The 505,531-nt window shown below is 43.2% G+C and overlaps 9 protein-coding genes and 2 long non-coding RNA genes across 90 annotated transcripts; 5 read left to right on the top strand and 6 right to left on the bottom strand.

Moving 5' to 3' along the window:
* The first annotated feature begins 22,925 nt into the window (after positions 1 to 22,925).
* AFG3L2 (AFG3 like matrix AAA peptidase subunit 2) lies at positions 22,926 to 59,923 on the top strand. Of its 2 annotated transcripts, XM_070513471.1 has the most exons (18): positions 23,019 to 23,176; positions 23,222 to 23,277; positions 27,659 to 27,758; positions 28,415 to 28,492; positions 31,020 to 31,132; positions 31,287 to 31,439; positions 33,802 to 33,876; positions 36,001 to 36,125; positions 38,221 to 38,494; positions 39,726 to 39,863; positions 42,444 to 42,597; positions 43,966 to 44,073; positions 44,169 to 44,294; positions 46,982 to 47,092; positions 49,949 to 50,064; positions 52,789 to 52,989; positions 54,568 to 54,762; positions 59,097 to 59,923. In XM_070513471.1, the coding sequence occupies exons 1-18, from the start codon at positions 23,161 to 23,163 to the stop codon at positions 59,337 to 59,339; spliced, it is 2,382 nt and encodes a 793-aa protein (XP_070369572.1). In that variant the 5' UTR covers positions 23,019 to 23,160; the 3' UTR covers positions 59,340 to 59,923. The 2 variants fall into 2 exon arrangements, with proteins under 2 accessions (XP_014684574.3, XP_070369572.1); XM_014829088.3 differs by having other exon boundaries at positions 22,926 to 23,277.
* Positions 59,924 to 62,533: 2,610 nt separating this feature from the next.
* Positions 62,534 to 78,794, bottom strand: TUBB6 (tubulin beta 6 class V). Its single transcript, XM_044773500.2, has 4 exons — positions 78,632 to 78,794; positions 78,153 to 78,261; positions 76,405 to 76,515; positions 62,534 to 64,022 (listed from the first exon to the last, which is right to left on the bottom strand). The coding sequence occupies exons 1-4, from the start codon at positions 78,686 to 78,688 to the stop codon at positions 62,959 to 62,961; spliced, it is 1,341 nt and encodes a 446-aa protein (XP_044629435.1). The 5' UTR covers positions 78,689 to 78,794; the 3' UTR covers positions 62,534 to 62,958.
* On the top strand, positions 78,169 to 82,705 carry LOC139045678 (uncharacterized). Its single transcript, XR_011504543.1, has 3 exons — positions 78,169 to 78,290; positions 80,887 to 80,924; positions 82,583 to 82,705. It is a non-coding gene; the product is annotated as an uncharacterized lncRNA (long non-coding RNA).
* A 14-nt stretch (positions 82,706 to 82,719) lies between these two features.
* On the top strand, positions 82,720 to 87,347 carry LOC139045677 (uncharacterized). Of its 3 annotated transcripts, none has more exons than XR_011504541.1 (5): positions 82,720 to 82,858; positions 83,841 to 83,915; positions 85,786 to 85,893; positions 86,849 to 86,951; positions 87,211 to 87,347. It is a non-coding gene; the product is annotated as an uncharacterized lncRNA (long non-coding RNA). The 3 variants fall into 3 exon arrangements; XR_011504540.1 differs by lacking the exon at positions 82,720 to 82,858 and adding an exon at positions 83,248 to 83,373; XR_011504542.1 differs by lacking the exons at positions 82,720 to 82,858; positions 86,849 to 86,951; positions 87,211 to 87,347 and adding exons at positions 83,248 to 83,373; positions 86,415 to 86,551.
* A 20,494-nt stretch (positions 87,348 to 107,841) lies between these two features.
* On the bottom strand, positions 107,842 to 129,925 carry CIDEA (cell death inducing DFFA like effector a). Of its 9 annotated transcripts, none has more exons than XM_014829100.3 (6): positions 129,433 to 129,925; positions 121,454 to 121,598; positions 120,495 to 120,641; positions 111,118 to 111,299; positions 108,361 to 108,486; positions 107,842 to 108,246 (listed from the first exon to the last, which is right to left on the bottom strand). In XM_014829100.3, exons 1-6 carry the CDS (start codon positions 129,468 to 129,470, stop codon positions 108,237 to 108,239), a joined length of 648 nt encoding a protein of 215 aa, XP_014684586.3. In that variant the 5' UTR covers positions 129,471 to 129,925; the 3' UTR covers positions 107,842 to 108,236. The 9 variants fall into 9 exon arrangements, with proteins under 9 accessions (XP_014684586.3, XP_044629437.2, XP_044629438.2 ...); XM_044773502.2 differs by having other exon boundaries at positions 107,842 to 108,283; positions 129,433 to 129,742; XM_044773503.2 differs by having other exon boundaries at positions 107,842 to 108,283; positions 129,045 to 129,493.
* A 28,186-nt stretch (positions 129,926 to 158,111) lies between these two features.
* Positions 158,112 to 210,306, bottom strand: IMPA2 (inositol monophosphatase 2). Its single transcript, XM_014829085.3, has 8 exons — positions 210,021 to 210,306; positions 194,228 to 194,361; positions 185,256 to 185,360; positions 182,875 to 182,920; positions 180,711 to 180,819; positions 160,903 to 161,011; positions 159,984 to 160,135; positions 158,112 to 158,632 (listed from the first exon to the last, which is right to left on the bottom strand). The coding sequence occupies exons 1-8, from the start codon at positions 210,114 to 210,116 to the stop codon at positions 158,517 to 158,519; spliced, it is 867 nt and encodes a 288-aa protein (XP_014684571.1). The 5' UTR covers positions 210,117 to 210,306; the 3' UTR covers positions 158,112 to 158,516.
* Positions 210,307 to 229,780: 19,474 nt separating this feature from the next.
* Positions 229,781 to 299,589, top strand: MPPE1 (metallophosphoesterase 1). 50 transcript variants are annotated; one of them, XM_070513447.1, is made up of 16 exons: positions 229,781 to 229,925; positions 247,571 to 247,807; positions 248,814 to 248,863; positions 251,764 to 252,229; positions 269,876 to 269,957; positions 277,702 to 277,845; positions 282,300 to 282,456; positions 288,865 to 289,258; positions 292,338 to 292,446; positions 294,130 to 294,233; positions 294,882 to 294,956; positions 296,602 to 296,710; positions 296,873 to 296,938; positions 297,029 to 297,151; positions 297,752 to 297,892; positions 298,941 to 299,589. In XM_070513447.1, the coding sequence occupies exons 8-16, from the start codon at positions 288,978 to 288,980 to the stop codon at positions 299,121 to 299,123; spliced, it is 1,191 nt and encodes a 396-aa protein (XP_070369548.1). In that variant the 5' UTR covers positions 229,781 to 229,925; positions 247,571 to 247,807; positions 248,814 to 248,863; positions 251,764 to 252,229; positions 269,876 to 269,957; positions 277,702 to 277,845; positions 282,300 to 282,456; positions 288,865 to 288,977; the 3' UTR covers positions 299,124 to 299,589. The 50 variants fall into 50 exon arrangements, with proteins under 50 accessions (XP_070369548.1, XP_070369557.1, XP_070369554.1 ...); XM_070513456.1 differs by lacking the exons at positions 277,702 to 277,845; positions 282,300 to 282,456 and adding an exon at positions 285,567 to 285,636; XM_070513453.1 differs by lacking the exon at positions 277,702 to 277,845.
* Positions 297,884 to 445,542, bottom strand: GNAL (G protein subunit alpha L). Of its 6 annotated transcripts, none has more exons than XM_070513464.1 (13): positions 445,037 to 445,164; positions 400,493 to 400,736; positions 400,189 to 400,261; positions 399,433 to 399,487; positions 399,154 to 399,273; positions 347,732 to 347,829; positions 320,416 to 320,470; positions 318,863 to 318,936; positions 318,270 to 318,328; positions 317,796 to 317,916; positions 315,392 to 315,522; positions 313,038 to 313,105; positions 297,884 to 301,983 (listed from the first exon to the last, which is right to left on the bottom strand). In XM_070513464.1, exons 2-13 carry the CDS (start codon positions 400,632 to 400,634, stop codon positions 301,837 to 301,839), a joined length of 1,143 nt encoding a protein of 380 aa, XP_070369565.1. In that variant the 5' UTR covers positions 400,635 to 400,736; positions 445,037 to 445,164; the 3' UTR covers positions 297,884 to 301,836. The 6 variants fall into 6 exon arrangements, with proteins under 6 accessions (XP_070369565.1, XP_044629439.1, XP_014684567.1 ...); XM_044773504.2 differs by lacking the exon at positions 445,037 to 445,164 and adding an exon at positions 401,395 to 401,535; XM_014829081.3 differs by lacking the exon at positions 445,037 to 445,164 and adding an exon at positions 401,395 to 401,532 and having other exon boundaries at positions 400,493 to 400,739.
* Positions 326,271 to 328,996, bottom strand: CHMP1B (charged multivesicular body protein 1B). The gene has a single exon (XM_014829084.2). The coding sequence runs from the start codon at positions 328,846 to 328,848 to the stop codon at positions 328,249 to 328,251; it is 600 nt and encodes a 199-aa protein (XP_014684570.1). The 5' UTR covers positions 328,849 to 328,996; the 3' UTR covers positions 326,271 to 328,248.
* A 15,773-nt stretch (positions 445,543 to 461,315) lies between the features above and the next one.
* Positions 461,316 to 480,619, bottom strand: LOC106823413 (proteasome assembly chaperone 2). 2 transcript variants are annotated; one of them, XM_014829097.3, is made up of 7 exons: positions 480,486 to 480,619; positions 477,598 to 477,769; positions 474,336 to 474,394; positions 471,089 to 471,207; positions 470,018 to 470,191; positions 462,459 to 462,579; positions 461,316 to 461,614 (listed from the first exon to the last, which is right to left on the bottom strand). In XM_014829097.3, the coding sequence occupies exons 1-7, from the start codon at positions 480,540 to 480,542 to the stop codon at positions 461,522 to 461,524; spliced, it is 795 nt and encodes a 264-aa protein (XP_014684583.1). In that variant the 5' UTR covers positions 480,543 to 480,619; the 3' UTR covers positions 461,316 to 461,521. The 2 variants fall into 2 exon arrangements, with proteins under 2 accessions (XP_014684583.1, XP_070369516.1); XM_070513415.1 differs by lacking the exon at positions 480,486 to 480,619 and adding an exon at positions 480,209 to 480,349.
* A 258-nt stretch (positions 480,620 to 480,877) lies between these two features.
* On the top strand, positions 480,878 to 505,220 carry LOC106828639 (centrosomal protein of 76 kDa-like). 14 transcript variants are annotated; one of them, XM_070513422.1, is made up of 8 exons: positions 480,950 to 481,231; positions 482,245 to 482,400; positions 486,891 to 487,076; positions 488,023 to 488,100; positions 488,483 to 488,578; positions 495,535 to 495,588; positions 495,686 to 495,812; positions 504,948 to 505,220. In XM_070513422.1, the coding sequence occupies exons 1-3, from the start codon at positions 481,169 to 481,171 to the stop codon at positions 486,933 to 486,935; spliced, it is 264 nt and encodes an 87-aa protein (XP_070369523.1). In that variant the 5' UTR covers positions 480,950 to 481,168; the 3' UTR covers positions 486,936 to 487,076; positions 488,023 to 488,100; positions 488,483 to 488,578; positions 495,535 to 495,588; positions 495,686 to 495,812; positions 504,948 to 505,220. The 14 variants fall into 14 exon arrangements, 13 of the variants coding, with proteins under 13 accessions (XP_070369525.1, XP_070369528.1, XP_070369527.1 ...); XM_070513421.1 differs by lacking the exon at positions 495,686 to 495,812 and adding an exon at positions 498,506 to 498,669 and having other exon boundaries at positions 480,970 to 481,231; XM_070513424.1 differs by lacking the exon at positions 495,686 to 495,812 and having other exon boundaries at positions 480,878 to 481,231; positions 486,891 to 487,072.
* The last annotated feature ends 311 nt before the right edge of the window (positions 505,221 to 505,531 follow it).

The raw sequence follows: 505,531 nt of genomic DNA, 5'->3' as shown, positions 1-505,531 counted from the left end.
TTTACGCACAGCTGTTGGCTCTCAGTCGACCTAGCTCAGGTGTCATCACTCCAAGCAGCTCCCCATTTGTGATTGCATCACAACCTATGCACACCTCTGTCCGAAACTCACCACCACGTGCTGTGATCACCTGCTCTTTTCTCTGCCTCTCCCATCAGGCTAAAAACCTTTTGTGTATGTGTGTGTGTGAGGAAGATTGTTGCTGAGCTAACATCCGTTGTCAATCTTCCTCTTTTGGCTTAAGGAAAACCGTTGCAGAGCTAACGTCTGTGCCAATCTTCCTCTATTTTACGTGGGATTCTGCCACAGCGGTGCTTGACGAGCAGTGCTAGGTCCACACCAGGGTCGGGGAGGGGGGATCCCGGCCTGTGAACCTGGGCTGCCCAAGCGGAATGTGAGAACTTAATGACTATAGCACTGGGCTGGGCCCAGGCTAAAAACCTTTTGCGATCAGGACCTGTGTTATCATTATTCTTGGTATTTCAGAGTCAGAATCATAGTAGGTACACAATATCGCAATAGTTATTGAGTAAATAAATGAAAGCTACATCCCTGGTTGAAGTCCTACACTGATGTCTCCATTTTCGGTCAAAAATCCACCCTCTGGCAGCCTCACTTCCAGCGGTTCCTCCCTCTGTTACACCACCTCTGGTCTAGGAGCAGCAGCAGCTGCATCACCTGGGAGCTTGTTAGAAATGGAGACCTTTGGCCACCTCAGCCACACCTGCAGCATCTCTGGGGTTGGAGGGCATGCATTATGGTTTAACAAGGTCTCCCAGGGACTGCTGCTAACAGAGACCCACTGTGCTAGATTCACCAACCACCAGCCTGACTGGGCAAGGTGCTTCCTGTACATGCCACTTTGTCATCACCAGACAGTTGCTCGCATGATTTCTTCCAACCGGAATGTGCTCCTCCGTTATTGTCCTGGAAGCATCTTCCAGATAAAGAGAGCAGAATATGCAAAAGCCCAGAAGTATGAGGGGGTACAGTGCTCTTAGGGGGCTGTAAGTTACGTGTGAGGCTGGACTGTGTGGTCCCAGGAGGAAGTGGCAGCTAGAAAGGCAGGCAGGAGCCATACCATGAAAGGCCTTCTCTGTATTTCATCCTGAAAATTTAGATTTTATCTCAATCTTAAGACAATGAAGTTTTTGACGGACTTTGGTGTTTGAGATTTCTGAGGCAAAACAGTCCAAACTACAAGCAAGATCCAGGATGTAGACTTGGCTGGCCACGGGGGTGAAGTGGAATGGAGATGAAGATGCTTCAGTTAGGAGCGGCCTGGCCTTCCCCAAGCCTGGATGTGTGCTGCCTACTTGCATGGTAGCACCTCTTGGTCTGTATCATCACAGTGTGTGTGCAAATCGGAGGGACCTGCTCCAGCTGCCTCTTGTGAAGAAAGCGGGTGATGGTGTGGGCAGGTAGAGCGGTGGTCCCAACCTTGACTGCATATTGGAATCATCTGAGGAGCTTTGAAAACTACTGAACCCACCCAGGGATTTTTATTTAATTGGACTACCGTGTGGCCTGGGTGTCAAGAGCTTTTAAAGCTCCCCAGGTGATTCTAATGTGCGGCTAAGGTTGAAAACAGTGGAAGTTGAGGAGTGAAGTTGAGGCAGAGAGACCAGCTCTGCCCTAGCACAGGGGAGAAGTGAGCACCTGGACCAGTGGTGTGGACATAAGACTTGCAAAAAAGCAAGTCCTTTATGATCAATTGGCTTTATGGGAGAAGGAAAAGAAGGGCTGCCCACCCTCCTTCCATTTTGTCCTGTCACCTACCAACTTCTCCATCATCCCCGCTGTTTACTGAGGACCTGGCAGCTTGGCTCACAGGGTCCCTCCTCCCACCCCTACTGTCCCACCCTTGCCATCTCTTGCCTTAATTCACGGCGATTTCAACATCCATCTGGACAATCCACGTAAAAACCGAAGCATCTGATTCCTGGACCTTCCTTACTTCAGTTACCTTTATCCCCACTCAACTTCAGCTACCCACGCCCTGCCAAGCCTACTGCCTGGATCTTGCTTATGTTTTGAAGCTCAAACATCTCAAGCTCCAGTGTCTCACTACAGGGGACTCTCAGCCTCCCTAGCAGAATGATGACTTTGGGTGCCACTCTCTCCCATCAGTAAGTACCTCAGGGAAGGACCACCCCACTTGCTTCAGGGCTAAGCTGAGGTCTCAAGGTCTGAGGGCTGGCTCAGAGGCCAGCCTGTGACTCAAGGCTGGCCAGTGAGCATGAGGGAGCCTGCTGCAAGGTTTCCAGGAGAAAGTTCCTTGCTCCAAAGAGCAAGCCATCAAAACCCATCCCTTCCATTGTTTAGCTCCTGGAACTGATGCAGCCACCTTGCCACCAGCACGAGGATGAAATCAGTACCAAGAATGGAAGTGTAAAGAAGTGGTCCTTACAAATGGATAAAGAAGATGTGGTATATATACACAATGGAATACTAGTCAGCCCTAAAAAAAGATGAAATCCTGCCATTTGTGACAACTTGGATGGACCTTGAGGGTGTTATGCTAAGCGAAATAAGTCAGAAGGAGAAAGTCAAATACTGTATGATCTCACTCATAAGTAGAAGATAAAAACAAGAACAATCGCATAGAGACAGAGATTTGTTTGGTGGTTACTGGAGGGGAAGGGGCGAGGGAGGTGGGCGAAAGGGGTGATTAGGCACACATGTGTGGTGATGGACGGTAATTAGTCTTTGGGTGGTGACCATGACGTAATCAACTAGAAGTTGAAATATAATGATGTACACCTGAAATTTATATAATGTTATAAACCAGTTACCTCAATTAGAAAGAATATTCATACATCTGTTTTAAGAATAAATAAAAGTGGTAATTAAGAGCTGAAGAAAACAAGAAATGGTCCTTAAAGACATTATTGAACTTCTTCTCTGCCAGCCTGAAACCTTCCTTAGCTGGGACTTGCAGCTATGTCATAATAAATGCCCTTATTGTTTCATGCCATTTGAATTTACATTTTAGCCCCTAACTGATACACCCACCCTCTGAGCCCAGTCCTGGGTTTACCACTGCCCTCAGATGACACTGCTCTTCAACCTCATAGCCATCTGCGGCACCGGGAACACCGTTCCTTCCCATTCCACCAGCCCCTCCTGACCTTTCAGCCTTCTCCACTCATCCTAGACAACAGAGCACAGAGAACTGACCCTCAGTTCTCTCCCCTCCGTGCTGGACGATTGCTGCCATCTGCCTCTCTGGTCAGAGCCTGAAGGACTCTGTGCTACTAGAGAGAAGTCACAGTCTTACGGACTATCACAGAGGGAATGACAGGTGTCCCGTCTCTTCCAGGCCTTTGATGGACACTTTGTTTGTTCCTGCTTAGCATCTCCCCCAAGCTCCTCACTGAGTCCCAACGTTTACCGCTGCCTCCATGCCTCCCCTTCATTCCTGCTCCTCTCATTCTGGGCAGATGACCTTGCTTCTTGCTATATGGAGACAACCAAGCCGAGAGATGTGATCCCTTTGCTTTATAATCGGTAGAGCCAAAGAGTGCAATGAAGAGAACAAGCCCCAGAGGGAGGATGCGCATGTTGTAACACTAGAAAACAACTTACTAATCGTATGATCCTGAGCGAGTTGCTTCAGGCTTCTCTAAGTCCCAGTCTCTTTGTCTGTAGAACGGCTGAATGAACCACAAATGGCCATACTATAATCAAGGTGGGATGTGGGCGGAAATGAGCAGTGGGTGGAAGAAGTGAAAACTATAGAGGACTAGTGGAGCAGGCGCCTAGAGGAGAGGGGACCAGGGAGAAGAGTGGGACCGGAGGGCGGGGGGAGCTTGGCCTGGGTCTAGATCATGAAAGTAGCTACCATCTATGGGACCCTTGCTATGTGTCTGACGCTATGCTAGGTGCTGACAGCAAAGTCTTTTCAACTTAAAAAACAAAAACAAACAAACGAAATCTCCCGTTGACTCTGCACCTGTCTGTGGGTCCTTAGAGGAGCCCAGCACTTGAGCTGCTTCACTCACCTGTACCCCTGCTCATCCAGATAAACCAGGTGGGTTGATTTTTCCTTGCTTGGGGTTTGTGGAAAACAAAGGAGAAATCCCCAATCACCTACCACTTAAATAGGCAAAGACTTATTAATTTTAATTAAATGGTAGATGAAACAATATTCTTGTTTCATAGGAATACTCAAGCAGAGATGGAGGCCAGCTTAGGCTGTGCTGGGCAGACTCACCACGTGCCCCAGGACAGTTGCTGGACACTTAGTGGCGATGGAGCACGTACTCTGAGGAGCAGCCAAGACACACGCTCACAAGTGGGTGTACTCTCGGCCAGGTGACATATGGGTCTGATTCAGTGACTCCCAGAGGTTTATTGTTGTTGTTTCAGGGGTTTTTTAAATTTTTTTTTCTTGAGGAAGATTAGCCCTGAGCTAACATCTGCTGCCAATCCTCCTCTTTTTTTTTTTTGCTGAGGAAGACTGGCCCTGAGCTTGATAAGCGGTGTGTAGGTCTGCACGTGGGATCCGAACTGATGAAGCCTGGGCAGCTGAAGCGGAACATGTGAACTAAACCACTGTGCCACCGGGCCGGCCCCGTAGTTTCAGTTTTATGGTTTCTGAAGCACTAGAAAGATGCCAGTCAAAGGGTGACTGGCCATGTATTCGTGGGTTAAACCCAGCACAGAATACAGTTGTTTCTCCAATAGTTATCAGGCAAAGACGGGGTGATGGATTGAGCCGTTGACTGAGCCTCTCACAGCAGGGCCACTCTGGATTGGTTCTTGTTACAGCGAGTGTGGGAACTGAGTGAAGGGTCCCAAGGAATGGAAGATTTAGGAGCAAAAGTCATCCCTAACCTTTATCTTTAGCTGAAATGCCTCTTCTACATTTCTTTGGCTGGAGAACCAGGGTCACTTGCCTCGTCCCAGAAGCCATGATGGAAAGGATGGCTTAGGCAAGCCTTCCTAAAAGTTTATGGTGGTAAATGCCAAATCTATGTGTGAAGCATTTGATACATATCTTCTGGCTACCACATCCCCTATAAATACCATGCAATTATTTTCCCCACTTCTCATCTAAACCTTTCAAAGGAAGAGTCCCCGCTTGCTCTTCCCACTCTTTCACTGCTTGTTTATTCTACCACACGCTGAAATGGGCTTCTGAAACTCCTCTCATTAGGATCATCAGTAACCATCCCCTTTTCCAGTCTGACGGGTGTTGTTCAGCCCCTCTCCTCCTGGACCTCTCTACCGCGCTTGGACTACCGAGCACTCTCTCCTTGAAGCTCTGCTCCCTTGGCTCCAGTGACGCTTCACTGCTCTCTAACATTCCTGCTCTGTCTCGTTTGCAGACTCTCTTCCCCGTCTGTAGTTCTTCTGTTCTCACGCTACACCCTCTCCCTGGGTGAACTCACTGTTTCCTGGTTTCCACTAAATCCCAAACTGTATCTCCATCTCATTTCTACCCCAAGCTTCAGACCCATTTACCCAGTTACCGACAGCATGTTCCCTTGGTCCCTACATCAAACTTATCATGGCCCAAGCATCTTCCTCCTTAAGGAAATTCCTCTTCCGGGATTCACTGTCCAGGTTCGTGGCATCACCCAGGTGCCCAAGCTAGAGTAATCTCTTACCCCCGACACCCAGTCAGTCATCAAGTCCTTTGGAAATTACCTCTTACAGATTGTTCTAATCTGTTTCTTCTTCTACATCCTTTAAGAGGCGATATGATTCCATAGTTCTAGTTGAAGGCATGAGTTTGAAGACAAACAAGACCGGGTTCCAGTGCTGGCTCTCCTGCACGTTGCTTGTCAGTCTCATCATCTGTGAGGTAGGAACAGTAGTAGTACCTACCCTATAGGACTTGCGAGAATTGAATAGCACGTGTAAAGTCCTTGTACACTGACTAGTGAGCAGTCTCAAGAAGTATCAGCCGTTATTATTGTTCACATCGTTATTACCGTCCCACTGACCGCTGACCTAGTTCAGTCCCTCATCACCTCTTTTCTGGATTACTTTAACAGCCTCCTAACCGGTCTCATTGCCTCCCATCTAGCCCCTCAGAATGGCGCCACTCCCACATGCAGACAGTTAAGATTGTCCTCTCCCCCAGTCTGTCTCGCACCCACTCCAGAGCTTTGTCTGCTCGCCCCCTAGGGTGCGCCTCACGCCTCCTCGGTCCTCCTGGAATTGCTCCCACATACCGCCATCGTGACTCTCAGCACATTGTTTCATAATTGCTGTGCTTGTTTGTGTTTCTGTCTCTCCCACTAGACTAATGCTTATTAAAGAGGCTGATTTCTAGGCTTCGCCTGTTACCTTTTGAATTGGCATTTCTGAGGTCAGACTCAAAAATAGGCATTTTTAATGAGCAGCCTGGACAATTAGAATGCTCCCTAAAGTTTGGAAAAGAGTCCTGCTCTAGACTGTCTGAGCTCTTCAAGGACGGGGACTGAGCCTTGCTTGTCTTGGTGTCCCCAGGATCCATCCCAGTACCTGGCAAACAGTAAGCACTGGATAATTGTTTGTTCTGTGAGTCAAGGATGATTCTGAGGGAGTCATGAACCTGGGAGCGGCTTGGCCACGGGGTGGGTGGGGCTCCACCTGGTGTGACTCCAGGCAGTGGCATCTAGCCGAGAGTTCCGGGAAGCCTTGTTGCCTTTGGGGGTCACCTGTGGGGTAAATTGAGAGGCTTTTCAACGGATGGTCCTACTTTTTTTTAATCCATTCAGATTCTATATGTTGAGATTATGTGTCAAAATTTCATTTTTACAGGAGCCTGCTGCTAAAAATAAAGTTTGAAAACTATTGGACCAAAATTGTTTTTTAATTTAAGGAGAAAATCAATCTTCCAGCAGGTAAGAAGTTTGGAAGGACTCTTGGAGCTGTTTCTTTCCCCTTTGCCAAGGATATTGCTTCATTACCCCGGGACTATAACAAAAATTAGGCTCTGATGTTTAATTGACCCTCAAATACAGTGATAATAAAGACCTGACTTGCAGAGACTCTTCAACCCACCACACTGTCAGAACAAGACGGCACAAGGTCGGATTCCAAGCCCGGGCCGCCAGCGTCTAAATTTTCTAAGATCCTTATGTGCAGAATATTATTGGAACACAAGGACGTGTTCTCTAACTAAATTCAGAACTAGCCTGAGCTTCAAAACAGCTGAGAAATACTAGCATGTTATTGAAACAGAGCATCTCTGGGACCTTTTGCTTTCTGTAGGATATGTTCTATATAATTAATTCCTCTTAAACCCCTACATACGATTCCTGAAGTAAGTCTCTCCAACACATATCTTAAATTTTGCACCTTATTTCTGCTTCTGGGTGCTTTAATATTCTCCAGTATATCTTATGTAGTTTTTCGTTAGAAATCCAAGGCACCATTTCCTTCCCAGCTCGCACATCCCTTTCCCCTGATGCCTTCCAGCATTGCAGTATCACACCCAAAAAATGGCTTATGACCAAGGGGTCTGGAGTCCAAAACAATCATCACTTTTCTTGCAAGAAGACACGATTGGGAAAAATCTAGGACCTTTGTGATTTGTGTACACTCTTGTGGCTAACACTTTCAGAAGAATATTTGATCACTATCAAGTGAAGTGGTGATTTGGAATATTCTGAATGTTCTGCTATTGTCATTCATGAAACTTGCATTGTTACACTTCGGTGTTGATGTTATAATGCATTCTTTTATTCACTATCATCTAGACAATATTAATTGGACTTTGTGTCTTTTCAGATTCCTTTACCTGAGGCACATTCCGGGAACAGCAGCACAAGCCATGACCACCACTGGTACATACCGTGTCAGCTTCACCCTATAGAGAACACGTCATTAGGATTGTTAGAATGAACTATGGACACAGTAACATCATTAAAAAAAAGAAAATCCAGACCAGCCTTTGAACAAGTTTTGAGGGTTTTTGAAACGTACAATGTGCGAGTGTCTCAGAGATTTATAGACCTCTGCTGACACCTCGTGGGGAAATATATGCAGCACAGCTCTGCATGAGCTGTGTCAAGATCCTAGCCTCTGAACGCTTGCAAATTATTTTTTTTAAATAATATTTACCAAGCAATCTCTCTGGTAGCAAACCATCCTCAGAATGGATCCTGGCACATGTGTGTATATATATATACGCATCAATAAGAATATTCATTGTAACATCTGAAATAGAAATAACTTGGAAGCAGTCTAAATGATCCTTGGTTAGAAAGTGTTATGCCTTTATCACAGAGAACAATGGAGCTGATTAAAGAATGGGGTGGAACTATGTTATTAACATACAAAAATATATATTAATCAAAAAAGCAAGGTGCGTAAAGTACGATTTCATTCAAGTAAAATTTCAAAATGCATGGACTGATAGACACACACAGAAACAATTGCTTAGAGCGCTCCCTTCACGCTGTGAGAACGACAGCTTCAGAGACTTTACTCTCCAGTTTGTAGCTTTCTATTCTTCTACACCAATGAAAAAATTTTTATCCTGAACTTTTTGTATTTAAAAGTTATATTTTTTCTTGATTATAAAACTAGTATGTATTTATTATAGAATGTTTGGAAAATATAAATAAGCGTAAAATTATTTTTTAAAATTACTTATAATGTCAGCCTGAAGAGAAATCACCTCTTTTGATATTCTTATATTTTATTTGAAGAGGTGATACATTCACATGGTTCAAAAAAGGTAAACAATATGAAAAAGTGCGCACTGAGAAGCCTCAGATGGTCCGCACCATCCTGCCTTCTGTAAGTAACCACCTTTGTTGGCTCCTTGTGTAGCCCATCAACCATCCCCCAGCCCCTGGCAATCGCTACTCCCCTTTCTGACTTTACGCATTTGCCAGCATGTGTGGTCTTTGTGACTGGCTTCTTTCATTTAACATAATGTTTTCAAAATTCATCCATGTTGTAGCCTGTATCCGTATTTTATTGCTATATATGGTTGAATAATAATCCATTGTAAAGATACACCATATTCCATTTACCCATTCATTAGTTAGTGAACATTTATGTTGTTTCCACATTCAGCTCTTACGAATAACGCTACTATGAATATTTGCATACATGTTTCTGTGTGGACATATGTTTTCACTTCTCTTGGGTAGATGCCTAAGAGTGGACCTGCTGGGTCATATGGCAATTGTGTTCAGCCTTCTGAGGAACTGCCTGCACCCTTTTACAATCCCACCAGTGTGAGGGTTCCAATTTCTCCACACCCTCTCCGACACTTATTGTGTGTCTTTTTACTCTAGCCGTCTTAGAATGTGAAGTAGAATCTCACTGTGGTTTTGATTTGTCTTTCCCTGATGGCTAATGATGTTGAGCATCTTTTACTGTGCTTGTTGACCATATTCTTTGGAGAAGTATTTATTCAAATCCTTTGCCCATTTAAAAAATTACTTCAGTGAGATATAATTCACATACCATACAATTCATCCTTTTAAAGTGTATAAATTGGTGGTTTTAGTTCATTTGCAGAGTAGCAATGTAACCATCACCACAATCAATCTTAGGACATTTTCATCACCCCAAAAAGAAACCCATACCCTTTACTATCACCCCCTAAACCCTTTCTCCCCCTGTCAGCCTTAGGCAACCACAAATCTACTTCTGTTTTTATGGATTTGCCTATTCTGAACATTTCATATAAATGGATGCATACGCTATGTGGTCTTTTGTGCCTGGCTTATTTCACCTAGCAACTGTTCTCAAGGTTCATCCTTGTTTTGTTTTGTTTTTTTAATTAAGGCATTTTTTTTTCTTTTTTGGTGAGGAAGATTGACCTTGAGCTAACATCTGTTCCCATCTTCCTCTAAATCATATGTGGGATGCCACCACAGCATTGCTTGATGATCAGTGTGTAGGTCCGTGACTGGGATCTGAAACTGCAAACCCTGGGCCGCCAAAGCGGAGCACACCAACTTACCCACCACACCACCATGCCCACCCCAATTTTGTTCTTTTTTATTGTGGTAAAAATTTATAACATAAAATTTGTCATTTTAATTATTTTAAGTGTACAATTTGATGGCATTAATTACATTTATAATTCTGTACAACCATCTCCACTATCTATTTCTAGAACTTTTTCATCGTCCCAAACAGAAACTCTGTACTCATTAAGCAATACTCCGCAATCCCCCTCTCCTCAGACCTCTGGTAACCACTAATCTGCTTTCTGTCTCTATGAAGTTGCCTATGCCAGATATTTCATCTAAGTGAAATCGTACAATATTTGTCCATTTGTGTCTGGTTTATTTCTCTTAGCATAATGTTTTCAAAGTTCCTCCGTGTTGTGGCATGTATTAGAACTTCATTACTTTTGGTGGCTGAATAGTGTTCCACGGTCTGTATATTACCACATTTTGTTTATCCCTACATCTGTTGATGGACATGGGTTATTTACACTTTTTGGCTATTGTGAGTAATGCTGCAATGAACACTGGTGAACAGGTGTGTTTGAGTCCCTGTTTCCATTCCTTTGGGTGTATACCTAGGAGGGAAATTGCTGAGTTGTGTGGTAATTCTATGTTTCACTTTTTGAGGAAACATCCAAACCGCTTTCCACGATAGCTGCACCATTTTACACTCCCGTCAGCAATAATAGAGGATTCTTGTTTCTCCACATCCTCCCTTCCTTATTGTCACTATTATTACAGCTATTCTAGTAGATGTCAAATGGCATTTCATTGTAGTTTTCATTTCCATTTTCCTAAGGACTCACGATGTTGAGCGTCTTCTCCTGCTTACTGGCCATTTGTATATCTTCTCTGGAAGAGCGTCTCCTCAAGTCCTTTGCCCATTTTTAACTTGGGTTGTTTGTCTTTTTGTTACTGAGTTGTAGGAGTTAGTTATATATTCTAGATATTAAGCACTTATCAGATATATGATTTACAAGTATTTTCTCCCATTGTGTAAGTTGTGTTCTCACTTTCTTGATAATGACCTTTGATGTGCAAACGTTTTTAATTTTAATAAAGTTCAACTTATTTATTTTGTTGTTGCTTGTGCTTTTGGTGTCTATCCAAATCCAAGGTCATGAAGATTTACCTGTGTTTCCTTCTCAAGATTTTATGGTTCTACCTCTTATATTTAGGTCGTTGATCCATTTGAGTTAATTTTTGTATATGATATGAAGTAGGGTTCCACCTCATTCTTTTGCATGTGGATATTCAGTTTTCCCAGCACCATTTGTTGAAAAGACTATTCTTTCCTGGTTGAATGAACTTTCACTCTTGTCAAAAATCAGTTGGCCGTAGATGTATAGGTTTATTTCTGGATTCTCATTCTATTCCATTGGTCTATGTGTCTATCTTTATGCCAGTACCATACAGTTTTGATTGTAGTAAGTTGTGAAGTTGTGAAATATGAGTCCTCCAATTTTGTTCTTTTTCAAGGTTGTTTGGGCTACTTAGCGGTCCTTGCAATTCCATATGAATTTGAGGATCAGCCTTTCCATCTCTGGAAAAAAAACCTGTTAGAATTGTGATAGAGATTGCACTGAATCTGTAGATGGCTTTGGCCAGTATTGCCACTTCAACGATCCTAGATCTTCCAATCCTTCAACATGGCACAGCCTTCCATGTTTTCAGGTCTTCTGTGATTTCTTTCAGTAATGTTTTTAGTTTACAGTGTACAAGTCTCTCACCTCCTTAGTTAAATCTATTCCTATTTGATGGTTTTGGAAGCTATTGTAAATGGAATTGCTTTCTTAATTTCTCTTTTGGATTATTACAGGCATATAGAAACACAACTGATTTTTGTGTTTTAATCTTGTACCCTGTAACTTTGCTGAATTTATGTATTATTTCTAGTAACTTTTTATGGATTATGTTTTTCTATAAATAGGATCATGTCATCTGTGAAAACAGATGGTTTTACTTCTTCCTGTCCAATATGGATGGCTAATATTTCTTTATCTTGTCTAATTGTTCCGGCTAGAACGTCCAGTACAATGTTGAATAGTAGTGGTGAAAGTGGGCATCCTTGTCTTGTTCTTGATTTTAGAGAGAAAGATTTCAGTCTTTTACCATTGAGTATGAAGTTAGCTGTGGGTTTTTCACAAGTGCCCTTTATTATGTTGAGAAAGTTACCTTTTAGTCTTAGTTTTCTATCATGAAATGGTGTTGGATTTTGTCAAATACCTTCCCTGTATCAGCTGAGATAATCATGTGATTTTTTAAATCATCCTATTAATGTGATGTATTACATTGATTTTTTTTTATGTTGAACCAACCTTACATTCTGGGATAAATCCCACTTGGTCATGATGTATAATCCTTCAAATACATTGTTGGCTTTGATTTGCTAGTATTTCACTGAGAATTTTTACATGCATATTCATAAGGGATGTTGGTCTGTGATTTTCTTTTCTTCTGATGTCTGTCTAGCTTTGGTATCAGGGTAGTGCTGGCTTCAGAGAATCAGTTAGGAAGTGTTCCCTCTTCTTATATATTTGGAAGATTTTGGAAGATTTATGTATTTGGAAGATATTTTTGGAAGGATTGAGGTTAATCTTTAAATATTTTGTGTAATTCATCAGTGAAGTCATCTGGTCCTGGCCTTTTGTTTGTTTCAAGGTTTTTGATTCCTGATTTAATCTCTTAACCTGTATAGGTCTGTTGAAATTTTCTATTTTTTCTTGAATCAGCTTTGATAATTTGCCTAGGTTATCTACTTTATTGGCATACACTTGTTCATACTATTCTTTTATATTCTTTTTATCTGTAAGTTTGATAGTCATGACCCAGTTTCATTTCTGATTTTAGATATCTGTGCCTCCTCTCCTTTTTGTCAGTCTAGCTAGAGGTTAGTCAATTCTATTGATCTTTTCAAAGAACCAACTCTTGGTTTCATTGATTTTCTCTATTGTTTTTCTATTGTCCATTCTATTTATCTCTGTTCTAGTCTTTATTATTATTCTAGCTTTGGGTTTAGTTTAATTTTCTTTTTCTCATTCCTCAAGGTATTAAGTTATGTTATTGATTTGATGTCTGTCTTCTTTTTTAAATATAGCCATTTACAGCTACAAATTTCTGTCTAAGCAATGCCTTTACTACATTTCATAAGTTTTGATATGTTGTATTTTCATTTTCATTTATCTGAAAGTATTTTCAAATTTCCTCATGATTTTTTCTTTCATCCATTGTTTATTTAGGAGTATATTGTTTGATTTTCACATATATGTGAATTTTCCAGTTTTCCTTTTGTTACTGATCTCTAGCTTCACTCCATTGTGGTCAAAGAAGATACCTAGTATCAGTTCACTCTTTTTAAATTTATTGAGACTTGTTTTCTGGCCTAACATATGCGCTATCCTGGAAAATGCTCCATGTGCACCTGAGAAGAATGTGTATTCCGTTATTGGTGGTGGTGGTGGGGGGGTGTTCTATATGTCTGTTAGGTCTACTTGGTTTATAGTATTGTTCAAGTCCTCTATTTCCTCCTGTCTAGAATGTTATATCTTCTGTCTAGATGTTCTATCCATTAGGGACAGTGGATTATTGAAGTCTCCAACTATTATTGTAAAACTATCTGCGTCTACATTCAATGCTGTCAATGTTTGCCTCATATATTTTGGGGCTCTGCTGTTTGGTGTGCATATCTTTATCTGTTATATAATCTTGATGAATTGATCCTTTTATCAGTATATAATGTCCTTCCTTGACTCTTGTTAACAGTTTTTGTCTTACAGTCTTTTTATCTGATAATAGTATAGCTATCTCAGTTCTCTTTTGGATACTATTTGCATGGAATATCTTTTTCCATTCTTTCGTTTTCAATCTATTTGTGTCTTTGGATCTAAAGTGAGTCTCTTGCAGACAGCATATAGTTGAATGATGGATTTTTTTTTAAACCATTCTACAAATCCCTACCTTTTGATTGGATAGTTTGATCTATTCACATTTAAAATGATTGGTGATAAGGAAGGGCTTCCTTCTGCTATTTTGCTATGTCTTTGTATTAGTCAGAGTTCTCCAAAGAACAGAATTACTAGGATGTATATACATATGTTTTCTTTTTTTCTTTCTCTCTTTTCTTTAGGGAATTGCCTCATACAATTGTGGGAATTGTAAATCCAAAATCTGAAGGGCAGGCCAGTGGCTTCAAGACCCAGGGAAGAGTGCATGTGGCAGTCTCAAATCTGAAGACAGTCTGGAGGCAGAATTCCTTCTTCTTCAGGGGACCTCGTCTTTTCTCTTAAGTCCTTCAACTGACTGGAGGAGGCCCACCCACATTATGGAGGGTAATCTGCTTTTCTCAAAGCCTACTGATTTAAATGTTAATCACGTTAAAAAAAAAAAAATCTTCACAGCAACAACTAGACTGGCATTTTACCAAAAACCAGGTACCATGATCTAGCCAAGTTGATACATAAAATTCACCATCTCAGTCTAATACCTTTTTTGTTCCTTATTTTGTCTATTACTGCCTTCTCTTGTGCTTAGCTGATTTTTTGTTATGAACTATTTTGATTGCCTTCTCATTTCCTTTAGTGTATATTTTTAAAGATATATTCTTTGTTGTTACCATGGGAATTACACTGAACATGCTAAATTTATAACAATCTAATTAGAATCGATAGCAGCTTATCTTCAATAGTAAACAAAAACTCTGCTACTCCACAGTTATCATCACAGATTGCATCTTTATTTAACGTGTGCCCAATAACATAGATTTATATTTTTATGTATTTGTTTTTTAAATCATGTAGGAAATTTAAAATGTAGTTACAAACCAAAAATACAATAATATTGGCTTTTATATCTGTCTATGTATTTACCTGTATTAGGGATCTCTATTGCTTCACACAGTTTGAGTTACTGTTCAGTGTCCTTTCATTGTAACCTGGAAGATTTCCTTTAGCATTCCTTATAAGACTGGTCTAGTGGAAACAAAGTCCCTCAGCTTTTCTTATCTGGGATTGTATTAATTTCTCCCATATTTTTTAAACATCTTTTTGTGTTCACCTTAAGCTAACATCTGTTGCCAATCTTCCTCTTTTTGCTTTGCTTGAGAAAGATTCACCCTGAGCTAACACCTGCTTTTGCTGCATCCCATGTAAGTTGGTATTCATTTTCATTTGTTTCCATATTTTTTTTATTTCTCCTTTAATTTCTTCAATGATCCATTGGCTGTTCAATAGCATGTTGTTTAGTCTCCACATCTTTGTCCCTTTCTCAGTTTTTTCTTGTAATTAATTTCTAGCTTCATAGCATTGTGATCGGAAAAGATGCTTGTTATTATTTCAATCTTCTTAAATTTATTGAGGCTTGCCTTGTTTCCCAACATATGGTCTATCCTTGAGAATGTTCCATGTGCACTTGAGAAGAATGTGTATTCTACTGTTTTTGGATAGAGTGTTCTATATATGTCTATTAAGTCCAATTGGTCTAGATTTTCATTTAATTCCACTGTTTTATTGTTGATTTTCTGTCTAGATGATCTGTCCATTGATGTGAGTGGAGTGTTGAGGTCCCCTACTATTATTGTGTTGTTATTATTGTCTTCTTTTAGGTTTGTTAATAGTTGCTTTATGTACTTTGGTGCGCCTGTGTTGGATGCATAGATATTTATAAGTGTTATTTCTTCTTGATGGAGTGTCCCTTTGATCATTATGTACTGCCCCTCTTTGTCTCTCTTGACCTGTCTTATCTTGAAGTCTACTTTGTCTGATATAAGTATTGTAACACCTGCTTTCTTTTGTTTGCCATTAGCTTGGAGTATCGTCTTCCATCCCTTCACTCTGAGCCTGTATTTATCATTGGAGCTGAGATATGTTTCCTGGAGGCAGCATATTGTTGGGTCTTGTTCTTTAATTCATCTTGCCACTGTGTCTTTTTATTGGAGAATTCAATCCATTTACATTTAGGGTGATTACTGATATATGAGGGCTTAATGCTGCCACTTTATCACTCATTTTCTAGTTCTCTTGCATTTCCTTTGTTTCTTGTCCTATGTATTTTGGTCTAACAATTGAGTTATGTAATTTTTAATGTTGTGTTTCTATGTTTTCTCCTTATTTATTATTTGTGTCTCTGTTCTGCTTTTTTGTTTAGTGGTTACCATGAAGTTTGTATTCAAAATCTCATAGATAAGATATTCCGTTTTCTGATGGCCTCTAATTTCCTGAGACTAAACTGATTCAGTCCCTTTCCTCTTCTCCTAAGTTGTTTTTCTCACATCTTATTCCATCTTGTGTTGTGAGTTTGTGATTAAAATGACAAGATTATCTTTGTTTTTGGTGTTTTCCTTTCCATCTCCTTCCCTAGGTTTGGGAAGTTCTCTCCTATTACTTCTTTGAACATGCTTTCTGCTCCATTCTCCTTCTCTTCTCCCTCTTGAATACCTATAATTTTTATTTTGCATTTCCTAATTGAGTCAGCTATTTCTTTGAGACTTTCTTCATTTCTTTTTAGCCTTAGTTCTCTTTCCTCCTCTACGTGGAACATTTCAACATGTCTATCCTCGATTGTGCTGATTCACTCCTCTATGATGTCCGCTTGAGCATTCAAGGAATCCATATTTTGTTTTATCTCTCTTCCATTGTGTCTTCCATCTCTAATATTTCTGATTGATTCTTCTTTATAGTTTCAATCTCTGTTGTGAAGTAGCTCCTGAACTTGTTGAATTCTTTCTCTACATTCTCTTTTACCTTGTTGAGTTTTTTTATGATAGCTATTTTGAGTTCTCTGTCATTTAGATTACATATTTCTGTGTCCTCAGGGCTGATTTCTGTGTACTTGTCATTTTCTCTCTGGCCTGGACATTTAATATAATTTTTGATACTGCTATAAGGTGTAGCTCTGTTTTTGCACATTGTGGTATTATTTGGTCGCAGTTCCCACCTATCACCACTGGATGGGGGTCAAGAGTGGCATATTCTGAGCCCTTTGCGATCTGCCAAGATCCCAGGCACTGGAGCTGGCATTGGGGGGTAGAGGGGTGCTTTCTTCTGTGTGCTCTCACTTTGGGTTTTCTCACTCTGCCCCCGCTATCTGCTCTCCTGGGCTGTTGGCTTGATGAGGTCACCCTCACACTAGCTTTCACCTCGGTAGGGGCTTTCCCCTAGGCTGTGAGGGCCCTCGGGGATCTTTGATGTTCCCACAAATGATGTTCCCCTCCCCACCGTTCCTTCCCTCTTGGAGGTCGCCCACAGTCCTGGATCCTAGTCTTTTGGGGAGGGAGCAAAGTTTTCTCTTCCCTGTTCCACCTCCTCTGAGGGGGGCTCCAGCCTCTCTGCCCTCCATCATATCGCTTTGTGGGTTTCTCACACATCTTTTGTGTTGTGTTTGGCTGTCCCCTATTGGAGTATGAATGTCTTTTTCATTGTATCTCTATATGGTTCCTTTTTATAATTTCTTTCTCTTTATTGATATCCCCTATTTGTTCATACATTGTTCTCCTGATTTCCTTTAGTTCTTTGTGTGTGTTTTCCTTTAGCTCTTTGAGCATATTTAAGACAGTTGGTTTAAAGATTTTGCCTAGTAAGTCCAATGTCTGGGCTTCTTCAGGAAAAGTTTCTGTCAACTTCATTTGTTCCTTTGAGTGGGTCATACTTTCCTATTTCTTTATATGCCTTGTGATTTTTTGTTGTTGTTGTTTAATCTAGACATTTGACTAGTACAATGTGGTAACTCTGGAAAACAGATTCTCTGTCTTCCCCAGGGTTTGATGTATTATTATTTTTATTGTTGAAGGTTGCAGTCATCCATTTGTTTAGTGACTTTTCCAAACTATTTTTGCAAAGACTATATTCCTTAATATATATGGTCACTGAAGTGTCTGTCCCTTAGCTTGTAATCAGCTAGTGTTATGACAGAGATTTCCTTGAGTCCAGAAGCTAAAAACAAACCTCTCTCAGTCCTTGCAATTTGGCTCTGTGCTAAGCACTCCTTGAATGTTTGGTCAGGCTTGTACTGAACCTAGGGATCACCTTGAGGTAAAAGCTTAGGCTCTTCTCAGATCTTTCTGAGCATGCATCTTGCCCTGGGAACTTACATGGCTTTCGAAATTCCCCTGTGTATATAGGTGCTTCTCCATGTCCTAATTTCCCAAACAAACTCTCCTCTAGCATTTCCTTCAGGCTTTAGGTAGTCAGGCTCTTGGTAGTCTTTAGGTAGTCTTAGGTCGTTTATTATGTCTTGAGTGTAATCTTCTGCCATAGCTTCTGTGGATTCTTAGTTTGCCTTGCAGTGTTTCCTAGCAATGTCCACAGCTTTTCTGGCCTGAGTTCTGAGTTCCTATCTCCAAACACAGTCACACTGGAAGTTATGGCTTCAAATATGAACATTGGGGGAACACAATTCAGTCCACAGTAAGGTCTTTCACATATCTTGTCAGATTTATCCCCATTTCATATTTTTTTATGATACTGTGAATGTAATTGTTTTTAAATTTCAATTGTTTGTTGATAGCATTAAAAAGTACAACTGATTTTTGCATATTGATATTGTATCCTGCAACCTTGCTAAACTCAATTTTTCTAGTAGCTTTTGTGGAGATTCCATCAGATTTTCTACGTAGATGATTATGTGGGCCATGTATAAAGACAATTTTATGCCTTCTGTTCCAATCTGCTTTAATGGAAAGGAATCTGCCTTATTTTCTTTTCTTGCCTCAGTGCAGTGGCTAGAACCTCCAGTACAATGTTGAATAGAAGCAGTAGGAGTGGACATCCTTTCTTTGTTCCTAATCTTAGGGGGAAAACATTCAGTCTTTCACTATTAATTATGATGATAGCTATAAGTTTTTCATAGATTTTTTTTTTAAGATTTTATTTTGTTTTTCCTTTTTCTCCCCAAAGCCCCCCGGTACATAGTTGTATATTCTTCGTTGTGGGTCCTTCTAGTTATGGCATGTGGGACGCTGCCTCAGCATGGTTTGATGAGCAGTACCATGTCTGCACCCAGGATTCGAACCAACGAAACACTGGGCCACCTGCAGGGGAGCCCACGAACTTAACCACTCGGCCATGGGGCCAGCCCCCACAGATTTTTTTTTTTAATCAGTTTGAGAAAGTTTCCTTCTATTCTGAGTATGCCAAGAGGCTATTTTCGTTTTGTTTTTTTAATCAGGAATGGATGTTGGATCTTGTCAAATGTTTTTGTTCTGCATCTATTCAGATGATCACATGGTTTTTATATTTTAGTCTATTACTATGGTGAATTACACTGATGACTTTTGAATATTAAAACAACCTTTCATTCCTAGGATAAACCCTACTTGGTCATAATGTATTATGCTCTTTCTATATTGTTGGACTTAATTTGTTAACATTTGTTCAGGAATTTTTGCACCTATGTTCATTAGGGATATTAGTCTGTAGTTTTCTTTTCCTTTTAGTAATATCTTCAGTTTTGATATCAGGATAATGTTGGCTTCATAGAAAGAATTGAGAAGTATTTCCTCACTTGAATTTTCTGTAAAATTGGTATTATTTCTTCCTTAAATGTTTGGTAGAGTTCCCCAGTCAAGTCATCTAAGCCTAGAGTGTTCTTTCTGGCAAGGGTTTTAACCACAAATTCAGTTTTCAAAGTAATCGCATGACTTTTTAGGTTATCTGAAAAGTAATCTTTGGTAACTTGTGTCTTTCAAGGAATTTGTCCAGTTCATCTAAGTTGTCAAATTTATTGGTCTAAAGTTGTCCATAATATTCCGTTATTATCATTTTAACATGTGTAGAGTCTGAAGTGATGTCAGCTTTGTCATTCTTGATATTGGCAATTTGTGTCTTTCTTTTTCTCCTGATCAGTCTGGCTATTGATCCACTCAAAGAAATAGCTTTCAGTTTCTTTCATTTTATTTCTCTCTTTTCAGTTTTCAATTCACTAATTTTCACTCTGATCTTGTCCTTTCTTTCTTATTCTTGGGTCTCATTTCCTGTTGTTTGTCTAGTTTCTTAAGCTAGAAGCTGAGGTCATTGATGTGAGAATTTTTTTCTTTTCTAAAACAAGCATTTAGTGCAATGAAAACCAACCTAACTACTGCTCTAACTTTACCCCACAGGTTTTGATGCACTTTAATTTTCATTCAGTTTAAAATACTTTATAACTTCCCTTTTGTTTTCTTCTTTGACCCACGGGTTATTTAAAAATTTGTTATTAAGCTTCCAAGTATTTTTTCTGATATTGATTTCCAACTTAATTCCATTGTGGTCAGAAAACATACTTTGTATGACTTGATTGATTTCAGCTCTTTTTTATTACCCAGAATATGAATTACTTGATAAATGCACCATGTGCTCTTAAAAATAATATGTATTCTGCTGTTGTTGGGGTTGTTTTCTATAAATTTCAAATAGGCTATGTTGGTTGATCATGTTGTTCAAAGTTTCCATATACTTACTGATTTTCTGTCTAATTGTTCTGTCAATTATTGAAAGAAGGATTTGAAACCTCCAAATATAATTGGAAGTTGCAGTTCTGTCAATCTTTGCCCCATGCATTCTAAGGTTCTCTTAACAGGTGCAAAGATGTTTAGGATTGTTATATTCTCTTGATGAATGCACCGCTTTATCATACAACACTATACGCCCATTTTTCACTTCCTTGCCTTTCTGCTTTTGTTGTCATACATTTTACTTCGTGTATGTTATACAACCCAGAATACATTGTTATTATTTTTGCTTTAACAGTAGAATATCTTTGTAAAAGACTGAAATAATAAGAAAAGAAAACCTTTTGACCGACCTACGGAGTTACCCTTCCCAGCGCTCTCCACTCCTTGTGTAGTTCTAGATTTCCCTCTGCGATCACCTTTCCTTCTCCTCAAAGGACTTCTTATATTGTTTTTTTTTTTTTTGTAGTTGGTCTTCTTGTGATGAATTCCTTCAGTTATGGCATGTCTGCAAAAGTCCTTATTTTGCCTTTGTTTCCTAAAGATATTTTTCCTGGATAAAGAACTCTCAGTTGACAAGTTTAAAAAATACTTCAAAGATGTTGTTCTACTGTCTTCTGGCTTTTATTGTTTCCCACAAGCTATCATCCCTAGCCTTGTTCTTCTGTACCTGTGTTTTCCTTCTCTGGCTGCTTTTAAGATTTTTAAAATCACTGGTATTAAGCAACTTGGTTATGCTGTGCCTTGCTGTAGCTTTCTCCATGTCTCTTGAGCTTGTGGTTCATTGAAATTCTTAGATCTGTAGGTTTATAGTTTTCATCAAATTTGGAAAATTTCAATCCATTATTTCTTCAGATACTTTTTCTGTGCCTCCTTCTCTATCTTTTTCTTTGGGAATTCCAATCACACATATATTAGGTCAGAAATTCCACAACTCACTAATTCTCTGTTAATTTTTGTTGTTGAATCTTTTTTCCCCTCTGTTTTATATTGGGTAGTTTCTACTGTTGTGTCTTTAAGTTCACTAATCTTTTCTTCTGCAATGTAATCTGCCATTAATCCTATTGAGTGTCTTTTTCATCTCTGGATGTTCAATTTACTTTTTATATTTTTGTATTCCAAGTGTTTACTTAATATGTTCAATCTTTTACTCGTTTCTTGCTCATACAGAAAATAGTTATAGTAACTCTTTTAAGTGTCCTTGTCTACTACTTCTATCACTTGTGTCATTTCTGGGTCACTTTGGATCACTGGATTTTTTTTTCTCATTATGGGTCTAACTCAGATTCCTGGATCCATCTCTTCCACTCAAGGAGACCATAGGGCTCATCTTGTCTCCTGTCTCTCAGGGATTACTGTCTTTCATTGCCCCGTGTTCAATGTCTTAAGAATCATATGTCACATATTTTGTCTTTTTCTTCCCAGTTGTTTCAGGCCGTTACTTCCTCTTGTCTGGGAGCAGAAGTTTCTATTATTTAAAAAAAAAAATGCTGCATAGGATTACATAGTGTGTATTTACCAGTTTTAATTAGTCCCCTATAGATGGAGATTTGGGTTATTTCTAATGATTATTACTACAAACAATGCTGTAATTATGAACCTTGTACTCACAGCATTTTACATATATGCAGGTATGTCATTAGGGTCCATTTCTATAAACGGGATATCTGGCTTAAAGAGTGCATGCATTGGACGTTTAGGCAGGCATCACCAAATTTCCTTCCATGAGCATGCACCATTCTGTGTGCCCACTAGTTACTTCTGAGAATGCCTGGCAGGCAAAGTGAGTTGTCAAAATTTTGGATTTTTGCCATTCTGACAGGTGAGAAATTTCATTAACATTTCAATAACTGTTCTTCCAGTTTTTTCCAATGTGTATATGTACATATACGCATAAATTTCTGATGCCACCGTTTTACCCATCCTCAGCCTCATCTCCTGCCTGTCCTTTTCCTCCCCATCCACACATTTATGTCATGCATACTAGTGGAAGACCTAACAGAAGACAGAGCCGAGATCTAAACTTGGCTACAAAGTCCAACCTCTACTCCACAGTCACAGCGCACGAAACAATGCGCAGTTTCCGCCGCCTGGAGAGCTCGCCTTATTCTCTGAGAATCATTTCTCTTTGAAACTGTTCCTGATGGGCTCAAGCTAGATGTCACAGTCCCAACACTTTTACTGTTGCATTTAGCTCACCCACTGGTTTGTGATTCTTTGCATTCTCTCCTAGGGTTAGGGATGTGTGTTTCGGCATTCCACAGCCTAGAACGATGCCGGACACTGATTAGACGCTCAGCAAACTATTTGACCAGTGACTCACTGAGAGAGTAACACCAAAAATGAAGATGGCTTCGCGACGGGACGGGGAAGGGTCCATTTGCCTGCGGGCCCAGCAGCCCGGGCCACTCCCTCCCAGCAGCTCCGGGCTGCTCCTGCCCTCCTGCCCGCGCCCCTGCCCCCCGCCCTGCCTCCGACCCGCCCCTGACCCTGCCGCCCGCCCTCCACGCTCCTCCCTTCGGCCCCGCCTCCAGCCCAGGCTGAACCCAGATGCTGCTCGGCCGGAGCGCCGCCCGTGGGCCTGGAGGCCCACTCTACGGCTGACGTCAGCACGCCGGGGAGGGGCGGGGTCGCCGAAGGCGCGAGCGTCGAGAGCGTGGGCTCGCCCCTGAGCCGCGGCCTCGGAGAGCTCTCTCCCGGCCTCTCTGCTCCGAGCCGCCTCCGCTGCCGGAGGCCGCCCATCGCCGGCCGCGCTCCAGTCCGCCCGCCGGCCGCCGAGCCGCGCCTGCGCAGCGTCCCCGGCCCGAGTGGGCCGCGCCGGCGGCCATGGCGCACCGCTGCCTGCTGCTGTGGGGCCGGGGCGGCTGCCGGCCCCGCGGCCTGCCCCGGCTGCTCGTGCCTGGCGGTGGCGTGGGCCCCGCCGAGCGGTCCTGTCTCCAGACGGTGAGTCCGGGGCCCTGCGCCCTCCGCCCCCGGCCCGGCCCTCGGGCCCGCTTCCGGCCCGGGAGAGTAGGCGTCAAGGTCACCGGCCCCTGGGCTGGTTCCTCGCGTGATGAGGCCGCGTGCGCTGCCATCAGTGCCAGGAGGCCTGCGTTTCTGGTCGTGCACCCCGTGCTCCCGTAAGCACGCTGTGCGTGGCAGCCCTGGGCGTCGAATTGGAACTTTGAGAACATGTCTCTCCAGCAGAGTCAGGTCTTTGCGCGTCAGGGAACCCTAAGTGAGCCTCTGGGAGGGTCGTCTCACTTCATTCAGGGCGAGCCCGTGTTACAGATAAGGCAGCTGAGAGCCCAGAAGGTTAGGGAACTGTCGTATTTCTGGCCTTGGTTGCCTTCGTTTCCCCCGCTTTCGTGACGTTGGGAAGTAGAGTGCGTGTGTTGTGTAGGTGCTTTAAGGGTCGGCAGCAGGAGCGTGGTGTTGTGAAAGCGCAGGTTTTGGAGTTAAGTTCCTTAACCTCTCTGAGGCTCCATTTTTCCATAGGGCTATCCGAATGGGGCCGTTGCCGGCGTTCTGGCTCTGGCATGTAGTAGATACCAAGAAATGTTAGCTGTGATTATTAATAATGTCATAGTAGAGACTGTGCTTGTTGTTGTTGGTAACCAGCGCATCCAGTGCTCCCACGGGTGGCGATGCTAATACGTTTTTCTGAAGTGGTGACACTGTGCTGACAGAGCCATGGCAGTAATGTGTCTCAAGGAAAGGTTCGTGTGGTGAGTAGTCGATGTCAGCTATTTCTGGGGCACAGTTTCTTGCTGGCTGTCAGTTCTTTAAAGTCCAGGCTTGCACTGGTGTACCTGGAGGTGCACAGGTAGAGGCCAAAGAGGGAGGTGGTTCGGGCCCTGGAGTCTCACGGGAACCTGCCCCTTACTGACCAAATGCCCTTGAGGAAACTCTCTCAGCCTCTCCACTTGGAAGGGTGTGTTACTAGTACCTGCTTTTATGGTTTTTACTCTTTGAAGCTCCCTTGCCAGTCTTGGATTATCTTCATCTCTTTCCCACTCCATACTGCCCTGCACTAGGCCTTTTTTCAGTTGCTTGCGTTGCGTCCATTTTCCTGTTGCCCCTTGCTCTCATACCTCTCTTTTTGCCCTTCGTGAATGTTGGGCTCAGACATATAATGAGCAAGTGGAGATCTGCCTTGTGAGTTTGCAGTTTTTATGTCAGGAATCCCATGTAAAAGGCCTGTCTTTCAAGTGGCACTGTTGTCCCTGTGATTCATTGCTGCTGACGTATAAGGAAGTCCCCTGCACTGACTGCAACAGCTGGTTGATTGGGGGGTCCATGACATATTCCCTGGCAGTGCTCTGAAGCTCTGGATGGGGACACTGGGGCATTACTGTGCTACGTGCAAGGGAGTCTGATGAGGGGATTTTCCTTTAGGTTCTGCTGCTGTTAAAGGTGAGAGACGGAAGTACTAGTCTCACAGTGAGATTTCTGGGGAAAAGATTTTGACATGTGAGATGTCAGTTCTTGGGTATTATGCTCAGAGGAATAAGTCTGACGATAAAGCAACTAAAAACTGCTCATATTGTCAAGCATAAAAGCTAATCCTCTAAAACGAGGTGCTCTAAACTTAAATTTTGTGAATTGCTATCTTTTATATTCTTTAGTGGGCTTGGATTGGATATGCAGAGGAGAAGAGTTTCATTGATGATCCTTTTATAGAAACAACCTCAGTGTTAGATGTGGTCACAGATTATTGCCAGAGGTATTCCAGGTCAACACAATTTCAAATAGAGCCTACAGGGGGCTTATTAGTAAACAGACTTCTATGGAGTACATACCGTGTGCCCATTTCTCTACTAAGCTTTCTGGTGACAAAGACTTGCTTTATATGGTGATATAAAGAACTCTTGCCCTCAAATAGCTTTCAGAAATATTTGGAAATGATCATTTAAATCTAGGTATTGCCATACAATTTTAAAAGTGCTTTTACAAAAAGTGTTTTTTAATATGTTGTCACATTTGATCCTCACAGTAGTGTCCTTGGGAACTAGACAGGCAGAGTTGTTTTCTCCCATTACAGATGTGTAACTGAGGCTCCTAATATCATGAGACTTGGTTGAAGATCGTCATGCGAAAAATTCAGATTTCCAGCTTTAACTAAATTAAAAGTTATGACACTGACTGAACTATAAGTCCTTCAAATCCCAGGCTAGATGTCATTTTTCTTGTGACATCCCTGGGTCCCTTAAACGTGTAATCACTTCCTCTTCTCTGCTACCCCTCTTCCTTATACTTACAGGTTTTGTATTGTTGCACATATTGTACTATCCTGTAATGGATCTGTCCCCGAGACTCTCTTCCTTTCACTGCTGAGTTTCTTGGGGGTAGGGACTGGTTCTGACCCCGCTGTGAACTCTCCACTGCTGGGCAGCATCTGGCCTGAAGTAGGCGGCTCAATAAATCAGTGTGACCAGCTTGAATAATAGGTCGTTTTAATCTACACCCTTAATGGATCTGGCATTGGAAAAACTTTATTTATTCACTTATGTTACATTTTTATCCATTATCGGTGGTTATTTCGTAGGTCATGTGTTCCCAGGGATCAGGGAAGGCATAAAAACAGAAGCCCCAGCTTTCTCAGATCAGCATTGCTGTCAATCAAGAACAGTGTCAATGTTTCTGTCCTATTTTGCTGTATAGAATCATTTATTAATTTGAAGTTAAATCAACTCTTTTATTTGTTTTTTTAGTTGACACTTTTTATTCACATACCATAAAATTCATCATTTTAAAGCGTACAATTCAGTGGTTTGTAGTATATTCACAGAGTTGTGCAGCCATCTCCACTGTCTAATTCCAGAGCGTTTCATCACCCCAAAAAGAAGCCGTGTAACTGTTACAATCACTCCCCATTTCTCCCCAATCATTCCTCCAGCCCTAGGCAACCTCTAATCTAGTCTCTGTGGATTTGCCTATTCTGGACATTTCATATAAATGGAATTATATAATATGTGACTTTTTGTGTTTGGTTTCTTTAACTTAGCATAGTGTTTGCAAGATTTATCCATGTAGTAGCGTTTATCAGAACTTCATTCCTTTTTATGGCTGAATAATATTCCATTGTGTGAGTATACCACGTTTTATCTGTTTGTTAGTTGAACGACATTTGGGTTGTTTCCACTTTTTGGCTATTGTGAATAATGCTACCGTGAACATTAATGTACAAGGTTCTGTGAGGACGTATGTTTTCAGTTTTCTTGAGTAGGAGTGGAATCCTGGATCATATAGTAATTCTATATATATCATTTTGAGAATGCCAAAGTTTTCCAGAGTGGCCGCACCATTTCCTGTTCCTACCAGCAGTGTATGAGGGCTTCAAAATCTCCACATTCTCACCAACATTGTTATTGTCTGTCCTTTTGATTATAGCCACGCTAGTGGATGTGAAATTGTTTTATATGGTTTTGCGATATTCTGTTTTTCTCATCAGACATAAAGGCAAATTATGATGGCTGCCAATACAGATGAACTTCACTTTGAACTTTCTCATCTGTATTTAAAAGCTTCTCCTCCCAAAAAGTGGTGGTGAATTTTCACTTTGCAAAAAGATAAGATTACTTGAACTTTTTCACTGCCAAATTTGGATATATCCCTTCAATGCACCTTGCTGTTGGTTGCTTCTAATTGTGCAGCTAAAAATTTAATAGGGAGCTTCTTCAGTTTGTTTACATTATACCTCAATTTATCTAGACTGTATTTACAAACAACTTTTTAGCAACATAAGTTATTTAAAGCAGAGATATATCCTAATGGGACTTGTATAACCAGGGTTCTCACTGGGGTGACAGTATAGCAAATGTCTTTAGCAAATGTTACTAGTATAAGGATTATTGTGATGTTGGACCATAACTTTATCTTTGAACTAAAATAAACTTAGTATTATATTTACGAGCAGCATTGTTGTGTAATTTCAGGTAAATATTCTTGCAATATTGTAGATCCTGCAAATGAGTCAGCAAGAAGCAGCAGATTTTCTGTGTCAGAGTTTGTCTTTTGAAAACTGCAAATTAAGTAAACAATGCCAAAGTGACTGTGTCGGCAGAGAATTGTAACTGGGCTGCAATTCTAATTTATGTATGATTTTGAAGTACTCTTTTCTGGCTGGTAATTTGTGTCTCCTGGTTCTGTTGCTGGGGTGGAGTGGCACAGTGCCAGACAATCCTAGTCCTCCCTTGTAGGGGTCATTCCGTGCTAGTCTGTAACCACTTGTTGAAAGGAGAAACGTTTCATCCCCTTTATGATATTAGCAAATGAAGCTCTTCCTTTTAAATTCTTTATCTTGATATAACCTTGATGCTTTTATTTATATGTCATGTTGCAGCTTTACCGATATGCTACAACTCAAGCAACAAGTGGCAGAAATTCTCTTTTGACAGATGTAATTGCTGCTTATCAAAGATTCTGTTCTCGACCTCCAAAAGGTAAATGCTTAGATGTGACCACGGTGTTCTACATTCTTGTTAAAGAGCAGTGCTGTCAGCAGTGTTCACTAGGCAGGTTCAAAGTGTTGTTTCAAGTTGGCTCTTAATTTGTGTCTCCTCCTGTCCACTCCCTACCTTCTGTCTGATTGGGATGATGAAAGTGTGTCCTCTTCACATGTAACACTTTTATGGGTAATGAAATTGGCGTGAAAATGGAACTTTTTTCTTTTACATCTCTGGGTTGTGAACTATATTATTTAGACTTTGATTTACTCCTACACTAGAAATGTTACACTTTTAGCTTATGTGTTTTAATGATGTATCAATTGCTTTAAAAACAAACACACACCGGCCAGCCCCCTGGCATAGTAGTTAAGTTCGCACATTCTGCTTCGGCGGCCTGGGGTTCGCTGGTTCGGATCCCACGTTTGGACCTACGCACCGCTTGTCAAGCCATGCCGTGACAGGCATCCCATGTATAAAGTAGAGGAAGATGGGCACGGAGGTTAGCTCAGGGCCAGTCTTCCTCAACAAAAAGAGGAGGATTGGCAGCAGATGTTAGCTCAGGGCTAATCTTTCTCAAAAAAAAAAGATTACACATAAAACCTGATGGATTTTGGTTTGAGGATATGTTTTTTTTTTTCCTTTTCTAACAGGATTTGAAAAATACTTTCCTAATGGAAAAAATGGAAAAAAAACTAGTGAACCTAAAGAAGTTATGGGAGAAAAAAAAGGTACCTTTTAAAAAAGATTGTTTGAACTTGCTGTTTTCCCATAATATATGATGTTGGTGATAGGTTTCACTGAAGAAAGACAGTGTTATCTTAAGGTAGTTCTGAAACCATAGGTTACAAGTGTATATAAAATTCCACACACCCTGTGTTTCATTTCACCTTAATTTTCTGTTCATATTTTCTCGACATTTTTCAAATTGAATTAATTTAAGGTCACCTTAGAGACGCTGACTGATCAATATCAGTCATATTTAACTGCATATTTGGTAAATATATTTGACACATAATTTAAACCACGGAGAAAAATCTTAGAAACCTAATACATGCAGTTTATTTGACACATATTGTGGTACAGTGCAGTGTTTTTCAAATTGTTCCTCAGACCCTTATTTTACCTCAGGGATTCAGAGAGGGTTTCTTAGGGCTGGGTGGCTGAGGGCACCATGTGGGCCCTGAGCCACCTGTCCCCCATGTCACATGTGTGAGAGCATTTAGCACAATGCCTGGCGTATGTTGACATTCAGTTGGCATCCTGTCTTCTTAGGGAAATGTAAGGAGAAATATACAGTCCTTGTTTTTAACTGAACTTGGATGTAGTTGGAGAGACATATGCTCAGAGAGCACAAGGAATGAGAGCAAGGCTCAGGGAGAATGGCTCGTGTGGGCTGATTGGAGCATTGGTGGCAGAGGCGGCATCTGCAATGTTGCCTGCGGGCATGGTGGGTGGCCTTTTAATCTTGATTTGGGGTCAGATTAATGATAATGTGCCTGCTTTTTCAATACAACCTGTTGGAGCCAGCCCTGATGGCCTAGTGGTTAAAGTTCAGCGCTCTCACAACTTCAGCACCCAGGTTCACTTCGCGGTCACGGAACCACATCACCTGTCTGTCAGTTGCCATACTTGGCTGTGGCTCACGTAGAAGAACTAGAAGGACTTACAACTAGGGTATACAACCATGCCCTGGGGCTTTAGGGAGGAAAAAAAGGTGGAAGATGGGAACATGTGTTAGCTCAGGACAAATCCTTCCCTGCAAAAAAAAAAAAAAAAAACACAACCTGTTGGATACCTTTTGTGCATATTCCATGAGAGGCATGGAATATTGTCAGACAACTTTAGAAATGTGCATACTCTGTTTCCCAGCCCTGTGCCTCCTTCCAGGTAGGACTTGCCTCTCTCAGACCCTCCCTCACTTGAGACAGGGGTGCAGAAGAAGCTCCTTGTGTGCATCATGGTGGAGTGAGCATGTCAGGAAGCCAGAGTGCCATGCAGTTACTCTGGGTGGCTGGGTGCTGCAGCCTCCCATCCTGCACAGTAGAGCAGTGACTTCACAGCAGTTGAAGATGTTAGAAGGGTATTTATGGGTCTTTGAAAGGATAGAGAAGTAGGGGAGAAAAGGAAGGTGTTAGTGACTGCATTAGTTTCCTAGGGCTGTCATGACAAAGTACCACGGCTGGGTGTCGTAAGCAACAGAAATGTATGTCTTTCAGTTCTGGAGGCTGCAAGTCCGGAATCCATGTGTTGGCAGGGTTAGTTCCTCCTGAAGGTCATGAAGGAAGAATCTGTGCCAGGCTTTTCTCCTTGGCTCGTAGATGCCCATCTTCTCCCTGTGTCTCTTCACATTGCCTTCTCTCTGTGCATGTCTGTGTCCAAAGTTCCCCTTTTGATAGAACACCAATCATATTGGATTAGGACCTACCCGTATGGCCTCATTAACTTGATTATTTCTATATCTCTCCAAAGAAGATCACTGGGTGTTAGGACTCCAACATATGACACAGTTCAACCCATAACAGTGACTAATCTCAGATTCTTGCAAACTAATTCTATGTGGGTGAGGGGGTTTTTTTTGCCAGTTATCAAAATGTCTTTCCCACAGAAGAAACTATCAGCAGCGTTCACTTTGTGAGAGTGGGAAAGAGGAACCCTCACTTTTTACCTTCAAGTGGGAACTCAGGAGTTCACTTACCTACCTGCATTCAAATCCCAACTGTCACTCACTCACTGTCACTTAAGACTTCAACAGATTATTCAATAAGTACCTAAGCTACAGTTTCTTCGTCTGTAAAATGAGTATACCGTCATGTGTCACTTAACAGTGGGGATATGTTCTGAGAGATGCCTCATTAGGCGATTTTGTCATTGTAGGAACATCAGAGTGTACTTACACAAACTGTCTACGGTATAGGCTACTACACACCTAGGCTATACGGTACTAATCTTATAGGACCACCATCGTATATACAGTCTGTCGTTGACCAGAACCTCGTTGTGTGACACGTGACTGTAGTAGGATGCTTATTGGGTTATTGGGTTACTGTGCAGACTTCATGAGATAACATATATGCAGCCCTGGTGAGTGTCCATGAATTTTAACTCTTTGTATTAGTCTCATCCTTGCTCATAGTGCTTTATTTAGTAACTGTTAGTTACCATAATGTATTTTGCAGTGTCTTTTATTAAACTGTATTAATGAAAGCCTTGTTGAGAGATATAAAACCCTGCTATGCTGCTGTATACACTGTTTAGGAACAGAATCGAAGCCAGCTGCTGCCCCGCGCCCTTCTGGAGGAGGAGTTGGTGGTGGTGGAAAACGAGGTGGCAAGAAGGATGATTCTCACTGGTGGTCCAGGTTTCAGAAGGTTTGATTTCAAACCGTGTGTTAATTTTTAAGGTCTGAGGTGTCCCCGGAAAAGGTTGGGAGGCATTAATGGCATTGGGAGAGATTTGCGTCCAACATGGTATAGATCATATTGTGACATTTCAGTCTTCACAGAAACTCTCTCCTTTGCCCAGGGTGACTTTCCGTGGGATGACAAGGAATTCAGGATGTACTTTCTCTGGACTGCTCTGTTTTGGGGTGGAGTCATGTTTTACTTCCTGTTCAAGAGCTCTGGGAGAGAAATCACCTGGAAGGACTTTGTCAATAACTATCTTTCCAAAGGAGTAGTAAGTATTTTATGGGATTGGTGTCTGTGGTGGTTGAAAAGGTGAATTTCAGTAGATTAGACTAATAAAGTAATGAATAGTCAACTAGTTGGCCAAATTTGTCCGATATAAGGTTGCTATTTTCATATTGGACTTTTTAATGCTAGAAAGTACTGCAACCAAAAAAACCTGTTTGTTTTGACCCAACAGTCCCCAAATTTACCACAGAATCCTTTATTTCACTTCATACCAGAACCTAGTTTAGGAACCACCGCTCCCAACTGTTGCTCTGGAGTCCTCCCTCGGCTCCATCATTTCCTCGTGTGCCCTCAGTTGCCTCTTTTCCCTACTGTAGTGTGCCGGCCTCTCCCAGCTTCTTTACGTCTTTACTGCTTTTACTCTCTCGTGGGCCATAAATAAGCGACTCGGTGTTTAAATGCAGACAGGCTCTAAGTGAGGGCTCGGGAGCCTCTGTCACCACTGGTTGGGTCTTTACCCAGTAAGACCCTATTTCAGCATACTTAAGACGCTATTGATTGTAAGACACCTTATTTTATATATTACTAAGAAAAATTTGGTAAGCTGCCAATGAAACTATGAAATGCCATCAGTTGTCACATGTGTCCCAATTTCTGAGATGTTAAAATATGAAAAATGTCCATCTTAGAATTGATGAAATAAAGTGATAGAACCAGGACCAGGCCTGCTCTGTAACCTTGGGGAAATTAGGTAACCTCTCAAGACTGGATTTTCATCAATGAAATGGATAAAATAAAGATAAGGTATTAATACTTACTGAGGTAGTATAAAGAATCTAAAATTATTTTTAAAGGTTATACAGTGAAGGGCTGACTCAGTGGCGCAGTGGTTAAGTTCGCGTGCTCTGCTTCAGCAGCCCGGGGTTCACAGGCTTGGGTCCTGGGCGCGGACCTACGCAGTGCTTGTCAAGCCATTTATAGTGGCATCCCACATAAAATAGAGGGAGACTGGCACAGGTGTTAGCTCAGCAACAATCTTCCTCAAGCAAAAAGAGGAAGATTGGCAACAAATGTTAGCTCAACAACAATCTTCCTCATCAAAAAAAAAGAAAGGTTATACAGTAAGCTGAGGATTGGAAGAATGGGAATGATTACCTACTCAGGGTTTTGAAGCAAGTGTTTCTCTCGTGAAAGCAAGGATACGCTATGTCTAATTCCAGGTGTTTGTGGGAGCCTGCTTTCTAGGGAGTAACTCCTGTCCACGTGTGGAGGGGGCTGCAGCCGTCCTTCCAAGTTGGGGGACAGGTCTTTGGGGAGGATTCTCCATAGCTGCATCTCCTTCTGACCCACTGGTTCATGGAATCTGTCTGCTGTTGCCCCAACAGTTGTATCAGGGGTAGAGTACTTGAGTCATTCCTCTCCAGACTGCCTACCTTTAGGAACAGCCAGTCCCCTGTTCCAGCTCCTCCTGGAATTATCTGGGGCTCCCTCACTTTCCATTTTTGACTCACACCCTCTAGGCTTCCTGCCACAGCAGACTTAATGGCAGCAGGAAACAAGCCTCTCCCCAAGGGCTCGTACTGCAAATCAGTCAGAAACCTTGGGATGAGGTTTTTAAGAGTGTTCTTAAGAATCCTGTATGGTTAGGAGGTTACAGAAAAAAACAAATTTAAACCGTTTTAGCCCTGTAGAGTGACAAAAATTAAAAAGTCTCATAATAGCAAGTAAGGATTAGAACAACAGGACTGTTTTAGCAGGGAGTGTGAATTGGAGAGCCACTCTGGAGAGCTATCTGGCAGTGTCTGGTAAAGCCTTACCGATCTATCTATAGGTACACATTGCAGGGAAATTGTTGAAGATGTGCCCAAGAAGGTGTATGCAGGAATGTTTGTAACAGCTGTTTGTGGTAGTGAACATTTTGAAACAACCTAAATGTCTGTTTACAGAAGAATGGATATGTAACTTGGGGTTTGCTCATAAAATGGAATAGTCTGCAAAAGTGACATGTCAGCATGGGTAAACCACACAAATATAACAATAGGAAGAAAAAGGAAATTGTGGAAGAATATATACTAAACAAGGCCATTTTTAAAGTTTAAAAACAGGTAAAAGTGAGTGTACGTGTAGGGTTATATCTGCATGTGGCACAAGTCCCAGGACGTGCTTTGGGACGGTCAGCCCCTAATGTGGAGAGTGGCCGCCTCTGGGGAGAGGGTGTGACTGGCAGCTTCAGCAGTGTCTGTGATGTTTTCTTTCTCTAGGCAGAGTGGGGGAACAGGGAGCATCTGTATGTCACTCATTATTCTTTATATGTGTGAAATATCATCTGCGTTTTAAATGAGCTGAAGAATATGTCAAGTGTTTTCTGTAAATTTCTTTAAATATTTAACTTTTTAAAATTCCAGGTAGACAGACTGGAAGTCGTCAACAAGCGTTTTGTTCGAGTGACTTTTACACCAGGAAAAACTCCCGTTGATGGGGTAAATGATTTTATTAATTGATGTGAATTCGCTGTAAGTTAACTTTTCATATTTAAAGCTGAAAAGCACACATTCGCTCGCATTGCAGTGGTCTGTTCGCAGGATCTGCTGGAATTGGACAGTGCAGCAGTTGTAATCTTCACTAACGTAGATGAGACTGTGAATGTTGTGTGTACGTACCTGTGATACAAGGACTGGGTTCGTCGTTTGTGTTTGGGTTTCGTTTTGGTAATCATTTTGGCTGTACCTTTAGGAAACAGTGAGTGAAATCCCAGTTTTCACTACTCCAGTATCACCTGTGATTTTTCAAGACTGAGAAAACAATTGTTTGGTTAGAAAAAACATGTTAAAATCTGAATTGTTTATGTCTTGAGACAGCTTTTTTCAAATCAGTTTAAGAAGCATTCTGATCATATCTCTCCCAGCAGTTTCGTGATACTATATTAATTTCCATTTCTTCTCTTATTTTTAAAATACTTGGTATTTCCTGTACGGCAGTTTGAACTCTGTTCCAGAGATCCTAGACCAGGTTGAGGGGGTTATTGCGGGGAGGTGGGGGCAGGCAGATAACGTTCCCAGGTGACTCCTAGTTCTGCTTTGGGCCTTACCCGCCAGGCCTAGCCCTGCACCCTTATCATCTGCCGTCTTAAGACCTTCTCCTCAGGGCCAGACCGCTCTACCACGTTACAGCTCTTCTCTTGGACGATTTTGTTTAACCATTTCCTGAGTCATCCTGCCTAGATGGGGCAACATTTAAGGACAACTAGGACTTATGGTTGCCATCTCTCTCTGATCGCATATCAGTAAATGTAAGAATATCTGTAAAGTTATATGGCTCTGGTGTTTCAGTCACTTTTTGGAAAGTTATTTTAATTGTCCTAATTTTTCCCCCATTCTCTTGACCTCATGATGTTATATCATATTATAAAACTTACTCTCCATCTTTTGTTTTTAGATACGTGGAGAGAAATACCAGAGTGATGTTCCCCACTCAGTAACACTGGTTGGTGGGAGGAGTATGGGGTGACATATTACTCTCTTCTGTGTACACTTCTGAATCGTTTTGAGTTTTATAACACAGACTTACTGTTTGGATTAAAAAAATTTTTTTTTTAGGGATTGCAGGTTAAAGGAGGAACTAAGTCTTTTTGTGCTGTAAAGTGTGGCTAATACTTGCACAGTACTTGGAACAGGGTCTAGTATATAGTAAAACTCTATAATTGTGAGTTGTGTTTTTGTGGTTGTGTAAGAGAGGCGGTATGATGTGGTAATGAGGGTCCCTGGGCATAGAGCCAGACTACCTGCATTCAGATCCAGCCTCTTAGTAGATGTGTAACTGTGGGCAAGTGAAGTCACCTGTATAGTTTTCTCATCTATAAAATGGGTCTGGTAAGAGTCAGGACTGATATTCAGCCAGTAAACACCAGCACAGGGTGGAATACGTCTATGCTGTTGGCTAACATAGCCATTGTCTCAGGCCCTTCAGGGTCTCTCCCTGAGCCCGCAGAAACCTACTAGATCGAGTGAATAGAGGGTAGCGCTTAGCACACTGAGGCGCACTTCTGTTCTCATTCGGTGGTGGGGATGCCTTCCAGAGGTTCAATGATAGGACCTACTTCTTAGGGTGGTTCTGAAAATTGAATGAATTAATATATGTAAAGGGCTTAGAACAATGCCAGACACTTAGTAAGTGTTCAGAAAACTTTAGCTGTTATTACTGTGTCACGTTAGCGTTAGTTTGGGAACAGGTAACTGAGAAATACCTGGGAAATGGAGAAGAGAAAAAGGATGCATATTTCTTTACGAAAAGGACTGTCTTTTCAAATGGATTTTTCATTCTTTTGAGTTTATTATTTTAGAACCACTGAGGAATATTGCTAAAGAAATACTTATTTGCCAAGGATTGCCAGGTTTTCTCACTGAGTGAAACTTAATCACCGCATCATTAAAACTAGTCTTTTATTATTGCTATTTTAAAAAATTAATTAGTTAATTAAAAAATTTGTAAATTTTCAGTATTTCTGAAAAATTCTTGAAAAGTTGAATGCTTTAGTGACTTGAACCCTTTGTTTCCCCTTCCTTTCCCTAACAAAATTAGAATATTTCATTTTTTTGTTTTTATAGCAATACGTCTGGTTTAATATTGGCAGTGTGGACACCTTTGAGCGGAATCTGGAAACTTTACAGCAGGAATTGGGCATAGAAGGGGAGAATCGGGTACCTGTTGTCTACATTGCTGAAAGTGATGGGTAAGAAGCAATGAAAACACAGAAACATGTGGAAGACTGTTCACGGTGCTCTGTGTGGTTCACTCTATATTATAATGTTATGCATTATATTCTTAAGCAGGCCTCTCTCAGTTTGGCCAGAGTTCTTTTTCTAAACCATTAGTAACCTACTGGTTTTTGCTAGTGACTGATTGATTTTCTACAATTTATATTTATATTGATTAGGGAGTAGTTTGGGGTATTAATGTCCAATGCACTCTCTTTTTCTAGGATTTTAGCATAAAGAGCCCCTTTGTGTTGAAGAGTGGCATTCCCACTTTTTACTATCATTTACATTTATATTTCACAGAGTTTTCCAGGATTTTTAAGTAACTCTTCTTGCTCTCTCATCAGAGCTGCTTCTTCCCTTAGAGGTTATTTGTCTTTAGTGAGGCCACTTACAAGTCTGGGTCTTTCAAGAAGGGTCCATTGATTGCAAGAGTTGCTTGTCTTTGAACTTACTTGGGAATTGTATTGCCTTTGAGTGTTCATCCACATACACCCAGCTAGATCTCCTGGGAGTCACTCTATTTGCATTAAATGCAGAAGGTATACCTTGCTGTAGAGGTACCAGTTCAAGAGTGAAAGTAGAAATAAATTTTAATTTTTCTGTATATTTAAAAGAGCAGAAAAACAGAAAGCTAGTGTGTTAATCAACCTGATGGTGTTACTCAGTTTTAGGAACTTTCTTGAATCTTGGTTTGTGTAGACCTATGAGCTACCTGCAGTATTTAGATGCAGATGGCTATTGAGGTTATTTCACATATGATATATCCCTCTGCCCCAGACTGTCATATAATTATTTAACTCTATAGGCTGGTGCTGAAACATTACAAAAAGTTTTGTTGCATCATTCTTTAAACCTTTATCATCAGTGCATTTTTTTTCCTCCGGAAATAAATTTTTCGTGATTCTTGCTGCCTGCTGTGGCAGCATTTAGAATTTTGTAATAGGTGAAAAATTAGAAAGCAAATCCTGGCATGGGTTTTGTTTTGTTTTGTTTTGTTTTGTTTTTGACCTAAACTTGTACAAGATTTTGTTCCAAATTTCTTAGGGTAAGTTAAACTAAAGTTCATTATATTACCTTTTAAGTATATATCTGTGGTCATAGTTGTGTTAAAGTTAACTTTGTTAAGACAGACAAACAAAAGGCAAAAGGCATCCCCAGACTATAAGTCCTTTCCAAGCAGTTCTCTCTAGAGCAGCGTGAGGTTGCAGGGCGCACCGCTTCCACTGGGAGTCTCTGTTGCCCTGCACAAGCCGCACACAGTGGCCTGTATGATGCTAGTCAAGAACACCACACTAGCTCTCACCTTTGTATACAGGGCTTTCGAAACTGGTATCTGTTAACTTAGCAAGGGTTCGATACTTGGAAGGCATCTCTTCAGAGTAGTTGATGCATTTCTGTAAGAGAACTGGAATTTCTACCTATGCTAATACCAGCAGTTTTTTAAGTGAGTAATTCAAAAGAAATTTCCTAGAAACTCAGATATAATGATGGTAAATCACAATTAAGTCTGTACTGTGCATAAGTGGTGGTTATTGGGATAGGAATAAAATGTCAGTGAACAGCATACATCATAAGAACAGATGGGTTTTTTTTGGTCTTCTGTGGTTCTGCTTCAGTGATATTGACACACTAAGATTATCCTTGAGCTTCAGATAAAATATTAGAATATTCAGGTTGTAGAAAAATAGAAAATGGGGGCCTGCCCAGTGGCATAGTGGTTGGGTTTGTGCACTCTACTTGGGTGGTCTGGGGTTTGCGGGTTCAGATCCTAGACATGGACCTGCACACTGATCATCAAACCATGCTGTGGAGGCCTCCCACATACAAAGTGGAGGATTGGCACGGACATTGGCTTAGGGACAGTCTTCCTCAAGCAAAGAGGGGAGGATTGGCAATAGATGGTAGCTCAAGGCCAGTCTTCCTCACCAAAAAGAAAGAAAGAAAGAAAGAAAATGTATGCAATTATTATCCCAAGCAGTTAGCAAAAAGTGTATCTTGCAAAACATTTAAAAAGCCAAAGATTAACAGTCTTAAAAACATGTCACTGTTCTGTGTGCTTCCCTTTAGTTCGTTTCTCCTGAGCATGCTGCCCACGGTGCTCATCATCGCTTTCTTGCTATATACCATACGAAGAGGGCCTGCTGGTATTGGTCGATCAGGCCGGGGGATGGGTGGACTCTTCAGTGTTGGAGAAACCACTGCCAAAGTCTTAAAGGATGAGATCGACGTGAAGTTCAAAGATGTGGCTGGTTGCGAGGAGGCCAAACTAGAGATAATGGAGTTTGTGAATTTCTTGAAAAACCCGAAGCAGTATCAAGACCTAGGAGCAAAAATACCAAAGGTAAAATGAACTCGCAGAAGGTTGTTTTCCACTCATTAGCCCCAAATCTTTTGAATTATGTCTTGATCTCTGAAGTTATAATTTTGTAAAGTTTGGTTACTTACTATAATGTGGCTGTTTTTCTCCTTCCTCTCTCTTAACTTATTAGTCTCTGCTTAACTCCAGAGTATTTTTGGGTCAGTTGTTCTGTGAATTTGTCTTTTTGCATGTGGTGCGTATAGTCCTGAGAAGATTTGTGTTCTCTCTGCTTGGAAGCCTTCCTTGATTTGCCTTCCTTCCTCCCCAGTCTGATTTAGTTGCCCGAGCTTTCGGCAGCTGTAGTACCTTGAGCATGTGCTCCCTGCCGTCACCTGGTTGTCCCTCCCTCAGCAGATGTGGATGAACCCTCTGCCTGGGCTTGGCACTGAGGTTCATGGTGCAGGATTCGGTGGAGAAGACAGGAGCACCAATTTTCACCTCCCTCCTCCCAGCAGACGTCCCTGTGCCCGCTGTGGGCCATAGGCGGCCTCACTGATGTTTGTACTCCCAGGACCAGGCTAGGTCATTAAGTAAATGAATCAAAAAAATTGAACTAGTTCTTTTAAAAATCCATTAATAAAGTTTACTTTAAAGGAATCTTTTCTAACAGGAATCATCATTTTCTTGATTTCATGTCTTGCCCACATGGATAAAAAGTCATATTGTATAACTTTATAATTTGCTATTATTTAAGTACTTGTTCACATCATACTTAGGATCTCCACAACTTAAGTAATTATAGTGTTTGAGCAAACACTTCATTTTTTTCTTTTTAAGTTCATCATTGGTCATTATATTTTTACTTCATTTGTGAAATCTTAAAGGGAAGAAAATGTAAATTGGGAGTGTGATGTTTGTGTCTCCTTGAATTATTTAAGTAGACCGCAATTGGTTTGTTAGTTTCCTAGCTTAAGTCACCCTTTATATACTGTTAGAAAGGCCTAAAAAGAAACTACTAAAAATCTTATAAAATAAGGGAAATATTTAAAATTTCATATTCTTACCAGTTTTTTTTAAAACAAAACAGTCTATAATAATCTTTTTCTTACACTTCTTACTAACATAAAAATGTTCTACCATAGTTCAAATGTTTAAGAAATGCTTAGTGTATATTACTGAAATTTGTAGACAGATTTATACCTTAGGAGTTATTTATGGATATGCAGTTTTTCTGAATTATAGTTAAATATGTTTTCTCTTTTTTTATCTGAAGGGTGCCATTCTCACTGGTCCTCCAGGTACCGGGAAGACGCTGCTAGCTAAGGCCACAGCTGGGGAAGCGAACGTTCCTTTCATCACCGTTAGTGGATCCGAGTTCTTGGAGATGTTTGTGGGTGTGGGTCCAGCTAGAGTAAGTCTTCTCTTCTGTTCTGATGGTGTAGCTTCTTCCCCCTTCCCTCTAGTTCCCTCCAGATGGGGACTTGGTGAAGATGGCCCTGTGCCCTGGTGTCCTCTGGAGTGACCTCTCACCATAACTGCCCCGGACACTCTTCCAGGGCAGACTCTGCTGCACGGCCTATGGCTTCCGCCCAGTCATCCCCACCCCAGCCAGGACTGCAGGCTGTTAAACGGATTGTCTGTCTGTTGTTGAGTTGTAAGAGTTCTTTATATATTCCGGATACTAACTCCTAATCAGATCTATGATTTGCAAATATTTTCTTCCGTTGTGCATTGTCTTTTCACTTTCTTGATAATGACGCACAAAAGTTTTAAATTTTGATGAAGTTCGGTGTATCTGCTTTTTTCTTTTGTTGCTTGCGCTTTTAGCGTCATATCTGAGAATCTGTGGCCATATCCAAGGTGATACATATTTACTCGTATGTTTTCTTCTAAGAGTTTTATAGTTTTGGCACTTATGTTTAGCTCTGTGGTCCATTTTGAGTCAGCGGTGTGAGTAAGGGTGCAGCTCCTCTCCCTTCCGTGTACATATCCAGTTTTCCCAGCATCGTTTGTTGAAAAGACTGTTATTTCCCCATTGAATGGTGTTGGCACCCTTGACCATAGATAGACATGAAAGTTTATTTCTGGACTCTGAGTTCTGTCCTATTGACCTATATGTCTGTGTTTATGCCAGTGCCATTCTGTCTTGATTACTGTTGCTTTGTAGTAACTTTAGAAATCAGGAAGTGTGAATGTGGATTAATTTTTAAAGAAACACTTAAATTTTTGCTGTTATGTATTTTACCAGTATGTAAAGTGTTGAGTCTTTTTTGAAGTGCTTTAGAAATGCCAAGTGCTATCACAATTACTTTTCCAAACATTAGGATACAACTTGCAGTCAATAACAAACTGTTGTGTTATCACTTGGCAGCATTTTTTCTTTCTCAGTGGCAAGTATAGTAATACCATTGTTGGCATCTTCGATGAAATGAACTATCATAGGTGGAGTAAGTGGATTTATGTGGGTTTTGTAAGGCAGATACGTCTTAGAAAAATAGAGGAGCGTGGGGGAGTTGAGTGTTTATAATGATGGCCCGTGGAATCTAATATGGGCAAGAGATGAACTGAAGACAGGAGAGGAGCTGTAGATGGTGGGAAAGCAGTGGGCCTAATGGGATGTAGACCTACGAAATAGGTAAAGAATTGGTTGTGGGAGATGCTTGAGTACATAGGCCGGTCGAACTGGTAGGAGAGTGGTCAGAGAGTAGACTGCCTGAGGCTGGCTGTTTAGAGGGGGCCCTGGCAGTGCTGGCCATGTCAGTGGAGCAAAAGGTGATTGAAGGGTGAGTCAGGGAACCGAGAGACCAAGACCTGTTCAGATGTGGAAATCACTAAGAAAATAGCACCTTTGAAGGGTGTGGGTCGGGGAGTGGGACATCAGGCCTGTAGAGGATGAGAGTGGCCAGAGGGTAGAGTGCCTGCCACTGGGCAGGACCCTTAGCGAGCAGGGCATTTTCCAGCAGAATTATTTTGGCAGTAGTAACAGGGTGTGAGGTGGACCCCAACTGCAGCTGGCCTGGAGGGAAAGATACAAACACCTTCCAGTTGAGAGCTTTAGCTTTGCAGGAACGGCCAAATTTTAGGTCGGTCATGGAGGTGAAGGAAATGTTCAGGGAAGAGCTTGAGAGGGTAGGGGGTTGTTGATGACAGATCTGGAGTTCAGTGGGGGAGGCCGTAGAGGGATGTGAGTTATGTTAGGGCATGTGTTTAGAGCAGTATAGGACTGAAAACCTAGAATTCCAGGCAGGAGAGGATGATGGAGAGACTTCTGGTGAGTGAAATAAAAAGAGGTGTGAGCATAGGGAGTTTGTCTCTGAATGTCTTAGGGGCAAGACGATGGGCGAGACCCTGAACTCTTAGCTGATGGTGAGGCCTGGAGATGGCTGTTTCTTCTTCAGCCCGCTTAAACTATTGACCTGGGATGTGCTTGTGGGACAGAATGTGTGTGCAGGGCCTGCTCCTCTTGCAGTGGGGCTGAAGCAGGTCACCGTCGGTCATTCTGGGGTGATCACTGTCTGGGCCTGGGTAGGTCATTGCCTTTGCTTTCTGTGTCCGTGTTGCCTGGGTCTGTTGTTAGTCAGTCTCTGCTTGTTAATAACTGCCTCAGGCGTGACATGTGTACCTCGGAGCAGTTTGAGCTTTAAACTGAATGTAAAGATTTATGGCTGAACTTTTACCTTTTTGTAGGCTAAAAATGTGTAGTATGAGTTTGTTGATGTTTTAAAAATAGCAGATATCAGTAGTGCTTATTACATATACATTAATGTATGAGATTAGAGAAATAATATTTGCTCACCTTAAATCAGTTACCCACCAAGCTACTCATATGACATTTGTCACTTCACTTCTTTGCCGCTGGTAACTTTTAAATATGTACCGCAGAGTGTATAACACAAAAGGTTGTCTTCCTATGGGATAGGAAACTTGATGTTTATTTTTAATTAGAAGGATAAATTATACTGACTTGTCTGTTATTTGTATTTTTGTCCAGGTCCGAGACTTATTTGCCCTTGCTCGGAAGAACGCCCCTTGCATTCTCTTCATTGATGAAATAGATGCTGTGGGAAGGAAGAGAGGAAGAGGCAACTTCGGGGGGCAGAGTGAGCAGGAGAATACACTCAATCAGCTGCTTGTGGAAATGGATGGTGAATATTCAAGTCTTTTGTATTGCAAATTGCACTTTCTAATTGTTCCGCATATATCTAAAAGGAGAATCCTTATGCTGTTATCCAGTACAGGAAAAAAAGCATTCTCTAAGACAGCCCTTTTTAGAGGCTCTTTTATACCAGGAGTTAATAGCAAAATATTCTTGCCTGGCAGCCTGCCATAACTTAATATTGATGTTAAGATGGTATTTGTACCACATGTTGAATAAGAGAAAAATTGGTGAAATGATTCACAGAAAAATTATAGTGTCATTCTCAAAACCATTTATGATTTGGAAGCATCTGGAAAACCCATGTGTAACCAAGTGTGGATTTGGCAGATTTCAAATACTCTTCCAGTAAGAGAGTAGCAGTCTTTCCACGTCAGTCAGCTTTCTCTTTTATTGAGGAAAGCCAACTCTTAGGATGTGCCACCTCCTTCCCGCTGTCAGATACGTCGATGCTGTTGTGTGCTTTGAAAGGGGAAGCGTGCTGCCGAGTATTGAACTGGTTTACATTGCTGAGCTGGGCATAGTGTTGAGAATAAAAAGGTTGAGCCCCCTCCTCCAGTCTGGCGGTTGGTCCATGTGTAGGCCCGCGTGAATCAGAGTGCCACATTTAGGGGAAATCAGCACCTGAGCCCTCTCAGTGCCAGGGTTCTGAGACTATGGCATTGACATTTGATAAAACCGAGCAAGTTGAGCCTGGAGAAGAGGTCAGGAGTAGAGGTTGACACCTTTGCTCACATATATGGTAGGTTGTCCTGTGGCCCAGGGACTTTAGACACATTGTATGCAAATTTAATCTTAGTGATTTGAAAACATTTTAAAAATTGACAGCATAATCTAAATTTCTAGTTAAATAAATTAAAATCTTTAGGGGTCCGGCCCAGTGGCACAGTGGTTGAGTGTGCATGTACCGCTTCAGTGGCCTGGGGTTCGCCAGTTCAGATCCCAGGTGCAGACCTACACACTGCTTGTCAAGCCATGCTGTGGCAGATGTCCCACATATAAAGTGGAGGAAGATGGGCACGGATGTTAGCTCAGGGCCAGTCTTCCTCAGCAAAAAAAACGAGGATTGGTGGCAGATGTTAGCACAGGGCTGATCTTCCTCAAAAAAAAATCTTTGGTAATTTGTCTTTAGAAAATTGATTCTTAAAGCTTTAAGTCATATATGACTATTATCATTAAGGACAAGATGACTAGTAAGGAAAATAATTTAAGTTTGTGAGTTAAAAAGCACTAGATAATAAACTGAAGAAAGATTTTAACATAACAATGTATCTGTAGTGCTCATACATTTTGACAGGCACATTGTTGCTTTCAGCCTCATGACATTTAATAATGATTGCATCTTTGTTATTTTCAGGTTTCAACACCACAACAAATGTAGTCATTTTGGCAGGCACCAATCGGCCGGATATCCTAGACCCCGCACTCTTGAGGCCAGGGCGCTTCGATAGGCAGATCTTTATTGGTGAGATGATTTTCACTGGGTTCTATCCAGTCCTCGTGAAGAGAGAGATAACCATTTCACTATGGTTTTTTTCCCCTTAAAAATAATTTCTCAAGGACCACCGGACATAAAAGGAAGAGCCTCTATTTTCAAAGTTCACCTCAGACCACTAAAACTGGACAGTGCACTGGAAAAGGAGAAATTGGCAAGAAAACTTGCATCCTTAACTCCAGGGTTTTCAGGTGAGTGGAACATAATCTGTCCTGTTTATAAGTCCTTTAAATCAGTGACAGTTACCAGGTACCAGTTCACTTTGTTACCTCTCACCTTGGGGCCTCACAAGTATATATTTTTACCTTTTTATTATGGGAAATTTCAAACATAATAGGAGTTGAGAAAATAGTGTAATGAACCCCTCTGCACCCATCACCTATCAGGAACAATTATTGATTCATCTCCAACCTTATTATTTTTTCATTTTTGAGGAAGATTAGCCCTGAGCTAACCTCCACGGCCAATCCTCCTCTTTTTGCTGAGGAAGACTGGCTCTGAGCCAACATCCATGCCCATCTTCCTCTACTTTATATGTGGGACGCCTACCACAGCATGGCTTGACAAGTGGTGTGTAGGTCTGCACCCTGGATCCGAACTGGCAAACCCCCAGCTGCCAAAGCAGAACGTGCGAACTTAACCACTGTGCCATTTGGCCAGCCCCATTGTCCAACCATATTTCATCTATACTCTGCCCTCTTCCCTCTACCTTTGGATTATTTTGTGACAAATTCCTTGACAACATATCATTTCATCCATAAATATCACAGAAGTTATTCCTAAGAGTTTTTTTAAAAACAATTCTATTGAGATAAAATTAGCATACCATAGAATTCTCCTCTGTGAAGTGTACAATTCAATATATTTTAATATATTTACTAAATATAAATGGAGTTGTATAAGCATCACTGTAATTTTAAAACATTTTTCATCACCCCAAAAGAATCCATTAGCAGCCACTCCCTCCACCCCCAGCCCTAGGCAACCCCTAATCTACTTTTTGCCTCGATAGATTTTCCTTTTCTGGATATTTCATGTAAATAGAATTATCCAACATGTGGTCTTTTCTTTCTGACTTCTTTTATTTACCATAATGTTTTTAGAGTTCATCCGTGTTGTAGCATGTGTCAGAACTTCATTCCTTTTATGGCCAAATAACATTCCGTTGTCTGGACATACCACATCTTACTTATCCATTCATTCATCAGTTGCTGTACACTGGAGTTATTTCCGTCTTTTGGCTTTTGTTATGAATAATGCTGTATTCACATTCACATACAGTTTGTGTGTAGACATATGTTTTCATTTCTCTTGGTTCTATCCCTAGGAGTGGAATTGCTAGATCACTTTGTGAGGAACTACCAACCTGTTCTCCAAAGTGGCGGCACCATTTTACATTCCTGTTAGCAGAGTTCAGGGTTCCAATTTCTCCACAGCCTCACATCCTCATCTCAGTCTGTCTTTTTTATTGTAACCATCCTAGCAGGTGTGAAGTGCCATCTCATGGATAGTGTATGGTCAAAAGAAGATAGACAACTTAAATGGCCTAGAGGTCCTAAGTTTTTACTTGTTTCTTGTCTTTGGAATTTGTAGCATTTTATTTACTTTTGTTTATTTATTTATTTGAAGTATAGTTGGTATATAATATTGTATTAGTTTCAGGTGTACAGCATAGTGATTTGACATTTATTTATGTTACAAAGTGATCACTCTAAGACTAGTAACCATCTGTCATACAAAGTTATTACAGTATTGTTGACTCTGTTCCCAATGCTGTACCTTACATCCCCATGATTTATTTATTTTATGATTGGAAGTTTGTTCCTCTTAACTCCTTTTGCCTGTTTCTGCCTTCCCCCTGCGCCCCCTTCCCCCGACAAGCAGCAGTTTTCTCTCTGTATATGAGTGTTTCTGTTGTGTTTCCTTTGTTCATTTGTTTTTTGTTTTTATTTTTAGATTCCACATATAAGTGAAATGACAGGGTATTTTTCTTTCTCTGTCTGGCTTATTTCACTTAGCATAATACCTTCTAGATCCATCCATGTTGCAAGTGGGAGGACTTCATTCTTTTTTATGGCTTAGTAATATTCCATTGTGTATATATACCACATTTTCTTTACCCATTCATCTACTGATGGACACTTAGGTTGCTTCTGTATTTTGGCTATTGCAAATAATGCTGCAGTGAATATAGGGGTGCATCTATCTTTTTGAATAAGTGTTTTTTTTTTACTTCAGATGATTACCCAGAAGTGGTGTTGCTGGATCATATGGTAGTTCTATTTTTAATTTTTTGAGGACTGTCCATACTGTTTAATATTTGTTTATTGAGCACATACATTGTGTTAGAGCTTTTGTGTTACCATATACTTTATCTGAAAAGTCAATTTAAGGAGACTTAGAGATCTAGTAAAGCATTTGGCAAGCCTCACATGTTTAACTTCTGTTTAGCTGAATATACTAGGCTACTTTAATGCTTATGTTTTCCATTATATTTCAGCATATCGCCTAATATTCACATAAGTCACTTTCCCAACAGAGATGGTGGAACTAATTTAATTAATGGGCATTTTTAAATACTGTCTTAGTTTGCCCTTATATGAGCCATATTATCTATGAGGGTAAATAGCTGCTTGTAATTATCTATTTACTATAAATACTTGCATCTCAGTTCAAAGGCTTAGAATTATACCAGGCTATTACTGAATGCTAGAACAGCTCAGGGTGGTCGTGCATCAAACTGAATTATATTTATGTAAAACCCTTACCCAGTCTGCTGCTGGGTGAGAAATTGGCTGGGTTTGGTCATTCATAATGTGTGACTAATCAAGTTTGAGTGTATTTGGTGGGTAAGCTTTTCTCTGTGTTCATTTTGTAGGAGCTGATGTTGCTAATGTCTGTAATGAAGCTGCATTGATTGCTGCGAGACACCTTTCAGATTCTATAAATCAGAAACATTTTGAACAAGCAATTGAACGAGTGATTGGTGGTAAGGCAACTGAATGTAATTCTCGTCAAAAGGCTGATAAAATGAATTTGAGGCCAGGGATTTTTCTGTTTTGTCTAGACCTAGAAACGAAGAACATTATATACACCTGGCCCTGGGGCTCTCCATGCACTTGCTGTGTTCCTTTGGTGCTGCGAGCCTCCTGCCCTCCCCTGTGGTCTATGTGGAGATCAGTGGTGTGGGTGTTGAGTGAGTCTGAGATGGCAGCCCGCACACTGCCTCATTCACATGGGCAGCAAGCAGCAAGGTGTCTGCCCCGGAATTATACCAATCTAGTTTTTTGAAAATGCTCACAGCCTTCCTATTTCCAAAAATGTCATTGCATGAGTTAAATGTGCTCTATGCTAGATAGATACTGCTGTGATGGATAAACAGCTGTGTCAACTGTTTGACCAGGAAATGCCCACCCAGCCGGCACAGTGGGCAATGTACATTACGTGTTTTCCTTGCTTTCTAGAGAGCGTATGATTTAATACCCATAAAAAAGATAACATGCAATTCAAGAACTCGAGCATTCAAAGGAGGGGAAAGACTGCAATTGGGAGGGCTCCACAGAAGAGGTGGGATTTAAACTGTTCAGTAGAAAATGGGACATGCTGTGTAGGCCTGAACAGAAGGTGGTTTGCAGCTAGCAGTGTTACACCCTGTGTTTGTGGAGGGAAAGTAAACTGGTCAGACTCAAGTTCCTGTGGGAAGTAAGGCAACATTGAAAAAGTTATTTATGTCTAGCTTTAGAAAGCCTTGAATGTTAAGCTCAAGGGCATTTTTGTCCTGTGGCCAGTATTGAACTAATGTGGGAGTTTTCCTGAGCCACTGAGTAACATGGTAATCTGATATTTTAGGAAAATGAATCTGGCTTTGAAGAAGAGGGAAGCATGTGGAGGCAGAGAACCTTGTAGCCGTTCGTGTGAGATAGCAGGCCTTAGCATAGGGAGTCCCAATGGTAAGAGGCAAAAAAACGACAGCCTGAAAGACCCCAGGAAGAATAAGGTGCTCCAAGAGGCAGCTGGTTTGGCAGAAAATGAGATGTGCAGAGTGTGAGACAGGGCAGGACGTGCACCTGGACCTCTGTGCAGCACTGCAGTGGGCTGGGCTGTGCTTCCCGTGGTGTGAAGGTGGGTGAGAGTGCTCAGGGAGGGGCCCACACAGTAAACATTGCCAAATGCCCATATTTGGTAGCAGAGGGGAGAAAAGTGAGTCAACAAAGTGACCAAAGCTTGTGTGCCACAGGCCTGGAAGGTACATCAGCAAATGAGACTAGGAAGAGATGCCATTAAAGGAAACCGAGGAGGCTGGAAGAGAAGGGAGACAAGGGCAAAGACATGTTATAAAGGAGTTGTCAGCAGGATCAAGTGATGCGGGGATGTTAAGGAAAATGACCTTTGGATTTGGCGGCGTGACTGTTCTTGGTGACATTTGACATGAAGAGTTTCAATTGAGTGGAGATTCCAGTGAGAAACTAGAATTGGTATAGTGATGTGCTTAACCTGGGTTAGACACTAAGTAAACAACTATTGAATGAATAAATAGACCACTTATTCTAGAAATTTGTTATTGAAAAGAAAAAATCTAAGATGATAAGAGTTGTGGATGGAATTAAACTAATTCACTGGAGACAGGTGAAAACTGTATTTGAGCCTCTTTAGGTCAAGGGGAAGCCATCAGTGCTTAGTAAAAAACTGAGTGAAAGACCAGGGGACAGCACGTAGTGCCGGAGCCCCTGCTCAGAGGGGACGATGCTGACTCACCCACACCTCAGCCGCTGGAAGCCAGCCATGAGCAGTCGTTCTGTAGTAAGATGGCATACTGAGAAAAGGAGATGTCCTGTGATAAACTATGGGGAGAAACCTGGTTTTTCAGCAAGAACTGCTTATCCCTGGAAAACGGGTGGTTAACTCGCCCTCTGTAACTTTCTACCCTTGCCGCTATGTGGTGTGTACTTGTCTTGAGCTGCATCACTCAGAACATAGCGCTCTCTGTTTAAAATCTTCCAGACTCCTTCATGTGTAATCACTTGGGGGGTTCTCCCAGATGAGTTACCTTGAACACAACAAAACCGTTGTCACAGTGTGACGATTTGTCTTAGTACAAAATACACAGTCAGCTTCCGCAGTGCAGAGGTACAAACGAGCTTCAGCGCCCGCCTCTCTCCGTGCAGAGAGGAGTCCTGCTTGGATCAGGGGTCCTTCAGCTCGGCAGTCGACATGTGGGCCGGGCACAGCGTCTCCTGGGCTTATCTTCTCAGGTCTGCTGCTGCTCTTTGGAGCCCTGGGCTGGTTTGGTGAGCGTGCTGGGAGCTGCAGCACCCCTGGCCAGCTGTCTCAGTAGATCTTCCCGGATCTGCACTAGTGCACTTCTCCCTCTCACTGTGGTCTGTCTTCCGTCGGGAGCAGACAGCAGGCAGTCTCTCATGGCAGGCATCTTTGTTTACCTAGTGCTTGATAATTCCAGATACCTAGACTCAGCAGTGAGTTCTTTCCAGGCTTCTTTGTTTTCTGTGAATTTTATATGGTTTATATTAACCGAAGTGCTGAGTTTTATTTTGCATTTTTGTTTGTTTACCAAAAACAAGATAATGTGGCTCAAAAAAATAGGAGCGTTAAGAGAAAAGTGGACCTGGGGGTAGGGCAGTGCATGCATTTTTGCTGTAGTTGGCTGTATTTTGAAATTGATCCTTCAGTTTTATTCTGACCTTGATTGGGAATCTGTGGATTGTTATAGGCAGCTGTGTCTCTAAGTCACATTTTAGATAAGGCAGTATGTGGTAGTGTATAACTGTCTTTTTGTGTTGATGTCAGTAAAGCAGTGGTTTTGGGTTTTTTGTTATTATTTTGTCAGGCTTAGAGAAAAAGACCCAAGTTCTGCAGCCAGAGGAGAAGAAGACCGTGGCGTACCATGAGGCAGGCCATGCGGTTGCTGGCTGGTACCTGGAACATGCAGACCCACTCTTAAAGGTGAAGCAGTTTGTGTTGAACAGTAAGCAAGCCAAATGATTGAGTGAGCAATTACTTGAGAAAGATGGCACTCCCACACAGGATAAATATATAAAGAAATTTGGCAAGAATGTCTGGTAAGGATGGTGGGATGAAGATGTTATGCAAACCCTCTGACAGATATGTTATAAAATTTGGAAATAAAACTATTATTTAAAGGGACCAAAAAGTGTCCAAAAGCAGACCAAAGCTGAAGGAGAGTTTATTCTTGAAAAGCAACAGCTGCAGTGGCTTAGAATTGGGAGTTTGTGGCTTTCTTGCTTGAGAGTTTTCCCTAACCTCCACGGCCACAGTGGTGGAAAATGCTGGCCTTATCATATTGAAGTGGCAAAAGAAAGAGTTCAGGATTTGAAGAATATTGAAAACTTAACAGGAAAATCCTGGAAGCAAGAAAGCCACAGAGGGCTCAAACCCAAATCTGAGTAGAAACTGCCCAAATCCCTGGCTGATCACTAAACTGTGCATGCCCTGGGGGCCCCAGAGAGCCTGGCCCAAAAGTGAGCAGAAACCTGAGACAGGAGACAGGAGCGCACCAAGCGAGGCTCTGAAGTTTTTGCGTTTTCAAGTGAGTGCGTTCTCGAGGCTGGTGCAGCAGGGAGGCAGCAGCCTCGCTGACTTGCCGTGTCAGGGCACAGCTGCAAAGTGTAAGGGTGAGTAGAAGGGATTACACTGCCCAATTTCAAGGCTTTGTATACAGCTACAGTAGTGAAGACTAGTATTGGTGAACGGGCTAACACATAGATCAGTGGGACGGAATAGAGTCCAGAAATAGACCCTCACAAATAATTGGTTGATTGATTTTCAACAGAGATACCAAGTAATTCAAGGTGGGGAGGATTATCTTAGTAACAAATGGTTCTGGCACTCAGTATTCATATGGAAAAAAGTGAACATTGACTTTACAACATATATAAAAAATTAACTTGTAATAGACCATAAAAACTAAAACTATAGAACTTCTGGAAGAAAACATAGGTGAAAGTCTTTGTAAGTTTGAGTAGGCAAAAATTTCTTGGGACACAAATAGATAAATCCCAAAAATTTGATAAATGGGATCTCATCAAAATTAAAACTTTGTGTCTTTGAAAGACACCATTAAGAAAATGAAAGGCAAGTCACACACTCTGAAAATATTTGCAATACACTTACGTGACAAAGGACTTGTATCTAGACTATGTAAATAACTTTTAAAACTCAAGAATATAAGCAACCCAGTAAAGTGGGCAAAAGATTTGGGTGTGTACTTCACAATGAATAGACATTATGCACATGAAGATACTCAATATCATTAGTCATCAGAGAAGTGCAAATTAAACTGTAAGGAAATACTGAATGGTTAAAATTAAAAAGTCAGTCCTAAGTATTGTTAAGAATGTGGAGGGGCCAGCCCAGTGGCGCAGTGGTTAAGTTCGCAGGTTCCACTTCGGCAGCCCGGGATTCGCCAGTTCAGATCCCGGGTGCGGACATGGCACCGCTTGGCACGCCATGCTGTGGTAGGTGTCCCACGTATAAAATAGAGGAAGACGTGCATGGATGTTAGCTCAGGGCCAGTCTTCCTCAGCAAAAAGAGGAGGATTGGCAGCAGATTTTAGCTCAGGGCTAATCTTCCTCAAAAAGAAAATGTGGAGCACCCAGAACTCTGATACATTGCTGATGGAAATGTGAAATGATACAACCATTTCAGAAAACAGTGTTGCAGTTTCTTATAAAAATAAACAAATGCTTCCATACGACCAACCAGTCCCACTCCTAGATATTCACCCAAGAGAAATGAAAACGTAACGTCCACACAAAGATGTTTACTTCTTTATTTGTAATAGCACTAAACTGGAAACCACCCTGATGTCCCTCGAGAATGAAATGGCTGTTTGGTGTGTTTATACAATGGAATGCTACATAGCAGTAAAAGTGAATGAACTATTAATACACAGCAGTGTGGGTGAATCTCAGAAACAGGGAAAGAAACCAGACGTCATAAAGTACATACTGTATGATTCCATTTATATGCAATTCTAGAAATTGTAACTAACCCACAGGGACGGAAAGCATGTCTGCAGTTGCCTAGGGCTGGTGGTAGGGAGAAAGATTGACTAAAAGGAGTAGAAGGGGACTTCTTGGGGATAAAGAGAATATTTTGTATTTTCATTATGGTAGGAGGTTATGTTTGTCAAGGCCCATTGAACTGTACATTTAAAATGGGTACATTGTCTATAAATCATCCCCCAATAAAGTGGGTTTTTTAAAAATTAAAGGAATTTACTCAATTGCGAAAAGAGGACTAGAAAAGAAAATGAAGGCTGCTGAGCGTCTTGGTCTGTCTTCCACTTTGTCCTGTAAAGGAGAGATGGCTGCGGCTGACCATCGGGTTTAATGAAGCCTGCGCTGTTTTTGAGCTGCCATGAGGGGTCATCACTCACCAGTGGTCCTTTTGTCAAGACTGAATAATATCAATTGAGTTGTATAAAAAGACAGGAAATACATTCTAGAACTCTAAGGTGAAGTTACCTTAAGAGAAGATACACGTGATAGTCACTCCTGCTCACTCTCCTGTTGCCAGGGCCGGCGCACTGCCCAGCTATTGTGCTTGTTTTCCATCCGTGAGTTTATCTGTCCACAGATAAACGTTGTGATGAAATCTACATTTGGAGATGGAATCCTCAACATTTTATGTTTTCTGCTTGCCAGGTCTCCATCATCCCTCGGGGCAAAGGACTGGGTTATGCTCAGTATTTACCCAAAGAACAATACCTGTACACCAGAGAGCAGCTCTTGGACAGGATGTGCATGACTCTGGGGGGCCGGGTAGCCGAAGAAATCTTCTTTGGAAGAATTACAACTGGTGCTCAAGATGACTTGAGGAAAGTAACTCAGAGTGCATATGCCCAAGTAAGTGGATGAAATGGAGTGTGTGTTCCTTGTTGTCTCACATTTGCACGAGAAATGGACATTCGTGAATGGCTCTGAAACAATACTGTTGTGTTTGTGGTTTAGGCTTTTCAGGCAAGGATTATTTCTTAAACGAAATCTGAAACAGTCAACTTATGAAAAGAAACCTTTTTTTTCATAGTATAGTATTTAAAGTTTCTTACTAAGAGTATATAAAGCATAGAGAGAGAGTTTAAAGTTCAGTTACAAACCTCCATGGCCCCACGGTGGAGTGCAGCCCACACCTGGACTCTCCCAGGTCCTGTCCCTTCTCAGTCCCCTCCCCTGACTTTGCTTATGATCATTCCCCTGTTTTCTTTAAGTTTGTCCCTGGTGCACACATCCCCAAACAATATAGTTTTGCTGTCTTGGAACTTGATATCAGTGACTTTCTTTGGGAACTCCTGTTATTCATATGTCAGCATCCTTCTGGGTCTGTTACTTTCTCAAATCCTTTTTAATGACTCATTTAAAAGAATTTTTTTTTTTAATTTACTTGTCCTCTTTACCTTTCTTTTTCCTAGGGCATTATTTGTTGTGGTTGTTTTCTCTTGTTCTTTCTAGTTTAATCTTCATTTTTAAAATACTTTTTTTCCTTTATCTAACTTTTTCCTGTGTTCTTCCACCTCGTCTAACTTTTTCTGATTCTGATTTATGTTATTCTTTCATACTTGCCTTTCACTTTCCTGAGTTCTCTTAGCCTTTTTTGAAGTTGTGGTTTACAGTTTTCATCTGTTTTATGGACTATCTTCCCATCCCACTTTTCTTATCTGTGGAGACACTATTCTGCTCCTTACTTTTTTCACATAATAACTTTATAAAGGGTTTTCTGCCCATTTTTACATGAAATTTGTTATCCTGATCTCTTAGGAGGGAGGTGGATTAGGATAGTTGTTTTGTTTTTATGGTTTTAGAGTTCTCTTTTCTGTTAATTTTGTGAACTTTTTAAAAACATAGCTTCCTACTTTCTGAGCTCTCCTGCTCTGTTCTTCCTCTCTGCTTTTATCTGCTCCTTCTCTTTTCTAACCAGTTTGGATTTTACTTCCAGAAGCTTCTTCATAATGTGGGGCTTGGACTCAGGGAACGGGAAAATGCAAATGCCCCTTCTGTGTTCAGTTGTTCCCAGGTTGGCACACCACTCTTTCTAGCAAGAGCCTCTTGGCAGTTCGGGGTTCTTATTCTCTTGGGTCTATTAGATGCTTCTTGCTTCTCCTCTACTTCCATTCATGCAGAGAGTCTTGTAGCTATTGGGCTTTGCCCCCACCTGTTTGTGACCTAATTTTGTTGTAGATGTCTGTGGCTTTCTGTTCTTGTGTTCCTCGTTGAGGAGTTTAAAACACTATCCATTGTTTACACAGAACACCCTTGTCTACTTAACCAACTCAAGGCCACCATGTAGATTTTGCAGGTTAAAGAGTAGTGTTACAGTGAAGTGTGTGGATTTAATGTCATTGTAAAGACTTGTTCCCATTTTATAAAAATATGGTAGCCTTGTAAGCAAAAATGGATGCCTACCACTGATTATGTATTCTTTTTCAGATTGTTCAGTTTGGCATGAATGAAAAGGTTGGGCAAATCTCCTTTGACCTCCCGCGTCAGGGGGACATGGTATTGGAGAAACCTTACAGTGAAGCCACTGCAAGACTGATAGATGACGAAGTGCGAATACTTATTAATGATGCTTATAAAAGAACAGTAGCTCTTCTCACAGAAAAGAAAGCTGATGTGGAGAAGGTAGGTGCAAGTTGTAGGAATAGTTCTCTACACAGTTTTGAAAAAAAGATTAAAGTCATGGATTGACTGTTTTGCCTGGTTTATAGACGTCGGTATTCCCCGTATCTGGCTAACTCCTGGGTTCTTTCATTCATTCTGGTTTGTGTCTGCTCTCTTTGAGGCGGTACAAATATAGTGCTGAGCGAAAGCGGGCATGATCCCAGCTCTTATAGCATGATCCCAGCTCTTACAGCTCTTAGGAATATGAGTGGGGGATTAATGAAGACTATTAATAATTACCAAATAAACAATTGAATTTGCACTCCCCCCACTGAATATTTTACCTGTACTCCTAAATATGGAGTACGATGGACAGATTGGGATTTACCATTGTTCTTCACCTCCAAAATAAACAGGTAGTGAAAGGGCACATTGACACATGAAAGTAGGAATTGACACATGAAAACTACCTTTGGCTTAATTATGAGTTTCCATGAACAAACATGTTTTGTGTTTCCCATTGTTGTACCTCATTTGATAGCATCTACAAAAGGGAGGGATCTTTTCTGAGTTCAGTCGATTTCTTGCATCTAGTACACTCTTTTCTTTTTCTTTAAAGATTTTATTTTTCCTTTTTCTCCCCAAAGGCCCCCAGTACATAGTTGTATATATTTTCAGTTGTGGGTCCTTCTAGTTGTGGCATGTGGGATGCTGCCTCAGCATGGCTTGATGAGCAGTGCCATGTCCGTGCCCAGGATCTGAACCAGCGAAACCCTGGACCGCTGAAACGGAACGTGCGAACTTAACCACTCAGCCACCAGGCCGGCCCCAACATCCAGTACACTCTTAATTATTCAGAATCCATGCAACCAAAATTAAAATTTTTTGTTTTTAAATATTCCACACTCTAATGAAAAAAACATAAATGAAAAGCCTTTTATAAGGTATTGACACAGATGAAAGCACATTCTAAGATGTACCATTCAACCAGCAAATCTTCAGGGAGCCCCACTGTGAGCTTGTCCTGTGCTAGGCAATTCCAAAAGAATCCATGACGTCTTTTCACAAAAGCGCGCAGGACAAGTGGAGAGAGAGAGCTAGTGTCCGTGAAACGCTGGAAAGCTTACAGCAGGAGCTCCGAGAACGGAAAGATCAGAGTGGTCAGAGAAGGCTTTACATAGAGCTTAAATTTTACCTTAAAGGATAGTCAGGTTACAGTGAACAAGGAAAGGAGAGGAGAGGAGGAGCACAGCTTGGAGGCCTAGTGAGCAGAGTAATGTGTGGGGAGGGGGCAGGATTGAGCCTGCCTGCTGTGGAGCACATAGTGGAAGGAAGGGGACTAGAGTACCCAGAGCCTCCAAAGCTAGGTGGAGAATCTGGAAAACACAATTTTACAAATAGAAGTGGACTTCAAAATGATCTGGTCCAGTCCCCTTGTTTTATAGTGGGGAATCCTTAAAGAATCGGGAGTGGAGATGATTAAAAGTTCATCATTTAAAAGGAGAGTGTGGCAGCAGTGTGCCAGCTTGATTGGGATGGGAGAGACTAGAATAGAGACCAGCTCAGAGGCTGTTTTAATATTCCTGAGATGGTGCCGTAGTGGCAGCAGAAGTAGAAAGGCAAAGGCAGATCTAAAAAAAAAAGAAGATTTATTGATTAAATGTAAAGAATAAAGGAGAAGGCCCTTGGGATGACTCCAAGACTCCTCCTAGTGGCAGGCACAGGCTGGGGACGGGAGGAGAGGTTCAGTCTTGACACCCAAGAGCACTGAGCAGTAGGTATTTAAATGGAGTATGGATAGGAGGTCTAGACCAGAGATGGGATCTGGTGGTGATCCCCCCATAGCCAATTGCTGAAAAGAAGGAAGTGAACTTGTAAAGACAGTGGAGGGCGTAAGAGCTCCTTGGAGATTACTACTCTGAGAGGACAGCATGTGTGTACACAGGTTCAAGAGGAAGGATGCCAAATGTGTCCAGGAATTTCACCCAGTTATCTACCCTTCCAAATGTACAGTGCATGTACTGACAATGGTAACAAAAGAATGTTTGTGAAAGGACAACTGGTTCAACAGTGAGGATCTTGAACCACTGCAGAGTTCTGAAGTACTTTCTGGTCTATTAGAGAAAAATCAGTTAATAATGTTATGGGTCCGGCCTGGTGGCGTAGTGGTTAAGTTCTCACACTCCGCTTCCGTGTCGGATCCCGGGCATGGGCTTACACACTGCTCATCAAGCCATGCTGTGGTGGCATCCCACATATAAAATAGAGGAAGACTGGCACAGGTGTTAGCTCAGCAACAGTCTTCCTCACCAAAAAAAGTAATAATGTTGAGCCAGCCAGGAGAAGGGAGTCATCAAGAGGAGAGGTGGCTGAGCCTTTGCTACTGAGACTAGTGCCTTCCAAACTCTAGGCCTCAGTTTAATTCATCTATGGGACAAGGAGTCGGACAAGTTGATCTCTGAGGGCCATGCTTTAGGAGAATAAGAGTAACCAGCTAGCATTCATCCTACATCTTATGTTTACCAGGAACTACCTAGGATGTATTAATTTCTCTAAAAGCCCTGCAACTTCATGAGGTCGCTACATTATTGCCCTCATTTTACAGATGAAAAAACTAATGCATAAAGAGGTTAAGTAACTTCGCTTAAGGTCATTCAGTGGGTAAGTGGCAGGACCAGGACTGGACCCAGAGGTCCTGTCTGCAAAGCCCTTGCCATTAACCTCAAACCAGGCCTGAGCTGTGGAATGTGGCCAGTACCAGCGGAGATATGCTGTGAGCACACAGGGTTTTGAAGATTTCGTGTGAAAAAAAAAATGTAGAATATCTCAATAATTGTATCATTACATGTTGACATGATAATTTTGATATATTTGGTTAAATAAAATATCCCAACTTAAGTGGTTACCCACAACTGTGTAAATAGGCAAGTTGAGAATTACAGGTGGCCTAAGAAGAAATCCTAACCTTTGATTTCTCTAGATCTTATGCCCACAAGCAATATAGTAAATAATCATAGCATTTTAGTCTTCTGGTTATGGTTTTAAAGAGTTTTTATATCTTAGAGATATAGACAAAAATATATATGGACAAAATGATATGACATCTGGGATTTTCTTTAAAATAATCCAAGGAGTAGATGAAACAGAAATGGCTCTAAGTTGATAATTACTGATAGTGGCTACATGGGTGTTAGTTATCCATTCTTTCTACATTTTTTTGGTACATATTTGAAATATTGCATAAAGTTTTTAAAAATTGAAAAGACAAGAAAATTGTCTTATTACTTGGTATCTTCAAAAACATAGCATTTAATGTGAAGTACAGATATGTTAAATTTCTAAGTAGGGAGTTACCTCAGGAACTAATCTCTTTTATGAGGTCAGTTTACAGTATAACCCGCTTTGTTTTCTTTGTAATGGTCAGACACTCTAGCGTAACCGCTCTTCCCTGCCTCCTGACCCCATCGCTCACCACCACACACATGGTTGGTCTGGCGTCCCTTTTCTGGCAGCCTGTTGAAATGTGTAGTGTCAAATTTGTGGTTCAACCATAGAAATGACTGGAGCTTCAAGATACATATTTTTATATTAACCTTCCTGGCTTCATTTTGTATCTCTGCCTTATTTGTCTTTATTTTTTTTGACTAACTTTTTAAATTTCCTGTTCACCCTATTTCCATCTTTTCCCCAGTTCCACCCCACCACCACTTTTATTACTTTCTTGTGTATCCTTCCTGAATTTCTTTATGTATTTATAAGCACATAAAAAGATACACTTCTCCCCCTTTTAAAAAGCAAAGGCAGGGGCTGGCCCTGTGGCCTAGTGGTTAAGTTCACACACTCTGCTTCGGCGGCCCAGGGTTTCGCCGCTTTGAATCCTGGGCGCGGACATGGCACCGCTCATTGGGCCATGCTGAGGCGGCATCCCACATGCCACAACTAGAAGGACCCACAACTAAGAATATACAACTGTACAAGGGGGCTTTGGGGAGAAAAAGGAAATAAATAAAATCTTTAAAAAAAAAATAACAGCATACTATATATATTGTGCATCTCGCTTTTCTTGTTGACACTCTCTCTCCGAGATGTATAGAGAACAGAGAGATTCTAACAGATACACAGTCGTTCATTGAGTGGATGTACCAAAATGTTTTTAGCTACTCCGTCACTGGTGGACATTTGTTTTTCCAATATTTTGCACATCTTACTCTAAAATTATGTGACCTTATGCATACTTTTTTCCAGTGGCCTCCAGTCTTTTTTTTGGAATGGGATTGCCTATAAATACAAACATTACTAGCTTTGAATAGACTTTGCTGAGTAACTGTATTTAACGGCACTTGTTCATATTTCAGGTTGCTCTTCTATTATTAGAAAAAGAAGTATTAGATAAGAATGACATGGTTGAACTTTTGGGCCCCAGACCATTTGCGGAAAAATCCACCTATGAGGAATTTGTGGAAGGCACTGGCAGCTTGGATGAGGACACCTCGCTCCCAGAGGGCCTTAAGGACTGGAACAAAGAGCGGGAAAAGGAGAAGGAGGAGACCCCAGAAGAGAAAATGGCCAACCAGATCCGCGGAGGAAGGCCGTTTTAGCTTGTCATGTTGTGATTTCAGTTTGCACATTATCTCAACTCTAGCTTTCTCAGAAGAATGAGAACACTGCTGAGTTGATCTTAACCAGCTGCTGACCCAGTGGAAATGGTGGAAAGAGGAGTACTTAATCCTCAGCCTCAGAAGTCGGGGTAGGGGTGGCAGGGTGACTGGCCCCGGGGAGAACATGTGCCCCCGCCTGGTCGGGCTCTCCGACAGTGACTGGGAGAGTGCGGACTGGCACCCCGTGCCGCTCCCCCTCCAGCATCAGTGGAGCCAGCTGACGTGTGTCAGGGATGATCTGTGAACACTTGCCAGTGTGCGAGAGATGTATTGTTCTCTTTCCGTCACCCGCTCTTCATGCCTCTTTCCCTTCAGAGTTTCCCTCTGTGGATGAGCTGTGAAATTAAACTGGAGTCCTGATAAGAGTATTTTCATTTGACTTAATATTTTGAAGATTAAATCCAGATCACATGTTGCTGTTTTAATGGAATGGTTTTCTACAGAGAGCTGTAACATATTTAAAAATATGAATGTATTATGTAAATATGGCTTCTTTAAATCAAAAATAAAGTATAAACACTATACTTTTTTTCTTCTGAACACACAAAAGGTCACTGTTTATGCTTGAGATACTTTCTTTTAGAAAACATAATGGAAAGGAATTAAACGTTCTTACTTTTTAGAGAGAAATTTTTCAAAATCTCAGTCTTGTTGGTTCTCACAAGAGGCTTGGTAACTTCTAGATTTCTATGTCCTGGAATGATGAACTCCGGATATGAAGTGTATTGGTAGCAAGTCAGTCAGTGCGAGAGTCTGTGATCATGGCATCAGTTTGCACCCTCACTAGGCCGGTCATGACCAGATGTTGGTCATACCGTCTGCGTCTGGAAGTTGATATGTAACCTTGGTGGGCCTGGCAGGCTGTCCTAAGCCATCCCCTGGATTTCCAAGAAGGGAACTGACGCTAAGCTAGGGAGGTCCCTGCAGCCTAGATTTCCCAGGACGTGTCTGAATCGTAAACTGTTACTGTTACTATTAGAAAAGTTATGCAGTGCGTGTGGTTCCAGAAATGCCGAAGTCTGCAGTGTAGCAAACTTAGGCCAACAGTTTTAACCAAAGATGGCACGAGGAAGATGTACTACGTCTTCGAATGCCGCTGTCTGGACTTGCAAGCACCAAACATTTTTGTATTTTTAATATTTTTTGGCAGCCTCCTTTTATGTTATTCCGGCTTCCCTTGTCCATTCCTGATGTATTTAAGTATGTTGTGGAAACAGTGATTTCTCACTTAAAGCAGAATCAGGTGGCATCTGTGGGGCAGCACTGGTCCTGTGGAGTGGGAGATGGCCTAGGCAGGCCATTCCATCCCAGGACCACTCTTTCTGGCAGGCCAGAGATGCCAAACTCCAGCTCTCCGGGCCACAGAAGCAGCTGTTTGGACTCCACTAACTCAGCGTTACAGGAGCATGAGAGCCCTCTCAGCGCCTCTGCCCAGGGCCCTGCAGAAGGAACACGTTTACCGCCTCCTTTCCTCGCAGGATGTGTGTGGGAGGCGGCTGACTGAAGAATTAAGGCTGTAGGACCTACTTGGCCATCGGGGTGATGAGTGCTACTCTCAACACAAGCAGCAGACCCTGAGGAGACACTCTATGCTCCACACCACTGCAGGGGGAGGTGCCAGCATGTGCTATTCCAGTGAGGCCTCCTGGGGGGAATAAAGTGGGTAGTGCCAAACGTGAGTCACATTTGAGTCAGTGAGAAAAGGGACAAAGCTGTGCGTGAGACTGTCGGTCAGATGGTAAGCCACATCTCCCCCTGCATTCTAATGAGGTAAGTACACTCAAGCCCTGGAGTCTTAGACAGCCGGCCAGGATGGCCCGGAATGGCTCCCGCCGCCCTCAGCACGCCGCCTCGTCTGTGCAGGGACAGTAAGATCCACACTCCGGAGTACTGGTGAGCCCTGTGGGGCCTTAACAGAGCCTGGCCCACAGCAGGTGCTTACGGCACTTGTCCTGTCTCTTCCAAGGGCCATTAAACCTAGCAACTTACTAGCTTAGATGTAGATGGTAAGAGTCATTTTTACCATAGTCTCACACAACAGCTCAGGTTTCTGCAAAAATGAGGTTGCTTCTTAGCTCAGTGCAAGTCATGCTGCCGTGTTTAGTGACTCACTTTCTGTATGTCCAAGGCTGAGACAGCACAGAATGCAGTCACTGGATGTGAGCCATGCCATCAGAGCACAGGTGCCGTCAGGTGGGCTGGGTTACACTGTGCAGGAACCCTAGATCTCAGTGGCTCCAAACCAGAGGTTGGATTTTCTCTCACTCCTTATCTGACAGAGGTCAGGGGTGGGGGGTCGGGGGGCTCTACTCAGCAGTTACTCAAGGACCTAGACTGATGGAGATGCTGGGTCACCTTGACAGGCATCAGGGTCCCCACGAGAGGGAGGCAGAACAGAGTCTAGCACTAGCATTTAAACACTTCCACCTGGAAGTGACACACCACTCACATTCTTTTGGCTAAAGCTAAGTGACACGTTCACAGCTAACTTCAAGAGGGCAGGGAGGAGAAAGAAGCCTGCAACACTGGTGAACAGCAGTGTCTGCCAATTACTAGTGAAAGGAGCCTGGTCACGTCCTGTGGGGCTTGACTTTACAAGAACTCTTACAGAAGTTGTGACTAGCTATGGAACCATACAGAGGACATAGAAAAGGGCCCTCTTCCTTCGTGCTGGGCCTGGCCACTGGCCCCGGGCTCCCAGTCCCAGTGCTCATGAAGGAAGCACGGTAGCTCAGAGCCGACGCTGTTGGGTCTCCCTCACCCGCCAAGAGCTTCATGGAAGCCTGAAGGTCGTTTTCTGTGGCTCCTCTGGCAAATGTCAGGACAGTTGTTAGGGAAGGCTGGGACCAAGCAGCCCAGGACACGACATGGGGATGAAAGATTCTACGGGGTGTCTGAGTGCTGGTTGCAAATGGGGACCACGGGCTTTTCCTTACGTGTGCACTGCTTTCACGCTCAGAATTCTGGCTATGGGACCACCCTAAAGCCTCCAACTGAAGACAAGCCCCAGCCTCTGAGTTCTTTTAGTGAGCTGCTGGGGCAGTCCACTCAGGAAGAGAAGAGACCCAAATAACCACTGTAAAAATGCAAAGTCACAAATCTATCACGTAACAGAGGCTGTAAGAGACAAAGGAGCAGTTTCAGTGTTTTATTATGAATAGACTGTTTCAAAGTTCAGTAATTGCATACTCAGTATAAGGCAGCACCGCACAGCTTCAGGCTTCCTCACAAAGGATGAAAAAACACTATGTGTGAACTTCCCTGCTAATTCTCAGACATAGTTGAACACAATAGAAGGTGAGGTTTATTTCTTTAGCTCTTTATTTCTGGCCCATTAGTTCTTTCAAGTCCTCCAGCAGAAAATCCCTGTAGGCTGATGTTCAGATCGGGCAGCACTGCCGCTTCTCTGCTATCTTACTGTACTTTGTTCCATATGACTGACAGTACAATGTTGCTGCATTTCCCAGGGGCCTACACCCACATATTTGGACCAGGGCATCATTGGTGGCACCAGAGTTAAAGATGGTCTGCATTGCGGTATCTGAGACAGGGGGCTCCTCTATTCATTGATCTCCTCTTCATCGTCCTCAAAAGCTTCTTCACCATCATTGGCCGTAGCTTCTTGATACTGCTGGTATTCTGACACCAGGTCGTTCATGTTGCTCTCTGCTTCTGTGAACTCCATCTCATCCATGCCCTCCCCTGTAAACCAGTGCAGGAAGGCCTTCCGGCGGAACATGGCAGAAAACTGCTCCGAGATGCGCTTGAACAGCTCCTGGATGGCCGTGCTGTTGCCAATGAAGGTGGAGGCCATCTTGAGGCCCCGAGGAGGGATGTCACACACGGCCACTTTGACGTTGTTGGGGATCCACTCCACAAAGTAGCTGCTGTTCTTGTTCTGGATGGCCAGCATCTGCTCGTCCACCTCCTTCATAGACATGGGGCCCCGGAAGACAGTGGCCACGGTCAGGTAGCGCCCGTGTCTCGGATCACAGGCCGCCATCATGTTCTTGGCATCGAACATTTGCTGAGTCAGTTCTGGCACCGTGAGGGCCCGGTACTGCTGACTGCCTCGGGCTGTCAGGGGAGCAAAGCCAGGCATGAAGAAGTGGAGGCGGGGGAAAGGGACCATGTTCACTGCGAGCTTGCGGAGGTCAGCGTTGAGCTGGCCTGGGAAGCGCAGAGAGGTGGTGACCCCACTCATGGTGGCGGACACCAGGTGGTTTAGGTCCCCATAGGTTGGCGTGGTGAGCTTCAGGGTGCGGAAGCAGATGTCGTACAGGGCCTCGTTGTCGATGCAGTAGGTTTCATCTGTGTTCTCCACCAGCTGGTGGACTGACAGGGTGGCGTTGTAGGGCTCCACCACAGTGTCGGAGACCTTGGGGGAGGGCATGACACTGAAGGTGTTCATGATCCTGTCGGGATACTCCTCTCGGATTTTGCTGATGAGCAGAGTGCCCATGCCCGACCCCGTTCCTCCCCCGAGGGAGTGGGTGAGCTGGAAGCCCTGCAGGCAGTCACAGTGCTCACACTCCTTCCTCACCACATCCAGCACCGAGTCCACCAGCTCGGCTCCTTCTGTGTAGTGCCCCTTCGCCCAGTTGTTCCCTGCACCAGTTTGTCCTGGAATAAAGCCAAAGAGAGAAGCATGCAATTTAAATAGGGCGGGATGGGAGGGGACTGCTCATTATTATCAATACTTTTTAAATAGGATGGAACAGATGTGTTATGAAGTGATTAGACAATAGTGTTGGCCAATGTTAGGGGCGGGAAACAGGCACCCACCAGCATTGCTGCTGGGGTCATGAATTAGTGCAACCTCCTCAGACAAGTTAGACACCCATGAAATTTTAATATGTACATGTTTTGACCTGGTCATTCCATTCTTATTTTTAGATAGGTAATTCTTGCACATGGTAAAATTTAAAGGGAACAAAATTTTGTACACATTAAAAAACAAGTTACTTTCCCATCTCCTTTGAGCTTTCCCAATTTTGTACTAGGTACAAATATTTGCTTTTCAAAACAGTAATCCTTTTTCACGGTAATGGAGCCCCTCGTTCATCATGGAGAATTACTGTTGCAAAGTTTTCTGAGCACCAACTATTTGTTTTGCACCTATAATGAAATGCTCGGCACAGCAAGTCATCCCTGCCCTCAAACTGCTTCCAGACCGGGGATGTAAGGAGCTAACATACCTGAAAGATTTTTGTATTTTTATCCCAGGAGGTCAAGTAACTAGAAAGAGACCTTCTAGTTGGTCTACTTTCTGCACAATGGTACATTTTCCCCAACATGCTTATTTATATTTTACTTTATGGAAGAAACATAGAATCTGAAAGGCTGGCTCTTAAAACAAAATTAAAACCCTATTTTTCAGTTCATTTCATTATAAAATTGAAGATCTATCAGTAGAGAAGTCATATTTTTCAAGATGTAAAAATAATACCTGTGTGTGTATGAATGGACGCCCTCAACGAGAACTGGTAAAGAGGCCCGGGGGGAGCTTATAGTGGTTTTTACTTTCCTGGACACGCACATCTCTTGTACTCCACACACTGTTGCTTTGAAGCCCTGAAAATATTTTAAAACTCCACACCCCACATACATTTTTAAGTTGACATCTAATTTGTTTTCATAAATGAAAATAGTTGCAAATGATATTTTAATTTATGGGATACTAGAAATACTCTTTTAAAAACAAAACTGTTACATCATTCTGTTAAATGTAGCCAACAGAGTCTATAAAAGTCAGAAATAAACCCTAAGTTGAAACTGACTGTTTTAAAATTCCTGTGATCACAAGGTGTTTAAAATGTCAATATAACCATAGTTCTTTAAAATGTGTTCATTTATCCAAGGGTGAATATTAAATATTGCCAGAATGAGACAGGGTTTGGCATCAACTTTGTTCCTCTTCTTTATTTTTACTTATATAAATAGTGAGAAATCTTGTCCACATAAATATGTAAATAGGAATGAGTCGTTTTCTAATAATCTCATTCAATTATTTGATCTTCTTCAGTTACATGCCAAAAATCAAAGCGATCTATCATCAAAAAGTATTTTTAATTATCTTTCAGCCAAAAACTCAATTTTGTGGAAAGGAGAATTGGAAGCAAGCAGACTTGCATCAATCATTCTTTTCTTCTGTTTCTGGAAGACACCAAAAAAGGCTTTACCAAGCCTTACCTAAGGCTAACTCACTTCAAGGCACTTTGTTGAATTCAATATACTTAGAAAGAACTGGGAAAACTGAAATTTTAATTCCAATACAACTTTTTAATGAAATGTTTTAAATATATTTTTGTCAAAATTTTTAGGTTGCAAGGGCCGCCCCATGGCCTAGTGGTTAAGTCCACGTGCTCCGCTTTAGCGGCCCAGGGTTTCACTGGTTCGGATCCTGGGCACGGACATGGCACCACTCATCAGGCCATGCTGAGGTGGCGTCCCACACAGCAGAGCCAGAAGGACCTAGGACTAGAATATGGAACTATGTACTGGGGGACTTTGGGGAGAAGAAGAAGAAAAATAAAAAAAAAAAAGATTGGCAACAGATGTTAGCTCTGGGCCAGTTTGAAAAAAAAAAAATGGGCTGCAGATTTAGCTTATTCAGGTTATAAAAACTATTGGTCACATAATCTACCTGGCAAAGGCAGTTCTCATTATCAGAGCAATCCTCGAAATTGGACTTACTTTCTGTCAGAGAAACATGACTTTATTTTTCAATTCAAATCAATGTTAATATGCATTTCAAGGAATATCAGAAAAACCCCTGAGAACTAAATTCTGGAGCACACTGTAAGGTAAATTACAAAAGCAGTAAAATCAGAGGAAATGATGCAGAGACCTATTTAATAAATTATAAAAATGAGGCATTGCTATTTCTCATTATTCTAGTAATAAGGCAATGTAGTAAATAGTTAAAATGGTAAGTTATTTAGGAAGCAAAGAAGGTTATTAAAAGGTATTATAATCTTTAATACGTGGGTATATCAAATCTGGTTTTGAAACAAAGAACCATGTGTAAAAAATTTAAAAATAAATCCACTAGTACCCTTACCAAACTCTCCCTACGTAGTAAATGAGAGACCAGGTTGCGCTGCTGGAGAGGAGAGCGGGCAGGTGACCTGACGTGTCACGTGGACGCAGAAAACAAGAGGCGGCAGAGATGCCAAGGCCGCCGGTCCTCCCGTCGGGGCTAAGCACTGCTCTGCTGGCCTTGCACTGTACGGACCTCTCCCCGTTTATTCCAAAGAGGTTAACTTGACTTTTGGCTACACCTGGCTGGTGGCAACAACTCCCAACCACCAGGCAGAGCTCAGAGTCTCTGCTGCGGGTGGGCAGGCCCACGCCTGAAGCTGCGCACACCCATGGGGAAACTGAGCTGGGCACCAGGGTCACCACTGAGGCCGCCTCCTGAGCCCAGCCTCCTGCAACATCAGGTACGACGAGTAGATGGCAGACTCTCACACACTTTGGGGCAGGGGCCCACTCACTGGAGGTTGGCTGACAGGCACCCCTGGATTCTGCTGTGTACTAGGCCCTAGTCTTGGGGGGAATGAGCGTTCTCTCAAATTCCTTTGAATCCTCCATAGCATTTATCAGGGCTAAGTACTGCGGGTGTTGAAAGAAAAATAACCGAAATTCTGTGATGCTTCAGGAAGTTTAAAACGGATTGACTATAAGTGACTTGTGTGACATACAAAGGGATGCTCTCTCCTCAAATATCTAAAGGAGTCCTACAAATCAGCAGGGAAAACAACAGCCTTTAGGAAAACAAGCAAAGGACACAAACAGTTCACAGAGAAGAAAATGCAAATAACTTAAATATTCTGGGGCCTGCCCAGTGGCGCAGCAGTTAAGTTTGTGCCCTCTGCTTCAGTGGCCAGGATTTTGCCAGTTCACTGCTTGGCAAGCCATGCTGAGGCAGGTGTCCCACATATAAAGTAGACGAAGATGGGCATGGATGTTAGCTCAGGGCCAGTCTTCCTCGGCAAAAAAGAAAATGATTGGCAGCAGATGTTAGCTCAGGGCTAATCTTTCTCAGGAAAAGTAATAATAATAACTTAAATATTTGACCTATTTCTCATAGATGAAATGCAAATTAAACAAGTAGATTCGATTTCTCCCCTAAGAAACTGACAGAGCTCAAAAGGTTTGAGCACACGGTGTTGACGAGAGTTTAGGGCAAGGCCCCTTCAAACATGAGCTGCTGGAGGCATGATGAGGACTGGCCTCTGTGGACAACAACTTAGCAAGATCTATCAAAATTAGTCCCTCAGACTCAGCAATTCTATGAATTCTCCTGCATATGTGCAAATGACAGACAGACAAATACTCACTGAGGAGCAGTTTGTAATAGTAAAGAAAAAAAGGACAATGTAAATATCTATCAACAGAGGACTGGTTAAATCAATAATCAATAATGGTATCTATGCAAAGGAAAACGATCGCCATCAACCCCAGTACTGAGATGGAAAGATTTTCAAAATATACTGCTACAGGGAAAAAACCCTAAAGAACTAAACGGTCTGTGTGGTTGGCTATCCTCACAGGTGTGTAATCGACGTGCACGTATCAGCTGGTACGTGCACAGAATGTATCTGAAAGGATGCACCAGAACCCTTAAGAGCGGCGCCTCTGGGAAGGAGTCTGGGAGGGGGTGGCACCAGCTCAGGGTAGGAAGGAGATCCAATTTTCACCGTACACCCTTTGTTCCTTTTGAATCCTGGACCAAGTAAATGTTTCACCTGGCTAGCTAGCAAAATGAACATTGTTAACTGTATCAAAACATTTAAAAATGCATTTAGGGGGGCTGGCCCCGTGGCCGAGCGGTTAAGTTTGCGCGCTCCGCTGCAGGCGGCCCAGTGTTTCATTGGTTCGAATCCTGGGCGCGGACATGACACTGCTCATCAAACCACGCTGAGGCAGCGTCCCACATGCCACAACTAGAAGGACCCACATCGAAGAATATACAGCTATGTACCGGGGGGCTTTGGGGAGAAAAAGGAAAAAATAAAATCTAAATAAAAATGCATTTAGGAAATAAATTAGAGAAACATGCACTGAACTAATGACTATGGTTCTCTGAAGGACAGGACTGTGGGGTGTTCCGTTTCAACAATAGTGCACACTGCTTATAAAATTTAAACAAACATGCACCTTATGACAATCAAGAGAAAATTAAAAGATGAAAACATACCTTTAAGGAAACATTTTTAAATGTCATCAATAAGTGGGGAATTACTAACAGACAACGCACATACAGTGGAAAGGCGCTGCGACAGTCAAGGGGGATGTCCAAGTTATGTTACTCAACTCTCCCAAAAGCTGCAAAAAGGTATGCATGGCATGATCCTATTTTGCAAAACCAAAATCAACTGTGTGTGTATGCACGTGTGGACACGCGCATGTGTGCATGCGGACGAGTGCATGTGTACACAGAAAAAGTCCAGGCAGGACACAGCCCCATCGTCTACAGCACTTAGTTATCCCCAGGGAATGTAATCTCAGGGCCATCAGTAGAAGGGATGAGGGGCTTCCATTTTTACACCATATACTTGTGTATCATTTGAGAAAACGTGCAAACAGTTTTAACTTTTTCTTTTTTTTGAGAAGATTAGCCCTGAGCTAACTGTTGCCAATCCTCCTCTTTTTGCTGAGGAAGGCTGGCCCTGAGCTAACATCCATGCCCACCTTCCTCCACTTTATATGTGGGACACCTGCCACAGCATGGCTTGCCAAGCAGTGCCATGTCCCCACCCGGAATCCGAACTGGCGAAGCCTGGGCCACTAAACTGGAACGTGTGAACTTAACCGCTGAGCCACCGGGCCAGCCCCAAGTTTTAACTTTCTAATGAAAACATTAAACACATTTAAATATTAAATATTGACGTTTCCTGTAGGGCAGAACTGCCCATCCGAAGCAGACCCCAGCTGGCCCCCGCACTGGTCTGTCTTAGCCCCACCTGACAAGTGAGCTCAGCCTCTCCCTCCTCCTGTCTTTGCCCCACTGAGCCTGTCAAAGGCACCAAAGCTATTGGCACAGCAGGACCAAGGCTCTGTAGAGCGGGCCTGGGCTTGGCAGACAGCCCCTTCATGCTGGCAGCACACCAGAGGGCACTGGCCACTCTAGCACTCTCAGGTGGCCGTTTCCTTGTCTAGGAGATGACTGTGTCTTCTCTTACGAACAGAGAGATTCACTTTCTTCCCACCCAGTGGGGTCACACAGTAAAACCTGGCTGGCCACCATCTCTTATCAGGCTCGAAATGGTCACTGTCCTTCCTATGTCCCCACTAACTCCTGTCCATCCCCTCCCCACTCAACCCTGCAGGCAGCAGCCTGGCCAGACTACACGGGAGGCCTTGGGAAGAACAAACTCCGGGCTAGCCTCATAGCTGGAGCTCAACGTAAAACTACGACACCTTTACAAAGGAAGGACTGTGAGTGCAATGGTCAAAAAGAGCCTAGCAATTATTTCATTAAAATGGAGTAGAAACCAACAGCGGAAAATAAGTAGGTGGCTTTAGGCAGATCCAAGCCTCAGCAAATCAAGTTCACTCTAGAGCTAAGTCTACAGCTACTCAACTTGACTCAACTTGACTCTCCTCCAGCTCACACCACTCACTTGGCTTCCTCAATATTTACAGCATGATTAGCCATGAAGTTGTCTCTGCTCTTGACAAAAGGAGGAAGCCTGTGACTTCTGAAAATATTTTGCTCCTGTCTCATAGCAACAGTTAAATATTTGGGGGTCATGAGTTGAACATCTTCTGTAAGGAGATGTTGTGACATTAATCAGAGGCTCCAGATTCTGGAACACAAGGCTGCAGTCTCTAAGCCTTGGCAGGCAGGCTGCAGCGCATCCCCCGGGTTTCCTCAGAGTCCACCCTCTGCTTTGCCTGCAGCTCACACTGGGTCATGGATTAAGCCTTAAGGCTGCGTATGTGCTTCCTGACCCCTCTTCTAGCCCTGAACGTCAAAGAAAAAGTTACAGGTGCAGAAGGAGGCTTAAAGGAAAGTTATCTTTCTGCTGTTTCATTTTCTCCCACAAAACTCTCTCCCACTATGCAATAGGCATGACTGCTATGCCACCAGCAATTTGTTAAGAAAAAAATTTTTTTTAACTATATCCATGTTCAAAACTCAAATGCAGAAAACTTTCTCTGGTTTATTTTAATTTACTAACTCTGAAACGATGAGCTATAAAGCCAACGGAGGGTGAACCATCTCCCACCCGTGGACAGTCCTGCCTCTTCTATTAACCGAACTTAAACCAGATGACTTAGAAACGAACAACATAGAATGTTTATGCATTCTGGACACTCCTCCATTCCACATAACAGACGTGTTATCCGAACAAAATAAGCACGTTCATTTAAACAATTCACAATTCTTAATTAAAAAGTGTCAATTTTTAAAAATTACTATTAAATACAGCTATCTCCCATCAGTATAATCTGTTAAAAATTTTAAATACTTTGAATCAAAACAGGGATGCATGTTGTAAGAAAAAAGCAAAGATGTAATAAGCAATCCTGGAGACAGTTTAAATGCCTAGTGTCATTTCTGACATTTTGGAGGTTTACAAGGACGACAAATTAGATAAACAGGCACTAGAGGTCTGTCTTAATTTGTTTTTAATATTTTTTATCCCATTTATCAATAGCTAGAAAGACAAGGCCAGACCTTTCTCACACTTTCTTAGTTTTCAGTTCCAATAAATTAAACCAAAGAAAACGTCCACAATTGCTGAAGCCGCTGCTCAGAGACTCTAGCCTACCATGACTTCAATTGCTTGTGACGCTCCAATCTCATGAAAATCAGTTCATGGAGTCAACTCTCTTTCAAACCTCAACAGGGCCTATCTGCACAGGAGTGATGGCCAAGGGTGAAGCCTGAGTCCTGAGCAGACAGCTGGGCTGAGTGAGCAAGTGAGGCAGAGAAGGCGTCTGGCCTCCAGCGTCCTATTTGAAACCTCCAGAAAGTGGATAAACAAGTGCCATTGCCTCATCCAAGACATGTTTCTTATGACAGATTTAAAGCACATAAAAGGATATGAAGAATAATTTTTGTTTTTTAAGGAAGACTAGCCCTGAGCTGACATCTGCCACCAATACTCCTCTTTTTGCTGAGGAAGACTGGCCCTGAGCTAACATCTGTGCCCTTCTTCCTCTATTTTATATGTGGGACGCCTGCCACAGCAATGGCTTGCCAAGCAGTGCATAGGTCCGCACCCGGGATCCGAACCAGCCAACCCCGGGCCGCCAAAGCAGAATGTGCGAACTCAACCCATGCCACTGGGCCAGCCCCATGAGGAATAATTTAATGAATAGCTACATCCCTACTACCCACTATAAGAAACAAAACATACCAATGTTACATGAAGCCCAATATAACAAATATAAGTTTGAACATCTTAAATTGAAACAATGTAGAACTGGATAATTTTTTCTATGTCCTCTCAAAAAGCAGCAAAAGTCACGCGCGCGCGCGCGTGTGTGTGTGTGTGTGTGTGTGTGTGTTTCAGGTAACCAACCTTCCTCATGGGATCAAGGGTCACCGACTCAAATTTTAATATCGTGTCTGCAGGTTTCTCTATGTACGAGTCCTGTTTATAGGTGTGTGCAAGTTTTTTTCTTATACAAGACCCAAATTCAGAATTGTTCTGACATTTTCTATGAAGCAGTTCTTAAAGCACTGTCAATTATACTGCTCCAAGTACCTCACAGAACAAGCATTTGGTTGATACATTTCTTTCAAAGTTTGCATTGAGGCAAAAGCATAGCAGAAATTACGCTCTCAAACATTGCTGGTGGCACTAACCCGACCGGAAAGAGTATGGCAAATGTATGGAGGCCAAAAAGAAAGAAACAAAGGGTGAAATATATGAAAGTATACTATGATGAGCATAGGAAATAATTTTCTTTTACTCTAGTTTTTAATTTTTAATAATGTGGTTATATATTAGTTTTTGTTGAAGTGAAAACTAAAAATAAATACAAATAATTTAGAACGGAGGGGACCTCCCTTTTTAAAAGGGTGGTATATTCTCTTTTATGAGATGATGACAACCATGTCCCTTACCTTGCTTCCTTTTCTGAATTTAGTTGCCAGAAACCCAGAGCCACAACTGAATTCATGCTCCCTGTTAACTTTGTTTTAAACTGCCACGTTTTACGGCTATCTTTACTGTACGTTGTCTCATATCCTTTTAGAAGCAGGAAAGATATGTATTTTACATAAATAAAACGACGATATTTTTATATATATAAACACATATTCACTTCTAATGTGCACCTGCCTCAGGAAGGACATCCACAAAGTCAGCAACAGGACCTGGCCTCCAGGGGGAGCTGGGCGGACAGTTAAGGCAGGGACTAGTTTTCCGCTGTATAACATTCACTATTTTTTGAATTTCATATCATGTACATATACATATTGTCTATCAAAAAAGAGTACATTTTTCTTAATAATGAAATATATTAATTTTGTTTGGTAAAATTTACTTAGACCTAGGTAATTCAGGTTCAAGCAACCTTAGCTATCCTCTCAGATTCTTACCAGAAATTCATCGAACCTTCAAGGGAAGAAACTGTGAGCAGAACTCTACATGGAGGTGCATTTTTATGGAGGTGGGAGAGACAGGGCCGTTGCTTCCCTCAGATTCTTACAGAAGCCTGGACCCCAAGACGCTCGGGAGCCTTTCGGGCTACAGACTGAAAAGCTGAAGGAGCCCGGAGAAGGGAACTGATACAGCAGAGGTGGCAGAGCTGAAACGAGCTGCCTGGTTTCCCTTCTCCTGAGTCTCCGGATCTCCTTCACCGGCTTCACAGCGCTCTCTCTTCTTGGCTACACTGACTCAGGAACCCAGCAAGGCGGTGCAGAAACAGTCTACAGCTGCTAAGAGCCTATACTCACTCAGTAAGAGAAAGCGAAAGAGAGTGTTGATCTGTATAAAGAAAGCGGAGAAAGTCATCCTTTTGCTCTCCTCAGCACAGAGAATTTTAATGTTATCCAGAGTGCTGAGAGAGCAGTCGACGGCAATGACAAGGACTGACACCAGCTGCTGGGAAGGGCAAGGGGACCCAGAGTTCTCAGACACCACCGGAAGGCGTGCAAAGGGGCTGAGCTCTTTTAGAGATGAATGTGCAGGATCCGTGGTGAATGTGCAAGCATCTTTGTGGGACAGACTCCTAGCACTGAAACTGTCGGATCAAATTTCTTGATTTCCTGAATCTCTTAGGTTGTTCTCTGAACAAAGTTAAAAAGTATTATTTCCCCAAACACCTTCACCAACACTAGCTGTTAGCAGTTTTTAAAATACTGGCCAATCTGATGGGAGAAAAAAATTATCTTGTTTTAATTAACTCCCCCTCATTCCCAATTACTAGTAAATTTTGTCCCTAGGTATCTACAATTTTATCACTATTGTGAATAGAATATTTTCCCATTATATTTTATAATTGACTATTGCCTTTAAGGTGATCCAGTTTGCCTAGGACTTTACCCGTTTCAACACTGAAAGTGCAGTGTCCTGGGAAACCCCCCGGGTCCCAGGCAAATCTGGACAGTCGGTGACCCTAGAGCAGTAATGTCTGAGTATTTTGATCTGTGTCCGGCTGCCTTACTGAGGTCTTATAAGTGCTCATCATTGTCCAGCTGACAGCCTATCTGGAAAATCCAAGAGAATTATTATATCTGCAAATAAAAATATTGTGTTTTTCTTTAAATGATTTCTATTTCTTTTCTTTCTCTGGTCTTTGTGCACTGGCTAGAGCTTTCAGAACATGGAATAATAAAAGAGACAACAGACATCTTTTTCTTCCCAACTTTGCTGGGAATATTTCTAATGTTTCACCAGTGACATTGCTATGGATTTGGTAGATAATTCTTAGATAGTTCTTTATTCTTAAATAAAGGAAGTTGCTAGCTTAAACAGAAGTTTTTTTGTCTTCTACAAATCAGGAACACATACTAAATTCTATCAAATATTTTGTGGCATCTATTAAGATGTCTCTTAATCTATTAGGTGACTTAATGTCCAACCACCCTTGCATTCCTAGGATGTTGTTGCTAACATTCATCAAGCACTGACCATGTATAACGTATTCTAAATATTTAAATAACCGAGAATCTTCTGTTACCCTCAAGGAAACCATCTTTACCTGGTGCCTTTTGGGGAAGAGGTTGGAATGTAAAATTTTGATATATTCCATTTCTAAATCACAGTGCCTTTAAGCCAGGAATCAGCCTTAAGATTCTTTTATTTCCTTGTTGAATGATTGCGGTATCCCTATTGATAAATACTTTTTTCCCTCTAGGAACATTTCTTTCTTTCTCTCTCTTTGGTGAGGAAGATTCGCCCTGAGCCAACATCCGTTGCCAATCTTCCTCTTGAGGAAGATTAGCCCTGAAAGCTAACATCTGTGACAATCTTCCTCTATTGTTTGTATGTGGGATGCCTCCACAGATGGCTAATGAGTGGAGTAGGTCTGTACCCAGGATCTGAACCTGCGAAGCTAAAGCGGAATGTGCAGAACTTTAACCACTCGGCCACAGGGCTGGCCCCTAGGCACATTTCTTAATAGTTACACTGGTCATTTTTGAGAAATAACATAAATGAACATGTGGTATCTCACATTAAGATACAATTGTCGATGGAAAACTTTTAAATCTGCCACACATCCTGTAAACTCTACTTTGGCTCTTAAGATACAAATGGCTGTGAATGGACATGTGTTTGCCTAGTGGCTTTTCACTTTCTCTCTTCATTCCCCTAATTTGGCAGACTATATTAAGGCCTTGAGCACTGCTGTCCAACAGAACTTTCTGCAATGATAGAGCTGTTGTTATTTACACTGTCTAATATGGTAGCCACTAGCCACATTTAGCTATTGAGCACTTGAAATGTGGCTAGTACAACTGAGGAAGGGAATTAGTTTTATTTAATTTTAATTAACTTAAATTTAAAGAGCCACATGTGGCTAGTGGCTACCACATTGGGCAGCAGGGTCTAGAGCTGTCTTTGCTCGGGGCCCATTATGGTCTCCAGCAACACAGGTCTAGTTCAGAAAGGTAAAGAATGCAAATGTCCCCATTTGTGGACTATAAAACTATTGGTAATTTAGGTTTTCTGATGTAAGAAAAAGGGCACCACAGAGCCTAGTCCTGGTCTATCTGAAATATCAAAGGTGACAAAACCCTTGAACAAGTCATTATCAGAAGCTTTGCCCATCCCATTGGTTGTGTGGGTTGTCAGAGCGATGGGGAAGGGTTGATACCTAGCGGTCTCAAACTCTTTGTGAATGTTCATCTTGCTGGGTCACCTTTATAACAGGTCATTGCCTGATTCCACTACAAGGTAATAAATTCATGTACCAATAAAATCTTCCAAGATTCTGTCTCCTCTGGTATACTTTGAAGTAAGCTTGACTCTAAAAACCTTAGCGACAGGGTGATGAAAGCTGGTAACACTAATGGTGCCACTTTATTTAATTCTACATAATTTTCTTCGAGAGTTTGCAAAGGGACAGGTGCTATTATCATTTTTTTAGGTGGAAGAAAGGAGGGGAGGATTTGCCCAATTCTGATGAAACAAAACTTACAAGGTGCCAGCCTTTAGAAAGAAAAAACTATCTATAGATAGTGAAAAAGAAATATGGGTATAAACACACTGAAGTTAAAAGATGAGCAATATAGCAACAAAAAAACAAATGATTATCATATTATGATTATTTATGAGAGAGAGAAAAGTTAATACCTAAATAATTCTTTTAAATCAAGAACTATCAGTATCAGTATTTCATTTAGAGATACAGAGATTACCTGCCTAGAGAAAAAGTCAAGACTTAAAAGAGGTGCCCTGTGATGAGGCTGGGGACTGTTGATTTCCATTTAAGCTTTTCAATGCCATGTGATGCTTTTAATCTTGCACATAAATTAGTTAGATGTTTAAAAAAAAAAAAATTGGAAGAAGAAAGTAGGAAAGATGGAACCTACCAAAGATGAAGTTGTCAGGCCGGAAGAGCTGCCCGAAAGGCCCAGACCGCACACTGTCCATGGTGCCAGGCTCCAAGTCCACCAGGGCGGCCCTCGGCACATATTTCTGAGCTGGAAGAGAATAAAGCCACCCACAAGGGTCACTTTCTGGTTTCTAGAGTAATGGACTTCCCCATAGCAAGCCCAGCAGCACAGCTGCCTGGAATGTATGAAGCAGGGCTTCTTCAGAGAGAGCACCTGGCTTTCTCAGAACCACCGAATCTTAGCACTAGGCGGGGCCTCGGAGAACACAATCCCACCCTTGAATTGTTCAGGCGAGGAAACCAGCCCAGGCATGAATGGGTGGAGGAAGTTCCAGGATTAAACAGGATGAGAAATCAGGTCTCCTGACTTCCTGCCCACTGTATTTTCCAGTTCACCCTGATACCTCTTTCCTGTTGGCAAGTTTTACTTTTTTAGCTCCATGGAAATAAACTGTATTTGTTGCAGCAAATTGCAGTGTTGCTGTGACAGTCTTTCTGCTTTTCAGCACCTCTTTCCTGCACACACATACATAAACCCAAGCTACAGTTTGAGCACCTCGTCACTGGTACCACTCCATGGACAGTCTCCCGGGAGAAACTCACATTTATGAATGAATGTTGCTGTATAGCATTTTCATTTGCAAGCACACTTTGCCATTTGGGCAAGAAATTGTTCCCAGTGAGGATGGGGTTAATAAGACTGCACACAGGAACTGTTCCACAACTCCTGACCTACTGTGCACACACCCAGATTGAAGAAAGGATATAACCAAGCTGGACCTAAGGGTTAACAGGAAGTGCAATGTACACTAAAATTTTTCTTAACGCTATCTAGAAATTTCACCTTCTGTGCCCTGCTATTCCAGACCTTTTGTCATTGCTGCTTAATGAATAAAACCCAGTGATTTATGTAACCCGCTCTTCCCAGCTTCTGTGTGGACAAGCAGCAAATGACTCCAAAAACTGAGAGTGATCATCTCTGGGGATATATGTCATGTGTGTGGAAGGGCAGCTAATTTTCTGGGTGTTCTTTCAATATCTTCGTTATTTCTTGTTTTCTGAAGGGCATGTATCACTTTTATAACAAAAAATAGTTGCAGAAATAATGCATACATGTAGCCACAATACGTATGTAGACATTCAGGTCAGGACTGATACTGTTTCCAAACTTGGATAAACCACAGCCTGGAATTTTTACTAAACTCCACCAGTTACCCTGAATTGTCTGCAGTTTCAGCTTCCAGGGAGCATAAAGTTTTTTAGAAGGTCTGCAAAGGGCCAGAAAAGTCATTTAAGGGAGTGTTTTTCAAATTTTTTTGCCAAGAATCTCCATTAATACATTTTAAACGGGGGCGGGGAGGGGGGAGGCCGGACACGACCGACTAAGTTGATTTCACAGCACTAACGGGTTGTCTGGTTCAAGAGCTCAAACCCGCGGGATAGGCCGAATGCCGTGATTTGAAATAAACTGACGGCAGATTTCCCGCCCCAGGGAGAACAAGGCAGGAGCCCGGCGTGCTGCTACATCCGGAGAACTCTCCCCACCGCAAGCTGTCCTCACGTGAGGGCGGCACCCCAGCGCCAACGCCGGGTCTGGGCGGGGAAGACCGGGAGAAGGCTGCGGTCCCGAAAGGGGATGACCAGGGTCCGGGCGGGGATGGTCGGAGTCCGGGAGGCGGATGGCCGGGGTCCGGCGGAAGGGCGGGAGCGGGCCGAGCTACTCACACGATGACTCATTGTAGTAGACGTTGATTCTCTCGAGCTGCAGCGCCGAGTCACCCACGTAGCCTCCGGCCGGGTCGATCCCGTGTTCATCGCTGATCACTTCCCAGAACTTCGGAAGGGCGAGGCGGGGAACAGACGGTCAGAGCCCGGGGCCCAGGGCGCCCCCGCCCGCACCTCCCCCAGGGCCGCCCGGGCGGGGCGGGGGCGCGGGGCCGCAGCGGCCGAATTCCAGACGCGCCTGAGCCGCCGGCCGCCGCTCCCAGGGGGTGGGGAGGGGGCGAGGGCCAGGGGTCCGGGCTGAGACGCCCCCTCCTCGGCCGCCACTCCTCGGGCACTTCCCGGGTGCGGCGCGGGGCAGACGTGCTCCGAGGACCGAGGGGCACTGGGCGGTGCGCCCGAGCCGTCCGCCCGCACCGAGGGCCAGCTCCGACCCCCGGCCTGCAAGCCGCCCCCCGCAGGGGAGTCCCGCGCCCGCCCACCTTGGTGCCGATCTGGTTCCCGCACTGGCCCGCCTGGATGTGCACGATCTCCCTCATGGCGGGCGCCGGCTCTGCGCTCGCAGCTCTCGTTCTGCGGACGGCGACTAAGACTGCTGGCCGGCGGGCGGCGCGCTTGGGGACCGACCCCACGCCCGCCCTCCCCCGGGCACTCGACCAATGGCGGCGGGCCTCCCCTGCCCGGCCGCGCCCTGCGCCGCCGCCGCGCGCCTCCCTCCGCGCCCCCTCCTCCCCAGCCGCCCCGCCCCCCTCGCCCACCCCTGGCTGTCCCGCGCCGGGTCCCGGGAGGGAGGACAGGTGCTGCCGGGCGGGAAAGCGAGACTGGGGACCCCTCGGGCTCTGGCATCGAGGGGCTGTGCTGTAGTCCGTCCCCTGCTGAGCCCACAGGGGCAGCCGCCGTCCCACACGGGGCCACCTGGGTGGGTTCCGGGACCGCCCGGCGGACTCAAATTCAGCGGGTAGAAGGGCTTTGGGACTCAAAAGTCGAGTTTTTCGGGGTGACCCCTTCGCCCTCCCGCCCACTTAACCCCGGGTTTACGTTCTTGTGTCCTCGCCCTCCCGCATCTCCGGTCCCGCAGCGCGGGTGCCGTTCCGTTCTGACGACCCCGGACCGTTTGTAAAGGGGTTTAGTGAAAGTGAACACAGGCATGGCTGGATCTGAAAATGGGCACTCCCTGCACGGTGGTCTACGCAGCTTCTCCACCGGGAGCCAGCGATGAAAAGCGCCTTGGCCCCGGGAGGGCGCAGAGGGCTGGGCTCCTAGGTCGGGGACTCCCTTTGCTGGTCGAGGGGAGGTGTGGATGTAGGTGTTCTTTGCTGGGGTAGGTGCGATGCTGCAGGGGACTAGAAGGAAGGTTTAATCATACAGAGCTCATCTTCTCTCCTCAGGGGCAGGGGCCACCTGCCACGAAACACAGACGGAGGCCCTGCAGAAGGAACTAAGTCCACCCTGGGGACCTGGAAACAATTCTGTTATGCAAAGCATGGCTCCATACTTATTTTGTAAAATGGTTCCCAAATGTCTCTCTGCAGCTCTGACCTCTTTTTGAACCCCAACCTCCCATTTCCCAGCTCCTCCTGGGAACCTGGTCCCCTCAGCCCCTCCAGGTGGTAAACAAAGTCCTCACTTGTTAGCTGATGGGCATTCGGGCCCCCTACCCTCTCTGCTCAGCTGCCCTCACTCCTGGCCAGAGACTGCTTTCCTCACACAGCCTGGGCCCTGCTGCGGCCAGCCTTCCCACAGGCGTGCCCCGCCCCCCATTCCACTCCTAGGGCAACTGCGCTGGCTAGGCTCACTCGCACCTGTACTCTTGCAGCAAATGCCTAATGCAGGCCAGGTGTAAATCAAGGGTGCTTCTGGGCGTGAATTAGGTCCTCAGGGAACAATAGCCCCTCTCCCAGGCTGGTCTTGTTGGGGGAAGGAATGACCACTGCATGGTGAGTCAGGGTGACTGGGATCTCAATTCCAGGCCTGTTTCCAATTAGCTCTGTGTGAACTCCCTTGGATTCTCAGGCCTTCAGTTTACTCATCTGTAAAATAAAAGGCTTGCCCTCGGGGCCCTGGTTCTGCGGGCCCCTTCGGTCTGAATGTGCATCCACCAAAGACTTTTGCAAGAGTTTCCTCAAGTGAACACTTTAGGTAGGGAGCTTCTGGAAACCCCGGGCTGCTTCCCCTCCCAGGCCAATGGAAATGCTGCACAATGAGGAAGCAACTATGTTCTGTAATTTGCACCAGCAGTTTCTTTTTAGAGATGTTAAAGCTTTGGGAAAATCCTAATGTGTATGTGTGTGGTTAGAAAGAGGTAGAGAACTTTTTCAGAAAATTTCTTTTGGAGTTTTTCAAATGTTTCTAATTTTAGGGATTAATTTCTTGAAACTTTGGATCCCTGCCCCTATCCCCTTGCACTCCCCTGCAATGCTGCTTCTCTGCCTTCTTGTAGGTCCCCACATCTCTCTTTACACACGGGACACTACCAGGGAGGCAGGTGAGGGGACCACAGCCTCACCTCTGCTCCCCATCAGACTCTGAGCCTGAGATGACCCAGCCAAGCTCTTCTGAGTGTTCAGCACTCTAATGTTGCCATTGCTCAATTTAGTTATTCACTCCAAGGAAATGTTCCCTTTTTTTTTTTTAGGAAGATTAGCCCTGAGCTAAGATCTGCTGCCAATCCTCCTCTTTTTGCTGAGGAAGACTGGCCCTGAGCTGACATCCATACCCATCTTCCTCTACTTTACAGGTGGGACGCCTGCCACAGGATGGCTTGCCAAGCAGTTCGTAAGTCTGCACCCGGGATCCGAACCGGCCAACTCAGGGCTGCCAAAGCAGAGCATGGGAACTTAACCACTGCACCACTGGGCCGGCCCTGGAAACGCTCCCTTTAAGCATCTGCTGATGCTGAGTCTAGTGCAGGGGCCAGGCAAATGGAGGGCGTATGGTTCCTAAAAGAGCCTTTCTTCAGCTCAAGTCACTCAGTCCCTGTGGAATCAAGTTGCTAAGTAGTTTAAAGAAAAGTGTCTCCTTTAGAAGCTTCAGTAGTTTGCTGAAATAGCCACCTTTTCAATGCCAGTTCTTGGGTGGAAATTTGAGTCCCAGGTATTTGATGGAAACAGAAAGGAGGTGTCAGTGTGGCTTCAGGGACACCACTGTTATCTGGATTTGATGGGGGGAAAGTTGATTTATTGGCGTTTCTAATGGACACTCCCTTTGACACGCACCCCAGCCTAGCATCCTCACCATGAGGGGAGGAGGTAACTAATGATTAAGGCTCATGGCTGGATGCTTTTGTACAGAACTTAGGAAATCATCACATCAACCCTCCAGGGCAGGTGCTATTGCCAATGAGGAAATGGAGGCTCAGAGCAGCCATCACCTTGCTGGCAAGTGGGGGTGAAAGGATTCCACCATGAGTCTGAGGTGGGTCCCTAATATTGACGGGGCCGGAGCAAGAGTACACATATGTCTAAAGTTATAGAAATTACAAATGAAGCTTACACAAGTCATGGAGAGGGCATTCTGTCCTCCCACCTTAAAGACAGAAAGTCATCCCTCGATATTGGGATTGTTTCCAGGACCCCCTTCAGATACCAAAATCCGTGGATGCTAAAGTCCCTTATATAAAACGGTGTGGTATTTGCGTGTAACCTAGGCACATCCTCCCATATGCTTGAAATCATCTCTAGATTACTTATAATACATAATACAATGTAAATGCTGTGCAAATATATTTGTTTAGGGAATAATGACGAGAAAAAAGTTCTACATGTTCAGTACAGACACAACCATGGGAGGCCTTTCCATCCAGGATTGGTTGAATCCGCGGGTGCAGAACCTGTGGATGTGGAGGGCTGACCACACCTTTGTACCTGGAAAGCCAGGGTTCAACGTAGGATTCCCAGACTCCTTGGGGATTTGCATCAGGAGTGGCGGTGAGAGGAGGGCTGGCCACCAGCCTCCAGCCCCAGCATCAGCTCGTCTCCCTTTCTTCTCGCCTCCAACTTCGTCTCACCTGGGAAGGATCTCCCAGGCATGCCTGTGGACACCCCAGTGCTCAGCCCAATCTTGTCCTCCCTCGCCCTTACAGAGCCGTCCCTGGGCCACCCCTTGGTGCACATCAGTGTCGCAGTCACCTGTGAGAGGAGGGGGCCCTGGAAGCAGGTTCCAGGATGTTTGGGCAGGGAGTCCTGAGGTCCTGGGGAAGCAGGGGAGTGGACCCCTAGTGGGGACATCCCAGCAGCCCTTTGGGAGGGATGCAGCCCACAAGCAGGGCCCTCTTGGCTGAGTCTGAGGGGATAATGGAGTTCTCAGTCCATGGCCTTGATACTCTCATGCCCTCCCATCTGCTTGCTGTCTGGCCCCCAAGCCCCCCCGTCTTCTCCTGCGCCTTTGATCACATTTCCCTTCTCCTCCACTGCCCTCTTCTGTTTCCTCCACAGTCAGTCATCTGCAGCAAGGACTCCGGGGTCACTGCCCAGGTCTGGACACTGGTGTTGAAAACCCCTCAGGACACAGGAGACAGGGATCACGTGCTTGCTCCTCCCGCCCCTTTTCTGTGTTGCTGTGACCAAAGAGTCAGGATCCCATCCTCTCCTCTCCAAATGCCAAGAAGCCCCTGGGGAAGGACCACAAGGGGCCATGTCAGGCTCTGAAACTGGGCTAGTGATGGCCACCCATGGTCTTATTTTCAAGTAAAACTCCAGATTTTGACAAAGGTAATGACATCGGACCATTGTGCTTTCATGTGATGTGACTCTTGGCAGATAGAGGATGGGTTCTTCAGAAGGGAATGACTATCCCACTGTCGGCGTGCCAGGAGGGCCAGTGCTGCCATGGGAATGGAGACTGGTGCTGTGGGAGGTGGGAGGGGTGTTCCTCTCTCTGGGCATTGCCACCTGGCCTTCAAGGACTGTGACAAACTGCGGCTCTCCTGTCACCAGGGTGAGCAGGCTCTGGCTGCACAGCCACAACCAAGGATGGAGGAGTCGCCACCAGCCGAAGCTCCAGGTTAACTCTCGGGTTAAGCTCCTTTGCCCTCCAGCACCTCCAGCACAGCATTGTCGAAGCTTTCTCTCTGGCAGGGCTCCGGCAAAGGGGAGCTAAGGTCCTGCTCCTCTGGCAAATGGGCACCCGGGGCCAACGTCAGCGGTGCCTGGATGTAGCTGTGACCCCATTATACTCTCAGTCCGGTCCAGCTGAGGGATCCTGGTCACACCTAGAAGAATCAAAGGTATACAGGTGGCCTGTAGACTGTTAGACGCTAGCCTGGGTTGAGCGCAGTCTAGGTAAGGATATTTTCTTGGGTTCTAATTCTTTTGAAAAGTGATATTTCATATATAGTATTAAAGAAATATATTTGACCAGCCAGAACAACATGCTCACAGGCCAGATGGACATGAGAGGAACACTTATCCAGGGGGCCCGGGAGCATCTGCACTGTGGTGGTGGGCCGCGCACAGTGTGCAGCGCACTGGGAAACAGGGAAATGCAGGGCCAAGCGCCACCTGGTCGGACTACCATGGTCAGGGCCTGCCTCTGTCCCTCATGTGCTCTGTGACAGACCCATGCCTCACCTGTCTGCACTCGCGCCCCCGATCTGTGACACAGGCTCATACAGCAGCTAATGTCTAGGGTGGTTGTAAGAATTAGACGAGATAACCCACACGCAGGCATGTCGTGAACTTGCTGTTTCTTCAGCCAGGCGGCCGTGCAGTGATCATGCAGACAGAAGGTGACCTTTCAGGACTGCCCCTGACACCTGCAGGGCCCAGGGTAAGTGTACAGATGGAGGCCCATGTATCATAGGACTGTATTTAAAAGTTATCATGCAATATTTGCAATATGCTCTAATTTCCCACTTTGACACATATGTACCTTTATGATGCTCTGAAGGCCAGGTTTGAACTTAGAATTTTCCAACATGATGCTCATAATTCTCTGCTGGAATGTGACAGAATTGGAGAGCAGGCCCCAGCCCTCGACCTGACCCTCTTATCTTTGTCCTCGCAGCTCCACTGTGCACATGGGGCCCTGTGTGTTCAGGGTGGACATCTCACCTGCACCTCCAAGTGGTCCACCCTGCCCAGGATGGGGGTGGGGGTGGGGTTGGCGAGCACTGGGGGTGAGACCACCGCAGGGAAGCAGGCCTGTTTGGGCCGCTAAGGGCGGGGCACCTAGACAAGACCTGGAACGCAGAGGCAAGTCCCCTTGGCCTTGCAGACGGCTCACTGTGTTGGGGAGATGCTAGAGGAGCCCAGCAGAGAGGCTCCTCTGGCCTGAATCCAGGGGCGACAGAGCTTCCAGGTGAGGGCTGGGCGGAAATGTGAGGAGCGCTGGCTCTGCCGTGGGGCCCCTGGGAGCTGGTGCCTCCCTACGTTTTCCTGGACTCCTCGCTTACCTCGCTGCTGGAGGTGGTGTCACCAAGTCAAAACTGTCAGTTAGGGGCTGGCTCCATGGCCGAGTGGTTAAGTTAGCGCGCTCTGCTGCGGCGGCCCAGGGTTCAGATCCTGGGCGTGGACATGGCACCCCTCGTCAGGCCACGTTGAGGCGGTGTCCCACATCCCACAACTAGAAGGACCTGCAACTAAGATATACAACTATGTACAGGGGTGGTTTGGGGAGATAAAGCAGAAAAAAATTAAAAAAAACAAAAACCTGTCAATTAATTTTCCAATTCTGGGGCTGAGAATCATGAGCATTTTTCATTTCAGATGTGACAAGAACTGTGAATATAATATGCTTTGAACTGTGACAGGCAGGTGGGCCACGGCAGCCACTTGGGACCCTGCACTCTAGTTATTGCTCTTGGAGGCATCATTTAATTTGTCTCCATGTTGATCATTTATTCTAGGGGGGTCTTAAAATTAAGATCACCTGGGAATTAAAATCTCCAACCACACCAGGGGGAGCTTCCAATTCTGTGGTGGGACATCTCAGATGTGTGGACTTTGAGTAAGCTCGTAGGGAATTTCAAATGTGCACTCTTATTTAAGACCCATGGATTTATTTATTGTCTTTCATGAAGCACACATTTATTAAGTGTTGGCTCAATGCCCCGAATTGTCCTTGGCTCTGACAATACAAAGATGACTGAGCCAGACTCTGCCAGAATAAGTGTCCCAGACAGGATGATAGCAGCAGGCACAGGACCTGGTGGGCATAAAGTTCTCGACTGAATTCCAAAGAGGGACAAGGCCTTCCCAGCAGAGAGAATATACGAACTGTTCTACTTTGACCAAGTATGGGGGGAGAGGTGGCTCCATACAAGTGGTAAGAATCAGGGCCGGCCTGGTGGCGCAGCCGTTAAGTTCGCATGTTCTACTTCGGTTGGCCAGGGGTTTGCCGGTTTGGATCCCGGGTGCAGACATGGCACTGCTTGGCAAGCCATGCTGTGGCAGGCATCCCACACATAAAGTGGAGGAAGATGGGCATGGATGTTAACTCAGGGTCAGCAAAAAGAGGAGGATTGGCAGATGTTAGCTCAGGGCTAATCTTCCTCAAAAAAACAAAATAAAATAAAAGTGGTAAGAATCAAGCAGCTAAAAATGTTAGCAAGTTCTGCAAACAACTTTCGTCAGCTAATGTGACAGTTGAGAGTAAGTGGAAGCCCCAGACACAAGGCGATCCCACACTCCCCCTGCAGCTCATTTCCAGGGCCTCCATCAGGTGTCACCCGCTTGCCCAGATTCTTCTCTCAAATGAAGCAAAGACCTTAGGCCGAGGAGGGAATTGATTTAAGACCCACTAACAGGTGAGTAGCAGTTTGAAAAACACTGAGAAGGGTGATCTGACTCTCTGGTTGGATTTGGAGGGAGAGGAAAAGGGAGTGTGTTCAGGCTGGAGGCCCCCACTCCGGTTCGCTGCATTCCACACCCTGCGAAATCCACGATCTCTGGCTGCCCGTGGCTCTCCCAACCACGGGCAAGAAGCACCCGGCTGGCCAGAAGGTCCCCTCTGCCTTATGGGGTGTCCTGGAGGATGCCCCTACCGGCCATTAGGTTATTAATTATTCCCATTTAAAAAATGAGTCTAGCCCTTCCAGGCTCAGAATTTCACAGGGCAGCAATCACTGCCGGTTTTACTGTAAGTTGCAAGAGGCTCCCTTCCGCAGAGGACAGCCCGGCCAGGGCGCCCGAGGGAGCGGCCGCCGCGGGTTGCCGTGGGGGGTCTGTCCTGGGACGGGGAATCCCCAGGCCCCCGGGCGGGCAGGGTGCTTCCCCGCGTCTCACCGCTACCGTTTATTTCGGTCTTTCTGCATAAATCTAATTACAGAAGATCTGGAAAACTCCAAGAATGTTAAGAATAAAGCTGCAAAGATTGTTCAGGATTAAAAAAAAAAAAAAAGACGTCTGAGGAGAGGTGAAAAGCACCTTGGAGATGCAGCAGCCCAGTGCCAGCGTGAACCCTGAATGCATCCCAATTGTTGTTGTTGGGTTAATCTCTAACACGCATTTTGAGGACAGTTGGGGAAATTAAATGATATCTAGTTGATGCTATTTTTTAAAGTGTGATACTGATACTGGTTACACAGGAGAGCCATGCTGAACTGTCATGTGCACGCAGCTTGCTTTCAAATGCTTCATGAAAAAGGATGGGGGGGGGGGCTTGTGTAGAAAGAGAGAGGAAATGTATCAATGTTAACAGTAGATAAATGTCAACTGTTGGGAGTTCATTTTATTGTCATATTATTCTTTCAACTTTCCTAGAGGTTTGAAAACTTCTCAAATAAGATGATGAGGGGGAGAGTGCACAATTTAGCCCAGCGAGTGGAGCACACAGCAGCCTGGCAACAGCCTCCCGGTTCTGTAGGTAAAGAGCCGCCCCGAGGAGCGTGGTCATGGGCTTTCTCCCTTCACGTGGACAGAAAAGGAACAGATGAGTGCAGAGTGCCATGCGGCTGAGGGACAGTGGCTGGAAGGGAACAGGAGGACTTCCCAAGGCTGGAGGTCTTGAAAAACAGGCTCAGTCTCTTTGATCCATGATGAGTCAAGTGTGGAGAGGGAGGAAAGGGGAGAATCCCTATTCCTTCTGGAACTCTGAGGGGCCTCCATGATGTTCACCTGGGCAGTAGGGAGCACAGCTCCTTGGGATCCAATTCAACCCCAACGTTAACTGGACATCTATGATGTGCGAGGCACCAGGCTGGTCTGGGAGATAGTCGACTGCTGAGCTGCTGACCTACTGTGGGCAGATGAAGGACTGAAGAGCCAGAGCACTGAGGAGACTGGGCCCAATTGTCTTGAGCAGCCCACCCCTCCCCAGCCCTGTGTCTGTGTTTGGGTTCATTTGGACAGTCGTGATGGTCGGGTGATGGGCATGCCCATCCACACTCCCCCTCAGGGCACTTTTGTGTAGCCTTAGGAACAAAAATAAAGATCTTGTTTTATATACCTTTCCTAGACAAGGTCTGGGATGTGTGGTTAGAAAATATTTTTGTTTTTATGGAATTGCTAAACCCCTGGAGTGCCAGAGGAGGCCACATGGAGTGTGGCTCCTGCGGCCTGTTTTCTTCTGCGTGGGAAGTGAGTCTGGACATAAACGGTGACGCTTAACCCTGCATCCTGGAAGTTCTAGGTTTAGATAAAATGTTTCCGAATTACCCAGTGAGTGAGGAAGACCACACGATCTTTAAATTCCCTCCCAGCTCTCACATCCTGTGACTAATCAGCAGCTGTCCTAACTTAAATCAGACAAAAACTAGTGGGTCTAAAAGGCAACCTGATTGTCCCATTTCATCTATTTCTAAGAAAGCAGTGAGCATATATCCACGAAGTACACAATGAAGAATAAACATTCATGTGTCGAGCTGAGTGTAGGAAATCAGGTTGATAACACAAATGACCGGACACCTCTCTGATGAACATGGAGCTGTTGCCGTGCTGTGCAGCAAAGAGGCAAAAACGGGCAGCGTCTCGCACTTAACTGCAATCAAACGGCTTTACCCAGCGCAGCCCAACTCTCTCCGTTTGTTAAATTTCCAGTCATAGAATCAACTCCAACACTGACCACTTTCTCTGATACCACACACAATATAATAGTCTTCAGCAGGTTCTAAAAGGAGGAGCTCTGAATAAGGCGACAGAACCTGCGATCTAGTCCCCGATGAGCCCCTAACAAGTGTTTTGACTTCTGAGCCCCCGTGTCTTCCTCTGTAACACGATGGCGTTGCATAGACCACATGTGAGGACCCTCGAGCCCGAACATCCAGAGCTTCCCCACCGCCCCCGACCACACTCTGACAGCAGGTGGGAACTTCCACCCCCACTCCCCTCACTCTGGCCCCTTATCTGGGAGACGCACAGCAGGGTGTGTGGGGCTGGGGGCTGAGACAGCAGCAGTCAGCCCTGGAGCTGTGGAGGAGGGGAGAGAAATGCTGGGATGGGGGTGGGGCAGAGGCCCAGAGGGGCGAGCCCTCAGCAGGGAGGCTGGACATCCCTTGAGGTGACCTGGGTGGAGGGAAGGGGAAGGAGAGGAGCCTTCTCCTCGGGATTTCAAAAACCGGCAGAAGCAGGGCGACGTTCAGGACCAGCCTGGGCAGTTTAGATTTTTTAAAATAGTCTTTATTTTATTTTTCTATTAAAAACTAAGAGGAATTTTTCAAGGTGAAAAGTTCTGGAGATCTGTCGCACAACAATGTGAATATACTGAACACTACTAAATTGTATACTTAAAAATGGTTAAGATGGTATATATTATGTTGTGTATTTTCTTCACCACAATTTAAAAAAAGGGGTGGTGGCATAATAGGCAAGTTTCACAAAAGTTGGAAAAGCCTGAAAATCCAAAATCAAAATCCAACCCCCCAAATACCATTACTTAATTAATTAACATTTTGACACATTTCCTGCCAGTCTTTTCTTCTACACTACTTTTCTTAAACTTAATTTGATTCGTGTTGCATGCGTGCTATAAAACAATGAACTTTGTAAACATAACTCCTTCATGTTAGTAGGGTGCTTCATAAAAACCATTTTAATGGCTGCACAGCATTTCATAGCGTATTCTAATTATTCCCTTATGTTTGGCCGTTTTGGTTGTTTCCTATCTTCCACTATTATCAATAATGCTTCAACAAACATCTCTGTGCATGAAATGTTAATTGAATTTAGAATTGAAGATTGGTTCCTATAAGTGGAATTAGAACCAGGTCAAATCTGATGACTAAAAGGATTTCGATGCATCTGTCAGTCCCCTCCTCCAGGCAGAGAATCAGTGCAGGAGAGAGCTTCGCACAACCTGAGGCTGAGAGCCACTCAGCGAGGAGGGAGATCCTCACCCACATCCTCCCTGATCTCTGGATGCCTGGCATTCTTTGAGGGGAGACAAAGCCTTTGTCCCACCCTTAGCGAAGAAAGCCAGGACAAGCGCAGTTGGCAGGGGGCGTGACTTCTGGTTTGTGTGAATGAAGGTTTGAGACCCAGCCCTGATTAGGGGAAAAGGGATTAGAGAGGTGGAGGTGGCCTCTGGGTGACCCAGGAAGTCACTGAGGAAGAGAAGGACACTCCCACCAGTTCTGCCCGGCGTCTGACCTGGAGCACTGCTCTGGTGTGATAGAAATGCCCTAATACAGCTCTATGCCCCACGGGGCCACTTAATCCACACCCCTCTTATAGGGACTGTCCTCGATGGTTCCATTTGCAGAGTGTTCGCTGTCCCTTTCTATGTGCCTTCCACAGTGTCCTCTCCATGGAAATGTTAGAGCACATCGCTCTCCTGCTAACAGGGGTGGCTGGGACTAGTGGGGCTCTGAAGTCAGACAGAGCCAGTTCATTTCAGCTCTGCCATGTGGGAAATGGGACTGTACCTCCACCCTCACAGGATTGTTGGGCAGGTTGTGTATTGGGTGTGTAAAGAGTCTTTTCTTTTGGTGTCTGGCACAAAGTGGGCACTCGACATGCTTGGCTCAGTGTATGAACCACATAAACGCATTGCTCAGTCCCAGAGTTGTAGAAGTTAGCTTTGTTTTGTTGAGGCCATTGGGCTGTAAAAAATTAAGTTTACATTAAGTAAAATAGAAATTGACCTAAGTGATTATGTGATTTGGAAGCTAGTTGCTTTGTGTGTGCGTGATAGAGAAATATATACTCAATCACCTTTATTTAAAGTGAAGAAATTACCTAGTTGATATGACAATGTGTTCAGTTCTATCTTTTAGTCAGAAAAGAGAAGAGAGAGGACAGGAAGAGGAGAAAAGGGAAGAGACATACACAGAGAAGGGCAGACATGCTCACAGGAGGAATGAGAAATGTAGACAACACGGCCGCACATTTCCAGCCACGCATTTCCACAGAGGTATCTTCCCATGGGGGTGGCACCTCTGCCTGTCTCTCCGGGGACTCTCCCTCTGTGCTGTTGGACCTACTCACTGGCAGTCCCCGGGGGGTCAAAGCTCCAGGCTCAAGGCCACATCAGTCTGCTCTGTCTGGTTCTGTCATAGGATTCTATTTTGAGTCTTTAATGACAATTCATTGATTTACTCACTCTTTTTTTTTTTTTTTTTTGAGGAAGATTAGCCCTGAGCTAACATCCGCTGCCAATCCTCCTCTTTTTTGCTGAGGAAGACTGACCCTGAGCTAACATCCATGCCCATCTTCCTCTACTTTATATGCGGGACGCCTACCACAGCAAGGTTTGCCAAGCAGCGCCATGTCCATACCCGGGATCCGAACCGGCGAACCCCGGGCCGCCAAATCGGAACGTGCAAACTTAACCGCTGTGCCACCGGGCCAGCCCCTATTCACTCTTCTTGAACAAATATCAAGTACTTACTATGTCCCAGACACTGTGTTACATACTGATTGTAATCCTCATGAAGTTCTGGTAACATTTGTGGCCTATAAAAAATAACATTATAATATATAATGGTTTGCTGGGAACAAATTATTCTTACTATTAAATGACTTGGAAAAAGTTTTTCATGTCAATATTAAGGAAGAAAGTGATGGAAATGAATGAAGAAGGCTGCCCATAAGTCTGTGAGTGGGTAGGTACGGATGAAACACTGCTGAAGGAGGATTTCAACAGGACTGACTTGTCCAGGCAGAGCAGACTCCCTAGGAAAACGACCGGCCAGCTCCTTCTGCTAAGATGTGGGATCTGCCGTCAAGGCTGGGAGGATCCAACCGGGGAGGCAACCACACAACTTCTAAGCTGGAGAGCAGAGAAGCCACTGATGCAAGCCAGCCTTGGGGCAAGGAGTGGACCTTGTGCAACACAGCTGAGCTGAGCCGTGCACAAAGTCCTGGGGAAGTGGGATTTCCTGGGACATGCTGAGACCTCGGCCTCCGCAGCCTGAGGCTGAGCAGCAGTTTCCAGCACCTTGTTCCTGATGAATCCAATGAGCATTTGTACGCATGCCAGGGTACGTTTTTCGTGTGTGTGATAAAAACCTTACAGACCAGAACTTGTGTCCATTGATCAGTTATCTTTGTCTTTGCTTTCTGATGTCATCCATGGAAAAGATTTAATTTACTTTGTCTCTGCTCTGAAACTTGATCTTTGGTTCCCGTCATGGAACTTTGTTTGCCCATGATTTGGACTCTGCCATGGGTCCTCTGGCCTGAGTCTCTTAGGTCTCTCCATACCAGAGCCTTCCTGGGAGCTGGAGCCTCTCCCTGTGCAGCCCCCACTTCCTGTTTCCTGCACTCCTCGGTCACCATCTCTGCCCATTGGTCCAACTTCCGCTTTGTATCTTCTGCTTGGACCCGTGACAACATGCTCCATCTGCCTTTGGGACACTCGACTTCTGTAAGAGATCCTCAGGCCACTTCCTCGCCGCTGCCTGGCACTTGCAGCTTGCCTGTCCCTGCCCCTGGACATCTCTGGGCCTTTTGGGACTTGTTCATCTTTTTTTCCAGCCCTTCCTATTTCCACTTGGGCTGTTATGTAATGAAAGGTGCCAGGAAAGATATTTAAAGCTGTACTGCACTTTCACAACTAAAAGCACAAATGTGAATGTTCGTTTTTTTTTGCTACTTGTCCCTGTGGATTGGATTAAATTAAATCAATCTGCATCATACCCACCGCCAGGCTGGAATGGTCTGATAAGCTCTTTTTCTGTTCCCAAGTTCCAGTGGGACATGACATCCTCATGCAGGTATGTTGGAAGTGAACGTACCGTTTGTCCCTGTATGTCTGCACCAACATTATCATGCCCACGATCAGATTGTCCAGGTGCTCCAAATTTAGAAATCTTACCTCCTGGATTAGATTATAAAAGGTTAAGGTTAGAGACTAGACTTCCTGTATGTTGTCCATAATATTCAGCATATTACTTACCATGCAAATACACTTAGTCACCAATTGTGAATGAAGAAAATAGAATGGCAGAAAATTTACAGCACAAAAGGACTTTCTTTTTCTGAAAGGAGCGTCCAGAATATTATAATGGGAAAAAAAGAAAAATTTAATAATGCCTCCCTAAACAAAGAGGTTTTTACCAGGGTTTTCTCAGAGTTAAATATAAACTTGGAAGGCGTTTTTAAAATAGAGTCAGAATGGTCCACAACTAATTATGATCACCAGTTATTTGCCTGATTTCGTTTCCCAGTCATTCTCTGCTGCTCACGTTAGGACCTGAATTTTGTATCTAGTCGTAGTCTTGGCCCCAAATGCTCCGTAGCAGGGGGGGCGTGGTAGGAAGGCCGGGCAGGGGGGCCGGCCCTGCCTTCCCGCCTTCCCGTTGACAAGCCCTGCAGCTTCAGTTCTCTGAGCGGCTGGGGTGGGGCGGGGGCTCCCTGCATAACAGGCTAGCTGGGAGAGCAGCGAGATGAGATAACGCGTGTAAAGATGCCCGTAAGCCGTAAACTGCCAAACCAAAGTAATGTGAAATTCTTATTATTTCTTCTCTACAGTAAAACAAAGGCTATTTGGAGAGTTTAACTCAGTTCAGGATGAGCGCCCACTCCCCTCCCAGCTGTCTCAGCTGTTCTCAGGAATTCTGTGGTAGCCGCTCCCTCAGTTCTCAGCTGGCCCAGTGATTCAGAAAACATCCCTCCCCACCCGCCCTAACAGCTCATCCTCCAATTCTTTAGCCCTTCCCTAACTAAAGTGTCTCTGTGACTAACTTCCAGATATGTGCTGTATGGCTCACTCGTTTAGTAGGAGAAATAGAGCCAACTGTGCTGAGTGTGCACAGCGCCTAGGAAGGGAGCCTGATGCTCCCAGTGAGGTCTGATGACCGTCCTCTCCACGAAAGGCATTGTTCACACTTTCACAGATGAGGAAACCAGATCTGAGAGAGGCCAAGTAACTGGTCCTGGCCACACGTTTACACTCTAGCTGCTTGTTTTTTATGTTTTTATTTTATTGTGTTGTGGCGAGAACACGTAACATGAGAGCTCCCCTCCTAACAAAGCGTACTCTATATTATTGTTGATGACAGGTACGGTGTTGCACAGCAGATCTCTAGAACCTACTCATCTCGCTCAGTTGAAACTCTGTGCCTGCTGCTTACTAACTCTGTATTGCCTAGACCCTTGCTTCTTAAACAAGAAGCAGGACCCTGGAGCTCTGCGGCTCTATCTCCGCCGGCACAGTGCACCAGAACTGTTTCAGCTGCAACAGAATTGATCGGAAACGGGAAACAGGAACAAGCATTTTGTCCAACACTCATTCCAGGGAGGGCCGGTGTGGGGGCAGGGGGTGTCACAAGGCTTTCCTCATCAGGTGAGATGTTCACCCTGGCCCTGCCCTTCCTATGCATCCATGCTGGACAAGAGCCTGCGCTCACCAGCTCTGAGGACACACTCAGCAGCTGGCCTCTGCTCCGACCATGCCTTCTCCACCTTCTCATCTGGCTTCTGCTCAACAGAACAGCTGGAGAAGTGCTACCTCAAGGGCTGCCCGACTATTTTTAAGTGGCCATCTGCCTTTTAGACCAGGGCTGGCAGGCAGCAACAGGCCTGAGGAATGCCACAGCAGGTGGGTGGCGCCCGGACAGCTGAGGATGCCTAGCCCTACCACTGACTGTTGTTCCAGGGACGCTGAAAATGTGGTGCGAGGATACCAAGGAGAGAAAGAATGCCTTTTACACATCAGAGCTGGGACAATGTGGGTGCCCTTGATTCCTTTTCCATTTCTGGGATGAGCTGAGGCCAGCTCTGCCCTGCCATTGTCAGGGTCTGGGTGGCAGACTGGGCCGGGAGCACAGTGTACAGGTCAGACGCTTTGGCCAGATGCCGACCTCAGTGCCATCAGAGGGAAGAGAGCAAATGCTCTGTAGAGGGCATGGGCCCAAAGGAAGCCTGGAGTTTCAGCTTGTAGTAAGACCCCGAGGTGTCCCTGCGGCCACCTTGATTGAAAGCTAAGCCTGGAGCAGACAGTCAGGCCCACGGGTCTCCTTCCAGAAACCGTGCGAGCCTGCCTTGCCCAAGGGGCAGGGCTGTCATCAGAGTTGTGGTTATTGGAAGGGCTTGCTTCATTCACAGTGCCCTGGGAGGGAGGAAGCATGGAAAAAATCAATCAATAAAAACCCCTTCTCATCACAGAAAATTTTAAACATACACAAATTAGAGACTAGGATGATGAAACCCCAGGTATCCATCATCCATGTAGAAGCATTGTCTTAGACAAATCTTAAGAGTATACCTGTTTCCCAAAAAAAAGAAGAAAAGTGTGTGTTTGTGTCAGATTTACAGCAAATGTTTTAATTCGCCCTTTCCAGGAGGAAATGGGGAAATAAATGGATCAGATACTTTGAAGGTAACATTGAATTTCTTACACCTTTCTTTCTCCTTTGTGGAAAGTGTACTTACTTCCCAAACATTTATAGATGCCTGCTACATGCCAAGCTCCCTTCCAGGCTCTGGGTTATCAATCTATTGGACAGTATCTGCTGGCTCTTGGGGTCCAAGGGAGGTGGGTCAAGGCGTCTGGAGCCCTGGGCTGGCACTGGCGAGACTTTGAGAAAGGCACTTAAATTCTAGATTCCAGGCTTCCTCGTGTGTAGAGTAATCATGATAATGTTGATCTTAACTGTATTGTTGTGAAAATCAAATACAACTGTCTTTAAACCATGAAAGTATTTCGTAATGTTAAAAATATTCAAAAATTTAAAGGAGTTATTTGGAACATGCTTGAGACAACAGGGGTCAGAGACTGTCTTGTGGGCCCCTAAAACCGCCCTCCTTCGAGATGGAGGGGTTGGAAAATTGAACTGGGTCTCCCAAACGTCCCTGCCGCAAGGGTTCTGGATGCAAATGGCCCTTGGCCAGTTAGACGCCCCTGGCTGGTTTGGAAGCGGAAATCTCCTTCTTGCTCTTCCTGCCTCCAGCAGGACGGGGTTGCTCAGGCCACTGCCCCCACTGCCTCAGAGCCGGTGGGCGTGTTGGGGAGCAGTCGTGGCAGGAGCAGCAGCCCAGGCAGCCTTGACTCCATCCCTTCGGATGACTGACGACTGTGAGCACGTAATTGCCTCTGCGAAACCCTCTTCTACTTGAACTGTCTAGAGTAACTGTCCTTCCTGCATGGACCCCTGCCTGAAGCAGGCGATGGAAGAAGGGCCGAGGTCATGGGGCGCCGCGGGAGCAGAGGGCCCTAACCCAGCCGGACCTCTGCTCTTCCCCCGTTTCTATTTGGTTTTGGTCTGTGCATTGGGCTCCTCTTAGGCTTTTCATGCAGCAGGGGCATGTGTGCTGCGTGGACCTGCCTGGGCCGTGTGGCACACAGGTAGTTTTACACTTGGCAGCTCCGCTCAAACGTTGTAGGGTAGGGTGCCAGCTGTTCCTCCAAGGAGGATGTGTTTGTCTCGCCTGAAGAATGGGAAGGGGTGCTTTGCAGAAAGAAGTGACACACGCCACAGAAGACAACTAAGGCAGCGTTGGACTCTGGCACCTGGGGGCTGTGTTTGTTGATGCTGAGCGATCCTGCACACTCACCCCCAAAAGCACAGCGGCGTGAACGAAAGGCATTTCTTTTCTTTCTTCTCTGGCTGCTGCCTGGCTGCTTACAACTGCAGGTCCTCTGTGTGTGGCTCCAGGCTGCAGGGCAGGATCAGACCTGCTCCACATGTCTCACTCTGGGTCCCTGCTGAAGGGGCAGTGGCCACCTGAGCATGTCCTTGTCATGACGGTCACAAGAGTGCCTGAGGCAGGCCAGGCATGCACACAGAAGGGTGGGCTCAGGCCCTATCTGCTAATATTCCAAGCCTGCCATCCTGGGGCTCCAGCACCATATGCACCAGGAGGGAGGGAAATAACCCAGTCTCCCAGGAGCTTAAGAGACGAGTCTATTCTAAGAGGAACAGGGAAGAAACTATTTCTTATGTTTGATGAATTGAGTTAACCTGATTTTTTTTTTTGAGAAAGATTAGCCCTGAGCTAACATCCACTGCCAATCCTCCTCTTTTTGCTGAGGAAGACTGGCCCTGAGCTACCATCTGTGCCCATCTTCCCCTGCCACAGCATGGCTTGCCAAGTGGTGCATAAGTCTGCGCCTAGGATCCGAACCAGTGAACTCCAGGCCACCAATCGGAGTGCGCAAACTTAACCACTACACCACCGGGCTGGCCCCTGATATTTGTTTTTATAAACTATTTTTCTCATGTTTGTGACCTGCGTTAGATATTTTTGTTATTGTTTTTGTTATTTTTCAAAGCTATCAGGAACTACATCTATTCTTGCCATTATTTAATAAAACCTTATTGTTTGTGTTTGTATTAATATTTTCAGTCTGTTTTAACATTTATTATCTTATCCCATCTTTATAACATTGTTGGTGGGAAGAAAAAATAAATTACACCCGTTTTACAGATGAGGAAATTAAGTCTCATAGATGTTAATAACTCCCACAAGGTTACACAACTAGCAAAATAGCTGAACTGGAACTAGCAACCAGATGTTGTCTGAGCCTTCAAGAAAACTCTATGCCCAGCAAACACAGGATGATGTTAAAAAAATGTCAAGAACTAATAGAGTGATGCATTAATTAATCAATCAAAATACAAAATAATTTCTTTTTATTTCTAGCTAAACAAAACTATATACTATAGAGCTGCTAATTGAGTGATATAGTTTGTAGCATAATTTATCAAATCACTTTAGTAATTTCTAATCACTTTTTTTTTTGGAGGAAGATTAGCACTGAGCTAACATCTGCTGCCAATCCTCCTCATTTTGCTGAGGAAGACTGGCCCTGAGCTAACATCCGTGCCCATCTTCCTCTGTGTTATATGTGGGACGCCTGCCACGGCATGGCCTGACAAGCAGTGCGTAGGTCCACACCCGGCATCTATCCGATGAACCCCAGGTCACCGAAGCAGAACGTGCCAACTTAACCGCTGCGCCACTGGGCTGGCCCCATCTAATCACTTTTTGATTTTTAGCAAATGTTGACGGAATCTCCCTGTATAACTTGGTGGCTGCTAGCTAAATGATGCTGTTGTCTGAGCTATGATTTGACCCAGGAAATGCTCCAAATTCTCCCAGTGACATCAGTAGACATTGCGTGACTTATGTGGAGAACTGCTCTTTCCGTCAATGATACCGCTCCTGGTATTCATTGTTCTATGAAACTAACAGCAATTCCATTCGAAAGACGTCTAGACTTTCTAATACTGCCTAAGATTTTATTCAATATCTCTGTTTTAACCAAGCCATGAAAACACTTTATTGGAATGCCATATTTAGTTAGTTGGCTTCATCTTATTTTTATCTGTTTTCAAGCTATGGAGCCCCATGCACACCATCTGGCAACGTTTTGGGATTCAATAACTTGAAATAATGTAAAACATTATACATTTTTCACTTTTGTCATCAAACCACCAATGTACTTTAATGTAATTGATTAGACATAATCAACAGGAAAAAAAAAGTTTTCTCCTGGAATTGAAATTTCAGTGTGTTTCTCTCCAAATGATGTTTCTTTTCTATAGTATCTTCTGCTTCTACTTCATAATTTATTTTGTTTTATATATTTGACCATTTCTATAATTTATAGAATTAATCTATCATCTTTCATAACCAAAAATTTTCTTTCTTATAAAACTAAAGGAAGTATTGGCACCTTTATTAGATCATAATCTACAATTTCCAAATCTCTAAAAAATTTTTTTTTCTTTTCCAAAATTTTAAGGACTTCCATTTCACAGTTTTTTATTAGAGTGAATATATGAAGCCTGATACAATTTTTCTGCCACTTTTTCAGCTCTAGCCCCACAAACCGTCCATTGAGGTCCAACAGGTCTTCCTACTTCAGTTCCCAGCTTGTCAGGCATATTAGTTAACTCTCGAGAATACTTGTGTGATGGCTGGCAGTAAATAAAAACTTTATTGAGGAAAGATTTAAGACGATTCCTGATTTACATAGTCTGTTGCATTATCCAGAAGTAATTTAAGTGAGGTGATTTAGAACTCTGGAAATTTTCCAAAACCTTGGCTGATAGACATTTTGTAAACATTACACTGGCCCATCTATACAAAACTCAGTGGAATTTTCAAGTAAATATTTCATATTGAAATCGTTTTCCTTGAATACCACAAATAAAGTTGCTATGTTATGTCAGATACTTTTCCAGCTTCATGGAATCAATAAAAGCTATAAAACTGTCTTCAACCAAGGACATGAATCTTGCATTTTAAGTAAATGATTAGAACGCTTTTATGTGAAACAGTTGAAGCTTCCTTGATAAGCTTTTATGGCCTTGATTTATGTTTTCCAAAAAATGTTCTCATTTTTTTGATTTGTTTATTTGGTGAGGAAGATTCGCTCTTTTTTTTTGCCTGAGGAAGGCAAATCCTCCTCTGTTTTTCGCCTGAGGAAGATCAGTCCTGAGCTAACATCTGTGCCAATCTTCATCCACTTTATACGTGAGTTGCCACCGCAGCATGGCTTGAAGAGCAGTATAAGTTCCTGCCTGGGATCTGAACCGGTGAACCCGGGTCACCGAAGCAGAGCACACTGGACTTAACCACTATGCCACAGTGCCGGGCCAAATTTTCTCATTTTAATAGATAGATATTTTAGAACAAGTAGGACCATTAGTTGAAATTGTCACATCTCCAACTCATGAAAACCAAGTCAATAAAACACTTCATTGGAATATCATATTCTATATGAATGTTTTCTTGAAGTTCTGTGAAATATGTTTTGTCTGAAAATGCTTGATTTTTAAACACTTTTATTATGGAAAATATTAAAAATTTGCAAAAATAGAGAAAATAGCACAACAAACCCCCATGTCCCCATCACCCAGCTTCAGTAATGATCAATTCATGAGTAATCTCGTTTCATCTATATTCTCATCTACTTTTCCCACACTCCAAAGTGTCTCAATGCATATTCCAGATATTTATTTCAGCTGTAAATATTTCAGTTTGTAGCTCTGAAAGGGAGTCCCTTTGGAAATATAACCATTATTGTACCTCAAAAATAATTTTCAAATATTATGTTTGTTTATTTTTACCACATGATAGACAATTCTAAGAACTGTGTTGTATTCTAAATGCTTTTCGGGACCTGGCTGAGGAGTAGGCGCCATCATGGTGAGCGCACTTTGCTGCGGTAGGGGCTCCGCCATCCGCCGCCCTCGGCCGCGGTGTGGCGCTGGGGATGTACCCCAGGGAGGCAGGGGTTCCAGGGGTGTCCGAAGGAGGCAACTCCCGCGGTGGGGAGCTATTTTGGGGGGCCCGAAGGCCGAGGATGGGTCAGTCATATCAGCCTTCGGCCCGTCTTATCCTCTTTTATCATAGCTCCCGTTGAACAGGTGATCAAATTGAGGTTCCAGGAGGTTAAGTGATGTGACCGGGGTCACAATGCCAGGAAGTGGCGTAGACGGGATTCAGACCCAGGCGCTGGTCCCGCAGCCACTCTGCCCGGATCTGTCACTCCCCGGCTTGCAAAGTTGCGTTCTAGGGGGTGTGGAGCGTCCAGTGTCCGGGTTTGGGAGCCAGGCAGGCCTCCGTTTGCGTCTCAGCTCCCTGCCCACCTGAGATCTCGCTTTCCCGGCCTGCGCCCCAGTTTCTTCATCTCTTCATTGGGCGACACAGTCCTTCTGTCTCAGATTTGAGTTGGGGAGAAATAAGCCACGGGAAATGTTCTCCACGGGTCCTCGCATTCGTTAAGGATAAATAGGAGCTCCTAATTAAGTAGTTTCTGTTTTTTTTTTTTTGTTTGTTTTTTTTTTTTACAATGCATCAGATAGTCTAGAAACATCTCAGGAAAGCTGGTGGCGGGGGGGGGGGGGGGTGTAGTGGAAATCATGGGCTTCCCACAATTTTCTTGGCGCTAAAGCGGGAAACTGGCTCGTGAGGTTGTTGGATTCAAGGAGATAGCGCGTGAAAGGTCGTTCTGGTATTGGTTCTGTGCAGAGTAAGTTCCAGATAATAGGGTCGTTGCCATTATCATTACTTAGAGCCTGCCCTTCGTTGAAATGTTGTGGTCACTCTCCATGCGTGGGAGCAAGTTTGGGAAACTTTAATAATTACTTATGTCATTGCAAAATAACAACTTTTGAAGAATTAAAGTTTTTTATTGAATAAAAATAAATACTTTTCATTTGCTTTATCAGCTTTCTTTGATTAAATTTTTGAAAATTTCACCTTTTATAAATGGCTTGTGGTATGAATTTTTTTCCTTATCAACAATTATACCTTTTCATTTGCTTATGAGCTTGAATATAACATGATCGCCATTCTGATGAAGTACGTTTTTAGTATTTTCTACTTGAATGAATCAAAGTTTATGTCTCTACAAATAATAAGCCACTCTTTTTTGTTGTTAAAATAATTAGGTTAAAGTTAATTTCATCCCAAAAATAAAATTGAAGGAAATCGAAAACGTGCACTCAATATAGATTTTTATCTTTCTTTTAAAATTATTATCTCTATCAGGTAATAGGAGGGGTGAAATTTACAAATCTGAGTCATTTGCAATTGAATAGCTCTCATAACGCTAAAAAATGTTTTCACAGTCTTTGTGATGTTTCACCCTCACAACCGGCCTGGAGATCGGATTTGGAGTGACTGGATATTTTACTTTTATTGTATAGATTCAAAATGGTGTACAGAGAGGCTGTGCCCTGCCTGTGGCAGAACTGGTGGTGGGCCGCCAGGTGGAGGGGAGAATGAGAGCTTTGTGGACAGAGGCCCTCACGCTGCGGTTTCCACTAAACCAAGTTTCTCTGAGTGGGCATCTAATTCTCACTCCAAGAAGTTTTATATTATGTACATATTTTTTTTTTCAAAGATTGGCACCTGAGCTAACAACCGTTGCCAATCTTTTTTTTCTCCTGCTTTTTCTCCTCAAATCCCCCAGTATACAGTTGTATATTTTAAAGATTTTATTTTTCCTCTTTCTCCCCAAAGCCCCGAGTACATAGTTGTGTATTTTTAGTTGTGGGTCCTTCTGGTTGTGGCATGTGGGATACCGCCTCAGCGTGGTTTGATGAGCAGTGCCATGTCTGTGCCCAGGATCCGAACCGGCGAAACCCTGGGCCACCGAAGTGGAGCGCTCGAACTTAACCACTCAGCCATGGGGCCAGCCCCTATATTATATTTTAATTTAGATGATAACTTTCCATATCGTGTGCGTGTATTTCAGGACCCTGTGTATTTTTGTGCTTATTATTGCAGAGTGCCAAATAATCCTACTAAGAAAAGAGCAGAGGTGGACTTCCTTCGTTTCCTTATTCCATTAATCAACAATCATTTACTGAGCACTGTGTATGTCTCACTAGGAGACGCTGCTCTAGGTCCTGGCAGATGGTGGGAGCGTGTCGAGGGAAGGTGGCTGCATGGAGGTTTTGCAGTGGCCTGAAGACACAATGTGATGGGAGAATTGAGCTCTCCTACAGTCGGCCGCAGTCTCATGGCAAGATGCCCTTTAATTTCAGCAAGCCTCGTCTACACCATTAAATTAATGTTAATTTGAATTCAGTGTTTTTTAGTTTTGTTTATATTTGTGCAAATGTTTTAAGTGGTTGAATAGAAGCCATCAGCATAAAGGGTTCATATCTGATTTTATGTTTGTATATTTAAATAACATTATAATGAAAGTAACAGAGCTTCTTGGGGGTTTTCCTGCCCTCCTGCCTCGCACAAGAACCGTGCAGCAGCTGACCTCTGCCCTCCGACAGCACTGGCACACGCGCAAGCGCACCCCCGAGGCCAGGACGCTCGGTGCGAGGCCGGGGCAGACTGGCAGGGGTCTTCCCCTCGCCCCGCCAGGGGTCCGGAGGCCGCTGTAGGACGGGCCCTGGAGAGCCCCTCCACCCCAGCGCGCTGCCCCTGGCCCCAACAGCCGCTTCCGAGGCGGGACCCCCACGCTCAGCGGCACCGGCCCGCTTTGTCCTGCTCCTCCGGAGAGTTATTTAACTCGTCCCGTCCACACAGGCCGAGACGGCGGGGGAAGCAAAAGAAGTGAGTCGGGCGTCACGGAGCGCGGCCTCTGGGTTGGGGGTCGGCCCGAGAAGGCCCGCGCCACGGGGGAGGCCTGGGCGCGGCGGCGCGGGGCGGGCCGAGCGTGGCGGCGCTGCCGGGGCAGGGGAGACGCTTTATTTTTTATAATTCAAGAGCGCTGAAGTAGATGGAAGTTTCAGGGACCCAGAATTGTGGCTAAAAACCCCAAAACTGTCCACAAGTAGAGTGAGCTTGTGAGGGACGTCATCCCCGAAAGCGTTCAAACCTAGGGTGACAGAGAGCCCGAGGGGCCGCTGTGGGGCGGCGGGTCCGGCACGCACCCACGACCCCTGCGACTCGCGCGGCGGCTACAGCGCGGCCCTCAGAGCCAGGCCCCTCGCCGGGCGTCCCCGCCTTCGCGCAGAGCCTTCGGGGGTGAACCCTGGTTTATTAGGTACGGGGACCAGCCGAGGCCACATCATTTCGGGTTTCTACTCTGTATGTTTGAGGTCTGCCTCTCCTCCAGCGAGGCCAGTGTCGGTGTGTGGCTTGAAAGTAATCCTACCCTCGCTGTTTCCTCCGGTCGCCTTCCCGCGAATCGCGGCCCAGACGGCGAGGGCAGCCCGGTGCCCGCCGAGAGCGCCGCGCGCAGCGCCCGCGACCCGGGAAGGGGTTTCGACGCACGCGCAGTTTCGGCGCCCCTGCCCCAGCCTTGCCGGGGTGGCCGGGTGTCCAGCCCCGCCTCCGTGATGCTGAGGCGGGAACAGAAGGCGAGAACTGGCGGGATGAGGGAGAGACTAGGTTCACTTAGAAAAGATGGAGCGCTTTTGGAAGAGTCGGATCCTGGATCCTGGATCCTGGAGTCAGGGACGGAGGGTAGGAGGGTGGGTCACAGTCCCCCCAAAAGACTGGGGAGCTGAGTCGCGCGGACCTGTGCTCTCTCACCAGGTGGAGCCTGGAAGCCCTCACCCCTCGGAGCTGTCCACACCCGCACAGACCAGGAGCCCCAACACCGCAGTGGCGGGGGTGCGGGGGATTGCGCCTTGGTCTGGCTGTGGAGCGGCAGAACGTTCGCCTCTGTGGCCAGGCCAAGGAGGACCTGGTTCCGAGCAGTGCAGGGCACAGTGGCATGAGGACGCAGAGCAGGGGGTGCCGCGAAGAGGCGGTGTGACCTTCACAGCCGGCCCTCCAAAGGTCACAGCCAGTGGGCATGGTGGGTGAGGCCTGGATGGGACCAGACCCCTGAAGGCCGAGGCGTGTGCTGCGCATCAGCCCCCAGAAGGCCTGGAGTGACCTCCTGGGGCGTGAGGGGAGGGGAGACCACGCAGCGGAAGGGACGCTTGAAATAAAAAGTAGTGCGCTGACAAACAGATTTAAAAAGCCACAGTTCTTTCAATGTTATGTATGTTCACCACACACACGAATGTTGGGGGGAAGCTCCCCTCCTTGCGCACCTAAATCTGTGGCCTGAGGCTTAAGCCTGCTTAGAGTTTGGGGACGGTCGTGCAGTGGAGGCCTGTGACCGCAGGTTTCCACCTTGGTCCTCTCTGAGGCTTCAGACGCAGGAGTCCCCCGGGGCTGCTCTTTTCTTAGGTGCCCCCAAGACACACCAGGCGTTTGCAATTGTTCATCTGAGCATGGTTCCAACTCCTTTGAGGAAACTAAGATAATTGTAGCAAGGAACAAGGGTCAAAAACGGGAAAGGTGAGGGCCCACCCGGTGGCGTAGTGGTTAAGTTCCCGTGCTCGGCTTCAGTAGCCCGGGGTTCGCTGGTTTGAATCCCGCTCATCAGGCCATGTTGTGGCAGGCGTCCCACGTATAAAGTAGGGGAAGATGGGCACGGATGTTAGCTCAGGGCCAGTCTTCCTGAGCAAAAAGAGGAGGATTGGCGGCAGATGCTAGCTCAGGGCTAATCCTCCTCAAAAAAAAAAAAAAAAAAAAAAAGAGAGAGAGAAAGGTGGCGGACAGGAGAGGGGATACTGCCCACAGTTTCCTTTGCATACAGTTTATCACAGAGGAGCAGGAGACAGGCGACCCCCTGAGTGGGAAGGGCACCCTCAGATGTGGGGGCAGACCGCTCTCTGGGGCTCATTCTGGGGGGTGAGCATGCTGGGCCCAGCTTCCTGGAGAAAGTCCACATTCTCACAGGTCTGGGGCACTGAAGGAAAGCAACCCAGTAGCCCCAGGTGGGCCAGAGACATGGTCAGGCCGTGGGTGATGTGCCCACCTTCCTTCACTGCGCAGGAAGCAAAGCATATGGTTGCTGCACAGTGTGAGGAGAAAGAGGACTTTCCTTGAGGAAATAGATCCAAGATTTAGGATCCTATTCTGAAAAAACCTACAGCAGTGCCATTGACTTGAGACCCAGAGGCCAGCCAGATAACAGACGCCTTCCCCAGGGATGGAAGGAGAGTAGAACCGTGTGAACTAAGAAGTGCCAGGCCGGCGCTGCGTCTGGCCTGCCTGTGTCTGGCAAAAGGAGAACATAGACGCGCCAAGAAAATCCGTCTGGGAATGGAATTCCTGGACCACCTCATTTTGATCCTAATTTTTCAGATGAAGAAAGAGACTTGGGACAGCAAAGTCTGTTCCCAGCAGGGTGATTTTAACCAGAGTCTGCCTTTCGCCATGAGGTAATGGCTTTTAGAATCTTTCATTCTGATGCTCTCAGTTCATGCCAGGCCTGTACTCCGTCCCCTGCTCATGGCAGGGAGTACACCTGGTTATGAGGTGGAGACACAGCAGGACATGTGGGGGCGTGGAGCCAGCTGTGTAAGTACACTCACAAAGGGGGGCACACTAAGAAACAGAAATGGAAGGATCATGAACCCTGAGCTCATAGGAACGATTTACTGTTTTCTAAATTGTGATTCTGGAAGTCAGTAAGTTGAGGGCACATAGAAAGACCCTGAGACCTTGAAAGGAACACATGCCCCCCCCCCCCAAGCAGATTCAGCTAGTGACTTAGTTATGAGTGACATCCCAAACCCTGCAGCACTTTCTCTGCAGAGTCCATGCTTGGTGGAGCTGTGCTGAGCAGCCTGGGCCAGGAGCTGTGGGTGACGCCAGCCCGGCCCACTCCTGCTAACCATGGGGGCCGCGCCTGTCTCTGGGCTGGTGGGCTAAACGTGGGTTGTAGAGAAACTAAGATTAGAACAAGAAAGTGTCGTGTTTGCAATGCATGTTGCCTAATCCGAACTGGAGATGAGAGGGAGCTGCACCTGTTGGGACCCTCCCCATAAATGGAGCAGGTTTTAATTCTGTCAGTTTTCTCTATGAAAAGTCTCACGAAGGGCCCTCTGAAGCCTGTGATGCTAGCAAAGTCGGCCTCCGTCGTTAGAGCCTGGGGGCCCTTCGAGCCTTCCCTGAGGGTCCTGCAGGGGCAGCTCTGTGCCGGGCCATCCCAGGAAGTCGTGGGCACACAGGGCCGGGGAAGGCTGCAGCGTGCTCAGAAACTCCCAAACTCTAAGTAGTCCTTCTTTTGAATTAATCTGCCTTCTGATGATGAGATGGCACTTCTATATTCTCCTTTTGCTTAATTTCCACCTTAAAACAGGCCAGGGTGCCCTCTGGATACTGTGAGGAAAAGGACACACCAAGTGGGGGCAGCAGCTGAGTCAGCGGGATCAGGCTGTTCAGTGAAAATTCCTTTTTTGGAAGCCAGGCAGGCACTTTCCAGGACTGCGAATCCTTGGGAAGTGACGCAAGCCCACAGTCAGCGAGAGGCAGGGGCCAGTGCTCCTCGCAAGGTGCCGGAAAGCCAGGCTGGCTGGCCCCGGATCCCACGACCAATGCTAGCAGTTCTGGGGCCTCTCCCTCCATCTCCTTTGCCGGCAGCCTGGCCTGGCCCAGCCCGCGATGGGGAGGGCTCTCAGCAGAGCTCCTTATATAGGGAACATTCCACAAAAGAGGCTCCTGCAGGGCAGCACAGGGACTACGTCTGAGCAATCTCTGTGATAACGCCCTCCACCAGCGGCAGTGGCTTATTGTAGAAGGACAGCAGAAACAGAAGGAGGTGGGGGTGATGCTGAAAGGACCTACTTTTTCACTGTGTTAAAAGGAGAGGCTCTGTTTTGAGGGATGCTGCTGTGGTCCCTTTACTCTGCCTCCAGCCTGCAGGGCATTGGTTGCTGGCTGGTTTCTCCAAGTAGGCAGCTCAGAAACAGTGAGCCAGCACTGGCATGGACCCTGGTCACACGGACCACAGAAGTGGGCTCTGGACTGTGTCTGTGAAGGGAGGAGAAGTCTAGGCCCCCAGGGAAGGTTGGACAGTGGGCAGGAAGGAGCTTCAGGAACAGTGTGGGGCATTCTTTGCTTCTAGGGTCTCAGGACAACCCATGGCATCTTTTCTCTGTGCCTGAGCTGTCAGCGGGAAAGGAGAAAGGCCTCTGAGGCAACATTTCTTAACAGGAACATCACAAATCTGAATGGGGGTAGATTTGTCTCCTAGCATCTGTTCCCCCTTATTCTAGTAGCATCACCCCATTTCCTTGGGGAGCCATGTTGTCCCCACCCAACTTGTGTGGTTGGGGCTTATCCTTCCCTGTCTGCAGGACCAGGGGTGTGGCCCTGTGTCACGCCAGCTGCTGTGACTGCAGTGGCCAGAGGCCTTGTCCAGGGCGTCTCTCTGGGATGCAGCGCCAGGATTTCCTGCTGTAGGGGCTGACATGGCGCTTCCCTGTGAGGAGGGCCAGCCTGAAGGCGACACCAACTCAGAGGAGAGCAGGCCTCACAGGGAAGCACCAAGCAGGATGGAGATGACAAATGCAGAGACAGATTCCTGGCCACCTCCTTTGAGTGCCACCTGCAGCTAGAGCCACTGCTGCTCTCCTTGGCTGCCTCTTGGCTTATGCTGGCCTGAGTCAGAGTTTTTTGTGTTTTTTCTTTTTTGAGGAAGATTAGCCCTGAGCTAACATCTGCTGCCAATCCTCCTCTTTTTGCTGAGGAAGACTGTTGCTGAGCTAACATCCGTGCCCATCTTCCTCTACTTCATATGTGGTACGCCTGCCACAGCATGGCTTTACTAGCAGTGTGTAGGTCCACACCGGGGATCCGAACCAGTGAACCCCGGGCTGCCAAAGCAGAATGTGTGAACTTAACCACTGCGCCACTGGCTGGTCCCCTGAGTCAGAGTTCTGTCTTTTGCGCCCACGGGTCCTGACTGACAACACAGGTGACCTTAGGAAGTGAAGATGCGGTCCACTGGTGCCATGCATCAGGTCTGGGTTTCAAGAAGTTTTTCTGTTCGTTTTTTTTTTAAGAAAAGGCTGAAAGTGCTGCTTGAAGACCTCCAAAAATTCAGGTCCTTAAGCTTTTGGGTCCCTTTGGGCCCATTCAGGACCCACATTAAAAAAAAAACCCCACAGTGACATTTGACAGCTCTTTATTTCTGTGACACCAAGAACTAATAAAGACTTAAAAGCAATTATATCTGTTAGCAGAACATTTTTGGTTGAGTTTTGCTTCTATATGAAAGTTTTGTTCTTTTGGGAGATGAAAGAGACCCAAGAAGTATTATGCATATTAAAAGTAACTCTTGTGATTGGTTTATTGCAGGAGGCAAGGAGCCACCAAGGCCTAATGCATGTGCGCTGCTCCGGAGCCACCGAGACATTCCTGCTCTTTGGTCCCTTCCTCTCCCGGCGGAGGCCGGCACAGCTCCTCCCCTTCAGGGCATCCGCTGCATGGCCCCCATTTCATGTGCCATCAAGCGCCTTTTCTTTCACCTGGGTACCACTCCTGAGCAGAAATGCCCAGCAGCCTACAAGTGCCTGCGGTTGAGAACATAAGCATATTCCAAATTCATCACTTGAGAGGGAAGGTTTGGGTCAAGAGCTGGCTGAACCCCCTGCAGCGGGCAGCCCTATCCACACATGAACGCTCACCTGGAGCGTGACCTGGGAGAAGCCTGCTCTTCCGTGTCACCCAGCACTCGGAGCATGTATATGCCCGTGTAGATGAGAAACTGTCCGGTCACCTGGGCAGCATGGGACAGGAACCGCAGCAGGCCCCTGCAACAGAGGGGACAAGGGCACGGGTCAGGCTTGGAGTCTGGGCCAGGCGAGGAGCAGACCTTGTGAGAACTCTTCACAGCCCCCCCGTTCCCACTAAACATGTGCTCAGGGCAGGCAGTCCGCACCTTCGAAGGCTGGGCAGAGCCCCCTTCCCCTAGCCGCTTCCCCAAGTGGCCTGTTGTCCAGCAGCTGGAGCGCGGAGTCTGCAGACTGCGCACCTAAGAACAGTCTCCACGGCCTGCCCTTCCGCCGCTGGCGTGTTCTGTTGGCCTTGGGGGTGTGGGGCTTGTCGCTGAAGTCAGTCGAGTCAGCCGTGAAAGGGGTCAGGCTGCAGACAAGGCTCACAAAAACTGCAATCGTGATCCTATGACCTGGTTTGCTTAGGGCGGCTGGGATGTCCCAACGTGACCATCTTGTGGCATCTCAGTCCTAAGGCTGAGTCTGGCATTCATGCTATTTCAGACTAAAAAGTAGCTCTAACTCAAATTCTTATTCTCTACCAAATCCAAACCTACGGGGTTTTATTCCAGTTTTAAAGGCCCGTCACCTCATGAGGGCAGCCGAGCCTGGGGTCAGCTGTGCTAGTGGGGAGAGCCCCCGCTCTGGCGTCCCACGATGGGGCCCTGGCTGGTGGCGCCTTCGATTTGGGGGCCTTTGTGACTTCTGTGGCTGCTTGTGGTGCCATCAGTTCTATCAGATGGTAAGAATTAGCGACCAGAAGGCTAAATTTGCCTTTCAAGAAAGATTGCTGAGGTGGGATTTTGGGTGAGGTTTTCTTTCTTCATTATGTTTTTCTACGTTGTTGTAACTCTCCTGTCTCACTTTAAAAATCAAGCAATAAAGCTATTTTCTCCCATCTCCGCCAAAAGAGGAAGCTCTCCTGGGGGTCAAGATTTCCACACTAGCACCTGTTGTCTAGGAGTCAGCCCTTGACGGTTCCCAGTGGGACATGGAGGCCACCCAGAAGCCACTGCCCAAGCCAGCCTTGTGCCGGGCCTGGAGACCCGTCAGAGGAGAGCATTTCCAAAGCGTTCCCCACCTGGTCTACGCTCAGGGGAGGTCAGAGCCATCCACACGGGGCCAGGGGAGAGCGCCAGCGCCCTCGGAGAAACAGGAGCCCTGCCCCGAGGGGCTGTGTGGAGAGCATTGGAAGGGCAGCAGTTGCAAGCTTTTGAGACTAGCTTCGAAGCCCCTCTGCCACTGTCAGTCTCTATCCTTGCCCCCATCCCTCCACAGACAGTCAGCTCTGGAGAGGGTCAGTGACGACTTGACTGAAGGGCTCAAAGTAGGTGTATTCAGAGCCTGTGCAACCAGAAAGGACTAGGAGGCAACCTTCTCATTTTAGAGATGAGGAAACTGAGGCTCAGAGAAGTTAAGTAATCTGTTAAGGGTCACACAGCTGGTTGCTCAGAGGCAAGGCTGGGAGGGACTACAGGTGCCCCTCTCAAACCAGAGCTCGGTGGCAGGATGTCCGTTCCGGTTACACCCAGGGAATGTGTCTGGTGAACACACAGAATTTGTTCAAAGAGGTCTGGGGATCTGTCTTCTACAGGCTCCCCTGTGAGGCTGTGTTGCCAGCCTGGCCCCAAGCTGTGGGATGATGGTGCCCTGGCAGTTTGTGGAGAAGGGAAATGCCAGTGCCACCTTACCGCTAGCTTCCAGGAGGCAGTAATGTGGAAAATACATGCAAAAGAGCACTTCTCTAGGTCTGCGCGGCTGCTCTGTACAAAGCAGGCGAGGATCTCCATGGCTCTGGTTTTACCTGTCATTGCTTAGAATTAAGGTTTTAAGATGCACAGCTCTAGCTTTTGAAAGAAATTTGGTTCTTCTTTATATTTATTTATTTATTTTATTATTATTTTTGAGGAAGATTAGCCCTGAGCTAACATCTGCTGCCAATCCTCCTCTTTTTGCTGAGGAAGACTGGCCCTGAGCTAACATCTGTCAGCATCTTATTTATTTATTTAATTTTTTTTTTTTGAGGAAGATTAGCCCTGAGCTAACTGCTGCCAATCCTCCTCTTTTTTTTCTGAGGAAGACTGGCCCTGAGCGCACATCCGTGCCCATCTTCCTCTACATTATATTTGGGAGGCCTACCACAGCATGGCGTGCCAAGCAGTGCCATGTCCACACCCAGGATCCGAACCAGCGAACCCTGGGCCAACGAAGCGGAACTTAACTGCTGTGCCACCGGGCTGGCCCCTGTGCCCATCTTCCTCTACTTTATATGTGGGATGTCTGCCACAGCATGGCTTGACAAGCAGTCTGCGCCCAGGATCTGAACCAGCGAACCCTGGGCTGCTGAAGTGGATTGTGGGAACTTAACTGCTGCACCACCGGGCTGGCCCCTATATTTATTACTTAGTTTTTGTCTCATTATTATTTAACCGTCTTTGGAGAGAAAAATCTATTTTGGCTCAGGACTTTGTTTTCTGAAATAAGTCTGTGACACAAGAGTTAAACTACCATATGACCACATGAATTAGAGTGAACTGCAACACAACCAGTCAGGTCAGGACCTCCATGAGGCTGGGCTCTGGGAACGCGGAGGAGCAAGCTGGGGACGGGCCACCTGGACCGTGCCTTGTGCAGTTTCCAGACCCCGAAATCGACCTCAAAGTCTGTTACCTCAGCAGGGCCTTGACCCCTGTACACCGGAAGTCGTAGGACACTGAGTACATCTCATACATGGTGGCCTTCACGTTGAGGCAGCCGATGACATCCTTGGGATTCAGCTTGTACAAGTCGAAGGTGATCCTCGCTATTCCCGATCTCTTTGGCTGCTGGCGAGCTGGGACGTAGTTACTACCCTATAACAGTGAAGGGAGCAAGAGACGGTAGGAGCACCCCCAACTATGACATGCAAATTCTATAATTCTGGATTTATGCTAGTTTTGACTCTGTCAGTTTAAAATCTGTTAGTGACTAAGCTGCTGGTTATTTGAGGACTGTTTTTAGTGGGTGATATGCTTATACTGCTACCCTGTCCAAACCCATGAGAAAGGGTCCTTCCTTAATCTCCTTTCAGTTTAGTGACTCAAGATGAGTGTCATTGAGTTTGGGGGCCTGGATTTCAGGATCCAGGGTTCAATGAATGGTTGTGCTATTGACACGTGGTATTGAGGCACACTCACCTTAGTCACTTAGGGCGACCTCTGGTTACTTGAATGACATGGACAGTCGCATGACTATCCCACAGTCTACTGAAAGAGAGGCAGGCAGTACTATTTCCATTTTACAAGAGGCTCCTGGGCGGAAAGTTTCAGAATCACATGGCTAAAGTGAGGGTGTAAGAACCTTTTCAGGGCTTCCCTTATTTTCTTATAACTGCTCTGGATGAAAGCTGACTCCCCGGGGACACTGAAGTCTATATGGCTACAGTGTCCACTCTCAGTCTACCTGAAACAGCAGACCTTCAGGTTGGGAGAGAAAGTCAGAGACCTCTGTATGTCCCTAGGGTTATAAATAGCACTGTAATATAATCTTCCCCCCGAAGCTTTGAAGAAACAAGATGAGAACAAAGCTGTCCCAGGGTGCACGTGCCAGGCCAGGGGCTGCTCTGCCTCAGGCTTGCTCCCCTTGCAGTATTCAACCATTCAAAGAGACGCAATCAACAGCATTATGACCTCTCTTGAACCTCTTGGGTTGGGAGTATTTGAGGCCATGAATGTTAAATTCGCTAACGACAATAATCTACTATATTTAAAGTTAAAACATGAATTCTCCTGAAAGTCCCCAAACCCTTCTTGCTGGAGCCACTCTTCTTTCCTCCTCCACAGAACACATGTTTGATGCAGAAGAGGTCCCGCTGCCTCTTTGGGGGGTGCTAACTATGCATCATTTAGGAAACTATATATATATATTTTTTAAAGATTTTATTTTTCCTTTTTCTCCCCAAAGCCTCCCGGTACATAGTTGTGTATTTCTAGTTGTGGGTCCTTCTAGTTGTGGCATGTGGGATGCCACCTCAGCATGGCCTGATGAGTGGTGCCATGTCTGCGCCCAGGATTTGAACCAGTGAAACCCTGGGCCACCGAAGCAGAGCGTGTGAACCCAAACACTCGGCCACGGGGCTGGCCCCTGGAAACAATATTTTTAAAAATTAAAATTACAGAATCAAAAGGGGCTTTCACCTATATCCTTTCACAACTCCTTCTCATTGCCTCACATTCCTTTCTGACAGATGAAAGTTTTTATCTTACTCTCCCTAAACGTCTTCCTCAAGTCTTGGTCTTCAATCAAAATCAAGATACCCTCACAAAGCTAATCTGCTCATCACCTAACATCCAGTGTGTGGATTTCTATAATACGAGGACTAAGGAAGGAGGAAATGATTCCCACCCCATCCTCTTTCTTGAGGAGCTGCTTTCTCACAGGCTTTTAAGGCACTTAGATTGAAGAAGGGAGACCCCTGGTGGCTATTTCTTGGCTGGCAGTTCTTGTCCAAGTCAAACGAAATTGTCCTCGCTGATAAAAACACCTACAAGTGAGATAGGACCTATATTCAGCTGTGAAGTGCCCATTTCTACCCTGAAGGAAGAGGGTATAAGCCGAGAACCCAGACTCACACCCCAGACTCACAAGTCGACCAGGCTGTTACTAGGCTGAGAAGGCCTTGCGCCCCTCCTTGAACGCATCACGTGGCAGTACTATTCGCATCCATTGTCAGCTCAGCATCCCAGGGCCCACTCACTCTGGGGGCTTAAACATATTACATATTAACCATCTTCCCTAGTAACCCAGTGTCTTGTATATAAAAACAAAGAGAAAATACCCTTTCCTTCTGAATTAGTTTCCTACGGCTGCTGTAACAAATTACTACAAGCTTTGCAGCTTAAAACAACACAGATTTAGACTCTTATGGTTCCTGAGGTCAGCAAGCCAAAATGAGCCGGCAGGGCTGGTTCCTTCTGGAGGCTGCAGGGGGGACATGGTTCCTGGCCTTTTCCAGCTTCTAGAGGTGCCTGCACTCCTTGGCTTGTGGCCCTTTCTCACGTCACTCCTCTGTCTTCGCTCCTGGCCCTCACTCTGACCCTCCTGCCGCCCTACTATAAGGAATCTGTGATGACACTGGTCCTCCGGGTAGTCCAGGATCATCTCCCATCTCAAGATCCTTAATCACATCTACCAAGACCCTTTCGCTACGTAAAGTCACATATTCCCAGGTTCTGGGGAATAGGACGCGGCCATGTTGGGGGGGCCATTATTCTCCCTACAACATCCTCCTCAAACAAAAAGCAGTACAGCCCAAGACTGTCTTTTAAAAGATTTATCTGATTCATCCCATGATTTCCCAATTTACTGGCATGATCTGCTCAGCTGCTTTGAAGGTATTTTAAATTTTATGCTTTTTATAATTGGTCTGTAGTCTTTTTCTTCCAGTTAGAAAAATTATGAAGTATTTGATACGTATAGGAGGATACATACAATATGTGTAAAAACAAGGAATCATAAGATGATGGGTGTAGCCACCACTCTACATAAAACAAAGTTTGCTTATTTTCGAATTATATATAAACGATTAAATGCAGAGGTTCTCAAAGTGCAGTCTGGAGACACCTGGGGGATCCTGAGACTCTTTCAGGGAACTGAGAGGTTGAAACTATTTTCATAATAAACACTAAGATGCATTTGCCTTTTTTGCTCTCATTCTTTCACAAGTAGGGGAGTTTTCCATTCTACACTTGGGAAACCTGCATAACTCAGTGAATCATGTTTCCCAAATGACCATTGGATGATGTTACAAATTGTCCCTGGGAAAAAGACCCATCCAAAGTGCAAGATGGACCAATGGATTCCATCCCAGCGGGGAGGCAGCCTTCACTGGAATGCCTTCAGATTCCACACTGCAGCCAGCCTTTATGAAACCACCACTTGTTAAGTTTTGGAGTAGTATCAAAGAAGGATATCCTCAATTTCCTGAGAAGATCATTAAAATACTGCTCCCTTTTCCAACTATTTATCTGTGCGAGGTCACATTTTCTTCACATACTTTCATCAAAACAATATATTACAAGAGATTGAATACAAAAGCAGATATGAGAATATAGCTATCTTCTATTTGGCTAGGCATTAAAGAAATTTGCAAAAATGTAAAACAATGTCACTCTTCACTAAATATTTTTGTTTTGGAAAATAGTTATTTTTCATAAAATTGTGTGATTTATGTTACCCTATATTGTTATTATTTTAAATGAAGTAATATATATATTTAAATTTCTCCATTTAAATTTCGAATATGGGAAATACCTGTATCTATAGCTTATAGTTTCTCAACCTTGGCACTATGACATTTGGGGCCATAGAATTCTTTATTGTGGGAGCCGTCTATGATATTCATTATAGACTATTTAGCAGCATCTCTGGTCTCTATCCACTAGATGCCAGTAGTACCCTCTGCCCCAGTTGTAACAACCACAAATGTCTTCAGACATTGCCAGATGTCCCCCAAGAGGCAAAATGGCCCCAGTTGAGAACCTCTGATCAATGGATATCTATAGATTCTATTGATATAATCCACATAGACAAAAGCTGTTAGGGGGTCCTCATTAATTTGGAAGAATGTAAAGGGGTGCTGAGATAAAAAGTTTGAGGCCCACTTTCTTAATGTATTATTCTTCAATGATTCCACTCAACACAGTTGATGAGATTTACCCATGTGGAGGCCTGCAGTTGCACTTCACACATTTTCACAGCTGAAGAGTATGCCATTCAGTGAATAGACAGCAGTGTATTTATTCATGTGTACATACATAGAAGTACATGGCTGGGTGCCTGTGCTGAGTGTATGTCTAGGAATGGAGTTGCTGGGTTGTAGCTGGTACTTCAATTCTATGGGATAAAGGCAAGTTGTTTTAAACAGCTGTTGGTGGGAGTGTAAGGGAGTTCATTGCTCCATATCTTAAAAATGGAAAAAATTAAAAAGCCTAACAATACCAAATCTAATGGCTTAAAAGCGTATCATATTGTGGGTTTCACCTACATTTTCCTAGTTACCAGTGAAGTTGAGCATCTTTTCCTATGTTTTATTGTCCATTCTGCAGATGCCTGTTCCTATTTTTTGCCTATTTTTCTATTCAATTGTCTGTTGTTCCCATAATTGATTTGTGTGGTTCTTTAAATTTGCTGAATACTAATCCTTTGTTGGGTTATGCTGAAAACACCTTCTCCACAGTTGTGGCTTATTATTTTACTTCCTTTATAGTATTTTTTGATGAATGAATTTCTTAATGGAGTTGAATTTATCATTTGAAATAAATGGTTTGTGTGTTGTGTCTCGTTTTAAAACAGAACACTCTGATGATGCCAAATAGACGTATATTAGATCTTCTCAGTCTCGTCTCCGCCTTCCTTCCCGTTTTGCATCTCTATCTCTTTGTGTTACATCCCAGGCACCGTCTTTACACGTATCTTCCAGGTCTTTCATTGCTATCTTCAGTCCTAGCTGAGTCTGCATTGACTTTAATTGCTATATTTTTCATTTCCAGAAATTCTGTTTGATTCTTTCACCTAGTCCTTCTTGATTACCTCTTGGTCCTTCTTGCTTCGGATTACTTTTTATATTTCTTTGAATTTTTTAAATATATTTATTTTATACTCAGTATATGAGTCCAACATCTGATGTTGTTGCAGGCCTGACTTTGCTTACGCTCAAATATAGTGCCTTGATTCACAAACCGTGACACAAATGGAACCATGTAGTACGCAGCCTTCCGCATCTGGCTTCTGTTACTTAGCATAATGCTTTTGAGATTCATCCAAATTGTCGAGTGTATCAATAGTTCATTCCATTTTTATTGCTGAGTAGAATTCAACTGCATGGCTGTACCACAAATTGCTTAGCCACTCACTAGTTTAGGTTGTTTCCAATTTTGGGAGATTATGAGTAAAGCTGCTGTAAATATTCATGTAGAAGTCTTCAAGTGGGCATACGTTTTTCTTTCTCATGGATAGATACCTAGTAATGGAATTGCTGGGTGTGGTAAGTGTTATGTTTAATATTATCAGAAACTGTAAATCTGTTTTTCCAAAGTGGATGTACCATGTTGCATCCCCAGCAGCGATGTATGCGGATTTCAGTTTCTCATCCTCACCAGCACTTGTTATTTTTAGTTTTTAAAAACTATTCTAATAATTGTATAGTATTACCACACTAAGGTTTTCATTTGATTTTCCTAATGACTAATGATGTTGAGCTTTCATGTCCTTATTTGCCATCTGTACATCTTTTGATATAATATCTGTTAAAATATTTCGTCCATACTGTTGTTTGTTTTCTTATTATTGATTGTGATAACTTCTTAAGTATTCTGGATACAAGTTCTTTGTCAGATACGTGTTTTGAAAATGTTTTCTCCCAGTCTGTGTTTTTAAATTTTCCTAACAGTGTCTTTCAAAGAGTAGACACTTTAAATTTTGATGAAGTCCAATTTATCATTTTTTTCTTTTTTGGTTTGTGCTTTTTAAGTCCTACAAAATTTTTGCCTAACTCAAGGTCACAAAGGCTTTCTATGTTTTCTTTTCTTTTCTTTTTAAAGATTGTGGCACCTGAGCTAACAACTGTTGCCAATCTTCCTTTTTTTTTTCCTCTGCTTTTTTCTCCCCAAATCCCCCCAGTACCTAGTTGTATATTTTAGCTGTGGGTCCTTCCAGTTGTGGCATGCAGATGCCGCCTCAGCATGGCCTGATGAGCAGTGCCATGTCCGTGCCCAGGATCCGAACCAGCAAAACCCTGGGACGCCAAAGTGGAGCATGCAAACTTAACCACTAGGCCATGGGGCTGGCCCCTCTATCTTTTTTTTTTTTGAGGAAGATTAGCCCTGAGCCAACATCTGCTGCCAATCCTCCTCTTTTTGCTGAGGAAGACTGGCCCTGAGCTAACATCCATGCCCATCTTGCTCTACTTTTTTTTTTATGTGGGATGCCTACCACAGCATGGCTTGCCAAGCAGTGCCATGTCTGCACCCAGGATCCAAACTGGCAAACCCCGGGCGGCAGAAGTGGAATGTGCGAACTTAACCACTGCGCCATCTGGCCAGCTCTATCTTTTTTTTTTTTAAGTTTTATATTTTAGGTTTTACATTTAAGTCTATGATTAATTTCAAATAAATATTCATACATAGTGTAAGGTATGAGTTGTTCTTTTAAAAAGTTGTTTTATCTATTCTAGGTCCTTGGCATTTCTGTGAATTTCAGAAGCAGCTTGTCAATTTCCACACCAAAAAAGACTGCTGAAATTTTGATTGGGATTGGATTAAATCTATAGATCAATTTTGGAAGATCTGACATCTTAGCATTGAAAAGCCCAATCCATGAACATGGTATATCTCTGCATTTATTTAAGTTTTCTTTGATTTTTCTCATCAATGCTTTATAATTTTCAGCATACAAATCTTGCACATATTTTGTTAGATTTACCCCTAAGTATTTTCTGCTTTGATGCTATTATAAATGATGCTGGCTCTTTATTTCAATTTCTAATTGTTCATTGTTATAGAAATACATTGAGTTTGCATACTGACCTTGTATCCTACAGCCTTGCTAATCTCATTTATTAATTCTAGTAGCTTTTTTTTTTTGTAGATTCTTTGGGTTTTCTACATAGACAATCATGTTTTCTGTGAATAGAGATAGTTTTATTATTTCCTTTCCAATTCTTTATGTGTTTTATTTATTTTTGCCTTATTGCACTGACTAAATCCCTTAGTATGTTGTTGAATAGAAGTGGTAAGAAAGGACATCCTTGCCTTGTTACCAATTTTAGGGATAAAAATTCTTTCTTTCATTGTTAATTATTATATTAGTTATATGTCTTTTTGTAGATACACTTTATGAGGTTGTGGAAGTTCCCTTCTATTCCTATTTTACTGTTCTGACCATATGTAGTGTTGAATTTTGTCAAATGCTTTGTCTACATCTATTAAGATGATCAAATTTTTTTTTGTTAGTTTGTTGCTATGGTGAATTACATTGATTGATTTTTTTTTTTTAAAGATTTTATTTTTTTTTCCTTTTTCTCCCCAAAGCCCCCTGGTACCTAGTTGTATATTTTTCGTTGTGGGTCCTTCTAGTTGTGGCATGTGGGACGCTGCCTCAGCGTGGTTTGATGAGCAGTGCCATGTCCGTGCCCAGGATTCGAACCAACGAAACACTGGGCCGCCTGCAGCGGAGCGCACGAACTTAACCACTCAGCCACGGGGCCAGCCCCTACATTGATTGATTTTTGAATGTTAAACCAGTCTTGCATTTCTGGGATAATTCCCACTTGGTTATGATTTATTATCATTTTTATATTTTCTTGGACTCAACTTGTGAATATTTCATTACATATTTTTATTCATAAAGAAAAAAATATATAGCGCCTTGAGTCCTTATGTTTTGTGGGGGTTTTTTCTGATATATTTTATTTTGTTTTAAAAAAATGTTCATGGTGACTCACAGAATTCATGAGCTACCAATGGGTCACACACATAATTTGAAAAACATTGATATAGAGACATTTTCCTCTGTTGTTTTGGTAGCTTGAGTATGTCCGCTGGATGATCAAAGAAACTAGCTGACCTGCTAGAACGTTAGCTGGCATAGGAACTTTATTGAAGTAGTAGATATATATCTTAGATTTTCATTCCTGATACTTTTTGATGAGGAGAGTTTTTAAAAGTGCCAGTTATGGTCTGATCTACTGAGGATCCAATGAGTTTTCCATGGCTAGGTCAACTATCAGGTAGAAGCTGGTGATATATTTTTAGAACTTTCTTGGAATGCATCCTTGATCTCTAGTCCAGCATCATGAACCTCACGTCTTACCCATGGAGCGGTGGTTCAGGTTGCCCTCCATTCCCTAATATGTTTTGTGTCTTGATTGTGAACTCACATTTGTTAGAACTTTAAGAATGAAAACTCTCTGACCATTCAAAGCCTATTTGCTCCTTCTAGTTAAGTAGGGGCTAACAACCCTGGGTCACCAGGGCTGGAGCAAGGGACTAGTTGAATAAAGAGAATACAATGAGTAGATTCCTTCCACTGACGCTTCCTCCCAAGATCTCCATAAACTAAATTCTCAGCTTGGGTGTTTTTGGAATCAGCAGTCCCTGAAATCTCATGAGAGCAGCTTGTGGCCACAGATTCTCTTCTCTGCTTTATGTGGGCATCTCTTACCACTTTGTGTCAGCCTAAGACTTTGTCTCCTGTCCTCCCAGTATCCATCAAAACTGAAGCTTGTAGTCACTGAGGTCAGTAGATGCCCACAGGTGACATGCCCACAGGTGAGACACCCACAGGTGACATGCCCGTGGGTGAGACACCCACAGGTGACATGCCCGTGGGTGAGACGCCCACGGGTGAGATGCCCACAGATGAGATGCCCACGGGTGACATGCCCACAGGTGACATGCCCACAGGTGAGTTGCCAGCTTCTGTGTTTGCTTTCCTCTCTGAGTTCTAGCCCTCTTAAAAATGTTGGCCTCTGAGGATTTCTCTTTCTTGAAGGTGAGTTAGGCATGTAAAAGGATGTTTTAATATTTTGCTGTACATTTTGAGGTGTTTTATAGAGGGAGGGTTTCCTAAGATATAAAATCTATGATTTTCCCAGAAACAGAAACCTTTATTTTATCTCTTTACTTTTCTAAATCACTGTATTTACACACACTCACACATACACTCCCCTACTTAATGTCACTGGCTATGTTAGCTTGCCGGCCTCTAAGGACAGAGACAGTGATAGCTACCAGGTCATATCTGTACACTTTAACAGGATCTGTAGCTACTCACTGGTCAAAGCCTGTCCCCCAGAATTATTTGCTTTAAATGACACAGCCCAAGTGCACAGAGATGCTAAATTTCCTAGCAATACTTATAATAAACCCTTTGAGGGCAGTAAATCCAGTTATTAGGTGAATGCAAAGTATATATTTAGAAATTGGGCAAGTCAATACCAAAGTGGGGAATGCACTTTTATAGGTAAAAAGTCTACCCATAGCTGTTTGGATAACAGCGCTTTTGCTTACCGGTGTCCACTTCTGCCCTTTTTCCAAGATCATGAAATGTGTGTTGTCTCCTAAGGTTTGAAAGAACTCTTCCGTGTCCACCACGGTGCCGTCTTCCTCCAGCACCAAAGTGACCAGGCCGCTGGTGATCACGAGGGCGTCCAAGGTCTGGAGTGGCAGTGCATCAGAGACACGAAGAAAGTAAGAGAGTCCATTGGACCAATCAATGACATTGATTAAGACATGGTTTCAGAAGTGTTGGCTGATTTTGATCAATTTTTAATGGTAAAGGTATACCTTAATTGGTGTCCATGGCTCATTCTTTGCTTGGAAAAGACAAGTTAAAATTTTTAAGGGACCTATCTTCTTCAGCGATTTCAGTGACATAAGGTAAATGATTACACTGAATAATATTTACAGTTTCTGAAATCACCTACTTATTTTGACAAATAGAAAAGAATGATCTTGCACATATGATATCTATAGAGGCTGTGTCTCGAGTGGCATATTTGAACGTCCCTCTTGCTTTGGAGACACTGCGTGTTGGAGACCAGTTCTTATTTCCATGGTGTCTTTGTCTGGGTTATGCCTCCACGAGAGTCTATGACTCTTTCTTATTTGGTGATCTACAACACTGTTTAGATTAGGGACTATTCTTCCCTGGCCTTTATAACGAAAAACAGATTTCCAAAGTCTCCTGCTTCCTTCCATTCTCCCCTGTCAAAGAAACAAAGCTACACTATCAATTGATGACTATTTTTAAGGTTTTGTCTCTGTACCTAAATATTTTATGGCACAGAGATGCAGTTTCCTTTCATTCTTTTGTTCTCCCTTTAGCCACTTAGAAGTGGCTCCCTTCAGACTCTCCAAGGCCAGGACACTGACATTTCCGTCTTGCATTGGCTCAGTTCCCAAGACCACGGCCCTGGGTGAGTGCAGGGGACCTTCTGTGAGCTGTTGGAGGAGGCCGCTCATGGTACCTTACTGAGGAGCTCCTTCAGGTTGCTCGCCATCACCCCTCGCCGGCTGCTTCTGTCATGGTTGGAGACCCGGAAAGGGCGAGCTGAATGCATCAGGGGAGTTAGTAGGACTTTCCTAGTCTGTGATCCCATAAATGTCAGGGGCCTGGAAATGGATGAGAAAAGTAGAAAATATCTTTGACATTACTTTTTAAAAAGTCTTTAAAAAGAGGTTGAAGTACATAAAAATAAAACGATTTTAATATTTGCACCTAAAAGAAAGAAATTCAATGGTTGAAGATTGTTAAAAGTTATATGTATATAGGCCCCAATATGCAAAGAACAACCAAATAATGCATCAAATTAAAAAACACAACCATAGAGGCCGGCCCTGTGGCCAAGCGGTTAGGTTCGTGTTTTCTGCTTTGGTGGCCCAGGGTTTCGCTGGTTCGAATCCTGGGCACGGACATGGCACCACTCATCAGGCCATGCTGAGGTGGCATCCTACATGCCACAACTAGAAGGACCACAACTAAAAATACACAACTATGTACCAGGGGGCTTTGGGGAGAAAAAGAAAAAATAAAATCTTAAAAAACAAACAAAAAACACAACCATCATTACACCTATTTTACCAGAACTTTCCAAGTCCTTGCAGTAATTATTTGAGAAAGAATAGTAAGGGCAACAAATTCAAAAAAGAAATAAGAACTATATTCTGCAAACAGGGGTTTTAGAGCTGAAAAACCTAAGAAAATGATTTTTAGAGACCAGGGCATAGCTAAACAGAGTTAAAGAACTAGGCACACACACAAATACTTACATATTTGTATAGTAAAACTAAGCCAGAAATTTAAAAGCCAAATATTGGTCACTATAGCAATAAAGCAAGTTTTTAAATTAACAGGAGAAACAAGGAACAACAGAACCCTCTAGTAACTGTGGCTAGAATAGCAAGAAGGAAAACAACTTTAGGCCTCATGTCACATGACACTGTGGAGTAAGTTCCACATGTACCAAAGAATTAAATCAAAAATTCACTAAAAATAGAACTAACATAGGAAAAGAAAAAAACTAGCAAAATCAGGGGCCGGTCCAGTGGCGCAGCAGTAGAGTGCGCAGGTTCCACTTTGGCGGCCCGGGGTTCACCAGTTCAGATCCCGGGTGCGGACATGGCACCGCTTGGCACGCCATGCTGTGGCAGGTGTCCCACGTGTAAAGTAGAGGAAGATGGGCATGGATGTTGGCTCAGGGCCAGTCTTCCTCAAAAGAGGAGGATTGGTGGCAGATGTTAGTTCAGGACTAATCTTCCTCAAAACAAACAAATAAACAAAAAAACCTGTAGCAAAATCAAATAAAGACAATTTTCTCAGGAAAAAAAATCCCCAATCCTTGATTATTAAGCTTTAGTTACCTACCATCTACAAAAAAGTGACAAAGCGGGGGATAAATGAGAAACAGCTGCTAAGAAGCTTACTACTTTAGTAATTTAACAAGTGCATAATTTACTTTAAATACTAACTCAGTCCTCAGAAAACCTTGTGATATAGCCCTCACTTCTCAACTGACGATGAGGAAACTCAGCCCTGCTCTTCGCCTCCCAAGGGTGATCAAGGCGCCTCTAGATCTAGTTACATTAAGTAACTAAAGAGAAATAAAAGTTTGCATGTTAGTAAACACAAGGAGGTTCTGATAGAGATTAAAGAAGCTTGAAACCACCTTTGACACACGACCACGTGCCTTTAAACCAACACGCAAGACGTTATTTAAAAATAACCCCATGAGGGGAAACAGACGTGCCTTGCTGGTGACACTAGAAGGTGGCTCAGTCTCTGTGGAGACAAGTCTAGCAACGTGCAAAGAGCTCTCCCCCAGGACTGTGGGCTTTTTAATATTTAGGAATGTATCCATAAAGAGACTATTCAAAAGAATATGAATAGAAATTTGCAATGTTTCAGGCAGATCTTGCTTCAGGCGGGTGCTGTGATAAGTGACATGGGACCTTATTTAATCCCCACAGCCCCAGGGACCTGCACCTGGAGCTACACTGTCCCCATGCCCAGAAGAGCGCCCATCTATTTCAGGTGCTCAGATAGCTATTGACTATTTGGGTAAATGCTTACATAGCAACATTCAGGAGCATGAAACAAAGGGATTTTTAGGACAACCTTGTAGAAAATAAAAAGGGAGGCCAGCACTGCTGTCTGACACTATAACAGTTTATCGAGATTAGCCCTGTGAAGGCTGCAATTCTAGCGAATACCTGTACTGTTGTGAATGCCTATCCCCTATGATTTGGCACTTTATTTTATAGATATACATATATATTACATATGTATACAATACATACAATATATAATTACATATGTATATAATATATACATATGCAAAAATATATACTTGTACATACAATACATGCATATATACATACACATATTGTCATTTATTTATCTATGCTTTATTTTCCCAATGAGATTGGAATTTCCCTATTGACAAAGGCTTCTTGGTTGTATCTCTCATAATGCTTAACTTGGTGCCAGGCATATAAGTTTTAAATAGTATGTTATCTAACTTGAAGCTCTAAAATGGACATAAGTGAAAATTCAATGACTTACCAAGTAATTTGCTATATGAAACACTGATATAGCTCAATAAAAAAAGAAAAACTGATAGCACATTAATGAACTGGCTCTCAAAAATTGTCAGGCTAAGTCCATGCTGTCAGCATGATCAGCCAGGCTCAGGAGGGTCTCCATAACAGTGACTGTCTCTGTCTTATTCCTACGGCTCGCCAGCAAATTGGCATTCTGGAACGAGACCTCGATTGTTAGCAAGCATTCGCTCTGACTCGTAGCCAGCCAGCATCACATTAGTGCCTGTCACTGCTTGCATTCAAGCACTTGCTATGACCAGTAACATGCTGGCTCTTTAAATATATTAAATAAGTATCGTGACAACCTTACAAGGAAAGTGTTACCTCATTTCTCAGAAGACTGAGGCTCAGAGTGGTTTCTCAAGGTCATCCAGTTAATAAGGAAAGAAGGTGGGACATAATCTTTCTGAACTTCAAGTCCCAAGCAAGAAACCTCAGCCCCGAGCACTGTGAGGAGGAGCTGCTCCATGGCCGAAAGGACAGCAGTGCGCTCAGTTCCCACTCTCAGCAACTTTCCCTCTCCGGCTGCCAGATCCACTGCACAATCTGGGGCATCTGCAAGGGGACTTGCCTGGTCAGTGGTCCCTCACGCAGGCTCCCCTTCAGACTGAGGAGAGACCCACTGAGTAAATCCTAGCCTTGAACCAACACGGCAGTGGGACTGGCATCCTGCCTCTGGACCTTCGCCCTGATTCCAGCGAGTTACACCAGGTTCCAGGTTGCACAACACGATGAGCAAGATGCCCACATTCTGCTGAGCTGATGCTGCAGGGAACTCACTCACAGTCTCATCCCTGGTGACCTGGGGGACAGGCAATGAGGATTACCCATATTATGCTGTACATTTAGAACCTAGCTTTGTCCTCAACCTAATCTAGCATCTGAAACAAACTCGCTGGTGAAGTCTCTATGCTCCGAGTTCCACTCTATGCCAAACACTGTGCACATTAGCACGTTACCTAATAACTCTACAGAACAAAGATTACAGATAAGTAAAGCTGAGGCTCCAGGGACATTAAGAAATTAAGAAGTCCAAAATTAGCAAGTGGGTTTGAATCCAGCTCCTACTTTCGCAGCGCAACGCCTGCCCTACCAGATGAAAACCCTGGTATGGTACAGGGGGGCCCTGGACCCTCACCAGCAAGAGCCTTTCTTCTCCTACAAAGCAGGAAGTCATTGCTGTTGCACAGGAGGCCTTCTAGAGTCTACGCTCACCGAGGCCAGGGTCTGTGCGTACATTTTTTACTTCCGCACTGCACCTAGCCCACTGTCGGCACGTGATCTATTTACTGAGCAAGAGAGAGGCTACGACAACATCAAGAAACGGGAGAACAAAGTTCCTGTCTTGGAATCTGAGGTCTAGGCCCTAGTGGCCAATGGCACACCCTGAGGGCATGAAGAGCTTTGACCCAGTTGCTTATGATCCTGTCTCCTCATTGGACGCCAACGCTCACGCCTTAGTAAGCACCAGCGCTCCAGTGACCCAGCACAGTTGACTATACAAAGTTCACATTGTCTTCACTTCTGACAGGATGAGACCTGGCAGTCATTTCTGGTCTTCCCCTTCACACTGCCCTCCAGATAGCCATCCTTGATAAAAAAGGACGTATAGCCTATCGTTTTTCCTACCAGTTAAGTTTCCTCACTAAGGACTCTGTGAGGAGAAAAGGCTTATGGAGCACACATAAAAAAATCCTTGAAGACATGAAAATTAAATTCTGCCATTCTTTCCAAGGAACAGGATGAGTGATTTGATGTGCCAAATTATATAAAATCAAGACTATCTTATAGATAATATAAAAAAGGATTAAACACAATTTTATGTACATTAAACCTATTCAACAAATGCTACATGAGTACTTACTCTGCTTCAGCTAAACGGACAGTAGGGTTAACTAGCCAGAGAAATGAACAAAGCAACATCTTAATCCACTCACTTCTGGTCCTCTAAGTAGGATAATTTATGTCACTGGCCTCTAGCATGAAGCCTAAAATGTGTTGCTATTCTCCCCTCGATATTTTAATACAGCAAAGCTGAAACTGGAGCCCTGAGAAGGCTCGGAACTCTGCTTTTAGATCCACCACTTGTTAACGGCCCTCTAATCCTGGGAAACTGCAGACAGTCATATGAAGCAGGAAGGGAAATAGCTCACTAAAAGGAAAAAAAACAAGGAAACAGGTCGTTTAAGGAAATAGACTGTTTCTGGGAAATCAAGACGATAAGAGAAGTCAGACTTCATAGAATATTCTTGAAAATTGTGAAGGAGCATATCTCCCAGAAGTGAGGGAAACAGAGAAGTCTTTGTATTTTTCCCTGAGGGAACCAAGGAGTCCTCAGCTTATGAAAGTGTGTGAAATAAAGCAAGAAGACACAGACTGACAGCACATGTGAGCTTGACTCCAGTAAAACCAAGCTAACCACCACAGATCACGCACGAGCATCTTCACATGCCACCCCATGGACTGATGTTTATTCTGAAAGGGCTAGAGGAGAAAAGCAGGCCCAGGAAGAGGCCTTGGCCAGAGAGAAGCATTTTGGTGTCAGTGTTGAGGAGGTAGCTCTCTAAGGCTGTGTAAGAGAACTGCCCCGGGAATATTCGGAGTGAAATGATGACAGAGGGAGCCCCACATTTCATCATTAGGTGGAAAAGGAGGAACCCACATGAAGTAATAAAGCACAGACAGGAGTAGGATACAAGTCAACCAGCACTAGGCCAAAGCCAAGAGTGACAATGAAAATGCTGCGAAGGGAAGTGGTGATGGCAAACATGGGAACACAGAGAAATAAGACGGCTTATAGTATCCGTCAGCCCCAGCTGGGTCTCTGTGAGCTGCAAGGACATGTCAGAGTTGGTGCGGTCTCACCCAGCGGCAGGAAGTGGAGGAGTGTCTGTAGCCTGGAGAGGCTCCCTGCTCCCTAGCAGCGCTGGGCGCCCAGTTATAGGCAACACACCTAGGTCAGGACACGTCTGCCCCATGGAGGAGCCGGCCTGACAGGGACTACGGCCTGTGGTCTGGGCATTGATCAACCTGTCAAAATGCTTGGCCTCATCAGTGTATTAAATATATGACCATGAAGTCTTTGAACACTTTGCGATGTTATTATTATTTTTTTTAGAAAGATTAGCCCTGAGTCCTCCTCTTTTTGCTGAGGAAGCCTGGCCCTGAGCTAACATCGTGCCCATCTTCCTCTACTTTATATGTGGGATGCCTACCACAGCATGGTGTGCCAAGCGGTGCCATGTCTGCACCCGGGATCCGGGCTGGCGAACCCTGGGCCGGCGAGAAGCGGAGCATGCGAACTTACCTGCTGAGCCACCGGGCCGGCCCCTGCAATGTTATTAAAATAAGAGTTTAGACGCACGAAGGAGTAAGTACCAGTAACCTGGGAGATTTACTTGTAGAAAACTCAGTTTCTTGCTTATGTCACTAAAAAGACTGGTAAAATCTGTACTGAAACGGCAGCTATTCAAAACCAAGAGTTCCCTGTTCGAGGAAAGAAAAGATGTACTCAGCAGCTACAACAGCAGCTATTTTGCACAAAGTATAATATATATCAGCTTCATAGCAACTTCAAGGTTGGCAGGAATGTTATCACCGACAGGACACAAAGACAGAGCAGGTTTTGTCTCTAACAACACACATTCCTGTGGACACCCTTGGTGTCCACAGCTGTGCTAAGAGACCTCAAGCTGCTTTCATTGATGACTAAGGCCCAGAGTGGTGACAGACGATTAACGAACTAATGACTGGATTAAGATTTTATAGTTGCTTACAATTTCTATGCCATCATATGGTGCCACACTTGACGCAGTGGGAACCTCACACAGATACATTTTGAATGTTGGTGTACTGTAGTAGGAGTCAGGTGCAAGGCAGGGTCAGCCTTAATTCTGCGGGCATTGCCACTTCCTCCTGCTCCAGGCAATACCAGTGAGGAATTAGCGCCCTCTTTCTTACCCGTCCTTAAAACTCGGCTCACCAACCGCTCAGTGCTCCAGAGGAAGTTGGAGAATGGGCGTCTGTATATTAATGGGAGAAAAGTTTGGAGGATGTGCTCCAAAGAGTTGTTACCCTCTGGGAGTGGAATTGCGGAGTGAGTGGAACTGGAAGGAGAGGAAGAAAAACAGGAAAGAAACCAAGGGGCTTACTTTTAGGCTTAAGCCACCTTAGTGAAGACGCGCGAAACAAATCTGTTTGTCGTCTTCCCTGGCTCCCACAGCCCGACTTCCATTTCTTGTTTTTGTTTGTTTTTAAAGAAAAAGCCAGTGCTGTCCAGACAAATCATCTTTACATTTGGCTGCTATTTTTCTAACCTTGAGTACCGCACACCCAGGTTCAGCCCTTATAGATCACACTAGTTTCCCCTTCCTACCCCACGCCTAGACCCCCTGGGTACAAATGGGATCTGTGGCCCCTGAAAACCTGCGTAGTCAAGTACTGAAAGCCTTCTCCATTCTTTTCGAAGTACTTTGAAGATCTTCAGAAAAATATGACCCCTCCCTTAAATCTATTAAGTTACTGCCACACAATATCTTTAGGATTTTATCGATAAGGATTGGTTTCGGTATGTCAGGATGTGAAGATGAACCCAAGAGCGGGAAAAGGTGATGCGGTGTTTTCAATCACGCAGCAGGCGGAACGGGGCAAAGAGGTGTCTGGTCCCTTCCTGGGCAGCGTCACCGCCTTTGGATGCGGCGAGAGCGGGGAGCGCTGCCCCCCCCCCCCTCACTTCCCCTTACAAATCTGGGTGGGCTCAGCGAGCAGGGGTCAGGTGCTCAAGGCCCGAGGCGCGCCCCAGGTCAACCCACCCTTCCCTTGGAGCCCAGAGCCCGCGCTCGCCCTGAGGAGTAAGCTTGGGGCATTCCAAGGCCTCTGAGCGTCCCCACGGGCGCCCTTCTCCTCGCCCCAGCTACCATCGCGAATCCGAGGTCCCGGAGAAGGCCTGTCCCTGCGTACCGTGGAGGCGTTGCCCAGGGTTCCCAGGACGCAGCCCTTATCTGCACCGGCGGCTGCGGCAGCGGCAAGAGATTCGACCACTCCCGCACTCACCACTGTCACCTGTTCCTTGGACGCCCACGCACCTCCCGAGCGCCACCCCTGACCCTTGCGGCCAGCTGGAGGAGAGGGAGGAGACGCGCGGCGGGTTCGGGCTCTGTCCGCCGGCGCTGGTCCGCTGGGTGGGCACCAGACTGGCGGCTGCGTGCGTGCGCTGGAACCCGGGCGCGGGGCGCAGGGGGATGCGGAGCTCAGGGAGATGCGGGGCGCCGGGGGAGGCGGAGCGCGGGGGACCTGGGGCGCGCGGAGGCGCAGGCATGGCCCGGAGCCCGGCTAGCGTGCTACTCGCCTGATGAGGGCTCCGGCGCAGTCCCGGGCGGTCTCCATCGCGCGGTGTAGCTCTCAGGCGCGGCCTCTCCCCGGCCGCGCCGCCTCTTAAAGCGCTGCCGCCCGCCCCGCCCTGCCCCGCCGGGTGCAGCCAACCCGGTCGCGGCCTGACCGCGCGGTGCCAGGACCTTGGCAATGCGCTCGCCGCTGCCAAAGGTCGCGGCTTCGCGTTGTGGGTGCGTGACCCGGTCCACGCCCTTCGGGCCCCGCAAGCGGAGCGGCTCTCCGAGACCGCTGCAGAGAACGGTGCCCACGACCCTCGAACCCCAGCTGCTCCGCAGGTCCCGTGATGGTCGCCTGTCAGCCTGTTTGCCTCGCACGTCCTGGAGGTTGAGGCAGTTGGCGACATCACCAAGCCCGGCGGCATGGCCTTGGTTGTGGAAAGGCGGATGTGTTGTTTTTAAACGCAGGCCACAGATGGGAGAGTGAGGCGCAGGATGTGCGCATCAGTGACCCCCAGAGCCGCGCGCAGCCCGCCCCGGGGCTGGAGCCCGTGACGCCCTGCTCCAAGCTCGGCGAGCTGGCTGGCTCCTGTAGAGGAGACGAATGGCCGCAGACACCCGCACACGCGGTCCTTCAGGCTCTCCGAGGCCCCTCGACTTCCTTCACGTTAGGCTGCTTCACAGCGGCATCGCGGGCATTTGGGGCAGTAAGAGGGACATTCAGAATGGAGGGCTAAAGGAACCGTTGGACTTTACTGCCAATCTTTTAGCTCTAGGTCAGGAACTTTCTCAGAGTAAGGAAGGCAAGAGAAAAACCGAGCCAGGACTGCGGAGGGTTCCATCCACATCCTCCTTGCATAGATGTCCACGATGCAGGATGCAGCCGGGCCTTGTTTAGACCTCGGAAGGGGGCGGCAGGGGGGAGCTTGCCAGGGATTTGACAGAGCTCTTAATTACAAAATCGAAGCGGAAGTCTCTTGAGCAGGTCACAGTGGAACAGTCTCTTAATTCCAGCCCTTTTGAAGGTGTAAACTTTCTGGGATAGAGATTTGCTAGTGCATACGCCGCGGCACGCGGTCAAATGATTGCTCCTGTAAATTGTCAGTAACTGCTGACTGCGCTCTCCGGGCTGCGTTTCCAAAGAGCTGTAGCTTGACCTGTGCATTCCTTCTCCTGACTCAGCTTGGTTTTAGCGCACTGACAATCACATAAAACGCGACCCCTGCTGCCCGCACTCCTCCTCCGTTTAGCTCAGAGAAACACACACATACTTCTTCCCTGTCAGGGTCACTGGTGTCAACAAGCCTCGTCTGACTTTCAAGAGTGTTGAAGCCAAAAGCAATTTCCTCCCAGAGTCCTGGGCTCCACAGGGCCTGTTGGGACTCGCCGGCCCCAGGGCACAGAGCTGGTGTTTCCTGCCCACAGCCACTGGGGCTGGACAGGGCCTTAAGAGATCATTAGCTGTCCCTCCCACTGACACCCTGCTATGGCCTGAATCTTTGTGTCTCCCCCAAATTCATATACTGAAATCCTAATGCCCAATGTGATAATATTAGAAAGTGGGGCCTTTGTGAGGTGCTTAAGTTATGAGGGTGGAGCTCTCATAAATGGGACTAGTGCCTTATAAAAGAGGCTCTCGATAGTTCCCTAGCCCCTTTCGCCATGTGAGGACACAGTGAGAAGGTGCTGGCTGTGAACCAGGAAGAGAGCTCTCGCCCGAACCCAGCCGTGCTAGCGTCCTGATCTAGGACTTCTTGCCTCCAGAACTGTGAGCAACCAATTTTTGTAGTTTACAGCTACCCATTCTGTGGGATTTTGTTGTCGCAGCCTGAAAGGACTAAGACATGCCCCCTTTACTCACTCTATGGTCAAGCCCCGCCCCCGCCATTCCGATTTCCCGACACCTTGTATATCGGGCAGTACACCCATTCCTGAGGAAACAGTGTGTTAGACCCGTTCTGGAGTAGTGAAGGGCAGGATCGCAGGGGATTCTCACAGACCAATAGCCAATCAGGGCAATAGGTGTAATTAATTCACTTATTCCTAGGGCTTAGAGAGGCATCTGACTCAGAATTAATTTAGTTTAGGCTTGTTAATGGCTGAATGAGTGAATGAGGTGCTATGTTAGCAGTAACATATGAAGGCAAACTGCAAAGGGAACTCAGTAATGAATTCTGCCTAGAGGGTGTCCAGGAAGGGACATTGGAGCTGAGGCTTGAAGGACGAGTGAGGTAAGTAGTGCATGGGGTGGTTGTGACTATTCTGCATGGCTTTTAGAAAGAGCGAGGGCACAGAGGGACGGTAATGGCGTGTGTGGCAGTCCCAGGAGAATGGTAGGAACCAGTTGGGGCACCCGTGTTGGAGCGAATCTGCACAGCCCTGAGCACACAGCAGGCGTTGCTCTCAGTGGAGAACCAATGGAGGTGGCAGGGTGACCTGCTCAGACATAGATTTGAGAAGACCACTCTGAGGATGGCGCAGAGGCTGGACCGGGTCAGGGGGAGCCTGTAGGTGATTCAAGTAAAAGACGTCAAAGGGTAAGACCTGGGCACTGACAGTGATCATGGAAAGGAGGGAGGAGCCAGGGAAGATTTCACAGGATGTGGCGGTGCACAAGAAGGGGAGCAGCTGAGATGACTCCAATATTTTTAGATTAGATGACTAGAGGGGAAATGATGCCTTTAACTGAGATGAGAAACACCAGGAGGGGAAACAAGTTTGTAGTTGAGGTTGAGATTATGTTGAAATCCATGGGCCTGAAGACCACACCAGACGAAGATGTGCAGAAGAACCCAGGAGCCTATGGACCACACCGGACAGAGACATGAAGAACCCACGGGCCTGTGGACCACACTCAGATGTCTGGGCTGGTGCTCAAGGAGAGGTCCAGGCTGGAAGTCTAGGCTGGCCAGCTCCCTGCCTGCTCCTAAGTGGGGATCTGTGCCATATGAGTGAATGGGTCGCCCCGGGAGAGTGTGTGGAGAGAGAGAAGAGGGCAGGGGGTATGTTCTGCTCCAGAAGGAGTGGCTGCAAAGCCCAAGACAGCCAAGAAGAAAATGGGTAAGAGGTGGCCCATGCAGGCCTGTGTGGGGAGAGTGCCTTTCTAGCACATCTCCATCTCTGACTCTCACACAAATAAACTCCTTTCTCATTCAATATCATTTAATACATCTGTATTCAGCAACTGCCATGTTCCAGTGCAACCGAGGTTAGAAATCCAGCATTTTATGCTTAATGCAACCATTGTTTGTTGAAGCAGTCCCTATAGAGCCTTCCTGCGGTATCTCCACCTAACGTCGCGCCTAAGGGAGGACTTCCAGAGCGCTGACCTCCCAGCTGGCTCCCACAGCTGTCTATTGGGTTGATGCCGCTGTAGGCTTGACTCCTTCTCTGCAGCAGGGACACAGGATCTTTCTCTCATAGGGTTGGGGGCGAATCAAATCCTGTAAGGGGGGCTGGCCTGGCCCAGTGCTGGGCCCAGAGTGCTCCATCAGTGTAGGCGATGAAGACCACAGTGTTGCAGATGATGGCCAGCTGCACTTGAGCTCTTAGCCAAGAGGGAGTATCTGATATGAAAACGGCTTCTCATTTATGGAGGCTAGATTATGGAGAACACAGATGCTTAGAGCTCAAAGAAACTTTAGCAACCATCTAATCTGATTTTTATATGCTTTTTAACAAAGCGGATAAAATGATGAACTCTGAGTCCAAACCCTTGCCTCACTACTTTCAGATTCTGTGACTGTGGGCAAGTTTTCTTTGCATTTCTTTTCTTTTTATGAACTTCACATTCATTTCTAATAACCCCTGATGATCTATATTCCTTACCAGCTCTCAGTGGGTTGCAATGAGGGTTAAATAAGATAATGCTTTTGAAATACATTGTAAGCTGTCAAGGGCTAACAAGTGTTAAGTCTTATTATCATATTGGTAAGGAAATCGAGCCCTGGAAAGAGGCTTACTCAAGTACTGTTGACCACATAACCAGGGCATCTTCCTCAGAATTGGAAAAATTGTGAGTAAGGCAAAGAATTTCTTTCAGCTGTTTGGAGAATTCTTAACAGAAAAGAAACACTGAGGGACCAAGTCAATCCAATGGGGGCAAAGAGAGTCTCTTTTTTTTTTTTTTTTTTTTAAAGATTTTATTTTTTTCCTTTTTCTCCCCAAAGCCCCCCGGTACATAGTTGTATATTCTTCGTTGTGGGTCCTTCTAGTTGTGGCATGTGGGACGCTGCCTCAGCGTGGTTTGTTGAGCAGTGCCATGTCCGCGCCCAGGATTCGAACCAACGAAACATTGGGCCACCTGCAGCGGAGCGCGCGAACTTAACCACTCGGCCACGGGGCCAGCCCCAAGAGAGTCTTTTTTAACAAATAGACTGGAACAGCTAGATATTCACAAAGAAAAAATAATGAACCTGGGCCCCTAATTCACTCCATCTACAAAAATTAATTTAAGATGGATCATAGATCTCAATATAAGAGCCAGAACCATAAAGCTTCTAGAAGAAAACAGTAGAAAACGATCTTTGCAATGTTACGGGAGACAAGACACAAAAAGCACTAACTACAAAACAAAAATTTGAAAAATTGGATTTCGTTAAACTTTAAAATGTTCTGCTTATCAAACAATAACATTGAGAGTCAAGCTACAAACTGGGGGAAATATTTGGAGAAATATATCTGACAAAGAATTCCTAGCCAGAACGTTTAGAGAACTCCTACAAGTTAACAATAAAAAGATGAACAACCCAAATAAAAAATGGACAAGAGACTTGAACAGTCGCTTCACAAAGGAAGATATACAAATGGCCAGTAAACACGCGAAAGGTGCTCAACATTACTGGCCATTATGGGTCAAGGAAATGTCAACGTTTGAAAATCGATCAAGATAATTTTCCATATCAACAGATTATAGAAGAAAAACCACAGGACCATCTCAGCAGATGCAGAGAAAGCATTTGATGAAATTTAACACCCATTTGTGATAAAAACTCTCAGCAAACTAGAAATAGAAAGGAACTTCCTAAACCTGATTAAGAACATCTAAAAACACTACACCGTATTTCATCAAAATTAAAAATTTTCATGCATGAAAGTACGCTAACAAGGAAAGTGAAAAGACTACCCACAAAATACGGGAAAATATTTGTAAATCATATAACTGATAAGGGTCTAGTATCCAGAGTATATAAAGAACTCCTACAACTCAACAATAAAAATAACCTGATCAAAAAATGGGTAAAGGATATAAATAGACATTTTCCCAAAGTGGCTACACAAATGACCAATAAGCACGGGAAGAGATGCTCAACATAATTTTTCATTAGGGAAATGCAAATCAAAACCACAATGAGGTATTACCTCACGCCCACTAGGATGGTTATAATATGAAAAACAACAGAAAATAAAAAGTGTTGACGGGTATGTGGAGAAATTGGAACCCTCAGACATTGCTGGTGACAATGTAAAAAGCTGCAGCTGCTGTGGAGAACAGTTTGGCAGTTCCTCAAAAAGCTAAACATAGTTACCATGTGCCCCAGCCATCCATTCCTAGGGGCCGGCTCCGTGGCCGAGTGGTGAAGTTCGCGGGCTCTGCTGCGGTGGCCCAGGGTTCGGCGCAGACATGGCACTGCTCGTCAGGCCACGTTGAGGCGGCGTCCCACATCCCACAGCTAGAAGGACGTGCAACTAAGATATACAACTGTGTACAGGGGGGGTTTGGGGAGATACAAGCAGAAAAAAAAAAAAAGATTGGCAACAGTTGTTAGCCCAGGTGCCAATCTTAAAAAAAAAAAAAAAAAAAAATTGAAAACATATGTTCTCACAGAAATATGCCCATGAATACTCATTGTAGCATTATTCATAACCGCAAAAAGTGGAAATAACCCAAATATCCATCAACTGATGAATGGATAAACAGAACGTGATATTTCATACAATGGAATATTATTCAGCCATAAAATCAAGCATTGATACATGTTATAAGATGAATCAACCGTGAACACATTATGCTAAGCGAAAGAAGCCAGAAGTGTCCAGAACAGGCAAATCCATAGAGACAGAAAATAGATCAATGGTTGCTAGGGGCTGGAGGAGGGGAGACAGGGAGTGACCGAAATGGTTAAGGGGTTTCTTTTTGGAGTGATGAAAGCGTCTGCATTAGATGGTGGTGACGGTTGCGCAACCTTGTGAATATACGAAAAACCACTGAATTGTAAATGTTTCAATTGTGACTTTTAGGGCCAGCCCCGTGGCCCAGTGGGTAAGTCTGTGCACTCTGCTTTGGTGACCTGGGGTTCGCCACTTTGGATCCTGGGCATGGACCTCATCAAGCGATGCTGAGGCGGCATCCCACACGGAGGAACTAGAAGGACCTGCAACTAGGATATGCAGTTGTGTAGTGGGGGCTGTGGGGAGAAGAAAAGGAGGAAGATTGGCAGCAGGCGTTCGCTCAAGGCCACTCTCCCTCATGCACAAAAAATTGTGACTTTTATGGTATGTGAATTATATCTCAACTATAAAAAACCCTACAGCTAACATTAAACTTATAGTGAAAGATCGAATGCCTTCCCCCTAAGACTGAGAAGAAGACTAGGAGGCCCACTCTCGCCACTCCTATTTTACGCCATGCTGGAGGTTCGAGCCAGAGCATCAGGCAAGGAAAAGACGTAAGAAGCACACGGATTGGAAGAGAAGAATAAAAGTTTCTCTATTTGTGACAATGTGATCGTCTACACAGAAAACTCAAAGAATCTACAAAAAGAACTGCTAGAACTAATAAGTGAGTTCTGCAAGGTCACAAAGTGTAGGTCAACATACAGATGCCAGTGACATTCCCATATGCTAGTAATGAGTAACTAGAAATTGAAATTTTAAAAAACATCATTTACAATAGCACTAAAAAACAGAATACTCACTATCAAGAGTGAAAAAGCAACTCACAGATTGGGAGAAAATATTGGCAAATCATATATCTGCTCAGGGATTAATATCCAGAATATATAAGAACTCCCGTTACTCAACAACAACAAAAAATCCAATTCAAAAGTGGACAAAGGAGTTGAATGGATATTTCTCTAAAGAAGATACCCAAATGGCCAATAAAGCACATGAAAAGGTGCTCAACATCACTAGTCATTAAGAAAATGCAAATCAAAACCATGAGATACCACTTTACACCCATTAGGATGGAAATTTTCAAGGAAACAGAAGATAATAAGCGTTAGTGAGTATGTGGAGAAATCGGAATCCTCCTGCACTGTGGATGGGAATGTAAAATGGAACCGCTGCTGTGGAAAACAGTTTCATGTTTCTTCAAAAAGTTAAACAGAATTACTATATGACCCAACAATTTCACTTTTAGGTATAACACTCAAGAGAGTTGAAAGCAGGGACTCAAACCGATACCTGTACAACCATGTTCATAGAGCATTACTCATAACAGGGAAAAGGGAGAACCAAACCAACGTCCATCAACGGATGAATGCATAAACCAAATGTGGCATGTACACAAAATGGAATTATTCAGCCTTAAAAAGGAAGGAAATTTTGCAATATACTGCAACATGGATGAACGAACCTTGAAGACCTGCTAAGAGAAATAAGCTAGTCACAAAAGGACAAATACCGTGTGATTCCACTCACATGAGGGACCTGGAGTAGTCAAATTCATTGAGACAAAGTAGAATAGAGGTTCCTGGGGGCTGAAGGAATGGAGGGATGCGGGGCTGTTGTTTAACGGGTATAGAGTTTCTGTGGGGATAATGAAAAAGTTCTGGAAACGGATAGTAGTGATGATTACATAACATGTGAAGGTAATCAATGCCACTGCACTGTACACTTAAAAATGGTTAAAATGGGAAAATCTTATGTATATTTTATCACAATAAAAAAGTAGAAAGCAGCAACAACAAAAAATAAAATACTTGGGTAGAAAGCTAACAAAATATGTACAAGATCTGTATTCTGAAAACCACAAAGCACTGAAGAAAGAAATCAAGGAAGGTATAAATAAATGGAGACAGACACCTCATTTGTGGATTCAATATTATTAAGTTGCCAATTCTCCCCAAACTGATCTATAGTTTCAGCGTAATCCCAAACAAAATCCTAGCAGGATGTTTTTCTTTTAGAAATTAACAAGATGATTCAAATTTTACATGGAAAGACAAAGGAGCTAAAAGGATTTTGAAAAAGAAGAACAAAGTTGAAGGACTCACTCTACTGGACTTCAAGACTTACTACAAAGCTACAGTTGGGGCTGGCCCGGTGGCGCAGCAGTTAAGTTCCCACATTCCACTTTGGTGGCCCGGGGTCTACCGGTTCAGATCCCGGGTGCGGACATGGCACTGCTTGGCAAGCCATGCTGTGGCAGGCGTCCCACATATAAAGTAGAGGAAGATGGGCATGGATGTTAGCTCAGGGCCAATCTTCCTCAGTAAAAAGAGGAAGATTGGCAACAGATGTTAGCTCAGGGCTAATCTTCCTCCAAAAAAAAAAGCTACAGTAATCGAGAGAGTGTGGTACTGGTGAAAGGACAGACACAGTGATCAAAACGGAACAAATAGAGAATTCAGAAACAGATCCATAAATATATGGTCAATTTATTTTCAACAAAGTGTAAAGATAAATCAATGAAAAAAGATAGCCTTTCAACAAATGGCGCATGTGAAAAAACCAACTTTGATCCATATTTGTACCATATACAAAATTTACTCAAAATGAATCATAGACCTAATGTACAACAGAAAACTGTAAAACTTCTAAAAGATAAAATAGGAGAAAAATGTTTTGACCTTGGGTTAAGCAGAGATTTCTTAGCTATAATACCAAAGCTATGATCTATAAAAGAAAAAAATTGATAAATTGAACTTCATCAAAATTATAAACATTTACTCTTCAAAAGGCATTGTTAGGAGAATGAAAAGACAAGCCATAGATTTGGAGAAAATATTTGCAAATCATATATCTAATAAAGAATTTGTATTTAGAGTAAAAGAAGAACTCTCAAACTCAATGAAAACAACCCAGTATAAAATGGGCAAAAGATTTGAACAGATACTTCACTAAAAAAGATAACTTATATGCAAATAAGCACATTTAAATGTGGTTAAAAACCCTATATAACCATGATGAACAAAATTAAAAGAGACACATAAATAGAAAAAATAAAAGTCAACATTATTAGTTATTAAAGAAATACAAATTAAAACTATAATGACATAAAACCTGTCAGGATGTGTAAAATTTAAAAAGCAAAAAAACCCTGACAATACCAAGTGCTGACAAGGATGCAGAGCAACTGGAATTCTCATGCATTGCTGGTAGGAATGCAAACTGGACAACAGCTTGGCAGTTTCTCATAAAGTTAAACATTTAACCATATAACTGAGCAATCCCACTTCTAGGTAGTCACCCAAATGAAACAGAAACTTATCTTCAAACAAAAACCTGTATGTGAATGTTTATAAGGGCTGTATTCATAATGGCCCCCAACTGGAAACTACACAAATGTGCCTCTGCTGGGAATGGATAAAGAAACTGGTATATCCATACCATGGACCACTACTCAGCAGTAAAAAGGAGCCAACCACTGATATGTGCAAAACAGGGATGAACCCAAAATGCACCACACTAAGAGAAAGAGGCCAGAGTCAAAAGACTATAAACTGTGTAATTCCATTTATATGACATTTTGGAAAAGGCAAAAATATAGAGATAGATCAGTGGTAACCAAGGGCTGGGGTTGGGAGCAGGCTGACTACAAGAGGGGCACAGGAGAACGTGGGGTGATGAACTTGTTGAAACTCTTGGATGTGGGGGTCATTACACAATTGCATGCATTTGTCAAAATGTGCACAAATGTACACTAAAAAGAGTGAACTTTACCATGTGTCAATCATGCTTCAGTTTTACAAAATGACTGGTAGGACTGCAAAATGGCATCACTTTGGACTTCTCTTTGGCAGTTTTTTAAAAAATAAAGTTAAACATACATGTATCCCATTAGCCAGCTATTCTTAGGCATTTTACACAAGAGAAATGAAATACTTGTCCACAAAATACAGGACTGTTCACAGCATCCTTATTCATAATAGCCAAAAGCTGGAAATAGCCCTAATGTCCGTTAACAGAATGGATAAACAAATGTTGGGTACATTTATATGATAGACTACTCCTCTTCAATAAAAAGAACAAAGTATTGATCCACAAAGCAGCCTGAAGAAGCTTAAAATCACTATGCTGAGTGAAAGAAGCATATATTGCAGGATTCCAATTATGTGAAGTTCAAGAAAGATAAAATTACTTGCAGAGAGAGAAATGAGAACAGCGTCTGCCTCGGGTAGAGAAGGTCACAAACTGGAAAGGGACATAGGGAACTTTTCCAGAGTTACGGAAAAGATCTAGATTTGATCAGGGTGTTGGTTACGTGGTTTGGACAGTTGTCAAAACTCACAAACGGTACACCTACGAACTGTGCATGTTATAGTATGTAAATATAACACCAATGAGAAAAATAATACATAGTAACGGAAGTCAGATGTGATTGCCTGGAGGGGGTGCTGACAGAAAGGGGGCGTAAGGGAATTTCTGGGGTGATGGAAATGTTTATATTTTGTTTGAAGTGGTCAAACTCATGAAAGTGAGCACATAAGAATAATGCAACTTATTGTATGTAAACTATACCTCAACACAAAATAACGTAAAAATATAAAATAAATAATACTGCAAAAAAGAGAGAACAGGAAGACAAAGTCATCATATTTTTTTAATAATTTAAAAATATTTTTAATTGTAGTAAAAAACATATAACATAAAATTTACTATCTTGGCCATTTTAAGTGTATAATTTAATAGTGTCAAGTACATTCACACTGTTGGGCAACAGAGCTTTTTCATCTCGCCAAACTAAATCTCCATACCCTTTAAGCAATAATCACTCATAACCTCCTCCCGCTAGTCCCTGTCTCTGTGAGGCACTACCATTCTACTTTCTGTCTCTGTGCATTTGACTACTCCAAGCCCCTCATATAAGTGGAATCATCTAATATCTGTCCTTTTGTGACTGGCTTATTTCACTTAGCAGAATGTCTTCAAGATTCATCCATGTTGTAGCACGTGTCAGAACTTCCTTCCTTTTTAAGGCTGAATAATATTCCATTGTCTGTATATACCACATTTTGTGTATCCATTGATCCCTCAATGGACACTCAGGTTGCTCCCACCTCTTGGCTATTGTGAATAGTGCTGTGAACATGGGTGTACAAGTATACCATTATGTTTTTTAAAAATATAAAACCAGGGTAGCACAAACTGTCTTATTGTCACCTTTCCCTTCCTTTTCTGCATTGACCTTGCTGCTAACCAGAAATTCATCAGAGGCCAGCGGCCAGTGCAGTAACACAATAGGACAGCCTGCCAGGCAGTGAATCACGACAGTGACCCAGGGTGAGCAAAACCTCATGCTTTTCTCAAAGGCTGAAAATGCGTCTTTGGAGGCAATGTAGAAATGCAGTTGGAAGTTATTCCAAGCCAAAAGACAGCAAAGGTTGTCTTATGTTTGTGCCCGGGAACAAGACCCTCTGGACCGTCAGTGTGGCGGCTCTAACTTTCTTACACAACACACTGACTCCTGGCTGCATTTGGCTCCCCGCCTGGGCCTCCTCCCCCATCAGGAGGTGCACCGGAGGCCTGCAGGGAGGGAGGTGGTGTGTATCAACCTGCAGCCACCAGGTGGCAGTAAATAGGACACTCCTCCGGGCACTGACAGATCTAGAGAGGGTGTCCAGCTGAGAGAGGAGTCGCCTCCATGACTGGGGGGTTTTTCTCTGTCCTGCTGTTCTCTCTCTTCCCCTAACCAGTCCCTCTTCTCACATGCTATGCTTTGCATAAAGATTCTCTAGCCATACCCGTCAGTAGCCGAATTGGTGATACTGCTAAGGCTTATGCACATGTCTGTCGGTTTGCAAATGTGTATATTATATAAAGCTCTGGAGAAGACGAAATTGTGGCCGATGTAGTGTGCTTGCTTAGGTCTTTCAGAGCCTGTCGTAGCAGTTATATCACTTTTGCACACCCTGCACACGTGCCCAATGCGTACAGCTTTGGGTCTCCCTTACCAATACCACATGAGCCTGGGGGAGAGCACAAAACCCCTGCCAAGGGCACTCACTGGTGGTTAGGCTACGAAGCTAGGAATTCCACTTCTACCACAAACCTGAGATTTCCCCCATATCCTTACCAGAGGGGTGGAAATGCGCGCCTCCCCTGCCATGGCCCCAGGATGTCTCCTTCTGGTCACAGCCAGGGACTAATCTCCTCCCACTACTTGGGAATAAGAGTCTACATTTAGATGCTCTATACTTATGTTCAAGCTTCGCAGAGCAGTGGACCTTGATAGACAGAAGCTGCTTCCATACTTGGCCTTAGAGTCTTATTGATTCTAAAACAAGCCATGCATCTTGAATGTTGTACCTACTCATTCCTCCTAGCTATCAACCACATTTGGATGCGGCATCACTAGGATAGCTATTTTATATCCTTTTATACCTGTCTGGGATTTGCCACCGGATTGGCTCTCTTTACCGCCATCAAGTTCAATTTAATTCGACAGGTGGTTTACCAAGAGCCTGCTTTGTGCTCCATCCTCCTGCAAATAGGGAGCTGGTCAGACAGCTTTGACGGTGCCTCATTGTCTGTGAGACAAATCAGTCTTCAGCATGGCTGGCTCATAAGGCCCAGTAATCTTCCTCCAGTCTGTTGTGCCTGGCATCGGGTAAGCCTTCCCCAAATGCTAGCTACCGATCATGACCATTGCTGGGGCCTGGCTGCCCGCTGACCCTCCTCGCCCCCCATCCCCCACCCTCCAGTCATACTGGCCACTGGCTGATGCTGAATTTACTGCACACTTTCACCATGACTCAGTGTCGTTTCATGTGATTTCTTCTGCCGAGAATGCTTCTCTTCCTCCATCTAAAGCCTAATTCATCCTTAAGCATCTAGCTCAGGTGTACCCTCTCCTGTAAAACCTCCTGGTGTCCTCGCACTCTGACATAATCCATTTCTTCTCTCTGTCCCCCCAGCATTGTTATTATGGTTTTTATGCCATTGATCATTTATAACCTTATATACCTGTTTTTGTACATGTTAGTCTCCCTTTGCTTCAAACTTTAAACTTCTTGAGGAGAGAAATCATATCTTATTACAAGTCACTCCAGCACTTAGCTCCAAACAGAACTGTAGTAAATATAAAAATAATAACAAACCTTCCACATGAGCTCTTGGTATGGCCAGGAATGGTGCTAGGAACCTTACAGACTCATCTCACTAACTCCTGACCCTATGAGTAGGTACTATCACCTATTTTACAGATGATGAAACTGAGGCATAGAGAGCACAAGAATCCCACCCAAGGAGGTGACATCAGCGACATGGCAGAGTGACCTCACCCAGGACTCTCTCCCCTCCAAACTACAACCAGAACGGAACAAGTGAATTTCAACTAATAACTCTAATAATACAGAGATCGTCAGAGACCCACAGCAGCCAAACAATGATGGAGGGTGAAGGCTGGAGCCCCCTATGAGGAACTGGAATGGAGTAGGAGAGAACTTCGCTCCCTCCCCTAGAGACTGGGATCGCTGCTGCGGGTGAGGGAAGGAGCAGGGGAGGGGCCGTGCATCCGGGGATCATCCAGGACTCCCACCGCCATGCAGTGGAAACCCTCTAATGGGGGAAAGCTTTTGCGTGCAGGGACCCCATCAAGCCAGGGCCCGAGGAAACCAGAGAGCGAGAGCTGATGGGAATCCAGGTCTGTGCGCGAGAGAAAGTGCCCCTCCTCCCCTGACCCGCTGTGTCCTGCCATCGCAGCTGAAGGCAGAGGGCTCAGAACATGCAGCTCTCCACCCCCATCTCATGGCGACAGGCTGTAAGTGCAACCAAATAATACCATCATGTGCAAAAACCCCTCCTCTACCATCCAGCAATTTATAAAAGCTCCAGACCAGAAGGAAAACAATAAAAACACAGAATTAAGTCCTGAGGACTTGGAAATAGGTAAACTAAGTGACAATGAATTCAGAATAGCTATCATCAAAAAACTCAATGAGGTAAAGGGAAATATGGAGAAACAAGTCAACGAGTTCTGGAGTTACTTCACAAGAGAGATTGAAACTATAAAGAAGAATCAATCAGAAATACTAGAGATGAAAAATACAATGGATCAGATAAAACAGAATATGGATTCCCTGAATGCACGTGTAGACACCATAGAGGAGCAAATTAGCATAATCGAAGATAGACAGGTGGAATGGCTCCAGACAGAGGAAGAAAGAGAACTAAGAATTAAAAAGAATGAAGAAAATCTCAGAGAAATAGTGGATTCAATGAGGAAATCGAAATTAAGAATTATCGGAATCCCTGAGGGCATGGAAAAGAAAAATGGAGCAGAAAGTGTGCTTAATGAAAATTATAGATGAGAACTTCCCAAATCTAGGGATTGAGGGAGAAATGTGTGTGGAGGAAGCTTTCAGATCTCCTAGATTTTTCAATGTAAAAAGACCTACTCCAAGGCATATAGTAGTAAAAATGGCAAAAATGAATGACAAAGAAAGAATACTCAGGGCAGCAAGGCAGAAGAAAATAACCTACAAAGGAGCTCCTATCAGACTTTCAGCAGATTTCTCTATAGAAACCTTACAAGCTAGGAGAGATTGGAATGACATATTCAAAACTTTAAAAGATAAAAATCTTTAGCCACAAATACTCTATCCAGCAAAAATATCCTTCAGATATGAGGGAGAAATTAAATCTTTTTCAGACAAACAAAAGTTAAGGGAATTTGTAACCAAAAGACCTCCACTACAAGAAATTCTCAAGAAGGCTCTCATACTTGAAAAAAGGAAAAAAGGGAGAAAGGGGTCACAAACCACAGAGTAAGGAAACAAATAGAATCAGAATAGGATAGCAAATATTCAACTATAGCATTAGGATAAAGGGAAGGAAATCACCAGAGCAAAGATGATCTTATCACTCTAACCACAAACTCATAACTCGAGTTGGAATAAGAGATGAAAATAATAATTTAGAAGGGGAAGAGGAAAGGGACTAAAACAGTCTAGGCCAAGTAAGTAAGAGACCACCAGAAAATGGACTATATTATACATGAGATTCTAAATACAACCTTCAGGGTAGCCACTAAACTAAAAAACAGAACAGAGACACAAAACATAAATAAGGAAAAATCTAAGAAACCCAGCATAAGAAATTGCAGAAGTCAATAGGTAGGCTAAAACACACAGGACGAGAAACAAAGGTAACGCAGGAAAACCAGATAATGAGCAACAGAATGACAGCATTAAGCCCTCATGCATCAATAATCACCCTCAATGTAAACAGATTGAACTCTCCAATAAAAAGACACAGAGTGGCAAAATGGATTAAAGAACAAGATCCAACAATTTGTTGCCTCCAGGAAACACACCTCAGCCCCAAGGAGAAACACAGGCTCAGAGTGAAGGGGTGGAAGACAATACTCCAAGCTAATAGCAAACAAAAGAAAGCAGGTGTCACAATACTTATATCAGACAAAACAGATTTCAAGTTAAGGCAGGGAAAGAGAGACACAGAGGGACAATATATAATGATCAAAGGGACACTTTGTCAAGAAGAAATAATGCTTATAAATATCTATGCACCCAACACAGGAGCACCAAAGTTCATAAAGCAACTATTAACAGACCTAAAGGAAGATGTTAAAAATAACACAATAATAGTAGGGGACCTCAACACCCCACTCACATCAATGGAAAGATCATCCAGACAGAAAATCAGCAAGGAGATAGTGGAGCTAAATGAAAAGCTAAAACAATTGGACTTAACAGACATATACAGAACACTTCATCCAAAAACAGCAGAATATACATTCTTCTCAAGTGCACATGGAACATTCTCAAGGATAGACCATATGTTGGGAAACAAGGCAAGCCTCTACAAATTTAAAAAATTGAAATAATAACAAGCATCTTCTCCAATCATAATGCTATAAAGCTAGAAATTAATTACAAGAAAAAAGCTGAGAAAGGCACAAGGATGCAGAGACTATACAATATGCTATTGAACAAGCAATGGATCATTGAAGAAATTAAAGAAGAAATCAAAAAATACCTGGAGACAAATGAAAATGATAACATGCCATACCAACTCATATGGGATACAGCAAAAGCTGTATTAAGAGGAAAATTCATCACAATACAGGCACATCCTAACAAATAAGAAAAATCCCAAATCAGCAATCTTAAACTACACCCAACTGAGTTAGAGAAAGAACAACAAACAAAGCCCAAAGTCAGCAGAAGGAGAGAAATAATAAAAATCAGAGCAGAAATAAATGCTATTGAAACAAAAAAGGCAGTAGAAAGGATCAATGAAACAAAGAACTGGTTCTTTGAGAAGATAAGTAAAATTGACAAACCCCTAGCCAGACTTACAAAGAAAAAAAGGGAGAAAGTTCAAATAAACAAAATCAGAAATGAAAGAGGAGAAATAACAACAGACTTGGCAGAAATACAGCGGATTATAAGAGAATACTATGAAAAACTATATGCCAACAAAGTGGATAACCTAGAGGAAATGGATAAATTCTTGGACTCCTAAAATCTCCCAAAGCTCACTCAAGAAGAAGCAGACACTTTGAACAGACCAATCACAAGGAAAGAGATTGAAACAGCAATAAAAAACATCCCAAAGAATAAAACCCCAGGACCAGATGGCTTTCCTGGGGAATTCTACCAAACATTCAGAGAGGATTTAATACCTATCCTTTTCAAGCTATTCCAAAAAATTAAGGAGGATGGAACACTTCCTAAAACATTCTACGAGACCAACATCACGCTGATACCAAAGCCTGACAAGGACAGCACGAAAAAAGAGAACTACAGGCCAATATCGCTGATGAACATAGATGCAAAACTTCTAAACAAAATTTTGACAACCTGAATTCAGCAATTCATCAAAAGGATCATATATCATGATCAAGTGGGATTCATACCAGGGACACAGGGATGGTTCAACATCCGCAAATCAGTCAATGTGATACACCACACCAACAAACTGAGGAATAAAAACCACATGATCATCTCAATAGATGCAGAGAAAGCATTTGACAAGATCCAACAGCCATTTATGATAAAAACTCTGAACAAAATGGGGATAGAAGGGAACTACCTCAACATAATAAAGGCCATATATGACAAACCCAGAGCCAACATCATACTCAATGGGCAAAAACTGAGTGCCATCCCCCCGAGAACAGGAACGAGACAAGGATGCCCTCTATCACCACTCTTATTTAACATAGTACTGGAGGTCCTGGCCAGAGCAATCAGGCAAGAAAAAGGAATAAAAGGAATCCAAATAGGGATGGAAGAAGTGAAACTCTCGCTGTTTGCAGACGACATGATCTTATACATAGAAAACCCCAAAGAATCCATTGGAAAACTTTTAGAAGTAACCAACAACTACAGCAAAGTTGCAGGGTACAAAGTCAATTTGCATAAATCAGTAGCATTTCTATACTCTAATAACAAACTAACAGAAAAAGAACTCAAGAACACAATACCATTCACAATCACAACAAAAAGAATAAAATACCTTGGGGTGAATTTAACTAAGGAAGTGAAAGACCTATACAATGAAAATTGCAAGGCCTTTCTGAAAGAAATGCATGAGGACATAAAAAGATGGAAAGACATTCCATGTACATGGATTGGAAGAATAAACATAGTTAAAATGTCCTTTCTACCTAAAGCAATCTGCAGATTCAACACTATCCCAATCAGAATCCCAAGGACATTCTTTACAGAATTAGAACAAAGAATCCTAAAATTCATACAGGGCAACAAAAGACCCCGAATTGCTAAAGCAATCCTGAGAAAAAAGAAAAAAACTGGAGGCATCACAATCCCTGACTTCAAAACACACTACAAAGCTACAGTAATCAAAACAGCATGGTACTGGTACAAAAACAGGTGCACAGATCAATGGAACAGAATTGAAAGCCCAGAAATAAAACCACACATCTATGGACACCTAATCTTCAACAAAGGAGCTGACGGCATACAATGGAGAAAAGAAAGTCTCTTCAACAAATGGTGCTGGGAAAACTGGAAAGCCACATGTAAAAGAATGAAAATTGACCATTTTTTCTCACCATTCACCAAAATAAACTCAAAATGGATCAAAGACCTAAAGGTGAGACCTGAAACCATAAGGCTTCTAAAAGAAAATGTAGGCAGTACACTCTTTGACATCAGTATTAAAAGGATCTTTTCGGACACCATGTCTTCTCAGAGAAGGGAAACAATAGAAAGAATAAACAAATGGGACTTCATCAGACTAAAGAGCTTCTTCAAGGCAACAGAAAACAGGATTGAAACAAAAAAACAACCCACTAAGTGGGAAAAAATATTTGCAAGTCATACATCTGACAAAGGCTTAATATCCATAACATATAAAGAACTCACACAACTCAACAACAAAAAATCAAACAACCCGATCAAAAAATGGCCAGGAGACAGGAACAGACATTTCTCCAAAGAAGATATACGGATGGCCAATAGGCACATGAAAAGATGCTCATCATCGCTGATCATCAGGGAAATGCAAATCAAAACTACACTAGGATATCACCTTACACCCATTAGAATGACAACAATATGTAAAACTAATAGTAACAAATGTTGGAGAGGTTGTGGAGAAAAAGGAACCCTCATACACTGCTGGTGGGAATGCAAACTGGTGCAGCCACTATGGAAAACAGTACGGAGATCCTCAAAAAATTAAAAATAGAACTACCATATGACCCAGCTATCCCACTACTGGGTATCTATCCAAAGGGCTTGAAGTCAGCAATCCCAAAAGTCCTATGCACCCCAATGTTCACTGCAGCACTGTTTACAATAGCCAAGACGTGGCAGTAACCTAAGTGCCCATCAACTGATGATTGGATAAAGAAGATGTAGTATATATATACACAATGGAATACTACTCAGTCGTAAAAAAAAAAAAAAAAAAAAGAACAAAATCGTCCCATTTGCAACAACATGGATGGACCTTGAGGGAATTATGTTAAGTGAAATAAGCCAGATAGAGAAGGACAATCTCTATATGACTCCACTCATATGAGGAATTTAAACATGTGGACAAAGAGAACAGATTAGTGGCTACCAGGGGAAAGGGGGGTGGGGGGTGGGCACAAAGGGTGAAGTGGTGCACCTACAACACGACTGACAGACAATAGTGCACAACTGAAATTTCACAAGATTGCAAACTATCATAAACTCAATAAAAATTAAAAAAAAAAAGAATCCCACCCAAGGTCTCACACAGCTAATAAGTAGTGTTGTTGGGATATGTCAAATAAATATTGAATTGAGTTGAATTAAGATTTTTCCTAGTATTCTGGGAAGATGTCAAAAAAAAAAAAAAAAAAAAAAGAGCCATGTTCCCTGTCCTTGAGGTACTTAGTTACCAAAATTACCATTACAAAATTGTACATGCCAGTATCCAGAAGTATAACTCCAATTCCATCTCTTTTTCTTGCTGGAAAGATTTGCCCTGAGCTAACATCTGTTGCCAATCTTTCTCTCCCCCCGCCCAAAGCCCCAGTACATAGTTGTCTATTCCAGTTGTAAGATCTTCTAGTTCTTATCTGTGAGCCACTGCCACAGCACGGCTACTGACAGACCAGTGGTGTGGTTCTGCCCCGGCGAACCGAACTGGGGCTGCTGAGGCAGAGTGTGCCAAACATTAACCACTAGGCCATCAGGGCTGGCTCTCCAATTCCATCTTAAATTTAACTAAAAACCTTTAAATGGCTTTTCCAAAGTCATTATTGTAGCTTAAAAAAAACACAAAAACCAAAAAAACCAACGTTGTGTGAAAAACTTTATTAAACTCTAATGAGCTGGTTTTATTACATTTTTTTCTTAGCAGACTTAAATTTTACTTCCTTCTTTACTTTGGCCATTGCCTACGTTCACATTTTTGGGTTATACACAGACAGTATGTCACATTACATAGAACAACGATATTGTCATATTTCCTAAATCCTGTGTCCACACAATCATGGATACAGAGGAACAGCGCAGCTAAATTCTCCTGGTCCTCCAGGGACAAACAATCCCCTGTCACACCCGATGGCTCAGGATGCGCTCTGAGCCTGAGGGTTTTCGCCGGGCGCCAACCTCTGAGAGCGCTGGTGGCCTCAGGCGCCGCGCAGTTGGCCAGCGCGAACAGCAGGGGGCGCGCTGTTCGCCTTTGGGAAAGAAGCACCTCTGCCCCGCGCCGCTCGGCGCCGGCGCGACCCGGCAGGGCATCAGCCCTAGGCGGCTGGGCCAGTTTTGCCAGAAGCTCAGCTCCTCTGGGGAGAAGTTGGTCAGAATGCTCAGTCTGCAGCGTCATTGCCCAGTGGCTTGGTGAGGCGAGGCTGCGCCTGCCAGGACCCAGCGATGGCGTTGCCATGTCGCCTCGCAGCCCAGGCTCCGAGAAGATGAGGGTACAGCTGCCACCTGCCAGGACTGAGCTCCTGGAGCGCAGGTGGGGAGCGGCGCCGGCGTGGTGCCGGGAAATAGGTGTAACCAGCTGTCGGGAAGCTGTGGTGGGCCAAGGATTGCCGTGTGACCACAATGTGGGGACGCCTCTTGGGTATTGGAGGCTGCTTGCAACATTCTTCCCAGCCGCACGGGGCTAATGGCATCGGGTCCTTAAGACAGGCCACATGCTATCCAGATATCCTTTTTTCCTGGCTCTGGGGAGAAACAGTGATTCACGGGCAGGCTGGCCCTGAGGTAGGGGCACCTTTAGGGGTTTAGGTGATGTGACCCGAGGGCCTTGGGGAAACTCTCCTGCCTCCCTCACCCGGGTGCCTTAGTGCTGGCATGATTTCAGTAAGAGAAAGAGAGAATCAGAATCCTAGAAGATCCAAAGGCCAAGCTGATGAGATGGAATGCCACAGGCACAAAATAAAAAGCCCTATGTATGGGTCTAAAAGCTAACTCTACAGGAACCTCACGATCTAGACATACCTTAGAAACATGCGTTAAGGGCTTTACCTTTAATTTTTGTTGAAAACTGAAAAAGAAAACTGCATATCTTCTGTGTGTGATTTAAAGTCATTGATCTCTTAATAAGACTTGGCTTTTTCCAAGCCAAGGCAGTGTGGACCTGGCCCTCTGTGCCAGGTGGATCCTGCACCATGGGAAGGATGGGGAGCTGCTTCGCTGTCAAGGGCAGAGGTGTTGGGACCACCCTGTGACATTCTGGCTGAGACACAGGGAATCAAAGACATCATGACACAGAAACACTTCCAGTCAGCAGCAGTCAGAAGCCAGAACCCAAAACAAGGACGAAAGGGCTCTTCATCATCCTGACCCTTCCTGAGATGGTTTTTGGTGAATTTAGTCCAGGCACTGGATGTGCATGGTGCTTGGCCAATGCAGGGGTGAGAGGTGAGGCCATTTCAGGGGATGGGGAGGGAATGGAGGACATGCTCTAGCTGAGTCAGGCTGTGTTCCTAACCCACTGGTTGTCTGGACCCACAGAGTGGATATGAGATCTCACACCATTTGCCCTGAGCCATTCATGGCCTTGCCTCCTCCCCTAAGGTTGATGGGAGAATTAATTGATCAATACTGTTGCTTTTCTACTGGTGAATATCAGGCACACTGGCAGTGTACATAAGGCTAGTGACTGGTGGGACCTGGAGAATAGAGGTCAGCCCATTTACCTGTGGTCGTTGGACCAGGTGATTCCTAAGCCTCCCCCTCCTCCACCTTAGAGATTCCATTATTCAGTTCCAGAAGCCTCCAGGAGACACTGTCAAAGTCCCCAGTTGCTTTATGAGCAGATATATGATTCTGCTGAAAGAGCACAACCCTATTGCAGGACTGATAAACTATGAAGTTGCCCCGTGGAATCACATTGCACCCACCACCTGTCTGAGTGTCTTTCCTCTCCCTTAAAAATTGTTCCAACCAGCTCTCCAGTAGGCATGTGAACACGTACCAGTGACAAAGCACTCTCCAATGTTTTCAGCGTGAAGTGCTGACTGTTTCACTTAGTGCTGAGGCCCTCTGAGTCGGCCCCTGTGTCTTTATCACTTCCCTGTCCTTGTCCCGCGTCACACCACGCCCTCTAATGGACCTCCTCTGTGCCAGGCACTGGGCGGGGTGCTGTGGGCCTCCAGGGGCTCGACAGTTACAGATGTGTATGCCAAGATAGGATATATGAACTGCCCAGACCGAACCTGACCTCCAAGAGGCCTGAGCAGAACACTCCAGGAAGCCATGTTGCCTCTTGCGTATGAATTTGTGTATTCTGAGTCACACCTAAAACCTCCCCATTCCCAGGGGCCAGAATCATGTCCCACCAGGCACCAAGACTTGGCCTTCCTCCCAACTTCAAGTTCGGACTCTTTTGGCCTCTCTAGCCCAGCATAGGGGTGGTGGCCCTGCCCCTCACCTGCTTGCACAGGCTCTGTGGATGCGCAGAACCTGCACGCCTGGTTTTGAAACTCTGCCATTTTGGGTCTCTTGCAACAATCCTCCCCCCTTTATATGCTAAGGACTCCTCTTTCATTTTCTGTCATACTTCTTTTCCAGCATTTGGTTTGGATCAATCACAGGTTGCTGCGGATGTGTGTGGTGACTTAGTGGTGCCTGAGGGGACAGGTCCAGGCCAACACCAGGAAGCCATGCGGCTCACCCGTGTTTTTGGTGAACGTGGCCCCAGCACCCAGCTGACACAGTACATGACTAAACAGACATCTAGACTTTTGTCTCCCCGTGTCCTTTACAGGGGGCCTTTACAAGGTGATTGAGCTGCACTCCACCCTGAGGGCTTCACCAGCAGGAAGAGAAGCCCACCTGAGGCCGGGCAGAGAAGGGTCCGAAGCAGCGAGCAGAAGCCCTCGCCTGCGGGTCCTCTGTTCTGGCTCCAGTCTGCTCTTCTGGTACATCTGTTTGATGCAACCATCTATGCACACACTGCCTGCCCTGGAAGGAGCAGTTTAACTCATTTTACAGAGGGGCCCAGAGAGATTCCACCTGTAACTCAGGTTCACCCAGCTGGTAAGTGGCGCCCACATGCACAGCCCTGCACTTCGCACCATCTACTAGGAACCCAAAGCGTTGGTTCAGAGGGCTTCGTGCTTCTGGAAATCATCCATGTGTTTAGGCCAGTGATCTGGCTCTGTTTATGCTCTAAAATATCTGTTCTCTTTATATCTTGCCTCCACGGAAAAAAGCATGATAAAGTATGTTCATACTTTAATGTGGTTCCTACTGAGGAAAGCTAAGGGAGGTATTTTCTGAGATTGCCTGAAGTCTTGGGCACAGAATAATTACAGAATTGTAATTGTAAATGGTTTAATAAATCAGGCCAAGCCTGTCTAAGCTGTGGTGTCATCTGAGTAAATATGTCTGGTTTTCTCCAATAGCTGAACCATGCCATTTGGCTGTGAAAGATACCATGATCTTCTCACTCTTGAATAATATTTAATTGTATGAACAGTATCACCCGACATTTCACAGCTCTTGCAACTTTCACATGTTATCCTATGACATCTTCACAATAGCCCTGGAGGGGGTTGGACAGTCCCACATTACACATCTCACCCAAGACTGACAGAGGGGAGGCGAATTCCTCAAGGTCACACAGTTACTTTAATGTGACCAGAATCATGCTTCCTGACTCCTGGTCTGTTTGGATGGTGACATTTAGCGATGTACTAGGACAAATGTTTTACTTTTATTTGAAGTTAGATTATAAAGGCACCAAAACAGTTGACAACTCTGGTCCACAAGATGCTTTGAGTAAAGCTGTTGAAATAAAGAGAAAAAATTAGAGCAAAACCAAAGCATTTGGAAGCCTACAAGAGGAATTCTGAGCAAATGTAATCATCAAAGAGTAGGTGAACATTATTTTTCAAGGAAGTCAAAATGAGATGGTGAGTGTGTCAACTTCAAAGATATGAAAGTGAGCAGAGCATTTGGTTTCCAGGAGGCATCCAGGCTGGGGCACTTGGGCCTCAAGGTTCCACGGTGGCCTGTGCTCTGTGCCCTGGCCTGGCCTCCAACCTCGGGGTCTTGGACACCCCCCTGGTCCCCAGAGGGTCTCTGCTTCTCCCGAAGGGGCAGTGATAATGCTCAGGCCAAAAGCTTACCAGTGTCAGCTTCAGACCATCAAAGACTGAGCGAACTCGAGAGACGCAAACACACATGGACGCGTGAGAAGGGCTGTGGCACCTGCAGCCATTATTTAAGCTGTGTCCTCAGGGTCTCCTGCTGCCCTCTGGGCCCTCTGAGAGGCTTTTCCTGCAGGGAGTTATTTCTTTGAAGAAAACCTCCATAACCATTTCAGAACTAAAAGACACTACATGATTAGTGAGCATTACACCTCAAAATGCATGTTGAAGAATGTAAGGAATTTCTTGTGCAATTGTATATATCCTCAGAAGAGCTGTTTGAGTGTATTCTGAGAAAATAAAAACTTGCAAACCTAAACCTAAAAGGATAATCAGCAATTTGGCAAAACTTGAGCATATATTTTAAAATCTCATTTAAAAAAGCCATATTATTATGAAAAAGTCCCATTAAACAAAATTAATGCAGACAAAGCAATAAAATGACAAATCAAGCTATTTCCAGAGATGAAAGGAAACACAGTTTCCTCCAAGATGACTGTCGCTGTGCTTCTGGAACCATCAGTAGCTGGGAAAGGCCGGGGTACTTGGCCCGTGAGGACAGAGCTCCGAGCGGCCTGGGGTTTTCTGCAGGCTGGTCAGACGCTGGGTAGCTTCTATTTCTTCAAGGACAAAATTATTACAAAATGTGATAAGACACAGCGCTCACTCTAAAGTGAACCTATGGGAATGTGCAAAAAATCCAGTTAATTTGAAAACAAAATGTATTTACTATCACAGCTGGAAAATACACACTTCCTCTCTCTTCCTACCAGGACTCTGGCAAGGCAGGTATCTACCAGGTTCACAGGCTCAGGGAACAGAATCTGGAGAGAGCCCTGGAGAGCTGTAATGTGCAAATGTTATAGGTACTGATTGGGTCCTCAGTTTCCTTAAATGATGGCCCAAGGTCACATGGCGAATTAGTATAGAGCTGGGACTTGAGCACAGAACCAGGATTCTGACACTTGTTCGGGGAGCTGCCCACACTTCTGTACCTGTTCCGTGGAATCTTTAAGTATTGGAAATTTATGCTCAATAATCCACAACAATGTTTTCAAAGTTGCAAATGTAGGCCTAAAAGATATTAATTTGTGTTCAAAATGATATAACTTTTACCATAATATTTTGGTTATGCTTTTCTTTAACTTTCTTTTTTCCTTCCAGTACATGTGGGTTTCAAGGCTTGCTTAAGCTTCATTTCACGGTATCTTCACTCTCACAAGTAGGTTCCCTCAAAGCTCTCCAGATGCAGGACTGCTGACGCTGGTGTACCTTTCTATGTGACAGATAAAGAGTGCCAGTCCACTGGCATTATGGGGAAACAAAATATTAATGTTGTCATAATATTTTCACATAAACAGAATTCAGAAAAAAAATGTATCTGCTAATCTCTGGCTGATCAAATTGGTTCTCTTCATTTAGCATTTGTTGATCACCCATTTCAAAGTGTCCTGAATGTGCACCAAACTAGGAGCCAGGATTTGCAGCTGTGCACATGAGAGATCCTGGCTCTCAGTCACCCAGGGGAAGCTCTGACGTGGAAGGTTCTGGATGCTGGTGACGAGCTGGTATGCACTGAGTGTCAGTGGCAGCTGGGCCCTTTGTACACGCCAGGCAGTCCCCTTAACAACCCTGGGAGGGAGGCATCACTTGCAGTTTTCAGGGTGGCATCTGAGGCCCGGGTGAAGGAAGCCTGAGTTGGAATGAGGTTTGTTGACTGCAAAGTCAGTGCTCTCCGGACTGCAGCAGTGGGCCGGCCTCCAGCTGGTGCTCAGGGAACCATGCAGCGAAGCCACCCAGGGGGAAGAGGCAGATCTTCCAGCCAGTTCTAAACAAGACCTGGGGCTAGTATTCCAGCATCCAACTCACCCGCCCTTCCCATCCCCAAGGCACAGTTGTCCCCACCTCCTTCCCTGTTTGTGAGGCTTTCCCTTTAAGGTTGCCCTTATCATAGATTCATAGAATTAATTATCTGCAATTCTAGGATTCTAATCTGGTTCCACTTTTGTAATAACATAGCTGGTAACTTACCTTGCTCTGGCTCTGCTCTGGCCTTGGGTTAGCCTCTCCATCCTGCGCACACACCCCAAGCGCATCACACAGTGGTGACCTGGGAGCCACCCTGCAGGCAAGACTGTCCAGGGAGTCTGGGGAGACTGGAGACTGACCAGGATTGTTCTGGTTTCCAAACACCAGGGAAGAATGCAGATTCCATAAAATAGAAGTTGGAGTGTTATGTATAAACTAAATCCAGATCTTAGAATAGATTACTGAAGGGTGTGTATGTGATCCAGTAGAACTTTGAGATGCTGGGGATATCTGCACTTTATCTGCACTGTCCAGTATGGTAGCCACTAGCCGGATGTGGGTACTGAGTACTTGAAAGGTGGCTAGTGTGACTGAGGAACTGGGTTTTAAATGGAATTTAATCAATTTAACTTGAAATAGCCCCATGTAGCTGGTGGCTAATGTATTAGACAACAAAGCTCTATGAATCTAGAATTCAGCAAGAAGTGTGGCAAGATCTTACGCAGCCCTGTGGAGAGAACCGTCCGCCAGCTGATACTACAGTTAGATGTACTCAAAACTGTGTGAACGGCCCCTCTGAGCGGTGATTAACAGAATCACGAGAACCTGGAAGAGGTGAGTGAGGTGCTCAAGGATTCTGGGCTTATTTTGATCCAAGCCAACATTTTTTCCCCATGATTTGAATAAAAGCTCTTGATGGCAGGCTAAGCCAATATGTAGCTAAAAAGCTTCCAGAGGCTGACACCATACTGGAAGAAAGAATCAGAATTCCCAAATCCAGACAGGCTGCGGCTGTGAGCTAAAGCTGATGCGGTGAAATGCAGCACTGACAAACTAACAGGCCCACGGAGGGTCTGACAACTCAGCTGGGCTGGGGCACTTGCTGGAGGGTGGGTTAACAGCTGTGCACAACAGGGCTCTCATGACTCACGCATCTCCACAGGGTGGTGTGCACAACCAGACAACAAACGGGAGCTCGGAGTGGCTGATCAGAGGAAGGGCAGTGACGGATGATCAGACCAAACCTGAGTCTAGAAGACACATCTGGGTGAAGGGACCAACCCTGGGGGCTCAGGGACGGAACCAGAGCTACTTCACCTGGAGAAATGGAAAAGGACGAGACACATGTTTATGCTCAAACACCATTAGATGGAAGAAGCCTTGCTTAGTTATTCACAGACCTACAGGTGAAAATTAGAGTGGAGATGGAAGCTGTAAGGGACACACTTTGGCTCAACATAGGTAGAACATTCTAATGATCTGAGGGGTCTTGGTGTGGGTGGGTGGTCTCTGGAGGACCGGTGCGGTCCTTCTAGGGATCAACAAGAGGCTGGACACTGAGGCGGGATATAGAGGAGACTTGAGGTGCCAAGGGGTGGCAGGAGCATCGTGCGGCCGCTCAGGCCCCCTGAGCCTGAAGTTCTGTGGCTCCACAGGCGGTCTGCCATCTGCCTGTAGGTATCAAAAGTGGAGGCCCATGTGCACTGCACTGTGGGAGACCCAAGGGAGACCTCAGTCCTCACTCGTCTGGACCCTAGAACTGTGCACCCACTGGGGGAAGTTCACCTGGCCACCCCATTCAGATCAGAAAAGGAACTTCCTTTAGAGAGCAAATTATCAACTAATAACCCAAAGGGAAGTGGAGGTAAGGTATCCAGGTAATTTACTCCCAAAGGGAATAATCCTCTGTGGCATCGCTCTCTGGGGTCCACTGTCTGCATGAGCTGGGCCCCACGTGCGGCTCGCCCTGCGAGAGGTGGGTGGTGTGGGAGAGTTCACGGTGAAAGGATTTGGAGGCCCCTCGTGTCCAGAGAGGGCAGGCCTTGCGGGTTAGCCAGGGGCTTGCCAATGACTCTTGCGGGGCACAGTCTGATGAAAGTGTCTGGGGTTATCGTACAGGCAACCTCTGAGGTTAGGAGCCAGAGACAGCAGAGGAGAGGCTCCCAAATACTCCATATTTGTTGTTGTTGATGGCAAATTAGGAACATGAGAGAAAAAGTTAAGAGTGGGTTGGAATTTTCTGTCTTAAGACTTTCCTGATTCTTAAGCTTCAGAAAAAATACCTGTGGCCAGTCAGTGAATATCCTCACTGGAATTATTCTTATATATAATTCTGCCTGCTACAGAGCAAAAAATTAAGGCCCAGAAAATACTTTAAAATTTCTCTTCATTAAACTGATCACAAAACAATAGCATTTCATGTTTGTTTTTCTTCATTCTGACCACGTCTTGGATTTTAAATACTAACATGCTACTTACTGAGTCATTTTCACAGTGCTTATCAAAGGCAGCAGACAGAGGCAAGACTGTCAACTTTGGGCTGTAATATGCAAACCTTCCCAAGGAGCCTAGATCTATGGCTCTGGATTTTACGGTTATTTGAGGTGGGGGGAAAGGCGACACAATTACGGAGGGAAACGGATAAGCAGATTGCCATTATTTTGATTTATTGCATTGTGAAGTACCAGGGCGAGGGCCTGAGAACAAGTCTGCTTTATGAGCAGTTCTAAAGCCTTATTACCTGAGATTTGCATTCTGGAAAAGGAAAAATTGAGACTGAACTATCAATACATACGTCATATGAGATTCGGGTTTTGGCCCTGATAGAGCTTGTACTAACCTGAAAAAGGCCATGTGAGAGTAAAGAGAGAAACCAGCTAAACACCCAGTCCCGGTGAGAGCGTGGATTTAACCAGAGAGCCACACACTTCAGCACAGCATTCCCTGGGGGTTAGGAACGTGCGAGACACCTGAGGACAGGCTGCTCAAGGCCGCCAGCTTCGCGTTCCGGGAGGGCCCGGGCCTGGGTCGGCATTCTCTGTCGTCTGCTCCCTTTCACTTCTCATCGTCCCGCCCATAGTTAATTGTTTGTAAGGCCCGAGCTATGAGCGTTGCCATTTCTCGGGTGCCCGCAGCAACCACTCTGCAAGACATGAGGTCGAGAGGTCCACCTGAAGACAAAGAGGGGGAGAGGGTACCTGGGTTACTGGAGAGGGCGGAACAATCCCAAAAAGAACTCAGCACACGCACATTCCAAGGAGAACAAAGCTCAGGCCATGCTTGAGCCTGGAACAAAGAGAGTGGTCTAGCTGTGAGCCTGGTCAGAGAGCGGTGGGCCCGTTCAGTGTCTGCTCTGCCCCAGGATGAGTACAGCTGAGGCTCCACAGAACCAGTGCCATCTTGAGGCTGTGCCAGGAGAATGTAGTTTAAGGTCCAATGTTCAGGACTGAGACTCGAATGATCAGTTAGACCAGGATAGGGGAGGGCAGTTCTCAAACTCTACACTACATGGGTGGCACCAGGGATCCCGTGAGATGGAGGTCCTGACGCAACAGGTCTGTCTGGGTGGGGCTGGGAGTCGGCCTTTCTGATCAGCTCCTAGCAACCTAATGCGGCTGCTCTCGGGACCTGGTAGCTGACTGTTGGGGGAGGATGAAGCCCCACGTCCTCCCGGGGGTATAAACAGGACTAATTGCCTTGCTGGAGCCCTCTGTGCACGCACGCATGCCCAAGTGGTCAGAGCCAGTGTTGAACATGTTTTTAAAGTGAAACTGGTCTGCCTGGCCTTGCCACTCCAGGCTGCCTCTTCATTTTTATACCTTTCTAGCAGCTCAGTTAAGGCTACTAGAGGAGAAAGAGGAAAAAAGTAGAAATCAAATGATAGAAGACCCACTGTATATCCCCAGTAGTTAAAAGGCAGCCACGGTGTTTCCACTAACAAGCTTGGGACTAAAAGCTGGGAGAGAACGGGACCTAAAAGGACTCCCCCAGTCCCTGACTCTTATCCTCAACGTCAGATGAGTGGTCAGCCTGAAGCTAAGTGGACACACCCGGGGACAGAGATGCCACGGGATTCGCCCTCGTGGGGTCAGCCACTGGTGGGCAATGACCTTGAAGCAGAACAGGTCACCTTTCAGATCCATCTCCTACAGCTTCATTGTGGATTGGGGAGCACCCCGCCTGCTCTACCTGTCTCATCAGAGTTTGTGGGGACAAAATGTGTGTGCACTTAGAAAACTGTCAGATGTTATATAAAGGAAAGCGGTGGTGCTCTTCCCATCCGGTCACATATCCTGATCTTAGGGTCTGTTTTCACGTGTTGAAGCCTAGAGCAGGAAGGCAGGAAGGGTGGGAAGGAGACGTCTGGCAGTGGCCTGCTGCTTTCTGATGCCCTTGCACGGTTTCTTATCAGTAGAGACCCCAAGGAAGTGGGAGACACTCAGTCTGGTGGCATCCCTAAGTCTTGTCTCTGCTGTTGCATCCCTGGGGACGGAGAGTGGGCCAAAGGTCAGAGGGGCTCACCTGAAGTGTCCATCACGATGCCACCCGCTTCTCTGATGATGACTGTGGCAGCAGCCAGGTCCCAGCAGTGCAGGCCAAACTGGTAATAGGCGTCTGCGGCCCCTGAGGCCAGGTGGCAGAGCGCAAGGGTGGAGCTCCCAATCACTCGGACCCTATGGGAGAGGGAAGAGAGCAAATGCGTGTGTGAGTGGCAACGCGCAAGTCGGATTTCTCTTAAAAGGCGTGTGCACTGACTTCATCCAAAGTCACCCCCTCTGCTGGCCATTCTCAATAATTAAAAATGAGCCACAGGGCTTCTACCGACAAGCTCTAGATTCTGAACTTACTGTCTAGAGCAGCACTGTCCAACAGAACTTTCTGAAATGATGGAAACGTTCCGCACTGTGGTAGCTACTAGCAACCTATGGCCATCGGGCCCTTGAAATGCGGCTAGTGCAACTGAACAACTCAATTTTAACTCTGGTGAACTTTAACTACCTTAAATTGAAATCACCTTTTGTGGCTAGGAGTTTCGGCACAGACCTAGAGGGAGGATGGCGATGAAGCAGATTCACTTGGACCTGGGTTGATATTTCCTTTCCAAGTGCTTCTGCAGTAACGTCATTCATGCAGGGCTCTAAGCACACAGGATTTGCTGGCTGGGTGGTTTGAGATCAGTTCCTTGGCTTCTCAAAGTGCTGCTCGGAAAGGAACAAAGGTCCCCTGTCCATTTCCTAACAGCTGGCCTGTACGAGCTATCATACTGGATGACAAAGCATCACGTGCTCTCCTGGGCCTCAGCATGGAGGGCAATGTGCTCCTTCTGCTCCTATCACATGGGAGATCTCTTCCTCTTTCAGTCCCTGGGGAGCTGTCAGCAAGATCTGAGTATCTGGCACACTCCCTCGGCCCCGGGTTTTCCAGGAACTGAAGTTCGTACCCATGAGCTTTGGCGTGGAGTAACCTCTCCATGTTGCCCAGGAACAATTTCAGAGTAGCAGGGTCACGTTTGGGACCGATTTCTGTTAGAACCAAGGCCTTTGAGAGATCTGCAATAGAAAGAATTTCCCCAAATCAGAAAAATCAAGTCTTGGTTCTAACTGAATAGTCGGAGTTTCCCCTGAAGCAAACTTCAAATATCAGCCTCTCATTCCTTCTCGGAATAAGTATCATCTTTTGAGTGGTTTGGGCTACAAAGTTTTTCTGATGGCTATGTTGAACAAGGAAGGACGTAGTGAACAGAGGGAAACAAAATCGACACTCTGACTCCATTTCACCATTGTTTCTTTCGAGCCATCTTCTGTTTCAGATTGCAGACGGAGCCGATTTTTCAGTTTTCTCTCTTTTCAGGGACGCTTAGCCGAAGAACTTGGAAGAGTATGGTAGCTTATGAAAATCACCATCATTCAATCATAAATAAAAACAAAATGACTTCAAGCTATGAAAGGCTACTATTTGGAGGAAAATTTAAAAAGCCTTTCTCTAACTGCTCTGATCACAGAGATGGAATGTCATCCCTGTGGAGAAAGTAACTTTCAAATGATGTTGTCTTTGGAAAGGAGTCTGCAGGAGTAAGCCCTGCCAGCACAGAGAAGGCCACAGCAGCATGGAGCACAGGGGCCTGGGATGGGTGTGGCGGGCTGCCCGCCAGGAGGCCAGCCGAGGGCATGGGTGTGGGGGAGACGTGACTAGGCTCCCTTCCTGTGCCTGACTCACTGGCGGGGGATCACAAGCGGCCTATCCTTGCTTTGCCACACACCCAGACACAACCAAATTTAGTGTGTCATGTCTCATCAGGCCTTGCTGCTCAGGCACGATCAGGCACACCAGGTATGTTCAAACAACAGAACAAAGCCACTCCATGAAGCAAGTGGCGGGAACAACACTCCACGAGGTATTTTGCCAAATGGGCCCAAGCCCATGTCGACATCTGCAAAGTCATCTTTCAGCAGGGACCAGATGACCGTGAGAAGGCCTTCTCCTCTCAGACAGAATCTATACCCATTTCCCCTTTTCTTGAATCGGAGGCTCTCATTTTACACCTTAAACACTTGGTGAAAACACCTGGCTCCACAGCAAGGCTACCAGTAGCCTGCGGGAGGTTTGCATCACCCCTCGCCAGGCACAGCCAGCACCAAAGCCGGGCTGTTGACGTGCCTGCTGCGTGTCTGAGGCGGGTGCACAGGGCGCTGCCCACAGCAAGGGACGCCGGGCCGGTCGGCTGCAGGATCTCTGTGGACAGGACCCAGCTGACCCCACCAGAGCTTACCTCCTGAAGCCCCCTGAGCCCCCCACTGGGCGGCAAACTGAGTCGGTATCTCCCAGGGGGAAAAAAGCACATCTTTTGAAGAAAAAGGCATCAACAGGGCCAGGAACAGCTGGCACTCAATAAACAGTTATTGAGGAATGAATGCTTTCCCTCAAATCCCGGCATTAAGGAAACATGGATAAGAGTCTTCTTGTTTGGGTTGATTTTTAAATTACTAGCATTTTTAAATTTATGGGAGGGATGTTTGGGTTAAGTAGGATTTTGTTGGCTGGCCTAAGAATCTAATCACTGTGCACAACACTTTTTTGTGGGGAAATGAACTTTGAAGGATAAATATTCTAGTTAAAAATGCTCTTTTGAAAGATATGTTCCAATTTGGGGAGTGCCTGTTAAATTAAAATTTACAAACAAATTGGATGGCATGCATGCTATTTTACCCAGGAAGATCAGGAAGGACAAGCTGTTCCAAGAAGAGGCCATGGAGGAAAGCGGAAGTGAAGCAGCCTGGCATCTCGCCTACTCTTACCTCTAATTCCCTTACCTAACTTCACATCCTACATACCCCCACATGTGTACGCAAACATGGCATTTTCAAAACAGTTTTACAGGTGATTCTGTAACTCGCTCTTTTGACATAAGATATCAAGCACACCTTTCACCATTGCTCTGTACTCACAAAGATGATTCCACTCGATGGAAGACCTACACTTGGTTTAACCACCCCCAAAGATGAACATTTCAATTCTTGTTACTAGAAACAATGCTATCTCTTTTTCTATGTAGGTTTGTGCAGCCATGTTGATATTGTTCTCAGGAGAGATTAATAGAGGTGGGATTTCTGAATCAAAGAGTATACATGTTTTAGATTTTGATACTTTTTTCCAAATTGCCCTCCAAAAGAGCTGTATCAGCTTTAGCACCCTCCCGCTCCCCACTGCAGTATGATCCTGTACTCTTTTCAAGTCCCTAACAGGTATCCCTTACTCCAGAATATATACTTTAAGAGTGATTTTCTCTGAGAGCTAAGATCACGAGAATAATCCTTACATACAGAGCATTTCCTGGCTCCAGAATCTTAATCATCCCGGGAGGATACTAAGGAAGACTCTGAAGATTCCCCACTTGGAACTAGAGAGCCAGACAGTCAATTCCACAGGGAGATGAGCACCTACTTCTAATCAGGTTCATCAGATGTGACTACTCAGATGTTAGCCAGCTTATTGTGGTGGTCATTTCACAATATATACAAATGTCAAATCATTATGTTGTACACCTGTAACTAATATAATGTTCTATGTCAATTATACCTCAATAATAATAATAATAAAAGATGGGACTACTCCTGCAGGCCAAAGCCTAGCCCAACCTGTCCTGGTGAGGAAGAGCAGGGATTCTCAAACTAGGTGCCATAGGGCTATTTCACAAAAGGAAATTAAGCAGAGTGTGGAAACAGCACTCACTCACATTCACCAAGCCTTACTCTCTCCAGACAGGCCTGTGCTAAGCGATTCCCATTTATGGTTCCATATCTCTCTTACATTTATGATCCACTCCTCGATTACATTTGTGATCCATGTATGATTCCATTCCTCTGTTATATTTATGACACATTTATGATTCCATTCCTCTATTAATTCACTCTCTCACTGCTCTTGTTTCACAGATGGGGAAAGCAAGCCTAGAGAAGTGACCTGCAAGAGGTCGTATAACCTTTAAGTGGAGAGGCCCAGACTTAAACTCAAGGTTGTCTGGTGATCATGTGAAAGAAAAGGTTTCTTCCCATAGTTTTCAAGTTTGTGAAAAGACACCTCGGGGGAGTGACATCAGCATCATGGTAAGTGAGCTTTGCCAGTAATCTTTCCCTTCCAATATACAACGAGAAGGACATTCATACTCCAACAGAGGACATCCAAACACAACACAAAAAACATTGGAGAGATCCATGCAGCCACACGATGGGAGGGTGGAGAGGCGGGAGCCCCCCGCAGAGGAGGTGGAATGGGGTAAGAGAAAGCTTCCCTCCCTGCCCTAATAGACTGCAATCCAGGACCGCAGGAGGCCTCCGAGAGGGAAGGAATGGGGGAAGGGACATTCGTTTGTGGGATCATAAAGGACACCCGAGAGCCCTTGCAGCCTAGAGGGAAGCCCTCTACCAGGGCGAAAGCTTTCACAGGGGGTGACCTTATCAAGCCAACACCACAGGAGAGCAGATAGCAAGAGCAGAGGGAGAAAATCCTGAGAGCACACAGGAGAAAGCATCCCTCCCCCGACCTGCTCAGCCCAGCTCCAGCCCCTGGGATCTTGGCTGAAGGCACAGGGCTCAGAACACATGGCTCCTGACCCCCAACCAGTGAAGATAGGTGGGAACTGCGACCAAATAACGCCAGGATGCGAAAAAACAGGGCCACTCCCTCTAGAAATATCAAACATTGTATTGAATCTCCAGACCAGAGAGAAAATGACAAGTAAACAGAAATCAATCCTGAGGACAAAGAAATACGTATTCTAAATGACAAAGAATTCAAAACATCTATCATCAAAAAACTCAACGAAGTAAAAGAGAATGTAGAGAAACAATTCAATGAGTTCAGGAGCTACTTCACAAAAGAGATTGAAACTATAAAGAAGAATCAATCAGAAATATTAGAGATGAAAGACACAATGGAAGAGATAAAACAAAATACAGATTCCTGAACGCTCGAGCGGACACCAGAGAGGAGTGTATCAGCATGATCGAAGATAGACATGTTGAAATACTCCAGATAGAGGAGGAGACAGAATTAAGACTAATAAGAAATGAAGAAAGTCTCCGAGAAATATCCAACTCAGTTAGGAAATGAAACATAAGAATTATAGGTATTCAAGAAGGAGGAGAGAAGGAGAATGGAGTAGAAAGCTTGTTCAAAGCAATAGTAGCAGAGAACTTCCCAAACCTAGAGAAGGAAATACATGTGGAAGAGGCTGCCAGATCTCCTAAATATGTCAATGTAAAAAGACCTACTTCAAGGGATATAGTAGCAAAACTGGCAAAACGGAATGACAAAGACAGAATACTAAGGGCAGCAGGGCAGAAGAAAATAACCTAAAAAGGAACCCCCATCATGCTTTCAGTGGATTTCTCTGCAGAAACATTACAAGCTAGGAGAGACTGGAATGACATATGCAAACCTTTGAAGGACAAAAACTTTCAGCCAAGAATACTCTATCCTGCGAAAATATCCTTCAGATATGATGGAGAAATAGAAACTTTCCCAGACAAACATAAGCTAAGGGAGTTTGTAGCCATGAGACCCCCTCTACAAGGAATCTTCAAGAAGGTCCTCATACCTGGAAAAAAAAAGGGGAGAAAGGGGTTACAAAGCACAGAGTAAGGAGATGAATAGGTAGACAGAATCAGAGCAGGATAGCAAATACTCAAGTATAGCATTAAAGACAAAGGGAAGGAAAACACCAAAAACAAAGATAACCTTGTCATTTTAACCACAAACTCATAACACAAGATGGAATAAGATGTGAGAAAAACAACTTAGGAGGGGAGGACGAAAGGGACTGAATCAGTTTAGACTAAGGAAATTAGAGGCCATCAGGAAAGGGACTATCTTATCCATGAAGATTTTGAATACAAACCTCAAGGTAACCACTAAACACAAAAGCAGAACAGAGACACAAATAATAAATAAAGAGAAAACAAAGAAACACAACATAAAAACTACATAACTTGACTGGTAAACCAAAATACACAGGACGAGAAACAAAGGAAATGCAGGAGAACTGGATAGCGAGGGATAAAATGGCAGCACTAAGCCCTCATATATCGATAATCACCCTAAACATAAACGGATTGAATTCTCCAATAAAAAGACACAGAGTGGAGGGATGGATTAAAGAATGAGACCTAACAATAAGCTGCCTCCAGGAAACACATCTCACCTCCAATGACAAACACAGGCTCAGAGTGAAGGGATGGAAGATGATACTGCAAGCTAATGGCAAACAAAAGAAAGCAGGTGTTGCCATACTTATATCAGACAAAATAGACTTCAAGATAAGACAGGTAAAGATAGACAAAGAGGGGCAGTATATAATGATCAAAGGGACACTCCATCAAGAACAAATAACACATAAATATCTATGCACCCAATATAGGAGCACCAAACTACATAAAGCAACTATTAACAAACCTAAAAGGCGATATTAATAATAACACAATAATAGTAGGGGACCTCAACACTCCACTCACGTCAATGGACAGATCATCCAGACAGAAAATCAACCAGGAAACAGTGGAAGTAAATGAAATGCTAAACCAGTTGGACTTAATAGACATATATAGAACACTCCATCCAAAAACAGCAGAATACACATTCTTCTCAAGTGCACACAGAAAATTCTCAAGAATAGACCATATGTTGTGAAACAAGGCAAGCCTCAATAAATTTAAGAAGATTGAAATAATAACAAGCATCTTTTCTGATCACAATGCTATAAAGCTAGAAATTAATTACAAGAAAAAGGCTGAGAGAGGCACAAGGATGTGGAGACTAAACAACATGCTATTGAACGAGCAATGGATCATTGAAGAAATTATAAAGGAGAAATCAAAAAATATCTGGAGACAAATGAAAATGAAAACATACCGTACTAGCTCATATGGGATGCAGCAAAAGCTGCATTAAGAGGGAAATTCCTCGCAATACAGGCTCACCTTAACAAACAAGAAAAAGCCCAAATAAGCAATCTCAAACTACACCTAACTGAATTAGAAAAAGAACAAACAAAGCCCAAAGGCGGCAGAAGGAGAGAAATAATAAAAATCAGAGCAGAAATAAATGCTATTGAAACCAAAAAGGCAGTAGAAAGGATCAATGAAACAAAGAACTGGTTCTTTGAGAAGATAAATAAAATTGACAAACCCCTAGCCAGACTTACAAAGAAAAAAAGAGAGAAAGCTCAGATAAATAAAATTAGAAATGAAAGAGGAGAAATAACAATGGATACCACAGCAATACAATGGATTATAAGAGAATATTATGAAAAACTATATGGCAACAAACTGGACAATCTAGAAGAAATGGATAAATTCTTAGACACTTACAACCTCCCAAAGCTGAATCAAGAAGAAATAGAGAATCTGAATAGACCAATCACAAGTAAAGAGATTGAAACAGTAATTAAAAGCATCTCAAAGAACAAAAGCCCAGGACCAGATGGCTTCCCTGGGGAATTCTACCAAACTTTCAGAGAGGATTTAATACCTGTCCTTCTCAAGCTATTCCAAAAACTTAGGGAAGACGGCATGCTTCCTAAAACATTCTACAAGGCCAAAATCACTCTGATACCAAAGCCTGATGAGGACAACACAAAAAAGGAAAACTACAGGCCAATATCGCTGATGAACATAGATGCAAAAATCTTCAACAAAATATTGGCAACCTGAATACAGCAATACATTAAAAAAATCATACATCATGATCAGGTGGGATTTATACCAGGGACACAGGGATGGTTGAACATCTGCAAATGAACGTGATATACCACATTAACAAAATGAGGAATAAAAACCACATGATCATCTCAATAGATGCAGAGAAAGCATTTGACAAGATCCAACAGCCATTTATGATGAAAACTCACAACAAAATGAGTATAGAAGGAAATTACCTCAACATAATAAAGGCCATATATGACAAACCCACAGCCAACATCATACTCAATGGGGAAAAACTGAACACCATCCCTCTGAGAACAGGAACAACACAAGGATGCCCACTCTCACCACTCTTATTCAATATAGTACTGGATGTGTTGGCCAGAGCAATTAAGCAAGAGAAAGGAATAAAAGGAATCCAAATTGGGAGTGAAGAAATGAAACTCTCACTGGTTGCAGATGACATGATCTTATATATAGAAAACCCTAAAGAATCCATCAGAAAACTGTTAGAAATAATTAACAACTACAGTAAAATTGCAGGGTACAAAATCAACTTACAAAAATCAGTTGCATTTCTGTACTCTGATAACGAACTTACAGAAAGACAACTCAAGAATACAATCCTATTTATAATCGCAATCAAAAGAATAAAGTACCGAGGAATAAATTTAACTAAGGAGATAAAGGACTTATACAATGAAAACTATAAGACATTATTGAAAGGAATAGATAAAAATAAAGAGATGGAAAGAGATGTCATGCACATGGATTGGAAGAATAAACATAGTTAAATGTCCATACTACTTAAAGCAATCTACAGATTCAATGCAATCCCAATCAGAATCCCAATGACACTCTTCACAGAAATAGAGCAAAGAATCCTAAAATTCATATGGGGCAACCAAAGACCCCAAATTGCTAAAGCAATACTGAGAAAAAAGAATGAAGCTCGTGGCATCAGAATCCCTGACTTCAAAATGTACTACAAAGTCATAGTGATCAAAACAGCATGGTACTGGTACAGAAACAGACACACAGATCAATGGAACAGAACTGAAAAGTCCAGAAATAAAACTGCACATCTATGGACAGCTAATCTTCAACAAAGGTGCCAAGAACATACAATGGAGAAAAGACAGTCTCTTTAATAAATGGTGTTGGACAGGATTGAAACAAAAAAACAGCCCACTAATTGGGAAAAAATATTCACAAGTTATTTATCCGACAAAGGGTTAATCTCCATAATATACAAAGAACTCACACAACTCAACAATAAAAAATCAAACAACCCAATTACAAAATGGGCAGAGGACATGAACAGACATTTCTCCAAAGAAGATATATGGATGGCCAATAGACACATGAAAAGATGCTCATCATCACTAATCATCAGGGAAATGCAAATCAAAACTACACTAAGATATCACATTAGACCTGTTAGAATGGCAAAACTATCCAAAACCAAGAGTGACAAATGTTGGAGAGGCTGTGGAGAAAAGGGAACCCTCATACACTGTTGGTGGGAATGCAAACTGGTGCAGCCACTATGGAAAACAGTATGGAGATTCCTCAAAAAGTTAAGAATAGAAATACCTTATGACCCAGCCATCCCACTACTGGGTATCTATCCTAAGAACCTGAAATCAGCAATTCCAAAAGTTCCATGCACCCCTATGTTTATCGCAGCATTATTCACAACAGCCAAGACATGGAACCAACCTAAGTGCCCAGCAACTGATGATTGGATAAAGAAGATGTGGTATATATATACAATGGAATACTACTCAGCCATAAAAAAGGACAAAGTCGTCCTATTCACAACAACACGGATAGACCTTGAGGGTATTATGTTGAGTGAAATAAGCCCGCGAGAGAAAGACGAACTCTGTATGACTCCACTCATAGGTGGCAGTTAACATATGGACAAAGAGAACTGATCGGTGGTTGCCAGGGGAAAGGGGGGTGGGGGGAGGGCACTAGGGGTGAAGTGGTGTACCTACAACATGACTAATAATGATGTACAACTGTAATTTCACAAGGATGTTAACTTTCCTAACCTTAATAAAAAAAATTAAAAATAAATAAAAATTAAAAAAAAATGGTGTTGGGAAAACTGGACAGTAACATGCAAAAGAATTAAAACAGACCATTATCTCACACCATACACAAAAATAAACTCAAAATGGATCAAAGACTTTAAGATACATCCTGAAACCATAAAACTCCTTCTGGAAGATAATATAGGCAACACACTCTTGGACAGTGAACTTAAAAAGATCTTTTCGAATACCATGTCTTCTCAGACACAGGAAACAAAGGAAAAAATAAACAAGTGGCACTTCATCAGACTAAAGAGCTTCTGCAACGCAAAAGAAACTAGAATCAAAACAAAAAGACAACCCACCAATTGGGAGAAAAGTTTTGCAAATCATATATCCGAGATAAGGGGTTAATCTCCATTACATATAAGGAACTCACACAACTGAACAACAAAAAAACAAACAGCCTGATCAAAAAATGGGCAGAGGATATGAACATTTTTCCAAAGAAGACATACACATGGCCAATAAACACAAAAAAAGATGTTTAACATCACTAATCATCAGGGAAATGCAAATCAAAACTACACTAAGATACCATCTTACACCTGTTAAAATGGCTATAATCACTAAGACTAAAAATAACAAATGTTGGAGAGGGTGTGGAGGGAAGGGAACCCTCATACACTGCTGGTGGGAATGCAAACTGGTGTAAACAGTATGGAAAACAGTATGGAGAGTCATCAAAAAACTAAAAATAGAAATACCATATGACCCAGGTATCCCACTACTGGGTGCCTACCCAAACAACTTGAAATCAACAATCCAAAGTAACATATGCACCACTATGTTCATTGCAACACTATTCACAATAGCCAAGACATGGAAACAATCCAAGTGCCCATCGACTGAGGATTGGATAAAGATGTGGTATATACATACAATGGAATACCACTCAGCCAGAAAAAAAAGACAAAAATCATCCCATTTGCAATAACATGGATGCACCTGGAAGGAATTATGCTAAGCGAAATAAGCCAGACTGAGAAAGACAAACACCAGATGATTTCACTCATATGTGGAATATAAACAAACACATGGACAAAGAAAACAGTTCAGTGGTTACCAGAGGAAGGGGGTGAGGGGTGAGCACAGGGGGTGAAGGGGACCACCTATGTGGGGACAGACAAGAAATAATATACAACTGAAATTTCACAATGATGCCAACTATTTTGAACGCAAACGAAAAAATAAAAAGATACCTCCGCATCCAGTACCTTCCTCTTCTTCTAGCTGCGACTATCCATTCTTTCTTACCCTTGCTAATCTATTTTTTTTGCAAATGAAATCAAGAACAGAGTAAAAAGGAAGTCTGAGTCCTGACACCTACAGGCAAATACTTTGTTTTCTTTTGCCCCACATAAGGGAAAAAAAGGTAAAAATTACAATTCCCACTACTTAATATTCTCTTATGATTATTTCTGACTAGGTATCCACAATTACTATGATTTTTACATTTGATTATTCTTTATCCTATATTAATCATAATATTTTAGCTCAATAAAACACTAATATATTTTTTAATTTAAAATATTCTATGATTCATGGGAGTGTGGTGGGGGGAACAGGGAGTTATTGCTTAATGGGTACAAAGTTTCTATTTGGAGTGATAATTTTGGAAATAGTGGTGATGGTTACACAGCATTGTGAATGTAATTAATGCCACTGAATTGTACACTTAAAAATGGTTAAAATGGCAATTTTTATGTTATATTTTACAACAATAAAAAAACCTAATAGATTTTGACGTGTACACTCTTTCAATAAACAGATTTTAGGGTGGAAAAACAATAGTCTGCTAATACACTGCCAACAGTTTGAAAACCCTCTTTCTGATTGAGCAAAGTTAAATACCCAGGGTATCAAAGGGACGTGTTATCTTCAGAGAAATTTTACAACTTAAAGGTAAGAGAAGCAAGTCATTTGTATACACTGAAATATACGTTCATGGAGAAAGAGGTGACTGTGCTTTAAAGACTGGAAAATACCCGCTATGAGCATAGGCTGGTTGTGCTGAATGCAGAGCCCCCGTGACAACACTGATTCCAGGCGGTATAATTTAACTTTAACTTAAAAATGTAAGTACTGGACAGAACAAAGGTTGGTGGCTGCCGGGGGCTGGGGAGGGGCGTGGGGGAGGGAGTGCTTACGGCACGGGGTGCCAGCTGGCAGTGATGCGAAGGGCAGCATTTGGGATGTTCTCACTGCCACTGAATTGTTCACTTTAAAATGGTTAATTTATGTCATTTGACTTTCACCTCAATATATTATTTTAAAAACAAAGAAGTAATTTGAGGGGGAAAAAAAGTATTGTTTAGAATTGTGGGAAGGACAGAATTGGAAACCTGTATAACAGCCACATAATTTTTAACCCCTCCAAATTCCCTCTGATAAAAACAGGCAGAACAGCTAGGAGAGCAAAAAACTATAGACATCAGGTACCAAAAAAACTATATCCACAAGCTATATGCAAACCCCAAAGCACGAGCATGTGGGGCAGACCTCCCAAAGCTACAAAACCATGTGGTATCAGGAGGAAGAGAGAAGCATTGGGCATCTATTGGACCCAAGAACAGGAGAACCTCAGAAACACCAACAGACACCCACTGGAAACTGCACAGGCCAGTGTGAGAGGAGCTCAGACTACGAGGGGGCCTGCACACAGTGTAGGGTACATTGTGAGGTCTGAAGGGAGGGAGCTGACCAGCCCTATGACCTGTCATAGCCCACTTCGCAGGGCCTCTCAGGTCAGGACCCAGGACTGTGTAGAAATTTATGGGAGTGAATTCCAAATTTAATAGATAGGATTAATAGGGGTAAAGAGAAGATCCAGATAACAGTGAAGGAGGGGAACACAGACAAAACAATCTAATAAAGACAAGGCCAATTTTTTGAACACTTCACAATAACAACAGAAGAGGGAGCTCTAGAGTCATGAAACTGCAAAAAATGTCCTGAACTCGTCCCCGCCCCTAATGCCTCCGAAGTTCAGGAACACAGATTTCTAGTCGAAATAAATAATTTAAAAGAATCATGGTTGAAACCCACACACAATTATCATAAGAAAAAAGGAGAATCAGGAGCAGAATAACATCTCTCCAGTCCATCAAGGAATGCCAGAAAGATTTGTCCACAAAACTGAAGCAGCTTTATGTAAAAGAAACAAAGAGTACATGGAATGAAATCTTGCTGATTGCAACAACATGGATGGAGCTTGAGGGCATTATGCTAAGTGAAATAAGTCAAGGCAGAGAAGACAAATGCCGTAAGATCTTACTGATATGTGGAATCCAATACAAACAAACAACAAAAACCAAGCTCAGATTCAGAGAATGGATAGGTAGAGCCAGAGGTGGGGATGGGAGATGGGCAAATGAGTGAAGGGGGTCAAAAGGTACAAACTTCCAGTTATAAAATAAATAAGTCCTGGGGATGTAGTGTACAGCACGGCGACCACAGCTAATAATAATACGGTATTGCACATTTGAAAGTTGCTGAGAGAGTAGATCTTGAAAGTCCTAATCACAAGAAAAAAAACTGTAACTAGGCATGCTGACAGATGTTAACTAGACTTACTGTGGTGATCGTTTTGCAAAATATACAAATATCAAATCTTTATGTTTTACACCTGAAATAATATGATGTTATATGTAAATTATACCTCAATTAAAAAAAGAAGTAAGGAATATATGAAAAACCAGTGTGACTCAAAAGCAGAGGTGACAGAACTTAGGAAAGAATTAGAAAAGAAAACATTTCAAGAAGTTTAACAAACAAAACAAGAAGATTGAGGGAACACAGAATGAATAAACACAACAGATTGCACTTTACAAGAAAGAGAGGATGAAAAGGAGGAAATTTTTAAAAATAAAAAACTGGTGGAAAAGGCAAAAAGAATTCAAGAGAAAGTGACATATAAACAAGGTAAATAGAAAAGACTGAACATACGCATAAGAGGAGACCCTGAAGACAAAGAACTAAGCAACAGAATTTGGAAATGAACAAATACTAAACACTACAGGAAAACTCTTCTGAAAGTAAAAAAAAAGGCTTGAAATTACATACTGAAAGGGTGTACCATGCACCTAGGAAAACTGACTCAGAAGAAACAGTCTTTTATTAAAATTACTGTACTCTAAAGAAAAAAAACCCTTTAGGCATTCAGGCAAAAAACCAAAGGCCCTTAGAAGAGAAACAAAATCAAATTGTCTTTAGACTTTTCAACAACATACTTATGCTAGACGACGGAGAAATTTAAGACATTCACCACAAGAAAATGTAAGCCATGAGTTTTACTCTCAGAAAAATGGATTTTTCAAGTATAAAGGCCACTGATAAACTGTTAGGAATGCATAAGACCTCAGGGAATATTGCTCCCATGAGCCCTTCCTGAGAAATCAAATGGAGTAGAAGTTCTCAAAATGTGGTCCCTGAACCTCTTTCAGGAATCTGTGAAGCTAAAACAATTTTCATCATAATAATAAGACATTTGCCTTTTTCATTGTGTTAATATTTGCATAACGGGTAGACAAAGCAAGGCAGAGCAATGCCCATTCTAGGAGTCATTGCAATCTTCTCTGTGACACTCAAATAGTGAGTCAGTTTTACTTAAGAATGATGAAGCTGTAAAAATTACTAACTGTATTAAATCTTGAACCCTAAGTACATGTCTTGTGAATATTCTGTGTGATGAGCTGGGAAGTGCACATAGAAAACTTAGATATACTATAATTATTCAGAGTTAGGTATTTGGAAGGCATTTTCTTGAAAATGAAAGAAGTGAGCCCATCACTTCAATTGCCAAGGTTGTCAATGATAAAATTCAAGCTCTTAAGTGGAAATTAGAATTTGGGAAGACTTGTGTCCACCACCAAAAGCTTGACACCTTCCCAAAACTTAAAGATTTCTCATAAGAAGAGTGGTGATATTAATGAACATGACTTTTTAAAGTATTTTAAGATGAAATATGTCAACATTTGAAAGAGCTTGAAAATCTTAGTGAACTCATATTTTCCAAATGACTGATATACGATGTTGTAAAATCATCCATGAGCAAAAGATCCATCCTAATAGGAGACAGCCCAATGGATTTCAATGTAACTAAGTACAAACAAATTCATTGATATGTCATTAGATTTCACATTGCAACTAACCGTTAAGAAACCACCACCTCTTGGGGCTGGCCCCATGGCCGTGTGGTTAAGTTCACACACTCTGCTTTGGTGTCCCAGGGTTCGCAGGTTTAGATCCTGGGCGTGGACCTACCCACCACTCATCAAGCCATGCTGTGGTGACATCCCACTTAGAAGAACCAGAATGACCTACAACTAGGATATACAACTATGTACTAGGGCTTTGGAGAGAAAAAAAAAAAGGAAACCACCACTTCTTGAGTTTTGGTGTGCCATCAAAGAAGAATATCCTCAATTATCTGAAAAGTCCATTAAAATATTCTTCATTCCTCCCCCTTCTAACCACTTATCTGTGTAAGGCCAGATTTTCTTCACACATCAAAATAATATATTACAACAGATTGAATACAGAGGCAGAAATGAGAATCTAGTTGTCTTCTGTTATGCCAGACATTAAGGAAATTTGGAAAAAATGTAAAACAATGCCACTATTCTCATGAAAAATTGTTTTGTTTTGGAAAATATGGTTGTTTGCCACAGAAATATATTACTCATGTTAATACATAATGAGTTTTTTATTTTAAAAATAAATTCGTATTTTAAAAGTTTGTTTAAATTTCTAATACATAAATATCAATAGATATAACTTACATAAACAAAAGCTCTTTGGGGTCTTCAATAATTTTTTCAGAGTATAAATGGGTTGGTCCTAAGATCAAAATTGAGAAATGCTGAACCAGTGAAAAGCTCCCCACAACCAAAACGAATATAGAAATATCAATGTAAAGGACTGGTGGTGGGTATTAAACCTACATTTGGGATGGGCCTGGTGGGGCAGTGATTAAGTTCATGTACTCCACTTTGGCACCAGGGGTTCACAGTTCAGATCCCGGGCACAGAGCTACACACCACTCATCAAGCCATGCTGTGGTGGCATCCCACATAAAATAAAGGAAGACTGGGATAGATGTTAGCTCAGCGACAATCTTCCTCAAGCAAAAAGAGGAAGATTGGCAATGGATGTTAGCTTAGGGCCAGTCTTCCTCACCAAAAGTAAAAATAAAAATAGAAATCTACATTTACCTTGGAACCAAGGCTAAATACTAAATGATAGTTTTAGGGTGAGAGCATGGCACACAATGGCTGGTTGGTCTGCAAATGCACATACCACACAACCATCCAAAATTGGAAAGATAATGAGAGATGATGTGACAACTAGAATAAGCTTGCCAACTGCGCTGTAGTTACCAAGAGTAAAAGGGTATCATTTTTTAATCATATACCAGAGTATATGAGGAGGGGGAAAAAAGGTTACAAGCTAAGTATAGTATTACTGATAATACGGAACCAGTAGACAATAACCCAAAAAAGAGAGGACTAGGGATATGATATAAAAATTTTAGGAAAAACTACTAGGAAAAAAATAGAGACCTTTCTATACCAAAATGGAGAATAAAAGCAAACAAAACAGCTGCTTACTTTAAAAAACACACCTAAGATAAACAATGGAAGGACAGTCTTTTTTAAATGGTTCTCTCAGCGGGGGTTATGAGGGTGGGAGAGAGCAGGTAAACGACAGGAGGGAAGGTGAACTTCTGTGAATATACTTTGTTTTATAGATTTGACTTTGGAACAATGTACTTTTTTTTTTTTTTACATAATTACAAAATAAAACCATTTTTTTAAAAAATCCTTCTAAATTAAAAACAAAGTGAAAAAAAGTATCTAAGTGATTATCCTCAGTTAACGGTGTAAGAAGGGGAACCAGGAAGCACTTCAGAGACTCACTGCAATGTGACTCGAGATCCCAGCGAATATTCGCTAAGGACAAAAAGAACTCCCAAAAGAAAAATCAAAACAACGCAGAAAACTCCTTCAAACTACACTTGGCAATCATTTGCTGATAGCAGGGCTAGTGTGGTTACTCTGAAAGTGATGTGTGTGTGTTGTGGGATAATGGGAACAAGCGACTGTGTGACCTTACTAGATTCATCATTCCTGGGTTTTCAGCAGGGGCAGAGGAGACAGAGGTGGAGGAGTCAGCAGAGAACCTCGCGGCCGTGAAACAGAATCGAGAACACCAGCATAAACTCATGATGAATTTTATATTTAAAAACAACTTATTTCCATCTCTGTCCACTGAAAAAGCCTGGCAACAAAGACTGACCCAGGAGCCACATGGGCCCCTAGAACCCCGAGTGTGGTCTGGAAAGGCCATTTTCCATAAGATGAGACGAGTGGAAATCTGAACACGACTGGATGTCCAGTGATTTTAGGAATGACTGCTAGTTTTTGGAGGGCTCTGATATTGGTATTGTGATTGTTTTTCAAAGAATGATCTGTATGTTTTGAGATACATACTGAAATATTGACTCGAAAGTGACATTATGTCTGGGACTTGTATCCGGGAGTTGGTTGGGGTGGTGGGAGTCGGCTGGGGGTAGGGATGAAGCAGGACTGGCCATGAGCTGACGATATCGGACACACGACGGGTCATGTGGGTTTACCGTACTTTTTCTATCTACTTTGTACATGTTTGAAGTTTGTGTAGGGGAGCAGAATTTGCCACCTCAAGATGTGTCTCTTTGGCATGAGGATTATTTTGGGCTAGTTACTTTTAAGAAACTGCATGGGGCTGGCCTGGTGGCACAATGGTTAAGTGTGTACATTCCACATAGGTGGCCTGGGGTTTGCTAGTTCGGATCCTGGGTGCAAACATGGCACCGCTTGGCAAAAGCCATTCTGTGGTAGGCGTCCCACATATAAAGTAGAGGAAGAGGGGCACAGATGTTAGCTCAGGGCCAGTCTTCCTCAGCAAAAAGAGGAGGATTGGCAGCAGATGTTAGCTCACGGCTAATCTTCCTCAAAAAAAAAAAAAGAAAGAAAGAAACTGCACACAGGGGAAAAGCTCTAAAAACCAAGTAGAAGTTACCCTTTGTAAGAGACATCTTCATTTGTAAGGGAAATCTCCATTTGTAAAAATATCTCCCTCTCTGTACCAGGAAGATGGGGATGACCTTATCTCTAGAAACTCATAAATGCAGAAGGCAAGGACTTAAATCTGAAAAATAACCGTACTCTTGTTTACTATGCTTTTTCTGGTAATCTCCCACAATTGACTCCCCCCCACCCCCAATATCCTCCTTTGTCTTTAGCTGAAGATGGTATTTAAGGCAGCAACCTCAGCCATTCTGGTGAGTTACTCAGTTTTCCTGGGTTTCTCCCATGTATACATGTTAAAAAGCTTTGTTTGATTTTCTCCTGTTATTCTGTCTCATGTCAATTTAATTCATAGACCAGCCAGAAGGACCTAGAATGGGTAGAGGAATTGTCTTCCTCCCCTGTATTTGTACAGTGGAATTTGAAGAAAAAGCTAATGAAATTCTGGCCTCCATTGAATCCTTTATCCCTATCCAGTGTAGTTTTGTTTTGTTTTTTAATTTGTGAGTTGAAGACATTCCAGAAAGCTGTAATAGGAAAAGAGAAGGCAAAGAAAGCAAGGAGAGAAAAATTAGTGGTGGTTGTTTAAATGCCTGTTTCCTCCAGAAACGCATCCTGATTTCAACAATGGGTTATAATTGATTGATCCTGTGGAAGACTCAACTTTCTTCTTTGATAACAACTCTCATTTGTGGGTATTGTGTAATAGAGACTTTCCTGGGTGCTGTCTCTATATAAGTTTATTTAATCCTCACAGCTATCATCATCCCACTTTATAGAGGAGGACTGAGGCTTCGAGAGGTTAACTGACAAGCCACAGCACTAGAAGGTGGCACAATCAGGTTTTGAAACCAGGTCTGTACGACACCTAAGGACTGTGCTGCTGAAGAGTGTGCTCCATCACCTCCCAGAGAAGTCTAGTCACCCACCAAATAGACAACGGCCAGGCTGAAAACACACTGGACTTTATGAGCCAGAGTTTTTACAGAATCACAAATGAGCTTTGAAACATGAGCAATTTTGAGAGAAATGCAAACCACAGCCACGTTGTAGGGAGGGGTTATGACAGTGTGAGCAATGAACTGGGGGGACGGAAGGGCCTACAATGGGCCAGACATAGTGGTGACCCAGAGTCCCTGCCCACAGGGCTGAGACAAGCCAGTGCTGGGCAAGTGGTGTGAGAGCCCCACTGAGGATGTGAAGTTGTCATGTACAACTGAGCCACGCAGGCAGCCGACCAGGAAGCCAAGTGTGTATGAATAGAGTTGAGTGTTATAACCAAATGAAATATAGAGCAAAGTTCACTTAAGCGTGTTTAATAACATGCTTCCTCACTACTGGGTTACACAATTCAGTTTGAGTGGTTACCTCTTGGCATGTGTGGCTATAATTAATGCCACTTTTTACACAGCCAAACACAACATTTCTGGGAGAGGGAGAAACGGGGCAGGGCTGGAAGCTGTTCTGGAATCTCTCTGTGATTCAGAAGCAGTAACTGCTTCCTGTGTCCTGCTGGTCCCACCTCTGTCTGAAGCCTCCTGTGACCTTCCCCCGTTACCCTTGCCCAGGGCACGCTCTTCATCTCACAGGCCTCCGAGGGAGCCGCCTCAGTCTCCTCATGGTCCTGCCCCTAGCAGACCGGCTGATCACTGGGTCAGGGTGCTGCCCGCTCCAGGCACACAGAGCTCCCTCCTGCGCCCCCCCCCCATCCCCAACACACACACAGTCATGCCCCCCTGGGCTCCTGCAAGGCACTACTCTCTCTGGGATTGCAGCTGGAGCAGCTGGAGGGCAGGGACTCACCTTATTCCTCTCACTGCCTCTAAGGCCATCCAGGCACAAAGGTGTCATCCAGGGAGGAAGAAAGGGCAGAATAAATAGAGACAATGAGGAAAGGGCGCTAGGAAAGGAATTTTAAACAGAGAGGCTGGAAACAGGTGTAGAGGGGAGGTAGTAAGGAAGGCAGAGGAAGCTCAGAGGGGAAGTGTTGACACCCACAGACTGAAGCCATGATCGGGGAGGACACCTCCTATCATCCCACTTCAGGGGCTCAACGGCTAGCAGGAACTGTGCTTCCTGACCTTTTCAGACTCAAACATGAAGATTAGGGAGCTTTTGAAGTCTTCTCCTAATCCAGCTGCTTCTTGTCTGGGCTCTTCTTTTATTTCTGTCTTGTATTTTTCTGTCCCCTACAGCACCCGTCCAACAATGAGATAAAATATCACTATTCTAGTCAGTGTGAGAGAAAGGCCAGAGTCAGTGAAAAACCGGAACTGGCATATTGTTAACAGTACATAGTTGTACGCGGTGTAAGTATAACAGTAGCTCCTCTATAAGAGCTGCTGGATGTCCTTGAGGTTCTGCTTCAGGAATAACGACAGTGGAACATCTGTGGTGCGTGAAAACATCGCTTATTTACACGACTGTTTCCTGTGGCCATCTGTCTTCCTACGGAAACTGAAGCCAACTGAGTTCGTCCACATCCAGGGAGCCACAGCCTGCACCTGGTGACTGACGTTAACCTACACGCTCTGAGGGCCAGAGCAGGCCCCTGCCTCTGCCCTCGGCCTTGGCCTCAGTCCTGCTAGAGACCAAATCCTAACCGGTGAATGGATTTCGTTTAGCATTAAAGATGAAAGATGTGAGTGCAAAACAGAATGAGACTATTTAAAGCTCCTGGCCACATTTACAAAAACATTAAGATACAGAACTGGCTCAACCTTCAGGTCATCAGGGACACAATGTCCCTAAAGACATTGAACCCTCAGCAGGAGATTTCCACCACCGTCTCAGGGAATGATCACTTTTGGCATTTTCCATTCACATGTTTCAATTTGAAACGAACTTTCAATTTGAGACGAGCCACGTGAAGCCCACCTGTCTCCCTGGAGACCTGGAGTCGCTGGCCATTGCAGAAGGCCCCCTGGCCCCTCCGGCCCGTGTACAGCCGCTCCTCCGTGCAGTGGTAAATCACGCCAAATTCAAGCTGCGGATGCAGGGCAGGATGGAAAACAAATGCGGGTCACTTACTTGACCCAGAAAATGACACATAATTCAGAGGGGAAGGTGTCCTAGGTGTGACAATTACTGCAGTGATGACGTGCTAGAAATGACCTTTCAAAAGGGAATTGGAAAAAACCAGCATCTAGATTCATAACTAGACCTGCACATAAAAGCAAACTTTCTTTTGAAATCATTATATTTAAAAATATATTAAAACTACATTAAAAATTAACATCATAATCAAACATTAACAACTAAAAGTTATTGAAAAAGCTTAATTCTTTAGAAAGACCTCTTTTTTTTCTTTTTCTGGGGAGGCGGGGGAGCGCTCCTTGTGACTCTAATCAAATCCCACAAGAAACTCTCAAAACTGCTGATGTGTGAAGAATTGAGAATGCATCTGTAAAGCCAACGGAATCACAGAACCCAAAGACAGCCCCTGGAAGAGAGAAGCGGTCAGCAAAGAGGGCTCCTCCGTAAGCAGGCGGCGCGCCCAGCAGCCACACTGCACACAGCAGGTGACACGGGCCCCCGCAGCAGCCTCCCAATAAGGGATGGGAGAAACAAGAGGGGAGTGTGGAGAAAACGCTGCCTCACACCCACAGGTTTCTGCTGCCCTTCCTCTACCGACTGCTCACGCTCAGGGTTAACAATGGCTAGTGTGCTCGGTCTGGGGCTTAGCCAAGTGTTCGGCTCTCTGGAAAAAGAAGAGAGATCCAGGCCAAATGCCTTAGAAACGTCTCGGCCAGGCTAGGGGAGCACAGCCACGGTGGAACGGACTCCCCGACCTGCAGGATGGGGTTTATTTCTGGGAAGGCTCGCTCGGTCAGCCCTACACTTTCCAGCAACACTTATCTGTTCTCCCCACCCGCTTCCCACTGCCCTGGCTCTCAAAGGGTTCCCAGATCTGGGTCAGGCCTAGAACCCCGCTGGCCTGAGACCCTATGGTGCGGGTCCTGTGCCCCCAGGGCGAGCGGGTGGCTTGGAGGCCTTTGCTGGCAGGAAGGTGGCAAAGGGTGAGATGGAGAGGAAGGGTGGGATGCTCCCCTTGACAAGGGGCCCGCCACTGCAAGCTTGGGCCACCGTGCACAGTCACACACACCAGACCCATTGTAGGTTACGGGCCTCACCACTGCAACCTTGCCGGCCGCAGCATTTTTGTGTCGCACGTCCCCACTACCACCACTGACATGGGGTCATGAGCATCACCCTCTGAGCTTACTGCTCAACCTCCTACTCAGTCTCAATGACGACATTTAACAGAGAAACAAGTGAGTAATTAACTCCTGAGCCAAATTTCAACATTAAAATTCAACTTATCTTCTACTTAAGTACTTTTACACAAGTATAAACGTCTCTGTGTCCATGCTAGGGAACCTATGCTAAGACTGAGGATTACGATGAGAAAACAGTGTTCTAAAGGAGGACTGCTTTTCAAAAACACTGAGCCCCCAGTCCTATTTAAATAAAACTGTAGTAACTACAAAGAAGTTAAGGCTTTTCCTAAGTGTTACTGCCTTTTACGCAGGTCTCATGATATTGCTTAGTTCTGAGGATCTTTGGGAACCCTGAAATAGCCACGTTCTCATACTAATAGCTAGAGGAGATAAAGAAGAATTAATAGAATATTGGGATTAAAAGTGTCCTCCAAAAATAGGAGTTCCTTTTGAGTGTGACTGGATCACACGCCCCAGGGGTCAGATGGAGACTAACTTGGACCATTTGCTCAAACTTCCCCTTCCACAGCAGCAACACAAAAAGACCACAGTGGAAACAAGGGCCAGCCACCGTGGGGGGAGGGCCGGCCACGGGGGCCCAAACCTCCACACCCCTAAACCGGTTTGCATTTGTTTACTTTCTCAGATTTGAAAAACACACACTTAGATTTACTAGTCATGTTTAAGGCATATGACAAAGAGAGAAAAGCAGGAATGTAGAGGTTGAAACCAAACAGGAAGATGACTAAACAAAACCTGGAGCCCTGGGGACCTGAAGGGGTTTGGAGACCACTGACCCTGGGGCCCCACCTACTACGTACCTCTTGGTTCACAGCAAATCCAATGCTTACTGCCACAGTTGGAAATCTGCAAAGGAAAACAGAATGGTTTGCATTCTAAAACATAACTGCTCTTTACCAACACGGAAACTCTTAGGAGCCTCTATGTGGCTGTGGAGCATCGTCATTCAAGGCAAAGAAGGGCCTTTCTACAGTGTGAGCGTATTTGCTTTTTTTAAAAACTACTTCCCACAATTTGACTAACGGCTTCCAAGACAAACAGGCTTAGCTGGCCATGTTGTAAGACAGCTGCCCTTGAAAGAAGGCAACATTCTGAAAACCACGTGAGACCGATGTAATTCAACAATGACCGCTGAGTACCCAAGTGAGAGAGATTTTAATAAGCAGCTTTTGATTCTCAGAGACCTCCACAAAGGGCAGACCCATGTCCCAGGTTGGGTGACAGGGGCCCCCAGAGGTGCCATTGCAGGCCCCAGGCCACAGCCTCCCTCTAGAGGCCAGGTCTGGGCAACAACATCCCTCCTCGCCGTCTCCTACGTGAGGTCCCAAGCACCCAAGAGCAGGCGCGGGCCATGCAGGCTGAAGGCCAGCTGTGATGTCGCAGTTTGCCTGTGGTTTTATTTTACGATTTTGTGGTTGCTGCTCATCTTCAAAATAATCTCTTTTATGTGAGGATCATCAGAGCTTAACAACAAGCAGGAAAAAGGAAAGACTGGGTACTGCTAACTTACAGGGGAACTATGAAACAGCTCATACACGGATCTGAGCCCTGACGGAGGCAGCAGCAGCATGCACCGCCGCCACTGTTGGTTGGCTCACTACCAAGTACACCATGTGCCAGGCACGGCTTTAGTCCCAACTCTCAGAAGAGCTCTGTCCCACCTGCTTTAGTCCTGTCTGCCGGACAGAAGAATGGACAGGTCCTACCTGAGCTGCAGTGGCCAAAGCTTCTGGATGTCTTTAGGCCACGAGAACTGCCACTGCTTTGGCCCTTGGTGGTGTTCTGGAACTGTAAGGGTCAGCACCACAGTTTGTTTTCCAAATGACGCCCTTCTCCAAGTTGTCTCTCTGGCCCCACATTCCCCTTGGCCCTGGGGCCACTGGAGCCCACCAAAGACCCTCGGTGGATGTGTGGCCTTCACCACTTGCCGAGGCTCAGCAGCCCTGTCCTCACAAGCACACTGGAATGAAGAGCAAGACAGAGTAACAGGCGCTTCACTCAGCAAAACACACCTCAGAGGGAGACCTGTGATTCCACATGACTCTCCAGAGGGGTGTCACACTTGAGGTAAAATTACAGTCTGGAGATCGTGCTGCTGTCACCAGATGGCACTATTTCTTTGCCTCAAGAGGGCCACCTGCGTGGGCACGACTGACTGAATTCTCAAGACACCCTTTAAGAAAAGGGTGGTGATTAATAAGATACATTGGAATTACTTTACATACTTACAAATAAACATAACACTTGAGACAAAACAGAGGACAGCACCAAGAGCGACCCCCAGCATCGGGCTGTGCTCACACTTTCTCACTCGAAGTGAGGAACCAGACTGTTTCGTAGTCATTTACAGCAGGGGTTTTCAGTGTGGTCCAGTAGTGCTGGCATCACCTGTGAGCTTGTGAGGAATGCAGATCCAAGGGCCGCCTCAACCTACTGAATGGGGGACCTGGGGCTGGGCCAGGAACCTGTGCCAACCAGCTTTCCAGGGGGCTCTAAACATGTTCAAGTCAGAAAACCACCTTCTGTGGAAACCACATCACCTTCTGTGCCCTTGCACCCCCAGATTAGCCAGTTCAGCTCTAATGCCCGCCCCACTACTCAGAGCTTCTGGGGCCAGGGCCACGTCCCTGTCACCTCCCTGAGCTCTGCGGCTCACTTCCCCTCCCCCCAAGGTCCCTGCTGACCTTCCTAAAATCTACTGCTTTTTAGCTGTCATTTGCCTAGTCACATTAGGCCCAGTCAGCTGCTAATGGGTTCCTCATCCCGTCTCATGGTGACATGTGGTTTGTTCCCATCTCCAAAGGCAGCTCCAGAACGTCACGTGTTGCTGTCTATACCTTGTGCTCCTGCAGCTGCTGGACCACACGTGCTTGTTTTAACCCTGCTTGTTTCTCCGGGGCCTCCTTAAGGGGTCCTTCTTAATTCAACCACACATTTTAAAGATAACAAACACAATGGTTTTTAAACAAGTAAAGATTTCCCACAAGCTCTGAGAGTATCTCATAAATGGAAGACCTTATTTTAAAAATATCAAGATTTGATCACCTTTTTGATGAGACTATAAACCTACTAGAGATTTTCTTATATACTTCTGCCTTAAGAAATGCTGCTTTGGAAAAGACAGTCTTAGAGAAGACAGCAGTTAAGGGTCTAGAATGAGGTGACCCATGCTCATGCTCACCTGTGCACAAAGTTGCAGGTGCCGTCAATGGGGTCGACGATCCAGGTGGGGCTGGGGGTGAGCACGCATTTGGCCCCAGCAGCTGCAGCCTCTTCTGCAATGAACCTGTGGTGGGCAGGAACGCAGCCTGAGAAAACGCAGCAAGAACTCAAGACAAAGCACTTCAAACTGCTGCCGGCCGCATCAAAGACAAAGCAGCCACAGTAAAGAGATTTCATGATGGCTTCTGCAGAGCAAACTGATGAAGAGTCTGTAAGACCATCTGATTTTTGATCTGTCTGTAGTCTACTTACTCAGCAGGATTCAGAAAACACAAAGTGACACCTCAATTTAGGATCTCTGGAAAAGCAGCAGGGAGAAACACAAGAATGAAGAACACTGGGAAACACATTGGATGAAGCAAAGCTAAATTCTGCTTTAACTTTAGTCTGGAGGAGGGAAGGCCGAGGACAGACAAGAGAGAGAAGAGCATCAGGAATGCTGCCCAGGGAGCAGGACCCAGGACTCTGGTTTAGCATTCCTACTAGTAGTGCTGTGGCCTGGGGCAGAGTGCTTCACCGACCAGAAGCAAGGCGTTAAATGTCACCTACAGCTGACCTTTCCCAGGTCTGTACCCAGCTGGCCTCACCTGAACTGCAGACAAGGAGACAACTGCATCCACGTGTACTGACCCCCACCATTCGGGCTCAACAGGAGCTGACATTTCCCTGCAGAGGCCCTCTCCACCCTGGTCTCTGGCCTAGGAGCCCCCCGGGGAGGGCACACCTCCCGGGAAACCCTGTCCTCTGGGGAACCCAACACAGAGGAGAAATGGAAGGAGAGTGAAGTTACAATACCTGCTGGCTCCTTCCCTTTGAGCGCCCCCTACTCACCAGGGCAAGCCTCCACTCCTCCCTTCTCCTTCAGGCTCTGATGCCCACCCATCCCCCAATCCTGCAGGAGCACAGCCAACCTGCTCCAACCCCCAAGCCCGGGCACCCCCTGCAGCAGTGGTAGTGGGCCCTGTTCCTGGCCTTTGTAATTAGTCCTCTGTAGACAAGCCCTCCTGGAACTATCCTCATGTGAGGGGGCCGTCTATCTCCTATCAGGGATCTGAACAAGACACCCAACATCTCAAAATCAACCTGCGCAAAAGGGAGCTCCTGGATGTCTCTCTTCACGTCCGTCTCAGCAAAAGGGACTGCCAGGTACCCCAGTGATCAGGCTGAAAGCTAGGGAAGGCATCCTTCACTCTTCCCTGTTGTCTTCCTCCCTCCCACCACCACCCACCCGCTCAGTGGGGGCCATTCAGGCAGCGGTTTGTGTCCCTGCAGAGCTGGCCTCTGCTTCCACCTCCTGAAGGCGAACTCAGGATAAAGAACATATTCCATCTAAAGCATACAGGACAGGGCTTGGCAAACACAGTGCCCAGTGCACGTTGCTGACTGTCATGAACAGACTCCGGGTCACCAAGGGTAGGGCCTCTGCCCTGTCACCAGGACCTGTCCACGGCAGGCACTGAGCAAACATTTGTTTGATGTGTGGATACAAGGCCTTGCAGAGGGGTTTTCTACTAGGTTCTCATGCATGTCCACAACTGTACTAGAGAAAGAGGAGAACTGAAGACAAGAGATTTTTGCCAAGAAGGAAGAATGAATGAAAAACAAGAAATGCCTCATGTCTTATTGATGGCATTTGGTGTGTTGTCAGTCGTGGTCATCAGGCAGCTGCCTAGCCTGTGAAGAGGTCAGAGCACAGGGCAGGCCACTCCCCCTCAGCCTCAAGGCGTCCCTGGAAACCACTTTCCCCAGAGGAACCACATGTCCCATGATTTGGCATCAATGAACTGCAGATGAGATTGACATTATATTATAAATGAAAAGACTGAAAATGGAAACCTCTGTAACTGCTCTGCCCAATACAGTATCACTAGACACATGTGGCTGTTTACATTTAAATAAAATTTAAAAAATTAAAAAGTCAGTTTCTTAGTCTCACTAGCCACATTTCAAGTACTCACTAGTCACATGGGCTAGTGGCTATCACAGTGGACAGTGCAGACAGAACATTTCTGTCACCACAGGAGGTTCTATGGGCCAGTGTTGTCCTAGTCTGTAACACTGAAATAACAAGTGCCTTGCATTCTGATGTCACTTTTCAGTCAACACAGTGCTGTCATATGCACTGTAATTCATCTTGTCCCCCAACAATTCGGGGACCATCATTTCCATTTCACAGATTATGAAATTCATGCTCTACAGCACAGTCATCTAGCCCCTCTATCTTATAAATTATCTGAAAAACATCAGCATATATGAGTGTACATGTGTCATTTTCAGGGTGGTGTTTCTACCTCCTCCCCCCTACCCACCGTGGTCCCTGGAGACAGCCACGCATGAGCAGGCAAAGCACTGGAGATGGAAAGCACTGAGTGGGACACTGAGAAATCCACACCCTGAAAAATGGCAGCTGTGCGGAGAAAGCCAGAGTGAGCACAATCTGCCCCCAGAAGCTTACAATCCAGTGGGCAGACCAGATGCAGCGGACGCTGGTTCCTTGCTTTTGTCTGCTCTGCATCCCCTCCTCCTGCTGGGAAATGCCTCCCCACCATCACTTCCCTCCCTGGGCTTTTGGATCATTTGGACCACGTGATCCAGGCAGGCGAGTCTAGATGGAACAAATGGTGTGGTGAAAGACACACAGCCAGGGGAGCCAGGGCAGGCAGGGTGTGGCCAGGCGGTGAGGCCTGAACTCCTGACCAAAGCAGAAATGCAGGTGATGTGCACACAGAATCACTCCACTCAGTGATGATCGTACGTGGCATTAGCTCTGCCAGTTTTCTTAGCCAAAGCTTACGGAATTAAATGTTTTCAATGTCATCTTCGTAGCTGCATGATTCTCCTCCCATGAAATGACTTGTGATTATGTTTTTAAAACAAAGAGTCCACACCCTGAAAGCACACATATGTAAGGACCAAGTGCCAAAGCTTAAATGGGGCACAAGGTCGATAAAGCAGTGAAAAGACATTACCAAGGTCAAGACAGGAATGGAAATGCCTCACCTACAAAGATCAGTTCCCAGGAAACTGAGGAGGAGTGTGGAATTTTTTTCCTTTTCAAACCCGATTTTAAGTGGGAAGCTGGTACCTACTCGAGTTAGAGGGGAAATTGCTGGGGTCCCCTGGAAGGAAGAGGGAGAGCTTCTTTCGGGACTGCCATCTAACACGTGTGCCAGAGTTCAGCGCAAGGCCAGCACGTGGCCCAGCGGCGGGGGCCTCTCAGGACACGCAGGGCCACATCAGCAGGTGTGGGGGACAGTCTGCGGGCTTCAGCGGGCAGCTTGCTCTGCAGCAGCACCCATCATGCTCCCGTTGACACAGCCTTTGTTCTGCAAGGCGCTTCTGAGGGGAATACTCAAGCGGCCCACATTAAGTCCCTGGACCGCTCAGCAGTGGATTGTTCACGCCTGAGAGTTCTCCTCTTTACCCAGCTGCCTGAGTGAGGGGCACTGAAGAAGCTCCATCGCCTCCCGGCTCACGTCGCGCCTGCGGGTGGCACTGTGGGAGGCCCCAGAAGCTAACAGGGCAGCGACTGTGTCTGTTCTTCAGGACCAAAAACACCTCCCTGGCATGTGGGGAGGGATATAGAGTTTTTATTCACTTAAACCTGATTTTCCTTGTGTGGGAGGCTAATATCTACAGAACGGAAGAGAACATTCTTCAGTTCTCTTCTGAGGGAGTGGGGACATCAACGTGGACAAATGGAAGTGTGAAATAATAGAGACCTTAATAAAAGCACTGGAACATCTATATAAAATCCATAACAAATAAGAAAAAACAATGCATGTGACTAAATCTAGGGAGCTCAAGGGACATTTCATAAGCCTGTCTAATGTAAAGAGGAAAAGAGCATCTGGCGCAAGGTTGGAAGTATGCTAACAATTAGAATGATACATTCTGCTGCCTAATTTAACTACTTCCCATTTTTTCCTAATAGTTGTAACAAAACCTCCTTATAATTTTGATGGCCAAGTGCATCTAGGCCTTTTTTTTCCTGATTAGTGTGTTTATCCTGTGACAAGGTCAGGCTCACCTTTCAGTCCACCAGGGAGCCAATTAACATTCCTCGGCCTCATCTTCTCAAGCCACGGCCCGGCCCCCACCAGCACTGCGGCGGCCTCTGCTGCCTGACGACACGAGCACCCAGCACAAAGCAGGGGGAAAACGATGGAGAGCAAGCGTCCAGCTGGCAGGGGCTGGGCCATCCTGTTTCCAAGTCCAGGGCACACTGGACACACTGCAGGGCACGGGGTCACCATGATGGACGAGGCCATGTCCCACCAATGGGGACCCAGACCTGGGCAGAGGAGGTGGCTGTGTATACAGAGCAGCTTAAGCAGCTGTCCTCCCGCCTTTGCCCGTGCCAACCCTGACAAAAGGGACAAGGACGGGCTGTGTATGAATACAGTTCAGTGAGGCTACTGGGTATTTTCAAAGTCACTAAACTTGGCTCTAATGCAAAATCATCACTGAAAACAGGTTGAGGTACCAACGAAGGCAGGCCTGGCTGGAGCCAGAGCTAACGTGGTCAACGCCCACACTGCCTTCAAAGACCCAAGCTGTGCCTCTCCACCTGACCCACTGCTTTGCTTTCTGTCATCACCGCCGTACATCAGCATTAGTGCTGGAACCGCAGAGATGGCCCTGCCTGGGTCCGCCATTCCCAGGTGAGGAGACAGGGCCCCTGAGAAGTGGAGGGATTTGCCATAGCTGAGGGCAAGTCTAAACCTTACTATTCTTTGATTCAGTCTATGCCTCTTTTCCAGATCAGGAACCCAGACTTTGGATTTCACAAAGGAATTAATAAAATAAATTAATAAAACCAGGGAGCCTATATCAGCTTGTTCTTACTTTATTAAAAACAAAATAGGGGGGCAGCCCAGTAGCGCAGCGGGTAAGTTCACATGTTCCGCTTCTCAGTGGCCCGGGGTTTGCCGGTTCGGATCCCGGGTTTGGACATGGCACTGCTTGTCACACCATGCTGTGGTAGGCATCCCACATAGATGTGCATGTATGTTAGCTCAGGGCCAGGTTTCCTCAGCAAAAAAACAGGAGGACTGGCAGTAGTTAGCTCAGGGCTAATCTTCCTCAAAAAAAAAAGTTACAATGTATCTTTAATATTGTTTCATGAAAGATTAAAAATGAGGAAGAGCATAAGCTCAGAATGAAAGAAAGTCTTTCCTAAAAAGGATGATGGTTAACCTTATGCTAGCTTATTGTTTAAGGGAGATATTTAAATACTCTGAATGCAGAAAAATTACAACATACTATTTTATTTTATAATCATATGCAATTTTTTCTCATTTATTAATTTGTCTATGATCTAAAATACAATTAAATGGTCCCAAATTCTGGTACTTTCTTTTAAATTTGACATAGATTTGTTGAAAAATGATTTCATTCTTTTAAATTTTCCAGGCGAACTGAGCAGAGAGTAGGAGCAGTGACGTCCAGCCTTCAGCCACATCAGGACCACAAAGGAAGTGGTGGCAAAGAGCCAGTGACTGACTGCAGGGCAACCAAGTCTTGACCTTCAGGGCCTGGCTGGCACTAGCTTGTAGACCGCAGTTTGGGAACCACTTCTCTAAATCGCTGATTCCTAGCCAGGTGTGGCATCTGCATCTCCCAGGGCTTTCAGAGATGGAGCCCTGGCATTAGGGGCTGGAGAAGCTCCCAGGTGGGCCTGACACACACCCTGGGTAGGGTCCACTGCGCTGGGTGGATACACTGACTTTTGTCCTGTGACACAGAGCAATGAATATTTATTTTTTTCTTTTTTTTATTGAGGTAACATTGGTTTATAACATCATATAAATTTCAGGTGTATACTATTATATTTCCATTTCTGTGTAGATTATATCATGTTCACCACCCAAAGACTAATTACCATCCATCACCACACACATGTCCCCGTCACCCCTTTTGTCCTCCTCCTTCCACCTTCTCCCTGGTAACCACCAATCTAATCTCTGTATCTATACATTTGTTTGTTGTTGTTGGTTTTTTTTATCTTCTATTTATGAGTGAGATCATATGGTATTTGACTTTCTCTGACTTATTTCACTTAGCATAATACCCTCAAGGTCCATCCAGGTTGTCACAAATGGCAAGATTTCATCTTTTTTTTTTTTTAATAGCTGCGTAGTAGTCCATTCTGTATCTATACCACATCTTCTTTATCCATTTTTTCCTTGATGGGCAGTTAGGTTGTTTCCAAGTCTTGGCTATTGTGAATAATGCTGTGTGAACATAGGGGTGTGTGTATCTTTACACATTCGTGTTTTCATGTTTTTCAGATAAATACCCAGCAGCAGAATAACTGGATCATATGGTATTTCTATTCTTAATTTTTTGAGAAATCTCCATACTGTTTTCCACAGTGGCTGCACCAGTTTGCACTCCCACCAGCAGTGTATGAGTGTTTCATTTCTCCACTTCCTCTCCAACACTTATTTCTTGTCTTAATTACAGCCATTCTGATGGGAGTGAGGTGCTAATAATTAGTGATGCTGAACATCTTTTCATATACCTGTTGGCCATCTGTATATCTTCTTTGGAAAAATGTCTCTTCAGATCTTTTGTCCACTTTTTAATTGGATTTTTTGTTGTTGTGATGTATGAGTTCTTTATATATTTTGGATATTAACCCCTTATCTGAAATACGGTTTGCAAACATCTTCTCCCAATTTTTAGGTTGTCTTTTCATTTGGTTGATGGTTTCCTTTGCTGTACAGAAGCTTTTTAGTTTGATGTAGTCCCATTTGTTTATTTTTTCTTTTGTTTCCCTTGCCCCGTCAGATATGGTATTTGAAAATATGCTGCTAACACCTATGTCAAAGAGCCTACTGCCTATGTTTTCTTCTAGAAGTTTCACAGTTTCAGGTTTTACATTCAAGTCTTTAATCCATTTTGAGTTAATTTTTGTGTATGGTGTTAAGATAATGGTCTACTTTCATTCTTTTGCATACAGCTATCCAGTTTTCCCAACATCATTTATAGAAGGAACTTTCCTTTCTCCATTGCATGTTCTTGGCTCCCTTGTCTAAAATTAGCTGTCCATAGATGTGTGGGTTTATTTCTGGGCTCTCAATTCTGTTCCACTGATCTGTGTGTCTTTGTGTCAGTACCATGCCATTTTGGTTGCTACAGCTTTGTAGTATATTTTGAAATCAGGGAGTGTGATACCTCCAGCTTTGTTCTTTTTCTCAGGATTCCTTTGGCTATTTGGGGTCTTTTGTTCCATAAAAATTTTAGGATTCTTTGTTCTATTTCTGTGAAAAGTGTCATTGGAACTTTGATAGGGATTATAGCAAAGAATATTTAAATATACCTTGTACAGAAGGAATCCACCATTCTGACGTCATAGTGGATCCAAGACATGAGCAACTGCTGTCCATACATACAACGGGGCAGACAATTTCAGAATTTCCTCTGTCAGAGCAATCTAACTGAAAAATACAGAAGGCCTGATAATGCCATTATGCCTGGTCTTACAGTGCCCTTAAGGCCCTTACGAGGACCCCATATGGCTGAGCCAGCCCTCACTTCTATCATAGCCACTTGGACCAATTCCACCAAAACCTCGGGCACCAAAATAGTTCCTCAGTCAGAAAAAGCTGGTGGGTTACTGTAGCTTTTTTCCTCTCAAAGAATAAAAGCAGTCTATATAATTCTTTTGATACCACCATTTAATTTAGATTTTTAAAAGTTAAAATATCATAAACATTTTAGAGCTTATAAATATTATAACAGATGTCAAGGATCCTGACTTCACACTGAGTAAGGAAATAGGAAATAATAGACACTCAAACACAAAGGTTGTCAACAAAACAAGCACAACTTATTGGCAGAGAGAATTCTGAAGGAGAGTTGGTGACCTTGAGATAACCTAACCAGTTAAAGCAAACAACAGGAAAAAAGGGGGTAAATTTGAACACCGGCTTGTCCTTTCCCTTGCTTAATTATTCACAGGGAAAAAAATCTGTGGCGCCTACCCTGTGTTAGACATATGCTGAGGGAGCCTGCCTTATGTGTTTCTGCTGTGTAAGTACAAACAAACACGGAATCTGACTCTTATAATGATCTATATCCAGAAATGCAACAACTGGTATTCCAGTTTTAGCAATTCTCCATAAGGAAAGAAAGAGACCCCTTGCATCCAAGGCAGTGGTTTTCAAACTCGGTTCTGCAGAACACTGGGGGGGAAGGAAGGGCCTGAGGAGCCCCTAGAGCTCAAGGAAAGCCTTCCTCTGGGGTCTAAGGCTCCCTTGGAATAAGGTGCAAAATGCTGTGTAAATATTTGAATTTTTCTCAGGAAAAGATTAATAGCTTGCATCAGCTTCTCCACATACTGATCTCAAAAGGTCAAGAACTTCCACTCTAGAGCAGAGCAAGTTGGGATCCCATAAAGGCCTCCCCAGGGAGGAGAGCAACCTTCCCTGTTGCAGGCTTTGGCCTGGCGAGGGGAGAACGGGTCACTGAATACCAGCAGGGGTGCACCACCAGATGGTGGATCTGGGCCCACACAGCTGATGGCGCCATTCAGGGTCACATCCTTCTTGGAAAGTGTGCATGGGGCCACCAAGCAGACACATGCTGCCATGGAACACTAATGCTCCAAGTCCTTTCAGAAATATGCTAACTGGCTTAGTAGAAGGGAGCAGGGCACTTCCCCTGAGCATGCATTGTGAAAGTGGAAGCTTTTCAGTATTTGTAAGGTACCATATTGACAGGAGGGTTGTCGAGATGACAGTAAAAAGAATGAAACTAGGGTCAGTTTACCATGCAATCAAAGTATCAGGGGACAGACCATGAGGCTTCCTGTTTTATGTCTGCCCCCAGGACCAACGGTGCAGCCTCCGGGCTTAGACCCTGGCCTTCTGCATGAACGTGGCAACCTGTCACTGGGATGTTTTCCCTGAGGAATACACCTACCTGTGCGAAGGAAACCTCTTCTGCAGCTCAGAAATAATTAAATCTTCCACAAGGTGATCCGTTTCTGTCACAAGATCTGCAGCTGATGTTTTTGTTGAAACACGTTTTTCCTCAGAAAGGGCTTTTCTGATGATCTGAAATAAAAGTGTGAGAAGCTGACAATCATCCTCCACCCCCGACAAATGAGCTCTCCCCTCCCGTGGGGCCAACTCTGAACTGGGCGTGCTTTGAGGAGGGGCGATGAGCGTGGGTCTGTGGACCTCTGACTGCTTCCATCACTGACAGGCCTTCAGGAAACACTACACCCCAGCCTTTCTGTTTGGGTTTCTAGTGAGCCGTAATTACCTAGTCTTCTTTTTACAAGACAGACAGACTCATTGTTGAAGTTATTTTGTCCGACGTGTGGAACAATTTTTCTTTGAGGGAAAAGAAACACTTAATGGTCTTGAAGAGCACAAAATTTCATACAACATAAGATGAGGTAACACACCTTTGCCCCATAGAGTCCTATGAATTTGAATTTATGAGATTTCAGTGTAAAAACTTCTCCCTAATTCACTTTATGAATCACATGAAATGGAATATGCTCTTGAGCCCAGATTACAAATGTTCAAACTGAGAACCCGGGAGAGCTAAAATGTACTTTAAGAACACAAAGTCATGCTCTCCTTGCTGCCCTGGGTCAGGGCATTACCAACGGTGCACAGGGCACACACACGTGAACTGGCTTTGGTGCCAAGCGCCCTCCCGGAGCCCGCAGGGCTGAGCTCTCAGGCGGCTTTGCAGTGTGTGGGCTGCCAGCACATCCGGGGTAAACTACTGCAGCTAAATATAGGGGCAAGGAATGGAGGGCACCAGATCTCCAGTACCTCCCGCCCGGCCTAATCCGGTTCCAGGAACCCCTGGGAGAATCAAACAGGAAGGCGTGTGGTGTGGTTAATCAGTCACAGGACACTTCGGGAAGGATCAGTTCTATCCTGTGAAATAAAAAGCACCCCTACCCCAGAGTGGGCCTTTCTTCTTCATTTCTGTCCACTGTTAACAACTTGATGTCTCCCTTCCCATGATGACATTTCAGGACACCTAAAAACGACTTCAGACCTTTCCTCCAAAACTGGCTACCACTCCAAGATCCTGCATTTCTTTCCAAAGCACCACCAATCGCTCAGCTACCCAGACTTGACACCCTTGGCCCATACTTATTCTTCAACCTTAGAGAAGCATTTTTCTGAGTGCCCTTCACGTCCAGCCTGTGCTGTGCGCTAACAATGCTGAGGAGGAGGAGGGCAGGAGACACTCACCCAGAAGTCCGCAGAGAGGAGAGATGCTTACACAGAATTGTAAAGAATAAGCAGGAGGACCCCCAGACATGGAGCAGGCACCCTTTTCATGTTTCTCACATAGTGCCCCATCCTAGTGCTGGCCCAAACAATACTGAGCCTAGACAGGTTTGTTTCTTTCAACTTGGTTGCAAAGATAACAGATACATATTCCAGAAAATTTAGAGTGTAAAGTATTTTGTAAATAATATAAAAGCATGCTCCATTAACTAAAGACAGTCTCCTTCATATTTCTGCGCAGCCTCCAGACTATCTGCCACCCAGGGCCTTCCTGTCCCTTCTTTTTCCCACATCCTGCTCATCACTGTCAGGTTAATCTCCTTCAAACACCAATTTACACAGCAAGCTCCCACCAAATGAATCGCCACAGGTTCCCCATTTATAAATTTCAGACTCCTCAAATCTAGTTCATGAGGCACCGCCCTGCCCTCCAGGAACCCCGAAACTGTGAGCTAGTCCAGACCTCCTGTCCGGAGGGCATTTGCAATGAGCTCGTATCTTGCATGGCAATTCGGTGGTGGGTGTGGGGGGATGGAGTGTATGTGGCCTGTATGGATGGTTTATATGTGTGTGCTGTGTGTAATATGTGGTAGGGTGTGTGTGGGGTTTATGTCGTGCGTGTGGGGTGTGTGCGTGGTATGTGTGTATGGTTTATATGTGTTTGTGGGTATATGTATGGGCAGGGTATGTAGGCACATAGTTAGAGAGGAGGAGAGAGAGACACCCTAACAAGAGGGCATGCCACCAGAGCTTCTCAAACTTTCATGTGCCTGAGTCACCTGGGGACTTGTCGAAGTGAAGACTGTAGTTGATTAGGTGTGGGTTTTGGGGTCTTTGCACATTTCTGACAAGTTCTGTCGTGCCCCCGATGCTGGGGGCACACTCGAGGGAGGCGGGGGCTGAGCAGGTTCTCCAACCCCAGAGTGAGGAAGGGTCTTCAGGAGGCTGGGGAGTTCTGGCTTGGCACCGCATGTGAGTCCTGGGGCCTCCTCCCTGAGAGGACACAGGGTGCATTTCACCCTGGCTCCTATCCTCACGTGTGGTAAGCATTCCCCTAACTAAAGGCCTTGATTCCAACCATCTAGCTTGTAGTCTCACGCAGAAGCTGGACTGATGATTCTCAAACATAGATCAGCCGGTCTCACTTTAATGGTTAGAACTACCCAATGGCTCTCCATGGCTCTTAGAACACAGCCCCACATCCCACATGACCAGGCCCTCGCCATCACCAATCCCACCTCCCACAGGCCACCCCAATGCTCACTCTCCTTCCACCACCCTGGTTTTCTGGCTGATGCTAACCAAATGTGTTTCTGCCCCAGGGACTTTATGGTTTCTTCTGTCTAGAAACTTCTCACCATCTGAAATCATCTTTGTTTTGTTGTTGATGGTATGCCTCTCCCCACTGGCACACAAGCTCTAGGAGAGCAGAGTTCACTCTCTTTTGTTCCCTGCCACACTCCTAGCATCTACTCTGTACCTGGCAGAGTAGGTGCACAAAATTCTTTGAATCATGAATCAAATACACTTCAGGCTGCCTGAACAGATTCTGTAACATTTTCTCCAACCAGACCACTAGTGTTTGTCTGAATACTGACCACTTTGGTCTTTTTGTTTTGCTTCATTGGTTTTTTGCCCTGTTAAATAGTTCTGATATGCTTCAAGTCTGTCATGCTTGAGCCTCTATCCACTAGTCCTACCTCCTGGAGCCAGCCTGAATCTGCCTCATGGCATACAAATCCATTCTCCACACCACAGACAGATGAGCTTACTAAAACCCTGATCTTAATCATGCATCTCCCCAGCATAAAGCACTTCATGGCTCCCTACTACTCCGAGGATAAAGTCAAAACCCATGAAGGTGGCATACCTTGTAGCAGAGATAATTTGACCCCAAATTTCCAGTCTCCTCTTTTTCCTTTAGGAACAGAAGCCCCAAGTTTAGCAAGGCACAGAGCCACCTCACCAGTCTACACCTCTCTGTCTCTAGTGCAGGTAGGTGTGGCCTTGTGACCAAGTTCTATCCAAAAGGATGTAAATGTAAGTGATATATGCAACTTCTGAGTAAGGTCCTTAAAAGGCCACTGTTTGCACTCCACTTCCTCTTTTCCTTTTCCCCTGTGCCACCAGCTGTGACACGGGTGTGTTAGTGAGAGGTCAGCTTTGCTCATGTGGGAAGAGACCACCACTTTAGAGGAAGAAGCGAGAAGGCACCTGGGTCTCTGAGTGACTTGGGGAAGCAGAGCCTACTCCCCAGACTTCTAACTGGACTTCTACAGGAAAGAGAAAGAAACCTACCTTGCTTCTGTCACTGGTCTCCGAAGGAAGCCAACCCATGACCCTAACAAATGAAGGCCTACCCTAAACTTTCATTCTCCTCTCCCTTCCCCGCTCCATGACTGTCATGCTCCAGCTAAACTGAATCATTTGCCCCAGAGTCTCCTTCCAACGGAAGTGCCAGCCTTCCTCTGGCCCATTTGTCCTCTTCCTTAGTGACTCAGTTCACGTGTCACCTCCTCTATGAGGAGTCTCTCACTTCTGCGGACAGAGAGGGGCATTCACCCTTTAAGTGTGCTCCTAGGGCACTTATGCAAACCATACAACTGCCCCTTGAGATTCCACGTCAGTCCACTCCTGGTTAAGGCCCCTCCTCCGTCCTGTTTCTGTATCCCACAGGCAGATTTTGCAGCCTGTACAGAGGCTGTACACAGTACACAGTGGTCTCAGCGAACATCTGCTGAATGAATGAAAGAAGATTTCTTGGCTGCAGCACACTGAGCTCATAGGTAACTAAAATCTGGAAGACTGTTTAACAAGTGCTCTTGCGAAGCCCTATCTAACCTCGCTGGCATTTACGCACTTGGTCTTCCACATCCAAAACACACACAACTCCAGCCTGCTGAGGAGATGCCTGCTCAGGCACCCGTGCGCTCAGTCTGGCGAATGTCTGATGTCGTCTGGGCACTTTCCAGAGGAACCAGCCCCTAGCTACAAATTATACAGAGGAGGGGGAGCTTCATGGATGCAGAAGGAGGATGTTGTATCTCGTTGTTTTTTTTTTCATTTTTCTTTTTTGCATTTATCATTGCTGTGCTATGATTGTTTCATTGTGGGCATGCGTCACCAGGAAAGGCACGGGCTTCAATGTGCCTGCGTCCTTTAGCGGCAGGGCAGGTTGCCAGCCCCTCTCGCCTGCTGCTGCTCTTTTGGGCCCCCTACTCCCCGTGCACTCAGCTGGCCACCTGAGGAAACTGAGGGTTGTTCTTGACTCCTCCTCCTCCGGTTACACACCCACTTACGTTGCATTTCTGAGTGATTTTCCCAAACCACACTGCCCTCCTCACATTGCCTCCCATCACTTGCCTGCCATGCTGGACCAGCCTCCAAGTCTCCCTGGTTGTTCCTCTGAAGGGCCGTCCACTAGGAGCAGGGCGGCCTCTCGGGAAAGCAGATCTATCTCCTGGCACCCCCTGTGGCTTGCTGGCCTCGCCAGGAGGATGGCAGGCCCATGTCCTGTGTGTGAGGTCCTCCGCGACCAGCCTGGGCGGGACTCGGTCCCCTCCGTGCCCTTGCCCTGTCTCCTTTGCCATGCTCGATCACTCTTGGGTGTTCTCCTTCCTATATAGCTTTGGACTCCTTGTTCCTTCTGCTTGCAATGGTCATCCCTGGGTACCGCCAGCCCATTTGTCCCTGAGGACTCCACTCAAGCCCATCTCCTCCAGGAAGCTGTCTGTGTGGCCCCCCGCCTTCCCCCCACCCAGGATGAAGCCCTTTCTCCTGGGTCCATGCTTCCCGAAGCACCGAATGCACATCTCAGTTATGCACACACTGCCGTCCTTTTTCACTGTCAGGCCCTGTCCTGTCTCTTCTGCTAGACTGTAAGCTTCTCGAAAGCAGAGTTCTGCCTTTCATGTGATAGCTCCAGGCCCCACCCTGCCCTCCAGGCCCCAGGCCGATCATGGCAGTCTGCACGTAATGGGACTTTATAAACTGACTGGTGGACTCCCATATGTGGGAGAGCTAGACAAATTAGCTTCCGTTCAGTCACCAATGATTAGAAACTCTAGTTCTTCACCAAGGAAATGCACGTGAACATCTCCCCTGCCTAGAATGTAATTCTTACTTCACCGATTTCATAACATCAGTAGGGAGTACAGAAGATAAGCCTGCAGTTTAGAATCAGACAGATCTGAGTTCAGACCCCACTGGGGAGACCTCGGGGAATCAGGAGACCTCTCAGAACTTCAGTTTCCTCATCTCTTTTAACGGTAGTATCTAAGACAGCGGGTAGTTGTAAGAATTAAATGAGGAACTGTACCTAACGGTCGTGGGACACAAAATGACATACATATGCACAGACTTCACCACTCTACATAGTTATCTGTGAGAACACAGATCTGACAAAACTTAACGACTTACAACAAAAACCAAAACCTCCATATACACAATGTACAAATCTCAGACGGGATGCTGAAATGCTAGGCAAAGAAAAGTTTAATTCATAAACTTTCCCACACTGAGGAAAGGCAGTGATAGAGTATTGTATTTTTAAAGTAAGTCAGTATTAGACTCAAACAGCCCTGCCCTTTAGCCGTGGTCGCATCCATGGGGGTGGCATGGGGGGGCTGCCAGCTCAGTTACCCACTAACGCCCTTTACCACAGCTGTTTTCTCTCAGTCATGGCGAGTTCAAACCTTCGCGTTCTGCTAGCAATAAGTTAGGGTATGCTGTTTTTAATTAGTGTTTTTCAGCTACTCACTAACTAAGCATGCACTCCACAGACCTCCTGGCCCAGGTCTCTCCCTCCACATAACATTCTGTTAACGTTTAACACGTAAAATATGGGCCTTCAGCCCCTGATGCCTGAAGTCCAAGTCTGAGAAAAGACACCATCAACGCCAGCATCAGAGGCATCATTCAGAGACATGTCCAAACACCTCTCTCTTGTCTGTACGCCATGTTGGTTCCGTGTTACTGTCCCCGAGTCTGCCGCCCAAGTCTCACCCATCACCACAGAGTAATGTGGGTGTGCTCTGCAACCCATGAAACAGCAAGCTCAAAAAATCCTACAGAAGTAAGGCTTCCAAGAGGTAGCCTGCCTTTCCTTTATCAGATGGGAAAAGCATGGCTACGGGAGGTGTGGTCTTAAGGACACTGCCACATTTCAGCCTCTACACTTATTTGAACACAAATGAATGTGACGTGATGGTTAATTTATGTGTCAACTTGACTAGGCTATGGGGTACCCAGATACTTCATCGAACATTATTCTAGGTGTTTCTGTAAGCGTGTTTTTGAATAAGATTAACATTTTAATCAGTAGAGTAAAGCAGACTACCCTTTGTAATGTGGGTGGGCCTTATCCAACCAGTTGAAGGCCCAAATAGAATAAAAAAGATTGACCCTTCCCTGAGCAAGAGAATTCTCCAGTAGACTGCCGTTTGATTTCATCTGCAACACTGACTCTTGCTGCCTTCAGCCTTCAAACTGGGACACTGGCTCTCCCTGGGTCTCCAGCCTGCCAGTCACCCCACAGATTGGATGTGCTGGCCTCCAACTGGTTCTGTTTCTCTGGAAAACTCTGGCTAATACTCGTGACAGTCAATAAAACCTACAAAGTAAACTAGCTATCCGGTAACAACGTGGTTATCACATGGCCCAAGTGCTCAGCAGTTCAATCTGTTAATACACTTTGCATGACTACAGAACCTTCACTCCGGGGAAGAGGAGCTGCTGGTTACTGGAGAGGTGGGCCAAGGATGCAAATGCTCCAGCATTCTCATGCCAGCGAGTCTCAAGGCTCTCCAAAGTAACTGCCTCCCTCTTTATCTTCGTAGGCAACTCTCCCCAAACTTGCCACCTCTGCTTCCTAATTTCCCGTCACCCCTCAGCCCACTGTCTTCCTTTGTGCCCCTAGCACTCCTCTGAACCAGCTCTGCCAGGCTCCCAGCCCCTCCTGTGCCAAATCCAGGGGACAGTCTTCACCCACATCTCAGCTGCCAGCTCTGTGTCATCTGACCCTCTCTACCAGGGCCTCTGAGACCTCCACCTCCTCCAGTGCTTCTCCCTCAGACCGTTCCTCAGGAGAGGTGTCTAAGGACTCAGGCGGGGCCCTGGACATCCCATCTCCTCCGTCACTGCGGCCAGCATCGTCAGCCACCTTGGCACCTGCACCTGCTGGGGGCATACTCTGGCCCAGGCACCGTTCTAAGCAGTTCAAGCATACCGACTTATTTAATGCTCATGATCATGCTGAGGTAGTAATTATTACTATGCTCGTGTTAAAGATGAGGAAACTGAGGCACAAAGAAATGAGGAAAGTTGCCCAAGCTCATACAGCTCTAAAGCACAGGAAAAGGGATTCTAACACAGGCACCCCAAATCTTCCATCCCTGAAAGGAGCCGACTCCCCCGGGGCTGCGGTTATCTGGATTAACGATTTCCCAATCCCTACCCGGTCCAGAGTTCTCTCTAAAGCAATGAAATCCACCAGCTGCCCACGCCAGAAACCCAGAAGTTCCTTACTCCTAGGGCTCCTTCAACTTATCCGTCACCAAGTCCACCTGACACACAGCTAATCAAGCAGCCTGACTCACCTTGGTCGGTCTTGGGTGTGACCCCCACCTGCAACTCTACTCATGTTCCCCAGACTCCTCCCACCCAGTGGCCTGACTCTCCTCTCCCATCTTAAGCTTCAGCCAGGGGGCATCTCTTGTGGTTCCTGGGTGCTGCCTTTCACTTTCATCCCTCGCAGTGTCCATCTTCTCTCTGCCTTGACCCCTTCTCTCCCCGTCGTCCCACCCTGAGCCTTCTCTAGGTGACTCCTGCTTTTCCTTTTAAAGATACAATTCAGATACTACTTCTTCCAGGAAGCTGTCTCCAGTCTTCCCGGGCCTGGGAAGACCGCCACCACAGCCGTCCTGCATGCTACTGTGATCATCAGCTTACGCTTCCATCCTGGGCAGCCTGTGGGGGGCCCCCTGCAATGCCCGCTGTGTGCTGAATCCACCATCCACGTGGCCGAGGCACTGCCCTAGCCCCTGGGGTTGGGGGCTGAGACAGCGGACACAGGGATCATGAAACTGGCTTAGCGACATAGACTCGACACCGCCCCTCAGCTGAATTCTTCCCTCATTTCCCAGGGGAGAAAGATGTGAGCCAGGCCAGCCTTAGGTTCCGGCCTGATGAGGCCGGGAGACAGGGAGGAGCCTGGACTCAAAATTCCCCTTTTCCTCTCCAAACCTCGGGCTCCTGGGGCCTGAGCTCCCCCACCCAGCCCCCAAGTCCTAGGGCTCGGGGGGAGGGTGGGGCCTGGAACTCACTAGCAAAGTCTCCATCCTCTGGCTTAGTGGTAAGATTTCAGCCTACTCTCTGCGCCAGCCCCACAGACAGTCATCTCCACTAATGAGTGTTTCATATGGGTTAGCAAGTAAATATCTCAGGGCAACAGAGGCCAATTCACTTTCAGGTGGGGGTGACACCAGCCTTCCCTTCTATCCCTTAGGGAGACACCGGTGGGATTTCACTGACTCACTCCCACACCAGGGCTGCGGATACAAATGCCTCCGAAAAAAAGAGCTCCCTCTCATTTTTCTCAAACAGCTTTTGTTAGCAAAATGGGCATAAGAAACATGCCACTTTCCGTACAACGATATGTAAGGAAAATGACAGTTGGCTTCGCAAACAGTCAGGGAGGAGTGGGCCCTGGAGAGTGGCCTGCACGTACCCCGAAAAGGGGCAGCCGCTACTCTGTGCCTGCCAGTTGTTGTCTCACAGGAGAGCCGTCTTGGCTGAGGTTTTAAATGTTGGCATAAGTTTTACAATTGTTAGCGCAGGCTGGCTCCCACCCTGTGGAGCTAAGCAGAAACTGGAGGCCTGGCCTTGCAGCCTGGGGCCAAGGTGAGGCGAGGCACTGAAGGCGAGATGAGGCACTGAAGGCGAGACATGAGGGACTCGCCACCCCCACATCCCTTCCTGCGGCGGCCAGCTCATGCAGCCAGGCAGGAGAGGGGGCAGTCTTTCTGAAGTGAGCAGCCCAGGGCCTCCACATACTGACCTTCGGGAATCTCCCACAGAATAAAACCAGGAACTTGACTTGGGATCATCCTGAGGCAGCGCCCAAGGGTAGACAGGCCTGCTCTCTCCCTGTCCAGGGGCCTGGCCTTAAATACCATCCTGGGCCAATGGCTCCCAAATTGGCACCTCCACCCTCAACACTTCCCCTGAACTCTAGATCCAAACTCAACACCTCCACTTAGAAATCCACTGGCAATTTAAGCTTAACATGCTCAAAACACACCACTTGACTTCCACCTCCAAACCTGTTCCTCCTGCAGTTTCGCCATCTCGGAAAACGGCAAATCCATTCAACCAGTTTTTCAGGCCCAAACCCTTGAAGGCATCCCTGGCTCCTCTCTTTCTCTCACACCTGCCTCCAATCCAACAGCAAACCTGGCCGTTCAGCCTTCAGAATACATCTGTTTTACCACCTTCTTCACTACACGCCAGTCAAGTCCACCCTCATTTCTCACTTGCGCTATTTTAGTAGCTTCCTATCAGATATCCAATTCTGGTCTCCCCACGGCATTGTAGGGCCCCAGGAAGCAGCCAGGGTGGTGTCCCAACTGCTCTGTAGGACTCTACACAGGACTCTGCTCCACACCTCACATCACACTCAGAGCAAAGACTAAAGTCCCTTTCTAGAGTTACTCAATAAATATTTGTTCATTAGTCACACGAGACACGCAAATTAAAACCACAGCAAAACACCATCTCAAAACTCATCAGTGGGGCCAGCGCAGTGGCGCAGCGGTTAAGTGCACAGGTTCTGCTTCAGCGGCCCAGGGTTCGCCTGTTCGGATCCCTGGTGCGGACACAGCACGGCTTGGCAAGCCATGCTGTGGTAGGCATCCCACATATAAAGTAGAGGAAGATGGGCACAGATGTTAGCTCAGGGCCAGTCTTCCTCAGTGAAAAGAGGAGGATTTGCAGCAGTTAGCTCAGGAATAATCTTCCTCAAAAACAAACCCAAAAAAACCCACAACAACAAAAAGTTAAAAAAAAAAAAAAAACTCATCAGAGTGGCTAAAACGGAAAAGACAGATAATACTAAGTGTGGTCCAAGATGTGGAGCAACAGGAACGCTCACCTACTGCTGGCAGGACTGTAAACTGGTACATCCTCTTCAGAAAACTACCTGGCAGAATTTCACACCTGATGACACAGCAATTTCTCTCCTATTATCAGATTATCCCCAGCAGAAATGAATACATACATAACCAAAGGACACAGGCAAGAATGTTCATAGCAACATTATTCACAGTTTGGAGATTCTCCAGTTTCCTCAAGAGCTGCATGAATAAATTGTCATATATTCACAAAACAAAATACTACACAGCAGTGGCTCTCAAGGTGCTGTCTCCAGACCAGCAGCACCAGTATCAGCTGCAAATTTGGTAGAAACGCCAATTCTCAGCCCCACTCCAGACCTACAGAATCAGAAACTCTGGGGGTGGGACTTAGCATGCCTTAATAAGCCTTCTAGGAGCTTCTGATGTATGCCAAAGTGTGAGGACCAGTTCTCTACAGCAATGAACCTGATGAGTTTGATCACACTGAGATCATTAAAAATTCCATTGGGAAGTTGGAAGATGGCTATCAGTAGGTACCTAGAAAACTAACTGAACAAAACATTTTCTTAACTTTAAGGAAAATACACCTTGTATAAGAAAGAAAAGAATACTTAATACAACTAGACTGCCCAGCTCAACCATGCTTTACAATTACATGGTCATCAGAATGAGAACATGGATACGAATAAACCAAACAGGTAACGTGGCCACACAACACAAGTACAATGCCTAAAATGGACGACTCAGGAAAGAGTGGTAGAAGCCCGTTATTTGAAAATGAGTGTAAGTATCAGAAAATTGAAAACAGTGACCTCTGGGGAAAAGGATGAGGATGACATGGGATAGGGAACTGATGTTTTTCATGACATTCCTTTTAGCAATATTTCACTTTCTAAATTTCCTGTGTGAATAACTGAAAAAAACTAAAATCACAAATCAAAAACAACACTGTGTTGGCAAAGCAAGCCAGACACGCAGGTGATACTGGGTCAGAGCCCACCAACATGTGCTCTCTGCTCCAGGGAGGGAGGTGGAAGAGCATCCACATTCAGAGCCCACTCTGGGGAAAGCACCCCCCCACACCCGGACCAGGGACAATACGAAGCTGGGAGGACGCACAGGAAAGATGAGGAAGGTCACAGGGGAAGGTCCTGGAAGGAAGGGGCCCTGGAGGGAGACTATGGTTTTCAACAAGCATAGGCCAGAGGAAAGGCAGGAAAATGCAATATATATTTTGAAAACGCCAAGTAGAGTAGTTAAATCTGGCTGGACAAAGGGCTGGTCCACACAGGAGCTGCTGGGACAACAAGCCCCACTTCTCAAGACTGGGCCTTGGGAAGCATAACCCGCAAGGGTGTGTAAGGGCGACTAGAGAGGCAGAGGTCTGGAGGACTGAGGGTGGAGTTCTGAGATTTTGTTTTTCTGCTTTGTCCTGAGATTTTATTACCAGTAAATAGAGACTAATCTAAACTGAGCCTTCAAGGCGCCTCCCTCGAGTGAGGCTCTGCTAAGGACCCTAGCAAAGTGTTCTCATGGTCATACATGAACACCTTTTCTAAATTTATGAAAGTCAGCTATTCTAACTGTAGCTACAACCGCCGTCTCTTTCCACTATGACCTCCCCTCCACCATATTTTGTGTCAGGTGGCATTGGAGCGGGTACTGGCATTTTTGGCTAAAGTTAAACTGAGTGGAGATGAATTTACTTTGGGTTTGATGGGATATACCTGTGGGGTTTGCAGTTGCATCTCTCTGTGAGAAATTATTAGCCATCCTGTGTAGGAGTGGCTTCCAGAAACGCTTCTACTGCCCACCACACCGACTGACTTGGCAGTGAAGTAAACAGCAGGACCAGACGAGTATGTGCAGTGGCAGCCGGCACACGGGCTCAAGGAATAACCGAGGCCTCAACATACCGAGCCAGGAGCTAGTCTGTGGAAAATTCTTTCCCATCTTACAACTAATATATAAAAGAAAACTGACAAGAGTCTAAAATTTGACAGCAATCCTAAAAATTTATATGACCCTGCCAATAACAAGTTTGAAGCCAAAATAAACTTTTCTAAACCAACAGTAATCAATTTCAGTTAGCTGTGCTACAGGAAAGACTGAATTTATCTTCCTCTGCTCTCCATAGAAAATACTACAAAATCGTTGTCATTCGAAGATGTGAAGAATATGAAGCCAAAAAATGTGAAAAATTGTTACAGAAGATTGAGAAGCAGTTAAAGAATTATTTTTATGCATTTTGTTACATTTGTTAGCATCTTAACATTCATACTGTTGTGATTTTTCTTATTCTAAATAAACAATTTTTTTTTTAAAGATTGGCACCTGAGCTAACAACTGTTGCCAATCTTTTTTTTTTTCCTGCTTTTTCTCCCCAAATCCCCCCTAGAACATAGTTGTATATTTTAGTTGTGGGTCCTCCTAGTTGTGGCATGTGGGACGCCGCCTCAGCATGGCCTAATGAGTGGTGCCATGTCTGCGCCCAGGATCCGAACCCTGGGCCGCCAAAGCGGAGCACGCGAACTTAATCACTTGGCCACGGGGCCGGCCCCTAAATAAACAATTTTATACCGAATTTTAAATTTGTAATTTTGTATTTTTCTTAAAGAGGGCCCTTAAGTTATCTAAGCTTCAGGCCCAACAAAACCTGGATCTATCCCTGCAGAACAATTGAAAAAAGCACAGTTTTCTATGATAGTTTTGTTCACGTCACATAAAAGTCAGGGACAATGACACTGATCTCTTGGGAGCTCCCTCACGGACTCAGCACACGGACTGTCTCAAAAGCAGCTGAGAATAGCAAACTTAATAAAATAGCAGAACCCTGGGGGCTGCAGAGGGGGTGGGCGTGTTGGGCCGCAAGACCACAGTAACTGCACCAAACGCTCCCCCAGCCAAGAGGACTCAGAAAAGGATCACCACTAAGTTCCTTTCAGACCCCTCTGGGCTATCCAGCTGAAGGCCAGATTTTCTCCAACCAGTACCCCATCAGTGAGAACATTAAGACAATTTGCTCCTCTTTACACAGGTTACAATGACCTTGTGTGGCTTCTGCTTGTCCCAGCCACAGACCATTCTAGCCACTCTCTCCCCCACTGCCTGGGAGGCAGGAGGCATCAGCATAACGCCCAGAGGGAGCCCAGAGTCCTGGGTCCCTGACTGGACTCCTAAGGCAGAATCTTTATTTCACCCTTACCCAACCTTTTAAAAAAAGCTTTTTTTGTTGTTGGCAAATTGCAAAACATAAGATAACTCTTGAATAATTTAAAATTCGTAAGACCCTCAGAATTGTGCCTGCCATATTGCAAGCTCTATATATGTATTTGTTTAAAAAAAATATAATTTAAAAAACTCCCTGTGTCTTCAAGGATCTAAATTTGAAAAACCACAGAAACCCATAACAACTCATCAGGATTTACACAGTAGTGTCTGAATCCTAAACTGACTTCTCAAAGCCTGAAGGAGGCAAAATTTCACAGTGGAACGTGAAAGTTCCTAAATATCCCGATGATGCTCACCCTGGGCAGGAGGTGAGCGGCTTGGAGGGAGGGAGGGCAGGACAGACAGTGCTCCAGCAAGAATGTTTGCCCTGCAGCTACAAGTTTCATCACTCTAGCATTAAGGTTTTCCTACGTGAGGGAAGGTGACAGAGCCAAAGAATAAAGTTTCACAACACTCCTTTTAAGTCATGTATTCCTTATGGGCTGAGTCTTGGGTCCTTAAAACCACAGAGGGAGGGCCCTCCAAAACGTGTCCACTCAAAGTTGAAGATTAACTTTTTTTTTTAACATTAACAGTAGTTATCTTTTTTCTTTCTTTCTTTCTTTTCTTTTTTTTTTTTGGCAGGGGAAGATTCACCCTAAGCTAACATCTGTTGCCAATCTTCCTCCTGTTTTCTTCTTTTTCCTTTCCCTCCAAAGCCCCAGGGCATAGACGTGTATAGTTGTAAGTTCTTCTGGCTCTTCTACGTGAGCTGCTGCCACAGCACGGCTACTGACAGACAAGCAGTGTGGTTCCACACCCGGGAACCCGGCCTTGGCCCATGAGGCAGAGCGTAAGGGACTTTAAACCACTAGGCCATCAGGGCTGGCTCCGAAGATTAACTTTTAAAGTGGATTAGAGGACTCACACCAAGGTAAAGCAGTATCCACTGTGCCTATGATGATTTACTTCAAATTTAAGATTGGTTAACAGAAAATTTTAACATGAAGAGAAAACTTGTAAGAGAAAAACATTTTCAGACTGCTAGACCTGAAAAAAAAAATGCTGTTTGGATACAAGTCAGTCTGCCCACATGGCTCCTTCTCCTGTCCATCTTCATCCTCCAAATCACCAGAACGCAATCGTGGACCTTAACAAGCAGAGCATGAGCAAGCCATCTACCCTGCCCTGAAAGTCCTGAGACCCAACCCCCCTCACTCGCCTGCCAACAGGACTGTGGACCTACTATGTGTCAGGGCTGCTGAAGGTACTGAGGAAATGTGGGGAACAAAACACACGGAGATGAAAGTGAGCAAAGACAGGAGGTGCACTCCATTCTCAGACTCTAGTCTCAGGTCTTCAGCTCTGCGGCTTGATGTTCATCCTTCCACCCAGTGTGAACGAATCCCTCCCACCACGGAGCGGAACCTCTTTCAGGCTGTGGGTCAGAGTAAGTTTGGATTCACGACGCTTGAGGAAAGACAAACAGCGAGCCTGCCAGATCTCCAGGCGGCTGGGGTTTAGACCTAGGGGCAACCACACCCCTGTCCCGGCCACGGGATTAAATCAGAGGTTCCTAAAAACGAACAGCTGCGGCATTCAAGCCTGGAAGGGATTTTTAAAGCCCCGAATTGATTCGCATAGTCAATATATTTTAGCCTGCTCTCTCCAACGCAAAAGTCAAGTCACCTACAGCTAGCCACGCCGCTGCCAAAGGAGAGGGGCTGTCCCGCACGCTTCACCGGCGCCTGCCGCCGCCACCGGAGAGGGCGAGACGATACGGGAGAGAGGTGCTCACCGCCCCCGCCCCTGGGGTGGAGAAGAGAAGGTCTGTGCCGCAAACCAACACAAAGACTTATTTCACCCTATCACGCCCCGGTCTGCGGACGCCGGGCGCCCAGAGCACGCGGCCGAGGACCCCCCGCCCCGCGGCCGCACGCGGTCCCGGGCCCGGCTCCCCACGAGACCCGCAGGAGCTCCGTTCTTCCGACGTGACTTCTGCTCGGACTTTCAGAGGTTCTGACTGGGCGTGATGCGGCGCAGCGCCGCCCGGCCCGCGGGTCTGCGTTCCCCGGGACCCTGCCGGGGCGGGGGAGGAGGCCGTGCGCTCACCTGTCCCGCCCGCAGCGCCAGCTGCACGGCCGCCTCGAAGCACTCCTGCCAGGGGCCGCCGGCGGTCTCCTCCTCGTCCTCGCGGCTCGGCTTCATCGCGGCCTCGCCGGGCCCCGCCACCTCCAGCCCTCCTCGCCGGGCTCCCACCGGCTCCCGCCGTCCCGAAACCAGGCTCCGTACTCCCTCCCCTTCCTCCCGCCACTCCGCGCCTCAACCGCCGCCCGCCCAGCACCAGTGACCGCGGGAAGCGCAGGACGCCGGCCCCGGCCAGGGGAACCGCCCGCGCGCCCCGCCCCGCGCCCGGCCACGCCCACTCCTGGCCCCGAGCCCCGCCCCCGAAGAGCCCCGCCCTTCCCCGCAATAAGTCCGTCCCCGCCGCGCGTCCCCCTCCCCGCCCCGGCTCCGCCCCTCCCTGTTTTTCCTTGGAGCCCCGCCCCGAACCCCGCCCCCTAGCCCCGCCCCGCCCATGGCTGAGAGCGGCTCCACGCTTCACCCAAGCCCCACCCCTCCTCCCCCGGCGTCACGCTTTCCTCCCCTCGCAGTCCCGGGGCTCCCCCCAAGCCCCGCCCTCCCCACCGCCCTCTCGGCCTTGCCACGCCCCTCCAGCCCGCGGCCCCTCCCCGAGCCACGCCCCGTGCCCTGGCCCGGGCGCCGAGCGCGGTCCTGGGAAGGCGTTGAGGGAGAAGGAAGGGTGCCGGTGGTGGTAGGCCTGGACGGAGGGCTTCGTCCCGGCGGGAGCAGGGTCCTGGGTCAGGCTGCGGCTCGGGTGGGCGTGCGTGGCTGAGGCTGAGACTCCCGCCGAGCACCGGATATGCAGTGGGCGCCAGCGCGTTGGCTCCAGCTGGGGGCGCCTCTGACCCCCTACCCCTCGCCTGGCGGCCTGCGCGCCCGTGGCCCGAGGGGCGGCGAGGCAGGAGCTTTCTTCAACTCCTAACGGGTCTGCCCTTTCTCAGCGGAAGGCTGCTGGACGCCCGGTGTTGTCAGCCTCCTCGGTGGGCCGCGGGCGCTCGTCCTCGCTGCAGCGAGCACAAAGCGCCTGTGTTCCCGAGTGTTCGGTTGCAAACCAGAAGCTTTCACCTCAGCTAAAACACCAAACACTACGATGACAGTCACTGGATTTTATAATTGTCTGAATTCAAACTCCTATGTGGAGTCTGAACTGTGACTCACCCCCTCTCTGTAATGAATGACCTTTTCGACCTTGGATTCTTTAACACTACCCAACCCTGGCATCACCTACACATAAATACATTTTGTATTTGTATTTGCGTTTCCCGAGAGAGTGACTGTGTGGTTTCCAGGAGTTGAATTTCATAAGCTGTTCTACCTACCCCTTTATGAAAGATGCTGACCACACAAAATTAGTCTAGAGTACCACCTTCTCAGAGCCCAGGAGAAGAGTGAGAGTTTATACAAAAACTTTGATGGGAGTTCTTCCTCCTCCAAACCCCAGCGCATAGTTGTATATCCTAGCTGTTGGTAACTCTGGTTCTATGTAGGATGCCGGAGCAGCATGGCCTGATGAGCCATGCGTAGGTCCGCCCCCAGGATCCTAGCCCCGTGAACCCCAGGCCGTGGAACCAGACCGCGGGAACTTAACCACCTTCCAGCCCCTATCGATGGGACATTTTTTACACAATTAACCTAATGATGAGATTAAATGTTTTAGCTTTGGTCTGTGAGCACTTTATATAGAAACACCCTGTAGAGAAACTTTAGGTGTGCTATATAGGAGACAAATAAAAATTACAAACAGCAAGGAGCAATTAGGAAGCCATAGCTGGGTAAGACTCTAGTCTTGTCAACCCTAAAAATAAGTCAGTTATTTTACCTGCAAAATAAGTTTATTCGGGAATGGCGAAAAGAATTGCAGTTCCGGTGTTACATGCTATGGCAGACCATAGGCAAATCCAGCAAACAAGAGAGAGGAACATCACATCATAGAGAAAGAGGAGGAAGTTGGGAGGGGTTGTTTAGAACCAAAGTCCATTGGAGGAAAGTGAGAGTTCAGTGTGATGATAGGTTCTCGTTGGCTTAGTTGCTGGGGTAGTCAATTTCCTCTAGTAGATGCAATGTTCATCTTTCCTATCACGGATGATTCTTTCCTATTGAGGATTCTTCTTGTTGGGGGTCTGTAGTTGATAATCCTCCCTGTAATAGATCTCAAGTGGTACTGCTTGAGTGGGAGTTCACCCTTCTGACTCCATTTTAAATTGTTTCCCTTTATTAATTTCATAGTCTCTATTTTAGCATTGCCCAGTCTCCTCATTCCCACTTCTCAGAAAACCAGACCAAGAACTGCCCCAGCTGCCAATACTGCCCGGTTTGGGGCAGGCATGAGCATGCTCTACTCCATCATTTTTGTTCATATTTTTCGTAATTTTCAAGATGGAAAATATCTAAGATTGTGCTCTGAATGCTTGTTTTTAAAGTTGAATGCACAGTTGTTGATCTTCATAGCAGATTTCCATCAGGGATCCCTTCCAACACCAAGGAAAATTACAACCTAAAAAGCAAATTTGCCTATTTTTACCCTCAAAATGAGTTTATTTGGGAATAGCCAAAAGAATTGCAATTCAGGATGTGCATGCTATAGCAAACCGTAGGCAAATACCAAAAACAAATGAAGGGAGCTGCTTTAATAGAGAAAAATGGGGAGTAGGCAGGGGCTGTTCTAAACAAAAGTCCGTTGAAGGAAAGTAACGGTTCAGGGTCACAACGGCTTCTCATTGGCTGAGCTGCTGTGTTTCTCATTGGCTGGGCTGTTGCCAAGTGGGAGGAGAAATCTTCCTTTAGTAGTAAAGTAGTTTTACTTCCCATCAGAAGAGGCAAGGGTAGCTCTTTTCCTCTTTCCTGTAGTTGGCAACGTAGGACAGGGAGTGAGAGCTCCCCCTACAGGCCTCCCTGACTCCAAGTTAGTTACGTTTTCTTTTATTAATTTCCACAAAAGTGATGAAATTTCTCTTCGGGCTCTTCTCAGCTGCTCTTTCTGAACACCTCTCCCCCCTACTCCCTGTCTATACCAATCTGGGAGCTCAGCTATATCTTTAGATAAACTTATTATGGACCTCATCATATCTAAACGTCTAGAGAAAAAGACTTGTTTACTTCCTTGCCTAACTTCCAAATATCTCAAGGCAAAATCATGTGGTTTTTACCAGTATGAAGTTTGGAGCCAGGCATATTTTCCTAACTTAAAACATTGGCCTTGTTTCTTCCTTGCTGTGTGGATTTGAGCAAATTACAAATAACCTCTTTTGCCTCTGTTTCCTCAACTGTAAAATGGGGTGGGGTTTTTTGTAAGTATCTTAGAAGTTAACACACATGTTCTTGGCATTTGTGTTTTGCTAATATTATTAAAGACTTGCTCACCAATGTAGTCTCAAGTGATCACCTACTGCTTGGTACATAATAGGTGCTTAATAAGTATATGTTAATCATTGAATACTGAAATCAGCTTTTCCTAATGGATTACCGAGGTTCCTTATGCTTTAATGGTGATTCTCCATGGAAATGTAAAATAGTTCTGCACCACCATGTTCTGCATGCAGTCTACATGTCACCTCTTTCACAGGCCCTGAGAAAGCACATTAACTTTGGTGAGCCCCTAGGGTACCGTGCTCTGCCTTGAGAAACTTTCCTAACAGCCCCTTCCCACACCCGCCCCAAGGGTGCAGCCCCAGTGGGCACTGGTCACCAGGAGGCACATGCAAGGTGACTGCACAGGGGCCAGAGGCCAGGGGGCGGCAGTAAGACAAGTGAAAGGGCACTCAGGAGAGACTGTCTCCTTTACACCTTGCCCGTTGTGTCTGTATTAATCTGGGAGTCCCCTCCCCTTATGTCCTTTCTGCAACAAAGCAAAGTCTAAATAAACGAAATGTCAAACAAAGTTTTTCTTTCTTTCTAACCACTTCTCCAGCTTCCCAGGTTACTTTGAAATCTGATCTAATTCTTCAGGGCCAAGACGTGCTGATTTGGACATTTGATAAGCACTTCTGTTTATTTTATCTAAATCCCTAGAAGTGGGTCCGGGATACTAATCTATTTTTAACCTCAGGTGTGGAAAGTTGATATCGTGAGCTGAAGTGTGTTTCCCCCAAAATTCATGTGTTGAAATCCTAACCCCCAGTACCTCGGAATGTGATTGTATTTGGAGCTTGGGCCTTTAAAGAGGTGATTAAGTCAAAGTGAGGTCATATAGGCAGGCCCTAATCCTATAGGACTGGTGTCCTTATGGAGGAGGGAATCTGGACAAGGACACGTAAAGAGGGAGAAGGTTATCTGCAAGACAAGGACAGAGGCCTCAGGGGAAACCAAACCTGTGGACATCTTGATCTGGGACTTCCAGCCTCCAGAACTGTAAGAAAATACATTTCTGTTGTTTAAGCCCCCCTGTCAATAGTACTTTGTCATAGCAGCTCTAGCAAACTGGTATAGTTGGGAGCCAAGGAGAGTGCCTTGTGCATCACACACTTAGGGTCACAAGGAGCTCTCCTCAGCCAAGAGGCCTCCTGGAGGGCAGTGGGGAGCATAGCTCTCCAGGACAGAATGGCAGAGCCAATCCTGCTGCCCAACACCCTGCCAGGCTGCTCAGGACCACCAATGCAACAGAGTCGGCCAGTGCCGAAACTTCTCACTAAATTAAGTCAGACAGGTGATTAGAAACAAATGCTCTGTTTCAGTACCACCCAACACTCTGGCCACGGCCCCGAAACAAAGAACAATCCTAGGAATTCTTACAAAGCTCTTTTCCGGCAGAATTGTCTGTAAAAAAACTTCTCAGCAGGGTTCTCCCTCTCATTTATTTCCACTGCAAAACTGGAGATGCTTTTTCCTACTCTAGAGAAACCTCCAAAGCCCATATTTCCCATTGAGGAAGGGGTTAATGTGGTGGTCATTACCTCTCCTGTCGAGTGTGACCTGGTACCAGATAATCCCTGAGAACACATGGTGCACTGGCTTTCAGAATTTGCAAAGCTTTTCTGTGACTTCTATTTGTTCTTTGCTATGACCTCCACTCACTCCTTACTGCTGTTCTGTGCCTGCAGATCCTACAGTCATAGATCCTGGAGGTGATGAAACCATACTTCAATAATTGGTCCCACCTTCATTCTGTTAAACTGCAAGCCCTCAGTTGTGTAAAATAAATTTTCAATATTTCCAGTTCTTGTGCATCTGAAATTCTTCATGGTGATGTTCATGAAATTAACAAGACTCACAGAGCAGATATTTCACAATCCGTAGACTCAGAGGTACAATATGTAACTCTCTTTATTTCCCCATAACGGAATTCTCTTTTTGTCTTCCCCTCCTGCCTGATGGTAGAAAACTGAATTTACTTCCAGGACAGCTCAGACATGTCAGCGGTTTTTCAGACATTTCAAGCCTAAAATTCAATCAGTTCAGGGGCCAGCCCTGTGGCATAGTGGTTAACTTCGGTATGCTCTGCTTTGGCAGACCAGGTTCCAGACCTGGATCCTGGGTACGGACCCACACCCCTCACCAACCATGCTGTGGCTGCAACCCACATATAAAGTAGAGGAAGATTGGCAACAGATGTTAGCTCAGGGCAGTCTTCTTCAGCAAAAAAGAAAAAGAAAAAAAAGAAGGAAATTCAATCAATTCATCTTTGAGCTGTCCCCTTTTTCCCTAGATGGGTCCGTGCGAAGAGGATTCAGCCTTGGGAAAGGACATTTGCTCCTTGGATCTTTCTCTGTCCTCCACTAGCAGATGCTGAGATGAGACCTGCCCCATCCAGGCCGCTATAGTCATTCCTTTCTTCCTCAGCCCTGCTGGCCTCTCCTGAGTAGCCCTCATCTGCGGTATTGATGGAGCATGCTAGTTTCTTCCTCAACCCCCAGCCCACATCAGGTCTCAGGCACCCCCTTCTCTGGGGCACTGCAGCTTTGGGAGGCTCCAGGGGAGGCTCCCAGCCTGGTCCTCTCAGCTTGGACAGTTTCTGTTCGGCTGGCACCCACTCCCCCTTGGTGAAGTGCGGAAGAAAACCAGGACGGCGCATGCTTCCCACTACCCGCTGGAAAGGGCCTCAAGCTTCCTAAAGTTTTCCGGGAAAGGTCGGCCTCTCCTGCTGCACTCAGCGCTGCCCTTCTGCAGGAGGAGCAGGGGCCTGGCTTTATGCTTCAACTCTTCCTTCACAGCGCCCCTTCGCTCTTGCCCCATCTCCAATCTACTGAGTGTGGGACAGATTTTCCAAATTTTTATTTTCAAAATTTTAAAAATTTTATAATTTCAAAATTTTAATTTTCTTTGTCAGCACTGACCGAATGGGCAATGCTTTGTTCTGAGTTCCTCTTGCGATAGATATCCACTCTTTCCCTTAGGGTAATTCACCCGCAGATCTCACCGCTTGAATGGGGAAGGTTCTTGGGGTTGAAAATGAATGGAGGTGTGAACACACTAACAAACTCTTCATCTGCCTGTATTTTAAAACCAGATTGCCCTCAGGGACATGTTTCTCTGCCTTTTTACTGAAAGCTTATGCTCCATTTGCAAAGTTTTGGGTGTTTTTTTTTTTTTAAAGTTTTATTTTTCCTTTTTCTCCCCAAAGCCCGCAGTACATAGTTGTGTATTTTTAGTTGTGAGTCCTTCTAGTCGTGGCATGTGGGATGCCGCCTCAGCATGGCTTGATGAATGGTGTCATGTCTGCGCCCAGTATTCGAACCGGCAAAACTCTGGGCTGCTGAAGCAGAGCGCACAAACTTAACCAGTCGGCCACGGGGCTGGCCCCAAGTTTTGGGGGTTTTTTTTAACCTAAAAAGGCAGTGTTTACATTACCTTGGAGAAAATTTGTTTTTGGTACACACTAAAATGCTACACAGTTATTAGTAACATTTGAGAGGAGACACAATGAGACTCTGCTGCATTTGATCCTTTATCAAAGCCCTTGACCTTTTCAAGTGGACCATTCCATGACCAACACTGAGTCAAGGAAACTCATCTCAGAGCTTTGTGTCTTCATTTCACCAACACTGGTTTTTGAAAGTGTCGACACCTGCACTTTCTTTTTCAGGTCATTTGGTAACTGCAGAAAAGGGGAAATGCCTGAATGTGCAAATCCTTCTGGGCCTCTTCCTTCACCTGATACATCTGCCTTTTTCATGTGTCCTTTTTGGTCTAAAACACTCCCTCTTTAGTCGTAGTCTGCATCTCACTCCAATGCCTAGAGTTAAAGAATCAAATAACAAGCAAGCTTCCTGAGCCAGCTACATCGTATGAAACATATGAAATGCTCCAAAACATTCACGTGCCTTTTGAAGGCAGATTTTGAAGTTTCTTAAAATGGAATTCCTGACAACTATCAAAATCAGTCACATTTTCATTAATTCAGTGTTTTATATTATACTTTTAAAAATTTGATTTGAACTTAGGAACAGAAAATACTTTTTAGTATAGACATGTGTGCATGTGTGCATGTTCACATGTGTGTATACACACATGAAGAGGGAGCAAGAGTGAGCACATACACCATATACCTTTAGGAATATATAGCCAACAGAAGAAAGCTAGCTAATATAGGATCTCAGGAAGAACTTCCATTTCTAAGGCAGCCACCAGTATTAGGCTAGCACATTTTTCACCTTGATAGATGAATAGGATTTAAATGAGATGTGTGCATTCTACTTGTCTGTGTGATGAGAAGGAAATATGATCAACGCTAACATTTGAGTCTCTTCTGCTGAGAGAGGAACCCAAGTTAAGGGGAAAAGGAAAACAAAGATAAATTTCATAGTTTTGTGTGGATTTATCCTTATGTAAATCATTTGTCTATTCATTCATTTATTTGCTTACTCAACAGGGATTTCTTTATCACCTATTGGCCTTTGTCAGTTAGGGAACAAGAAAAGAGAATGAGGTATAGGGTTAGATGTTATGAGTTATTTCAGTTGGTGGCCCCGCACATTGAAGCTAGGCACCACCGAGGGTCCCGAATTGAGTTAGAAATGTGACAAGACCAGAGAAAATATTATGTTGGGTACAAGAAAAACCAGATGGCAAAACTGGTGGATGGGTGTAGCAACAGATTGTCATTAGAATGTCCTTGGAAATCAATTTGCAGAGTTAGACAGAAACCAGAGGACAGATGCAGAATTCAGTCAGCTGTCGTCATCACATCAGCAAGAGCTGTGGTCCCAGCAATACGAAGAATATGAAAATGATGCAGAATTCCACTGAGTTCAAAGACCTAGAGCAGAAAACTTACCTTCCTTGAATGGGGTTGAGCATTGTTCCCTTGGCGAGGAGCATCTTTTAGCCATAGCAAGATGCAGAATTAAGTAAAGAAATGCTAAAGGCAACCAAACTCATATCACCAGTATCTCCATGTTAAGGAATTACCTGTGAGTATTTATATATTAAATATATAAATGTAATCTAACATGATTAAATACACTCAATTAACAAAATTTGCAAATAATCATAATAAAAAATCACTTTTAATAGTGATTGTTAAAATTTGCTAAATAGGATATGAATTAAGTTGAACTAAAAACTTAATAATCAAATATTAGTTTTTAATACCAAAGTCACCTCTGAATCTTTCCTCTGCACAAAAAACATCCTTGAGGGGCCAGCCTGGTGGCGCAGTGGTTAAGGGTGCATGTTCCGCTTCAGCAAGCCAGGGTTTGCTGGTTCGGATCCCAGGTGCGACATGGCACTGCTCGGCAAAAGCCATGCTGTGGTAGGCATCCCACATATAAAGTAGTTGGAAGATGGGCATGGATGTTAGCTCAGGGCCAGTCTTCCTCAGTGAAAAGAGGAGGATTGGCAGTAGTTAGCTCAGGGCTAATCTTCCTCAAAAAAAAAAAAAAAAAAACCCTTGAGGACACTAAACAATACAGACTCATTCAACTCTCCTTCCAAGCATTTTCTCTCGGGGGTGATAGCGGTAGTCAGGGAGCCATCACTGAGACCCAAGGCAGAAAACAAACTCTATAGAGACACAGAGACCTTGCTTTTATTCCCAAATAGAAGAGCTCTGCTGAAGTGATTAATAAAGTTAACTTCTACAAAGTCAATCCTACTTTTTCCTTATTTAGAAAAAAATCTTCTGTTTATATCGTGAGCATTGTTCTCAGGTCATCTCATTCCAGAACTTAATTTGCTTTTTGTTTGGCTATTTGAAATGCATTCTAACATTTCTGACAAATGACACACTTCAACCCTCAAATTGCTCAAGTTCTAGGTTTCTTATTTCAGTGTATAGTTTTATTAACTTTCATCCTATAAGACTTTTACTTAAGATGAGAGCAGGTTTCCCCAGGATTCCAAATAGTTTTGTGATTCAAAGCGAAGACTTCTGGAAACAGTGCAAAAGGAGAAAGAGGGTAGAGTCCACTGCTCCCTAAATCTCAGGAGAAAAAACAAGGAGTTGCATTCTGACGAAATATTGTTAAGGGTAAGGCAGAGTATGAATATCTAGGTGTCGCATGCTCTGACCCACAGCAAGGGCGTTATTTGAGCAAGCCTGGGGCCTCTGGTCTCAGGGCCACTGCAGAGCACCCACTCCCATTAATCCCACAGGCTGACAGTTTGGCCACTCTCAAGCTACCTTAGGGAAGGGTGTAAATGTTTGTGGTAGGCTCAAATCTAAGCAGGGCCGAAGACAACTCATTCCTTGTTCTGCAATGTGAGGACGTAGAAAGTCAGCTACCTGGAAGTATTCTGCAATTCCCCCAGCAGGATGATAAGAAATCATAGGCATAAAGTCCAGCTGGGTCAAGGAGTTTATATCTCCTTATGCTTGGCTCTGCTGGACCAACGACTCAAGTCATCACCACTTGTCCTTTTGCCACGATTGCCTTAAACGTATCTAAAAATAGTACACTCCCCTCCCTACTGTGCAAAAAAATTATGCAAACATGAATAGATGATTGCTGAGACATTCATTTTCAATTGATTTGCAAAATTAAAAGATTGTGAAGACACAGACAAAAATGTAGAGTGAGCCTAATTTGCTTAAAATGAATACGAAAGAATTCAAGTGAGAAATTTAAAAAGTGAGAAATTTAAAAAATAATGCAGCATTATTCACAATACCAAAGGTATGGATACTACCTAAGTGTCTGTTGATGGGTGAGTGGATAAAAAAAAATGTGATCTATATATATAATGGAATATTATTCAGCCTCTACAAAGAAGGAAATCCTGTCAGTTCTGGCAACAAAGATGGATCCGAGGGCACTGTGCTAAGTGAAATAAGCCAGACAGAGAAGGACAAGTCCTGCATGGTATCACTTATACGTGGACTCTAAAAAAAACGTCAAACTCATAGAAACAGAAGAGTAGAAAAGTGGTTGCCAGGGGCTTGGGTAGGGGCAAGGGGTTGGTAAAGGGTACAAACTTTCAGCTATAAGATGAATAAGGTCTGAGGATCTAATGTACAACATGCTGACTGCAGTTGAAAATTTGCTAAGAGAGTAGAACCTAAATGTTCTCACACAAAAAAACCCAAAAAGTAAATATGTGACGTAATGGATGTGTTAATTAACTCGGTAGGGGGAATCCTCTCACTATGTACACTATGCATTTACCAAGTCATCACATTGTACACTTTATTTTTTATTTTTTTTTTAAGATTGGTACCTGAGCTAACATCTGTGCCAATATTCTTTTTTTTCCCCTCTTCTTCTTCTCCTCCCCAAAGCCTCCAAGTAATAGTTGCATATTCCAGTTGCAGGTCCTTCTGGTTGTGCTATGTGGGACACCACCTCAACATAGCTTGATGAGCAGTGCCATGTCTGTGCCCAGGATCTCAACTGGTGAAACCCCGGGCTGCTGAAGCAGAGTGCAGGAACTTAACCACTCAGCCATGGAGCCGGCCCCTACTTGTACACTTTTAGTATCTTACAATTTTATTTGTCAAGTGTACCTCAATAAAGCTGAAAAAAAATAGATGATGCATTTGTTCAGCAATGGTTTGTCATTGAAACTGAGTTATCATTTTGGATGAACTAGTTCTTAACCAAATTATTTTGGATCAAACGGTCTGCCACATAAAATGCAGATGCAGGAGGCACATAAGGTATAGGACGGGATCAGATTTTCCAAAAGTGTAGTCTAAACCTGGTCCTAAAGCCAGTGGGACTTTTGGAGGGTGTGCTTAATGTTGGGAGGGGAGGGGAGGAAAAAGGAGGTGGAGGAAGGAGTCAGCCAAGACTCGCTAATCTTTCCAGGTCCTCTAAGTGGGATCCGCAGGCTCTTTAGGACCCATGAGAACCCCTTCAGGTGATTATGCTGTGGCTCCGAAAGCCCTCTGGCCTCACTGCTCCCACAGTTTAGGGCTCTGCTCTTCCTTGTCAGTTGCCCTGTGTTCTCTATGGAAAAGGCTGAGGCAGGGAGAGAAAGATTTGCTCAGTCTTCAAAACGCAGCAGCAACAGAAGCGGTTCACAGCTTCCCTGCCTTCTAAGAACACTCAAAGTCAAATGTCTTTAAGAATAAATACTCTGTGACTGCTGGGAAGGGGGAAAGAGATTAGAGACTCTTTTTAGACATATGATTTATCAGGCAGACAGCACTGTCCTCTGTTGACGCGGTTCTGGACGTTGAAGGAGATTGGATGTGAATATGATAAATCATCCTGAAATTTCAATGTATTTGGTGGACTTGGGTTACTTCTTTTTAGTAAGCTTATTCTTCTTGGGTAGTGCAATCAATGATATAAATAATGTGTATTGATGTGAAATGAGGACAACAGGTGTGGACTAGAGAAGTTCGTATCTGAACACTTCACTGTCAGTACTATCCAAAGCTTCGATCAACTCTAAAGGAAACACACTAGAAGACCATTCTCTTCCTGGGCTCTGAGCCCGTCCTCCATCCCCACCCAGCCTCCTCCCATTGCTGATACCATGCCAGGCTTTGTCACTGAGCCCTCTGGTACCCGTTTCCCTGTTAGACGCACCTCCCACCCCCACCCTACAACACACACATTCAACCTCTTCACAGAAAGGTCTTCCTCTCTCTTCTGGCCCTAAATGAAATCTGGTTGTCCCCTAGCAATAAAGCTCCTCTTCCAGAAACTCTTCCACATCCCCAAGGCCAGGGGTACATGAAGATGGAAACATGGGGATGGGGAGAAGAAGGTCTTGTTAGCATTTCTTCATCCCTTCACAACTCACTCCTGGCTCTTCTGTCTTCGGGCCAGGACTCCAACTCCTGGGAGGCCCCTGCCATGCATTAACTTCATTGTCCTTGGTGGTGCTAACTTCAGGGTCGTCATTCACATTCCTCTAAGAGTCTGTCTCCTGGCTTACAATTTTTTCACTCAACCTTTCCAATTTTCTAGATTTTGCTGACTTTTAAAAGAACGGCAGAGTGCACACCTTAGACTCTGAGGGTCCTGACCTCCTACCTCCAATGTGTTTTACTATCTGCCTCTTCCAACCCTTCAGTCCTTCCGTGCCACTGTCATCACATGGCTCTTGGTCGCCTGTGCAATCCATCTGCAGTACTCCACTCCCTGTCTGAACTGCCCATACTTCTCTCTCTGCTGCACCTAGCCCCACTACCTGAACTCTCCCGGAAACCTCCAGCAGTGGAGTGTTGGGAAGAACACGGCTTTTAGAGTCAGACCAGCCCGGGTTCAGATTCCAGGTATGCTGCTGGCTAGGACCTCAGACAAGTGACATTACCTCTTTCAGTCCTCACTTGCTTGTCTATAAAGTGGGTATAATACTAACTTCATAGGGCAGTGTTGAGAAGTAAATTAAATAATGCATAGAAGACCTGGCACAAGGTAGGTGCTTGTTAACTGTTGGCTACTTCTTCCCATCTCCCTGACGTCAGTGCTGCTCAGCAACGCTTTTTCTCTCCCCTCACTGGCATTTCCAAACCTCTCTACTCATTGTTCAAATTCCCTATTTCCTCCTATTTCATTAGACGGTAATTTACCCCACTTCACCCTGGGAACATACAATACCCTTCCCTTGTACCTATTTTTCTCCTGTTTCAAGGGAAGAGGTGCTCCTCCTCCACTCCATTTCCTCCCCTTTGCGCTCTGGCCCCGTCCATCTATGTTCTTTCTTGGGATCTCACTTCATCAATTACCTCCTCTCTCTAGTATGTTTACTCCACATGTCCATCCCCACTGACTGTTTCTTCCTTCTTGTCCAACCCATAAACATGCTGACATCTCCCTCTTCTTAAATGCCCCTTGTTGATCTTGCACCTCTTCTAGTCACTGCTTTTCCATTCCATCTGAATCTTCTTGAAAGAGTCCTGCATGTCCTCACCGCCCACCCAGTAGCTCCTCAGCCCGCTGCAACGTGGCTTCCTTCCATCACGTGCTTAAACTGCTCTCACAAATGTCACCAGTACCCCTCTGCATGCTGCACACAAGGGACACTTTGAAATCTTTTTTCTACTTGAATTCTCAGTAGCATTTCACTCTGAGGGCTACTTCTCCTTGGAATTCTCTCCTGTTTGTTTCCAGGACCTCAATCTCTGCTGGGTCCTGGGATGATTTTGCACTTCTCTGACTCTGGTTCTTTGCCTGACCTCTTGTCTAAGCGTACACTCTTCAGCATTTACTATGTGCCTGTTACATGTCAGACCTGTGTAGGTGGATGTGTCACAGAGAGACTAAGACTATACTGATGAAAGCAAATGCTTGGTACAGAAGCAGTGCAAAAAGACAGGATGGACCACCAGGAGAAGGCTCTGGGTGTGGTTAGGGAAGGCTTCATAGAGGAGGTGAGGGGAAGAGTAGGCATCCACAGATGGAAAAGAAGAGAAAGGTTATTTTGGGAGGAAACATTCCCAGGGCAATGCCAAGAAGGTAGGCAGGAGTAGATTCACACAAATAGAACTCTAAGCAACTCCAGTTGCAGAGGTATCATGTTCCTCTATTCCAATGTTCTCAACCAGGCTGAGTTAGCCCCCAGGAGACTTTTGGCAACATCTGGAGACATTTTTGTTTGTCATAACATGAGGAATACTACTAGCATCTAGTGGGTAGAGGGTAAGGATACTGTTAAATATCCCACAATGCTTGGGATGGCTCCCCCATAACAAGAATTATCCAGCCCAACAATGTTTGATTGAGAAATCATGTTCTATTTTAACTCTAGTCTGAGGAGTCTGGTTCCAGCCCAAAATTTTCCATGTGCTTTTTCAGACCTGACCTTAGGCAATTACAAAGTTTTACCTGGCAGTTCTCCTGAGGGGTGGGGTCTGCCCTCTCTATGCTAGACTTGGTGCATAGCCACTGCACTGGAGTTTTTTGGAGGGAGGTGCAGTCAAAGACTCAGAAACCACCCCCACCCGACTCCCACACCCCCAGCCACGCTCTTAGATATATCTGCATACCTGGCCTAGGCACCTCCATTCCCAGGCCTCCTTTTTATGGGGAAGGTGCCTTAGGTGAAGCCTTGATCTGGGCCTCCTCCAAGACCACCTTGTCTGTGGGCCTGAAGACACTTTTCTCCACTCTGACTCAATATTCAGTACTTTTCCACTCCTAGCCCTCCTCTCCCCCTCCCCAGGCCCCCAGGTCCTTGCAGCTCAGCTCCCTCCAACTGGGCTCTAGACCTAGTCACATTATATATTTGTTTTCCTTTGTCTTTGAATCTAGTAGGCACTTGATTTTAGAATTGAATGAATGAAAGCACGAGCCAGCTTTCCAGATGACAAACCTAAGAGAGGTAATTCACAGCAGATGATAGATTAAGGCTTCAAGAAATTTTGTGGACAGCTTGGCAAAGGAAAATTTAACTGGGGAAACGTCTCAGAGTAACTGTACAAGTGTGGAGCAGGGGCTTACGGTTGACTAGCCGTCGTGGGGTCAGCACACTGAAGTGTTATGAGCCCCTGATATTTAGAGCCAATGCAACTGGACTCTGGTTGGGCAGGTCATCCTGGAGTCTCTTGCCCATCAGCATGCTCTAAAAAGTTATTTAAATACATGAATAAAGGCATTTCACTGCACAATCATGAATGCATGTGACACAAAAACTTCATGAGGGCATGTGCTGACAACTCTCCTTTTATCTCAGGCACCTGTCTCCCACTTGCTGTTTACACAGCATTCTTTAGAAAGGTCACTGACAAACCGGAATACGTCCAAGGAAACAATTGGGTGAATTGTGGATGCTTATCTTGGAGAAGGAAAAACTTCTTGGTGTGGTGGAGATTGCGGTGGTGTGAAGAATTCTCAGGAAGAGGGGCCAGAACAGAGGCGGGTTTGTTATGGCTCTTATGAAACGGAAGCTTCCAGGCCCCTCACTTGCACGGGCCTCTTCCAAACCTTCAATTTTAATTTCATGCTCATGATTACTATTCTTTTTTCCAAAAGAGGGCCTCACAAATTGAATAATTTAGCTCTGCTAATTCTGGACCTACCCCGAGCTAGGCTGAGTCTGCATAATTCCTTGGGACAAAACGAAAACTAATAGTAGAAAATTACAGTGAGGCGAACATTGCTCAAGATCTGGAAATTCTCCCAGGCTGAGCTACTGAAAATTGGGCTGGGCTGCAGAAAACCAGTGAGCACATCATTGGACACCTTGAGCAGAGGCGAGTGATTGCCTGCAGGGCTTTTGTAAGAGGAACTGATGATCTCGTCCAGTTTTAGGAATCCAAGTCTCTGAGATAATCTCGAGAGCACTGAGAAATCATTTTTCAGCTCTACATTATCCCGCGTCCAGACACGTACTCGTTTGTTAGCTTTAAGTTGCTGTATTACAATAAAGTAAGAAATATACATATTCGAAAGCACTCAATACTTCAGAATGGGCTTTCTCAAATATATCCTAACCAGTAGGAAATTATTGAATTTAATTTGCAATAGACTCCTAGTCTCTTACTCCTGGTCTCCCACTCCTCTAGCCATGTCTTAGACAGTGAATTCCTTGCTCAAAAGCAGCTGGAGACATTATTGTCATATTCTCTCTGTAACTCTCCAGTGCACTGAGAAGTTTTAACCCCACTCCACCATCTCAGCGATGGTCATTGCTGCTGTAACACTCAAGTGCAGCAGCCACTTGGTTCTTCAAGGCATGTTAGTAGATGCTTCATCACAATGATCACTGATGATCTCCGGACTAATAGCAATGTTACTATGTGCTGTGGATTACTAGGGTTCCATTTCCCATCAGCAAGTTGCGTGGCACTGTATTCGGGGCCAAAAACACATCCATGTCAACCCCATAATCTGACTTTTGAGAGTCTGTTTTCTTGGACCACTCATACCCAGTGTGACATCAGTCATGGTCCAGTTAGCACAACAGAAACAACCCAAGGTATTTCAACAGAGAGAATTGAATATAAAAATTGGTTAAGCAAGTAAAAAGGCAAAACAGAAAACAGAGGCAGCAAAGATAGTAAGGGCAGGAAGCAGATCCCGACCTTCAGGCTGGGGAAACAAGGCAGAAGCTGGGGTTGCCAGAATCTGCCAGCTGGGAGGGGTGCCATGGGCCCAGAGCCAGGCCTCCTCGAGGCGTGCGCTGCATGGCAGGGGCTCGGAAGAGGGGACTTGAGGCAGGGCTGCTGCCTCGTGGTGCTGCCACCTTTGCAAGGCACAGGCAGGCTGGTTCAGGGGTGTGGAAAAGAGCCAGAAGTTTGCCAGAGTGATGTTGACAAGAACAGCAGGCAAGCAGGTCCTCTCTCCTTCCTCCAGCCTCCCAGTCTCCCAGCGCTCCCGCTGGTAGATCCTGAGAGGAAGCCAGCTGGCAAAGGGAAATGTATTTGCAGAGTCTTAGCCTTGGCATCAAACTGCAGAGCCGAGAAGGGCGGTGCTGAACAGGGAGACAATAACTTTATAACCAGCACAGCCTTCCCTGCCTGTGGGAGAACGCCCAGACTCCTTAGGGTGGCTTCTGCAGCCTCTCATGATCTGACATGCTGACCAGGCTTGCCCTCTCTTTCTCCATGCCGGCCTTCCCACAGAGGGGGAGTGTTGCTTCCCACTGTGAAGCCTCCTCCCCATCTCTCAGGTAGAACTGACGATGCTCGCTCTGCCCGCACCGGGAACTGGGAAAGCACTGGGAGTACTTCTCATTTATTGATCGACGTGTCTGTCTGCCCCACTAAAGTCCTAAGCCCCTTGATGGAAAAGGATGAATTTTCATTATTGTATCTCCAAAGCCAGTACTATGGTTGGCACATCATATTGCTTAATAAACATCTGTTAAATGAATGAAAATGTCTCAAGTGTTTGCCCAGTTATGGCACTGATATTCTAATTGTAAGAGGTCATAGAAAACATTAATATACAAATTGAAAGTCTTTAAAGGAAGGTGAAGCATACTGGACTAAAAATTTTTTCTTAATTTGTCCTAGTCTATAGAAGACTCCCGCACCCCCAGCCATGCTCTTAGACATATCTGCATACCTGGTCTAATATAACTTCCATGTAGCAATCGAATGTATCGGGCAGCTTTTCAGTAAGCTTCATTCTCTGGGAGTCTATAAACCTCCGTCTCCGCATGAAATGGAGAACACACGGATAAATACTTGTGGTCTGAGAACAGGAGGTGTTTTCATAAATGGAAGTTTTCTTCACTTTTTCTTTGGGAAAGATGGTTTTTCTTTTATGGAAGATGCTAGAAACAGCAAAATAATACTAAATGTCCTCTCAGGAAAACACAGCGGTCCAAAAGCAGGCTGCTTCTCTCTTCTGAAGAAGAGCGTTCCCTCTCACAGCTGTTCTCTGGGGAAGGGAAGAGCTCAAATGAGGTCTTTGGGCTCAAGTTTGGTCCAGTGACAATGCTGGAGGCTAAAATAATGCTGACTTAACTATCATTTGAAAGGCGCATTAATCAAGGGGCACAGATGCTTCAAAGAGAAAGAGGCTGATACTCCTGCCCACAAAGGGGCGAGGAAGGCTGGGCAGCTCAGGGTTTGAATGGAGGAGGCAGGTGAAGGAGCAGGGTGGGCCCCTGCACCTGACGGAGCAGTGTGGTGATGGAGTTGGTCTGTTCTGAGTGTAGTAGCATTGGCCTCACAGCCCAAGGCATGTATGACTGGGGACAGGACTGACCACACACATCCTATTCTCTGGGGCCATAGTTCTCATCTGGGCCCTGGTCTGTCCGCAATGACATTTACACCAACAGGGGAGCAATATGGACAACTCCATGAGACTTTCATTCAGCTACGTGTATTTCATGTTAAAAATTGCCCTTAACTGAAGTAATGTCCTTCCTGCATGTTGGTGTTAAAATGTCATTTCTGTAATAAAACGATTTTGATGAAAGATGGCAGAGTTTTGCTTTTGCTTTTCCCTCTCACTTGGCCACATAAATGGTTGACAAATATGTCTGATGTACCTATAGCCTCTGGCCAACTTTACTGTGCCATACTATATGTTATTTTTCCCAATCATTTGATTAAACCACACCACCTAACCTTTCTGTTACACAAATGTGCACTGACTTAGATCTTGGAACCCTCACCTGGGCTACAATTATATTCTTCTGCTCTTTTATAATCCCTATATGTTGCATCAGCCATTGTTCTGGACTCATCTGACAACCACCATACTCTGTTAGGAGCCAGAGCTTATGGGGTTAGAGATGCAAAACCGACAGTGCAAATATGCTTTCATATCTCTCATAACATCAAAATCAATAAGACGCTTCATGACTATCAGGCAGAAAGGTTAAAGTGTTTACAAAGGACAGTAATTAATATTACTTTACATACCAAACTACACTTGGATTTTTGTCTTTGCATTTTTGGTACTTCAGTGTCTGCTCAGGGGTGGCAGGAAAAGAGAGGGGACAGTTAGTTTGTGCAGGCCCTTTCAGTCTTTTGGCTCAGTTCATTTGAAAACATGAATTCAATAAGCATGTGAGTTCCTACTGTGTGCCAGGCTCTGTTCTAGGCCATGGGACGCCTGCCCTCACGGGGATCGCATTCTAGGGCCAGCACATCCTCTACATCCAGTAAATCATGTTTGCTTTCAGGACCTGACTTAGGCAATCTGTCATTCCTGAGGAGGTTGGTAGAGCAGAAAAAGGCCCCCTTACTCTCTACACAGAAGCTCCTTAACTGAACTGCTATAGCCTGGCATGCTTTGAATGCAGAACAATGCCTTCCGACCAAAAGGCAGGAATGTGGGACACAGTGAGTATTGAGTCACTGAATTGCTATGAACGATTTTCCATGGAAATATAAATGTGAACATTCCAGCCTTTGCTGGCTTCATAGAGGGATTAGAAAGGAGGAATGTATTGAGAATGTGCACATGGGAGGACTCCAAGCTTGAGAGGAGGGCAGTGGAAAGGAGGGGCAGAAGATGCCTGGTCTGGCTTGTCCAAGCACATCTGGATGGCTTCCTAGGCACCAGCATGCCTGCAGGACAGTGGGAGTCTGTGCTCAGCTCTTTACCCACAGGTTTTATTTTATTTTTAAGAACTTTTTATTTAGGTACATAAACATTCAGAAAAGTACATATAGTCTAACTATAGAACTCACTGAATTTTCACAAACTGAACATACCTATGCAAACAGCCCCAGATGAAAAAGCAAGGCTTTATTTTAACAATATGAATAATTTTGCATAAAACATGAAATTCAAAAGGTCAAAAGGGTATGTAGGAGGTAAGCCTCCCTCCCACCTCATTTTCCATCACTCAGTTCTCCTTCCTAGAGAAAAAACATTGTTAGTAGTTTCTTAACCAACGGGTTTTCAATCAAACAGACTTTCTGACTTCTGTAAAATCTTGGCTTGGGGGTGGGGGTGAGCGGCACCTGGAAGGTTCTTTGTGTGAGCCAAAGACAGCCCTGAGCCTGTCCGGACGGGTGCTGGCTGGCCTGGGCTGCCCAGGGACAGCGGCCGGCTGAGAAGGGCCCAGGGCCGCAGTCCAAGCCGGCAGCTGACACCAGGGGCCCTGGTGAGGTGACAAGTTGGGGGAGGGACGACACATACGTGGGGAATCTGAGAGGTAAGGCTTATGGGCTCATGGCCTCTAACGCGGATCCCAGCCCAAAGAAGGGACGAGGCCATTGTCAGTCCTAGGAAAGGGGACTGCGAGGAGCTCGACAGGCGCGCAGCCTTTCCCTGGGAGCGCGTGGAAGGAAGGCAGCGCGAGCCAGGCCTGGGAGGAAGAGAGCTGGGGCAGGTGGTGCGGCCCCTCCCGGGAGTCTAGAGGAGGATCCCCGGGGTGTCTGGGGGAGGATCCCTGGGGTCTGGGGGCGGATCCCCCGGGTCTGGGGGCGGATCCCCGGGGTGTCTTGGGGCGGTCTCCCCTCCCTGGTTTGGAGGCGGTCCTCTCCCCGGGACCTGGCGGAGGTCCTCCCCTCGGGGCCTGAGGGCGATCCTCCCCCGGGGTCTGGAAGCGGTCCTTACCCCGGAGTCTGGGGCGGTCCTCCCCCGGGGCCCGGAGGCGGTTCCCCTGGGGTGCCGAGGGCGGTCTTGTCCCTGGCCAGGCTGCGGCTCGGCGGCGGGGGGCAGGAGCCGGGCTGCGGTGGGCGGGCCCGCGATACTTTTAACTTGGGGATCTCCAGGAGGAGAGATCTTAAAAATAGCCTGGCGACGCGTGAAGAGCGATATAAAGTATCGCTTTTTATGGCAAGTGACGAGTGCCTGCTCGGGTTCAAGCCTGAGGACCGAGTGCAGAGGGTGGAGCGGCTCGCGGGCCCCTGCGGCGCTGAGCCGTCCCCGCGGCCGCCAGAGGGGCACAGGTTGCCGGGGAGACGCCGCCGCGGGCCGGACGCTGGGGTTTGCGCCGGCGCCTGAAGCTCGGCGGAGGCATTTTCATTTTAGAGACAGTAGAGAAAACAGACTTTTTAATAAAAGAGTTATTTTTTTTCCTGGAAAAAAGCTGTACAAAACGGGAGGCTTTTATATGCAGGGGGAGAAAAAGTGGATGGTTTCAGGCAAGGTCAGCTTCCTTTAGGGGATGAGAGGGGGCATCAGGTGGATGACCTCACTAGTGATGACCAGGAAATTCCAGACTGACTGGTTCAGATTACATCCCTGGAAGAGGCTGAAACTACAGCTCGGTTAGGTATTAAGTTTTGGTTTGCTGATGTGGGGCTTAGCACAACTCACTCCATTTTGGGCCTGTTGTCTCTCTTGAACATGCTGTTGGTAGATTTTCAGGTTTGAGCTATTACATATAATACTTCTGTGAATATTCTTGCGTATGGGTTTTGATGCACATGTGTATGCATTTCTGTGGATGTGTCCTAGAAGTGGAGTTCTTATGTCATAGGGTCTGTATATATTCAACTTTAGTAGCTCGTGTCACACAATCTTCCAGAATGGTTGTACCAATTACACACTCACCAGCAGTGTAATGAGAGTTCCCATTCTCCGCATTGTAATCAGTTCTTAATACGTCAAACTTTTAAATTTTAGCTATTCTGGTGTATGTGTGGTAGTATTGTATAAGTCATCTATCTCTGCAAAACAAATTATCCCCAAATTTGGTGGCTTAAAAACGTCATCATCTCACAGTTTCTGTGGGTCTCATTTCTTTGGGAGTGACTTAGCATGGCGGTTCCACTCAGGGTCCTTCATTCACTCAGCTCTCAGCAGGAGGCCCCAGTTCCTCACCTTGTGGCCCTCCTTAGGGCTGCTTGAGCGGCCACATGACACGGCAGGCGGCTTCACCCAGTCTGAGTGATGCAAGAGAGGGAGCGAGGCTTACAACATTGAGTAAACTTCAGGTGTACATCACTATATTTCAGTTTCTGTATAGACTGCATCATGTTAGGCCCCTTGTCTTGAAAGGATAAGTATCAAAGAATTTGTGGACTTCTTTTAAAATCATCACATACGTCATGGCTTTCATTTATAGCTGGTTACTAACAAAACTGAGATTGTCCATTTGAGTACCCTCTTTGGTAAAGTGTCTGTTCAAATCTCTTGCCCATTTTTCTCGTTACTGATTTTTTAAATTGATTTGTAGGAGTTCCTTGTATATTCCAGACATAAGCTCCTTGTTAGAAGTATCTGTTACCAATATCTACTCAATCATGGGTAATTTCTCTTTGATACCTTTCAGTGTTTTCAAATGTCTTGTAGTTAACATGTATTACTTTTACATTTTAAAATAACTTCACAAAGTCAAGTTTTAGTGGCAGACAGTAAAAGCAGACTGCAGACAGTTGAAATATCAATGGATGTGAAGGGAGGGAGGCAGTAGGTGCTGGCAGGATAGCTCTTCACCGGAAATTAGTCACTGACCCGAATATTCCAAACTCTTGTTTCTTTGGCAACTTATGAGAGCAGACGTTTAAGAAGCCTTAATTAATAAAGTTCTCTTTTCCGTCCCAGATTTTGAAGATGATTCCAAGGATAACATGTTATGTTCCCCACTTTCCCAAAGAGGGTTACCGCTTGTCCAGAGATGTAAATGCTTTCTGTTTTACTGTCTGCTTCTTCATAAACACGCACAGCTCTAGAGCTCAAAATGTGAGCCAGAACACTATATTTATTTGTAGTAACTAGAAAAGTAGCAGAAACATTGGCTGATCTCGATAATCTCTAATCAAGTTCCCCTTTCCCTTGATTTTCATCAGAATTGGTTTATCTTTAATTTGTTATGAGAAAGCTTTCTCCACTGTGAGCCCTTCACCAATTATCCTTCCAGATAATAAAAATGTTTATAGATATCTTCATTCTTGATACTTTGTTGTCCTTTGGGACTTAATTAAAACTCTGTCTTGGAAGAATTCTTAACTTTTTCAGAGCCCCAAAGGATGTGAATGGAACAATGTTATGTTTTCAAACAGTTTAACATGATAAATTAAAAAGCCTCCAGATTTTGTCTTCCCTACTTTGCTCCTCCTCGAATCCTACCGAACGATTTCTTTCCTAACCCAATCCCTTACCTGGTTAGGATCTACTTGTTTCAATCATCATATGAAGAGGAAACCTGTGTGGATACTAAATGGGTCACGCCGTGAGAAGTCTCCCGGGAGCGGAGGGCAGCTTGCGCCATCTGCTGGGGACATTAATAGTCCTTCTAGCCTTTCACGAAGTAATCCACCTGAGTCTAGTTAGTTCACAACCTGATCATCTTTAGTATTTCTGACTGACAATTATTTGCCTTGAGACCCTCTGTCTTTTACATTATGCTTCAGAGAAAAGCAAAGTATAATTTACCCTAAAGGTAAAAATAATTTTAAATCAACATATGCAGAGTTGTCCCAGCCATTCTCTATTTTTACCCCAAAGGATGTCCCAAGGAAAGGCTAATAGGTATAGGTGGAAAATAGCTAATTTCTTTAGGTCGATCACGGTGGAGGTGGGTGTGTGTGTGAGTATGTGTGTGTGTGCGTGTGTTCCCACCAAACTGATGTGTCTTCCATCCTTCTGCCCTTTCTTTCTTTCATCTTTCTGTCTTTCTCTTTTCTTTCCCACTTTCCTTCCTTTCATACTTCCACTCTTATTCTTCCTCCTCCTTGTTCTTTTTCTGCTTTCTCTCTCTCTCTCTCTTCTAACTAAAAAAAACCAATTTCTTGAGAATCTGGTATGCATCCAGAACAAAGACCGTGACTGAAATAGCTCTACACATATCCTTCTGTAGGCAAACATCCCAAGCTTCAAAATCATAGCAGAAGACTGTGATGTGCGCTGAGGAAAGACAGCTGGCCAAGTAACTCAGTGTTCTTATAGTTCTTGGGTGCTGGGCTCAGAACACCCCATTACTAACCAGTCTCTTGGGGCTCTGCTCCCTAAAGAGACAGAAAGGGTCAGTCAAGGACCTGGGCTTAGAGGTTCAAAACTTGGCCTTCATGACTTGTTGTCAATGTCAGTTGTTTCTTTGACCACTGTCTAGACTGCAGAAATGCTGAGCCCCTGGACCATCTGCTACCAGCTGGATTCCTGGTTCCCAGCCCCAGCACTTTACCCCACTCCTGCACTCCTCTCTGTCCCCCACCCCTGCCCTGGGAGCACCCCCACTGTGTGGTGGTCTGGACTGTTGGCCTGCTCAGCCTGGCATTCCCTGCTCCCACTCTTGGACCCAGCCTGACCCTCCCCATGGATGGACTCCATTGGCTCTGTTTCTCTTCATGGAAGGATTGAACAATGAGTTGACTCCCTGTGAGTACCTGGTCCACTGCTTTCTTTGCTTGGTTACAACTGGTTACTATCCCAAGCTCAGTCCAGCTGTTCCAATTGTGAGTACTTTAAAGCTTTGTTTTCCTCTGGATGTGACGGCAGCGTTTCCACACTGATGGCTCCAGCAAGTTTTACCTGCAGGGATTTAACAAAATTCCTTTGTCTAATATGAACTGGAAACCTAGTGAACTAATTCCATGAGCTCCGAGTCTGCGTCCTTGTAGGAAGGGGTCAGCGTGATTCACTGGAGATGATGAGCTTTGGGGCCACAAGTAGTAAGGACTTATTACACCGTGTGCTCACAGAGCATTCTAAAAGTGATATTACTTGTCCTTCCTATTGTTACTAAATATACGGGGAGTGTGCTTGTGGCTACTCTTGACAGGTATTTGAGACAGTATTTGAACGTCTCTTTTAGAATAAAAAGCAGTCTCTTTTGTCTTACATTTCTTTTGTAAAGTTATGAAAATAATTTTAAATACTATCTTCTGAGACCATTGTGTCTTCAGAGGAAATTGTTCAGATTTTCTTGAAGGTCTTCACTTTATTCTTTTGTCCTGTCTTTCAAAATGATACCTACTGTTGTGTAAGCCAAGTGTTTCGGCAGGCAGTTGTGCTCATTTCTTTTGTGAAGGTGTAGATAGCACCAGAGCTGAAGTCCATCACAATAGATTTTTAAAATTATATTGGGGCCAGCCCAGTAGTGTAGTGGTTAAATTCACATGCTTCACTTCAGCAGCCTAGGGTTTACAGGTTCGGATCCCAGGTGCAGACCTACACACTGCTCATCAAGCCAGGCTGTGGCAGCATCCCACATTAAAATAGAGAAAGATTGGCACAGATGTTAGCTCAGCAACAGTCTTCCTCAAGGAAAAAGAGGAAGATTTGCCATAGATGTTAGCTCAGGGCCAATCTTCCTGACCAAAAGAAAAAAAAAATATATATATATATGTATATATACACATATATATAAATAATTGCCACAACAAATTAAATAAACTAAAGCTTTAAACATGTCACAACACAATAAAGTACTTTCTTACAAGTCGTGATGGTGATAGTAAGAAAAACATAAAGAATCTTGGAGGTTCTCAAATTTATCTAATGGGATTTCATTGCCTGACATACTTAATAGTATACATTGAAGCAAATGGTGGGTAGCATTTTAGTGAAAAATCAGAAGTACCAGCCCTCATCCTTACTAGGTATGTGACCTTGGGTAGGTTACTGAACTTTCCTAAGCTCTAGTTTCATCAATTGTAAAAAAGGGATTGTTTAATAGGGTTCCTCTTGTAAGATTATTGCTCTCGTTTAATCCTCTGAGATGAATTGTCAGTGTTTAGCGTGAGGCGTGGATATATAGTAAGTGCTCAATAGATGTTATACAAAGAAGCAAACTAGTTTCAGGTTCCTTTCTGTAACGTGTACTGTGGTAACCAGCCTCTCTGTAACTGTAACCAGTGGTCCCTGCTTCCTGATACTCATGTCTGTGCAGTCCCCTCCCACATTGTACGAGAGTTAGTCTGTGTGCAGTAGAAGATGGCAGAAGTCATGGGTGTCACTCATGGGATTAGGCGTAAAAGGCTGTGGCTTCCACCGTCTTGGGCTCTCCTCACTCTGTGGGACACAATCAGCCTGCTGACAGTTAGGTCCACTTGGCAAGGTATACAGCCAACAGTCAGGGAGGAACTGGAACCTACCAGCAACCATGTGAATGAGTCTAGAAGTGGATTCTCCAGCCCCAGATGCCTGCAGGCCTGGTTGACAACTTACCTGCAACCTCACGGGAGACCCTGCCTGAATCCCCCAGTGCCTGAAATAGGGGTGCATCTTACTGTTGGTGGTGTTGTAGATTTGAAGAAATATTCTCGTTTCCATAGATCACACCATAGTTACATGATTAGTCTTTTTTTTCTTCTGAACTCTACTTCTTAAACTGCCATGATCTTTAACTTTGGAATAAACGACTGAATATCTGAAACAAAGACGCATGGGGACATTTGCCATCCAGAGAGATTTTAGCAATTATTGACCAACGGTGAAACTAACTTATCATTGTGCAATTTTTTCACATCAAAAGTGCTCCTAGAGATGTTGATAGTAGTTAAGAGTGGCTGATGATTTAGAAAGCTATAAAAGTGTTCTTGGCAGGCACAGAGGAAAAGGTTGTTTATTGTGAATTACCTGGGTGTACAAGGACTTTATTCCCGTGGCTTATACATCTCACCCACAAATCACTGATAGGTTGGTCCCTTAAATCATGGGATAGGATGCAGCTTGGGGGAGGGTGTCTCTCTCTCTGTGCCCTCTCGCCACATCCCACATTTCCCATATCAGTCAGTGTTAGAAGTAATGCCAGGTGAGAGGGAGGGAGGAAGAAAGGGAATGCAAATGAGGTGCCTCAGAATTTCTCCATGGTAAGGTGGTTTGTTAGCAGAGGAAATTCGAGTCTCTAGAATTAGATTCTTTCTTTTTTGTTTAAAGCTAATGCAGGTCACTCACATTCTCATAATGCATTTACCAGGTCATCAGAGAGTGAATGTATTAACTGCAGGGCGTGATCTAACAGAACCATCATGAGCTCCATATTTATTACATAATTATTATTTCTGCTTTGTAAACACCCTGCAGACCCCTCTCTTTCTGTTTTCTCTTCATCCTAATGTAGTGCTTTGTGGCAGTCTTTTGACTAACCCTCCAAACCATGCACCATAATGCTGCCGCATCAGACTTCCTAAACCTTCCCTGCTCATAAGTTGCAGTAGCCACTGTAGTCAGCAGAATAATGCCCCCCCCCCAAAAGGGCTCCACATTCTGGTCCCCAGAACCTGTGAATATGTCACCTTATATGGCAAAGGGCAATTAGGGTTATAAATGGAATTAAAATTGCTGTGGTATGAGAAGGAAGACATTTGTTCTTTGTCCCCGGTTCCTGGCTCCTAAAACTCTTGGAATTTCTGGAGTGATAAGGGTGATAGGAGCATCTTTTGTTCTAATGAGGTGACTTGATGGTTTCCTAGATAGCAACAGGATAGGAGCTGGTGGCCAGAAAAGCCAAGCCCTGATTAGAAGCTTGGAATTTTCAGCTCCATCCCCCCAAAATCTGGAGAGGAGAGAGGAGCTGGAGATTGAATTCATTACCAATGGTCACAGTCATGCCTACATAATGAAACTTCTCTAAAAAACCCTAAATGATAGGATTCAGGGAGCTTCTGAGTTGGCAAACACATCCCTGTGCTGGGAGGATGGCACACCCCAACTCCACGAGGACAGAGGCCCCTGCACTTGGGACACTTCCAGACCTCACCCAATGTGCCTCTGCCTCTGGCTGTATTTGTATCCTCTGTAATAAACTCTAATAGTAAGCATAGCACTTTCCTGAGTTATGTGAGTCATCCTAGCAAATTATTGAACCTTGTGGGGTTGGGAGGAGGGTTGTGGGAGCCTCTGACTTTGTAGCCAAGTTGGACAGAAGTGAGGCTAACCTGAGGACCAGATACCTGTAACTGAAGTGAGGGTAGTCTTGTGGGAAGAACCTTTAAACGTGTGGAGTCTGATGCTGACTATGGGTAGTTATTGTAGAATTGAATTGAATTGTAGGACGCCCAGTTGATGTTGGAGAATTGCAGAAGTAGTGCTCGGAAAGACACTATGTATGTGGTGTCAGGAGGGAAAAAACTCCTCTCTTACTAGTCGGCTGACCTCAAGAAAGGGAGATTATCCTGGATTACCCAGTTTGGCCCAGCATAATCACATAAAATCCTTAAAAACAGAAGAGGGAGGTGGAAGAGGAGGTCAAAGTATTGTAGTGGGAAAAGGATGTGACTCGCGATTGCTGGCTTTGAAGGTGGAGGAAGTGACCACGAGCCAAGGAATGTGGGTGGCCTCTAAATGCTGAAAAAGGCAAGGAAATGCATTTTCCCCTGGAACCTCCAGAAGGGATGCAGTCTTCCTGACACCTTGATTTTCGCCCAGTGAGGCTCATGAGGACTCACAGCCTACAGAACTGCAAGATAATAAGTTTATGCTTTTCAAGCCATCATATTTGTTGATAATTTGTTACAGTGGTAACTGGAAACCAGTACAGATACTGTTTTAATCTTGGTCTTATGTCACACTAGACAGCACCCTGCTTCCTCTCTACCTTATCCAAAGCCTACCTACCTTCACACTTACATTGTTTTCTTGCTCGCTTGTTTGCTTTTCAGCTGGAGTTATATTTCTTGAACATGTATTTAGAATTGATCCTCATTATCCACTGAGTCTGTATTTGTGCATTCACTGACTTGCTAAGGTTTGTCTGTAACCCTAGAAGTCGTTCACAGGTACATGCAAGTGACAGAAGAGTTGAGTTTCATGACACGCGTGTTTCTGGTTGAGGTCAAACAAGGCTGTGCTCTGCCTTTCTGTATCCTTTTTGCAGTCTATTTAGTGCCAGGTTTTCTGTATTTTCATGCTTTTTGTTGGTGATTTTGCTGTTTAAAACGGCCCCCAAGCATAGTCCTGAAGTGCTGTCTAGTGTTCCTAAGCACAAGGCTGTGATGTGCCCTACAGAAAAAATGTGTTAGACAAGCTTTGTTCAAGCATGAGTTATAGTGCTGTAGGCTGTGAGTTCAATGATAATGAATCAACAATAAATATTAAATAAGGTGTCTTTAAACAGAAACTCACATAAAACAGATTATGTATTGATTTGTTAATGAAAATTTTGTGACCAGTAACTCACAGGAACCTAACCCTGTATTTCCCCTAGGAGCAATGGTTTGGTATTCACCGATTCAGTGAATACCTCCAATAAAGAGAAATGATTGTATTTTGTATTCACTAATACAAGCTAACACAATGTTGGCACATGGAAGTTACTTAGTAACTGCCTGTTGATTGATTGGAGGGAAAAAAAAAAAGCCCAGAGCAGGTAATTTTTCTTGTAGTGAAGTTACATGACACGTGTTTTGTAGTTGCATAGTATATAGTGGTTTTTATTTGCTCTATGTAACCATCCTCCCACGTCTGGCTCAATTAAGGTTGAGAATAAAGTGCTCCCAAACCTACTGTTGTTCTGTAATAGCTATGTGGTTCATATAAGCTATGTTTGTGTGAATAAAACTAGGACACGCCTGTATTGAAAGATCAAGGGCTCAACCTTCTCACTTTGGGTGGGGAGAATATCCCCTCTCATCTAGCTCAGTAATCTTCACTTTCGCTTATACAGCCTTAAAAGAATTTTGAAAAACTCTATACCCTCTCACCCATTTTAAGTTGTCCTCTGATATTTTCTTCATAAGTTTGAATAATTGCAAAGGACTTAGTTGCTAGTCAAATGTAAATATCAACACGTTTAAATTAAACCATTACATCTGTCGTTTAAATGTATCCAAGGAAATATAAATGCCATAGTGATTTGATACTTACTTCTATACGAGAAAAAAAAAGAATAAGCTCTTTTTTAATAATAAGAAATCTTACATTTTCTTCTCATCTTGAAATCATATTTCCATTACATATACTTATACTTGAAAGTCTTTTATTGATCTCTGCATGAAGATATGTACATAAATGTTAATTAAAACTTTAGAAAGTTCCCTATAACCACAAAGCTTTAGATATTTAATCATTTCCTTCTGGATTAATCCAGAGCGAGGTTGATGAGAAATAGTTTCGGTCCTTAAGGAGAATACATTCTTCTTGGGAAGGCAAGACGCATGTGCAGGAAACGTTAAGGTGACGGTTGAGCTGTGTTTGCAGACTTGATGCACAGGATTTTAGAAAGAGGGCAGACCCTAGGAGCTGGAGTGCCCCAACCACCAAACTGGAGTTGCATGGATTGAGAAAGGAGATCCTCAAATCCACATCAGGATAAATTGCTAACTTTTTTTTTTTTCATGAAATATCCAAATCCAGTTACGTGTGGCCCAATTAAGTTCTGTTTAAGGCATTGTGCTAAGTGCTGGGGATACAATGGTGAATTCAAGAGAAGAAAAGAATCAGTGCTCAAGTATTGAGTTTCAGAATAGACTTTGAAACCCATGACAGAATAAACTGAAGAAAAGTTTGTGAGCTTCAAAAGTCTGCTTTTCAAGTATCAAAAGCTTAAGATCCTTGAATGCTTCAGAACCTAATCCACGATATACTGCTTACCATGCTCCTATGGACCATTTATTTTCCTAGTGGTGGTGAAGGAGACAGGTATATGCCTGGAAAGAGATCATCATTGAAAGGAAAAAGGAGGAGAAAAATTGATCGCAATGTCGAACAGAACAAGAAGCTAATATTACAAAATAAAAGAATATGGGGCCGGCCCCGTGGCCAAGTGGTTAAGTTCGAGCGCTCTGCTTCAGCGGCCCAGGGTTTCGCCAGTTTGAATCCTGGGTGCGGACATGGCACCGTTCGTCAAGCCATGCTGAGGCGGCATCCCACATGCCACGACTAGAAGGACCCTCAACTAAAGATACACAGCTATGTACTTGGGGGCTTTGGGAGAAAAAGGAAAACTAAAATCTTTAAAAAAAAAAAAGGAAGAATTAATTATAATTCTAGAACTAGTAATAATTTTTTCTTCCGACTCATTTACTGTAGTTGAATGCATTTTTTTCTTCTGAAACTCTGGTTGAGTGTACATATGAAAAATACCTGGACTATGACAAGGCCTATAAATTAATCTAAATCATTTTAATTACTGGGGATTGCCTCAGGGATTGTTAACGATTAACACAGTCCAAAAGACCAAGTTGTATGTCATAATGCAGTTTGGGGCCTCTTGCTTATAAAACCCTAGATTTAAATGGAAAACCCTAGTGGAGAAATTGTTCCTATCAGAGGCAGCTAAGAGCGGATGCTTGAAAAGGGATTATTAAAGAGCTATAAGGGGCCTCAGTGGTCACATGACACATCCCTCTTACTTATTTGATTTTCCTCCCTCATTTTAAAGAAGCAGAAATGGAGCTCTCAGTAAGGTTAACGAATTGTTCAAAGTTACATTGCTAATTGGGACTTCAACTCAGGGTTTCCAACTCCTTAGTCCATTCCATACATCTCACAATAGTAGAGATGTAGTATAGATTAGTTTTGTTTTGTTTTTTCTCATGAGTTTAGTTTTGATGAGGAAATAATTTTGTAGACTGTGTACCAACAAGTTTAGACCCACTCACCAGGAGTAATATTTGTGGGACCTTCATTTTAGAGTGGACTTCAAAGACAAGAGGAAGAAGGTGAATTCCAAGAGGAAAAGTAGAACATCTTCACGCAATAACTGTCAGGCTGATGGGTCCCAGAGGACAGTGATGTACTTACTAGCAAAAGGCCATTGTGTTTCTTCTAAGCCTTTGAAATCTTCCCCATGGGATGGATATATGGAATTCTTAAAATGACAGTGATTCTTTGACCCAGGATACTGAGGAATATAATTTGGACTTTCATAATATGATAGACTTTTTCCTAGCACCGTGGGAGAAGTCCTGACAATGCGTCTATGGCTGGGATATTGATGCGGAGTGGTAGAAAACACTCGCAAAAAATGGAAACAAGGGGCCAGCCCGTGGCCGAGTGGTTAAGTTTGCACGCTCCCACTTCGGCGGCCCAGGGTTTCGCTGGTTCGGATCTTGGGCACAGACATGGCACCACTTGTCAGGCCATGCTGCGGCAGCATCCCACATGCCACAATTAGAAGGATCCACAACTGAAAATATACAATTATGTACCCAGGGGGTTTTGGGGAGAAAAAGGAAAAATAAAATCTTTAAAAAAAAAAAAACAAGTCATGTAACAGCTCCTGGCAGAAAAAAAAAGTATATATTTGTACTATCTTAAAATTCACAGGACTACTAAGATAGCAGTCAAAAATACTTATACAATTTTCAAATTTAAGTAAAAACAAAGTAGGGATCATGTTTCTACATTGTGGGTTGGGTAAAATATGTGGGAATTTTATTGTTTTTCATAACAGGTTTTGCACTTGTAACTCTAATACATGTATTGTGCTCTATTTTTGCTTAAATTCTCAACTTCAGAACAGAATATTGGGATGTGTTAGAGTGTAGAGGAAGGGCTGATGACCACCTTAAAAGGATGTGCCCATTGGTGTGTGTATGTGTGTGCACGTGTCTTTGTGGAAATGGGTGTTGGGGAGACACTTGTGCTTAGCATTTGCTGGAAGCTGAATGGGGCTGATGGGGGTGGGGAGGCCAGGCCATAGCGGTGACAAGTAGTGGTCATCTCAGGAAACCGTGACAGCTTCCCTGCTCCCTGTTCCCCACTGCTGCAGGAGTCTGCTCTCCAGCTCTGGATAGTAGAGGCACAAGCAGACAAAGTAGGCCGCCATGCCATTGTGCATGGTGTGGGACACCCAGCCCTGTTTATGGTCATCTCTCCTGCCGGCCAACATAATAATAATGATAATAGCTGATCCTTACGGAGTACTTACTATGTGCCAGGCCCTACTCTAACATTTTATATCTAGTAAGGTGTTTAATCCTCACACCAATATTGTGAAGTAGGTACTGCTAGTATTCTCACTTTACAGACGCAGAACAAAGAGATTAAGTAACCTATCCAAGGGCACACAGTTAACAAGTGACGGAGTTGGGACTTAAATCCAGGAAGTTAGTCCCACGGTTGAAGGGCCAAACCACTACACTGAACAGAAGGGTGCCTGATTCCTAGACACTCGTCCAGTTATATCTGGCTCCAAGTCACGAGAAGGCACCTGTCTGAGGCCATTTCAAGAACTTTGTAAGCTCCAGGCTTGTTTCAAATTAAAGGTCTCATTGCACATTATATTAAACACTAAAATACACCCACATCCACATTAAAGACTATATATGTGTTTGTATTTTTGCTGTAATACATTCAGAAGGATTTCAAAAAGAGTAATTTTGTTCTTGAAATGATTTAGTTTTGAATAATGTTTATTTTATATTTTACTCTGATTTCTTGGCAATCATTGAGCATACGCAGGAGTTAGATCAAAGTAAGAAAAATATTTTCAAATGCAAAAGTATTTTTATGAATACTCAATTTTACAATGAAGAAATTTGCTACATTTTACAGAGTGTTATTGAAACATATTAACTTCAATTTTGCAGTTTTCCTTTTTGCATTTTGGAATTAAAAATTTTTGTTGTAAAATAAACACAGGCACAGAAAACCACACAGACCAAATGTATGTATTTATAAATTATTATAAGGCAAACCCACTTGTAACCCCACCCAGGTCGAGAAATGCAACTTTGCAAGCTGCTCCAGACGACCCCACCCATGTGACCATCCCAATCACAACGTCACCCTGCCCCCAAAAGGAACCACTATCCTCACATTCTTGTGTGTGAGGAAGATTGTTGCTGAGCTGACATCTGTGTGAATCTTCCTCTATTTTATGTGGGATGCTGCCACAGCATTTCTACTATGTTTCTTTGTAGTTTTATTACCCAAGTAGACAACATAGTTTGGTCTTTCCCATTTTTTATATGCCTTTTGAATTTGTTTCAATTTAAGAGCCCCCTTTTCCATCCTTCTCTTTCCCTACATTTATCTGGTGAAGACCTGTAGAGTTTGCCCTATGAAATTCCCACGGTCTGGATTTGGCTGACAGCACACTCATGGCACAGTTTAACACGTTCCATTCTGCTCAGTATGTCATGCAAATTGTCAACTTGATCAGAGGCTTGATCAGACTCTTCCCTTTGGCAAGGCTGTAGGTGGTGTGTTCTTTCCTCAGTCAGAACGTGCCTAATGCCTGGTGTGTGATGCTAGAAGTTATCACTGCTCAGTGCCTACACCGCTTAATTCAACGGGAGTTACAGAGTAGATACATTCTCATTATATCCAGTCTTTTTCACCTATTCAGTTGGAATACTTCCACAAAGCATTCCATGATCAACTCTTAAGTAACCCAGTGTACAGTCCATATAAGAAAGGCAGGATAAAGTTTTATTTTTTCCCTTTATTTTTTGGTTTGCTGATTGTATACTAACAGTGCAGTTCAACAATTAGGGGTTTTTTGGTATTAATATGAACTCCTTGGATTTAAACATATGGATTAATTCATTAAAATTATCTTTATTGACATTCAAATATCCCAATCTTTGACCTGTGGGAGGCTTTTCAAGTTGGCTTTGTCTTTTTTTAATTTTTGAGGAAGATTAGCCCTGAGCTAACATCTGCTGCCAATGCTCCTCTTTTTGCTGAGGAAGACTGGCCCTGAGCTAACATCCGTGCCCATCTTCCTCTACTTTATATGTGGGACACCTGACACAGCATGATTTGACAAGCAGTGCATATGTCCACAACCGGGATCTGAACCAGTGAATCCTGGGCTGCCGAAGCAGAACATGCGAACTTAACCACTGCACCACCAGGCTGGCCCCTAGTAATAGATACCACCCTAGCAATCTTGGATAGGCCTTTTCAGTGACAGAGCTGTTACCAAACCAGGTTCTTTTTGCCTGTCGCATGAAATGCCAATCACTGAGATGATGAGTTTGCAGCAGAGAAAGGGTTTATTCACAAGACAGCCAAGTGAGGAGATGGGAGAACAAATCTCAGATCTACCTCCCCAAAAATGAAGATTAGGGATGTTTATGGGGTAGTGTGGCAAGGTGGTCTGAAGTGTGGGGCTAGGTGTTGGAAGCAAGGGGGAGAGAGGTAATTGATGATCTGTGCAAGCATAGTCAGGCTTCATGGCTCTTCATAGGATGCATGTCCTCAAAATGGTGGCCTTAGCCTGATCTCAAGGTGGAGTTTTTAGACCCCTGACATGAGGAGTTTACCTAAGACACCTGCCCTATTAGTGGAATCCCAGTTAGTGGATTGGTGGTCTCGAATGGCCTGAACCAGATAGTGGTTGACTCTTAGTTCCTGAAAAACAACTCAAGCATCTGTTACCATGGCGACCCAAGCATCAGGGATGTTATCTATGAGGAACCTACTGGGAGTCAGATAATATATTGCCTAAGAAGCACATTTAACAATGGGCAGGCGAACGACTAAAAGCTACAATTAATAACTGCCTAAAAAACTTTAGTTACTAGCTACCTAATCATTAATGGCTAACTGTCCACTGGTTTCAGAGTCGGGAAACAAGCAAATACACACACACACACACACACACCCCAAAATACCTCATGAGTTAACAGAGAGACTTCCAAATGAATATTCCGGGGTTTTTGTCTAACCTCTTAATATTACATGTATGTTCAGTGGTGTGTTGGTAAATCCTTAACAATCTAATATCTGAAGGCCTGATTTGTAGTACTTGCAAATATAGTGCAGGAAAAAAACTTTTCCTCTACTCTCTTAAGTTCAGTACTTGGGGCCTACAAATTAAAGCCACAAAAGTCAGATTACAAGAGAAAAGGTTTATTTTGCATGCATACAGAGGCTTCCCAGAAAAGAAATAAAAACTCAGAGAAGCAGTTAGGCCTGGGGGTTTAGATACCATTTGAACAAAGCGTGATAAATTGTGGAGAAGAGATTAGATGAAGAAAAGGGGGATTTGGTAAACTGTGGGAAGGTGACTAGGAAATGTATGGTAAAAAAGGGTTGTTTAGTAATGTTTGTCAGGCAGTCTCAAGTCACCTCAGCTGATAAGAGCTGTCTCGTGGTCCTCTTCCTGCTATGAAAGAAGGGGGCACCTTTATCAACGGAAGGGAAGCTTATGCCTGCTTTCAGGCAGACGGGGGAAGGTAGAGAGCTCCTGCTGTGTTTGGCACTTCCTAGTTGCCTTCAGATCAAAATAATCCTTATGCCAAAGTGACAAATTTTGGGGTGACACATCCTGATCTCCTTTGTTTCCCCTGCCTGAATCTTTACAGGAACTTTCACATATCAAAGGCCAAGTTGGTAGCTGTGGAGAGAGATTTACGCTAGAAGTTGCAGGGCAAGAGATCTGCAAAGGGGGAAGAACATCAACCGAAACAAGAATAAATCAGCAGGAAAGAACAAATCTTAGCAGATGCCCCCTCTCCCGTGAAATCAGCCCCAGTCTCTGGGTCCTGGGAGTAAGTCAGTCCATTAAACAGCTGTGTCTCATTCCAGGAGGCAGCGGTGCAGGAGGGAAGAAGGTACCCACCTAAGCTAGGCTTCTATATGGTGTGAGCAATCAGGCATTTAATGAGGGTCACTTCTATGAAAACAAACAAAAACCAAGAATTAATGATTAGAGCAGACCATGAACTTACTTTTTGAGTTCAGAGGCCAGTCAGTTGAGAAGACTTCTAGAGGTTGGGCTTGAAGCATCTTTAGATGGTGGAGTGAGGACAGCAGTGGCAAGCTGATGAATTTCCTGGTTTGCAGTTTAAATGTCTTTGGTGGTGGCATAGACATCAGTGTCACAGTCACGATTATTTCTTAAAGTAGAGCATTGAAGCATTCAGCCTCAGCTTGCAGGGAGGGCTTCTTTAGATGGTCCCAATAAGGATCTGGGCAGTCAGCTTTTAGTTTTTAGGGACACCAAGTCAGGAGGGTGAAAGAGAAATTGGAAATGTTAATTACAGAGAAAATGGATAAAATGACAGGATCCAGTTTATAAAGGAATGAAAATAGCTGAAAGACAATGAATACCTACAAGGGTGGGTTATAATTTTCTATTGAAACACAACATTTCTGTCCATAATAACCCCCATTTCTATCAAAGATAATCAAAGTAAAACTATTTTGGTTGCAAAATAAGTCTAGTCTCATTAAACTTAGCTTGATTATTTACATAAGCACAGCAAAAATAGTAATTGGCCCTATAGACCTTTTAAAGTTTGCTTTGCTAGAGCTTTTATAAGGAACCTCAGACTAGACTTTCAAAAGTTTCTGGAGGCTAGAAAGACAACCCAAGAACTCACCATTAGACTTTGCCTACAGTACCTATAGATTTGGGTAAGTCCTCTCTTCTTGAGGTCCCCAAAATATCCGAAGGTTTCTCATCTGCCAGGAAGTGACCTTCCTTACTCACCTGTAAGACTAGGAACCATACAAACCAGGTTCCAGGCTGGTTTTTCCAAAGGGCTCTGTAAACGTTGGCTCCATAAAGTCAACCTTAGTTCCTTAAAGCTGTCTGGTCATATCTGATGCACGTCATTCTCAAATACAACGTTCCAGTCAAAGCCTTTGTAATATAACCACTGTTTCCAACTGCGTCCTGTTATAAGGAGAATAGACTTACCAAACTTATGCAAATAACTATATTGCATAAAATAAGAATATACCGTAAGAGTTTCCAAATTCTGGAGGTGTGAGCTAGGGAGAAAAATAAATGTTTTGTTTCTCTTTATAAAAGTATAATCTACAAATTCCTATAAGTTATAGACAGCTTAAGAGAAAAAGTTTTCTTGAATCTGGAAAATAAAACATTAAAGAACCAGTAATATCCTGAGAAAAATAGTGAAAGAAATAATCAATTTCTGATGATTTTTCATCAGTTCATTCAGTTCCGTATAAACAATTCTTGTTCTGCTTGATCTTGGGTTAGCAGTCTCATGAGCCCATCAACTTCTCAGCTAAAGTTCTGGAAATTCTTTTTTGTTTTTTAAGGTGAAGTACTTTGGCCTGTAGCTGATTGCAAGAGCCTTCAGGAAAGCATAAGAATAAAATGATAACTGTCTGTGAATGACAAAAGACTTAAAGTGGCCATGGTTGAAGATCTGATGAGAGTTCATTTTAACTCAACTGACAAGGAAATTTTGTTGCTTCTGTGACATCCAACATTTTAAGATAATAAGTAGAATTATGACTGATAACATTATACCAGGACACGTCATGAACGGCAAGGTAATTTACAAACTTCTAGGAGCTTCATGCAACTTCTGCAATATTTGTATTAATAATGTATACCTATACAAACATAATCTAAAGAAGGTTTAGTGTCACTTCTTATCTGACAGTGTTTCCCATGCAATTAGGCATATCAAATAGACCTAATTACTTTAACATTTCTCTTTTTACAAGTTGAGAGAACAAATCCTTTAAGATTTTCCAGGGGCCCTCTGGGAAGTTGTCAAAGATGTCAAAATGTTTGAACATTCATTTAAATAAGATCACAGGCCACTGTGAAACACTGCTTAGCTATCCATTTAACCAAAGTGACAATAAAATATTTCAAAGGTAACTATAGGTGGTGACATGGTTGTGAAAAATAAAACAAACAACTTAGCTTTTTCAATGTTGAGAAGACTTGATTTTCCTTTTTTTAGTACTCAAAGACATGATAAAGACAACAGGATGCACAGCAAATTAATCTGGTAAAACACAGTCTTTGTCTCCTAGTCAGATTAGTCAAAAGTAAAGAAAAACCTTTTACAATCTTTTATTAAGGACAGACCAATAATCCAAGAAATCTTTGTCCTTTTAACTAAACTCTAGTTTTAAAATTACTTTAGGACCAAAAAAAGGTAGTAGGTAATTATGACCTGTCCGTCATACATCAGTCTTCTGTAGCAGATTAGCAAATCTATGAACACAACATGTAGTGTAAGTGTCCAACATTAAGCTTTTGATTGCCAAGGTATCCACTTCAAAAACATCCATCTCCAATAAACACACTGCCCGCTACCCAACTAGGTAGAGCCACACTGCCCTACCCCATTTAGAAAGCTCTCGTCGACCTAGATAACTGACCATTTGACTGACCGCTTGTTTTTCCCTTCCTGCACCTTAATTATCACTCTTATGTTTAAAATTCACCAATAAAGACTGAACCTGCAAAACCTTAGGCACTCCACCCTCAACTTGAATAAATCAGAACCTCAGTTCTGCATGTGCTCTCTTTCTCTTTCAGCTGCGACTTCACCGTGTGGCCCCAGGTGTGCTGTGTATCCTCCGTGATCTGTGAGTAATAAGCCTTGTTTTTTCAAAGTTCCCTGATGGTTGTTGCTGAGGTGCATCATGCAATCATAACAAGAACCTCAAGGGCTGGTGTAGCCACAACATTGGCTCTGGTCAGGGAGATGTATGTGGGGGCTGCCACAAGTGGCTGGGCCCAGGCGAGGGCCTCTGCGTTCCTAGCCCACAGCATCACTATCAATAGGCTGAGACCTACCCCAAACACACCATTTCATGTTTTTTAGAGGCATATATTTCCTTATAGTGCAAATTTATCTTTAGTTTCTCTGTAAAAATAAGAAGCCAAAAGTAGACAAAATTAACCCTTAGTATTTAACATTTCAGTATTTGATCTTATTTAGAAATGATCTAGATGTTCAACGAATATCTATCATTTAACTTAACCTGGTATAACTTTAAGGTTTAAAGTTACCCAAAGATTTTGGAAGCTATTTTTAAGCAGACATATTATAAAACATAATTATCATCTAAAAGTTCATTGCATAAACTTTTACTCCACTTAAATTTATTCAATTCACACGTTCCTAACAATTATGTTTGGATTGCTCATGAAAATTTTGAGACATTAGAAAGCTAGCTATTAAGTTATTTGTTGTTGTTGTTGACAAATTTTATAACGTATGCATGTTAGGCAAGTATCAAAAATCACAGAAGAATTTAAAAGTCAAACACATGACTTTTCCTTTTTTTTTAACTGCTGTGCTTGACATACATCAAGCAATTAATTTTATTGTACATTTTGTTTTTAGGATAAATAGTAATTTTAGAATCTTGTTAAAAGATAAACTGGGGCATATAAAAAATTTTAAGAGTTTATTTGAGCAAAAATCGATTTGAATTGGGCAGGGCCAAACCAGAAGTGGTTAGAAGAGCTCCATGGCCAGGACCTGCAGAAAGACTGTTAGAGAGAAGATGCAGACGCCAAGCAAGGAAATCACTGATTGGTTTAACGCCTGGCTGGCTGCTTGTGATGGGTTGTCCTTAGGTTTCCATTTTGCCACCTTGAGGCATTTACAGGCTTAGGTTTTGGTTTGCTTATGTAGGCTGCCGAGAGCCTTAGCGCCACCTCAGTCTAACGGCCTCCTTGTTTAATTAACTTAACAATCTTAAACATCTAGAAAACATAGCATAAGCTTGTTGGACTAACAAACCCAGGTAGAATAAAAATTGTATGTCTGCACTGTATTAAATGTTGACAATTCTGAAGACATACCTGTTTTTATTAAACCAGCAATATTGAATGAGCCTTATTTACCCAAGATTATCCCAGATCATGTGAACTTGAAAACTACTTGGAGGGCCCGCCCGGTGGCACAGGGTTAAGTTTGCACGTTCCACTTTGGTGGCCCGGGGTTTGCAGGTTCGGATCCCGGGTGCGGACATGGCACCACTCATCAAGCCCTGCTGTGGTAGGCGTCCCACATATAAAGTGGAGGAAGATGGGCATGGATGTTAGCTCAGGGCCAGTCTTCCTCAGCAAAAAGAGGTGGATTGGCAGTAGTTAGCTCAGGGCTAATCTTCCTCAAAAAAAAAAAAAGAAAAAGAAAGAAAAAAGAAAAGTACTTGGATTAGTTCCTATTTTTCTAAGAGTTTTAGGAATATCTAATTTACATGTGTTTATTTTTTTCTAAGCCAATTAAAATAGATCTATTTTATGGGATTTTATGAGTTAATTTTGACAATGCCATCTGGAGGTAAAAAATACCACATGTACATAATGTACAGGCACAGACATATACAAACACACAGACAGATACAAACAGAAATAGCTTTCATCCTAAAATTTTAGCCTGAGTCAGGCAAACATAGTAATTCAAAACTCACTAGTTTATATAACATAAGTTGGATCCAAACTGTTTTTGGCAGATGAAACAGGCTGAGGTTATCTGCTGATTGAAGGCTAAAGCTTTTTACCAATATTTGTGGAGAAGGTTTTTAAGATTTTCATTTGCCATGATAATGTAATGTTATGCAGGTCGTGTACTATATTTTGGGCGAGAGACCTTTTGGAAATACCAACTGGCTGTCTATTTTTAGAGCTCAGATGAATGGATAAAATATCCAGTTTGTTCCCTTCAGTCTGGGAGTCAAGAGCCTTGGAAGTTTGCATTTCAAAGAGTTGGTTTTCAGGTCCTTGGGAAGAACGTTCCTATTAGTAGAGGTTCAGGGCAATTATTATTTAAGTTTTTCCCCTTTTTTATTTTCCTTAAGTGCAGAACAGTTCCGTTTCTAATGCTGTGAACTTTTACAGTTCCCACAAGTCTCTTGAGATGAATAGGGGAGATTTGAGAGTTGGTAAGAAGGATGGGTGGGCTTTGAATTACTTTCTGAGCCACATTTTCTGCTTTTGTAAAGACTCAATTAGTAAGACAGGGACATTTGTTTTTAATTCCTCAAAGAATTGGGTCACCTCAGTGATAACATCAAGGGGCTGACCCACTCATCCATTTACATTATCTTGAATTTGCTTCTTTATATCAGGGAGGTTTTCAACTAAGGTGGCTATCTAAAGAGTCCTAGATTCTAGATTAGAGCTGTATGCTTTTGGAATGTTTCTTTATGAGTCTTTCCACAAAGGTTTGAGCATGTTCTTTTCCCTCTGAGTACATAATTCCATTTTAGGCCAGTTATTCATAGGAGGGAAGGCCTTAAAAATTGGATAGGACGCCAAGCATAAATCAGGCCCTGAATATTGGCCTCCATTTGGGCTAATTTCTGACCGTAGAGCTCTTTTTTAAAAATCCTGTCAAATATCTTATTATCAGGTTTAGGCTGGGACAAACAGTTAGTGTTCCTGACCCTTTCCCTTTTTTTCTTATTCTCTTTCCAAAAGTCTGCCTATTATAAATGTGACTCAAAACCAATATCAATAAACCTTTTTCTAGCTTAACCATGGATGCAAGAGGCATCTCCAAAGAGAGTGCAAAAGATGCAGCCACACGATCCAGAGTCACTCCCACAGACAGCCGCAGAAGACAGATGTCAATGAACACCCTGAGAGCTGGCAACAATCAATGAGATGGCAGCCACAATATTTCTGTTCAGCTAACTACAAATTTTGGGGTCCCCCAACCTGATAGTTGGCTGCCTATAGATGCAGCCCTGACAACCCGGTGCCCCCGGCAGGCAGAAAGTCAAATCAAGCTTTCAGACATAAAATGAGGCAAACAGGAAAGCAATGGCTGTCCCTGGGAAAGAAAGAATCAATGACCCATGAGTACTCAAGACCAAGAGTCACCCAAGAGTAATACCCAAAGAAGTAGATCCTTCCAGTGTTTTCTCCTGGACGAGGAGCGCTCTTACTGCCCTCATCTGATCAGACTCCAAGCAAAATTCCGAGAGGCTGACTTGGTAAGATTTTTCACTTTTGGCAAGCTTTGTCCAGCATCCTGAGTTCTCAGCTACGAAATGATTGGGGTGTCCCAGCTGTCCTTTTGTGGTCACCAGAACTCCAGAGGGGGAAGAATCCCACCTTTTCCTCTACTCTCTGAGGTTCAGTGGCTGAGGCCTGTGAAGCCACAAAAGACAGATTCACAGGAGACAAGGTTTATTTTGCCTGCATACAGAGGCTTCCCAGAAAGCAAGTGAAAACCTAGAGAAGCGGGTAGGCCCCAGGGGCTTATAGACCATTTTTATAAAGGGTGATAAGTTGTGGAGAAGAGACCAGACAAAGGAAAAGAGGGCTTTGGTAGCTGTGGGAAGGTGACTAGGAAATGTGTGGTAAACAAGGGTTGTTTAGTAAGGTTTGTCAGGCAGTCTCAAGACATCTCAGGCAGTTAAGAGTTGCCTCTAGTTCTCCTCCTGGTACAGGAGAGGGGGCCACCTTTTCAAATGGAAATTTCCTTTACAAATGGAAGGGAAATTTATGCTCTGCTCTTAGGCAGATGGGGGAGGGCAGAGAGCTCCTGCTGTGTCTGCTGTTTCTCAGTTGCTTTCAGATCAAAATAATCCTCAAGCCAAAGTGGCATATTTTGGAATGGCATATTCTGATCCCCTTCACAAATTTCCATGGTGTATATACCCCCACATGGCTGATTTCAAGTGACGTTCCCAGTGTGACATCACTGCGTGTGGAGTTGGGAAGAGGTGTACACAGTGGCTTTCCTGAGCTGGCCTGAGCCGGCTCCAGCACACCGCTGTCTGTATTTCCTTTCTTCCACACCAAGAGTCCTGGTGTCAGTACACAGGGACTGACAAAATTAGAATGTGCCCTAGCTGTTAATTTGCTTTATCCCCTGTTATACATGCAACAGTGTTAGAATAACACTACTACAACAATATTGCTGCCAGGTTGCTTACTGAAAACAGGAATTTGTTTTTGCTTTGTGCTCTCCATTCTTCTCCCATTAAAAAAAAAAAAGTTGCACTACATCTATTTTGTCAGAGTGTATGGCTATTCCATACCATACTCTTAATCCTATCTTGGTCTTAGTTCAAAAGAAACTGTATCTCTGATGTTCACCACTGGTTTTTATATCACCGTCTCTCCCTAGTCATTTTGATTGAAGCTTGTTTTCTAGAAGAAATCATGGGAGCTAACTTTTCTCAATTCCTGCATGTTGATAACAGTTGTCATTGACTTCTAAACTTGAAATTCACTTTTGCTGCTTGTAAAATCCTTGGGTCACATTTCCTTTCCTTATGAAATCTTAAGTATGTGTACTGTTTTCTTCTGCCATAAAAATCATGCTGTCAAAGTCTGGCAATAATCAAATTCTATTCCCTTAGAAGTCACTTGCTCTTTTTGCCTAGATGCCCAAAGATATTTTCTTTTCACTTTTTAAAAAAATCCAATAATTTTCCTAGAATATGCCTTGGGGCTGAGCATTCTGAAGTGATATTCTCAGGTACATAGGGGTGTTCTTTCAATATGTTTCAAATATGAACATTTTTTATTTCAGGAAAGCTTTCTTGAATTATAGGTTTGATAAATAAATAAAAAGCAATAGGATATATTGGAGTATATGAGGAAGGCATTTGGTCTAAAACTAATTTGGTCTGACCTTGTTTTTCCCAAAGGGGCTGATGTGGCCTGTTGAGCATGCATTGTACTTCTGCTTTAAGCGTTTACTATGTCCCAAAGCCAAGAATGGTGCCTTTAAAGATAGGGATGCAACTCCCCTCATATCGGCATTTCTTTAAGGATAAGCATCTCTTCCTGGAAACTAAGGATTAATTACTGACCTGCTATGCTCACCTTGTGACCACTCACCTGCTGACCACTGACCTGCTGTGCCAGCTAAGCACCTCGTGACAGTGGCAAAAGAGATATTTCTGTCATATGTGATGCACGCTCTTTGTTCCAAGACAGTATGTAACCACTCTGTACATCCCACTTCTTTGGTTCCTTTCTTGAGGAAGGAAGGCCCTGGGCTATAGTCCTCAAACTTGGCTCATAATGAACTCACCCCAATTCTGATTTATAAATTGATTATGGATTATTTGCTTTGACGAGTTTTAGAATTGTTCCTCCATATTGCTTTCCATCTTCAGGGACTCCTGTTATCCATTGGATATTTTTGCCTATCCTTGATATTTGCCATATCCTCTTAAACTCATTTTATCATTCATTTCTTTCTGATTTTTAAAAATCTCTCCCTCTTCTTAAAGTGTTGTTGGTTACATTTATTTCCTCTTTTGTTCCGTTTGTCTTCATTTCTTAATTTTTTTTCATTTACTTCTAATTCTTTTCCAAGTTGTCACTTCGTTTCTGAGTTTTCCTAATTGAGATTTATGTTGTTCACACATATCTTCCATCATTCTCTTAATGTCTTTAGCTTGTTTTGAAATAATAGGTTGTAGTTTTGGTCTGTCTTGTGGGCATGTCTTTGTGGCCTACTTTTATTGTCTGTGGGACTGTCATTCCACTTCTTGTCCTGTTTTTTTCTGATAGCTTTGTATGGCATTTGACCTTACTTCTTTTCTAACGCTTATTCCTATGTGGATTTACTTTTCCTGAACATCACAAAGGAGCAGAGTTCAGGATAGCCTTTGCCACTTCACGTAGTAACATCTTCTGTTTTCATTAGTGGGCTAAAATATGGAAGCTTGCCTTCTGAACCTTCCCCTTTCCCACTTTTATATGCACTTTATCTTCCTACATTTCTCTTGTCCATATCAACAAAATTCTTATTCTGTCTTGGGAGTTTCCCTTCATGTGGGGTATCGTCCCAGAAGGAAGGACTGCTCTAGCCCTTCAGGTCCATCCGGGGCCCCTTGCACTAACTCGCTATTGGATGGGGAAAAATTCTGCCTGTTTTCAGCTGCTGTTCTCTCCAGGCTTTCCTGGGGAAACTTGCTGCTATTTTGAGGTTCCCTGCCTTCAGGTGCATCAGAAGCTTTATTGTTCCCTTGTTTCTGCCTGCACCCAGGCTGATAGCAGCAGGTCTTGCAGCTGTCTGTGGGTCATCCTCACTCCCTGTGCATTTTGGGTTTTGTGGGGATACCTTGTCAATCAGTATTGTCCCAAGCACGGCCCATGGGTTTTGGTTTTGCTATCTAGTTACTCAGTCCACAATGGATAAATGTCCCCTGGTCAATCTTTAAAAAAAAAAAAGAAAATTTTAATGAGTTAATCACAATAATTTGTGCTACAGACTCTGACTTGAAATAAACACATTAGTGCAGAAAAAATCAAAGTAACCCTCTCAAGAAAGCCCTAGCAACCAAGCTGATTAAAAGTAATTACCCTTAGAGTGACATCAGCAACATGGCAGAGTGAGCTCGCCGGAGACTCTTATCTGCTCCAAATTACAAACAAAAGGAACAACTGCATTCCAACCAAAAAAATCCTAATAACACAGAAATCGTCAGAGACCCACAGCAGCCAAATGAGGGAGGGCGCAGAGATTGGAGCTGCCCTCAGAGGAGCTGGCATGGGGTGAGAGAGAACTTTGCTCCCTCCCCTAGAGACTGGGATCGCTGCAGCGGGTGAGGGAAGGAGTGGGAGAGGGGCCGTGCATCAGGGGGATCGTCCAGGACTCCCACCACCCATGCACGCAAACCCTCTAACAGGGGAAGGCTTTCCCGTTGGGGGACCCCATCAAGCCAAGGTCCCAGGAAACCAGAGAGCGAGAGCTGACAGGAATCGAGGTCTATGTGAGAGAAAGCACCCCTCCTTCTCCAACCCCACTGTGAGCTGCCATCACGGCTGAAGGCAGGGGACTCAGAACATGCAGCTCTCGACTCCCATCTAGTGGTGACAGGCTGTAACTGCAACTGAATAATAGCATCATGAGCAAAAACTGCTCCTGTACCATCCAGCAATTTATAAAAGCTCCAGTCCAAAAGGAAAACAATAAAAACACAGAAGTATGTCCTGAGGACTTGGAAATAGGTAAACTAAGTGACAAGGAGTTCAGAATAGCTATCATCAAAAAACTCAATGAGGTAAAGGGAAATATAGAGAAACAAGTCAACGAGTGCTGGAGTTACTTCACAAAAGAGATTGAAACTATAAAGAAGAACCAACCAGAAATACTACAGATGAAAAATACAATGGATCAGATAAAACAGAATACAGACTCCCTGAATGCCCGTGTAGACACCATAGAGGAGGAAATTAGCATGACCGAAGATAGACAGGTGGAATGGCTCCAGACAGAGGAAGAAAGAGAACTAAGAATTAAAAACACTGAAGAAAATCTCTGAGAAATAGCTGACTCAATGAGAAAATGCAACTTAAGAATCATCGGATTCTTTAAGTTGAGGGCATGGAAAATGAAAATGGAGCAGAAAGTGTGGTCAATGACATAATAGCAGAGAACTTCCCAAATCTAGGGATTGAGAGAGAAATGTGTGTGGAGGAAGTTTTCAGATCTCCTAGATTTGTCAATGTAAAAAGACCTCCTCCAAGGCATATAGTAGTAAAAATGGCAAAAATGAATGACAAAGAAAGAATACTCAGGGCAGCAAGACAGAAGAAAATAACCTACAAAGGAACCCCTATCAGACTTTCAGCAGATTTCTCTATAGAAACCTTACACGCTAGGAGAGATTGGAATGACATATTCAAAACTTTAAAGGATGAAAATCTTCAGCCAAGAAGACTCTATCCAGCAAAAATATCCTTCAGATATGAGGGAGAAATTAAATCTTTTCCAGACAAATAAAAGCTAAGGGACTTCATAGTCACAAGACAACCCCTACAAGAAATCCTCAAGAAGGCTCTCATACCTGAAAAAAGAAAAAAAAGGAGAAAGGAGTCACAAAATACAGAGTAGGGAGAAAAATAGATAGAACCAGAACAGGATAGCAAGTATTCAACTATAGCACTAGGATAAAAGGAAGGAAAATCACCAAAGCAAAGTCAATCTTATCACTCGAACCACAAACTCACAACACAAGTTGGAATAAGAGATGAAAATAATAATTTAGGAGGGGAGGAAGTAAGAGGTCACCGGAAAATGGACTATGGTATGCACGGGATTCTGAATACAAACTGCAGGGTAGCTATTAAACTAAAAAACAGAACAGACACACAAAACATAAATAAGGGAAAAGCTAAAAAATCCAGCATAAGAAAATGCAGAAGTCAATGGGTAGGCTAAAACACACAGGATGAGAAACAAAGGAAACACAGGGAAACTGGAAAATGAGTGACAGAATGACAGTATTAAGCCCTCATGCATCAATAATCACCCTCAATGTGAACGGATTGAACTCTCCAATATAAAGACACAGAGTGGCAAAATGGATTACAAAACAAGATTCAACAATTTGTTGCCTCCAGGAAACGCACCTCAGCTCCAAGGACAAACACAGGCTCAGAGTGAAGGGGTGGAAGACAATAGTCCAAGCTAATACCAAACAAAAGAAAGCAGGTGTCACAATACTTATATCAGACAAAACAGATTTCAAGTTAAGGCAGGTAAAGAGAGACATAGAGGGCCAATACATAATGATCAAAGGAACACTTCATCACGAAGAAATAACACTTATAAATATCTATGCACCCAACACAGGAGCACCAAAGTGCATAAAGCAACTATTAACATAGCTAAAAGAAGATACCAAAAATAACACAATAATAGTAGGGGACCTCAACACCCAATTCACATCAATGGACAGATCATCCAGGCAAAAATCCACAAGGAAACAGTGGAGCTAAACGAAAATCTAAAACAGTTGGACTTAATAGACATATATAGAACACTTCACCCCCAAACAGCAGAATACACATTCTTCTCAAGCACACATGGAACATTCTCAAGGATAGACCATATGTTGGGAAACAAGGCAAGCCTCTACAAATTTAAAAAATTGAAATAATAATACACATCTTCTCCAATCATAATGCTATAAAGCTAGAAATTAATTACAAGAAAAAAGTTGAGAAAGGCACAAGGATGTGGAGACTATACAATATGCTATTGAAGAAGCAATGGATCATTGAAGAAATTAAAGAAGAAATCAAAAAATACCTGGAGACAAATGAAAATGATAACATGCCATACCAACTCACATGGGATACAGCAAAAGCTGTATTAAGAGGGAAATTCATCGCAATACAGGCACATCCTAACAAACAAGAAAAATGCCAAATAAGCAATCTTAAACTACGTCTAACTGAATTAGAGAAAGAACAAACAAAGCCCAAAGTCAGCGGAAGGAGAGAAATGATAAAAATCAGAGCAGAAATAAATGCTATTGAAACAAAAAAGGCAGTAGAAAGGATCAATGAAACAAAGAGCTGATTCTTTGAGAAGATAAATAAAATTGACAAACCCCTAGCCAGACTTACAAAGAAAAAAAGAGAGAAAGCTCAAATAAACAAAATCAGAAATGAAAGAGGAGAAATTACAACAGGCTTCACAGAAATACAACAGATTATAAGAGAATACTATGAAAAACTATATGCCAACAGCGTGGATAACCTAGAGGAAATGGATAAATTCTTGGATTCCTACAATCTCCCAAAGCTTAGTCAAGAAGAAGCAGACAATTTGAACAGACCAATCACAAGGAAAGAGATTGAAACCGCAATTAAAACCATCCCAAAGAATAAAACCCCAGGACCAGATGGCTTCCCTGGGGAATTCTACCAAACTTTCAGAGAGGATTTAATACCTATCCTTTTCAAGGTATTCCAAAAAATTAGGGAGGATGGAACACTTCCTAACACATTCTACGAGGTCAACATCACACTGATACCAAAGCCTGACAAGGACAGCATGTAAAAGGAGAACTACAGGCCAATATCTCTGATGAACATAGATGCAAAAATTCTCAACAAAATTTTGGCAACCAGAATTCAGCAATTCATCAAAAGGATCATACATCATGATCAAATGGGATTCATGCCAGGGACACAGGGATGGTTCAACATTTGCAAATCAATCAACATGATACACCACATCAACAAACTGAGAAATAAAAACCACATGATCATCTCAATAGATGCAGAGAAAGCATTTGACAAGATCCAACAGCCATTTATGACAAAAAAATCTGAACAAAATGGGGATAGAAGGGAACCACCTCAACATAATAAAGGCCATATATGACAAACCCATGGCCAACATCATACTCAATGGGCAAAAACTGAGCGCCATCCCCCTGAAAACAGGAATGAGCCAAGGATGCCCTCTATCACCACTCTTATTTAACCTAGTACTGGAGGTTATGGCCAGAGCAGTTAGGCAAGAGAAAGGAATAAAAGGAATCCAAATAGGGAGCGAAGAAGTGAAACTCTTGCTGTTTGCAGATGACATGATCTTATATATAGAAAACCCCAAAGAATCCATTGGAAAACTTTTAGAAATAATCAACAACTACGGCAAAGTTGCAGGGTATAAGATCAATGTACATAAATCAGTAGCATTTCTATACTCTAATAATGAACTAACAGAAAAAGAGCTCAAGAGCACGATACCATTCACAATCGCAACAAAAAGAATAAAATACCTTGGGGTGAATTTAACTAAGGAAGTGAAAGACCTATAGGATGAAAACTACAAGGCTTTTCTGAAAGAAATGGATGACGACATAAAGAGATGGAAAGGCATTCCATGTACATGGATTGGAAGACTAAACATAGTTAAAATGTCCATTCTACCTAAAGCAATCTACACATTCAATGCCATCCCAATCAGAATCCCAATGACATTCTTTACAGAAATAGAACAAAGAATCCCAAAATTCATGTGGGGTAACAAAAGACCCAAAATTGCTAGAGCAATCCTGAGAAAAAAGAACAAAGCTGGAGGCATCACAATTCCTGACTTCAAAACATACTACAAAGCCACAGTAATCAAAACAGCACGGTACTGGTACAAAAACAGGCGCACAGATCAATGGAACAGAATTGAAAGCCCAGAAATAAAACCACACATCTATGGACACCTAATCTTCAACAAAGGATCTGAGGGCCTACAATGGAGAAAAGAATGTCTCTTCAACAAATGGTGCTGGGAAAATTGGACAGCTGCATGTAAAAGAATGAAAATTGGCCATTCTTTTTCACCATTCACAAAAATAAACTCAAAATGGATCAAAGACATAAAGGTAAGACCTGAAACTATAAGGCTTCTAGAAGAAAATGTAGGCAGTACACTCATTGACATCAGTATTAAAAGGATCTTTCGGACACCATGTCTTCTCAGACAAGGGAAACAATAGAAAGAATAAACAAATGGGACTTCATCAGATTAAAGAGCTTCTTCAAGGCAAAGGAAAACAGCATTGAGACAAAAACAACCCACTAACTGGGAAAAAATATTTGCAAGTCATACATCCGACAAAGGCTTAATATCCATAATATATAAAGAACTCTCACAACTCAACAACAAAAAATCACACAACCCGATCAAAAAATGGGCAGGAGACATGAACAGACATTTCTCCAAAGAAGATATACGGATGGCCAATAGGCACATGAAAAGATGCTCATCATCGCTGATCATCAGGGAAATGCAAATCAAAACTACACTAAGATATCACCTCACACCCATTAGAATGACAAAAATAACCAAAACAAATAGTAACAAATGCTGAAGAGGCTGTGGAGAAAAAGGAACCCTCATACACTGTTTGTGGGAATGCAGACTGGTGGAGTCACTATGGAAAACAGTATGGAGATCCTCAAAAAATTAAAAATAGAACTACCATACGATCCAGCTATCCCAGTACTGGGTATCTATCCAAAGAGCTTGATATCAGGAATTCCAAAAGTCCCATGCACCCCTATGTTCACTGCAGCATTATTTACAATAGCCAAGACGTGGCAGCAACCTAAGCGCCCATCAACTGATGATTGGATAAAGAAGATGTAGTATATATATACAATGGAATACTACTCAGTCGTAAAAAAAAAAAAAAAGAACAAAATCGTCCCATTTGCAACAACATGAATGGACCTTGAGGGAATTATGTTAAGTGAAATAAGCCAGATAGAGAAGGACAATCTCTGTATGACTCCACTCATAGGAGGAATTTTAAAATGCAGACAAAGAGAACAGATTATTGGCTACTGGGGGAAATGCAGGGTAGAGGGTGAGTACAAAGGGTGAAGGGGTGCACCTACAACAGGACTAACAAACAATAACGTACAACTGAAATTTCACAAGATTGTAACCTATCATTAACTCAATAAAAAATTTTTTAAAAAGTAATTATCCTTAGAAGTAATTAAGGTTCCCTGAACCAGAATCTCTGACAACTACTTAACATGTCTTAATGTTTTCAACTCATCCAATACATTTTTATTGAAAATCAGTTATGTGTTTTGTATTCTACTAATTGCTATTCTTTCTCAGCTTTTTTCTTGTAATTAATTTCTAGCCTTACAGCACTATGATCGGAGAAGATGCTTGTTATTATTTCAATTTTTTTAAATTTGTAGTGGCTTGCCTTGTTTCCCAACATATGGTCTATCCTAGAGAATGTTCCATGTGCACTTGAGAAGAATGTGTATTCAGCTCTTTCAGGGTGGAGTGATCTATATATGTCTATTAAGTCCAATTGCTTTAGTTTTTCATTCAGCTCCACTATTTCCTTGTTGATTTTCTGTCTGGATGATCTGTCCACTGATGTGAGTGGGGTGTTGAGGTCCCCTACTATTATTGTGTTGTTTTTAACATCTCTCTTTAGGTCTGTTAATAGTTGCTTTATGAATCTTGGTGCTCCTGTGTTGGGTGCATAGATATTTATAAGCGTTATTTCTTCTTGATGAAGTGTCCCTTTGATCATTATATATTGTCCCTCTGTGTCTCTCTTTACCTGTCTTATTTTGAAATCCACTTGGTCTGATATGAGAATTGCAACACCGGCCTCTTTTTCCTTGCTATTTGCTTGAAGTATTGTCCTCCACCCCTTCACCCTGAGTCTGTGTTTGTCCTTGGGGCTGAGGTGTGTTTCCTGGAGGCAACAAATTGTTGGATCGTGTTCTTTAATCCATTTTGCCACTCTGTGTCTTTTTATTGGAGAGTTCAATCTGTTCACATTGAGAGTGATTATTGATGCATGTGGACTTAATGCTGTCAATCTGTCACTCATTATCTTGTTTTCCTGTGTTTCTTTTCCTGTGTGCTTTAGACTACCCATTTAATACTGCAATTTCTTATGCTGGGTTTCTTAGATTTTTCCTTATCTATGATTTGTGACTCTGTTCTGTACTTTATTTTAGTGTCTACCTTGAAGTGTGTATTTAGAATCTCGTGTATAATATAATCTATTCTCTGGTGGTCTCTTACCTACTTGACCAATACTGATTTAGACCCTTTGCTCTTCCCCTCCTAAATAATTATTTTCATTTTTTATTCCAACTCGTCTTAGTAATTTGTAGTTAGAGTGCTAAGATCGTCCTTGTTTTGGTAGTTTCTTTACTTTTACCCTAATGCTATAGTTGAATATTTGCTATCCTGTTCTGGTTCTATCCATCGGTCTCCCTAGTCTGTGGATTGTGTCCCCTTTCTCCCTTTTTTCTTTTTTCAAGTATGAGAGCCTTCTTGAGGATTTCTTGCAATGGAGGGCTTTTAGTTACAAATTCCCTTAACTTTTGTTTGTCTGGAAAAGATTTAATTTCTCCCTCATATCTGAAGGAAATTCTTGCTGGATAGAGTATTCTTGGCTGAAGGTTTTTATCCTTTAAAGCTTTGAATATATCACTCCATTCTCTCCTAGCTTGTAGGGTTTCTGTAGAGAAATCCACTGACAGTCTGACAGGGGCTCCTTTATAGGTTATTCTCTTTTTTTTCCTTACTTCCCTGAGTATTCTCTCCTTACCATTCCTATTTGCCAACTTTACTATTATGTGCCTTGTGGTAGGTCTTTTTACATTGACAAATCTAGGAGATCTAAAACCCTCCTCTACACACATTTCTCTGTTGATCCCTAGATGTGGGAAGTTCTCTTCAATAATTTTGTTAAGCACACTTTCTGCTCCATTTTCTTTTTCCATATTCTCGGGAATTCCTATGATCCTTATGTTCTTACTCCTCATTGAATCCATTATCTCTCAGAGATTTTCCTCATTTTTTTTAATTCTTAGTTCTCTTTCTTCCTCTGTCTGGCGCCATTCAGCTTGTCTGTCCTCGATTATGCTAATTTTCTCCTCTATGTTGTCTACACGGGCATTCAGGGAATCCGTATTCTGTTTTATCTGGTCCATTGTGTTTTTCATCTCAAGTAATTCTGTTTGATTCTTCTTTATGATTTCAATCTCTTTTGTGAAGTAACTCCAGAACTCGGCTTGTTTCTCTATCTTTTGCTCTAGCTAGTTGAGTTTTTTGATTATAGCTGCTCTGAATTCATTATCACTTAGTTTACCTAATTCCAAGTCCTCAGGACTTAATTCTATGTTTTTATTGTTTTCCTTCTGGTCTGGTGCTTTTATAAATTGCTGGATGGTAGAGGAGCGGTTTTTTCTCATGGTGGTAGAATTCAGTTGCAGTTACAGCCTGTCACCACTACATGGAGGTCGAGAGCCGCGTGTTAGCTCTCCGCCTTGGGGCAAGATGGCTGCGCCCACTGGCTTTGCTGGGGGTGAGGGGCTGTTACTCACACGCGCCAGTCTGGGTTCAGATGAGTTCTGTTCTCTGGTCTCCCAAGGCCCTTGATTTATAGGGTCCCCGTGGACGGAAGCTTTCCCCCCGTCAGCGGGTCTCCACTGAATCAGCGGCAGGAGTCCTGAATGATCCCCCGGTCGCGTGGCCCCTCCCCTGCTCCTTCCTGACCCGCGCCGCAGCAATCGCAGACTCTAGGGGAGGGAGCGATGTTCTCTCCTACCGTTCCGGCGCCTCCGAAGGTGTAAGCAAGGTTACGATCTCCGCCTTCTTGGTATTGTAGGTCTCTAACGAGCTGGCATTATGTTTATTCTCTGAAATTCAGTTCTTCCAATCTTTTGTTGTATTTTGGAGGGGAGAGAATCCTGGGTCAGCTCACCCCGCCATTTTTTTCTGCCTAGCCTAATTGCTATTCTTGATATTAATAATTTTGAATCATAGACTACTCCCCTCAAGAAGTTTCCAGTCTAGCTGACTTTGTGTTGGATACATGACGCAGGAAGGTAGTTTGTAAACTGCAGTGATATAGAATGTATCAATCATTTAACCTCTGTTGCAGATTGACTGTAATGTATCTGAGACAACTCCCCTTGCCCTAGTTCTCTGCAATTTATTAACAGCACATTGCACACACTACTTGGAGAGAAGGAAAATGGATGGAGCAGGTATATTTTTGACCTTTGACATCATAATCTAAAACAGGATACAGAGGATGTTTACCTTAAGAAAAAACTGGAAAGGTCTAAGAACCAAAACTAAATTCCAAACGCCTAACTGAGAGAGGAAAAATAGTTCCTTTAAGGTCTTTCGCCACCTTAGGCAAGAACACAACGTGTCAAATCAAGATTTATAAAACAGATAAATTGGGAATAGTAATTTACATTAAAAAGAATTCTTTGTAAATTTGTTATTAGGCGTTCCCTTTGGATAATGAGCTTTTGTATTTGACTTGCTTTTTTCTTTTCTGTTTGCGCAAAAGTACATCCCCTCTGCCCCATCACAACGTGGTTTTGGTGTCTTATTTGATTTCCTGGTGATTTTCTATGAAAAGTTCAGTACGGTGTTAGCCAAAATGAGCAGCTTTATGAGGCAAAGTCAAGTTTTAAAGAAAAGCAAGGCTTTATTAAAAGGTTTGCAAACCAGGGAAGTACACCCCAATCCTCAGGTTGATAGGTGAGCCTCTCCTCGGTCTGTGAGTGGTTGGGTTTTAAAGGCAAAAAGTGCAGAGTGTGCCAAGCTAAAACTGAGCCCAGTTCTGAGTGGCCGTCCTTCCCAGCTACAGTGTATTGTGCCGGGGGCTTTCTAAATGTCCTAACTTCGAGGAAAGACTACTGCATTGTTTTCCAGCCATCTGATGACAGTCAAGGTTAAAGTGTAATATTTTATTTCCACCCGTAGTTCGGCCTGGAGGTGGTCATGGTAATCCTCATGTCGACTGTGGCCTCGTTCTTATCTTTTTCTTTTTAGCAACAGCATACAACCAGGTCATAAGTCGGCTCTGTCAGAGACCTTGGGACTTGGACTTTGGCTTTCTCTTGAAATGAGGGTGGAATACCATGTGTGTAGATAGAATTCCACATTGTCCCTCAAGATGTCTCCCTAGGTATGCACCCTGTTGAATCCTCTCTTTGAATGAAGGTGGGACCTATCGATAGGATGGGGCATCCCTCCTGTGATTAGGTTATGCTTTACGGCAAAAGTGAAGGGATATTGCAAAGGTGATCAAGTTTCCTAAGGAGTTGACATTAAGTTAATCAAAAGAGATTCTTTTAAGTGGGCCTGATTTATCACATGAGTCCTTTAAGAGGGTCCGGAGAAGAAACAGAAGAAATCAGAGAAATTCAAAGCAGCAGGAGCAGACACATTCCTGTCGGCCTTGAAGAAGCAACTGCCATGTTGTGGGGAGGGCTACAAAGCAGGGCACAGCAGGCGGCCCCCGGGAGGTGAGGGCCTCTGTCCTACAGCTGCAAGGAGCTGAATTCTGTCAACAACCACTGAGCTGGAAGAGGACTTGGAGCTTCCAGGTAAGAACTCAGCCTGGGTGCCACCTAGAGTACAGCCTAGACCCTGAGCAGAGGACCCTGCTAAGCCCAGCCCGGACTCCTGACCCATGGCAGCCATGAGATTAATAAATGTGGGCTGTTGTAAATTGCTACATTTGTGGTAATTTGTTACACAGCAATACAAAGCTAATATACCAAGTCTTCACAAAAGTCCTCCCCGTGAATTTCAGGATTCCTACTCTCCCTTTCCCTGGCTTTGTCTCTATCTCACAGCACAGTTCCTAGAATGATCTTTGAAAACACCAAGTAGATAAGACCGCTTAGTACCTAGGGTAGAGAAAGGCTCAATGCATGTCTGCTGCGTGAAGGAATGAGGTCAAGAAGGCAAACACCTGGAAACTCTGGAGCACTCTGCTTCATGTGCTTTGCTTTTCCTGGTGTGTGTACTGACAGGACTCGGGTAAATATTTCACTATTGGGCAAACGTGGTTGAAACGTAAGAACAGTCACTCAACTCTGTCTTCTGAGGCCCTCACACACCAGTTTATACTGGAAACCGGGGAGAATCAGGGCTTCCTTAGCATGAGTGGGCACCTTCTACCAAGACAAGGAGACTTAAACAGCCACCACGATGTTATAGAGTGTAGCTGCTCCCACAGGGAAAACGAAAAAAAGACAGCGAAGTAAAATATAAAACCTAAGGTGTTTGGAGAGGAAACCAATTACTTAAAGGTGCTCCATAGCATTAAAATTAGTTAACGGCATTAAAAATCAACTAATACAATTAGTTCAAAATACAGACTTTCTTTAATAGAGCTTATGTGTTTTAACAAATTTGACTAAATGTGGGTAACATTCATGTGATAGAAAATGCTTTATATACTTTATTTTCAAATTAAAAATTATATTAAAAATATTGGGTACTATTTAAAACTAGCCTGCGTTTGCATATTTTGGGAGATTTTTGTCATCTTTTAAATTCTATTTTATAAATTTTACTCATTTTTAAATCTTTCTTGAAATATATTTTAATAGGAAAATTACTGTAATAAATGTTAGCATTCTTGAAGCCATGTCAATATGAAGATTTTGATAGAAATCAGCCAATTCTCAAGTTGGGAATAGGTTGCACCATGCTCTTTTATATCTGTGATTTTGAGAATCAATGTTATTTTATTAACTATACTCTTAATAGTGCTTTCAAAAAGGGAATTATCACATATTATTTTGCTAGTTAAAATGCATTGAATAATTGTTAGGTCAGATTCTGTCACGATTCAGGTGTAAATTAAGTATTTAAAAATGTGTCTCTGGGGCCAGCGGCTGGCGCAGCGGGTAAGTTTACGCGTCCGCTTCAGCAGCCCGGGGTTCGCCGGTTTGGATCCCGGGTGCAGACCTGGCACCGCTTGGCCCACCATGCTGTGGTAGGTGTCCCACATATAAAGTAGAGGAAGATGGGCACGGATGTTAGCTCAAGGCCAGTCTTCCTCAGCAAAAAGCAGAGGATTGGCAACAGATGTTAGCTCACAGCTAGTCTTCCTCAAAAAAAAAAAAGAAAGAAAAGAAAAAATGTGTTTCTTAGGTCTATGTTTTATAGACTTAACAAACATTACAAAATAATTTAAACTTACACAAAAGTAGAGAGAAATATAATGAAGCTTGCATTGGTTTTCTATTGCTGCTATAACAAATTACCATCAATTTAGTGACAACGCAAATTTATCATCTTCCTGTTCTGTAGGGCAGCAGTGCAAGTCGGCCTCACTGGGGCCGCTTTCTCACTGAATTTATCAAGGTGGCTCTGGAGAGAAGCCATTTCCCTACCTTTTCCAGATTACGATAGTCTTAGTAATAATATTTACCAGTCACTGCTTACTTACCATATACCAGGCATTCTGCTTGTTGCTTTCTGTATGACTTCTCATATTACATCTCAGTACATTAACTATACTCACAGATTGGCAAAAAACAGACCAGAATTGGTCGGGTGGAAGCCTCTGTGTGAGTTATTGCTCTGAGCCTCAGTTTACTCTTATAACACGGGCTAATGATTCCCGCTCTTAATGTAGGCTTATCTTTAGGATTATTTGAAGTGATGGATGTGAAAGCACTTTGTGAAGTAGAACATGCTATGCTGTACTAACACTAGTAATGCTAGTTAAAAGAAAAGAAAACGCGTAATCGATAGTCACACTGACCGTCTCATTTATTCATCACACATTTCTTGAAGGCACTCTGCCAGGCCCTGCAGAAGACAAGACGAAGCAGGCACAGCGGGTCCCGCAGGCGCGCGGTCTAGAGGGGACAGGCAGAGGGGAGCAGCCGCCCCGGCGCCGTCCGAGAAGGCAACCCCAAGGCGGGGCATCCCCGAGGCGGGGCAACCCGGTCACCTGGGCGGCCAGCTCCGCGCGGCCCTGCTCAGCCCCGCCGGCCTGCGCCCTCGGTTCCGGCCGGGGCTCGGGCCGGGCGCCCCAGCTCGGCGTCGGCCCCTGCAGCGCGGCGCGGGCCCGGGGGCGGCTCGGCGGGGGCGCGGGGGGCAGCCCGCCTCTCCGGGGCCGATCGCGGCCGTGCGGGGAAGAAGCCGCCGCTCCGCGCCAGCACGGCGGGGGCCCTGCCAACCAGCGGGGCGCGGGCGCCGGGGGCCTGAGCGCGCGGGGCCCGAGCCCGCCGTTAGCTGGCGGCAGCCGCCTTCCCTAACGGGCCCTTCCATGCCCCAACGACTTCCCTTCCGTGCGCTCCCCTCGCCTTTCTCGGATGTTGTTCTCGTCTCCCGCCCTCCACCGTCTGCAACGACTTCCCGGGGGTTCCAATGAGCGACAGTGCTAGACTCAAGCAGAGAGGATGGCGCACAGGCCCGAGTCGTTGAAGCCGATACAGCCGAGTGTACGTGTTTGCCTTTCCTCGGACCTATTGCTTGGAGCTGCCTGGCGAGCCCCCTGTGGCTATCTTCCTGGCCGCAGGCCGCGTTCCAGAACGCCGGCGCCGGGCAGGGCCGGGGCGGGCCTCTCCGGGGCGACTCCGGCTGTCCCCGCCCGACGGAGGCCTCCAGGGCGGGGTTGCAGGAGCCACTGTGACTCGCCGGGCCGCCGCTGCGGAAACAGGAAGCTGCGAGGATGCCGGGCCCGGGCGCGGAGGGCAGGTGAAGCGACGGCGGCCCCGCTCGCTCCGGGTTGCTGTGTTTTCCATCCGCCTTGCGCGGTGCTGAGCGCCTGGGGCAGGCGGGATTTCACGTGGATCCTTGTGGCCGTGTTATAGGATTTATGCTTCTGTGTTAATTGTTATTTCTTGTCGCTGAAAACTGGAACCTCCTTGCCATTTTAGGATTGCAGGTTAACCTATTGAAAAAAACGGTATTCTGGAAATTATTTATTTGCTAGAAAATCACCATTACTTCAGGCCCACATATTAAATCGTAGGGGCCTCTCATTTCCTAGTTTCCTGATGTAGACTGAAAAAAGAAACCGTCTTATTTTAAAATTCCATTTAAGATGAAAAATTTAACATGCAAATAGCCATTGACGGTAATATATTTAAGATAATAAACAAGTAAGGGGAAAAAACCTCCAGGTCACTGCATATTAAACTTTTTTTAGTGCTGTTTTTTGGGGGAAGGAATTTAGATATTTAATAATAGTTTTGAAGTTAAACATCAGTCAATGGATAAAATGTTTTGCTCCCAATTGTGGATTGCAGCTACTGTTCTTATGTGTTGGGCAAGATAGAACAATGCTGGATACATGTTTTATATATAAATATTTTATGAGATAATTTAAAAGACTTATTCTTGAACAATAACATAGTATCAGTCCTTTCCTTCGGCTGTGTGGTTCTCAGCTTCTTTTTCTACCTTCAGCTTTGGTTAGGTTCCTTCTCTGTGTGCCACCCGGCAGCAGCCACTGTGCGCTCTAGGAAGTGATGTGTTTCCACTGTAGTTAACAGTTAACTGGTGAAGGATTATTCAACAACAAAACACATTTTCTGTTTCATTTCAGGTAAAGCCGCTCTGATTTTGGGGAGCACAAGCCGCGTTCGAGGCTTCTCGGCCAGCTGTCTACCAGTCGCGTTCTCTGAAAGGTGAGGAGGTGACTCACGGGTGTCCCCCTAAACCCAGGCTCCCAAGACTCCTTCTTTTCTTTAAATATAAAAGTAGTGGGTTTAGATCTAAACGGAGGCCCTTGTTACAGGATATCGTTAGCTTGTAGGGTCCTGTGTGTGCGTGTGTTTGTTCCTTTTTTTAAAAATTGTGCTAAACCTGTGTAACATAAAATTTACCATTTTAACCATTTTTAAATGTACAGTTCAGTAGCTTTAAATACATTCACAATGTTCTGCAACCATCACCATTGTCTATTTCCAGAACTTTTTCCTATTCCCGAACTGAAACTCGATATCCATTAAATAATAAGTCCCCAGCCCCCGGCATCCACCCTTCTACTTTCTCTCTCTATGAATTTGACTACAGGTCCCTTATATAGGTGGAATCTCATGGTATTTGTCGTTCTGTGTCTGGCATAATATCCTCAGGGTTCATCCATGCTGTATCGTGTATCAGAATTTCATTGCTTTAAATTAAAAAAAAATTTAATTGTGGTAAAATACACATAAAATTGACCATCTCGCCAATTTTTAAAAATTTTTATTTTTATTGTGGTCATAATAGCTTATAACATTGTGAAATTTCAGTTGTACATTAATATTTGTCATGCACCATATAAGTGTGCCCCTTCACCCCTTGTGCCCACCCTCCACCCTGCTTCCCCCTGGTAATGACTAAATTATTCTCCTTGTTCATAAGTTTGTTTATATTCCACATATGAGTGAAATCATATGGTGTTTGTCTTTCTCTGTCTGGCTCATTTCACTTAATGTAATACCCTCAAGGTCCATCCACGTGGTTGCAAAGGAGAATTTCGTCATTTTTTATGGCTGAGTAGTATTCCATTGTATATATACACCACATCTTCTTTATCCAGTCATCAGTCGATGGGCACTTGGGTTGCTTCCACATCTTGGCTATTGTGAATAATGCTGCAGTGAACACAGGGGTGCATAAGGCTCTTTGTATTGTTGATTTCAAGTTCTTTGGATAAATACTCAGTAGTGAGATGGCTGGCTCATATGGTAATTCTATTTTTAATTTTTTGAGAAGTCTCCATACTGTTTTCCAAAGTGTCTGCACCAGTTTGCATTCCTACCAGCAGGGGATGAGGGTTCCCTTTTTTCTGCAACCTCTCCAACATTTGTTGTTTTTTGTCTTGGTGATTATAGCCATTCTAACAGGCCTAAGATGATATCTAAGAGTAGTTTTGATTTGCATTTCCCTGATGATTAGTGATGTTGAGCATCTTTTCATGGGCCTATTGGCCATGTATACATCTTCTTTGGAAAAATGTCTGTTCATATCCTCTGCCCGCTTTTTGATTGAGTTGTTTGTTTTTTTTGTAGTTCATTTGTGTGAGTTCTTTATATATTATGGAGACTAACCCCTTATTTGCTATATGATTTGCAAATATTTTCTCCCATTTGGTGGGTTGTTTTTTCATTTTGATCTTGGTTTCCTTTGCCTTCCAGAAGTTGTTTAGTTTGACAAAGTCCCACTTGTTTATTTTGTCTTTTGTTTCCTTTGTCTGAGTAGACATGGTATTTGAAAAGATCCTTTTAAGTCTGATGTCAAAGAGTGTACTGCTTATGTTTTCTTCCAGAAGTTTTATGGTTTCAGGTTTTACCTTCAAGTCTTTGGTCCATTTTGAGTCTATTTTAGTGTATGGAGAAAGATAATGGTCTACTTTCATTCTTTTGCATGTGGCTGTCCAGTTTTCCCAGCACCATTTATTGAAGAGGCTTTTCCTTCTCCATTGTGTGTTCTTGGCTCCTTTATCAAAAATTAGCTGCCCATAGATGTGTGGTTTTATTTATGGGCTTTCACTTCTGTTCCATTGATCTGTGTGCCTGTTCTTGTATCAATACCATGATGTTGTGATAACTATAGCTTTGTAGTATATTTTGAAGTCAGGGAATGCAATGCCACCAGCTTTGTTCTTGTTTCTCAGGATTGCTTTGGCTATTGGGGGTCTTTTGTTGCCCCATATGAATTTTAAGATTCTTTGTTCTATTTCTGTGAAGAATGTCATTGGGATTCTGATTGAGATTGCACTGAATCTGTAGATTGCTTTAGGTAGTATGGACATTTTAACTATGTTTATTCTTCCAATCCTTGTGCATGGAATATCTTTCCAGTTCATATGTCGTTATAGATTTCTTTCAGTAATGTCTCATAGTTTTCCTTGTATAGGTCTTTCACCTCCTTGGTTAAATTTATTCCTAGATATTTTATTCTTTTTGTTGTAATTGTAAATAGGATTGTATTCTTCAGTTCTTGTTCTGTTAGTTTGTTATTAGAGTATAGAAATGCTACTGATTTTTGTAAGTTGAATTTGTACCCTGCAACTTTGCTGTATTTGTTGATTATTTCTAATAGTTTTCCGATGGATTCTTTAGGGTTTTCTGTGTAAAAAATCATGTCATCTGCAAATAGTGAGAGTTTCACTTCTTCATTGCCTGTTTGGATTCCTTTTATTTCTTTTTCTTGCCTAATTGCTCTGGCCAAAACCTCTAGTACTATGTTGAATAAGAGTGACAAGAGTGAGCACCCTTGTCTTGTTCCTGTTCTCAGGGGGATGGCTTTCAGTCTTCCTCAGAGTATGATGTTAGCTGTGGGTTTGTCATATATGGCCTTACCATGCTGAGGTACTTTCCTTCTGTACCCATTTTATTTCGAGTTTTTATCATGAATGGATGTTGGATCTTGTCAAATGCTTTCTCTGCATCTATGGAGATCATCATGTGATTTTTGTTCCTTATTTTGTTAATGTGTATCACGTTGATTGATTTGCAGATGTTGAACCATCCCTGTGTCCCTGGTATGAATCCCACTTGATCATGGTGTATGATCTTGTTAATGTGTTGCTGTATTCGATTTGCCAATATTTTGTTGAAGAATTTTGCATCTATGTTCATCAGAGTTATTGGCCTTTAATTTTCCTTCTTTGTGTTGTCCTTGTCTGGCTTTGGTATCAGGGTGATGTTGGCCTCATAGAATGTGTTAGGAATATTTTCATCTTCCTCAATTTTTTGAAATAGTTTGAGAAGAATAGGTAATAAATCTTTGAATGTTTGGTAGAATTCTCCAGAGAAGCCATCTGGTCCTGGACTTTATTTTGGGGGAATTTTTTGATTACTCTTTCAATCTATTTACTTGTGATTGACCTATTCAGATTCTCTATTTCTTCTTGATTCAGTTTTTAGAGGTTGTAAGAGTCTAGAATTTACCCATTTCTTCTAGGTTGTCCAGTTTGTTGGCATGTAGTTTTTCATAATATTCTCTTATAATCTTTTGTATTTCCATGGTATCCATTGTAATGTCTCCTCTTTCATTTCTAATTTTATTTATTTGAGCCTTCTCTTTTTTTCTTAGTGAGTCTAGCTAAGGGTTTGTCAATTTTTTTTTTCTCAAAGAACCAGTTCCTTGTTTCATTGATCCTTTCTACAGTCTTTTTTTGTTTCAATTTCATTTATTTCTTCTCTAATTTTTATTATTTCCCTCCTTCTGCTGACTTTGGACTTTGTTTGTTCTTCTTTTCTTATTCTGTTAGGTATAGTTTAAGATTGTTTATTTGAGGTTTTTCTTGTTTGTTAACATGGGCCAATATTGCTGTAAATTGCCCTCTTGGGACCACTTTTACTGCATCCCATATGAGTTGGTATGGTGTTTTCATTCTCATTTGTCTCCAGATATTTTTTGATCTCTCCCTTTATTTCTTTGACAACCCATTGGTTGTTCAGTAGCATGTTGTTTAGTCTGCACAGTTTTGTTCCTTTCGCAGCTTTTTTCTTGTAGTTGATTTCTAGTTTCATAGCATTATGGTCTGAAAAGACAGTAGATATGATTTCAAACTTCTTCAACTTATTGAGCTTTGCCTTGTTTCCCAATATATGGTCTGTCCTGGAGAACGTTCCATGTGTGCTTGAGAAGAATATGTATGCTGCTGGTTTTGGATGGAGTGCTCTCTCTATATCTATTAAGTTCATCTGGTCTGGTTTTTCATTTAATTCCACTATCTCCTTGTTGACTTTTTGTCTGGATGATCTATCCATTGTGTAAGTGGGATATTGAGGTTCCCTACTATTATTGTGTTATTGGTAATATCTCCTTTTAGGTTTGTTAATAGTTGCTTTATGTACTTTGGTGCTCCTGTGTTGGGTGCATATATGTTTATAAGTGTCATGTCTTCTTGGTAGAGAGTCTCTTTTATCATTATATACTGCCTATGTCTCTCTGTACCTGTTTTATCTTGAACTCTACTTTGTCTAATATAAATATGGCAATGCCTGCTTTCTTTTGTTGGCCATTAGCTTGGAGCATTGTCTTCCATCTCTTTCCTCTGAGCCCATGTTTATCTTTAGAGCTGAGATGTGTTTCCTGGAGGCAGCATGTTGCTGGATCTTGTTCTTTAGTCCATCCTGCCACTCTGTGTCTTTTGATTGGAGAATTCAATCCATTTACATTTAGAGTGATTATTGATATATGAGGGCTTAATACTGCCATCTTATCCCACATTTTCCTCTTCTTCTGCATTTCCTTTATTTCTCGTCCCATGTTATTTCAGACTACTGACTTGATTAGATAGTTTTCTATGTTGGTTTTCTTCATTTTCTCCTTGTTTATCGTATATGTCTCTGTTCTAATTATTTGTTTAGTGCTTACCATTAGGTTCATATAAAAAGTCTTGAAGATGTGACAGTCCATTTTCTGATTGCCTCTTATTTCCTTAGGCTATACTGATTCTATCCCTTTCCTCTTCCCTTTCTAAGGTATTTTTGTCATATCTTATTCCATCTTGTGTTGTGAGTTTGTGGTTAAAATGATGAGATAATTTTTATTTTGGTGTTTTCTTTTTCTTTATCCTTGATGTAAAAGTTAAGTGTTTACCAACCTGATTGATAGAGAGCTACCATTTTCTGATTATTACCTACCTATTCATCTCCTTGCTCAGGGCTTTGGAGCCACTTTCCTGTTTGGTTTTTTTTTCTTTCAGGTATAATGGCCTTCTTGAGGATTTCTTGTAGAGGAGGGTCTTGTGGTGATGAACTCCCTTACCTTTTGCTTATCTGGGAAAGTTTTTATTTCTCCGTCATATCTGAAGGAGATTTTCGCTGGATAGAGTATTCTTGGCTGAAAGTTTTTGTCTTTCAGGATTTTGAATACATCATTCCACTCTCCCCTAGCCTATAAGGTTTCTGTTGAGAAATCCACAGAAAGCCTGCTAGGGATTCCTTTGTAAGTTATTCTTTTCTTCCTTACTGCCCTTAATATTTTTTCTTTGTCATTGTGTTTTACCAGCTACTACTATATGTATATATAGTTTTGCAGGAAGTCTTTTTGCATTAACATAGTTGGGAGTTCTGGTAGCCTCTTTCACGTGGATTTCCATCTCCCTTCTCCAGGTTTGGGAAATTCTCTGCCATTATTTCTTTGAACAAGCTTTCTGCTCCATTCTCCTTCTCGTCCCCCTCTGGAATATCTATGATCCTTATGTTGCTTTTCCTTAATTGAGTCAGATATTTCTCCGAGAGCTTCTTCATTTCTTTTTAGTCTTAGTTCTCTCTTCTCCTTCCTCTGAAGCATTTCTATATTATTATCCTCTAAAGTGCTAATTCGGTCCTCTGTATTGTCAGTTCTGTTGTTTAGCGAGTACATGTTTTTCTTTATCTCATCCATTGTGTTTTTCATCTCCAACAATTCTGATTGGTTCTTCTTTATAGTTTCAATCTCTTTTGTGAAGAAGCTCCTGAATTCATTAATTTGTCTTTCTGTGTTTTCTTGTAACTAGTTGAGTTTTTTTATGATACCTGTTTTGAATTCTTTGTCATTTAGATTATGGATTTCTGTGTCTTCAGGGTTGGTTTCTGGGTACTTGTCATTTTCCCTCTGGTCTGAACATTTAATATACTTTGTCATTCTGCTTGATGATGTGGATTTTTGCCTCCACATGGTGTTATTATCTGGTTGCTCCTGCCATGTGCCTCCACTGCTTGGGGATCAGGCACTGTGTACTCTGGACCCAGCACGATCAGGGCCTCCCCAGCTCCAGCCACTGACTGCTTCCTCACTGTGTGATGCTCTGTCTGATGGCAGATCTGGAGCACTGGGCAGGGGTAGGGGTGCTTTCTTGCACCTGAGCTTCCCCAAACCTCCACTTCTCTTTCTGTGTGATCACAGGATTGGAGTGCCAGGTGAGGGAAGGGGTGCTTTCTTACACCTGCTTGCCTCCCCCAACCGCTGCCTCTCTCTCTGCATGGTGCTCTGGGCACTCACAGGGCTCCACCAGCCACTGCTTCTCTCTCTGCATCGTGCTGTAGGTGATCATGGGCCTGGGCCACCAGGCGAGGGCAGGGCACCTCTCCTTAGCTGCACACCTCCCCCAGCCAGCCCTTGTCTCTCTGCACCATGCTCCAGCAGTCATGGGACTGGAGCGCCAGGTGAGGTCAGGGCCCCTCTCCCCAGCTGCACACCTCCCCCAGCTGTGGCCCCTCTCCCTCCGAGGAGCTCCTGCTGGTCAGCTTCCATTTCCTCCAGAGGATCCAGCCCCGTCACCACCTTCAGACATATGGCTGCGTGGGTCTCACAAACGTCTTTTGTGTTGTATATGTGTCCTCTGTTGGTGTATGAATGTCCTTTTGGTTGTGTTTTAGAGGAGAGAGTCCAAGGGAAGAGCTCACTCCGTCACCTCCTTGCCAATTTTTGAATAGACTATTTTTTAAGAGCAGTTTTAACAGAACGTACAGAGAGTTCTCATATAATCCCCATCCCCATGTAGCATGACCTCCTCTGTTATCAACATCCTTCAGCAGAGTGATATATTTGTTACAATTGATGAGTCTACAGTGACACATCGTGATCACCCAAAGTCCTTGGTTTACATGAAGTCCACTGTTGATGCTGTACATTCTATGGGTTTTAACAACGTATAATGACATGTATCCACCATTTCAATATCATTCAGAGTATTTTCACTGCCATAAATATCCCCTGTGCTCCATCTGTTTGTTCCTACCTTCCTCCCCAGCAACCCCTGGCAACCTCTGCTCTTTTTTTACCGTCTGCATAGTTTTACCTTTTCCAGAATGTCATATAGAAGGAATCTTATTATGTAGCCTTCTCAGATTGGCTTCTTTCACTTAGTATTATGCATTTAAGGTTCTTCCATGTCTTTTCATGGCTTGATAGCTCATTTCTTTTTAGCACTGAATTATATTCCACTGTCAGGATGTGCCACAGTTTATTCATCCTTTCACCTACTGAAGTACACCTTGATTGCTTCCAAGTTTGGGCAATTATGAGTAAAGCTGCTATAAACATCTGTGGGCAGGTTTTTGTGTAGACATATGTTTTAAATTCGTTTGGGTAAATACCAAGCAACACAATTGCTGGATTATAGGGTAAAAGTATGTTTCAATTGTAAGAAGCTGTCAAACTGTCTTCCAAAGTACCTATACCATTTTGCCTTCCCACCAGCAATGAATGAGAGTTCCTGTTGTTCCACATTTTTGCAAACATTTGATGTTGTCAGTGTTCTGGATTTTGGCCATTCTAATAGGTGTGTAGTGGTATCTCATTGTTTTAATTTGCATTTCCCCGGTGTCATATGATGTGGAGCATCTTTTCATATGCTTATTTGCCAATATACTTCTTTTTTGTGTTTGTGAGGAAGACTGTTGCTGAGCTAACATCTGTGCCAATCCTCCTCTATTTCATTAGGACGCCACCACAGCATGGCTTGACAAGTGATGCTAGGTCCACACCCAGGATCTGAACCTGCAAACCCTGGGCTGCTGAAGCGGAGTGCACAAACTTAACCACTACACCACCAGGCCAGCCCTGCCAATATACTTCTTTAGCAAGGTCTCTATTAAGATATTTGGCACATTTTTAATTCCTAATTTTTTCCCATAGCTATGTTGAGGTATAATTGACAAATAAAAGTATATATTTTTAGAGTGTACAACATGATGATTTGATATAAGGGTACATTATGAAATGATTCTCATAATCAAGTTGATACATCCATCGCCTCACATAGTTATCTTTATTTATTTATTTTTTTGTGATGAGAATGCTTACATTTACTCTCTAACTTTTGCCCATTTTTGAATGGGATTGTATGTTTTCTTACTGCATTTTAAGAGTTCTTTGTATAAGTTGGATAACAGCTGCTTATTAGATGTGTCTTTTGCAAATATTTTCTCCCAGTCTGGGGCTTGTCTTCTCATTCTCTGGAGCCATCTTACTATTTTTATTTACTTATTTATTTATTTTATTTTTATTGAGTTGATGATGGGTTACAATCTTGTGAAATTTCAGTTGTACATTATCGTTTGTCAGTCGTGTTGTAGGTTCACTCCTTCACCTTTGTGCCCACCCCCACCCCACCTTTCCCCCAGTAGCCACTAATCTGTTCTCTTTGTCTGCATTTTTAAATTCCTCATATGAGTGGAGTCATACAGAGATTGTCCTTCTCTATCTGGCTTATTTCACTAACATAATTCCCTCAAGATCCATCCATGTTGTTGCAAATGGGATGATTTTGTTCTTTTTTATGGCTGAGTAGTATTCCATTGTATATATATATATACCACATCTTCTTTATCCAATCATCTGTTGATGAGCGCTTAGGTTGCTTCCATGTCTTGGCTATTGTAAATAATGCTGCAATGAACATAGGGGTGCATGGGACTTTTGGAATTCCTGATTTCAAGCTCTTTGGATAGATACCCAGTAGTGGGATAGCTGGATTGTATGGTAGTTCTATTTTTAATTTTTTGAGGATCTCCATACTGTTTTCCATAGTGGCTCCACCAGTTTGCAATCCCACCAACAGTGAGGGTTCCTTTTTCTCCACAACTTCTTCAATATTTGTTACTATTTGTTTTGGTTATTTTTGTCATTTTAATGGGTGTAAGGTGATATCTTAGTGTAGTTTTGATTTGCATTTCCCTGATGATCAGCAATGATGAACATCTTTTCATGTGCCTATTGGCCATCCGTATATCTTCTTTGGAGAGATGTCTGTTCATGTCTCCCATCCATTTTTTTTTTTTTTTTTTTTTTAAGATTTTATTTTTTCCTTTTTCTCCCCAAAGCCCCCCGGTACATAGTTGTGTATTCTCCGCTGTGGGTTCCTCCAGCTGTGGCATGTGGGACGCTGCCCCAGCGTGGTCCGACGAGCAGCGCCATGTCCGCGCCCAGGATTCGAACCGACGAAACACTGGGCCGCCTGCAGCGGAGCGCGCGAACTTAACCACTCGGCCACGGGGCCAGCCCCTCTCCCATCCATTTTTGATTGGTTGTTTGATTTTTTTGTTGTTGAGTTGTCAGAGTTCTTTATATATTATGGATATTAAGCCTTTGTTGGATGTATGACTTGCAAATATTTTTTCCCAGTTAGTGGGTTGTTTTTTTGTTTCAATCCTGTTTTCTGTTGCCTTGAAGAAGCTCTTTAATCTGATGACGTCCAATTTGTTTATTCTTTCTATTGTTTCCCTTGTCTGAGAAGACATGGTGTCTGAAAAGATACTTTTGATGCTGATGTCAAAGAGTGTACTGCCTACATTTTCTTCTAGAAGCCTTATGGTTTCAGGTCTTACCTGTAGGTCTTTGATCCATTTTGAGTTTATTTTGGTGAATGGTGAAAAACAATGGTCAATTTTCATTCTTTTACATGTGGCTTTCCAGTTTTCCCAGCACCATTTCTTGAAAAGACTTTCTTTTCTCCATTGTATGCCCTCATCTCCTTTCTTTGAAGATTAGGTGTCCATAGATGTGTGGTTTTATTTCTGGGCTTTCAATTCTGTTCCATTGATCTGTGCACGTGTTTTTGTACCAGTACCGTGCTGTTTTGATTACTGTAGCTTTGTAGTATGTTTTGAAGTCAGGGATTGTAATGCCTCCAGCTTTGTTCTTTTTTCTCAGGATTGCTCTAGCAATTCGGGGTCTTTTGTTACCCCATATGAATTTTAGGATTCTTTGTTCTATTTCTGTAAAGAATGTCATTGGGATTCTGATTGGGATGGCATTGAATGTGTAGATTGCTTTAGGTAGAATGGACGTTTTAACTATCTTTATTCTTCCAATCAATGTACAGGGAATGTCTTTCCATCTCTTTATGTCGTCATCCATTTCTTTCAGAAAAGCCTTGTAGTTTTCATCCTATAGGTCTTTCACTTCCTTAGTTAAATTCACCCCGAGGTATTTTATTCTTTTTGTTGCGATTGTGAATGGTATTGTGCTCTTGAGCTCTTTTTCTGTTAGTTCATTATTAGAGTATAGAAATGCTACTGATTTATGTACATTGATCTTATACCCTGCAACTTTGCCGTAGTTGTTGATTATTTCTAAAAGTTTTCCAATGGATTCTTTGGGGTTTTCTATATATAAGATCATGTCATCTGCAAACAGCAAGAGTTTCACTTCTTCGCTCCCTATTTGGATTCCTTTTATTCCTTTCTCTTGCCTAACTGCTCTGGCCATAACCTCCAGTACTAGGTTAAATAAGAGTGGTGATAGAGGGCATCCTTGGCTCATTCCTGTTTTCAGGGGGATGGCGCTCAGTTTTTGCCCATTGAGTATGATGTTGGCCATGGGTTTGTCATATATGGCCTTTATTATGTTGAGGTGGTTCCCTTCTATCCCCATTTTGTTCAGATTTTTTTGTCATAAATGGCTGTTGGATCTTGTCAAATGCTTTCTCTGCATCTATTGAGATGATCATGTGGTTTTTATTTCTCAGTTTGTTGATGTGGTGTATCATGTTGATTGATTTGCAAATGTTGAACCATCCCTGTGTCCCTGGCATGAATCCCATTTGATCATGATGTATGATCCTTTTGATGAATTGCTGAATTCTGGTTGCCAAAATTTTGTTGAGAATTTTTGCATCTATGTTCATCAGCGATATTGGCCTGTAGTTCTCCTTTCTCGTGCTGTCCTTGTCAAGCTTTGGTATCAGCGTGATGTTGGCCTCATAGAATGTGTTAGGAAGTGTTCCATCCTCCCTAAGTGTTGGAATAGCTTGAAAAGGATAGGTATTAAATCCTCTCTGAAAGTTTTGTAGAATTCCCCAGGGAAGCCATCTGGTCCTGGGGTTTTATTCTTTGGGATGCTTTTGATTGCTATTTCAATCTCTTTCCTTTTGATTGGTCTGTTCAAATTGTCTGCTTCTTCTTCACTAAGCTTTGGGAGATTGTAGGAATCCAAGAATTAATCCATTTCCTCTAGGTTATCCACTCTGTTGGCATATAGTTTTGTGTAGTATTCTCTTATAATCCGTTGTATTTCTGCAGAGTCTTTTGTTATTTCTCCTCTTTCATTTCTGATTTTGTTTATTTGAGCTTTCTCTCTTTTTTTCTTTGTAAGTCTGGCTAGGGGTTTGTCAACTTTATTTATCTTCTCAAAGAATCAGCTCTTTGTTTCATTGATCCTTTCTACTGCCTTTTTTGTTTCAATAGCATTTATTTCTGCTCTGATTTTTATTATTTCTCTCCTTCTGCTGACTTTGGGCTTTGTTTGTTCTTCTTTCTCTAATTCAATTAGATGTAGTTTAAGATCGCTGATTTGGGATTTTTTTTGTTTGTTAAGATTTGCCTGTGTTGCGATGAATTTCCCTCTTAATACAGCTTTTGCTGTATCCCATGTGAGTTGATATGGCATGTATCATTTTCATTTGTCTCCAGGTATTTTTTGATTTCTTCTTTAATTTCTTCAATGACCCATTGCTTGTTCAATAGCATATTGTATAGTCTCTGCATGTTTGCGCCTTTCTCAACTTTTTTCTTGTAATTAATTTCTAGCTTTATAGCATTATGATTGGAGAAGATGCTTGTTATTATTTCAATTTTTCTTAAATTTGTAGAGGCTTGCCTTGTTTCCCAACATATGGTCTGTCCTTGAGAATGTTTCATGCACACTTGAGAAGAATGTGTATTCTGCTGGTTTGGGGTGAAGTGTTCTATATATGTCTATTAAGTCCAACTGTTTTAGATTTTCATTTAGGTCCACTGTTTCCCTGTTGATTTTCTGTCTGGATGATCTGTCCATTGATGTGAGTGGGGCGTTGAGGTCCCCTACTATTATTGTGTTACTTTTGATATCTTCTTTTAGGTTTGTTAATAGTTGCTTTATGAACTATGGTGCTCCTGTGTTGGGTGCATAGATATTTATAAGCGTTATTTTTTCTTGATGAAGTGTCCCTTTGATCATTATGTATTGGTCCTCTATGTCTCTCTTTACCTGCCTTAACTTGAAATCTGTTTTGTCTGATATAAGTATTGTGACACCTGCTGTCTTTTGTTTGCTATTAGCTTGGAGTGTTGTCTTCAACCCCTTCACTTGAGCCTGTGTTTGTCCTTGGAGCTGAGGTGTGTTTCCTGGAGGCAACAAATTGTTGGATCTTGTTTTGTAATCCATTTTGCCAATATGTGTCTTTATTTGGGAGAGTTCAATCCTTTTACATTGAGGGTGAGTATTGATGTATGAGGGCTTAATACTGTCATTCTGTCGCTCATTTTCTGGTTTCCCTGCGTTTCCTTTGTTTCTCATCCTGTGTGTTTTAGCCTACCCAATGACTTCTGCAATTTCTTTGGCTGGGATTTATAGCTTTTTCCTTATTTATGTTTTGTGTCTCTGTTGTGTGTTTTAGTTTAGTAGCTACCCTGCAGTTGGTATTCAGAATCTCGTGTATAATATAGTCTGGTTTCTGGTGGTCTCTTACTTCCTTTGCCTAAACTGATTCAGTCCCTTTCATCTTCTCCTCCTAAAGTATTATTTTCGTCTCTTATTCCAACTTGTGTTGTGAGTTTGTGGTTCGAGTGATAAGATTGTCTTTACTTTGGTGATTTTCCTTCCTTTTATCCTAGTGCTATAGTTCAATACTTGCTATCCTGTTCTGGTTCTATCTACTTGTCTCCCTACTCTGTATTTTGTGACCCCTTTCTCCCTTCTTTTCTTTTTCTGGTATGAGGGCCGTCTTGACGATTTCTTGTAGGTGTGGTCTTGTGACTATGAAGTCCCTTAGCTTTTGTTTGTCTGGAAAAGATTTAAGTTCTCCCTCATATCTGAAGGATATTTTTGCTGGATAGAGTCTTCTTGGCTGAAGATTTTTATCCTTTAAAGTTTTGAATATGACTTTCCAATCTCTCCTAGCGTGTGAGGTTTCTGTAGAGAAATCCGCTGAAAGTCTGATAGGGGTTCCTTTGTAGGTTATTTTCTTCTGTCTTGCTGCCCTGAGTATTTTTTCTTTGTCATTCATTTTTGCCATTTTTACTACTATATGCCTTGGAGGAGGTCTTTTTACATTTACAAATGTAGGAGATCTGAAAGCTACCTCCACACATATTTCTCTCTCAATATCTAGATTTGGGAAGTTCTCTGCTATTATGTCGTTGACCACACTTTCTGCTCCATTTTCCTTTTCTACGCCCTCAACTTAAAGAATCCGATGATTCTTAAGTTGCATTTTCTCATTGAGTCAGCTATTTCTCAGAGATTTTCTTCAGTTTTTTAAATTCTTAGTTCTCTTTCTTCCTCTGTCTGGAGCCATTCCACCTGTCTATCTTCGATCATGCTAATTTCCTCTTCTATGGTGTCTACATGGGCATTCAGGGAGTCCGTATTCTGTTTTGTCTGATCCATTGTATTTTTCATCTGTAGTATTTCTGATTGGTTCTTCTTTATAGTTTCAATCTCTTTTATGAAGTAACTCCAGCACTCGTTGACTTGTTTCTCTATATTTCCCTTTACCTCATTGAGTTTTTTGATGATAGCTATTCTAAAGTCATTTTTACTTAGTTTACCTATTTCCAAGTCCTCAGTACATACTTCTGTGCTTTTATTGTTTTCCTTGTGGTCTGGAGCTTTTATAAATTGCTGGATGTTAGAGGAGTGATTTTTGCACATAATGCTATTATTTGGTTGCTGTTACAGCCTGTGCCACTAGGCAGGGGTGGAGAGCCACGTGTTCTGAGCCCTCTGCCTTCAGCCACAATGGCAGTGCACAGCATGGGTTAGGGGAGGAGGGGCCTTTTCTCTCCTGTGCAGACCTGGACTCCGATCAGTTCTCACTCCCTGGTTTCCTGAGTCGTGGCTTGTTGGGCTTCCCCCATGGGAAAGCTTTCCCTCATTAGAGGGTTTCTACCACACACTCTGTGGGAGTCCTGGACGATCCCCCTAATGTGCGGGCCCCTCTCTCGCTCCTTCCCTCACCCAAGGCAGGGATCCCCTTCTCTAGGGGAGGGAGCGAAGTTCTCTCTTACCCTGTTCCATCTCCTCCGAGGGCAGGTCCAGCCTCTCCACCCTTGTAGTTTGACCGCTGTGGGTCTCTGATGATTTCTGTGTTATTAGGATTATTTTGGTTGGAATGCAGTTGCTCCTTTTGGTGGTAACTTGGAGTGGATAGAGTCCCTGGTGACCTCACTTCACCATGTCACTCAGGATTTACTTTTTTAAAAAAAGATTATTTCTGTCAATCTCCATGACATCAGTGGAGGTAGTACTGTGATCCCCAATATGAGGCTCAGAAAGGATAGGTGGCCTGCCCAAGGTCACAGAGCAGAGCTGCAGATTGGGTTCTTTTTATTTCAACCCTGCTGCTCTGCCTGGGTGGGTATTCATAACAGGATAAAATAGTGGAAGAGGAACAAGAACTGCTAATTACCCATAGAGCTCTTAGGTTTTCCCCTTTCCTGCCAAGAAGGGCAGGCTCAGTTTGTGCATGTCTGTCCCGGTGGTAGGACTGTCTCCATGGCTCCCAATTGCTTGTGGTTAGCAAGTTTCCTTCAGCTGTGTCCAAAAATGAGGAAGCACTCTGTCCCTGAGGTTGGCTTCAGACTTAGTGCAAGAAGTGAGCACAAGGAGAAGGTCCCTTTATACCCCTCTAGAAGCAGCCGTCAGGTAGGAGTGACATCTCATTACCTAATGTTTGGTTTCAGATGGTGCCTGGCATGGTGGCCTTGCTGTGCCATTTCTAGGGAGAGAATGGATCCCTTCCTCCACCCCCATCAGCCCTAAAAATTACTCTGTTCATTTCAGAAGGTAAAAGGGATGTACTTTGGCCATAACATTGAAGACAATATTGGAAATACCTAATTTGATGAGTAATACAAAGAGTTTTGAATAGAGGAAAAATGGTAGTTTTCCAAGATTTGAGCAAAAAGAAGTCAGTGTGAGGATTTGGTGTCAGAAGTTGTCAAATAGGGTTTTCACTCTGATGAGGAGTTCTGTTTTTTAAAAATGATCACATTATACCAGAGAGCTGATTCACATGGTCTTAGGGTTTTCTCAAGAAAATCTGTGACAGCACCAGTTAGCTTCCTTGCTCTCCCTCTATTTTTTTCCCTTCTTCCCCTCCTTTCCTCCTTCCCACTTTCCCTCCTTCTCCTCCCTTCCTTCTTCCCTCCTTCCTTCTTTCTTAGCAACTCCTCTATCTGAATGGCTCTGTGGAGAATATTTTTTATTTCTTTGTAGAAAAAAGAACATAGACATTTGAGGGAAGGGCAGGGCTCCCTAACCTTTGGTTTGTTTGCTCCGCCCTCCTTATCTGAACTGACTAATTAGTCCTGTTTACACAGCAGTCAGCCTGGAGGTGAGGCCATCCTGAGTGGGCTCAGCAGAATCAAATGGACACAGGAATCAGGGAATCAGGTCAGAGAGAGCTCCTGTTGCCTGTGAGTGCAAACCCATGGCTTGTCTCTCCATGTCATCCACCCTGCTCTCTTTTGGTCCAGAGAAGCTGGAGGACCATAGCTTTGTGTCCTGTCCAACCACTGAACCCTACCCTGGGCTGCGCTTACCAGGGCATGTCCACTTTCCTTGTTTCCAGGCCACTCCTCTCTCCTTGCTTGTTCCAAGATCTTAGTCATCACTAATGAAACAAGGTTCTCTCTGATTCACAGAAGTGGGTGTAGAAAAGCAATTATCAAGTTGTCATTCTGGTTTTCATCCTGGGAAACTTGGAACCTATAAGGAGCAAGGGTTTGCATACTAGAAGAACCCTACATCCAACCCTAGAAGGTTGTGGTTCCATTGTTCTCAGCTAGTCCTCTGTGGTCTGAGGAAATATTAAGGTTTTAGGAGGTTTCAACTGCTTTTTTGGCCTTAGCTTTTAGGGTTTGGGAGATTCTAGGCCTCTTGAAAGAAAATGAGATAGTAAGATCAAATGGTTGCTTTTGATATATTAGATTGCGTCAAAACAAAGGAAATGAGATGGTTTTAAGGAATATATTTATTATCCCTTAGAGTGTCTCTCTTTTTTCTCTTTTATGAATATTAGCCAAGGAGAGAGTCCATACTCTTAGCCACACTGGTGAATGGTTACTAACAGCATTTGTACAATTATTCTAAAGTTTGATTGCAGACTGATGGATAGCAGCAAAAAAGCATTGTTATGTTTTCCTCATTTTCATCTGATTAAGTGCTAGCCTTATGGGGTAGAGTTATGCAGAGGGTGACTACACATCCTGAGTTGCCTAAAATAGTCCTGGTTTCCATCATTGCCTTGTTTTTATTATCATTAGAGCCACTTTTGACTCTCAAGGTTGTCCCTGGTTGGAATATAAAGTATATGGTGATTCTAGTTATGTGGCACATGTGGTTCAACCTTAGAGAAAACAGAGGTGGCAAGGAAGTTCTAAGTAAAGAGAATTTTGTATGGTATTCAATCACTGATGATCCAGACCCAGTTGATAAAGATATTGTGGATTTTCTGAGTACAATTCCAGTAAGAGCAGTTGATCCCAGATTACATGTGAGGCTGCTTTTGACCTCTTTATCTGAAAGGACATACAGTCATCCCTCAGTATCTGTGGGGGATTGGCTCCAGGACCCCCTGCGGATATAAAAATCCATGGATGCTGAAATCCCTTATATAAAATGGTGTAGAATTTGCATTTAACCTATACACATCCTCTCGTATACTTTAAATAATCTCTATACTACTCATAATACCTATTACAATGTAAATGCCATGTAAATAGTTATACTGTATTGTTTAGAGAATAATGACAAGAAAAAAATGTCTATACATGTTCAGTACAGACACAACCATCGTGGGCTTTTCCATTCAGGATTGGTTGAATCCGGGGATGTGAAAACCGTGAATATGGAGGGCCAGCTGTATTTAAAATCTAGCACTGTTCTGTATACTGTTCCCTCTTTAATCAAGAACTTAATATAAATAATGCCATTCCAGTGCAGACAGAGGAAGGATGAAGACTTGAGGCATAGTGCCATTTATTTCACTCCTATGCTATCATTTCACCTTCTTCCTAAAAACCACAAATGGAAGTAAGTACTTAAGACTACAGCATAACAATTGCCAGCACCACATTTGAATAGTCACGAAGAGGTTTCCTCATTTATCACTTTCTGAAGGTATTTCCACTTCTGGGGTTATGTTTTAGACTTTTGATAATGGCTCAAAATACATGTTCACTCCTATTTCTTTTTCTTTAGGTAAGGTTTTAGAAATTGTCTATATCTGAATGGTTGCTTATGACAGAACACCACTGTGAAGTAAGCTAGGGTCTTTATAGGGACTTGGATGTGCAGATGTGAATAGTTCTGGAAACTAAATTTCACAGGGATTATTTTAACTCCTATAGAAATGAGAGTGTTCTTGACTCCTTGCCTATCAACCATATGAAGTTTCCTAGATTCATCTTAGAAAGTCATCTCCTTAGAAAAGGATTTTCTTTCTTTATTGGCTCAATTAGGATGTGTGGCCAGGGTCTCTCACAGCCCCCACCCCCTGCAAGACTTCTGGAGCTTCTCCCCTGTCTGAGTTCGGTAGCCTCCAGGTCACCACCTATTTTAAGATTCTTGTCTTGAGCGTCAGTTGAGGAACCTTAAGCAGAATGCTACATCTTATGGCCTATCTCAGGCCATCCTTTTACCAACCTTTCTCTTCAGATGTGTCAAAAATAGATGCTTTCTTTATAGGATGCAAAGTTCATCTTCGATTCAGATGAATCCACAAACATTTTAAAGGTTCCTATAGAGAAAGCCCTGCAGGTAAATGTCTTATAAAAGACGGCTGGCCAGAGTTTTAAGGCTAATTTGCGGGTGAAAACCCACTTTTGTGAAAACATATATAATCTGCCGGCAGTGGTCACAGATGGTGGCTCCGTCAGCCCCGGCCTCTGACCCGGAGTGGAATGCAGTGCTCAGATCTCTGAAGCCCATTGTCCGTGAATATTCACTTCTTTTGTGGAAAAGAGTATGGAAAAGTGATGAATTCACACCAAAGGCAACACATTACAGGGGGCTTATGACTTGTTGATGTTTAACATCCAGGAGGGGTGGTAGGGAATCCTTTGGGAGTCAAATTACACCAACATCCTATTTGTGGACTTTTCCTCTTATGTCTCCTACCTTAACATCCTTCTGATGGATATAGATTCCCATCTAATGATTTCCAAAGTGGTAATAAAGCTTTATCATCTTAGTAGGGACATAATTCTAATAGCATTATTCTGGCATATAGAGACCTCCGAGGAAACCAATTGTTTTCCTTATCAGTAATCTGACATATTATCATCGTAAAAGTGCAGGACAATTTATTTGGGACTATAGATAGGATTCTTAACTCATGAGTTCTTAATAGAGGGAGCTGGTGATAGTGGCATTATTATTTTTTGGTGAGGAAGATTGGCCCTGAGCTAACATGCTTGCCAGTCTTCCTCTACTTTGTATGTGGGACGCTACTACAGCATGGCTTGATGAGTGGTGTGTAGGTCCAACACCTGGGATCTGAACCCGCAAATCCTAGGCCGCCAAAGTAGGGTGCATGAACTTAACCACTATGCCACCGGGCTGGCCCCGACAGTGGCATTATTAAGGAACATAACCCAATCTTTTCCCTTCTCCCTGTAGGTACATGGCTAAGACCTGGACACCATCTGCACCTCACCCAGGATTCTACAGTTTTCTCATGGTGAATTATTGATGGATTTGAGTTGGTTGCTGGCAACTTCTGGGCAGGAGAAATGGCTACAATCAGACTGTGGTTTGGAAGGCAGAATTTCTGTCTGTTAAAGAAGAGGAGTTTCTTGCTGTTGAAGCTCACAGCTGTTGTCTTTGCTGTGCTTCTATTTTGTGAATTTTTAATCTATTATGTAGTGATCTTTCGGTGTAATTGGCCTGAGGTGAAAACTCCAGCCTATGATGGCAAACAAGAGACTCTTGACCCTGTGCTGAAAGCCATGTTTTTGGCTGATACCCACTTGCTGGGGGAAGTAAGAGGCCACTGGCTAGACAAATTACGAAGGTAGGAGCCCAAATCAGGAATCTTTCTGAAATTCTGTAAGCAAAAAAGTATAACCCTCTCTCCATAGGTCAGGCTTAATGGCTTCATTAGTTGTTGAGTTAATGAGTAGTCATTAGTTATTTTCCTCTCAAAGAAGGACATATGGGGCATTTGACTTTCCCTTGAACTTACTGTTTACTGAGCATCTATTATATACAAGGACCTGGAATTCAGGAGGCAGGTTTGGGTTTGAGACTTGTGACTTTGGGCAAGTTACTAGGCCCCTCGGAGCCTCTCTCTGCTCCTTGTTTGTAACTGGGTTAATATGAGGATTTCACAGGCTGTGTGAAGAGAATGCTCACAGCAGTGCCCGGCACATGGGCGTGGTCAGCAGAGGTAGGTTTCCCTTTCCCCTGGGCAGAGGAGGAAACAGAGCTGGGTTGGTGGCCCCCTCCCACAGTCACTGGCGTGTCATTTTGAGCCCACTTGGGTTTTGCCTGCTCTGGGTGCCAGGAGGAGCAGAGCAGACTTGTGGCTGACTCCTGGGGAGAGGATCAGGTCTGGTCTCTCCAGCCTAGAGCTGCCCAGCATAGACTGTCTGTTTCCCACCAGAAAGCTTTTTAAAAAATTATTTTTAATTGTGGTAAAATACACATAACATAAAAGTTACCATCTCAAGCATTTAAAAGTATACAGCTCAGAGGGGCCGGCCCGGTGGCACAGCGGTTAAGTGCGCACATTCTGCTTCGGTGGTCCTGGGTTTGCTGGTTCAGATCCTGGGAGCAGAAATGGCACCCCTTGGCAAGCCATGCTGTGGCAGATGTCCCACATATAAAGTAGAGGGAGACGGTCATGATGTGAGCTCAAGGCCAGTCTTCCTCAGCAAAAAGAGGAGGATTGGCAGCAGATGTTAGCTCAGGGCTAATCTTCCTCAAAAAAAAAAAAATGTACAGCTCAGTGGCGTTAAGTACAGTCACATTGTTGTGCAACCATCACCACCATCCATCTCCAGAACTTTTTCATCATCCCAAACTGAAACTCTGTCCCCATGAAACACTAACTCCCCAATCCCCCTCCCCACAGCTCCTGGCCGACACCCTTCTACTTTCTGTCTCTATGAATTTGACTACTCTAGGTCCTTCATATAAGTGAAATCATTACTGTATTTGTCCTTTTGTGTCTTGCCTATTTTTTCTTTTTTTGAGGAAGATTAGCCCTGAGCTAACTGCTGCCAATCCTCCTCTTTTTGCTGAGGAAGACTGGCCCTGAGCTAACCTCCATGCCCATCTTCCTCTACTTTATATGTGGGACGCCTACCACAACATGGCGTGCCAAGCGGTGCCATGTCTGCACCCGGGATCTGAACTGGTGAACCCCTGGCTGCTGAAGCGGAACATGCAAACATAACCGCTGTGCCACCGGGCCGGCCCCAGTGTCTGGCCTATTTCAATTGGCATAATGTCCTCCAGGTTCACCCATGTTGTGGTATGTGTTAGAATTTCCTTCCTTTTCAGTGCTGAATAATATTCCATTGTGTGTATAGACCACATTTTGTTTATCCATTCACCAGTCGATGGGCATTTGGGTTGCTTCCACCTTTTGGCCATTGTGAATAATGTCCAAGAGGTGACTGATGGGGGCTTTCAACCACCGGTCAGCAGAGCCCCCTTCTTGCCCCTGCTGACTGGGCACCCTGACCCCTATTCCTCACCATGGCTTCACTTGTGCCTCTCTGAACAGGTCTGTATTCTTGCAAGTCAGAACCTCTTCAGAATGCTGTGGATATGGATGAACTTTATGTCAGGTGGGAGGGTGAAATTTGTAATGTCCCAGGGGTGGGTGAAAAGGGCAAGATGAAAGAAGGGAAGATGGAGGGGCTGCTTTATGTTTTCACTCAGAGTTTTAAACCAGAAGATGTGTGAGCTAGAGAAGCGCCAGGGTGAGACTTGGGTTCTTTTGGCTTTGTTTGAGCCTTACAAACTGAGCTTTATTTATGACCAGTCCCAAGCGGTCCTCTCTGACCTCTTGCTGCTGGTGTTTTCAGGTGTTGTCTTCTGCAGGGTGAATAACATTAAAAAAGAAAAACTGAGAAACGTGTTTTGAGAGGTATCCTGAGTGAAGATGTGTACATGCAGCGCTTTACGTGGGGGCTGAAAAAGTCTCCTCTAACCAGAAATTCCCTTCCCCTTCTTATATGCCCCAGGACGTAACGTTGCTCTTTCGTAGGGGAGAAGCAGCCAGGAGCATCCCTTAAAAAGGAGGAAGAATTGGGATCCTTAGGAAAATGACATAGGTCGTAGTTGGTTAGAGAGAAGAGGAAGGGTTGAGAAAGCATTGATATTTTTGAACACCTACTGTGTGCTGGTGCTGTGCTGGGCACTTTACAAATACTGTCTCTTTGAATCCCATAACTATCTTGTGAAAGTAGCTTTTATTATCTCCATTTGTCAATGAAGAAACTAAGATTCGGAGAGACTAGGCCATATTCTCGAGGCCACACAACTGGTTAGAGAGTGGAGCTGGGGTGTTAAGCCATTGCCTCTCAGGTTCCAGATCCCAGGCTCTTTCCATTTGCTTGTCTTACCTACAGGATGACTACTTGTATGTCTGAAGCCTAAAGGATGTATAGTTTTGATATTGGCTAGTCTGTTTCTGTCACTGATTCCCCCCAACTCTGAAGGCAGGAAGGAAGTTGAGGTCCCTTCAAGAAGTGAAACTTAAGCCAGATGCTATCATCTCCTCAATGTGGTGCACAATTAGTCCACAATGGGCATCTTTGGAAGCTGCATTAAGCTCTCTCAGACCTCTGGGGCTCTCATGACTCAGTGATGGCTTTGGTGTGCAATGTGGGGCCTGATGTGCGGGTACTACATAGGGGTGATGTGTGGGAGGGACAGCCCTATTCTCCTTTGGTGCCTTTGTTCCCCACATTTTATTGGATATGGACTCTGGCCCTTCCAAGCAGAGGATGGGAATGCATGGGTGGGGCCATGAAAGGAAAATGGGATCATTTAGTTAACTTTTTAAATGGCCCATAAGACAATAGTAAGCACCACCCAAGAAACAGACTGATGCCGTACGTTTTCCTGTTGTCCTCAAGGGAATGGCAAATGGAGAGAGCCTTCCAGACGGCTCTGTGGTTGCTGCAGCCAGAAGTCATCTTCATTCTGGGGGACATCTTTGATGAAGGAAAGTGGAGCTCCTCCCAGGTGAGTGTGATCCAGGCACCCTAATCCTGCTTTGAGGCTCCGGCACAGGCAGCCCAGAGAATCCATGAATCAATATCAGCTAGGGTTGGAAGTTTTACTTAGTACCAGTATTAAAAATGTATAGTCTGTCTTGAAGATCACTAGGGTCTGTGTCTAACACCAATCTTGAGTTAGATTGGCTCTTGATTTGTCTATGTAGGCAGTGTGTGGATTAGCCAGACATCACTTTGTTGGAATGCATGTTCCCATGAACCGCTCTAGAAAAGGAAAAATTAGGCAAGATGGATGCTATTTCATTTGTCACCAGAATTACAGAATACATATTGAAATGTAACTTGACTTTATGCTTTCATCCAGCCACTGAATTATGAGAATTGTGCTACAAAAGGTGTTTGCTCATCTCCTCTTAGTTTCTTTCTTCTGAGGGAGAGGTGTCGAAGGAGCCAAGTAGCCTTGGCATGAGGTTCCTCTGCCTTCAGCAGGCGCTTCACCTCTGCCTGGGTGATGAGGTGATGTAAGCCTTTCCACAAAAAGAAGAGAAAGGCTGTTTTCACCTTTGCTTTCAGAATGCTTTGCTTATTACATTCCCGAAATTAATGAAAAAAAAAAAAAGAGCTATTCTTGCTACTTAGTTAAAAATGTTCAGTTACTAATAGTTTTTGGAAGACAATAAAAAAATTAATTGGCATTTCCCAGGACAATCCAAAAGCTGTACGAAGAAAGTCTTAGTCCAAATATGATAGAAACCGACAGTTTATAGGATTGCATGTTTGTTATAATCTAGTCCATAATTAAATAGGAGATCATGGACATGCTATATGTAAAAAGCAACTTGTTATAAAATGAGGTTGTATATATATGTTGCTTTTGCAAATTAAGGGCAACAGTTTGTTTTTATGTTTTTCTAAGCTTATATTCTGATTTTATGTTATTCTGACTTTAAATATTATTTGTTAAAGTGAAGTCTGTGTAAATGTATTGAAGGATTCTCTATCCAGTGTGTTTCCCAGGTTAGGCCAGATTTAAAAGTTTTAGGTTGATTATTATTTAACTAGGTATTATCTACCCTAGAGTGTTTGTCCAGTTGATGTTTTTGGCTTAATAAAAATAAGAACTATATGAACACAATTCTCAAGCTTTAATTGTTAAAGCAAATGTCAGAATAATCTTGAAATATTTGTTGGATTTTGTCTGTCTTTCTCCCATGTGTCATCAGTTCTCATTCCCACAGTCATAGTCACAGGGAAATGCCAATGCTGAGGGACGTGCTCATACTTATCTTGGTTGAGACATGAGAATTTGCTTGACATTTCCTCAGAACCTGTTCTTATAACATGTCCAGATCTGAAGTGATTCTCAACCTGGGCTCCATGCACGGTCTTAAGGGGATTTTGAAATAATAGGTGTATGAACCAAATATTTTGAGGATACCAGTGAATGTTTTAAGATGGGAGGATACCGTTTAATCAAAGTTTATCATGAAATTAAATAATTAAAATATTGTTAGTCTTGGAAAAAAGTATGACATAGAATTAGAAATTCTAAGTAAGTTCTGCATTAGCTTTATGAACATCTGATTTGGACGGGGGAATTAACTTCTCACCTTCAAAATAGGGAGCATTTTTTTAGCCACAGAGAAGAGAAGGTTCTTTGGGTCTCAGCAGTGACCCTTTTCTGTCACAGGCCTGGGCAGACGATGTCAAGCGGTTTCAGAAAATGTTCAGACACCCACAGCATGTGCAGCTGAAGGTAGTTGCTGGCAACCATGACATTGGCTTCCACTACCAGTAAGTAGTTCACTAAAGCATTGCACCACGAAAGCTTTGGTAACTATGACTTTAAGCCTGGTATAACTCAGGCGAAAGCCTTATTTGTGCTGTATGGAGGAAATTTGTATTCCTTGAAAGACATGAGCTCTGGGATGTAAGCTCCATGAAGGCAAGGATTTCTCTCTTGGTGCATTGTACATTCTCAACAAATCTCTGTTTAATGAATGATTTGTATGTGCCCTTGAGTGATTCTAACTTGAAACTTTCATTTAATGGCAATTATTTTCTTTGGGAATCAGGAAACAAGACAATTTAGACTTTAATAGCTAGTATTTATATAGTGCTTATGATGTGCTAACCTGTTTTAAGCACTTTACTTCCATATATTATCTCATGCAATCTTTACCACGACCTGATTATTTTATCCATCGTACCAATGGGAAAACTGAGGCCCCGGGGACTAAGTCAATTGCCCCAGGCCTCGTGGTTAGTCAGTAGTGGAGCTGAGAGTTGCACCTTGATAGCCTGGGGCCAGCTGGAGCTCTGAATTAACAATGCAAGGCTGGCACTCAAATCCTGAAAGTCATTTTCCATGTTCTCGATAATTCTTAAGAGGTTCTAAAATGGATTGTTCTGAAAAATGTTTCTTTCTACAATTGAATGTAGGATGAATACATATAAAATAAAACGATTTGAGAAGGTTTTCAACCCTGAAAGGCTGTTTTCTTGGAAAGGAATTAAGTGAGTATTATTTGTGAATTCTTATGAAGACCTTTAGTCCTTGGAAACTCAATTCTTCAAGGGTGACTGCCATACCGGGTCAAACTCATGCTCTGTCTGGCTTGGTTTACGGTCTCTGAATAAAGTACCTCAGGCTGTCCTCGCTGATGGTCACCATTGGAGTTGTCACTGTGGTTTTCCCTAACAACCCACAGTGAATTGGTTAGTCTATGACTTTGTCTAGCCACGGAGGGAATTTTGTTCTCTCTGTCTGTGCTGTCTCTGGGTGATGGAAATTTCATCATCTCATTTTGTAAAGGAGTATTTTTTATTTATTCAAAATGTACTGATTTTCCTTTATAAAGGATGTTTCTGTGGTTATGGTGTCCTAGGATTTGGTGGCAAGTGTGTTCATCATGCTCTGTAGCTATGCACCCACCCCAACTTCCATCAGCCCTGGTTTTTAGATCAAAGCATCCTAACCCTGCAGTCTCGCCATCGGCACCAGTTCCCCCTCTGTGTGGCCATTTCCATATCCTTCTCTGGATTCTTTCTGGTCCGTGTGTGTGTTGGCAGCACAGTGAACAAGACCATACACACTATTCTAGTTGCAGACCTAGTGGAGGAGGAAAAGGGGGGAGAGGAGGTTTTTTTCTATTTTGATCATATCCTTCCTGCGGGTGCCTGGTACCCCGCTGACTTGTGCCGTAGCAGCTCACTAGGCCCGTCAACTGAGACAACCTGTTTGAAGCTCCCAGAGACCAAAATGCAGTGGGTTCTCCAAAGAGGCTCATGCCGTCCCTCCCTTTGTCTGTAGGGCGAGTCCCTAGTAGCCTCCTTCCTAAGTCAGGCGGAGACTTGACACAGTTTGAGTTATGTCTCTCCCAAGGTAGAGAGTTTAAGAAACTGGAAACACACTTATATTTCAGATCATTTGATTGGTGAGCTCCTCATCTCTAAAATTCTTTAAATTTCAACCAATATTTACCAATAGGTACCTTCTTCATGCCCAGTTTATAGATGTGTAGGAAATAAAAGCATATTTAATGGGAGTCTATAAAAATACAATTAAGGTAAAGTGATTGCAAAGGATACCTGACTTTGTTATTATCTAGTTTGGGATTATCCAAACCAGTTAGCTCTAATGCCCACCCACCCCCGCCCTGTTATGTTTGCTGAGTGTGTGGATGTCACTGAACCGTGCCCGCGCCCGCAGTTCACTTTACTTGGTGATAACAGGATCTAACACTTACTGAGTCCTTTCCAGTGGCAGGCTCTCTTGTGTTGTAGTATTGCCTTTATCCTCACAATGAGCTGATGGCGTGGGTGTACTGTTACATCCCTATTTTACAGATGAGGCACAGACATGTAGTTAGATGCTGAGTAGTGGTAGTCTGACCTCAGAGCTTCTGTAATCTGGGATTTTTCACAAGTTCAGGGTTAAAAATCCTTTTACCGTATCCTGGACTCCACTCCCAGGAATGCTATTTTGTTGTCTTAGTATCAACTCATGCCTAAAAACACAGATTAGTTGAGATTTAAAGCTGTTCTGGGCCGTATTTCTTCCTACTGTGGATGCTTAGCTTTTGTTCCACGGGAACAATGTTGCGAGCAGACGATCCACGGGAAGCCCAGTGGCCCTGACTCTTGCTCCCATCTGCCTCAGCTTTGTGATGGTCAACAGTGTCGCACTGGAAGGGGACAGCTGCAACATCTGCTCTGAAGCGGAAGCTGAACTCATCGAAATTTCTCACAAACTGAATTGCTCCCGAGAGGTAGGAGATCCTCCGAACAGCACAGGTGCCCTCTGTTCCTGCGTCTTCTGAGCACAGCCAGTAGGCACCCTTGGTGCTTCTGTGCACCTCTCAGCTCCCTCTGCCCTTCCTACCACTCAGTGCAGGCTGGGTTTCCCAGGTTAACTGATGTTTGACCAGCAGGAGCATCGCTCCAGCCGGTGTGGAGATGGACCGCCACTGCCAGCGTCAGCCCCAGTCCTTGTGCAGGTGAGCGGGGGAGAAAGTGGCCCCAGTATTTGGCAGCACCACCCAGGGCCTCATGAAGTCACACCTGACTCCTCTCTAAACCCTGGGCAGCATTTTCCACTTTACCGGAGAAGCGATGCTAACTGTTCCGGGGAGGATGCGGCCCCTGCAGATGAAAGGGACATCCCCTTTAAGGAGAGATACGACGTGCTTTCTCGGGAGGCCTCACAAAAGGTTTGCTCCTGTCCCGGCTGCTGACCAGCAAACAGATGACCTTCACAGTTACTGACCTGAGGACGGAGGGGAGGGTGTTGGCAGTATCTCAGATTTTCACGTCATCGTTTTCTTCCTCCCCCCCCATAGTAAATCCACTTCTATTTCCTAATATTGAGTTAATAATCTCAGTTATTCTTTATTCAAAGTTTTCCCACTAACTTAAATGTATTTGGAAATGTGAATGGAACTTACAGTTAAATTTCTAGGGACTTAATTAAAATGTGCTTCCTTAAATAAATATTTATATAATATATAATGTAACATATTTATGTAAAATATAAATATGTTTATGAGATAAGTTTATAAAAATATTTAAAAAGATAAAATAGATTTAAAAAATATAAAATCGGGGGTAAGAAGAATAGATTCTCCCTGAGAGCCTGAACTTAGTTTTGACAGAGTCTAAACAAAGCGGAGGATTTCAAGGAAAACATAAAGCATCCTACCCGGTAGGGATTTCACGTTTAACTTAAGGACATCAGCGACGGCCTGGCTTTGGGCCCTGTCAGGGCTCCCTCCAAGCACTAACTGTCTGCTGCTGTCCCCTGGGCGCGACAGCTGCTGTGGTGGCTCCGGCCGCGCCTGGTCCTGAGTGGCCACACGCACAGCGCCTGCGAGGTGCTCCACGGGGCCGGGACCCCCGAGCTCAGCGTGCCGTCTTTCAGTTGGAGGAACAGAAACAACCCCAGCTTCATCATGGTAATGTGAACATTTATTTTCATCAGAAAGCTTTCATAAGTATTTAAGTCAACACAGTAATCAACTATTTAATTGCTGCAATCTGTAAAAATATGCCAAAGCCATAAATAAACTCCCCCCACTCCACACGCACACTGAGCTTGACACACTGCCCTCTGTCTCAACACCGCTCTGGGGACAAGTAAACATGTCTTTATTACTGGAGGCCCGAGGGGAGGGGCGTCTTACAGCGTTTGCTCCCTCAGGGACAGCAGCGTCCTTTGATCTTAGGCTCCGTGCGTGTGATCCTCTAGGGAGCCAGGATCGCTTCTTCATTAGCTGCACTCAGTCACCTTGTTTTCCCAGCATGTGCATCTGCCCTGGCAGAACAATGCTACCACTCCTGCAAGGTGATCAGAGGTGTTGTTTCACTTAGCGGCCGCCTGATGTTTCAGCTGCTTTCTTTTACCCATGGTCCCAGCATCCAGTTCACAATGCTTTTCTGTCAGGTACTTTTACTTTTAAAAAGATGGGGAAAAACTCATGTTTTCAAATGCAAAGTGAATGAAAACATTCGCCACTGTCATCCCACATAGCAAAAATGTCTGCCAAAGAAGAAAAAAGCCCACCGAGATGCCCCTGGCACATGTATTTCTAGGTCACAGAGTGCTTATTTTAGCCTCAACTGCATGAAAATAGCCTAGTACTCCTTGTCCCTCGATGACCATGGATCTACATGTCCAGGCCTCTCTGCGTCTCTCGCATGTGCTCACTCTCTTTTAGAGGCGTGACTGTGCCAGGGGCTGGTTTCACCGGAGAGGTCAGCCCCAGACCGTCGCCACTCAGCACACTCGGACTTCCTTCTCTCGCTAGTGCTTGTGGTTGGTGGGTGGTGGCTTGTGCAGGCTGAGGGCCGTGCCCCCACAGTGTCCCGTGAGGAGAGCCGCTTCCCTGCCTCACCGAGTAAGGCAAGGAGGCTGCCCTTCCTCTGCTGTCTCTAAGTCAGACTGTGAGCTGGAGCTGTGCACGGAGCTCTGAGCGCAGCCTAACCTTCTCCTCTCCCTTCCAGGGCAGCATGACGCCCACAGAGTACGCGCTCGCCAAGTGCTACCTCCCGTTCGAGCACACCGTTCTGACCGTGTACTGCGGAGCGGCCGGCTTCCTTGTGGTCCTCATCTTAGTTCACCTTGGGCTTCTAGGCTCACCTTTTGTTCTTGGCTGGAAGCTGCTCAGGAAATTTAAGACAACATGAAGAGCAGGAGACTTTTTGCATTCAGTAATAAATATCAAAACCAAAGAAACTGAACTTTGGGCAGTGCTTAGGTGAGAGGAGACCAAAGTAGGCTGTCTTTATGCGCATCATAGAAATTCTAAATCACTGATGCAAACTACTGCAGAACGAATAGTTGATTGTACTGTTCTCATGCCAAAAAAATGGACCACGTCCTCTACAACAAGTCTGTTTTCTCATTTTATCAAATATATGTATAATCAAAGATGGTCTCTGTACAAGATGTAAAAGCTACCGATGGCATCACTCGCATGCACTAGACAGTCCTTCCTCCGCGAGACGGAGCCGCAGCCCGGAACACGCTTGCGATTAGGCGGACGCAGACCATGGGATTGCTTCTATCTTCCTGTGACGTGATTCTCAAATTCCTATATACTATAAGCTGTACACTCAAAATAAAAGTTCAGATGCTACAAGCAGGAATAAATTGTTTTCAGAGTCTTTTGTACTTCTGTGCTAAATTAATGGAATCAGATTTTTAGATATGTGTAATTGTCTCTCTAGCAGACCAGGTTGTTAAATCTGAATTTAATGCCTGTCAATGATTAAAAGAAACCTGAAAAATGGACTAGAAGTGGCTTTTGGTATTTAAAAGTAAATATGTCTTGATAATTTTTAGCCAGATCAAATGTATTCTTTTTGTGTTTTTTCTAAGAGTCTGGCTCGCTCTTTAATTAAGCTTTTAAATAGGTATAGTTACAGGGGAGTTGTTGAGTAACAATGCACGTAACAATACACAGTTTCATTTTTTGTGTATGTGTGGGGGTGTATCTCCAGTTTTTCTTCATGTTTTACTTTGAAAGTGCAATGGAAACTGAAAATATTTTCCACTTTGTCTCAGTTCAACTGAGAGTTCTATGAAACAGTTAAGGATGGGAGGAACAGGAATTTGGTGAAAATGAGATAAAATATGTGTTTCTTGCATTGTCTATAAACTTATCCTTTCTTTCATGGAGAAGTAAATGTGGATAAGTTTATAAAGGATTATACAATGCTGATTTATAGAGTAAACTTTAAACTATTAAATAAAAGAGTAAAAGGAAATTCATGAAGCAATGTAGGCTAGGTTGTCACTTCTCGGGAGTTGTATTGTTGAAATATAATTTTGGACATCTTTCCAGATTATTTTCGACCTAAGAGAACTACCTTGGAAGCGGAGGCTGTGGCTCGAACATGAACCATCACTGCTCCGGTGCTTCTTGCTCTCCAGAGAGTGGACTGTACCAGCACTTTTGAGGCTGCATTTGCAAATCTTTCAAGTTTGAGAAATAGCCATATATTTTTACTTCGCTTTTCAAGTAAAGGTTTTATAATGTATATTTTGACTTTATATTTCAAATAAAGGTTTTGTAATGTTTCTTCTTCAAAAGGCAGATGAAGATGCCATCCTTTGGTTCTCCTGGGCCAGACGCAAACACTGACATCCTTTTGTATTTTTCTTGCTATTTGTTTACAGTCGAATCTGTGGTCAAGTAAGTGGTTCAAAGCTTTGAGCAAGGGAATGGTTGACCTAGTCCTACTCAGGGAACTTGGAAAAGGCTTTAAATAGCAAAGGAATCAAGAAACCTATTGTCTGGAGGGAGAAAATATCCTTGGTTCCCTGAAAGAAACTTATGATGTTGGTACAGCATTGTTTGTAAGATGTAATTAATGTGTATAATTTATATATACATATATATTTTATCAAGGAGCATTTTTAAAAGTACCAACCTGATAAAATATCCTAAATTCTACAGATACCATTCATTCCCCTTTTCTGAGCAAGCAGCAGGTAATGGTGACATTTAGCTGTTTAGCACAATAAAAACACATGTCTTTTACAGGTACAGCCATAATCAAGGCACAAAGATCTACAAGGGTTTTTCTTTAGTAGTTATACAAAGTAATATTACATTTTGTGGTCTGTACAGTATAATAAACCATGAATAAAACAACAAAAAGAACATATGAAAGGAGACTATTGCTCAAGCATTGTGAATGTCTAGAGAATCATTTTTAGCCAGGACACATTTCCCAGGAGTGAATGTGGCAGGTTTTCTGCCTAAATGTAAAAGGCTCAAAGTAGCTCTAATTCAGGTGCCTGAGGCTGGCAGTGACTCTAAATATGACTGAGAAAGGGTTTCCCTCCACTCTGAGGCTTGGGGTCTACTCAAGTCTTGGGCCAACACAGATCAGAAGGGGCAGCCACCTGCAGCTTAAAGCCAAAACTGGAAAGCGTGTGGCCCACCACATCATACATAAGCCTCCACAATCACGCTTGGTCACTCAGAAAAATGCGTTTCTCTCCCATCTATCAAGTTCTTGATGAATCAATAAATCACTGAATGGATGAATAAAAGGGGCCCCCACCCAGAGAAATTTCACCCAAGGGAGAATGGACGGTTTGCAGTGACACAAGTTGGTGGAGCTGGGGAGGCCGTGGAAGGCCGTGTTCAATGAAAACAAAAGCTACAAACCAAACCTGAGGGGGACAGAGGTAGCCAGAGGCTTGGTGGACATACACGGAGCCAACACAGAGCAGGACACATGGCAGCTGGAGGAAACTGGGAACTCACTACTTTCTACCATGGCTTGGGTCTGACAGGCAGTTCTGGAATAAATGCTCCACCTGGTCCGGTGGCCGAGAGAGGAGAGGCGGCTGGGGAGGCCTGAGAAGGCCAGCCCCGGGGCCGCCTCACAAGAGTTCGTACTGCTTGAGGTGCATCCTCTGGATGATGTCGCGGCAGTCATTGAACACCCGGCGGATGTTCTCCGTGTCCACAGCGCAGGTGAAGTGTGGGTAGCAGTAATGTTTCCCATCCCCTGTCGCCGTGCTGATCCTCTGCAAGAAAAGAGCCGGCTGTGCTGTGGGGCTCTCGCCACCACACCCAGGGATACAGGGGAACACTGCCCCTACCCCGTTAATTTTTGGAGAAGAATTTAGGCAACACTTGGATCAAAGACTGGAGGGTTTGGGGTGGCTGTCCTGTTCGTGTGACACAGGAACACAGCCGTAGGGACTGACGAAACCCTGAACACGCTGCTGGAGAACCTGATGCTCATCTCCTGCCCACAGAAGCTCAGAGTTCAGTTGAAACAGGACGTACCTTTAAATGACAGCCACTGGAAGCAGAATTCAGGGTACAATTTTCCACAAATGAAGGTCTAAACCAGTGCCTTCCAGTGGAACTTTCTGCAATAACAGAAATGTTCTACATCTGCCCTGCCCATACTGGTAGCCACGATTACGAGCTGATGAGACAAGGAGACTGAATTTTTCGTTTTCTTTTAAATAATTTAAACTTAAATATCCAGGTATGGTTAGTGGCTCTGCATGGATAGTGCATTGGTCATGTTGCCTCCTCCTCCACACAGAACTTCAGGTTCCTAGGGGTGTCCCTTGGCTACCAGTGGAAGGTTCATGGGTGTTCTGGGAGAGAGATGCTCTGTGGCCAGATAACTGGGAAACACAGAGTTAAACGTCATCAGTCATGATTTGTGAGGACATCTTAGTGTGACATGCTCATGTGCATTGTGAAGCTAAGTGGGGCACTGTGGAGAGAGGCTGTCATAAGCTGAATTGTGTCCCTCCACCCCCATTCATCTGCTGAAGTCCTAACCCCCAGCACCTCAGAGTGTGACTGTATTTGGAGACAGGGTCTTTAAAGAGGCAATTAAGTTAAAATGAGGTCATGAGGGTGGGCTCTAACCCAGTAAGAAAAGTGTCCTCATAAGAAGAGATTAGGACATGGAGACACACAGAGCAGAGTCCATGTGAAGACACAGAGAGAAGATGGCCATCTACAAGCCGAGAAAGGCCTCAGGAGAAACCACCCCTGCTGACACCTGGTCTCACACTTCCAGCCTCCAGGACTGTGAGAAATAAATGTCTGTTATTTAAGTCCCCTGGTCTGCAGGACTTTGTTATGGCAGCCTGACCAGACTAATGCAGAGGTCATATGCAACTTTCCTCACAGGTGCTCACAGGACTCCCCGGACGTCCTCTAGTCACCCCCACCTTCTTTTTCTGCAAAGCATCTTGGGAAACAGCCCCTGGAGAAATGCCAGGGCCCTTGCAGGGGTGTTGTGAAAATGTTCATCACGTTGTGAAACTCCTCCTAGGAGGAGAGACTTGTTTTTAGCAATAGTTGGGCTTCTCTTGAACAATTTTTAAACATTTTTTTAAACTTATGGACCCTTAAATGTGTAGATTGAATATCTTTTTAGTCCTAAAGCACCAGGTGAGGGACACGGCACTCATGGAGTAAGTGCGTAGTGAATGAATGAAAAAATAGGCTTTGCTCTGTAATAATCTGATGAGTTTGTCCCTGCCTGGAGCAACAAACATTTAAGGAATGGACTCATTACAAAGACTGTTGCAGTTTGCAAACTTCAAACAGTTTAAATCTCTAAACACAGTAATTTTCATTAACAATGACAGAAATAAGCTTATCAAGAAAAACTGGGCAGTTCCAGACTCTGCCTGGGTGGGTCACCTGGCTGCTGCCCGACTCTCTGAGGCCTCTCTGTAGGAGATAATGTTAAAGGTAAAAGAAATCTGAGGGGAGCTCATAAAATACTAGGAAGATAGCCCAGAAAAAATACGGGCTTCTTCTAACAGGTGCTAAGAGCATCAAGACACAGGGAGCTGACCTCACACTCAGCACCTTCTGCTTTAAAAGGCTGGGTGTCAGGTATTGCTGGGAAGATGGTGGTGTAGGACGACTCTGAACTCACCTCCTCCCACAGACACAACAAATCTACAACTACCTGTGGAACAATCACCTCTGAGAGAGAACTGGAAACTGGATAAAGAGAATCCCCACAACAAGGGACAACACTGACAGGGGTGGAAGAGGCAGAAATACTCCTCTGCTGAGGAAAAAACCATGTTCCAGCCACGGTGCTTCACAGGTAGGAGCAATCTTAAGGTGCAAACCTTTTCCTGGAGGAGTGGGACATCTATGCCACAACAAGCAGCCTTTGAATTCAGCAAAACTGAGATGACTGCCATAACACTTGGCTTTATTGGCTATTAAAACTAACGGAGAATACACACAGAAAAACTACTGAACATAAAAGAAAGAAAAGCCTGCTCTTAAAGGGCCACATGCAGAATTACCCATTCTGGAAACCAACACAAAATCACCAGAAAGAAAGGTGCACAGTCCTTTGGTAAAAGAGACTCACTTGATCAGCTCTGAGTGCATTTCAGGGCGGCAGGAGGTGGCTGGGCCCACTTCCCCAGGGACTGAGACACTGGTGGCAGCCATTACTGTGACCTAGTACAGGTGTGCTGAGACAGATGCTGGCAGGCACCATTGGATTTCTTCCCCTGGTCTGTTAGCACAGGGGTTGGCCCCATCCACTAGAGCACAGATTTAATCCAGCTCAGCTAGGACAGGCAGCTCACCCTAGGGACTGGCTGCACCCACCAGGAAGTGTGCAGGGAACTTGCAGACCCACTTAGGTGGGTATGTAGGACCTCTACAGTGGGGTGAGTGGGTCTGCCTTGGTCAGGTAGGGTGTGTGTGAGGGGTGGGCCTGCACTGGCGGGTTGTGTGGGACCCCTGCAGAAGGGTGAGTGGGTCTGCTTTGGCAGGGTGGGGCATGCATGCAGAACAGGACTGCATTGATGGGGTGTGTGGGCCTGTGGGTGGTGGGGCTTGTTGGCTGCAGCTGACTTGTGCCACTGGCCTTCTCAAATGACACGCAGGATCTGCCCCACATTCCAATGCCTGAAATAACTGTGTGCTGCCACGCCTGGGGCTGGCCCCACTCAGCTGCACTCCTGAGAGAGCTGATAACAGCCTCATAGGCCAGAGGCCTACAGCAATTGTGAGCCCCTGAGCCTAGCAACCAGCCACACTGGGGGCCTACTCACTCAACAGCAAAACAGCAGCATGTGAGTGCTATTAGATCTTGCAGCCAGCTGTGCTTGGGCTCCCCACACCCAATAAAGTGACTAAAGTGACTGTAGAAGCTGCACACAGCTGAGACTTAGAACCAGCTGGCCAGGGGGACAGGCTAGCCCCCAACCCCAGGGCACCTGCAGCAAGAGCAATCCTGTCACAACAGAAGGGCACATATAACCCACACAGGGGACACTCCTGGAACATTTGGAACTGGTGACAAGAGGGAAGCACACTGCTGGGCCCCATAAGGCATCTCTTAGATGAGGCCACCTCTCCAAGACAGGGAGATGTAGCTGACCTACCTACTACATAGATACAAGCACAGAGAAAGAGGCAAAATGAGGAGACAAAGGAATATGTTTCAAACAAAGGAAAAGGACAAATCCTCAGAAAAAGAACTAAATGAAACAGAGATAAACAATCTACCTGATACAGAGTACAAACTAATAGTCATAAGGATGCTCACTGATACTGGGAGAAGAATAGATGAACATAGAACTTCAAAAAAGAATTGGAAAATATAAAAAGGAACCAATCAGAACTGAAGAATACAATAATGGAAATGAAAAATTCACTAGAGAGAATCAACAGCAGAGAAGATGACACAGAAGGAAGGATCACTGAGCTGGATGAAAGACTGGAGGAAATCACCCAAACTGCACAGATAAAAGAACAAAGAATTGAAAAGAATGAGGAGAGTCTAAGGACCTCTGGGACAATCTCAAGCATACTAACTCAAGATTATAGGTGCCCCAGAATGAGAAGAGAGAGACAAAGGAGCAGAGAATCTATTTGAAGAAATAATAGCTAAAAACTTTCTTAACCTAAGGAAGAAAACAGAAATCCAGGTACAGGAAGCAGAGAGAGCACCAAACAAGATGAACCCAAAGAGGCCCACACAAAGACACATTATAATTAAAATGTCAAGAATTAAAGATAAAGAGAGAATCCTAAAAGCCACAAAAGAAAGGCAACAAGTTACACACAAAGGAAACCCCATAAGGCTATCAGCTGACTTCTCAGCAAAACCCTTATAGACTAGGAGGGAGTGGCACAATATATTCAAAGTGCTGAAAGGAAAAAACTTACAGCCAAGAATACTACCTGGCAAGGTTAATATTCACAATGGAAGGAGAAATAAAGAGTTTTCCAGACAAGCAAAACCTAAAGGAGTTTATCATTAATAAACCAACCTTATAAGAAATGTTAAAGGAACTTATTTAAGTGCAAAAGAAAAGGCCACAAATAGGAATAAGAAAATTATCAAAGAAAAAAAAATCACTGATAAAGGCAAATATAACAGTAAAAGTGGTGGATCAATCACCTATAAAGCTAATAGGAAGGTCAAAAGACAAAAGTACTAACATTACCCATTTCCATGATAAGAGATTAAGGGATATATACACACACAGAAAAAAGGTTAAATACGGTATCAAAAACATAAAATGGAGGAGGGGAGTAAAAGAGTAGGGCTTTTAGTAAGAGGTCAAACTTAACAGACCATCAACTTTATATAGATTACTATTTACATAAGTTATTATATATGAACCTCATGGTAATCAGAAACCAGAAACCTATAATAAATACACAAAACATTAAGAGAAAGGAACACAAACATAATACTAAAGAAGAGCATCAAATCACAAGGGAAGAGAGCAAGAGAGGAAGAAAGGAACAGAGAACTACCAAAACACCCAGAAAAAAAGTAACAAAATGGCAATAAGTACATACTTACCCATAGCTACTTTGAATGTCAATGGACTAAATGCTCCAATCAAAAGACATAGGGTGGCTGAATTGATTAAAAAAAAAAAAAAACAAGACCCATATATATGCTGCATACAAGAGACACACTTCAGGCCTGAAGACACTCACAAACTGAAAGTGAAGGGATGGAAAAAGATACTCCATGCAAATGGCAATGAAAAGAAAGCTGGGGTAGCAATACTTATATCAGACAAAATAGACTTTAAAACAAAATCTGTAACAAGAGACAAACAATGGCACTACATAATGATAAAGGAAACAATCCAACAAGAGGATATAAAACTTGTAAATGTCCATGCACCCAACATAGGAGTACCTAAATATATAAAGCAATTAGTAACAGACATAAAAGGAGAAATAGACAGTAACACAATAATAGTGGCGACTTTAACACTCCACTAACATCAATGGATAGACCATCCAAACAGAAGATCAATAAGGAAACACAGGCCTTAAATGACACCATAGACCAGGAGGACTTAGTAGATATATACAGAGTACTCCATCCAAAAACTGCAGAAGATACATTCTTTTTGAATGCACGTGGAACATTCTTCAGGATAGATTACATATTAGGCCACAAAACAAGTCTCAATAAATTTAAGAAGACTGCAATAATACCAAGCATCTTTTATGACCACAATGGTATGAAACTAGAAATCAACTACAAGAAGGAAACTGGAAAAGCCACAAATACATGGAAGTTAAACAAAATGCTGCTGCAAAACTATTGGATCACTGAAGAAATCAAAGGAGAAGTAAAAACATACCTGGAGACAAATGAAAATGAAAATATGACATTCCAAAATTTATGGGATACAGCAAAAGCAGTTCTAAGAGGGACGTTTACAGCAGTTCAGGCCTACCTCAACTAACAAGAAAAATCTCAAATAAACAATCTAACTGTGCACCTAAAGGAACTAGAAAAAGAAGAACAAACAAAGCCCAAAATCAGTAGAAGGAAGGGAATAATGAACATTAGAGTAGAAATAAATGAAATAGAGACTAAAAAAACAACAGAAAAAATCAATGAAACCAAGAGCTGGTTCTCCGAAAAGAAAATAAAATTGACAAACCTTTAGCTAGACTCACCGAGAAAAAAAGAGAGAAGGCTCAAATAAATAAAACCAGAAACAAAAGAGGAGAAATTACAATGGATGACTCAGAGATTCAAAGGATTATAAGAGAATACTACAAAAATACTATATGCCAACAAATTGGATAATCTAGAAGAAACAGATAAATTCTTAGAATCATACAACCTACCAAAACTGAATCAAGAAGAAATAGAGAATCTGAATAGACCAGTCACCAGTAAGGAGATCGAAACAGTAATCAAAAGCCTCCCAAAACACAAAAGTCCAGAACCAGACAGCTTCCCTGGTGAATTCTACAAAACATTCAAAGAAGATGTAATACCTATCCTTCTCAAACTCTTCCAAAAAATTGAAGAGGCGGGGAAGCTTCCTCACTCATTCCATGAGGCCAGCATTACCCTGATATCAAAACAGACAGGGACAACGGAAAAAAAGAAAATTACAGGCCAGTATCACTAATGAACATCAATGTAAAAATCCTAGCAAAATACTAGCAAATCGAATACAACAATTCATTAAAAAGATCATACACCATGATCAAGTGGGTTTCATTCCAGGGATGCAGGGATAGTTCAACATCTGCAAATCAATCAATGTGATACACCACATTAACAAAATGAAGAATAAAAATCACACGATCATCTCAATAGATGCATAGAAAGCATTTGACAAGATACAGCATCCATTTATGATAAAAACTCTGAATAAAATGGGTATAGAAGGAAAGTACCTCAACATAATAAAGGCCATATATGACAAAGCCACAGCTATTATCATTCTCAATGGAGAAAAACTGAAAGCTACCCCTCTAAGAACAGGAACCAGACAAGGATGCTCACTCTCACCACTCTTATTTAACATAGTATTGGAAGTCCTAGCCAGAGCAATAGAGCAAGAAAAATAAATAAAAGGGACCCAACTTGGAAAGGAAGAAGTAAAACTGTCACTATTTGCAGATGATATGATTTTATATGTAGAAAACTCTAAAGAATCCACCAAAAAACTATTAGAAATAATGAAAGCAGAAAAGTTACAGAATACAAAATCAACATACAAAAATCATTTGTGTTTCTATATACTAACAACAAAGTAACAGAAAGAGAAATTAAGAATACAATCCTAGGGCTGGCCCAGTGGTGTAGTGGTTAAGTTTACATGGTCCACTTCGGCGGGTCAGGGTTAGTGGGTTTGGATCCTGGATGTGGAACTACACACTGCTCATCAAGCCATGCTGTGGTGGTGTCCTACATACAAAATAGAGGAAGACTGGCACAGATGTTAGCTCAGGGCCAATCTTCTTCACCAAAAAAAGAAAAAAAATACAACCCCATTTACAACTGCAACAAAAAGAATAAAAAACTAGGAATAAATTTAACCAAAGAGATGAAAGACCTGTACATTGAAAACTATAAAACGTTGTTGAAATAAATTGAAGAAGACACAAAGAAACAGAAAGATATTCTACACTCATGGATTGGAAGAATTAACAGTTAAAATGTCCATACTTCCTAAAGCAATCTACAGATTCAATGCAATTCCTATCAAAGTCCCAATGACATTTTTCACAGAAATAGAACAAAGAATCTGAAAATTTATATGGAACGATGAAAGACCCCAAATAGCCAAAGCAATACTGAGAAAAAAGAATAAAGTTGGAGGTATCACATTCCCTGATTTCAAAATATACTACAAAACTATAGTAATCAAAACAGCATGGTACTGGCACAAAAACAGACACACAGATCAATGGAACAGAACTGAGAGCCCAGAAATAAAACGACACATCTATGGTCAGTTAATTTTTGACAAGGGAGCTAAGAACATACAATGGAGAAAGGAAAGTCTCTTCAATAAATGGAGTTGGGAAAACAGGACAGCCACATGTAAAAGAATGAAGGTAGACCATTATCTTACACTATACAGAAAAATTAACTCAAAATGGACTAAAGATTTGAATGTAAGACCTGAAGCCATAAAACTTCTGGAAGAAAACATAGGCAGTATGCTCTTCAATGTTGGTCTTTGCAGCATCTTTTTGAATACCACGTTTCACCAGGCAAGGGAAACAAAAGAAAAATAAACAAATGGGATTAAATGACACTAAAAAGCTTCCGCAGAGCAAAGGAAACCACCAACAGAAAGAAAGTACAACCTAACAATTGGGTAAAGATATTTGCAAACCATATCTCTGACAAGGGGTTAATATACCAAAATATATAATGAACTCATACATCTCAACAACAAAGAAACAAACAACCCAATTAAAAAATTGGCAAAAGAACTTAACAGACATTTTTCCAAAGAAGATATACAGATGGCCAACTGGCACACAAAAAGATGTTAAACGTCACTAATTATTAGGGAAATGCAAATCAAAACTACAATGAGATATCACCTCACTCCCGTCAGATTGGCTATAATTACTAAGACAAGAAATAACAAGCGTTGGGGAGGTTGTGGAGAAAAGGGAACCCTCATACACTGCTGGTGGGAGTGCAAACTGGTGCAGCCACTGTGGAAAACAGTATGGCAATTTCTCAAAAAATTAAGAATAGAACTGCCATACGATCCAGCTATTCTGCTGCTGGATATTTATCCAAAGAACTTGAAAACACAAATGTGTAAAGATACACACACCCCTATGTTCACACAGCACTATTCACAACAGCCAAGACTTGGAAGCAACCTAAGTGCCCACCAATGGATGAATGGATAAAGAAGACATGATATATATATATATACACAATGGAATACTACTCAGATATAAAAAAAGGATGAAATCTTGCCATTTGCAACAACATGGATGGACCTTGAGGGTATTATGCTAAGCGAAATAAGTCAGAGGGAGAAAGTCAAATACCGTATGATCTCACTCATAAGTAGACGATAAAAACAACAACAGACAAACACACAGACACAGAGATTAGATTGGTGGTTATCAGAGGGGAAGGGCGAAGGAGCAGGGCTCAAGGGGTGACTGGGCACGTGTGTGATGGTTGATAGTTAGTCTTTGGGTGGTGAACGTGATGCAGTCCACACAGAAATTGAATACAGTGATATACATCTGACATTTGTATAATGTTATAAACCAATGTTACCTCAACAAAAATAAACAGATAAATAAATAAACAAATAAATAAATGGAAAAAGAAACCAAAGAATTTACTTGAAGGTCACAATGCAAAAAACAAAACAAACGGTTGGGTGTCACTGGTCCTGGGGGGGACTCGGGCTCAGGTCTGGGCTGGGGCCTGCAGCTGGTTTCCAGTTTGAGGGACAGGACTGGGTGACGGTAACTGGCGGGACACTGGGGCTGACCACCTGGCCCTCCCTCCTCCTAGCTTCTCTGTTTTAAGGTCCTCCTGCTCTGGAGACAGTCCATGCCTCCCCAACATGGGAAGAAGTGAGCTTGTCTGGGATGAACCTCTGGTGGTCAGCACCCTCCATGGCGACATTTAAGGAGAAGGCCTTTCTCAGAGAGAGGGTCTCACTATGCCCTCTCCCTTCTTGGCCCAAACCCACCTTCACCCTCCTCAAGGCCAGGGCTTACCACCACCTCCTCCTCTCCATCTGTATCGTTCATTCCTCACTCTGCTCTTGGGGCCCTGTATTACCAAAGTTATTGTTTCACCCAAGATTTGCTCCTATCTAGACTAAATACTGATAAATAACCAATTGTGCAACCTGCCCTGGCTGCCTTCTAAATCTGGGGTTACGCATGCCCACCCAAAACTTCTCAGACTGGCCCAGGCAAATTGCACAATAAAGCATGTCCATCAATAACCCCATGGCTTTATTTCCCCGATTTGCAAACTGCGTACCAGCCAGGCTTTGTGCACTGTTGGAGGATAACCGGTTTCTGCCCAAGGTCTGAACGGCGGAGGCACGCCCTTCATTTGGCGGGATGGCGCAGCTCTCTTTCTATTCTTTATCGAAATGCCCGATTTGCACACTTAGTTAACTTCTGGTTCTCACTAGAACAGCATTTTGTGGAACACTTTTTACGATTTTGTATTTTATGGTCTTGCAAGATGCTCCTCGTAAAAGGGAGCCCTTGATTTACCACAAGCTCATCTCCCTCACCGAAGAGGTTCGCAGTGCGCAGCCGCAGAGAGAGGTCCCGAGGGGTCTGGAGACAGGGACCCTCTCACTTTCTCTGCACAGCATTTCCCAGGGTTATTCACTGCAGAGCCCTTCCCCGGTGCCACCTGCCAACTTCCTGGGAACTCTTGTTCCTCAGAACTCACTTTGGGGATGTGATTTCTTATCCTTGTTACTTTCTACCTCAATGTAGGATTCAAGAGGCAATCCAAGGGGGTGTGGCGGGAAGAGGGTGGAGAAAGGGGTTCCTGAGGATGGGATCCCACCGAAGCGCCTGGCCCTCCCTCTGCAGACTGGGCTAAGATCCCCACTTCTCCAGAAGCAGAGTCTACACACGCCAAGAGGTGTCTGGGTACAACCCGGAACACGCCGTAGGGTATGTCTTGGCATCTACTAGTTTCAAGCTAGGAAAACTTGAACACATGGTCGTTATTCAAAAGAAAAAAATACAGACAGACAGATAGATAAAGCAAATGTGGCAAAATTATACCAATTGGCCCATTTTGGTGAAGAGTACATTGTATGATTCTTTCACTTTTTACGTAAGTTTAAAATTATCTCAAAATAAGGAAAAAAACATAAAAAAGGAACTGTCTGGATTTGAGCTGGTCCACCTTAACGTGAACCGTTAGCCTCTGATGTTGAATGGAGGAAGAGTTACCCCTGGGGAGGGTGCTGGTGTTTCAGACTCTGCGGAAGGACTCTTTCCTTCTTAAAAAGTACAAGTAAACAGGGTCCCGTTCCCCTGAGCCTTGGTCCTGGGGGCCTGTGCACACGGGCAAGAGCACAGCGCTGCCTGTCTCTGCTTGGAAACCGTGTGGCCCGAGGTGAGAAGTCCAACCTCGCGGAACCTCAGGGTGCTCAGCTTGGGAGAGGAAGCAACGATGCCTTCTCTTGTCTCTTATCATTTTAAGGGAGATGAAATGAGATTCTGAAAGGGTACGTCATTTGCAAATTGCAAAGAACAACGCTAACTCTAAGTTGGTAGGAGAACAAAAGTTAATAAAATCGCTTACCAAGAACAGATCCCGGATAAAGAACTTCGCTCTTGTCACTTTGGGATCTTCTCCCGCATCTGGTGTTGCTGTAGAAATTACAAGTGGAATTTCATTTAAGTGACGTGAAACAAAGATATAACTCTATGGAAAATATAGAGGGAATCCCAAAGTTGGACTGCTGTACACTCAGCATTGAAACACACAGATGGCAAGGCAAAAAGCTAAAATGGAACTTTCATTCCCCCCTTCTCCCAAGTCATTTTAATTTTAACTGTTATAGCTCTGATGAAACTGTTTTTTGGTGGTGTAGGGGGATAACTTCCACTCAAATAAAATGAAAGCATCTCAGTGAACACTGCCCATCAGCATACTGGCTTCACCTTCAGAGCCCTCCCAAGGAGAGAGGACTCGGCAGCCCCCAGGAGCTGGGTGCCAGGCCCATGGCGGTGGTTTCAGGAGTAGCTGTGCTCATCTGGGCTGTGTTCTCATTCCATCAGCCTTGTTCCTGGGGAGAACCCCTCCTCCCTGCCCCTCCCACAGACTCAGGCATTTGCAGCCCCTAACTGAAATCAACCATAGTGACTATTCTGACCCTAGCCCTTTCTGAGTCTTCCTCCCACATAGATTCTAAGTTCACGGGATCATTCAATATTTTCTGTGATTCCAAGAAATCTATTTTCCTAAAATCTAGGCTCCAACTCTTCCTTCTCTGTTGCCACTACTGTGACTACATCATCATGCATGTGCAGCAGGAGATGGGGAGCCAGCGCTGAGTCAGGCCTGACCTGGAGACCCACCATGCTCAGCCTAGGGCAGGAGCCTGGTGTGCAGAGGGGAGAGAGGAGAAGCAGGGGGAGGAGTGGGGCCGGGGAGCAGCACAGCAGCCACTGAGCGTCTGGGGGAGGGGCAGAATCCACTGAGGGTGGGGAGAACACAGGATCCACTAAGTGTGGGAGGGGGAGCACAGGACCCACCAATGAGGGCAGCACAATATCCACTGAGAGGAGCGGGGAGGACAGCTTTTAGTATTTCCTGGCCAGGCTAGGTTTGGCCTCAACTTGTGGTGAGATGAAGCCAACACTGGTAGGGATCATAAGCAGAGTTATGGTTGTGTTTCAGAAAGATGACTTTGGCAGAAGTTCAGAGAATGTTCCGGAAAGCTGAGTGACCAGAATCAGGGAGCCTGGGCAGGAAGATACATTGACCAGAACTACAGCTGAGATGAGGGAAAGGAGGGCCAAGACCAAGGCCGTGAGGAGGGAAAGAAAGAGGAGCACGTCATAGTGGGCATTTTGGAGGTAAGCTCCGCTGAGCTTGAGTATTGACGGGTGTGAGGGGATGGCGGGGACTGGCTACTGGGAAAGTTAAAGACGACCCGGCTTGCTGAGAGACTGGTAATCCAGCAACAGAGAGGGCAACACAAGCGGTGCGCTGACGATTTCCCTTAGGCGGGCGGCACACTATCTACAGCCTTGGAAAGGATACCACCAGGCTGGCTGAGGTTAGTGCGAGATGATGAAGAATTTTCTCAACTTCCTAACCCAAGTTTCTAGGGAAGTCCCTTTCACTCTGCTTTATCTAGTTTGGGATTTGGATTTTGAGAAGCGGTGTTACTTTGCTGTAAACAAATCCCTCCCACAAGACTCCTGTGGCCCAGCGCATGCTCAGAACGGAAGAGCGGCAGTGGGAAACGGGATTACCAACTCTTCGGGTTTGCCCGGGACAGGAATTCTGGCTCTAGCACTGCAAGTCCCACATCCTGGCAACCCCCCCCAGTCTCTGGGGGCCTGGGATGGCTGGTCAGTCTGACAGAAATCCCCAGTGTTGCGGCCAAAGCCATCGCTGGAGATGAGATGGAAATATGGCAGCTGAAAGTGTGGGCTCAGGGCTGAAAGGTTCCAAGATTGCCTTCCTTCTCAGGTTCCATCTGAGCGAGCTTGAACACGTGACTTTGCCTTTCTCAGCCTCACTTTCCACAGGAAAACATGAGACTAACGGAACCTCCCACATAGGTTACTGTGGGGGTCCAGTTTGAGGGCAGCTGTAAAGGGCTGACACGGGCCCAGTCCACAACAGACCCAACCAAGCCACCAAGAGGCAGAACTCACCCAGCAAATGACATATGCACACCCAAAACTGCCCTTTCTCCTGCAGCACAGTTTGCACAGAAAGTCAAACTGAAATGTCTATAAATGGAATCCTAAATGGACATTTTAATACTCTAGTACTTGAGGATGGGGCAGTAGCCAAGAGAATTGATTTAAATTAATTAAATTTCCAAGATTCATCAGAACTGTTTGAATTATAGTTATAGGGCTAGTGAAAGAAGAATTCTTTCCCTTCTTTGGGAGAAATTTGTTTTAAAATCTTACCATCTTCAGGAACAGTATAATTTGCATACTCTGGGAAATAATCTTCAATTTTTGATTTCCCTGCCAAGACTTTTTCTGCCAGCATATCCTGTTTGTTCAAGAACAAGATGATAGAAATGGTCCGTAACCACCTGAAAAGAAGGAAACACAAATGTCACATCCACTAGTATATGAAAGTACCTCTAGTGTAGGAGTTTTCCACTGAAAAGGACAACACTGCCATCTTCCTGACACTGTGTAAGATTTAGAATTATTTGATAGACCAATATCTTGGTTCCCTCCTCCATCTTCAAGCAAGACATTCTTACAATGACAAACAAGTAAACACAGGAGGCAGGTGATCTGGAGTGCAGTACCTTCTAATTCAACTCCACTGGGGATAGAAATTCACTGGTACCAAAGCCAAGGTTTACTTCTGGAATAGATACACTTGGATTTTTGTGGTGTAGTTTACTAATAAAGGGTCAGAAAACAAGAAGAAGCTAAGGCATTGACAACAACAATAACAAATACTCTTTAGCTAATGGCACAGAATGTAATGCGTGGCTGGCGTGGGTCTTTCTCCTCTGCCTCTGAGCAGGTTGGAGGTTCTCCAGATGTGGAGCAGGATGTTAACCAGATCTCGCTCCAGCTCACCGCACTGGACAAGCTGAAGGGAGGGGCTCAGCGACGGCGAGGGTGAAGGAAGGAGCGTTCTCTCTGTGTTTCATTAAATAGACACTGGGAACTGGCTTAAGACAGCGCAGGCGTGCTGATCGGCAAAGCTTTCGGACATTCTATTACTTCAAAGGAATCAGCTGATGATTAGCGTGCAGGACTAGATGAATCAGAAACACAATCCATTTTCCTCCCAAATGGAAACAGCCTTACTGTTTCTAAACTGTAGTTATAAAACACATAATCCTTCTAAAAATGAATCTGTAATTATAGAAAGATACATAGAAAAAAATCAAATTGCACCCAGAGACATTCACTATTAGAATTTTTTAAAAATCAACTATCTCTAACAACTCTTTTCTTTTTTTTGCAGGGACAGATTCGACCTGAGCGAACATCTGTTGCCAATCTTCCTCTTTTTTTTCTTCCTCCCCAAAGCCCCAGTACCTAGTTGTATATCTTAACTGTAAGTCCTTCTAGTTCTTCTGTGTGAGCCACTGACACATCATGGCAACTGACAGACGGGTGGTGTGGTTCTGCACCCAGGCAACGAACCAGGGCTGCTGAAGCAGTAAGAGCGCCAAACTTTAACCACTAGGCCATCAGGCTGGCTCTAGAATTTTTATGTTTTTACTTCCAGGCTTTGTTTTTCTATCCTCACAGATATTTATAAAACTAAGATCATGCTGTTTTTAAATCTGCTTTTTCATTTAACAATATTGCAGTCATTGTCCCATGTGACTGTATATATATTTGTGAGTGTGTGTGTACACACACATATAAATATGTATATATTTATACATATATAAAATACACTTTTTTTCTTTTTTGAGGAAGATCAGCCCTGAGCTAACATCTGCTGCCAATCCTCCTCTTTTTGCTGAGGAAGACTGGCCCTGAGCTAACATCCATGCCCATCTTCTTCTACTTTATACATGGGATGCCTGTCACAGCATGGCTTGCCAAGTGGTGCATAGGTCCGCACCTGGGATCTGAACCAGTGAACTCCAGGCCACCGAAGCAGAGCGTGCAAACTTAATGCTGCGCCACCAGCCTGGCCCCTACGTAGACATTTTTAATGACTCCAAAGTACTCTTTTGTATACCCACTATTTCCTGACATGCTTTTTTCCCCCTTAACTGTTTAATACTATAAAACTGAGAAGAGTTGTTGCACACTTGATAGAGAAATACTTTTCTGATAATCCAAACCTTTTGCGAGGTCAACTTACATTTCCTGTCCTCCTTGGTGATACTTCCCCCTAAATATTTCAGAAGAAACTTTGATTTTTAGCTCTGTCTAAATGTATTGTGTGTGTGTTTGCTGGCCGCTCCTTTCTAAAACCACCCCCTCCACCCTCCGCAACACCGGCAGTCTCAGACGTGGTTACGCCGTGCTTTTGCGCTGTAAGGACTTTAGAGATCATCCAGTCACTTGTGGATGTTTAAAACTGGTACTTTCTAAATTTTAAAAACCCAAAAAACCAATTTTGAACTACCTTATGCTTTCAAAACAGAGATTTACATTTTCTTGACAAAGCACTATCAGAGCCCCATCAAGGAATGCTCCCACTTTAAGTGTGTGTATACATTAGATCGACCAGAAGAGATGCTTCTCATGGTTTGGATTTATCAGTAAGGAAAGAATGAATATATATGGAGAATAAAAATGGAAGTGAGCTAAGTGGTATTTCTAATGAACGAAAATTTGTATCCAGCGGTGAGACTGACTTTATTATTTGTATAACCTGTTGTTCCAGATGCTCTCGAAAAGGTCCAGGGACTCTCTCAGCCTGTTGGTGTTGTTGTCTTCCCGAATCACCATGTTGTAGCTACTGCAGGCCGCGACGTAGATGATAGCCGTGACGTCTTTGTGGGAGAAAAGAGAAAAAGGGAAGCATGCTAGTTAGACAGACAGTGATTGTGGGGGTATGATAAAGTACACATCCAAGGGCTACTTATTTCCACAGAAATTTTCATTCCATGATTAGAAGAATGACTTAAATAAGCACCGTGCATATAACTGTTTCAGTAATGCACCTGACCAGGGGTCTACCCAAACTAGCAAACGAGGAATGTCAATTTGGGATGCTTAAATTCTTTATTTACGAGATTCATATCTAAGGCAATTTATGGATGATTAATTCAAAGCTACTTAGACATAGCAGCAGGAGCGAGTGTGAGAATTCATCCCCATTTTCTTGAGAGAGCATAGAAGTCACCGTTAAAGCACTGGATCCATTTTCTTCTCTCGTCCCTCTGGCCACCGACATCAAACATGCTGCGGAAGAACAACGGGACGACAGTTCTTAGGAGCTCGTGGAGCCACGCGCACTCCCGAGCCTATGGCGCTGCCCGCTGTGAGCCCTGAGGTTCCGCACCACCTCACCCGGCCTGGGCATCCACACCCAGTTCCTTCTTGGCTTCTTGGGCTCACACCACTCGCCCGCGCTCACCAGGCAGGCTCGGCCCCTCTTCTCAGGGCAGCCTGCGCAGCGCCCTCTGCCCGAGAGGCTTCTCCTGGCTGCATTTTCTCTCCACCTACGCAAATGCCATGAATCTTTCTCACCTGTCAGGCATCTCTGGCTCTCAGATTCCTCCCTTCCCTAAACTTCTTGCATGTACTTTAGGACCACACAGTCTGGATTTACTTATCTGAAAGGGTAGTGATGCACATTCGGGATCCCACTCCCTCCATCTTGGTGCCCGAGGGCCACAGGCTGGGCCTGCTGACCGCACGCCCATCAGGGCCCCAGCAGGCAGCATGGCTTCCTGCCCACACCTCTGCAGCCGGCCGTGCTCTCAACACACTTACTGAAAGTTTACTTTGTCCACTTGGAATCGTGTCTCAAAAATCCCTGATGTCAGAACTCTGCATCTGAGAAGGTCCTGGGAGCAAGAAGAGAGAAGCAAAACAAATGACGTCATTGTTCTCCTTCAGAAGGAAAGCCTGGATGCAACCATAATAATGGAGTTTTTCCAACAGCAATTTCTTCCATTGTATAAGAAACAATAATAATTAAAAACTCAGACAAATGTTCTGTCCCACTCCTCAGAGAAAGTCACAATTAATGTATTGGTTTGACCTTGGAGACTTGAGAGCTGTGCTTTTATTTTCTTTAGGAAGTATTTTTTATCATTCGTGGATGCATCCCACTGACTGTCAGGCATCTGAGAACCAAATCACATGCTGAGTGTTCGGGGCAGAGACACTGCCGCACTCTGCGGCTACCACGGGAGAGCTGCCGGCCATGGCAGTGATCTGGTGACAAACCAAAGGAAGCGTAACTCTGCATTCACAAATCATAGATTTTTTTGGACTGGATGCTGGTTGATTAGATTTTCTCTCTCTTGCCTGCATATTCCTGTTCTCTGTAGGATAATAGATGATGCAGGCCCGAGGGGATGTGAAAGCCGTTCAGTTTTACACAGCTGATGACTCTCGTACATCTGTCAGATGTCAGGGCTGTTTTTTTCTGATCACCAAATCCATTATGATGTTAATTAAGCGGCTGCTCTGCAGTAATTCTGGAAGATGGGAGGCGGTCCTCCCCTCTCAGTCTGAGGAGAAGTGTTCAGGACGGCCCCAAGGGATTGGCTCAAGACTAGGAAGGCTCGATTGCTCTGTCTGATAATCTCAAGCTCTTGGAGTCAGCCTCAGAGAAACTGACTTCGGGGGAGAGAGGAGCTCAGTCCTCCAGGGGAGGCAGAGAAGAGACAGCCTCCAGCAGAGGCCCACGGCCAAGGCCCTCCAGGGCACACAGACACTGGAGAGCATTGCAGAAGCAGTTTCAATGGAGCCCCCCCCAACTTCCTTGGAGTTCACTAGCTCTAGAGGCATCTGGGGGCGCTCCTAAGCGGAGCAGTTCAGGATCACTGAGTCTCTGCAGATACCTGAGGGTGGAAGGTTGCTCTCTGCTACCTAACAAACGTGCAGTGGGGCGCTTTTCTCCAGCTCAACCCAAAGGAGACACTCTGGGTTACACCTGGAGAGTGTGCTTGTGGTCTGTGACCCAGACCGGGGCCAAGAGCAGAATGGGCACAGTTTATGAAGCTGGAGAAGTAAAGGTTTAGTTTTCTGTTGACATCTCCACTAGAAATGGGAATTGCATATTGCTATTCCACAGATAAAATTATTTCAATATTGGCAATTTAGAAATCTAGTAAGTTTCAGAGAGCTAAGTCAGGGGCAAATCACAGGGTGGGGCAAACACACCACGTGCACAGCAGGGACAACACAATTAGCAAACGGTAGTTATTTTAAGGATTTTTCCCTTAATCTACGTGTAAATAACCACCGAACAGCACTGGCAGTTCCTCTAACCTCCCGAGTTTCCGCCGGCCGGGCGCAGGTCTAGCTTCACATACCTGGTCTGTGGGTGTGTAGTCCACCAAACTGACGCTGTCGATTCTTTCCAGGAAGCTGAAAAGAAAGCCAGCACGAGCTCAGAAGGTTCTCTGAGGACTTTCTCCTGGGTTGTGGAGTAGGGCACGGGGACAGTCCACACGCCACGGGAGGACAGGGCAGGGGGAGGCTGAGGGAGGCGCCCACTGTCTCTCCTGAAAGCATCTGCCTGGATAGCACACGGCTCCTCACGGAGCGGCTAGGACTGGATCCTTCTTCCTCTCCCCTCTGCGGCCCCTTCCCTCGTGCCCACGGCCGCAGGTCGGGGTGAGGGGCCGCTCAGAGCTGGGGAAGGGGCAGGGCCTCCTTCCAAGGCCAGGCTAGCAGAAGGCCATGCTGCGACGGCAGTGCAAAAGGAGGGGCGAGGATGTTCCCGGGGCGTGAGAAGTCTGAAGATGATGCAGAAGCGATGTGAGCGTGTCCGCGTGCTAGCGGGAGGGATCCCGCGTGCACACCCGGCCGAGGCCCCGCGTGTTACCGACCAGCGGGAGGGCAGTGCCCGAAGGAGAGGAACCGGCAGGTCCCGCACCGGCCGCAGCCGAAGGCCCCGCAGGCCCCTCTCCCTCCGCGGGGACCGCCCTCACCCCCGCGGGGCCTCCCGCCGCCTGAGCGCCCGCGTCCATCTCCGCGCCAGCCCCGCTTTGTTCTGCATAGCGCTCGCCACGGCCCCGCATGTTTTACATCCATCCATCTGTTTATTATCTGTATCTTCCTCCAAAATGGAAGACCGACAGGGCAGGGCTTTGTCCTGTCGGCCCAGGTATCCCGGACCCAGCGCTGGTGGGCCCTGAACATCTGCCGGATGAACACGCGTCCGCCCCCTCCTCGCCCACAGCCTGGGCAGGTGAGGAGCGCGCCCGAGAGGCTGGGTCACAGCGGCTGCCACACTTGATTGTCAAGACACAGGAAGAGAGGGGCTGGTAAACTAGTGAGGAAGGACCATTTCCGGAGGGAGAGGGGCACAGGGGCTTCCGAATGGAAGGAGGGCATGTGAGGAGAGGGAGGGTCTCAATGGCCCAAGCTCTCCAGGCCTTGGGTGTCCGTGTGGCCAGGGTGAGGTTCTGGGACTGGGGAGGGTGAATGTGACCTAGAGGGACAGCAGCCGACCCCCTGCCTGTCCACCCCTGGATGGTTTGGGTTCCATCACTGGGCAGCTGAAGTGAGCAATGATCCAGCCTTCCTTTAAGCCCGTGTGCTTGTGGGCATTGGGCACAGCACAGAGGAGGTGTCACCCCCTCACCGCCCCCCCCATCTCCACACATCACCAGCCTGCACTGCTGGCCCTTGAGTGGCATTCTGCTCAGGCAGGAGGGAGGCCAAGACACAGGAAGGCTACTTAATTCCCTTGGCCATCTTAACTCTTTCCTACCAGAAAGCTAAAGATAGCCCCAGGTGGCCCGAGATGGTGGCCTGGTGCTGGGGTGACAATTTGGCAGCCCTCCATCCACATGCCCTTGATTTAGCACAAGGCCCAGCTGCTCCAGAACCAAGACCTACCTCAGAGCTACAACAAGGGGCACCTCCACAGCAGGGAAGCCACAAGCAGAATGTAGGAAGGGGCAAGAGCGGAGCTGCTGGTGTTAGGGATGTCCTTTCAGAGACAGGAAGTGGTGGGGCAGCATCAGGAATGAGGTTGTTTCAGCTGGAGGACAGGGCCATCTCACCCAAGGGGAAGGCAGCTGTGGAGGGTGGTGTCTGTGACTGCACTGCCTGCCCTGGGAGTTGTCAAAGAAAGTAAACTGCTCCTGGAGAAGGACTGCAGGGCTATGGCCAGGTGGCAAGGCCACTGAGCAGCCAAAGGGACTCCTACCTGCCTGCAGCCTCTCTGGGCACTACGAGCCCTGGTAGGTGCTGCGGTGTACCAGAAGGTGGGTGAATTGGCCCAGGGCACAGAGCTGGTACCTGAGGAGGAAGAGTTAGGACAGAATGCAAACAACCCTGGAAGTGCCTCCTGGAGGGGCTGCCTGGGAGCTGGAGAATCACGGGAGGCCCCAGGGTCCCGAGGCTCCAGGGAGGGGAGGGCCCTGCCCTGGCCTGAGGCCTGGTTCGAAAACCACAGTGTAGTTTGGCTTAGTCCCTGCTGGCCTTGAATTCAGTGGAGTGGAGAGTGCCTCAGAAGCACACACTGAGTCCTGACCATCTAGCAGGAAAGGAGCAAAAAGACGGGGATGAAGTGAGGGAGGTTTCTGCTCCTGGAAAGGGAGCGCTGGACTGGAGCCCCGACAACCAGGCAGGTCTCCGTGGGGAGGTGAGCTGCTCCTCCCTTTTCCCCGCACCGGGTAGGCTACAATAATTTGATTCAGAAATGCTCTGTCGTCTTGGCAGGGGACATAGAATACTGCACATGTGATACCGAACCCAATCACTTCTGACTGAAAGGGCTGGAAGGAACTGAAAGTTAAACTAAATATGAAGCCTTTGGCTAAGTGAGGGTTTAGGAAGCAATGAATTTCAAACAGGATGCAGATGGGGTGGAGGGAGGTGGGCGAATTTATTCAGATGGTAATTACAAGTATAAGTAGAAACAATGAAATGTGGTTAAAAAAATACATCAGAAGTGTGTGATAGGTGTGATTAAAGACTGCCTTCTGAAGGATGCAGTGGGAGTACCTTCCTGAACACTTATTGTAAAATAAGTGGTTCTGAGATGCCAATGACAAAGGCGAAGATGTCAAGTTCTTTTCCATCCCTAATCTCCAGGATGGGTATTCAAAGTTCCTTCCAGCTCTGATACTTAACCATCTAACTGAGAACTGAGAGGTATCAAGGAACATTTCCAAAAGTATCTTCTTTTGGCACTCTTTTTGGATTGTTACTGATGCTGAATGGTATTCTGAGTTCTTGGATTTCATGCGTGTGCCATGAAAATAAAATGGGAAAATTCCCCTCTGGATGTAAATGTGTCCCCCAGTTCTTTGAAAGACTCTCTAAGGAATAAAGGAATAATGTAAAAATCTATAGCAGTAGATTTCTGTCAGCCTTTTGCCTTAATCTTTGGTTCAGTCAGCATATTTCCTACCATGTTGTAGAAGTACTTCAAATTGGGGCTCCTAAGATATCTAGAGATGACTTTTAAGAGTCTTCCCAATCATACACAGAATTTCACGTGACTACATTTTAAAGGGTTAGTAACACTGTCTTCTTAAATATGCACTGTCTGTTAAGCCAAAAAATTAACCAGATTAAAGAATTTCCCTTGTAGACCATTCATTCACACTAGACACAGAGTTGCAAGACAATACCAAATGACAATTATGAAAAATACCCTCATTATGGACACTATAAAAGAGTAGTTAAAAAGCAATTTACTATTTTTTTTTCATTCTTTCCTGCTACAGCTGAGGATATTCTGTTTGCAGAAGCATTTTTATTCTCATCATTTAGACTCCCCCTTCTGTTTGATATTGGCACAAAATGGCGATTCCTGATTTCTCTCTCATCTGCTGTCTGCAACCCCACTAAAATAAGTCAAAAGTTACTGAGTTGATCATGAACAGGGACAAGGGATCATGAAATGATGAAAACTCTTCGGTTAAGTGCCTTTAAACAGCTGGGTCTGAGAAAATGCACCAACTAAATTTAATTAAAAGGTCATTAAAATTATTTCTTTTGTGTAAAATGTAGCAAGGTGGAACTCTGTCAAGAACTCTTCTCAGTGTGTTATTAAAATTTACTCATGATGCGTATTTACATGATACAATAATGCTATGGAGAAAACTATTACCTATATAGTAACAAAGCCCCAGGCAGTGCCGGGTGCAGCAGGGTCGTGATCCTTGCTACTTGAGAGGTGGTCCTCAGAGCAGCAGAGGCAGCATCTGCAGATCTCAGGAATCAGGATGTACAGCTGAACCATATCCCCTGGTGAAACCGTGACCCACGTGCACATCAAAGTGTGCGATGCACTGTGCCTGGCCTCTCCGTTTTTACTGCCACCACACTCCAGGCTCTGATCTCTCTTCACCTGGACAATAGCATTTCTGATGGCTCACGCTCCTGCTCCTGTCTTTAGGGTAAAGTTCACACTTCTAATCTGGCCTCCAAGCCCTTTACAATTTGTCCGATCTCTTCATCACTCTTTTTGATGGTAAACCCTCCATTCCAGTCAAATCCCCATGTAGCGTTTGGCCTCTCAGACCTTTGTGTAATTCCCACCTTTTTTTCTTTGAAGCCCCAGATTAAAAACCCCACCTCTTCCAAGAAGCCAATTCTAAGCACCACGGACACTGAAATCCTGTTCCCCACGTAGACTTACTGTTTCATGATTTGATTGTCAACTGCTTTGTACAACATGTAGAAATCATTGTACAACATGATTTGATTGTACACTGCTTTATATTGAGATTTACCCTTTTTGAAAGTTGGGGTATAAAATACACAAAGTGTGTAAAGTGCACTAATCCTAAGTGTTCATCTTGATGACCTTTTTACATCTGTATACACTCATGTCCATTTTTCTCTTTATGTGTCTACCTCACTGTACTGAGCACTGTTTAAGGTAGAAGCGTGTCTTTTATTTCTAGAAAGAAGCCCCAGAGAGCCAGCACCCAATATACTTAGTCTAAATCTCTTATTCAGCCATTCTGAATAAACACTGCTGAATTGTTTGTCCTGACACTCTTCAGGAGAGAGGGAGCAGGAGCAAACGTTTCACTTTGGAGAAATGCTATGAAGGAAAAGTTACAGTGCTTCTGAGGATACACAATGGGTCTCCGGCCCAGGGCTCACTGCATCCACTTTACCCACCGTGTCCATTGTCATTAGAGAGCTCTCGGGACGATCACGAGTGACAGCACCCAAGGGAGGTGTGCATTCATGCCGACACACTACCAGGAGCCAGCTGAGCTGGGCACCACCCCAGGCCCAGTAACTGTGACCGAGACGGACCTTGTCTGGTCCTGCTTCATACGGAACTTACCACCTAGTGGTAGGAAAACGAATCTAGGCAAACTAGACAGACATTTTCCTAATTCCAGTCAGTTGATTAAAAGAAAAAAAAAATTACGACGGCCTGCTCACCAATCTGTTTAATGTCCACTGACTTGTAGCTTTTTTGCCCTTAGTACCAAAGGTCTTGAGCTTTGGATTTCAGCTACAGACGCCTCCAAAAGGGTGCTGTGCGTATTGCAGAGGAATCTGGAACACAAGGTCCCTCACTGCTGCTTTACAATGTGAGACTGTCTGGCTGACTCTAAGACTATGTTCAGCTAATAAGGTTATCAGACTGCTGTTTATTTTAGGTGGCTCTTTCCTACATCAAAGACAGCAGGGCAGGCACGTGGGGTCCAAGCCTATAGCATACCTTTGTCTAAAAGGCACACACGTGCGTTAACAATCCTTCAGGAACAAACAGGTTGTTAGAAAGTTCTCCAATAGTGCACTTATCATCTGATCTGAAATAAAATAACAATCCTTAAAATAAACTAAAAGTTTATTCTAAATCTGTTAGAAATGGTATATTTGAAGGCAGAAAAACAAAAACGAGAAATAAGAGTAAAAGTTGTACTGGTAGTTGCATGAAAATTAACTATTTCCTTGGTATATTTGAATTGGATCCTTTTGTAAATTATATCTATCTTTAGCCCAGGGAAGCTTCAATGTGAGGAAGAATCTTGTTGCCATGAAGAAACTATTACAGTAAAGAAGTAATAGTTAGGGCTTCTAGAAACATATATGAAAATTCCACGCTAACCAAACCGAAATTCAGGTGGTTAAGGGTGAGTTTGGGAAAATATCATGCCTTCTGAACCAAGTCTACCTCTGAATTCTTTTGCTTAAATAGCTTTTTAAACAGGATGCACACTCATAGGCAGTGACATGCAGTTTAAAATGATTTATTTGACAAACTTCTGTGGTTTACATTTCAGCATTTCATCAACTGCAAAAATGAGGAAATAATTCATGGGCCTGGTATGCTTTTGAAAATAATATTTTATGGTTCATAAAAATGTACATTCATATTGTTTGAAATCAACATATTTTAAGAAAGTTCAAGCATTGTTTAATCTCACAAAATATATTATTTTGTTGGGAATATTTGCACTATAAAAGGATCTTCAATTTACCAAAGGATTCAACACTAAGCTATTTTTTAAGTTGCAATTATTTTTTCCAGTCTAAAGAGGGGTTACAAATCATGCTGCACTCACACACAGCTGCCTCTGTACAGCCATGCAGATGAGAGGGGCGAGTTCTACAAAGATGCAGGGCAGAGAACTGACAGTGTCCCTTAGAGAAGACTTCAGAACAACATCCAGTCAGATGTAAAGACACTTAAATATGAGGATCAGTCCTCATCTGCATACACTTGTTCACTTTTATTTATTTTAAACACACTCATTCACACTGGAAAACATAATAGTGAAGACTTGGTTATCAATCTTTCAAAGGGCTTAGAAGAGTCCCTATAATTATTTTCTGAAACACCGGAATTCTCTTATGGAGAAATCTTCCAGTGAAGGAAAGGGGGAATTTAAAATATCCTTAAATATTTAACTTATACTAATATAACTGCCAAGACAAAAGCAAGTCCCTGTTCTCCATGTTTTCAGGCTATGAGAAAGTGATGGCTACAGGCTTTACTTTTCAGCCAGAGAATATACACTGCCACTCCAGAAAGATGGAAGGCAGCACAGCTGGGCTCTAGCTTTAGAGGGCCAAGCCTGCTGTCCAATCCTGCATCTTTTCCGTTTTCCCAGACTTCCAGCTGGCTGCGTGTATGTTTAAGTCATTTGCATGGCTAGGTAAAACATTCCACCATATATCTCCAAGCCTTTTAAAGAGTTGTTGCTTTAAGACAAAATAATAAATGCAAATAATCAGAACTTAAAATGTGGTTCTAATTTCATTTCTATTTTTGTTAAAATAAAAACAAAACCTACAACACACAGTCCTGGATTTTCTCAAATCAATCAACAGTTCTTTGGCAATGTTAAGAGTGAGTGATATGACTGCTGTGCTAATTAACATACTTTACAAGAAATCTAATTAAAGTATTGAAATAGGAAAATGACTAGAAATGTGTTAGAGAAGTTCATTTGAAGAAACTGTCGTGTTAAATCTTTTAAGTGTTTTTAAAAACTCTTTAGTAAGTAAAAAGATAAATGAACAATTTTTTCTTATAATAAATGGAAGTTACGTGGCATTTTTTCCAGTTATAAGACAACTACAATGGGAAAAATTTATAGAACATAAATAGTAAAAGAGTATTATGCAAGACTGTCCTAAGGTAATTTTAGTGTTAAGTTAGGAAAACAGGTTAATAGTCAACTGTAGTCTTGATTTGACGGCAAAAAACAAAGGATACAGAAACAGCACAGTCCATTAAATAAGTTGAATTGAGGCACTGACAGCTCTGTAATCAACCCAATCATTCTCTCTTTAATTTTTATGTGCCACCTGTCGATTCTAGATAGTATCAATTACACTAAATTTTAAAAAATAACCAATTTTGATAATTTGGGCAGAAAACTGAATACACAGGAACGAGAGTTTTGACGAAATTTTGGAGAAAGATTTACATACACCAAATTAACTACTACTGTTAAAAGGCCGCTATAATAACAGACATCATTACAAGCTATAGAAAACTTTAAAATGCAGTTAAGAGTGGAGAAAGCCTGGAATTTCCTAATGTATCCGGAGAGCACTGAAAACCCATGGGTAAAAGCATTTTAAGTAAAGAGCATTTCAGCATTCTGGCACGTTCAGAGTTTCTAGTGTATAGTATCTTTCTAATATACAGAGAGCATTTCAAAAGGTGGCTACGGCCAGGAAACCTCAGAGTGGGTTCTGTGTCACACTTGATCCCGCAGGCGGGCCAGTCTCTGGGATAGTTCATCCTGCTCGGCTGAAGCCACGCTCGTAGCCACGGAGCCGGTCTGCCCCTGCGGCAGCTCCATGTTGAGGTCTAGGCCGGCCTCGTCTGCCATTTCCTGGAGCAGCATATCCACTTGGTTCTGGGGAGTGGTCAGCGTCGTCGTGCTGCTCATCGTGTCTTCCATTTGCTGCGTCTGGACATCCAGCGTCTCAAACTGGTGCTCGAATTTGTCCATTAAGGCAGAGATCTTCTCCAGATTCATGGTCTTCAGCGTCGCATCCATCGACTTAACCACACCGGCCATCGACTTGGTCACCTTGCCCATCGTCACCGCCGTCTGGACTCTGGCAGCCACAGCATCAACCCGCGCACTCATTCTCAAGAAATTCACCGCCTGGTTCTTCTGGCGAATGGCATTTTCGGCGTGAATCCTCGCAACTTCCATGTTGCCCTTCTGAATGGCCTTTTTAATTTTGGCCTTTTCGGCCTTTTCCTCCTTGTCGCATTTTTTGGCACTCCTGCTCAGTTCTTTGGCCGCGAACTTCAGGTTGAACAGGTGTTTCTCCATGTTGGACATAGTCGGACGGCTCTTTGGGGGTCGGCGGCCCGGGCCGAGAGGCGCGCAGAAGGGAAAGAGAAAGAGAGAGGTCCGCTCCTGGCCGCCGCTCCTTTGTTTTGGTGCTACTTCCTGTTTCTACCTGCGCGGCGCAGACGATGACGTTAAGTCAGGCGCCGAGGGGCGGGGCCCGCGGGCCGGACGTCGCCGGGGACGCCCGAGGGGCGGGGCTCGGGCCGGACCGCGCAGAGCTGGACCCGCCTCGCTGAATGCCGCGCAGCCGAGCAGGGCGCTCGCTCGCTCTCTACACCGAGGTCCACCCGGTTTTAAAAGTATTTAAGCGTTAGTAAATTCACGAAAATTAGTGTCCGCACACCCTTCTTAGGAATATACCTACTGAAGTGGACGGGCTATGTTTAGAGCTACACGTAAGAAATACCCGAACTCCAACGTGGCAGGCTCAAGGTGGGTGGCCAGACGGCTAAAAACCAGCGGACCGTGACCTAGGTCGGCAGACGTAAAGGCGCCTTTACATGCACGGTTAACTTGCACTTTCTCAGGGGAACCTGAAACCATGGATCATTAATACTCTAAAAAATAAAACAAAACAAAAGCTGTATCATTGACCTGCGCCTCAATCTGACTACAATTTGGGATGGAGTCTTGTGACATCCTTTTATTGCAGTGGGTGAAAATACCTTCAAAACCGTGGACCACCACATTTATAGCGTCGCCAGAAGTTCAGCTCTTAGGTGAGCTGCCAGCAACTGTCATCCAAAAATCCTTCTATGGTTTAGTAATAAAAGGACCCATTTTTTGCTGGTACAATTCTATCTATTTGATGTTTTATAAATATCCAAGGAACTTCACTCACATTAAGTTTGACAGGCTAAATTATCATTTTTAAATTATGCAGGCAGAGAATGGTGAAGTATTGGGACCCGCACCCACTGGGATACATCAAAACTGTCACTATGTATTTTATACCCTTTAAAAGGTAGGCTTTCAAATGGCAGCAATGTGTGCTGTAGCTTTTTTCTTTTAGAAAGATTCCTCAGATAAGAAATAACAAAATATAAGAAAGCCCGACCTGCCCTAATGAGCTGGGTTGAAAATGAATACTGAGAGCTAACTCTGTTTAGAGATCATTTTAATCCAGAGCCTCCCCATCCTTTGGGGCCTCCTGGGGTAACTTGCCAATGGTCTTGCCCCACAGATTAAAGGAGTGGTGGTGTCACAGGCATCTTCCTAGAATACAGCTCTGATTATATGACTCTCTTGCTCCAAAACGGGCATAACGACTGAACGCTATGCGGCATGTTAGGTCCCCACCCTCTCCTCTCTTTCCCTCCCCGACTTGCCAGTCAAACCAGACTGAAGCATGGAAGTTGACCATAATTTGTGTCATTTGATGTGTGTGCAGAATGGTCTCTATGCTCCTCCCTCTGTGCACACTGCTGCCTGCTTACCTGCTTCCTGGCTTTACATCCCATGCATCTCTGCCTATTCAGATTGTGCATGCCTCTCCTCAAAAGCCACCTTCTCCGTGAAGCCTCCCAGGACCCTCTCCTCTGTCACCTATTATCTTAGGAACCACGTGGAAGCAGATGACAGACTTATTCCTTTCTCCCCATGGAAGCCAGCAAGCGCTCTGCGCACAGTAGGCACTGACTCCCATAAGGCTTTGCTGAATTGAATTGTCGTTGAGAGGGGCTAGGACATTACTCTAGTTAGCAGCTTAGCCAACATTACGTTTTTTTCCCTAAAGTAGTGGAACTGTTTCTTCAAATGAGATGTTTCTAAAAACAGAATATAAAAAGCCAATAATAGGGAAGAAATCTGAAGTGGGGATAGAGGGGATAGACCCTCTTGTCTGCTCACCTCACAACCTACCCTCCCTTTCTTTTGGGTTCCTTAGTGTTTGCAAGCTGGTTCTTTGACCATGTTGCACAGTTTGCACAATGACAAACTCTACTTAGGTGAGAGGGTTTGGAATATAGTCAGGAGAAACTGTGATAGATGATGAGGATAATGACAACTAACATTTATTAAGTAGTGACATGCCAGGCGTTGTTCTGGGCACTTTACATGAATTAACTCATCTCATCCTAGAAACCTATGAAGTAGATACATCTCCAATTTACAGATAAGGAAACTGAAGTACAGAGAGCTGAGCAACTGGCCCACGAGCACACATCTGCCAAGTGTTAGAAAGAGGATTCCATGGATATAGCCAGGACCAGTAATAAAACAACGGGAAGTTCAATAAGTTAACAAGAATAAAAGACCGATTATCTTTGGCTTAAAGGAAGAAGGTGACGTAGCAGCCGCTCTGTGAGAAGACTGAGGAGTTGCATTGACTGCAAGGTAAATTTGCACTAAAGCAAGGTTGCTAAAAGAAGTTAACATCCCCTGAAGCTACATTCACGGACTGACATTCACTGACTGATGGCAGGTCTCTAGACTGGTCAGTCTAGAGAATGGAGTGAGTTCCAGAAGCCTTATTTTCAGACAGCAGGGTAGACTGGAACGCAGAAGAGGAGGCTGACCTCGCCTTTGGCAGCTGCCCCTCCTCCCTGAGCTCAGGGTAGAAGCATTCCCAGGCCCCTGCCTTCTTCTTCCTTCTAGACACCCCTCAACTATCCCCACTGTGCTCAGTATGACCTATAGCTAACACTTTTACATTTCTAGAGCAAGTTTTCTTCTGAGCTCCAATATACCCAACTGTCTCCTGACTCTGGAGAATTTGAGGTGCAAGACCGTTTGGCAACTCCTCCAACTGACTGAACTCTCAGTCCTCCCCCAAACCTGCTCATCCCTACCCACTAAATGGCACGTCCGTTCATTCACCTAGTTGTTCAAGTGAGATGCTTAGGAATAAGCCTGGATGACTCCCTTCTCTACGTCTACACCCCATCTCTGAGTTTTTCCATTCTTTGCATTCCATCAAGGGTGAAAACCTTCAGGGTCTGTGTCAGACTTGTATACTTTCTTTTTCATGTATCTAGCAAAGGGGAGATTATGTTTATGAAAGATTGTCAAAGGAGACTTTGGTCCTAGGACAATTCTGATTGCACATGAGAACCTTCTGGACTCAATTCATGGTATAAAAAAAGAACATACAGTTTATAATCACTGGAACTCTACCTTACAACACCCATAGCCAAAGTAGAACGCTTTTTAGGGACTGTAAGAAAATTTTGATTAGAGTGCACACATTTCTAGAAAGGGGCATGAGTCAAACCAGTTAATTATTCTTATCATAAAATGAGGAAGAAAAAATGCTATAATATGGCACATATGGCCTATTTCTTTTTCCTTCCTCTGAACCAATACAAATGGTTAAACTGAAATATTTAAGCAGAACATGTGGCTTGATTTCACTGGACAATAAATCATTTGCTAAATCTAAAGACAGTCTAAAAAAAAGAAAATAAGTAGATATGAAAAATAATTTTATTGGGTGTGTTAAAATATTACTGGATCCTCATAGGCAGGTTTCTAGTGGTTTTGAAATGTTATACCTGGAATTCTCTTTCCGAGCTCCTCCTCGCTTACCACAGTTTGTATCTACGTCTATATTTAGGCTGTTTTGCTCGGTAGCAGTCTGTCCTTTTAGATCTTTCCATGTGACATTTTGATTCGCTACCTCACACCTGGAACACACAGATACTCAATAAATTTCTGTTGAATGTATGAATGCAGCCAAAGGAAATGGCATTGGATATATACCCACTTGGTGACCATTTCAAGGAATAGATGACGTACATTACTGAATATATTACATATATACAAGTTTTCTCTCCATCACCTTTATATTTAGGAACACAGCTATAATTTAAAATTCTGAGACTCCTCAAACCTTGGGAAATTGCAAAGTCATTGTCAAGTTATGTTAACATGATGTTAAGTTTTAAAAATGAAAACAAGAAAGAGTTAGAAGGAAATAGACAAGTAGCACCTGAGTAGGCTTCTGCATTGCCCTGCGTGCGAGCTGGTAAACGTCTGGGTTATTAGTCCTCATTGTGGTGTGGGAGTGCATACTGCTGGGAGAACCCTGTCTTCTCCATGTCCTCATGGTCTAATTTGACATCCACTCTTGTGTTACATAGGGATTCTCCTGCTCTTTCTGTGCACTGAATAACTTACCAATTTGATGACAGGCTGAAAATTAAATCTAAATACTTCTGTCCCTCTAAAGACAGTCCAGGCTTTCTCTTGGCCCTGAGTAAAGCAATGACCATCTTGCCCTAGTCGTTCACAGAAGAGGAGCCCCATATTCCTTCCCAGTCCTCCTTGAAATAAAGAACTATCTGGATTTTGAAAAATTCAATGGCAGTAATTCTTTTAAAGAAAAGTAGTCTCTAAATATTAATTTTCCTGTTTGGGTTTATGTTAAAGCATAACTCCAGATTCTTTTCAGTTCAGTCTTATTTTAGGATGATTTTGGACTTTCCCAACAAAGGAAACAGCATGAAAGCAGAGGGAGGGGCGTGCAGTGTGGTCCTGACCGGGCATCAGGGTACTGGGCTCTGGTCCGTCATGGGCAAAGCTGTGTTATTACTGTGTGACCTAGACTAGGCCCACTCTCTTCTCGGGCCTCAGTTTCCTCATTTATAAAATTGGAAAGGGAAGACCTGCGATCTAACAACAGGTGATAATGCCTTCATCAGGCCTTGGCACCAGGAGAGGTTGCTCAAAATCATTAAATTAAAAAAAATCCCTGAATTAAGCTAATTCCAGCAAAGTCTCAATGTGTTTTGGCAAAAATGTGAAGCAGTGAAGACTCCCATATACCATTGGTGGGAGTGTTAGTAGATATAACCTCCTCGGGAAAATATCGCATTATCTAATAAAGTTAAAATATGCATCCTCTACGAGCACCAGTTCCACTTCTTATCCTCCCTAGCGAAACGCTAGCACATGTACCAGGTTGCAAAAAAGACGTTCAGAGCATCATTATCTGTCATAGCCAAAACCTGGAAATAACCCAACTGTCCATCAAGAGAACAGAAAATAAATTGTGGTATATTTTTCCAATCGACTACTATATAGCAATGAAAATAATTAGACACAACCAAACTCAAAACATGAATAAATCTTAAAAACTTAGTTTGAGTAAAAGAAACAGACCAAAATGGTATACACTGCATAATTTCATTTAAAAAAATCCCTGAGACAATCTGTAGAGATTCATTGTAAAATTTACTATGAGAAAAAAATGTATTATTTAAATGGCTTTTCCCTCAGCAGTCTGCGATGGATGTTTGCAAGTCTCACATGGAACATGCAGAGTACATCCAGCAAAACAGAGAAGGTAGACTGTGTCTATTTCTATATTACTCCTGCATTTACGGAATATTCTGTAGAAAGAAAATCTACTCCTTTGGTGGGGGTCCCTGCCTCAGTGAGAGAGAAAAATATAAGCAGAAACTAAAGAACTAGGGAAGGAAAACAAAGGCTGAAATATTTCATGTCTATGAAACGTGTGATGTATTTCTCTTTCCAATCATTCTTCTCATCCTTCACTGGAAATCTTTATTATGCTTTTTTCTTCTTTTTAAGAAAAACTTATTCCCCTGCAATAGAAACATGTTGCAATATCTAGGCTGCCTGGTTGTCTAATGGGAAATAGGTCATCCTGTAGACACATTTCTGGATGGAAAGCAATTTCATGACTACACACATGGGACGACAGGATAGGACTGTACAGTGGTCGAGCCAGGCTGCATGTGGGACCCCTCTGAAGGAGTCTGGAAGCTGACTGTTCTCACATAAGTTAGTTTTTAACTTGAGCATTAAGCTTACAACCCATGAGTTAAAAATAGTTAATGTGCACGCTAGCCTATGAGTTTTGTTGCATGTTAAAGCCTTCCCTCGTCCTCCTCTTGCAGCATCTTCTGTGTATAATGGAAACAGCTCGTTAGAAGCTGGGAGCTTCCCCAGGGCTGATTGGTTGAGCACTGGGAGATGGTGGTGGAGGGAAACAGTATTTGTGTTTCTTATTGCTGCTCCTGGGAAAAAGTGTGTGCAGCTGACGCACTCATATCCTTGATCGATGCTGTATTTGATCTGCCACGAGACACAGCTTTTAAGCAGCATAAGGTCGCAGTTAAATTGAACTTAAGGAGGTCAGTTGATTTAAAATACCCATGGTCATGGAATAGAGAGTACTAGTTCTAACAACCACATATTCTGAAAACCATTTAAAGTCTTTTCAATTTTTGTTTAATCCACACTATATACATAAAGGAAGGAGTCTTTGGCCATTAGTGCCCATGCAAGGCTAAGCTTGGCAATTTCTTTTGGTCAAGAAAGAGCTGCAATTTAAGCTTTTGAGCCAAAACATACAGATTTTGTTAGTTTAAGCCGGTATCTTTAGTTAGAAAGCAAAATGGTATTAGAACTCAAATATAACTTAACTCAATGAGCGCTACTAGAAATAATTTAACACTTCTATTTAGAATGTAAAAAGTCCTATAACAGAGAATATTTCTTATCACTTTCATACTTCTGTAATGTACTATTATAGCATTGAGTTTTCTCTGAGACAGTGAACATTTGAGGATGAAAGGAGGGCAAAGATACGTATTTTTAAAAGACCTTTTAACTTTAAAATGGTTTTGAACTAAGTCATCAGATACGAGATATCAGAACCAAAATATAACGGATGTGCATTCTTGTTGTACTGTTTGATGGAGTTGGGCTAGACTCTTCCAGCTCACACCTGTATTCCAAAAATATTTACTGGGTTCAAGGCTTGAGGGGAACACTATGGGGGACAGGTAAGTAATGCGCAAACGTGATGCATTTATAATGTTCATAAAGCACAGGTGTGTATTCCCCCAGCGTTTCTTCTCCTGGAAGGTCCTCCACAGTTGGGACATAGAGGCGCTGGCAAAGCTTTCCCAATAAATTTGACAAGTGAGGCATTCTAGCAGATATTTCTTTCCTAGGAACCGCTAGGCTGCTTTGGGACATGATTAACCATGTTCTAAATATAATAAACAAACATCTGGAAAACAATACTTAATAGTAAATCTTAGCATACTGCAGGAGAAAGAAAATGTATTTTTAGAGTAGTTTAGGAGTTAAAAGAGAATTCAAAGCTCGCTGAATTTCAGTTACACTAATGTGTGAAACATTGCAAATACTTCAATGGCCTTTACATGAAATAAAATAAGGAGACAAGCACAAATTGCATTCAGCATGGTTCCTGCTCACTGGAAGCATTCTGCTGTTTCCTCTTTCCGCAGCGGCCCCCCACTGTGTGTCTGTCACAGCATCATTTCCCAGCAGGTCCCACCATCTCCCCTAGGTCCTTACAAGGACACTGACTGTAAGCAGGCTAACTATGAGAAGCATGTGCTGAACCAAGGGTGGAGAGGGGAGCGCTGAGGATTCCTAGAGGCAGAGAGCCTCCTGAGAGGGGGTGCCCCATGGGCTGCTCTATTTTCAGAGACGAAATACAGTTGTGCGCCACATAACGACATTTTGGCCAATGAGGGACCACATATGCGACCGTGGTCCCAAAAGATTAGTACCATGCAAACTAGGTGTGTAGTGGGCTATATCATCTAGGCTTGTAAGGTACTCTCTATGATGTTCACACGATGACGAAATCGCCCGACACACTTCTCAGAATGTATCCCCTTTGTTAAGCGATGCATGACTGTACATGGATTTGTTCAGATCACACCATGTGTCAGAGGAAGAACCAGAATAAGAAATGCAACTTCCAAGCTGTGTTCACCTTGTGGTGAGATTCTTCAAGAGATCTGTGATGTTATTAAACATGCTCGATTGAAGATAAAAATTTTCCTTTTATGGAAAAACGATCTATTAAATCTTGTCAATTTTAGAAGATATATTTAGTTACTGAATATATCTTAGCAGAGAGTCACAGCAAAGCAGTTTCTTTCCTAGGAATTACTTCCTGCCTCAGGTAACTGGTATGAGGAATCTTTCATTCTTTCTTCATAGAAATAATGCATAACACTCCAGATTCACGTTAATATCAAGTAGAATAAAAAGCAATGGCATAGCATGCACTTAACTGCTGTCATATGAATAAAACTGTTAGTATCAAACAGAAATTCTATTTGTTCTTAGATTTCCTTGAGTTAATATTATAATAGAATAAAGCTTGTATTTTGAAAGTAGCTTTTTGTTGACGTTATGGATCCTAATTATTATGAGATCAATAGAGTTTGGGATAAGAAATATATTTAATTTTAACACCAATGCATACAATATCCTCAGCAAAGTTTTTCTTTCTTCCTTTTTAGAATTCTTTCCTTGATATGAAATTACCAAAGGGCAGTTTCCTTACTCCCTAAATCCTATTTTTAAAGCTTTATTTACATTTCTAGATATTGTGAACACAATCTCATTGTTTCTTGGGAGGAGGGAATTCTACATAGTATTTAGTTTTCTCTGAGACAGTGAAGACTTTTGCTCTAAAGGAGGCCATGTAGTAGCAGCTATCAGTACTTCATTCCTTTTTATGGCTGAATAATATTCCATTGAATGGACAGCCCATATTTTGTTTCTCCACTCAACATACGATGGACATTTGGCTGGTTTCCACTTTCTAGCTATTTCAAATAACGCTGCTATGAACAGATATTGTGCCTTTATCTAAGCTTTACAGAAAAATTAATTTTGTTTAATGAGAATGGTAGACAATGAATGGTAGAGAAAGCAGAAAAAGAAGTTATAATATAAACATCCATCATTTAACAAAAATTTCTTGAACACCTACTATGTGGTTGCATGGTTCCAGGCACAGTGGTAAACAATTCCATGTGAGCAGTCAACAACAGCTCACTAACCTATCCATAATGAAGAGTTTTAAAAACTTGATGAGATTTAGTTATTCATTCAACAAATATTTACTGAGATGTTACTGTGTCAGGCACTGCACGGAGAAGAACAACTAAAAATCCTATTGGAAAAACTTCTTATAAAATTACCTTCCAATTTCCATAAATATTATTCTTTAAAGATATTACAACATATTTTCAGTATGGGAATTATATTTTGAATCAGCATTTTTGCTTTCCTATTTCTTTTCTTCCCTTTTCTCTCTCAGCAGCATACCTATACTGTCACCTTACCCGGACTCAAGCACACGGATGAGACAGAATTCATTTTATTGGGTGAAGAGTATTAACTTTTGTTGAGCAATTGTTCACCACTTTTGAAGGGAGTCTCTCTTTTTAACTTGGAATTAAATAGAAAGGGCCTGAAATTAGGCAGATTCAAAGGATCAGCAGTCTCCAAATTAATTTTATTGTGATGTCCAAGTTAAAATCTAACACGCGAGTTGCAAAAGGGGGATTGCAATTTAAGGTGCACAATTCCATGGAGTTTTGTATATTTGGAGTTGTGAAACCATCTCCATAATCACTTTGAGAACATTTCATCACTCCGAAAAGAAACCCCGTACCCATTAGGCAGTTACTCCTCATCCAACCCCCCACTGCCTCAGCCCTATGCAACCCTAATCTACTTTCTGTCTCTATAGACAGACCTATTCTGAACATTTCATATAAACGGAATCATACAATACGTGGCCTTCTGTGTCTGGCTTCTTTGACTTAGCATAATGTTTTCAAGATTCATCCACGTTGTAGCATGTATCAGTGCTTCATTCCTTTTTATAGTTAAATAATTTTCCATTGTATAGATACACTACGTTTTGCTTATCCATTCATCAGTGGATGGGCATTTGGGTTGTCTCCACTTTTTTAGCTATTATGAATAACGCTGCTCCGAACATTTGTCTTCCAGTGTTTGTGTGGATGTATGTTTTCAGTTCTCTTGAGTACATGTCTAGGAGTGGAATTGCTGGGTCACATGGTAACTCTATGTTTAACTGCCAGACTGTTTTCCAAAGTGGCTGCACCATTTTACATTCCCACCAGTAGCATATGAAGGTTCCAATTTCTCCACATTCTTCCCAACACTTGCTTTACCTGACTTGTTGATCATAGCCATCCTAGAGGGTATGAAGTGTTGTCTCATTACGGTTTTCAGATTTGCAACCCTAATGGCTAATGATGCTGAGCATCTTTTTGTGAGTTTATTGGCCATTTTTATATCTTATTGAGAAAATGACTATTCTGATCTTTTGTTCATTTAAAAATTGATAAAATTATTATTATTAAAGATAATATTATTTATCTCTTTATTATTGACTTGTAAGAATTCTTCTGGATATAAGTCCCTTATTGGTTACACAATTACAAATATTTTCCCCTTTTGTGACTTGTCTTTTTACTTTCTTGAACAATGAGGACTTCTATAGAAAAACAACTATCCTGGCTTTCAGTTGCAAATTATGTTCAAGATATGAATTGGATGGAAATGGAAAGTTGATGAGAGCGACTTCAGAATTTGGAAAACGAGTGCTGTTATGACAATCCACTTAATTATAAGCTTAGGGCCAGGACTCATCATCTTTATAATGGAGCACCTGGCAGTGCTGGTGCACAACTGATGCTCACATAATGTTTGTTGAACTTTTAACCTACAGTAGTCTCTCACTATCTTTAGGTTTCAAATTTGAAATCCTGGATAAATAAAAAATAATCTGGCATGGTGTAGTCCTGTGTAATCTTAGGTGCTTTTGTTTTCTCCTCTGTAAAATGGAGACAGACTCTGAGTTGTGTGAGGATTAATACATTACCCATATAATGTGCATAGAACAGCGCCCCCACATGGTAAGTTTCAATAATGATGAGCTATTTTGCAGCTACAATTTGAAGCTGAGAGATACAGCTTCAAATGAGAGACACATCTCAAGTTATTTTGAAGCTGTATACTTTATTAATAGCGGTTCTTAGTGGTTTTCAATCTGAGTTCCCTGGGTTCTTTGAAAGTGTTTCAAAGAATTCAGCAAAAATTACACTTAAAAGAACTGTAATAAAAACCCTCACACACTCAAATGTCTTATGGCCATACTGTAACTTGTGGGGTCCCATTAATGTGTTAATTTGTGCTGCTGTTACTTATTTTTCTGTAGACTTCTGAGCACATCTTTACATAGGTATATTTTTCTTCCCCCTACATTTTACTATGAAAATTTCAAACATACAACAAATTTAAAATAATTTTATAGTGAATGCTTGAATACCCACCATCTAGATTCTGCCATTACTATTTTATTGTACTTTTAAAAAATCACATATCTATCCATCTTATTTTTGATGCATTTCAAAGAAATTGCAGACACCAGTACACTTCCTCCTTAATACTTCAGCATGTAGATCATTATCTAGAAATCAATATTTGTTCACAGTTTTCTCTTTTGAAGTAAATTTCGATCCACTGAAACACAAATCTTAAGTGTCCATTTGCCGAGTTTTGACAAATGTGTACACCTGTATAACTCAAACTCCTACCCAGGTATTATGCATCTAGTTCGCCTTCTTGCAGATGTCTGGTTGTTTGGAAGGCAGGTTGTAGCAGTGCACTGGCCATTGTTCAGGTGACGCAGCACCTGTCCAGGAGCAAACCGTGAGGGCAAGTCCCCCGAGGCACCGAGGACACAGCAGCCTGCTTCTTCACATGCCAGGGAAGCGTGGGCTCACCTGTGGGGCCCAAGTTCTTGTCACAGAGTCACTCTCTTACAGATGGTACTTGTGCTTTTAAAAATTTAAGCATCAGACTTCACATTTATGTTAAGGAATGTGAGGAGTTGTTAGAGGCTATTAGAAATTCAACTTGGAAGAAAATTTCTTACAGTTCTCCTTTCCACAATTCTGCATAATTTAACTTAAAATGTTTCCTGTATTATAAGGCAAACAAACAAAACCCATTTTTGCTACCATTTGCAACTACTCATCTACATAAACCAGAATATTGCCAGACACCCCCTCCCCCAGTAGGAAGAAACTGGATGTTGAACCTCATGAAAGACTCAAATGTCATCTATGAGCACTGAATTTCAATTTTGTTTTAATCAAAGGGCCACAGAGATCTTATGATAGGTAAATCAATGTGAACATCTAAAATAAATTTCACTCTAATAAAGTACCACTTTGATTTGGTATTTGATATAAACTCCATTTGGTCCTGTGGGTACAAATTTTGGAAACTGGCCACGGTTTTTACACTGGACTCCGTGGAGCCCTGTATTTCTTGGTGCCAACTGAGGGGCCACAAAGGAGCAGGGCAGAGGCCAAGGGTGACGCGTTGGGCCCCTTGCCACTGCTGCCCAGGGCAGGCTCTTCACTACTGGTGCCCCACACAGGCCTCTGTTTGACAAAGGGTTCTATTTCTAAGAAATAAGTGGAAAAATACAGCTCGAAGACATCAAAAACATGTTTTTTTAAAAAAGTATATATAGTTAAAAGGGCCCAAATTTCACAGCTTTCAAAACGAATCTAGCAATACACAGTGAATGGGAAACATCATCAGAACTAGGGTGACATGCTAGCGGGGCAAGGCCTTGGAGCCCCACGCGGTCCCAGAGTCCTCTCTTTTGTAAGAAGTCTGAGGATACAGTGAGACGACGCATGGAATCCACCGGCATTCTCCATTCAAGGGAGCAGTTTTCCTGAGAGATTTAAACACTCTGTTTACACAATGTGAAATAATAGAAAACATATATATTAGTCTCTGACCCCGGGTACTGGCACAGACCTCCTGAAACCCTTGTAATTTCCTGGGTGATAGCAGTGTCTTTTGTTCTAATGAGATCACTCTGGGTGGGCTCCTAGATGGGGCCTGGTCACCAGAAAGAACAAGCCATGATGAGAAGCTAGAAACTTTCAGTCCCACCTCCACCCTCCAGGAAGGGGAGAGGGCTAGAAATGGAGTTGATGATCCATCAGCCTATGTGATGAAGCCTCCAGTAAAATGCCAAAAGTATAGGGTTCGGAGAGCTTCCAGCTGAACACATCCATGTAACTAGGAGGGTGACGCCCCCCGACTCCACGGGAGCAGAAGATCTTGTGCTCGGCCCCTCCCAGGCCTCGCCCTATGTATCTCTTCATCTGGTTGTTCATCTGTATCCTTTACTGCATCCTTCACTTCGTAATAAACTGGTAAATGTAAGTATGTGTTTCCGTAAGTTTTGAGATCTGTTTTAGCAAATAATCAAGTCCAAGGGGAAGGAGCCCTGGGAACCTCTGACCTGTAGCCAAGTTGGACCAAAGTTGCAGGTAACCTGGGGATATACTACTTGCAATTGGCATCTGAATTCGGGGCAGTCTCGTGGGACTGAGCCCTTAACCAATGTGATCTGACGCTATCTCCAGGCTGACAGTGTCAGAATTGAGTTCAACTGTAGGACCCCCAGCTGGTGTCACAGAGAACTGCTCAGTGTGGGGGAAACCCCTCTCCCCGCCACAGCTCGTGTCAGAAGTGTTGTGAGTGTGGTAGTGGTGTGAGAGTAAAGGAGACACAAAGGAGAAGTGTAGCTTTCCTACTGACACAGAAACATTTGTTTAAGCCCTCTCAAAAATTCCTTCTCAGGGCGAGGGTGTCCAAATTAGTGAAGAAATGGATAACCAGGGGCTGACCGACTTACACTGAGATATTTGCCTCTAAATTTATTCTTCATATGTGAAGAAAAATTTTTACTGAACTGCACATAAACAGGAACATTTCCAATTCTGCAGATCTAGAAAATAAATTTGGCTAGAAATAAGGATCAAGATGAGAGTTAAGGAGAACACGTATGTGCCCCTGGGTGGCTGAATATATATTTAATGAATGCAATAGTATTTAGTAACATGCATATTTTAAAATATAGTTTCTTTTATCTTAAAATGAGCTGCAAAAAGTCAGCTGTGAATTTGAAACTTCATTTTTGCTAATAATTTCTAGATTGTTCTGAAAGCTTAGTATTCAAGGACTTGGGGGCCACGAGATGGAAACCAGTGCTAGAGAGGGGTCACCATGTCACCAAGACTCCTGACTGTTGGCAAAAGGCGGACAGGGGATGCAGCAGAAAATCACTTTACCTTTTCACTGCTATTTTCTTTTTTTTCTGGGATATTCTCTGCCTTTGAGAGTATTCTGAAACCAATTATTCAAACGGATATACTCCTGGAGGCCTTCTATGTAAACAAATCAGTAGAAGCATAAGAACCTGCAGTCTGAGCTGTAGAGTTTCAAGTTACATTAACCAAAGTCTGATTTTATAAACCTGTTATAAAGACCCAACTTTCTCTGATTTTCTTTCTCCCAAAATAGCTGTTTCCACGGCTACATAGTCACTTATTATTAGGACTTAGAGGAAATGCATTTGTGGGGATAATGCAGTAGAGATTCTTTTTTAATTTTCACAGTGGGAACTGGGGAATTGTGTATAAAATACAATCCCTGGTCATTTGCACAGCTTGCTTGAAGCTTCAAAGGCACTAATTTTTACTGAAAGTACAATACTTTACTTAAAGCTATGTTATGACGATTGTTCCCACACTCCTCTAGCCCAGGCAGTCCTGGCGCAGGACACGCAGTGGAGCTGACCCAGCCTTACAGCAGCCTCTGCTCAGGGATGGGGAAGTGGCCACGGACCTGGCCTGTGGGTTCCAGGCACCGGCTGGTGGGGCGGTGTGACTAGGCTAGATGGGGACAAGGCTAGATGCGGACAGGCTGCCTGGTTGTTAGCAAAACTCATCTCCCCTGTTTCCCCTGGGATCTGACCTGCAGATTATGGAGTGGACCTGCCACTCAGGAGCAAGGGAGGTGAGGAGCAGACAGGGAAAGCGAAGTCGAAATGCCCAGAGAGCAGGAAGAGCTGGTCCCCACAGTGTCCCTGACTCAACAGTGGCTTCGAGAGACTCAAAACAAATTCCCCTTTCTCCAAGTATCCTGAGCAAGTTTCCACTCCTTGCCTGCCAAACAGCGTAACGTAGATCTTAATGGCCTTTTTCATTGTACTACCACAGGCACTTTATAATTTGGGGGCTCCCATTCGCACAGGTGTGTTTGCAGGCTTGGAGAGCGGTGTGCATTTGTGGTGGGTTGAGTATGAAGAAACAGGCCTGAGAAACACACGTTTAGACTTTCATCTGTCGTTGACAAGAGGATCCCCGGCTCAGTGAGGAGACCGCCCCCTGGCCAATCATGACTGCTGTTCCCATTGCTTTTCCTGCCCTGGATCCTTCCCTACTCCGTAATCTTTCCTTTTAGATTGAGATATAATTCACATAACATATAATTTCACATACCATAAAATTCACTGTTTTGAAGTGTACAATTCAGTGGTTTTTAGTGTATTCACAAGATTGTACAACCATCAGTACTATCCAGTTACAGAACATTTCCAGTATCCCCAGAGGAAACCCTGCCCCGATAGCAGTCACTCTCAACTTCGCCTGCCCCCAAGGCCCTGGCAACCACTGGTCTGCCTCCTGTTTCTATGGATTTGGCTATTCTGAACATTTCATATACATGGAATCATAAAATATGCAGCCTTTTGTGTCACGGTTCTTAGCATAATATTTTCAAGGTTCATTCATGTTGTAGTATATCTCAGCACTTTCTTTTTTATTGCCAAATAATATTCTGTTGTGTAATGTATCACATTTTGTTTATCCATTCATCATTTTATAGTCATTGGGGTTGTTTGCACTTTTTGGCTATTATGAATAATGCTGCTATGAACGTTCGTGTATGAGTTTTTGTGTGGACGTATGTTTTTAATTCTCTCAGGTATATATCCAGGAGGGGAATTGCTGGAAACTTCTGTGTTTAAGCTCTTGAGAAACTGCAAGAATGTCCCTAGGTTCTTGATTGGCAGCTCAGCCTTAACAGAATTTCAGCATCACTGAGAAGCACTCTCCCCCCAAATATTCCCATGGTTTCCGCCATCGTAGAAATTACTTTAACAGGGCTTAGAATTACTTCCTTCACAATACCCATTAAGGTTCAAAGTGCAATACTGTTGAGCAAGGTAACAGAGTGACTTCGATTCACACCAAGATGTGAGCAGATCTTTTCTCAGCACAATTTAGAGAGGAAAAAAGAAAACATGTCAGAACACCAGGAATCTGCAAGCGGAAAGTGGGGGGAGAGGGGGCCCACAGAGAGTGAGTCTGGGGTGTGGCGTGCGCTTTTAAAGGGACAGGGTCAGCCTCTCCTATCAGTACCATATTGAATATGGGGCCCCTGTTTTGTGAATTCATTTATTTCAAATAGCGCTTAATGAGCACCAGCTTTATGCAGGAACACTCACCTGAGAGCTCAGCATTTGAGGATGGATAAGACACATTCCCTCAGGAATTCAGAATCTAGGGGGCTGGACAAGATGGCCTGAGTATTGTGGTCCTGGGGCTTTACTCCAAGATCATGTCCCTTCACTGGTTTGACATTGAAATGTCATTTCTTTTATGAAGGGAGAGAGATGGGAGATGGAAGCAGCTTATATTCCTTTAACATCTTATTTGGCAACATAAGAAAATTTGGCAGCCCTATGTTCTAACATGGTCTAACAAATGGTATTAAAATGTTATTTGTTTTTGAAACCCCTCACCTCCTCCAATCTCAAAACCTGAGTGTTGAGGAAAAACAAGATAGTTATTAAGAGGCAAAGATTATTGATCCAACTCGATTCCCATGCATATGAAAATGGATAAAAAAGCAAAGTTGGAGAAGTTAGGATTAACCTAGATAGTGACGTTTAGAGGGGGAACTGATTTCTGTGATTCTGCATGGCCCAGAGCTAAAGTATAATCGAAGCTTTGGTTTCATTCCTGACAAGCCTGGAAAGGGAATCTGGACCTCACGCCCCAGAGTCTCACTCACAAGACTGTTTTCATCCGTGGCGCTCGGTAATCTGAAAGGACGGAATTGAAAGAGACAGCAGATCTTGGCTGTGGTCCCGCCTGTTGGTGGGAAACCGTGATCCTCTCGGCACCCTAGCTGACCTCCCTGGGCCTCCGTTGCCACATCGGTGGCATAACAGCAAGAGCTTATCTAGGCCTACCATGCACCAGGCACTATTGTGAGGACTCTGCATATCTACTTATTTAATCCTACAACAGCTGCATGAGAATAGATCCCATAATTTTTCCTATTAAAGTAATTTGCCCAAACTCTCACACAATGGTCGGTGGCTGAGCTAAGATCCGAATCCTAACTGCCTACTGTCAAGGTTCATACTACTTCTTTTTAAAAATTTTTATTTGCATATTCTATTTTAAATTAAAGCGTTAATTCTGTCACTATAGTGCTGTAAGAATCAGTTGTCTCTTTTTTTTTAAAAAAGAGAAATTCCGAGTTTGACACTGAGTGGCACTGTGGCGTCCCCTCGCCACACCTTTGCTCAAGAAATACTGGAAAAGTAGGATAAAACACATATTCCACATCAACTTCAAATACAACTGTATGTGAATTTTAATATTATTACGAGCTGTGCTAGAAATTCCAGCTGCTAACATTTTCGTAGTATATCCTTCCCATCTCTAAAACATTGTGATTTAACATGTAATTCTGCTGTGGCTTTTAAACGATTGTGAAACGACACGTTAGAGAAAGAGCGAGAGAGAGTAAGAGGGAACAGTAAAGGCCCTTCAGGAAGTGGTGTGCCTCCCGGGACCTCTCAGCTCCCCCGGAACCCGATCGCCACTCCCACATCCAAATCTAAACCAGCCTGGCTTTCTGGACTTCATGACCCAGCTGTGGAAGGAAAGCAAAGGTCCTCACCAGCTGACAGGAGAGTAACCACAGGAATGTACTCACAAACGTAACAATGGGGCGTGGCAAACTTAAAAAGGGAACGTTGATTTAAGGCAAGTTGTGAGGGAACTGTTAAACATGGCAGGAAGTGAGAAATTGGAAGAAAATCCAAGTTCCTTGGTATGACCTTCAGCGCTCAGGAGGGTCTGGCCCCACTGACCTCTCTCACCTGTTTACGGCCACTTCCATTACTTACCGGCTCCCAGAGTGGCCTCGTGTCAGTGCCTGGGACACAGCCAGCACCCCCCTCCTTGGCCCTGGCCGTTGGCCCCACTCAGTACCCATCACAGGTGATGGTGTCTGAACTCCTAGGGATAAGGAAGGGCTGGGGAGGCCGACAACTACTCTCTCCTCGAAATGAGTATTCACGACGTAGCTTCATTAGTTGGTTCCAAATATTCTGAATTCCCAGATTTTATGCTATGGAATCTCTTTGACAAGTATGAATTTTTAGAGTTTACAGACTTAAAATGTAAAAACGCTCATTTCCTGCTGCCCAAAGAGTTATATAAGACAACTTGTTAAATATAGTTTTATCAAAATAGCAAACATATCTAGAACTTCTTGTTTAACATTCTTCTGGGGACCATTATTCTCTAATAGTTATAGAATGAATCTAAAATAGCAAAAGAAAATGGGGAAAATGAGCATTTCAGGGAAAAACAATGAGCCAGCCTAGGCACCACAGTCCTTTCCTTATTCTTATTTCTCTTCGTTACATTTTTTCACCAAATATTTACTTATTAATACCATCAACTTTCAAGGTTCTAGTCTAATTCTGATGTGTATAGGATGATCTCTTATTACTTTAAGAGCTTGGGCTTGATTGCAGATGTTGATATTATTTTAAAATTTAATTTGGGGGCCCCTGCTCCATAATTAAAATATAATGAATACCTAAATATGTTATAATTTATGAATATGCCTACCACTCTATAGAAAGCAAAAAATGAACAGAACTGGAAACAGAGATCCGGATAAAACGAGTACAGCTGGTTCTGGTTTTCCCCTGAAACACTGACTGCTATTGGATTTTCAGTTTTCCATCTACTAACCACATCCCACTCTAACAGCTGATTTCTGCAGTGAGATGTTAATTACTTGTTCCTTGCATTCAAGAAACGTCAGTAACCCTGGGAGGGCAGCACAGCTGTGGGTGCAGGCCTGTCTTCAAAGAGGTCCGGGCCCTGCTCGGGGACAGACTTACTATTGTGCGCAGTCGATCAGCTGGTATTCATTTGACCTCTCAAAGCACGCCTTCACGCCTTCATCATCCCAAAGTTTCTTCACATGATCAAAGAATTCCTAAAATTTGAAAGTTACAAATGAGAAAACGCATGCATTATAAACTTTCAAAAAGTTAAAAGTAAAAAGAAACTGCCCAAAAAAAATCTGCAGGTAGCACATGAATTGTTTTCTCTGTGAAAGTCTACTTTACACTCAGTAAAATACACAGATCTTGCCCTCAGTGTGATGAAAAATGGATGCATCTGTGTTATCATCGCTCAAGTCAACTTGTCAAACATTCTTATCATTCCAGAAAGTTCCCCCAAATGAAAATTACAAGTCAAAAGTTAATGACATTCATTAACTACAAATACAACTAAGCACAACTTTAAAGTTCTTAGCATTCAGTAACTTAACTAGCGGAACTGCCACTTCAGCAATGAAAAATCATGCTTATTATCATGGCAAGTTCTGTTTCTTTAAATTTCCTATGTGAATCATGATTATGAATAGACGTGGTTGAGCAGATGGGTTAATGTGGCCCAGAAGCATCAGGTACATAAGAAAGAAATCTTTAAAATGACATTCTTTGGGGATAGCAATTTACTGTTTTTTTGAGTTTTTAAAAACTATGAGTTAAGCATGGACCGTGATTTTTGCTTCGTTCAAGCGCGCGCAGGCAGAGAGCTCAGTTTCATCATTACAGCAGGCAGCACCCTCTGAAACAAGACCCTTCATCTCAAAGTAAAAGGTGGCTTTATGAATTCATTATTTCCAAAATTACCCAAATTAAATCAACAGCGCTGTGGAAGCAAATGACTGTAGATTAGTCATAAAATATAAAAGAAGTTACGTAAATTTTCACAAAACACTTCGTTAGAATATTTATATACCTTCCCACGTCAGTCATTAGCCCCTCATGGCAACCCCAGGAAACACCCATTTCTGTCTTTGATCTGCATGGAAGAATTCGCGGGCTACAGGGCCAGTGAGCAGTCGATGCCAGTATGTTCATCCATTCACTGTGGCTGCCACAGTCCCCAAGAATCAGCATACATTCTTCAGAGAAAAAAAATAAAGGGTTGGTACTTCTACAGAGTCACAACTCCATACAAGGGTGGATCCAAGTATTGTGGGGCCTGATGCTTACACAACTGGCGGGGGGGTGGGGGGCTCTTTGAAAAAAGAAAAACAAAATTATGAATACAAAATTAGGTACAAAACTGGGGTCGGCCGGTTGGCGCAGTGGCTAAGTTGATGCATTGTGCTTCGGCGCCCGGGGTTCATGAGTTTGGATCCCAGGTGTGGATCTATACACTGCTCATCGAGCTATGCTGCAGCAGCATCCCACATACAAAGCAGAGGAAGACTGGCATAGATATTATCTCAGGGCCAAGGTTCCTCACCAAAAAAAAAAAATTAGGCACAAAACCTTGAAAGTAGGAGTAGGCATGAGGGTCCCTGAGCTTAAGCTTCACCAGCTTCTAGTACATCCAATTCTGACGTCCCAGGATCAGGAACAATTATTAAAGTTATGCCACACGTCTCTATGTCTATCGTCTGTCTATCACCATCATCAATAAATCCAAACTGTCCACAGCTGACAATGAAGCCACAATCTCCACATGAAAGAGAGTAGCTGAACATCTCAGTTTTTATCTTGTCTCCTTAGATTTGTGTTTCCTTCTGGAATCTCCCACTGCTGCTCCTATCACTCCAGTAAAGGAGTTTGTAGGCCTCCTTAAGAAAACTTTCTAAGAGCCATCTGAAGACACACACAGACACACACACCCCCCTGCATCTACAGAGAAACACTCTTATCACGCTATCATCACAATGGTCTTGGAAGACGGTGATAACCCCGTGTCATGGTTATACTCAGAGTTGAGCCCCACCTCTCTCCCCTACTGCAAAGCCCCAGTGCAGTCGTCCCTTAACTAAAGTTCCTTACTGTCTTTACCGAGTGTCAGAATCAGTTTTTCTTTAACAGTCTGAGCTGAAGCCTTTGAGACAGAATTACAGAGGAGTGCTTGACCTGAGAATCAAGACACACGATTTCTGGGGTACATGATGATAGCAGTAGTAAAACAGGCATTGTGGGCACTGCACATTTAAAATAGATGCTTTGGACAACACCAAAGAAACACAAAAGCAACAACAGTCTCTCTGCTTCTGCTTCCTCACTGGTAAACAAAGAAGTTGGACTAGAATACAGTGAGGTCCCCAGGATTCTCCATGTTTACTTTTTAAGGGGTTCTAAAAGCTTCATGGAAAATTCCAGGGCTGCTGCTGCCATTGCTTCTTCAACTTTTTATTAGGGAAAATTTCAAACTTACAAAAGCAGAGAGAACGACTTCCCAGGCACTCATTACTCAGCTTCCACATTTACCAACACACAGCCAATTTTCTTTTATCTGTATCTCACGCCTTTTTCCCATCTTCACAATGAATCACTCACACCATGTTCTTTTATTTCACCATCATTTCTAAAAGATAAAGGCTTTTAAAAATTGTAGCCACTATGCCACTATCTCAAAAAAAATAAACAAAGAAATGATTCAGTAAAATCATTAAATATTCAGTCAGCTAGAGCAGCTTCTTTAGTTATAATTAAACATTTGTCCACAGCGAGGCTAGAATTCTCAAACATTTGCTAAAACAACTGGGAAACAAATATGAGGAATAATTTTAGTGTGTCACCATTAGTAACTTGGATGAATAATACTAGATAAAAATAATTTCAGTGTTGTGTGTGTGTGCATGTGTCTGAAGAGTGATTCACAGTGAAATGTAACCTGTTTTTCACATCTGAGAATATAGGGAAATTGAGAACACAAAAATAATACTAAGTGACACTTCTTAATTTTTTCTGTATTAGGGAATATGAGAATCGCCTTGTGATCTTCACATATTTAGCAACTGGAATACATGAACATTTATGTTACTCTTATTCAAAGGAATTTGAGTTGTGTTATAGAAAACAAAAATTTAAATGATACCAAACTTAAACCTGCCTTTTAAAAGCAAGGCTTTAAATTTTTATAGCATAATTTTGATTTTTAAATCAAAATTTAAACTAAAATTTAAAAAAATTTACATACCTAACTCCTCCATTTCCTATTGTAACATTTTCCTTCTAGCACTGCTGTCTACATCTTCCTTTCTACACCAAGTACATTCAAAGCTAACTTGGAATTCTCAGATGAGTAATAAAACATTTTTTTTGCTTTTAAATTCTTCATGGCTGCTTTAAAACAGAAATAAACATACGACAAGAAACAAAAATAAAAAGTTCTTGCATGATTTCTCTGCTAATATAATACAATAAAATAACAATATATAATACAATAACTTCTTGGTTACACTGACACTTGAGTACATTTTTCACTTTTGAAGTAAGAATCAAAAGCCTACTTTGTATCTCTTGAAATGAACGTGGTCCAGTGCTGTGGAGTCAAAGCTCAGCACACTCACAGGTCTCAGGCAGAGCTGCTTCGGGTGCCCTGTGCTGAGGCTGGCGAAACTGCTACCGGGTTGAGTGTAAAATGTTATTCCTTATTCCTATTGCACAATATTCTTTGCAGGATGACTTATGGAAAATATTCCTCTTTCATTTTAGTGTCAGGAATACTTCTTTGCATCTCTCAAGCAATTGCTTTTTAAATGTTATTCTTCATTTTTAATCTTACGGGCCCTCTGACTTTTCTGCCGTTTTTATTTACATCAGTCAGTTGACTGCATAAAAGTGTAGAAATCACATTTGGGGGTCAGTCCCAGCAAGTGTGTAGGGTTTTGCCTGATGCTCTGGGTACCAACTTCACTTCTGGTTCTACGTAACTTACTCTCCCAACTTCCTTCTCCTACATTTTTAGTTTTTTTTTTTTAAGATTTTATTTTTTTTTCCTTTTTCTCCCCAAAGCCCCCCGGTACATAGTTGTATATTCTTAGTTGTGGGTCATTCTAGTTGTGGCATGTGGGATGCCGCTCCTCGAGGAGCGGTGCCATGTCCGTGCCCAGGATTCGAACTGACGAAACACTGGGCTGCCTGCAGCAGAGCACGCGAACTTAACCACTTGGCCACGGGGCCAGCCCCCATTTTTAGTTCTTTTATTAACTTGTATTATAACTTTGTGAGCAGCACTAAATGCTTTCTGAAACAAGTTTTAGTATAAATAAATGTTTAATGTAACTTTTCATAACATAGTGAACAACGTCCACAACCATGATCAAATGGACCTTAGAAATAGGCAGTCTCAGGTTAGTAGTCATTTAAATGGAATTTTCTAAAGCTCAAATTCCCATCTGATTCATCTAAAATACACCCACTCCATTTCATCCCTTGGATAACAGAATGATCTAATAGGTTTCTGTCGTTTCTTTTTTCAGCTATCTGGTGGCTATCAAGTTAAAAGTCTGTGTGGGATCTATCATGCCTGGTTAGCGCTATCATTTTATTTATAATCTCTGTCCACCCTCAAGTCTAATTTAATACAGTATGTCTAAAATTCTACTTAAGGACAGCTTTCAGAAACTATGCTAAAAAAAACAAACGATTAAAAATCATTAGCAGTCTCCAAGCTCATACCTTTTCTAGCAAGAAGCATGACCACCATGGGCAACAGTCTCAGCAAGTACCCAAATATAGAAAGAGGCCACACCTAGCATTTACTGAGCGCCAAGTGTGCCCCCAGCAATCTTCTAAGGGTCTCAGATGCCAGGTCTCATTTGAGTCTCAAACAGCCCTGCCATGTAGGTGATTCAATTCCCATTTACTGATGACAAAATGAGAATGATTAAGGATACTTTATATTTGCTCAAGCTCCCTTGACTAAGAAGTCATCAAACCCAGATTCGAAAGCATGCTCTGAATCCAGCTGGCTTCCCCACTCTCTGGTCCATAGCAGCTCCTTGTGCGTGCGAGACCAGTGAGGACAAATGCAAATTTATCATATACACCACCCTTGTCTATTTTTTCCCCTTAGGACAGCCTACTTTAACTATTAGTAGAATCATTTTTCACAGCTTTTTAAGGTATACTTTACATAGCATAAAATTCACCCATTTATTTATACAGTCCTGCAAACACCAACACAATCAAGTTTTAGAACACTGCCATCAACTCCTCACCCTCCCCTGGAGCCAAGCCCTGCCCCCAGCCCGGTCCTAGACACTGTTCATCTACTTCTGTCTTTATAGTTTTGCCTTTTCCAGAAATTTCATATAAATGAAATCATGTAGTCTTTTGTGTCTGGCTTCTTTCACTTAGCATGGTATTTTTTGAGATTCATCCATTTTGCTATGTATATTAGCAGTTTTATTTTTAATTGCTGAGTTCTATTCTATGGATAGACCACATTTTGTTTATTCACTAGTTGATGGGCATTTGGGTTATTTCCAGTTTTTGACTGGTATAAATAGTACTGCTAGGAATATTTTTGTACCAGTCTTTGTATGGATTTTTATTTTCATTTCTTTTGGGTTGATACTCAGGAGTGGAATTGCTCGGTCACATGGCAGGTGAATGTTTGACCTTAAAAAACTGCTAAATTGTTTTCCAAATTGGCTGTTCCATTTTATATTGTCAAGAGCAATGTCTAGGGTTCTAGTTCTTCCACAACCTTACCAATGTTTAGTTTTTTCAGTCTTTTTAATTTTCCTTATTCTAATGGGTGTGAAGTGGCATCCAATTGTGGTTTTGGTCAGCATTTCCTAATGACCAATGATGCTGGACATTTTTTCATGTGACTGTTGGCTGCCTGCATATCTTCCCTCTGAAGTATCTCTTGAAATATTTTGCCCATTTAAAAAACTGGGTTGTATGTCTTCTTACTACTGAGGCTTTTTTTAATAAGGATAAGAGATTAAAGTAATTGTCTGCCTTCAAATTCTTTGTCAGCTATAGCTTTTGCAAATCTTTTCTCCCAAAATGTAGCTTGCATTTTAATTTTCCTAAGTATCTGTTGATGAGCAAAGTTTTTAATTTTGATGATGTCCAATTAATCCATTTTTTCCTTTTCCCATTTAAACATTTTTGGTTTCTAAGAAATCTTTGCCTAACCCAAAGTAAAAAATATTTCCTCAAAGTTTTCTTCTAAACGTTTTATAGTTAGAGCTCTTCCATTTGGGTCTATTATCCATCTGATTTAATTTGGGGTATGGTAGGAGGAAAGGGTCAAGTTCCACTTTCTGTCATATGGACACCAGCTTCCCCAGCACACTTATCGAAAACCTATCCTGTCTCCATTGAATTACCTTGGTGCCTTTGTTGAAATTAACCATCTACATGTGGGTCTATTCCTGGACTCTCAATCCTGTTCCACTGATCTATATGTCTGTCCTTACGCCAGCACCATGCTGTCTTGAATACTGACACTTTGTAGTAAGTCTTAAAATTAGTAGTGTCAGGTCCTCCAACTTTGTTCTCCTTTTCTAATATCACTTTGACTATTCCAGGTCTTTTGAATTTCCACATACATCTTAGAATTGCCAGATTGTCAACTTCTATAAAAAAGCCTGCTGGTATTTTGATCAAGATTGCATTGAATCTACAGGTCACTTTGGGGAGAAGTGCCATCTTAACAATAATGCATTTTCTAAACCATGAACATGATACAGCTATTTCTTTATGTCTTATTTAAATTCTCTCAATAATGTTTTATAGCTGTCAGTGTACAGCTCTTTTGCATTGCTTGTTAGATTTTTTTCCCTAAGTAGTTTTTTGTGTGTTATTTTGAATGCACATGGTCTTTTAAATTTCATTTTTGGATTTTTTCCATTGCTAGTACCTAGAGATACAGCTGATTTCTGTATTTGATCTTGTATCCTGCAACCTTGTTAACTTCATGTATTAGTTCTAGTCGTTTTCAATTCCTTCCCATGTAGCTGTGTCCAGAAAGTTACTACATAGCTCTGTCCTCTCCTTTTCTCTCCCTAAAGCATGACCCATGAGGCCTGGGGCAGAATCAGAATTCCCTGCAGTTCCAAAGTGCAAAGGCTCAAAGGGACTGAGCCAAGGGACCTTCACTGCCCACAGTGCCAGGATGCATGGGTTCTGCCAGTCTTATACTTGGTTTAAAAAAATATTTTTAAAGATACAGTAAGATTTGCCTAGAGATTCTATCTTTTATTTCCAAATTATAATCTCACAAAACAACTGATAAGTATAAAGTTTAGTAATCAGATCCATGACCTACAAAGAGAATTAAATAAACCCACCCTATAGGGATGGGAACATACAATTTTGCTTCGGTATTTTTTTCAGCAAAATTAATTTTTTAGCTTTTGATTTTCTCCTTCACAATACTCCCACTCTTATACCTAAGATTCTTTCTCTAAAATTCTAATTATCTGAGAAAATTGTGCACTTGGAGAATGCCAAAAAAAGCTCAAAAGAGAAACTTATTTGTGTGGGAACAGAAATAAAATAATTAGGTATTTTCATTAGGGATAAGAGACTCAAGGAATCACGATTTTAGTCTTTGCTTCCAGACAAGGCTCTATCAAGTTATCTGACAAAAATTCTCCCTTGAACATCAAGCCTGCATTATATAACAGTTTAAGGTATTATTCTTGGTCCTCTTAGTCACTTTGAATCCTTTCTGTTTTATGTGCTGAGAGGCTAAAACGAGGAAGAAGGCCCTCTTTTGGGGAATAAAGCTAGATTTAAAGCAAATGTTTGTAAAAGTGGGTTTGCTGTATTCCTGCTGACAATGTTTATAGCTAGAGACATATTTCCTTGCATACTAAAGGTGCCTAATGAGGAATCATAAGACAATATTTATGGTTTGAGCATGGATTTTGGTATTTGAGTGCCTAGGTTCAAATCCCAGCTTGGGGGGCTTCTTAACTCTGACTACTGTGCCCTGCTCCATGGGGATGACAGCCCTTCTGGGCAGATGTTGACACGTCAGCCAGGACTGACCAGTATAAGGTATACAGGTGGAGGCAGGTGGGTGAGGAGGTGCACGTCTGGTGCGGTGACATCAGGGAGGGCACACTCAGTCTGAGGACAGTAAAGAGCGTGATGATCAACCACGGGAAGTGCTGGTGGGGGGAGGGGGTCTGGGAGATTCCTTCGTCCTTGGACACAAGGACAGTGCCCAGAACATGACACCCAAAACACTGCAGTTTTGGTAAAATTGTGGCAAGGCCTGCTAGATTCCAACAAGCCAAGAGAGAAGCACATAGTGAGGAGACAGAAGTCGTGTAGCCTTGAGAACCGAATTCTAGAAACATCTACCAAACACCTGCTGGCATAAGGCATCACAGTAGGTGCTGGGTGTAGTAGAAGAGAGGACACAAGGTTTCTGAACGTAATGAGAAGGGTGAGCTCCGATCACCAACACGAGGTAGGTTACGGTGTGGAAAAGAAGGGACAACGTGGACAGGAGCCCCAAGGGGCACTGTTGTCAGCACTCATCTGTGACACTGTGCTTCCGATTCCTGGATCTGCCCTAGGCTTTCAGATCTTCTGGGAAGGCCCCCAAGCTACTGTGATTTGTCCAGACTTACACACTGAACAGCTGGTGAGGGAGTGAACCCGGCTGTACAGAACTCATCAGATTACTAGAAAAAAGGGGCGCAGAACACTTATGAAGAATGTGTGCCACAACTAGGAAATGAGCAGTAATGGCTGTGTGCTGTAAATTGGGCTTTGAAATCCTCTGCACGGCCTGGGGTGCCAATGACCGTCTGCTGAGACCAACAGCTCACCCCACAAGGCAGCTGGAAGGGTGATCCCCTTAATAATCCCTGTCTTATTAGGGGGCAGCTGCATGTATACCCAATACCCTAAAACTAGCTGATGGTGTCCTCAGTGGGAATGAGCAAAATCATGCAGGGGTTTCGTTCTGTAAAGTGCAGCCCTGCGGCCCTGTGGCACCGGAACAACAAGAGCCTTCTCCGAGAGGTAACAAACAGCTACGAGAACCTCAACACCTCATGACATGTTAGAGGAATTAGGTGGTTCAGATTTCTATGTAGATATAAAAGAAAAGATTTCAAAGGCAACCACTGAGCTCCTGGGCAACTCTGAAGCAGCTGCGAATCTGGCAACAGACAACTGACAAAAGGGAAAGAAAATTGTCCAAAAAACCCAAAAACCTTGCAATTCTATACTTGTGTGTTTGTACAAGATAATCTTTAAGATTTCTCCTAGTTCTGGGACTCTCGGATTTTAAGTTTTATATTTTCTGTCTTTCTATTTTGTATGTAACACTTTTATTGCTATAATTCATATACTATACCCTTGACCCATTTAAATGTACAATTCAATGGCTTTTAGCATATTCATAGAGTTGTGCGACCATTACCACAATCACTTTTAGAATGTTTTCATCACCCCCAAAAGAGAACTCATACCTATCAGCAGTCACTCCTCATTCTCCCTTCTCTCAGCCTCTGGCAACTGCTAATCTCCTGTCTATGAATTTGCTTATTCTGAATATTCGTATAAATAGAATCATACAGTATGTGGCCTTTTGTGTCTAGCTTCTTTTGCTTAGCATAATGCTCTCAAGGTTCATCTCTGCTGTAACATGCGTGTATCAGTGCCTCATTCCTTCTTATTGCTGTATAAGATTCCATTGTATGGATCTACCACATGTGTTTATCCATTCATCATGTGATGGACATTTAGGTTGTTTGTACTTTTTGGCTATTATGAATAATGCTGATATGAACATCTGTGTACAAGATTTTGTGTGGATGTATGTTTTTAATTTTCTTGGGTATATACCTAGGAGATGCGCCTCTTTTCTTTCCCAAGAGAAACATCTGGAACTATGTTACAAAAGTTACTAGTTGGAATTTGATTCAACATGCTTAATTCACCTCAACATTTAATAACTTTATTAAACACTTGGTTATTTATCCTAATGGAAGCAGATAGTGTGGCAGATATTACAAGATGGTCAATTGCATCTGGCTTTTGAGTCTATTTCAGACTTAAATTTGAGGACAGACAGACCTGACATTCTTGGAATTCCTGACAATTCCAAACACATAAGCAAGCCTCAAAGGCAACCTCACAGCCCAGCTCCTTCTCCACCAGCCCCACCCACCTGCTCTTCCAAAAGCTCAAGACAGCCGTTTCCTGAGCTCCCTTTGGGCCACACTGTGCTGGACCACGAGACAGCAGTGAAAAAGGCAGAGCTAGCTCTTTTCGACCAAGTGAGTGTTTGGAAGGAGAGGTGTCTGGGGTCAGGGAGTGGTTATTCCTTCCACACCCTCTACAGTGGACTCAATCAAAGCAAGGCATGTCATTCACTGATTCACTCAGCAAATGTCACTGAGGGCCTGGAATGGGTAAGATTTGTGAGGGGGCAGTAAGAGCAAACAAAGTGAAAAAAAAAGGAGGCCTGGCTGGATAAGAAAGTGTGGGATTTCTTCTGCAGGTAACGATTAAGGTCACGCCCTCCAGGCTGTTGAGTTCCATGGTTAATTCTCAGTCCTTCTTACCTGACCTATTAGCAGCATCTAACACAGCTGACCACTGCCTCCTCCTTGAAACACTGTGCTCGTGGCTTCCAAGACATCACTCTCCCCTGCTTTTCTTCCTCACCCATGGTCACTTCTGCTTGGTGTTCTTTGCTGGATCCTTCTCTTTTCCCAGCCTCCTAACACTGGACGGCCTCATGGCTTAGTCCTGGATCCTCTTTTCCATCTAAGCCCACTTTCTTGGTGAGCTCCTCCATTCTGCAGCTTAGATGCTACAAATATACTAGTGACTCTCAAATTGACATCTCCAGCTCAGACCTCTCTCTGAATTCTGGACTTGCATATCCAATTGCCTGCCTGATATCACCTCTTGAATTCTAACCGGCACCTGCAACTTGGGAAGTCTAAAAGGGAAGTCCTAATTTTCCCTCTAAAACTTGCTCTACTTGAAGTCTTGCCCAGTCGATGGTAAGGCCACCACTCAGTTGCTCAGGCCAAAAGCCCCTGAGTCACCCCTGAGCCCTCTCTTTCTCTCATGCCCAACATGTGATCCTTAAGGAAATCCTCTTGGCTGTACTTTCAGAATACACTCAGATTCTGATCATTCCTTACACCTGCACCACTACATTCCTGATGGAAGTCGTCATCTCGGACCAGAAGTTACTGCCACAGACTCCCAACTGGCCTCTGTTTCCACCCTTTCTCAAACAGTCTTTTCTTTTTCTTTTTCTTTCTTTTTTTTTTTTTTTTGTGGAAGATTAGCCCTGAGCTAACTACTGCCAATCTTCCTCTTTTTCCTGGGGAAGACTGGCCCTGAGCTAACATCCATGCCCATCTTCCTCTATTTTATACATGGGACGCCTGCCACAGCATGGCTTTTGCCAAGTGGTGCCATGTCCGCACCTAGGATGGGAACTGGCGAACCCCGGGCTGCCGAGAAGCAGAACGTGTGAACTTAACCACTGTGCCACCGGGCCGGCCCCATCAAACAGTCTTTTCAACTCACTAGCCAGTGACTCCCTGAAAACACATCAGACCACATTATAACTGGGCTCAAACAATCCAATGCTAACAACCCAAGCATCCCTAGACGGATGAATGGATAAACAAAATATGGGATATACAGACAATGGAATCTTATTCAGCCTTAAAAAGGAAGGAAATTCTGACGTGTGCTACAACATGGATGAATGTTGAGGACATTCTGCTAAGTGAAATAAGCCAGTCATAAAAGGACAAATATTGCATGATTCCACTTATATGAGGCACCTAGAGTAGTCAAATTCATAGAGACAGAAAGTAGAATGGTGGTTTCCAGGGGCTGGGGGAGGGGCATGGGGAGTTAGGGTTCAATGGGGACAGAGTTTCAGTTTGGGATGACGAAAAAGTTCTGGAGATGGATGGTAGCAATGGTTGCACAACAATGTGAATGTACTTAATGCAACAGAACTATACACTTAAAAATGGTTAAAATGGTAAATTTTATGTTTTGTACATTTTACCACAATAAAAAAAGTTTATTAAGAAAACAAACGAAATAAAAAAAAAGAATCCCATGCTTCCCATCTAGGAGTAAAATCCAAAGTCCCCACATTATCTGACCCCCCCATTCCCTCTGACCTCTCCCCTCACCTGTTGCCTGGCTCCCTCTTCTCCAGACACACGGGCCTGCGTGTTCCTGGAACAGGCCAAGACTGCCACCTCGGGGCACCGCTCATGCTCTTCCCTCTGCAGGACACCCCTCCAGGTCTCTGCTCACATGCCACATTATCCTTAGCACTCCTACACAAAACAGCAACTCCAACTGCCCCCGAAGTCTCTCTCCCCATTTACTTGCCTTACCTTCCTTCCCCAGGCATCAGTCCACCACACGCTTACTTATTTCGTGGTTGGATCCTGTTTGCTCCCCTAGAAGGGAAGCTCCATGAGGAGCTTTGACTCTTCTGTCTGCTGCTGCATCCACAGCATCTAGAATCAGGCCTGGCACATAAACATTCAACAGCAATTTTTGGAATCTCTGAATGGATGGGGAGTCATTGGGGTTTTGGATCTCAGAGCTCTGCTTCAGGAATGTGCATCCAGGGCCGACGAGGACATGGACTAGAGAGATAAACCATTGTATGCAGTAAGACTAGTCCGAAGGACACTACGATGTCGGGTGTTTTGGAAGAGATGATAAGTTTAATTTAGACAAGTCGAGTCGCTAGTGAAATGATCAGAAAGATTTCTAGTAGGGAGTTACAGATGGAGGACTGGAATTCAGTTCGGGGTTGACGCTGGAGACTGGATGAATTGGGGAAGGATCTCTGGGAGGTTGCTGATTGAAGTCATGATGCTGAATGAACCTGCAGAGAGAGGTGGTGAGAAAGCGGAATAGAATGGCAAGGACGGGACCTTAGAACACCTTGATCTGGAGGGTTAGAGGGTTGGAGGAAGAAGAGGAGAGTTAAGAGAAGAAACAAAAAAGTAAAGTGAAATGAAAATGACGAAGTAATATGGGGGCGGGGCAATCGCAGAGGTGGAATTCAACCAATCACCAAATTAAAAAACTAGGAGTAACAAAGAGTTAGACAGACTACTTCCTTCAAATCAGCTCAATTATTCCAATAAGAACTCAAACAACTTCCAGGGGCCATCCACGACATAAGAAACCCCACAAACACAATGGGTTCAGTTCTTACTCTCACAATTAATCTTTTAGAGCCAAACAATAAAATTAGTGGGCAGCAATACGATTTTCGGGGCAAGTCCCTAAGAAGTATGAATCTTTATAAGTTTTTTGCTAACTTGACTCTAAATATCCAAAAAAAAAAAAAAAGGTATTTCCTTGGCAAGTGGTCTATCGAGAGGGAATAAATTAAGGCATCTGACAGATTACAGGAAAAAGAAATATTTGTCTTGTAGTCTTTATCCGACGACATCTACCTTTCTTCTTACCCCAAGAAAAGTACTCCTAAACTTTCAGGGAAACAGGTAACCAAGTTCAATATTTGAAAAAGCTTTGAAAAAATAAACACTATATATGATGGTTATGTATTGCACTGATTATTGCTATGCCTGTAATAAGGACCTACTTGGGACCACTTACCTGAGCACTATCTCCCTAGTCTCTGACCACAGAGCCCCTTCCTCAGAAGAATCTGCTACTTAAAGACTGTAGAGGAAAGCAGTTCCGACCTCTCTCCTTGGATGTCTAGCGATGTCTTAAACTCAACACAGCCAGAGCCGACCTCCTGATTCCCCTAAACCTGCCGTGCCTGCAGCCTTCACCTCTCAGCAGAAGAGGTCAACTCGTTCTTTCCAGTTGCTCAGACCAAGCTGTGAAGTCATCCCTGACGCTTCTCTTTCTCTCACTGGCCGTATCTAATCCATCAGTACAATTCTACTTTCAAACTGCATCCAGAGTTGGATATCTTACCACCTGAACGGTTTTACCCACCAACACCTCTCACCTGGATTCCCGCGAGAGCTCCCTACCCAGTCTCCCTGCTTCCACCCCACAGTGTCTTCTGAAACTGTGGCCAGGAGGCCGCCTCCACGGTGGAGGTCAGCTCAGGTCACCCCCGTGCTCAAAGCCTCCTTGGGGCTATTCACTCAGAGGCCCTACAATGACTCCAGGCCCCTCTTTCTTCGGTGGCCCTCTCTCTAGGCCCTCTCTAGTATCATTCTCCCCCTTGCTCAATGCTCCGAGCACAGTGGCCTCCTGGTGTTCCCTGAACCCCCAGGGGTGCTCCCCACGGGGCAGCACCTCGGCACTACTGTTTGGCTGCCTGGACTGTCTTCCCTGATCCTGCCTTACCTCCTTCAGGTCTCTCCTTCAACCCCCACTTCTCAGTGAGACCCTCCCCGACCATCCTCTTTAAAACCCTATCCCCTCCTCCTCCACTCCCATGCCCCTTAGCTGACCCTAAGTGGTCTTGTCTTTACAGTGCTTGGCATTTCTTAAAATGCAGTTTAATTAATTTATTTCTTATGTGCTACCAATTCTCTGGATTTCCTGCTAGACTGTAAGCCCCAGGAGAACAGGGCTCTTCCTGTTTTGTTCCCTGACATACAAGCACTTAATATAGTCCTTGACCCACACTAAGAGCTCCGTAAATGTGCGTCATGAGCGAGTGGATGAACAAACCTCCACGAGAAGCCCCCTCCCTTCACTCCGTCTTCCTCCTCCTGTCTTGTCAGTGCCACCTCCGCCCGAGAGTTCCCGCGGTTTCACCCCAAACATTTTCACCACACAACTAATCGGCTGTAAGGCAATTTTGCCATAAAAGATAAAATCGTGAAAAATAAGAGAGACATATTAAAAGGGACATAATGAAACATGAATAAAAAAACTAAAAAGACTTGACTGAGAAAAATGAACATACAAAATACTTGAATACAAATATTTAAATATTTAAATGTGTGTAGCTTCATGGCAACACTGAGTAAAGAACTGATTTTATTTTGTGGATTGTTACCTAAGCACTTTGTCCCCCAAGTCTTTTGTTTATAGTATTAGACATTTTTTTTTGCTTGTTGACTCATCTTCTGGTTTGGCATTGCATCTGTTTTCTTTTCTTTGCTAAAATGTCTGCCTTTATTAAGAGAGGTATGAGTCTCCTCCAAATACTAGAATGCATCTTTGTAACCAAATGAAAACCATCTGCAACCAAATGAAACCAAACTCTCAACCATTTATTTTTTTTATCATTTATAGCAAAATTGTCTCTACGGCTAAATTAGTTGTGTAGTAAAAATGTTTGCCATGAAACTGCTATTGCCAAAGATGCTTAGGGCAAAAACACCTAGAATGAAAATGCGTATACATCATTTGTCCCTAACTGTGAATTGATGGGAACCTGGTTTGTGTCTACAAGCGGGTTTTATAATTTCACATTTAAAGGCATGTTTGTCCTGGTTCTACTCCATGAATAATTTAAAAAGTAACTTTTCTAGAGTCCAAGAACATTATTATCCTCAGAAAGAAAGAAATAACTCACGTGATTGATAATGTATTGAATAGGACACGTAAAACACAGACAAGAGCTGAGACACATCCCCTTCCCACATCCGAGCCTCGCCTCCCGCAACACACCCGGCAAGTCTGAGGCCGCCCAGCCCCTTCCTGGGCTGAGCTGTGACTGTTGCCATTGTTGACGGTATCGTTCACAGTGCCCTGCGGATTTTACCCACGGCCATGTAATTTGGCCAAGAACAAGTTCTACTCGGGCCTGTGACCTGAGGGACATTCAACCCAGACACTGGCCTCTTTCCTCCCATTGGCTTCTGCCAGGATTTATGCCTCTGCTCTCACCAAACGCTGTTTCTACACAGCAACAAACTGCCTCCTGCCACTTACACACCTCCCCAGAGTCCAGCAAGAACCCTTTACTTAATGCTTGTAAAATTCCTAATCGTGACCAGTGATGGTCACGGACAACAAGCAACGAATGTGTTTAGTTTTCCCTCAGTTTACACTTCCCTGCAGTCTTTCACGTGACCCCCACATGATCCTTAAATAATTGGCCTCACTGCAGGGGCTGGGAGGACACCTTCTGTTCGTCATTTTATCCATCCATCCGTCCATCCATCCTTCCATCCACCTGTCTACCTATCATCTATCTATCATGTATATACTTATGTTTAAAATAAATATGAGCAGATAAGGATATAGATAGAGTTGTTGTCATTGTTCAGGCTGTTGATCCACAGGGGAGAAATCAGAACATGGGATAGCAGATTCGATTTAAAAAATAAACAAATGATAATAATGACACTTTAGTTTCACGGCCTGTGAAGGGCAGAGATACATGAAAAAAGAAAGAGACAGGGGACCGAGGGAAACAGAGACACAAACAGGGGGAAAGACAGATGAAGACAGGAGAGAGGCAGTGAGGCAGAGAAACCCTGAGGGGCACAGGGAGACAGAAGTGTACACAGGCCTAGCACCCAGGAAATGGGGACGGTGTGTAAATTGTGTCATTTTCAGACATTACTACTAAAACTTTAAAATCAGTGCATAAAAAAACTATATGTAAAAGTAACAATAACTAAGAGTGAGTCAGTTGATAGCAAACTGGAGACTACAACTGGCATGGGCTGGAGGTGACCCTATTCTATCATCATGTTATTGTATAAGGCCAGGGAAACACTCATTGTAGAAATAACAGAACATTTATGTTTAAGACAGAGCAATTAAAAGATGTCACAAGATGCTGAAACGTGATGCTGTTATGCCTGTCCTAAGGCCACAGCGCTCACAGCACAGCTCTCTTCCAGAGCTCTCCTCAAGAACTTATCTCCGAGGCACCCAATGCCTCCGCACCTGGGGAAACAGGCTTGCCATCTTGGGGCTCATTAGTTTGAGGCGTAATTTCTAAAGATGTTGTTAGAAAGGGTGTAAGCATTTAAAACGTGTTAAAGTGCTTTTAGCTTATGATTTGGCATCCAGATTTGACTCTGAACATCCTTATGACATAAACATTGCGAAATAAGAGAGAATGTCTCTCAACTTCATGAAGGCATTTAACATCTATCAAAGTTCTAATCAAAAAATCTAACAATAAACATGACAATTGTCAGCACACCATTATATCTATGTATGTTGTAAATAGAAACATCATTCATTCCTCTTTGAGGAACTGGATTAGTGTTTGCCTTTTATTGTAAAGATAAGACTGGAGAACACTTAGACACCAACTACTTTACAGGCACACAGAATAAAGAGCTGGCCAGGCGGGGTGGGAGGTCGGCTGAGGTCCAGTCTGCCCAACTCTGTTCTGCCACCACGATGCTGGACTTCTGTCTCGTTTGCTGAGTGAGAGGAGCAAGAAGCACTCCTGTGACGTTCCGTTGTCAACTCCAAGGGTTTCACAGTTCTCTCTCAGGGAATGTTACCACCAACCCAAGGACATGAGTGTCACAAGTGTTTCCCGTGTTTGCTGTCGAAGATTGTATCTGCTCATTACGTCTTTGTCACGGGAAAGAATGTGTTACAATATGTTTCCTGCAGAAAATCTAATTTACTCATTTAGGTTATAACCTTTACACAAGCACTGTGTGAGGAAGCTACTCTCTCCTCTCCCTCCAACTCTATGTCACGACATTAGTTCACGGCTGTTCCCAAAACACTGCGACTTGGGGATTTTCCCTCCTCTGTGTGGGCCTGTTCGGAAAAAATACCTATCAGAGTCTGACAGATTCATTCCTAACTCAACAGGAAGCTTGCTTCTTTGATAACACTGTCCGAAAGAGTTAAGAAAAAGGAATACTAAACAATCAAGCAATTTAAGAGATGTAACTTTGTATACCGTAAATAAAACATTTTTTTCTACTGCAAAGAAGAATTAAAATTAGGGGAGTCCAAAACAGTGATATGACAATCTAAATCAAAAGCCTTAAAAAGGATGTCTTCAACTAAGTGGTTCTATTAAGAATTTATCCTAAGAGGAAAAAAAGGTCATCGAGTTGTAAAAAACTACATGTCCATGCAGTATTATATATAATAGCAAAAAGTTAAATGTCTACAATAGAGAGTTTGCTAAATGAGTAATGGGTTACTCATAGGATGACTACTAGGTAGCCATTAAAACTCAGGTTGTAGAGGCATCTTTAGTAAATGAAAAATGTTTCTAATAAGTTTAAAAGGCAGGTTTTAAATCAGTAGCTATGTTAAGATGCCAACTTAGTAAAACATAGGTAGGCTCTCTGTAAGATGCTGGAAGGATATCACCCACGGTTTGTACTGTTTTTCTCTTGGGGATGGGACTATGGAAAGACTTTGTTTTCTTTCACAGTACTTCTCTGAATTAAAAATAAAAATCCTACCATAAACACGTACCCTCATCACACTACTCCGTGCACCGATGGTGCCCAGGGGCCACCTTTCACTGGCTTTCTGCTTATTACGCTCAACTCTCAATATACGGCATGTCTGTCTAGAATTAACTCATGGGATAGAATGGAATGCTTGTTTTCCTCTAGTGCAATAACATTCTCCTTTTGGTGGAACGCTCTGTTGTCTCTTAGCTGACCCCAGCTTTGATGAACCTCACAGCTGGGCCCTTCATTCCTGCAGCTCCCCAGTCACCCGGAGCTAACCCACGGGGAGGCCACTTCTCCTTAGGGAAGGCTGTTCTCCACCTCCCTGGAGGCTGAGGAGATCCAAAGGACCCACGTGAAATCCAGGCCTTCAACACAGAAAGTGCTTCTGGGCCACGGGACCAAAGTGTCCAGGGGAACCGGTGGCCTGGCTGGCAGTGGCAGAGTCCCACCGTTGTTCAGGTCATGACATAGCCCGATGCCCAGACGTGCAGATGGAGGCCTGAACAACATCATGCTCGAGTTTCAAGGAAATACCTGTCTAAAAAAGGTCTCAGCTAAACTTTTCTCATAATGGAATCCGTATCAAGTACAAAGGCTTTCATTACACTGATCTTTTGTCACTATTCTTAAATCTATTGTTTAGCACGAAGGATAGTGAGAAAAAATTGCAATATTTATAAATTATTTTAATCCATTTTTCCCTAAGCAGAAATTTAAGAAAGCTATTTTTTCCTGACAACATTGTTAGATGCCTGTTTAATGTTGTGTGTTTTTTAAAAAAATGTTTTAAACTGAGGTGAAATTTGCATGATATAAAATTAATCATTTACAGTGTACACTACAGTGTCGTCAGTATATTCACAATGTTGTGTAACCACCACCTCTGTTTAGTTCCAAAATATTTTCATGAGTCCAAAGGAAAATTCTGCGCCCATTGGGTAGTAAATCTCCATTCTTTCCTCCCCCCCAAAACCAGCAACCACTCAACTGCTTTCTGTCTCTATGGATTTGCCTATTCTCAATGTTTCATATAACGGGCATCAAACAATTTGTGGCCTTTTGTGACTGGTTTCTTTCACTCAGCATAACGTTCTCAAGGTTCATCCCTTTTGTAGCATGTGTCAGTACTCCATTGCTTTGTGTGGCTGAGTAACATTCCACTTTATGTACATGCCACCTCTGGTTTATCTATTCAGCTGCTGATGGACAGCTGGGTTGTTTCCACCTTTTTGGCTATTGTGAATAATGCTGCTATCAATGTTAGTTTACAGATAGCTGTTCGATTCCCTGCTTTCAATTATTTCGGAATTGCTGGGTCATATGGCAATTCTTTGTTTAACCTTTTGAGAAACTCCCAAACTTTTCCACAGTAGCTGCACCATTTTACATTCCCACCAGAACTATGAAGGTTCCAATTCTCCACATCCTCACCAACACTGTTATTTTCTGGGTTTTTTTAATTATAATAATCCTAGTAGGTGTGAAGTAGTATCTCATTGTGGTTTTGATTTGTATTTCCCCAGTGGTAATAATGTTGAGCATCTTTTCATGTGCTTAATGCCATTCCTATATCTTTTTTGGAAAAATGTCTATTCAAGTCCTTTATTCATTTTCAATTTGAGCTGTTTTTTTTGTTGTTGAATTGTAAGAGGTCTTCATATACTCTGGATACTAGGCTCTCAACAGATATATGATTTCCAAATATTTCTCCCATTTTGTGGGTTGTCTTTTCATCTTCTTGACAATGTCCTTTGATGCACGAAAGTTTTAAATTTTAATGAGGTCCAATTTATCTATTTTACTTTTGTTGCTTGAGCTTTTGATAACATATCCAAGAAATCATTGATAAATCCAACGTCATAAAGATTTATTCCTATGTTTTCTTCTAAGAGTTTTATAGTTTTAGCTCCTATATTTAGGTCATTGATCCATTTTGAGTTAATTTTTATATACGGTGTGAGGTTACGTATGTTGTTTAGAGTTAGTTTAATCTATATTATTTTCTCAAATTCACATGAATTTTTGTGGAAAATGACATATTTCAATACCATAACAAGTCCATACTACCTAAACATTCCTAATTTTATGAAGGAATTTTGTAGTGCCCCCTTTCCCCAAATAGACTATGAATAATCTCCTATGGTAGTTGCATCATCATGTCACTGTGATGGTAGTTTGTCAAAGACGTTTTAAAACAAGGATTACCTTCTCCCTCACAATTTGTCATCAATGCCCAAGTATTCCCTAAGCACCAACAATCAATCATTCAACAAGTATTTACAGAGTTCCACCTCGGCTATTGAGCTCCTCTCTGCAGTAATCCGCTAATCTATAATCAGCAATGAATCTGTCTGGGTGCCACGTTACGAGTGAGGAGACCGCAGTGGATGAGAACGAGGTGGTCCTTGTCCTCAAGGGTCTGTAATTTTGCAGATTATGTGCCCAGCATGAGGCCAGGGCCTGGGAGACGGACACAAGTATGAGCCACAACTCCTGGTCTCAAGAAGTTAACATTGTAGCACGGAGACCATGGCTAAGATATACCAAATAATCAAAAAACAATAAAAGGCAGTAAATCCTGAATATAATATGGTGACTAAAGCTACGGTGCCAATGAGGAAAGCCAGAGGAGGTGAAAACTGCAGGAACTCAGGAAAGGGAGAGATCGCTCAATTTGGAAAGTCCTCCAAAGGAGGTGGGCTTGAACCCAAAGAATCCGCAGGGCATGAAAAAGGAAGGTGATAACAGTCAAGAGCCTTTGAATGGACTGGCTTAGCTTACTGGGCGGGAGAAATCGACCCCAGGGAACCATGAGGGAGAGGCTGGTGGTGCTGCTGTGGAGGCCCTGAGCGGGGAGGTCCTTGCACACCTGGATTACCGCAGAGATGGACACAGGAAAGCAACTTGAGTCCAAAGTCCTTTGTCTCAGTCTTTTTTGCATCCTCATGACTAAACCCAAAGGCGCAGAAAGCTCCATACGTGTGTGTTGCTGCTGCAGCTCATGCATCTAGGTGACTGCACCTAAAAGCTAACCTTGTTATTCTCTAATAATAATGTTTTACCTAAATGTATCACAGGCACGGGTACACTGATTTTTTTTTTCCGGCTAGTGTATGAGCTGAGTATATTATTTAGACAGCGTGGAGTTGGTTATAGTTGTTTGTTTGGTTTTTTTCCTTTTAAAGCTTTTAAAATGTTTTACCAAGAAAAACACCCAGGAGAGAAACCAGCTCATTTATTTCAAACAAACAGCATGATCTCTTGATAATCAACCTTCTGTTTAGAAGGCAAATAGAGTCCCTTATGGCTTCTCGGATGCCCTGCTCTGGCCTGGGTGTCTCTATGGCGCAACAAGCGAGCCTGTTCTGCTGTGGCTACAGAAAAACACCTCGCTGATCCCTCTCCTGTGGCTGGCAACCGTGATACAAACAGACAGGGAATTTGAAAATAACTGTGGCCAGGAGATCTCTTTAGAGTTTCAGCATCACTTTCGTGGAAACCTTCATTAGGACCCTAGCAATGGCTTGTGAATCTGTGCAAGCTCCCCAACTCTGAGCTTTCCCTCACAGACACTAAAGGGACAGCTGATGTAGAGAACCTCCCCTTCCCAAATCAGGGGACCCTGCTCTGTAAATTCTAAGTAGTAGTTTTACTTCTTTTACCAAGTATTGAAATAATTTTGATAGAAAAATCCAAAGGCTGCAAACCACAGAATTTTACATTATGTTAAGCGCCAAAAGGGGTCTCAGAACTAAAACTCAAACATGTTAACAGACTCGTTTCCACCTCCAGTAGGTACCCTGACCCCCCTGTAGTGTTAAGGTTGCTGAATTAAAATAAGTGTTACCAAACTCTCGGTGGGTCTGTACCAACAATGAGGTCTCTCTCGAACGCTGCACCATCGTAAACAACCACCCTCAAGGACACCATGATCTCAGCGTTGGAAGCTGGGGAATCGCGGTGCACTAACAGACGCCCTGGAGAATTCTGCCGTCCCGGCCAGGCTGTGGTAAGGTCCCAGGAAAACAAACCGCACAGGCCAGGGCTCTGAGCAGCCGCACCCCACCCCACCCCACCAAGACGCAGCGCTCAGCTCCTCATCAGAGCAATGGCTTGAGTGAGTTGTACTCAAATTCCCACTTTACGTTTTACTTTGAATACGTCTGACATCTCATTATTTTAAAAAAGAGCTCCTTTCCTGGGTCGCTGGAGATCTCTAGAAAACAGAAACTTGGGACTCGGTGTCCTAGAATTTTCTTTTTCTTTTCAATGTCAATGACCTGAACCTTTCCTTCTTATTTATTTATTTGAGGTATAATTGATGTATAACATTATATTAGTTTCAGGTGGACAACATACTGATTCAATATTTACATATATTGCAAGCGAGCCTTTCCTACTTCAAGTACTCCTGTCTATTGCAAGTAATCAGATTTGCGACGTACTTGACACAAAATATTTCCTTTAAACAAAACATTTACTGTGAGACTTCTACTCTGAAACACAGCATCGTCAGTGGGTCGCAGGCTCCCTTTTGTGGCACTGGCTTTCATAACGAGGCTTTCCTACTGCTCCTGGGCCTAAACTTTTCATAAACCTCCTCAAAGTCAGATGAGCATATTTGTATAAATAGCATGTAAAAGTCTATGTCAATCTAAGATTGTTTCCCAATTATGGTAGTAAATGCCAAGATACAAGTGAGGATAAAATATAAGTAGGATAAAAGGAGAAACAGAGTCCTTTATTTAAAAAATCCACTTTAAAAAAGGGATATTTTTGCTTATGCTTGTAATCCATAAGATGCATAACTGTACCATTTGGTCTGTGGGGAATCTGGTTGTCTAGATGCAATCTTCTCCACCAAACATGCTTTGCAGCTGCCATAACCTTGCATTACCTGCGCATGGAGTCTCCAAGCTGAAAACGGGTCTGCAAACCACCTTCAAACAAAGCCGACAAGGTGGGACTATCCCACTCAGAGTCTCTACCTCTGGAGAACCTCGCTGATGCCAGCATTTCTGACACCATTTTAAGCTGCTTTAATCGCTGTTTCCCCAGAGCTTCAATACACCGTGAAAGAAAAGGACAAAGGCCAAGTTTTCACGGCCACCACAGTTTTGCCTGGGGCTAGCCCTGACCAACCTTTTGGCAAGGAAAGCAATACCCCAGCGCTTAGGGCCGCTGTTGAGAGCTTCCCACCAAACCCTGCTCCAGCGGCTTGCCCGTGTCCCGGCAGGCCTGGCTGGGGCGGGGAGGGGGGAGGGGGGGCAAAGGACAGGCTGACGACAGCACTGGTCACATTACACAGAGCTGGGCGACCAGCTAGAGAAAGGGGCAGGTGCCTGAACTGAGACAGGTCTGGCGGCAGTACTTGTGGTATCAAGTCCTCTTTCTAACCAATCCGTTACACATTCTGTTTTTAAGCAAATATACTATCGTTGACTTTTAATGGATCAAGATTGACTTTGAACTACAAATATAAAAAGGGCTACAGAAAATGCAATGACTGCTATATCAACTGTGGCGGCAGAGAAAGCAGGGCTACATGTGTAAGTCAGACAGTCCACACTGGGACCACTCAGCACATAACCAGAGTCACTGCAGGTCCACTGAACGCTGACGACCACGGCCTCCCTCCGCTCAGCTCTGAGAGCCACGCCAGGTGTTCTGTCATTACTGCCAGACCTGAGGGTGCAGCAACAACCTTTGGGGAGCTTTAAAATAGACTGATTCCTCAAATCTTCCCCCAAGGATTCCTGAATCAAAGTCTCTCAGGGTAGACTTCAGGCTCTTGTTTTAAAAGCTCCCCAGATGATTCTGAGGTGCAGCCTGATTTGGGAATAACGCACTGATCCCGCAGCTGAGGAGAAGTTCTCAGGGCTGCTTAAGACCTCAAAGGCCCAATGATGGGAATGGCTCCAGGTTTGATCAAGGATTAATTTACTGGGGACAGCAGGTAATAAAAAAGGGAGGTTTGCAGAAGGAAGCAGGAAACTGGCAAAGGGAGTGAAACCAAGTGCTAGATCCGCCTGTGCCTTTCTCTACTCCCAAGCCAATCCATGCTGCCAGGGATCCCCTTAAGCAGATGTTCCCTACATACACACGAAAACATCACGAAGTAAAATTCATCACGGCAGGCAGATCTCAAATACAGGAAATCATCCAATCAGCTTTGACGTTTATTAATCAAATGATGGCTGCCAAAAGACGCCAAAGCCTGAAATGTTCTATATCCGTACCTTATGTCAATGTTGCAAAAAGTCACTGATGATAAAATGAGATAATATTGTCAATGTTGAGAACAGCTTCGGCCCATCTTACTGAATATCCTATCGTTGCTTCCAGGCACAAGAGCTACTGTCAAAAAAGTGATGTGTTATTAGCAGAGGCTCTAGTTCTAATTTCTATACACCTTTAGAAGATGTAAACTGCATTGTCTTGAAACTTGCACAGAACAGACTTTTGCCATTGTCAGATTTGTATTTTCCTTTCCATTTGTTCATGGGAAGTAGAGACAATTTTAAACTAGGATTTAATTAAATCTTATGATCTCTTGATCTTTAACTTTCATGAGTGTTGGTCTTACCTTCCTAATTAGACCATAAGCCCTAGAACAGGGATTATTTTCAAAATCTTTTCCATATCCCTCTGAGCGCCTAACCCAATTCCTTGAACACTGCCAGAACTCAGTGAACATATGATGAATAGTTTCACTAGCTTGGGATGTACCAAGGTGAGTTGAATTAACAGAGAAATTATGAAATGACAGCCATAAAATATAAGAAGATTTAAACGGAAATTTGTTAAAATCCACCCCCTACACTTCTTTCACATGTGCAAGAATCATGACCAAACACTATTTCTCATTCAGATCTGACCCCCAAAATGGATTTATTTTCAGTGGAAGTTCTAGTGTTCAAAGGGGCATGAAAAATAAACAGAGTCTCTATTTCCCTTTCATAGTCTTCTCTACAGTTCCGTTATTTGGTGTCTTCCAGTAAAATTGGTCTGTGAGGACATATGCCTACTAATTGTGGGTGTCTCCCGCAGGGCGAGCACGTGCTCCATATGAGAACGTGCTCTGTATTCTAGGACACTGCATTATAAGCTGAAATAGCACAAAAAGGCAGATGAGATAAACTTCCCCTTCTCCTAATTTCTGGGAGCCAGAAGTCTTCCCCTGTCCCCGATACTATCCTTCACAGGTAAGGAATAACAAAGGAGGGGCAGGACCTGCTTTTCTTCTCTCTCCTTTTTAGAACAGGGAACAGTCATTTTCTTTTACTTTAATAATTTCCTCCCTTGAGAGAGGAATTCAAACGTCTTTCACTTGCCAGGAGAGTGGGAGGAAGGTGGGTGGAAATCTTTAAAGACCTTCAGTAACAGCTTGACACGGAACTGAGCTAGAGGAGCTGGCACTGTAACCCGTTCAGAGCTGAGATCATCTTTGATATTTTGCTGGAAGAGGAGAAAGAAATCAGAGCTCTGGTCAGAATGACCCCTTATGGCCTTACATACACCAACCGGGACCCAGTTTAGGAAAGACACATTGCAAAGAAACAAAACAATGCAATTCGCTTTTAAATTCACTGGCACTGACTTCTTCTCCCTAAGATAATTAATTGCACACTTGAGAGAGAAAAATGAAAACCCTTAGAAAGGTTGGAGGGGTTGCTCCCCAGGACCAGGGTTCTAAGAGGTCCATGGCCTGCACCTGGTCTGTCCTAGGCAGGTGCTGGGCCCGGGCTAGAGGGGAGAAAAGCTGTCTTCCTGGGCACCAGTGCTGGCAATTCCGTGTGACCCAGCATCCTTGTTTCCTCTAACTCTTAGCACTTTAAATGTATATTTTCCATTTATTCTATTTGTTGCAAGGCTTGTGGCACACAGCTGACTACAGGGTACCACACACCTCCACCTGCCCTACAGATACCCACTCCACATTTCTGCAGGTTCCCTAAGGGACGACATCATGGAGAATGGGCAGAATCCAGGTCCACCTTCCGAAGCTTTGTCTCAACTTTCACATATCCTCTCACCTTCCAGCTTTCAGCTTCCTAGACTTGATTTCCAAATTCCATTGGGGCAAAATCTTGCAAGATACTATCTAGAAGACTTTACCCGATTGAAGCAGGGGAAGAAAGATGCTCATTTCAAATGGCGGATAGGGGATGAAACCTGAGTGTGGGACTGACAAAAAGTATGAATCACAGTAACTCCGGACTTTGGAGAAACTAAAAATGTTACAATATCTGGAACTTGCTGTCTTCAAACACTATTGCGCTAATTGTCTTCTGGTTCCCAGTTTTAAATAGTAGTGACTGAGTAATGCCTCTTGTTTATTCCCCTTTTCTGAACTCTAATTCTTCGTACAGCATGAATCATATACTTCCTCCCACTTTCTGAGTCCCTTACGTACAGGACACCCAGGCCCGTGCAGGGCTTTCATAATCCAGCAGAACATGCACAGGGAGTTCCTTTAAGGCTCAGAAATCAGTTACCAGGGGTTTTTTTTCCAATTCCACTGAGGCTGAAAAAAGAGTCCTTTTTTGGGTTTTTTTATGTATCCTGTTCAGATTCATAATACAGTCTTTTTAAACACACACAGACCAGAGCCAATTTCTTGGCTCAGAAGTAAAATGCTAATTTGTATGTTTTCAGTGAATTACTAAATGCCCTAAAATGTGCATGCTAACAAAAAGAACAAGATTACACAATCTGCCTCGGCTCCACCAATACACAACTGCGTGGCTCTTTTTAGGCAAAGGCATTAAGAAGAACATGTTTTAAAAGCACAGCTTTAGGCTTATGGCAGCTTTCAGTAACTGCAGGGGTGTCTTCGGCAAGGTGGGGCAAGGTAAAGTTTTGCTGTTACACCTGCTGTATACACAGAGAACACAGCTGCCTGCAACACCACCTATAAATATGGGAAAGGGCCATGTGGGTGGATTCAGTCCCAATGTCAGGCCGTGGGGAACAACAGAGGAGATTGAGAAGCAGTCAGCTAGATTAGGGGTCTTGCTTATTGAGACGGACCTCTCACCCACTGACCCGGAGACAGAAAAGCGTGCAGAGAAGGTTCTTGTAAGCACTGGGAGGGCAAAGATGAGTGTGCCTGGCCCCCATGAGGAGGAAGCAAGGCTGCCAGGCCAAAGTAGCGCCCATCTCTCAGTGAACACCACCCTCCACCCAACACGGGCTCAAAGGGCCACGTGGACGTGAAGGTACCAGTGGGGGCTCAGAGAAGCACAATGAACAACCACAAATGGCGCTTCTCACTTGGTCCTGCACGTGTCAGTACCACTGATGCTGAGGCTGCTTAAGAAGAAATCATTATTTCCTTTGCTCACATCCTCTTGTCCAGCTCTGCCTGTCTGATACAGCAGCCACTTGCGACAGGTGGCTTTTGAGCACCTGACATGTGGCTTGCTCAAATTGAGATGCACTGTACGTGTAAAATACACACTGGATTTCGAAGATTGATTAGGAAAAAAGATGATAAATTACCTCATTAATGATTTCTAGAAATTGTATGTTGAAATAATTTTTGGATATATTAAGAAAAATATGTTATTAAATTTCACTTGCTTCTTTTTACTTTTTAAAAATGTGGCTCCTAGGAGATGGAAGATCACATATGTGGTTTGCATCTGCGGCTCACACTCTATTTCCATTTTCTGTATTTGGTCAGTGCTGGTCTAGAGAAGGCCCCAGTTACAAGCATCGATGCAGTCATTCTGAGATCAGCAGAACATCTTCACTTTGCAAACACACAACATAGAAGTTTGATTTGAAAACGTTGTTCTTCTGAATAGCTAATATAGAGTAGTTAGGACATGCAAACACGGAGCCTACGCTTTTATGTCTAACTCATTTAATCCTCACAGCAACCCAGGGAGGCAGGTAGCGTTATCACGCCCATTTTAGAGAGGAACAGACTGAGGTGCTGCCACGTGGCAGGGCAGAGCTGAACTCTGAACTCAGGCAGCCTAGCTCCACGGAGGGGCCTTCCTTCCACACCCATTTCTGCTGACATTGAACGTTTAAAATATTTTTAAAATAACTGGGATTATATTCATAATAAAAAAGAAATGGGAGAGGCATCCATCTCTGGAATTATAGTCTGATTAACTGCAAGGATAGCTGCTAGAATGTGATATAAAATTTACAGACTGATAGGTAACTAATTTTACCAGCACTGATTGATCTTCTACCACATCTTCTGCATAATTAGAATCTGTCCTCCTGGAGGTAATACCCTCGATAACTTTGTGCGAATCTTAAAGCACTGTCATCTATCACAATAAATATAAATCTCAAATAAAATTCTTGGGATTTATGATTCTCTTTATTATACATTAAGCTCACATAGCCCCTTCAATATTATCTATGTAAAATTTTCCTTTAAGAGAGGGCATGACACAAAGAAGAATCTATATTAAAAAGTTAGAAGACTCTAAGGGGCTGGCCTGGTGGCACAGCAGTTAAGTTTGCGCATTCTGCTTTGGCAGCCCAGGGTTTGCCGGTTTGGATCCCGGGTGTGGACCTAGCCCCGCTCATCAAGCCATGCTGTGACTGGCATCCCACATATAAAATAGAGGAAGAGGGGCACAGATGTTGGTTCAGAGCCAATCTTCCTCAAGAAAGAAAGAAAGAAAGAAAGAAAGAAAACTCTAATTTCTTTTTAACATGGCCTGCAGGTCAATAAAATTGGGTAATGACACATGGTCATCATTGGTCCTCACATGGTCCTCTTTTGTTCTATTTTATTATTTATTTGTTTAATAATACAATGAACACCATGAACCACCTCCCATCCCCCACACTAGACATGATCAATAACTGACATTTACCTACGTGCTCTTCCACATGCCCTTTCTCTGCTTCCTCTCCACTACCTTAATATTGTGACAATCATTCTCTTCTCTTTTAAAAAAATTTATCAGAAATATATGTATGGTGAAACAATACAGTATTTAGTCTTGCTCGTTTTTGAACTTTACAGAAGGGTGTTGTATTGTATATACCCTTTCAACACTTTAGTTCTTCATTCAAAGTTAAGACACTGAGAGCCACCCATGTTGTGGTGTGGGTGTAACTCAGTCATTTTCGCTGCTGTATTCTTCACTGTGTGGGCATTTCACATATCAGTATCCATTGTCCTGTTAATGGGCATTCAGGTTATTTCCAGGCTTTTGTTCTTATAAACAATGCCACTATGAATATTCCTCCTGTTATACTTTCCTAATGATAACACATTTATTTATTACAACAAATTTAACTTTGAAATCCACTGTAATCCGTGCCCTTCTGGCCGTAGCATCTCCTAGGTTTTCCTCAAAAATGGTGGAATAAACAAAGACCCAGGAGCATAATGCTTCTATTGTGTGCAGTTCACAATTTCCTTTCCATATTACTTACCAAATACAGCTTTTCAGTCCTATATATAGGAGTGAAGTAGTTTACCATTCTCACAAAAGACAAGGTTTACCGTCAAAGAACTCAGTAATTGTTCATTATGTAAAATGATGTTTTCATGAAATTAGCCAAGGAAATGTCTACAACTGCTCTTTTCTTTTTTTGAAGCAATATGATGTTTAATTTTCCACAAAATGCTGTATTTTTCCAATTCTTGATGTAGTACTGTTTTAATAATAGATTTTTGAGGGTGTGGGGGTGTATGGAAGAAGAATGCTATCACATTAAATGTGCATATCTATTATAAGATACATGGCAGTTTCAGAAATTCTACATTTTTTAAAGGTGTATAGTAAGACTCTCTCAATCCTAGGTTGGGCTCCCTGGCTTGGGTGACAAAAAGGAACCTTAAGAGTCGTTCAGAGACACCTGGTGGGGTAACACCTGAGTAGTCTACTACCAGTCATTTACACCTTGGTGTGATTTAAGTCTTAGGAATGGAGCTGTCAGGAACGTGGACTTCAAAGTGTCGTGTTTCCTGTTAGTTTTTACTGTAATTCAAGTCCCCTTCTGGTTGTAGTATTTGAACCTGGCCAACAGTAGTAACAGTTATAGCTCACATTTATTGTGTTTTCTAACTTACCAAGCTTTCTCCTGGATGTGATCTAACTCATTTCTCAAAGCAACTTCATGAAGTAGGTACCACTCTCCCCATTTTGCAGACGGGAAAAGTCAAAAGCAAGTCGGCTAAGAGACTGTGTCTGGCCAAGAATTGGGCTCATGGCACCACCCACACTTCACTGGGGCTGACTGCAATCACCGTGAAAGACTGTTTGGCTAGAAGATTCATCCTCCAATTTAAAGCTGAAATATTTTTATTCTAAAGAGCCAAAGAGGTTCCCACAACAAAACCATAAGTGTTTGGTTTCTTTGAAGACCTTAAAACATGTAAAGATCCAGAGTTAGCACATCTTAAATTTGACAAAAACTCACTCTTTTTTAAAAGTAAGAGGCATAATAAAAAATTTTACATATTTGCTCTGAAAGAAAGCCTTTCTGTATTAGGATTCAAACATATAAAAACAGTACACAAGGATAAATCCTGGACAAGAGAGCATGAATGTGACTATGCAAAAAGCCCTCTACTTCAGGGACTGATGTCAAGTCCCTATAGAATAATTTCAGGTAACAGTACATGAAAAGAAGCTAAAACAATTAAACATAGAAACTTATCATAAAGATATTTTTATACTACTTCCAAGAAATGTAACACAAACCATCTGAGACCCTAAGAAAGAATAAGTAGGTAAAACCAAAAGCTTTAAAATGAGCTCCTGAGCCAAGTTCAGTGGTATACACATCACAGTGAACAACACATAATTAAAGACGTCTTTCACTGGCTCAGTAAGCTGCGGAACTCTTCTTCAAGGGAGTGGAAAAAGTAATCCCTGGTTGATAGTTTCCATCTTGATTTTTCTTAATGACCACACAATTACATTTTTACAGTATGATGCAAGGAAGTGAATAAAACTGCAAGAGTATTCAAGCGAAAATGGCTGACTTTCAGCACAAGTTTGGCCGATAAACTCTCCTTCAGAGCAAGGCCTGTGTCTTGTTCGCTGTGATATTCCATTTTCCAGATTACCTAGACTTCACCTAGGGGGTCAGGAAATTCTACCTGAATGAGTGAATGATCCAATAATTCCCATACTTCCATTTTCACCTACTTGCATTCTTGGTCCTAAAAGAACTGAGTGACTACTGGATCTGATTGTTTACAGAATAGCTGGAGGTAGACCACAGTGAACTGAAAGAACCCTTCGGAGTCCAGGAAATTTCCAGGGTAACTTCAGGCTGCTCCACGAAGTTGAGCCCCTGCCACACAAGCTCTGTAAGAGGTCCCTCTCTGTAAGAAAGTTTATTCATCAATCTCAAGGCACTTCATCAAATGACTGTTAGTCCATCTACGTCCGCCATCAATAGCACCATATATATGTAATGTGCCGTTACGAGTTATAATATGGATACCACATATTTGCAAGCTATGGGAAGAGATCTAATAATGAAAATTTTAGGTGCAATGACAAACTATTAGGAAGGTATAGACTTGGTAAACAAGAAAGTTACTTCTATTATAACTACTGCTTGTTATCTCTTGCCCTCCATTTGGCAACACCATGAGGCCCATTCTCCAACCCACAGTGTGTTTTTCTCCACTCCACTAACGCACTGTTACCGGACTGGGAAGAGTTGGTCCCTTCATGACATCTACATACTGTTTCCAGTTCTTTCAACAGTCTCAGAGTGTTCTTACTGGAATGTAGCTCCCAATCCATGATGGGAACTGATAAAAATAGCTTCTTGAGAAAATGGATTTTTATTTTCTATAGGAATTTTCATCCATGTACCCATGCATTGATCAAATAATACCTCTGTCATAATTCTACTGGTTCTCAGAGCTGGAATGGCCTTTCAGAGATCATCCTGCCTGCCATTCACTTTTACAGATGATGCAACAAAATCCCCAGATATCAAGGGACATTTCCTAGCTGTCACCGCTAGTACACATCAAGGGGAGAAGAAGCTAAGACTCTTCCTATGGTGTTTCTCTGTGACATCACCCTGCCTCTCAGATGTGACTCTAGGCTCTGAAGACCTGAAGAATGATGTTATTATTATATATAGTGGATGCTCATTCGGTCTGAAGTGAACACCAGTTTTGAAGAAATAACTGACAATAAGAGAACTAAGTGGGACTTAACATGGACACATAAGTAACCTTGTCTATAGAACCATGAAGGGGTTATGGTTCAGATATTCCAGAGAATTTAACTCTGCTTTGATATTCAACTATGGTCATCTGTTCCAAGGATGAAAATCATAATGGGTCAAAAGTAAAACATTTCACCTCTTAAGGCAGGTAATCAAACGATTGCTATTCCACCCCCGTCCCACTGTGGATACTTGATGGGTGGTCAGGAGATTCCCTGTCCAAATAGCTCCTGTTGGGAGGTAACCTGCGGGAAGAGAGCCAGCAACGGGAATTTTAGGTACCAGAGAAGCTGGCAGGAAGGTGTAGATCCTGGGGCCCAGAGGCAGATGAGTGAGGGCATGAAGAGTGTAGATTCTAGAGCCAGACTCTGGACCTGAACCCATCACTGACTAGTTGTGTGGCCTTCATCTCTGCCCTGTGGGTTCCTGTCTATAAGATGGGGACACTAACATACCCCCGCCTTTGCTGGGGTGTTTCAAGAATGAAGTGAGCCCTTCCTTCTAAAGCTCTAGTAAGCAATGAGAGCTACGTGAGCAGCTGCTCTTCTAGGAAGGCTGACATCCTTGGTAACCTTCAAAACACGTGTGAGTGCCCATCTACCTCACCTACTCGAGGGTGACTAAACAACTGGTAAAAAAAGAGCATGAAGAAAGGCTTGAAGTGAAAAATTTCAAAGTGCTAATTATATTATAGGCAGAAGGATATGTTATTGTCTAATCCTGTAATCCTTATTAAGATTTGAAGCCTCTTCTCATCAGCAAACTCTTTGCATTCCAACTGTACTGTTCAACTAAAGATGTGGCTTAAAAGATTACTATATCTGTCTGCTTACATGCCTCTTATAACGTTCTCAGGACAAGCAGCATGGGTTTGCTGTGTTCTGCACACACGGTACTATGAAACGAAGTCAGGATTAGTCTAAACACCTGTTGCCAGGCCTTCCCAGATACGGAAGACACAGCCTGGGCAGAGATCCTGACATAGGTCAGCTGGAGTAACAGAGGGAGTTCAAAATGGTTTTAGGTTGTATGGTTCACTGTACCTTAAAAGTGAGACATGCTCACTGAATTCCATGTCATCTGACGCATGAATGGTCAGAACACTGGTCCCAGAAGAAAGGGATGTCACTTCTAGTCGTGGTTCTGCCCTAATGTGCTGTGAACTTGGACAAATCCCAGTGCTTCCCTGGGATTCTTGCTCCTCATCTATAAAATCACTCTAATATCCTCTGAAGTTATTCATACGTATCATAAACTTATTTTTTAAAAGAGGACCAAAGGAAAGAAGAACGGTAAAAACGCATTTGGTCTTCTGACACCTAACGTTGAGGAAAAGGAAAATGGCTTTTTATTTTGATACAACCTTTATGTTCTTATGACTTATGCATGTTTTGGTTTCATTTTTGGGGTGATCTGAAGTGCACAAATGACGATTAGCATGAAGAGTAGAGAAGTTTGACAAATGGAAAAGGGGACCTGCAGCACTTAATCTCAGGACAAATCCTAATAATGAATAGAAAGTAAATTTTCAACAAAATAACTTTAAGGTTTTCAACAAAACCAAAGGATGGAGAGAAGACTGTAGTACTTGTAAGTTTTCAATTCTTATGATGAGTTACTTCTTCATATAAACATCAGAAAATATGATGCTCTTACAGGATTTGAACGTTCTCTTCATTAACATACTCTACATTTAAAAAATCTTCTTTTCTGGGGTATGGATTTTTTTTTCTAATGAGCTAACTGAAACAGCATTGTTATCTACAAAACGATTGTACAGTCAAAACAAGAGTGGCTGGAGAAACCAAAAGAGCATCATGGGTAGCTGAATTCTCCTCTAGGAGAAAAGTGTGTTACAAGCCAAGTGGCAGCAAAAACGTGAAGCCCCCAGAATTGTACTGAAAAACTTGCAGGACCCTACTGCGCAAAGAGTAACTCCAGAAACTGAGACTGTTGATTTAGGGGCACGTAGGGCAGCACTGGATCACGACAACGATGGAGAGTTTACAAGTTGCTTCCATCGAGACTCCTCTTCTCTGTGTGTTAATTAATACAGTTAAACCCTAGGGAAACCAATAGTTAATGAGATTCTAGATCTACATTCTAGATCAATCCAAATCAAGGATTTCTAGATACTCATGGGTTTAATTCTTTCAGCAATAAAACTTTCTTTTCCATATTGAGGACTTTTGAATGGAAATCTTTCTGAAGCATTCCATACACCCCTGCCTTCTGAAAAAATCTGGAATTTCACTTCTTTCTTCTTGAAGCCCCAGCATCTAGATTATAAGCATCCATTCATGGCAGCGTGCACGTGTATGAAATGACATAATCCACACAAAAGCTCAGAATGGTATGAGCGGCACAGCTAAGCGTTCAGTGATTACTCACACCAATGATTTATAAATATTTCCATAAGTGAGAGCTTATGTGAGTGTGGACAAGGCACGAGGACTTGGATCAAGACGAGCCTGGTCTCCCTTGTGCGTGGTAAGTGTCAGCAGTTGGTTATTCGTCCCCCAGAATAAAGTGTTCTAATCTGGCCCCTCCAGAATTGCTCATTCAGAGTTGGGAAATGCCACAGAGCAATTCCTTCAAGGCAGAAGGTTTGTCTTTGGTGAATCAGGAATCAGAAAGAAGCCACAGTCAAGGGAAGATTCTGTAGAAACTCTGCCGATACAAGGAGCTCTCCCGACAGATGGCGGCCAGGCCCGTTTGCTGAGGGAAGAGCTGTCCCTCAGATGAGAAACTGAGAGATGGCCCCAGCTGGGTGCACCCTCCTACCCCCAGGCAGACCACCATATAGCAGACTCAGGACTGCACTCATGTACCGGGTATTTCTTACCTAGGACATATAAATGAGTCAGTGATTTCCACTGACCTGAGCTCTGAACACAAAGGTCAGGATGAGGGACGCTCAGTGAGCTGACCATGCCTCACCCTGTAGCCGAAATAAGATCGATTTGGCGCACAACATGGACGAGTGGTTCCTGAGCCCAGGGAGGCCACATAGCAGGCCTGGAGTCAGACCGCCTGGGCCCCAATCCTGAACCATCTACTCCCCACCTCCATGACCCTGGACAATCAATCACTTTCTCTGTGCTGCTGTTTTCTCAAGTAAAATGAAGACTACAATACCCACCTCAGAGGACCACTGTGAACACATAACTTAGCACAGTACTAAGCATGAGGTGCTATGTGAGCATTAGTCATTATTTTCATTAGAATCAAGCTAATTTACCAACATCACCAAAAAAAAGATGAAAACTGAGTAGTTTTGCTTTGTTTTGTTTTGTTTTTTTGCTGAGGAAAATTTGCCCTGAGCTAACATCCACTACCAATCTTCCTCTTTTTGTATGTGAGCCGCCACCACAGCACAGCCACTGATGGATGAATGGTGTACGTCTGCGCCTGGGAACCAAACCCAGGCTGCCGAAGCAGAGTGCACCAAACTTAACCACTAGGCCACCAGGGTTGGCATCCCCAAAATTTTTGATAGACTCTCATGCATTTTAAAATCTCAATTTGGTTTTTCTTTATATTTTTACCTAAATTATATGTTATTCTAGATCAAAACATTTTCTACCAAATATAGTATTTTTGACTCTTTTCATGCAACTCCAAGCCTTGAAAAGCTACAGAAGACAGAGAGTCCCCTGCAAACACTGTGGCCTGGGCCTTTATTCAGAGCCAGGCTTGTTCTGGGGTCACTCCAAGTGGTGCTGGGTCAAACCGAGCAGCCTGCACACAGTGCAGCTCTGACAGCGGGGAGGCAGGGCGCTGTCCCAGTTCCGTGGTGGCTCCCATCTCCCTGCTCCCCAGGGCCCTGTGGGTCTCAGGGATTCAGCAAGGACCCCAGGAGGTGCACTGCCAGTCTAAGGAGAGAGGGGAGGGGGTCTCACCACTTCCTCCGTGAGCAACAAGTCTCTTTGCACGTTCCTGGCACACACGTATTTGATGGCAAAATCCATAAATGAAGTTTCCAAAGCTTCAGCACTTGGCAACATCCAAAAAGGCCACATACGTACATTATAAACGTCATGTGAAAGGGCAACCAGGCTGACGGCTGACATTTGGTGAATGCTGACATGCGCCAGGCAAAGTGCCAAGACTTGGATGCATTATTGTATTTAATTCCCATGGCAACTTCGCGTGATAGGAATTATTATTATTATCCCCATTTTACAGATGAGAAAACTGAGCACGGAGACGTTCTTTAACTTACCCAAGGTTATATAGACAGCAGGAGGCAGAGATGAGACGAGAGCTACACAAGCTGCATTCTCAGCCATAATGGTAAGATACATTTACTCTAGCCACCAAAATGACGCAGATACAATTATTTTTATATAATTACATATGAAAAGCTGGTGCTCTAGTGGTTAGGATTCTGTGCTCTCACCCCTGGAACCTAGGTCTGTTTCCTGGTCAGGGAACCACATCACCTGTCTGTCTGTCGGTTGTCATACTGTGGCAGCTGCGTGTTGCTGTGATGCCGAAAGTTATGCCACCAGTATTATTTCAAATACCAGCAGGGTCACCCACAGTGGACAGGTTTCAGTGGAGCTTCCAGACTAAGATAGACTAGGAAGAAGGACCTGGCCACTCAGTGCCGAAAAACTGGCCATGAAAACCCTATGAATAGCAGCAGAGCGTTGTCTGATACAGCGCCTCAAGGTGAGAGGATGGCACAGAAAGACAGGGCGGGGTTCTGCTCTGCTGTCCACAGGGTCACCAGGAGTCAGAACTGACCTGACAGCACTAACATAAACAAATATGGAAAGCTATTATTATTAGATTTTTGGTACTATTGTGCTTCCCTTCTTTTCAAAAAAGAGCCTCAAGAAAGGAAACGAAGCAGACTAAGGGAACTACTCCGGAGACTGGTTATACAGAGCGCCATCCTGTCCACCCCTCACCCCCAACACATGCTGAGCCTCCCTCAGAGCGATCGCACCCCACATCCTTCAACCAGACTGCTTGAACGTCTAGTTGCTCCAACTGTCGATTAGCAAACATGTCACATGCTCAGCCACCAAGAATGTGTAATTTTGACTAAACAAGCACTGGAGAAGCACCAATTAAATGAAATGGGATGGGAAACGGGATGTGCAAGCAAGGGGACACTGTGGTAATGGGTAACCAGGTGACGCTGTGCAGTCCGTGTGTGGCTTCGGGGGGATTTGCCACCTCTCACCTCTCAGGTAGGGGAAGGCTCCCAGGAGACAGGGCTCGTTGGAAGGTTTCTGCCCAAAGGTATGGCGAGAGCGAGGCTGTGAGGAGAAGTGCCGCAGAGGGGAGAGGTGAGCAGAAGGGGGGGATCGAGCAGATGTCACTGACAGGAAGGGAGCAGAAAGGCAGGTGGGAGGAAGGGAGACCTATGGAACGAGAAGAAAGAGCCTGCCCTGCTGCAGCCGTGCCAGCACGGTGCGCCTCATCAAGCACCTGGCCACAAATGCCAGCCAGTCTTCTGGAAACAGGAGAGGAGGGAAAGATGGGCGGCAGTCAATCCATAAGGTTGAACCATATGAAACTGCCATGTTGGAAGTCAAAAATGGTCACATACTGGCAATTTCGTATGATTCAATCCAACAGATAATAAAACTCCTTTATCTAAATGTGGCTCTGAACCATATGTGGATGAAACCGACAAGAAGAGAACTAACTGAGGAATTCAGAGACTGTGTTCCAGTCCTGACTTGACCTCCAGGTCAACGCATGTGGAAGACCCTAGGCAAGTGTCTTAAAGTTCTGCTGTCACACCTTGCTCATCTATAAAGTAAGTCTTGGACTAGACAAACTTAAGTGCGCTTCCAGCTGAAATGCTAAGATTCAAGGAGAAGCTGGCATAAGAGTGAGGATAAGGAGGCATGGTCAAAACAAGGCAACGAAGTCAATTGCATTTGACTCATGCTCAGCTGGAACAGGAGGAGAGCTGGGAGCAAGCTGAAGGGTATGGAGCAAGCTCTTGAAGTAGAAAACCTGCCAAGATTTAGTCTCCAGATTTCTTGGTAAAGAGAACCACAAGGGAAGCATGAACAGTAATTTGGCTTAAATACTAAATAGTTTTAAATTTACCCTCAATAAAATCAACTAGGGCAATTTAAAGCAATCTTTTTATTGAAGCACATACATTTTCTATATTTCTTGTAATTCTTTTCTTTTTTGGTGAGGAAGATTGGCCCTGAGCTAACACCTGTGCCAATCTTCCTCCACTTTGTACGTGGGATGCTGCCACAGCATGGCCTGATGAACAGTGTGTAGGTCTGTGCCTGGGATCTGGACCAGTGAACCCCAGGAGTGTGCAAACTTAAATCACTCCACCACTGGGCCAGTCTCTTGTAATTCTTTTCTATTATCTGTACTGGTGTTTTTATGTGTTTCTACCATAATATTCATACTATAAAATTTTGTACTGCAATAAATTTAAAAGTCTCCAGTTGAACTACCTAAAAATTACCTTCAAGAGAGCCCTGACTCTAAGAATGTCTTGCCATGATACTTCTGCAGGGCTAGACTCTCTTTCTAAATTCTTCATATGATGCAGGGGATTTGTGAGAAGGACCCCTTGGATGCAGACCAATTTGTACACAGTGCTGCTCTGACTGCACTGCCCTCCATCCCTGGTCTGCCTACGGCACTCATTTATTCTTCAAAGTCCAGTCCATGCCTCACCTTCCCTGGGACAGCACTACCCACTGCTCCCTCTCGGGCTAATCCCACCTTCCCCTGCATGGACATTTCAATGTGTCCTAATGATTTATCTAAACTCTGTGCACCCTGTTACTCCTTATAAGTACACAAAAGTTCGTCTTGGTACAAGCAGACCTCATTTTATTGCATTTTTCAGATACTGCATTTTTTACAAGACTCTCTACCTGCAAAAAGATTACAATTTCCTGAAGGTTCAGGTGATGGTTAGGGTTTTTTAGGAATAAAGTATTTAATTAAGGTATGTACATTTTTTTAGACATAATGCTATTGCACACCTAATAGACTACAGTACAGTGTAAACAAAACTTTTTACTTTTTTTTCTTTCTTTTTTTTTTTTTTTTGGTGAGGAAGATCGGCCCTGCGCTAACATCTGGTGCCAATCTTCCTCTTTTTGCTTGAGGAAGATTATCGCTGAGCTAACATCTATGCCAACCTTCCTCTATTTTGTATGTGGAATGCTGCCACAACATGGCTTGACAAGCAGTGTGTAAGATCCAAACCTGTGAACCTCAAGCCACTGAGGTGGAGCAAGCAAACTTAACTGCTACACCAACAGGCCAGCCCCAAACATAACTTTTTCTTTTTTAAAGGAGTTTATGATTTTTTTTTTTTTTTAAGATTGGCCCCTGAGCTAACATCTATTGCCAATCTCCTTTTCCCCCCCCTTTTTCTTCTCCCCAAAGCCCCGGCAGTATATACTTGTATACTCTAGTTGTGAGTGCCTCTGGCTGTGCTATGTGGGACGCCGCCTCAGCATGGCCTGATGAGCAGTGTCATGTCTGCACCCAGGATCCAAACCGGCGAAACCCTAGGCCACCAAAGCGGAGCACACGAACTTAACCACTTGGCTATGGGCCGGCCCGAAACATAACTTTTATATGCACTGGGAAACCAAAAAATTCACGTGACTCACTTTATTGAGATATTAGCTTTACTGTGGTGGGCTGGAACCAAACCCGCAATATCCCTGAGGTGTGCCGGTATTTCCAGTGCTTTACATAGTTCCCAGCATATATGAGGTAATCATCTTTAAAAAATTGAATTGAATGCCTATTCAGATAAAACTCACAAGGGTTAATTTGAAAGATATTAATTTCTAGTAAATGGAAGAAATTCTCATGATGATATGATGTACTACTTATTAATTATAACTTTTTAATGGTAGAAACAAGAAACACTGATGATAATCTTTATCAACTTAACTCTTTCAAGCAGTTAAAGACGCCAGCTGGTGCCATTTTAGTTTCTTTGGTAGGTGATTACATAGTTTAACAACAACAAAAAAAACTAATAAAACTACAATGGTTTAACAACTATTTAAAAAAAACCCTCAAGAAATTTAAAACCAAACACTTTGAAATGATAAATCACCATTTAATATGTAAAGCAATAGAACATTTAGATAATGTCAACATTTAAGAGACTGGGTCAGCAGTAGAGGCGTGGGAAAGAGGAGTAAGAACCTCCTAATAATTTCTCAAATCAATCAACTTGCAGTATTCTCGAAAAAGGTATTCCTTAGAGTAAGGAATACACTGCTATGGATAAAAATAAGTGCAACCTGATAATAACGCCATAAAACCTTTAACATTATTTTTGGTAAAACTGAAAATTCAAATAACAATAGTTATTTTCCTACCAGTACTCATTCGATTGAGATTGCACGAATGGTTCTAGAAATCAATCGAGAATAATGGGTGGTGAAACTCGTTTTTGAAACTGGACCTCATCCTCATATCTGATGGATGGTAGTCCTAGAGGAAAACCAAGAGAAATTATCTGTTTTCCTTTTTTTCTTTTTCAGAGACGATTCTAAAAGTAGTTTTGCTATGATAAGATCTTTCATTCTTTTTAGATATTTTTCATAATTTTAGATAACCACTGAACTAAGCGTACTATTTAGGTAATATGTTTAAAACAATGTTCATAATTTAGATAATATTTTGTGCATGATTCAGCCTCGGGGTGGGTGCGTGTGTGTGTGTATGTTTAGATGTGTATGTGGGTAAGTAGGTAGGATAAACAAGATTTTGCTAAGTGTCATTTTACTTTATTTTGGAGTGAGCAAGGTCAAATAGAAATGAATGAAGCAACCGATACATTTATCTCTTCTTTTACTATATACCTGCTTTATAGGATGAAAAAAAAATACAATCCGGGGCTGTCCCCGTGGCCGAGTGGTTAAGTTCGCACGCTCCGCTGCAGGCGGCCCAGTGTTTCGTTGGTTCGAATCCTGGGCGCGGACATGACACTGCTCATCAGACCACGCTGAGGCAGCGTCCCACATGCCACAACTAGAAGGACCCACAATGAAGAATATACAACTATGTACCAGGGGGCTTTGGGGAGAAAAAGGAAATAATAAAATCTTAAAAAAAAAAAAATACAATCCTCCTGAACATATTTTTCACCACTAACATTCTTTAAACACTAACTAATTATGTGCATGTGTAATAAATTAAATGCCACAACTGTGAATTCACTATTTAAGCTAAAAGATGACATTCTCCGTTTTTCTGAAGGCCATGGAAGTGAGTTGGCAGTCTCCGGGCTCACCTTGAGTTCTAGCCAAGCTTACTGCCCCACAGTCCTGAAGGGGACCGATGCTGCTACGTGAGAAAACGGATCTGGATTTTGGGATGAGGGTGTGCTTCCTGACCAGGTGAGTCCGGCATAATTCCACAGTCTGTCAGTGTTTCCTTCCCATTTCTGCGTTCTCCTTTTTAATCTTCCTGCAGCCATATTCCAAACCTACAGTGTGCCCATTTTTTATAAAACTAATAAAAAGTGTTCCACTGGGCTTGGTAGTCTATGTCCTATCTGTCTGACTTTCAAACTCCTTTCAACACCCACCTTTGACTTTAGCTAGGCTGGGTTCTTTCCACCACGGTCCTCAGTTCTTATTGCTCTGCTGACGAAAATACGACTCTCCTAGGAAGCCCCACTCCATCAGGTGTTGTCAGGAAGACTTCAGTCTGGGCACCACAGCCCTTACAAATCTTCTCTGAACGGCTACAGAATTCCTAGTCTATCCTACATAAGTCAGCATTAAATTACATGATACTTTATTGTTCACGATTCTAAATTACGTATTACATATCGTATAATACGTACACCTTGTTTTTTCATTAAGTCATAAGTTTCTTGAGGCTGGAAGTCATAACTTAGACTTTCTTTGTGTAACTCAGGGTCCTAAGTACATTGCTGAGCACATGGCAAATGCTTGACTTCGGCACACATTTTTCGAGCAGAACTATACACCAAATGAGGTGCGAGCAAGGAGGAGGTAATTCCTACCCCCAATAAATGGACCTTTAGCAGCAAAACTCAACACGACCCACCATGATGTGAGCTTTAAATAAAAGGACAGGCATAAAAGCTGAACATTTGAAATCATGCCACAAATCTGCTTTCTAAGTAAGTCTGGCCCTGTTAATTGGAGGGAGTGAAAAGAGGAAAATAACTTGTTTCTTTAGTTATTTCAATCACTCAGCATTAACTGAGTACTTACTAAGTGCTTAAGATTGATCTTTGGCAAATCTGTATTTAAATAAGGACAAATACACAGCCTGCAAACTGTGTTCTTGGGAATCTTAGTTTTTCAGGGAGAGGAAGAAAGAACCAGCAGGCAGGTTTTGAAGGTGCTAAGAACAGGAACTGGGGGGACGGAGGGACACGTGGACAATGTGCAGGTGGAGGTCAGCAGGTCACATCCAAGGACATGTGCTCTTCTCAGAGGATTATGACATTAAAAATACTTTTTAGAGTTTTCTTGGGTGAGAATTTTAAACTACATCTGTGAAAGAAAAATAGGTGTGGGTGAGGCAGAACGTCCTAAAGGCGAGACGGAGAATGCAGGATGAGTACACAATGAACAGCAAACTCAGGTGGGAGAGAAGACACATGGCATGGACCTAAATGCTGAGAGAAATCGTCCCAAAGAGCCAAACACTGACAGGTTATTAGTGCCGTGAACCTAAAGGTCAAATGCCCTCCAGTGTCCCGCTTGTGTTAGCTGCGTAATTTGTGATTTCCCTCCAAGCATGAAGTCCGCAGCTTTTACACTTTAAAAGATCTCCATATTTAATGGATGCTTAATAAAATCTTTCTACATTTTCATAATCACATACTCTGGCATTTTGTCTCAGCACCAAAACAGTTTCCATACAATTTACTTCAATATGAAATCTCCTTTCAAAAATGTTTACTTAGCAGTTCAGGGTAGATGTTTTCTCCACACTGATAAGATTAAGTGCAATTGCATTTTATAATTGACTCTATTCTCTGTGAGATAAAAATATGTTGAAAAGATTGTTCTTTGAGGACCCTGAGTCAGTTTCACGCCACACTGGCTGTCTCTGGGGATGACACCTGGGTGCCTGGGGCAGGAGTAAGAGAGAGACTTTCCACTCTTTTATAGCTTTTGGATTCTGTGCCACACACAATACTTCCTATCCAAACAAATACAACTTAAAAAATGAAACTGTTTTGTGTAGTGAGAACATTATACATAAAGTTGATTTAATTCAGTCTATATGCTATAACTAAAGACAGAATTTTTAAAATGTATGGGGTTATTTTAAGAGCTGATAAACAAAAAAACAACCCACATATCCAGGATGACATTCTCATGCAAAACTAAAAAAAAAATTTAAAAACCAGTGTTTCAAAAGCATCTTCTCAGGAGCAGCTTGATGATTTTGCCTCTTCAACCTCAGGGTACCTTTCTCACAAACCACGTGTTGACTCAGTCGAGTCTTAATCTGACATAACAATAGCCAACTCTGCGGCTCTTTCCACGATTTCCCAAGAGAGCTGAAAAGTTCAAAATGTTTCCCCCCAGGATTACGTAAAACTAGCAATGATAAGGACAAAATGCTCTAATACTAAGGTATTTTCAATGTCATATTCTTCTGAAAGGAGCAAGTACCCTCAGAAGTGAACTTCTGCTTTGGTAAACCAAGTGACAAACTGCCGATACATCCAAATTTGAGGTGATCCTCAACAACCAAAATCTCACACTTTCAAAGGATTGGAAGTTTCAGTAACATCTTATCGAAGTAATTTAAAAAAATGCATTGCCTTACTTTGTGGCCCTTAAAATGTATATTCTATAGGGAAAAACACTTTAGGGAAAAGTTGTCATGTGGCTGAAGCCCAGATTTCTTGGCATGATGGTGTGGACAAGAGGTTGCTGGTCTGGCTGATCCTCCACGTGCTTATATTATTAAAAGCACAAAACGATGTGCTTTTATCATCTGAAAAGCAGCATCATGATCCACATTCTCTTTAGTTTTTGTTACAGTATTTAGAAATAGTAAAAAGAATTTGCAACAGCTTTCCCCCTTAAATATTTACTGTGGGTAAAATTTATCAGTGTGCTAAAAAACTAGAGTGTGAAAGTTTTCATAAGAACAGGATATTTTTACAGTCTCAAAGGACAGTCCTAAATTGTACTTAGGAATTACAAAGAGGAAAAGGTACCTTTACAGAGGACCCCACGCGGCAGACCCCACCTTAGCTAAGCGATCAGAGTTAACGTTACCAACGTAGTAGGCAGGACACAAGGTCACTTCTGTGCTTTTGCTGCTAAAGCACTAATGGAATCTAGTCAAAAACATCAAATGAACCACAGCGAAGGCATTCTACGAAATAAATGTCTGGTCAATGTCATGAAAGAAAAGGAAGGCTGAGGAACTGCTCTAGAGTAAAGCAGAAATGGAAATTAAATGTAGTCTTCATCCTGGCGTGGATTGTTGACCAGAGTTATCATCAATATTATTACTATAATTTCACTCTATTCTTATTGGGACAATTGAGGAATTTGAATAACATCTGTAGATTACACAACAACATCGTATTCATGTTAAGTCTCCTAATTGTGATAACTGTGCTGTGGTTACATAACTGATGTCCTTGTTCTTAGAAACACACACTCAAGTATTTAGAAGTGAAGGAGCATGATGTCTGCAACCAACTCTCAAGTGGTTCATTAAAAATGTGCATCAGTGTAAATTAAATGGGAGCAAATGCGGCCAAACGTTAGCTACTGATGAATCTGGTGAAGAGTATATGGGAGTTCGTCGTATTATTTTTGCATTTTGGGGGGATAAGTTTAAAATACTTCCAAATAAAAAGTTATTATTTATTAGGAATATTCCTTACAATAATATTTCAAAGAAAAAAATGGAATTTTTAAAAAGTGTCTTCACTGCAGCTCGAGTATGGTTACTGTATCTAACTGAAATATTTTATTCAAATGATAGCAAGTCCCTTTATTAGTATACCAGGTGTCCAGAATGAAGCGTAGCATCAATTCTCCGTGGGGTTCCATTCCTCCCGAGCATTCTGACATAAGCAATGTCAGGCCTGGAAGCAGGTGCTGATGGAGGAGGTGGCCTTTGCCCAATGACAAACTCCCAGAGTGCCATTCCAAGGGCAGATAACACAAGAGTGGCCTCTTTATGAACTCAGGAATGGTTTTTCCAAAGATAACTTGCATTTCACTGCTCCCTGACTAGAATCGCTGACTCCTTCTCCACAGCCTTGCACACCTCACCTTACTCATCTTGGTATCCACAGACCCTTAATAAGCTCGTTGAATAAACACGGAGGAAGCAAGTGCAGCTAACGTGACCTCCTGCACGCAACCCTTACCTTCCCCCGAGCGGCACTTTCACACAGTTTTGGCAGAAAAAGCCATGGGGATCATGAATGCTATCCCACTCAAGACCGCTGTCTGTAGTCCACTCTGTTACAAAAACCTTTCCTTGGAAAGAAACAGTCAGCCAGGGAAACCATGTTCCATCTTTGCCAACTGCCAGGGTGCTCCATACACAGTCAGGGAAATCAGCAAACTTCCAAGGCAGACACCTCCCGGCAAGTTCTCTAGCAAATACAGGGGAGGTCCAAGCGGTCTCAGAGAACCTGCTGCTAGTGAGGCACAGAATGGAAGGGCAGGACAAAGACAGCAGAGATGGTGGAAGGAGGAAGAGCAAAGTCTGTTTAAGAAAAGCTGACTGAAACTACGGTGGAGAAAGAGGAAGAGGGCTGAGATCGGGGGCTGCTGGTGACAGAGACCAGAAAGGAGGTTACCTGGGAGAGCGCTCACCTGGGCACCTGTGCTCTGAGAGGCACAAAGGCCAAGATTCCGGAGCAGTTAGGGCCAAGCGACAGCCTGACAGTCCTTTGGGGATAATTCCAGACACCTCCCTGCAGGCATGTTGAGAGGTGCTGGGGACATCAGCTCCTGACACGGATAGGGAAAATGGTTTATAAATGCGTTTTAAGGCAGGGCTGCAGCGTGGGGTTGGCTGGGGGTGGAACAGCTGGAGGGTTCAGTGTCCACGTGTCTCTGGAGTACGCTGTCCACTTCTTTCCCCAGGCGGATGCTCCTTCTAGGTCCTGCCTTGGCCCTTGAACGCACAGAGACAGTCCCAAGCCCGCAGGGCTGTTCTCCTGAGGGCTCCTGTTCAAGGCAGCCAGTACCCCCACGGGTGGTTTAGGCCAGTGCAGCCGAGATCCGAGAAGAGCACACTCAGAGCGAGGCCCCAAGGTGCCCCGTAGAGTAATCTCCAGTTATGAACTACATCTGAAATGATCTAAGATGACACTTTTCTCTGATGCCATAGATAAAAATCTTTAAATAAGAGTTTCAGACGACTGTGGAACATACGTTGCAGTTCCCGCTTCTTACACTTGCCGTTTCCTTTCTCTCTCTCTCTTTTTTTTATTGGCACCTGAGCTAACAACTGTTGCCAATCTTTTTTGTTTTTCTGCTTTATCTCCCCAAATCCCCCGGGTACCTAGTTGTATATTTTTAGTTGTGGGTCCTTCTAGTTGTGGCATGTGGGATGCCACCTCAGCATGGCCTGATGAGCGGTGCCATATCCACACCCAGGATCCGAACCAGTGAAACCTGGGGCCCCCGCAGCAGAGCATGCGAACTTAACCACTCGGCCACGGGGCCACCCCTTTCTCTTTTAACACACACATTAAATCTCACCTCCTCAAAAGGCCAAGAACAAGAGGCTGCTTGGGAGATGGATTTACATGCCATTTTGAATGGAAGAGTGGGTTGACTGTTTTGGTGCTTGAATGGGAACCCTCCTTTCTTCAACACTGGTCACGTGCCAGCCAGCCAGTCCCCGGATTTGTTACTCCCACTGCTCCTTACTGAAATGGACAAAGAACTCCGTTATACTCTAACAGGCACTTAGTGACGTGCGAGTTGTGGGGAGAGCAAGGCGGGCGGTAGAGAGAGGAAGAGGCCTGTCGCTCTGGGAGCTGATACAACTGGCCTGTCATTTTCTGACAGTGCTGGGTCCAAGGCTCTGATGAGGCTGAGGGGCAGATGCTGGGGACCCACATGGGCGCTGCAGCTGGGGCTCCCGTGGGGGAACTCACTTCTGCCTGATTTACATTGGGGGCTTCAAAGACTGTTTGAGCAGGGGGCAGCGGGGTTCTGTTGGTTAAAAAATCATAAAGAAGACCACTAACCTGGATGATATGAATTCTAGAGCTCTGCACACATTCCCTAGAAGACACAGGACAAGCACACAGACGGGAGCAGCTGAGAGCCATTTGGCTCAGGCACGGCTCTTAATCCGTCCATGGACATGCTCGTCCACCCTCCTAAGAGCAGCTCCAGGAAGCCCAGCTCCCAGCTCTATTCTCCACTGAGTGGCAGGCCAGTGCCTCAAGGTCACCTCTTTAGAGAGTGGTGGAGCCAAGACCCATAGAGAGCAGCTGGGCTCCCAGGTCCTCACCCCTGTCCACTGCAGTGAGCCAGCCTGTATCCTAAAGAAATGCTTGATATTTTCTCACATGGGAGGAGAGGAATGAATAATTCTCACTCTCTGGGTTTATATTGACATGCAATTCTCATAAACGTCAACCTTGGAAATATCGGGTGGTACTGATCAAACTGCTTTCAGATCAGACTGCTTTCACATTTCTTATTAAGCCTTATTTATCCTCGTCCCCTCAAAAAATATAGCAACACACAATTTTAAGAGAGCTAACAAAATATCCACGTTTTGAGAAGAAAAAATCACACAAACAAATGAATAATTCAATTTAATTCAGTAGTGGTTTTGGTTTGATATTGTGCTAAGAGTTTTGGGGAGGTGGGGGGGTAACCACAATATTTTTCTAAACAATGAAGTGATCTATATTCTGTCATGAGCATCTCCTAAGACCATTTATTTCCTATCACTTCATGTGTGGATGAGCTGGACGCAAAGACATGGTGCCAACCAGTGAAAGGGGTCCTGAGTGGAGCCAGTCCACAGCCAAGACCATCTGGATGTATACGTGAGAAAAAAACTGCAAACAGCAACTGCCAATTAACCACCCCAGCCCAAACCAAGCTGCCCATGATCCTTCAGCTGCATTGCTGCGACAGCCCCCAGAATGGTTGCCCTACTTCATCCCTTGCCTCCCTACAATCCATTCTCCACTCACAGCCAGAGCGATCTTGATAAAACACAATCAGATCATGTAACTCCACTCACTGCTTGGAACGCTCCACAGCCTTCCAGATCAGGACAGACTTGGCCTATGAGGCCAACAAGGTCGGGCCCCCAGTGCTTTCTACGGTCTCCCATAGCAACCCTTGGCTGCATGGGTGTCATCTGCTATCCACATTGGCCTTCTTTCTGCTACAACCTAAATTTCATATAATTCAACTGAAATTCAAATGGAAGGCAATATGAAGAACAAAACAACAAAAGATAAACCCGTGTGTGAGAGTCTTAGAGGAAATTCTTAAGATACCTCGAAGGCAAGTTTAGATTTCATTATAATGAGCAATCTCATGTAGAATTTTAAATTAACATTCTCCAACTTTTTCCTATTTAAAGAACTCTGAAATTAACTTTTAATGATAGGATATATCTGGTTCAAAAATTATTTTTTATCTATAGGAAAATAAACTTAAGACCCTCAAGGAACTGGAGTGACACTGAAAACCTTCCTCAAAGATTTAATCTCAAAAAAGTACTAGATTTAGTAAATTAGTGTTATCTTTACTATTAAAATACTTAATTGAGCTCTGCTTTTATGACTTTTACAGTACATATTTTCTTTAAATAAAAGTTAATTTTCTCCAAATGTACCAAGTGTTATTAGTATATAAGTCAGAGATTTGACCTAATATCATTCTTAGCGAGGATCCTCAAATTGTAAATCCAAGACCTATTCAATCTAATAATATAAGTGGTATGAATATTTCAGAGCACTATGGAACAAATGTTACCGAAAATTTTGTGCATATTAAAATAAAAAATTGCATTTTCAGAAAGTTACATATTTAGATATTAATTTCCTAATTTATGTAAATGTAGGTCTATTACAAACATAGTCTCATTTGACACGGACAGAGACACATATGACAACAGAATGTTAGGCTTAAAAACTACCGAAAAAAAAGGTATTACCTCTGAAACAGCATTATAATTGCATTTGCATCTGCTGGTTCCCAATTCTCTTCCATTTTATTGATAATTAATTAGGGCTTCTGGTAATCACTTTTAAGTAGCCTAAACAGATCTATATGAAAACATATGTGCTCAAAGGAAGTGGTCTCTTGAGTTTTATTTTTTTATTAAAAATATTCATGATTTAGCGCAAAAAACACTTTCAACAAGTTAGGTGCTTTGGATTCCTTAGTAATCCATGTGGAGTTACTGACTGCTCCTGAATTTCGGATAGAATATGGGACCCCTTGTTATGTGTGAGTTTGTCGAGAAGAGAAGAGAGAAGACATGTGACTGATTAACACATCTTCATTCTAATTCTCCTTATATGCTAAGAATAATCAGAACCATATACGAGACGTTTTTTGATTCCTTTTAGGCAAACATAAGAGGACAAATTCGAGAATTCAAATATACGCCTATGAATGACTAAATCTGAAACTGAATGGAAGGCCACTCCTGATTTCAGCTAGGACCTTGTAGTCTGGGACGACTTCTCCACTACGTGAAACATCATGGAGCACCCGGAGGGCATCCTATAGCTCTAGTGGGCTGAATCACTGCTTTGGCCCTACCCCCACATCATCTCCCTTACCCTCCTCCAAGCCAGCCAGTTAAAGACACAGTGTAGTAAAAAAGTGTGCCCACCGTCCCTAGCCCCTTTTTCTAGCCAGTCTGCCATTCCTAACTCCTTTTTAGAAATTCTAGAGATCTCACTGGCTGCATGGGAATGCTTATCAGAAGCAAAAATCACATGAAAGGATGCAAATAAGAGCTTTTTGGAAAAGGAATTCTTATCAGCCATCCGGATACAGGCCTATAGGACAACCGCGTGCTGCTGAAGAGAGGGGTGGGGAGGGAGGCGCACACTGCCCCAACTTCAGTCAGGGCAGCATCTATGTATTTCACACGCTCGTTCTCATCCCTTTCCCTTCGAAGAAAGGATTCTGAGAACGAAAAATGTCTCAAGACCACCATGCCAGGCTTTGAAATACTGTTGTTGACGGGTACACACACACCACACACACACACACACACACACACACACAAGTAGGCTCTTTTTGCACAACTGTAAGAATGATTTTCTGAGAAATTTAAAAAATACATTTTTCTTTTAAACATGCTTAATTAAATTACCAAATAACAATATTTAAAAGAAATGTATATCCACCAAACAAGAGAAAACTAATATTCATATCATCCTTAAGCAATACTGCCATCCAAGTGATCAGGAAAACAGCCCTAAATCCTGCAGACGTAAAGCAAACTACATTTTCCCATGATAGTAAATATGGAGAAATAACACACAGTATATGTGTTATCATTTACAACACGCATTCTCTTCTCTTCTGATCTGAAGGATGCGCATCTTAAAAATAAACTGAATTCTATTCTTTCTATTATTCCCATGGAGGCAATCACATACCATAAAGGATTTCTTTCTACTCACGTAATTTCTACTCTTTTGTTATCTGGGAAACTGCTTGTTAATTTAGAAACACATATAGTAAAACATACTATCAATATGTCTTAAAGGTATTCTGTCTTCCTGATTATCAACCTCACCAATATATTCATAAGAGCATTTCTCACAATTCTATTGTCTAATATTTTTAACAAATGTTAATATTTTGGTGTGGAGGAAAGCATTTCTCTTAAGCAGAGCTAGATTTTGAAGTTAATAATGAGTTAACATTAACATTGAGTCTCAGTAAGCCATCTCATTAAAAATGGTTCTATCTTGCAGCACTTAGACTATTTCAATAAGCATTTACTTACCTGGGAATATTCAAAGTCAGTAATAGGGGCTATACTCTTGATATAGTCTGATCGAAATTGGTTTTCTGGGTTAGCCAGAGGAACTGGAGGTATTATAGTACTCATCGCCGAAACAATTGTCTAAAACGGAATGAAGACAAAAAATATATATATATGGATAAACATCACATTTAGGCTCCAAGTATGATAATCTAAAATATATAATTTCTGTGTACATAGTTTCAGAGAGCAGAGTACTTAACCTTTCTAGTCAACAAATATTTAAAAAATAGTTCTTACCACAATAGCATCTTTAACATTTTTCCGGATGTCCAGAATTTTTTGTTTCTTTTCCCTGTATTAAAAGAGAATTGTTACTAACTTAGTTTACCTTTAGCGCTTACTTGAATCAATCGAGTGGGATTTTAAATTTCCAGCTCAGCATGGGGCTAGACTAAGGTTCTACAAGAGGTCAAGGTCAACATCAACCCCAGGACACAGCTGCAAAGCTTTTATCTGGAAAAGGAAACATCCCCCTTTTCTAGTTTGTACTCTAAACAAACCTGAATGTACACATTATAATCTATATAGCTTTAAATACCCACACAGGGTATACAAAACATGGCAAAATCATCATGAATATTGCATATAAAAACTAAACAGCTACACTTGTAAATATATTTTATTTGACTCTAACCATATGTTGATACTTATGAATTGAAATCCATGCAGACAAATGATATAGAGAAAAGTATACATTGACATATTGGTTAAGTGTGCTCAGAGCAATACCAATAATACAGATCAATACTTCAAGAATACGTAATAAGTCATATTTTGCTACGCAAGTTATTTTATTTTTTGATCTAGACACTATCAGAAAAAGGATTTGCGTAAATATATCAAATTCGACAACACACTTCTATATTTCTCTCCCTAAAAGGTGTACTCAGTGATCAAATTAACTGTTTAGAGAAAGCACTTCTGGGAAGGCTGGGAGAGAAGTGGCAAAGTTTGCATGCAGTTTGGTCAAAACCGAAACGGATCATTCCTTACTCGGGATTAAATCCATTGACGTGCAGGATCCTCATTTGTTTGACAATAGTGCTTTTCCCAGATTCACCAGCCCCTACAAATAAACAGAAAGAATGCTGTGATCTGTAGCCCCGATACCGTTGCCATCTCTCACGCCAACCCAGACTGAGCAATTATCCTACCCCAACGCAGGCATATTCAACACTCGTCCCCTCTCGGCTGGAGGAGCTGGCCCTAGTCGCCGGCGGCTGCTCAGTGGCCGGCGGTGCGCTCCTGGCGTGCGCTCCGCTCGGGCCGGCAGCCGCCGCGCGCCCTCCGGCCTTACCCAGTAGCAGCAGGCGGTGAGTCGCTTTGTAAGCCAGGCGCTCCTTCTGCAACTGCTTCTCGATCTTCTTGTTGGCCTCGCGTCGTTCTTTTTCATCGACGCCCTGGTCTTCTGTCGTCTTGCTGTTGCCCAAACACCCCATGCCTGCCCGCTTGGATGGAGGTCAGGCACACTTAGGAATTTGCACAAAAAGCAATGGAGAGTTGTAGATGTGTGTGGTTCCCGCGACGGCTCCTCTTCCTCGCTGCTGAAAGAGATGGTCTGGTCTCTCGGTGTTTTCCGATCCGAACAGGCTTTTCTTCTCCCTCCCCCTGCCCACCGCAAACTCCTAACTAAAAAGGATGCAAGGAAGACGCGCAGAGTCAAGTGCGTTTTAAAGATAATTGTTTAGAATTATCTTCTGGATAAATAGCGTGCAACGAACGGAGACAGGAGCGCAGAGCGCCGGGCTCTACTGGAGGGAGCCCTGGTGGCGCTGCGCCCTCCACTCGCCCCGCGTCCCGCCGCTCGCACCCCGCGCCGCGCTCAGCCCCGCCCCCAGCTGCGTGGGCCGGAAGCGCCCCTCGGGGACCCCGAGGTGGCGGCGCTCTTGGCCAGGTGCCGGGACCCCCCAGGTGGTGGGCGAGCGCGGCGCGGAGAGATGGAGGGCGCCGCTGGGTCCCCGCAGGGCGACTGTGGGCCCCTGCCGGCCAGCCTGCGCCCTGCTCTGCCCCTGCCGTCGGACTCGCGCCCCTCTCGGGTGCAGGGACCCTGGGACCTCCGCACCGTGGGGAAGGGGAGCTGGCCGGCTGGGGGGGTTGGGGGGCGGGCCGCTTGTCCCGGGGTTTCGGAGGGCCCTAGCGCTAACGGTACTAGAGGGGTCGGGAGCTGACCTCTAGGAGCCCGGCCCGCGGTAGGCTCACCCGCGAGCGGTCCGGATTGCGGCCGCGTGCCTCTCTCGCACCCCGAGCCCGCGAGAGTGGGTCTGGGCGTGCGCTCCCCGCCGATCCCTCGGATGCCTCCCTGCTCCCCGGCAGGCGAGGACTCGCGCAGGATCATGCATATTCTATCAGGGAGGAGGATCTGTGAGAGGCTCACCAGTCATACTGCCTTTGTTCCGTTCATTTTCTAGACTATTCCAGCGCACCCACGCCACCGCCTCCCTTAGGCTCCTGTCTTTACCTCCAGCCCCCGTTTCTCCTTTGCAGTTCTCTGAACAGCTCTACTACTTTTCTACAAGACACTGTGGCCTCGAACTTGGCATTGTGGCCGAGGAACAAATGAGGGCAGACTGGCCTGTGCTCTCATTTATTGGGACTGGGGGTGAGCTGGAGCCCTCTGTGACTGCTGCAGCCACGACAGAGGCCGCCAGCCGCGTTGCATTTGCACTGCTGGACGTGGGGGAAGGAGGGCAAAAGAGGCGACCGAAAGGAGTCGTGGATGCCAGCACTTGCGCGTGCGTTGCCGTTACAAGTGTGCGATGGTCTCCAGGCTCGGGGTGCCCTCAGCGCTGCACACCGATTCTTTACACGCCTTTGCTCAGCTCTGTCTGCCAGTACTCCAGTTTCCTCCAGACCCACAACGTTTCCCTCACTTTCAGCATGGCCTGGGCTTCTTCACAGAGAGCAAATGCCATCTGGCCGGGGCTCCCCACTCTGCTGTCCCTGTCCTACCCTTCTCAGGGACACCGTCTCCCTCACCCGGTTAGCTGTCTCCTCTCCTCTGGCCCTCCCCTCTTTCTTCAGCCTCCCCTTTTCTACTAGCTTGTTCCCTCAAGCAGACAAACATTCCACTCTGTCCTGTTGAAAACCAACAGCACCTCCTTCAACAGCACTGTCTCAGGCCTCTCCTTATTTCCACAAGTTTTCCTCCTGCCCACTGCAGCCAAGGGTTAAAAAGGGAATCTGACTCTGGCCTGTCCTTCCTTACCTCCTGTCCACCCCTCAGCACCTGCTGCCCTGGCTTTGGCCCATCCCTCTACACTGAAAATATTCTCTCCAGGATCATCAGTGGCTTCCCAGGGGCTACACCTCCTCCGTGAACTTTGGTCTTTACCTTCTTTGACCTCTCTGTGGAGCTGGCTCTGACCCTCCTTGAGATGCTCTTGTCCTTTGGCTTCCTCCACATGGCCGTTTTGATTTCCTGCCTGCCCCCTGGCTAGTGGAGGTGCCTCAGTCCCAGCGCAGCCTGTCTCCCCGCATGCCCGTTCCTGGCGGGGCTGACTGCATCCTCCATTCACTGTACACAGCTCTGACTGCATCCACGTCACATCTCCAGCCCAGCTCGCCCTCCTGTCCACTGCTGTCCCCAGCACACCTCCACCTACACTCCTCACAGAGATCTCCAGTTCAACCTGCCACAGACTGAGCTCATCCCCCGGGCCCACCTCCACACCTGCAACCTGCTCTTCTCCCTGTTTCTGTGAATAGGCCCTCAATTCTCCAAATCAGAGCATGGGAGTCATTCCTGGCTCCTGTTCCTTCTTGCAAACCTAAGCAGTTACTCTGGTCCTTTGGGTCTGTTTCCTAAATATCTGCCCTGTTCTTTCCACTCCATCTGCCATTACCATGGTCTTAGATCCCTAATCTAATCTGGATTGTGGCTGTGGCCTCCGGCTTACTTGCTCCAGTGCACCCTGCACAATTTTGCCACAGTGACAATACAAATGTGACTGTGTCACTGTCCCCACTACCTACAAGCGCTCGGCCACAGTCCTTCAAGACTGGGTGCCACAGTCCTTCAAGACTGGGTGGATGTAAACTCTGAGGCTTCAGCTCACAGGTCTCTCCACTTCCCAGCTCTCCCCACCCCCACCCATCCTTTCGACTGCTTGTACTTCCTGAACACTCTGGCTCATCCTTCCTGCACGTGCTGCTCCTCTCTCTGGGATTCCTGTGGCCCCTTCTTTACTTGGCCAACTCCTGGTTATCCTTCTAGCCTCGCCACTCCCTCCACAGTCACAGGCAGGCACCCCTTCTCCGTGTCCCATCATCTGTCACCTTGCATTGTAACGGTTTGTTTACTGCTCTTTCAAAACCCCACTGACTGTAGACTCCCTGAGGCCAGGGCTGAGTCTGTCCTTTGCAGCTGCTGCAGCTGCCACACCTGCACCTGCTCAGTGTCTGGCCCGGAGGAGATGCCCCGTGAACCTCTGTCAAATGGATGAATGAAATCACAAAAGCCAAAGATAATTCCTGCTCAAAGTGTGGGTTCTCATGAAGGGAGTTTCTCAAACAAATTCTGAATTCATAAAACACTTGTCCAGTTTAGTACTATATTGAACATAAGAATACTCTTTAAAAACAAAAGCAGTAAATTACTCTTCTTGACACAGGCAAACATACGGTGCCATGCTATGTTCTCAGCTAGGTTAAGAGTCCTAGTGTGTGGAAGGACGCTATTTAGCACAGTTGTCAGGCCTCACACCTTGTGAGCACCAACTCTTATATTCACACGTGGCAATGTCAGCTCAGCCCATCCTGTGGCTAATCAGGCAGTCAGAGGCGAGAAAATGTATATGAAGATAGCATAGTGCAGTGGGATGTTTACAAGGATTTGTCATTTTTTTTAATACCAAGATTTCCATAAATTGTTAATTAGAAGAGAAGGGGACAAAACAAATCCCATGAAAACTTATGAAGGAAAAATTAAGTTAGAACCCAGGAGCTACACTTTAAGGCAGCCTGATAGTCAGTTACCCTAAAAACATAGCAAAAGGTTTCCACTTATTCAGATCTAGAAGTTAGGGTTAAAGATAACGTTTTATACATGGGATTTGATAAGGATTAGATAAACTGATATGATGAAAACACATACCATCATATACCCAGGATGTTAATATATCAATAATACTAACATATATGCACTGTAAAATTGCTTCTACTAGTTTTTCAGTGAGCGCTGGCACTGGGCTAAATCCTTTCCATGTTTATTTAGTATTTGCAATAATCCTAAAAGAAACTATTGTCACCATTATTTTACAGAAGCTTAGAGGGGTGAAGAAGAGGTCTATCTGGGATAGAAACCCTCGCAGCCTGGCTTCACTGGCTGCCCCAAATGACCTAAAGTGTGTCCACAGTACACTGCTAAACACCCTAACATAAAAGCGATGTCCTTATACAGTGATGCCACATTTCTTAGGAGAAATGCGAAGCCAATCTTTACATAGCCTATTATCAAAAGGAGCTCAAGACATTTTTTTTTAAACCCAGTCACCTGGCCTTGTCCTAGTCTGGTTTGGGAAACCGATCCTTGTTCGTGTTTCGAACCAGAGGATCAGAATCCAGAATCCCAACTGGCTCACCTGGAGCAGCAGGAGCGGAGCCGATGGCAGTGGAGGCATCTGTTGCCAGGCAACGACAGTACAGCAGCAGCGCCCTGCCCCAGACCAGCAGCACATTCCCACCTGCAGAGCCCAAGGGCTGTCCTGCAGCCGGGTGTCAGCAGAGGGGGCGGAGGCGGCGGGTCAGGGAAGGTGGGCCTGCTCACGTCAAGGAGAATTGGGAAGACACAAAGTTTGGGGCAAAAAGGCAAAGGTAAAACAAAATGGTGTTTTCCTCACTCTTGTTGATGTTTAAGACAGACAGGGTGTTTCAGAAGTCTTAATGCATTGGAAAGTTTAATTATTGAAATTTCTTTTATACTTAGTTTTGTGGATTTTGAATAATGATTTTAAAATTTGTTTTTGCTTCAGTCTCTCTGATTGCAGTTGGCAAATATTGAAAAAAACTGCACCTGTTCTCTGGTTAGCTGAATTCAAGTCCATGATAGCAATAAGGAGGAAATTCGTTTCTCGTTGTAAGGAGGCTCCCCACAGAAGTTTAATTAACAGCTGGATAAAAAAAATCAAGGAAATTGTTTCAATTCATGACAGCCTAGATCCAGGAGATGCCAAGCTAGTCTGAAAAATGACTAGAGTGCTATATAGCACAAGATAGTGGATACACTGAATTTAATTTAAAAAAAAAATCAATATTTAGGGGCCGGTCCCATGGCCTACTCGTTGAGTTCGGTGTGGTCCACTTTCACAGCCCAGGTTTGGTTCCTGGGCTCATACCTATAACACTTCTCAGCAGCCACACTTTGGCGGCGACCCACGTACAAAATAGAGGAAGACTGGCACAGATGTTAGCTCAGGGAAAAGGTTCCTCAAGAAAAACAAATCAGTATTCAAAAACTTTAATGCTTTCAGTAGCATTTTATACTTTAGCAGCTACTAAATGTTAAAACTGCACTAGGACTTTTGGAACAGATATATCAAAAATTTCAAAAGAAGAAAAACAAAATAGTTTAGGAAAGGTGAACAGTCACTAATTAAACGCAATGAGAATGCTCCAAGGGACTAAAAGCTGCAGCCAGTTTTGCAAACAAACTTGGCGGTGCCAGCACGCAGCCAGCAAAGTGACTGGTGTGTGCACAGCTCCCATTCCAGTTCGTGCCATTTTAGACAACTTGCCGCTGTTGTATCTCCTTTTTTTCTTAGTGTCTTGCTGGGAATAACCTGTGTAGATTATTTTCCATTCTTAGCAGCAGAGCTCACTCACTCCACAAAGCTCACTCTAAAAATATTGTGGTCAATTTTTCACATTTTTATAGAAAAACAGGGAAATGTTTTCAGTGTTCCCTTTCTGTACATAATATTCTGCAATCAAATATTTTAGAATTTATTGAAATAATTTCTCTTATTTTTTTTCTTACCCCCACAGCAAAATAATAGGAAGTAGCTTTCGGAAGTGCCACCCATAAAGGGCAGTGATGCAGTCTCGTTCAACTAACAGCTTTAAAAGCCACAACAGCAGCGAGTCAGAAGGAAAGCTATGTTAACTGTCTCTGACTCTGCCCCACATCCAAAAACCCAGGACTGAGATATCCTCGTGGGAATACACAACTCAGTGTCACAGTGGGAGTTTAGTTACGGCACGAACATGAAGTGGGATGGTGCTGAATACATTTAAACAAAACAAAACAATGAAAACCAATTTGTGCAGAATGAGGAATCTGCAAACAGAATGAAACTATCAATGTTTTGCAGTTCAAATAATCAAGGAAAGCCACCACCCAGGTTGTGAGGCAGAGACGCGGGAAGGGCCGTGTGTGGACGGTTGGCGCATTGCAAGAGAAACCACACACGCATCAAAGGCGCACTGAAAACACAGCTTACTATCCAGAAATCAGACGAGGGTCAGGGACCAGAGAAGGAGTGAAGAGTAACATGTGGACAGCACAGACTAGCATCCCTGTCCTTTCAATCCTGCTCTTTAACCTCAAATAGCCTCACAAGATATGGGACCACTGCAGACTGTCAAACACGTGTTGTTTAATTAATATGTTTAATACTGACGTGAAGTTTCAAAAATTGTCTAACTAGTTTTAACGATATTTCTTTTTTTCCTAACAAACATAAGACGAAGTAAAATGTAGAAATTGCAAACAAATCTACATAGATGAACACATCCTAAACCCTAACAAATACGTCATGATAAACAAAAGTTTCAGCACTCAGTTCTAGATACGAGGGTTTTCTGGTTCTCAGATAACTATACTCACTAACATCTTTTCTTTTCCTGTTTAGACTCAATCTCATGTAGTCTCTGGAGTGATAACAGTGTGTCCAGTAATTAAGAGTTCTCTTCCAACATATTTTCTTATAAAGTGAAAGTGAATCAGACGCCATAAAGTCCCCTCATTTGGAACAAAAAGGAAGGCAATGTGGATGCATTTTAAATGCTTAGCAATGTTCTCTTGGTATCAGCGAGGTGCCCCTGTGGGATGTCACGGCTGTGAGAGGTGCAGTGATATGAATCCTGGTCTTAACACCCTAATCTAATGCTGAACTTCAGCAATGCCCGCCTGCCTCACAACTGTTGTCACATGTGAAGCAATCATGTCCCCATATACTGCAAGAAAAGATAGTTAAGAGAACCTCATTTTGCATCTACACAACGTAGCTTCCTATCATTGAACATGTTTATTTCTACCCACAGGCTGTCATCTAGAGAGACACACTACAAAAAGGATAAGCAAACTCTTAAGACCGATTTCTTACATTCTGGAGCAGTTGGGAGCATAAGACAAGTACATTCCAGTCATTCAGAGGGCAACGTTGCCAATCTGTAGGAAACAAGGGCTGGAAGGTGTGGTAGGGACTCAGGGGGATGTGAGGGCCCATGGAATTGGGAAAAGCTTCATCGAGGAGGAGGGACCTGAGGCTTGTCTTGAAAGATGCTGGGACTGGAATGTGTAGAACGAAGGTGCACAGTTCAGGTGAGAAAGAACTGAGTAAGTGAAGGGAAACGGAAGTGGTACTGCACAGGAGGGAGAGGGGCAAACGGTGACAGCTCAGCCTCAGAGGTCGGGGGAACCAGATGAGCGAGGGGAAAAATGCAAGTGTGCGGCTCAGTGGTGAAGAGCATGGGTTGTTGAGCAAGAGTGCCTGGGCTCAAAGCCCTCTTCCTCTCTGTGATTCTCAGCTTCTGTCTCCGTAAATGGGTGAGGACAATGGCCTTCACCTCAGAGGGTGGTGGTGACAATTATACGAATAAGTTCATCTTATCACAGTGCCTGGCATGTAGCAAGCTCTCAGTAAAGGTAGCAATTATTATCATTCAATGTTAATTTAACGAATACAAATCCATTTTATTCCTCCACGAGGCAGCATGTTGATGTCCTGGAAGAGCTCCTGAGTTTTTCTACCAGGCAGACACACAAACAAAGAACTGTAGTCTAGTCAACAAAGACTTGCTGAGTGTCCACCTGCACTCAGCTGAGCAGAGTACTAGCTGCTAGTTGGGAACATTAATGCGTGAGACATGCTTAAAATCATAAAAAATGCACATGTGACAGACAGATGAATGGATAAACAAAACGTGGTCTACACATACAGTGGAATATTATTCTGCTTTAAAAAGGAAGGAAATTCTGAAATGCTGCAACATGGACGAACTTTGAAGACATTATGCCAAATACAATAAGCCAGTCACAAAAGAACCAATGCTGTATGATTCCACTTGTATGAGGGACCTAGAGTACTCAAATTCATAGAGACAGAGAGTAGAATGGTGGTTGCCAGGGGCTGGGGGTAGGCGGGAACGGGGAGCTATTGTTTAATGCTGCAGAGTTTCAGTTTGGGAAGATAAAAAAGTTCTGTGGACGGATAGATGCAATGGCTGCACAGCAATGTGAATATACTTAACGCCACAGAACTGTACGCTTAAAAATGATTAACATGGCAAATTTCATGTTATATATATTTGTCACAATAAAAACAAGAAAAGACTTCACATGCAGCCTCTTCGTTGTGACAGTGGTGGAAGAGAGAACTCTCTTTTGGTTTCAGGCTATTTGTTTAGGTGACTTCAATTCCTCGTTTAGAAACATTTACTGCAATTATAGTTTCTTACCAGAAGGTGGCAATGTAGAGCCAGAAGGACAGATGGAGGCTCTGAGGATGCTTTCAAAGCAATGTGTTTCATTCATTCATTCATCATAAAGCATTTTCTGAATGCCTACACACACACACAGCCTTGGGATTACAAGGATGAATTAGACGTTCGCCCTGATCTCAAGCAGTCTAGTAGAGAGGGACAGACATGCAATCAAGTAAATGGGAACAAGTTCTCTGAATTCCATAGACATTACAGCGGGAACACGTTGGGGGGCGGGGGGTCATGTGTGTGGTCAATTATAAAAGTGAAGAAAAAATAGCCTTAACTTTCCTACAGCAAGGTATGCTAATCATTGTAAGTCACCCTTCATCTTAATTTTAAAAAGACACCGAAAGGTGCTTTATTTCCAGCATCTCATCTGATCATCACAACAGCTACAAGATGCACATTATTAGCCACACTTTGCAGATAAGGCTGTTGGTCTGACGGTCCCACAGTGGCCTGAAAGGGTGGGGTGCCTGTCTGATCTCAAAGCCTGTGCCTTTCCCAGAAGGAACTCTAAGGCCCTTATAGGATGAAAAAAATCGCACCATTCTCTCTTCTACTAATTCCAAGAGGAAAAATCAAACAAGCCCACCTCCTTTCTAACTCAGTTAGGCAGATTAATCTGCATATAATGACTGATGAATTAATTAACTCTTTGCCCAGTTGCCTTAGCAACTGGTTTCTTTTAGAATTTGGCTTAGTTACAGAGTTTAAAGCAACAGTATTCCTTATAATAGAATGTCAAATTGTATATGAAATGAAACAGAACATAAACTCTTTTTATCACAGGTAGGAACTATGTGTCTCCCTCAGAAAAGTTGGAATGGCTCTTCCTAAAGCTTGCAAGGCTGTTGATAAAGAATAAGGGAGATAAGAGCTTATATTTGTCTATATTTGCCACTACATGGTTTGTTTGCACTTGTCATTAAGTAGGAGCCATTTGATGGATTTAAACTATAAATAAATTAAATATTGACATTTAAAGGCAGTCTCTGATTGCAGACAAATCCCAAACCATCTTAGATGTATCATGGGATTGAGAAAATGGACAAATGTATTGATGTTGTTAGTGAGAGTCAGGATTTTAAGAGGGAAGAAAGGATGTACAAATGTGGAATGAGAGAAGGCAGGGAAAAGCCCGTGGGGATGGATGGAATTGCAGCCATCAGTATAAACTCATGATTTCTAAAGTATGTTTGTTCATGCTATATGTCCATGATTATGTGCACATACATGTGTGCTGTGTACACGTGTATGCATGTATATGTGTACATACATGCATATATTTCCTAGTGCTGTCTGCTGAAATGACCAAGAAGGTAAGACACTCCAGCAGCAGAGAGCATACCCAGTGCCCACATCTTGGTCTTTAGTGTTACTCACCGCCAAAAGGAAGCAGGGCTCCTCAGAAAAATGGCTGGCTCCAGCATTGGGGTAGGGGAACTACGAGATAAACCTGGAACATTGTTATGCCAGAAAGTAAGAAAGTGCTTAAGAAAGGTTGGGGGCATGTCATGAGGACACAAGAGCCAGACTGAAGGGCCTCTCATTTGGCCACATCTGGGGTGATTTCAGCACCACAATATTTAAGTACAGTAGTGAATTCTAAACCACTGAAAAATATAGGGATATCTTGAGTCCGTGACCATAACAAATAGATAAATAAATAAATGGGGAGAAGGGACGGGTGTTGCCCACTGGCAACTAGTGACTGTGGAAGGAACGGGAGAATCCTGGAAGGAGAGAATCAGCATTTGCAACCAGAAGAGTGAAGTTTGGATCAGGCAAGATTCAGCAACGGAGGCTAATTCTAGGGAAAAATGTTCATGAGGAACAGGATATCTGCATGTCTCCCCCTAGACTGCTTATTAGTTGCAAAGTGAAAAATAATAACCACACAGTGGAGGAACTACACAACAATTTGGGTAATCAAAGTAAACAGCATGAAAGGGGGAGGCGATGGACATCGTCTGCTCCAGATGTAGACCCAGGGAGGACACACAGCGTCTATGTAGTATTCTGGCCAGGGAGGCATAACCTGAACTTAAATCAGGAGAAAACATCAGGCAGACCTAAAATTAAAAAGAAAAAAAGGAAGGGAGACTGTATTCTTCAAAAATGGTACTGTTATATAAACAACAACAACAAGGGCTGTGGAAATGTTCTGGGTTAAGGGAAACTGAAGAGAGAGACCAGACCCTAGACTTGATCCTGTAATGGAGGGGAAAAAAATCCAATAGAAGACATGGGGGCAACTGATAAAACTGGAATACAGATGGTAAATCGGATATATTCATCGTTTCAATGTTAAACTCACCAAGATTGCTAACTGTACCTTGGTTATGTGAGAAGATATCCCTGTTCTTAAGAAGTACATACTGAAGTCTCTGAGGAGCCATGATGCTGACAACTATCTCTCACATGATTAAGAAAAAAACTCATATGTCGACCTCTATACCTCATATCTAGAGAGAGAGCAAATGACGCGGCAAACGAGGAAAACGTTAGTAACAGGCGAGCATGGGTGACAGGTCATCGGGAGCTCTTGGCACTCTTCTTATTCTTGAAACTTTTCTAAGTTTGAAATTATTTCCAAATGAAAAGTCAAACAGTTAAAATACCACCACAGGGATTCTCTGCTCTACAAAAGGTGCACAAGTGCATTAAAAATCAAGTGCCCCAGGGCATCTAGGTTTGAGAGTTGCACTCTCCCGGCTGCACACCCTTGTTCAGTGGACGACCTACACACTCACAGGCTCCTGTTCATGGCCTTAGAGGTACCTCTAGCGCATGGAATATGGCTCTAATGCCTGGCAGCTAAGAGCAAGTCTGACCATCCTCAGCCACGGTGGTTATTAGAGCTCCTTTAGCAGTGGTTGAGTCTGGCAAACCACTGGCCATCTCCTGGGAAACGGTGCCCATCACACTCATCCTCAACTGTTCAATGCAGGACTCACACCATGCAGTTTTCCCATTTGGCCTGGAAGGAGCTGTCTCTAATTCCCTCTGGAGTCACTGGTCCAAGGGGAACGCGCTCTGAAGCCAGGAGGTGGGGACGGGATGGGCAGTGAAGGGCACCACACTGAGCTCTGCCCATGGGAGTTCAGACCTTCCAAGATGCCATCCCTCCCCTCGGGGAGACTGGAATCCAGCCCCGTGGGGAGACATAACTGCCCCCAGCAGATGCAACAATACATTTTACAGGCATCAAGCCTCAGAAGCCGAGAACTGGGGGCAGTTTGGTGGGGCTGCGCTCAGGCAGGGCAAAAGCTTGCTGGGAGGCAGACAGCCTGCAGAAGGCCCCGAACACTGCAGGCAACAGAGGGACCACTACTAACAAAGGTGTGTGGGGAGGCACAGGCTGTGTGCAGGTGGAAGAGCAGCCAGGTAGCTGGAAAGCTGGGTCTGTGGGAGATTTTGAATATTCAAATACTAAATGCAAGTCAGGCCTTTATCTGGTAATGCTGAGGTACCCCCAGACCTGTGAGCCTTGTCCACTATCTTCTGTGAAGGATAAAGGACCATATGCTGAGTATTCTCCCGGCCCTGCAGACCCACCCCGCGTGCCCAGGAGGCTGGCCTCTGCAGACCACCTCATCTGGGCTCCCTGGCCTCGGCTCCCACGGGTGCAGAGGGGATGGAAGGGTGCAGATAGAGGTAAGGGTACTCCCCCCAGTTCCCCCCCTGTGAGGCTGTGGACTGGCCGTGGCTTCATCCTTCACTGAAAACCACCAGCTCCTGGCTGGAGGCCCTGCGCTTGGCTCCAGTAGCTGCTCAGGCCTCCTGTGCTTTAGGCCTGAAGTGGCAATGGCTCCTTGCTGTTGCCAGCCCTGGGATGTGGCACCATCCCTTACTGGGTTCCCTAACCCTCCCCACACCTTTATAAATAATACCTTCATCAAGTATTCTTAAATAACCAGGTTTGAATGGGGATTTCTTTTCTGCCAGGATCCTGACCCAAACAGTGCCCTTTTTCTCTGGGCTGATATGTCCCTGTGCTGGGCCCATGGTTTGGGAAGCAGAGCCATCTAGATTTCAGTCCCCACTGCTATTTTGGTCAAGTGTCCTTGTGCAGTTGAAAACCCGCACAACTGTATTCGGCAGCCCTGGCACACTGTCAGGTTCTGGGCAGGCTGTGATCTGACATGGGCTATCCTTTCAGAAGGAAGATTAATCTGTGGACTGAAAAGATGGGAGAAGGGGCAAGTGGGCAGTTAAATCTACTGCAGAGAACTCAAGGTCCGGCCAGTGTGGTGAAGATAACAGACATTAAAAAGAAGACTGGAAGGGAGAAACATTCAGAAAAACTTGCAAGAACTTGGTGGGACGGGGAGAGGGAGAATGAAACAATGGCACGAGATTCTTAGAATTCTTAGAATTTCAGAAGACAATATACACACATAAAGCATTTGTAGGTCATTATTGCAAAGACACAGGCTATTTTTCTTCTACAAAGATGATTAAAACATGTACAATAAGCTAATTTTGTATGTAGTCACCAGATAAATATTCAGCCACATATATGTTTTTCAATCTTTAATTTTGAAGTAATTTCGAACCTCCGGAAAAGTTGTACGAATAGTGTAAATATCTTCCACATACTCTTCCCCCAGATACTCCAATTGTTAGCATTTTGCCACATTTGCTTTATTATATATGCTCCCTATGTTTTCATGTTTCATATTTACACATTTTTCCCTGAGCCATATGAGAGTTAAGTGGCAGACATGAGGCCCTTGTCCATGTGTATTTCCAAGGAATGAGATTGTCTTACACAACCACAAACATTTCTACAGTCCATCCTCAAAGTCTGCCAACAGAACCACGACAACCCTCAGGGCAGCCCCATCCTGCTTCCAGGAGCCAATCCACCGTCACAACAGCATTCAGTTGTCGTATCTCTCTTTTAACACAACTGGGAAATTTTCACCTTGCAGTTGACGTGGGAAAACTATTGTTAAGGATGCTCTTCATGTGCTGAAAGAGGCTGTTGTCATCACCAGCAGCTTCTAAACAATACGGCTAAATCTACTCAGACACGTGCCTGTCCCCAAGCGCCTTCTGCCAAGAGGCGGCAGGATTCCCGCCCGTCTTTTAAAACAAGTGCTGCACAAAGGCATCGTACGGGTGGCCGGTGCTCCGTTTAATCCTCATGCATGAGATTGCCTGTGGTATTATTATTTAACTTTCAAATTAGTTAAAAATAAAACCAGTACCTCTACATTAAAAAGAAATAAAACCACACAGAAATATCTTTAATAAATCTATCCCCTCCATGGAAAGAAACTAGAATAGATCTGGAGATGTACTGCCACATTAGTCCCAAGTAGGCTGCAGAACAACAGAGACAGTATCGCCCTGCTGGTCCAGAGCTGCCTGTGTGCAGACTCCCGTCTGTGAAGAGGAAGAGGAAGAGGGTGTGAGGGGCCCCAACACACTGCTGGCACCCCGGAAAGGAAGGCGTTCACTATTCCTTTCTGTTCTGCATTCCCTCAAATTTTCACAATGAATTTGTATTCTTTTTAATTAAAGAGACCAATGGACAACTATTATTTAAATTTTCCCTGTCTCACAGTCACCCTCTCTCCATTTAATTCCAACTCTCTTATTAATACCACTTGTCAATACTTTGCTAAGTGTCTGCTGATCCTCGCTCTGGCCCAGCAATTTCCGCTCCGCATTTTAGTTCAGCCTTTCCCTTTATCTGAAACACTTTCTGTCGTGGGCATCTCTGCACGTCTGTGCAAATCCTCTCTCAATCCTGGACTCAATTCAGTGACTCCTGCTCAGAGAGGACCCTGGTCCTCCAGCCACTCGCCTCATGTAAATCCCTCTGGCCCCTGAACCCCCTCCCTGCCTCATTGCTGGGGTCCTTCGTGAAGCCGTCTCTCCACTAGAAGAAACCCCTCCAAAGGCTGTTTCCTACAACCTCCACTGAGCGAATGAAAGCAAGACTCTGCACGCAGCCTCCACTTGCTGGTAGGTGGCGTTGCATCAGGAACCTAGAGCCGATGCCACGAAGTGGCCGGGGTCTCGGCTAGCCCACGATGTCGCCGTGTTCTCCGTGATGCCTGGGAGGCTCTGCACGGGGCCACATCTGGCTGATCTGTGTGTCATACCTGTCAGCACCAATGGGAACAGAAAACTCCCAACACTCAGCTATTTCACCTTCATTCATGCTTCACAATCCTTTCTGTTTTCTGCATCCTAACGAATGATCCTATGATATAAAGAATCTGAAGCAATGTATTTATGGACATAGATTTTCCATGAACACTGTCATCCTTTTAAAATCTATAATCCATAAAGGAAAGAGTTTATGATTACATGTGAATTTTCCTAGGATAGTAGAATTACTCTCCAAAAAAAATTCAAAATAACAGGAAATATTTTTTCCCTTTATTGAATATACTTCTAAAACATTTTAGATTCCTGTTTAACCAAATAAAGTGTTTTTAAAGTATCTTTCCTTGATTTTATAGGCTCTCATAGAAAACAAAAGAAACAATAAAATCTCTACATTCTCCAGTGTTTTCTTTCATATGAGAGCGAAATGCTTGCATGCAGGAGGCTTTTTAAAAAATATATTTTATTTTGGAAAATTTCAAACATACACAAAAGCAAACTGAACAATCTAATGAGCCCCACGCATCCTCCCCAGCTCCAGCAGTTACCAACTCACGGCTTGTCTTATTTCATCGGTCCCCATCTCGCTGCCTCCTCCTGTATTACTTGACGCATCTCTCAGATGTCCTTCCCCACCCATACATCTCTCAGTATATCTCCAAGACAGGGGCTCTTTTAAAGTGATACACTCACAATGTCATTATTGTCCCCGAAATAAGTGACAATCATTCCTTAGCGTCATCAAATATGCAGTTGGGTGTGAGGAGGCTCTCGAGCCTGGGCCTCTGGAGGGGGCCTGGCTTCATTCAGAGGTCCAGACTCTAGTTCCAAGACCCGGATGTTTCAAGGACCTCTGGATATGGATCCTCTCACCAAACCCAAGCTGGGAATTACTGCTGCAAGATTTACTGGTGAAGTGTTAGTGATACGGAGAGTGTGACTTTTCTGGCTCCTGGTATTCTTTGATTGGATCTATTGAAACAGAAATTAAAAATTCATCTTATGCTTAAAAAAACAATCCCACCAAACTCCAGATGTACAATCGAGTAGGAAACTGACAGACTCTTTATTGGTCCCAGCTGTGATGCTAGGGATTTGGTCATTTCTTTGTCATCACCCCCTTTCCTTTAAAAGCTGAGTATACAATGAAAAGAAAAATCTGATTTCTTCTAATCTAGTTAATCGTGTTTTTACTATACATGCAAATTATCAAGCCATTGCTAATTTTCCCCAAGCTTGCTGCTCCCTGAGAGCAATTCCCTTGGGCCACACCACCATGCTCCGGCCCTGGGAGCTCCAGTGATGATGGCTTCAGCTTCATCCAGTCTGTGTGATTTGATCCTTTTGTGTAAAGAAAAGGTTACTGCCCTGCCCTAACACCTCAACTCCACCAAGAAACCACTGAGCCTCTGGAAAGATGGCTTCCTCTGAACCCAGAGCTGTTGCAGAAGACGAGGCCACTTCCAGGCCTTCCCAGAAATGGGAACACTAAAGTCTTGAAAATGGCGATAATCTGCAAATCAAAATGCATGCAAACCTCCCCAAAACGTGGCAAAGCAGTCTCTTCACACAGCAGGTGCTGTGAATTCCTCATCTCTAAACTCTGGTGCAGTTCTTTACCTTCTCACCTGCTTCACCTGCTGGACGGCTGGATTTGTTTGTGTGGCTTTTACCACTTATTCCCCCCCCCGCCCAAGTATGGAATGTTGATGACATGCCAGGTGTCGTCCCAAGGAGTCAGGGACATGCACACTGATGGGCTGTGGGTTCTGTTAAGGATTCTATTCTTTATCCCAAGGATGGTGGGAAGTCCGAATCAGGGCAGTGACAGGGACGTTTTGGTTTCAGAATAATTCTGTCAGGTGGAGAACGAATTACCGGTGGACAAAGCTGGAATCAAGTGGCAGTGAATGGACTCCAGGAATGTACAGAATCACACGTGCACACAAGCCCTGGGCTTGGATTTTCATTTCTTTAACACAGAAAAATATTCCCCAAAGACAACACACAGAGGAGGGGACGGAACTCTGCTGCCGCTTTAACTCCAACCAGAGAAAGCTGCTGTGTGTCCAGGTGAGCGCCGGCCAGGCCTCATCAGTGCGCTCCCCTCAACCTAAGGGCAGCGCAGCTCGGCCACCTGGAACGGCATTCCTCAGACAGACGGACCGCTTTAACTTCCCCTACAAACAAGGGACTAGAGGACATCGCCCAGCACTCATCAGTCACATCCAGCAGCTTAATAAATGCTAGTTTTCTAACAAAACACAAGCTAGGACGGCAGCCATCTCCAGGTTATCAGTTTTGACACGGAGCGTCCCGGGCTCACAGTTGTCAGACTGCAGGAAGCGCCCCTTCCCGTCGCCAGCCGCGCAGGGAGACGACCCAGGTTTCCTATGTGACAGCACCACCTGGTGGCTTGTTCGCGGAATAATCAAGCACCAGCACAGATCTTCGGCATTTCTAACACATTCAAGTGTGAACAGCCATTACCTTCTCAGCAGGACGGTGCAGTTTTATTTCTTCTTCTCTCCCTAGGTGCTATTTCTTACATGCCAGTTAATCAAAACTCAGAAAACAATAGCATCGCCTTTGCTCACTCCTTCTCTCTCCCCTCTTCCTAATGTTGCTGTTCTCCGTCTCCCTAAACGGCCCTGTACTTCTGCTTACGTCACTCCTGTTAGCTGTTAAATTGCTGTGTTCATCATCAGTTATTGTGTTCTGCTGACGTAACGTTTACACTGATAAAACAGTGTTTCTAAGTATACTGACATCTTAATTTGTTTCAAAAGTTCCATATATTCCCCCTAAATTTGGAAATGTTCATAAGGTCCATACTTAGAAACTTGGAATTAAGATTCTTGATATTGCTAACCTACAACACAATTAAAATTATAAAAATAGAGGCAAAACTTGACATTATTCACTATTAAACAGATATCCTCTGGGTTAGGACACAAGGTACAAAGTTACATGTGGTTCAGAACAAAAGGCTCTAGAATCTAGAATATTTAAGGAACTATGACAACTCAACAAGAAAAAGACAACCCAGTTAAAAAAGTGAACAAAGGATCTTACTAGACATTTCTCTAAAGAATATATACAGGTAGAAGGGGCGGAGCAAAATGGCGGGGTGAGCCAACCGGGGACTCTCTCCCCTCCAAACAACAAAAAAGGACTCGAAAAAACCCTGAATTTCATCTAATAAACCTAATGCCAGGACTCAGAGACCTACAGTATCAAAAGACGGAGGACGGAGACCCTGCTGCCGACCTCGGAGGAGCTGGAAGGGGGTAGGAGAGAACTTCCCTCCATCCCCTAGAGTCCACATGCATCAATAATCACTCTCAATGTGGGAATTATGTTACGTGAAATAAGCCAGTTAGAGAAGGATAATCTCTGTATGACTCCACTCATATGAGGAATTTAAAAATGTGGATTAAGAGAATAGATTAGTGGATACCAAGGGAAAGGTGGGGTGGGGGATGGGCACAAAGGGTGAAGTGGTGCACCTACAACATGACTGACAAACATTTATGTACAACTGAAATTTTACAAGATTGTAACCTATCATTAACTCAATAAAAAAAAAATCACTCTCAATGTAAATGGATTGAACTCTCCAATAAGAAGACACAGAGTGGCAAAATGGATTAAAGAACAAGATCCAACAATTTGTTGCCTCCAGGAAACACACCTCAGCCCCAAGGACAAACACAGGCTCAGAGTGAAGGGGTGGAAGACAATACTCCAAGCTAATAGCAAGGAAAAAAAAGCAGGTGTTGCAATTCTTATATCAGACAAAGTGGATTTCAAAATAAGACAGGTAAAGAGAGACACAGAGGGACAATATATAATGACCAAAGGGGCACTTTATCAAGAAGAAATAACACTTATAAATATCTATGCACCCAACATAGGAGCACCAAGGTTCATAAAGCAACTATTAACAGACCTAAAGGAAGATGTTAAAAACAACACAATAATAGTAGGGGACCTCAACACCTCACTCACATCAATGGACAAATCATCCAGAAAGAAAATCACCCAGGAAATAGTGGAGCTAAACGAAAAACTAAAACAATTGCACTTAATAGACATACATAGATCACTTCATCCTAAAAAAGCAGAATACACATTCTTCTCAAGTGCACATGGAACATTCTCAAGGATAGACCATATGTTGGGAAACAAGGCAAGCCTCTACAAATTTTAAAAAATTGAAATAATAACAAGCATCTTCTCTGATCATAAGGCTATAAGGCTAGAAATTAATTACAAGAAAAAAGCTGAGAAAGGCACAAAGTTGTGGAGACTAAACAATACACTACTGAACAAGCAATGGATCATTGAAGAAATTAAAGAAGAAATAAAAAAATACCTGGAAACAAATGAAAATGATAACATGCCATACCAACTCATATGGGATACAGCAAAAGCTGTATTAAGAGGAAAATTCATTGCAATACAGGCACATCTTAACAAACAAGAAAAATCCCAAATCAGCAATCTTAAACTACACCTAACTGAACTAGAGAAAGAAGACCAAATAAAGCCCAAAGTCAGCAGAAGGAGAGAAATAATAAAAATCACAGCAGAAATAAATGCTATTGAAATGAAAAAGGCGGTAGAAAGGATCAATGAAACAAAGAGCTGGTTCTTTGAGAAGATAAATAAAATTGACAAACCCCTAGCCAGACTTACAAAGAAAAAAAGAGAGAAAGCTCAAATAAACAAAATCAGAAATGAAAGAGGAGAAATAACAACAGACTCTGCAGAAATACAATGGGTTATAACAGAATACTACGAAAAACTCTATGCTAACAGAATGGACAACCTAGAGGAAATGGATAAATTCTTGGACTCCTACAATCTCCCAGAGCTCACTCAAGAAGAAGCAGACAATTTGAACAGACCAATCACAAGGAAAGAGATTGAAACAGCAATCAAAAACATCCCAAAGAATAAAACCCCAGGGCGAGATGGCTTCCCTGGGGAATTCTACCAAACTTTCAGAGAGGATTTAATACCTATCCTTTTCAAGCTATTCCAAAAAATTAAGGAGGATGGAACAATTCCTAACACATTCTATGAGGCCAACATCATGCTGATACCAAAGTCTGACAAGGACAGTACAAAAAAAGAGAACTACAGGCCAATATCACTGATGAACATAGATGCAAAAATTCTAAACAAAATTTTGGCAACCAGAATTCAGCAATTCATCAAAAGGATCATATATCATGATCAAGTGGGATTCATACCAGGGACACAGGGATGGTTCAAAATCCGCAAATCAATCAATGTGATACACCACACCAACAAATTGAGGAATAAAAACCACATGATCATCTCAATAGATGCAGAGAAAGCATTTGACAAGATCCAACAGCCACTTATGATAAAAACTCTGAACAAAATGGGCACAAAAGGGAACTACCTCAACATAATAAAGGCCATATATGACAAACCCACAGCCAACATCATACTCAATGGGCAAAAACTGAGCACCGTCCCCCTGAAAACAGGAACGACACAAGGATGCCCTCTATCACCACTCTTATTTAACATAGTAGTGGAGGTCCTGGCCAGAGCAATCAGGCAAGAAAAAGGAATAAAAGGAATCCAACTAAGGAGGGAAGAAATGAAACTCTTGCTGTTTGCAGACGACATGATTTATATATATAGAAAACCCCAAAGAATCCATTGGAAAACTCTTAGAAGTAATCAACAACTACAGCAAAGTTGCAGGGTATAAAATCAATTTGCATAAATCAGTAGTATTTCTATATTCTAATAACGAACTAACAGAAAAAGAACTCAAGAACAATATACCATTCACAATCGCAATAAAAAGAATAAAATACCTCGGGGTAAATTTAACTAAGGAAGTGAAGGACCTATATAATGAAAATTACAAGGCCTGTCTGAGAGAATTGGATGACGACATAAGGAGATGGAAAGACATTCCATGTACATGGATTGGAAGAATAAACATAGTTAAAATGTCCTTTCTACCTAAAGCAATCTACAGATTCAACGCTATCCCAATCAGAATCCCAAGGACATTCTTTACAGAATTAGAACAAAGAAACGTAAAATTTATATGGGGCAACAAAAGACCTCGAATTGCTAAAGCAATCCTGAGAAAAAAGAACAAAATGGGAGGCATCACAATCCCTGACTTCAAAACATACTACAAAGCTACAGTAATCAAAACAGCATGGTACTGGTACAAAAACAGGTGCACAGATCAATGGAACAGAATTGAAAGCCCAGAAATAAAACCACACATCTATGGACAGCTTATCTTTGACAAAGGAGCTGAGAGCATACAATGGAGAAAAGAAAGTCTTTTCAACAAATGGTGCTGGGAAAACTGGACAGCCATATCTAAAAGAATGAAAATTGACCATTGTTTTTCACCATTCACCAAAATAAACTCAAAATGGATCAAAGACCTAAAGGTAAGACCTGAAACCATAAGGCTTCTAGAAGAAAATGTAGGCAGTACACTCTTTGACATCAGTATTAAAAGGATCTTTTTGGACACCATGTCTTCTCAGAGAAGGGAAACAATAGAAAGAATAAACAAATGGGACTTCATCAGACTAAAGAGCTTCTTCAAGGCAAATGAAAACAGGATTGAAACAAAAAAACAACCCACTAACTGGGAAAAAATATTTGCAAGTCATATATCTGACAAAGGCTTAATATCCATAATATATAAAGAACTCTCACAACTCAACAACAAAAAATCAAACAACCCAATCGAAAAATGGGCTGGAGACATGAACAGACATTTCTCCAAAGAAGATATACGGATGGCCAATAGGCACATGAAAAGATGCTCATCATCGCTGATCATCAGGGAAATGCAAATCAAAACTACACTAAGATATCACCTTACACCCACTAGAAGGACAAAAATACCTAAATCTAATAGTAACAAATGTTGGAGAGGTTGTGGAGAGAATGGAACCCTCATACACTGCTGGTGGGAATGCAAACTGGTGCAGCCACTATGGAAAACAGTATGGAGCTTCCTCAAAAAATTAAAAATAGAACTACCATACGATCCAGCCATTCCACTACTGGGTATCTATCCAAAGAGCCTGAAGTCAGCAATCCCAAAAGTCCTATGCACCCCAATGTTCATTGCAGCATTATTTACAATAGCCAACACATAGAAGCAACCTAAGTGCCCATCAACAGATGAATGGATAAAGAAGATGTGGTACATATATACAAGGGAATACTACTCAGCTGCAAAACAGAACAAAATCATTCCATTTGCAATAACATGGATGGACCTTGAGGGAATTATGTTAAGTGAAATAAGCCAGTTAGAGAAGGATAATCTCTATATGACTCCACTCATATGAGGAATTTAAAAATGTGAACAAAGAGAACAGATGAGTGGCTACCAGGGGAAAGGTGGGGTGGGGGGTGGGCACAAAGGGTGAAGTGGTGCACCTACAACACGAATGACAAACATTAATGTGCAACTGAAATTTCACAAGATTGTAACCTATCATTAACTCAATAATAAAAAAAAAGAATATATACAAATGGCCAATCAGCACATGAAAAGATGCTCAAGACAGTCATTAGGGAAACGCAAATCAAAAGCACAGTGAGATACCACTGCTCACCCGCTAGGATGACTGGAACAAAAAAGACAGACAAGAAGAAGTGTTGGTGAGGATGCGGAAAAATTGGAACCCTCACATATTGCTAGTGGAAATGCAAAATGATTCGGCTGCTTTGGAAAACCATTTCACAGTTCCCACAAATAAAACTACACATCTACAGTCAGCTAATCTTCAACAAAGGGGCTAAGAACATACAATGGAGAAGAGATAGTCTCTTTGATAAATGGTGTTGAGAAAACTGGACAGCCACGTGCAAAAGAATGAAAGTAGACCATTATCTTACTCCATACACAAAAATTAACTCAAAATGGATCAAAGATTTGAAGGTAAGACCTGAAACCATAAAACTTCTGGAAGAAAACATAGGTATTACACTCTTTGACATCAATCTTCAAAGGATCTTCTTGAATACCATGTCTTCTCGGACAAGGGAAATAAAAGAAAAAATAAACAAATGGGACTTCATCAGACTAAGGAGCTTCTGCAAGGCAAAGGAGACCAGAATCAAAACAAAAAGACAACCCACCAACTAGGATAAAATAATTGCAAACCATTTATCTGATAAGGGGTTAATCTCCATAATATATAGAGAACTCACACAACTGAACAACAAAAAAACAAACAAGCTGATCAAAAAGTTGGCAGAGACAATGAACAGACATTCCTCCAAAGAAGATACACAAATGGCCAATAGGCACATGAAAAGATGCTCAACATCACTAATCATCAGACAAATGCAAAAATTACCCTAAGAGACTACCTTACGCCTGTTAAAATAGCTATAATCACTAAATCAAAAAATTTAATATTGGAGAGGTTGTGGAGAAGAGGGAACTCTCATATACTGCTGGTGGGAATTTAAACTGGTGCAGCCACTATGGAAAACAGTTTGGAGATTTCTCAAAAAACTAAAATTAGAAATACTGTATGACCCAGCTATCCCACTACTGGCTATCTATCCAAAGAACATGAAATCAACAATTCAAAGTGACTTATGCACCCCTATGTTCACTGCAGCATTATTCACAATAGCCAAGATGTGGAACCAACCCGTAAGTGCTAATAGACTGATAATTGGATAAAAATGACATGGTGTACACATGTATAATGGAATACTACTCAGCCATAACAAAGACATAATCGTCCCATTTGCAACACGATGGATGGACCTTGAGGGTATTATGTTAAGCGAAATAAGCCAGACACAGAAAGACAAACACTGTATGACTTCACTCATATGTGGAAGATAAAAAAAAAAAATAGACAAAGACAACAGTTCAGTGGTTACCAGAGGAAAGAGGCTAGGGGGAGGGCACAGGGCATGAAGGGGAGCACTTATGTGGTGACAGACAGGAAATAATGTACAACTGAAATTTCACAATGTTGTAAACTATTATGAACGCAATAAAAAAACACACACACAGAGTTACCACATGACCCAGTAATTTCACTCCTAGCTCTGTACCCAAGAGAAATGAAAGCATATGTCCAGACAATAACTTGTACATGAAGATTCATGGAAGCATTATTCATAACAGCTAAAAAGTGGAAACAACTTAAATGTCCATCAACTGAATGAATGGACAAGTAAAATGTGGCATAGCCATACAGTGGAATAAAATTTAGTCATAAAAAGAAATGAAGTACTGATACACGTTACACATGGGTGAAAAGGTCACGCGAGGTGAAAGAAGCTAGACACAAAAGATCACATATTGCGTGATTATTTACATGAAATGTCCTGAATAGACAATTCCATAAAGACAGAAGATAGATTAGTGATGACCAGGGGTGGGGGAGAATGAGGAGTGACTGCTAATGGGTAGGGGGCTTCTTTTCGGAATGATGAAAATGTTCTGGAATTAGTGGTGATGCTTCCACAACCCTGTGAATACACTAAAACCACTGAATTGTACAGTTTTTAAAAGTGTGAATTTCACGGTATGTGAATTATATTTCAATGAAGAAAAGAAAAGAACATGGCAATCTGGATTGGAATTAAAAGGCACAGTGGGATTCCAAGCTCTTATTTGTTTTGTCAATGATTATTTCTGATTTATTTTATACCAGATTCTGCCAGGTGCTATGGAGGATGAATGAATCAGAATGGACACAACTCTGATAGAACGTATAATCTGATAATAGATTTAAGCTAAACTTCGAAATATCTACAAGATAAGGTATAAAGGTGTTATAGGGAAGCATATCTAAAACAAGCAGAGACTTCCAACAGAGGGGATTAGGAAAGATTTCAAAGAGGAGGTGACACGTGAGACGGCCTTTGAAATATAGGGAGGACCTGGCCATTTAACGGTGTGGGGGAGGCGAGTTCGGGGGCAAAGGATCAGGTGAAGCTAAGCAGCCAGCAAGCAGAGGGCACGGAGAGTCTCTCCGGTGGGTTCACTCTTCGTATGAAAGAGGAAGTGGTGAAGGGGGCAAAAGACACAAACTTCCAGTTATACAATAGGTCAGTCAGTCCTGGGGGTGTAATGCACAGCATGGTGACCACAGTTAACAATACTGCATTGTCTATTTGAAAGTTGCTAAGAGAGTTGATCTTAAACGTCCTCATCACACGAAAAAAAATTTTTTGAAACTATGTGTGGTAACAGATGTTAACTAGACTTATTGTGGTGATCATTTCACAATATATACAAATATCAAACCATTATGTTGTCCACCTGAAACTAATATGTTACATGTCAATTATACCTCAATTAACAAAATACTAAAACAAAGTAGCCTCCAAAAAAAAGAAAAGGTTGCCATCTTATCCCTGCTCTCTTGCTCTGGAGCATCGTGACCTACAGCACCATCTGCTGGGGCTCACAAGGGACCACAAGGGACGGGTGAGCACCCACCTGCATTTGCTCTGGGTGCTGAGAACCCTCCTTGCTTATCACCATTCTCATCTTACTCTGACATCCATCTCTTTATTGAGAACATTCCTTCAGGCACCCAGCAGGACACTGGGGCTCTAGGGGGAAGCATGAAGGGTGCGTCCCTGGTCCCAGGAGCTTAGTGGAGTCAGACACTAAGCAACACATGAATGAGAACAAAATTGCAAAATGTGGTAAGTTCTATGAAGAAAAGAGACAGTTACCCAGGGAAAGAATAAAATGAGCATCAAGTAAGGCCTCTCCGAAGAGAAAGTGACTGCTGAGCTGAGATGTCAGGAATAAGATGGAGTTCATGCAGGTAAAGTGAAAGAGGGCAAGTTCTCCAGGCAGAGGGAACGGCATGTGGGAGAAGTACAAAAAGAGAGGGACAGAGAGATATAAAGTGCACCTGAAATGGCCGTGATGGGTGGTGTTTTACACACACACAAAGGGCAGTGGTCAACAGTGTGATCGGGTCATGAGGAGCCTTAAAACCACCCGACTCCAGGCTGGAAAGCCCGTTTGCTTTCTAACCTCTCAGGAAGAACAGGTGCATTTCTCTGTGTTAGACAACGTGATGGCCAACAGATCCTTGAACCTTCCATCCCACAAACGTCACATCCTGAAGGTCATTTCCAGGATTTTGGAAATATGGTTTAAATATCTTATTTGCCGCCAAACACCAAATTACCATACAAAGACCAAATAGCAAGTCAAAAACATGACGCCAGAGTCTTTTTCCCCCAAGGGTCTGATGTTTCTCCCTGAGACTTCATCTACTAGCTGGTCCACCCGTGCCAATGTGTTCAAACTCTCAGAACCTGAAGTGATACCTTACGATTTCTCCCAAGAGAGAAACCGGTCCTTCATCAGTAGGCTCCCAAGGAAACAATCTGCCTTCAAAATGTGTAAGTGTCTTCAGCTTGCAATACCGATTGGTATTAAACATCATAAAACTCACTGTCTAAGACAGGAATCCAGGAATATTTTCACTTTCTTACAGTAATGTAGCAAACACCTATGTTTCTGTCTGTTTCATCACTGTAAAGGAAATAAAAGAAAACGATGAAGAAATTAATGTCTCTTATCAAAGATTAATGGTAAAATCAAGTTCAGAAATAATTTTAGAAAATATTAAATGAATTTATTTTAAAAAGCAACTTTGAGGTTTGGGACAAGAACAAATACCAGTTAGAAACAATGTTAAGCTCTCACTCGAGCTGTTCTGTCCAGCTCAGAACTGTTACGAGTCTCCAAAGCCTCTTTCCACTGGACTCCTGAGACAGTGACGTTGGGGTCGCTGGCGCCCATCTGAAAAAGCGGCCAGGACACGACAGAATCAAGACCTGGGGGAGACAGTCTGGACGACACTGCTCGCCAGGGCATGCGGACTTCCTGGTTACACGAGCCTCTAACTTACACTAGTTTAAGTTGGATTACAATGGAAAGAGTCTGGACTAAAACAAGCAACGTACAATTTCCCTGCTCAGTTGCCCCAGTGAATGGCTTCACAGCCTGCCTTCTGCCTTTGAGTTTCAGGTTGATAACTTCAGTTTGGGGAGCTGGTGTAGAGAGAAGACAGAGGGGAACAGAACATAAGAGTAGTGAAGCAGGAGGGGACAGATAATAAGCAGTTTATAGTGTCACGATTTACACATCTGGACATAGTCCCACAGTGCCTGGCATCAGGCAGGAGCTCAAAAAATGCTGAAATAGGCAGTTAATCTGAACACAAAACTCCTCTCTCATCCTGACTACATGACAGAGAGATTAGCTAACCCACCCTCACCCCCTCTCACATCCCAAAGTCCCACTTCAGAGTCTCGTGTTTGATCTTTGGGATCATTAGAACACATATCCAACAAATGGCAAGGATCTTCCGTATTAAACATGTTAAATTTAGGTATGGTGCAGCAAGCCATAATTATCTCATTATATAATTAGAAGTTGTCCCTCTTTCGAGTTTTAACATATCTGTCCTTTCAAAAAATCCTTTTTTAAGCCTTTACTACATTCCAGGCATTATTTTTAAGGGCTTCCTTTTTCATTCCCCCCCCCCTTTTGCTTTTTTGAGGAAGATAAGCCCTGAGCTAACATCAGCCAACAATCTTCGTCTTTTTTGCTGAGGAGGATTCCCTGAGCTAACATCTGTGCTCATCTTCCACTACTTTTTTTATACGTGGGACGCCTGCCACAGCATGGCTTGATGAGCAGTGTGTAGGTCCGCACCTAGGATCCGAACCAGCGAACCCCAGGCCCTGCAATTGGAGCATGTGAACTTAACCACTAGCCGCTAGGTGAGAAGGGCTTCTTTTTTAAAAAACAAAAAAAAGAAGGAAAATTTCCATACAGTGAAATGCATAGATCTTAAGAGGACAATTCAATAAGTTTTGACACATGTTTATACCAGTGTAATCACCACCCCAAACAACGGATAGAATATTTCCAGGACCCCAGAAAGATGTCTCCTGACCCTTTCTGGAATTCTGCCCCTGAAACTACTGTTCCGACTTCTACCATCAGGTTTTACCTGTTCTTGAATTCCATATAAATAGAATCATAAGTAGACACTCTTTTGTTTATTTTAGTACACACTCTTTTGTATATGTACATAATGTTAAAAAATTCATCTATGTTATCAATCAGTAGTTTATTTTTTATTGTTGACTATTTCATTGTATGACTATACATAATGTGTTTATTCATTCTCCTCTTGATGAAAATCTGAGTTTGGGGCTATCTTGAATAAAGCTGATAAAACATTTTGTACAAGTCTTGATATGAACATGTTCTCATTTTTCTAAGGTAAATTCCTAGGAGTGGTATTACTGGGTCATAGGATAGGTATATGTTTAACTTCACAAAAAGCTACCAAATAATTCTGCAAAGTAACTGTACAATTTTACTCATACCAACAACAAAGGCTGAGGTTCCAGTTCGAGACTGGGGTTCAGCAAACTTCAGTTTGCCACCTGTTTTTGTATAATCCATGAGCTAAGAATAGCTTAAATGGTTGGGGAAAAAATCAAAAGAACAGTAATATTTCATGGCACAAGCATTCTCTAAAATTCAAATTTAAGTGTTTATAAATAAAGCTTTATTGGAACACAACCACACTCATGAGTTACGGACGGTCTGGGCTGCTCTCCTGGTACAACGCAGAGCTGAGTAGCCGCCACAGAGATCCGATGGCCTGCAAAACGTAACACATTTACCATCTGCCCCTAACTGAGGAAGTTTGCTGACCACTGTTCTTCATCCTGGTAGACATTTGGTATTGTTGGCCTTTAAACCACCCTGGTGGGTGTGAATTTCTATCTCTGGGATTTTAATTTGCATTTCCTTGATAACCAATGATGTTGGCAGTTGACTGGCTCTTCACGCACCTTCTTTTGCGAAATGTCTGCTTCAGGTCTTTTGCCCATTTTAAATGGCCAGTCACTAGGATTCCTTTTTACATTCTGGAAACAAGTGCTTTGCAGATAATGTTTGCAGACATTTTCCCTCCAGCACTGCAGTGCGGCCTCAGTCCTGCGTAGAGGCTCCTGCGAGGCCAGAGTCTCATCCTGCACATGCGTAGCCCAGAAATTCCCATAAGGACTTCTGGGGCTTCCTTTGGCCCACTGGCAGCCTGCTCTACAAACCCCACCACCTCAGCAGTCCCAAACTCCATTCCACTTCCTTGCACATGCGTGAAGAAATCCTATGAGGTAGGTTACGACCCCGTGTTATGGATAAGGAAACTAACTAGATGGCTTTTTCTTAAGAGGAATAAGAATACTTTCCTGGCTGAACTGGAATGTTCTTGTCTAAGGCCTAGTTGTTACACTACCGCATGAAGGCAGCTTCCTTCATGTCCTGCAGTAGATGAATGGATAACTAAACTATGGACATCTCGACAATGAAATATTATTCAGTGATAAAAAGCAATGAGCTCCCAAGCCATGAAAACATGGAGGAATCTTAAATGCATATCACTAAGTCAAAGAAGCCGATCTGAAAAGGCTACGTACTGTATGACTCCAACTATATGATGTTCTGGAAAAGGCAAACCGATGGCGTCTCAGTTTTCTAGGGCCGCCACAACAAAGTACCTGTCTGGTACTTGTGGAAGGTTCTTCTCTTTCAGGAAAATTTCAATCAGTCCGGGGCTCAAAAATTCACAATAAACCCTTGCCACTGCTAAGCCATCATACTGCTGTAGATAAGAATGGACTCCTCCTTCCAACATTTGTGTTACTGTATTGTATACTGAAGAGACAAGAGCCCTAATTCTCTACCGGCTCTATGAACAGCCTAACATGCCAAATAGTGCCAGTTGGGGGGGACGCTCCACAGGCCTAGGATTCTGGCCTCTACACACATCCAGTACCTGAGGCTGTTTCTTCTTAACAGAGGTCTGAAACTAGTCACTGTACAGAAACAGTTTGCTGACTCCTGGCCTAGACTCACCTTGCTACTCAAAGTGGAGTCACAGTCCGGCATGATCAGCACAAGGTGGTGCTTGCGGGAAATGCAGACTTTCAGGCCCCGTCTCAGACCCACTGAATCAGAATCTGCATCTTACCAACATCTCCAGCTGATCCATATGCACGTTAAAGAAGCCCTGCCTGGACACCCACAAACAACAGTGAGCAGACACCCTGTTTGGGTCCGACTGCAAAGCCCTCACATGACATCTTTGCTGGCGCTCTATTGCTTGTGCACGCATGGGGGCCGCTGGGCATATGTCGATGTCGCCCCTGCAGCACAGTGTGAGCGCGGGTCTGGGCTGTCCGCAGCAGCCTGATTCCACCCTCCCAAGGGGAGTGTGATGGTTAATTTTATGTGTCGATGTAACTGGATCACAGGGTGCACAGATGTGTCTGTGAGGGTGTTTGCAGATGAAATTAGCATTAGAATTGGTAGACTCCCTACAGCAGCTTGCCCTCCGCAATGTGGGGGGACACCGTCCAATCCGTTGAGGACCTGAACATTACAAAAAGGCAGAGGAAGGAAGAATTCGGCCTTCCTGCCTGATTGCTTCAGCTGGGACACTGATCTGCCTGTGGAGAGCCTGGCTCTCAGGCCTTTGGACTCGGACTGAATTACACCATCAGCTCTCCTGGGTCTCCAGTAGGCAGACCACAGACCCTGGGACTTCTCAGCCTCCATAGGTGTGTGAGCCAGTTCCTCATAACACATCTCTTTCTATATACATGTCCTAGTGTGTGTTTCTGCAGAGAACCCCGACGATACAGGGCGGCATCAGGAGTGTTGGACCTCTCTCCCAAAGTGACAACGCACCTACACGTTTGGGGCTCAGGCACTGTAATCCCAACACAGCGCACGATTTCCAAAAAGGGAAATCCAGGTTTTCCTGCTTCTCCTCTCCCAGTATTGGTGCACCAGCCAGCTGTCTTGGTCCCCATGGGGTCCTCGCCCGATTGTTTAGGAAGAAGAGCAGTATAGACTCAGATCCAGCAGGGTACCTTCTGTAATGACATGACTCTGGTCATCCCTATGGGGTTTTGCAACACAGCTTTGCTGCTGTCTGTCTTCTCTCAAGTATGTAAAGAAGATAGATTTCAAAAAATCTAAATCAAACACCTCCGCTCTTTGAACCCTCCACAATCAAGTGACTGGTATTTCAGTTTAAATGGTGAGGATACTTTTTCTCAGTAATTCTACATTCAGATACAACAGCCTCATGTATTCTGTTACAAAGTTTTATTTTGAGAACTTAAAGTAGGCACAGGAGGCGCTCAGTAAACTTCAGTCCACCTCTGCCCCAGGAGTAACAATAACCTCTGACTCCTCACCTTCTCTCCATCTACATCCAATTCAAACTGTTAACCTGCCTTCAAAATCTATCTAGAAACTGACCACCTCTCATCACTTCATTGCTACCGCCCCGACCCAAGCCTCCACTGGCTATTTGGTTTATTACAAATAGAGTGAAACTCAAGGACTTTTCAGTGCCTTATCTGTTCCTATGTGCTTGGCCACTGGCCCTCAGCTTATTTCTCAAACACACTAGGCTCATGCAAACCTCAGGGCCTTTGCACTTGCCTCTCCATATCCTATTGTCTTCTCTAGATGGTTACCTGCTCTTCTCTTTTCTTTCCTCAGGCCTTGGCACAAATGTCCACCTTCTCAATGAAACCTTCCTGATCAAGTTATTTAAAACTTCAACCCCCTCAGTGATCCCTGTGCTCATTAGTGGTCCTTTAGCTGGCAGCAATGATGGAACACGACAGATGTACCTAGCCGGCGGATCCCTGGGAAGAGAGGTGTTTACAGAAAGGCTGGGAGGAACTAATATCCTAGCTTCACTTATTTTTGTGAGTTCTTTAGTTGCTAGCACTGGAAGTGCCCCTCAAAAAAAACCTCACAACTCTGAGATCTTCCTTCAGATCAAACCCTGGCTTTAAAGCGCAGCAGGTCCTGGAAGGAGAGCGTGTGGGACCTCCCCCTCACGCCTCAGTGTGAACGGGGCATGACAGGAACAGGCAGGCAGGAAAACGCAGTCACGAGCCCCTGCTCTGTGTCACGGTGCTTCGCCTCGCCCAGTCTTCATAATGATCCTTCTGGAAAGTACTCTCACTTCCTGTTATACTCAGGGAAAGGGAGCTCAGAGGAGCTAGATGACCTTCCAGAGGAGGGAGAGCCAGAATTCCAAACAGGTCCTGGCCTTGGAGCCTGCACAGCAGGGGCCCCCTGCCAGTTCAGACGGCGGCTGCTTTCTGGAGGGACACGTGCGGAGACACTGAACATATAAACACACAAGGCTCTAGCATGTTAAAAATCGCACTCGGACCCACAACCCACAGCAGCCAGCCCCGGAGGCCAACCCACTCTCTGCAGTAACCCGCCCGGGAAGTGAGACCACGATCTCCAGCAACCTGTCCCGGAAGCCAAACAGCAACCCCCATAACAATCGGCTCCCCACGTTCAGGACTGGACAAACAACTGACGGCTTCCCTAGTTTGTGCCCCCACCTCCAACTTAGGACCAACTGGAGAGGGCAAACACACAACCCCAACCATCAGACAGGAGCCCCCTTCTATCAGCCACCTACGGCCTGCCCACACCCGCCACCCCCAAGGAGGGCACGCCTGAGCACTCTCCTTTTTCCACTCCGAAGCTTCCCGCCCCACCACCTGCCTTCGCGACCGTCCACCAGATCAAGTGACGGTGCTGCTGTCACCAGCTCTGAAGGAACGGCCTCTGCCTGTTCTCATCCGGGGGGTCCTCGTGTCTTCCCACAGCGTGCCCACTGAAGCAACTGCCTGGTGTGTACAAAAGCTTGTGGATGCTCGTGGTTGATAAAATTGCTCCTGGTTAGCATGCAGGAGTAATATATATCAGGGTTTCAGCGTTTGGAGGATGCACAGTGGTCACGTGGAGTGCCACGCCGAGTCCCAGGGCACCGTGGGCTAGGAACGTCAGAGGGGCTGCTCTCAGCAGCCTGGGACGGGCCTTCCTCCTCCCTCCTTCTTCCCACCTCTCTATCCCCCACAGGACAGGGCTTCAGGTGGGACGGAGAAAACAGAGACTGTTGAGTGAATGACACGGGAATGCAGCCTCTAAAAGACGCTGGTATTGTCGGCCCTGGAAGGCTGTTCACCCGCTTATGGGTTTCTCCAGAGCCTCGACTAGGGAAAGCCAGGGAGTGAGGGCCAGCACAGCTGATGAGGGCAAGGGGTAAAACACAGACCAGGGAAGGAGACCAGATTTCCAAGTGGACTGGTACCTCTACAGAAAAAAATTACAAGTGTCCTTGTACCATCCTTTGGCCTCCATTTGAATTAAATATTATCTAATAATAAAATGTTATTTTTGGTAATGGACTTAACCTTCACCTCATTTAATGTTACAAGAATAACTACAATGCCCCATTTCAGAGCAAGCCTTTATAAGCAGAAACTGAAAGAAAGTATTAAGAGGAGCAGAGACAAAAATGCAGGACATGGAATCCAAAGACCGCATAGCAGGCCACGTGGCTGGTTCTGGGAACGGGGGACGGAGCTAGTAAGTGGGCCAGGCAGCTGGAGCTCTTCCCTGGGCACCTCCGGCCACACTGGCCCTGCGTATCCCTCTGCATCTGTGGGTTAGCAGTAGGGGCATATTAATGTGGGGGGCGCCTGTTGTTACTGCTCATTGGTCACCCCTAGACCTGTTCCTCACTGCTCCCACCCTCTGCCCTACGGCCTGCACCCCTACTGAGCCTCAGGGTATAGTGGGACCAGCCAAGGGTTCTGATGGGGGGTTACAGTTGTATGGGGAGGGGAAATACTGTTCCTGGTACTCCAAGCTATAACTCCAAATACACCGTGTGATCCAGCTGTGACCCACTGCGTGACCCACTGTGTGATCCACCATGGGATCCAGCTGTGACCCACCATGTGACCTACTGTGATCCCGGTGTTCAGGTTTTATTGAAGGATGACTATGCTGCTTCTTTTCCATTGTGGGTTGACTAACAGGATTTTGAGGTTACTCTAGAAATTCATCATCTACTTTCCTAAGTGAACATTTGGCTATACTTGATGAAAATCAAGGACTGTTTGCACTTAGGATAATTTATAGGAATTTAGGTAAAGGGAGAGGCTGAGGAAGAAATAAAACGCTGTCCTGGGGAGGCGACAGGATCCGGTGACGCGCACCTCTCTGTATCTACTTTGGGGGCTCACTCACCAGATCACCCCTCTCCTCCATCCATAGGCAGCAGGGGCTAACTCGGCACCGAGCTCTGGAGCTCTGCACAGGGGCGAGGCCATCAACCTGGCCCTTCCACACCCCATTATGAGCTCATTACGGTACCCAAGCCCAAATGGGAGAGGTTTCTTCTGAGAAGATACCATTAGACTGGAACAGGGGAGTGGATCTGAGTAGTCAGTAGGCATTCTCCATTAGGCACAGCGAAGTATATTAAACCAGCTGCACCTGCGCACGCTTTTTAGTTCTATGTAGCACTCATCCACAATTGATAATGCAGAATGTTGTTACATTAAAGAATAATTCTAAAAGAGAGTACCAGTTAAAACAATTTCAGAATTACGTGACTCTCCCTTATTGGCATGGGAAGGAAAGAAAGAGACTAAACGGCGGGTTTCCTCCCTGGCATTTTACGGGTTCTGTTCAGCACATTGAATTTCTTTGTACAATGAAAACCTATAATAACCAAAAGAAGAGGGATGCTCCCTCGCATCGCACAGAAACTCACGTCTGTCAGTCAGGCGTATCTGCACTGGGCTTCGGAAGCGGGCTTGCCGCAGATGCAGACTTTTGAGACAACTAGGGAAAAGGTGTGAGTGTTTTGCTTTTCATTTGCTCTAAGCGAAACCTTAATATGTTGTTTTCCAATAAACCCCTCAAAATGGAAAAAAAAAACTTGACAACTTTAAAAACTGACATGTGTTCCACAAATGTATTTTGATTTTCAGTGAGGAAGCTGTGTGGAGGAGCCAACCTCCCCCTCAAGGCTCGTGTGCTGCCTCCCCATCTTTTCCAGGCCCCTGGCCCCTCTGTCCTGTGTGTAGTGTGGGTGCTAGTTCACACTGTGTCGTGGCAGCTGCTTTATGCCCTTGACTCCCCACAGGCCACGAGTTCCTGAGGACATCCTCCTATACTGACACCCAGGCAGAACCTGGCACAGAGCAGACATCATTCATAGCTGGTAACACAGCATCCTTCTGAGCATACAAATTGCTCCCCAAATCAAACAGCTGAGTGATCTGCACCATATACTCTGCTGGGGTATGCTGGTGCTGGCTTCGTTCTAGGCTCCTTCTCAGGAGAGCTGTGGGCTTACCATTTGTCTACACTGGCCTCTGAGGCTGACCAGCACTTGGGGCCTCAGCACTCCCAGGGATCAGCGCCCACCTTCCCATCCTGTCCTGCTCCATCCCTCGGGCCATACCTGCTTTCCGAGTCCTGCTCTGCTGATTCAAAATGGAGAGCTTAGTGTCTACGGAATTTGGTAGCTGCCTGGCTCCAGCGAACCATCTTCCCCTGAAGAGGAGATGCAGCTTGAGTCCAGGTTCACGTGTGCCTCATGATTCTGGTCTGAGCCGACACCTCTTACCGAGAACCCACTTGTGGGGAAAAAAGAGTCAGAAATGTGGTGCTTGGCCTCCCAGCTGGGAGATGCAAAATTGCACTTTCTAGATGCGCCTTGAGGTTCCTGTAAAACACAGTCGCTCCTCTGCAGTCAAGGTCAAGGTCCCGGGGGTGGCTTGGCACTTATCACTGCCTACCTTTCTCACAATTAGTTCCTTTTGGAATACAAAACAAGAGTGTAGAATTCTTACCATCAAAAACTCCTTCTGCACTGCTGTCCACGGAAGAACAGCTGACGCCTGGATTCCGGATTAGCTCTTCCCTCCACCCCCAAATGTTTTAAAACTACTTTCATCAAAACTTAAAAATCTGATGCTGTTCCTCTAACAGTAGCGAATACACAGTGTTCCCTGCTATAATGTGGATGGTTTGGGGGGGAGGGTCAAATAACAGCTCCTGAATTTCACAATGAATATATTTCTTAAAAAAAAGATAAACTTTTATTTTTTTCTTCATGCCAATTTACAGTAATCTCCCATGATGGCATAATTTATAAAATGCAGCTTCTAATATTGATTTGTGAAGCACTCCGATGGCTGGAGACAAAAGGAGCAATCTCCTTCCCATTTCATGCCGCTAGATACTGTCACTCACACTCTTCTGATCTTCTAGAACCTTTCATTCGAAGCACCCCAGGGCTCTGCTACATCCTGGGAGCTGTGAGCACTTCTGGGTTCCTTCGAGGCTCCCTGCTGAACAGGGAAAGCAGGCTGCCGGGTGTGCCTCCAGCAGGTCTCACAATGCTTCTGCTGATGGTTTGCACCCAGGATCAAGAAAGGCATTTATGTGCAAACGTCAAAATTCCTCTAAACGATTAAGTTCCTAGCTTCCCTGTACTCCCTCACTAATAACACATCCCAAGGAACATTAAGAGAGGCGATGTCACGTGATTAAGAGAGTTCTCCGTGGACCCTTGTAATAACAGTATTGGCCTGTACTGTTGCCATTCTCCACATCACACAGGCACACTCACACTGCTGTTTCTTTTTTAGGTTCATGTCATTTCTCTTCCACTACGCTGTAAACTTCTCCAGAGCTGAGATGTGTCCTCTTCCCCTTGGACTCTCCGTATGACCCAGAGAAGCACCTGGCACACAGCAGACTCTCAAAGAAATGTTTGTGGCTGGTGAGCAGTACAAATGATTCAATGAATAACCTTTTCCCTTATAGCTCAGGGTATGGATATAATTGCTCTTTATTTTCCTGTTATGCCAAATATCCTCTTCCTGAGCTTTTCCCGGGAGACTTTTAGGTCGTATTTCACTTCCCCGGAGTAAAAGCTCACTTTTCAACTGCAGAACAACACACCAAGTGAACGCTACTCCAAGGCGTGGAGACGTGGGCCTTCCCTGCGTCTGCTGTTAGGAGTAAAGAAGAGCTGTGCCGGCGGTGGTCTTGCATGCTTCTTTTATCCTCTCTTGGTCAGCAGCTGTATCCGTGGCCCACACTTACTTTCTGACACTTGCATCTTCATTTCCCCCAGAAGGGCAAGTGAAATGACAGTAGCAGGAAGAACCGACAGGGCAGGGAGGTGGGGGGCAATGTCTCATCTTCAGTGGCATTAGCTATGAGCCCTTATAACAGCAGCAGTGCGACGATGCAGTGACTCCTCCTGATGAAGGTGCAGAGACCGGGCGGCCCTACAGGACAGATGCAGGGGCAGCCTGGAGGAACAGAGTCAGCCGGCCCCTCACCAGCACTGGAGAGGTGCTAGTCTGGCAGTGCGAGTCTAAAAGCCTTCTCGATCGTGAGTAATTTACCTCTCAGAACTACAGTTGGAAACGTCGTTAAGTGATGCTTTTTTATTTATAAACCACAGCTTTCAATAATGGGCACTACTTTTCCTGCTCTGCTCAACTTTCCTGGACTTTTTAAGAGGAAGGCCTGATGCCTGCAGCCCTGAGATCAGCTCAGAGAGGAACCCAACACCCTTCTTCCCACCAGCTCCTCCTCTCGGGATAAAAATTCGCCTCTTTTCCTAGTAAGGGATTATTTTTAAAAACAGACAATTTTTTTAGAGCAATTTTAGGTTCATGGCAAAATTGAGTGGAGAGTACAAGGATTTCCCATATGCATTCTGGCCTCCCTTCTAGCCTCGCCCACTATCAACGCCCCCACCAGAGTGGTGCATGTTATAATTGATGAACCTACACTGACAGCCCAAATCCACAGCTCACCCTAGGGTTCACTCTTGGTGTGGTTCATCCTATGGATCTGGACAAATGTATGACACAGAGCCACCTTTCTAGTACCATGCGGAGTAGTTTCACTGCCCTACACGTCCTCTGTGCTTTGCCCATTCTCCCATCGCTAACTAGTCAGGGAATTTTAAAACAAAAGGGGATAGTTTTCACCTGACCCCTAAGCACAGAGTTACTGCTTCAACTGACAGGGTCTAATTCCCCTTTCTTTTTCAGTTAGAGTTTCAGTTTGAAACAACTAAAAAAATAACTAAATATTAACAAATGTAGACATGAAGTAAACTATCCTGGGTGCTGTGAGGTAAAGAACAATCATTTCGGCTTCTTTGTTTATTCCTACTTAGGTACGTATGTATGTAGTGGGGTTTTGACAATCTCCTGATTATCACTTTCAGTGTCATGAGCTTATTCAAGGCCCTAGTAGTTGGGTCTTATCTTTGAAAATGCCTATGCTTGCAAACTTTTCATAGACTAACTGAATTAGCTAGAGAATTTGCTAGATCTCTTGGTCTCAACTTAAAAAGTCTGCTTGCCACTGAAGAATTTCACTCTAAATTACAAATTTGTCTGACCTTGTCAACAGGAAAGTTACTTGCAGTAGAGGGACTGAGGTTGAGTCCACACATCTGAATGCTTAGAGGGCGGATTCAAGACAAGTGTCAAACAAGCCAGTGCTTTACCAGGAACCCATGTGAGTGGAAAGATTTGATAATTCCGCTCCCATCCTCTTCTCTTCACGGCCAGGAGGCAACCACCATTACACTTTCTACAGTTTCATTTGTATCCGTGCAAACTGCTTCCTTGAGGCCCAGTTTGAAAGGTGTGATCACAGCTGTTTTGTCCTCTCACAGCCGAAGTCCTCCCAAGACTAGGAACCATGATTGCTTCACTGTTTCCACATGCTTTTCAATCTTCAGCCTCTTGCACCTGCCATTCCCTGAACTGGAAAACCCAATGGATTTCTTTTCAGTCCTTATTATCCTTGAACTCCTGGCTGAAACTGCTGACCACTCCCGTCTCCCTAAAACTCTTCCCCTTCTTGGTTTCTCCCAGCTATCTTAATATTCTTCATACTCTTCTTCCTTCAACACTCTTCTGCAAGGTTGGGGTTCCGTGTTCTAGGTCCTCTTCTCTTCTCACTCTGCACATTCTCCCGGGGTGCCCTTCCATTCCCCCAGCACCCGTTGCCAGTGGGTTATTCCTACGTGTACATGTCCAGTTCAGTAAGCTCCCTGAGCTCCAGGCCCCCAGCAGACACCCAACCACTTCCAGACTTTGCCCACTGGATTCTCATGGGTGTCTCACCTTCAACAATTCCAAAATTGAACTCATTGTTCTCCTCTCACTCCACCTGCCTCTTCCTCTTAAATTCTTTATTTTAGGGAATGTCATCATCATTTTACCTAAGCAAGAAAGCTAAGAGTTCACTAAGACTTTCTCTCCCCAACCCCCTACCCCAATTCTTCTTTTTCTCCCTATCTTTTGACTTGACCATTGCAGCTGTCTCCAGCTGGCCACTCAGTCATTTGCCAATTTTGTGCAGCGAAGCCAGACTGCCTGTGTTTGAATCCTGGCTCCATCACAGAGTGGTTGTAAGACTAGACTGGGATTAGCTTCTTAAGATTATGTGATCTCTTGTAACCATTTAGTTTACAATTCGGAGTATGGGTATCACAGAGAGAAGTGATTTAGTTGAATACAGGATTCAGAAACCATAACAACTTACTAAGTGTTTACCATGTGCTAAAACTCTATGCTAAGTAAGTTTATATCCATTATTTCAATTAATTTCAGTTACTCTTCTCAGTAAGCACGTGGCATCAGGATTATTGTTGATATGGAAACTGAAGCTCAGAAAGTTTACCTAAGGTCCCGTAGCTGGTAAATGGGGGTGCTGGGATTTCAAATAAGGTCTGTCAGACTCCAGTGCCATATTCCTAACCCCATGCTCCTTTTGCATCTTTTAGTGGGTCACAGGTACATCCCCAAATTTTGAGAGTATTCATAAAATGATTATATATTCCAGTGACACACTTAGCCACCAGTAGTTGACAGCCAGCTTGAGTCTGTTTTCAGGGCCAGTAATAATCATCTGTATAATCATGAATGGGTTTGCAAGTTGCTATAGACTGAGTTGTGTCCCCTGAAAATTCATAAGTTGAAGCCCTGATCCCAAATGTAACTGTATTTGAAAATAGGGTCTTTAGGAGGTAATTAAGGTTAATGAAGCGAAAGGTGGGGCCCTGATCCAACAGGATTGGTATCCTCATAAGAAGAGGAAGAGAGACCAGAGCTCTCTCTTTCCACTATGAGAGGACGCACGAGAAGGTGGCAGTCTGCAAGCCAGGAAAGGAGCTCTCCACAGAGACCAAACCCTACTGGACCTTAATCTTGGACTTTCTAGCCTCCAGAACTGTGAAAAAATAAATATCATTGTTTAAGCCATGAAGTCTGTGGTATTTTGTTACTGCAGCCTGAGCTGCCTAAGACACAGGTCAAATAAAGCAGCCTTGACAGAGCGCTCTAAACTTTTGGTGTTTTAACAGGTCAAAGAACAACCTGAATTCCTGGCCTGAAATTCGATTTCATGTAAACAATGGCAGCCTCAAGTCTACAAAATTGTGGATAATAGTTTATACAATAGAATGATACAAAAGTGGTGACTAAAATGCAACAATTGCCCACATCCTCTTCCAATGCTGTAAGGAAATGTTATGCTTTTGTGAGTTTAGAAAATTTAGGGGCCGGCCCCGTGGCCGAGTGGTTAAGTTCGTGTGCTCTGCTTCGGTGGCCCAGGGTTTCGTTGGTTCGGATCCTGGGCACGGACATGGCACCGCTCATCAGGCCATGTTGAGGTGGCATCCCACATGCCACAACTAGAAGGACCCACAACTAGAATATACAACTATGGACTGGGGGGGTTTGGGGAGAAAAAGCAGGAAAAAAAAAAAAGAAGATTGGCAGCAGTTGTTAGCTCAGGTGCCAATCTTTAAAAAAAAAAAAAAAGGAAAGAAAATTTAAGGCATAGCCAGAGTATCTGGAATTCCTACTGACTTTAGAAGCCATGGTACTACAGGAGGCTGTGGCAAGACGAAGGCAGTAAATTGATAAGGATGTGTCCCACATGTCAACCCTGCTCAAGTCTACTGCACAACTCAAAAACAGCTGTCCTGGTCACTGTATGCATTACCATTAATTAAAAGAAAAAGACATTTATTTGAAAAAAAAAGTGATCAAAATCCCACAGTGGAGACTATTCCATTTTTTTTGTAACTGTCCCAAGTACTTCCTCTTTGAGGACTAAAGAACAGATGAAGACCATGCCAGCATTCCGGTTTATACTAATAGCCAAATACAAAAGAAAAGCAGTAAATGTCCCCAAGAGACTGCTTCCTTCTCAGAAGAGTATTCCTGGCAGAGCAATATCAAACACACAAAATACAACAGGAAACAAGTGAATAAAGCAGAAAACATGAATCTTACCCACAATTGGCCATTTTACATTTGAATAATTATCTGGAAAAAAGATAATATCAAATGAATGGTTAGTGGCTGGATGATGACTCTTCCCCAATCAGAATGCAGTGGACAGGGAATTGACATCATAGTCACATCTATGGCATCTACTACATTATAAGTATGAACTCAGTGGCAGAAAAATTCACTTGAAGAATGGTAAATGTAGCTTCGCTTGCTCGATGTGTTTGGACAGATGAAACATTGGGATCCCACACCCAGTCTTGTCAGTTCTGCTTTTAAGTGGCATTGACCCAGGGCTGCCGCCCCTGGAGCCCAGCACACAGCCTGCAGAAGTGTCTGTGGCTTGGGATAGATCAGAGATAAGAATCAACAGCCAGTGGACCAATCAGGCACATAGCTTGTGCTTTATTAACTTGAGCCAATGCTTAAAAATAAGTAGGTTTCAGATGAAAATGGGCATTTCCATCTTACTCTCAAAATTCAGAAGACCTGGCAACATTGGGCCTGCATTCTCAAGAGGCAACAATGGGATGAAGCTAGAATGCAACTGTCCTCTTTTGACAGGGCATGTACTCTCCTTCTTATACCTGTTGTGGATTGAACTGTGCCCCCTTCCCCCTAATTCAGATGTTGAAGCTCTAATCTCCAATATAATTGTATTTGGAGATGAGGCCTTTATGGAGGTAATTAAGATTAAATGAGGTCATAAGGGTCGGGCCCTAACTCCATCTCTCCCTCCTCCCCCTGTGCACACTTGCACAGAGGAAAGGCCATGTGGGGTCAGAGCAAGAAGGCGGCTGCCTGCAAGCCAGGAAGAGAGGTCTCACCAGAAACCAATCCTGCTGGACCTTGATCTTGGACTTCCAGCCTCCAGAACTGTGAGAAAATAAATGTGTGTTGTTTAAGCCTGTTAAGTCTGTGGCATTTTGTTCTGGCAGCTCAAGGTGACTAATGCACAGCTCATGCTCCAGATGTGAACTATCTGAGAATTCCTCCCTGTGGTGCGTCCTCCACATCTGTCATCTGACCACTTCTCCAAGCACATTCCCTCCCCATTCCCACTACACTGCTCTAGTTCCAACTCCACGATCCCATCTGGATCTGCTGGTTTCTAACTGGAACGTTCATCTCATCTCCACCCCACCTCTGCACCTCCTTAAAATTCAGCCACTCCATGCCTGAAAGAATGCTCCATCTGAAAATTAAAATGGGGCCCTATCACTTTTGCTATTAATCTCGCATTGTCATGGTGGCTCCCAGACTCTTGTGCTCTTAGCACTGTGTGGGGTATCATGGCCTGCACAGGAAACAAAGCTCAGGTCATTGGGATGGACCCATGGGGGAGTCAGAGGACATCAAGGCCGCCATGAAGCTCTGCAGGCTGTAACAAAGTGCTATATGAGAGGTGCAAATAGAATTCAATACGGGCACAAGGGAGTTAAATGTTTATTCCCACCAGAGGACTCTGGGCAGGTCTCCTGAGAAGACATCATCGTGGAGATGGGACTAGCCTCCAGCTAGTGGGCATGGAGTAAGGGAGGGCCCAGAAGCGATGTGTCCTTCCTGAGCCTGCCAGTTCTCTGCCCCCAATGCCAGGCCCTCAGTGCACATTTCCAGAATAAATAAATGATAAGGTCAGTGAGCAAGATAAATGGCTATTAAACACAATGGCAGCAGAAGCAAGCATTTGAGGATATTAATGGTCAGTAAATCATGCTTCTGATTCAAAGCTTTCTAGCTTAATCCATTCTAAATCCTAACAAAACCAAGAACCTTTCTGTGTTTAATTCAAATCTACACAAAATCCGATAAACAATGTCAACTGACATAACGATATGTGTTTTACCGTTGGTATCATTGGGTAGAAGATACAATACGCCTTCCCCCTAAAGTGTGAGTCTCTGATTCAATGTCATTTCAGATATGATGCTGATCTACAAGCTATATTAGGCTATGAAAAAACGTCTGAAGAGGACATTCAACATGTGGTACCAGAAGCCGGTTCTTTAGAGCCCATCATTCCATTTAGATCTGATCTTCCAGTTTCCTTCACAGAATCCTAAGTTTATTAATGTTTAGATATATCAAGCACATTCTGCTTCACATATCGGTTGTTTTTCAATATTTCTGTTCAGCCACACAATCACATTAAAACAACATTACACTGCCAGAACTCTAGACCTTATTTATTTTATTCTTCACTTATTTCTTGACACCACAATCCTCTCCTTTTTGAGTTATTTTAATCTGATACATTAAAAAAACTTTGGCTGGAGTAATTTCTAATTAATTTCTTTCAAGAAAAATAAGCGAATGGGGTATACGTCAGGCGCTTGTATATCTGACAATCTGTTTTACCCTCACACACAATGGTTTCACAAGGTATGAAATTGCAGTATTACAATTCTGTATTTTCAGACTTCTGGAAACACTGCTCTGTCATCTTCTAGAAGTTAGCACTGCAGGCGAGAACGCTGCTCATGATTCGGTCCTCTTCTGTTTTCAGGTAACCTGTTTATTTTTTTTTCTTTGTTTCTCCCCCCAAATTTTCCTTTATCTCAGAATTCAGATATTTCACCAGGATACAGCAGCTAGGTTTGTGTTGTTTTAATTATACATTCTTGCCGTGGGTGAGCTCTTTCAAACTGAAAACCTAATTGCTCTATAGAGTTTAAATAAAAGTCACATTCATTTATAAGCAGGTATCTTACTCAAATCATGGAATAGGTTATTTCCTAATGCATAGCAGAGCACAGAACTGAACAACTATTCTTCCTTATTTCACAAAATTTGGGTCAAAGGCCCACATCCTAAACACAAATTTTTTTTTTGCCTTAAAATTTAAAAAGCAACAAGTAGCATCAGGAATTCATGCTTATTTTCTTTGATTCCACAGTAGAGTGCATAGAAAATGTCTTCCGGTTGTTAACTTGTAGAAGCACTGTTATGCTTTGTACAGCCAAAGCTCTGAGAAAATACCAGCAAACCATGTGGCTTATTACTTTAAAACGCTGGTGATTTTGCGCTCTCCTTCCTGCACGCAGTCAGCACAGCGAACAGCTCTAGGGAGCTTGCCAGCCATTCTTGCTTCAGAAAAAGGAGCACGCATTCTGAGAGCCCCAGGGTAAACTCAGTGAAACAGAAGTGCCATATCCTCAGCTGCTGAAGTTGTTTCTCAAAAGAGAACAAGCCACACCTACGAATAACTCTGCTATTATTCTGTGATTAGAATAAAAGCTTTGTGGTCCAGCTGAAAGGCCGTATAAATTTCCTCTCATTTGTGTTCTTAAGACAAAGGGCAGCATGACACTACTGTTGCAGGAAATGAGATGCTCGAGTTAGCCACCCCTGTGGATTATGTACTATGGAAATAAATCAATTGAGGGGGAAAAATTCCCAGAAAAGCTCATTAATTAGCAATAAATGTGCAACTGGCCCAAATCACAAGGTGTGGAAAAGAGCGAAATCACCAGGTGTGTTCTCGGCCAAATCGCCGAAGTAAATACTGTCGGGTTAAAATCATTCCACCGAGGATGTAAGCCTGACAAGCCGCGCTGGGTCACGTCCGCGGCCGTCGCCCCCCGTGCGGGGACCAGGGGCCCTCCGCCTGGGGACGGCCCGCAGAGAAGGGCGCGGCGCGCGGGGCCCCGCTCGGGGCTCGCGCGCGGGGCGGGGACGCGCCGACGGCACCTACCCAGCAGCAGGAGCCGGTGCGTCTGCTGCAGGTCCCGCTTCTGCTCGCGCAGCATGCGGTCGATGCTCCTGCTCACTTTCCGCGCCTCCCGCTCGGCCTCGCGCTCTTCGGCGCGCAGCTGCTCCGGACGCCGCCGCCTCTCCTTCTTCGGGTCGGCTTTGGGCCGCGTGCACGCCGGGCTCCCGCCGGCGCCCCGAGGGAGCAGGGGCCCGGCCGCCGGAGCCGGGGCCGGAGCTGGGCAGGGCTGCGCGCCCTCCGCGGGCGCTTCCGAGGCCGCGCGGGGGGCGTCCTCCGGGCCCCCAAAGAGCAGCGGCCGCAGACTGTAGCACAGACCCATGTGGGCTCGGCGCGGGCGCGGGGGGCGCGACGGGACGCGGGACGGGCCGGCCGCCGGGCTCAGGCCGGGGCTCCGGCGGAGGGGCAGGAGGCTGCCCCGTGCTCTGGCGCGGTGCGAACGCCCGCAGGCTGCGGGGCGCGGGTGCGGCGGGCCCCGGCCGAGGCCCACCCCTCACTGGCCCGGAGGGCCATTTTGCATTTTCCGCTGGGTGCAGGGGGTGGCGGCCGCTTGGTCTGGAGATCACCTGATAACGCGGAGAGCCGGCCGCGCCGACGGGCCTCCGCCTGCCCAGCCCCCCTTACCGTAAATACCGCCGCCCAAGCCGGCACTCACTACCGTAAATACCGCCTCCAGGGCTGGCTTCCGTTACCGTAAATACCGCAGCCTTGCCTGGTCCCCGCTACTGTAAATACTGGCTCCTGGTCTAGCTGTAGTTACCGTAAATGTCGCCTCTTGGGTCTGCCCCCAAGGCGGTAGACACGGCCGCGCGTGCGGGTCTTTGATACCGTAAATACCACTGCCCGAGCCCGGGGCGCAGCTGCGGCCAGTGCCGCAGTGGCGGTGGCAGTGCCGTCGCCACCCAGTGATGCCATTGCAACACTTAAAAAACCACCATGGCTTTGATCTTGGACAGTGGTAAATAAGAAAGGAAAGCCGAGTGAAGGGATAGAGCTACTAGCTTTAAGATTTTGAATTCCCGAATGTACACCTGCAGAGATCTCTGCGCCTTGCTGCTCCTTTTTCTGCTCACTTACATCTTACACACAAGTACATACGTCCACACACTTTTGATCCTGACCTTAATACTATTATACCTTTGATGTCAACAAAATCTCCAAATCGGGAGGTCCATGACATCATTTTCAACAATTCCACACATTAAAAAATTGCAAACGAACACATATAATTATTATATACTATTTATATTTACAAGACGAAAATATGAAATTGCACACTGTATCCTATTTTTAATCCACAATATAGCGCAGAGAGGAACAAAGGTGTATTCAGACTGAGTGCCCTCTCTCCAGGCTTCCTATTGGCTACCAACCCACCAGAAAGCCCCACTTTCTTGGTTGGTTCCCACTTAACATCCATCATCATAGAGCTTTAGCAACAGATGAAAATTTCAACATAGCTTTTAAGAAATCTGCTATAACACATGTTCCTTAATTTGAAGCAAAATGACATGGAATATTATAACAGATAGATGAATATATCTAACATAAATCCCATTCATACAGGAGATTGGGCTGTTTAATGCAACACAGCGCATAACAGTGTACACTGTACCACTTGGCACTTGGTGTAAACATTACACTAGATTAAATTTTTAAATAAAGAAGTTGGAGAGTCATAATTCACATTTATTTTAGAGCCGTGTTAACAACAAATGCATCCACCATGCAATGTTTTGGACCTAACTCTCTCCCAAAATTGTTGCCAACATTATGCTGTACTTTCTATCTTTGAGTAGTAGAAAAAGGGAGGACTATAGAAAATCTAACTTGGGAAAACAGAAAAAGTTACTAAATATCACTGTCATTTCCACATTCGTTCATTCACCCATCCTCCATTTATCCATTCATTTATGTAATATTTATCAACCACCTACAATGTGCTATTTGGTTGGTATTGGGTGAGGCAAAAGACATTGGTCCTTGTGGAGTTTATACACTAGTGAGGTAGAAATATGTCCAATCATATAAACACGTCAATATATTTATTATATATTGCAAATTACCCAGGTGCCATGAAGAGAAAAAATAGGGTTTCTGAGAAATAATAAGGAAAGGTCCAGTTTCCACTGAGACCCGAGGGACCCATACCAATTCCTTTTCTGTTATAACTTATTAGCTAAACTTTATCAACTAGCATCATATGAGGTGGATAACATTTTGTTTATATATTGAATCCAGCTGGAAATAGAAACATAGTGTGGAATTTTTAAGTACATAAATTAAAGTGTATCTAAATGAGAATTCACTCACATTTAGGAATTTACTTAGAAGAAGAAATAGAAGACAATGTTCTCTGTTGGTACCCTACATAATAAACTAAAAAAAACTCTTAAAATCCTATTAAAAGAATTCTAGGGAAAAAAATGCTCTGACCGTTTGCCCACATTTCAGTTTCTTTCAAACACTTTTAATTACATACCTATTATTAAAAAATTGGATTATGTGGTATAGCCATAGGATAAGTTAGAATAAAATATTTAATATTTATATATCACTGTTAGTTAAATTTAAAATTTTCTCTTTACTCAAGAATGATTTTTGGGGCCGGCCTGGTGGCGCAGTGGTGAAGTGTGCACGTTCTGCTTTGGCGGCTTGGGGTTCGCCGGTTCGGATCCCGGGTGCGGACATGGCACCACTCGGCAAAAAAGCCATGCTGTGGTAGGCATCCCACATACAAAGTAGAGGAAGATGGGAACGGATGTTAGCTCAGGGCCAGTCTTCCTCAGCAAAAAGAGGAGGATTGGCAGCAGTTAGCTCATGGCTAAAACTTCCTAAAAAAAAAAATAAAGAGTGATTTTTAATTTCCAAATTGTTGGGTCATATAACTAAGCAATTTCTAATGTCAAAGAATGATTATGAATCTGAAAATAAAAATCATGAAGAGATTCTAAAGTGTAAAATTATAACATGTTAATTCAAGGTGTAATTTTATATTTAATCTTAACTGCTGCCAATGCAACTGTTTCATTCTGAATCCATCTTCCTCTGAACTTCCTTTCTAAGAGCAAACAGAATTATGACACAGTGAAAGTTTATGTCTAAGGTCTTTGTATGGAAACCTTGCTTAATTGATGAAAGTGGCACTTTATTATTGCACATTTGGGCACATTTTGACACTGTTCCATTGGAAACTTAAGTAAAATTATAGAAAGGCATTAAGACCAATTTGGCTTCTTCCTCCACAAAATTGGAGCTATAGGTGATTACTAAGATATGGAGTCACAGAGGATTTATCGAATAACGATACATCCTCAAGACTGCAATAATAATATAGCTATTAAAAATGAAGAAGGAGGGCTGATTTCCATCATGCTGGATTTCTCAACTTTGGCACTATTGACCTTGGAGGCTGGATAATTTGTTTTGGCCGGGGTCTGTCCTGTGTGTTGCAGGATGTTTACCAGCATCCTTGGCCTCCAGCCAGTAGATGCCAGTAGCACCCTTCCTCAAAGGTGACAAGAGAAAAATGTCTCCAGGTATGTCAAATGTCCCCTTAGGCAAAATTGCCCCCAATTGAGAACCATGGCGGCAATAGACTGGCAGAGTAGCTTGGTTGGACTGATCAATTTAAAAATCTGATGTTTTTATTTCCTATTTGAATGCACTTGAGAGTAACCAGAGTGAGTCTACCCTTGAAAGATAAGTACAATGGATAAGATTCGTGAGTTTATGGCTTTTTGCCTGAGAACATTCCCTAATCTGCAATCAGTGGGCAGCATAAAGCCACAGTATTACTGGCAAGACTGGCTACATAATTTGTGGGGCCCAGTGCAAAGGAAAATCCTAGCCCCTTGAGGGTTATTGAGGGTGAGAGTTTCACTTCTTCATTGCCTATTTGGATTCCTTTTATTTCTTTTTCTTGCCTAATTGCCCTGGACAAAACTTCCAGTAGTATGTTGAATAAGAGTGGTGAGAGTAAGCACCTTTGTCTTGTTCCTGTTCTCAGAGGGATGTCTTTCAGTTTTTCCCAACTGAGTATGATGTTTGCTGTGGATTTGTCTTATATGGCCTTTATTATGTTGAGGTACTCTCCTTCTATACCCATTTTACTGAGAGTTTTTGTCATAAATCCATGTTGGATCTGTCAAATGTTTTCTCTGCATCTATTGAGATGATCGTCTGGTTTTAGTCCTCATTTTGTTAATGTAGTGTATCACATTGATTGACTTGCGGATGTTGAACCATCCCTGCATTCCTTGTATAAATCCCACTTGATCATGGTGTATGATCTTTATAATGTATTGTTGTATTTGGTTTCCCAATATTTTCTTGAGGATTTTTGCATCTATATTCATCAGTATTTTTGGCCCATAATTGTCCTTCTTTGTGTTGACCTTGTCTGGCTTTTGGATCAGAGAAATGTCAGCCTCGTAAAATGTGTTAGAAAGTGTTCTGTCTTCTTCAACTTTTGAAATAGTTTGACAAGGATAGGTATTCAATCTTCTTTGAATGTTTGGTAGAATTCTCCAGAGAAGCCATCTGGTTGGACTTTTATTTTTGGGGAGGTTTTTGATTACTGTTTCAATCTTTTTCCTTGTGATTGGTCTATTCAGATTTTCTATTTCTTCTTAATTCAGTTTTCAGAGGTTGTATGAGTCTAAGAATTTGTCAATTTCTTCTAGATTGTCTAATTTGTTGGCATATAGTCTTTCATAGTATTCTCTTACAATCCTTTATATTTCTGTGGTATCTGTTGTAATTTTCCTCTTTCACTTCTGATTTTATTTGAGCCTTCTCTCTTTTTTTCTTAGTGAGTCTGGCTAAGGGTTTGTCAATTTTGTGTATCTCCTCAAACAACCAGCTCTTTGTTTCATTCATCCTTTCTACTGTTTGTTTGGTTTCAATTTCATTTATTTCTGCTCTAATTTTTATTACTTCCCTCCTTCTGCTGAATTCGGGCTTTCTTTGTTCTTTTTTTAATTTTGTTAGATGTAGTTTAAGATTGCTCATTTGAGATTTTTCTTGCATGTTAAGGTGGGCCTGTATTGCTATGAATTTCCCTTTTAGGACTGCTTTTGCTGGATCCCATATGAGTTGCTATGGTGTATTTTAATTTTCGTTTGTCTCCAGGTATTTTTTGATGTCTCCTTTAATTTCTTCAATGATCCATTGGTTGTTCAGTCTCCACATATTTGTCACTTTCTCAGCTTTTTTCTTGTAGTTGATTTCTAGTTTCATAGCATTAATGCCAGAAAAGATGCATGATATGATTTCAATCTTCTAAAATTTATTGAGGCTTGCCTTATTTCCTAACATATGGTCTATTTTTGAGAATGTTCCATGTGCACTTGAGAAGAATGTGCATTCTGCTGATTTGGGGTGGAATGTTCTATACATATCCATCTAGTCCATCTGGTGTAGTTTTTGTTTAATTCCACTATTTCTTTGTTGACTTCCTGTCTGGAAGACTTATCAATTGATGTAAGTAGGGTGGTGGGGTCCCACAACTATTATTGTGTTGCTTTTGATTTCTCCTTTTGGGCCTGGTAATACTTCCTTTATGTACTTTGGTATTCCTGTGTTAGGTGCATATATAATTATAAGTGTTATGTCCTCCTAGTGGAGTGTCCCTTTTATCATTATATAATGGCCCTCTTTGTCTCTCATTGCCTTTTTAATCCAGAAGTCTGTTTTATCTGATATTTAATGGGAACACCTGCTTTCTTTTGTTTTCCATTAGCTTGGAGCATCATCTTCCTTCCCTCTAGCCCGAGCAGGTGTTTTTCTTTAGAGCTGTGTTTCCTGGAGGCAGCATAATGTTGGGTCTTGTTTTTTAATCCATCCAGCCACTCTCTGTCTTTTGATTGGGGAATTCAGTCCATTTACATTTAGAGTGATTATTGATATACAAGGGCATAATACTGCCATTTTACCACTCGTTTTCTAGTTGTTCTATAGTCCCCTTGTTTCTTACCCTGTGTATTTCTGACCGCCATTCCAGTTTGATCTATCTCTATGATCATTTTCTCTTTATCATTTGTGTCTCTGTTCTGATTTTTTGTTTAGTGGTTACTGTGAGGTTTACATAAAAGACCTCATAGATGAGACAGTCCATTTTCTGCTAGCCTCTTATTTCATTAGTGTAAGTGGTTTTCATCCCTTTGCTCTTCCCTGTCTGTTATTGTCGTCACAACTTATACCATTTTGTGTTGTAAGTTCGTGATTAAAATGAAGTGATTATAGTTATTTTTGATGCTTTCTTTCCCTTTATCTTTAATGTTATAATTAACTCTTTGCTAACCTGTTCTGTTAGAGAGCTGCAATTTTCTGATTTTCTCCATCTATTTACTTTCTTCCTCAAGGCTTGTGAGCCCTTTCCTTTTATTTTCAGGTATAAGGGCCTTCTTGATTATTTATCAAGAAGTGTCTTGTGGCAATGAACTCCCTCAGCTGTTATCTGGGAAAGATTTTATTTCTCCATCATATCTGAAAGATAGTTTCACTGGATTGAGTGTTCTTGGCTGAAAGTTTTTGTCTTTCAGAATTTTGAATATATCATTCCACTTTCTCCTAGCCTGTAAGGTTTCTGCTGAGAATTCTGCTGAAATTCCAGTACAGGTTTCTTTGTAGGTTATTTTCTTTTGCCTTGCTGCCCTTAATACTTTTTCTTTGTCATTGACTTTTGCCTGTTTTACTAATATGTGCCTTGGAGAAGGTCTTTTTACATTGATGATATTAGGAATTCTTTAGCTTTGTTTACATGTACTTCCAGCTCCTTCCCCAGGTTTAGGAAGTTCTCAGCTATTATTTCTTTGACCCAGCCCTCTGCTCCTTTCTCTCTCCCTTCTCCCTCTTGAATACTTATAATCCTTATGTTGCATTTCCTAATCAAATCAATATTTCTCAGAGAATTTCTTTATTTCTTTTCAGCCTTAGTTCTCTCTCCTCTTCTGCCATGGTTACTGTGAGGTTTCTATATTTCTGTCCTCTAAATTACTAATTCTGTTCTCCATAATGTCAGCTCTGTTTTTTAAGCATTCCAGATTTTTCTTTATCTCAGTCATTGTGTTTTTCATCTCCAACATTTCTGATTAGTTTTTTGTTTGTAGTTTCAATCTCTTTCACGGAGAATTCCTTCTGTTCATTAATTTTATTCCTGAGATCACTAAACTGTCTTTCTGAGTTTTCTTGTAACTTGATGAGTTTCTTTATGATAAGTATTTTGAACTCTCTTTCATTTAGATTGAAAATTTCTGTGACTTCAGAATTGATTTCTGGGTACTTGTCAGTTTCCTTCTGGTCTAGAGTGTTCATATCCTTCTTCATGCTATTTGATGGAGTGGACTTTTGCCATTGCATAGTGGTGGTATCTGGTTGAAAATTCCACCTGCCACTACTGAGGCAAGCAGCAGCTGTGTTTTCTGAGCCTGCTGTGACCCCTGGCAGATGTGCCTGATCTTTGAAAGCTGTGTTGACAGGGCCTGCCTGTGTTTCCCTGCTGGCCACTGCTGCTTTACACCTGTAGGTGCAGGTGTTCTGCTGGGGATCCCCTGCTCTGGCTGACCGGCTGAACTGGTGTACTAGGCAGGGGGAGAGGGGTGCTTTCTTTCACATGCACAATCTTGCACACTCCTGCTCTGCATTCGCTGTCTACCTGGCTGGACTGCCTGGTTTGGTCTGTACGCCCCCACCATTGCTTAGCTACCTTGTTGTGGAGAGTTCCTACAGGCTTGGAGGCAATTCCGAGTGTGCAATTGTTCCCGCAGAGGGCTGCCTTTTCCCTCTTCTCCTCTCATAGTCACACACCAGCTGCCATGTGAGGTCTTGCACCCTTGATCACTGCTGCACGGGAGGGAGAGTAGATCCTTCCTTCCACTTACCTCCTTCCACTTCCTCCTGGGGGGGTTCCAGCACACCCACCTTCAGACTTATGGCTGTGTGGATCTCTCAGTCATCTGTTGTGTTGTCTGAATGTCTTCTGTTGGCTTATGAATGTCCTTTCTGTTGTGTCTCAGCAGGGAGAGACTAAAGGAATAACTCACTTCTCCATGATGCTGACATCACCCCTCTGGTAGCTCCATTTTTAATATTGTTAGGAACTTCCATACTATTTTCCATACTGGATGCACCATGTTACAATGCTACCAACAGTGCAAAAGTATTCCAACTTCTCTATATTTTCACTGAAACTTCTTTTCTTCTTCTTTTTTTTTTATAGTGGCCATCCAATTGAGTGTGAATTGTTATCTCATTGTGGTCTTGATTTTCATTTCCCTGATGATTAGAGATGTTGAGCATTTTTTCATATGTTTTTTGGTTATTTGTGCATCTTCTTTGGAGAAATGTCTATTCAAATACTTTGCTCATTTTTAAATCAAGCTATTTGTTCTTTTGATATTGAGTTGCAGGAGTTCCTTATACATTCTGCATATTAACCTCTTATCTAATACATGGTTTGCAAATATTTCTCTTATTCCATACATTGCCTTTCACTCTGTGATTGTTTCCCTTGTTGCACAGAAGTTTTTAAGCTTCATACAGTCCCATTTGTGTATTTTTGCTTTTGTTGCCTGTGCCTTTTGTGTCATATCCAGTAAATCACTACCCATTCCAATGTCATGATGATTTTCTGCTACATTTTCTTCTAAGATTATTATAGTTTTAGGTCTTAGTTTTGGTTCTTTAATCTATTTTGAGTTAATTTTTGTATATGGTGTTACATAAGGGTCTATCTTTATTCTTTCATATGTGAATGTCCAGTTTTCCCAACACCATTTGTTGAAGAGACTATTCTTTCCCTGTTGTGTAGTCTTGGCACCCTCATTGAAGATCATTTGGTCACAAATGTGTAGATTAATATCTGGGTACTCTGTTCTGTTCCATTGGTCTATATGTCTGTCCTCATGCCCATAACATACTGTTTTGATTATTGTAGTTTCGTAATATGCTTTTGTGATATTGTGATTTATAAGAAATATATATATATATATATGGCCATTCAATGACTGAAATGTATTTCTCGGATATATTTGGTCTTCATCCACAGTTCCTAGCTCACAACTCCCCAAACTCTTGAAATTTCATGAGTGATAAGAGCAGTGAGAACATCTTTTGTTACAATATTTGGTCTCTTATCCTTAGTTCCGGAAAATGCTTCAGGGTGATAAAGGAGAAACGGGTACCTTGTTTGTGTTAATGACGGTGACTTGTGGACCCTATCTGAGAGTGGAGGGCTGGTTGCCAGGAGAACCAGCCATGTGGTCAGAGGATTGGAATTTTCAGTCCTAGCTCCTGATTTCTGGGGTCAGGGACATGTAGGGCGGCTTGAGGTTGAATCAATTGCCATTGGCCAATGATACAATCAGTCATGACTACGTAATGTAGCCTCCATAAAAACACAAAAGCACAGCTCGTTGGCTCTTTTCTTTGCTGTAGAGCTTCCATGTTGGGAAACCAGAACAATTCCAAGGTACTGGGCCCCAAGCTCCATGAGCACAGAAGCTCCTATATATCTCTTCACCTTGCTGTTGATTTGTATCCTTTAATATCTTTTGTAATAAATTGGTAATTGAGTGAGTAAACAGGTTTTCTTGAGTTCCATCAGCAATTCTAGCAAATTAATCAAACCCAAGGAGGGAGTCGTGGGAACTTCTGATATATAGTCAGCCAGTCAGAAGTACAAGTAAACAACCTGGAATTGCATTGGCATCCTGAGTTGGATGGGGTCATTGGAACATCCAATTTGGAGCTGGTCAGTCAGAAGCACAGGTAACAAGCACAGGGTGTCTGAAGTAGAGGGCAGTCTTGTGGGACTGAGCCCTTTACCTGTGGAATCTGATTCTATCTCCAGGTAGATAGTGTCAGAGCTGAGGTGAATTCTCAGACATCCTGCTGACATCCAAGAACTGCTTTTGGTGCTTGGAAGCCTCCACACACACACACACTGGAACTGGGTCCAGGAACTCTTTTGCAGTTTTGAAATCAGGAAGTGTGAGAATTTCCACTTTGTGCTTTCTCAAAATTGTTTTGGTTATTCAAGTTGCTTTGAGATTCAATAACAATTTGAGGATTATTTTTATTTCTGAAAAAAGTGTAATTGGGGTTTTCATAGGGATTGCATTGAATCTGAAGATTGGTTTGGGTAATAGGGACATTTTGATAAATCTTTCAATCCATGAACACAGGATGTCTTTCCATTTATTTATGACTTTTTAAGTTTCTTTCAGTAATTTTAAATTTCTTTCAGTAATGTTTTATAGCTTTCACTGAACAAGTCTTTTGCCTCCTTGGTTAAGTTTATCACTAAGTATTTTATTTGTTTTTGATGCTATTGTAAATGGAATTGTTTTGTTAGTTTCCTTTTTTCGTTGTTAGTGTACAGAAATGCAACTGATTTTTGAATGTTGGTTTTGTATCTTGTGACTTTGCTTAACTAATTTATTAGTTCTAACAGTTTATATGTGGAATCTTTTGGGTTTTCTACATGCAAGATCATGTCATCTGCTAATAGATAATTTTACTTCTTCCTTTCCAGTTTTGATGTCTTTTATTTCTTTTTCTTGCTCAAGTGCTCTGGCTAGATATTCCAGGACTATGTTGAATGCAAGTGGCTAGAGTGAGCATCTTTGCCTTGTTACTGACATTAGAGGAAAAGCTTTCAGTTTTTCACCATTAAGTCTGATGTCAACTGTGGGCTTTTCATAAAGGGCTTTTATTATGTTTAGGTAATTTCCTTTTGTTCGAATTTCTTGAGTGTGTTTATCATGAAAGGGTGTTGAATTTTGTCAAAAGCCTTTCCTGCATCTATTAAGATGATCATGTGAGTTTTGTCCTTTCGTTGATGTAGTGTATTACTTTTTTTTTTCTGCTTTATCTCCCCCAACACCCCCCCCCCCTCCATGCACAGTTGTATATCTTAGTTGCAGGTCCTTCTACTTGTGGGATGTGGGATGCCACCTCAACATGGCCTGACGAGCGGTGCCGTGTCCATGCCCAGGATCCAAACCCTGGGCCACTGCAGCAGAGCGCGTGAACTTAACCACTCGGCCATGGAGCCAGCCCCTAGTGTATTACATTTTAAAATTTCTTATGTTGAACCATCCTTGAATTCCAGGGATAAATCACACTTGTGCATGGTATATAATACTTCTAAAGTGCTGTTGAATTCAGTTTACTAGTGTTTTGTTGAGCATTGCAGGGATATTGGTCTGTTGGTTTTTGTAGTATCTTTGTCTGGCTTTGGTATCAGAGTAATGCTGGACTCATAAAATGTGTTAGGAAGTGTTCCATCCTCTTCAAATTTTAGGACGAGTCTGAGAAGTATTGATAATTCTTCTTTAAATATTTGGTAGAATACTCCAATGAAGTCATCTAGTCCTGAGCTTTTCTTTGTCGGGGGGTTTTCGATTACTGATCCAATCACATTACTAGTTATAGGTCCGTCCAGATTTTCTATTTCTTCATGATTTAGTCTTACTAGATTGTATGTTTCTAGCAATTTATCCATTTTTTCTAGATTATCCAATTCATTGGCAAATAATTGTTCATAGTAATCTCATAATCTGTTGCATTTCTATTGCATTAGTTGTAATGTCTTTCATTTCTGATTTTAATTATTTGAGTCTTCTCTTTTTTCTTACTCTAGCTAAGGTTTTGTCAATTTTGTTGATCTCTTCAAAACAAACAATTCTTATTTTCATTGATATTTTCTATTCTCTATTTTGTTTATTTCTTCTCTAATCTTTGTTTTCTTCTTTCTGCTACCTTTGGTTTTAAGTTGTTCTTTTCCTAGTTCCTTGAGGTGTAAAGTTAGGTTGTTGACCTGAGAAATTTCTTCTATTTTAATGTAGGTGTTTACTGCTATAAGCTGTTCTCATAGTACTGCTTTTGCTGCATCTCATACGTTTTGGGATGTTGGTCTTTCATTTTTATTTGTCTTAAGATGTTTCTAGTTTCACTTGTGAGTTGTTCTTTGACCCATTGGTTGTTCAAGAGTGTGTTGTTTAATTTTCACTTATTTGTGAATTTTCCAGTTTTCCTACAGCTGTTGATTTCTAGTTCCATTCCATATTGGTCAGAAAAGATAATTGGTGTGATTTCGATGTTCTTAAATTTGTTGACTTCTCTGTGGCCTAATATGTGATCTATCCCAGAGAATGTTCACTGTACACTTGAGAAGAATGTGTATACTGCTGCTGTTGGGTGGAGTGTACTGTATGTGTCTGTTAGGTCCCATTGATCTACAGTGTTGTTCAAGTCCTCGGTTTCCTTATTGATCTTCTATCTGGTTGTTCTATCCATTATTGAAAGTGGAGCATTGAAATCTCCTACTATCTTCAATTCTGTCAATATTTGCTTTATTTATCTGGGTGCTCTGATGTTGGGTGCATATATAATTGTTGTATTGGCCTGGTGTATTGACACTTTTATCTTATATAATGTTCCTCTTTTTCTTTGGTGACAGTTTTGACTGAAAGTCTAATTGATCTGAAATTAGTATAGCCACCCCTGCTTTCTTTTCCTTATATTTGCATGGAATATATTTTTCTATCCTTTCATTTTCAGTCTATTTTTTTCCCTAAGTTTGTCTCTTGTAGACAGCACACAATTGCATCTTGTTTGTTTGTTTTTTTTAAATCCATTTACCCATTCTATGTCTTTTGATTGAGGAATTTAATATATTTACATTTAAAGTAATTACTGACAAAGAACTTACTTTGTTTGGGCACCTATAACACCACCACCATAAACTATACGGCTTATACACAACATTTCTTTCTCACAGTTCTGGAAGCTGAGAAGCCCAAGATCATGGCATTGGCAGATTTGGTGTCTGGTGAGAGCCCACTTCCTCATAGACAGTGCCTTCTCAGTGTGTCCTCACATGGTGGAAGGGGCAAGCTGGCTCTCTGAGGTCTCTTTTATAAGGGGACTAATCCCATTCATGAGGGCTCTGCCCTCATGACCTAAGCACCTCCCGAAGGCTCCACCTCCTAATAGCATTACTTTGAGTATTAGGGCTTGAGCATATGAATTCTGGGGACATAAACATTCAGACCAACCACTTACTATTGCCATTTCGTTAATTGTTTTCTGTCTGGTTTCGTCTTTGTTTTTTTGGTCTCTCTTTTCCTGTTGCAGTGTTTCTTTGATTCTTGTGTTGACATGCTTTGGTGTTTTCCTCAAATTTTCTTTTGTATGTCTTTTATAGGTGTTTATTTTGTGGTTACTGTGGGGTTTACATAAGATACCTCCAAGCTACGATAATATACTGCATGCTGATAACTTCAATCATATACAAAATCTCTCTTCTTTTACATCCCTCACTTTATTGATTCACAAATTACATCTTTATGTATTATGTACCCATTAACATACTTTTAGTTATTTTCATGCTTTTGTGTTTTAAATTCTTATACCAGAATTTAAAATGCTTTACACAACGATTACAGCATCACAGGATTCTGTATTTGTCTATTCACCTTTACCACAGAGCTTTATATTTTTGTATGTTTTCATGTTATTGTCTACCATTTTTTGTTTTAACTTGTAGGACTCCCTTTAGCATTGTAAGGCACATCTAGTGGTGATGAACTCCCTCAGCTTTTGTTCATCTCAGAAAGTATTTCTTCTTCATTTCTGAAGGACAGTTTTTCTGGATAGTATTCTCAATTGGCAGTGTTTTTTCCTTTCAGCACTTTGAATATACCATTCCACTCCTTTCTGGCCTCTAAGGTTTCTGCTGAAGAACTTGCTGATTAATCTTATAGGAGCTCACTTGTATGTGATGAGTCACTTTTCTCTTGCTGCTTTCGAGATTCTTTGTCTCTGAAATGGACAGTTTTTTTTATTATAACGTGTCTTGGGTGTGGGGCTGCTCAGATTCATTCTATTGGAGCCCTTTGAGCTTCTCAAATTTGGACGTCCATTTCCTTCCTGAGAGTAGAGAAGTTTTCAGCCATTATTTCATCTAATAAGCTCTGTCCCTTTCTCTCTGTTCTCTTCCTCAAACTCTCATGATGCATATATTGGTCCATTTTATGCTGTTTTATAGGTCTCCTGGGCTTTCTCCATTTTTTTCATTTTATTCCTGTGATGATAATTTCAATTATTACAATTGTGGATTCTTTCTTCTGCTTGATCAAGACCACTGTTGAACCCCTGTAGTGAATTTTCCAACTTGGTTATTGTATTTTTTTTTTTCCCCGCTGAGGAAGATTCACCCTGAGCTAACATCTGTTGCCAATCTTCTTCTTCTTTTTTTATTTGGTGAAGAAGACTCGCCCTTAGCTAACATCTGCTGCCAATCTTTCGCTATCTTCTATGTGAGCCACCACCACAGCATGGCCACTGGTAGAAGAGTGGTTTAGGTCCACACCTGGGAACTGAACCCAGGCTATTGAAGCACAGCGTGCTGAACTTAACCACTAAGCCACCAGGGCTGGCCCCAGTTATTGTATTGTTCAGCTACAGAATTTCTGTATGGGTTTTTAAGTTTCTCCTTGTTGATATTCTCACTTTGTTCATTCATTGTCCTGATTTCATAGTTGTATGTGTTCTCTTGTACATCATTGAGCTTCTTTAAAACAACTAATTTGAATTCTTTGTCATATAATTCATAAATCTATTCCTTGGGATGGGTTTGCGGAGATTTACTTTGTTCCTTTGAGCCATGGTTCTGCTCTTCTTGTGCCTTGTGATCTCTTTGCTGAGTTTTACTCATTTGATGAAACACCCACCTCTCTGTCTTCTCACAGGGAAGACCTTCACCAATCGGCCTAGCTAGAAACTCCAGGGACCTCTAAAACCCTCTTTGGAGGATACAATTTCTCTGGGCTTGTGAGTAAAATTTCCCAATTAGAGATTGGCAAGTTTCTTTTTCAGGAGTTCATCATCTCTGTGGTGTCTGTTCATGGCACTGCTGGTTCTCTGGTATTGCAGCAGCAAGATGCCACACTTTCTGTTGTTCTCAGTGATCCCCAAGCATCCAGAGTATGCTGGCTCCCAGTCTGCACCGAGTCAGGTGAGACAGATAGCAGTCCTCCAGGCAGCCCTCTGAAAAGTTGGAATGCTGGGTCCACAATTCATTCTCTCCTTCCTGAGGGAGAAGCTGCAAGTTGGGTGCCTTCTCCCACTTGGGCAGAGCTGCACAGGCCTGTCTGCAGCACTGCAGGTGCTCTGTGGCTGCAGCAAGCCACTCCTGCTCTCCCTTGCTTTTCGTGGTTCCAGCCATCTAAACTACATCAATTTCATCAGCACCCCAAGTCAGTTGAGACAGAAACCAGTCCTCCAGCAGCCCTCCAAAAAGCCAGAATAGTGGATGCACGTTCCACGCTTCTCTGCTCTTCCACCCACCCAGAGGCTGTGAGCTGATGGTTTTTGCCCAATTATGCTGAGTTGTCAGCTTGGCAGAGGGGCAAGTGTGGGTAAAATGAGACAGCTCTTCTTACCTGTTTCAATGCAGCCACTTTTAACTTTTGCTTGCCTTGGGTATTGCAACTTTTTAACTGGTTCTGGAGTTCTGATAAAGTTCTTTTAGTCCATATATTACTGATAAGCTGGTGTTTCTGCAGTGGATGAGGACTGGGACTTTCTATTCCCCCATCTGGCTGATGCCACCCCTCTTCTAATATTCTGAACAAAAGGGAGACAGTAACAGGCTGCAGAACCCAGAATGATTTCTATATCACAAATAAAATATTTACTGAGTGCTGTGGAGCAGGGTGTACCCCTTAAAATTATAAACTGTTGTTTTAAGGATGAGAAAGCCAAGGCACAGAGGTACCACAGCCAAACAGCAGGTACATAAGATCATGTTTAAAAAGTGACTAACATATAGTAGGCACTCAAAAATGAAAATTACTTTTATTATTTCCTTTATACTAAAATTCTTTTGAGATGGGGAAATTATTCTGGATTACCGCAGTAGGCCCAATGTAATAACAAGAGTCTTTATAATTAAAAGAGTGAGAGAGATTTCAAGATGCTATGCTGCTGGCTTTGAAGACAGAGGAAGGGGTCAGGAGCCAATGAACGCGGCAACTTCTAGAAGCTAGAAAGGGCTAGGAAATGGATTCTCCCCTAGAGCCTACAGAGAAAGCACAAGACAGTGAGACTTATTTTTGGACTTGACTTCAAGAATTCTAAGATAATAAATTTCTGTTGTTTGAAGCCACTACATTTGTGGTAATTTGTTACTGCAGAAATACGAAACTAATACAGAAGTCCAAGTTAAAAAAATAAAAAGACATTTCAGACAAAATTACTTAGGAAATATTTTATTGTACAAAATTTACATTTTTGTATATGAGAAAAGCATGGTAAAAACAACCTTTTTTCTTTAAGATTTTCTGTGAAAAGTAAAGATTTCCTAATACATTGTCAGATAATACAACTTTTTATATAGTTGTTTAACAGTTGGGTTGGTAATAAGTGTCTTCGGACATAAAGTATACAACCGAAAACAGATCAAAAAAGCGCAGGGGGAAGACCACTGCCAAAGAGTAATCTCCAAGAACTTGGTATTTTCCAAGGCAAGGCAGATGCTGTGGGGTCATCGCACTGTAATGGAAGAAAAAAATATTTTACTCCTTCAACTTTACCACCTAATCTCCTTTTAACATGTAAGTGTTATAAAACTCTCGCTTCTCTAGTTTTTTTTTTTTTGTGCCTTTTGGTTTTGACACTTTTAGCTGAGTTTTATTGTAAGCGAAAAGAAAGTAATAAATTTCTATTACTTTATGTCAAATGAAAATAAATTTCCTCAGGTTCTAAATCACAAAGATACACCAGAAAGGATGTGGGTGGAGTCCATCAAGTAAAATCAAATTCAAAAGGAACAAGTGTTAGGAAAAAAAAATGTCAGCACTGTGTGATTTCTGCCAATTTGTTCCTGGCAAAAGCACAAATTAAAAAAAATCAGATACCTAGCATATAAAGCAGCAATGGTACCTGTTATGCCTAAAGGCTACCTGATTTCTCTGGGTTTAACACTCTTATTTCATAATAGAGAAAAACACCTTAATTACAATGCACATTCAACAGCTACAGTATTGCTCACATAGTAATATTTTGTGCTTTCCTTTAAAAAAAAAATTCCTGAATGCCAAACAGGACATGTTTATTCTTGTAACAAGCTGTGGGGTATAATTAATGCAACACACACAGTGAATACAATGAAGTACCACAGATTTTCTTTTTTTGGAAACCAGCCTTAATGAGGGCTATAGACAAGCTGGTTAACTGCCCTCTTTCCTTTTCAAAACTTCAGCTAAATTAAATCCTATATAAAGTTATATCTATATTTAACAAAAATCTTATTTGGTCTACTTATATAGTATATAAAATGCAAGTTTATGAATACACAACCAGAGAAGGCAGAGGCTTAAGCTGCAGTAAAACTTACACGGGGTTTGATTATCTGAAGCCATTCATTAAGATGCTCAACAAGACCCAATGCATCTGGGATATTGTCTCCTTCAGAAACAAATTTCAGCAGGACAGCCAGTGGGATTTCTTTAGAACAGCTATAACAAATAAAAAGAATAATTCAGTATTCTTCTACTGATACTGATTCCAGTAAGTCAGTTTATAGCTAAGATGATCTGCCAGGTTGTAGGCAAGGAGAAGATGCCACATCATAAGATCACTTATTTATCTCCCTTTGCCCCAGATATATTTTTCTATCGATGAGGTCAGGATTGGGAGCCATGTAAGGCCCACTCTGGGCATATCCCTGGCTATATCACATGAGGTACGTTCTGATCCACTCCCAAAAGCTACTGTAGAAGACAGTGATTTTCAGAAGCCCTGCAGCAAAGAGACTGAAGGAAAAAACCCTTGTTATCAATAATCTAAAGCAGCAAAGGAAGACCGTGGAATACAACAGAACAGTTACAGGGAAAGTAAGTTACTACTACTTCCTACAGATTCCATTGACTGAGTGATTATTATGTGCTAGCACTGTCTGCATATTTTAATGATTCAATCCCTGTAACGATCCTTGACGAAGTTATAATTATCTCCATTTTACAAATGAATCAGTTTGAAACAATGGGATCAAGGACAGAATACGTGGATTCAAATTCCAGCTCTGCACTTACCAGATATGTTGGGCAAGTTACTTACTGAGGGCTTTAGTGTTCCTCACTGTAAAAGGGCGATCACGGTAGACCCAACCTCGCAGGCTGCTGAGGGGTGTAAAGGAGGTAAGGGGGGCGAAGTGCTCAGACCAGTGCTGAACACACAGTCAATGCTGTGGAAGTGTTCGCTATCACTGCGAGGCAACTGAGATTTAAAGGGACCCAAACATGGTAACAAGATCCCAGTTCTATATCCAGGCAGTGGCAGAGGTGGGATTTGAACTTAGGTCTTTGTGACTTGAAAACAATCTCCTAAATGTTTTGCTCTGAAGGCCTCAAGCTAGTGATGAGATGGAGATACAGCAACGCCAAAAGCTTCCTGTCTGCCAAGAAAAAGCAAAAATCATCTCTAACACCCAAAACCAAGAACTATGAGAAAATCCTAAGGCCAAAACATGAGACCATATGACGGACAGAAATAAAGGGGAGTTGGGGTCCCAAGTGGCAGAGACTCTGACCCTGGGTTCAGAAGTCTCAGATGTACTGGGAGAGTCTACCACAGCATCTGAGTCTCTAAAAATGAGAAACTGGAAGTTGTTAGCAGTAATTATACCATCTCAGTACTCAGTTCTCAAATATCTGAGGGGCTCTCAAGCTTTGTATGTAGGCACTGAGAGCGGTGATGGCTCAGAAGATTCTAGTTCCTAAATATTCACGCTATCACAGCCTTAGCAATGGCTCCCGTGTGGGGAAGGCTGCCGCCCTGGGTGTACCTTCACGTTAAAGGCTCCCGCTTCAAAAGCCAGGGGTACGGTCTTCAACTCACAGTGCCTCTACTACTACTACTGTCACACAGAGTAACAGTTTTAATACCATCCTCTGGTCCTCTCTGTAAAAAAGGAAGGTGGAGGATGACTAATTTAAGTACTTTCTGTGACATTAAAATTTAGCATGTGATACATCCATTAGTAAATTACAAAGTACTTCTATTTGAATTAATTATAAAGGATCCCAGATCAGCCACACCATTGCCACCATTTATTTTGAAGCAACTAATATCATATTTTTAAGAGATCAGAATACATATTTATTCTAATAGAGGAAAGCCAAAATATGTATATTAGCAAAAATTTAGCAAATAATCATGATATGCATCGGGGAGAAAAAAGGATTCAAAATTGTATAAGCTGTATGATAAGAGGCTTTCTGCAATTTCAAAAATTCCTTATTGCAATGAATGTGTAATTGCATTGAACACTAAACATGGGTCTGGTTATAAATGAATAAAAGATTTGCTTTAGAAAATTAAAAGAAAATCGATTTTGTGAGAAACACCTTTGAATAGGATGAACTCTAAAGTTACAAATGTTAGAGTTGCAGTATCTTGCAGATACATAGATTCAATTCGACTATACTTTAAAGAAGCTGGGAAGCCATCAAAAAATTAGTGGAGGAATGATGTCAGCACCATGGTGGAGGGAGTTGTTCCCTTTGTCTCTCAAGTCTAAGTCACAGCCAGTGGGACATGCAGTGACCAACAAAAGCCTACCTGCACAGCACACCAAAATACGTGAGAGATCCATACTTTTATACATCTGAAAGTAGCTGGAGTGAACCTCCGCGAGGCAGTGGAACTAGGGGAGCAGTGGTGGTGACTCCAACACCTGCCCTCCCAGCAATGAGGGCTGCATCCAAAACGTGGATGCCTCTGGCAGTGGTGGTGGGGCCCTGACCTGAGGTTTCAAAAACCACAGCGATGCCAGAGACTAGAGGCTGCAGGGACAGCAATGGCTCTCGTGGCTCAGCTCCTGCCCTTCCACCAGCAATGGCAGGTGGTGCCTGTAATCTGAGGATTCAGGAAATACAGCAGTATCTGTGACCCAGCACCCAGTGGCAGCACCCCAACACTGGCCCCACAGCAGCAGGGACTGCATATGAGACCCTGGTAGTGGCAGTGACACCATCTGAATGCCCCAAGCAGCAGTGCTGCCAGCTCCCCTAGATAACCCAGGAGCAGTAGCATAGGTGGTGCATGTGGCAGCAGCACCCAAGCCCAAGAAAGCCAGCAAAGAACCAGTGGGGGAACATGAGACCCAGGTGCCCCTGGAAGCAGCAGAGGTGCTTGCAGCCTGGTGACCCCAGTGATGACAGCCATGACTGCAGTGATATCGTAAAGAGCAAGGCACCAGCAACCTTGGGGGCACAAAGAGGGCAGTGATATGCCTCTGGCAGAGGTAGTGGAGGGCAGAAAATACAGGCTCTCAAATACAATCAGCAGGAGCTCAGAACCAAAGTAATCAAAGCTTTACCCAAATAAGAAAGGTGTTACTACCACAAATGTGCCCGCAGAGAAACAAGTCATCAAGCACCACAAAAAGCTACAGTAACTACAGTACAGAACTATGGTAGCACAGAAAGAAAACAACAACTTTCCAGAAATCAAACTTGAAGTCACAGAAGATAACAATCTAACTGATAGAAAATTCAAAATAGCTGTCATGAAGAAATTCAACAAGTTACAAGAAAACTCAGAAATACAGTTCAATGAGCCCAGGAATAAAATTAATGAAGAGGAGCGTTTCAGCAAGGAGATTGAAACTCTAAAAACCAAACAGGCTATGGAGATGAAGAACACAATTAATGAGATGGAAAATAAAGTAGAATGCATTGGAAATAGAGCAGACTATACAGAAGAGAGAATTAGTGAGCTCAAAGACAGAAACCTAGAAATGATTCAGGTGGAAGAAAGAACTAAGATTTTTAAAAAATGAAGAAATCCTATGAGAAATATTCAACTCAATTAGGAAAAGCAACATAAAGATAATGGATATACTAGAAGGAGAAAAGAGGGAAAAAGAAATAGACAGCTTATCTAAAGAAATAATAGCTGAGAACTGCTCAAACCTGGGGAAAGAACTGGAAATACAAGTACATGAAGGTAACAGAACTTCTAATTATCTCAATGTAGAAAGACCTCCAAGACTCATTATGTTAAAATTGCCAAAAGCCAATGACAAAGAAACAATAGCAAGGGCAGCCAGAAAGAGGAAAACTTAGAAATAACCCCTATCAGCCTATCAGTGGATTTCTCAGCAGAATCTCTACAGGCTAGGAGAGAGTGGAGTGATATATTCAAAATATTATCACCCAAGAATACTCTATCCAGCAAAGTTATCTTCCAGATATGGAAAAATAAAAGCTTCCCATACACACAAAAGCTGAGGGAGTTCACTGCCACTAGACCTGCCTTATAAGAAATGTTGAAAGGAACCCTCTTACTTGAAACAGAAAGGCAAAGGTTTACAAAGCTTTGAGCAAGGTGACAAACAGAATCAGAAAACTGCAATTCTATATTAGGTTAGTAAACAATTATAAAGTTTGAAGGGAAAGAAAGCATCAAAAATAACTATAACCACTTCAATTTAGTAACAAATTCACAACACAAAAAATAATATAATTTGTGACAACAAAACATAGAAGGGGAAGATGAAAAGAATGGAATCTGCATAGGCTAATGGAGATAAAACACTATCAGCAGAAAAAAGACTGTCATCCATGAGAGCTTTTATACAAACCTCACAGTAACCACAAAACAAAAAATCAGAGGAGAGTCACACATCATAAATAAAGAGGAAACTGAGGAAAACATCACAGAAATCCACCAAACTGAAATGGCAGACAGAAGTATAAGGAAAAAGAAATAATGGAAATAGGAACAACTGGAAAACAAAAGATAAAATGGCAGTATTAAGCCCAAATATATCAATAATTACTCTAAATATAAATGGGTTGAATTCACCAATCAAAATGGCTGGAAGGATTAAAAACAAGACCCAACAACAGGCTGCCTCCGGAACTATCTCATCTCTGAAGACAAACAGGCTCAGAGTGAAGATGATACTTCAAGCAAATGGCAATCAAAAGAAAGGTGTAGCCATATTTGTAACAGACTAAATAGACTTTAAGCCAAAAAAAGATACGAAGAGACAAAGATGGACATTATATAATGATAAAAGGGACATTCCACCAAGACATAACACTTACTAATAAACATGCACCTAACATAGGAGCACCAAAGTATATAAAGTAACTAACAGACCTAAAGGGAGAAATTGACAACACCACAATAATAGTAGGGGAATTTAACACCCCACTTATATAAATGGATAGATCATCCGGACAGAAAGTCAAGAGGAAACATTGGCCTTAAATGAAACACTAGACCAGCTGGACTTAATAGATATATAAATATAGAACATTCTATCTGAAAGCAGCTGAATACATATCCTTCTCAAGTACACATGGAACCTTCTCAAAGACAGATCACATATTGGGAAGCAAAACAAGCCTAAATAAATTTAAGAAGATTGAAATCATACCAAGCATCTTTTATGACCACAATGGTATGAAACTAGAAATCAACTACAAGAAGAAAGCTGGAAAAGTCACATATACATGGAGACTAAACACCCCCCTACTGAACAATTGCTGGATCAATGAAGAAATCAAAGGAGAAATTTAAAAAAACCTGGAAACAAATGAAAATGAAAACACAACATACCAAAACTCATGGGATGCAGCAGAACTGGTACTAAAAGGGAAGTATATAGCAATACAGGCCTACCTAAAGAAACAAGCAAAATCTCAAATAAACAATCTAACACTATACCTAAAAGAACTAGAAAAAGAACAAATGAAGGCCAAAGTCAGTAATAGGAAGGAAGCAATAAAAACCAGAGCAGAAATTAATGAAATAGAGACTACAAAAATAACAGAAATAATCAGTGAAACTAAGAGCTGCTTCTTGGAAAAGATAAACAAAATTGGCAAACTCTTAGCTAGATTCACTAAGGAAAGAGAAGGCTCAAGAAAATCAGAAATGAAAGAGAAATTACAACAGACACTACAGAAATATGAAGGTTTCTAAGAGAATAGTATAAAAAGCTATATGCCAACAAATTGGATAATCTGAAAGAAACAGATAAACTCTTAGAATCATATAACCTCCCAAAACTGAATCAGGAAGAAACAGAGAGTCTGAACAGACCAATCACAAGTAAAGAGACTGAAACAGTAACCAAAACATTCCAAAAAACAAAAGTACAGGACCAGATGGCTTCTCCAGTGGATTCTACCAAACATTCAAAGAAGATTTAATTTCTATCTTTCTCAAACTCTTCCCAAATATTGAAGAGGAAAGGACACATCCTAATTCATTTTACGAGGCCAACATTAACCTGATACCAAACCAGATAAGGACAACACAAAAAAGGAAAATTCCAGGCCAATAATGCTGATAAACACAGACATAAAAATTCTCAACAAAATATCAGCAAATTGAATACAATACATTAAAGCATCATACACCATAATCAAGTGGGATTTATTCCAGGGGCACACGGACGGTTCAACATCCACAAATCAATGTGATACCTCACATTAACAAGCAGAAGAATAAAAATCACATGATCATCTCAATAGACGCAGAGAAAGCATTTGACAAAATTCAATATCCATTCATGATAAAAACTCTGAATACAATGGGTATCGAAGGAAAGTACCTTAATATAGTAAGGGCTATATATCACAAACCCACAGCCAACATTATACTCAATGGTAAAAAACTGAAAGCTACTCCTCTAAAGAAAAGGAAGAAGACAAGGATGCTCACTTTCACCACTCTTATTCAACATAGTACTGGAAGCACTAGCCAGAGCAATTAGGCAAGAAAAAGAAAAGGTATCCAAATTGGAAGTGAAGAAGTAAAACTGTCATTATTTGCAGATGACATGATTCTATATACAGAAAACCTTAAAGAATCCATGAGAAACCTATTAGAAATAATTAACAAAGACAGTAAAGTTGTAAGGTACCAAATCAAAATACAAAAATCAGTTGCATTTCTATACACCAACAACAAACTAGCAGAAAGAGAAATCAAGAATACAATCCCATATACAATGACAACAAAAAGAATAAAACACCTAGGAATAAATTTAACCAAGGAGGTGAAAGACCTATATAATGAAAACTATAAGACATTGAAAGAAACTGAAAAAGACATAATGAAATAGAAAAATATTCTGTGCTCATGGATTGAAAGAATTAACACAGATAAAATGTCCAGGGGCTGGCCTGGAGGGATAGTGGTTAAGTTCGCATGCTCTGCTTCGGTGGCCTGCAGTTTGCAGGTTCGGATCCTGGGTGTGGACATATACCACTCATCAAGCCATGGTGTGGCAGCATCCTACATACAAAATAGAGAAAGATGGGCACAGATGTTCAGTCAGGGCCACTCTTCCTCAAGCAAAAAGAGGAAGACTGGCAACAAGTGTTAGTTCAGGGCAAAACTTCTTCATCAAAAAAAAGACAGAAAGAAAGAAAGAGAGAGAAGATTCAAACTACTAATATCAGAAATGAAAGTGAGAACATTATATTAATTTTACAGAAATAAAACAGGAGTTATTATTTAATGAGTACAGATTTTCTACTTAGAATGATGAGAAAGTTCTGAAAGTAGATAGTGGTGATGGGTACAGAACACTGTGATTGTATTTAATGCCACTTACTTGTACACTTAAAAATGGTTAATTTAATGTTACAGATATTTTACCACCATTAAGAAAAAAAAAGATTGATGGTAGAAGTTTCATTAAGTATCAGGATCCCTAATAGCCCATAGATAGTAAAGCTTTAAATATGGCTTTTCAGGGACCAATTCTCCTACAATGAAATTTCACTCTTCCTGTGAATATAATACAGTACCTATCTTATAAATGTATTTTCAAAGTTCCAGTAAGTAATCCAACACACTCTCCCAATTATCTTCTTTCCTTTTTAAATGAGAGGGGGAACAAACGAATAACCAGGCAAACAAACTCACCCCTCATCATAGAGTGTTTTTGTGATACCTCCTCCAGGAACACGGACACAAAACTCAGAATCACTTATTTCAGGAATGCATGGACTTTTCTCCATTTCTTCCCAGTTAAGGCTCTTTATTTTACTTTCAACATTTTTTTGCAAGGAAGGTGTCAGCAGGTATCTGAAGGGAGTACTAGAAAGAATCATATAATTAGCTTTCTAAAAACCCACAAGCAGGAACATTAAGGAAAATATCAACTCTTTTACCAAAAATTATCTCATTCTCCATATATTCTGTTGCACAAGGCAAAACACAAGTTTCAGCAGTCTACGGATAAATAACATAAAAAATATTGCTCTGGCCTGCTATTTACATCCTTAGGAGAAAGTGTAAAGAGACAGGAAAACTGAAACTAAGGCAGGGCCAGCGTGAAGATAAGCCCGTTTCCCATAGCTGCACTCTTCTGGTCGTGAGGCCTATTGTGAGATTCCCAGAAATGTAATGTCTTCTGTGAGAGTCCTAGAAGTTAGCTCCAGTTTTGAAAGGCTAATATTTTTCATCAAGATTTCATAGGTACATAAATGATAATGCAATAAAATAGATTATGTTTCTATCTCTTGGATACTTTGTCTTACATTTAAGAACTCAGTGTGACATGGCTGAGAGCTATCCTTAAAGGCAACTGGATTTCCACAAAGACAAATGGTTGAATACACGAAATAAACAGAAATTTCAACCCGATCTTTCAAAAATTATCAACCAATAAATCGAAGTTATCCTTTCTCCTCTTTCTCTTCATCAGCTGAGCTCTGTGATGTTGCCACGCACATGACAGCAAACAATCAAAGCACAGTCCCAGAATCATCTCTGTCTACACCAAAGCCTTCCTGTGCCCCGACCACAGGAACCACAAGGATCCACCTGACTATACTCCCTCCTGTCCCTTGACTTTCTTTTACCTTCTTTCTAAATTCTAGGGAGGAGAGGAGAGGATGTACATGGTTTTTCAAGTTTATTTTAACTTTTTAATAGAGACTCATCATAATACTGTATAAATCATAACACAATTTTTCAAAGACAAAAACTTACCTGCGAAGCTGTAGATCATTACGGTGATATGAATGACTGCTTGAAAGAACAACAACTTTGGCACAGTTACTACTTTTCACCCAGGAAAGTAGTTTTTCACAGAATGGCTTTGATTTATACTTTGCATACCATTAAAAGAATAAAAAGAAAATCTAAAGGTTAGATCCTAGACTATAAGAGTACTCTACATAATATTTTATCAACTTTATGTGATGACATAATTTACATATCTTAAAATTATAATTACTTTGACATCTACTTGCTGTCCTTAAACTGAAGATAAAAAATGAAGAGCAATGAATTATTATATCTTTGCAATTAAGAAACTAATTAAGAGGAATCTAGATTTCAAAAGAATTCCATTCAGACTGACAAAGGAAAATTTCCACTTCTCCACTTAAGTAATCGACTGTTGCTTGAAATCTACCACACAGTCCTCCATGAGACGTTCTCGCCAGAGATCTCTGACCTGAATCTGATCATGAGGAAACCACCACGTGAATCCAGATTGCAGAACCTCTGGCCTTGGTTCCTCAAAGGAGTCAATACTGGGAAGAGCAGAAAGAGGAGGAGGGCCCGTTCTGCACCGAAGGATACCAACTAAAAAGATCTAACAGCCAAATGCAATGTGTGGACCTTGACTGGGTCCAGAATTGAAGGATATTTTCAGGACAACCGGGGAAATGTGAATATGTTGGATGATACTACTGAATATTCATTAAACGCTGATTTTCTTAGGTGTAGTAGTGGTGTGTGGTCGTGAAGGAAAATGTCCTTGTTCTTGAAAGATGTGTGCTGAAATATTTAGGGGTGAAATATCATGATGTTGCTAGTCTACTTTTGGATTGTTTGCCAAAGGAAACTGTGTGTGCACATGCCTAGAGAGAGAAAGGTAACCAAGGGTGGCCAGATGTTAACAATTATTTAATCTGGAATGTGGATTATAAAATATGGGGGGGGAACCCACTTTATGAAAGTTCTTTTCACAGACTGTTAATAAAATATTCAATAAAATTTAAAATGCAGGTAAGAAATGACTAACTTTTAAAAATAGGAGGGCAGTATACTATAATGGTTAAGAGAGACAAGCTCTGGAGTCAGGCTGCCTGGTCTAGAATGCTGGGCTCACCTCCCACAGACCATGTCTCCGCCAAACTGCTTAACTTTTGTGTGCTTCAGTTTTCTCATTTGCAAAATGAGGGGAATGTAAGTACCTGCCTCAGAGGACTGTGGTGTGGATTAAGTAGAGAAATGTACATAAAGTACTTAGTACAGTATTGGTGCAAAGACTTGATGCTCAATAAACGTTTGCTATTTTGAAATCACTCTACTTCCATCTACTAAAAATTTCATTTAGAAATGTCTGAATTGTTAATTCTTGACTTTACACTGATATTATGAAGAGGACAAAAAAGCCACGTGGTGCATTTAAAAATGTTAGCAACTCTCATTGTAAAACTTTGGGTATATTATTAACTAAACAAAGTAAAGAGTGATTCTAATATAAGTATTAAAATAATCATAGCACTATTCACCTCAGTCTCAAACTGGAAACAATCAAATGTTCCATCAACAATACAATGGATAAATTAGGGTTTATTTATAGAACAGAATCCCATATAGAGGTGAGAATGAACAACTACCTCCACTTCCAACAACATGGATGAGCTTCACAAATAAAATGTTGAGTAAAGGAAGCTAGACATAAAGACGCACCTACCATAAGATTCCATTTATATAATGATATAATGACTAGGAAGAGCCTCTAGGATGTTGATAAATTTCTGATTTCCTGAACAGATATAGGTACCTTAATCCACTCAACAAACATTTATTGAGAGCTTCTCTACAGGCAAGGCACTATTCTGGAAGCTGGGGATGTAAGAGTGAATGACACCATCACTTCTCTCAGGAAACTTACTTGCTATTAGAGGTAGATAATAATATGGCACATGCCAGGTAGTAATAGCTGGAAAGAAAACGAGCACAGGGTAAGACGATAGGAAGGGTAGTCAGGGAAGGCCCTTCTGAAGAGGTAACATTTAAGCAAAGACTAGAGGAAGTGAGCCATTTAGGTATCCAGGGGAAAAGTATTCCAGGCAGGGAAACCAGTGTAGAAACTGAGACAGGAGTGAGCTTAATCTGCCTGAATGACACAGGGAAGCGAGTGTGGCCGAAGGAGAGTGAGTGAAAGGGGAAACAGGCAGTGAGCACACAGGCCCGGCTGGAGGTTAGATCAGGTAGAGCAGCTGTCCAACAGAACTCTCCATGCTAACAGAAATGCTCTTCATGGCAGCTGCTTGCCACATGCGGCTACGCAGAACTTGAAACGCCGCCAGTATGACAGAGGACCTAATTTTAAATTCTATTTCATTTTTTTAATTAATTAATTATTTTGCAGACGAAGATGAGCCCTGATCTAACATCTGTGCCAATCTTCCTCTACTTTATATGTGCTCGCCACCACAGCATGGCTGACAAGTGGTGTAGGTCTGCACCAAGGATCCAAACCTGCGAACTTAGGCTGCCGAAGTGGAGCATGACAAACTTAACCTCTACACCACAGGGCCAGCCCCTAACTTTATTTACTTTCAATTAATGAGTCAAAATTTAAATAGCTACATGTGGCTAGTGGCTACTGTATCAGCACAGATGTACAGTCTAAGAGGCCATGGAAAGGCTGTGAATGCACTTCAAGTGAGATGGGAAGCCACTGGAGGGTTTTGAAAAGAGAAATGATATGATCTGATTTAGGTTTAAAGGATCATTTGGGTGCTGTGTGCAGACTATTAGGTGTCTGTGGGGAGTGGTGGCGCAAGAGTAGAATCAGGGGCGTGAGGTGACAGTGGTTTGGACTAGAGTGGGAGCAAAGGAAGGGGAAAGAACAAGTTGGACTCAGAAAATTATTTTGATATATACATCATTAAATGTAGATGCCACTGGTTGAAATGTAGTACAAATGGAATAAACCTCTAATATTCACATGCATATATTTTTTTCCCAGTGCTACCTGAATCAAGAGTATATAAGTCCCAAGCTATATGTCCCAATTCCTTTAAATATAATCATGAAATAATGTTAACGCCTCTGAAATTTTATAATTTCTTTATAGAACTAGGCCTTTAACTGTGAATACAGTAAAGAGCAGAAACGATTTTTGAATCTTAATTCTTAATGATACAGACTTAGTATTTCCTCATTATATTTTACTTTAATAAACTTAAAAAGGCAAAGATAACATACTAACCTTAATAAAAATGGATCTTAACTGAAGAGCCACTAGCTTCTTTGAAGGCAATGAATATACTAAAAAGAAAAAAATGAAATCATATGATAATCAAAATGAAGGAGTTATACAAGTGAAATTATTAATATGATAAAAAATTATAATTTAATTATAAGAACTTTTGTATCTAAATATTTTCAATAATTAAAATATAGAGCCAGTCCTGATGGCCTAGTGGTTAAAGTTCAGTGCACACTACTTTGGCAGCCCAGGTTTGGTTCCCCAGCACGGAACTATACCACTGGTCTGTCAGTAGCCATGCTGTGGTAGTGGCTCACATAGAAGAATTAGAAGGACTTATGACTAGAATATACTACTATGTACTGGGGCTTTGGGGAGGAAAAAAAGAGAGGAAGATTGACAACAGATGTTCAGGGCGAATCTTTCCCAGAAAAAAAAAAATAGAACATATGTACTGTATCATTTGGTAAAAATAAAACATTTTAAAGTACCTTAAAATGCACCTGTGGGCTCTATTTTATGGCATAGATTCATTTCTGAAAAATCAACTATAAGAAAATATCAAAAGTTATTTTTCTTCTGACTTTGACTGTAAAACTAGAGAAGTATTCCCCTGGAAATTTCTGGCATTACAATAAATAAAATCATTCTTAAGAAAGTTTTTGGTTGCTGAATTCTCCCCTCTTCCTTCTACAAAACAGCAACATTCATTGGGATAAGTAGAAAAATAAAATGCAGGAGAATGTTAGCCATACAATAAAATCCCTGGAATAGGTACATTCGTGTTCTTTAGGAGTTTCTGAAAGACCTGAAACAACACGCACAATTTTTTGTGAATCAATGTCTGTGCTTTTTTTCTGGGAAAAGAATCCACAATTTTCATCAGATTCTACAAGAAGCCCACTTTACTGACGCTTAAGATGTCCCTGCTCAACTTCACCTCCAAGAAGGAGAAGCTGTGATAGGAACCAAGGACAACATACAGAGTCTCTAAGGACACATGATTAGGCCATTGTGCTAAGGGGTAAGCTTTTAGTTACTACGAAAAGATTCCAAATAACCCAGACTCGGGCAAACCCTTCGGTGGAGCATGTCTCTCCTGTTTCAGCCTTCTGGGGACTGCCTCCTTGCGCTGGTGTGGGGTGGCGTGAGGTGACTGGGGCCTCTGCCGCATCAGCAAGTCTAGTGACCACTAGGTACGTTCAGCCCAAAGGAGGCTGGACAGGAAGTTGAGGAATTAGGGAACAGGGACTAAGGCACAGCTTACTCAGGCCTCTAATCTATCTGACATACACATACAGCAGAGCTAGAGGGAAGAGGACATATCTGTAGGGAGAGGGCAGGCTAAGCTGTAAAATGTAAGATACATCACCTTCTATAACAGCAATACTCACGTTCTCCATCAGTGTATCATGCAATTCTATTTTGTTGTTAAGATCCTGTTTCCCAGTACTTTTTCCCTCTGATGTAATGCAACACCACCTTTCATGTATTCTGGCCAAAAACATCTAGCCTTTATCTAATCAAGGCTTTACACCTAACTCCAGTTACAGAAAATACAGAGCCCAGAAAAACAAGCCAAATGACACCACAAGGACATAATCAGACATGCAGAAGGCAGGACATTCTATAGGACAATGGGTCCAGTTTTTCCTTCAACAAATCAGTTTGGTGAAGAAGAAAAAAAGAGAGTCTACTCTGAAGTGAAAGAGATTTCAAAGGCAGAACAATCAGATGTACTATGGGTCCTGATTTAGACAAACTAACTGTAAAAGCCATTTGGGGATAAACTGGGCCAATTTGAACAAGGATGGCATATAGGAAGATATTAAGAAATTGCTAATTTTGTTAAATGGGATGGTATTTTAGCTATGTAAGAAAATGTTCTTAAAAGATAAGAGATGCAGGCTTACATATTTGGGAGTGGAATGTCTATAATTTATTTCAAAATATCTCATCTTAAAAAAAAGAAAAAGTGGATTAAAGAACTGCACCCAACTGGCCTGCTGCCGGTTTGCGTCAGAGGGAAGCCGGTGGGCCTCCCACTAGCATGAAGGCGCATTCACAGGGCGGACTGGAGTGTAAGAGGCAGGTCTCAGGGGCCAGGCCGGCTTGAGAAGAAGCTCTGTTACACCAATTATTAATCAAGCGACCTGACCGTCTCTGTGCAATGGTTTCCTCATCGATAAAACGATAAAACTACCTATGGAGTCGTCGTAAGGATTAAATGAATTAACACATGTAATTGCACACAGTGGTCAGCTCATAGGAAATAATAACTGACAGCTGTTGTCATTAGTGCAAAAATATAAATTCTAGTTCTACCATTTATAGTCCTTAACTTTTAAAGCAATAACTGAAATTCAGCCTTGTGGTAAGAAAGCCATCTTTCCTGCAGGAATTTCAATACTAAGGTTATTTCTTGAAAGTGTATTTCATTATCGCAAGCTAATGACACTATTAATGAGACTGACAACAAATAAAATGCTTCTCCTTGGTCTTTCAGTCCACCAATGGTCTTTCACGTTCCTCTACCACCTTTGGCTTTTACCTTAAAATGGTAAACAGAAGACTGAGAGGCCAACAGAGCAGCCAGCCATCAAAGGAAGTAGCTGATGCTCTGGGGTCAGGATCAGCAGCACTTCCCCCACTCACTCGGTGCAGTCCCGCGTCCTAAACACAGTGGTCGGGCAACGTGAACTGGTCCCTGACTCACCAAGCTTGAAGGTCCAATGAGGACCTACGGAGATTTACGGAGCGGGAAAAGCCAACACCTGCCAGCAGCATCAGGCAGCCCCACCTCTCTGGGCCTTATCCATCCCATATTATTACGGTTTCTAGAAGAATGTGAGAGGATGACTGCGAGGCTCAGAGGAGGCAGCACATATTAAACTCACAGGACTGAGCCCAGGGGAATTCTCTTTTCCCCTTTCTTTGGTATTAGTGATGCTTACACACGCCAGTGAGAACAGAAAATAAAACTGAGGATAAAACGGGGAAAAACCCCATGTTATAAAAATGGAAATCTCAAACTGTATCCAAAGATACAAGTATAAGCACGTCCCTCATAGCAGTTGCCATCTAGAAAAGGCTAAGAACTAAAACCAGGATGTAAGAGAAGAGGACAACGTGACTGGGTTGTACATTGTGCAGAGAACTGGCACCACGTAAATGTTTGCTACAAAACAGTATCTGGAGCATATTTCTAATTTAAAACAACTCTACCTTGTAGTAGAACAAAACATGCCGAAGCCTTACATACCTTCAGCATTTGTACTGAGCTCTGCTGAATTTTCTTCTGCAGTTGCATATGGGTTGTTTCCAACCATGGGCACAAGACAATCAGTATAGAAGTAACCAATCTTACACATATTCAGCGTAGAAATAATCAGATCTACTGCAAGCTGGCCAACATTTCCAACAGATACTGCTGGCTGAAATAAAAAATACATTCATTAAGTCATCAAAATTAGCAGCACTTTAAAAAGTTTAGACAGAAGACAGTAATCACAGCACTAGAACTGAATGCTTATGCTCAGGTGCCTCATAGCTAGATACTGACTCTTTCATATTATACTACATGTCAATCATCGTTCTAGGCAGTGGGAATGCAGTAAAACTAATCGAACAAGTTCCTGCCCTCGTGGAGCTTCCATTCTAGTGAGGGAGTGGTTTACTGTAAAAAAACAAAACAAATAGGAAAATACACAGTAGTAAGTGCTATGGAGAAAAATTAAGTGAGTGAGAGTGTGCGTCCACGTGGCTGGTTGCAATTTCAAACAGAGTGATCAAGGAAAGACTCACTTCAGGCGACAAGTAACTACAGACCTGAAAGGGGTAAGGGATTTCAGGGGTAAGGGAGGGAGCCACACAAAGACCGCAGAAAAGACTATTCCAGGCAGTGGGCAAGCAAGTGTAAAGGCCATGAGGGATGGACAAAAGGCTCTTCTGTTTGTTTTGTCACTGCCTAAAGGCTGGCACTGAACACACACACACTTACCCCCGTGACTTAAACAGTCCAACCGCCAAATCTCTACCTAGAGCCCAGAACCCTATCTGAACGCCAGAGCCTAGTGGGTATCTCCACATGCTTATGTCACAGGCAACTCACACTCAACATGTACAAAACTAAACTTTTGCCCTGACTTGTTCCTCTATTTTGTATTTCAGAAAAGAGCAACAATTATTCACCCAATTACCTAAACCAGGAAACTTCTTCCCTTTCCCTTACTAGCCACATTTAACACACGACTAATTTTCATCGACTCTCTCTTTAAAGTACCTCTTTAATGTAGCTCCTCCTTTGCATTCTTCCAGCAGTTGCTTTTTTTTTGGCCTTCATCTTATTTTCTGGGTCCCTCAGAGTGCTCTCCCACCCCTCGTTGCTGTCACCTACTAATCCCCTCGCTATCTCCTGTAATTCCCTTTCCCCTTCTCAAAGATTCTGCCACTTTGGGTAGACCCTCACTCTTCTGTATCATCCATCTTTTACTCACTATTGGATTCTTCCCATCAGCATACACGTATGCTTTAATATCTTTCTTTCCTTTTTTTTTTTGGTGAGGAAGATTAGCCCTGAGCTAACATCTGTGTCAATGTTCCTCTATTTTTTATGTGGGACGCTGCCATAGCATGGGTTGATGAGCGATGTGTAGGTCCACGCCTGGAGATCGGAACCTGTGAACCCTGGGCCACCGAAGCGGAGCTCGTGAACTTAACTACTACACCACTAGGCCAGCCTCCAGATAGCTTTCCTTTTAAAAAAAACTCTCTCTTGATCCCACATACTCTCTTAGCTACCACCTCACTTCTCAGTGTCCCTCCACAGCCAAAATTCCCCATAGTTGTCCACTGAAACATGCAGGAACTTTATCTCTGAACAAATGAATGAATACACACACATCTCCGCCTCTTCCCCATCTATTCATCCCACTCCAGTATGGCCTCCTTCTTCATTACTCCAACTGACAAGTGTCAAGGCTACCACCAACAATCTTTGAGACATTACTTTCTCTATGAAGCTTTTTTCTTTTTCTGCCAAGTGTCTCCTGCAAAGATACTTTTTCCTTTTTGTGATTACTACATATTTTTCAGTGACATACTTTGAAATTATGTCTTCCTCAGTACACTATCACATGCTAATTTTAGCATTCATTGATATTTCTTGTGCGCATTACTATGATGAAAGTCTCCAAAAAGTGATTTTTCTATTATCATTATTCTTTTTAAAAAATTCAGATATAATTGACACATAACATAGTATCAGTTTTAGATATACAACCTAATGATTTGATACATTTATATACTGTGAAATGACTACCACAATAAGTTTAGTTCATCTCCATCACCACACACAGTTACAATTTTTTTTTCTTGTAATGAGAACTTTTAAGATCTACCCTCTTAACAACTTTCAAACATACAATATGGTATTGTTAACTATAGCCACCACGGTGTACATCCCCAGAGCTTATTTATAACAGCATGTTTGTACCTTTTGATTATTTTCACTTATTTCATTTAACCACCTCCACCCCTCTCTGACAACCACCAGTCTGTTCTCTGTATCTATGAGGGATTTTTTGTTTCTTTTTTTTAAGATTTCACACACAAACCTTTTCTTAACAGGTCCTTGTGCCCCTCCCTCTCCCAATAATGCCTAGGGCCTTTCTGTACCCTTCTCAAATTTCTACCCCAGCATTTACTGATTTACATGTGTTTCCAATTAGACTGTAAACTCCACTTTTATTACCCTATCGGTAGTTTCCTGATTAACGACAAGGACTTACTAGCTTAAGAATGACTCTAAATCTAGCTGAAAAAGGATTTTCCGGGATAAAACGTAAAGAGAATGACCCGCACGACGTACGTACAACGTTATCTGTCATATCCAAACACGTTACGTTTTAGTCAGCAAAGACTACACACTGCAGACTTAGATACGTTCGGTGACAGCGCCAACAAAGGTTCTGCTCGGACCGCCGCCTCCGGCCGCGTCCTCCCGGTGTTTTCCCCGAAGGCCGAAAACCTGGAAGAGAAACCGGTACCCGTGCTCCCACGGCCGGGGCGGCCGAGAGGAGGTGGAGGCGCCTCCCGAGAGGCAGCAGCCCCAAGCCGGGCAGTGGAGAGTTCGCGAAAGTGGGGACTCACCATCAGCAGGGTGTAACCCGCGAGATCGGGAGCCGATTCTCCGCAAGGAACAAACATGGTGGTCCTACGTGGGAGGAAGGGATTGGCGCCGGGCGAGGAGGGACCACAGCAGCAAGAAGGCGAAAACCGCAAGGTCAACGCCGCAGGCGCGCGCGGAGACCCCGGATCCCCGCGCGACACGCGCGAGGAGGGACCAGGCAGGCGGGACGGGGCCAGGCGGGCGGGGTCCTTCGAGACCCTCGGCGCGGGGTCCTGAGGGGCCTGTCCACATACCTGCCGGTTCGGAGGACAGAAAGGGACCCCAACAGCGGAAGACATAGGGGCAGGCAGCGCGTCTGGAGATCCTGGCAAGGCAAGGCGATGAGGTGCCCTGAGGTCGCGGAGTGAGGACCCCGAGGGAGGGGGAGCGGCGGGCGGAGATGATCAGGCAGAGCGGGGGACAGCCCCGCGGCTGGCTGTCTGCCGCCGTTTGAACGCAACAGTTGGGCGCTGCCGGTGTGGCAGCCTCGGCTCCTGCCCGGCCCGGGCCTGACGCGGCGTCGCGCCCCCGGGAGCTGCGCGGGGCGAGCGGCCGCGCCTGCTTTGTGCTCAGCGCTGACTGACGCTCCCAGGCCGGCCGGCGCGCGCCGCGCGGTTGGGGCGCCCGAAGCGGGGAGGATTGGCGGCGAGGCGCCGGCCCCAGCATGTCGCTGCCCCCGGAGAAAGCCTCCGAGCTGAAGCAGCTCATCCACCAGCATCTGAGCAAGGTGAGGGCCGTGGGCGCGCTCCTGCCCGCAGGGGGCCCCGAGCGCCGGCCTGGTGTCCCTCGGCCCGGCCGCCGACGGCCCCGGTTTGCCGGGCACTGGGGCCAAGGCTGTGAGACGCCGAGCGCGGGATGCGCGGAGCCTCGGGTTTGAAGCCAGAGGACTTTCGAGCCTCGATGGAGGAGCAAGCCCAGAAAGTGCCAGTTAGACGATGAGGCGGTAGAACGGTGTTGGTGTCCTAGGACAGCGTGAAACGGAAGCGTTTATCGAGCGATTTCTGGAAGTCAGATCGAGTCCAAGTCGTGTTTGCAGCGGGTTTATAGTCAGAGGTCAGGGATTAGAACTACTTTAAGGGTGAACCTTGCGGTGTCGTTGAAGTCGAGCCAGCTCTGCAGTCCTCCAGTCACGAAAGAGAAATTCCTGAAGGATTTGTAATGAAAGTATTTGTGATCCTTCGGGGCTCAAGAAGAACGTTGTGTCTTGGGGTGCTCGGCTGAAGGCGGTAAGCCGAACGGATGCAAGCTGCCGTTTATTGTGCGCCTTGCCGTCTTTTATCTAAGCCTCCCGATCTTGACAGGGCACTTATTTCCAGATTCATCGAGGGTAAATGAGTTAACTCGAGGTCGCGTCTAATAACTTGAGGGCTGAAGTTCATGCTGATGGCCTCCTCCAGATCTGTGTTCTTTTGATTATTCTGTACTCTCTCTCTAAAGATTTGTTTTGGTTGAGTGTTATTTGTGGAGAACGGGTAAAAAGGGTAGTAAATAACCAGTAGAGTTTATTTCTAGAATTTGGACTAGGAAATTTTCTTTTAAAAAAAAAAACTCTTATCTTTGTTCCCATTGAATTCTGGTAACAATTTTACACTTATTATTAGCTTAAGAAGCCTTCCTGAATTTAGTCTGTCTACTATCTCATTTTTTCCTTTGAGTCAGTATTTTAGAAAAAAATTAGCTAATGGGCAATATTTGACCACGTTGTAATGCTGTAAGTCGTAATGCGAGTTTTCTTCACAGATGGATGTCCATGGCAGAATAAGAGAAATCCTTGCTGAGACAATACGTGAAGAATTGGCACCTGATCAACAGCAGTTATCCACAGAAGATTTGATTAAAGCCCTTAGACGTCGGGGAATCATTGATGATGTGATGAAAGAACTTAATTTTGTTACTGTGAGTGATCTTTTAGGGGAAAGAAATTGAGGGTATAAATATATTCTCATGCTTAATGCTGCGTATAGGATCCACATTTGGGGCCCCTCCTTTTTAGTAAAACCACTTTAGAGTAAGACCATTTTGTCTAGTAATATCCTTGGTTCAAGTGTAAGCTAATTCTACCCTTGAATGTAGCAAGTACGATTATGTATCGATGAAATTGGAGTTATATACCATATTCCTCTCTCTACAGTGACAGAATTTTCTCGTTATTCTCTACGTTTGTAACTTTAAGTATATATATTTTAGTCAAGTTAGTTCATCATAACCTAGCTCTTTTTCATTAATATTGTTTTGTAAACTTTTAGATTGGACTTAATTTTTAAAATAAGCACTTTTTCTGTAATCTCTGTGATTGACAAATTATCGGCTTCCCCAAGAAAATAATTGTTTGCGTAAGAACCTTCAAATCTTTTTATACAAATAGGTCACTAGTGTGGTGGTAGCCTCTCAGTGCACAAATTAGTAAGTAGGCCTTCTTTTGAAAATGAGGCAATAATGAGAAACTGTAACTTCTGTATCTGGGTAATATAATGTAAAAATTGGATGGACTTCATAATACACCAGGGAACAAGTCGTTTTTTTTTAAAGAGTTCATTTTTTCCTTTTTCTCCCCAAAGCCCCCCGTACATAGTTGTATATTCTTCGTTGTGGGTCCTTCTAGTTGTGGCGCCCAGGATACAAACAAATGAAACACTGGGCCCCTTGCAGCGGAGCACGCGAACTTAACCACTCAGCCACGGGGCCAGCCCCAGGGAACAAGTCTTTGACGTAGCATCCTTTCTTGATTTTTGAGGTTTATAAACTCATTTGTTAGAAAAATTGACCTAATAAATTCATGTAGCAGCTTCTGCTACATGAATGTCACTTCTTTATTAAAATCAATTCATGGTGGAATCATAAGCCAAATATTGTATGAGGTTAGAGAAAATTTAACCTCATTTAAGCTATTAAGGATTTGTTTTTAGCATTCTGTGGACATTGTTGGGGTCAACTTAATTCCTTAGTATTAGACTTCAGGAATGACCAGCTGCATATTTTTGCAGGCTTTTCATTATTTTAATTATACTGGGAAAATAAAGGGTTTTTTTTTTTTGATGTAAATCTTTTTTGTTTTTTTCTTTTTCTCCCCAAAGCCCCCCAGTACATAGTTGTATATTGTTCGTTATGGGTTCTTCTAGTTGTGGCATGTGGGACGCTGCCTCAGCGTGGTTTGATGAGCAGTGCCATGTCCGCACCCAGGATTTGAACCAACGAAACATGGGGCCGCCTGCAGCGGAGCATGCGAACTTAACCACTCGGCCACGGGGCCAGCCCCGAAAATAAAGGGTTTTTGAGGGAATTTATCTTGTCTTCTACTTTGGGTTCATTTCTTAGTCCCGTTATTGGCATTTCCTTGTTTAACTATAAGTTTTGTTTTCTAATTTGTTTTGATGTTTTCCTGCCTTTCTAGGACAATGTTGATCAAGAACTCCCTTCCTCTCCAAAATAACCTGTTTATTTTACTGATAGACAATCAACGTTGTTAAAAAAAGCTGTGTGTATTTCTTTTTTCTTTTTTTTTTCAGATTTTATTTTTCTTTTCTCTCCCCAAAGCCCCCAAGTACATAGTTGTAAATTGTAGTTGTGGGTCCTTCTAGTTGTGGCATGTGGGACGCCGCTTCAATGTGGCCTGATGAGCAGTGCCATGTCCGCGCCTAGGATTTGAACCGGCGAAACCCTGGGCTGCCAAAGCAGAGCATGTGAACTTAACCACTCTGCCACAGGGCCAGCCCCAGTATGTGTATTTCTTAACATTAATTTAGTTGTGGATAATACTGTGAATAGATGTGCTGTAGTATTTGGTAGAAAACATTTCATTTTTTGTTTTTTTTTTGTTTTGTGAGGAAGATTAGTCCTGAGCTAACATCTGCGGCCAGTCCTCCTCTTTTTGCTGAGGAAGACTGGCCCTGAGCTAACCAATATCCGTGCCCTTCTTCCTCTACTTTATATGGGGGGTGCCCACCACAGCATGGCTTGCCAAGCGGTGCCATGTCCACACCTGGGATCTGAACCGGCAAACCCCGGGCCACCAAAGCGGAATGTGCGAACTTAACCACTGCACCACCTGGCCAGCCCCAACATTTCATTTTTTTTCCCCAGAATGAAATACTTACATTTTTGTGACTAATTATCCAGAAAAACTTAGATTCTGCTTTGCATGAAGTATGTCTGAGGATTTAATCTATAGCAGAGTGGAAGCAAAAACAGGACCACCTGTTTCTCACGTTCTAATATACTTTATAAAAATTGTATGGCTTTACTTTTTTAATGGGAGTGTAATTATCTAAAGAGTACGCTTGCTGAGTTGATCATTGTGTGAGTTGGTTTGTGGAAGTGTAGGAATGTTGGATAAGCAACTGAAGAGCCGTGGTAGCCTACCCCTTGGCTCTGCCTCCTTTCCAGCTGGAGAAAGGCCAGAAGGGAAACTCAGGAAAAGAGATCATATTGTGTATCTGTCCTTCCCCAGGTACAAATTGTCCTGGTATACAGTGAATTTGTTACTCTCTTTCTTTTTTTAGTCTTGGTTTTATTTCTGTGAAGTTATTATTTCCCGTTGTCTTGATCACATTCCTTAAGTTATTTGGCACTTTCCTCATATGTATTGCTATCATTTACAGCTAATATTGATCCAATATTGATCCAATATTTATCTTCAGGTTTGGGGTGGAAAAGCTTTCTTGAACCATCTGCAAGAACCTGAGACTTTACCAGGAGAAGTTTGTTCAACCTTTACTTTATGTTTACGTTTTCTAAACAAACATTTTCTTCTAAACCTGTTCCATTTGCCTGTGGGCCAGATTTTCGTCATAGGCCTTTACTTGAAGTCCGCAGAGAGAGCTTAGATATGGAGCAATAATAAATTGTCATTTAATTGAGTAAATCTTTGTTTTATTGCAGAACACCTATAACAACTTTTACTGTAAGGAGAGATTTATAATGGATGAATCTCTGTAGTTTTCTGTTTTATGTTTTTTCCCCACTGCTGTTTTCTCTATAAACTACTTCTACCCACTTTTTTTATTGTGAGGAAGGTTGACCCTGAGCTAACACCTGTTGCCAGTCTTCTTCTTTTTGCTTCAGAAAGATTGTTGCTAAACTAACATCTGCATCAATCTTCCTCTATTTTATGTGGTATGCCACTACAGCGTGGCTTGATGAGGCGGCACTGGGTCCGTGCTAGGGATCCGAACCTGTGAATTCCAGGCCACTGAAGTAGAGCGCTCAAACTTAACCACTATGCCACCAGACCAGCCCCTTCTATTCATTTTTTTGCTTTATTTTCTGCTAATTACTTTTCCTTGAAGATTATTTTTGGACTGTTTTAGTGGTTGATTCTTTAGTAATAAATATTCGAATGCCTGTTAGGTGCATGGTACTATGCTAGGCAAGTGCTGAGGATATAGTGGAGAATGAGACATGATCCTTCTCATTTATGAAAGATGGCTAGATTTATGATGTTCTGTAACTTTTAAAAATCAAAGCTTAGATCTGTAACTCTCATTTTTATAACTTTAAAATTATGATACTTGGGGCTGGCCCCGTGGTCGAGTGGTTAAGTTCGCGCGCTCCGCTGCAGGCGGCCCAGTGTTTCGTTGGTTCGAATCCTGGGTGCGGACGTGGCACCGCTCATCAAACCACGCTGAGGCAGTGTCCCACATGCCACAACTAGAAGGATCCACAACGAAGAATATACAACTATGTACCGGGGAGCTTTGGGGAGAAAAAGGAAAAAATAAAATCTTAAAAAAAAAAAAGATTATGATACTTGATTCCTGTAATTGTTTTACACTCTTTCTATAAAGATATTTTATACATTTTAGTTTTCAACATAGAAATCTTTACAATATATTTGTAAACTTAGGAAAGTTGTAGAATTATGCCTACAGAATTTTAGATTACTATGATGGCTAATGCACTACCAAAATCTATTATTTTTCCCCCCAGTAAAAAATTTTGCCCTAATAAGGCAGTTCATAGCTTAAATTGTTAGCTCCCAGGCGCCGGATCTTTCAGTTTTGTGTGGATAATATGGTGATTACTTCTGGAGGTTTAGGGATAAAAGTAGTTTGGGGATTAGTGTTGACATAGTTGAAGGCTTTTTATTGTAGTAGCATATACTTTAGTTAAGTATTTTTACAGGTCAGATTTCTCTCTTACAAAACACTGATACGCATTAAATAACTAGATAAGTTGTCACAATTCTGCCAGTCCTCTCAAAAGTTAGTGATAGAAGTAGGAGCGTACTTTTATTCTCAGTCTGTCGCACACTTTCTGAGGCATTACCAAATTATTCTATTTGGTTTTATGTAAGTTTATTACTAGTATCCTTTTCAATAAAAGTCTTCTTTTATGTTGGCCCAACAGAATATGTAATGTGGTGTGATTGTTTTGGTTTATATTTCTAGGTGATGGAACTAGAATGGCTGACTCAACGACAATGTTATCAATAAGTGATCCAGTTCATATGGTGCTAATCAAAACAGACATATTTGGTGAGACCACTTTAGTAGCGTCCTATTTTCTCGAATGGCGGTCCGTTTTAGGCTCAGAAAATGGAGTGACCAATCTTACCGTGGAACTTATGGGTGTAGGTATGATGATTAATATCACTGTTACCTTTTTATAGCCACAGTTTGTTTGTAAATACATTTTATGTTTTTTAAATGCCTTTATAAACCAAGAGGGAAACATGTAAAAAGAATTTCATTAGCATTACAATTGGCCCCCAGTGTCATAGTCTTGGGAAATGTCTTGACGAATAGTATGAGTGTAGAACTTGACAGTCAATCTGGCCTTGTTTTAAGGAAAAATTTTTATATGGGAAATTAATATTGAAATTTTGAGGGCTTTTTGCTTTCAAGTTTATTTGATTATATATAAGGCTATAAAGAAAATTAAGATTCTTCACACACATATGCATACACGCACATGCAAAAAACACCTTCACTTTGTTCCACCCCAGAATACAGTACATCCCTGATAGTACCAGTAGCTTCCTACAGCGGCAGTTCTTGTGGGATATGGAGTAGGTATTCTAACCTTTTACGTGTGGGCAAGTGGAACTCAGAGGACCTGACTTGCTCAGTGTCCGTCTCAATGAATAGTACTCTTTGAGACAGAGATGGTGCCTATCTTATGCACCATTGTCTCCTTGGCCTCTTGCCTACTACTTGATAGGTAATACATATGTGCTGATACAATGAAAACCTACAAGTGTCTTATGCATAACATAATGGAATGACTTTGGTATTGAAATGTAGTCACAGAATTAAATCTGGCCATTGGACAGCATAGCTTTAGTAATTTAGATTTTGATAAGTCAGACCATGAATGAGTTTTTCCTTAAATAAGAAGTAGAGAAAAAGGTTTTATGTAGGAGATTTGTTTTCAAACGAGATACCCATTATTTGTCTTCAAATGTAGACCTAACGTGATAATCATAGTAATGACCCAGAAACAAGTATATTCTCGTTCAGCAAAGAAATATTAAATAGTTGTGATGTGAAGTATATTTGTTTTCCAATTCTTTAAATCCAGGCATGGCTTGAAAATTTGTCCTCCGTGTGCTGTGAAAATGGAAGGGATAAATGGGAATGACTATATGAGACAAAGAGTGTAAGTATTTTCTGAGAATGAGGTGTTAACAGTTGCTTTGACTTTGTTTTTACTGTAAGTCTGGTTGGTATGATACATTTAATGAAGAGAAAAATGAAGAATCCCAAATCCTTTAGGTCCAAAAAATCCGTTCAAATGTGATTAGGAAGTTACAAAATAAATAATCTCCTTATAATTAGATAAAGGTCTTTGTACAAAATAAAAATGAATTTGATTTGGTTCATTTTTAACATGAATATTAAAGGTAATGTTGAATATTATCTTCATTCCATGTAAGTGGTAAAAGCACAGAATTCTTAAAATTAATTTGGTTAGACTTTGGTTGACTAATGATACATAATATTCAAACCTCTAAAGTTATAAATATTTATTTATATTTTAGGCACAGAATCAAAAATTTCTATGGCAATTTTAAATCTGAAACTTGAGATGAACCTCTCCTCAATCAAACGTTGCCTATAAAAAGTACTAAACACAGGTAAATAATGCTGAATTTTTCTTCTTTGTATATTTGTTTTCATAGTATATTTACCTGTTGATCCTAGAAAGTACTCTCATTTTAGAAAATTAGAATTAGTTTTAAGCAAGAGAATAACAGTATCTTTTATTATGTAAAAATGTCTGTCTTGGGAGAAAAAAGATCACTGACTATTGTGCAGAGACTGGATTGTACTGGGGAAAGTATAGGAACAAGGGAGTCAGGAGGTTCTTACAGACGAGCTGATGGCAGCTTAGAGTAGGGTGGTGGTAGAGACAGAAAGAAGTGCATAGATTTGTTACATATTTTATAGTAATGAATTAAGGAAAATGAGTAGAAATTGAAAAAAATTTTAATTTCACGCTTGCTTTGGAATGTCAGAAAACTGCAGAGAAATGGCGTTCTTGTATATGCTAAGCAGTGGTGGAGAGAATATACGCAAATTTGACCCTCACAGAGGGGTAATATTTTTGCACAGGTTTGTAAATTGTATTAGAAAAGCTTCACACCTCTATTTGAGATTTACTGTTGTATATGTAAATTTCATTTAACTTGGACTTGTATGGTATATTTAATCCAGATGAAAGAAAGTTTATTTGTAAACTAGAATACTAATTTTGTAATACTCTCTTCTACTGAGTAGGTGAGCAATATAATACAAGGTTTGTTTTCTTTTGCTTTTCATTTTAAATTATTGTTTTTTTAAACTCTTTCTTGAATATATTTGATTTAAAGTGAATGAAAACCTATTTTGTTTAATTTGGAGTGTGTCCATGATTGATACTTAGTACTAAATAATTAACCACTAGGACACTTTGCAGTTTATATGTAAAGTCAGCTTTTATGTGCAGAACTTGGGCTCTGGGCATGTATGCTTTTTTGTTAGGGTTTTTTTTTTTTTTTTGAAGACAAACAGTACCGCTTGTCGTAATTCTGTATAATCAAGATCTCCAAGCCAGTGACCAATGATATTTAACTGCAGCATTTCAGCTATATATCTCTGCCTCTGTTTTTCCTTATCCTGAGCCCATTTTCTCTCATTACCAAACCAACATAAAATATAGGATCAGATCTGTATTTTTTGTAACTTATGAGGAACATTCAATTATTTTGTGTGTATTGAGCCTCATATATGACTGTATGACTATATGTAGTATTTTTTTAATATATTTCTCAGATCCTGTGCATTTGTGTAGATTTTAGGACAGGCTAAAAGTGTTTCTAGATGAGGAATTTCAGAATGGGAGACCCCAGTTAACTATTATTTATGTAGTTTTCATAATTTTTTTAAATTGTAAAAGTAGTATAACATTATCAAAGAGAATTTAGAAAACAGAAGGGACAATTGTATGTAACCTACTTTAATTTAGCCGTTGTTAGCATTTTTTGTTTTTTCATCCAATCATTTTTCCTATGTATTTCCTTAAAATGATCATGTATGGATACTATAACTCATTGTTTTAAGTTTGAGTATTTTCCCTAATTTATTTGCATTTCCTGCTGTATGATTTGTCAGCTTGTCTGTTCATGTCCTTTAGCAATTCATCTTGAAACTCTTACTGCTTTTCTTTCTGTTTTGTATGAGTTCTTTATAAACTTTCGAATTTGAATGCCCCCTCTTAATGTGTACATGTTATGACTATGAAATTTGTGAGCACTGACTTTGTAAAATAGTTGAGGCTCTTCTGAAATTAATGTATTTTCTTTTCCCCCCGTTGTTTCAGCTTATTGGACTAATGATTAAAAGTGAAAAATTTAATAATACTTTTTAATTGTAATTATGTATTTAAATATTTAACAAGGAAATAATATGAAATAATGAAACAAAGTGAGTAAATGGTATTAGTTTACTGAAAAAAATCCACATACATACGTCTGTCTGCATGCACACCTCATAGCATGTCCTCTTCTGCAGACCTGGTTTATGATAAGTTTTTAAATTGTTCATTAACAGTGTCTTCTCCAAGAACTTTTAGTGTGTGCAGCATATATATATATATGTATCAGGTGGAAAGAATATGTTTTTGATCATGTAACTTGCACATTTTGAACAGCACACAAACATACACGTGTATGTACACACACACTGATTCAAACAGGTCCACAGCATCCAGCTGTGCAGGCCATGCCTTGCACAAACATACAGTGCCCATTCATAGCGTAAGCCTCATAGATTTGTATATTTATTGTGGCAGTTTTTCAGCAGATGACAGTAAGTGCCTTCAGGAAGGGGCCCTCTTCCTGATGTACACAAAGGTACCATATGGGCTAGCCATGACCTTGGACAGTTACCTTCCTTGTGCTGCCTCCTGATGTGACAGTCCTGAGTTCTGTTTTGGATCTCACTAAGTATCCAAGAATGGAAGAGAATGAGGTTCAGAAGTTTGGGCAGAGGTAGGGGAAGCAATAACTGTACCCAAAGTGTCAGAGCCGGGCTGAGCACCAGGCCTGAGACTCAGCTTTCAGGATCCAGACGTCGGGTTTCAGGGAAGAGAACATTACTGGTGTGAAGTCTTTTACACCTTGAGAGGAGAGAGCTTTGTAATGCTTTTCACGTCAGAGGTCCCCGTCCATGGGTGTATATCCAGGACAGTTAAATCTTTAATGAGATGTTACCTTGCTTCCCTTAAGTCTGGCTGGTAGAAACCATAGTCTTTCATAAGAACCGATGACAGGCTCTTCTCCAGGAAGGAAATTTCAAAGAGCCAACAGTGTTTCTGGGATATTCATACCTTCCCTGTAATCTTTTTTTTTTTTAATTTATTATGTCATATTCGTATAAACAAAAGAATAAATGTAACCTACGTAAATTGTGCAGCATAACAATAATTGGCTCCTCAGCTTATAAATAGAACGTCCTTAGAACTTCTGCATCTAACTGCGTGCTTCCCATTTTATCTGTCTGCCTTCAGGGCCGAGCTAAGTAGTATCCTGAATTTTTATGTAAATTTTTCCTTTGCTCTTTTCTTTGTTAAAATAGTTTTATCACATATTTATGTTCTTAATTACCTTTTGCTTATTTTTCATTTTTATAAAATTGTGTCATAGTACTCTTCGGTGACTTAAGTTTTTCAGTCAATTCTGTGTTTCTAAGGTTGATAATTGGTTTATTCATTTTCACTATACAATAGTTTAATTTTCCATTGTATGAATATCTGTTTTCTGGTCAGTAGATATTTGGGGTGTGTCCATGCTTTTCTTTCTTATTAACAATTCTGCTAAGAACATTTCTGTACATAGCTCCTAGTGCCCCTGGGAAATAACATCTCTAGGAATGTGTTTATCTCTCTTTGGCTACAGTATGAAATATATTGCACATTGTGACACAGTGTATACACACACCTCTAAATTTGCAGGAGAGTGTGTGTGTACCTAAAACAAAAATTGCACACTACAGTCCTCACCTTTCAACCTAAAATGCATTCTAATGTTTTAGTTTCTATTCTCTCTTTACAACAAATGCTAGTCTGAGTGTAAGACCCGGAGACTGAGCCTGCATTCTGAAAAACACTCCTCTCTGTCTGAAGTTTCTCAAACTTGAATGTGTGAAGGAAGGTTCCACCTCAGGAGGTCAGAGGGGGCCCTGAGCACCTGCATTTCTAATGAGCTTCCCGGTGCAGCCACTCCTGCTGAGGGGAGAACTAGGCTTTGAGCAGCACGGCGTTAGGCTGCTTCCCGAGCTGCTCTGGAGGGAGAGTCACTTGGGCTGCTTCATAAGATGCAAGTACTGTGGCTTCATTTCAGGACCAGCAAATCAGACTCTCTGGGGAAAACGCCTAGGAAGCTTGATATTTAAAAAGCGTTCCAGATTATTCTTATCATCAGAGAAGTTTAAAAGCACTGTTCTAGGGCATATACCTAAGCATGTAACTGCTGAGTTGTTGGGTATTCAAATATCTACCTCACAAGATGATGCTAAGTTGTCTTCCACTGCAGCTACACCAGTTCACACTCTCATTGATGTTGACCTACATCTTGCCGGCAATTAGTATGAGCAGACTTCTTAATTTTTTGCTAATCTGATTGTTATAAAATGGAACCTCACTATGACTTTAGTTCATTTGCATTTCCCAGATTAATACTAACCTTGAACATATTTTCCTATGTTTGTGGTCTGTTTTTTCCTTTTCTGTGAAATGCCTGTTTCTAGCTTTCACCTATTTTTCTTTTGAGTTGTCCTCTTTTTTTGTGTGATTTGTGGATGTTCTGTATGTATTCTAGATATCTTTCCTTTGTTAAATGGTTGCCAATATCTTCTGCCTATTTATATCTTTTGTGCTTATTCTATTTGTTTTTCTTTTCTTTCCAAGAATAAGCTTATGTCTTAGCTTTTCACTTTCTTTATGGTACAACTTAATAAACATAAGCTCTTGATTTTAATGTAAATAAATTATCAAGCTTTTCGTTGATACTTGGCACTTTTTGTTTCTTATTTAAGAAATATTTCCCTACCCTAAGATCAGAAAGATAATCCCCCCCATATTGTGGTACATTTTTTTAATTTGGTTTTTCATGTTTAAGCTTTTAATTCAGAAGGAATTGATTTTCGTGTGAGGGACAGAGTAGGAATCCACTTTCTTTTTTTCCAAGATGGATACACAATTTTCCCAGCACCATTTTCTCCCCCAGGAGTCAGAATCAGAATGCCACCTCTGTCATATGTTAGGTTTTTTCCTGCTCCATGTCTGTTCTTTCAGCAGTACCACACTGTTTAGTTACTGTAGCTTTGAAATAACTCTTGCTCTCTGATAGGACAAGTTTCTCCACACTGCATAACATTCCATTCTCCAGGAGTGTTAGGACTATTTGGAGGCCTTTGTTCGTTCTTTCTTTTAGAATGAACTCATCAGATTTCTCAGAACTCTTAATTAGATTTTGATTGAAATTGCACTGATTCCACAGATTACCTTGGAGAGAACTGATACCTTGATAACACAGAATCTCCTTATTCATGAACAGTTATTTTGATCCTCACTAATGCCTTTCAATAAGTTTTTGGGTTTTGATGTATTTTTATGTATTATTGCTGTCTTGTAAGATTTATTCCTGAGTATCTTATGTATTTTGGTTCTGCTGTAAAGCATATTTTTTAAAATTGGTGTTTCAGTTTGTTGTTGGTATGTAGAAGTACAGATGGTTTTATATTAATCTCATGTTTAAACACCTTGCTAAACACTTGCTGTTTCTTATAATTTGTAGATCTTGCGTGTGTACTAACACATTCACATTGTCTGTGTATAATTAGAGTTTTGTTTCTTCCTTTTTGATTCTTATACCTTTTATTTCCTACCGTATTGGCTAGAACTTCAAGGAAAATGTTCGATAGAGGCAGTGCTAGTTCGCATCCTTATGTTGTTCCTCACTGTTACCATTAGGAACAATGTTTGCTCATCAGGTTTGTGAAATTTCATTCTATTCTTAATTCGCCAGAAGTTTTTCTTGTAATGAATAGACATTTTAACAAATGCTCTTTCTGCATCTGTTGAAGTGGTCATATGTTTTTTCTTCTTTAATTTTTAATGTGATGAATTACAATTATAGACTTTTTTAAAGATTGGCACCTGAGCTAACGTCTGTTGTCAATCTTCTTTTCTTTTTTTTCCTTCTTCTCCCCAAAGCCCCCCAGTACATAGTTGTATATCTTAGTTATAGGTCCTTCTCGCTGTGCTATGTGGAACGCTGCCTCAGCGTAGCCTGATGAGTGGTGCCATGTCTGTCTCAAGATCTGAACCAGTGAAACCCTGGGCCGCTGAATCGGAGCATGTGACCTTAACCACTTGGCCACGGGGCCAGCCCACGTTTATAGACTTTTTAATGTTAAACCATCCTGCTTAATCTAACTTGGTTATGTAGTGTTATCAGTTTCATACATATGTGGCTGAATTTGAATATTTATTTAGAATTTATTCATCTATGTTCAAGAATGAAAAGTGTTGCTTGCACACATTATGCTTATTTGGTTTTGGTATTAAGATAATCAATTCTTCGTATATTCTAAAGCTATCTTATTGGGTGGATAAAAATTTACAATTGTTAAATCTTCTTGTTGGAGTGAAACATGATTCTCTGTGTCCCTTAATTCAGCTACCCTGTGTTTCTTTTGATTAATATTTGCCAATTATCTGTTTTATATTCTTTTACTTTAAACTTTCTGTTTACATGTGGCTTAGTTTTATTCTCTATAAACAGAATATAGCAGGATATTGATTTTACATTGAGTGTAATTCTCTAGATCTTTTAATTGACAAGGTTCTATTTATATTTATTGTCATTAATAATGTATTTGGACTTGTTCCTATCAAAATAAATTCAAATATGCTAGTATTACACTTCTGGTTTTTTTAGTATTACACTGGTTTTTTCTGTGATTGTATTAGGTTTTTAAAAGTTATTTTATTCTTTACTATTGCAAAAATTATCACTCTATTGCAATTTTTATAGTGGTCATTCCAGAAAATTTGCCATGCATATTTAACCAAACCTCCATCTCACACACGTCCTTCCTATGATGTAAGGATCTTAGACCTTCCTAACTCTGCGCATCACCCTCCCTGTTCTTGTCAGTAGTTTAGTTCTGTATTGTTTTATAAACCCTCTCAAATTTAGACACTGTTGTTATTTTACAAACATAAGCTTAGATATTTTTTTGTTCTTCATTTCTCATAGCATCTTAGACCTTCCTTCAAATATAATTTTTTTTCTTCCTGAAATTTATTCTTTATTGTATGTTATTGGTAGTAAACTCACTCAGTTTTGATTCTTTGAAATCATCTTTATTTCACCTTTATTTATTGAAGGATAGTTTTGCTAGATATACAATTCTAAGTTCATATGTATTCTCTCAGCACTAATGATACATTGTTCTCTTGTTTTCTGCCTTCCATGGTTGCTGTTGAGAAACCTTCTGTCCATCTAATTGCTGTTACTTTGTAAGTGATAATATCTTTCCTTTCTAGATGCTTTTAAGATCTTCTCTTTGATTTTGGTGTCTGTATTTAACTACATTATGTGTAAGTATGGACTTAATTTCATTTATCCTCTTTTTGATATATGTTATATTTTCTGTATCATTTATTTATTTATTTATTTATTTTTGAGGAAGATTAGCCCTGAGCTAACATCTGCCACTGATTCTCCTCTTTTTGCTGAGGAAGACTGGACCTGAGCTAACATCCGTGCCGATCTTCCTCTACTTTATATGTGGGATGCCTGCCACAGCATGGCTTGATAAGTAGTGAGTAAGTCCACACCTGGGATCTGAACCGGTGAACCCTGGGCCACCAAATCAGAACACATGAACTTAACTGCTATGCCACCAGGCCTGCCCTTATTTTCTGTATCTTTTAATTGATGTCTTTTGTCAATTCTGGAAATTTCTCAGACATTTCTTCAGGTAGTGCCTCCCATCTGTTCTCTCTGTTCTCTTCCTAGAATACCAGTTAGAAATAAGTTAGGTCTTCAAATTCTGTCCTCCATGTCTCTCTCTTATTTTCTATTGCTTTCCTATTTCTAGTTCTCTGTGCTGTCTTCTAGATAATTTCCTCTGATCTATCTTCTAGTTCATTAATGCTCTTCTAAGTTGTGTCCAATCTTGCTGTCTTATCCATCCATTGAGTTTTTGTTATATTTCAATTTTTTTATTTCTAAAAGTTATATTTAGTTGTTTTTGAAATTGGCTTGGTCATTTTTCATAGTGACATGCTCATTTTTGTAATTACGTTTTTAAATTTGAAAGTGTGACTTAAAGTTTTGTGTACTACATATGATAATTTTTGGAATCTAAATCTAGTGTTTCATATTTCTGCTGACTCCCACTTATGGTGGCTTGTGTCTAGGTTTTTGGTCATCTCTGCTAAAGAGCTCATATTTGGTTCATCTTTGTCTTTGAAAACAAGGGGTCTGGGACTGCCCTGTGGCTTAGGGATTAAGTTTGGTGCACTTCACTTTGGTGGCCCAAGTTCAGTTCCTGGGTACGAACCTCCACCACTTGTCAGCAGCCATCCTGTGGCAGCAACCCACATACAAACTAGGGGAAGATTGGCACAAGTGTTAGCTCAGGGCGAATCTTCCTCAAGCAAAAAGAGGAAGATTGGCAATAGATGTTAGCTCAGGGTGAATCTTCCTCAGAAAAGAAAGAAAAAACAGGGGACCTAATTTAGGGATAACTTTTTTCATAGAAGATTTGTGTTCATGTCTGCTGGGATCCAGGAGACAGCACTGATTATGGATGCTTTAAGACACTTCCAAGTGTCTGGTATTTACCTAGGAGCATCAGGTTTAGCTTCCCTGTGGTGCCCCTGGCCCAAGGGTTAGTTTTTAGATTGCAGAGCTGATATATGTTACTCTTTAGATTGCAGAGCTGTCAGTTCACCTTACACTTCGTTTTAGACAAGGGACACGGTGTGAGGTGCCACTGGAGACACACCACATCCTGTCCAATAAAAATATTATGCTGGATTAGTTATTTTTAAGTTGGAAAGTCCTTCTATGTAAATGATTGCCATTTTGTTGTAATCAAAAATCTTAATGATTATTTTAGGGATATATTATCCATCAGTTTATTAATTTACCTAATTCTCTACTTGATGAGTTTGAATTTTTTATTTTATTTTACTTTGATACAAACACACTTAATGATGTGATGTGACGACTAGTCATTGGGAGATATTCTTAACATAAACACTTATGAAACAGAGTTGCTATAGCTAAAGAAACGGCTCTATACATAATAAATTTTGATTGCAAAGGTTATGTCAGATAAATGATGCAGTTCATAAAATGGCCCCACATTAGCCTTAGGTTATTTACATTTTACTGGAACCAGTACCAGTAATTCAAGATCTATCCTTCGGAACTGGCATTAGTTTTATATTCTCGAAAGAGAATCTCTTTGGGGGAAAAAGAAACATCTGAACATTGTTTTCCTTTTGGAGAGCAATTTGACCTTATCTGGTACTCTTAAAGATGTGCAGACTGGATAAGCCAACAGTCCTACTTTTCTGTTGACCCAAAGGAAACTGGCCGAGGGGACATACAGGGAGGCTCATCGTACACCACTTGTGATAGAGAAGGAGTAGACTCACCTTATCTGTCCTCCAGTAAGGGAAGGAATAAGTAATCTGTGGTTTATTTATTTAATGGAATTCTGTACACCAGTTAAAGTGATCTGTATGGTCTATCTGTAGATCTAAACTAGATCTGTATGTTTCAACTTGGCTAATGTTGAATGAAACCTCAAGTTGAAAAGAAAGGTAGCATTTAAGTAAATTTTAAGCATCCCAGATATATGTAATAAAAGTACAAAAACCTGTCTGGGAATTATACATAATAACCTTGAGATGCCTGCAGAAATGTGCCAAGGATTTATATCAATAATATTTTATTTCTTTGAAAAAAGTGTCTGAAGCAAAACACAAATGTTAACATTTGATATTAGTAGGTACATAGGTGATTGTTTTATTTCCCACTTTTCAGTGTGTTTTAAAGGTTTTATTACTTAAAATTTCGAAAACCTCACATTAACATGAACAAAGAAGAATATATTTAACAGAATAACGTCTTTCAACCATTGTGGGACTCCTGGCCTTCTTTTGTACAGTTCATCAATTCAGGCAGAATAAAGTATGACAAATCCTGTTGCCGTTGAGTACCTTATCAAAGCTGGTATTTCTTTCTTTCGGAAAGTGTCAAAAGTAAATTGTTTACTGCCTCTTTTTTCCACCTCCATTTAACAAACTCTTTACTTAAGAACATTAAATTTAAGAATTTTTTAAAAAAATTATCCTAGAAGACTTGGTGACATTATCCTGAAACCAGACTCCTTGGGTGACTGACGAAAGGCCCAGGATGTATTCTTTTACTTTACTTTTTAAAGGTACAAACCAGACCAGGAGCTAAGCAAAGCATCTATGCATGTTATTGTTTCAGGGTCACCTAACGCTGCTAGAGAACGCTCCCTCCAGCCTCTCCATGGTTGCTCCTGGTTAGAGTGCATGTGCAGCCTTCCCTCTTGCCTGAAAGGATCTGCGTTCTCACTTAGTGTGTGTCCTAGTTTTGTCATGTGCGATAGTCCTTTCCTTTTCCCATAAAACGTGAGTAGGAATTCCAGCTTTCTACTCTGATCGAAATTAAACTGATCAATATAATCGATATGTAGATAGTCTACTTCCCAGCAACATAGGGTTGTAGGTTACTTATCTTTATGATTTAGGCCAAATTCAAACCAGCACTTAGAAGACACATTGTGGAGAACATGTGCATCCTAAACTAAGAAATGAAGTAGAATGTTTGATTCTGTGTAAGGCTTGGCATCGCTACCCTTTCATTCATTTATTCAATAAGACTGTGCTTCATCTCTTAAATTAGTACTATCTTTGAAATTCAGTCTGTTATTTAAGAAGATACTATTCTTTAATATACGATTGTGTGATATATTTAAAAAGAACAGATCATTTTCAAGTGCATTTCTTGATTCTAATCATGATAAATGTAAGAATTATTAATGTGAAGAATATTTTGGTAGAAGACGCTATTCAAATTCATATAATTCTTAGGACAAGTTTTAAATTATTCGGTTACATCACAGGTATATAGATACTTGTAGGTAGCATACATTAAAGACTGATACATTTCAAAGTTTCCAACTTCACTGATAAAGGGCACTTTTTAAATTCTGGAAAACATTGACTAGTTAAAAACTATAGCTGTATCACTTGAGAACAGTGCCATGTGCCTGGAATCCTTGCTGCTTAGAAATATTGAATGACCGGGTAGGTCAATAAAATATTAGTTAATCAGGTCTTTGCTCTGATTTAACTGAATAAAGTAAGTAAAGCTATTGCTTTATTATTTTGTCACTTTCCTTTGTGTGCCTGGTGAGGCAGAAATAGAGTAGTTGAAGGTGCCAAAGAGGGCCCACTGTGCAATTTTGGTTATTACTCCTTTTATGGTAATAGACATCTGGATAGTTCATGAAGACAGAGAAAAGAGAAACCTGTTAGCAGGAGCATTGGTTTGTAATCTGTGTTTTTGATTATCAATGATAGGATCCTAAAATTACACCCAAATATCTCTCCCAAGTTCTGAAATTGAGTTTCTGAAAAAGCACTGGAGTAGTAATAGAAGGTAGAGTGCAGAGTTCCAGAGAAATGAGCTGTGAATTGAACCTGCAGTGGAAGTTGATCCTAACGGTCAGTTTCTGCCCTCATTCATAGAAAAACAGGACTGAATGTAGAAGGAGCCAGGATCACTGATTAAATAGGATGCTAAAGTGCTGGAGGCTAGAACTGGGCTTGCAGGTCCCTCAGGTCAAGGTTGCAACTATCAGACTTCTCTGCTTGAAACCTGGCTCAAACTGGCAGAAAGAGAACAAAATGAAAAATGCTCATGCCAGCAGAGAAATCGGTAAGAACTCCCTGACTAAGCTTCAGCCGCAATAGCCATTGCACTACTTAGAGAGGCCATTCTAGTCTCTTAACATGAGTCAGTGTGCCTAGATTGGACACTGGTGTTTGATGAAGTGATCCTTTGCTGGCACGTGGTGGTGGTATCAGGTCACATATTCCACCTGCCCCCGCTGGCAGGGGCAGGAGCTGTGTTTTCTGAACCTACTGCTTGTGCTGGAAGTTGTGCTGATAGGGTTCATCTGCCTTTGCCCACTGGCCGCAACCACTTGGCACATCACACACACATGTGCAGGTGCTCTGGTGCTCATCCGCTGCCTTGGCCAGATGGGGTGGGATGGGCGCTTTCTTTCACATGCTGATGGGCCCGCTGTGCACTCACAGGTAGTTCTCCTGGTCTGCTGCACTTGGTGGTGGCACCCATGTAGTAGCTGAGCTGCACCACTCAGTGTGGAGCATTCCAGCAGGCCAGGCTGCCCCTCCAAAAGCGAAAGTATTCATGCTGGCCCGCCTCTTCTTACAGTCATGTGCCAGATGCTGCATGAGGACCCACGACCTAGATCACTGCCATTGAGGGGAGAGAGGGGATCCACTCACCTCCTTCTACTGCTTCCCAGGGCTCCAGTACCCCCACCTTCAGACGTGTGACTGCGTGGATATCTCAGTTGTCCTATTGTGCTTTGAAGGGAATCCTCTGTTGGTTAATGAATGTCCATTTGGTTGTAACTTAGGAGGGGAAAGACTAAGGGAACAGCTCACTGTATCATGATGCTCTCAGCTCTCTCCATTCTTCTGTTGATCCCAACCATTCTAAATGGCTGTGTATGTACCTCTCTCCCCCTGACAATAGTCTTTATCTTATCACCCTGTTTGTTTCTTGCATGGAACTTAATGTTTAAAAATTGTTTACTTATTGTATATCTCCCAAGCTCCCTCCCACCCTAGTCCAGATTCCTGGCTACCTGAGGGCAAGACCTACATCTACCTACTGACCCCAGGGCTCGCAGAATGTCAGCGTTCAATCAATATTTTGAAAGGAATGAATGAATCTAAACTCATGATGGAGAATTCATGGTGGACAGAGATAACCCTATGACATTTCAGGCCAGTGAAAGTTTATGAGCAAAAGCAGTGTCAGAAAAGCCCAGTGTTTGCGGGGCACTAAATCTTTATCACCTGACCAAGACAGAAGAAAATCTAATGTCATCATGTCACGTATTCAGAAATAAGTTTGGAGAAGGTGTAGGTCTTAAACACGAAGCTAGGGGTTTTGGACTTTGTCCTGTAAGCATTTGTGTCCCATTGAACTTTTTAGTAAGGGAGTAAAATGAATAAGGTTAACCTAGCTCTGGCGGGCAGTGCTAGTTCTTATGTTAATTATACTGTATCATAATTGCTGGATGCTTCTCTCCTTCCCCACCAGACTGTTAGCTCCTCCAGGGCAGGCACCATGTCTGAATCACCATATGAGATCCCAACTCAGAATAGGGTGGTTGGTACATAAGAGGCACGCAATGAATGTTTGGAATGGGTGAATTCATTAACTAATAAACTTTGGGGGAGCAATTATGCTTCCGCAACTTAAATCTGCCTTCTCTGATCTACCCTTTTCTTTGGAGGTATCAGAATGGAGGTCAAAGTAAGCAACTAAGCACAAAGTGAGCAACTAAGCACACAGTGGTGATAGTGTTGCTGAAGTCCCTCCCACAGCAGCTGCGTGGTAGACATGGTCTTGTCTCTTGACTCGGAGTAACCTCGTGAGGGAAGTCTGTGAGAGGGTTACCAACAGATGTGCCGCCTGACTCTGATATTGCCATGCACTATAATGATTAATACATAACAGAAAACATTTTCTTGCCAAAGCTTAGTTGACTCAATTTTAATATTCTTTTAGACAGATCTCCTTACTTATAGTGACATGGTATAAATATAAGAAGAAAGAATGTCAAATATCACTTCGTATAATAACAGTGTTACTGTTCATGCACATAAATTACATTTACCTATTTAAAAGCAAGCAAAGTGCTCAGTTTTGCAATTTAACACTTTTAAATATGCCACATTTTAAAATTATGTCATTACAACTGGTAGAAGTTAGTAATCACCACTAAAATGTGTTTTCTTGAATTATTGATGAACTACTTATAGTAAAATTCTTTTTTTTTTTTTTTTAAAGATTTTATTTTTTCCTTTTTCTCCCCAAAGCCCCCCGGTACATAGTTGTGTATTCTTCGTTGTGGGTTCTTCTAGTTGTGGCATGTGGGACGCTGCCTCAGCGTGGTCTGACGAGCAGTGCCATGTCCGCGCCCAGGACTCGAACTAACGAAACACTGGGCCGCCTGCAGCGGAGCGCGCGAACTTAACCACTCGGCCACGGGGCCAGCCCTTATAGTAAAATTCTTTAAAAAAATCATTTGAAAGGGCAAAATTTAAAGGCACCTTTGTTATATTTATTTTCACACGTTCCAGACTCATCCGACATCCTTTGAATACCTCTTATGTGGCAAATATCACGAAAACTTCTATAGTTCCACTGTCCGAAATGGCAGCTCCTAGTCAGGCGTGGCAATTTAAACTTAGGCTTTAGTTAATTAAAATTAGCTAAAATTTTCAGTTCCTCAGTCTCACTAGTCACATTTCAAGTGCTCCATAGCCACTGTGGCTAGCAGCTGCTGTATTGAACAGAGCAGAATAGAACGTTTCCATCATGACAGAAAGTTCTATTGGACAGCATTGCTCCAAAGAGAAGAAGTAAATATGACCCATCATGAGCACCACAGTCATAGCATCAAGAGCTACTGACGCATGTCTGGGATTTATTTTTAGAGTAGGTATCTTTGCCCACATTGATGAAAATGCTTTAAAGTGTCCTCGTTCTCAGTAAACAATAATTCTGTTCAGTGCTAAATCAAACTATGGCCACTGAAGAAGAGATGTGGCCTTACCCTTATCAGGTTCTTACCTGTTTGAACTAGTTGTATATTTTGTTTTAAGCCAACTGTAGTGTAGTTTTCCAAAATGACATTTTGAAAGCAAACAACTTCAAGGTATTAGCTTAAACCTGAGCTCATCCTTTATGTTCTAATCTACTGGCTTTCAGTTCCTCTGTCTATAAAAGGAATAACTCGTAACAGTTATGAGTTCCTGTGCCCCTTCACTGGACCCAGGAATTGAAGAGTCTAAGTGAGTAGGAGAGCTTATCCTAAAGTGTCTGACAGTGCATACATCAGAGGGTTTATTGGATAAAGATGCAATCTTGGTCCATCTGCTCCAGACATTTTATCACATTCTTATTCTCTTGCAGATCACCTAGAAAGCAGATAGTTCCTTTGACCCAGAAATAGGTTTAGCCAATCAAAGCGGAAGAGTTTCAAAACTGAGAAATGAAACCCATTTTCTGTTCTTTGGATTGTATCTGGGGACCACATACTTCTGTACCATCTGAGCTAGCACAGCTAAGGGTTTTGGACCTCCAGCAACAAATAAGTTTGCCACCAAAATATCAAGTATTGTGCATTCCTGAATTATGCATTTTATCAGAAGTAACATTTTTGTACTTTTTCATTTCTATTGTCAAGTACACAAAGCTCACCCAAACTTACACATTGTATTCGAATTAATATTTTAGAGTGTCTGAAAATCAGGCTCATGGAATTAAAGTACTACAAATATTTATAATTTGGGAGCTTAAGATCATCCTGTGTTAGAAAGCAGCCACTGATTAACAGTTTGCGTTGGAGGACTTGGACAGGAGCAGAAGGTTCTGTTCTGTGCACTCTTAGCCACTTCACCGTCCCAAGTTACCAGAGCAGCAGTGTTGGAAAAATGTCTGTAATGAGCCATGAATGACTGTGTGCTCAGCAGAGAGACAGCAGTATATGGAGTTCACTTCCAGAAGGATCAGCTTTCCTTGGTATTTAGTAGTTTCACCCTTGGTAGTTTCAAGTCCTGAAGAGAGAGGTGACAACAGAGGGGTGGCACCAGGCACGCACAGCCTCTAGCCTTTTGCTTGTAGAGACTCAATTACGCCATCCAACAAAAGACACAGTTTGAGAAATATTTCTGGGCATGTGCAACTGCAGAAAGTGTCTTTGTGCTTCAGACTAGAGGAAATGGAGTTGACATCTGGTGTGCGATATGTAACAGCAAGAAACACAATTCCATGGGCGTTTTCTTTTCTCATTTTCCCTTTGGGTGTGAGTGGGGAAGTGTTTGAGTTTGACTGTTTTGGCTGGGGGTAGACGAGAAGGAGGCGGAGAGGGGCTCGCTCTTTTTATCAGTGTTAGCTAAATAGTATTTGGCCTTGATTTTTGTATCTATTGCCCCTCATTCCTAGTTCTGTAAAAGTTTTTGTTTAGAAGTGAGGAAAGGGAAGGATTCCTAGCTAGAATACTGTAAGCATTCTAATAGGTTTTGAGGGAAGGAGGTTTGGAATTTTGTCTTTAAGCAATTAAAGCTTGAGGGGAAATTTTTCATTGTGTAATATTTTATTTATGAGCACAAACTTGACTTCAAGTTTAATGTACTCTTGATATTTGATATAAAGCATTAGGTTTTAAGAACAATATGGAAAGTTGGGAAAGAGGAAGAAATTCTTAGGAGGTCAGAAAAATTAAAGGTCGGGAAATGACTCAGGTTGTACAGATGAGTGAGTAGAAAGACTGCTGGACCTGGAATCAGAAAATACGCGTTGTAGTTATAATTTTTCCATGTACTTCCTGTCTGATGCTGATCAAGTGAATTTATCCCTGGATGTAAATTAGGATGATATTATCTAGTGCATGAATTTACCATGGAGATTTAAAGAATTGTGTGCCAATGTGTATACCTTCTAGCCCTTTTGTTTTTTGGTAATTTTCCCTTGTGGAAACCATATTTCAAAGATTATTATCTTAAAGAGGATATTCTTTTAGAAAAAATAATTTTTACCATTTTTAAAAAATTTTACTATTATTATTTTTTTTTAGGAATATTGGCCCTGAGCTCACATCCATGCCCATCTTCCTCTACTTTATATGTGGGACACCTACCACAGCATGGCTTGCCGAGTGGTGCCATGTCTGCACCTGGGATCCGAACCGGCGAACCCCAGGCCGTGGAAGGGGAATGTGCGAACTTAACCACTGCACCACTGGGCTGGCCCCTGGACTCCGGTTTTCTACTTTCATGGACCTCAGATAGAGAACTACTCTCAGTACAAAGTGTAATTCTGTTATGAATAAAAATTAATTTTAAATAGATTTGGAGTTAATTTTTAATGCTGAGAAAATCCAATAAATGCAACTGAGATGTAGCCTATGTTTTTTACATAAAAGCTTTTTATATGTAAGGGATTTAAAAATCCTGTATTTTCGAGAAGATGATCTCTATCATTCTCATTGGGTACCTGTCTATACCTATGGGTCTTAAAAAGACCATGTGCCCTTCCACATCACAGCCTCCCCTTCATGAAATGAATTCTCTTGTCCATGGTCATGACAGAATTATCAAAGAGCTCAGCTGTTATCTTCTCGTGATAAGACTTAACAATCTAGAAAACAAATAATGGCAG

Source organism: Equus asinus, chromosome 7 (genome assembly GCF_041296235.1).
Source record: "Equus asinus isolate D_3611 breed Donkey chromosome 7, EquAss-T2T_v2, whole genome shotgun sequence".
NCBI lineage: Eukaryota > Metazoa > Chordata > Mammalia > Perissodactyla > Equidae > Equus > Equus asinus.
The sequence above is the reverse complement of the archived record's forward strand: the minus strand, read 5'-3'. Positions and strand labels throughout refer to the sequence as shown.

Coding starts and splice junctions, on each gene's coding strand:
- IMPA2 (XM_014829085.3), bottom strand. CDS start 210,116: ATGAAGCCGAGCCGCGAGGACGAGGAGGAGACCGCCGGCGGCCCCTGG. Junction 185,361..194,227: donor AAGAGGTTTCCTTCGCACAG/GTAGGTGTATTC, acceptor TGCCCACCACAG/GTTCATTGCAGAAGAGGCTG. Junction 180,820..182,874: donor GATTTGCTGTGAACCAAGAG/GTACGTAGTAGG, acceptor CTGCATCCGCAG/CTTGAATTTGGCGTGATTTA.
- LOC106823413 (XM_014829097.3), bottom strand. CDS start 480,542: ATGTTTGTTCCTTGCGGAGAATCGGCTCCCGATCTCGCGGGTTACACC. Junction 477,770..480,485: donor CGGGTTACACCCTGCTGATG/GTGAGTCCCCAC, acceptor TTTTTATTTCAG/CCAGCAGTATCTGTTGGAAA. Junction 461,615..462,458: donor TTCAGATAATCAAACCCCGT/GTAAGTTTTACT, acceptor CTTCCATTACAG/TGCGATGACCCCACAGCATC.
- GNAL (XM_014829083.3), bottom strand. CDS start 445,373: ATGGGTCTGTGCTACAGTCTGCGGCCGCTGCTCTTTGGGGGCCCGGAG. Junction 318,329..318,862: donor GTGGACAAAGTAAACTTTCA/GTAAGTGTGTTG, acceptor GTTCTTCCGCAG/CATGTTTGATGTCGGTGGCC. Junction 317,917..318,269: donor ATGGATCCAGTGCTTTAACG/GTGACTTCTATG, acceptor TCTCCCACAAAG/ACGTCACGGCTATCATCTAC.
- LOC106828639 (XM_070513425.1), top strand. CDS start 481,169: ATGTCGCTGCCCCCGGAGAAAGCCTCCGAGCTGAAGCAGCTCATCCAC. Junction 481,232..482,244: donor TCCACCAGCATCTGAGCAAG/GTGAGGGCCGTG, acceptor TTTTCTTCACAG/ATGGATGTCCATGGCAGAAT. Junction 482,401..486,890: donor AAGAACTTAATTTTGTTACT/GTGAGTGATCTT, acceptor TTATATTTCTAG/GTGATGGAACTAGAATGGCT.
- CHMP1B (XM_014829084.2), bottom strand. CDS start 328,848: ATGTCCAACATGGAGAAACACCTGTTCAACCTGAAGTTCGCGGCCAAA.
- CIDEA (XM_044773502.2), bottom strand. CDS start 129,470: ATGGAGACCGCCCGGGACTGCGCCGGAGCCCTCATCAG. Junction 111,300..120,494: donor AAGGGCAGAAGTGGACACCG/GTAAGCAAAAGC, acceptor TCACTGTTATAG/GGTAGTAACTACGTCCCAGC. Junction 108,487..111,117: donor GGGGTCAAGGCCCTGCTGAG/GTAACAGACTTT, acceptor CCTCTGTTGCAG/GGGCCTGCTGCGGTTCCTGT.
- AFG3L2 (XM_014829088.3), top strand. CDS start 23,161: ATGGCGCACCGCTGCCTGCTGCTGTGGGGCCGGGGCGGCTGCCGGCCC. Junction 27,759..28,414: donor CTGTTCTCGACCTCCAAAAG/GTAAATGCTTAG, acceptor CTTTTCTAACAG/GATTTGAAAAATACTTTCCT. Junction 31,440..33,801: donor ACTATCTTTCCAAAGGAGTA/GTAAGTATTTTA, acceptor TTAAAATTCCAG/GTAGACAGACTGGAAGTCGT.
- MPPE1 (XM_044773509.2), top strand. CDS start 288,978: ATGGCTACAATCAGACTGTGGTTTGGAAGGCAGAATTTCTGTCTGTTA. Junction 292,447..294,129: donor GAAAGTGGAGCTCCTCCCAG/GTGAGTGTGATC, acceptor TTTCTGTCACAG/GCCTGGGCAGACGATGTCAA. Junction 294,957..296,601: donor TTTTCTTGGAAAGGAATTAA/GTGAGTATTATT, acceptor CATCTGCCTCAG/CTTTGTGATGGTCAACAGTG.
- TUBB6 (XM_044773500.2), bottom strand. CDS start 78,688: ATGAGGGAGATCGTGCACATCCAGGCGGGCCAGTGCGGGAACCAGATC. Junction 78,262..78,631: donor GGAACCAGATCGGCACCAAG/GTGGGCGGGCGC, acceptor GCCCTTCCGAAG/TTCTGGGAAGTGATCAGCGA. Junction 64,023..76,404: donor GCCTGACAACTTCATCTTTG/GTAGGTTCCATC, acceptor GCTTTATTCCAG/GACAAACTGGTGCAGGGAAC.